The 564,799-nt window shown below is 42.8% G+C and overlaps 2 protein-coding genes and 1 pseudogene across 3 annotated transcripts; 2 read left to right on the forward strand and 1 right to left on the reverse strand.

Annotated features, from left to right (window-relative positions):
* Positions 1-22,116: 22,116 nt before the first annotated feature.
* LOC308271031 (cytochrome c oxidase assembly factor 8-like) lies at positions 22,117-41,602 on the forward strand (annotated as a pseudogene). The gene is made up of 2 exons: positions 22,117-22,206; positions 41,016-41,602. The product of its transcript is annotated as a cytochrome c oxidase assembly factor 8-like (transcript).
* Positions 41,603-122,506: 80,904 nt separating this feature from the next.
* On the reverse strand, positions 122,507-123,568 carry TMEM30B (transmembrane protein 30B; the record flags this gene model as incomplete). The annotated part of the gene is made up of 1 exon (XM_080708100.1): positions 122,507-123,568. One exon carries the CDS (start codon positions 123,566-123,568, stop codon positions 122,507-122,509), a length of 1,062 nt encoding a protein of 353 aa, XP_080564226.1.
* A 41,996-nt stretch (positions 123,569-165,564) lies between these two features.
* On the forward strand, positions 165,565-419,541 carry PRKCH (protein kinase C eta; the record flags this gene model as incomplete). The annotated part of the gene is made up of 14 exons (XM_080706972.1): positions 165,565-165,927; positions 238,264-238,327; positions 292,713-292,863; positions 295,458-295,492; positions 299,578-299,666; positions 302,260-302,389; positions 305,806-305,933; positions 314,737-314,880; positions 315,018-315,191; positions 339,596-339,750; positions 397,014-397,152; positions 398,228-398,416; positions 417,816-417,959; positions 419,395-419,541. 14 exons carry the CDS (start codon positions 165,565-165,567, stop codon positions 419,539-419,541), a joined length of 2,052 nt encoding a protein of 683 aa, XP_080563098.1.
* Positions 419,542-564,799: the final 145,258 nt, after the last annotated feature.

Genomic DNA, 564,799 nt, shown 5'->3' on the forward strand with positions numbered 1-564,799 from the left:
CATCCAGACAATCTGGCTCCCAGCCCGCCCTGCTTTTCTCCCTCAAGGTTGCCGGAACCTGGGTCTGTCCTGATCATTTACCTACTTACTATAGACCTGAAAAACTTGTCAATGACCTTCCTATGACCCTGAGAACAATCTCTCAACCTGTCACTGCCTGTCGTGAGTGCAGACTTAATTCTCTTCCGTTTCGATGCCTTGTGATGTGCGTCGCCTTTGTGCACGCCTGAGCGAGCTTCTGGTTTCCCTCCTTCCGTCCTTCCCTCTCTGCCTCCCTCCCTTCCTCCCTCCCTTTCTTCTTTCTTTCTTTCCTATTTCCAAATACACACACTGGGGCCTGTGCTACAAATGCAAGAGGGAAAGAGAAAGCACAAAGAAAGCAGAGCAACCAAAATCCGGAAGGGTTTTTTCATTTTTATTTTATTTTTTAATATATTTTTATTGGTGCATTGTAGTCAAACATCACAATGAAATACAAGACCTGTGAAAATATCCAAGCACACATCATCCAATTAACCTTTATCCGATCCCCATCCCATTCCCTCCCCCTCCCTTGATCTCATACTTGATTTAGTGATTAACTTTGATATATGTGTTTACGTACATCATGTGTTTTAAAGAGAGTTCATCTTCCCCCATCCCATCCCCTCTGATTGGTCACCTTAATTGCTCCTCCATAGGGCCCTTTCTTCAACTAGATTTCCTCCTAATACCCATTTCTTCCTAGTTTTTATACTAGGGAAAGCATCTGACTTTTTATTTTCTGTGATATTTCTCTGTGTATGATGCATTGCAAGTTCCTATCCCACTCTTGAAGGCCCCAGCACTGGCCTGACCACCCAGCAGACTCTGATCCCAGCCTCACTAGCTCCAGCACCAGCCTTGCCTCATGGCAGAGTTCAATCCTGGCCTTGGAGGCCCCAGTACCGGCCTTGCCTTAAGGCAAGCTCCTATCCTGTCCTTGCTGGCTCCAGCTATGGCCTCACTGCATGGCAGGCACTGATCCCAGCCTTGCTGACCCCAGCACCGGCCTCGCCACATGGCAGGCTCCGATCCTGGCCTCAGAGGCCCCAGCACCAGCCTCGCCCCTCGGCAGGCTCGAATTCCGGCCTCACTGGCCCCTGCACTGGCCTCACCCCTTAGCATGCTTCAATTTCGGCCTCCAAGGCCCCAGCACTGGCCTTGCCTGATGGCAGACTCCGATCCCAGTCTCGCTGGCCCTGGCTCTGGCCTCACCCCTCGGCAGCTCCAATCCTGGCCTCGGAGGCCCCAGAACTGGCCTTGCCTCATGGCAGGCTACGATCCTGGCCTCGCTGGCCCCGGCTCTGGCCTCAACCCTCGGCAGGCTCATTTTTATTTTATTTTGAATTCATGAATGAGGCCTTTGAACTGAGCAGGCCATGGTGCCTTTCAAACCTGTACTGTTCATGCCCTGCTTCCAGCTGGAGTAGAAAATCTGAGGTGCTTTGGCTTAAGCCCACAGTGAAACTCAGCAGTGGCTTCTGTCTCCCTGTCCTCAGTGGGTAGTGTCAGCCACAGTGGCCCAGGAGGTGGTGCAGTGGTGCTTCCTGCTGGGTTGAGGAAGTCCATTGCCCCAGTGATTGATTACCTTTGAATATTATTTCTGGGAGGGTTTTCTTTTCTTTTTTCTTTTTTTTTTTTCCACCAGAGGCAAACTTTAGGGAAAATGGCAGAGTAATTTGGAACCAGCAAAAGAAAGAGGGTCACTTGTGTTATTAGTTGAAGACATGCAAGAACAGAAAAGAAAGTGAAAGAGAGAGAAAAAGGAAGGATAGATCAAACAAACAAAAACACAGGGTAAGAAAGAGAGAACATTAAGGAGGTAGAAATCATCTTCAAGTGGCCCCAGCAGACTGGGGTCTCTGGACCTGCAGACTCATGGCTCTGAAGTCTGTGGTGATGAAGGGATGGGGCAGTCCATCCAGGTGAACTCACCCTGTGTCTGTTGATATGGTTACAGGAATCTAGAGTGTAAGAGTTGGAGCTCTTGCTTGTGAATTTATTTCACAAATATTTGCTGAACATCTTTGATGTTCCAGATTCTCTACCAGTTACCAGGATACTAATGGGAGCAGTGAGCTGGGTGTGGTGGTACATGCCTCCCATTGTAGGACTTGGAAGACTGAGGCAGGAGGATCACTCGGCGGCGGTAGAAGGCCCTTGGGTTCCATTTCCAGTACCAAATCAAACCAAACCAAAACCAGTGGGAATCAGCATAAAGTCCTACTCTGGTTGGTTTTATATCTGTGGAAGGGAGGACAACAAAGGAATAGCCAACCAACTCTTCTAACATCACCAGAAATGAGCCGGGAACGCTCAGGTCCAGGGCTCTGTGAGCTCGTACCCTTTGCCGCTCACATGGGGGAGGGCACAGGGAGGGGCTGTCCACGGTGCTGGGGTTCAGCAGAACAGTTGGTCTTGGGCTCCTGATTTTCTCAGCAGCTCAGCTTCACACTGTGACTCCTCTCTCCTGGACAAATTAGCTAGAGTGCAGGGCTGACTGGGAAGACAGGGTCCGGGTTCCCCAGCTGCATATGTTCTAAGCTTCACTGGAAGTTAAATGTCCTCTTTCTGTAAACGTGGAGGATCTCAGTCAAATCACAGATGCCAAGAAAGTGTCTAGGGACACGAAAAGCAGCATCCTGAGTCCAGGAGGATTTCAAACCACCAAAACAAAAACAAAACCAACAAGGACCACATTTCACCAGATTCCCTTCACTCCTGCTTGGCGTGGACAAATGAACTGCGGTCCATTTCTTACAAAAGCACCATTTGCTGCCAAAAATGCAGTGATCTGGGAAGCAGAAACTGAGGTGCAGAAAGGGCCAAAGACCAGGAAGCAGAGCTCTGGGTTCCATTCCGGGCTTGCCACAGACTGGCTCTGGCGAGGAAGCCCTACAAGCTGGAGGATAGAGTTGGGAAAGGGTCTCGCTCAGGAACAAGTGGCGAGGAAGGGGTTGGGTGTCCGAGAAGACTGGAGGCGACCTGGATCAAGGGCAGGAGGTATCACCAGCAGCCAGGAACCCAGCATCTCACAGAAACATCACAAAGCCAGAGTGAGGGATGGAGATGCTCCTGCCCAATGAAGGGTCTGGGGGAGGCCTGGGCCCCTGGCTGGCCTCCTGTTGAGGGGAAAGGCAGTGTCGCCCCATTGCTGCCCGGCATTCTCTAAACCTGGGCTGGCACTTGCTGACACTCCCATACCCACACTGCCTGGTCCCTGGCTGCTCTCCTGACCCGACCTCCAGCCCAGCCTGCAGGGCCTGACCTCTCAGTTGACCTCACAGGGACTGCCGCACACCAGTGCAGGGCACACCAGTATAGGGCCCCACAGCCTTGGTGCAGTCCTAATTGAAGGCAGTGAAGCTGGCAGGTGTGATGGCCCATGCCTGTAATTCCAGTACTTGGGAGGCTGAAACAAGAGGATCATAGGTTCCAGATTAGCCTCAGCAAAATAGTGAGACCTTCAGCAACTCAGGGAGACCCCGTTTCCAAATAAAAAGGGCTGAGATTGTAGCTGGGAGGTAGAATGCCCCTGGGTTCAATCCACAGTATAAATAAAGCAAAGCAAAACAAAACAAAACACAGTAAGGAAACAAGGTGATAATGAGAGAAAGGTGAGGCAGGCTAGGAGGATGTGAAGGCTTCAGCTAAAGGCTGATGAGGCTAGAGGGGGGAGACCGGGTGTGAGAGGGAGCCAGGAGCTTCCTTGTGATGGGCCGGATGATGAGGGTGCAGCTCCACCTGCCGCCCCAGAACCCCCTCTTCTCAGGGTCGTCCCGTCTGGCTTGGTTCTTGACATTCTCTGTCACTCTCCATCCCTCAGTAGCTGGGAGGGCTCCGCTCAGATTGTCTCTCCTATCTCTACACATTCCCAAGAAGCTTCAACCAGCTGGGGAAGCCTCCACTATTAGTCTAAGTTCTTTCTGTCTACCTGACCCTCAGCACCTGCTGACCACCCACCCACAAGGCCAATTGTAAGAGTATCCAGATAAGAGCTCTGAAGGCTGCAGAGAGGAGAGTTCTGACCTAGAACACTGTGTGTGTGTGTGCAAGTGTGTATACATGTGTGTGTGCGTGTGTAAAGGGAAATGGGATGTTGTACTTGTGGCTCTGACAAAAGGAATCTGGATTACATAGATTAGGACTAAGAAGGAACCCAAAGATAAGAATTAAGGTAGGCCCAGCGGGATCTGTGATTGAGTAAATATCTATCATTTAACCCTCTATATACTGTGTGGCCTACAGTTCCTTGACCTGGACATAAAATAAATTATTATTGTTGTCATTACTATTATTTTTACTTGCGATAGGAGATGGAGCCGGGTGTAGTGGCACACATTTGTAATCACAGTATGTGGTAGGCTGAGACAGGAGTATTGCAGGTTCGCAGCCAGCCTCAGCAACTTGGGCTTTCTGCAACCTAGTGAGACTCTGTTTAAAAATAAATAAATAAATAAAATAAAATAGGGCATAGTTTGTAGCTCCCTGGTAGAATGATCCTGGGTTTCATCCCCAGTACCACAAAAAAAGGAAAAAGAAAGGAAAAGAGGGAGGGAGGGAGGAAAGAAGGAAAGAGAAAGAGAGGAAGAGAAGCAGGAGATGGAGCCTGTAGGTGCTGACAGCCCAGGTCGGTGGCCCTGGGTTGGGTTACGAGATGTTCCGAATGGGCTTCGAGCTGACTGTGTCTCTGGTTAACAAGAAGGAAAAACTTCGTGTCCTGGCTGGCAGCCCCTCATGGGTCAGGGACAGAGAAATGCTTATGATAGAAATGCCCTGGCAGTTGTGATATTGCTGAAGCCCATTATTAACACGAAATGTATTTCTCTATTATTTTCAAATAAGTTACTTTATTAGAGTCATGCTATCCTGATATTAAATTAACAGAATGCCAGAGAAGAAATTACAATCCCATCCTAAAATCAATTCAATGAAAAGTATGTACATGGAATATAAGATTCTGTCCGTTATATTATTGAGAATACCTCGCACCCATGTGGACATGGCTGGCAGATGACATTGACTAAGCAGCCTGGGTCTCCTGGGGCTCAAGCCAGCCTTCCTACCCCTCATCAAGTGTCCTGTGACTTTTCAAGATACTATGGCTTAGAAACCCAAAGCTCAGCCACCCCCACACTATTTTTATTCTCCCTCTACCCCTTGTGCCAGTCAATCCTGTTGATACATCTCCAGGGGCTCCCTGGGAGGCAGATTTGCTGCACTGTGATTTGGACCTTTGGTCTTGATGGCAACGAATGAATCCTCCATGCCTTTGCCACCAAACAAACGAACAAACGGGGTTTCATCTGGGGTTGTTTGTACACGCATACGCTTTTGCATTTCAATGGTTTCTTCCCTTTGTAAGCAACCTGCTAAATGCAAGGCTTATAACTGGCCTTGCAGGAATTACTTGGGCCTGACCGGGGGCCCATCACCTCAAATGAAGGCCGCCAGCCCTCCCTGCCAGAAGCGAGAGGCACTGGAAAGATGGAAATTGGACAATCGTCTTGTATACTCTCTGCTCTGTCATGGATGGCCTTCAGCAGGAAACCAATCAACGGAATCAAAAGAACACCGTTTCCTGTTAACGCAGAGGGATGCCAAATCCAGCCGGCATGACTGTTTCATGCCTGTGCCAGTCATTGTCAACCGCTGCATAAGTAATAACAGATGACGGGAGTTGTGGTTTCAGTGGAATATTCTTTTGCTTTGGGTAGGATACCACACACCTTCCTGTGCTTTATTGCCCTTTCCCAAGCCCAGGGAGCTTTCTTTTCTTTTCTTTTTAGATTTCTTTTCCCCCAAAGAACTATATCTGGTTGTTTTGCAGCATACCACCTTTTAAACCCAAGCCAGCCAACTCCCAGTTCTCCTCTGCCTTTTCTGAAGCAGAACTTTATATATAATTATTATTATTGTTTCACACGGGGTTAAAGTGAACCCGCTGTGCATTGGCCCTTCGACAATCCTACTTTTCCTCTAAAAAGGGCTAGTTCTCTAAGACTGGCTTTGAGAGAGAGAAACCTCTCACATCATATTTTTCTTACTTTCCAGGCTGATCTTGAAGGTGATGATAGGTCATAAGCCGCAGCCTCTACAAGGATGTTACAACCCCTGGAGCAGGCAGAAAGTACACATGTGTTTGGAATGCAACTAAAGGGAAAAGTTACTAGTGGATTTTGGACAGGACCCTGCGTTTTAACCCTTTTTTTGGACCTAGAGAGAACACAATGCTGTTATCTACCCAGAAATTTTCTCCTAAAATGACATAATCAAGATAAGGCTGTAAGTAGCCATCTGACTCTTGTTGTTTCTTCCTTCCTTCCTTCCTTCCTTCCTTCCTTCCTTCCTTCCTTCCTTCCTTCCTTCCTTTATTTCTTTTTTTGTTGTGGTACTAGGGTTCCTGGAAACCCTTCTCCCTCTGGGCTACACTCCCAGACCTATTTTATACGTTTATTTGGAAACAGGGTCTCTTAAGCCAGCGCGGCTGGCTTCGAACCTGCACGATCCTCCTGTCTCTGGGGATTACAAGCGTGTGCCACCACACCCGGCCTGTTATTTTCTTTCTTTCTCCTTCTTTTACTCAGGCAGTTTGGCTTAGTGGTTAAGAATTTAGTACTAGACAGAGCTGGTTCAAATCGAGGCCTAACTCATTTGCTAGCTACATGTTTCTGGAGAAACTTTTTCTTTTCTTTTTTCCTTTTCTTCTTCCCCTCCCTCCCTTCCTCCCTCCCTTCCTTCATCTTTTTTTTTTTTTTTTTTTTGTAGTACTGAGCAATTAACTCAAGCGCATTCTACCTCTGAGCTATACCCCCAGGCCTTTTTATTTTTTATTTTATTTTGCACTAGGTTGCTAAGACCCTCGTTACACTGTTGAGGCTGTCCTTAAACCTTCAATCCTCCTGTCTCAGCCTACCAAGTGCAGGCAGTTGATAAGCTTTCTGATCTCACATTCCTTCTCTGTAAAACAGAGTAAACACTCACCTTCCAGGGTTGTCACCAAGAATGTGAAGAAATGGGATTTTCCTCCCTGCTCTGTTACGGAGGCTTTTAGCAATACGTGTGCCAGTAAATGCTCAAAAAGTGGCATAATTACTGTCCTGAAAGTGTTCTGGAAAGCACTGAGTCCCTGCCTTAAATGGGTTTGAGAGTGTTGTTAAGGGAGTAAAGGTTCAGGGTCACAGGGGAGCTGGAGCCCTGGCAGAGTGGCTCCTCTGTGATGTTTACATGCCTTAGCTCACTCAATTGTCCTGAGAATTTTGGAGAAGAAATATGGGCTGTCATTATGACTCCCATTTCACAGAGAAAGAAATGGAGGCCCTTGCACGTTGCCAAAACTGGCAAGGCTGTAACTAGGTAGGCTCCAGGGCTCTGGAGTCGATGAGATCTGTTTCGGCATAGTATGGTTCCTCGTTACATCTGGCCTAGAAGTTTCCCCATACATGGTGAACTGCAACCTAACTCGGGTTGTAAATAGACTGCAACCTACTCTTGGAATAGGCAGCTGAGTCTCAGCCATTTTCCATATGTCCCTTGAGCATGCGCGGAGCATTCTGAACCATTTTTGGTTCAGACTACTGCGATTCTAGAATCACAAATAAAACCAGTTAAGAGCTGCGAAACTAGATTTGTTGTAACTCTGTCTTTTAACATTTCTCAGAGCTGAATTCCTTTGTTCTTGGCCTGTCTTCAGCCCCCCAAGATCCTCTCCATCCCTGCCCTTTCCTGCATACCCTACTCCTCACCCCCTGGGCCTGTGCTGCCTCCCGTGGCCACCTGAGAAAGTGGCTGCTCACACAGGGACAGGACCTAAACTACAAGACTATTCCACTGGCTGGTATCGAATTTCCTTCCCTACAAGTTCATGGCAACCCTCCCTATCTCCAGAAGCTTTCCTGAAATGTAAACGTACTGCCTGGAGGGCTCCCTAGATCAATCCATCATCTTCCTAGCTGAACTAGTTTATTCCTTGAAAAACAACAACACATCTGGGTGTGGTGGAACATGCCTGTAATCCCAGTACTTGGAAGGCTGAGACAGAAGGATCACAGGTTTGAGGACAACCTCAGCAAGTAGTGAGACCCTCATCAACCTAGTGAGACCCTGTTTACAAACAAAACATAAAACAGGGCTGGGATGTAGGCTGAAGGTAGAAGGCCTCTGGCTTCCATCCCCAGTATCACAAAATAAAAATAAAAATAAGAAAAACAGGAGCAGGTAACTATTGGTAAGAGGAAGGAGACTGGAAGGCTCTGGTTGGGCCTGGTCTTGGGTCAGGTTGCCCGTTCTGCTATGGAGGCCACAGGGAGGAAGGGTATTAGAGAAGGCCCTCGAGATCAGTACCTGAGCATGGGGGTGGAGAAAGCAGGACTCCTGAGGGAGGGTTCAACAGCAGCTGGGCTAGCAAAGCCCTTCGGAGATACCTTGCCGAAGAGAGGGGCAGGGTTTTTAAGCCTCTGCATTGGGGGCAGACTGCTGCTGGGGACTGTGACCTTAGGCTGTCTGTCCAAGGATCGTTCCAGGAAAGGAGTTCAGCTGAGGGCTTTCACCCACCAAAGATCCAGAATTGGAGGGAACAAGAGCTCGGGGTGGAGGACCATAGTATCCAGTTTAGGCAGGAAGGGAAGGATAAGAATTTGGGAGCCTGGGAGCGGGCGTGGTGGCACACGCTTGTAATCCCAGCATTCGGGAGGCTAGGACCAGGGGATTGCGGTTCGCGGACAGCCTCAGCTACTTAGTGAGGCCCTCTGCAACTCAGTGAGACTCGGTTTCAAAATAAAGAATACAAAATAAAGCAGGGGATGTAGCTCGGAAGTCAAATGCCCCTGGGTTCCATCCCCAGACCCGCAAAAAAAATAAAAATAAAAATAAAAAAAGAATCTGGGAGCCTGGGGCAGAAGGTTTGCTGGGACATGGATGCCAGGCTTTAAAGACTTGATCCAAAGACTTAGGATTACAATATTGGGGAAAGGAGGATTCTTCACTTCATCCTGCCACTGGTATAGTGGGAAATAGCTAGGAAAAGCCGGGCACAGTGGCACACACCTGTACTCTCAGTACTTGGGAGGCGGAGACAGGAGGAACACAGGTTCAAAGCCAGCTTCAGCAACTTAGTGAAGTCTTTCAACAACTTAGTGAGATGTGTTCAAAACAACAAATAAAATAAGACTGGGGGTATAGCTTGGAGGTAGAATGCCTCTGGGTTTAACTTCCATATTAAAAAAGAAAGAAAGAAATAGCTAGGAAATGGTGAGACCTTCTTGCTGTGCCCCCTCCACATCTCATCAAAGTATGCTCTGTGAACCTGACATTTCAAAATTAACCCCAGGACGGGACTTTAAAAACAAAATCTAGCTGGGCGTGGTAGCCCACACTTGTAATCCCAGTACTTGGAAGGCTGAGACAGGAAGATAACATGTTCAAGGACAGCCTCAGAAGTAAAGTAGTGAGAATCTTGTCAACCTAGTGAGATCCTGTTTCAAAATAAAAATAAAAATAAGGCTAAGGGTGTAGCTTGGAGGTAGGATTCCCCTGGTACCACAAAATAAAATAAACAATAAGAAAAAAAATAGCCTATAAAATCCTAGTGTAGGGGTGCTGGAAAGCAGGCTGGAAGAAGTGCTTTCCCCCCCTATATGAGAAGTTAACTAGAGAAGTCTTCTCCCATATTAGGATTAGAAATAAGGTATTAAAATATAGTAAAGATAGAAGTAGGGTAGGATTGGAAATAAAATCAAGATCCATCCAAGGACAAGGGTAGGGGACCCACAAGGTCAAAGCCTCTAATCTCCAGCTTGCCGGCCAAGGTCTTTGTAAATGGGACCCCATCCCCATATCTCTGAGCTAGATCAGCAAACAAGGCCAGGCTAATCTGCTCTCCCGTGCAGAGATAATCTGTTCTTCAGTGCAGAGATGAGCCTGGCCCAGCCAAGGTGGGTGGGAAAGGCAGAGCAGGCTCTGACGTGTGTGGATGCATGTTTTAAAATTATTGGTTGTACTTGTTTGTCCTTGTATCTGATTGGTTGTATTCTAAGGTTGGCGGGCTCTGACGTGTGTAACCACTCCCTCATGTGTAACCACTCCCTCCTAGGGTTATAAAATTCAGAGCGTGGAGTGGGGAGGGGTCGAACCTCGGCCATAGTGTCTTGGTCTCGACCCCTGGCTAGCCGGGACGATAAACCTCGCTTGCATTCTTACATCTCTTGTGAGTCCTTCGACATTTGGGTTGGTGGGCAATTCTTGGACCCTTCACTAGTACTGGATAGCACCAAGAATTTGCATTATAAGTGTGCCCCACACCTTCTCCCGATTTTTCTTAGAAACATCTCTGCTACAACTGTTTTTAGAACTGGCAGGATCTGCTGAGCTGAGCACAAGAATTTTGTTTATCAGTAATATTTGTGTAGGTAGGTGTAGTGGTGCATGTCTGTGATTCCAGTACTTGGGAGGCTGAGGCAAGAGGATCACAGGTTCAAAACCAGCTTCAGCAACTTAGGCTCGCAGCAACTTAGTGAGGCCCTGTTTAAAAACAAAAATAAAAAAGGGCTGGGGGTGTATCCCAGAAGTAGAAAAGCCCTTGGTTCTATCCCTAGTACCACAAAAATAATAACAATAATGATGATGATAATAATAATAACAATAATTTGTAAGCCGGAAGTAGTGGCACATGCTTGTAATCCCTGTACTTGTAAGGCTGAGATAGGAGGATCACAGTGGCCAGCCTCAGCTACTTAGTGAGGTCTTCTGCAACTTAGTGAGAACTTGTTTCAAAATAAATAAAAAAATATAGGGCTGGGGGTGTAACTCAGAGGTAGGCTGCACTGGGTTCCATCCCTAGTACCACACACAAAATAATAATAATAATAATAATAATAATAATAATAATAACTTGTGTAGCTGAGCAATATCATATAGATGATTTTATAAATCCCTTCTGTAACATTCATGTAAGCTGTGGAATTTACATGAATCTCCCTGAGCTTCTCTGGGGCTTTGGTCCCCCACATTCCCACACAAAGTTTGCAGCAGTCTTCTGACAGTAAAATTTCACCTCTCTGACCACAATAAAGAGTTGAGAGAGAAGCGTCTGAATAGAGAGGGCCGATGACTGTGACCCACTTCTGCTCCCGGAACTAATCTCCAGAGCACCCAAGATTCAAGCTAAGTGAATCAGAATTCTTCCTGGAGACTTCTCCCCCAAAACTAAAGCTGGTCCTGAGGCCATGAGTTTGGTTCTAATCCTTCTGGCAGCCATAGACAGTGACAGGGAGAAAGTGAGTTTGAGAGATTGCTGTGGCTTAGATCTTGAAAATCCCCCAGAGGCCAGGTGTTGAAAGGCTTGGTCACCAGCCTGTGGCGCTATGCTGGGAGGCAGGAGAACCTTTAGGAGGTGGGACCTCGCAGGAGATGTGCGCCCTTGCGGGGGATGAGCGGCCCCTTCTCTCTCTCTCTCTCTCTCTCTCTCTCTCTCTCTCTCTCTCTCTCTCTCTCTCTCTCCCCCCAACCCCCCTAAGGTGCACAGACCATCCCTGCACACGCCCTTCCCTCCACCATGTTCTGCCCCCACATAGGCCCAAAAGGAATGGATGAAACCTCTGAAACTGCGAGCCAGAATAAATCTTTTCTCCTTAGCAGCGGTTGTCTCGGGTATGTTGTCACAGCAATGGAGAGCAGACTGCCACAGGGATTAAAGCAGACACCAGCTCAGAGGAGCAGAGAAGAGCCTGCAAGCACCTTGTGTCTAGGCCTTGCCTCAAGTCACCCGATGCATTAGTAATCAATTTCCTGCTTCTCAGAAGATGGTAATAAGCCCACGAGGCTAGTACATTAGGGTACAATTAGGTGTAAACGAGGAATTATTAGATCCATGAGCTAACTGGGAGGAGAGGGGAGGAATGGGGATGGAAGACAAGTGGGGGGGAGGTCTCGGTCTTCTGTCCCTTCCTCCTGGGTATGTGACAACAACCAATGGGTAGTCTGGGCATGTGTGGGTGGGAGGTGGGGTTGTTTGTGTTGCTTTCATTTGTTGAGCCTAAAATAGAAAACAAAAACAAAACTTTCAATAGGGTGTCCCAGGAAGCTACCACCAACAGATGGAAATTAGCCTTCTATGTTGAGGTAGGATAAAAGAAGTAAAAGACATGGGTAGAAAAGAGGCATGAAGGGAGAACAAGGAAAATGTAACTGTAATATTTTGCCTGTGGCAAAATTCCCCAATACCCTTCCTCCTCTGTTAGACCTGTTACCCCAATGTTTCTGAGAAATTTACAAGCCTGTACTCATTAGCCTGAGCACTGTTGACTATCCTCAGAAAGGTATCCTTGATCTGAAACAGAGACATCACAAAAGAGGAATCTCCTTGGGCACTATTTAAGAGAGCCATCTCCTAGGTATTGTTGGCTGTCCTTGAATAGGTTAAACAAAATGGATGCCTATTGATTAGACAGTGAAAGTCAGGACCAAGACAGTGAAGGAAACATCCTGTATCATCTGGTAATTATGGGCTGAGGTCTTCCTTACATACCTCCTCCTGCCCACGCCTCATGAAAGTCTCCTATAAAACTTCTGCACTCCCCCCCACCTCTCTCACTTTTGGGGTTGTCTTGAGTATATATTTCCTACTTTCATAAATAAACCTCTACTTATTGACTGGCATGTATTGAAATTTTCTTCCATCATATAAGCCAAAGACCCCACCTGAGTTGTGTTCCCCTCCTGCACCGGTACCTGCTCCAGAATCAACCCTTCTCCTATAATGCTATGAAGCCTTCTTCCCATCCCATCTGGCTGGTAACACCGGCTGATGAGGTGGGAGGCTCACACTGCCTTTGTGCTTCTTTCAGAAGAATGCTCTGTGTGTTGGTTCCTATGTAAAGTTAAAAGTTTTCAGTGCTCTATCTTTTGCACCCAGCTCTGTCAACAAAACATCTTGTGTGACCTCCCTAAGTCCACCCGAGAGAAGAATTCCTTGTTGCTATATTACTTTGACTTTTACCAACTACCAACTCTGCCACCAAGGCACATTTCACAAAAGAATCCCTCCCTCTCCTTGAGACCCAGCTTCCCTTTGTGTGTGAGGACCTTCATTTGAAGATGAGGAGAATTTTCTCCAAAATAGAAGGGTTGAAGGCTATATAGCCTAATTGGTTTGGATTGAGAGAAAGAAAGCAAGCATCTATCTTGGGTCTACAAAGTTTATCCCAGGGAAATTATGCTTCCTTATTTGGGTTGGTGGTGGTAGTAGTGAGAATGGAGGTAGTGAGGGTGATGCTGGAGGTGGTGGTGCTGGTGATGGTGCTAATAATGTCAGTGGTGAAGTAATAATGGTGGTAGAGGTGATGTTAATGGTGGTGGTAGAGGTGATAATGTTAATGGTGCTGGTTGTGATGGTAGTTGGGGTAGTGGTTGTTGGTGGTGGCTGATGGTGCTGATGGTGAAGAGGTGGTGATGGCAGGGGTGATGTTAAAAGTGGTGGTGGTGGTGGTGGTGATGGTGGAGATGGTGATGATGATGGTAGTAATGGTAATATTCATGATATTCATGGCAATGGGATGTTGGTGTGCAAGCACACAGGAGAGGTGATCTTTCTCACCACTCTTCCATCTGTGAGGCATTATCAGCAATGGGTTCTATTTTAGTGCTTTTAGCAAAATATGCATTTAAAATATTAGGAATATTAGATAAAAGCCCGCACAGTGATCCATTCAATTTTTTCTTCTTCCCCTTGGCTAAGTAAAAAGCACCTGCTAGGTTGCCGATCCATTCCCCTTACTTTTAAGAAGTTTAAATGTTTAAAAGCTCTTCTTAACCTTCTGCGAGCCCACTCCCCTCCTCCTTTTTGACCTCCTCTTTCTCCTTGCTCTTCCCTGTCTCCAAATTAATCTTAGCAGGAAGTCTCGAAGCAAATGATCAGGTTACAAGGCTAAATGTGATAGCTTGTCATCTTTCATCATTTTTGACGTAAATAAAACCGTCCAAATTCTCTGAGACCTGTCTTTGGTTCAGGGTGTTCTCATTGAGGCTGGAGGGCACAGAAAGATTAGAAAAAGCAGTCTTTCTCTGGTGAAATGGAAATAACATAATGGAAAAATAGAAATGTTCTCCTATTCCAAACTTGTGTGCACATTTAGACCAATGCATCTGAGGGGGTCTATTGGTTAAGGCTGCAAAATGTTCACATAATTGCACCTTATTTTATAAAGAACAGGTGGGGGGGGGCACTTTTTTAACCAGATTCACTTCTTGGTACACCCCCACCCCGCAATTCCCTAGAATGCTTAGATTTGATATACAACTAAAAAAATAATTGCCTGACTTATTTTTAAAAGACTGATGTCTTCCAGGGACTGGGTTACTGAAGACCAGGAGAGTGTGTTTTTATGCAAAGGCTGTTTCTATCCATTATGCTGGGATCATGGACTTGGTTTAGGGGCATTTCAGAACTTTAATATTTTGGTAACCCATACTCCATAAATCATCGAATTACATCAAGTCTATTTAAAACCCCTCCGGGCAGCTGTTTAAAATGCTGTCACCGCAGTAAGCAGTGTCCTCAGAGTCACATGGCAGGTCTGGGCGAGAGGGGATGGGATTTGTTTGTGTTTCTTTAGCTCCTGTTCAGTTCACCTTCTGACTCTCCACTTCTATGAACAGTCCCTCTACTTTTAGTTCTTTTAAAAGTCAGGATATGGAGGCCACTTCAACCTCGAGGGTTAAGCCTTCCCATCAGATCAAATTCTTTCCCCTTACATTCTGCTCTCCAAGCACAAATTGTTAACTTCAGATTAATATGTTTAATAAGCAAAATCTGGACTCTTTCAAGAAGGGAGGGGGCCTGGGGGATTGGTTGCAGCTGAGGGCTCCCAGGGGCTTTCCCTAGGTCACCTCGGGGCTGAGACCACCTGTGTAGCACCTGCAGGCAGCTCCGGCCTAGTTACCCCAGGGAGCACAGGCGTGGCCAGCCCTGCTCGCTGGCCTCCAGATTTGCTCTGAGGCCTGATCACGCAGGGGTGTCGGGAGCCCAGATCCCGCGGTCCCCTTAGAATGCGGCATGCTGCCTCTGAAGAGAAGATGTGCAGCCTGTCTTGTCCTCCATCCCAGCCAGGCCTGGATAACCAAACTAGGTACATTTGTGCATTAAGAAAAAATAGAGACAAAGCTGGGCGTGGTGGCACACACCTGTAATCCCAGTACTTGGGAGGCTGAGACAGGAGGATCACAGGTTTGAGGACCCTGTTTCAAACTAAAAATAAAATAGGGGTGAGGACATAGCTCAGAGGTAGAATCCCCCTGGGTTTAATCCCCAGTACCATAAACCAAATGAATGAACATCAAATTTCATTTTAAATTTCACATTGGGTAGAAACAAAACAGGAGAGGGCCCATTATTTTTTCAGAGTCTTAGCCTTCTAATGGTCTTGTCCTTTGCAGTAGGTGTTCAATTAATTCATCACATCATGAATACAAATTAGGAGCCAGGCGTGGTGGCTTGTAATCCCTGCGCTTGGGAGGCTGAGACAGGAGGATCGCACAGGTTCAAAGCCAGCCTCAGCTACTTAGTGAGGCTCTCAGCAACTTAGTGAGACCCTGTTTCCAAATAAAGTATAAAATAGGTCTGGGAGTATAGCCCGGAGGTAGAAAGCCCCTGGGTTCTACCCCTAGTACCACAAAGAAAAAAAAGAAAAAAAAAAAGATCAAGATCAGGTAGCCGGGCATGGTGGCGCATCCTTGTAATCCCAACATTCGGGAGGCTGAGACCGGAGGATCGCGGTTTGTGGACAGCCTCAGCTACTTAGTAAGGCTCTCAGCAATTTAGTGAGACCCTTTTTCCAAATAAAGTATAAAATAGGTCTGGGAGTATAGCCTGGAGGTAGAAAGACTCTGGGTTCCACCCCCCAGTACCACCACCAAAAAAAGAAAAAAGAAAAAAAGAAAAAAGAATAGAAATTAGAAGCAGGGGCATACAGATGACACGTACAGATGACTTAACAATCCCCCACCCATGTGAGGGCATTCTACCGCAGAACTACACTCCCAGGTCTTTTTAATTTATTACTTTGAGATAGGGTCTCACTAAATTGCTGAGGTTGGTCTCAAACCTGCCATCCTCCTCTCTCAGTCTCCCAAGTACTGAGATTACAGGCGTGTGCCACCTCACGTTGTGATTTAATCCTTTTAAGTTGCAGGTTAGTTTGTTGGGAAGATTGAATAAGATAAAGTATGCTGTACATTACATATGTGGTTTCTATTAACAAGATAATGAATGGTACCGTCTTAGGTATCTCTTGTGCTTTCTACTTCCTGCCAGATTTGCCCCAGGGCGCCTGTAGCTATCCTGCCTGTAGGAGGAGAGCTGGTTTCATCTCTCCTCTCAGATAGAGGGAGGGAGAATGGGGTTCTGCAGAAGAGAGGAGGGAAGCCTGAGTAGGGGCTGGGAGGAGGATGCGCACAAAAGACCGAGGGCAGCGCCGAGGCTCGGGCTCTCAGGGGAGTGCACGGCAGACGGCCTCCTGGCCTCTGGGCCTCCGTGCCTCCCCGACAGCCAGCGCGGAGGTTGGTTTGCGTTTGCTTTGGCCTGGGACGGTCCCTCAGCCCCCAAGCCCTCCCGCGGGCTCCCTGGATTGCCTGCAGCCTCCTCCCCGGCCCCGCGACGTTTGTGGATTTTGAACAGAAAACACCAACAGTGCAGAAAACAAAAACACCAACCACTGAGGAGGGCTGCGCAGCCCAGCGCCCCGCGGACCGCGGACCGACTGGCCCAGCGAGCGAGCGCTGAGGCTGGGGGAGGCCTGAGGCAGGGGGAGGCCGGTGTTTGGGGATCCCAGCGGGGGGCCCCACCGGCCCGCTGTCCTCGTCCTGACCTCGCTGAGGTTTCACACTGGGTCACTTGTTTCTTTAAAAAACAGAGTAACAGAAACAAGGGAAAGGCCATAATGGGCTTTTTGCAAAGTTCTAGATTAAGTGTAGGGGAAGGTAGCCCAAGGGGGGATTGAATGTGGCTCCCTGAAAACACTCCCCTGCTCTGCATTATGGGAAGTGGAGGAGGGCTTTCTCTGTGTGTGCGTGTGTTTGTATGTGTGTGTGTGTGTGGGGGCACCCTGGCTGCGTGTGTGCTGGAAAAGGGCCTGCGCATAAAGGGGTTTGATTTCGTGCCTCCAGGCCACATTTCCCTGCTATCCACCTTCCTTTTTTTTTTGGTGGTGGTACTGGGAGTGGAACCCAGGGGCTTTCTACCTCCGGGCTATACTCCCAGACCTATTTTATATTTTATTTGGAAACGGTCTCACTAAGTTGCTGAGAGCCTCACTAAGTAGCTGAGGCTGGCTTCGAACCTGTGCGATCCTCCTGTCTCAGCCTCCCAAGCAAGAGGATTACAAGCGTGCGCCACCACGCCCGGCCCACCTTCCTTTTTGATTGTTACTTGATTTTCCCTCTTCTTTCTGATAATGCGTATGTTTTTTGTTTTCGTGTGTGTGTGTGTGTGTGTGTGTGTGTGTGTGTGTGTTGCTGAGAATTGAACAACCCAAGGACATTCTACCTCAGAGCTACACCCTCAGTCGTAATTTTTATTCTTTATTTGAAACAGGGTCTCACTAAGTAGCTGGGGCCTCACTAAGTAGCTGAGGCTGGCCACAAACCTGCCATCCTGCTGGCCAGGCCTCCCAAGTACTGGGATTACAAGTGTGCACCTCCACGCCCGGCTATGACTATGCTTTGTAATCTGTTGCTTTCTGAAAGTCTGAACATACCATTTCCTCTCCCATCACGTGCAGTCAGACAAAATTTGAAATGCTATTTAAAAAGAAATTTGTAGGACCTGTGTAGAGTCCATCAGGTTAGAGACATCGACAGAATCCCCTTGTCTTCCATGCAGTGGCTCTGTTGTTCCTCTACCCGTGGCCTTGTTTTGCTTTGTTTCTGTTTCTCTCTCTTTCCCTTTCCTTCCATCCTCTGCTCACATCTCCCTGACCCTTTTCCTGAGATAGAAAGCAGAGACTTGATCAAATCTCATCTTCATCAGTTCCTACCTCTGTGACCTTGGACAAGTCATTCAGCAGCCAATTCTTTGGCTGCAAAATGGAGTTAATGCCCAATTTACATCAACTTATATTGTTGGACTGATGAAACATATAAATAAAGTACTCACCATATAAAACACATTCCAGGAGATTGCTTGCAATAATAAGTTATGGTGCTGCCCTTCTGAATAAAATGAGTTTTCTAACCAACTCATCTTCTAATTTTAAGCAATTTTTAACATCAACAGGCTCCGAATCTGAGGTCAATCAAGTCTTCACAGTCCTTCCATGTCCATGTTCGCCATTCCCCAAAAAAGGAGGCCAGGCCAGGCTGCTGTTTCTTTTCCCACCGGAACATCTGCTTAGCTTAGCCTCCTAAATAGAGTCTCTCTGCCTCTGTGCTCATCCCACGCTAGTCTATACGCAAAAAAAAAAAAAAAAAAGCCTGTTTTTTTCTTTCTTTCTTTGTGGTACTGGGGACTGAATCCAGGGGCATTCTGCCTCTGAGCTATATCCCTATCCCTATTTTTGTCCTTCCTTCCTTTTCTTTTTTTGTGGAGCTGAGATTGAACCTGGGCCATTCTATCCCTGAGATACATCCTACTCCTATTTTTTTTACTCTTTATTTTTGAAACAGGGTCTCACTAAGTTGCAGAGGGCCTCGCCAAGCTTCTAAGGCTGGCCACAAACCTGCATTCTCCTGTCTCAGCCTCTCAAGTACTGGGATTACAAGCGTGTGCCACCACTCCAGGCTCAGTGTGGTCTTTTAAAAATAAAAATTAAGCCAAACATGGTGGTACATGCCTGTAATCCCAGTACTTGGGAAGCTGAGACAAGAGGATCACAGGTTCGAGACCAGCCTCGGCAACTTAGTGAAACCTTATTTCTAAATAAGAAAATCAAAGCTGGACGTGGTGGCATAATCCCAGTATTCGGGAGGCTGAGACTGGAAGATTTATATATTTATTATAAACAAATAAATCAGGCTGAGATGTAGTTCAGAGGTGGAATGCTTCTGGGTTCAATCCCCAGTACCAAAAAAAAAAAAAAAAAAAAAAGAGGTGGGGCCTAGTAGGAGAGTTTAGGTCATTAAGGGCGTGCCGTCGAAGGGGATGGTAGTATACCAGTGTCTTTCTCTTCGCTTTTCAGGTCCCATGAAGTGAGAAGCTTGCTCCATCATGCACTCCCCACCATGATGCCTTCATATGTCTAACCGTAATCCACCATGGACTGAATCCTCCAAAACTGTGAGCCAAGGAAAACCTTTCTTCTTTTTAAGTTTCTTTATCTCAAGTGTTTGTTACAATAATGGAAAACTGACTAACACACCCTCTGTTTATAATACCTTATTTATTGCCAGAGAACTGAAATCAGTGATTGATTGAATGAATGAACCTACAGTTTAGCAGGAAAACAACTTATAAACAACTAGCTCAAACTAAAAGTTTATAGAAACAAATAGTTTTTTGACATAAAGAGTTACAGGATTAACTAAGTTCTAAAATCAAAACAAAAAAATAATTATTAATAAGTGGTATGATTCTATGGGCTGTGGTCAGGGCATAGGTGGATATAATTCTGTCCCAGGAAAGCTACAGAAAGACAAAGAAATGAGAAAATCTGACTCCCCTTCAACCTGAAGAAGGTGAGAAAACTTACTCCACAATTAAAGTGGGAAGAGAGAATACATTTATTATTAACTATAATTATTTCTTTTATATTTCACACCTCTATTAAGTCTGTTAAGATAATCAGCATTTGCTCATGCATTTTTGTCTTAAGCCCTATGAATAGGTCTTGTTTTCTTGACTTTAAAGAAATTTTTGGCTTCTGTGGAGAAATTTCTGCAAACAACATATATAATACTAAACAATTAGGTCTAGATTTTTCAAGTTTCATCTCATGCTTATTGATGTGCTAGGACTATATTGTTTGCAAGCCCTTGGTTTTGGTGGCTTTGGGAATTGGTTGAACTGTTGTAGATTATATATATGTTTTCCTGACTAAGATTATATATATATATTATGTTTTCCTGACTAATTTGGTTTTGCTCAAATTCCCAAATATACTTTTTTCCTAAATTCTTTCCCTTTAGTTTACAAACGCATATATATTACAGAAGAATGCAATCCACATGGTTAGATTCATTTATGCTCAGCTCATCCTGGGTTATTGGCAGGAAGATAGATGTTCCAAGTATGTGTAGAACAAGAAACTTCTCCTACAACACTGTGTGTGTGTGTGTGTGTGTGTGTGTGTGTGTGTGTGTGTGTGTATGTGTGTGTACCTCAAATGGTGACCTATTAGCTCAGAATCTTAAATAGGTAACTCCTTGTATTGGGAGTTTTTAATCAGGAGGTGATGTAACTACGTATTATTTGAAACTTTGGGTTTTTTTTTTTTCTTTATAAGACAGGAGGATTGCAGTTTTGAGGCTAGCCTCAATTTAGCAAGGTCCTCAGCAACCTAGTGAGACCCTGTTACGGAATTAAAAAGATTAATTAATTTGAAATAAAAAGTTCTTTGTATTTTCCTATCTGTCACTTCAGATTTTCCCAAGGATTAAATCCTAAAATACAATATTAATTTGTTTCTAGGTGAAAATAAGGGCAGTAAGATAAAATAAAATATGACTTAGGGAAAATTAACTGCTCTGAGCTTAGGTTTTCTCATCTGTTAAATGCAGATAAAAATGTCCAGTGTGAGGAGCTAAGTAGTGAAAATGTGGGCAAAACACCCAGAATAGCAAAGGGCTTGTGGGAAATGGTCGGATCTGCTTAGTCTTCAGTAAAACGCCCGTGAAGTTTCATATTATACTATTACCACCAAATTGGCTATAGGGGGTGTGTATTCAGGCAGGGATGTCCAGAGTGACCAGGTGTTTAAGGTAGTGCTACTGGTAGGGTGTTTTCAGAGGGTTTCTTTAAGAGAGGCCGAGCTTGCTGACCTAGGTGTTTAGGCAACAAGGCACTACTGAGCATCCTTCCTGACCCACCTGTGCAGGTGACTGGACGGACATTTGTCCAAGGCCAGTCAGTGTTGATGAGGAACATGATGGCTTTGGGGACAGACACACACACACACACACACACACACACACACACACACACACACTTGAATCCAGGGGCATTCTCCCTCTGAGCTATACCCTCCAGCCCCCCCCCCCTTTTTTGGTGGTACTGGGGGTGGAACCCAGAGGCTTTCTACCTCCGGGCTATACTCCCAGACCTATTTTATATTTTATTTGGAAACAGGCTCTCACTAAGTTGCTGAGAGCCTCACTAAGTAGCTGAGGCTGGGTTCGAACCTGTGCGATCCTCCTGTCTCAGCCTCCCAAGTGCGGGGATTACAAGCATGAGCCACCATGCCTGCCCCCCCCCCCCACCGGCCCTTTTTATTTATTTTTATTTTTTTTTATTTTTTTATTTTTTGGTGGTACTGGGGTTCCTGGAAGCCCTTCTACCTCCGGGCTACACTCCCAGACCTACTTTTTTACATTTTTTTTTGTTTGTTTGTTTGGAAACAGGGTCTCCTAAGCCAGCGCGCGCAGCTGGCTTCGAACCTGCGTGATCCTCCTGTCTCTGCCTCCCAAGCGCGGGGATTACAAGCGTGCGCCACCACACCCGGCTGCCGGCCCTTTTTAAATTTTGAAATAGGGTCTCACTAAGTTGTTGAGGCTGGCCTCCAAACTGTGATTCTCCTGTCTCAGCCTCCCAAGTACTGGGCTCACAGGTGTGCACCACCACACCCAGTTGGAGGATATTTTAATAAGCATTCTCTCTGTGTGGCCCTCCTGACCCTTGTGTACATGGCATTTGAACTTCCCTTCCCCTCCTTCTTAGATTATTGACCATCTGCAGTACAGCTCAGTGAACAGAACACGCATTTCTAAATGCACTCTGAAGAGACAGACTCTTTGGCCCAGTGTGGACCTAAAATGGCAGTCCCTGCGAGAAGCCCCTAGGAAGAGGAGAGGTCTCCAGGCCCAGCATCTGCAGACCACAGGCTATGTTTTCCACTATGAAAACGAGTATTTGTAGGAAACAGTGAAAGGCAAGGGAAGCCATCGTAGGCCATCATGGGAAAGATGGTGTCAGATGGTGGGGTGAACCGCTGTGGTAACCTCCGAAGTAATTCTGGACATCTGGATGGAGGCGAGGCGCTCAGGGTGGCAGGCATTCTGCATTTGGGACCAGGTTTTCCCAAAGGAAGATAAATGGAAAAAACATGTTTGCTTTAACTGCTGACTCATGGTACAAAGTTTTAATTCAGAGACCTTAATTGAAAATGCAGCAAGAATGTAAAAGATTTACATAGAAAATATTTCAGTATATTGGCAAGGCATTAATTACAAAGCCAGATGGTCATGGCAGAAAAAGCAACCAAGAGGCCTTTGTTTTCCTTTTGTTTTCTTAGCAGGAAACATTTTTTTTTTCTTTAGGAATTTCCAATATTCTGTTTATTAGAAGCAATGCCACCTTTCTATTGATATTAAAGAGTAGCTATCTGCTATTTTAGAATATATATTTAAAAACCACCAAAATCATCATGAGGGAATCCTGGAATATGAAAGCATTCTTGCAACAGGGACTTCATGACCAAGACACTAGCGCTCTCTCTCTCCCCGGAGGCTCATCTAATGAGGCTGTATTTCTCAGCTTCTATTAACCGTGACCGCTGTCTCAGTCAGGGGTCATTTGTTTGCAGCAGAAGGTTGGAACAGAACAGCCCGAAATTAGCTCAGAAACGAGAGTTTATTGTAAAGACAGAGGCTTTTCCTTTCTGAGAACCCATGTTCAGGGGGTATCACCGGGCTAGAAAGTTCATCTAAAAATCCTTCCTTCCTTTCTTTCTTTCTTTCTTTCTTTCTTTCTTTCTTTCTTTCTTTCTTTCTTTCTTTCTTTTTCTTTCTTCTTTCTTTCTTTTTATTTTTTGGTTCTGGGGATTGAACCCAGAGGTATTATGCCTCTGAGCTACACCCCAGCCCAATTTTATTTTTTGTTTGGAAACAGGATCTCACTAGGTTGCGGAGAGCCTCACTAAGTTGCCAAGGCTGGCTTTGAACCTGCGATCCTCCTGTCTCGGCCTCCCAAGTACTGGGATCAAAAGTGTGTATCACCACGCCCAGCTTTCCATCTTTCTTTTAAGGCACAAAGTGTTTCCTTTCTCCAGTCCTCTGCACACCTGCTCAGTGATAAGCCACCAGTTCATCTCCAGGCTGAGGTTTTTTTTTTTTTCTGCTTTTCTAAAATTAGTGGACTGAACAGTAAGCCCACCATCACTGCCTATTTGAGTTTAAAACTGCCATCTTCCTCTTCATTTAATATCAGTCCCACCTCTTTTTCTTCCTCTTTCTTTTCTTGTCTTCTTTCTTTTTTCTTTTTTTCTTTTTTGCAGGTCTGGGAATGGAACCCAGGGGCATTCGACCTCTGAGCTACACCCTCTGCTCTATTTTTATTTTTTATTTTGAAACAGGGTCTCATTAAGTTGCAGAGGGCCTCACTAAGTAGCTGAGGCTGTCTGTGAACTGCGATCCTCTGGTCTCAGCCTCCCGAATGCTGGGATTACAAGTTTATGCCGCCATACCCGGCTTGTTTTTTCATATATTTAATCTAGTATTTAAAAATTAGTTCATGTTGGGTGCATGCCTGTAATCCTAGTACTTGAGAGGCTGAGATAGGAAGATTATATACTCTAGGACAGCCTCAGCAACTTAGATTTTCAGCAACCTAGTTAGACCCTGCTTTAAAATGAAAAATAAAATAGGACTGGGGGTGTAGCTTGGAGGTGGAATGCCCCCGAGTATAATCTCCAGTAACACTCCCCCCCCACACACATACACATACACTTCCATTTCCCACACGCGACTTGCTAATTGTGTTTTCTTTCTCTCCCTTTTCTTCTTTCTTTCTTTCTTTCTTTCTTTCTTTCTTTCTTTCTTTCTTTCTTTCTTTCTGTGGTTGCTTACAGAGATTACAAATGTGCTTTCTTCACTTTAATTATAATTTATTTTAAACTAGTGCCATTAGTAGTTCTTGGATAATGAAAGAAACTTACAACATTTACGCCCATTACTGTAGTCTGAATATTTCTGTCCTCTCCGCTGAACTGATTGTTGACCTCCTCACTGCCGCGGTGATGATTAGGTCAGGGGGTCAGAGCCCTCGTGAGTGGAATTAGTGCCCTTTCTTGAAGGGGACCCTTCCCCCCCATCCACCATAGGAAGACATGTAAGAAGAGACAGGGGTGAGCCAGAAGGTAGGCCTTCATCATCAGACATTGGGGTCTGCCTTGACCTTGAACTTCCCAGCTTTCAGAACTGTGAGAAATAAATTTCTGTTGTTTATAAACTACCCAGTTTGTGGTATTTTGTTATAGCAGCCTGAACAGACTGAGACACCCACTTAACCCACTTGGGCTATTGTTATTGTAGTCCTGTGTTTCATTTCTGCATACTTTTAATCCCGCAAAACACTATTATTGTTGCTGTAAGCAGTCAATATTCATTATGTTTTACCCACATGTTTACCTTTCCCACTTCCCCACATTCCTTCCTGTATTACCATGTTCCGTCTAGTATTATTTTCCTTCTGTTTAAAATAACTTCCTTTGGTATTTATTTTAAGAAAATAGCTGCTGCTAACACATTCCCTGTTTTTGTGTGCCTGAGAGTCTTTGTTTCAAACCTAACTCTGATATGTTTATAAATTTTTCTTCTATTTTCTGTGGCCAGATTCCTACAGATAAATCAATTTCCCACCTCCAAGGATAGATCACCATAAGCATGAGAAGTTCATATAGTGTATGATTTGAAGGTCTATTTTTGGCCTAAAAGGGAAGATTCAAAGTGTGCTTTGTAACACAAGACCTATCATGAGTCAGTCTATGCACATGGGTGTACGTGTCTGCAAGAATTTCTAAGTACTTGAACTTTAATTCTTTAAAAAAAAATAGTGAGGAGTGGTATAGCTGGGTCATATGATGTTTCCGTTCCTGGTCTTTGGTGGAAACTCCATGCCGATCATCGTGGTTGTACAAATTTACAATCCAAACAATTGTGTATGAGAGTTCCTAGTTCTCCACATCCATGCCAACATTTATTCTTGTTTGTATCCTTGATGATTGGCATTCACATTGGAATTAGGTGAAATCACAGTGTAGTTTTGATTTGCATTTTCCTGATTGCTAATGATGTTGAAAGTCTTTTTTTCAAAATTTCCTGGCTATTTGTATTTCTTGTTTTGGGAAGTGTCTTTTCAGTTAAGTTGTTAATTTTTATCAGATTATTTGATTCTTTTGGTATTTTTTGAGTTCTTTATTATTCTAGATATTAGTTGTCTGTCCAAAGAGCTTTTCTGCTGGGCATGGTGGTACATGCTTATAATCCCAGCATTTGGGAGGCTGAGACAGGAGGATCACGGTTCAAGGACAGCCTCAGCTACTTAGTGAGGACCTTTGCAACTAACTCAGTGAGACCTTGTTTCAAAACCAGAATAAAAAAATCGGGCTGGGGATGTAACTCAGAGGTAGAATGCCCCTGCGTTCCATCCCCAGTACCACAACAACAACAAAAAAACAAGAGCTCTTCTCTTATTCTGTAGCTCTCCTCAGACTCTTCTGCTGCACAGAAGCTTTTTACTCTGATGTAGGTCTTGAAGGCCTACTTTGTGTCAGTGTCACTGGGATATGAAATCAAACAAGGCCTGGTCTGTCTTTTAGTAGTTCATAGTGTAGTGGGGAGGACAGGCCAATAATCTATATTATGTTAAGTATGATTATATTAAGTGTGATAAGCGTTGTGGTGGAATTCTGCATAGAATACTTTAGGAACCAAAGGAAAAGCATTTAATAAAAATAAACAGTCAAGGGGATACTTTCCAAAAGAGTTGCTTTGAATTTTATTTTACTTATTTTTTTTTTTTTTTAGTTGCTTTGAATTTTAAAGAAAGAGAGCTCAACTGGTGCTGTAAAACATTCCTGTAATCTCAGTACTTCGGAAGCTGAGACAGGAGGATCACAGGTTCGAGCCCAGCCTCAGTAAGTTAGTGAGACCCTCAACAACTTAGTGATACTCTCTTTAAAAATAAATTATTTTTTTATATATTTTTTTGTGGTACTGGGGATGGAACCCAGGGGCATTCTACCTCCGAGCTACACTCCCAGCCCTATTTTTTTATTCTTTATTTTGAAACTGGGTCTCACTGAGTTGGAAAGGGCCTCACTAAGTAGCTGAGGCTGTCCATGCACTGCGATCCACCACACCCAGCCTCCCAAATGCTGGGATGACAAGCATGTGCCACCATACCTGGCCAAAAATAAATTATTTTATTTTTATATTTTTAGTTAATAAATATTTTTATTAAAATATTTTTCTTATATATTTATTATTATATTTGTTATATTTATAAAATATTTTAGTTAAATGAATTAATAAATTATTTAATTTTTATTAAAGGGCTGATATGTAGCTGGAAAGTAGACTACTCCTGGGTTCAATTCCCAGTGTGTGTGTGTTTATCTGTCTGTCTATCTGTCTCTGTCCCCCCCCCCTCACATACACACACACTGGTCTCCTTTGAAGTATGGCAGTGTTTAAAATATCTAAGAATCAAAACACTACAGATGAAAAGGTATCTTTTACTATGGAATGTAATATTTCACTATATATTATTCTGTGTTTTTCATTCTGGTTTCACAAGTTGTTCACCTCTCCATCCATAGAGTGAGAATGTTTTACTTTTTGTTCTTACTTCTCGGAGGGCTCAGAGCTGAGCATGAAACAGGTGTTTGCTCTGTAGGAGATACTGTCTCCATCTTCTGAGGATGTCCACTATGTATACCTGGGCTGAGGATGTAGCTCAGTGGTAGAGTGCTTGTTTGGCATGTACAAGGCCCTGAGTTCAATCCCCAACAGAGAAAGGAAAAGAAAAGAAGAGAAAGAAAAAAAAAAGCGATGCACTATATATACATCTTTGGATAGAAACTTTGAAACAGAGAAGTCAGCATCTCTGCTTGCCAGGTGTGTAGAAACTCAAGAGGCCCGTAGAAAACTGTCTCCCAACAGTAGGTAGTTCCCAAATATCCCCTAGTGCCAACATTTATATAGTTAATAAGAATGGCCAATTATATTCTTGGCATTCTTCCAATCAATAGAATAGTTATCAAAACTGAAATCCCATGAAATTTAAAATTATTGTTTTGCTCTGCAAATATGGTCCTGCCGATATTTTTACTTTTTCTGAATAGCATCGGTTTTTCCATTTTAAGTGCTTTTGTACAGCTAGCTTCTGAGGCCTCCTGCAGCTGAGGCCAGTGCTTTTGGTTCTTTGCTTTGGCCACTCTACTGGCTGTTTATTTAACACCAATGCCATTGCAGTGGTCCTCCGTGTAGCTCAGCCTCATCCAGATGCAATCATCCATTAAGCTCCCAGCCCAATTGCTGGGCGCTCCCCAAACATGACTTGATGTGTGCTGTTCCTTCTGCTGGAAAGCCTCCCCATCGTTTTTGCAAAGACAAACTCCTATGCATCCTTCAAAACCACTCATGCTTTGCCTCTTCTGTCGAACAGCCCCAGGGATCCCTAAGTGGAACCATTCCTTTGTGACTTTTGTTTATTTCTATGATAGTGCCTCCAATATAATTGCCTAATTATTTAACACTTTCCTCTACATTCAGTCTGAGGGCAGGAACCGTGTCTCCATGTTTCTACTGCCATATGTAGTAGATGTTTAAGAAAACTTTTCTTTTGAAATGAATGTGTCAATTAGACTTTCTGTTACAAATAACTGAAATAGCCCTTAATGATCTATAGGCAAAATAAAAGATTTGTTGGGCACGACTAGGGACAGATTAATGCTGGGTTTGGGAAATGTGCAGGACTCACAGGAACTCAAGAGGCCAGTCGGCAGTAAAGATAAAGTCTCATTACCACTCGCATGCAGGCATCCTCCCATGATATCCTCAGGTGGGAGAGAGAGGCCCGTTGACTGAGCCTGTGTCCCAGGCTCACGTTTTGGGTGCCCATTCCACGGACAGGCTGTGATGAGGTTGACCTGCCCGCTTGAGCTGGGGGACTCATGAGCAGGGGGCAGGTACTTCTTCCCACCACAATTACACACAGTGGGGAAAGCAATTCCCCGGAAGGAAACTGGGATATCATCAAAAAAGGAATGAAATACATCTAACTTTAAAAAAACAGACCAGTGTCTACTACAGTAAGTGAGACTTTCCAAAATACAAAATGAGAAGACTGTATGATTTGAAAATCATTTTAACATTGGATGGTTTGATTTCCAGCAAAATCACTTTTGACATTTAGCACCTTTCCTTCTTTTCCTTGATGAACTCAGAGCTCTTGCATAAATTTAATAATGTGTTATATACCCCCTGGGTATCTGATTTACTGACTTGCGCTGAATGATTGGACTCAATACAAAAAAAGAGCTTGCAAACTCTGCCTATGGTTTTCCAGCCATCAAGGAACTAAGCTCTTTGGCTCCCTGGAGAAGCTAAAAATTCTAAAATGACGTGCCCCCTGCTCTGGTTTCTGCGTTTCAGCATTTCTCCTCTGTTTTCACATACTTTTGCTGCTTTAAAATTAAATCTAAGAAACTCATTCCATATTTTTTCATCATCTGCTTTTGAAAGTGAATGTTATGGATTTATGGTTTGGGCTTCTTTGATGTTAGAGTAGCAGACTACGCTCGCTTCACTTGTTTTTGTTTCCATTTTTTTATATTTATGAGGCTTTGATAATTTGATTTATTAAAACACCACAGTCAGTGGAGGGGGACTGACACCATTTGCATTGTTGGAAAGTGTCATGGGCCGTCAGGCGCTAGCTCCCTATGGGGACCTTGTGTCTGTTACTGTATGTCCCCGCCCCCCAGTCTTCAGGGAAGTTTGGCATTAAGCAGTATCTTCAGCTATACCCTAAGGATATTCATTCCTAAGACATTTCAAGGGTTTTGGATTGAATTCCAACCCTCTAATTTTGATTTTGTATATGCCAAAGTATACAGAATGATTGACTAGTTTTTCTTATTGGGAAACAGAAATGCTCCTTTCTTGCTACCTATAGTGATTGTGGATCTGATGTATTAAAGTCTAACTTTCATATCATATCATTTCAAGTGTATTAACCAGTAGTTTGGAATTTCCCAGCGCAAGAGGATAGTCTCTGACACACTGGTGTATATTATGAGTCCCTGAGGATGAGTAGGTCAGAAGGGCAAGAATGGCCCTTGCCATGAGGTGGAGAATATTTTTCTGTTTTCAGTTTCTATAGAGAAGGGAATATAGAGAAGGGATATGGAGAGAAAACAGTGAGTTATCTAGCATGGAAAGGTTAGCAGTGGATAACACAGGTAGAGCTCAAAGCCATAGAGAACACATCAGGGTTGGAGGAGTTGCTAGACCCTTCTTTCCTTCCTTCCTTCCTTCCTTCCTGCCTGCCTGCCTGCCTGCCTGCCTTCTGTCCTTCCTTCCTTCCTTCCTTCCTTCCTTCCTTCCTTCCTTCCTTCCTTCCTTCCTTCCTTCCTTCCTTCATTTCCTGACAGTTCTGGAGATTTTGGTTTTCAATCCATGTCAGACTGGGTCTGTGGAGCTCAGGGCTTAGAGGTAGAAAGCAGAGAGAGGAGAAAGCAATGTCCTGCTCTCACATCATGGAGGCTACAAGCAGGAAAGAGAGCAAGGGGGAAGAAGGACCTTATATAATCCCCAAAACTACATTCCCAGGGACCTCTCCTTATTAACCAAGCTACACTTCCGATACTGCTGCCTTGTTTCTGTGATGGCTAAGGAGACATTCTAAATCTGTACTATTACAGAGAAGGCCCTAGACTCTTTACTATTTATTTATTTATTTATGTTATTTATGCATTTAGTACTGATGATTGAACTAGGGGTGTTCTGCTCCTGAGCTATACCCCAGCCCTCTTTTTAAATTTTGAAAAGAGGGTCTTGTTAAGGCCTCTAGCTTGTGATCCTTCTGTCTCAGGCTCCCACTACTAGGATTACAGGCTTGTGCCACACTCAATAGCTCCCTCTGCAACACTACTGAGTCTCAAGATGGAGGAACCCTTACAAGCTACTACTCACATGAGTGTGTGTGTGTGTGTGTGTGTGTGTGTGTGTGTGTGTTTGGATAATATAATAAAGAAATAACAAGGACTCTTGCAGGATCTGGGAAATAGAAAATAGCCACATCATAGGGGATCAGAACTGGAAAGTAGCCGGGCGTGGTGGCGCACGCTTGTAATCCCCGCGCTTGGGAGGCGGAGACAGGAGGATCGCGCAGGTTCGAAGCTAGCCACGCGCGCTGGCTTAGGAGACCCTGTTTCTAAATAAAAATATAAAATAGGTCTGGGAGTGTAGCCCAGAGGTAGAAGGGCTTCCAGGAACCCCAGTACCACCAAAAAAAAAAAAAAAAAAAAGAACTGGAAAGTAAGAAGCTAAGGGATCTGCCTCTTGCCGTTCCTTAGGGATCACACAATCTCTTTTCCTCCAAACTGACATTCCAGTGTGATATCACCTATTGTGTTTTTGGTCAGTAAGAAAACAGAAAGGCAATTAGAAATGTCAGGAAATACAAAAAGGGATGGCCTAAAAATGAAGTAAACTAATGAAATGATTGTGTGTGTGTGTGTGTGTGTGTGTGTGTGTGTGTGTGTGTGGTACTGGGGGATTGAACCCAGGGGCCTTCTACCTCTGAGCTACACTCCTAGCCCTATTTTATTTTGGAAACAGGGGTCACTAAGTTGCAGAGGGCCTTACTAAGTTGCTGAGGCTGGCTGTGAACCTGCAAACTTCCTGTATCAGCCTCCCAAGTACTAGGATTACAAGCATGTGTCACCACACCTGGCTATGGAATGACTTTGAGCTAATAGTGTCAAGAGAAAGAATCAGTTTCCCCTTGACATATGGAATGTTATTAACCTGACATAGGTTTATTAACAGAAAAAGGACATCTTCCTAATGAATTCACCAACTAATACTATTATTAATATATTACTATCATTATTAAGTAATGTGAATGAATTGTTAGTATAGTTATTATCTACTAATATATTTGAAATTCTCACTATGTGTTGGGCTCTGGGCTAAGTGCTTTAGATAGATTGCTTTTATTTTTTTTTAAAACAATCTCATGGGGATAGATATTGTGAACTTATTGAGGCATAGAGATGAGTTGCAGAGCTATTCTGAGCCACAGGACTTACATGTATTTCTCATGCTTCCGGCTAAGCTGTGTTATCCCATCAGCAATGAGTAATATTTACAAAATCATTATCAAAAATCCCCTTTTTATTTCTTAAAGAATCATTCTCTAGATAAAGCATGTAAGACTTGGTTGTAATTACAAAGGAGAATGTAAACACTCTTTACCTTGGTCACAGAAAAATAGTAATATAGATGTACCAGTATTGGGAAGAAGCTTCAAAATGTATTAATGTACCAGTACTGGGAAAGATTCTCAAATTTTCAAATACATCTTTGGTAGTAAAGAAGCCAGGAGCTTCAGAGAAAGGGGCTGCAGGATTCCAGGCACCAAGGGAGATTAGCAAGACAACAGGGATAGTTTCAGGGCCTTTTCCATTATAAAGATAAGATTTTCCAAGGAAGTGAAAGGATGCCATAAATGATCCCAGACTTCGATAATCATGAAAGGATGCCATAAGCAGTGATCAATTAACACATTTTGGGGCTTAGGGAAACAGGACAGACCTGCAGGAAGGAATCCCCCACATCAAAAGACTGGCCCTGGGGTTAGGATCTTTGTGGGTTAGGAGACTGGCTATAAGAATACTCTGGGTCCAGAAATCTTCGGTGAATTCGTTTGAACACTCCCCACCCCATGCCACTCCTGAATGGCATGGGGCTGTGGCTGTCTTCTGTATTTCTATCTTTTTAATAAACTCCTTTAACTCTTCAGCAAGAGTCCGGGCTATTGCATATTTATCCTTAGATCAGGACAAGAACCCGCAGTTTTTGTCAGTGGAGGAATTGTTTCCAAGACTCTTAACAAAGGTCCCCGGGGACAGTTTCCCAAACCATAACAGTCCAAACCATAACGATACACAGAATTGGGGGAGAAAGGGGAAAAAAGAGCAACTATTTCACAGTGAAAAATATTATTTAATGTTACTGTATCAAATGTGTGTATATATCTTTCTTTTGACACTACATATACATATATGTGTACATGTATGTGGAATGGAGGTAGAACCCAAGGGCATTCTACCTCCAAGCTATACCTCCAGCCCTATTTTATGTTTTATTTAGAAATAGTATCTCACTGAATTGCTGAGAGTCTTGCTACATTGCTGAGGCTATCTTCGAACCTGTAATAGAATTATCTCAGCCTCCTAAGAACTGAGATTACAGGTGTGAGCCACCACACCTGACTCAAAGCTTTATTTTGAACCTCATAAAAATGGCTAATAGACCGAGCTGGACGTAGTGGCACACACCTTTAATCCCAGGACTTAGGGGACTGAGACAGGAGGATCAAAGGTTTGAGTCCAGCCTCAGCAATTTAGTGAGGCCCTCAGCAACTTAGCAAGACCCTTTTTCAAAATAAAAAAGGCTGGGGGTTTATCTCAGAGGTAGAATGCCCCTGGATTCAATACCCAGTAAGACAAAATTAATTAATTAACTAATATAACTACAAACAAAAATGGGTTAAGCTGAATGTGGTGGCACTCTCTTGTAATACCAGTACTAGGGAGTATGAGACAGGAGGATAACAGGTTGGCAGACAGCCTCAGCAACTTAACAAGACTCTTATCAACCTAGTCAGACCCTGTTTTAAATTAAAAATAAAATAGAGCTGGGGGTGTAGGTCAAAGGTAGAATGTCCCTGGGTTCAATTCCCAGTACTACCCCCATCAAAAATGAGTTACAGTTAAAAGAAAGTTTAATGTAAGATAATTTTTTTCTATTTTTCAAAGCAAAAATTAATAAATTCTACTTAAAGTTGGTAAACCAAAAGATAGTATAAACATGCCATTTGAAGTTTGTAATGACTCCTAAGGAAAAAAAAATTATAAACAAGTGAAACTGTTCATCTATGAAAAATGGGCCCAGGTTGGGGATAACGGAGTGTAATTTTTACTTTTTATTTTATACCTTTTCATTTAAATGATCATTCCCATGTGCACATATTACCTTTTGTAATAAGAACCAGGCCCATGCTATTCACATCGGTAAGTCCGTGTGGATTTGCCACCAAGCGGGAGGAGGGGCTCTGAGCCCTGAGGTCTGTAGCCCTTTGTATTATCTGACTGACTCTATACTCCGGCATCCGAGGTTCTGCCCAGAGGAAGTAAGAACCCTCCTGTCTGAACATCAGACTCTTTTTTTCTCTTTTACAAAGGGTTCTTGGATGGGAAGGCATAGGTTCCACTTCTTCCCATTGTGTCTTATCATTCTGGTCCCTGGGTGCAAAAAGCACTGTGGTTTGACCTGTATGGCGGATGAGGTTCAGGAAGGAAAAGCAGCCTACCCAGAAGGGCTCACAATATTGAGAGATAGTTGAAAGGTATTATTTCACATATATGTGTAGAAAAGTCTGCAAGACCTTTCCAAGAGCAGCTGGTGCCTCTGAGGAGAGGGCTGGGTGAGGGGAGAGTGTATAGATGTAATGTGTCTGCTGTTTGGATGGTATGGACATTTATTAGTTTTTGTTTAATTTTTTTGTTTTGATTTTAATCGATTCTAGTGCTTTCTATGTTGTATCTGTTTGAATCATCACAATTAGCCCAGATAAATATGAACCAGTATTTATCTCTACTTTTTTATAAAAAATTAATAGACTATATATTTTTTTATACTTTTTTTAATTTGGAAACAGGGTCTCTTAAGCCAGTGCGGCTGGCTTCAAACCTGCGCGACCCTCCTGTCTCCGCCTCCCAAGCGCGGGGATTACAAGCGTGCACCACCACGCCTGGCAATAGACTATATTTTGAGCAATTTTAGTATCATAAAAAAATGGGGTGGGGAATACTGAGTATCCTCACCCCCACCTCAGTTTCTCTTTGATTAACATCTTGTGTAACTGGTCCTGGACTTATTAAAATTGATGAGCCAATATTGATATTGTATAACAAGCTAAAGTCCATAGTTGAAATGAGGACTCGCTCTTGGTACTGTGTATTCTATGGATTGTGATGAATACATAGGATGGTGCATCCACCATCACATTATACAGAACAATGTCCCTCCCTAGAACTCCTCTGCGTTTCCTGTTATAGTTGAGATGAATGTTACCATTTGGGGGTGAGGGTTACCATTTAGGGGAACAGTCCCTGGGGACCTTTGTTAGACCTCCGGAAACAATTCCCCTCAAACACAAAAACCGCGGGTTCTTGTCCTGAACTAAGGATAAGAATAAATATGCAATAGCCCAGACTCTTGCTGAAGATTTAAAGGTGTTTATTAAAAAGATAGAAATATGGAAGACAGTTACAGCTCCATGCCATTCAGGAGTTGCATGGGGGTGGGGTGGATCGATTGAATTCACCACCAAAGATTCCTGAACCACAAGTCTCTTTTTACTGCCCCAACCCAGGTCATTTGATATGTAAATATCTTGCCCCCTCTGGGGCAGGGGTGGGGGGCAGCTCTGTCTCCACAGACCCTCACACCTTTTGTTACACTCCCAAAATATGTTAAGTTGCTTATGCAGAATCTGGGATTTCCTCACATCCTTAAGGAAGTTTGCCTGTCTTTAGAAATGTAAAAAGGCCCTTTTTCCTGAAGCTCCTGGCTTTCTTTACTACCAAAAATATATTTTTAAAATTGGAAATCTTTCTCAATACTGGTACATTAATACATTTTGAAACCTCTTCCCAATACTGGTACTTTCCCCTGTTTATTTCTCCCTCAGCTGGTTTTTCTGCAATCTGTGATTCCCATTCCTGCTCTGCTGGCTGGTCCCACTTGTCTGCAGAGTGAAATGGCCCCAGCACCTGTTCCTTCTGCTCCGATTCAGTGCTCGGTGATAACAGGATCACGAGTGGTCTTCAAGCACCTCATATCCTGCCGCTACCGCCACTTGTCAGGGGGAAGCCCAGACAGGATGAGATCCACATTCCCAGCTGTCCCTGTCTTCCAAGGAAGAGAAACCCTAAACCAGTAGCTAAAGAGTGAAACCAGATACCCCAGGGAAGGGGATGTTAGGTCCCTGGTGGTCTGCTAGCGAGGCTCCAGGCCAGAAGCCCCAATGTGCAGGGGAAAACAGCACAGGTACCTATGTGGCCAGCCCTGTGGGGGTCTCGGCTGGCAGGACTGAGGTTTGTAGGGAAGCACTTTGATTGCAGAGTGATGAGGTGCCATATGGAGGCCTCCTGCTTCCTGGAGGAAGCATCAGTCCCGAGACCAGGGACATCAGTCCTAGACATCAGTCCCGAGACCAGGGCCAGCACTGGGGGAGTCTCTCGTGGAGAGAGCTCAGCATGAAGCTGTGAGATATTTCTTCAGGCAGTGTTTTTCAAAGATTTCAAACTGTGACCTGCAGTAAGATTGTATTTTATGTGGGTATCTAGTGCACACATGCTGTGCACACACTTGTGCTCGCACACACACACACACACACACACACACACACACCTATACATTGCTAAAGTATTAGCATCTTTGGGATTATTCTAGAAATGCAGAATATGGAGCTTACTTCCTATCTACTAAATCATATTCTGTATTTTAACAAGATTCTCAAGTAATTAAGATAGATATTAAATTTTAAGAAGCACTATTTCAGGATACTTTGAGCTAAAGAGAGTAAACCACAAGTATATGCCTTAGGTAATCTCATTCCATAGGTTTCCTACATTTGAGACCAGAGACCATTGCAAATTGTCTAAATATGGTGGCCTGGGATCTTGATTTCCATTCCTTTTAAGACCCTACCCCCACATAATCACAATGATAACTAACTTCTATCTAGTGCCTTACACATACTAACTCTTTCAATCCTCATGATAAACATAACAAGGTGGATGCCATTATTTTGCATTTTGTATATGAGAAAACTGGGTACAGAATTGTTAAATAACTCTTCCTGGCCACACAGCTGATCATGGAAACACAAACGCATAAAATCACAAAAGGAAAGAGCATGAAATGCACCAGGGATGAAGATGGTCAGCAGATTTCTGCACAATGGAAAATGAGCAGGAGACTATTGCACAAAGTAGCTAGAGAGAGTTGGGCTCTCACATATTCTTCCTGGAGGCCTACAAAGGTGATGGGAACCAGGGTACCTCACAAGACCATTGAGAGGCTCTGTGCTTAAAAGCAATGGGTATAGGTGAGAGTCAAGGTGATAACTAGAAGCAAACACTGAACAACTTCCTCTGTTGGCACTCCCTGCGATCTCTCAAACCCCTAGTGCAAAAGGCATAGGCAGCTGGTGCTTACTCAGGACAGGATGTATCTACCAGCTCTGCTCCAAAGAATGTGAACTGGTAATCTCGGAGAAAATCAAGACTTCTCATGTAGATATTATTTATCTTTTCATTTGGACATGTGACCCTCCCTGCCCAGCTTAAAAATTGGCCAGAATTCTATGTTGAATCAAATAATGAAGTGTAAAGGTAGAAACATTTCAGACCTGAGAGGACTTTGAAAGTCTATCTCTTATGCCCCCTTCTGTAGGAAGTCACTTAAGGATGTTCTCCAGCAAAATAAGGGAGTAAACTAGCTGGGTACAAGGGCCCATGCTTGTAATCCCAATACTTGGGAGGCTGAGGCAGAAGGATAACATGTTTGCAGCCAATTTCAGCAATTTAGCAAGATCCTCTGCAATTTAGTGGACCCTGTTTCAAAATAAAAAGATAAAATTGGGTTGTGAATATAGCTCAGAGGTAGAAAGCCCACTGGGCTCAATCCTAAGAAAAGAAAATGAAAAGATAGTATGAGACAGAGTCTGGGAGAATGTGGGGACTGAAGCCAGAGGGCATTCTACCTCCAAGCTACTTTATTTTTTGTTGTGAAACAAGGACTCACCAGGTTGCTGAGAGTCTTACTTAAAGGTCCACCACCTCAACACCATGACACTGAGGACCAAACCTCTAGTAAACAAACCTTAGAGGGAAAAACACACCCAAACCATAGCATTTGCCCCATTTTTATAAAGTAGGGAGTCAAGGAACATGGCTTGGAATTAATGGAGTCTCATGGGAATGTGGATTGAAGCAATTTGGCAAGATATCTAAGTAAACTAAAGATGCCCATACTGCCATGTCCCAGTAATTCTTGGAGGCTCTATAGCATCACTGAGAATGGCTCAAAGGAGTCACTTGAGATCATGAGGAAGTACTCCATGGGGATCGCAAGCAGGGCCTCTGGAGCCAGGCAGTCACTTACTAGCTGCTGAGATTTAAGCATGTGACCACTTCTCTGTGCCTCCATTTCACATAAATAAATAAAAATTGCTGCCAGATCAAATTAGTTAAGCAACGTAAAGTATTTAGCAATGCTTGGCAGATAGGCACGCAGTGCTATAGTTGTTATGACTATCATAAATAAACTGTGGCACATTAAAGAAGGAATATTAGGCAGCACTTAAAAGGACTGTACCTTACATGTGTTAACATAAACTTTGAAAACATCAAAGTGAATGAAAGAGCCGATTATAAAATAAAACGTTTAGCTGGGTGTGGTGGTGAATGAACCCTTGTAATCTTAGTACTTGGCAGCTGAGACAGGAGGATCACAGGTTCATGGCCAGCCTCAGCTACTTAGTGAGACCCTCTACAACTCAGTGAGATCCTGTTTCAAAATAAAGAAAAAAAATAGGGCTGGAGTGTAGCCTTGAGATAGAATGCCCCTGAGTTCAATCCCCAGTGCCACAAAAATACATACATACATACATACATACATTAAAACATTTAAAACAAGTGCAGTGTCACACACCTCTAATTCCAGTACGTGGGAGATAGAAACAGAAGTACTACAGGTTCAAGGCCAGCCTTGGCAACTTAGTGAGATTCTGTTTAAATATAAAAAATAAAAAACGCCGGGCGTGGTGGCGCACGCTTGGAATCCCAGCATTCGGGAGGCTGAAACCGGAGAATTGTGGTTCGCGGACAGCCTCAGCTACTTAGTGAGGTCCTCTGCAACTCAGTGAGACCCGGTTTCAAAATAAAAGAATAAAAATTAGGGCAGGGGGTGTCACTCGGAGGTAGAATGCCCCTGGGTTCCATCCCCAGACCCGAAGAAAAAATAAATAAATAAAAAATAAAAAATAAAAAGAGCTGTAGGTTTAGCTCAGAGGTCGAATGCCCATGGGTTCAATTCCCAGTACTAAAATAAATAAAAAATAAACAAAATAACATGTTTAAAGTAATAGTATAATTTATATATACTTTCAAAACACAAAAGGCAATAGTATATATTATATATAGATACAAAATACATATGTAAATATTTACTTATTTATTTATTTATTTATTTTTGCAGTACTGGGGATGAAACCCAGGGGCATTCAACCTCTGAGCTACACTGTCAGCCTTATTTTTTATACTTTTATTTTTAAAACAGGATCTCACTAAGTTGAGGAGGGCCTTATTAAGTAGCTGAGGCTGGCTGCAAACCTGCGATCTCTTGTCTCAGCCTCCCAATTACTGGGATTAGAAGTGTGTGCCACCACGCTCAGCTGCAAGAATATATATATATTTGTATAAAATATGTATTTGTATCAATTTTTTTGTGTGTGGTGGTACTAGGGTGGAACCTAGAGGCTTTCTACCTCCAGGCTATACTCCCAGAGACCTATTTTATACTTTATTTGGAAACAGGGTCTCACTAAATTGCTGAGAGCCTCACTAAGTAGCTGAGGCTGGCTTCAAACCTGTGTGATCCTCCTGTCTCGGCCTCCCAAGTGCAGGGATTATAAGCGTGCGCCACCACGCCCGGCCTAAAAATATTTTTATATATACACACAAAATGTGTTAGTAACCTGGATGTTATATGATTTATACTCATATTTCCTAATAAAGCATTAAAATACAAATCAAATTGATGGAATAAGAAAAGTATTTGTACATAAACACTTTGTACAGAGTTTGAAGTTTTGAAGGTAACACATAAAAAGCATATAAATATTAAATATTGGGAGACGAAGGGAGGAGAAAGAACGTGATCATTTTCATCTGTAAAACTGAAGGGTCATTAGGTAATGTTTAAAGTTGATAAATTAAGAAATAGGGCATAGGCACACTATCTGTAATTATGAGGGTTACTGCCAAAATAACTAAAAACAAAAGTTGAGATAAATTGTCCCTGGAGAATGAAGTTGGATAAGCTCACCCATCCTATCTTGTTTGTTAACATGTGGCTTGGATTATCTTGATAAAATTTTAATTCAAATTTAAGCTTAACATAAAGAAAGAGCTGCAAGTCCTCCTTGGGACCAGAAATTATTACAATTATTTTTGTGTATGTGTGGTACTGGGAATTGAACTCAGGGGCATTCTACCTTTGTGCTACACCACAGCCTTATTTTTTTATTATTATTTGTGAAACAATATCTTACTAAATTGCTGAAGGCCTCACTAAGTTGCTGAGGCTGGTAGTGAACCTGCGATCCTCCTGATTCAGCCTCCCAAGTACTGAAATTACAGGTGTGCATTACTGTGCCCAGCTGGACCAGAACTTTTGAAGATAAGTGGCACCCGGTCGGTGAGAGGTGCATGAGAGGAGCAGGGAGGCTGAGCAAGTGACCCTCGGGGAAAGCACATTGCGATAGGCCTTGAGGTCCCTCTGCCCCCGGAATAACCATCTCTGGGACTGGCGGGGATGATGAGTTGCACCGTGTTCAGGGAGCTTCAGTGCAGAGAGCTAAAGGCCCTGGCTACATTCTACTCTCAGCCACGACGTGGACAGAAAATAAGCAGCCAAGCTCCTGAAGACAATTTTCACACAGAGATGACTTACAGAGCTCTGGGCAGGGTGTGGGCCAGCAAAGTGGGGTGCTGAGCAGCCAGGGGCCAGAAACCTGAGGGAGCCCCATTCCCAATCCTGGGCCTTAAGCAGAGGGAGGGAGGCCTGGTGGGCACTGGTGCCCTATGTAGCAAACACCGTGGTTGCTTGCCCTGAATCCTCGTGGCCCACATTGGAGTTTACCTGCACACAGAGAGCACATCCCTTCAGCTGACGCTCCTCTGCTCTCTCCTCTGGCTCCTTACCTGGTCCTTCCCCCAGTACCTGAGCTGGCTCAGCCCTCCCTTCCCATGAACTGAGCTGAAGAAATGGCCCCAAAGACAACTGGTAATTACCCCCAGGGATGTCGGTCAGTGGTCAACTGCTCTAGCTTCTCCACCTCTGGGATGGAGAATTCTGAGCTGAAGAATTGTTCCTCAATCCACTAGGCTTGAGCCTCCAGGTTCATTGTGGTAACTGTTATTCTTTCAGGCTCATTGTGGTAACTGTTCCCTGGCTGGTTTTCTCCCTTCTCTGTCTTATTTCTATCTTTCCTTTAGTAAGCCAATCACCTTCACACAAGAGATAAGATACCAAACTAAGACACCTGGAAAGGAGGCTGGCCAATAGAGGCTGTCAGTGGGGCTGAGGGTGCAGCATAAGATAGAAAGGCTGAGGCAGGCTGGACTAGTGGTGCATGCCTGTAATCCCAGTACTTGGGAGGCAGAATTGCCTTAGCAACTTAGCCTGATTTGTTTCATAATTAAAAAATAAAAAGGACTGGGAGTACAGTTTAGAGGCAGAATGCACCTGAATTCAACCAACCCCCAATACAAAAAGAAATATATAAAGCTGGGTGTGGTGGCGTGAGTTTGTAATCCCAGCATTTGGGAGGATGAGACAGGAGGATCCAGGTTCATTTACTTAGTGAGGCCCTCTGCAACTCAGTGAGACCCTGTATCAAAATAAAGAATAAAAAAATAGGGATGGCAGCCCGCTGACTGGGCCGGAGGGCTCTGCGCCCACCTCTCTGCTGCCCGCCTATCCCGGAGTGCGGGGCGGAGCGCGGGGACGCGGCTCCAAGCAGGGTCTTAAGATTCTGCCCTCCACAGAAGTCTTGCCATGATTGGATCGGACCCCCAGATAAATATTCAAACCTTCGACCTGTTCACTTTTACATCCCTGAAAATGAGTCACCATTGGGAAAAAAAAAAGCTTAGAAAATTAAGACAGGAAACCCAAGAATGGAATCAGCAATTCTGGGCAAACCAGAATGGGACTTTTCGAAAGGAAAAAGAAGAATTCATTCACTCACAACAGAGCTAAAGGCCTGGGCCCGGGAACTGTGTGTGGTCAAAAAGCAACACTGAATGCAGAAGAAATGGCTGACTTTTACAAGGAACTTTTAAGTAAAAATTTTCAGAAGCATGTATATTATAACAGAGACTGGTACCGGTGGAATTTCACCATCACGTTCCTCATGGGGAAGGTGGTCCTGGAGAGGATTTGGAACAAGCTGAGATGGAGGCAAAGGACGACAAGCAGTCAGGAGCCTGACTGCCTCGGTGTCCAGGCCACTTACACGGGCCTAGGGACTGGAAGTGCCCTGGGTCTCCAGGCAGGCCCTGCTCCCTCCTGACCGGTCACAGCGGCTTCCTATTGCTGACGATGGCCATGGAACCCAAGCACTGCTTGCCCGCTCTGTGTCTCAAGTCATACCAGTTCAGAACAGCAGTATAAGCCGGGAGTGGTTGGGCACACTTGTAATCCTAGCATTCCGGACCAGAGACCAGAGGATCGCTATTCACGGGCAGCCTCAGCTACTAGTGAGGCCCTGTTTCAAAAATGAAAAGACTAAAAACTATGGCTGGGTTGATGTAGCTTGAAGGTAGAATGTCCCTGGGTTCCATCCCCAGTACCACCAAAAAAAAAAGAACAGCAGCAATGCAAAGATGTAAATAAAGTTCCACTTGCAAAAGAAAAAAAAAAAAAAGGGCTGTAGGTATAGCTCAGAGATAGAATGCCCATGGGTTCAATTTCCAGTACTGCAAAAAAGAAAAGAAAAGAAAAAGAAGTATAGATAGAGAAAAGAAGGTAGATCAAGGCTGATGTATTAGTTTTATGTAGCTGCTGTAACATATTACAACTGACTTGGTAGCAAAAGCAGCAGAATTTATGAATTTATTCTTTCATTTTAGTTCTGGAGTCGAAAAGTCTGACCTTGAGCATTAGTGGGGCTACAGTTAGTGGAGAAGAATCCCATCTTGCCTCTCGTTGGCCTCTCGTGGTTCTCAGAAATCGTGGCTGTGGCTAAGCCGCTCCACTCTGTCTCCACGCCATCTTCTTTGTCTCCCTGAGTCCTCTCTTCTCCTGAAGTCACCAGCCATTGGATTTGGGGTCCACCCTGGTCCAGCATGACCCCAACTTAACTAATCACATCTATAATGAAGCTATGTCCCAGTGAGGTCATAATTCAAGGCTCTTGATGGATAAGAACTTGGGGGTGGAGTGGATATTATTAAATCTACCATGGGAGGGAAAATGGAGTGGTAAATAAGGAAATGCCCAGAATTGAATTTTTTCTCATTCAGCAGTCTCCTTTGAAGGACAAAACCAACCAAAAGCAAGAGAGAAATGAGATTGGGAGGTGCACTAGGCAGGTCAGCATCCTGGGGCCCAGAGAAGGATGAGGATGCTCTGAGAACAGAGAGGGGAGAGCTAGAGAATGGCCTGTCTCCTACTAGAAAGGCCCCATTCCTCCTATGATAGCAAACAATGTACTGACTGCCCTGCAGGGCCCTTGAGGCTCTGCATCATCCTGGGCTAGTGCTACCTGTCCACAACAGAAAGGATGCTTGTATTCTCCCCCGCCCGAGGTCTGAGGTTGGACTGTCTGTGTGTTATGAGGATACATGGTCACAGGTGACTGTGTACAAGAGGGGATATGCTGTCTCTAACCCTTGTCCCTGCTCCAGTTTCTTTTTATTTCTTGTGCATTATGGATTCTCTATTACACCTAAACATGAGCTCCTAGACCTTTCCTTTCTTCCTTACTTTTCATTGCGCGCACGTGTGTGTGTGTGTGTGTGTGTGTGTGTGTGTGTGTGTGTGTTACCTAGGGGCATCCTACCTCTGAGCTACACTCCCAGTCCTTTTTTTTAATTTTTTTTAAAAATAGGGTTTTGCTAGGTTTATGAGAGTCTTGCTACATTGTTGAGGTTGTCCTTGAACCTGAGATCCTCCTGTTTTGGCCTCTGGAGTACTGGGATTACAAGCATGCCCCACCACCCATGGCCTACAGCTATCTTTTAAGATAATAATTACAAATCCAAGAAGTACTACCATGGATTGGGTACCTGGTGTTTCTAGGGGCTGAGCTGGATATTCTTCCTAATTATTTTATTTATGCATCTACATTGTCTAACTCAATTCTCACTACACAGGGAAAAGCAGGCAGGATCCATCCTGTTTTAGAGATAACTAGGTGGGAGGAAGCTCTTGACCCAAGGTCAGGTCAGAACTTACACTCAGTGCTGATGACTAAAGACCCTGCCCTCCCCTCAGCTCCCGCCTCCTGTCTGCTCCGCCTGGTCCTGTCTTGGGACAGCTGTAGCCTCTCATTTGCTGCGCTGCCCCAATCTGGCGTGGACATTGGTCCCCTGAAGAACAAGCAAATACCAAACTGTAGAACCATTTGAAAGTAAAGTGAGATTTACACTTAGAAACAGAGACCATCCAGCCCCAATCAAACTGCAGTTATGAAGTGGCAACTGATTTTTTTTAAATGTCCCTTAAAGTACACAGGTTGGGATATTAGATGTTTATTTAATTTAAACATTTTAATGTGTTTAATCATGTAGTACTATGGTCTAAATGTGTGTGTGTGTGTGTGTGTGTGTGTGTGTGTGTGTGTGTGTGTTTGTGTGCAGTACTGAGGATTGAACTCTGGGGCATTCTACCTCCAACCTAAATCTCTAGCCCATTCTATTTTTATTTTGAAACAGGGTCTTCCTAGGTTGCTGGTGATAAGTAAAATAAAAAATTATGCGATTAAATAAAAAATAATGTGAGTACGGCGGAGTGTGAAAAACACGAGAGGTCCGGTACACGTGGCATGTAAAGTTTTAATTGCACGGTTCTCCCGGGGATCAGGGCGAGGCACCGTGGGGCCCGCGCGCCTTTCTGAAGCTAGAGGACGCGGGCTCTCCTTTTCAAGGTATGCATCTCCTGAGATGGGGATTTACTCGCGAGAACGCCTAATTCTCTCGGGGGTTTCGGCCCCTCCCTTGCCCTGCAGAGGTCATGTGACACAAAGTTACAGGAGTGCAGGACCCAACTTGTCAGCTGGAAGTCTCATTATGTTGCTGAGGCTGTTTGTGAACCTGCCATCCTCCAGCCTCAGCCTCCCAAGTACTGAAGTACTGAGATTATAGGCGTGTACCACCATGCCTAACTTGAAATCCTTTTTTTTTTTTTTTTGGTGGTACTGGGGGTGGAACCCAGGGGCTTTTCTTCCTCCAGTCTACACTCCCAGACCTATTTTATACTTTATTTGGAAACAGGGTCTCACTAAATTGCTGAGAGCCCCACTAAGTAGCTGTAGCTGAGGCTGGCTTCAAAACTGTGTGATCCTCCTGTCTCAGCCTCCCAAGCATGGGGATTACAAGCGTGTGTCACCATGCCCAGCAAAATCCTTTTTAAAAAAGACTTATCTTCAAATATTGCATTCCCTTTCAAATACTTATTTTTAAACCATTTTAGGGGTACAATTAGTGTTATGCATTCATCTGAGGGGTTCAATAAAATTTATTGAAGATTATCACATTTGTGACAGTGGGAAAGTACCATGAAAGATAATTTCTGTTTGGGGAGTTCTCAATTGCTTGATAATAGTTTAATTTTTGAGAGTTTATTTAACTTTTTTTCTGAGTATGTGTGTGTGTTTACTGGGGATTAAACTCAGGGGCATTCTGCCACTGAGCTACACCCTCAGCCCTTTTGTTTTTTATTTTGAAACAGGGTCTAGCTAAGTTTTCACCCACCGGCCTCACTGTCTCAGCCTCCACATCAGTGTTTCCATATCACTCAGGGGTGGATTACAGAAGCAGAAGCAGGAGGAGCACCGTGTAGCACAGGGACTAGACCATAGGCAACCCTGGGTGCAGGAGGGGAGATCAGGGCCGAGCATTTTTGCATCTGGGGTTGGTATACCTGGGAAAGGAAATTGAACACAGACAAGGGAAAACCAGAACTCACCAGAGCACCTGCTCAACGTTGTCTCCCTAGGACCCCAGCCCCCCCACGGCCGTGGGTGTCGCTGATGGTAGCCAGGGCTTGGAGAAGAAGAAGGAGCTGGGGGCCCTGTGGGTGCAGGTGCTGCTGAGCACAGGGGCCGGCAGAGCACAAGCAGGGAGGCTCCGCCAGGTTCATGGTGTCTCGTGTGACCATCCCTGCCCCAGAACCACAGGACATTCTGAGTCAGGCAACGGTTCAGCTGAGACAGCACTAGACGACTACGTGGATGGAAAGTGCCTTTGTGCAGAGAACACCCTATTCTTATAACTCCATGCAACATTGAATCGGTGGCCATGTCCGGGCCTCCTTAAGCGCGGTCCGTTTTGATGAACTATCCTGACTAGCGGTCTTGCTGATGTGCGGTCACACCTGTGTCAGGAAGCCAACCACAGCTGCGGGCCCTCAGCGGCCCCTGCGACCCCCAGACGCCTGCAGCCCATGCCTCGCAGGCTTAATGGCTTCTCCAGCGTAGTCTAAGTTGCCAAGTCCACCGTGTGTTGAATCTCGCTGCACATTTCACACGGTTCATGATCTGAAATCATGTCAAAAGGGTTTGGAAAAAAGTAGGGGAAGAAAATTAAGAGCACACCAAAACCCCTTGAAATGTGGGGTGAAAAAAATGACCAAAAATAACCTGTCACAGCCCTTGCCAAGAGGAGGTTATTTTAGCAGCAGGAGAGGGAGGCGTTGCTGCCCAGGTAATGAGACGGCCAGCAGCCCCTATTCACAGCACCGGAGGCTTTCTTTTCCAAGTCCCACTTCAAATCTTGTAATCCCTCCAGTCCTTAGGGCCCAGGATGACATCATCCTTTCCTTGGCTTCAGACAGGCCCCGCTTCTGTGCTGTAGCACTGCAGAGGCCCAGCAGGCGTGTGGTGTTAGGATGGCTCAGGAAATCCAGGCGCACATGGAAAAAGACAATTTTTAAAACCATGATGTCTTTTGCCCCTTTATTCACAGATGTCATTAACTTAGTATCTCAGCCATACATAACTGTCTTAGATCACCAAAGGAATTGTGTAGTGTTCTCAATACTGTCGAAGGCACCAGCTTTTCTGTAGCAAGGAAGCCACGATGGTATCTCAGAAGGCAGAGAAGCATCAATTTTCAGGGATTTGCCACCCTAAAAATCCTTAAAACAAGGAAAACATACCGGGTGCAGTGGTGAATGCCTGTAATCTTAGTACTTAGGAGACTGAGACAGGAGGATTGCAGGTTCAAAAACAGTCTCAAAGCCCGGGCGTGGTGGCACACACGCTTGTAATCCCAGCTTTTGGGAGACTGAGACAGGAGGATCAAGGTTCAAGGACAGCCACAGCTACTACTTAGTGAGGCCATTTGCAATTCAATGAGACCCTGTTTCAAAATAAAGAATACAAAATAGGGCTAGGGATGTAGCTAGGAGGTAGAATGCCCTGGGTTCCATCCCCAGTACCGCAAAAAATAAAAAATAAAAATAAAAACAGTCGGCCAGGTGTGGTGGCGCACGCTTGTAATCCCCACGCTTGGGAGGCAGAGACAGGAGGATTGCCCAGGTTCGAAGCCAGCCGCGCACGCTGGCTTAGGAGACCCTGTTTCCAAACATAAAGTATAAAATAGGTCTGGAAGTGTAGCCCGGAGGTAGAAGGGCTTCCAGGAACCCCAGTACCACCAAAAAAAAAACCAACAAAAAACAGTCTCAGTAATTTACTGAGACCCTCAGCAACTTAGCGAGACCCTCTTTCAAATAAAGATAAAAAAGAGCTGGAGATGTTTCTTGGCAAAAGAATGCCCTAGTGTTCAATCCCCAGTCTAAAAAAATGATAACTGAGGGTGTAATAAAAGAATAATGTATAGTCTCAAGTCTATGTATTACTGCTACTTGCTTGAGTTAATTTAAAATCCCTAGTTTTACTTACAGGATCTTCAAGGAATAGAAGGTTTTCCTTCTATTTCCATTGCCTTCTTCATTCTGTGTCTTTGTCAATCTATCCATCTATGACTAGTAGTGGTACAGTAAATGGAAAGCTCTGGTTAATTTAGAAATATTCATTCATGCATCAGCTAATTTCGTGAGCAACTGCTATGTGTCTGGCATTGGCTAAATGCCAGGGTACAAGAACAAGTGACATACATCTTCTGTCCTTGGTTGTTACCAGTCAGTTGGTGTGAACAGCTTTTTCATTAATTACTTAATTAATTGTTTTTATCTTTTGTGGTACTAAGGGGGGAGGCCCAGGGGTATTCTATCTCTGAGCGGTACCCCAGACCTTTATCTTTTGTTTCAAAACAGGGCCTCATTAGATTTCTGAGAATCTCACTAAATTGCTGAGACTGTCCTCAAACCTATAATCCTCCTGTCTCAGCCTCCCAAGGATTGGGATTACAGGTGTGTGTCACCACGCCCAGCTGAAAACAGCCTTTTAAACAGATAAATTGAAACCCACATAGAACCAAGACAGAGCCAGAGGAGTGACTCCTTATGCTGAGATAATGTTTGTTTTAGAAAACCTCCCTCGCACACTTTTGCTGAGCCATAAAATAGCCTGACAGATGACTTTGAGTTAGTTTTGCAGTGTCAAGTTAATTCAGCAGAATGAGGAGCTGTCTTTTGGTGCCAAAAAATATGCCCTTTATGTCTAAGAGGGTGGGGTGGATAAAGAAAAGCAGAGGGGAAAGGGAGGGAGGGGAGGGGAGAAGGGGAGGGCCTGGCTCTTTGCCCGCCCAAAGGGACTTAGCACATTGAAATTACCCAGTGTTTTTAGTTTATCATTAGGTGCTTATGATTTTTGGGTGTGCGTGTATTTGTGTGTGCATACATATGTCTGCCTGCTCTTCTAAAACTCCTTCCTTGCCCTCTCTTCTGTGTCCTGTTTCTTTTTAAAATGGGCAGAAGAAATCACAAAGACAGGGAAGAGTCTGGTCTTGTTGTCTGTCCTTTCGATGGATTAAAGCATCATGTTAGGACAGCATCTGAGTCACGGGGGAATCTGCATCCCCGGGTCTATAACATCCCGGCCTCGCCTCGGCAGGGAGAGGAGAATGTTACCAAACTCCACACTCCCCCAGGCCTTGCTGGGTCTAAATTGGGACCCAAGTACAAACCGGGGTCTTGTGCTCATTTGCAGCTGGAAAATGGCAACTGCCTGGCTTGTGAAAACGGACTTCACGGCCATCAAAAGCGGTTACGGTGTCACGTGGTGACAAGTTTAATGTAAATGAATCTGGAACATCTGGGTCAGATTTCCTCTCAAACAAACAGGGTTATGAAAATGAGCAGGCAAAAAACAAACAAAAAATCTTCTGACCAAAGGCGTTTGGGGGTATTCCTGAACCCAAACTACCCACAAATGATGGTTTAAGAAAGGGGGGAGGGTGGGAGAGGCTGGTCCTCCCTGCACCTGAGTGGGCTGCAGAAGGGGCTGGAGCAAAGAGGGCTGACCACTGCGCCATCTCTGCAGCAAGGACATGGGAGGAGCTCGCTCATTCAGCCACTACTTGCAGAGCACCTACCTACTCCTGCTAGGATGCTGTGACCTGGGGCCCAGCCACACCTGCTCTGGGGAGCTGACCCTGGAGAGGCAGCGTCAGCCCGCACAGGGTGGGGACTTAGCATAGGATCCGAGGCTGGCCTGGGTGCTGGGGGAACTCAGGCCAGCCCTTGGTGGACAGAGCTGAGTGTGGGTGGACGGACCGTGGAGCGGGCGTCTCTGGGAACGTGGCTTCAGTGCTGGAATGTGTCTCTTTGGCCTCACTCCTCGGAGCCAATCCTGAGGCCTGGTGTCTGGCAGGGTCTCAAGAAATACTTGTTCAGTGAATGGCTTTTCTAAACAAATGTGCAGAACTGGGTGGAGAGGGAGAGAAGAGGGTGTTTGGAATGAGTGAACAGCCTGAGCCCAAGGTCAGGTTGAGGAGTTGGGGAGCTGCAGGAAAGAGGGCCGGCTAGGGCGGGGCAGGGAAGAGAGCAGAGAAGATGAGGCTTGGCGCTGGAGGATCTTGCAAGTCCAGTTTAAGGTTTAGACTTTTTCTTTATTCTTTTCTCTCTTTCTTCCTTTCTTCCTTCCTCTCTCTCTCTCTCTCCCTCCCTTCCTCTCTCTTTCTCTCTCTCTTTCTTTCTTTCTTTCTTTTTTTTCTCTGGTGTGGTACTGGTGATTGAACCCAGGAGCCTTCTATCTCCCAGTCATACCCCTAGGTTGCTGAAAGCCTCACTAAACACAAGCAAAATCACGGGCTTTGGATTCATTCATTCATTCATTCATTCATTTATTGTTATTTGCAGTGCTGGGGATTGAACCCAGGACCTCTCACATGCTAGGCAATGCTTCTGCTACTGAGCTATACCCCAAACCTAGGCTTTATTTGATGGGACTGGCCTGAAGAATTGTAAGCATAGAAATGAGGGAAGCATTCTTTGGTGCATAGAACAATTTGTATATGATGGATGAAACTGGAATCCAGGATGGTGCTTCTGGTGGAAGCGAGGTGGTGTGTTCAGCTTAGGGTAGGGATAGTGAGTAAGGAAAGAACTGGACACAAGCCCGATGTGGTGCCTGCCTGTAATCCCAGTTCTTGGGAGGCTGAAACAGGAGGATCGCAGGTTTGAGACCTGCCTCAGCAACTTAACAAGACTCTCAGCAATCTAGTGAGACCCTGTTTCAGGGCACCAAGTACAGTTTAAATGTATACCATTTATTTTCAATAAAAAATATGTATAAAAAAAGAAAGAAAGGGCTGGAGGCGTAGCTTGGAGGTAAGAATGTCCCTGGGTCCTCTCCCAAGTATATATATATATAAAAAATCTGGTCCCATAGTCAGTGGGACTCAGTGGTCATGTGAAGGTAGAAGGTGAGGGAGGTTCTATGAAGAAGCTCATCCTGAGATGAAGATTCAGGAAATTCATTAAGTAAGTGACCCTCCCTGGAGCAGCTGAGCAGAGGGGAAGATGCTAAGCAGGGTGTGACTTTGGGGTAAAATCCCACTGATAGCTCAGGGCGGATCCCATGGGGAAACCCTCGCACACCTGAGTGACATTCATTTATTTATATGAAAATTGTTCGGTAGAGGAGGTAAGGCAAACTCTGAGGATGTATAAAGGAAGTGACTGCAGAAAGATCAAAGAAAGAAAGAAAGAAAATAGAGGAGGAACATAAGGAAGAAGCTGGAAATCAAACCAGTGTTGTGCGCATGTGTTTGCCTCACTTGGAATCTCATTGTGATCTATAATTGTGATGCACCAATAAAAGTATAAAATGAAGAAGATAGAAAACATAAAAAAAGAGAGATACTGGAGCCAGGCATAGTGGTGCATGCTTGTAATCCCAGCATTTGGGAGGCTGATGCAGGAGGATCGTGGTTCGAGGACAGCCTCAGCTACTCTTAGTGAGGCTCTGTGCAACTAACTCAGTGAGACCCTGTTTCAAAATAAAAAATAAAAAATTAGGGCTGGGTGTGTAGCTCAGAGGAGAATGCCCCTGGGTTCCATCCCCAGTACTGCAAAATAAATACATAAATAAATAAATGAATAAATAAATAAATAAATAAATAAGCAAGCAAGCCAGCCGGGTGTGGTGGCACACACTTGTAATCCCAGCATTTGGGAGGCTGAGACCAGAGGATCATGGTTCGCAGACAGCCTCAGCTATTTAGTGAGGCCCTCCGCATCTTAGTGAGACCCTGTTTCAAAATAAAGAATTAAAAAAAAAAATAGGGCAGGGGATATAGTTCGAGGGTCAAATGCCCCTGGGTTCCATCCCCAGACCTGAAAATAAATAAATAAATAAATAAATAAATAAATAAATAAATAAATAAGTAATAAATAAATAAATAAAACAGGGCTGGGGATGTATCTCAGAGGCAGAACATTCCTGGGCTCAACCCCTAGTGCCACACAAAAAGAAAAAGAAAAAGAAAAAAGAAGAAGAAGAGCCATGAATCCCCAAATCACTCTGTAGGTGGCCCACATTCTCCCTTGAATGTGTATATTTTCTTTTCTAAATAAATCAGCCGGGTGTGGTGGCGCACGCCTGTAATCCCAGCATTTGGTAGGCTGAGACAGGAGGATCACAGCTCGTGGCCAGCCTCAGCTATACTTAGTGAGGCCCTTTGCAACTCAGTGAGACCCTGTTTCAAAAATAAAGAATAAAAAATAGGGCTCGGGGTATAGCTCGGAGGTAGAATGCCCCTGGGTTCCATCCCCAATACCGCAAAAAATAAATAAATAAATAAATCCATCTATGTTATAAACAAACACACATACACACACACAAAAAAAAAAAGAAGAAGAAGAAAGAAAGAAAAGATAAAAGGAAAGGAGAGAAAGGAGCCGGGCTGGTACTCACTGGGTTCCCACTCTTCCCTGGTGGGCCATGTGCTTGGCTATGATGTGAAAGGGAAACGGTTAATTCTACAATTTGTTGTTCAGAAAATAAATACCTTCAGAAGTGCAATTATATTTTGACTACTAGAGTATAGGAGGAATTTCTTCCAGGGTTTTATAAGGGGCCCTTATATGATTTTATAAATAGCCACCTTACAACTTTCTTCAGAAAACAGCAACAAATTTTATGACTATTTTTAAAATAACCTTCCATGCAGGCTGATGACATCTTATCAAAACACAATCCAGCAAAATCCACCTGTTAGGAGATGGATACTGAGCCAGGTCTTTTGCTTGCCTTGGCTTGATTCAAAGGTAGATTAGAAAAGTGCTACATAGAATATTTCTTGAAAGATTATAGATATTCTCCTTCAAACAACTTTCCTTGGATATACTGTTTCTTGTCACCAAATGCAAGTTCACAATGGGCTTGGATTTGGTTTTCTTTATCTCACTTTGAGTTTCTATCTGTATACAGATCAGCATAGATTTACGTGCCTTTGTAAGCATTTATTCTGAGGTTAGGTTTATGAAGATTGTCAGAATCTAAATGGAGCCGGGCGTGGTGGCGCACGCTTGTAATCCCCGCACTTGGGAGGCAGAGACAGGAGGATCGCGCAGGTTCGAAGCCAGCCGCGCACACTGGCTTAGGAGACCCTGTTTCCAAATAAAAATGTAAAAATAGGTCTGGGAGTGTAGCCCGGAGATAGAAGGGCTTCCAGGAACCCCAGTACCACAAAAAAAAAAAAAAAAGAATCTAAATGGAGTCACTTGTATCAAGTTTAACATAACAAAGTAGCAATAATAATAATAATAATAATAATAATAATAATAATAAGTAGTAGTAGTAGTAGTAGTAGTAGTAGTAGTAGTAGTAGTAGTAGTGACAGTTGTGAAACAGGGGATCTCATGCATGCATGTCATTTTTTGAGGGGAAGGATGGTGGGGATTGAACCCAGAGGCATTACCTCTGAACTAAATCTCCAGCCCGTTCTATTTTTTTTTTTTTTTTTGAAACAGGGTCTCACTAGGTTGCTAAGAGTTTTGCTAAGTTGCTGCAGCTGGTCTTCAACCTGCGATCTTCTTGTCTCAGCCTCCCAAGTTTTGGTATTATAGGAATATACCACTACACCTGGCTAGTTTTTTATTTTGAAATAAGGAAAGAAAAAAATGCTGCCAATTAAAATATGACCTGATGGATTCTTATGTTTAAAGTTTTGAACTTATGTGCCCTTATTAAAAAGGTTCTTTCCTGGGCGTTGGATTATTGGACAACTAGTTGGTATTCAGAGAATCTCAGAGGAATGAATAGCATAAATTGTGGTAAGTAGTTGAGTACAAATCAGATAAACATTGGGAATACCTACTGAAATAATAACTTTAAAGTTAGACTAGATGACTGAAAGTGTTTCTTTTAGTTATAACCATCAGATCCAGTGGTCTCTTCAGGTGATTAATGTGATACAATAAAATGATATCATTGGTTTATACAATAATTCTTATTTTTTAAGTAGGAGGAATCCAAGCCCATAGTTCATTCAAAAGTATTCCAGGTTTTTTTTTTTTTTGACCATGAGTCAGAAATAAGTTGGATTTGGAAACATGTCTGTTTTGCTTAATATTTTTTTCCTGCTCGATGAGGAAACCATTCCTGCAGACCCAGGTTTTCTCCTAATATTTATATGCAGTTATTCCCGAGTTTCAAATTGCGGATCTTTATGGACTCATGTGGGTGGCTTAGTCCATAAATAATTCTACTGTCTAGAATACCAGTGAAATCCGCTAGTAATCCAACATGACTCCTAGCAGATTTATCTAAGAGATAGTAAAAAGTATACAGGTTGGACATTCCTAATCTGAAAATCTCTGATCCCAAATCTCCAAAATCCCAAACATGTTGAACACCAACATAAGCTCAAAGTGTAATGTCCATGCTGCGTAACTTTGTTTTATGCAAAAAATTATTAAAATAATTGTAGAAAATTACCTTCAGCCTATGTGTATAAGGGTGTTATGATTTGAATGTTCCCTAAAAAGTTCATGCCAGGTGTGGTTGGTACATGCTTGTAATTCCAGTACTTAGAAGGCTGAGAAAGGAGGGTCGCATGTTCAATATCAGCCTCAGCAACTTAGTGAGGCCCTCCATATCTTAGATTCTGTTTCAAAATTAAAAGAATAAGGCCAGGTGTGGTAGTGTATGTTTGTAATCCCAGCATTCAGGAGGCGGAGACTGGAGGATCCTGGTTCTCAGACAGCCTCAGCTATCTAGTGATGCTGTCCGCGAACTTGCAACTCAATGAGACCCTGTTTCAAAATAAAGAATTAAAAATGGGTCTGGGGTATAGCTCGGAGGTAGAATGCCCCTGGGTTCCATCCCCACTACCTCAAAAAAAAATTTTAAAATAATTAAATAGGGCTGGGGGTGTAGCTTGGAGGTAGAATGCCCCTGGATTCCCTGGATCCCAGTAACACACACACACACACACACACACACACACACACACACACACATCATGAAATAATTGAAGATTCCAATTTTCCAGTTTCATCAGTTGATAAATCCATTGATGAATTAATGGAGTGGGGGTGATAAGGCAGGCAGGTAAGATATGGCTGGAGGAAGTATATCACCTCTGGGCGTGTGGCCTTGGAACTCCCTTGTCCCCTCTCCTTGCTTTCTCTGAGCTCTGCAGACCCAACCGGGCCAAATATGGACAGAAACCTCTTAAAAATCTAGCACTAGGAGCAACTAAATCTTCCTCCAAGTCCTGGTCATCGGGTATGTTGAGTCACAGCAGTAAGAAAGGTGACCGAAACCAGGGGTGGACGCAGCATGAGTGAGTTTTGTCTTTCGACTTGGGTCCCATCCCTAAGATAGCTCATTATAAATGTGCAAGTATTCCAAAATCCAGTAAAAGAGAAGGACCTGAAACACTTCTGGTCCTAAACATCTCAGGGATACTCAATATGTATGAGGCATATTATGTATTTAGACATGAAATAGCATGTCTAAAGGTTGCTATTTCTTCATGTAAAACGTTGGCCCTAGAAACCAGGTCAAAGAGTTTGTCAAGCAGATAGCTTGTATACACATACTTGATAAAATAACTGATGTATAATTATTTTGGGGAAACAAAAGTTTGTTTGTTGAACACAGGATAGTCATGTTCTTGGTCTGCTCCTTTACGCTCTGCCTTTGGGCATGATTAAAAGAGAATTAAGTTAGGACGGTTTTTAAATGGTCTGGAGCCACATACATGGTGCTTCATTCCGTCAGTATTTTACTTTTTCTTTTTCTTTTTGTGATGCTGGAGACTGAACCCAGGGCCTCATGCATGTTAGGCAAGCACCCTACCACTGAGCTGTACCCCTAGCCTTTCAATCAACATTTTAGTGGCATTGGGGGTGGAACCCAGAGGCTTTCTACCTCCGGGATATACTCCCAGACCTATTTTTTTATATATATTTTTTATTTGGAAACAGGGTCTCACTAAGTTGCTGAGAGCCTCACTAGCTGAGGCTGGCTTCGAACCTGTGCGATCCTCCTGTCTCAGCCTCCCAAGTGCTGGGATTACAAGCGTGCGCCACCACGCCCGGCCTTTCAATCCGCATTTTAAAATAATCTCTAAGGACCATGTAGAGAATGGCTTGTGACCCCAATAAAATGGGGCCATTGGCCTTTGTTTCTGAGGCTAATGAAGATGAACCTTCCAGAAGTCAGCTGGGGTCCAGGCTTCATTTCACCTGGCCATATTTGGGGATTATATTTACCAGCAGTTACTCCCTAAGACAAAACAACTCACCAACAGCACAGGCCCAGCAGGTCCTCTTGACTTTGTGGAAATGACAACATTCAATAGAACTGAACTCTCTTAGACAAATCCCCCCTTTCCATGTCTCTTGTCCTCCAAACTGAGGATATTATGACCTTTTTCTTGATATACACCTGGTGTTGACCTCTCCTATCCAATCCACCTTGCAGACAAGAGCCAGATTTTTAGTTTTTCTCTCTTCAGAACTGCTTCCATTGTATCACTTTTCTGCTTAGAGTGTGAGTGGTTACCAACTTCCCGTCATGCTGAGTCCAGCTTCCTCTGACTCCCAGCACCCTCTGTCATCTGGTTCCACCACAGAGTCGCAGCTTTACTATCTACTGTTCTTCTTCTCCTCTGATTTAACATATATTCCATTCATTCTTCTTTTATAGCACTGTCACATAAAAACTTATATGTGTCTACATTTATGTCTTCTCAATTTTTGTGTTCTTTATCAAGAGCAAATCAGGTTAGACTTGTGATGTCTTTTAATGTATCAGACCTTTTATCATTTTGTAATAACCCTATTTGCCGCCACTAAATCTTTTTTTTTCTTTCCCTTAAAACTCCCCCTGCGGCCCCACGTGATGGTGCACACCTGTAATCCGGTACCTGGGAGTCTGAGAAGGAGGATCGCAGGTTCAAAGCCAGCCTCAGCAACTTAGCGGGACCCTGTTTCCAAACAAAAATATAAAAAGATCTGGGGGTGTAGCTCAAAGGTAGAATGCTCCTGGGCTCAATCTCCAGTACCACAAAAAATCCCTCTACTTGGTGTGAAACAGTTATATCAGCCTTGTCTTGGTTTATATGACTGGTTAGTGTCTACCCACTTATTTCAGTCTTCATGTGTCCTTATGAATCTCTCTAAAGAGCAGAGTTGAATATCCTTCTTAAATTAATTTTGATCACAGTATACATTTATTTATACTAATTTAACTTGTACCCCCCATTCATCTTGTGTTTACTCTTTACTTGCCTTAAATTTGGATTGAGTTTCATTCTATTTTCTCCTCTAAATTCTGGATTTACTACATTATACTGTCTATCTTTCCTCTTAGTGGACACTCTAGGTATCTAATGTATAATTTTAACTTAAATATATAGATTGAATAATTTTCCCTCTTCCTGAGAAATATAGGGAACTTAAAACATTTTAACTCCAGTAATTGTTTTCTAGTTTATTTATTGTTGTTCAATATTTAATTCTAACTTTGAGGGGGGGGCACTGGGAATTGAACGTAGAGTCATTATGCCTCCAAGCTACACTCCCAGCCCTTTTCTCTTTGGAAACAGGGTCTCACTAAATTGCCAAGGTTAGCTTCAAACCTGTGATTCTTTATTTTAGCTTCCCAAGTACTGAGATTAAGGTTTATGTCACCATACCTAGCTAACCTTTTTTTTTTCTGCCTTTCTTTTAATTAATTTATTTTTTGTACTTAATGTTGAATGGAGTGGTATTCTGTCTCTGAGCTACACTGCCAGTTCTTTTTATTTTTTTACTTTGAAACAGGGTCTCACTGAGTTGCTGAGGACTTCACTACATTGCTGAGGCTGTCCTTGAACCTGTGACCCTCCTGTCTTGGCCTCCCAAGTACTGGGATTACAGGCATCTGCCACTATGCCTGGATTTTTTTTCTTTTAATTTCACAAAATAGACACAATATTCAACACACTTTTAACAATCATTAATAGCAATAACAATCATTAAAGGCAATGATTATTATTCTTTTTCATATTTCTCCTTAAATGATAATCGACTTTCTCCTAAAGTTTATTGTAAAGATTTATCCTTAAATAAAAATCCTCTAGTATTAAATTCTCTACTATCATTTATCTGAAAATATCTTTATTTCATCTTGGTTACTAACAGTTTTTCTGGGTATAAAATTTCTAGGTTGACTTGTTCCCCTTCTACATATTCCAAACACACATCCAATCTTGTGCCTTTCAGTTTACTGCTAAGAAATATTTGCTTTTTTATATTTGTTTTATCTTTCTCTCCAGATATTTATATGACTTTCTTTATGTTCTTTTTGTTCTTTCATTCCATTATGATATATCTAGATATTTTTTGTTGTTATTTATCTTAATTGGATCACTGACTTCCTGGTTTGAGGTTTTTCAGTAATTTTGGAAATAATTAGGACTCCTATTAGACTTACGGTAACGTTCTCAATTTATTCTCCAGGTTTCTGAACCACCTTTTCATATTTTTATCTTTTTGTCTTTTTGGATTAAACTCTGGATAATTTCTTTAACCCCCTTTACTAGTTTACTAATTCTCTTTTCTTTTCACTTTGCTAGTTAACAACACATACATTGAAATTTTAAGTTCTAGAAATTCCATTTTTATAATCTGTTCTCTGTTCATATTTTCAAGTTTTTCTTTTCATTCTTAAAATGCAGTAAAACCATCTTTTATATCTGATGACTTTGTAGAACTAATTCTGCCAACAGTCATTTATGGTTCCTGGTTTTTAAAAATGTTTTATGAATTTTTACTGTAAAGTCATGTTCTTGGTGCTCTATCTGTGGGAATTCTTTGAAACCTGGTCTGCAGTTGACAACTCCAGAAGACATGTGTGCTTGGTTTTGTGGGAAAACGATAACTTTGTGTGTGTGTGTGTGTGTGTGTGTGTGTGTGTGTGTGTGTGTGGTCCCAGAGACTGAACTCAGGGGCGTTCTACCTCCAAGCTGTACCCTGAGCCCCATTTTATTTTTATTCTGAAACAGGGTCTCGCTAGGTTGATGAGTGTCATTACTTGCTGAGACTGTCCTCAGACCTGTGATTCTCCTTTCTTAACCTCCCAAATAGTGGAATCACAGGTATCTGCCTCCACACCCAGCAACTTGGAACCACTTTTAACTAAATTATCCACTTGAAGTATTTAGATTGCAGAGGAAGCAAGAATTTGAGAAAAAAAAAAAAACAAAAGCAAAAACAACCTATATGCAGACTAATTCCATTCATTATCAAGTTTCTTTCTGTGTGGGTACTGGGATGGGACCTAGGGGCATTCGACCTCCGAACTACACCCCTGCCCTTTTTTTTTTTTTTTTATTCTTTATTTTGAAACAGGGTCTCAGTAAGTTACAGAGGGCCTCACTAAGTAGCTGAGGTTGTCTGTGAACCGCGATCCTCTGGTCTCAGCCTCCCGAATGCTGGGATTACAAGTGCGCCACCGCCTGGCTCGTTATCAAGTTTCTTGATATTCCACTCTACACCGAGAGCAGGTTTCTAGTCTACTCTGATCACGTGTGGCTCTTTGGGCTCCTACTTGGTGTGACGCTCCTCCCTGTGCTTCCTTACCTAGGTTAGGTCCTGAGCTTCATCTCATCTCTTGACCTGAGTTTTCATCACTGTGAAAGTCTAGGTCACCAGGGTATGAGAGCCTCCTACCATTTCTGCTTTCAGTATGTTTTCTGCTTTTACATTCTAAATTCTACAGATTCATTACATTCCCTTAGTTTATCAAATTACTTAAAATTACTGTTGAAGTCATATTTTACAATCTATCAGAAAGGCTTTTCAGATTATCTGTTGATCATATTTCTAGAAAGGGAAGTTATTTATATCTTCTCTGCATTACTAAGAAGAAATTCCCTGAGGAGGGATAATCTCTTACTCATCTTGGGACTTAGTTTCCCTGCATGTCATCTATAGACCTCAGCATAGGATGTAAACAGTTAGGCTGCAGCATTTCGTTTCATTTTTTGGTACCGGGGATCGAGCCCAGGGGCATTCTACTTCCAAGCTACAATCCCAGTCTTTTAAAAAATATTTTTATATATTTTTAAAATATTTTTAAGTATTGAAACAGGATCTGACTAAGTTTCTGAGGATCCCACTAGATTCCTGAGGCTAGCTTTAAATTTGTGATCTTCCTGTCTCAGCCTCCCAAGTACTGAGATTACAGGCGTGTGCCGCCTCGCCTGGCTGCGTTGTCTGATTTTGTCTGTCAAATTCCCTAGACTACGGTCCCAATTTGTTAGGTCAAATACCAAGACTAGCTGCTGCTGTAAAACTACTTTAAAAGAATGATTAATACTTATAATAATCATTAGCCTTTAAGTAAAGCAGAATATCCTTCAAGAAGTGGATGAAACTTGTTTAATCAACTGAAGATTTTAGGAGTAAGATTGTAGTTTCCCAAGGACACAATTCTGCCTCCAGACAACAACATAGAAAGCCCGTGTGTTTCTAGCCTTCCGGCCTGCCCTGTGGGTTTCAGGCTTAGCGGCCCAACATCAAGTTTTTCCCCTAAATTTCTAGCCTGCTGAATTGTCCTTAGAGCCTCCAGACTTAACACCTCCATTATTATGAGAGTCAACTTATTAGCATAGATCTCTCTCTTAATATTTTTAAATGTCCTATTGACTTTGTTCCCTTAGAGAACCCTGAGTGAGGCCAATGTTTAATAAGTATGTGTAAGTATTTTAAACAAGCATATTTATGAACAATAAGAATTTAATGAGTACTCACCATGTATGTATGTATGTATTTATGTATTTTGGTGCTGGGGTTGAACCCAGGGTCATTCTACCTTAGAGCTGCAACCCAGCCCTATGTTATTTTTTATTTTTAAACAGGGTCTCCCTAAGTTGCTGAGAGTCTCACTAAGTAGCTGAGGCTGGCCTCAAACCTATGGTCCTCCTGTCTCAGCCTCCAGTAGTAGGATTACAGGTATGTCCCACTGTGCCTGGTTTTTTTTCTAATACTTAGAAGTGTAAAACTGCTGCATCTTATGGCATGTTGGAGTCAGGGCTATTGTTTCAGGACTCCAGACCTTGTTTTATACCCTAATTTGGGGGTGGCCTGATGGGCCACATTTGTAAAATTCAGCAAGATCAATATTTTATTTTATTTTATTTTTTATTTTTTGGTGGTACTGGGGTTCCTGGAAACCCTTCAACCTCCAGGATACACTCCCAGACACCTATTTTTTATATTTTTATTTGGAAACAGGGTCTCTTAAGCCAGCAAGGCTGGCTTCGAACCTACGTGATCCTCCTGTCTCCACCTCCCAAGCGCAGGGATTACAAGCGTGCGTCACCACGCCCAGCTTAAGATCGATATTTTAGATTCATGCCCTGAGCTGTATCTCAGTTTTTTTTTTTTTTTTTTTTTTTTTTGTGGTACTGGGGGTGGAACCCAGAGGCTTTCTACCTCCGGGCTATATACCCCAGTCCTATTTTATATTTAATTTGGAAACAGGGTCTCACTAAGTTGCTGAGAGCCTCACTAAGTAACTGAGGCTGGCTTCGAACCTGTGCGATCCTCCAAGCGCGGGGATTACAAGTGTGCGCCACCATGCCCGGCTAGTACCTCAGATTTAAAAAAATAAAAAGATTTTCAAAGAGGACTGGAAGGAGGTAGTGTAGAGGACAGCTTGGGGACTGAGCTCATCTCTTGAGCCTCCGTCAGCACCTGGAGGGCCACCTGGTGCCTCCTGTGTCCCTCCTTCAGCACACACAGCTTCCACTGTCCTCCTGACCTCTCCCCAGACCAGCTCAACTCGGCTCAGCTCAGCAACACCTTTCCCCTCCTCGCTAACTAATGGGCACTCCACCAGAATCCGGAGGAACATTTGGGGCCAGGCCATGAAGGTTATTCTGGCACTTGAAAGAATAAAAGCGTTGTCCCTGCCCAGCATTACAGATGTGCGCTCCACATCCGCAGAGCTGGCTCCGGTCTGGGCTACGATCTCCACAGGCAACCTCTGCACTTCAAACACGCCTCTTCTACCTTTTGAAAGAACCCCTGTTCTTTGAAATATCTATCAGGCTGGAACAGATACTGTAAACCTCATGCAAAGGCAAATACAGGGCTTGCCTTGGAGCCTCTGAGGATTGAGTCTTGATTTTATCTTGGGCTGCTTCCTCTGGCATAGCTAATGTCGTGTTTATGGTCAGCGGACACGGAGGTGGAGCTCTCAGAACCCGCATTGCATCCCACAGCAGGCTTACCTTGACTTCGCTTTCATTTCTGTTCCTAGAGCCTCTCTCTACTGGAAAATGAAATCAAAACGACCTGGGTTCTCTCCAAAAAAAGCAACACTTGAAATAGCTTTGAAAAAGAGGGGGAAGGCACCTACCTCAGTCCTCAATCCTCTTCCCCTGCTCTGCCCTTCCTGCCTCAACTCTCCTCCCTCTGCTTCATCCCCCTGTGTGCAGATAAGCTGAGAAGAAAAACAAGAGACAGCTAAGTGCTGCCCACACCAGCCCTTCACCACCCTGTAGATTTAGGTGAAACGTCCTCTGTGTTGTCAGAATGAGCCTGCTCGTGCCTGTAATCCTAGTAGTTGGAAAGCTGAGACAGGAGGATCTCAGGCTCAAGGACAGCATCAGCAACATAGCAAAACCCTGTTTCAAAACGAAAATAGCAAATAAATAAATAAAAGGACTCATGGTGTAGCTTGGAGGTGGGATGCCCTTGAATTCAATCCCCAGTACCGCGTAGCCGGGCGTAGTGGTACACATCTGTAATCCCAGTACTTGGGAGGCTGAGACAGGAACATCCCAGGTTTGAGGACTGCTTCATCAATTTAGAGAGACCCTCGGCAACTTAGTGAGATCCTGTTTCAAAATTTAAAAAATAAAAAATAAAAATGGCTAGGAGTGTAGTTCAGAGGTAGAATGCCCCTGAGTTCAATTCTTAGCACCAAAAAAACCAACAACAGTAAACACATTTGCCAGATTTATGAGCACCAAATGAATGTTTGTGCCCATTCCAAAATGCCCCAGTTCACCTGATAACAACCCATAAAACCTCAAAACAAATGTCCCCCTGCCCCCCAAATTTGAGGGGGGGGGGAGTGGAAGTGGAGTGGAAGCTAAGCGTATATAATGTACGGATATAGTTTGACGGCTTAATAATGTCTTAGTAGAGCCTTGGCTTTTGTCTTGTAAGCCCTCAGGGGGAAAATGTGAGCCTGTTTCCTCATTGAAAAAATCTCACAGCATTTGACAGGCTGGACTCTTTGATCCTCAAATGTTGCGGTGATTTCTCCCAGCACCCCTCTATGCTCCGTCCTTCCTCACCCCCCACCCAAGGGAGGCTTTGTAACCCGATGCGCTATCAAGAGCATTTCCACCAGGGCATCAGGAGATGTCCTTGCTTAATTTTAAAGCTGTCCCCTGATTGCCCTCCCCCCTGAGCTGTCCCCTCCCGAGGCTTCCTCTAGAGGCTTGGCTGGCAGGAAAAGCAGGCCCAGCTGTTTTGAATTAGGAGCAATGGGAGGCTTCCTTGTAATATATGACTTAATCACTGTCCCTGAAGTAAACAGTCCAAACCGTGGCTGGCAGGGACCAGAACTTGGACTTCATAAGCCTCCTTTGGCTTTGGAGCAGAGGAGGAATTTGAGTCTCATAGGTCATTGCTGTGGATGGGTAGTGGTCTTGGACCACCACAGGGATGAGAGGTGCTGTGCATTCTCCCTGTATGTTTAGGGTTGCCAGATGAAATATAAAACACCCAATTAAGTTTGAATTTCAAATAAATCACGAATAGTCTTTTAGTATAAAGGTCTCAAATTTTGTACGGCAACCTTAGCATCATTGAGGCCTCAGCAGTGAAGGAGGCCTTGTGCTAACCTCCTTCCCACTGAGCCAGGGGTGGTGAGCTTCAGTAAGACCCCATCCCCAAACCTGGAGAGATTCCATTTCTATTGGTCTGTGACTTCTCCTTAACACTACCTTCCTGCTACTCTTTCTCAGGTGAGGAGATAGAGCTAGCCTCGCGAGTCAGCAGGAAGCTGCCCGTAGGTACCGCCACCCCAGAGCCAGAAGCAGATGTTGCCCATGTCACCACTGTATGGGTCACTTTCTTTATATGTTGGTGCTTTGTTAACCTACCAGCAGCACTACTTGATATTACTCAGAAGAATCGTTACCCGTCATTAAATTTTAAAAATAGGTACATCCAAAATAACATTCTAGCTATAATTTTCTCTAACAGTAATAATTAAGAGAATTGTGAGATGCTTCCCAACTTCATAACGAATTCTTATAAATCGTATTTGCCACTGCTGATGTTTAAGGGCCTCATGGAAGATGGCTCAGGAGAAAAGAGGCAGAGATAGTAGAGGTGCTGTGGTGGAAGACTGAGAGGGGAGTCTGGAGGCCCAGGGAGGCTGTCATGTTAAATGGATTTACTGTGTAAGACTTGAGAGCCTGCCCCTGACTGTGTTCTTTGGGAGTGGGGGTTGAGTATATTCCTCTCACTAAAGGATGAGGAGTGCATTGGTCTAGGGACATCAGTGTCTTTAGCTCAGTGGTTAATGGCGGGAGATGTTGCCACACTCCTAGAGAACCCTAGAAAGGCAGACAGTCCTGGGGCCTCATCATTTCCTCTTAGTCTATGTTTTGTTGCTATAACAAAATGCCTGACAATGAGTAAATTAGAAAGAAGTCTTTTTTTTTTTTTTAGCTCATGGGATTGAATATTAGGAAGTCCAGGAATATGGTGCCGGCATCTGGGGAGGGCCTGGTAACATGGGGAGGGGGTCCCCTGACAAGACGGAGCAAATATATCAGAGGGAGCTTGCTCTCCTAACAAAGTCACTCCCAAGGTGACCCACTTATCTATTAATCCATAAATCCCTTAATCCATGAGCGCTCTGCCCTCATGACCCCATGACTTCCCTGGGGTCTCACTCCTCAGCACTGATGCACTGCCGAACAAGTTCCCAACACAGGAAACACAGTCATACCATAGCGCCCTCTCCCCAACAAATCAACCTGATCCAACAATAAGCTCCAGCTTCCTACTACACATATCCCACCCCAATAATGGTTATACCAGCTGTAAACCCTCCTGACTTTATCTAAGGCCACCTTCTCTGTCAGATAGCAGAGTCCTGCTGGGAAATATATACCCAAGAAGGGAACTTTTTAGATCACTCCAGCTAGAGATATAGCTATTGGACAAGACAGGGAAGAAAAACAGTACTAGAAGCTTAGTAGATTAGACAAAGGAAAAGAAGTCCCAGGTCATCCCTCATGCTAGTTAGGAATGACAGGATTAAAGAAATTTCTCAAGAAACACAATAGTGCATGGGAGGAAGCCTTACAAACAGGAATCTGAGGGAAATGCAGAAACAGTATAAAAAAAAAGGTAAGATTTGCAAGAGTCAATGAGAAACCAAGATGGGTCCTGGCACAGAACACAAAAGACAAAGAAGCGTGCAGCTTCTTTGCTGCACATAGAAACGGCAACAGAGGATTTGGGCAGGAATGGTATAGAAAACAGGGGTCGTACGTTCACATCATCAACACAAGAGGGAAAAGCAAAAGTGGGTCCAAATCACTGTGATGACACAGCAGAGGGAGAAAGAAAAGGATTAAAATTTAAAAGGAGAAAACTAGCCGGGCATGGTGGTGCACGTTTATAATCCCAGCATTCGGGAGGCTGAGACAGGAGGATCTTGGTTCCCAGACAGCCTCAGCCACTTAGTGAGGCCCTTTGTAACTCAGTGAGACCATTTCAAAATAAAGAATAAAAAATAGGGCTAGGGGTATAGCTCGGAGCTAGAATGCCCCAGGGTTCCATCCCCAGTACCAAAAAAAAAAAAAAAAAAAAGAAAGAAAGAAAAAGAAAAAGGAAAAAATTAAAAAAGAAAAAACTAAGCAGGCAAAGATACATAATTTAAATTTTTATTTATTCCTGTTCCCACATTTTATTGTGTTTTCCTGGCAGCAGATATTCCACTCTCTGGTAAGACTGGGGGTGGGAGGGGTTGGCAGAATCATGTTGCTTTGGGGATTTGAATCTCATTACTTGGTGCTGGTCGCATTGGGCAGGCATTTATAACAATTACATGCTGTAGTGGCAGGTCATTTTTTATTTTTTTAAATGATTCTTAACTTCAAATTTAGGACAAAGGCGAGGGACTCTGATTATTTTTAAGGAAATGAAGGAAAATGGGACAGAGACATGGAGAAGGCGGTGCTGTGGGCAGGAGTCAGCTGAGAACTGGAGAGCCGGGCGGCGGTTACCAGGAAAGAACAGCCCAGCCGCCAGGTTGCTGACCGACCACAGACATTTACACAGTGAAGCTGTCTTTCTTTCTATGCAGGCTTCTCTAGGGGTTTCCAATTCGGCTAGCATTGGGTCACGGCTTAGACAAAATCATTGGAATTGTGTCTGGATGTTAGATACTGTCGTAGGCTCTGCCTCCTCCTCCTCCTCCTCCTCCTCCTCCTCCTCCTCCTCCTCCTCCTCCTCCTCCTTTCCCTCTCCTTACTTGCTTATACTAGGGGTTGACCCCAGTGACTTTCTACCTCTGTGCTACACCCCCTAGCTCTATTTTATTTTGAAACAGGGTCTTACTAAGTTGCTGAGGACCTTATTAAAGCATTGAGGCTGTCCTCTGTCCTCCTACCTGTGATCTGCTGTCTTAGCCTCCCAAGTACAACCTCTACCTGTCTGTCTGTCTGTTTGTCTGTCTGCCTCTCTTTCTCTCTCATTTTCTCTCCTTTGCTTTTCATCTTCGCTGTGGGAGGAATGGGGTCACATGAAGGCAACGCCTATCTGAGATCTGAGTTGCAGCTGTCTACAGGTCTCCTGCACTGATTCTGTAGCTAACACGCTGCTCCCCAGTGATAGAGCTCTCCCCATTCGGAGAACCTCCCTGCAGCCTTTCAGCTTCTGGTCCTGTAGGTGACAGCCCCCCCACCCCACCCCCAGAGCTCCTTCCTTCCCTCCTCTCCATCTTCTTTCTCGCTGTAGCTCAGCTGGTTCATTTTCTTAAATGTTCACCCAACAAAAAAAGGAAGGGCTTTAGGTCCATAACTCCCCCAGTGACTGTTTGCTAAAAAGCAGCCTGGGAGAAGATTCATATTCCAAATGGTCTGCAGAGATGGCCTTCCGGAGAAATCTCATCCTCTGAAAGGCCCCCCGTCTGAGGTGGGGAGGGGTGGAGGCACCCACAGTGCTGATCCCTGCCTTCTGAAAAATAGATTCTGTAAAGTGATATTTTCCCCTTTTCTAATCTCAGAAAAGTTGTCAGACTGGTCCTGAGCTTTCCAATTCAATGTGTGTCGTCATGTTTTAATTATAAAATGAGGGCATCAGGGACCACTGCAAATGGTTTCACAGGGAAACATCTCTGAAGTGATTCTTGGTAGCTCGGCACCTTGCCTTTGCCTTGTTATCTTGACGGTGTACGTTTTAGTTATTTATTCGGCATGGTACAGATCAGAGGAACGTTTTCTCTGATAGCATCCTTGCGTGCATGTCTTTTTAACTATGTTTTTAAGACAATAAGTGGCATTTTACTTCAAAACTCCCTCATAGACATGGACTTAAAAAGATACAGCCTCTACTCAGATTTCCTGAATTAAAATTCTTGCACAAAGACGCTGTTCTTTTTGGTTTATCAAATGAGCTAATGCGTCTCCTGAGAACTTCGAGTTCAGACATGAAGAACTCCATGAACTTTTTGTGTGTGAATCATTTGAGCTTTGGACGGGTTTCCTTCTGGGGAAATAAGACTGAATAAAATTCCCTGCTTCTACCTGAAATGTATCAGGAGATAGCCATTCAGCAGAGACCGTTAACTCTACAACGGATACGCAGTGTTAGAGAAAATAAACTCTGCATGGACAAAAAGCTTTCAACTTCTTGCAAATGGTCGGTCTTCTCAGAAGACTGAGGGGGCTCTTGTGAGCTCATGAAATTTGAACCTCAAAGATCCATTGAGCTGATCTATTCCTGTTTCCACATTTTTATTCCCAGTGGCCAGTTTCACACCCTTAACATTTAAGAGACCCGAAGCTGGGCAGGGTGACATATACCAATAATCAATCCTAGTACTTGGGAGGCTGAGACAAAAGGATGACAAGTCCGAGGCCAGCCTCAGCAATTTAGCAAGACCCTAGCAACTTAGTGACACTCTGTTTCAAAATAAAAAATAAAATAGGGTGAGGATATAGCTTGGAGGTAAAATGCTCCAAAAAAAAAAAAGAAAGAAAGAAAGAAAAGAAAAGAAAGAGAGACAGAGAGATAGAGACAGAGAGACAGAGAGAGATATTATTTAGAAAACCTTTGAGATATGTTCAGCCTCTCAAGGTGCCCCCCTCCTTTTCTTTAACATTTAACGAAAAGCCATGGAATCCCATTTTTAAAATTTGTACCAGCCCGTCAAATCTCATCACCTCATTCCAGAGAATTTAAACTATGAAATCCAATACCTATAAGTAAAGACATTTCATCAGCTTTTAGAAATGGAAGAGACCTCGGAGGTCAATTCATCTAAACAATTTCAACTTGAGAAAAAGGATCCAGGTAGGAGGTTAAGAATCCCACGATATGGGGGAGACTCACACAGCAAGCAAAGATCATTTTGACCTTTAGATTCCAAACACTTCCACTGGGAAGCCCCATAAAACGGCAGACATCAGTGGGACAAGAAGCGGGGTGTGGGTGAAAGGCGTGGCTTTCGGTTTGGGTTTAAAATGAAGTGACAGGTTTTCCCCAGAGCCCATTTCTTCGGCTCCTAGACAGAGCGTCTTGCCTTTGAGACCCCAGCTGCGATGGGCTTAGCACAGTTTCCACTGCCTACGCTCTGCAGCTTCATCTTGGGCTCCTACCATTTGGCCCGAGTTCAGCTTCTCTGGACTCGCGCCTCCTCCAGCCTCCCGGGAAGACGCTGCTGCCTGGTCTTTATTCTCATTTCCCACGCACCATCATACAGCATGAGACCAGCCTCTGAATTTATTTATTAGGACTCAGATCTGTAATATCCAGCCCTCCCTTCCTGTCTGACACAGTATCTGCGCAGCAGAGCAAAGGAGAGGTGCTGCTTGTCATTAAACTCATGGAAAATACGCACCAGAAAGAAAGGGTTGGAGGCTTGTAAAAGACCTCGCCCTCGGGAGGCCCTTCGCAGACGCACTGCCGTTTCAGAGCTTCACACTCACAACCCAACAGCCAGACAGGCTCCTCGTGGGGGAGAGAGCGCAACTGGCAACCTTATACCCACATGTCTGGCCCTCATTTGGCACGCTAGCTATATTTTTTTAAAAATTAACATTTTGCCTAATAAGCCTCTCTTTGTCATTGCTCTCATTCAATATGTTGAAGCAGGCTACAGACCTAGGAGATTTAGGTGTGTGTGTGTGTGTGTGTGTGTGTGTGTGTGCGCGCGCGCGTGCGCGCGCGTCTGAAGATTGAACCCAGGGGCACTCTACCTTTTGAACTATACCCCTAACCTCTTTTTTTTTTTTTGGTACTGGGTATTTAACCCAGAGGCATTCTACCTCTGAGTCACACCCTCAGCCTTATTTTTTTTACTTTTATTTTGAAACAGGGTCTCACTAGGTTGATGAGAGTTTTACTACTTGCTGATCCTTCAACCAGTGATCCTCCTGTCCCAGCCTCCCAAGTACTGGGATTACAGGCATGCGCCACCATGCCTGACTCTTTCTCTGTACACACACACACACACACACACACACACACACACACTTTTTTTTTTTTTGGTGGTACTGGGGATGATGGAACCCTTCTGCCTCCGGGCTACACTCCCAGACCTATATTATATTTTATTTGGAAACAGGGTCTTTTAAGCCAGCGAGGATGGCTTCGAACCTGTGCAATCCTCCTGTCTCAGCCTCCCAAGCATGGGGTTACAAGCATGTGCCACCCTGCCCGGCTCGTATTGCTTTTAAAAACGTGTGTGAGCCGGACAGGATCAAAGCCAGCCTCAGCTGGTTTAAGAGATTCTGTTTCCAAATAAAATATAAAATAGGTCTGGGAGTGTAGCCTGGAGGTCGAAGGCCCCTGGGTTCCATCCCCAGTACCACCAAAAAAAAAAAAAAAAAAAAAGCAAGTAATACATTCATGTGACATAACTCAAAATAATATAGAAAACTATACATTCAGAAATCTGCTGCCCCTTCCTATGCTCTTATCTATGACATTCTTATTATTTTATTATGTGTGAACCCAGGGCCTCACACTACCACCAAGCTATATCACCAGCTCCTTAATAAGCGTATTTGTGTAGAATAGCGTTAGCTGTACAGAAACACTGCAAAGGCCGTTTGGATGTTTTTGTGCACTTCTCATTTGGTTTCCTCTATTGTTATTATCTCGCGTTGCTGTGGTACCCTGTCACCACCGTGAGACAGACATCAGTGTTACTCAACACCACTCTTTACCTGTATGTCACGGGTTTTTCCTTGTCTGTCCTTTTCTGGCCCCGGATTCTGTCTTCGTCATCACGTCTCCTTTGGCTCCTCTCGGCTGAGCCAGCTTCCGAGACTTCGCTTGTTTCTGATGATCCTGACATTCCTGGGAGGTGCTGCGTTGGGTATTTTGGAGAATGACCCTCACTTGGGGCTTGTCTGATATTTCCCCATGATTAGGCTGGGGTTATGGAGCTGGGGTTGGGGGAGACCACAAGGTGTGTGGCTGTTCTCATCAAATCATCAGGAAGACCCTGTTGTCTGTGTGACTTCTTACCCTTGATTAGGTTAGCTCTGGTCCAGGTAGTGCCTGCCAGGCTCCTCCACTGTGAAGTCATTCTCCCAACTCTCTTTTCAGGCTGCACTCTGTGAAGCAAGTTCCTGGTCACACTCAAGAAGTCTATATTCTTTATTTCTTTATTGGGGATGGAACCCAGGGGCATTCTACCTCCAAGCTATACCCCAATGCCCCCTTTTTAAATTTTTGAAACAATATCTAAGTAAGTAGCGGAGTCTGGCCTGGAACCTGTGATCCTCCTGTCTCAGCCTCGCAAGTAATGGGATACACCACTGTGTCTGGCTTCCAGTGCTCCTCATTCGGTACATGGTAAGCTGAGGGCTTCAAGAGTACCAAACCTTGGGCCAGGCTGTTCCTCAGAGTGGACTGTTCCAGTGGGACCTCACCTCCAGTCAGGGGTCACAGCTTCTCAGGCCCTTCATGTACTTTCCAGGTGACCGGGCTGTCATGCCTTTGGTTGAACCAGGCTTTCCCAAGCCTGGGCCATAGTAAATGCCAGCCCTCCAGGTGGCACCAGGGAATGCTCTCCACTGCGCACCAGTAGCTCTGCACTGGAATTTGCTTTGAGCTGAGTCGTGGAAAAGAGCACGTGGCTCCCAGGATGGTCAGTGTTCCAGGGCAGAGGGATGTGCACACCAGCTTGTAATTACATGTGTGTTTTGTAATTCTGGCTCTGGAACTTTCTGCTGGGAAATAAAAATCATCAAGTCTATTTCTGTTCACCGTCGATTCCTGCAGGGTAGGCTTGGGAAATTCATTTTGCCTCCTGGAGTCTTGGCACTGCCTCCTGCCAAGCAGAGATGACAGCACAAGACCCCATCGGAGCATCCTGCTAACTGCTTGTAACCTGAATTGGATGGAATCAAGATGGGTAAATCTCAATGCTGGCGTGGAGTGATAGGAAAACCCTGGAGCACAGATCCCCTCCCTGCCCCTGTGAAGGGCTCACAGGGCAAGCAGCTTGGATACAGTATAATGGTCATCCATTCTTTGAGGTCCTAGAAGAGAGGACACCAGCCCATGAGCAGGTGTCCTCTGCTCTGTTACTGCAGCAGGAACACAAAAGGTTCCTTTATGTTCAGTCAGCTCATAACAATGACTAAGACACGGTAATCCCAGTACTTGAGGGGCTGAGACAGGAGGCTCACAGGTTCGAGGCCAGACTTAGCAACTTAGTGAGCTGTTTCCCTCCCTTCCCCTTCCTTCCTTCCTTCCTTCCTTCCTTCCTTCCTTCCTTCCTTCCTTCCTTCCTCCTTCCTTTCTCTTGTGATATTGGGGATTGAAATCAGGGATATTCTACCTCCAAGCTATACCCCTAGCTCTATTTTTTGTTGTTGCTGTTGTTTTAAAACAGAGTCTCGCATGCCGGGCGTGGTGGCGCACGCTTGTAATCCCAGCATTCGGGAGGCTGAGACCAGAGGATCACGGTTCGCAGACAGCCTCAGCTACTAAGTGAGGCCCTCTGCAACTCAGTGAGACCCGATTTCAAAATAAAGAATAAAAAACAGGGCAGGAGGTGTAGCTCAGAGGTCGAATGCCCCTGGGTTCCACCCCCAGACCCGCAAAATAATTAATTAATTAATTAATTAATTAAAATAAAACAGAGTCCCGCTAGATTGGTGAGGCTGGGTGTGAACCTATGATCCTCCTATCTTAGCCTTCCAAGTACTGGGATTTCAGGCATGAACCACCATTCCTGGCTGACTCTTCTTAAAATAAAAACATAAAACAGGGCTCAAGGTATAGCTCTGAGGTAGATTGCCCCTGAGTTCAGTTCCCAGACCCCCACATGATAATACATAAACAAATAAATAAGACAAAGCAACTTGTTGTAATGAAAGTATTTCATTGTTCTTCGAAGAAGTAACTATAATCTCAAGAGTGAGAATGTTTTTAATGAGAAGCAAAATAGGCGGGGCAACTAATCTGGCTTATAGAACTGCCTGGCCAAATGAAAATTCATTTTAGCCAGGCATGGTATTACATGCTTGTATCCCAGTAGATAGGAAGATCGCAGATTCGCATCCAGCCTCAGCGAATTAGTGAGGTCTTTCACAACTTAGTGAGACCCTGTTTCAAAATAAAGAATTAAAAAAAGGGCTGGGGGTGTAGCCTAGAGGTAGAATGTCCTTGGGTCCAATCCCCTGTACTGCCAAAAAAAAAAAAAAAAGGAAGGAAGGAAGGAAGTCAGTCAGTCCATTTTCTCCAAGTCTGGCCACCCCCTCAAGACACTGCTAAAGGTTCCGCCCCGCGATGTCGCAGTCCCTACTCTGGGTGAATGATACCACACTCGGTTCTCAGGACTGGCCCCCACACTGAGCCGGGCACTGTGTAGTTATTCATTCTAAAGAGCATGACAAATATTGTTCTAAGCGTCAGCCCTACCTTCCTGACTCATTAAAACCTTCTAAATACATTTTTCCAGTACTAAAGTATACATCTTCGAGCCAAAGATTATATTATTCCTCGGCCACACCTTCCAGCACAAACTGCCCTGGCCCCAAGCAGAACCCGGCGAGGAAGGTCTTTGTGGGATGTTGTGGGTCAATCACATGAAAAGGATGTGACAACTTGATGTGGGTTTGTGATATTTCAATTGGTTTATGCCAGGCTGGGGTGACACATATGTTTGTGTGGGGCAACTGTGCTATCCTCCTTTTGCTTTCCCTAATCACAAAAGCATGGAAGAAAAGTAGCTGTTGTGAACGGACTGTGGAATTATGTGGTTCCCACTAAGCACAGTGCTTGGCAGTCGCCGGCAGACAATGATGGTTCTCTGAGTTCTCTTAATCATGAAGGCAAACATCTGAACAATCAGTCATTCCTGATAAAGACTTAGACATTTTCCCCAGGGTATTCTTGTCCTGGGTGCTGAGTGAGCCCCAGCCGATGAGAGGAGAGGCTCCCCATATCCGAGAATAGTCCACCTGCCTCATTTCAACAACCCCCATCACTACTGCCCTCTTCTACCAACAGATGTTCTCAGGGGTCATCGGCTGCCACTGCTACTAGTCTTTTCACAGTAAAAATTTGGGTCAACTACAAATTGTGTGTATGTGTAGCACTAGGGATTGAACCCAGAGGTATTCTACCTCTGAGTTACACCACCAGCCTTTTTTGAACTTTTTTCTTGTTTTACTTGTGTCTAAAGTCCCTGGGTCCGCATTACTTTACTTTCACTGATTTGCTGACCTCCAGCCTGGTCTCCTCCTGTCTCAGCCTCCTAAGTCCTAGGATTGTAGACATGCATACCATGCCCAGCCCAAGTATAAATCTAAGAGACGGGTAATGCCTCAGTTCATTGCAGCCATTATCTGCCTAAATTTCTCTGAGGATTGAACCTAGAAATGCCCCACTACTGACCTACAACCCCAGGCTTTTTTATTTTTTATTTTAAGATAGGCTTTTTCTAAGTTTCCTGAGCTGGCCTCAAACCTGTAATTGTCCTACCTCAGCCTCCCAAGCACCTGGAATTATAGACATGTGGCCACCAAACCTGGCTTGAGTCTAAATTTAATTATCTGATTAATCTGATGACCCCATATAGCCCAGACAGAAGAAGAGAACAAGTGTCACTTTTTAATTCAGTTTAGAAGAAAATCCTAAAACAAAAGACTCTACATTGAATATGGAGAATACTGGTTTATTGTGGGTTCCTAGGAGTTAAGACTTGCTACCCTTACAATCGACCTCCATTGTCTTCAACAAATTTCTTAATTGCTTAATCCTCCAATTTCTTCATGTATGCAACAGGAATGATAATAAGAGTTCCTCTGCCCTAAGATTGCAACTGTAAAGATTAAATGAGAATGTTTTTATGTCAGTGCACAAATCCTTTACATATAGAAAATGCTTAACAATATATTACACATGAGAGAAGCCTTGAGTGGCCAGACAGTGATTAGCACAGGGTACTGGGGACCTTGGCAGTATAGAGGGGGTGAAGAATCATTCCTGGGTAAAAGAGATTTTTACAAAAGCAAACCTTAACATCATTTTGCTAAAAATCTGTTTCTACCCAAAGTGTGACATCCACAAGCTCTTGTTCCTACCCCCTCTCAAGTGCTTTTCAAGCATACCAGGTCTCTATATATCTAATATCAGGGTACCTCATTATTATATACAATTTCACATTTTATGTATCAGTTAAAATAATTAAAACAAACAACAACCAGAAAAAAAAAAAAAAAACCCTTCCAGGAGCTGGGAGTGGTGGCGGCACACTTGTAATCCCCGGGCTTGGGAGGCTGAGACAGGAAGATCGCAGTTCACAGACAGCCTCAGCTACTTAGTGAGGCCCTTTGCAACTCAGTGAGACCCTGTTTCAAAATAAAGAATAATAATAAAAAAAAATGGGCTAGGTCTCTTGGAGGTAGAATGCCCCTGGGTTCCACCCCCAGTACCACAAAAACCAAAAAACAAAACAAACTTCCAGGACTCCACCCACAACCAACAGCACCTGCAGGGAATGTCCACCACCCTGCCCTGGAGGGAGGGGTCTCCCGCCTTGTCTGCCTCACAGGCCAGGCGCTGTCCAGGCCGCCATTCACTGCAGAGTAGAGAGGAGTCTCGGGTCACTCACGTCCACACCAGGTCACCTGGGGCAGCTTGGGTGACAAGCAGTCGGGCTGCTGAGCCCCCAGGAGAGAAGGAACATCCCATCATTTGTACAGATACAGGGGCAGAAGCAAGGTCAAAAGTTGAAGCTTAGAAGACAGAGAGAAAAGCAATCTTTTTAAAGTCTAGACAGCATATTAACAGGCAGGGCTTAATGTGTTGCGCTCTGTTTATTGGAGCTTTTTGCTGACAGCGTGGAACCTGAGCCCCTTTTCTCCTCACCTAGCAAGTTCCATTCTGCTAGGTTGTTAGAGGTGCTTCCTTCTCACGGTGCCCTTGAGGGATTTGCAGTCAGAAGCTGTAGTTGGAATCTGGGGGGCAGGCGGGCGGGGGGGGGGGGGCTGGCCTGAGGATTTACTGTCCTGGGTGGAAGGGGAATCCCGCACATCAGCCCAGTAAGAGCTCACAGCTGCATTTTTGCTCTCCCAAGGTTTTTTTTTTTTTTTTTTTTTTTTTTTTTTTTATCTAGTAGCAAATGAGAAAAATGGATGCATCATCAAACTTTTTCTATCTGTGTTTGGGTTTACTGAGGAAATCAGTTTCTGATTATTGTCTTTCTTATTTAATCATTTTTTTTAAAAAAATGATAAAATGATTTTTGTTTGTTTAGATTCTGGAGATAGAACCCAGGGGCATTCTGCCTCTGAGCTACACCCCTAAGCCCCCCTTTTATGACTAAATCAGGATTATTTTATTTATTTTTATATTTTTCTTGGTACCCCTGCCCTTTTTAATTTTTTTTAAATTTTGAAACAGAGTCTCACTAAGTTGCTAAGGCTGGCCTCAAACCTGTTTTCCTCCTGTCTCAGCTATTCAAGTACTGGGATTATAGGCATGCACCTCTATAACTAGCAGATAGAATAACTTTGATTAGAGTATTGAGCAGTGTTAGTGGGAAATGTAAACTCATTCCACCTTTCTGGAAAGCAAATTGGCCGTATGTAACAAAAGCTATCAAAAGGGGCATATTTTTGACTCAGGAATTCCATTGCTAGGAATCCCTGAGAACAATAGCATAAATATTTTATATTAGAGAACATTCCTCTCAGGATAATTATACTAACCCCTTAATGGAAAGAATCTAAACATTGAAATGGGAGATGGATTCAGCATAGCACAACAGCAATGCCAGTGGACCACTGAGCACCTTAGAGAAGGATTTGACAGCGTGGGAATAGTAGGTGGCACTGAAGACTCAGTGGGAAGGGAAGATCGGCAAGGACTGTTCCATGAGGCCCTGGAACCTGGAGATCGACTGCAGGAAGGACTGACCTCTGGGGTAAAAGCCATGAAGGAGCCTTTTAGCTCCCTGTACTAATTCATTGAGACCGAAGTGACGCTCTTCACCTGAGCCCTTGAATGAGTGAGCGGATTTCTCATCACTTGTGGCTGGGGCTCTGGTTACATAAGCCACTAGCTGCTTGTGTAAATGACTATTCTGAAGAGCCCTGTTCTGAGCTGGAAGGAGACTGTTTGATTAGAACAGTTTATATAACGGAAATCTGAGACTGGAGGAAGGATTTGGCCAGACTGTTGATTGCATCGGATTGAGGGTTGGAAAGGAATCTTGTCCCCAGTGGGAGGCTCTTATTTGGAGGCATGAGGACAAATTGTCCCAGCATCCCACCCAACCACACCGACACACAGAGGGATCTGGCCCCTCCACAGAAATGGGTTCTACTCCGTTTGGGGGAGAAAACAGGGTTTTTCCAAAGTCAGAGCACAGTCCGTGTACACATGCGCATGCGCAGGCCCGCCCGCCACGTGGTACAGTCACTCCGTGGTCCATCAGCATCCTGACCCCCTTCTGTTTTTCAAAGCTCCAAAACATTTTCATAAAGGCGTTTTGGGGTGGGATTTTATTTTTGCAAGAGTGGGTGTGTTTGTTGTCTTTTTTTTCTCTTTAAAACAGATTTCATTTATTTTTTTTTCCTTTCCTGAATTTTAATGGGCCTGAAAGTAAGAGTCTGCCAAGATTTTAACATTCAAAGAAAAAGGTACAAGCTCTTCTTCCCTGCAAAGCCAGCCCCGGGTGCATGTCCAGCCCTTCCTCCCGCACTGGCTCCGCGGCTCAGAGAGGTCTGTGGGCAGCCGCCAAGGCCTCCGCTTCCAGCACATTCGTTTCCTGTTTTGTCTTTTGCCCTGGGTGGATTCAACTCTCATCTTTGAGATTCTGTTATTTCAATTTTTGGTCTCAGCATCACTTAATCAGGAAAATGCTAATGCCTCAGGAGGGAGAATAAAGTCATAACACTCTTTTCTTAACTTTGTATCAAATCCCCTAGGACCTGCCAAACAAGAGCTCAGCTCCCTCCGCTCTATTTCTCCATCTGTAGAGGGAAGAACTGTAAAGTGTGTTTGGTCCTCAAGTGCAGTGATACCAGAAAGCCATTTGGGACAACTTAGGTCCTGTCTCATTTTCTCAGAAGGTATAGAAAAAGTATCGGGCAATTTAAATTGCATTCATCTTAATTGGTATATACAAACCAAATGCATCTTGATCTGTACGTGTAATAGAAGTGTGTATTCACAAAGGCATGCCTTACAGAGGCGTGTGCAAACTCTGATGCCATTTTTACACTAACAGTGGTTTTGAATCCCCGCTCGTGTGGTCCCTGTCCCCACCAAAAGATCCTCCTTGTAATTCTGAATCTGGCCCCATCAATATTTTGATTATCCAAATAGTATACCAGCGGGATTACAAGCTTGATAAACTAGGTGTGAATAGATATGGATCATTATTATGGTTAGACCTGGGGAGGAGATTGCCTACTTCTTCTCTTAGGAAGTCCTCCATCATAAGATCTGCCATCTATTTAATTTTGTAATGAAGGAAGGAAAAACTACTACCACATTGATTATACGTCCCACATTAACAGAGACATAGAGCCTAAGTTCAGGTGCAGAAAAATGCTCATTAGCATGAGTATGTTTGCAAAGGGGCATTTCTTTCTTGTGGCTAAATAAGAGCACAAACCATGGAGTGGAACGCCTGGGCGAGGTCTTCACACCCTATAGCTGTGTGACCTTAGGCCAGTAATAACCTCTCTTGGTCTTGGTTTCTTTACCCATAAAACGAGGATACTAGTATCTGTTTCAGAGATTTCACAAAGATTAAAGGATTCAGTATACATGAAGTGCTTAGAATGGTACGTAGTAAACCAACCAATATTATTGTCATTGTCAGCCCAGATGAAGCTTTATTTTTCTTATTCCAAATAAATCTGATGAAACATAGAGACCTTATCCCTACACAAAACACAAATATACGTAGACTCACAAAATTTACATTCAAGTGCATGGGTTTTCAGGGCTCTGTGAAGTCCATCTGTATTTCTGGTCCACTCGCTGGAACCGTTCGGGCGGTGTGCTATGGTGGCTCTGAGCCTGGGCTTGGGATCAGGGCAGACCTAGATTGTCATCCTGACTCAGCCCCTTGCTCATTGCGTGCCCATGGACCAGCTCTGTGACGTCTCTAAGCTGTTTTTCCTAACTTATAAGATGGAATTAAGAATGGTACCCACTTTGTGGGCTTAGTCCACTGATAGAAATGGTTCTATGAGTTAAGCTTTCAAGCACTTGGCATAAAGAAATCACACCACTGTTTGGAGATGGAAATTATCTGGTTGTCCTCTGTTTCCAGATACTTCCCTCCTCACAGAAGAACAAAGCATTGGCGATCTGCAGCCCCATTCTTTTTTTTTTTTTTTTTTTTTGGTGGTACTGGGGTTCCTGGAAACCCTTCTACCTCCGGGCCACACTCCCAGATCCATTTTTATATTTTTATTTGGAAACAGGGTCTTTTAAGCCAGCGTGGCTGTCTTCAAACCTGCACGATCCTCCTGTCTCTGCCTCCCAAGCGCAGGGATTACAAGCGTGCGCCACCATGCCTAGCGCAACCTCATTCTTGTGTGTGTGTTTGTGTGTGTGTGTGTGTGTGTGTGTGTGTGTGTGTGTGTGTGTGTTACTCGGGACTGAACCCAGAGGCATTCTCCCTCTGAGCTACAGCCCTATACCTATTTTTTATTTTTATTTTGAAACAGGGTCTCACTAGGTTGATGAGAGTTTCATTACTTGCTGAGGCTGTCCTCAAACCTGTGATCCTCCCGTCCCAGTCTCCCAAGTACTGGGATGACAGGCGTGGGCTACCACGCCTAGCACTCATGCCACCATTCTGTAAATGGTGTCCTCTAGGATGAATTAGGGGAGAGAAACCGCAGCAGCGAGAACAACTAAACAGCGAGATGACCAGTGTCCACATAGGTCCAGGAGCTGGATCCTAATCACAGGTCCCATGCCTATGGGCCTCGGGTGACAGGGCGCCTGCTCAGAGTGCCTCCAGCCGGCCTCAGCTTCCAACAGTGGGAGAGTCTAAGGGGACTTTTCTAAATGGCCATCAGATCTGCCTTTCAGCAGGTCATGCTTATTTATACCATGTATGTTTGTTTTTTAAAAAGACCATGAGGAAATACACCAAAATGGTAATAGTTGTTATCTCTGAGAGACAGGTTATAGATAACTTTAATCTTCTGCTTTGTGTTTTTCTACAGTCTCTATAAGTTCTTTTGTAGTAAGCATGCATTTTTTTAAATAACGAATTCAACAATTAGACATTAGTTTGTATGTCAGGTACTTGGCTAGGCATTGAGGATACAGCATCCATTGCCGCCTGGTGTTTGCAGCCTAAGAGGGAAGGAATAAATCATTGAATGAGTAATTACACCAAGAATTAATTGCTTCCAGCTGGGTAGTGTGACGCACACCTGTAATCCCAGTACTTGGGAGGCTGAGACAGGAGGATCACACAGGTTTGAGGCCAGTCTCAGAAACTTAGGCCCTCAGCAACTTAGTGAGACCCTGTTTAAAAATAAAAAAAATAAATAATAAAATAGGGATAGGGATGTAGCTCAGAAGTAGAACAGCCCTGGGTTTAATCTCTAGTACAAAAAAAAAAAAAAAAAAAAAAGAATTGCTTGCTTCTAATGAAGAAGTAGGTATACTACTTTTGGGTAGTATACGCCACCCAAAAGCATAGGAGACCAGAAAGCCGAGAGGGATTTAACCTAAGCTGGGCTATAAGAAGGCTTTCCTAAAGAAATGGCTTTAAAGCTAAAATCGAAAAGGGGAAGGGAGGAGGAAAGAAAGAGGAAAATATTCCAGGTGGAGAGAATAGCATGTCCAAAGACCTGGGGGCATAGTGAATTCAAGAAAGTGAAAGTATGCCAGCAGAACTATAGCTTGGGGTGGGGGCATTTAGATAAGGCATGCATGGCCTTAAAGATGTTGTTAATGGTTTTCACATTTTATTTTAAGAGAAATGGAAAATAGAGTTCTAAGCAGGATATGGTAGAAAAAGCTGTGTCCCCATCAGAAAATTTCAAAGGAAGACAACAAACATATTTCAAATTGTCACCTACAGTGTATGAGTTCTTGGATTTAGATTCTTAAGGCCAATTCAACAGATTCGCCCTATATATTAAACTATGGCAATTGGGTGTAGTGGTGCATGCTTGTAATTGAAGTGCTTGGGAGGCTGAGACAGGAGGATCGCAGGTTCAAGGCCAGCCTCAACAACTTAATGAGGCCCTTAGCAACTTAATGAGACCCTGTTTCAAAAACAAAACAAAACAAAACAAAACAAAAAAAAAACAGAGCTGGGGATGTAACATAGAGGTAGAATGCCCCTGAGTGCAATCCCCAGCACAGAATAAAATAAAATATGATATTAAAAGCCTTCTTTTTTTGTTGTTGAAACTGTAGCTTCCTCTACACAGGGAGCCTGGGATAGTGAAGCAACACAACACTGCAGCCTGCCAGTGCTGTGGTTCATTTTGGGCAGTGGAAGCCAGGCGTGGTGGAGCATGCTTATAATCCCCGCCCTTGGGAGGCTGAGACAGGAGGATCGCAGGTTCGAAGCCAGCCTCAGCTACTTAGTGAGGCTCTCTGCAACTTAGTGAGACCCTGTTTCCAAATAAAGTATAAAATAGGTCTTGGAGGGTAGCCCAGGGGTAGAAAGCCATCCCCAGTACCACACACACACACACACACACACACACACACACACACACAAGTTCCTTTCATTTTGGGCAGTGGAGCATGCTGGGAAGTCGAGAGCACGCGGCACAAGACAGCCACAGGAGCCTTTCTTCTGACTGACCCCGGGAGCTGCGGCGGGAGACTGCCATGTGAGTCTTCTGCCCTGAACCCTCGTGTGCCATGAAAATCAAGACAATTCAATTCCTAGATCAGTCGAGGCCAAAACACAACTGGACAGACAACAGCATCTAGAAGCCGACACCTTGGAAGGGTGTTTTCTAGATCTGGAGGGCAAAGCAAGGTCATCGTCTTGCCAATCAACTGTGGTTCAGGCATCGGTGATGACCGCAGGAGCCCTGCGCTCGATGCTGTTGGTGAACTGTTGTCATGCCAACGGGAAGCTTACGTTTGTTGCAGTTGTTGCTGTTGAGTTTGCTTTTATCTTTTTAGGAAACTACTGTATCTGAAGTCCTTGGCCACTTGGCTGCTGAATAACACACGTGACTGCGACCTTTCCAGCAAATGTTCCTCACCGGGTTCCTAAGTCAGCCCAACAGGGCCAGTCCTGACCTCCAGGGTGTTCGAATGATCAAGGAAACTGTGAAGTACAGGGCCATTTTGGGGGGGAACTTCGAGGTTTAGTGGGCTCTGGAGCTGCAGAAACAGGCTTCTGGTCAGGTCAACCTCTGCTTGTAATGAGGAGGTCTTAAATATTAACATCAGGAGTGGGGACTGTGCCGGCCCTCCACGGGTCCTCCAACCTGCTACTGATTAGGCCTCGCACTCCATATACCCCCGAATACAGCAAGAAGAAACTTGTGAGTGTTCTATAAAACCTGCTACTGACATCAGGGTGCGTCTTGTGGTTATCCTAATAAAACCAAGGAATGTACTACAGGCCGTAGCCAGCAGACCACCAACTACTTTATTGTTTAAGCACAAAAGAAAAGCTCTGGTCAACCTCCTGTACTGGAGGCGCCTCGTGTGGCTATGCCTGGGCCCTCAAAGACTGGCTCGTGCACCCAACTTGAGATGGCGGTTGTAGGTTTCGCGTTTCCCTCCACTTGAGTCTACCAAATTACACACTTTGACAAGAAATATTTATCTATTGGTGAACTGCTTATGAATTACAGATTGGAGCTTGCAAATCAGTTCGGAAAAATAATTTTTTTTAACAAATTCAAACCAGATCTACAAGGCCAGCTTTTCCTCATAGCAAGAGCAGGGCAACCGGTAGCCAGGCAGCCCTAGGAGGCAGGAAAGAGGTCTCCTGGGAGCCCAGGATCATCTTCTTAATCTTTTCTCTCTTGACCCTCATGTTCAGGGACTCATTGTCAATATCAGCAGGGGAATGGCAGGTAACAATTGAAAGAGTTAACTAAAGGGAATTTTATAAATGAAGGTGCTGTGCAGCAAGGTGTTGGCAGGTAGTGGGAATCCATGGGAGACAGAGCCCAGGGACCATCGCCAGCGTGAGTTGGTTCCCATGAGGACCCAACAAGAGCGTCAGCAAGGGAACCCAGAGATGTAGCTTGAACGCTGAGGTCGGCTCCAGGGCCAGGGCAGCCACGGAACGGCAGAGGATGCGTGTGAGCCGCACACAGAAAACAGCCAGCACAGACTGACGTCGTTTTATTCAATCTGTTACCTTGCTCAGATTCATTCGCACCCCCAACCTAGTAAATAGGAAAGAAAACTTAAGGGTTGCCGGGCGTGGTGGCGCACGCTTGTAATCCCCGCGCTTGGGAGGCGGAGACAGGAGGATCGCGCAGGTTCGAAGCCAGCCGCGCGTGCTGGCTTAGGAGACCCTGTTTCCAAAAATGAAAATGTAAAAATAGGTCTGGGAGTGTAGCCCGGAGGTAGAAGGGCTTCCAGGAACCCCAGTACCACCAAAAAAAAAAAAAAAAAAAAAAAAAACTTAAGGGTCATGAGAGCATTTTATTTTTAGTCCTGGTACTGAAGGGGTTTTAAGCATCAGCCAGAAGATCTGGGGGAGGGGGATTCCTCTCTTTTCCCAAATCACACCCAGATGTTGGTGGGATCTGGTCTTAGAGGTGCTAAGTGGTGTAGGGGGAGTGTCCAGGTGAGACCTGGTGTATGTGAGGCACTAGATCTTCCTCCCATGGGCTTTGACCCTCCCGAAGAATACTGAGTGCACTTGCAGCAGGCAGGCATGTAAAAGAGAAGTTTCTCATTCAGCTTGGTTACTAGTCATAGTTCATGAACTGCAGACAAAACCTTCTCAGTAATTTTCCTGCCTCTGATTATTGTCCACTGAAGTGGTGACCTGAAGTGACGGTCTTCCACATGCCCATTAGAGTCTTTTATAATGTGTAAAGTCTCGGTTTGAAGCTCTGCCATGCTCCCCATTACCTAGAGCATAGGATGCAACCCCCATAAACTCGCTCCCAGCTAACTCTGCAGCCATATCTCCTTTCCTCCTTCATGGCTGGGGTACCAGCCATGCCCATACTTTCTCGAGGCACTGGAGACCCTGTTCTGGACTTCTGGCCCCGCTTTTGACCTGCGAGTCCTCCTAGTTATTTTGAGAACAGCTCAGGATCAATGCCTGCAGGCTGCCATGCTGAATTGCATGGACTTCTCCAGCACAGAGCTCTGTGTCAGGTGGAAGCGCTGCGGGGGCAGAAGCGATGTCCTTATCCTTAACTAATTCTCTCCAATACAGTATCTGGTATGAGTTTACATCTGAATATAGTTGATGAACTAAACTGAATAACTTACTAAAAAATTGTTTCTCCCAAACCCAAGTCTCCCAGGGCGTTAGACCTTTTTTTTTTTTTTTTAACTCTATAGGAATATAGCCTCTATAGGTATCTAATGACTGTTATCAGGTCTCTCTGTGTGACACCTCAGCCCCTTAAGAGTTTGTTTAAATGAAAAACTAAAATATTTGAAAGCTGAGTGATCAAAGGATGTTTGGTGCAATGGGTTTGAAAAATAAACCCCAGAGCATCTGACTTGAGGTGGCTCTAAGACACCCCCAGTACAGGAGGTAAAGTTAGACAGTTGACTGCAGATGAGAGTAGAAACCTTTTGGAGTGCTGGCACTAATGGGCTGACTGCCCTGGCCAGGGACCTGGCTTTTCTGAACTATCAAACTGGCTTCCAAATGCAGGCGTCAGTGTCATTTCAAAAGTGTGCGGCTAAGCTGGGCATGGCAGTACGCAGCTGTGACCCCAGCTCTTGGGAGGCTGAGACAGGAAGATCGCAGGTTCCAGGCCAGCCTCAGCAACTTAGAGAGGCCCTGCTTAAAATATAAATAAATAAATAAATAAATAAATAAATAAATAAATAGGGCTGGGAATGTAGTTCAGAGGCAGAATGCCTCTGGGCTTAATCTTCATAATCCCCTCCCCCCCAAAAGCAATAAATAAATAAATAAAAATCCAACCCCCTAAAAAACAAACCAAATAAACCTGTGTAGCTCTGGGACTGCCTGGCATAGTCTGCGGTAGGGTGGGGTTCTGTTTCTTTGAAATGAGAGTGCTAATGATGAGTCACACATACCTCACTGTCCCTCTGAAGACATTGCTCTTCCCTTCTCCACCTTCTCTACCTTGACCTTCTGGGGGGCGGGGTGCTGCCCTCCTGCAGTGGAGGTTGGGCCATCGCTGGAACACAAGCTTATCCATTAGCTGGAGCTCACCCACCCCTGGTTCCTGGAAAACTTGCGTTTTTTCATTCAACATGCTATCTAAACCATCAAAATAAACTAGAGTTGGTTTATCCTTTGGAAATACCCTTTTGCTCCAACTCAGAAGATAACCATTCAGAAAGAGATGTTAATGGCAGAGAGACCAGAGTAGCATAAACAAAGCTAAGGTGTCGGATGGCACCACTCAGTTTGCACAGGGGCCAATGAAAAGCTGGTGTTTGCTGGCCAGTAGCCCTCAGACTTCATCCCGGCCTGCCATTGCCTCTGGAGCAATCAAAATAAGCAGAGCCCATCTGGGCAAAAGGGGCAGAGACACACCTAGGAAATTCCAACTCTTTTGAAAAGTGTTCTATGCTGAAAATGAAAAATAACCGCCAAATTATCCAATGAAGCACTACTACCATCACTACTAACACAGTATTTTCCCCCCCTGGGAAATGAAGTTGACACTTAACTAATTCAGTGGCTCAATGCCCATGGGCAGTAAGCAATGGGGAATCCCAGCATTCTAAGCAGCAGATTTTATTGTACATGGTGTGGTCTAATTTTGGATGGACCACCTGTAAACCATCTATCCTCCTATGTCTCCAGCTGAAGCAGCTCCAACAGAGACCGCAGCCTCCTCTACACAGCTGCTTCTTCCCTGACAGTTACCAAGTGACAGGGCGCCTTAGCAATGAATCCTAACCCAGGGGAGTGGTCAGTCCACCCAGACACACACCCAAACCGAAGAAACCATCTGTTCTGTAATTTTAAAGGTAAAGTACTGTCAAAATTGTGAAAATCATGATAGGAAGGTACAGAGATCACCATTTGAGCCAACAATTGCAATTCTTGGTATTCATGCAGATAAGCTGGAAACTTATCTTCACGACATTCTGCACAAAGATGTTTAATGCAGTTTTATTCACAGTTGCCAGAACGTGGAAGCCACCACGAGTAGATAAAGGACCGTATTACAGACAATGCAAGATCATTCAGCCACAAAAAGAAATGAGCTATCAACCCATGAAAAGACATGGAAGAAGTGTGTGTGTGGGGGGGTGTTACTTGAAGAGTTGAACTCAGGGGCATTCTATCTCTCAGCTATACCACAGCACTATTTAGTTAATTAATCAACTAATTTTTGGTACTGGAGATTGAATCCAGGGGAATTCTATCTCCAACCTACATCCCCAGCTTTTTTTTTTTTTTTTTTTTTTTAATTTTGAAACAGAGTCTTTCTAAGTTGCTAAGGCTGATCTCAAACCTGTAGTCCTCCTGTTTCAGCCTCCCAAGTACTGGGATTACAGGTGTGTGCCACCACACCTGGCTTACTTTATTTTTTATTTTGTTTGTTTATTTATTTATTTATTTTTGGTGGTATTGGGGTGGAATCCAGAGGCTTTCTACCTCCAGGCTATACTCCCAGACCTTTTTTATATTTTATTTGGAAACAGGGTCTCACTAAGTTGCTGAGAGCCTCACTTAGTAGCTGAAGCTGGCTTTGAACCCATGCCATCCCCCTGCCTCAGCCTCCCAAGCGCGGGGATTACAAGTGTGCGCCACCACGCCCAGCTTTTATTTTTTATTTTGAAACAGGGTCTTGCTGAGTTGCAGAGGGCCTCACTGTAAGTTGCTGAGCCTGGCCATGAACCTGCAATCCTGCCTCAGCCTCCCAAGTACTGGGATTACATGTGTACACCACCGTGCCTGGCTACCTGGAGGAATCTTAATGCGTATTGCTAAGTGAAAGAAGCCAGTCTGAAAAGACTACCTGCTATATGATTCCAATTATATGACATTCTAGAAGAGCCAAGTCTTATGGACAGTAAAAGACTCAGTGGTTTCCAGGGGTTTAAGTATGAGGGAGACATGAATTGACAGGACACAGAGGATCTGGGGGACGGGCAGCAAAACTATTCTGTATACTGTAATTGTGAAACACGTATGTTATTATACATTTGTCCAAACACATCAACTATACAACACCACAAGGGTGAACCCTAATGCAAACTATGGATTTGGGGTGATAATAATGTAGATTATTACACTCAGGGGGAAGATACTATGGGTGGAGGCTGTGGGAGTGAAGGGCGGGGGGTATATGAAAACTCTGTGCTTTTGCTCAATTTTGCTATAGACCTAAAGTTGCTCTAAAAAGAGCCCGCTTTTAAAAAAAAATAGTCTAGCATATTAAAAAAGAAAAGAAAGGATAGAGAGGAGGCTGAGTGAACGTGAGTCATTTAAATATTTGAATTCGCTGTCCGTGCTCAGCCTCTGACAGGCTTAGAGCAGCCCAAAAGGAGCACTTTGGTTTTAGTGTGTGTTTGTTGATGTAGCCCCATCCTCAAAGGCTCACTCCCCTTGCCTGCTTCCCTCAGTATCACATCAGAACCTGGCCTGAGGGCAGTGCCTATTCAGTCTGCCCCTTGGCCTCAAAAAGAGGCCACACTGTATGGGAGACAGGAGACCACATCTTTCTCCAGCATTCTGTCACATGTATGCAGATTCAGGAGCTGGTCCCAAAGGCCCACATGAACTCACTCTGAGTCCCTGAAGGAGGAGGATACTGGTGAAGACTGACTTTTACTCAAAACTGGATAATCACTGCAGACACCCTAGGGTTGGACCTCTGTCCCTCTAGCAAAGTACAAAGATAGCATCAACACTGTGATAAAATACCTGGCTAAGAAAAGCAAGGGTAAACAGAAACACATGTAGCTTGACTTCTCCTTTCCCTATTCTCTAATTTGATGATGATGCACAGAAAACAGACTCTGAAACCAGGTAAGAAATCCTGTTACTTGGGTGGCTGAAACAGGAGGACCATAGGTTCAAGGCCAGCCTCAGCAACTCAGTGAGACTTTGTTTCAAAGTAGAAAATAAAAACTGGGAGCCAGGCGTGGTGGCGCACATTTGTAATCCCAGTAGTTGGGAAGCTGAGATAGGAAGATTGCAAGTTCTAGTATAGCTTTAGCTACTTAGTGAGGTCCTCTGCAACTTAGTAAGACCCTGTTGAAAAATGAAGAATAAAAAATAGGACTGTGGGTGTAGGTCAGAGGTAGAATGCCCCTGAGTTCAATCCCCAGCACTGCAAAAACAAACAAAAACCACAAACAAACCAAAAATGTCGGTGCATCGGGACACATTTGTAATCCCAGTACTTGGGAAACTGAGACAGGAATATCATAGGTTCATGGTCAGCCTCAAAAACTCAGCCAAGCCAGGCGTGGTGGCGTACGCTTGTGATCCCAGCATTTGGGAGGCTGAGACCTGAGGATCGCGATTCAGGGACAGCCTCAGCTTCTTAGTGAGGCCCTCTGCAACTCAGTGAGACCCTGTTTCAAAATAAAGAATAAAAAATTGGGCAGGGGGTGTAGCTCGAAGGTCAAATGCCTCTGGGTTCCATCCCCAGACCCATAAAAAAAAAGAAAAAAAAAAAAAACACTCAGCAAAACCCTATGCAACTCAGTGATACCCTGTTTCAAAATTTAAAAATAAAAATAAAATAGGGCAATGGGTGTAGTTCAGAGGTAGAATGGTGCTAAATTCAATCCCCAGTGCCTCATACAGACACACACACACACACAACAGGAATTGGAGATAGAATTCCCTTGGGTCCAATCCCTAGTACCAAAGAAGGAGGAGGAGGAGGAGGAGGAGGACGAGAACGAGGAGGAGGAGGAGGAGGAACCAAAGATAGATTTAACAGAGAGAGTGGAGCTATGATTATCATTTTGTAATGGGAACTGATTACTTTATCTAACGAACTGAGAAGTTTAAAGTCTAAGTGGGTGGTGGTGGCAAATGCCTGTAATCCCAGGACTTTGAGAGGCTGAGAGGGGAGGAGCTCAGGTTTGGAACCAGTCTCAGCATCTTAGTGAGACTCTCAGCAACTTAGAAAGTCCCTCTTTCCAAATAAAATTGGGCCAGGGGTGTAGTTTGGAGGTAAAATGCCTCTGGGTTCAATTCCAGTACCACCCAAAAAAGCCCCCACAAAAGTATAGATATGGAGTCCAGTGCTCTCACACCAGGATCATTAGTAAAGTATCTCTTTCCCAAACATTTTGATCCCACCTCTAAAACAACAGATTCTTTTCTCCTCACTCTCTCAGGCCTAAATGTCCTTGCTCACACTCCTTCACTCTGCAGCTTTATAGGCTAAAGCTCTCCCAACAGTTTGTAGACAAGAGAAGGAGCCTTTAAAGAGTATGTTGGGCAAGCGTGACCTCTGCTGGATAAACAGGAACTAACACCGCCCTGCACTAGGTCAATTTTCATGTGATACTTTAGTAGGAGAACAACTGTCTCTGTTTTTCAATCTCCTTTTTAACTTTGTGGGACTAAAAACAAGCACATAGAATTATCTACTTTTCACTGGGCGTGGTGGCGCGCACTTGTAATTCCAGCTTTGGGGAGGCTGAGACAGGAAGGTCACGGTGGCCAGCCTCAGCTACTTAGTGAGGCCCTCTGCAACTCAGCGAGACCCTGTTTCAAAATAAAGAATAAAACATAAGGCTGGGGGTGTAGCTCAGAAGTAGAATGCACCTGGGTTTCACCCCTAGTACTGAAAAAAAAAAAAAAAGAATTACCTATTTTAGGCCTTTAGAAACAAAGCTCGCTTGCTAAGTGTTTGCAACTTCTATAGTCTGTTGATACGTGAGTGATTTTGTAAGAACCCCGCCGATTCTGCACATAGATTCTGAGAGTAGCTTGGGATGCCTGATCTGTTTCTTTGCGATCTAATTGCCTACCACTGCCACTGGGCCACATTCATTGTGCCCAGGCAGGAATGCACAAGGTATAATTCTGAAAATCCTGATGTTGTATGAGCTTCAAGACTGGGTTTCCACCACTCCCGCGGAAAGGAGTTGTGGAACAGGAAAGCTGTTTTAGAGATGGGGGGGTCAAACCCTTCAAAGAAAACTTGTCAGGCCTTGCCAAACTTTCCCTATTCGCTGTCATGGAACTTAATGTTTTCTGAATTCTTAGTCCTTAATTTGGGTGGGGCTAGAATGAGTGATTTTGAAAGAAGTTCCCTCCGCATGAGTCAGCCCGTTGCCCACTCCCCACTCTGGGGCACCATGGAGGTAGATTTGGGGTTTGATCTCTGCCTTTCATAGGCTGCCTAACCACCTTAGCTTCTCATCTGCCTCTGCCTCTTGATCATTGGATAACTGTGGGCACATTTTTTTAAGCTTTCTAGGCCTCAGTTTCTTCCTCTGTAACATGGGATTGGTGAACATGTTTCCTCCAAATGATTATTGGGAGAATTCAATGAAATAATGTATGATCAGTGCTTAGCATGGGAGCTGGCCTTCAGAAAACACTCAATGAATGTGAGGCATAATTATTGGAAGTAAGAGAAACGTGCACAAACTCCTTCCTTCCTTCCTTCCTTCCTTCCTCTCTCTTCCCTCCCTTCTTCAACATATATTCATGGAGTTTCTGCTGTGTGAAAACTCTATGCTAGACACTGGGAGTAAAGGAAGCTGCAAAAAAGATACGGGTCTACCCTCAGGGATCTTTCAGCCTTTCTAAGGCTTCACCATTTGGATGTATGTAGGTCAGTAATTCAAGAACCATATACTAATACCCCAGAATAATCCCAATTAGCTTTGTGTAAAAATGCCCCCTATTCTCAGGAAAATAAGTAAATAGCATTTTACTGAAAAAATAAATAAATAAAAAGTATACGCCCTTCAAGTCTTAGAGGTAAGTCACAGAAAAAAAATATGATTAAAAATATACTGAGCTGGGTGTGGTGGCGCACGCTTGTAACCCCAGCATTTGGGAGGCTGAGACTGGAGGATCGTGGTTTACGAACAGCCTCGGCTACTTAGTGAGGCCCTCTGCAACTCAGTGAGACCCTGTTCCAACAAAAAGAATAAAAAATAGGGCTGGGGGTGTGGCTCAGAGGTAAAATGCCCCTGGGTTCTATCCCCAGTACTGCAAAAAATAAGTAAATAAATTTTAAAAAGACTAAAAAATAGGACTGGGGGTGTAGCTCAGAGGTACAATGTCCCTGGGCTTCATCCCCAGTACCAAAATAAATAAATAAATAAATAAATAAATAAATAAATAAATAAATATGCTGAACGCTGGGCATGGTGGTACACACTTGTAACTTTAGTACAAAGGAGGCTGAGATAGGAGGATCCCAGTTTGGAGGACAGCGTCATCGATATACTGAGGCTCTCAGCAAGGTAGCAAGACCCTGTTTTAAAACGAAAAGGGCTAGGGGTGTAGTTTGGAGGTGGAATGCCTCTGGTTTCAATCCTTATTCACACACACACGGCTGAGGGTGTAGCTCTGAAGTAGAATTCCCCTGAGCTTAATCCTCAGTACCCCACAAAAAAGTATTTCCAATCATATCTGATTTCTTTAAAAGGAAAATCATTAACAGTGGACACTTGTCAGGCCAGCCTTTAATTTGGAGCAAGAATAAAAACAAGTTAACTTTAAGGTGGCTATATAAACATCCCTATCACAGGACAAGCCCAGAAACCTCCAGGGGATTTCAAAGCTCACTTCTGGAGGGGATCGGTCCTCTTGCTGTAGACACCACACACACACACACACACACACACACACACACACACACACACACACACACTGCAAGTCAGCGCAGCATCGTTTCCTCCTTAATTTCTCCTTCAGCTCTGTACCACTACTGGCCAGGAGAGATGCTGTTTTGATTTGGGTATGGTTTGGGTGTCCCTAGGGGTCCATTGTGGTTAAAGTGTTGGCCTCCAGGGTGACACCACTGTGAGGCGGTGGAACCTCTAAGTGTTGGGGCCCAGCAGAGAGTCCTTAGGATTTGGTGTACATGCGTTTTCGCATGTTCAATGTTGGTACTGAGGATTAAACCCAAGGGCATCTACCTCCAAGCTATACCCTCAGCCCTTTTTATTTTTTATTTGGAAACTTGCTAGGTTGCTGAAGCTGATCTCCAGCCTGTGATCCTCCTGTCTCAGTTTCCCAAGAGAGGAGATTACAGGCGTGTGCCCCATTCCCAGCTGGGAAAGGGTTGTTATAGCACAGCGTGGTGGTGCACGCTTGTAATCCCCGCGCTTGGGAGGCTGAGACAGGAGGATCCCGCAGGTTTGAAGCCAGCCTCGGCTACTTAGTGAGGCTCTCAGCAACTTAGTGAGACCCTGTTTCCAAATAAAGTATAAAATAGGTCTGGGAGTATAGCCCGGAGGTAGAAAAGCCCCTGGGTTCCACCCTAGTACCACACACACAAAAAAGTTGTTTTGTTTATTTATTTATTTATTTTTATTGGTGGTACTGGGGTTCCTGGAAACCCTTCTACCTCTGGGCTACAGTCCCAGACACCTATTTTTTATATTTTTATTTGGAAACAGGGTCTCTTACGCCAGCGCGGCTGGCTTCGAACCTGCGTGATCCTCCTGTCTCCGTCTCCCAAGTGTGGGGGTTACAAGCATGCGCCACCACACCTGGCTTTATATTTATTTACTTATTGATTGATTGATTGATTGGTGGTACTGGGGATGGAACTCAGGGGGCTTCTACCTCTGGGCTACACTCCCAGACCTATTTCTTTTTATATTTTTTATTTGGAAACAGGGTCTCTTAAGCCAACAGAGGCTGGCTTCAAACCTGTGGGATCCTCCTGTCTCAGCCTCCCTAGCACAGGGATTACAAGCGTGTACCACCACGCCCGGCTAAAAGGTTGTTTTAAAAGAAGTAAGGCTAGCCTCTGCTTTCAGCTCTTGGTTCCAGATAGAATTGCCTGCTCCTTCCCACCATTGCCACAAAGGCAGCTCTTGCTATGGAGCCTGTGTTCTGCCATTTAGACCTGGAGCCTCCAAACTCTGAGTGAAATCCACCTCTCCTTCATAAGTAGCCTGTGTCAAGTGTTTTGTTGCAGTGATGCAAACTGCCTGGCCCAGATGGGCGTGCAGATCCACGGATCACTAAGACCACAGACCCTGCCTGGGAGAAGTGTGGAGGGGAGAAGGCTCGGACCCTCCAGGCTCTTGGGATGTGGGCTGCTTGTCCCTCTTCAGTCCCTCACTCTCAGATGAGCCCATCCATTCCGTGGCAGCCTGTCTCACCGCACTCACTGGGACTAAAGTAGGATGGGGGCCACTAGGTTCTGCTCATAGCAATTTAGCCAAACCTGTTTCTCAACATTGTCCTTTAACCTCAGGATAGGATTAAGGGAGTATCTTTTTCTTCTATAAGCAGATTGCAGACCTCACTTAAACCTAGGAGCAAAGAGGTTAATTGACAGGGTTTGGGTTGTTACTCATATGCCATGTAAATACCAACCGGCCCTGGCCTTTACATGGGGCCATATCTCAGCGGGGATTACAGATTGAACTCGACACCCGTGTGGCTCCCAGAAGGCTCCCCAGGAGGGTAGGGAACACATTCTTTTGAAGTGTGGCTCCATCTCAATCTCTTCTATGGGCCAAATCCGAGTAATCACACCTGTCCTCCTTAGGAGGCTGCCCTTTTGGATGAGGCCATTTTTGTCTTTTCTCCCCAAAGAAAAGATTATTATCTTTTTTTTTTTTTTTAAAAAGAGGTTGTCTGATTAAGAGGCAAGTTCAAATATAAACGAAAATAATAATACTACTAAGTATTTCCATCCCACCTTTCATCTATAGAGCTCAAAATACCTGGCAAGCATTAATTAATTTTCAAAACAGCCTTGTGAGGTGAGTAAGGGTATTATCTTTATAATAATATATAAATACAGGCTGGTTCATGAAAGTCGCCACTTAAAAGGGGCAATTCTACAGGATCAGTTTCAAAAACAGTCTTCTCACGTGGTCTAGACTTAAAACTTTGGGGCTAACACATTTGAAAGCGCCAGATTTTATAATAATATGATACCCTAGAGTGAATTTACGTTCCCTTTCATAATGATTTCTTCAGTTGTTCTAGGCAGTCTTATCTATTTGGAGGAACTTTTTAATGTTAAAAAGCACTAATTGTGGCTTATTCGCTCTAAAGGATTTTAGTCTCCACACATGAAAGAATTCCAAACTTCCCTAGTGCATAAAGTTTAATGGTGAAATTGGATCTGGGGTCCTGCTTCAAATGCGTGTGGATTTGAAAGTGTTGTGATAATTTCGGGGTTTTGTAATGTTTTCTGGCATCTTAAATTGTGAGCATATTGCAAATCGCAGTCCTATGACTGATCCAAGTGGATCTCAGCCAGAATTTCTATGAGGGACACCGAGGCCTGGTAAAAGCTGAGCAGGACCGGATTAAATTGGCTTTGAAATGAATCGTGCCAAAAGGTGGCCTATTTTTTATTTTGCATTCTTTCCTTTCTTTGTCTCCTGCCATGACCTCCCTTAGCAAACAGACCAGCATCCCACTTCCCAGTTGCCAAGCTGAACCCTCAGAGTTGAGTGCAGAGCCTGTCTCCCCCATTGAGCATCCCCAGGTGTGGGCCGTGCTCTGCCAGGGCTTCCAGGCCATCTGAGCTCCTGTTCCCCAACAGCAATGCTCATCTATGTGAAGTTTCACTGGATTTCTGATCCCCAAAAGTTAATTCTTTGGGTTAGTAGAAACTATACTTTAGGTTAATAGAAACTATACTTTCCCCATGCTTTTAAACTCTCTCCACATCTAGAGCTCTCTTGCTTCCAGAAAAGCACACGGCAAGCATTGATTCAGGATTTACTTTGTTCTCTTACCATGTTAAATTCTTTTCTTTTCCTTTTTTTTTTTTTTTTTTTTTTTTTTTTTTTTTGCCAGACTGAAACCATCGCTTATAGTTTTGGTGGCATAACTCCTTTATGCTAAAATTTTATATCTGTTTCTCTGAATTTTCTACTTATTGATCCTAGCAAGTGGATTGTTATACTCAACCGTGTAAGAAACCGTATATGCCACTTAACAGTGCAGCATTGATCCCTTCGCAGCCTCCAGAGAGAAAACCAGTTTTGGCCTCATAACTTTGGTTGAGCTGATGGTCTCCAGCCTCCAAAGTGGGATAAACCAGATTCCTCTGCCGTGTTTATGTCGGCCCACGACGTCTCTTTATGCAGAAAATGGTCCAAATAACAGTGCTTCCTCTGTGTATTTTGACAGGAAACACTACTAATATGCTTCCCTTTTGTTGTGTGCCCTGTGTGTCTCCCAGTGTTGTTTAAATATTCTCAGCACAGTGACATATTTATTAATCCACGGCTCTCGGCATGGAGCATGAAATGACTGGCTCTTCTGGAAAGCCCTCTCAGAAAAGGTGGTTTCTCCAGTGAGAGTTAATAATATTGCCACGATTCATGTAAAAAGCGCTGAGACAATCTCTTAAAAATGGGACACATTTATCTAAAACAGCTGGTAAAGAAAGTGCACAGGCCCAGCCAGAGGCAGCGAGGTCAGAGGTCAGGGTTAACACCCGATCTCGGTGGAACTTTGAAGCTGACGTTTTACAGATTATATGTGACTCAGTGCACAGTGGGCATGGCATATAAATTGGACTTAGAGGCCCCTATTTGTTCTCTGCATTTTTTATGAGCCCACAGAGCTCTTCTTTGAAGCAGCATACATAGAAAATAAAAACTCATTTTAATGTTGTGGAACTATTCATAATAAATCACATTTACATCCTGACTTTCTGTAAGTGTAAGTGCTTTCTCTTATTCTCTTACACACACACACACACACACACACACACACACACACACATACACACACACTTTCATGGAGTCTCTATTCCAACCTGGGTAGTTTTTTTTTTATAATAATAATTTTTAAAATTTTCATAGTATTGTAAAGCCAGTCTCTTCTTTCTCCTTGCCTTGACTTTGGAATCAGACCCTCGATGCAGTTTTATTTGAGACCACAAGGACACCTTTTGTAAGTCATGTGTGGTGATTCAGCTAGAATGAGCTATTCTTTTCCCCCTTAGGAAAGTCCCTTGATACCATAAAACGCTTGCTATAGCATGGTCCTTTAGCCCTAGGAGAAAGCATCTGATTTCAAAGAGATTAAGTTCCACTCTGGAACTAATTATATCATTCATTTTATGGATTCTTTAAGTTGCTAGGTGTTTTAACTGGAGAAGGCTGGTGACCCAGAGAGAACCGTGTCCTGGCAGAGACTCTGCCAGGGGCACTTCAGCCACCTAATTAATTTTCAATAAAAACGCGCAATAGTTAATTTGCTCTCAGCCCAATGTAAATCAAACGGAGACAAATAGGTTAAAATTAGAAATGTGTGATGGAAACCATGTTTATGGTCAAAATTACCTTTCACCCTGGAAATAACACAGATTGACAGGGAGAGAAAATGAGACCACACAGGTTTCTGTTCAAATAGATTCTTAAGTGAATTAAAGATTTTATTAAAGGGGAAAAGTGGACCTCCAAAGGTTATCGGGGAATTTGTGAAATAGATGAATATAAATGTATAGTCTTGAAATAGTGTAGTATGAAATAGATTAATATAAAAATATGGCTTAGAAAAATGTTACCTAAAAAATAAATCAGAGAATCAAAACATTGCTCCCATTATACAAAAATGACTGTGCTCTCTCATTCTTTCCTCAGGCTTAACATAGTACAGAGTATAATAATAAAAATACTAGAAAGTTATTAAATCCCCAGGTCTAAATTGGCAGGCATACCTACCCAGTGCCACATTTTTTCAGCTCCTACATTTCAAAACATTACTTTCCAACATCAAATGACCATTTTTACTTTTATGAGAACACAGACGTAGATTTCTTGTGATTTTGTAATGACACTTCAATCCTCCAATTAAAATACCCAGACAATATAGATATCTTTGGCTCAGTCCATTGGACAAATATTATTATTAAGCTTCCCTCCAGGACTTTATATTTGCTAAATATTTTCTGGGCTTTAATCATTTTAAATTGCCTAACTTTGCCCATTTTCTCCATGCCTTTATGTTATTGCTCAGGCAATAACAGTTCAATTTAACCCTCAAACTACTGGTGTGATACAAGGTGGAACAAGCCACTTTTGGCATATTGGAATGTGATGCTGCAGGAGGGTTAGCCTTTTTTCTTGCTGGTCCATTGCCGAACGCGGCAATTTCAACGACCCCTGGATTCTATTTTTGTTTCACGTTTGCCAAGTTCATGAGGTAAATTTCTCCTTCTCTCTCAATCTGGTTTTTCTTCTTGCCCCAAAGGATTGCTGTTGTCACTGTGATGTCTTCTAATGCACTATAAATGCGTGATGAATTGGAGGCAGGCTGGCTTCTTCTGAGTGCGAGTCCATTATCCTGTCACAGTGTTCCTTTCCTGTAACTTAATTTTTATTGTAACAAATGACTAAGTACCAAAAAAAAAAGAAAGAAAGAAAGAAAGAAAAAATGTGAAGGGCTCATGTAACTCTGCCTTCCTCTGATGGTAAGTGGAGCGGAGTGACAAGTGTTTGCAGCTGCCTTCTACCGGGCTCTCTGCTGACATTCACTACCCAAATTGGAGTTATCAAAAGCATTTTCTGGGCATTTATGGACAATCTTCATTCACATTGACTGACTAATGATACCTATATAAATAAAGTGCTTTGCAAAAGAGGTATCGTTAGGAATAAGAGTGGAAGAAATGGAGTCACAAACTCAACTGTGTGTTAGAATTACTTGGAGATCTTGATAACTGATGTATAATCCCCATCAAAGAACATCCTTACTGAGCTGAAGTGGGACCTAGGAATAAGAATTTTGGTACTGGGATTGAACCCAGGGCATTTACCTCTAAGCTATAGCCCCAGCCCTTTTTTTTTTTTTTTACTTTCTATTTTAAAGCAGGGTCTCCCTAAATGAACCTACAATCCTCCAGTCTCAGCCTCCCAAGTACTGGGATTGTAGGTGTGTGTCACCATGTTCAGCTGGAATACACATTTTAAACCAGCATCTCTACTTTTTCCATGGAAGAAGTCATTTAAGTTCTACTGTGGGACATGCTTATCTACAGCTTCTGGTCAGTCAATATTTTCAAAACATGTCCACTATGACAAACCTTTTTTTTTTGGGGGGGGCGCTTGGATTTCTAAGAAACTAAGATCTTGCAAACCAAAGTTTCTATTTGAATATGATCTGTTTATGATTGGTTTATTTTCCCTTCATTTGTTTTATAGGTTGATAATAATCATTTTTGGAAGGTTAAAATCATTCTTGTTACAGATGATAAGAGAATACACATCTAGAATGCATGAGCCCCCCAGAAATTCAATTTCTGAATCAGAAGAGTCATAGATTTCATCACATTCCCAAATGGGTCTGTGACTCCAAAAAAGGATAAGAACCACTGTTCTGAAAGTAGAAAATCCCAATCATCCTGGCCTCATTAATTTGAAGATTCTAGAAGGGAATGGAGGTGCATGCCTGTAATCTCAGTATTTGGGAATCTGAGACAGGAGGATCATAAGTTCAAGACCAGACTCAGCAACTTTTCAAAATAAAAGATAAAAAAGGGCCGGGGGTGTAGCTTAGAGGTAGAATGTCCCTGGATTCAATCCCCACTAACAACAACAACAAAAGAAAATTCCATGTTGAATAAATGGTTGGATTATTTAAATAGTGCCACTGATTTCATATCTAGGTGGTACAACAGATGTTACATGGTAACTTCATAGTTGATTGACATTTTATAACATGAATAAAGCAAAGTATCTCTTCTGCACCATCAAGATGTTGTCTGATCTGTAAAATTTAATATGTAGAGTCACTGTGTTTATCTCAGAAACACCAACTCTTCTTTCCCAAGTAACATTTAGGAACCAAGGATAGAACCTCTGGGTTTTACCTCTTAGTAGTTTAAATGGAGCCTACTTTGGAGGCAGGGAAAGAAAGACTGAAAAAGTCTAGATGATCATGGAAGCTCAGCATGAACTCATTCATGTATTAAACATTTAGTGAGGGTCTCATCAAGAAAGATGAAAATGCCTATGTGCTTACTGGAGTCTGACGCTAGCCGATTGTGAGATATCCTAGGTTTATCCAAACACAGGCCTGTGAATTCAACAGCTGGTTGGCTTCTCCAGCTGTTCAACATTAAGTTGGAGTAATTTCAATAAAAATCACAGTGAACTTTATCAATCCATCTTATCTATAAGAATAAAAAAGATGACTTTTAAAAGTTTGAATATCATAGTTAAAACGTCTGGATGAGTGAACAGACTGTTGGGGGAAGATGTACAAGAAGAGAATTCTGAGTTAAAGCACAAACTGTTTGATCCACTGATTCTCACAGAGCAAGGATAACCTTGTGGGACCGTCACTGTTGATGGTTATGAGATGATGAAATAATGGAAGACACGTCAAAGAAATAGCAAATATTCTGGCTATACAGCAGCAGCTCGGGCAGTAAGACAAGATGCCTGTGAGGGGAGTTCCAAGTGCTTCATTCTAATCCCTAGCCAGGAGGTGTTAAGGGGGTTAACGAGGTCTCAGCTCATTGTCAACTCATTATCTTTAAACAGTTGTCGTTGCATTCTGATTGCTGTGCTTCTGCCAGCTCCACCACTGGGGGTGCACAACCCCGGGGTAATGGGTTCCAAGAAACAAAACCCAACAAGGATCCAGATCAGGATGGTTCACCTGGCTGCTTCTCAGTCATTCCCGAAACCATTGCGGTCACCCCCCCCCCCCCCCACACACACACACTTACATGCAAAAATCTTTTAGGAACTTTCATCTTTTTTTAAGGGTAGGAAGAAGAAAATCAATAAAGTGGTAGCCTGGCCAACGGTAGGGACCGCTGAAGCAGCATGGGTGGCTGAGCTGTATGAGAAACAGATGGAACCTCTTTGGGACGAGGGCCACCAGTTCTCTTTACAAGCAAATCAACCAGCCAATGGAAGGCAATTAATGTCCCTACCATCGGTCACCCATCCGTTCCTCACAAAGATTATTCAGTCTGGCTACCGAGCCCAAGAGCAGAAAGGGGCATCCGCCCGTCCGGAGAGCATTTGATTTAGGCTCACACTTCACCCACATCATATTCTTAAAAATGATTCATGTCCTGGTCTGCGTCAGCAGGGGAGTGCTTTCTTGCTGCTCTGGTTTTGTACATTCTACCATCTGACAAGCTTAAATTCATCTGCTGCCATTTACATCCATATTTTTTTTTAATTTTATTTTTGCCTGGCTTAGGAATCCTTTTAGCGTTGGTATAAACAGGGACCTGACATAAATGGCCCCTTGTTGGTGTGGTTTCCTTCCATCCTTTTTTCTTTCCATTTTCTCTCTTTTCTTTCTTTTTTTTTCTCCCCTTAGCTTTGGAGATCAAACCCATTCTCTTCTACATCTGAGCTACACCCCCATCCATTTTTACTTTTTATTTTGAAACAGGCTCGTGCCAAGTTGCTGAGTCTAGCCTCGAACCTGTGGTCCTCCCATCTCAGTCTCAGCCACCTAAGTACTGGGATCGCAGGTGTGCGCCATGGCAGCCAACTCTGTGGGTTTTCATAAGGAGTTGGATATGACAGAACTAAGGACCTGGGATGACTCAACCACTCTGGATAACTGGCAGTTCCTCATACACACGAGCAGGCATCTGCTCTACAACCCAGCAATTCCATCCTTAGGATCGCCCAAGAGAAACCCAAAGTGGTGGCCCCCTAAATAACCATACAAGAATATTTGTAGCAGCATTACTCACAATAGTTCCAAACTGTAAACAACCCAAATGCCCATCCATAGGAAAGAGGAAGGATAATCAAAGTGTCTGGATACACCATACTACTGAGCAATAAAAAGGAATGAACCACAGATACACACCAGTACGGCGAATCTCAGAAATATTATGCCGATCAAAAAAAGCTCCATATAAGCCGGGCGTGGTGGCGCACACTTGTAATCCCAGCATTCGGGAGGCTGAGACCTGGAGGATTGCGGTTCCAGCCTCAGCACTTAGTGAGGTCCTCTGCAACTCAGTGAGACCTGGTTTAAAAATAAAGAATAAAAAATAGGGCAGGGGGTGTAGCTCGGAGGTAGAATGCTCCTGGGTTCCATCTCCAGACCCCCCCCCAACACACACACAAAAGCTCCATATAAAAGAACACACGCACTTTGTTCACAAAGCCCACAGAAATGAGCAAAACTTATTTATAGTAGAAGAAGTCATAGAGGAGTTTCCTTTGGCGGGGAAGGAATTGACTGGGAGGGGCACAAAGGGACTTTTTGAGGTGATGCGAATATTCTATATTTTATTCTGAATGATGGTTATATTTTTAAATACAATTGACAGAATGCATCAAGCTGAGCCACTGGGATGTGGACCTGTTATTATATGTAAATTGTATCTCAAGGTTCTTAAAAATCAGAGTTAAAAATTTGGGCCGGGTGCGGTGGTACATGCCTGTAATAACAGTATCTGTTTGGGAGGCTGCGACAGGAGGCTCTCAGGGAGAGGCCGGTGTGTAGTAACTTAGCTAGACCCTGTTTCAAAATAAAAAATAAAAAGGGCTGGGTGTGGAGGTCAGAAGTATACCCCACCCCTCTCCTGAACCTCCCCTGTCCAATCCCCAATATTACACACACAAAAAAGAAAAGTTAAGGATTTGAGAAATACGGATATCACAACAGGAAATCAATTTTGAGGAAATTAGGATATAGGAGCAATGGGAGAAACCGATGATGCCAGGGGAATTAAATGTTGTGGAGGAGAATACATTGGACACCTAGCCATGTATGTAAAATTTTCTGAAGTGCTGACAGGAGCCAAGCACTGTGCTGGGCACTTTAAACATTATTTAATTGAACCTTCTCTTTTCTCTTTGACTCTCCAGCGCACAGAATTAGATTAATCATATTCCTTGGTTCATGACACATTCTCATCAGTAGCCCATACATGGCAAGTTTTATTAAGTTAATCAGCTGTTTCAATTTATATTTTATATTTTATTTTATTTTATTTTTTGTGTGGTACTGGAGTTCCTGGAAACCCTTCTACCTCTGGGCTACACTCCCAGACCTATTTTTTTATACTTTTTTGTTTAGAAACAGGATCTTCTTAAGCCAGCGCGGCTGGCTTTGAACCTGTGCGATCCTCCTGTCTCCGTCCCCCAAGCGCGGAGATTACAAGCGTGCGCCACCACGCCCAGCCCAACACTTTGCCTTTAACCTGCTATCTCACTATTTGGTCCTCTCTCCTTCCTAGTCTCCCACTTTCCACCCCCAGCCATCATCCTGAGCCCTGACTTTATCACTCCTTTTCTTTTTACATCATTTAATTGTTGCTCCATGAACTCATAAACTGTATATAGAGTCCAATGCTCTTTAGCTTTAAGTCTATGAAAAAAAACAACATGCTCTAAGTTGTCTGTGGAGCTTTTTTTCTCCCTTTAAAACTGCATCACTAAGATTCATCTAAGTTACTGTGTGTCTCTGTGTTGTTTAATGTTTACTACAGCTCTATGAAATAGGTATTATTAGCCCCATTTATAGAAGCTAGAATTGGGGCTCAGAGAATTTAATTAACATGCCCAGGAACACACAAGTAGGAAGGGGCAGAGGCAAGATTCAGAGTTGAAGCTCTTGGCCAAGATGCTGTACCCTACACGCTACTGCTAAACGTATTCACGTGCAATCGTGAATGTCAGCAGGGATCCCAGATTATAGGAAATAATTGCCATAGTCCATTTAAGAATTTACAGGTTGTTGTACTCTGAGGGAGAAACATAAATGTGTGCATACAAATTACAAAGGTTTAGTCCTCCAAAATTCAGAATGTACAAGCAGGCAACAGTTTAGGAAAAGTATCAGAAGTCAGAGGAGGTGCATGCGTGCAAGTGGGCACGCACACATGTGCACTTTCTGGAGACTGTCAGCTGTTTTAATTTATAATGTGTATCAGAACAGCATCCGTATTTTATTTAATCTTATAAGCTAAAAGGGCAAATGCACAGGCATTGTTTAACCAAGCTTTTGCTCCGCACCTTATAACTGTATACCAGAGGCCATGGAAACTGGATCACCCTCTCAGAATGCCATTATAGCCAAGCAGAATCTCATTAAAAATCAATTCCTCAGGTCCATAAAGCCAGTTTATTTTATCTTCCTGGAGTGCCTGCTGCTAGCAGTCACACGGTTCCATTGTGTGGCAGTCTTGTCTGTTAAGAACGTTGCACAAAACGGCTATTTAAAGATTTCTCGTTTTTATGTTAAACTTTATAATTTTACAGTAGTTTAAGTTTACAGGGTTTGCTTCACAAGCTTTGGGTATCTTGTTTCATATGTTAGAGTAGCATTGCCAGTCCGCTAATTAAATATTGGCCTTTATAAACTTGATGTGGCCTAATGCAAATGTGCAGATTTAATTGAGCAGCAGGGGTTCCAGAGTGGTCCGTTTCAGCAATTTCTCATCCTTTGTGGCTTTCTGATGGCTGAGTTGTGTCCAAGGGTCTTCACTGTTAACACAAAAATCAGGTAGCAAATTTGTTCTTTGTAGTGATTTTGATTCAAGTATCTTTAACTATCCTAGAAATCAATCTGTAGTGACCAAATTTTATAAATGAGGAGTTGAAAGCACATAGAGATTTGGTGACCTGTGTGGGTCATACCTCGAATGAACAACATTCAATGAGAGAGGCGACTCTGGCCCCATCTGGAATCTTTTAACTCCCTTGACCCCCTTCAGCGGGCTTAGGGGCCGGCTGATTTTAAAGATCGGTGTCCTTCTGGAAGAGTGCCTGGCAATGAAACACAGAGGCTTGAATTCCTTAGATTTGGGCTAGTGTGGTCTCTGATGCAGGCTCAGCTTGCATTTTGTTGGTGCATTGCTGTTATATGTCATGGCGAGATTCATGCATGCACACATCACATGGTGCATTTTAGACAAGGCCGAGTCTGTTGTTTATGAGGAAAATGAGCAAGAATGGAGGTGGATGCCTTGAACTGGGATTGAAGTAGGAAGAGGTTTAAGATCGCTACAGAGCCCATAACTTTGTGCATGCACCCCTCCTGGCCTCCTACTGCCATCTTTTCACGCCACTGTAATGGTGAAATGAATGTTCTTTTTAGGCTATTGTACAAAGTTGTCATCCGGTTTTTAACTATGATGATGAGGTGTTGTTACATTGGTGAATTTGACATCACTGATGATCACAGAGCTGGGAAAATTGTTGTGAACCTTACAGGCAGGTTAAACAAATGTGGGGTGATCAGCCCCAGATTTGGTGTGCAGCTCAAAGATCGAGGGAAATGGCAGAAGAGTCTGGTCCCACCCCATCAGTTTGGTTTCACTGTATTGACAACTTCACCTGTCATCATGGACCCTGAAGAAGCAAGAGGAAATCACAGGAGGGAAAAGGGGGGAGTCTTTTTCTAGGGATGCAAAAAAAAAAAAACCACATACAAATGATAAACAAATAAACAAAACACCCACCATGAATACCCAGAGCCCACATGTAGGCTAGCATAAGCATGCCAGGCATGGTGGTGCATGCCTGTAATCGAAGTACTTGGGAGGCTGAGACAAGAGGGTTGCAGGTTCAAAGACAGTCTCAACAACTTAGGGAGACTCTCATTAATTTAGTGAGACCATTTCAAAAACAAAAACAAAAGCCGGGCGTGGTGGCGCACGCTTGTAATCCCTGCGCTTGGGAGGCAGAGACAGGAGGATCGCGCAGGTTCGAAGCCAGCCGCGCGCGCTGGCTTAGGAGACCCTGTTTCCTAATATAAAATGTAAAAAGAGGTCTGGGAGTGTAGCCCGGAGGTAGAAGGGCTTCCAGGAACCCCAGTACCACCAAAAAAACAAAAAAAAAAACAAAAAAAAAACCAAACAAACAACAATTCCATAAGGGCTGGGAGTGTAGCTCAGAGGTTGGATGCCCATGGGTACACACACACACACACACACACACACACACACACGGTTAGAAGTTGACATTGACATTGGAAGGAATCAAGTTTAAAACAAACCTCAATATAAACTTTTTAAAATTCTCAGTGGAAAAATATCTTCTGTTGTGAACTCTTGCAAATTTTTTTTTTTTTTTTTTCTGGTAATGGGGATAGAACCCAGGGGCCTTCTACCTCCAAGTTACACCCCTAGCCCTATTTTTTTTATTCTTTATTTTGAAACAGTGTCTCACTAAGTTGCAGGGGGCCTCACTAAGTAGCTGAGGCTGTCCGGATCCTCCTGTCTCAGCCTCCCAAATGCTGGGATTATAAGCGTGCTCCACCACACCTGGCTGAACTCTTGCAATTTTGACAATAGAATTTCTCTTTTAAAATAAAAACTATCCCTGGAGCACCATTCTCCAAGATGCCCTATGTAAATGGCTATGTTTACAGTAGCAATTGGTGTTTGAACAACAGGAAAAAAAAAGAATTTGTTCAAGTTTGCATAGTTCTACAAACTTGCTCTCCTTCATGGAGACTAATAGGCATGTTATAGGTAAGAACACAGAAAAGTCCTACAGGGAATACGTTTTATTTTAATTTGACTATGAATTTTCCCACACTGTAGCAGAACAACTACATCCAGCCTCTAATGAAAAGAGAAATAATCAGCAGAAGACATTTTAGGGAAATGAGTCATCCTTCAACATAAAAAAAAAAATGTCCATGCTTATTCCACTGTAAAAATGTCCATCTAAATCCCAATTCACAGAATTCTACTACCAGAAAGGAATCCCATGGTTTAGTCCAAGCCTTTGGTTTTACAGAACCACAGAACATTGAATAACATACCTAGGTCACATAGTCAAGTAGCGGCAGGGAATGGGCCAGCTCCCAGAATTGCCACCTCTCAAGCCACCTCAGAGGACCTTTAATATACCCCTACCCAAAACCATCTGTAGATTTAGCTCATTTTAAAACTTCAACACAAAACTGCAATGTTGCCCCATGAGCATTCAGCTCTAAAATTTGCCTGCCTGAGACTAGTCTGGGACACTAGGATCAAGATAGATCTCCAGATCAGAGCTCCAGGAAGCCGGGTGTGGTTACCATGCCTGTGATCCCTGTTCTTGGAAGGCTGAGACAGGAGGATTGCAGTCAGCCTCAGCAACTTAATGAGACTCTCGGCAAACTTAGTGAGATCCCATTTCCAAATAAAAATTAAAAAGGGCTGGGGATATTGCTTGTAGGTAGAATGCCCCTGGGTTCAATACTCAGTACCAGAAATTAAAAAAAAAAAAAAAGAGACCCATAAACTTGAAAAAGAGATAGAACCTTACAGACTACTAAGACTCAGAAAAGTTACATGTTCTAGGGGTAGGATGGGCAGGGGATAGGCATGAAGAAGGAAACACTTCAATTGATGCTACACACACACACACACACACACACACACACACAATCATCAATACCAATCTCATTATCATGTAAAGAATGGGGTGGGACCTAAGGGGAAGCTCACCAAGTGCTGTGTGAATGTATGTCCCTATTACTCTGAACTTCATTATGATGTCAGATTATAATGCACCAATAAAAGTATATTTGTTAAATGATGGGGAGAAAGAGAGAGAAAAGTTATAGGTCCAGGAAGTATGCAGAGATGACAAGATCAGGAAGCTGCAAAATGCAAACGGGTGGGAAGTTGCTCAGAAGCAAGGAACTGGAGGGCGCCGCTACAGCAGCTTGCCCGGCGCAGGGAGATGTACAGAGAAGTCCTTTACCATTTGTTTCCTTGCAGCACTGGAGACTGAACCCAGTAGCTCCATTGCTAAGCTATATCTCCATCCCTTTTCATTTCTTATTTTGAGACAGGGTTTTCCTAACTTACCCAGGCTGGCTTGGAGGAGGAGTGTGAGTTCAAAGCCAGCCTCGGCAACTTAGTGAGACCTTGGGCAACTTAGTGAGATCCTGTTTTAAGATAATAATAAAATATAATATAATAGCAGAGGATGTCACCAGAGGCCGAATGCCCCTGGGTTCAATCCTTAATATAAGAAAAAAATTGGGACTAGAGATAAATGGCTTTATATGTCTGAGCCATCTATAAACTTGCTATTCACCTAATTTGAGTACATTTTACACTAATAGAGTCCTAAAACTGGCCTAAGAATCCTTGTACATTTTCTTTTTAAATCTTGACTCCCTGAGATTTGGTAAAAATGGAGCCTAGGAGAGGAGATTAGGAGGAAGGAATTAGGTTGCAATCAAGAAACATTTTTTATGTTAAAACAGAAGGCTGATTTCCTGGGCAGGGTGGCAGAGGGTGGGGCTGACCTTGGTCTTGATGCAAGCTGAGTCCAAGCAGAGAGAGAGAGGCTTTCACCTGGCCACGGTCTATCACAGTGTGGTTTCCATTCTTGGCTGAGAAAGAAATCTAAGAGGGAACGGAACTGGCTGGGTCTTAGCGCTAACACATGTACAATAATGGAAGACATCTTTTCCCTATAACTTTGAAAAACATGAAAGCAGATATTGGCTCTGAGTATGTCTGATAGGCTAACTTTATTTCCTGTCAACAGAAATAACTCTGATTTACAGTTGGTCATCAACTTCACATACTCCCCAACATCTCCTATGGAGAGCGCACAGAGATTTGTAACACTCAGAGCCGTGATGGATGCCTATCCAGCTAGGCTGCCTGGTCCAAAGGATGCCTCAGGGACCCAGAAAGGCGCTCGGCTATTCTCACTCTCCCGACACTGGAAGGAGGCTGCAGCCTTCCAGGGAGGCGTCTGACCTGGGCTGCAGGCGAGCTACGTGTTGCCTTTGATCTCCAAGCCCCTCACCTACGCTCCTCATGATTCAGGAGCCTGGTTGGCCGGCATCCAGCAATTACAGGGAGATGCTCACTGCTCAGGGGCTGATCCGTGCCGGCATCCGGCACATTATTTTGTTCTTCTAATATCCGGGTACATCAGAGGAGTGGAAGAATTTTTTAAATTCCATTTTCTTCTCAAAATTGATCGATGGTGCAGGCAGTGCAAGTTGAATGAATATGTCTTTTCAGTTAATGCCATTTATGTAATCTGGCTCTGAACTCAGAAACATTATTTTCATTGCCCTGTTATGATTGATGCTATACAATGAGTTGAATTTAAAATGCCATCCAATCATAAGCTATACTTTCCCGCTAAGAAAGAAAAAAATGCTGCCAATTAAAATATGACCTGAAGCCAGGTGTGGTGGCGCACGCTTGTAATCCCCGCACTTGGGAGGCTGAGAGAGGAGGATCGCACGGGTTCAAAGCCAGCCTCAGCTACTTAGTGAGGCTCTCAGCAATTTAGTGAGACCCTGTTTCCAAATAAAAATATAAAATAGGTCTGGGAATATAGCCTGGAGGTAGAAAGCCCCTGGGTTCTGCGCCCAACACTACCAAAATAAATAAATAAATATGACCTGATCTTTTCTTACATTTAAAGTTTTGTACTTAAATGTTCTTATTATAAGCATTCTTTGCCCAGCATAGTGGTGGTGGTACATGAATGTAATCTCAGGCTGAGATTATAGACTGTATTTGGGAGGCTGAGACAGGAGGATTGCAGGTTCAAAGTCAGCCTCAGCACTTAGTGAGGTTCTCAGCAACTTAGTGAGACCCTATTTCCAAATAAAAAATAAGAAGAAATGGCTGGGGGAGTATAGCACAGAGGTAGAAGGCCCCTGGGTTCCATTTCCAGTACCACATCAAAAAAAAAAAAAAAAAAAGCCCTCTTTGCTGCACATGATGGCACATGTCTATAATCCCAGTATTTTGGGAGGCTGAGAAAGGGGGATTGGAGAATCAAGGCCGGCCTCAAAAATTTGGGGAGAACATCAGCAATTTAGCAAGACCTTGTTTTAAAATAAAATTTAAAAAAACTATAAGCCAGACTTGGTGGCACATGCTTGTAATCCCAGTACTTGGGAGGCTGAGATAGGAGGATTGCAGGTTTATGGGCAGCCTCAACAATTTAGAGAGCCTCTGTTTCAAAATTTAAAAAGAATAGAGATGGAGATATTGAACTTGAGTTCAATCCCCAGTGCTGAAATAAATATATATATATATATATATATATATATATATATATATATATATATTAAGGACTGGTGGTTTAACTCAGAGATAGAATACTCTTTAGGTTCAATCTCCAGTCCCAGATAAAAAGGTTCTTTAAAATTGCTGGGCGTGGTGGCGCACGCTTGTAATCCTCGCACTTGGGAGGCTGAGACAGGAGGATCGCACAGGTTCGAAACAGCCTCAGCTACTTAGTGAGGCTCTCAGCAACTCAGTGAGACCCTGTTTCCAAATAAAATATAAAATAGGTCTGGGAGTATAGCCCAAAGGTAGAAAAGCCCCTGGGTTCCACCCCCAGTACCACACACACACACAAAAATTCTCTAGATAAATTTTTGTGTATCTTGCTTGTGCAGGCATGGAAAAGAAATATATAAAATAAATTGACTAAAGTTTTCCTGAAACTTCTTCACATGGAGTCTATCTCTTTCAAATCTATTTAAAGACAGAATCTTCAATGTCCATTTTATCAAACACAGTGCACTTTCCCCCCCCCAAATATGATAGAATAACACAATCACAAGTATATCGTGATCATACCCCTGGCAGTGAGTCTAAAGGTGAGCAGTTGATTATGAGCAGCATGGGCCATGAGAAGCCAAGAACTTGAGACACAGCCTGGGCTTAGAGATGCTAAAATGTGAGGGGAAAAATCACACCTTAGGAGGAAATAAATAGGGTTTGTTTTGGTATCGAAGCATGGTACCAGATTCACTTATACAAAATTTCAAAAGTGTTTTACAAAAATCCCCATTTGTTCAGTTAAATATCCACCTCAGGGAATTTTACGAAGTGCAAAATCACCCACACCTGGAGCATTTGCTCGGCTGGAAGGACTGTCTCAGTGAAAACAAGTCACGGGCTCCCGAGCGAGCCAACGTGTTCTGCTTCTGGAGAGAGCAGAGAGACTTGCTTCCTGAAGGGAATGTCTACTAGCAGGGTTTATCAGCCAGTCCATCGAGCTCTCGCAAGGCAGTTTTATGTGGTTCCTCGGAAGGCACCTGCCAATATTTATCACTCTTCCATTTTATTTTATTTTACTGTGGTACTAGAGATTGAACCCAAGAGCATTCTACCTCTGAGCTACGCCCTCAGCCCTTTTTTAAAAATTTGAAACAGAATCTCGCAAGGTTAATGAGAATCTCACTACTTGCTGTAGCTGGCCCTGAACCTGTGATCCTCCTGTCTCCGCCTCCCAAAGACTGGGATTACAGGCATGTGCCACCACACCCTGTCTTTCATTAAAAAATAAATGCAGTATTCATTTTCAAAATGCAATTTCTAATCTATAAAGACATATTTGTGCCTATGTTGCAAAGCTATTTGGTGGAAGAAGAGTAGCAGTGCAGTCTTTTCCATTTTTTGTGCCTTTGCTTAAAACAATTTAAATGACCTGTGCCTTTCAAACATTAAAGCCAAGAATATTTTCCTTATGACATGATTTCTAAAACTAACATATTTTTTGAAATAGCTCTTTAGAGGGGAAAAACTCAAAATTGGAGGTAACCACTAGAGTATATTGAAGAAAAGTTATATTATTTGAATAAAAATTCAAATGGTCGATTAAAATGTATCAAAACTCACAAAGTCATTGTACCACTCATAGGCATTCATATTTTGCTTATTCCCAGGAACTTTAACTTTTAGAGTTAATCTTTCACATGCCCATACACGATCTCATAAAAACATTTTCTCACTGGCATTAGATCCCAGGGTTAAATGCTGATGCTCCCGTCTCTGTCCAGCAGAGGGCAGTAGCGCACATCTTCAGAACCCGGAGTCCCATTACGCTTGGGACCCGCAGGCATCTGAGAAACCCTACACCACCCCGACCCATCAGGCTCAGATCACAGTCTTCGGCAGGGTCAGGGAGGCCACGAAGAGGTGGCTTCAGAGGACCAAGTGGCAGAATTGGGACCTTCTTTCCCAATTTTAAGAGATGTCCTCCCTCAGCCCCTAGGGTGTGCCTGGTAGCAAAGATGCAAGGCCCTACGGTCTGCAAAATAATTATATTCCCTTTGTTGTTTTAAGAAACAAGTTGACTCAAAAACAATGCCATTTTACAATGCTGTTTTTACACCAACAATTTAGAAGCCCACTTAATAGACTCAAGTGTTACTTTAGACCTCATGAAGTCAAGAGCATTTTAAAGCATTACTCACATTTTACTTTTACCCAACTTAATAATTGAATTATTAAGACATCAGGTAAGCATCACTAGTGTCTTAAAACATTTTTTTCTGCCAAAGAAAAAAAAAACCTTTAAAAGCAATGCACATTGCATTTGATCATGTCTCACAGAGGCATAAGTTCTACAGTGACCTGGACAGCTTTTTTAGGGGTTTACATTTTAGCTGGGACTGGCTGAGATAAACAAACAAAAAAAACACCTTGGGCAGCACCTTATAGTACAGCCAGCAAAAGAGAGAGAGAAAAGCAGCTTAGGTTTTTCTTTTGGGGGCTTTTCTGGAGGGATGAGACAAAAAGAGGTATAATTTTTCTTTTTTCTTTTTTTTTTTCTTGCAGGTCTGGGGATGGAACCCAGGGGCATTCGACCTCTGAGCTACACCCCCTGCCCTAATTTTTATTCTTTATTTTGAAACTGGGTCTCATTGAGTTGCAGAGGGCCTCACTAAGTAGCTGAGGCTGTCTGCAAACCGTGATCCTCCAGTCTCAGCCTCACGAATGCTGGGATTACAAGCATGCACCACCATGCCCGGCTAGGAGGTATAATTTTATTTATTTTATTTATTTATTTATTTATTGTACGGGTCTGGGGACGGAACCCATGGACATTTGACCTCCGAGCTACATCCCCTGCCCTATTTTTTATTCTTTATTTTGAAACTGGGTCTCACTGAGTTGCAGATGGCCTCACTAAGTAGCTGAGGCTGTCCACGAACTGTGATCCTCCAGGTCTCAGCCTCCCAAATGCTGGGATTACAAGCGTGCGCCACCACGCCCGGCTTAGGAGGTATAATTTTAAACAGGAGTAAGGATCGCATATCTGTGGCCAGCCTCAGCAATTTAGTGACGCTCTCAGATTAGACCCTGTTTCAAAATAAACAATAAAATAGAGCTGATGATGTAGCTGGGAGGCAAAACACTTCCTAAATTCAGTCTCCAGCGCCAAAAAAAAAAGTGTGGAGTATGTTGGGCAGTAGTCCACCTAATGCCATTTTTATCATTCAATTTAAAGAACATGTTAAATTTAAAGCCAGGTATGATGGCACATATCTGTAATCCCAGTACTTAGGAGGCTGAGACAGGAGGATCGCAGGTTCTTGGCCAGCCTCAGCTACTTAGTGAGGCCCTCTGCAATTTAGTGACACCCTGTTCCCAAATACAGAATTAAAAAAAAAGAGAGAGAGCTGAGGGTGTAGCTCAGAGGTAGAAGGATGCTCCTGGGTTCAATTTCCAGTAACACACACACACACACACACACACACACACACACACACACACACTTTCCTTAACAAGGTAAAGAATTCTTAAGATTAATCCTTCTAACTCTGCCCACGATTTGAGTCTATAATAGTATTGGAAACAATGCAGAAAGAGCTTAACTGTGTCATGAAAGTAGAGTCTTAGAGCCCTTGCCCCAGCTTGTTTTTAGTACAAATTGCCCTGGCTGTTATGATGTTTTCAGTACCAAGGAGTACATGTAATATGTAGACAGCTTAAGAAATAATAGCAAAATGGTCATCAGTGCATCCACCTCTCAGCTTACGAAATAAAATATTAGGCCGGGCGTGGTGGCGCACGCTTGTAATCTCCGCGCTTGGGAGGCGGAGACAGGAGGATTGCACAGGTTCGAAGCCAGCCGCGCGCGCTGGCTTAGGAGACCCTGTTTCCAAATAAAAAAAGTATAAAATAGGTCTAGGAGTGTAGCCCGGAGGTAGAAGGGTTTCCAGGAACCCCAGTACCACCAAAAATATATCACCAGTGCTTGGACACCCCTATTTACTCGTACTCCCTGCTCTCCTTCACCTCCAACACCAATTCAGGAGTAACACCACTCTTGAACTACAGTCTTTGGGAGAACTTTATGGTATGAATCTGTTCTGTTCCATGGATCACGCTGTGTGTTCCTGCACTAAAATCACCCTGTCCAAATTACTGAAACTGTATATTAAGTCTTTCTTTGGGGTAAGGTCCAGGGGGATCCATGCCAACTCCACACCTTCCCAGCCCCTATTCTTTTTCATGGCTATCGTAACTATCTTAGTTCCTTTAAATAATGAGTCTTGACATTCATGATTAAATAGTATTAGAACAAAAATTAAAAGAAAAAATAGACACTGAGATGCTATGTCCCTCAGCTTGCCCCTCAGCCTGTGGACCCTGTTTGAATCCTGGCTCCAGATGATAAGAGTACTTAGATCCTAGGCTGTTATGAGAATTATGGTGTGATCATGTAGGCTTAAAAGGTTGCCTGCAAAGTACATGACAATTGTCGGCTATTTGCATCCTCGGTGCTGACTTGGAATAGCCAGGAAGCTTCTGAAGTCTTATTGTCCTCAGCTGAAATCCTGACCCACTAGCTGTTGCCCAACCTTGGGCCAGTTCCTTTCTGTCCCCAAGCCTCTCTGTATTTGTAAAATTGAGATATTATTAAGGTTGTTGTAAAAAGGAAGTGGGAAGCTGAGACAGGAGGATGGCAGGTTTGAGATAAGTGCCTCTGCAACTTGATGAGACCTTCAGCCATTTAGCAAGACCCTGTTTCAAAATACTGTAATCCCAGTATTTGGGAGGCTATGACAGGAGGATTGCAGGCTTGAGGCCAGTCTCAGCAACTTGGCCAGACCCTGTTTCAAAATGAAAAGGAAAAGGGTTGGAGTATAACTTGAAGTAGAATTCTCCTGGGTTAAGCCCCTAGTGCAGAAAAAAAAAAAGAATTAATGTTAAAAATTAAAAGTAAACCAAGGAGTGGTAGTACACACCTGTGATCCCAGTATTTGGAAAGCTGAGACAGGAGGATTGTACATTCCAGGCCAGCTTCATTAAGCGTGAGATCCTGTTTTCCAAATAAAATAAGGCTGAGGGTCTAGCTCAAAGTAGCATGCCCCTGGATTTAACCTTAGTATCAAAATTAAATAATTAACAATAAATAATAAAAAGGGCTGGGGGTATAGTTCTGAGGTACTGTGCTGGCTGAGTTTAAAACTCCTAGTACAGAGAGAGAGAGAGAGAGAGAGAGAGAGAGAGAGAGAGAGAGAAAAGAGAGAGAGAGAGAGAGAGAGAGAGAGAGAGAGAGAGAGAGAAAAGAGAGAGAAAAGAGAGAGGGAGAGAGAGAGAGAAAGAGAGAAAGAGGCAGGCCGGCCCAAGGAAATCGCTTAGTGTATTGTCTGGCACCTTCTAAGTACTCAAGAATTTCGTATAAGCATTTCAACTAAACTTAATTTTAAAAGTCAATGGAATCTTAATGCTAACACTTTCTCTATGCCCATTTCCTAGTGTCCACTAAAACTTTAGCTGCCCACTTCAAGGGGGTAGCTAAAGGCCCCAGTGACCTTGAATCTTTTCCTTTGTCTTCATCCTTTGGAGGTGCAGGGAACTCAGGGGAGCTCTTGCTTATCCAGGGCCAAACTCTCCTTCTCAGTTCCTGTCTCTGCTTCTCCGTGTCCACAGCCTGTTTGGTTGGCTTAGGGTAGACTCTGCAAAACCATTTCTTAACTTGTTTTCCAGAATCAGAGGAAAGTTTAACATAACACAATTTTATAGCTCCTGCCCGGCAACATATATTACTTTTAAAAAAATAAAAAGACCTTTCCCTTATCATGCATTATTCTTTTACATGTACAATTTTTCCTGACGTATTGAAGTAATATTCCACGGTTTGCTATGAGCTGGAGGTTTATGGCCCTTCTGAGGCAGATCAGACTAAACATAATTCATTCATAGTTACTTAGAGCTCAGGGAAATAAACCCCTGAACTTAAATAACTATGGTGTGACCTCTGTTAAATATTATTTATGGTTTTAAAACTACTATTATGTAGATATCAAGATGTGCCACATGTTATAAAACAAACGCCAGCCAGCAAATGGAACAACTACGATTCCATTTATTTTTGCCTTCCTCTGCGGCTATTTCTCTACAATGCTATTTTTGCTTAAATGAATTCTGAGGTAATTACCCAGCAGTAAAAAGCAATGCTCATTTACATTTTATTATAGAATACTAAAGTAAAAAATTACTTCTATAAAAAACTGCAGAAATGTAAACATTCCATTAACAGTGTGATGCAGTTAATAGGAAAGGCATTGATTACCTTTGAGTGTCAAGAACTATCCCTTCAATCAGTGAACTAATGTAATCCATCTGCTATTCATTTCTGCAAATTAGTTTATGGAGGAAACCCTGACTGCACATTTAAGTTATCCAGATGGGAATGCTAAGCTTAGAGTTCCCGTGCTGTTAAGAATATATGTGCATTCCCCGTGCTCTGTACTCAGAGATTTTCAAACGTTTACTGTGCTGCCTTCGCATCTAGTATGTTTCCTGAATTATTCCTATGAACCCAGCCATCTTGCAGGAAACACAATGTCCAGTGGTCGTAAAGGAACAGAATCATCGGTTTCCCGATTGTTCTTCAACAAATGCTTGAGGATCTACCATGATGCATGGTGCTTAAAGATAAGGGGGGGCGGAGATTCTTATCTACCAAAGAACGAAGAGTTTGGACATGGGAATGGAGAAGCAAATAATCAACTTCTGGGTAGCACATGCACTCAGAGAAGATTGAATAAGTACCGCAGAAGGACCTGGCTGAAGAGAGGATGTGGAAAAGCCACGGAGGGCCTGTAGAAGGCTTCCTGGAGGATGGAGGCAGTGAGCAGTCTCAGGAAATAAGGAATGAGCTCCCCCACCCCCCAGTGATGCACGCCTGTAATCCCAGTACTTGGGAGGCAGAGACAGGAGGATTTCAAGTTCAAGGCCAGTCTTGGCAATTCAGGGAGACACTGCTTCAAAAAAAGAGGTAGTGTGGTGGTGCATGCCTATAATTCTAGTACTTGGGAGGCTGAGACAGGAGAATTGCAGGTTCAGAGACAGCCTCAGCAACTTAGTGAGGCCCTCCCTAACTGAAGGAGACCCTGTTTCCAAATAAAATAAAAATAGGGCTGAAGGTGTAGCTTGAAGGTAGAATGCCCTTGCGTTCAATACATAGTAGCACAAGGGGGAAAGAAAGAAGGAGGAGAAATAGGAACGAGTATATTTGGGTGTCAGGAGGATGAGCAGGGCCAGCACAGCAAGGACGTGAGGGGACACATAGGTCATGGGCGTCTTTCAGTTATTTGATGTGGCTAGAATTTGGTGGGAGGATGGGGGAAAAGTGTGTGAAAACTCAGAACAAGGCCAACCATAAAGGTCTTACAGGTCCTGCTAAGGAATTTGGACTTCCTCTAGTAGTCTGTACGTACAGGCACGTGTGACTTTGGGTTGAGGGGTATCATGGTGAGGTGATGTGTGTTTGAGCTTTGAGGTTGTTTTGTGACTGTGATGTGGAGAGTCAACGGGAGCCCCATCGGGATGCTCTTCCAACTTTTAGATGAGAAATAACAAAGCCCTGAGCCAGGGTGGTGATAAAGAGAAATCTGACTGAAAAGGTACATTTGGAATGTAGAAGCAACAGCATCTAATAATAGATGCAGGAGGAAACAGGGGGAGGAGCCACACAGACAGCACAGGAGAGTTTTGGCTTCAGCGGTTGAGGCGATAGAGGTGTTGTTTTAAGTATCTGGGACTGTGCTAAGAAGGATGGGTTTGGAGGAGTGCCCATGGAGTTTAGTGCTGACCACTCAGAGTGTCTAGCACCTCGAGGATATTTTGGTGTGCCCAATGGAGAGATGATAGGGTTGGAGACAAGCACGGTTGCCACTTATATATGTAATGTTAAATAATGTTTTTAAAGATTCATGAAAGTAGCCAGACATCATTCCAGTACCTGGGAGGCTGAGACAGGAAGATTGCAGGTTTGAGGACAGCCTCAGCAAGTAGCAAGACTCTCAGCAACCTAGAGAGACCCTATTTTAAAATAAAAAATAAAAAGTGCTGGGAGTGTAGCTCGAAGGTAGAATGTATGCCTCTTGGTTCAAAATCAATCTCTCTCTCTCTCTCTCTCTCTCTCTCTCTCTCTCTCTCTCTCTCTCTCTCACACACACACACACACACACACACACACACACACAGATTCATGAAAGTGAACACATGAGACTACAATGCACCAGCAAAAAAGTTAAAAAACATTAAAAAAGAAAGTGAACACATGAGCAATTTGTTCCCTTAAGAAAAACTTGAGAAATATTATAATTAAGTTGTTTGCAAATTATGTTGAAATGATAGATAAGTTCTAATCCTTAAAGACTTGTAGGCAAAAAGAAAAAGGAAAATATTTTCATTATCATTCAGTGTGAATAGGAAGTATTGCATCTTTGATCTTGAATGCCTTCACAAAAATGGGGAATATCTCTCCCTTATTAAAATCATAACAAAGCCGGGCGTGGTGGCGCACGCTTGTAATCCCCGTGCTTGGGAGGCAGAGACAGAAGGATCGTGCAGGTTCGAAGCCAGCGCACTGGTTTAAGAGACCCTGTTTCCAAATAAAATATAAAATAGGTCTGGGAGTATATCCTGGATGTAGAAGGGTTCCATCCCCAGTACCACCAAATAAATAAATAAATAAATAAATAAATAAATAAATAAAGTCATAACAAGAACTAAATCAAGTCTTTTTTAAAAAAATACTCAAGTGGTCTATTTCAGTGACAATCATTGCCTCATCCAAAACTTAAGCTTTTTGATTTTTTGAACACTATATACTTTTATAGCATTCAGACAAAGCTGAGCAAAATAGAGATACATTTCTCCTTCCTTGGTTCTGAAGACCTTCTGAAAGCTTATGCATTTTGATGGATAAGATTAATGAGACCCCATAGTGTTGAGCACCTTGGACTTTCAGAACAAAGGCCTTTTAGAAGAACACAGTATCGTTATTAATGACACATCATTTACAGTTTTCATCGGTAATGTAAGGTTTCATCCACCTTAATGGGGACTTAGTTAAGAGCTCCATGTGGAGGGCAAGGCTATTAGCCAAGGTTCTTGACAGTAATACCTTTTGCTTCTAAGGAAAAAGATAAATCACACTCAAACTGATCAAAAAGACAAGCTCAGGGGTTCAGAAGGAGGTGAGCCACTGCCCACTTACTGAATTTCTAAAGCCTTGTCACTGTGAGCCAGCTGCTTAGCCCTGCCCTCTGCCATGAGCTTTCCTGGCTGTGATCAGACTCCTCCCCTTCTGGCTCAGAAAAAACTGCCTTCTGGGCACCCTCCTGTCCTACGGGAGCTCGGACAGCCAGGAGAGACCTAATTGCCACCAGGACCACTAGTTCTGTCCATCTTAAGTGGGGACATATTTTTATAAACACATTTTGTTATTAAAGAAATTATGGAGGATGCCTGTATACATACTACCACCAATTCAAAAATTACTAAAAATCCGTAAATTCTTTACAAAGCTCTCTTCTCCTGTAAGATTTCTTTGGGCCCTTAATGTGTTTCAGTCAGATTCACTAAGGCTTTTTTATGTTTTAAAAATGAGTCAATTTTTTATTGAAAGAGAATTAAGAGAAATTCTCCTGGAGAAAAAAATATTATTATTTTTTAAAAATAGTCACTCGTGGACAGCCTCAGCTACTTAGCCCTTTGCAACTCAGTGAGACTTTGTTTCAAAAATAAAAAGACCAAAAATGGGGGTGGGGTGTAGCTCAGAGCTACAATGCCCCAAGATTCCATCCCTGGTACTGCAATATATATATATATATATATATATATATATATATATATATATATATATATATATATATATCCATTTAAAATCAGCCAGCTCTTTACAGAAAGAAAAAATAAATCTGGGATGCAAAGAAATGTCCAATAAAAATAAAGGAAGAGAGAGGGTTTACTTTTATTACAGTAACTGATGACTGGCATCTAAGGATATACAAGAAAGTAGCTGATGACACTATAGCTCTACCAACCACTTTTTTTTTTTGGTACTGGGGATGGAACCCAGGGCTGAGCTACACCCCCATTTGTATTTTTTATTTATTTTGAAACAGGGTCTCATTGTGTTGTAAAGGGACTCACTAAATAGTAGCTGACGCTGTCTGTGAACCGCGATCCTCCTGTTTCAGCCTCCCAAATGCTGGGATTACAAGCGTGCGCCACCATGCCTGGCTTACCAATCACCTTTTTGAGAAGTTACTCAAGGTGGTTGAGGGCTCCAGTGACAGGAAGTGGGTACCAGGCAATGTTTGTGCTGAAGGAAGTTCCAGACTCTTATCTCTCTCCGATTTTTTTCACCTTGTACTGGGATTGACCTGAGGGCTCTGTAATTGCTGGGCAAATGCTTGGGCAAATGCTTTACCACGGCTATGTCCCCGGCCACCCCCCTCCCTTTTCTGAGACAGGATCTCTCTAAATAGTCAAGGCTGGCCTTGAATTTACAACTGTCCTACCTTGGCCTCCCAAATAGCTAGGAATGCAGGCATGTGTTATCTTACCTGGTCTCTATCTCTGGTTTTAAACAATTGCATAGTCAGCAAATTGTCTACTTGATCCAACTGGAGAGGCACCTGGAACACTGTTCTAGTACTGTTGTTCTGCTCTGGGCACACTCACCCGCTCACCACCTCACTTTCTCTTTTGCTTGTGTTTTCATTTTACAAGGTAGGCCAAAGCTCATTTCCAGTGTAACTGTTGAGGTTCTTTGTTTTCTCAGTCCTAGAAGACACGCCTCTAGCTAGACTCCCTGTCTACTGGACCGCATGGAAATTTAACTCCAACTAGAACCCAAGATGCTACACAGCACAGGGATCACTGAATAAAAAGAAGTATTTACTTATTTTGCAGAATTCAGGGCCTCACACATGCTAGGCAAGTACTCTACCACTGAGTGATAGTTCTAGCCTCTTGGATCACTGCATTTAAGATTCTACTGCTTCATAGTCTCAAATACACAACAAACAGTCACAATTTATAATTGGAATCAAATGCAGAGAGGTAAGACTGCTATGATCACAATCTTTAGTAACTCTTAGTACTATAAATTTTAAAAAGTCAACCACATTCATCAAGTTCAAATGAAAGTCGAGAATTATCTAATTCATAACACAACACTGATAAGTTAAAATTCTGTTTTAGGAACTTAATAATTAAAGTTTGAGTTCATTTTGAGGCTTATTCTAAAAGATGATCTTCTTGCTGCAATATAAATCTACTACTAACAAATGAGAAAAATGGTTGGTAGTGTTTGTGCCTTTAAGGTCATAGTTCAAAAGAATGAGGCAAAGTTGATAACAAAGAAAAGGCAAACATAACCTTTATTCTCTTTCAAACACCCAGAAGGTAGGGACTGAAATTCTACTCATTAGTTTAGTCAGAATACTTTAAGTTCTGTGGTGATAATTAAAATTTTATAGCAATAGACCGACTATTCTAAAAATGATAGCAAAACGCATGGTCGCTCTTACCCACACAGTAGAAAATGTAGTAAACTCTTATCCAGCACAGAGGACTGGGCTGGTCAGCATCTCAATCAAACAATCATGAGTGAAAATTACATTAAGTACATGTACTGATGTGGTCTTAGCCTAAAATCACAATATTTAACAATAAAATTTTATCCCATTCAGAAGGTAGGAAGCCAACACATTGGAATTATAAAAATATTCCTTGGTATACATTAAGGTCCTTATATCATTATCCTAGGAGATCCAAGACAGACATTAGTAACAGACACACTGCCGGTCCATCAGTAATTTTCAAAGAACTAGAATATAATTGAATCAATGTAAACTATTCAGCATAACTCGATATTTGACTACTAAAAACATAAAATATACTTCAAGATCTTGACCTGCCTTAAAGTAATGAGAATGGACAGTAATAACTAAAAAATAGCTGTAATAGATAGGAGACACTGGAGACTCCTGACAAGTATAATTATTTGCTTTCAGCAGCTAAATCAGTAAAATATCACTGTTTTATTTTTAACTTCTTTTGCCATATAATAAATATTTTTAAAATAAAAATATCCTAATGCTTCTTGTAACCACCACATATATATATACACACACACACATATAGATAGATTCTAGTTAATTAATAAAAATCAATGAAATGATTTAACCTTATCTCTAAGGTTCAAATAATCCTGAGATTCTAATATATATGAGATTCTAACATTATATATATATATATATATATATATATATATATATATTCCTCAGCATTCAAACCTGATTACTAGAAACAATCCTGTTTCATTTAAGAACATAAATTTAAACCTTTTCAGATCTAAGAGAAATGGTATGAATAAAAGAAAATCCCTTTGTTGTTGTTGTTTGGGGTACTGGGGATTGAACCCAGAGGAATTTTACCTTAGCTATACCCTCAGCCCTTTTTGAAACAGGGTCTTGCTAAATTGCTGAGGCTGGCTCAGAACCTGTGATCCTCAGCCTCCCAAGTACCCACATTACAGGTATGCACCATCACAACCTGCTACCCTTTCCCTTAAGCTTTTAAAAAAAGTCAGTCAACTAAGAAGATTGAACAAAGAGTCAACAGACAGATGTGACTTTAGGGAGCTTGCTTTTCCTCTAATATCCTTCCCACCTCTCTGAGTCTAAGGTCAAAATGTTCCCTCTGAGTTTACAAAATGGCCTGACATTTTCAAGTTTCTAATAGTATCTATAAAAGTTTGTTTTAACATTCAAGCATTAAACGAGTTGACATAATTCCTGCCCTGCAAATCTGTATGATAACTTGTTTTCTAGAGTTTTTTCTTTTCTTTTGTTCCACAAATTGATTCTTCTGTTTAAGAAAGAGTGCGAGGCCAAACCTAAATGATTGTCACTACCCCTAAAGACAAATTACTACCTGAAAAAATGAACCCAATGGCTGACTGCTTCAGGCCCAACCCGTTTCAGAGCTCCAATTCCAGGAAATACAGGGTCCCCAGAGAAGCCTGTTGAAACACAGCTTGGGAGGCTGAGATAGGAGGATTGCACAGGTTTGAAGCCAGCCTCAGAGAGAGGCTCTCATTAACTTAGACCCTGTTTCCAAATAAAATAGGTCTGGGAGAATTGCCCCGGAGGTAGAAAAACCCCTGGGTTCCACCCTCAGTACTACACACACACACCTAGCCCGGGCTCAGGGTATTCCTACTGTGTCAGAATCTTTTTTTTTTTCGGGTCTAGGGATGGAACCCAGGGGCATTTGACCTCCGAGCTATACCCCCTGCCTATTTTTTTATTCTTTATTTTGAAACCTGGTCTCACTGAAGTTGCAGAGGGCCTAAATAGCTGAGGCTGTCCCCAAACTGTGATCCTCTGGTCTTAATATACCATTTATTTATTTTGTGGTACTGGGGATGGAACCCAGGGACATTTTACCTCCGAGCTACACCCCCAACCCTATTTTTTAGTCCTTTTATTTTTGAAACAGGGTCTCACTAAGTTGCAAAGTACCTTGCTAAGCAGCTGAGGTTGTCCGCGAACCGGGATCCTACAGTCTCTGCCTCCTGAATGCTGGGATTACAAGTGTGTGTAACCACGCCCAGCCTTTATACTGTTTATAACAAGTATGCTCTCCCCAGCCCTCTCTGCCTCTGTGTTTATCTGTGGGCCTCACCGCCCCCCCCCCCAAAAAAAGACAAAAAAACTCCTGTACTGTGCTGGCAAAAGCTCTAGATTAGGTCGGAAGGCAAGTGCTGGCTGCCTGATCTTAATGAGTTATTTAACATCGCCAGGTCTCCTACATCTGCTGTATTACAAGCTTTAAGAACCTGGCATGTCAGCTTGGTGAATCTGAAGGAACCAGAAGTGTGTGTGTATGTGTGTGTGTGTGTGCGTGCGCGCGGTACTGGGTGGAACCCAGGGGCTTTTCTACCTCCTGGCTAAACTCCCAGACCTATTTTACATTTTATTTGGAAACAGAATCTCACTAAGTTACTGAGAGCCCCACGAAGTAGCTGAGGCTGGCTTCGAACCTTTGCGATCCTCCAATTTCAGCCTCCCAAGCGCTGGGATCACAAGCGTGCACCACCACGCCCAGCTAAGGAACCAGAAATATTTGCAAGGGTGTTTCCCTCTGTCGTCCAAACGCCCCAGCCGAAGAAGAGCCTGGCAGCCCCCAAGGGCAGGGGCTAATTTCTCCTCTGGGCCCCTCACTCACAAGAGGCGGCGAGGGCGGTGAAGCGGCGCCTGGGCGAGGGGCGAGGCCGAGGCGCAGCTGGCGGGGGCTTTTGGCAAGAAGAGGGCGGGGGGGGGGTGTCCCCTGACAGCAGACGTCCTCGGTCACTCGTCGCCGTCGTCGTCGTCGTTCTGGTCCTGATAGAGAATGTAGACCACCAGCATGACAAAGCCCGCGAGGATGCAGAGGGAGCCGACCACCAGGTAGGCGATGCCCAGGAAGGGGTTCTTGCCGCCCATCCACGAGATGTTGCTGAGGACGACGAGCTTGTGGCCGCCGAAGGCGCGCACCGGGTAGTTGTAGGTGATGTTGAGGCGGTAGGCGCCCCGGGGCAGGCCGGCCGTGTAGTTGCCCTGGCGGATGCGCGCGTACAGCTTGCGGAAGGTGGGCAGCGCGGCGGTGCGCATCCACACCACGAAGTCCTGGTTGATGAAGCCGGTGTTGTTGGGGTCGGGGCTGAGCTCGTACACCGGCCGGGGCCAGTTGGGCGGCGGCGCCGTGCCGCGGAAGGCGAGCGCCAGGCTGCCGTTCACCAGCGGCGGGTTGCGGAACTTGACGTGGTAGTCGGTCCACCAGGCGATGGCGGCGCGGTCCAGCGGCACCTCGACGTACGGCGCGCCGGGCTGGCGCCGGTGCCACAGCGAGTAGGTGTCGTTGAAGAGGCTGTTGGCGATGGCGCCGCAGGGCGCGACGGGCAGCCCGGCCGCGCTGAGCTGGTAGGGGGCGCACTCGTTGGCGGGGTGGCGCAGCGCGCCCGGCAGCCCGCTCAGCTGCGCGTCGTCGCGGGACACGCCGTAGCGCCGGTTGTTCTGGTAGAAGGCGGTGAGCTCGTAGTAGAGGTACACGGGCCCCGGGAAGAGCTCGGCCAGCTCGAAGGCCCAGGCGCACGAGCAGCGCGGCGGCGGCGCGCGGCCCTGGCCCTCGGCGGCGCACAGCGCGCAGCTGCCCGCGGCCGCGTCGCCGGTGTAGTCGTGCCGCAGCTCGCGGATGGCGTTGGACGAGTAGTAGAGGCCCAGGCCCAGGCCGATGAAGGCCAGCCCGGCGCAGAAGAAGAGCGGCAGCGCGATGCCGGCCGACAGCAGCGGCTGCCAGGCGGGCAGGCGCTGCTGCGTGAACGCCGTGTGGTCGGGCTGGTGGGCGCCCCGCGCCGCGGCGCTCCAGGTCATGGCGAGCGCGCGCAGGTGCGCCTCCGCCGCCGCGCAGGTGAGCCCGAGCCCGCCGAGCCCGCCCCGCCCCGCGGACCCGCCGGCCCGCCCCTTCCGAGGTGCGCGGGGCGGGCTCGGCGCGCACCTGGACGGCCAGGTTCGCCTTTCCGGGGCGTCCCGCCGGCTCCCCGCGCCCGAGGCTCCTCCCGCGAGGCGAGCGGCGGCCTCCGGCTGCTGCCCCGAGTGGCTCCGGCCGCGCTCAGGTGCCTCCCCTGCTTCCGCCTTCCCAGCTGGCCGCCCGGCCGGGGCTCTGGAAATCCCAGGCGCTTCTGCCTCCAACAGAAAGTTCCACTTAGAACTTGCCAGGCGGTGCGGGAGGCGGACGATCTCGGGGGCGGGGTGTGGGGGGGGCAATTCCTCTTTATTTAGGGGGAATGGAGGCTCTAGATCCTTTTGTCGTTGTAGGTTAGTTTATGGGGGAGCCCTTTGCACTCAGCTGTCAGCCAGACTCCAGTCTGGCTGTATAATTAAGAATAGTGGAAAGTTTTTTAAAAATGAAATGACCTTTGAAAAAGAGAATTAAAAACAACAGGAGAGGTTCACATCCTTTATTTAAATCTCTCTCTACCTGGTGGTAAAACCACCAAGGAGAAAAACGTGCTGGGCCCTATGAGGTTTCTCTTTTCAGATTATTGGCCTGAATGGAGAAAGGCCAGATCAGGGTCCTAGGGGACCTAACGCTATCCACAGTGAAGGACATTTAGAAAGTTTGGACTAAGATTTGAACTACAAGTAAGTATTGATGAGTTTATATGGAAAATGAGCTCCGAAGATTGCCTGGGATTCTGGCTTTTGCGTTGGGTTGGTACTACAAACCCAAGGGAGTGTAGGGCTATGGCACTTCTTGTAAAATCCTTCGAGATATCTAAGTGTCCTCATCTAGCTTGTAAAGTGCAAATAACTTAAATGGTTTATGTATTACACTCCCACATCTAGCATAATACCTTGCATTCAGGAGTCATTCAGAATCCGTTGAAACTTGGAAAGTTAAAATACTTGTCAAATAAACAACAGGGTTTTTGTTTTGTTTTGGTCTTTAGCATCTTTCACGTGTTCAGCCCTGTGCTGGGTTTTACAGCAGACAGAAGAGAATTAAACTGAAAAGCATCCTTGACCTCAAAGCATTTGCCGTCTGATGGGGACATTACTTAGGAGTAAGAAACAGTGAAATAGCCAAAAGTCAAGTGTATAATCATGTACTAAATTGTGCTTTACATGAGTGACACTAAAACAAAAATTAAACTTATTTCAGCTGGTTTTGGTGGTTCACACCTGTAATCTCTGTATTTGGGAAGCGGAGGCCAGAGGATTGCCAGAGGATTGCTAGTAACTTAGCAAGATCCTGTTTCAACATAGGCTCAGAAGTAGAACGCCCCCTGGGCTCAATCCTTAGTATCCTCTTTACACATAGCCAGTTTAATAAATGGATTCTGTTTTATTGAGTGAAGGCAAGTTGAAAACTTGAGCTATGGCAGAGACCAAAATGACTTGAATTCCACTTTTACTTCTTTTACTCCAAAGAAGGAAACTCCAAGATTGTCAACAAGTTTCCATAGTGTGATCCATTATCCACTACACCTCTTTTTCAATAAGATTTAAAAAAAAAAATAAAGTTTTCTTTATCCTTACAAGTGAGTTCCACCCACCTCTATCATTTGAGTCACCAGTCGACTTGGTACAGTCTCCAGAAAGGAATTCAGTTCTCTTTATCTGTAGATCTCAAGTGCACCACAGCCCTAAGAGTGCAGCTCTGAGCCCTTCCTCCTTTTCTCCATTCTTTGCATGGCCTAAAGGGATTAGTTTATTGATCCTATTAATTAACCACCAAGTTCCAAAGTAAAAAGAGGAGAACATTTTAAGACAGAAAATGGTCAACAGCTGAAGGTTCAAGTTAGGTAAGAACTGAAAAGGAGCCTGTGGCTTTGACTCCTGTGGGGAAATTTAGGGTGGTAGGGTGGGAGGAGTCCCGTACGTCAGGGGAAGTAGAGGAGCTGAGGCAGGGCAACTCTTCTTAGAAATGTGTGAGAAGGGGAGCACAGCAAGTGGTGATGACCTAGAAGACCTTGTATCCTAAAGCAAAGGCCTCTTGAGAGGTGGCGGCGATGTGTGTGTTCTGAGACCAAGCGAGGTGTGGCAAGGTCACTTCTGGCACAAGTGCAGGAGTGGGCTGGAGGTGGCGGGTCCACAGAGCAGGCGCACATTCACCTCTGAATGTGCAGGGCAGGAATGAATGGATGCAGAGTGCGACTGGGCTTTGTCTAGGCTCAGGGAATTTTTCCCTAAGACTTTCTATTTGGCTAGGCACAGTGGTACGCACCTCCCAGCTACTTGGGAGGCTGAGGCAAGAGGCTTAAGCTCAGGAGTTTGAAGTCAGCCTGGGCAAGATAGCAAAAATTTCTCTGTCTCAAAATTTTTTTTTTCTTTCTTTACAGCAAAAGCCAAGATCATCTGCATGAGAAAGGGGAAAGGTGGTAAGTAAACCTGGGCTGCAGGAAAGCTGGAGAGGATTGGGATGGGGGGAAGGAAACCCCAGGGACACCTGAGGATAGTGGGCAACTAGGGGAGTACTGCAACTCAGGCTGGGAGGAGGCAAATGTCAGTGCGTCCAGCTTGGGGGCATTTTCAGGAGAGGTGAATTGGAAAGATAAAGGTTCCAGATATTGTGGTCCTGGTAGAGAGTGGGCCTTGTAAAGTGATGGGCCTTAGTATTTAAGCCCAAGGACCAAGGAAAGGAAACCAAGCTGGTTTGAGATGCGATGTTTAGTTTTGGAGGCAAAGCAGTTCATGGATCTCTGGACTTCACATCCATGAATTCATCCAACTTCAGACTGAAAATATTTGAAGAAAAAACTTGTGCCTGTATTGAATATGTACAACGAGTTTATTTTCCTTGTCATTGTTCCCTAAAAATATGTAGTATCACAACTCTTTGTATGTCATTTACATTGCATTGGGGATTATAAAAAAAAATCTAGCGATGATTTAAACTATGCAGGAGAATGGGCATAGGTTGTATGCAAACACTGCACCACTTTATATAAGATGCTTGAGCCTCTGTAGATTTTGGTATCCTCCAGGGTTCCTGGGACCAGTCCCTTAAGGAGTTCAGGGGATGACTGTACAGGTTATATTTCCTCTACCAGCTGGTTGTGTGTGTGTGTGTGTGTGTGTGTGTGTGATTGAACCCAGTGATGCTACAACTGTACTACTGAGCTACACCCCCTAGCCCTTCTCTCTTTTTTTTTTTTTTTTTTTTTTGTGGTACTGGGGATGGAACCTAGGGGCATTCTACCTCCTAGGGATACTCCCACCCCTATTTTTTTTTTTTTTTTAACAGTAGTGGGGATGTAACTCAGGGGCATTCTACCTCTGAGCGACACCCTCAGCCCTATTTTTTATTCTTTATTATTTTGAAACAGGGTCTCACTGAGTTGCAAAGGGACTCACTAAGTAGCTGAGGCTGCCTGGGAACCACAATCCTCCTGTCTCAGCCTCCCCAATGCTGGGATTATAAGCGTGAACCACCATGCCCAGCACTAAATTTTTTTTTTTATTTTCAAGGCCAAAGGTGGCCTTGAACTTGCAATCCTTCTACCTCAGCCTCCTGAGAAGCTGGGAATACAACAATTCTGTATTGCATCAGCATTATTAAAATAACTCAAAGGGGCCGGGCGTGGTGGCCCAGGCTTGTAATCCCCACACTTGGGAGGCGGAGACAGGAGGATCACGCAGGTTGGAAGCCACCCGTGCTGGCATTAAGAGACCCTGTTTCAAAAATATAAAATAGGTCTGGGAGGGTAGCCTGGAGGTAGAAGGGCTTCCAGTACCACCAAAAAAAAAAAAAACAAAAAACAAACAAACAAACAAAAAAACTGAAAGGGAAAGAAAAAGGCCTTTCTGCTCTAAATACTCTGAACATCACTTCATTTTTTTCATTTTATCTTCTGGATTTTAACATGGATATTTAATTTTTAATTGGTTGTGATTAGGATAAAGTACAATTATTCTGTTTACTTCAAATTCAAATGACCCCCTTCTTTAATGAGATAAAGAATGAAATAATTTTTAAATTCTTGTTTGTTTGTTTGTTTGTTTGTTTTTGGTACTGGGGATTGAACCCAGGGCATTCTATCACTGAGCTACACCACCGGCCCTTTTTATTTTTTACTTTGAAACAGGGTCTTAAGTTTCTGAGCGCTGGCCTTGAACCTGTGATCTTCCTGTCTCAGCCTCCCAACTAGGCTTATAAGAGTGTGCCACCGTGTCCAGTTGAAATTAATATTTTTCATATTTCATTTATTTGTTATCTTTTCTTTTTTCTCCTCTTTCTCGTTTTCTATTTTATTTATTTATTTACTTTTGCTCTGCTAAGTATTGACCCTAGGGCCTTGTATAAGGTAGGCACGTGTTCTCCCTCTGCGCTACATCCCCAGTCCTCTTTGTAATTTTGTAAATAGTTCAATAATTCAGGGGTCTGTCATACTTAACTGCTCTCCTTTTTTTTGGACATGTCAGGTTTTTTGAGTTTTCCAAGGAATATATTACTGAGCACTTTTCTACATATAATTTTTCTTTTAGGCTTTTTCCTTAGGATGAATTTATAAAAGTAGGAAGGAAAGGGGCTTAAAAGTAGAATGCTTTAAAATTTATACTAACAGTCTTTTAAATTGCCACAACAGAGCTGGGCGTGGTGGCACAAACTTGTAATCCTAGTACTTGGGAGGCTGAGATGGGAGGCTTGCAGATTTGAGGACACCCTCAGCAACTAGTGAGACTTTAATCAACTTCGCCAGATGCTGTTTCAAAATAAAAATAAAATAGGGTTAGCTCAGAATTAGAATGTCCCTGGGCTCGTCTCCAGTATCACAAAAATAAATAAATTTCCAAAACAGTCAGGCATAGTTGCATACATCTTTAATTTCAGTAGTTGGGAGGCTGAGACAGGAGGATTTCAGGTTCAAGATCAGTCTCAGCAATTTAGTGAGGCCCTGTTTCAAATTTATGGGAGTGTAATTTGAGTTACAGTTTCCCTGAATTCAATCTCTATTGCCCCTCCCTCCCCCCAAAAAAGCCACAACAATGTATAAACTTTGCTACTTTCACTAAACACCACCATCAGATACTCGGAGAGAACTTTAGGTTTGGGGAAAGAATGCTGGCCGGACATTAAGAAATTCCAATTTTTACTCTAAAGTTAGGAAATAACTATGACCCTGGCCAAATTGCTTAATTTCTCTGGCCGTTTATATTCTTTTAAATACGCTTTTCTCGCCGGGCGTGGTGGCGCACGCTTGTAATCCCCGCGCTTGGGAGGCGGAGACAGGAGGATCACGCAGGTTCGAAGCCAGCCGCGCTGGCGTAAGAGACCCTGTTTCAAGAATATAAAATAGGTCTGGGAGTGTAGCCCGGAGGAAGAAGGGCTTCCAGGAACCCCAGTACCACCAAAAAAAAAAAAAAAAAAAAAAAAAAATACGCTTTTCTCTGGTCTTAGAATTGCCTGTCTGTATGAGTATCTTTGCCGAAATGCTAATATGTCTTTCATTGCAAAGAGTTCTGTTCCTAGTCATTTCAAAAGGACTTCTTTACAATTAAATCACACATTAAATAAGTATCTAATATTTATTTATCTATTTATTTTTTGCGGATCTGGGGATGGAACCCAGGGGCATTTGACCTCCGAGCTACACCCCCTGCCCTATTTTTTATTCTGAAACCGGGTCTCACTGAGTTGCAGAGGGCCTCACCAAGTAGCTGAGGCTGTCGGCGAACCCCAATCCTCCAGGTCTCAGCCTCCCGAATGCTGAGATTACAAGCGTGCGCCCCCACGCCCGGCTCTAATATTTATTGAATGCCAGCTGTCAGCCATTCATGCACGGAACATACATTGTCTCATCTAATTTACACCACAAACCCAGGTAGTCGGTACAAGTACTGTGCCCAGTGAACTGATGTAGAACTAAGCTTTAGGCTAATGAGATGGGAGCGACCTGGGTCCTCCCAGAGGAGATGGGGTCAAAGGTCAGCTTAATTCTGTTGGCCTGCATTTTCAGCCATCTACACGCCAATGCCTTGGCATATTTCCTCCTAAAACTCAAGCGACTTCAACCTGAAGCCAGTTTTTAGTCTTGCAGGTAAGAGATTTCTGCTCTATGTAACCATCAAGTCCCAGAACATCTGAGTTGCCTTTATTTTTGTTTTTACAAAAGCTTTTGTTGTAAAGCCAGCTGTTGTTTGGCATGCCCATTTCTCTTGCTAAAGTAAAATAATTCACTTGTCTGGCTGTGCTCAGTGTTTGCACTTATTTTATTTAATTCACGACTATTTATCTTACTGTAACAGAGCCTGGATTTTTAATTGGCCTTCCCTCATGCAGGTTTATACTGCTAAAGATTGTTGCTTATTACTCTGCCCATGGGGCAGGTTTTATTTTAAAAGAATCAAATTAAATTGCTTCATAAAATTACAGCATGTGCTTAGAAAAGTTTTTAAAAATTCAGTGTGCCTGGACTTCAATTTTCATTAAGCACTGTACTCAGCAGACTTCCTGCTTCAAAAGTTATGGGGTGGTACCCCCTAGTGGAAGATGTACAGAAACTCCAGTTAACTAGCATTGTAAGACCAGAGGTACAAAAGACAGACAAATTCTCCTAGCTCCTGGCTGCTGTGTGTTGGTTCATTTTTACTCATTTATCCCTGCAAAAGCAGAGAAGGAAGTGAAATGTGAGTGCAGGTGGGTGGATTGAACAGCAGGGGGCAGTATAAAATGGAAAATGGGACCAAGATGGTCTTGTAGTAGTAGTAGTTGTGGGTAGTTTTGGGGATTGAACCCAGGGGCACTTTACCTCTGAGCCACACATCCAGGCCTTTTTAAATTTTATTTTGAAACAGGGTCTTGCTAAGTTGTTGAGGGTCTTGCTTAATTGCTAAGGCTGGCCTCAATTTTGCCATCCTCCTGTCTCAACCTCCCAAGTCCTGGGATTAGTTTTGAGCCATCCTTCCCTGCAGGTCTTTTTTTTTTTTTTTTAGTGCATATTAGTTATACAGGAACTGGTGTTCATATTGTGGTGTTTTTGTATATGCATGTAACATACTCGATCATTTCTGCCCTCCCTGTGGTTCCCTTTGTCCTTCCTTACCCTTTTTCCTCTAATAGTCCCTCTTCTACTTTCATGTCTTAGCCCCTCTAGATTTTACATATGAGAGAAAGCATGGGGTACTTGCCTTTCTGTTTCTGGTTTATTTGGCTTAATGTAATGATTTCCAGTTCTATCCTTTTTTCTACAAATGGTAAGATTTGCTTCTTTTTTATGGCTGAGTAATAATCCCTCATAGTGTATATTTATGTGTGTATGTATGTATCACTGTGTGTGTGTGTGTGTGTGTGTGTGTGTGTGTGTGTGTGTGTGTGTGTGGTGCTGGGGATGGAACCTAGGGGTGATCTACCTCTGAGCCATACCACCCAGCCCTATTTTATTTTTTTATTTTTAAATGACTTGACTCACTTGCTGAATGCCTTGCTGAGTTGCCGAGACTGACCTTGAATTTATAATCCTCCTGTCTCAGCCTGCCAAATACTGGGATCACAGACTTGTGCCACCAAGCTCAGCCCATACTTTCCTTATTCACCTGTTGATGGGCATTTCGACTGATTCCATAACTTGCCTGTTGTGAACTGTACCACAATAAACGGGTATGCAGGTATTTCTATAGCACGTGGACTTGAAGTCTTCCAGGTAGGTACTGAAGACTAACACAGCTGATCATAGGCTAGTTCTATTTGTAGTTTTTTTTTTTTTAAAACCACCATACTGATTTTCAGAGTGTCAGTTCTAATTTACATTCCCATCAACAGTGTATAGGAGTTCATTTCCCCCTGAATCCTTACCAGCGTTTAGACAGTAAGTCTTCAATGGCAAAGGCACTGGGTATGGACGGTGATGTCAGAAGACAGGTACGGGCTCGGGGATGTACCGAGGGGTCAAGCCTGGGCTTGACCACTGTCATTGCAACAAACAGACAGTGGACCAACCAGCAGAGATGGGATGGACTTGAACTGTGTAGATTGAGTTTGGCAGTGGGATTGTGCTTGATGAGATTGCCCAATGAGAGGGCAGGCTGGGTGACAGCACTGGGATGGAGGGAGGAAGAGTCTGTAAGTGAAAAGAAGAAAGGGATTTGCCTCAGAACTGAGCTGGGCTGTCCAGGGTGGCAGGTCAGAGGGCTCTGCGCTCAAGGGCCGCAGGAGGAAGTAAGGGGACCCCTTGTGAGAGGAAGCAGTGCTTGTAGAGGCTGAAGGCAGCCCCCTGACTGTGAAGCCTGCTGTTTTGGGGAAGGCCGCACCTCTGTGACCACAGACTGGGTTTCCCTTTCATACAGTGACCGTATCTATTTGAACCTTTAGGAATTCCTTACCTACGTGTCATGTGTAAATAATTAAGCATTTACAAATTTTCACAAAGTGATCAGATTTTGAAATAGAATAAAGTAAATGTCAGGGCAAAGCCATAGTTCCAGCAACCATAACCAGGGGAGGGAAGGCTGACACCCTTTCAGGAAAACTCAGGCACCAAATGAAGACGTGCTGCAGCCCTTCCCTGTCTGATATCATCAGTGGACTGCACACGCGTACTTTCAATTCCATCACTTAGGTCCCTGATTCAGATGTTACAGTACTTCAGCCCTGCACCCTGGGAACCTGTGCTTGTCACGTGTGCTGACCAGTATTGACTTGTTAATCTTTAATCTGGTGCTGGGTGTGGTGGCGCCTGCTTATAATCCCAGCATTCGGGAGGCTGAGACCAGAGGATCGCAGTTCGCGGGCAGCCTCAGCTACTTAGTGAGGCCCTCTACAACTTAGTGAGACCCTGTTTCAAAATAAAGAATTAAAACTAGGGCAGGGTGTGTAGCTCAGAGGTCAAATGCCCCTGGGTTCCATCCCCAAATCCACAAAAGAAAAAAAAAATCTTTAATCTGGGGATTGTACACCTCTGGAGGGTGGCGTGGGCCTGACTCTTTTGTGAAGAGAGACTCTGAATTTGTAAAGGTTGCATTGGACTTTTTAGTTTTATTTCTTTCAGAAGAATATGGTGAGGATGGCTGTACTGTGTCAACTTCAAAACCAAAGTTTGGGAATTTTAGTGGAACCAAGACTCTGGATGATACCTCATGCAGTGGTTCTCAGAGAGCAAAATGGCAAGGAGTGGAGGCTGGCTTTTGAAGACACACGTTTTAGCCAGGCGGCATAGTGGTGCACACCTGTAATCCCAGTACTTGGGAGGCCGAGACAGGATCACAGGTTCCAGGACAGCCTCAGCAAAAAAACAGGGTCTCTAAGTGAGACCCTGTTTCGAAGTATAATAAAGATGGGGGTGTAAATAGGAGATAGGATGCCTCTGGGTTCAATCCCCAGGACCACAAAAACAAAACAAAAATATTCCCCGGACCCTTGTCTTGCCCTAATGCACCGTCCCCAGGGCTGGCACCCAGGAAGCCTCCTCATAGCAGGCTGATGATTGCTGGCTTTAGGAGCCACAGGTCTGCTCCACACTCATATGCTATTTGGGGATCTCTGTGATCTTAGGGATTTCTGGGATGCAAAAAACAGAAAACACTCAAGCCAGCTTCAATAAAGAGGGTAGTTGTACCAGAGGGCAGGGATTGAAGGAAGCGTGCCTGGCTGTCCCAGGAGCGCAGTCGCAGGCTGCCCTTCTCTCTTCTCTTCCTGCCTGGAAAAGCCCATCCTCAGCGAAGCTTAGCTGTCCACCCTAGGAATCCTGGGTTGCCTGCCCTGACTCTGGTGCCAGTGCTGCAGCACCTGCCAGCTGCCCTTGCTTCTAAGCTTCTAAGAGTCATGTTCCTTAGCTTAAGAGAATATCCAGCATGGGTCAGGGGTATAGCCATGGTTCACTCAGCTTTGGCAAAAGTGGGAGAATGATCCACAACACACACACACACACACACACACACACACACACACACACACACACACATCTTCAGTGATAGTTGAAGGACTCTTCCAAAGGAGGGGCTGAGGCCTGGCTCAGCACCCACAGGGTGGCCACCATACCCTAGTGACCTGCAGTGTGGAGCTCACCTGGACTTCCCTTGAACACTTCTCTGACAAGCTCAGCACTCTGTGAGGTCCATTCCTTGTTTGACAGTTTCCTTGTTAATGACCATCATGTAATCTAGGTTCACTCTCTGGAGAAATATAGAATAAACTCACTCCTGGCATCCTTTCAAAACCCTGAAGATAGCTGGGCATGGTGGCACATGCTTGTAATCCCCGCGCTTGGGAGGCAGACACAGGAGGAAATCATAGGTTCGAAGCCAGCTATGCTGGCGAAAGAGACCCTGTTTCCAAAATAAAAAAATATAAAAATAGGTTTGGGAGTGTAGCCCAGAGGTAGAAGGGTTTCCAGGAACCCCAGTACCACCTAAAACAAACAAACAAACAAAAACCCCTGAAGATGGCGGTCAGGTGCACTGTAGGATTCTGATGTCCGGCTCAGACACACTTGGACACACCCCTTGGTCCTCTTTGACTCCAGACAGTCTTCATTCCCCTTCCCTTTTTTCACACTTGGCTTGAACTGGTAGATGCCTTTATTAAGGAATTTTCTTATTTATAACCAGACTTTTTTTTTTTTTTTTTTTTGGTGGTAGTGGGGGTGGAACCCAGAGGCTTTCTACCTCTGGGCTATACTCCCAGACCCTTTTTTAATATTTTATTTGGAAACAGGGTCTCACTAAGTTGCTGAGAGCCTCACTAAGTAGCTGAGGCTGGCTTTGAACCTGTGCGATCCTCCTGTCTCAGCCTCCCAAGCACGGGGATTACAAGTGTGCGCCACCACGCCCAGCTAACCAGATGTATTTTAAAAGGATTGAGAATGGCTTTAAACTGTATGGTAGAATAACACACAAAGGCTCTTTACAAGAATGAAGATAAAGAGAATATGTTTTGTAAAACGAGGTGGAGCTGGGTGAGAAGTGGCCTTGCTGGTGTGGTCTTCAGGGCTGTTTCTTTAGCTTTCTAATGCCAGAAAAAGGGAAGAAGAATGAATCGCTGCATCAACAAGAGAAAACAAATCATTAACTCTAAAGATTTTGGGGAGGTGTAATAGGGGGATTCTACCTCTGAGCTATGCCCTCAGTCCTATTCTATATATGTGTTTTAAATTTTGAAACAGTCTCGTTCAGTTGCTAGTTTCTGATCTTGCAATCCTCCTGTCTCAACCTCACATGCACCACCATACCTGGGCCCAACTCTAAAGAATTTCAATTTTAATTTTAATTTTTTTTAGATAGCAGGACATAGTGGCACACACCTATAATCCCCATACTTGGGAGGATGAGTCAGGAGAAGGGTCACAGGTTCAAGGCCAGTCAGTGCACAGTAACTTAGCAAGACCCTGTTTCAAAATTAAAATAAGGGCTGAGCCGGGCATGGAGGCGCACGCTTGTAATCCCAACATTCAGGAGGCTGAGACGGGAGGATCGCGGTTCACAGACAGCCTCAGCTACTTGGTGTTGCCCTCTGCAACTCAGTGAGACCTGGTTTCAAAATAAAGAATTAAAAAAAATAGGGCAGGGGGTGCAGCTCAGAGGTTGAATGCACCTGGGTTCCATCCCCAGACCCGCAAATAATAAATACATACATACATACATACATACATACATACATACATACATAAAATAAGGGCTGGAAGCCAGGTATGGTGGCACATGCTTGTAATACCAGCATTCGGAAGGCTGAGACCAGAGGATTGTTGTTTGTGGACAGCCTCAGCTACTTAGTGAGGCCCTCCGCAACTTAGTGAGACCCTTTTTCAAAATAAAGAACAAAAAATAGGGCAGGGGGTATAGCTCGGAGGTCAAATGCCCCTGGCCCCCTGAGTTCCATCTCCAGATCCACCAAAAAAAAAAAAAAAAAAAAAAAAAAAAAAAATAGGGGCTGAAATGAAGCTCAGAGGTAGAATGCCCTGGGCTTAATCCCCAGGACACTCCCCAAAAAATAAAAATAAAAGGAAAATGGTCTTCTTAGAGTTCTCTCTCAGAATATTTTGAAATCAGTTTTTTTTTTTTTTAAATCCTTGCGAGGCATGGTGGCACATGCTTATAATCCCAGTACTTGAGAGGCTGAGGCAGGAGGATCACAGGTTCAGGGACAGTATTGGCTACTTAGGCCCTCTGCAACTTAGACCCTGTTTCAAAATAAAGAATAAAAAATTAGAGCTTGGGGTATAGCTCACAGTTGGAATGCCCTGGGTTCAATCCCCAGTACTACAAGAGAAAAAAAAAAAAAAGCCTTAGCAACCTGCTTGCAGCAAACACTAAACACTGTAAATATTTCCATTACAGTTAGTGCTGATGTAAGGATGCCTGGTCCAGGCACAGTGACATGCGTGTGTGTGTGTGTGTGTGTGTGTGTGTGTGTGCGCGCGTGCAGGGGTGTTAGAGGACCCAGGAATGCTCTTGGGGGCCCATTCCTTCCCAGAATCCTATTCTCCTGACCTTGAGATTCTAAGAGAGACGGGGTTTGAACAAGGATTCTGTAATTTAAAAAAAAATTTAAAAACTGCTGAATGGGCATACTGCCATCCTTCAAGTAATCCTCCACAAATAGTGCTCATTTTCCAATCATTAAGGAGCAGCAGAGTTCCAAGATTAGGAATGCTGAAAAGTTTCTAGAGCAGAACGTTTTTCTTGCCCGTTAAATGCAGAAGTATAGAGCTGGGTGCGATGGTGCGTGCTGGTAACCCCAGTACTTGGGAAGCTGAGACAGGAGAATCGCAGGTTCAAGGTTAGCCTTAGTAACTAAGCAAGACTCTATTTCTAACAGGGTATGTAGCTGAGAGCCAAAAAAAAAAAAAAGTCCCTGAGTTCAATCCCTCGTACCAAAAAAAGAAAAAGAAAAAAAAAAAAAAAAAAAACCAAAGCAGAGCCATATGTTTTAATAAGCAAGCAAGCTAGGGAGGGATTGACAAGTTCTTATTAAATCTGAGGTACCTGACAAGGACATATGGTGGACAGAAGGCCAGCGCACCTCTGCCTGGAGGTGAGCTAAGAAAGGACCGTCTGGCACGTTCAGATTCTTCTTAAGAAATAATCCGATGTCTGTTCAAACAGGATGATGTACAAAGGACAGCCATGATGACCTTGGCCTGAAAAAAGTTTTAAATTGTCTAGAACCAAATGTCTCCTTTATTCATAAACAAATTCCAGCAAGCCACTCATAGAACATTTACCTTTGTATACTGAGAAGATTATACAAAAATTTAAAAATAGAGACAATTTGGGTAGTTGATGGTATTGGATTTAGAACTACTGTCCTTTGTGATAATAATAGCTCGGATCAGCTGTCTATTAGTGCCTTTCTGGTTCTTGATAATAAAACCATGGCACTGGTGCAACAGAAAAAGCCTGTCTCTCTATTCCTTGTAATTGGAGTAACCGCTGTGTCTGATCCATCAATGAGCTGTTATTTCTGACCTTGAAACACAGTGGTATTAAGTGCAGGTTTCTTATAAGCCTTGGGGGCCGAGGCCGGGAGTGAGGGCGAGAAATCAATATGGAGCTTGTGTATCTTGGCCTATAAACTGATTTCAGTCCTCAAGAGTCAAAGATTATGGAAAGGTCGATAGAAACAGCAAGTGCTCATGTTTTTCTCAGCAGAGTGCTCTGCAAGGATGACAAAGGGTATACTAATGGGCAGTGGTGGATTAGCTGCGCCTGCACTTAGCCTTGTGTAGAACGTTGTCCCAGGAGTCCCGAAACTTATAATTAATCAAGCAGGAAAGTGGCATGCATTTCAGTGGGCCTTCTAGTGAGTTAGCAGGAGAGTAAAGGATTGCATTTAGGAGCCAGACACGGTGATACGCGCCTATAATCCCAGTAGTTGGGAGGCTGAGACAGGAGGATCCTAGGTTCAAGGCCAGTGTGCTATAACTTTGTAAGACCCTGTTTCAAAAATAAAAAATAAAATAGGGCCGGTAGAATTCATCCTGTGTTTTATCTCCAATACCATAAAAAAAGAAAGAGATTGTACTTAGGAAACATGAGGTAAGGTGTCTGGCCCAGTCAGTAAGGAGGAATCTGTCATTAAAAACACAACCAGCAGCCAGCACTGAGAAGGGGTGGTACATGCCTGTAATCCCAGTGCTTGGGAGGCTAAGATAGGAGGATCTCAAGTTCAAGAGCAGCCTCAGCAATGTTAACATGACCCTGTTTCAAGATAAAAACAATAAAAAGGGCTGGAGTCAGCTCGGAGGTAGAATGTCCCTGGGTTCGATGCCCAGTACCAAAATAAAACAGCAGCGACAATACCACAGTTAACAAGGGGACTTCCCCATCTACTCACAAAACCAGCAACGACGCAGGCTTGGTTTCCAGAACTCCGTGGGAATCATGCATATGTCTGAGGAGGCAAATGTATCACGGTGGCAAGTGGCTAAAGCATGAGAGTGGGAAGCTGTAAAGGTAATAAAATAGGAGGTCATCTTTGTTACCCTCCCAAGATGGCAACAGGAAAAGTAGAGGTGGTAGCAGCTGTCTGTAAGGGCAGAGCCCTCATGCCTAACTGGCCACGACCGCATGCTCTGACCTGCCACCTTCCTAAAGGGCCTATTGGCTTCTGTCAAAAGCAGAAGCCTCTGGCTGTCATGGGCTCCTCCTTCCCCATCTTAAATGGACTGCACATCAGAGCCTCAAAGGTTGGTAGCCAGGGCAGCAAGCATGGCAGTAACAAAGAACAAGCTTCTGCAGGACCGGTCCCAGGTTTTCCTTTCAGAAGCAGAGGAAGCCCCTACCACGACCCCTCTCCTGTTGGTCTATCTAGCCACCTCTAGCTGTTCTTATGTCAAAGTTAGGGCATAATGTATCTACCCAAAATAATTGAAACCAGACTACCATTGTAATGTATTCATCTCTATGGTTTTTTTTTTTTTTTTTTTTTTTTTTCTTTTTGCGGTACTGGGGTTCCTGGAAGCCCTTCTATCTCCGGGCTACACTCCCAGACCTATTTTATATATATTTTTTATTTGGAAACAGGGTCTCTTAAGCCAGTGAGGCTGGCTCCGAACCAGCGTGATCCTCCTGTCTCCGCCTCCCAAGCGCAGGGATTACAAGCGTGCGCCACCACGCCCGGCCCATCTCTATGTTGATACCAGCACAATTCATAATTGCCAAACTATGGAAGCAGCCTAGGTGTCCATCAATAGATGAATGGATTACAGACTTAGGGGATATACACACAATGGAATTCTACTCAGCCATAGAAGAACAAAAGTATCTCACTGCAGGGAAATGAAGGAAACTGGAGAATATTATGCTTATGTGAAATTAGTCACAAAAAGTGAAAGGTTGGATGTTTCCCCTCATACGTGGAAGTTAGGGAGATACTGTTTGAGCCCTCTGCTTTTTGTTGTTGTTGTGGCTGTCCCTTTGCAGAAGCTCCCCTTACAAGCTTGGTAAGCCTGGAAGTTAATTCAGTAAACACTTGGAATTGTGCATAGAGCAATCTGCTAGGCAAGGTATGATCTTCATTCTCCAAAACAACTTAAAGGCCACTGGAAGAGATGAACTAGTAAGATATCAGTTTTTCACATCATAACATTTTAGTGAAGTTTTTGTTACTTAAAACATCCAACTTACCTGGGCGTGGTGGCACACAGCTGTGACCCCAGTACTTGGAAGACTGAGACAAGAGGATCACAGGTTCAAGGCCAGCCTCAGCAATTTTACCCTCAGCAACTTAGTGAGAACCTGTTTCAAAATTAAAAACAAAAAGGGCTAGGGATAGAGCTTGGATTAGAATGCCTCTGGGTTCAATCCCTAGTACCAAACAAGAACAAAAAACAAAACATACCAAAAAACTCCACTGGATGGGGAGAGGGAAATTTTGTTTTTTAAAATAGTTTTTTTTTTTTTTTTTTTTTCCGGGCGTGGTGGCGCACGCTTGTAATCCCAGCATTCGGGAGGCTGAGACCCGAGGATCGCGGTTCACGGACAGCCTCAGCTCCTTAGTGAGGCCCTCTGCAACTCAGTGAGATCTGGTTTCAAAATAAAAGAATAAAAAATAGGGCAGGGGGTGTAGCTCAGAGGTTAAATGCCCCTGGGTTCCATCCCCAAACCTGCAAAAAAAAAAAAGGTTTTTTCAAGCCAGGCCTGATGGCACAGGCTTGTAATCTCAGTACTTTGGAGGCTGAGACAGAAGGATCACAGTTAGCCTCACACTCAGCTACTTAGTCCCTCTGCAACTTGGTGAGACCCTGTTTCAAAATTAAGAATAAAAATTAGGGCTGGGAGTGTAGCTTGGAGGTAGAATGTCCCTGGGTTCCTTTCCCAGAACTGCAAAAAAAAAAAAAAAAAAAAAAAAAAATCTTTTTAAATTATGGCAAAATGTTTTTTTATGGGATGTTGTTGATTTGTATAGAATGTGGTTCAAACCACCTCAGAAGGGTAGAGGTCAGAGAGACTCACCTTGAAGTCTTAAGTCTGGAGGTTTGTTCTTGGGGCAGTCAGCCTGACTGCTCCATGGGGCAGATCCAAGAAGATGGGACGCAGTCATGTTCCTCCGAGCCCATCTCTCCTGGAGCTGTGCCACTTCCCCACTTTTGTCCTTAGGGTTTAGTCGCATGTGTGAGCAATGGGAAATTCATACTTAAAACATCCAACCTCCTTGGGTGTGGTGGCACACAGCTGTGACCCCAGTACTTGGGAGACTGAGACAGGACCTCCCAAAGCTGAACCATGGAAGTATCATGTCACAGGCTGCCACTTTCCAACATACAACCAACAGATACTAGTTGCATTTTCTTTCTCTGGAATCCAAGATTTGTTCAACAGCCGCACAGTACCTACGCCCAGGTTTCGGGGTCCACAGGGAGAACAATTTCAACAGTTACTTTCCATGTAGAAGACTGACCACATACTAGTCTTGCAGAAATCAAGACAATGCCCTTCTATTGATCACCTTGATTTCTCCCCCTTTGCTATTCTAGTTGAACATATCATTTCATCTGAGATATTCTTTAATGATTTTTTTTTCTGGGGATGGAACCCAGGGGCATTCTACCTCCGAGCTACACTCCCAGCCCTATTTTTTTAATCTTTATTTTGAAACAGAGTCTCACTGAATTGCAGAGGGCCTCACTAAGTAGTAGCTGAGGCTATCTGCAAACCGTGATCCTCCTGTCTCAGCCTCCCAAATGCTGGGATTACAAGTGTGCACCACCATGCCCAGCTTCTTTATTGATTTTGTTTTGTTTTGTTTTTTGGTTTTTGTGGTACTGGGGATGGAACCTAGGGCATTCTGCCTCCAAGGTACACTCCCAGCCCTGTTTTTATTCTTTCTCTCTTTCTTCCTTTCTTTCTTTTTCTCTTTCTTTCTTTCTTGTACTGAGAGTGGAACCCAGCGGCATTCTACCTCCAAGCCATACCTCCAGCCCTATTTTTTATTCTTTATTTTGAAACAGGGTCTCAGTGAGTTACAGAGGGCCTCACCAAGTAGCTGAGGCTGTCTGCGAACCGCAGTCCTCCTGTCTCAGCCTCCCAAATGCTGGGATTACAAGCGTGCACCACCATGCCCGGCTCTTTAATTTTTTAATGTTTAAAAATGTATATAAGTTATGATCTCAGATTTGTTATGGATTAAATTTAAATCATGATTCATAGTTAATCTGTGCTATATCATCACTTTTAACCCATGGGACAATGATTAGGGCAAAGGCAAAATTGTTGTCTGCATAGCCAGTAAACTAAACAATCTTGAAATTTAAAACTTACTAGATTTTATTTATTTTTTACCATCATTATTATTATTTTGGTTCTTTCTTCCTGTTTTGAGTATTTCTAGTTTGTAGCCATTAGATGGCGCTATGTGTTTCAAATATGAAAAACACTTGCAATCCACCCTCATGCGAGGCTCTTCACAAAGAGTCACATGTATTAGTTAACATTTTCATGTTATTGTTTCAATGAGGGTAGGAAATTTTTACTTGTCATATAAAACTTTCCAGTATTATGTAGTTTAATAAACATATATCCAGAACATAATACCACAGTCCCAAATGAAATTTAGCTTGCGCAAAGAAGCCATTTTCTGTATGACATAGAATGATGCCTCTCACATTTAGGTCTAGGTATGGAGCTCCTGAGTCAAATCAGAGTGTAACTTCTCCCCGCCCCACACCCCGCCCATCCCCGTCATTGCCTGGTGCTGCTGATTTTTTACAAATGTGGATGAGCTCCTTTCGCTATCCTCTTATTTTGAGGACCTTGTCACCAGAGGCATTTATTTACAAAGAGGATTGCCAGTTCATTTACAGATTATCTGAGGAGATAGCCTCAACTCTGGGAAATAATAAAATTACTTGGCTTTTTAAAGAATCCTCCCCCATCTCCAGCTAACTTCATATTTCTCCCCTAACCAGCTGGTGGAAGATGATGGTACAAAAGTTCCAATCCCAGACTTCTCCCAGGTGTCACAGATTTGCTGTGCCATCAGTCCCTTCCCCCCCGCCCACCCCCAGACCACCTGGCCTCTCCTTCCACCTCTCTCTCCGAGCAGCCTCACCTATACCCAGGACTCCAGCTGCCTTCTTAGTATTAATGTTTCCCAGTCTGTAGCTTCAGCCCAAGTATCCACTTTTTCTACCTTTAAGTCTCCAAGTACTTTTAAAATATTCTTGTCTGGAATGAGACTCACCACGCCCAAGCAGAAACTAGCATTTCCCTCTCTGGCACATGTTGCCATCATCCGTGTAGCTGCCCCTTGAATAGATGGGTGAGGCCGGACCCTGTATGGCCCACACCCCCAGCATCTGCTCTGTTCCCAGATCGGCTGGTCCTACATTCCACGTGACTCTCTGACCTCACCCTTGTTGACATGGGTTGAATCACTTAGATGACGACTGGTTACCCTTTTTTTTTTTTTCTGTCCTGGGGATGAATTCTACCTCTGAGTTACAACCCCAGCCCTGAGTTGCAAAGGGGCTCACTAAGTAGCTGAGGCTGTCTGCAAACCCCAGTCTTCCAGTCTCAGCCTCCCAAATGCTGGGATTACAAGTGTGTGCCACCATGCCTTGCTTCTTCCTCTAGATCTTGGTCCCTCAAAACTCACTATGTATGAGGGGAGGTTACTGGAGGCTGAGCCCGGGGTTTTCTACCTCTGCCCCCAGCCCCTGTTTTTTTTTTTTGTTTTGTTTTGTTGTTTTGTTGTTGTTTTGGGGTGTTGTTTCTTGTTGTTGTTGTTTTGAAACAGGAGTTTGCTAGGTTGTTGAGAGTCTGGCTAAATTACCAAAGCTAGTTTCAAACATTGCAGTCCTCCTGTCTCAGCCTCCTAAAAACTAGAATTACAAGTGTATGCCTTCATGCCTGGCTTGGAACCTACTTATTTATACTCCAGCCAGTGTGATTTTTGTATAGCGTGGATATCATTGTATCCTGTTATGGTAGAAAACTGTTAGGGTGGTATAGTACCACTATATCAGTGTAAGATGTAACAGTGGGTTCTTGTTTTGAGCTATTTTAGAAAAAGAATACCTCAAACTCTTTTTTTGCTGTAAACTTAAGTAATTTTATTATTGCAAAGACAGAAGGGACAGATTAAAGCCCTACACCAGAGGGGGTGTAGGGGAGTAACTTGAAAATAAATACCTGAAGTTTTTGGATACAGAACAGTTGTTATAAAGAATTTTATCCCATATCTTTGCTTAACCAATCATCTTCCAGACCCAACTAGATTCCTTCCTATAGGCCTGCCCTGTCTCCAGTATAGACCCCAAGCATTTTGTTATGCTCCAAAATGTGTTAATTGATTATCAGAGTCAGAGATCTCTTGAAGGCATCCTCCCACATCCTTGGGGAATTTTTGCTTGTCTGCTAGATGTTACTTGCCTCTAAAATGCAAAGGCCCTGGGCTCCCTCTATTTTCTTGCTAATCATCCTTGGTGCTAGGGACTCTTCAGGGTCCCTTCCTTGTCAGAGTGCTGCCCAGACCAAAGCTCTGGATTTCTAATACCAAAGCTATTTTCAAACACATTTTGAAGCCATTCCCCAATACCGGCACATATCCTACCTGAAAGCCTCAGTGGCCTCTCATCTTTCTAAAGACAGATCTAAACTCTCACTGGAAGATACTGGGCCCTCCCTCCATCTCTGGCTTCATCTCTCCTGCCCTAAACTCTTGTCCATTGTCCTAAGACCAGCATTCCAGTGCTTCAAAGCAGTTGCGATTTCTAGAGCCTCCAACATCTTCACATAACGATTGCATTTCCTTTCTGTTTACCCTCACAACCTGGACACACTACTGCAGCCAGCCTGGAGGTTAATTGCTGTGGGAAGGGATTCCCCCCACACCCTCTCCAGCAAGGATGGGCTCCCAGAGGCCCATGCCTGGAACCCTCTCACACTCCATTGTAATTGTTAGTAGGCCTTCTCTGGAGATTAAAAAAATCTTACTTGTCATATCTCCACCATCCAGTAGGTGCTTAGTAAGTGTTTGCTCCATGACTGAAGAGCTGGCCCACCTGGTTCACTTCTATTCATTCTTTATAACCCCTCTTTTTGTTTTTCCTTTTTAAATTTGGTGTATTGTAATACATACCATATTGGGAGTACAGAGTGTTAGAAAAATACATGCACACACTCTTACTGCTCTCCTCAGTGTCTCCCCCGCCCCCTGCAAGTCTTTGAGATTGGAATTGGCAATTTTGTGCAGGTTCATAGCATTGATTCTATTATTTCATTCTTTATGACTTCATTCCCTCCTCCTTCATTAATCACCCTTAGTCACACCTCATGGAGTCTCTGCTTGTCTATCTGGTGTTAAAACTCAGGTCTTTGCATTTCATCTGGGCAGGATGGCGTCTTTCCCCTCATGACTACTCTGGTACTTGGCAGGGACACACTGAAGCATGAATGTTCCATTGAAACTGCACATACCCCTCTACTAGGTTCTGCCTTCCCTCATCAGGTGGCCTGACCATGTTCCTAGAAGGCATAGATTTTCCTGCTTTCAAAGATCATGTAAGTTGGGCATGGTGGTGCGTACTTGTAATCCCAACATTCGAGAGGATAAGACAGGAGGATGGTGGTTTGTAGACAGCCTCAGCTACTTAGGCCCTTGGTAACACAGTGAGACCCTGTTTCAAACGAAAGAATAAAAAATAGGGCTGGAGGTATATCCAAGAGGTAGAATGTCCCTGGGTTTCGTCCCTAGTACTCCTCCGAAAAAGATCATGTAACAGATCGGAGTTAAGGCAGAATAAGTTATTTCATATTGAGGATACGGAGTGTTAGAAAATTACATGCACACACTGTAGAATCAATAAAGAATTCACTTGACTTGGGAGGGTAGGTCTTGTTTTGTTTTTATGATAATATCTTCCATTTTAGTGCATTAAAAGATTATTTTACTTAGATTTTTCAGGTTTGAAGACCTCAAACATCTACTTGGTAAGTACTCATGCTCTCACTTGAATGTCAAGGGCTCCTTAGTATATGAAAAAGATTGTCAGTGTTTGGGATATAGGCAATGAATGTATGTCCTGAGTGCTGTCTGCCTTCTCTGACCACTCTTACTACTAGCTTCCTTCAGAAAAAGAGAATTCTTTACTGATTCTACAGTAATAAAACATTTCTTGAGCTGAGCATGGTGGCGCATTCCTGTAATTCCAGTATTTTGGAGCCTGAAACAGGAGGATCACAGATTCTCAACCTAGTGAGACCCTGTTTCCAAATAAGAAGTAAAGTTGGGCTGAGGGTGTAGCTTGGAGGCAGAATGGCTCTGGGCTCCATTCCCAGTATCAAAGCCAAAACAAACAAAAAGCAAAAAAAAAGCCACCAAATTCATTGAGCACATACTATGTCAGACACTGATTTTGCATGAACATACTCATTTAATGCTCAATATAACTCTTTGAGGCAGGTGCCATCCATTGTTATAACTCTCAGGGCCCATGTTGGGGTCTGCACAACCGCCTGACCGAACTTCCGATGAATGGGCAACATGTAGCGCCGAGCGGATATGGAGGGCGTAACTACTCCTCTTGCCCCCGCTAGTCCGATTTGGTAATGTTGCGCCTTATTGGCTAAAATAATGCTTCTGTGCTCGTGAATCCCTCGTGCATTGGATAATGATTGGCTGCAAGTTATGTGCTTTGCATATGCAAGAGTGACCTTTAGCATGATAGGTTAGAATAGTTTCCTGTTGGAAATCCCCCTTGCGGTTTTTTGCTTTAAATTGGGTTGCCTGAGAGAAATAAACGAGAACCTGCTTTGACACATCTCCCAGTTTGTGTGGTTCTGTTTGGGCCGTCGGCACTCTCCTTCCTGTTCAGCCCCACCGCTGATGGGCTGGATCCGTCAGGCCCACAGAGGTTTAGTAACCTGGCCAGTGATGAGGGCAGGAGCCAGGATGTGGGCCCAGACTCCAGATCATGACCCCTCATCTACACCATAAAACTTCACAGTGAAACACATTTAAACATTTTTCTCATCGAGGATACTGGCATCCACATAATAAAACCTTGTTGTGTAGACCTGTTTCATTCTGTAAATGTCTGTGGATGAAAAGGAAGTTTACTTCCACCACCTCTCTGCTTCCTGACTCAGCACAGCATCCCTCTCCTCAAACCCAGCAGTAAGCTTATGTAACTCTTTGCTTTTGTTCTCTCCTCTCCCAAGACGTACTTCACTCCCCCTCTGAAGAAACTGAAAGCCTTCTTTGTTGCTTTTCCGGATCATGTATCTCTACCTGCGAAGTTGCTTTCTTTCCATCATCCTACAGAGTCTAATTTAGAGACCCCCCCCCCTTTGTGTGCAGTGCTAGGGATGGACCCAAGGGCCTCACACATGCTAGCAAGTACTGTACCACTGAGCTATATCCCAGTTATTTTTTAAATTAATTTTATTTTAATAAATCAGAAACAAGATCTTACTAAGTAGGCCAGGCTAACCTGGAATTTATGATCCTCCTGCCTCATCCTCCTGAGTAGCTGGGATTATAGGCATGTGCCACCATGGCCAACTTGAGACTTCTTAAATTGTACCAGATCTCTTGCTAAACATTACTTATTATGTCTCACTAATAGTAAACCACATCTCTTGTACTTAGGGGCTAATATATATTTGAGAATGCTCTACCTAATCTATAATCAGACTGGAGCCCTGCAATTACAACAGAGCCTCACAAGTAAACAAACTGCATTGTTATTTGATAAAAGAAAATTTGATCATGTATTTTTGTGCAGTACTAGAAAGCCTATTTAGAAAGATGTTTGGAGGATAAAAAAATGTTTTTCATACTGTTTGTATACTATTTCACCTTTGACATTTCAAAGAGTCCCTTCCCATATGTAAGTTCTCTCTCTCTCTTTCAAAACATGGTCTTGCTAGTTGTTGAGGGTCTCATGAGGTTGATGAGCCTGTCCTTGTACCTGTGATCCTCCCATGTCAGTCCTGGCTGGTTTTTCTTTTGGTTATAATCCAAAGCCTGTGTGTGTGTGCATACCTGAGGTCTCAGTTCCCCACTTCATCTCACAATAGTTTTCCTTTATTTTTTCCTTCTTTCATTTAATATTGAATGGGAGCATTTTTGAGCATTTTGTTCAATATCTGCTATCTAACATTTTTGTTAAAATATGTTTTATTTTTTCTTAAGTGTGTTCCAGCAGTACAGTGTTCAATACTACTATAGAATATGTTTCCTTAGATAACATGTAAGAGGAAAGGAATCCTAAGTGTGCTTAAACACTCTTCTCAAGACCATTGTATATTATGGCTCAGAAGACCTCCAAATGAATATTACCCACCCATTTAATCAACCATCATTTATTGGGCATGTTGCCAGGCTCTGGGAAGTGAGGGAAAATATTTTTTTCAAAGATTCCATAAAGTAGCAGGGCTTGGTGTTGTACCCCTGTAATCCTAGTACTTGAGAGGCTGAGATAGGAGGATCCCAGGTTCAAGGCCAGCTTCAGCAGTTTAGCAAGACCCTGTTTCAAAGTAAAAAGAGCTGGGGGTATAGCTCAAAGATAAGTGGCACTGGGTTCAATCCCTAGTAACTAGCACACAACACACACACACACACACACACACACACTCTTAAATAACACAGAATAGGGAATAGGAGAAAATAACTGTATGTATGCTTATGTTACTGTAGTTCTCTGATTTTAGCCCCTTTGGAAAGATACCCAGGAGTGGTATCGCTGAATCATGTGGTAGATCCATTCCCAGTTTTTAAAGGAATCTCCAAACTGATCTCCATAGCAGCTGAACTAGTTTGCACTCCCACCAACAGTGTAAAAGAGTTCCTCTTTCAACACCCCAACATATAGGCACAGGTAGTAACTTTCTCAACAAGACCTCCAAAGTGCAGGAAATTGAATTAACAAGTGGGATGGCACCAACTAAAAAGTTTCTGCTCATCAAAGGAAACCATCAAGAACCTAAAGGGAAAGCCTACAGAATGGGAGATCTTGACCAGCCACCACTCTGACTGAGGGCTAATATCCAGAATATACAAAGAACTCAAAAGACTCTACACTAGCAAAACAAAGAAATGGGCAACTGAATTGAATAGACACTTCACTAAAGAAGAGATACATATGGCCAATAGATACATGAAAAAATGTTCAACATCATTAGCCATCAGGGGGATGCAAATCAAAACTACACTGAGATTCCATCTAATCTCAATCAGAGTGGCAAGCATAAAAAAGCTATTCTTTATTTTGAAACAGGGTCTCACTGAGTTAAAAATGACCTCACTAAGTAGCTGAGGCTGTCCACAAATAGCTGGGATTACAAGTGTGTGCCACCAAGCTTCAGCTTTTTTGTTTTTTCAGTACTGGGGATGGAACCCAGGGGCATTCTACCTCTCAGCTACACCCCCAGCCTTATTTTTTATTCTTTATTTTGAAACAGGGTTTCATTGACTTGCAAAAGGCCTCACTAAGTAGGCTGTCTGTGAACCATGATTCTCTGCTCTCAGCCTCTCAAATACTGGGATTACAAGTGTGCGCAACCATGCCTGGCTTTTCCTCAGCTTTTTAAAACCTTTTTTTTCTTCACTGTAAGCATAACTTTAAAATTTCCTAAAAATACTGCATTATTTGTATCCCACAAATATTGATGTTTTGTTATTACTATTATTCAATAAGCTAAAATATCTTTTATATTTATTGTGATTATTTTTTATCCCTCATCAGTTATTAATTAATTAATTAATTAATTTGGTGGTACTGGGGTTCCTGGAAACCCTTCTACCTCTGGGCTATACTCCCAGACCTATTTTTATATTTTTATTTGGAAACAGGGTCTCTTAAGCCAGCAAGGCTGGCTTTGAGCCTGTGTGATCCTCCTGTCTCTGCTTCCCAAGCACAGGGATTACAAGTGTGTGCCACCACACCCGGCCTCATCAGTTATTTAGAATCATGTTGTATAACTTCCAAATATTTGGAAAGTTTTAAGACATTGCATCGATTTATAATTTTATTCTGTTATAATTTATTGAGTTGTATTTTATGTTTTACCATATGATCTTTCTTGCTATTTCATATATATTTGAAAATAATATGCATCCTGCAGATGCTAGATTAGGTATTTTATAAATATCAACTGGATCAAGTTGGTTGATAATATTCAAATCATATCTATTTTCATTTTTTGTCTAGTTCTATTGAATACGTATTCAACTGTGATTATGAACCTGTGTGTTTGTCCTTTTTATTTTTACATTTTGCTTCTTATACTTGAAGCCTTTAGTTACATGGACACTTAGAATTTTTATGTCTTCATGATGAAATGACCTTTTTTCTCTAAGGAATGTCATTCTTCAACTCTCTCTCATAGCACTGTTTATGTAATCGATTGTTTTCTTCTATTTTTAACTTTTACCCTGTAGCTTTGGCTTTTGGTCTTTTGACTATGATTTAGCCAGGTGTGGGGAGTTTGTGTGTGTATTTATTCTGCTTCAGTATTTGAAGCTTTTTCAATCTATAGGCTGTTTTCTACAGACTTAGAGGAATTTTTGGCTATTATGTCTTCAAATTTTAATCTTTTCTATTTTCTCTTGCTTTTTCCTAGAGACTCCAATTATGTATACTCCAATTATACTGGCTGTTTAGTATTATTCAAAAGTTCACTGGAGCTGTGTGTGTGTGTGTGTGTGTGTGTGTGTGTGTGTGTGTGTGTAATACATATGTATGTCTATATAAACTACATGTCCTACATGTTTGTATATAAAATATATATATATATATCCATATATATATTTACATGTCAATGTTTATTTATTTATTTACTTATTTATTTATTTTTGAGGTACTGGGGATGGAACTCAGGGGCTTTCTACCTCCAGGATACACTCCCAGACTTATTTTTACATTTTATTTGGAAACAGGGTCTCACTAAGTTGCTGAAAGCCTAAGTAGCTGAGGCTGGTTTCAAACCTGCACGATCATCCTGTCTCAGCCTCCCAAGTGCTGGGATTATAAGCGTGCACCACCATGCCTGGCTTTAGGTTTATTCTTTCCAAGTTATCAAGTTACTGACATAGCCTCTTGTCTTGCCAGGCCTCATTTTGTTACTGGTTAGGGCAATTCTGCTTCCTTTTGCCCTCAGTCCTGAGGCTTGGTCCTTTCTCTAGGACTCGGTGCTTACTCCTAAGGTGTGGCCATTTGGGAGTTTTCATTGAATGAATGCACAAGGTGCTTAAGAAGGTCCCTCCACCTGGGCAAGGACTATATCCGCTGTTTCCAGCACTGCACAGCCTGCAGTCTCTGGGCCCCTACTCACCCGCAGTCTCAGTTCCCTACTCACCCGCCTTTCTCTGCTGGACCTCGTGGTGTCTCATCCCACCCATGGGCTGCAGGGGAATCCCTGTGAAGTCTTTGCAGTCCTCAATCTGCACAGCTCCTTCCTTTCTGGTGTGCTGCCTTATACATTCCAGGGAAGACAGTCACAGTAGCCTTGTATTTGGATCTTTGTATCTGTGCAAGACTTCCAGATTCCCTCCGATTTTACTTCTTTTTAGACCAGTTTTGTGTTCCCAGAAAGAAAGCTGAAGAAGATGTGAAGACCACTTTGTATTTCATTTCTGTCAAGGATCATAGTCCTGGGATGTTGTTGTCAAGTGCCTGAGGTCAGTCACCACATTTCTAGTTGTTTTTAGTGGGAAGGCAAGTCCAGCATCAGTAATTCTAAATGGGCATAAGTCGAGGTCCTCTTATTTGTGTTTCAGTGAGTAACATACACCTTAGTAAAGTATCCAAACACAAAGCCACATTTTCCCCTCCCTCCCTCCTTCCCTCCCTTCCTTCTTTCCTCCTTCCCTCCCTCCCTCTTTCCCTCCTTTTCTTTTTTTCTTTCTTTCTTGTACTAGGGATCAAATCCAGGGGTGTTCTACTTCCAAGCTATACCCCCAGATCTTTTTATTTTTTATTTCTTTTGAAATAGGGTCTCACTAGGTTTCTGAGAGTCTTGTTATATTGCTGAGGCTGTCCTCAAACCTGGGTCCTTCTGTCTCAGCCTCCCAAGTGCTGGGATTACAGGCGTGTGCCACCATGCTCACATGGCACATTTTTCTCTTTTCATTTAAAGATCCTCCCTTCGTCCCTCCCTCCCTTCCTTTGTTGCTGGGGATCAAACCCAGGGCCTAATGTAGGCTAAGCACATGCTGTACCCCTGAGCTATAGCTCTGGTTTTGTTGGGGTGAGTTCTTGGCTCAGGAACTCAGGGTCTGCAGGGTCCTTGGCTAATGTGATGGAAAAGAATTTTAGCACGTGCCGGTTAGAGACATAAACAGAGGTTTATTTGGGAAAAAGGGAAGGAAATACACATTCAAGAGAGAATGCGGGCCACCTCATGATGAGGAAGGCATTTTGGGGAGTTCAGGGTTCTCTTCTTATAGGGGACTTTCACGAGGGGTGGACTGGAGATGGTATACAAGGATGAGCTCAGTCCTGTAGTCCCAAGGCAGTTTATGGTGGGTAGGTAGTTCGGTCAGCCTTAGGGTGGATGAGCTCAGTCCAGTAGTCCCGAGGCACTTCCTGATGGTCTGTGGTCTGGTCAGCCTTAGGGTGGATGATCTTGGGTCGATTGGGGTCTTCATTAGTTGATTGACGGATAAGCTGGGATATCCTAAATTATAAGTTTTCTCAGAAATATTGTTAACTCTAGGATCTACAGTTTTCCCAAAAAATTATGGTAGAGTCAGGCCTGGGAAAAGAACTGGTTTGTGGACTAGAGGCAGAAGCACTTCAGCTCCAGGTTCTTATATCAAAGTTATATTTTTTACTTTTCCTTCCTGTCTGTCTTCTTTCTACCTACTTATTTCTTCTATCCTACATCATTTCCTGCCCCCCAGACTTCGATCCCTTAATCTTAAGGGGTGCAGAAGGTCGAAGGTCTGACTTCTATAACTGCTTCGAGCTTATGAGGGTCGTTGTCCCTGCCTAGCCAGGGATCGAAAGTCTCTTCCTAACTGATCTAAAGGAGACATAGGAAGGCCGGGGTCTGCTGGTTGTAGAACCATTGCTCTTTGATATCCTGGAAGAGAAGGCAAGCCCACAATAACAGTAAATCAAACAACAGAGAAGTATTCCTACGCAAAGTATACTGGCCAAGGAAATGAGGACTTTTTTCCACCAAGATATTCCAGAAAACCAGGAGATTAGCAGGTCATTGAAACTTGGGTCAGAATCAGACATATTGTTGATTTGAGAATGAAGGTCTTGTAATGCAGAAGATATATTTTTAGAATTATCAGGAATATAAGCACAATGTTCTGTTTTAATAATTGCACCCTGTGCCGCAGTTAATATATCCAGAGCCATCCGATTTGTAAGATGGTCTTCCTCATCTTGAGGGGCCCACATTCTCTCTTGAATGTCTATTTCCTCCCCTTGGTGCATGCTGAAATTCTTTTCCGTCACATTAGCCAAGGACCCTGCAGACCCTGAGTTCCTGAGCTGAGAGCTCACCCCAACAGTTTGAAAGATCTTTTTTTCACTTTTATATCAAGTCACTGTTCTTGATGATTATTATACATTCTTTCTCTCTCTCTCTCTTTCTTTTTTTTTTTTTTTTTAGTATTGGGGATTGAACCCAGGGGCATTCTATCTCCTAGTTACACTCACGGCGGCCCTTCATATTTTGAAATAGGGCCTTGCAAAGTTGCTGAGAGTTTTGCTAAGTTGCTAAGATTGGCCTCAAAGTCTTCCTGTCTCAAGCCTCCTGAGTACTGGGATTATAGGTGATTGTTATTCTTTATATATTCTTAATATAACCTTAACAATCACTAGTTCATTGAGGGTCACTGAAATTATTATAATTAACATTTATAAATATAATAATAAATAATTAACATGAATATACATCTGTAAGTCTCATTACAGTGTTTTTGTCATGTGTTTAATACAAAAGTCTGGTAGAACAAAGTCTATTCTACACTTCTATTTTTAAAACAGATACAGTAAATTTACAAAGGATCTATACAAACTTTGTTCAGTGGTGCAGCTTAACATATTATTTTCTTAAAAACATCAAAAGTAACATTTTTCATTGTTGATAGTTTAACTGATACATCAAAGGAAAATGTCAGTAACAAACTTGGCCGACACTGTATTTCTAAGAAAGCTGATATGGATCATTGACCGCATTATGACTTAGGTGTTTTACTTTATTGTTTAGCAAAGCATATCAAAGCAATATAAATGATAATGCTGTTTATACAAATCAAGCCCTGATAAGGCCTGTTAGTTCAGTAGTTTACTTGAGAATGGAACTTGTTCTTGGGAGCTCTGAGCCCACATTTTGAAGACCTAGAAAATATGTGATCAACAGCCTGGCAAATGTACAACTTCTTTTTCTACCTCTGAGCTACACCTCGAGTTCAATTTATTTATTTATCTATCTATTTATCTATTTATTTTTGAGACAGGGTCTCACTAAATTGCTGAGGGCCTCAATAAATTTCTGAGGCTGGCTGTAAACCTGAGATCCTCTGGTCTCGGCCTCTCAAATACTGAGATTACGCACACGCACTATTTTACCTGGCTTCAATTTCTGATTTTAGCTCCTGGTTTGTAAAATAAAGGTTTGATCTGGGGTTCTCTGGCATGTTTTCTAATATATCCAATTTTTTGATGTTCTTAGTTTTACTTCCTAGCCTGTCCTCTTACAAATGCTCTGTTTTTGTCTTTTATCTTAAAATGATCATCCTATACATTTATTTCATCTCAGATTAATGACAATCCTCGGATAATCATAAATGGGACCAAAAACATGCATGGCTAAATGCCACATACATTTAAAACTTAAAATACAGAACAATTACTCCCTATATATACGGTATTGAGTCTTCGGTTGCTATTACAAAAAATGGCCCTGAACGAAGAGAAACAGCCCGTGCATTTACGTGGAAACATAGATGCTAGAATGATATCACTGCCTACCATCAGTTATTTCAAACTGAGTCCAAGTTTTTAAAGTCATTTCCTAACTAATGTTAACAAGCCCAGGTGTTTCCTGATTTCAGTTGTTCAGATTCTTAAAAAAAAAAAAAAAAAAAAGGAAAGAAACATGTAACTCAGGGCAACGTGTAACATTCCTTTGTTGGCTTCCTTTCTCCTGAATCAGGCCCAACTTTCATCTCAGTACTCATGGGCTTTTGTATTTCCATGCCCATTTCACCCAGGAGCTTATCTTCCTTCTTTCTCTTTGTTCTACTCAACAAGGCTCTTTTTTCTTTCGGCTTGTGTGTTGTTTGTTTTTTTTCTTCTTCAAGTGTTTCTCCATATTTCAACTCTCAATTTAAGTGACTGTATTTGGACTCAGAGAATGTATCAAAAATTCTCCCTCTAACTTGAAAGGTCTCTGCGGGTGGCAGGTCTGCGCCCCCTGCTGGGCTGTGGGTCTCTGAGGGTCCTGATGACCACTTCCTCACTGGAGAGGCACAGGGCATTGAGCAGATGGGGGCAGGGGAGGAAAGTCAACGGCACCAGGAGGCAGGACCCATGACATTCATATAAAGCTGTGGGGCTTTGCAATGTGCTCTAAGTTCAATTTCTCACTTAATTCCGTGTGACAGTATTGATGTAGGATAGAAGGAATAAGTAGGTAGAAAGGAGACAGACAGGAAGGAAAAGTAAAAATATAACTTTAATATAAGAACCTGGAGCTGAAGTGCCTCTGCCTCTAGTCCACAAACCAGTTCTCTTTCCCAGGCCTGACTCTACCATAAATTCTTGGGAAACCTGTAGATCCTAGAGTAACAATATTTCCTAGGACACCTATAATTTAGGATATCCTAGCTTATCTGTCAATCAACTAATGAGGACCCCAATCAACCCAAGATCACCCACCCTAAGGCTGACCAGACCACAGACCATCAGGAAGCGCCTCGGGACTACTGGACTGAGCTCATCCACCCTAAGGCCGACCAGACCACCTGCCCACCATAAACCGCCTTGGGACTACCGGACCGAGCTCATCCTCACATCCCTTCTCTAGCCCACCCCTCACGAAAGTCCCCTATAAGAAGAGAACCCTGAACTCCCCAAAATGCCTTCCTCATCTTGAGGGGCCGCATTCTCTCTTGAATGTGTATTTCCTCCCCTTTCCCCAATAAATCTCTGTCTATGTCTCTAACTGGCGCGTGCTGAAATTCTTTTCCATCACGTTAGCCAAGGACCCTGCAGACCCCGAGTTCCTGAGCCGAGAACTCACCCCAACAGTATGACTCATTCAGGATTATCTTTTGGAGGATGCACACCAAAGTCTTTGAAATGCTGCTGTCTCCTATGCTTGGGGTTCTTAAACTTGGCTGCAGAAGACTCACCTGGGCTTCTCACACATTGCCAAAAGTGCTAATTCTGGAGCCATCTAGCTCCCCATGGGACCCCAAGGGCTGTCTTGGTCTGAAGGTCTGAATTGTCCCGCTATCACTTTGTGGCTTCTAGAGCTGAAATTGTATTGACTGCATAGTAGGGTTTTATTAAGTTAGTATTGAGAGTACATGGTATCTTGATTTACTCACTTCCTTCTTCCATTATCTAAAACATTTGCTAACATTTTGTGTTCAAAACAGACTCCTCATTGCAGAGTTCTAAAAGAGGGGAGGGGAAACTAATATGAAGGACTTAAATGTAGGACTATGTTTTGACCACTTTTGTAGAAACGTAAAATGTTATCATTATATGAGAAATATGATTGGGGTTGATATGACAACTTTACATTTTACCAAAATTTCAAGGATAAAATGTCTTCTTTTATGCCTTCTTATTACAAACTATATGTTCTTAATAATAGGGGCAAACTGCTTTTCAATCACAAAAACAAGAAAATATTCAATTCAGCAGAAAGATGACAGGAAATGATTAAAACCAGAAAGGCTTCAAGTCAACCTTATTGTGATTTGGTGTGCAGCTTAAACATTTTTAATATAAGTTCAATAACCTTAAGCCAGGCATGATATTGCATACTTGTAATGCCAGTACGTAGCAGGCTGAGACAGGAGGACTGCAGGTTCAAGGACAGCTTCAGTAAGTAGTGAAATTCTCACCAACCTAGAGAGATTGTTTCTAAATAAATAAATAAATAAATAAATAGAACTGGGGTTATAGCTTGGAGGTAGAATGCCCTGGGTTCAATTTCTAGTACTAAACCTAATAATAATAATAATAATAATAATAATAATAATAATAATATTTTAATAACCTTGAATATACTGTGAAAACTTTCATTATAGAAAAATCACCAAATACAAATAAAGAAGAAAAAGCCACCAGCGATAATAATAAATACTCATAAAGTTTCTTACTACATGCGAAGCACTATTGCAAATACTTTACATAAAATAGCTTCTATAATAGATGAGAAAACAAGACATGACAAAGACTGGAGAGCCTAAATTCATAGCCAGGAAGGACCGGGGGTAGGACTTGGGTGGAGGCAGTGTGCTCTAATGTCCCTGTTTTCAACACTTGGTGGACTCTGTATTATAATCTAAGACCTATGACAACCACTGCTAACACTTGGGGTGCTCTCTTCCAAATTTACACACACATACAACATGCACATGCCCATTTCACACCAAATAGGATCCTGCTGCATTGTACCATTTGATACTATGCTTTTTTTTTTTTTTTTTGTGGTACTGGAGATCGAACCAAGGGGAGTTCTGCCTCCAAGCTCTATCTCTAGCTAGCCCTTTTAAATTTTATTTTTGAAACAGGGTCTCTCTAAGTTATTGTGTGCTGGACTCAAACCTGTGATCCTTCTGTCTCCAAGTACTGGGATTACAGGTCTCCAACTTTTCCAAATACTGGGATTACAGATATGAGCCACCATGCCTGGCTAATAGCCTACTTTTTTTTTTCCACTAGCAGTATACTGTAAAAATCTATAACAGCTACATAGGTATAGATTACATCCTGGTAATAGTTATGGCTACATTCTGGAAAAATATTTAAAGTGAAGCTCTCCACACATGCATGGCTAAGAAATTAACATATCCAAGAGACCCAAGTGACCTTGACATTAAGATAAATTGAAATGATGAAAGCCATGTTGTGTATTAAATCTTTTCACTATAAAACTGTTCAAAAGCTGAAAGAATGTGTAGAGATTCTTATAAATGACCTAAAGACAGTTCCACAAGCCTTTGCAAAGCTCAAGTGTGATGTCCAACAACCAGGATGGAATTAATGATTGTGCAGTCTCTGAGTGAACAGAGAATGCCATTAATAAGACACAGAGAAGCCCGGTAGAGGGTAGAGAGACAGATGCCATCAGAACAGATGGTCATTTTCCTTTCTCAGGTTCCTTACATAAGCCATACAGTCTTAATAACTTGGTTGCTACTGGTAGTTAATAACCACTTGGCTTGTTAATGGACCTGAAGCAAATGAGAAAAGTTAATGGAATAATCTGACCATGAGCTATATTAATCATGTGTTTGGAGAAAATTATTACTAGTTTAAACCATATTCTTTTGCTTTCTTTCACACCTGCTTTAAAATTCCAAAAAAATATTAAAATGAGTTCTATCAAGTTATACATTCAGAATGAAGGATTTTTAAACTATGTTAGTTTATAAAGATACTTTGCCCCATTTGGTGACGTGCTTTGAAGTGTTATGGAGAAGAGGATGCAGGGAGATATTCAAGGTAACTAAGTGCAATTAATTTAGGCTCCCCTATTTATCTTTTTTATTGTGCATCAAGTATTATCTTTTTGTGTGTGTGTAGTACTGAGGATTGAACTCAGGGGTATTCTTCCTCTGAGCCATACCGGAACCCTATTTTTTTATTCTTTATTTTTGAAACAGAGTCTCACTAAGTTATGGAGGGCCTCACTAAGTAGTTGAGGTTGGCCGCAAACCAGGATCCTCCTGTCTCAACCTCCCATGTACTGAGATTACAAGCGTGCACCACCACGCCTGGCTTAAGTATGATATTTTTAAATTTTTTGAATTTTTAAATTTTTCGGTCCTGGGGATTGAACCCAAGGGCATTCTACACCAAACTACACCCCTAGCCCTATTTTTTATTCTTTATTTTGAAACAGGGTCTCACCAAGTGGCAGAGGGCCTCACTAAGTAGCTGAGACTGCCTGCAAACCGCAATCCTCCTGTCTCAGCCTCCCAAATGCTGAGATTACAAGTGTGCAGCATTACCATGCTCAGCTTAAGTATAATCTTTTTAACTGGCAAAGTATAATCAGGCTTTATGAATCTGGCTTTTTTTTTTTTTTTTCAATACTAGAGATGGAGGCAAATGGCCTCACTAAGTAGTAGCTGAGGCTGTCTGTGAACCCAGGTCCTCCTGTCTCAGCCTCCCAAATGCTGGGATTACAAACATGTGCCACCACGCCTGGCTTGAATCTGTTTCTTAATAGCATGGCTGTATGGTTTTCCAGGGTTCTACATGACTACTAGAAAGGCATTTAAGTAAAGTAAAAGATTCCAAATGACAGTATTCAAATATGGACAGATTCAGCTGGGTGAGTATAAAAAAATAAATTAGTCATGGGAAAGATTTGTTTGTTCTCTTTACACACATAAAATATTTCACCTCACTTGATTTTCCTGTTAGAAAACAGTGGCAGAAATATTTTATGGAGTCCTTGCCCTTGATTACCAGGCTATGCCCAGGCGATTGTGAGGACAAAGCGTTACTAACTTGACTGCTCCTTATAGGAGTATTGCTTTTAGACATGCTCCTCTGTTCTGATTTCAACCCCCAGAATCTGTCTTACTTAAGTAGGTGTTTAGGGCCAATAGTAAGTGAAGGTTCTTCCTCTGAGGAAGCCTGAGGAAGGGTAGAAGCCCTGCTCATCCGCTTGAGCTGCCTGGCCTTTCAGGACTTTTCCCTTTCAGACTTCCTTTCCTTCCTTTCCTCTCTGGTGTGTCCTGGTGTGTCCTGACCCCGGGACTAACTGAAGCCCCTGCGCTCTGATCTCATTCTCCTACCCCACCCTCACCCTCCTTTGTTCTTCCTCTGGGTCTCTGAAGCACTTCCCTTTGTCCTCTGTGAAGCTCAGAAACTTCACACTGATGTGTCTAGGTGTAGGTTTTTTTTAACATTTTTTTTACAATCTTGTCAAATATACTGTATCCTTTTCAGTATGAGACTAAAGTCTTTCTTCCTGAGAAATATTACTACATCTGTATACTATCTAACATTGACTGTTCCTTTCGGAACACCCATAAGTAGGATATGGTGGCTACTCTTCTTCAGATGTACCTTCATATGGAGATGGAATGGCACTGTGTGACCTTAGTGTACCCGCACACCACTCTCCCGCTTGCTGAGAATCTCCATTTTCTTTGGCCTTAAGCACAGCACAAATCGTAGGTTTTAATCCTACTACAGATTAGAATTACTCTGGGATGGGGTTTACTCCAGTTTTCAAAAAAAAAAAAAAGGGTCAAATTTTGCTTCACCATATGTTAACCATGTGATCTGATTTGCATAAACTTTCTGACCCTTGGTTCCCTTGTTAGTAAGACAAAGATACTAAGAACGCTCTTATGGTTGTCATGAGGATCAGATGAATAATGTTTGCCAAGTGCCTTGTCACGATGCTGGCTGCTGGCGGCCACTTAAGAAATTATAATATGGCAGCCAACATAACAGCCAAAGCACACCACACGCCTGGCAATGTAGCAAATGCTTTATGTGAATTATTTTTATCTTTGGAGCCTTCTAAGGCTAAAGACACTTATTATTAGTTTATAAGCACAACACTCTAAGAACTGTTTTCATTTATCTGTGTTGTATTCTAATCTTCATCCTTTGGGATACTTAACTTTATGTACTTCAAAGCACAGTTACACTTCTTACTTTGGTTTTCAGGTATTATTTACTTTTGTTTTTCAACTGTTTATTATATATAATCTTAATAACTATCTAATACTCCCTTGAGTTGCTATTCTCTAATTTACTTACTCATCTCACTAGTGCTAGAAGTCTGTAGGCACAGAACCCATTTCTTACTTTGACTCTTTTGATGTTTATTGTCAAATTGCTCTCTAAAGATTGTGAAATTATATAGTGATATGGGATAAATTCTGACCTAGCTGTGTTAGTCTCTAGATTCTCTAATTCTATGTTTAGAGTGAAATAGGGGTTGTGTGAAATGTTCCTTAAGAAATCAGAAAAATGGCAGTAATTTAGTCAATCAAGAAACCCATCTGTCAAAAAAGCATTTAGATGATCTATTAAGAATTGTATGTAGAGAAATCCAAAGTTATAGTGTTGCCAAGACAAGAAACAGTAATGGTTGTAGGAGGGAAATAAAGCTCTCAAGTCTATAAAAGGATGTATAATACAGACTTTAAAGCAGCCAATACAGACACATCTGTATTGTAATAGTTGCTTTATTGCATTATATAAACGCCTCTAGTGAGTTGGATGTGCACAGAGAGGGGACTTCTTGCTCCCCTGCCTTCTCTCAATGTTCCAGCCAACTCTGGATAAAAATTGTCACATAGATGAGGTTTGTATTAGCAGACAGTCCCTTTCTACAGGGACCTTGTACCTGTCTAGTGACAACCCCCCCCCACCACCAAGAGCCACCTCATGATTCATTACATAAGCAGGAGACGGTGGAGTCCAGGGGATTGATTTAAAGATGCTGGTCGAGAAAATCCTCGCTCCGCTAGAGCTGCTGAGGCTTGGAATTTGGGAAGCTGGGGCTGTTGGTGACTATTTTCCTGGCTGTATGGGCAGCGCCAGTTGCAGCAAGAGAAAATGCGAAATCAGGAGAAAAGCAAAACAAAACAAAACAACTAAAACCAAACCAACAAAGAAAAAACCCAACAGGTAGTGGGAAAGGGAAGGAAGGAGAGAAAGGAGAAAGAGGCTGCAGGAGAGAGAGGTCTAAGGAGTAGCTTGACTGATGACACTAGAGGTAGCCAGCATTTTGTCTCTGACTTTTTTTTGGAGGGGGGTTCAAATATCTCATTCTACATGTTTGACTTCAGTCAGGCAATTTTGGACAACAGGCTGCGAGTCACAAACATAGATGTTTTTTTGTTTTGTTTCATTTGAGCTAGGCCCTGGTTATGTTGCAGAGGCTGGTTTGGACCTTGTGAGCTCAAGAGATCCACCTGCCTCAGTGACCCAAGTAGTTAGGACTACAGGCACATACCACCATGCTGGGCTAGATGATCCTTCTTTCTTTCCTACCTACCTAGTTTCCTTCCTTCCTTTCTTCCTTTCTTTTTTCTTCTCTTTTTTTTTGGTGTGGGTGTGTGGTACTGGGGTTTGAATCCAGGGGGCTTCTACCTCTGGGACACTTTCCTAGTCCTGCTTTGCTGCTTTACTATTTATTTATTTATTTATTTATTTATTTATTGCGGTACTGGGGATGGAACCCAGAAGCATTCTACCTCCGAGCTACACCTCCAGCCCTATTTTTTATTCTTTATTTTGAAACAGTGTCTCACTGAGTTCCAAAGGGCCTTACTAAGTAGTAGCTGAGGCTGTCCTTGAACCATGATCCTCTTGTCTCAGCCTCCCAAATGCTGGGATTACAAGCATGCGCCACCATGCCTGGATTTACTTTTTATTTTAAAACAGGGTCTTAGTAAGTTGCGGCTGGCCTCAAGCTTGTCATCCTCCTGACTCAACCTCCCGAGTACTGGGATTACAGTTGTGTACCGCCATGTCCAGCTAGAGGCTTCTTTTTAAACTGAGGACAATTCCTTCACCTGTGCCCTGAGTGGGATTGCCTGCTATTCTTAGAACCATGATCTTGCCTGGTGTGGTGTAATCCCCACGCTTGGGAGGCAGAGACAGGAGGATCGCGCAGGTTCGAAGCCAACCTCACTGGATTAAGAGACCCTGTTTCCAAATAAAAAGTATAAAATAGGTCTGGGAGTGTAGCCTGGAGGTAGAAGGGCTTCCAGGAACCCCACTACCACCAAAAAGAACCATGATCTCTCTCCTCTCTTGTTTTGCAAAAGAGTCCTCTTCCTAGGATTCCATCGTTTCTCTCAGTGTTTTCTCCTTCCCATTCCACACTAACTTCCTGAAAGAGTGTTTCTGGCTGGACATGATGACGCTTGTAATCCCTGTACTTGGGAGGTGGAGACAGGAGGATCCAGGTTTTCCGCCAGCCTCAGCTACTTAGTGAGGCCTCTGCAACTTAGTGAGACCCTGTTTCAAAATAAAGGATTAAAAATAGGGCTGGGGGTGTCACTCAGAGGTAGAATGCCCCTGGGTTCCATTCTTAGTACCGCCCCTGCCTCCTCCAAAAAAGTGTCTCTGTTACTCTCTACCTCTCTGTCACCTGGACCTACTCCAACTGGTCTTCGGTCCCCACCCCTCTATTGAACCTGTTCAGAGATTACCCAGGGCCTGTCCATTGCCAACGCCACATTCTTTCATCCGTGCTTACTTAATCTCTCTGCATCATTTAACCCACCTGCTTGAACACCTTTCCTTGGGTTTTCACAGTGCCTGGACACCATCCTCCCAGCGTCCCTCCTGTTCCTCCTACACCCCCTGGAGGCTGCTTCTCCAGCCCCTGTTCCTCGGCCTACAAAGGCTGAGGCTTCTGGAAGGCTCTGTCTTGCTTTTCTTTTCTTCACGCTTCATTCTCTTCCTGTCTTTCTGCAAAACAGAATCTCATTCACTATTCTAGTTTCCCTTACTGTCAATATACACGACTCCCAAATCCATGTCTTCAGCTCAGATTGCGCCTCTGAGTGCCACAGTCACCTCGCCAACTGCCCAGTTCAGGTTTCCACTGAAATAGATCACAGATACATCACACTCGACAAATCTCAAACGGAGCTCTTCATCTCCTCCCACAGATCTCCTCCTGCAGTGTTTCTGAACTCCTGAGCGGCTCCCCAGTGCACAGTTGCGTGCACCGTATCCTGCAAGTCATTCCCTGGGATTTTCCTCTCCTTCATTCTTTCCATTCAGTCCATCCCTGAGACCTGTCAATTCTACTTCCTAAACACTTTGCAAATTAACCCATTTATCTTCCTCTCCATCACCATCTTCTCTCAGTTTTGGCAAAAGCCTGCTTTCCAACTGGCATTCCCGCCCCCAAGCTTGTTCCACAGCCTCAGAGATAGATGCTAAGACACAAATCTCACAAATCTCACTGTGGCCTGGCTTCACCTAACAGCCTCCTGGGGCTTCCGGTAGCCCATAGATAATGTCCAGAGACTTTCCCTTGACCTCTCCGTCTGGTCCAGGCTGATTTTACCCACTTACCTCTCACTTTTCCTGTCTCCAGCCAGCGAGAGCCCTCCCTGCTCCCACACAGCTCAAACTGCCCCTTTTCTCAGCTGAATGAGCCTCTCCCTCTGCTGTCCAGTTCTTCAGGGGACCCTTTCGTGATCACCAACCCAGCGCCTACTCTCCCAGCACCTGGGGCTTTTCCTTCACCACAACCCCCACATGGGTCTTCTGTTTGTTCCTCCTCCCTGTGGGGCCGTAAGTCCCCAGGAGGGCTGGCACCCTGGCGGTCCCGCTGACTCCGGCACTGGCTCCTAGGATGGGCGTCAGGTGTCCCTCATATCCCATCCCTGGTCCGGCTATGTAGGTGTGCATCATTTGGGGACTGTCTTCTTTGTCGGAGACCAACTGCAGCAAATCTATTCACTGGTTCTTAAAGGGAGAGTCCAGCTCGATGAAGAAGGTCAGACTTGACCCAAATCGCAGACTTGACTGCCAGAAGGGAGCCCCCTAGATGTTTTGTAGCACACTTTCCGAGCTTTGTCTAAAGCTAAAAGTCTTTAGGGTGATGTTTGATCTGTTGTATTCCTGCTTGTTTGCTTTCTTTCTTCCTTTCTTTCTTTTTGTGGCTCTGGGGATTGGATTCAGGGGCATTCTACCTCTGAGCTATACCTCCAGACCTATTTTATTCTCTATTTTGAAACAAGGTCTAAGGTGCGGAGGGCCTAAGTTGCTCAGGCTGGCCTTGAACCTGTGATCCTTCTGTCTCAGCCTTTCAAGTACTGGGATCACAGGCCAAGGACACTATGCCCAGCTCCCACCCTGCTCTTTAAGGATGCTTTGGTGTTTTTAAAGATAGGCTCTCCCCCACAGGCCTATTTTTCTTGTTTTGACTAGTGTGAATTGTGAGAACTCACAGAGAGGGGCCATCAGGGCACTGGAAGGAGGGGGCTACAAAGAGGAACTGGAATAGCAAGACAGGGTGTAATTAAGTATCTTAAGAATGGCCTAGAGACTTTGTGGGAGACAGACTGGTTGTGGCTGGCTGGCCCTCAGGCAGCAAGCCTTGCAGGAGAGTCCAACAGACCAAAGGTCCTACCAGGGAACAAAACAAAACAAAACAACAGCAGGAGCCCCAGAGTGGGAAGGCTCAGAAGGCTGCACACTCTGACTGCAGCATCCCAGAGTGTTCCTCGAAGAGGCGATTTCTTGGGCGCAGCCGTGCAGGGACGGCAAGCCTGGGAACATTTCTGCTCTCGTATGCTGAGCTGGGTGGACCAGGAACCACCTCCTAAAGGAAGAGACTTATTACTTGGCTACCTCTGTCTCCAGAAGAACCAACCTTTCCTGCTTTTTTGTGCAAGGAGACACACCTCTCCGAGGAAGGAGGAGGACGGGCTTTCTATCATTACTACAGACCTATTCAAAAACAAAAACAAAAACAACTGAGTAATTAATTACCCTCTGCAGGGAAGAAGCACAAACAGGATGGGCCCGGAGCAGAACTTGGGATGAACCATCCCAGGACAGCTTAGGCAAAGGAACCTCCCGGCAGCGCTGTGCCTTGCGCCCGCCTGGGGCCAGGGCTTGGGGGTGGCCGGGCCGGGTCCGCAGCCCCTCGCGGAGGGTGGGGGGGTTGGTTCCCGGGCGTCCTTCGCCCGCAGCCTCCCAGCCTCTCTCCCGAGCCTCAGGTGTGTGCGCGCGCGGAGCCACGCGTCCTTTCCTTTGGGGCCGCGCACGGGCAGGCGCGGGCCGGGGCTCGGGCTGCGGCGCCCCCAGCCGGGCGCGGGCCGGGGCTCGGGCTGCGGCGCGCGGCTCCCGCCCGGGACGCGGCGGTTGCAGCTTCCTGGTTTGCAGCTGGCCGAGGGGGGGAGAGCGCGAGCCGGCGGCGGGGGCGGGCGCGGAGGCCGGGCGGCGGGCGGGGACGCTCGGCGGCGGGGGCCGGCCGGACAGGTCGCTCTCCCGGGAAGGGGCGAGTCCCGCGCCGGCCTCGGAAGCGCCGCGCGCCGGGGAGGACGCTCGCTGCCCGGGCGGCCGAGGGCGCGGCGCGGCTCCCCTCCGCTCCACCTCGGCGGCGCGGGCGGGCGGGCGGGAGGGCAGGACCCGCCGCGGGCCGGCATGGCCGGTCGAGGGGCGCCTGGGCGCCGCTTTGCCCCGGAGCTGCCTCCGCGCCGGCGGCAGCCGCGAGCGCTGGCCTGAGCCGGGCTCCCGCCCCCGTGCGAGCCCGCGCGTCCCCCGGGCGGCGCCGGCATGTCGTCCGGCACCATGAAGTTCAATGGCTATCTGCGGGTGCGCATCGGCGAGGCCGTGGGGCTGCAGCCCACCCGCTGGTCCCTGCGCCACTCGCTCTTCAAGAAGGGCTACCAGCTGCTGGACCCCTACCTGACGGTGAGCGTGGACCAGGTCCGCGTGGGCCAGACCAGCACCAAGCAGAAGACCAACAAGCCCACGTACAACGAGGAGTTCTGCGCCAACGTCACCGACGGCGGCCACCTGGAGCTGGCCGTCTTCCACGAGACGCCCCTGGGCTACGACCACTTCGTGGCCAACTGCACGCTGCAGTTCCAGGAGCTGCTGCGCACGGCCGGCGCCTCCGACACCTTCGAGGGCTGGGTGAGTGGCAGCGACCCCTCCGCCCGTGTCCATCCCACCTCGTGGGGGTCCCTTGCAGTTTTCAAAACTCTCCCGGGCCCCGCTTCCCCATCCCTCGCTCCCCATCATCGGTCCTCGCCCGGGTGCGGCTCAGGGGACGCGGCGGTGGGTGTGTGCGGGCGCAGGTGTGTCTCCGGAACCGGCCTGGACGTGGTCCTCCCCAGGACGGCGGCTTTGGGCTAACGGAGGGGGGCGCTGGCCAGGGCCTGGGGGGCCCCCTCTCTCCACCCAGACTTGGGGTTCAGCATCCCAACTTTCAGCTCTCAGGGATCTACTCCGCGAAGGCGGGGGTGGGGGGGGGAAGGCGATGTGAAAGTGAGATGATTTGAGTAAAGTGCTCCAAGCGCCTCTTCGGGAAAGCCATACATTCTCGGGAGTATTATTCATACTGTTTATGGATACATGTTGGTTCAGCCGCGCAGACGTGCACACGTGTTTCAGCATGCACATCCATTACATCCCACAGGTACAGAAGCTACGCTGGCAGGGATCAAGAGTGCCTGGGTCTGCACGCTGGCAAAGTTTTATTGTTTAGCAGTTTTCTAGGGAGACAAGCTTCGCATGTGTTTGCCACCGCTTGGTCCAATTGATCGGGGATGTGCGGGTCCTGCAGTATGCCTTCTGCAGCTACAGGTCTGAGAGGAGGTTGCAGATCCCCCTCCCCCCCTCCCACGCGCCATCAGCCGCTGCATTGACATGTAGCTACCAGTAACTTTTCTCTTGCCTCTGCTTTCCCCATACTTCCCATGAGGCACAGTTTCTGCTGGAAATAAATTAAAAATTTTCGAGCCCTTCACACGGTGTCAAAACGCTTTGGCTTCTTAATCCTAACACAGTCTTTGTGATGGAGGTGTTATCGTTCTCACTCTGAGATGATGAAATAGTAATTATCATGAAGTGATCTGGTTTAGCAAAATGGAGTGCAGTGTTGGAAGACTCTTAGAGTCAAATGGCTTAAGTTTCAGAAGGAGTTCATTTTGAACCTAGAATACGAGTCAGTATTGATATCTGTTTGAAATTAAGGAGTGATGGGATCAGAGGGATATCGATGAAGATCCACTTAAGTATTTTATACTTTGGGGGGATTGATGATGTTATCATATATTCTCTAAAATTACAGGTGGCTTGTGAAGCTACCCATTTTTAAAAAATGGAAATAATACAAAATCTCTTATGACTGTTTAACCTTAATCATCACATTATACTGAGTTAACTTACAGTCTAACTTACTTTGTGGGATTTAGAAGTGGAGTAGAAAGGAGTGGCTAAAATACAGTTAGAGACTCATGTTTTATCCTGTGAATTTCTGGATCAGAAATAAAAGTGAGAAGCCGGATGTGGTGGCGCTTGCTTGTACTTCCAGCATTTGGGAGGCTGAGACCAGAGGATTGTGGTTCGCAAACAGCCTCAGCTACTTAGTGAGGCCCTCTGAAACTTAGCGAGACCCTGTTTAAAAAACAACAACAACAACAAAAAAAAAACAAAATATAGAGCAGGGGGTTTAGCTCAGGGACCGAATGGCCCTGGGTTCCATCCCCAGACCTGGAAGAAAAGAAATAAAGAAAGAAAGAAAGATGACAATAGCAATCTGAATGGATTTACTGAATTAGTGTCTGATTAGGAGTTAAGTTGGGTAAACTTCTAGGAAAATTAGGTTCTGAAGTTTGGCGGTACAGACTGGCCAGTAGCCAGGAGAAGCCTGTCTTTTTTTTGGTGGTACTGGGGTTCCTGGAAGCCCTTCTACCTCCGGGCTACACTCCCAGACCAATTTTTACATTTTTATTTGGAAACAGGGTTTCCTAAGCCAGCGCGCGGCTGGCTTCGAACCTGCGCGATCCTCCTGTCTCTGCCTCCCAAGCGCGGGGATTACAAGTGCGCCCCACCACGCCTGGCAAAGCCTGTCTTTTTTGAGAGAGCTTAGATTGGTTCTACTCAGTCAGAACAGTTGAATCATCTGGGAGCTTTATAAGAATCCCTTCCCCTTTGTTTTTGCAATACTGCGGAATGAACCCAGGGCATCTCATATGTTAGGCCAGCACTCTACCATGAAGCCACATCCCCAACCCTTCTTATTTTATTTTGAGATAGGGTCTCACTAAGTTTCCCATGTGATCTGAAACTGGTAATCTTCCTGCCTCAGCCTGCGGAGTAACTGGAATTACAGGAGTACGCCACTTCGCAGCAAACATTCCCACGGTGATTAAAATGTGCAGTCAAGGTCAAAATCCCATGGCCTAAATGAAGACCATAAGACGGGACCTAGAAGAAGCAGACATGTAAGAGGCAGGTTGCCTGACTAGGTGGAGTGCACAGAGCTGGTTATTGTTCCATCATATGATGAGTAAAGATTAAATGTAAATTAAATTTCTATAATTGTCTAAAGTTACTATACTTAGATGTTTTATATAACCCATTGGTGGTATTTTGGAAAAAATGAGTCTTTGGTAGGATAGGTTTGGTATTTGAATGACACTGAAACCAATGACTTGTCATATATTTATGTTCAGTTAGAGGGCAGGGCTTTTAAAAATTTTTTTCTTTTAATGGAGAATAGGGTAGATAAAATGAGAGTGTTGTTTCTTTTCTTTCTTTTTTGGGGGGGAAAACTGAGGATTGAACTCAGGGATATTCTACACCCCCCCAGCTATATCACCAGCCCTTTTTTTTTTTTTGCCCTTTAAATTTTGAAACAGTATCTCACTAGGTTGCCAAGGATTTTGCTAAATTGACTGGTCTCAAACCTACAATCTTCCTGTGTCAGTTTCCCAAGTCCAGGATATGGGCGTTTGCCCATTTCCCAGCTATGTTGTTTCTGTTTTAAACGTTAGGATAATATTTGGGAATATCTGGAATGTTAATTTTAAAAATTATTCTTTATAGATAAAAAGGTTCTTTGAAGTTCAGGATTATAGAAATTCTTTTCTTTGTGATATTGAAATGAGAGCCTGGCGTGGTGACACACGCTTGTAATTCCTGTGCTTGGGAGGCGGAGACAGGAGGATCGCACAGGTTCAAAGCCAGCCTCAACTACTTAGTGAGGCTCTCAGCAACTTAGTGAGACCCTGTTTCCAAATAAAGTACAAAATAGGTCTGGAAGTATAGCCCGGAGGTAGAAAGCCTCTGGTTAGCAACTTAGTGTTTGCTAGATCATGAGAAGAGGAAGAGGATCAAATTGTAGATTTATGGGAAAACAGAACATACTTTTATCATTAGAATATTGTTATGCTTTCTTGTTTAAGGTACTTGTGTGTGTGGTACTAGTACTGAGACTTGAACCCAGGGGCATTCTACCTCTGAGCTACTTCCCCTGTCCTATAGTTTAGTCTTTATTTTGAAACAAGGTCTCCCTAAGTTGAAGAGGGCCTCACTAAGTAGCTGAGGCTGTCCTCAAACCTGAGAATCTGTGATCCTCCTGTCTCAGACTCCCAAGTACTGAGATTGCAAGTGTGGGCCACCATGTCTGGCACTTGATACTTTTAAGTATCAAGAAAATAATCATTAACATTAGTTTTAATACAAGTTTATTGTTACTTTCTGTTAAGTGTGATGGGAGAAAGGGTTATAGATCTAATTCATGCAATATGTACCTAGTACCAGGTTTAGTGCCTGAAATGGAATACGCACTCAAATTTTTGTTTTCAAATTGTACATGTATTAAATCATTAAGTCTATATAAAACCCAAGGAGGTGGTGGAGTACAGAAAGGCATTCTGAAATTCATAGCATTAAACTTAATTAGAAACAAAGATTTCAAACAAAAACCTAAGTTTCTACCTTAAAGAGTAAATTGATCTAAAGTAAGTAGAAAGAAGGACATTATAAAGATCAGAAATCAGTGAAATAGGAAACAGAAAAATAATAGAGAAAAACCAAGGAAATAAAAAAGCTGGATTTTTTGAAAATAAAATTGGTAAACCTCAAGCCAGAATATTCAAGAGAGGATACAAATTGCCAATATTAGTAATGAGAAAGGGAACATCACTATAGATCCTTCTGACTTTAAAAAGGGTAATGAAGGTTCGGCGTGGTGGTGCACGCTTGTAATCCCAGTACTTGGGAGGCTGAGACAGGAGCATCACAGGTTTGCAGCCAGCCTCAGCTGGTTAGTGAGGCTTTCTGCAACTTCAACACTGTTTCAAAATAAAGAATAAAAAAATAGTGCTCAGAGGTAGAATGCCCCTGGGTTAAATCCCTGGTACTGAAAAAAAAAAAAAATAAAAGTATGCCAGTAAATTCCACAATTTAGATAAACTAATTCCTTGAAAGATGCAAACTATCAAAATTACCTCAAAAAACTTGAATGGTTTATGTCTATTAAAATAATTGAATTCATAGCTAAAAATCTTTCACCCCCAGTTTTACTAGGGACTTCTATGATACATTTAAGAAATATTACCAACTTCATACACTTTTTCAGAAAGTAGAAGAGAATAAATTCCCAACTCATTTCATATTTTGATAGTTATCTTACTTTTATACCAAACTGATGAAAATGTATTTAAAAAGCCAGAGATCCAATATCCTCATAAAATATGATGCAAAAATCTTTAAACTTTAGCAAATCAAATCTAACAATATAACAAATGGATAGTGCATCTTGACCAAAGTGGGATTTATAACTAGGACTTCAAGGTTGATTCAACATGTACAGATCAATCAGTGCCTATTAGCAGGGTAAAAATGAAGGTCTGTATGATCATCTCAGTAGATATAGAAAGGGCAATCCCAATTCTTGGGTGGCTGAGTCAGAATAATTGCATGTTTGAGACCAGCCTCAGCATCTTAGTGAGACCCTGTTTCAAAATAAAAAGAAATGGGGATGTAGATCACTAGTATGGTGTTCTTGGCTTCAGTCCCAAGTACTTCTCCCCCTATACACACAGAGATTTGACAGAACTTAATATTCACTCATGATAAAAACTCACAGCAAATTAGAAAAACGCAACCTTTTCAATCTGATAAAGAAAGGACATCTATGAAAAACCTACAGGCATCATCATAGTGGTGAAATAATGAATAATATTCCTCTATCATAAGTAACAAGGCAAGAGTGTCTGTTCTTTCCACTTTTATTTAACATTGTACTAGAGTTTCTGGTCAGTGCAGTAAAACAATTTCAAGAAGTAAAATGCATATAGATTACAGAGGAAGACGTAAACTATCTTTATTTGCAAATGAATGATTGTAGACAATTCTAAGCCTTCTATAAAAGAGCTTCTAGAACCAACAAGTGATATCAACTGAGTCACAGAATATAAACCAATTTGCAAGACTTAATTGTACTCTATATACTGGCAGTGAACAATTGAAAACTGAAATAAAAGTATCATTTTATAAATGCATCAAAGATATAAAATGGGTAAATTGGATAACATACTTTTTCACTGGAGTAAAATATTGCTGAAATAAAGATCTAAGAACATGCAGATAATATACTATATTCATGGATAGGAGGATTGAATATTATTAAGAACTCAATTCTTCCCAAAGTTTTCAATAGATTTTATTGTGGGGGGTACTAGGGACAAAATCCTGGGGAATTCTACCTCTGAGTTATACCCCCAGTCTTTTGTATTTTTTTATTTTTTGCATTCTAACTCAACTACACCCCTCTCCCTCTTTATGTTTTGTTTTTTAAAGAGTCTCATTAAATTGCTGAGGTGTTTGCTAAATTGCTGAGGCTGGCCTTGAACCTATAATTCTCCTCTTTTATCCTCCCAAATACTAGGATTACAGGTATGCACTACCATGTTCAGTTGTATTCAATAGATTTAATAAAATTCCAATCAAAATCTCAATAAGCTTTGCCATAGACCTTGACAGACTGATTCTAAAATTTATATAGAAATGTAAAGAATCTATTCTGGTCTAAGAATAATTTTGAAAAAGAATAAGTTTGGGGACTTACAGTATCTGATTTCAGGCTTAATGTTACTATAATCAAAATAATGTGATATTGGGGTAAAGAGAGTCATATAGTAGAATAGAAGAAAGTCTGGAAATAGATCCAGACATGTAAGATTAATTGATTTTTTGGCCAAAGACAATTCAGTGGAGGAAATGTTAATGTTTTTAACAAGTGTTGCTTGAACAGTTGTATAGCCATATGCAGAAATGTAAACCTTGTCTCTTACTTCATCATATACAAAAACTAATTGAAAATTGATTATAGACCAAAATGTAAGAGTTTGCATATTTTTATAAAAAAGAGAAGAAAATCTTAGTGACCTGTGTTCAGCAATATATACATATTATATGTATATATTTAGGTAACTACAAAAGCTCAACTATTAAGAAAATTAAAAATTGGGTTTTATAAAAATAACTATTGCTTCTTAAAAATTGCTTAAGAAAATGAAAACATAACCCAAAGATTGGGAGAAAATATTTGTAACATATAAATCAGATGAAGGCCTTGTAACAAAATTATATAAAAAAAAACTTTTAAAACTTAATAAGAAAAATACCTAACTTAAAAATGGGTCAGATATTTGAATAGGTAGCTTCATGGCAAATAACATATTACAACATACTCAAAATCATTAGTCATTACGGAAATGCAAATGAAAACCAGAAAAATATATGTTTCTACTAGAAAGGCTAAATAATATGGATCATAACAAGTGTTGGTGAGGAAATGTAGCAATTAATACTCTTGTACACAACTGTTAGGAATGTCAAATGATATAGTCAAGTTGGAAAATAGTTGGGCAGTTTCTTAAAATATTAAAGATATTATATGCCATCCACTCTCATGTATTTACCAGGAGAGATGAAACGATTCATAAGAAAGCTCGTCTGTGAATGCCGTAACAGCTTTGAGATAGCCCCCAAACTTAAAATTCAAATGACAAAACCTGAATGTTTAAACATATTGTGGTATATCCACACCATGGAATACTACTTGCACTTTTGACATGTCCAAAAACATGGATGAATCTCAAAGTAATTATGCTGCATGAAAAAGCTCAGACCCTTTTCTTGCTTCCTCTCATGAAGAAAGTTCCTGATGTATGATTCCAGCTATTCAAAATGCTAGAAAATGAAAACAAGTCTGTAGTGACAGGAAGCACATCAGTGTAGTCCAGGAGAGAGGAGTGGGGCGAAGGAAGGGTGGATCTCAAAGGAGGCGTAGGAAAAATTTTGGAGGGGGAAATATTTATTATATTATTATTATTATTATTATTGTACTAAAAGTTGAACTCAATGGCATTCTACCTTCAAGTTATACCTACAGCCCTATTTTATTATGAAACAAGGTCTCACTAAGTTGCTGAGGCTGGTTTAGAAACTATGATCCTCTTGTCCCAGCATCCCAAGTACTGGGATTACAGGTATGCACCACCATGCCCAGCTAAATTTATTGTTTTGAAGCTGGGCGTTGTGGCGCACGCTTGTAATCCCAGCATTTGGGAGGCTGAGACTGGAGGATTGCGATTTGCAGACAGCCTCAGCTACTTAGTGAGCCCCTCTGCAACTCAGTGAGACCCTGTTTCAAAATAAAGAAATAAGAATTGGGGTGGGGGTGTAGCTTGGAGGTCAAATGCCTCTGGGTTCCATCCCCAGACCCGCAAAAAAAAAAAAAAAATATTGTTTTGATTGCAAAGATGGTTTTACATGTTTTAGAGTTTATTGAATAGGTCACTTTAAGTATGTACATATTACTATGTGACCATTATATCTTGAGATGGCTGTAAGAAAAAGGAATAGGGATTTATCATCCTTATTTTACTGAAGATGTTAAATAACATGCTAGTAGGTGACAGAATTAGATTTGAGCCAAATATTACTTTTGAAAACTACATTGCCTCCTTAGTGCAGTAAATATTTTTCAGAGTAGTACCATTAAAAAAACAAAACAAAACAGTAGAGCCAGGAGTGGTGGTGCATGCTTAGAATCCTAGCATTTGGGAGGCTGAGACCAGATGATGACAGTTCGCAGACAGCCTCAGCTACTTAGCGAGGCCCTTCACAACTCAGCGAGACCCTGTTTCAAAAATAAAAAGACTAAAAAAGTAGGGTTGGGGGTATAGTTCAGAGGTACAATGCTCCCTGGATTCCATCCCCATACGGCAAAAAAAAAAAAAAAAAAAAAAAATCAGTAAAACAGAATTACCAAATTAGTTTTTGATTTTTGGACACAGTTTCATCTTCTAAATTATTCCTGTCAGTTTTTTCCCACTGCTGCTTTTAGAACTTGTTTATTTTGCATAATTTCTTGGACTTCTGAAGACTGAAGATTTGCGGAGTTGAAACACTGCTTCCTTCTTCCGTGTATTTGCTCCTGTTTCGCTGACATTCCAAATGAGGACTGGCATCTAATACCTAGTGTTGGGGACATAGGGGGAGGCAGGAGGAGCTGGAGGCTGCGTCATGGAAAGACCTTGGCGCCCCTCAGGAAGGAAGGACCTGCTTGGCGGATCCCAGGCTGTTTTCCTGTCCACCCCGCCCCCCTCAAAGACATTCTGTACTCTGCAGGCCTGCAGGGCTCCTTTCTATCAAGTTCTCAGAGAGGTACCTGTTCTGGAGTCCTGTCCGGTGAATCAACCAGGTTGCTCCCAGGTCTTCATGGATTATCGTTTCTTCTGATTCCTCGATTGAGGAGCATGCATTTATAGCACCAGATTTATCCCAGCTTCTCTAGTAGCTCCTTCTCTTTTGCATTTTATAGTGCAGTTATTCATTCTCACAATTGATTCTCCCCTCCCCCAAACCAACTGGTAAGGAGTGTCTAACACTGACTTACTAACCCATAGCGCTTTAGGGCAAAAACATTTTAGGATCTCTAGGGAGGTCCATTCCAGGGTAGGTCAATTCTTCAGGTTCATTGTAAGTCAAATTTTGCTGCAGTAGGCTGGTTGCTTCTCATAACCCTGGCTGTGGCTTTCATGTCCCCCTCAAGAGCATTTTCTGGGCACGTTACTGTCTTGTTATCCTTTATTGCACTCATGACTCTGAGGTCGTTCTGTTAATCAATTTGTTTATTGTCTCGTCCCCCTTTAATGTAGAAACACCTGGGTAGCAGAGACTTTAGTTGTAACTCCAGAACTACGACGAGCAGCTCAAACACAGTAGGAGCTGAATATTTGTCCAAAGAATGAAATTTTATATGGCTTTGGGGCAAGTAAAAGATATGTACTTTGGGAACATCTTTCCTTAAGTATCTTGTTCATCTTTCAAAAATAAATAAGTAAAAATAATTTGGGAGCAATTGTAATTACAACATTCTCCTTTCTCTCTTACTCTTTTTTTTTTTTTTTGTGTGTGTGTGGTGCTAGGGATTGAACTCGGAGGCGTTCTACTCTTGAGCTACACCCCCCTTCCTTTTTATTTTGAGAATTTATTTTGAAATGGGGTCTCACTATTGCTGAGGTTGGCCTTCGACCTGCCATCTTCCTGTCTTAGCCTCCAGAGTACCAGAATTATAGGCGTGTGTCACCATACCCAGTAGCACCCCTCTTTTAAATCACTCAAGACATACTAATATGTGCTTAAGAAGATAAGGCCAGCTTTTTATGCTCCTTGAATATGGTAATGGATTAAAACCCATGTGGATGGAAAATTCCCTGCTTTTTCCATTTTAAAAGTCTCTGATTTATAAACCTGAAATACACAATTAATTCTTACAATTGCACCTTTTGAACCCAATGTTAAATTTAGGGCCACAGCAAGAAATAAGTATTTGAAGGTTGTACATCAGCCAGGGAAAGCTAGAGAGGTTGGTGGGTGGTGGAGTGTGAATCATTTTATCTTATGCAACTCTTCGTACAGCTTTGTTATCTAGCAAGTGTCTGGATTGGTGATTAGTGGTCATGGTAAAACTCATGCACTTTTATGAGGTGCTAGCATTTACTTAGAGTAAGAGTGAGAACTTGGGCTTTCTATAGTCTTTTCCCCCTGTTTTTAAAAAATAATCATCCAGATCACGTCCCCTTTGTGGGTTAGGGGCAGAACTCCATTTTATTAGAATGTGATAAAAATGAGGCCGCAGCTGGGGATGGTGGTGCATGCTTGTAATCCCAGCGTCTGGGAGGCTGAGATAGGAGGATGGATCACAGTTCGAGGACAGCCTCAGCTTCTTAGTGAGGTCCTTTGCAATTCAGTGAGACCCTGTTTCAAAAAATAAGGAATAAAAATAGGGCAGGGGCTGTAGCTCAGAGGTCAAACGACCCTGAGTACCATCCCCAGTACTGCAAAAACTTAAAAAAAAAAAAAAAAAAGAAAAAGAAAAATGATGCCCTAGTGAAACCACTACTACTCCCTATTCTCTGCTTTCCACTCTTATCGGGGCTGTTTCCAAGATAGTCTCTATTATCAAACTGGTAGTTACTCCTTAATTTAAAACTCTTCTGTGCTTTCCTGCTGCTCTTAGGTGAAGCCCAGCGTCTTTAGCATGGATCAGATTGTTCTCCATGATCTTGACCCCAATTTCCTCTTGGTTTCTTGGGAGCCATGGTTCCACCTCTCCTCATTCTATACCCTGCTCCCGTCACAGTGAGTATCTTTTAGCTCCTCAAAGATCGCACTTTACTTTGCTAATTCACACCTGTGCTTTGCATCGTCTCCTCCACATCACTTCCCCAGGAAACTTCCCTTGACATGCCCAGTCTGGGTCCCCTCAATATCCTGAGGACTCCATTGCTACCTCCCTTGTTACTGAAAGAGTGGGTGTAGAAATGGATCGACCTCACGTAGACATGTGTGACGCATAAGGTTGTTCAGGGCATAAGTGGATAGTGGATGGTTGATGACGAAGACCCATCCCTTTGCTCCTGCAGTATCCGCTTTAACTGTTACGAGTTCCCCCACTCCCGTCCCCAAGATGCCCTGGGTAAGCACTCCTCCACTGAGCATGTCATGTGGACCAGGTGTTGTGCTGCATCCTGACTCCACTGGACAAAGCAGACCTGGTGCATGAAGTTACAAGGGGGGGGGGGGGATGGTAGATGGCGGAGAAAATAGAAAACAAGGAAAGCAACCAGGAAATTACAGAAGTACTCAGATGCTGGTCAGCAATTGGTTTGGGGAGGTCAGGAACCTCTTCCTGTGGGGAAGATAGCTGATTTTTAAGGTTCTAGCATAGATAACCACAGCCAGCTTCGCTTAAATGATGGTGAAAAAAATCATTTTCTCAAAAGAAGAAAAGGAACTTTGACCCAACAATGTTATTCAGAGAGATATCACAGGTGCCCTTTTGAAAGGCAGATGTCTCTGACCCACAGAGGTATTTCCATCTTTGGAAAGTTTGGAAGGGAATTAAGTTTTAATGCCTGTGAACACATAACTGTTAGTGCTTTTTGACTTCCAAAGGCAGAAAGCAGCAATACCATATTTGAAGCATCAAATACTGTTAGTTTTGTATGGATCATGAAAGAATCATAGGTGTTGAACAGAAAGAAGGACCATCTAGTTCAGAACACCGTAACACAAAGCCTGTCAGCTCTATGGCCCACGGCCAGCCAGCAGGGGTATTCATTTGGCAGGACTGTTTTTAGCATTGAAACAGAAGATACATCATGCTGTGGAGATCAGCTGCAGACCCCACCACTCCCTATGGTCAAACCTACTCTCTGGATTCATTACAGACTTGGTCCTGGGAGGTTTGGAGTTTGCGACACCATAGCTCAAGCCTTTGTTTTCAGAATGTGGGAAACAAAGCTCCTCCCCAAGCATTACTATTGTCCTGGTGCACAGGAAGTCACACACACACACACACACACACACACACGCACACACACACACAGACATACACACACACACACACACTTAATATCTGCACATATATCTGCATAATGGAGGTATACTTTTTGGATTTAATTAGACGTATTAATTTATTAATTTGTAAATATATTAATTTAGATGTATATTTATTTAGACATTTATTTACCTATATATTTGTATCCTACAATTACATAGAAAGCTGATGGTAACTGGTAAATATATGGGGAGTTAACTTTTACAGCAAGTTAGTATTGTATTAACTATTTCATTATATATATATTCTTTGTATTCTTTTGCTGTGCTGGAGATTGAACTCAGGGCCTTCCTCTTTGATTTTAGTACACAGCTTTCAGCAGTCTGTGAGTGCCATGCTCCATGAGAGCCAGGAGAGTTGAGCTTAAGGTGTGACTTTGTCCCATGAATTGGATTGGCCCAAGTCTAAATTGCTCAGGCTTGGAGAGGATTTAGCTCATGTCCAAGTAATTTGTGCATCGCGGATAGTGATGTTGATATTGCTTATTACCTTAGAATCAGTCTTAAGGAAATATAGCAGGTTCCTCACTTCAAGCCATGCAGTTATATCTCTTAATTTACTCTAATGTGCTCTTTGCACTATGGGATGGTTGTAAGTTATTTCCCTATTACCTCATGTCAGAGAGAGACTGAGGATCTCACTGTTTAAGATTTTGCTAGAAGCCATTCTCACTAGGACAGTAATTAAAGATTTGTAGTCCCAAAGTGTCTGTAGCCACCAGTCTATATATCCACCCTAGGTGATGACAAAGACTATAAATCACTTGTAGGACAGACATTTTAATTAGCTGGAGGAATGAGCCCAAGGGTATTGGCTATCATAGAGTTTAAATGCTATGCTGAAGAATTTTATGAGACAGGAAATTTTTGTTGAGAATCATGGTACTAGCCAGAGAGTTTGAGCAAGATTACTATGTTAATGTGTTTCTGTAGTGCCAATAAATTAGAGCATTGGTTATCAGTGCACATGGGATTTTTATAGTAGAAAGACCACTTAAGAGGGGACTCATTAGCGGTACTTTTCTTTTGTACTGCCTTCTTGAAAGTTTCTTTGATTTTATGTTCAATCCTTGCACATCTTTGACCTCATAGGGAGAGAAATATTTAATAGGGTACCAAAGGTATTTGGTTTACACTTGTGGTAAGAAATGAAGAAAGTTGCCAGGAGACAGGACCATGACCAATATGAGCCCCTCATAATTGCATTAATAAAATAAGTCCTTTCAGACCAGTGTGAGCATGTTCTGTATCCAGTGCTGTATACCTGATTTCAGACCAAGGCCCTGTTCTCTAACCTACACCACAAAGCCTTATTTTTTAGTCATATTTAACCTTTGTACCTGCATGAGCCGTCTCTGCACCTCAATAGGGCACTGGGCCTCTCAGGTCACACTGGGCCTTGGTTTTCTCACCTGTGATGTCGGAGAGCTAGGCAGCCTGAACGCTGAGGTCCCTCACAGTCTTTATGGTTCCAGTTATGGTTCTCTTAGACACTGAACATTTTGCTCCATTCTGTTTTTTGGAGATGGTTCTGCTGATACTCAGATTTGTTTTGGGCTATGAAATTATTTTTGGAAGAGCACCCCAAAGTCATGCATGCATTAGCATAATTTCCTAAGCAATACACTTATTTATTCAAGAGTTTCTTGGATGCTTTAATATATATATTTAGTGTGTGTGTGTATGTGTGTGTGTGTATGTTGTGTATGTGTATGTGTGTATGTGTGTATGTTGCTGGGGAATAGAACCCAGGGACATTCTACCTCCAAGCTACAACCTTCGCCCCATTTAAAAAAAAAAAATTGAAACAGGGTTTTGCTCAGTTGTTGACAGCCTCACTAAGTTGCTGAGGCTGGCTCTGAACTGCAATTCTCCTGTCTCAGTCTCCCAAGTACTGGGATTACAGGTGTATACCTGGCAATATATATAAATATATTTCTTAAAAAGTATAGCTTAGAGGTAGAATGCCTTAGATTTAATCCCCAGTACCACCACCACCACCACACACACATACTTTTTTGTTTCATTATTGTATAAAAGAGTTGAGAGCAGATTCCAAGTCATGCAATGATTCTGAATTTATTTCTGAGCCCTGGGTCTTTTTAGATGGTGAAAGCTATGGACCCTGTTTCTAGAAATATACACTCATGTGCACATTGACCATATTCTGGGAACAGTGTCACCAGATTACTAACCACAGACACAGGACCTCAGATAAATAAATCCCAGTTGAAAGGTATAAAAAATACAACTTTTTAAGAATTTCTAATTCCCAGGGCATGGTTCTAATATTTCTTTCTGTATTTAAAGACATTTTCACTTCAATTAATTATTATAAGACTATTAAGTAGTTAAAAAAAAAGGAAGCTATGAATTTTTTTAAATGGCGTGCTTTAAAATATATGTTCTCACTTAGTTCTGGCTCCTGGTAAAATATACTAGGTGGTGACCCACTTTAGGACCTATTTGGTTGTGTTATTCAGGTATTTTCAAAAGCCTCTATTTTTGAAGGGGTTCTTTGAGGTTTGTAATAGATGAAAAGTTAATAAAAAAAAAAAAAACCCAAACTAGGACACTTTGAGTGACCTTGGCTTGGTATCTTCTGTTAACATAAACTTTTCCCATGTAAAATGAAATAGGGTTTGTTTTGTAAACTTTTTCTTAAGACATTATTCCCTTTTTGAGCTGCAGTGGGCATCATGGTTTCCCACTGTGTCAGTCTGAGACAACACAGTGAGAGATTGATGATGATCCTCTGCTCCTCTTACCACCTAGTTTAGGTCTCCCATGGCCTGGGTCCCTCTGACACTACAGCTTTCCTTGTCTTCTCTTGAATCCCAGTTCACCTCCCTGACATGTTGAAAACAGCCTGGGGATGGTAAAAAGTGAGCGGAACAGAACCACCATGAATGAGAGGTAAGGCGGGAGTCCAACCTTTAGGCCAAGATTCTTTCCTGACGTCAGTGTGTGGTAGAGGCAGCAGGGAAGCTGTCCACTGGTTTGCAGAAGTTTACTGAGCACCCGCTGTAGGCCCGGTCATTCTAGGTATCCCCACAGGGCAGAGAACACATGACCAGAGTCAACCACAGAGCTGCTGCCTGTGTGTGGAAAGGTTCGTCATAAGCCAGTGAACGGATGAGAAAGAAAATACCAAATGGTGCATAGGTGCTAGGTAGGGTGATGTGGTCCAGTGTGGTAAGGCAGCTGCTTTCCCCTGCGTGGTCAGAGAAGGCACAGAGAGGGTGACATTTCAGCTGAGACCGGAGTGACAGGAAGAAAACAGCCAGGCGGAGACAAGAGAAGGCAAGGCATTGCAGGCAGAGGGGGCAGCTCAGGCCAAGGCCGGCAGGCGGGAGCAGTCTTGGCATTGAAGAACAAATAGAGGGTGACGGAGAGGGGAGTCGGCTAGCTCCAGGCCTTTCCGGCTCGGCTCTGCTGCTTTGCTGGGGTGTGAGCAGCGAGCCAGTGTCTGGCTCCAACTGTGTTTTCTACTCTGGAAAATGGCGCTGACGTTAAGCTACCCCACATGCTTGACACTACGATTACATTTCATACATGAAACATGCCCAGCACAAATAGGCCCTCAGGAAGTGGTGGCTTTGGTTGCTTTTAATCTCCCAGGGAAACTAATATGTTGACAGTGGCCTTCTGGAAAGAATCACCTGGGCCAAGGAAAGGTGCTCGATGGGTTGCATTTTTAAGACATCACTGTTTCAGGTGGGGACTTGAAGTTTCCTGGGATGGGGGAGCCCCTCAAATGATATCACAGAGGCATCTGCTCATTAGTACCCACCTTCAGCACCATGACTTCTAAAGAGAATGGGGAAAGGAAACAAAGGTTTTTGAATTTCTGAAAGATTTCATTTGCTCTCTATGAACTCATAAGAATTAGTGGAAAGTTTTAATAATTTAGAGGGAATATGGTAATTTTACTGCAGTGGTACAATTTATAGAGCCCTAAAGTATTTTTATTTTTCAAAACTATAAATTTATGGGTGAGAATTAATGAACATAGTGCTGGTAATCATAAAGGAAATAGAACCTCAACCATTGATAATATAACTAGATGCAGTTGATTTTTGCTTAGTTCTGAAAGTTCATTTACCTTGTTGATTACAGTTTTGTGCATTAACTCTTGCTAATTTTGGATAATGCCTTTTTGGCATCTCTCCGAGTATTTCATACTTTTTCTTCAACATCTGTTTGGTCCATGTTTAACATAAATGGTATATTTAGCATTTGCCCAAGTCACATGAATTAGGATGCAGAATCTGCCATTATGAACTACATAATACACAAACATAAGCTTGGAGGAATTTTTATTGGACAACTACTATAATTATCAGTGCATTGTGGTGTGATGGTTGGATGTTGCCCAGAGTGGGGTTCAACATTAGTTCTGCCCTTTATTAACAGGGATCATTGGTCCTCTGTAACCTCAGTTCTTTCATCCCTAACAGTGCCTACCTCACAGGTTATGTGAGAATACAGTAAGGATTTCTGTAAATTACCTGGCACTGTGCATGACACATACTACCACAGAAAAAATATTGTCATCATCACCACTACCACTCTATGTGTAGCACTTAAATATGAAATCATGGGCCCAGCCCTTTTTTTTGTGAATTAACTTTGAAAACAGTGAGATATTTATTTACATAGGATTTTAATCTCTGAAGCTGTTTTTGAGTGTGACTTTTGTTGGGGTATGCGAGGATAAAGAAAGCATGGCCCAACATCAACGCATAGGCTTTTTTCAAGAATAAAACCTAGAAGGAGGTATCTGGGGTGGGGGTAGAGCCCATGAGAATCAGAAGCCTGTCTCCTTACAGACTTGGGGCTTTTTATGGGACAAGGAAGGGGAGGTACAGGAGTAGTCATGTAAGCCACTGGTTGGTGAGCTAGAGACCAGGTCATCTTGGGTCAGGGCACTGGTCAGGGGCATTTCTCTTTCTTTGTTTTTTGGTTCTAGTTCCTCCTCAGGCAAGGCCTCATAGTGCCCACAACTTTCTTACTTTTTTTTAATTTTTAATTAAGATTCACATCAATAGAACCTTTCTAGTTACTGGAGGAAGAGAAGATGGCTTCCTTATTCGAAATCAGAGGGGTTTAGGGCTAATTTCTTCACAAATTGTCCATTATGAGAGTTCCTGCAAAGGCTATGGGAAACCAAAGCTGGAATTACTATACAGTGACAATGTTGGTCAGTTAGTTGATGGAAACCTTGAAATAGAATAATTTGGTTTGCTCTTCAATATTGGACAGATAGAGAGTTCTGAGAGAGTACAAACCCAACAAAACTGTAATATTTAGTTGCAAAGGAGTCCTTTGAAAAGCTGGAATGGGCACTTTTATTGCTACAGTTAAGGTAAATGATGGTAAACGGGCTCTTTCAATTGACATTAAAAGATGTTTCTCTTAATTTAAGTTTGAACATCGGGTAGTCATTGGGCATGAATTGTTCAACGGCCATGCTTTCAAGGAGGAAAGCTCCAACTTAAAAAGTGCATCATTTGAATATGGATTTTAGAAGGAAAGCAAGGGTACAAATTATCTGTTTCACAGAAAATGAAAAGTAGTTTTTTTTTTGGTGTGTGTGTGTGTGTGTGTGTGTGTGTGTGTGTGTGTATTTGGACTCATTTTGAAGTTGATGATTCTTCTGTTTGTGACTGGACACTTTTTTGGGGGTTCTTGATGGTTCACAGTTGATTTTAAGTTAGAGGTTTTTGGGATGTAGGTATTTACATTTTCAGAACAAAAGTTTCATTGACTCCATAGTAGGACACGATGGGTTTGCATTTGATGTCTAGCACAGCCGTGGTTTTGGTTGTTCAGAAGTCTTTGTTAGCTCTTTGGCAGTGTGGGGAATATATTGTTTTTGAGCCTGCTGGGCCTCCTCGCCTTCTTATCATGCACATCCTGTATCTGGGTTGTGGTTGTATTGATTTGCTGGGGTGCTGCTATTGCAGCTGTCTGGGGTGAATGAGAATGTGTTTGTGGGTATCTCCCTGGCTTTGCATGCTGACCTGCTTGCTTCTTCAGCCACAAAGTACAGGTGTCCATGTGAACATTGGGACCCTCAATCTCTCCCTAGCACCTGGCCAAGTACCCTGCACATAATAGGGATGCAGGAAACATTTGTAGATGGGAAACATTTCTCATGCCTTAAGTCTGAATCAGAATTCCAACACTGTCATCTGTACTCCTTTTGAGAAACAGTTTCCCTTTAAAAATTCACATTTCAGATACAGGCACTAATACATTGCGGGGGTTGGGGTGGAGGTACTTTGTGAATTTTAGAGCAGGCTCAGGAATAGTTCACAGAGGATGAATATGCCAAAATGGATTTTTATTTCCTTGATTATTGAAGTGATTATAAATGGTGGGGGAAAAGGACTAGCCAAATCTCAGGGTCCCCAAATAAAACATGAAGGACTGAGTTTGGGTGATAAGAGATGAATTTCAAAACAGGAAAAACTGAGTGATTAAGCCATCCTCTAGCGTACCAGATGCCAGGAATATATTAATGCCAGCCTGCCCTTTGTAAGAACAGGGCACCAGTGAGGGGCACAAATGGTATCAGCTGTGACTTTGAAGTGACAGTTGCTACTTAAACTCATTTTCCTTAGCATAGGCTTGTCCTAGCAACACGAGGGACCCTGACATCGCCTCCTAAGTGTGTGCTTCCTCTCTGGACCAAGTTTCTGGATGGGTCATTGTTGACTCTGCTGTGATTTGGTGCTATAAAACTTGTATATGTAGAATTTCGTTTTGAAACAAGAAAAATAATGATTCTGAAAGATCATTCCTGTCAAGATATTAAATGAGTCTTCCCATCAATCTTATTTTCATTATTATTTTGAAGGCCGATTATATAGTGACAACTCTGCTTCAAAGAAACTTGTGTCAAAATGAAAAAAAAATTTTTTTTGAGAAAAATGGAAAAGAAGACAATGAGCTCCCCACCCAACCTAACCCCGCATCCACCCGCCACTTCTCCCCAGTCTTAAGCAGCACCCTCTGTTTTTCATGGTTTTTTCTTCTACTCGGGCCATTGTTTTGGAACAGCTCAGGCTAGAGTCAGAATGATAATCAGAAAGGACTTGCTTCCTTGCCAGCACCCGTTTATTCTTTGTAGGGACGTTTTCTGGTGTTCCAAGAAGGCTGAAGCTGCAGGTGGAAACTGCCCTCTCTCACCTGCAGGTATCCCTTCTGCAGCCCTGCTCTGGGTTGCCAGCAGTCTTGGGATGAGTCCACTTCCTGTCCAGCCCCAGAGTCCTCACCTGGTTTGTGGGGTCTCTCTCTGTGTTCTCTCTGGGCCAGGCCTTCCCTCTCTGTGCCTTCATCCTCTTCTGTCCTCCTGACAGCTTTATTTTAGGACCATCTCCAAATCTCCCTAAGCACTTGGCCTGCATCCCCATGAAGAACAAGCCTCCAGCCCTCTCTTGCTCTCGCTTGCTTCCCTTCTAAGGGGAGGTGCATCTTCCCCGCTTCCTCAGCCACTGGCCTGAAGACCCGTTCACACACACCAGGCCCCACTCCTCCTCCTTCCCGACGCCCGCTCCTAGGGTCAGCCGGGATCGTGTCTCTTCTCACCCGTCTCCCTGGCAGTGTCCCTCTCTCGGAGGCTCTTTGTGCTCTTGGGTCTGCGCTTCTCCAGAGCTCACTGGAACCCTGAACTCTTCCATTTCCTTTCTGGCTCTTTATCATCAACCCTCAGCCTCTTACCTAGTGATGTTCCCTGGAGTTTTGTCATTGTATTACCATCTTTCTCACTCCAGATGAACTCATCTACTTTCATGGTTTTAGCCATATTGCTCACATGCCACGATTTACAAAGCTCTGTCATCTGTCTTCCCCTGAGCTGGATTACTGCTTCTCGAATGGGACAGGCTTGGGGCAAAGGGCTTTCTACTCTCATCTTCTTTGACCTTCACAACAGACTCAGAGGAGGAGGCACCATGGCTCCTGTATTTCCCACCTGAGGACACTGGTTTAGGCAGGTCCAAGGACAGGCCCAAGGCCCTGCCTGTGGTTAAACAATTCTGCATGGACCTTCTTGAATATCTTTCAGGCATCTCCAAGTCAACATGTCCACAATGAAATACTCCTCCTCCCAACCTGCTCCTCTGTCCATGTTCCCAGTCAAAAATGGTGCCACATAGTTCAATCACCTGGGTGTCATGTGGGTCTCTCTCTCTCTCTCTCCCCTCTCTTTCTTTCTCTTCTCTCTTTCTCTTCTCTCCCTCTCTCTCTCTCCCTCTCTCACTTCTTTCCCCAATTTAGTGACTCACCAAGATCTGCTGAATTGACTTGCTAAGTACTTCCTGGAACAACTCTTTTTCCCATCAGCACCATACTTGTCTAGGCCTTTATCATATGTGTACATAATTGTAATGGCCTTGGAACCAAACTCCATGAAAGTAACCTTTCTCTGTCCTATCCTTTTGAAACAGCATCTTGCTAAGTTATTGTGTATTGGTCTCAAACCTGTGATCCTCCTGCCTCAGCCTCCCAAGTATCAGATCAGAGGTGTGTGTCACCATACCCAGCCCTGCTGGGAACCTCTGAAAGGCTTCCATCCTCTAAGTTTAGTCTCCTTGGACAGATGTCTGTAGGCTGGCCCTTGCCTGCCTTGGCCATTCCATCTCCCACTTGCCTTACCGCTGGTTCCTGGGCCAGGAACTAAAGAGCATATGAGGTTTTGTTGTTTTTTGCCTCACTTCATTTTCCATAAATGACTAAAAAGGATGCCAGCTATTCCTCTGTATGTTGGGCAGAGGGACTTGTATAATGTCAGAAAAGGTAGGAGTGTTAAGGAGGTCCTGTAGAGAAAAATCTGTCACTCTGCACGTAAGGACAAACACGTCCACTAGTCCCCTGAGCGTGCAAGCACTCACACACACGCGCGCGTGAGCAGCACTTGTGTGCTTCAGCTCACAGGGCTTTCTGAGTACCTGTGAGACCAGAGAGCGGGCCAGACGCCGGCGGGAGCTGGAGGAGCTTGCCCCGTGCCGGTGTGGGGACGACACATGTCCACAGTTTCATCCTGAGAGGACTGAGTCCAGGGAGAGCAGCATGGGGCAGCTGGAGGGGCTGTGAGCTGAGCACGGTCGGGAGGATTCTTAAAGGAGGGGCGCTCTGGGTCAGCCTTCAGGGAAATCTCCTTAACCAAGTTGATGGTGGTACAGACTCCTTTTCCCCCATTTGTTCTTGGGGATATATGTTCATCCTTGGATTTGACCATACTGGTCATTTGTACAGAACTAACAACAGTTAAGTGCTTTTTAAATTTTTTATTTTTATTTTTTGTGGCATTGGGGATTAAACCCAGGGGTATTCTGCCTCCAAGCTAAACCCTCAGCTTTAGTTTATTTATTTATTTTTTCTTATTTGAAAATAGGATCTCGCTAAGTTGCTGAGGTTGGTCTTGAACCTGCAATCTTCCTGGCTCAGCCTCCCAACTACTGGGATTAGAGGCATGTGCCACCACATCCCGCTCACTTAGGTGCCTTTTAAAAGCAGACCCTACCTGGTTCATACCATTGCTAGGGTCTTGAGTCTTGAGAGCCAAGTTTGTCTAAGTTCCTGTGGCTCCCAGAGGTGCTGGATGAGTGTTGGTTGATTTGGACACCTGTAGGTGAGGCGTTGTTCTCCTCTTTCTCCCTGAGGTGGCAAAAATCCAAGTGACAGTTGAGACTTGTCCTCCCCCTCAGAGGGGTGGCCCTGTGAGGCCTTGAGCGGTGACCTGTCTCTGGTGCAACTGGGCTATCACACAGGTGGGGCAGTGCCTTGACTTGGTGTCCAACTCTGTGTTCAGAACTGGAGTGCCTGACTGGATTGCAGGGGAAGGGAGGGCCCTTTTAAAGTCTAGGCTAGTAATTATATTCAAGCAGAAGGAGGGCAGGGTGAAGCTAACTCATTTATTAGCATATAATATAACCAGTCTTACTCAGATAAATGTAGATTATTGTGGTTTGTCTTTCCCTACCTGCAGAAAAGGCCTGGAGAGCTACCCTTAAGAGTTAGTCAGTAAGCACCCGTCTAAAGATCTGAAAGTGGGAGAACATATCAGCAGGCTTTATCCTTTAATTAATCACAGATTCATATCTCCACCTGTGTGAAGTTAATGCTTGGCTTAGTTTAGACTCTGAATTATTGGCCCCAGACCTGCTATTCCATTGGGCTTCATGGCTTCATACCATTGGGGCGAAGCCTTTGTTGTTGCAGAGACCCGTTTCTACCAGCAGAATCGCACCGTAAATGTTTCCACAGGAACTCTGCCCTTTGTCAGTGTCAGTGTTGTGGCTGTGCAGTAGAACCACAGGGCGGAGGTGTCTCAGCAGCAGATCTTTCCATCCCTGCTGCAAACTTTCCAGTGTGGTCTGGCCCACTGCGGTATCTTAAACTAGGTTTGCCAATGACTATGTGGGAACTGATAATGAGATATCTTAAAGGATCCTCTGGGGACCAGTGCCCGAAAAGGTGGTTTAGTGTCTCTGGCATTGAATATTAGGTGATACCCTGATGCCACAGAGAAGCTGCTTTAAGGTCTGAGGATGCTGGGTGTGGTGGTTCATGCCTGTAATCCCAGAGCTTGGAAGGCTGAGATAGAAGGATCGCAGGTTCAAAGCCAGCTTCAGCAGCTTACGGAGGGCTAACATTATTTTCAAATAAAAATAAAGTAGGGCTAGGGGTGTAACTCAAAGGTAAAATGTCTCTGGGCTCAATCTCTGGTAACACACACACACACACACACACACACACACACACAGGAGGAGAGAGAGAGAGAGAGAGAGAGAGAGAGAGAGAGAGAAGGAGGGAGGGAAGGAGGGGGAGGGGGGAGGGAAGGAGGGGGAGGGGAGAGGGAGGGAGGGAGGGAGGGAGGGAGGGAGGGAGGGATATCAGGGAATTGTGCAGTATCATTTGGGAGACAGCCAGGGAAGCTTTAACCCCAGATGGAGATCCTGTCCATCTCATTTTTCCCATGGATTAACAGACAGTGGTCCAGATAAGGCTGTTTTGCTGACTGCTGTCATGCAGACTGCTTGCCTTTCCTCTGTCCTCCTTCTTTGGAGGTGGCCTGGAGTCCAGTTAGTGATCAGAGTGGGACAGCTGCCAAAATGACATGGTGTTTGGATTGATAAATCAAGGGACCGGCTTGGAGGCTGGTGTACTGTCAGGAGAAAGGGCTTCATGCAACTCCAATTAAGAAATGAATGAATCTCAAATAATTACAACTCAAGTGAGAGATCTCACAGAGGAACAACCTTTGGGCAACTGTGGCCAGCTCACTGAAGAATTACTACAATAGACTAGAGAGAGAAGACTTTGTATTGAGAACAGTTGATTCTCTTATACAACTGTAAAAGGGCTAGACTATACGGAAAAGAAGTTCTTAAAATTTTTGGGTAAGATTTTCATTAATTCAGGAGCTATAATTAGAATAAGGACTAAAAGCCTGGAGGATGTGGTGATGCACACCTGTAATCCCAGGAGTTTGAGCCAGGAGGATCACATTTTTGAGGACAGCCTCAGCAAGTAATGAGACTGCGCAAACTAGGGAGATCCTGTTTCAAAACAAAAAGTAAAAAATGGGCTGAGTGTGTAGCTCTGAGGTAGAATGCCCCTCGGTTTATTCCCTAGTAAACACATACATACACACACGCACACAGCTAGAGAATGCAGGGTGAATGATAGATTTCTTTATACTTTACACATAAAAGATATGTCTAATTAGTGCAAAAGTGAAATGTAGCCTTTTTGTAGTCAAGCAATATTCTGAGTCATATTTATTACATAATATATTTATTACATGGCCTTGACACTGAGAAAGTAAAAATTGATTTAAACATAGATTTGAGGGTGTGGGGCAGAGCTCAGTAGTAGAGTGCTTGCTTGTCTAGAATGCAGGAAGCCCTGGGTTCAGTTCTCAGCACAGCAAAAAAACAAAATAGCAACAAACTGCATATACACATGAAAAACTCAGGCTTTCACATATATATGAGTATAGAGATGTTTCAAAAGAGTTTATACATACTTTGTTAAACTGAAATGGTGGAATTACGTTTGACACCTGGAAACTGATCTGGATTATCCAGAACAGAGGTGTTTTTTTGTTTGTTTGTTTGTTTGTTTGTTTGTTTTTTTGGTGGTACTGGGGTTCCTGGAAGCCCTTCTACCTCCGGCCTACACTTCCAGACCTATTTTTACATTTTTTATTTGGAAACAGGGTCTCCTAAGCCAGCGCACGTGGCTGGCTTCGAACCTGCGCGATCCTCCTGTCTCTGCCTCCCAAGTGCGGGGATTACAAGTGTGCATCACCATGCCTGGCGAACAGAGGTTTTTTTAGGTTTGCGTGTGTAACTACAGCCTGACCTGTTGGCCAGAATCCTGCTATTTCTTTTTTCTTTTCTTTTCTTTTCTCTTTTTTGTGGTACTGGGGATTGAACCCAGGAGCATTCTACCTCCAAGATACACCCCCAGCACTATTTTATTTTTTATTTGGAAACAGGGTCTTGCTAAGTTGCTGAGAGCCTTGCTAAATTTGTAAGGCTGTCCTTGAACCTGTGATCCTCTTGTCTCAGCCTCTACGCCCAGCCTGCTAATTCTGAAGTATGAGTCCTCTATGCCCAGAATCTTGCCATCTCTATGCTACATAGAACCTGTATTTTGTAATGGTGGCTTCCCCAACGGCGAAACTCCCAGTAGCACCATTCCTCATCCAGAAATGTCATCAGCATACTGTCAGGATGACACACTTGCTCATGTGCTTGGCCTAGAAGAGTTATGGCTTGGCTTTGCTCCGGCAATGGGCTTAGTGGGCTCTGGAGGTTCCCTGAGCTCTCAGATTCTACCATCGTTCACATCCAGTGCCGGGATTGTGTTTCATGATAATAGATGTGTAAGAAGAGAGGGAAATACATAGAGACTGGTGCCACCCAGTCCTCGTGAAGCAGGCTCAGGAGTTGAGTTAGATGGTGCCTGACATTTCTCAGCCACATCAGTACAGATGTGTCCTGTGATGAACCAGGTATTCCCGTGAAGATAAACTGACAGGTATAAAATGCTGGAAATAGGGATTTGAGTGACAAATTTATTCTTTTTGCAATTCCTTGCTTATTTTCTTTCTTCTCACCCGCCCTCGCCCTCCCTGTTATTCATCAGGGTGCTCAATATTTATAAATAACTTATCTTAGCTAGGTATGGTGGTGCACATCTATAATTCTAGTACTTGGGAGACAAAGGCAGGAAGATCTCTGGTCCAAGGCCAGCTTCAGCAACTTAGGGAAACCTTGTATCAAAGTAAAATAGGGCTGGGGGTGTAGCTTGGAGACAGAATGCTCCTACCCTCTGAGTTCAATTCCTAAACCCAAAACAAAAACAACCAAAAAACTGTATTTAGGGAAAGAGTCATAAGTAAGGCCAGCGAGAGCACCGGGTGGTTCCTTGTGACCAGACCTGTTCTTCTCCAGCCTGTGGAGCCAGCTATGGGATGAGCCAACAGGGCTTGGGTCCATCCAGCAGCTGCACTTGTGAATGAAATAGGTGGGTGCCCCAGGCACTCAAGAACCCTGGCCCCGCTGAGCTTTTCTTGGGAGATTTTTGTTTGTGTGCTACTCGTGGAAGTTCACCCCCAGGCCTGCCTGGGGACCTTCTGTTTTCATCAGACCCAGAATGCTAACTCTTTAAGCTGAAGGCACCTTAGAGGTCTTCTAGGACAAAGATGTCTTAGTCTTTTATTTTCAATCCTGTGAGGGTCCTGAGCTGCCAGTTGGGTGAACAAAGTGAGGCTCCCGTGTGTCCGGCTTCACACACCAGTTTCTCAATTTCCAATTTGGGAGAGTGATTGTATCATGAGGCTGGCTATGAGGGCTTCTTTCTATTTCTGTCACAATGGTAGGCTGTGTGCTCATTCCCCTCGGTTCCCTTTTTCTAGCATATTTCCTAACAAATCATTTCCCTCTTTCCACTATTTCTGGTCCTAAGACATCACATAGTGATGACCTCCCTTCTCAACCCCCTCCTAGTAAGTGGGTTTGGGAAGGGCAGTCTCTCTCATAGTCTCTGTCACTGAGGTCCCTTGGAGGTTAGGAGGAGCAGGTGTTTCCAAGTCTTTTGTAAGCATCTCCAGTCTCATAAGCATATTTTTCTAGATGGTGCATTTTCAGTCTCATAGGCATATTTTTCTAGATGGTTTTTCTAAAAACGTTGTAGGTTTTAGACTTTAAGTGAAAATAAAAAGCATAATGTGCATCCTTTTCCCATTCAGAGACTGCAACTTTCAATATTTGTCTATGGAGATAAGACCAGTGGGGCCACAAAGAATAACTTGGTGAAGGTGGACATCACCGTGAACTGAGTGTGGTGAAGAGGACAAATGACCCTGCAGCATGGGTCTCAGCTTGTCCTTCTACCTTAGAATTCCGCAGTGTCAGGAGAGGGCAGAGATGCAATAAATAGGGCCAGGTGGGGGCGGGGTCAAGCATAGTAGTGGTCAGTACTCAGGAAAGATTAATTAGGTGCCTGGCTAAGTGCTTCCCATGCTTTAACTCATGTAATCCTCAGAATATCTGGGGAATATGTAGATTATGTTATTATTCCCCTCTGTTTGAGGTAGCTGAGGTCCAGATTAAGATACATGTCCTAGGGAAGTGATGGAGCTAGAGTTTAAACATCTGCAGTGGAGCTACTAGGCTGCATCACACCTGCCTCAGGTAGGGGATGTGATATACAGCGAACACTCTTGAGATGGATGCCTAGGGATTTGCCTCTTACAGTTATATGCCTCTTACTTCTGAAAAATCAATAGAGACATTATTCAAGGCAAGAGTCTGTAGGGCCCTGGATAGGAAGGACACCTTTATATGCACTACATGTTTCTCCTCTGCAGCAGATGCTAGGTCTCCAGGTTGACACGCCTGCCCTGTTGAAGAAAGACTTGGCAGATTGGCACCCAGTTATTATTTTTTTTTAAGCAATTTCAATGAGCAAAGTATCAAATGGTTACATGGCACAAATTTAATTGGCTATCTCTGGGACTTACTTGTGTTCTGCACTGTGCCAGCTACACTATACATTTTTACCTTTGATTTGAGCCTCTCTAATGCAACAGTGAAGTACTAGGTAAAGTCATGATTGAATTTATCAGCACAAGCAGCTGCTAGAGTGTGGTAAACTCCACAAACAGTAACTTGAGGTGGCGTGGAATTTCCCAGCTGCAGGCTGTAGCCTACACCACTGGCTTTCTTTGCCTCTTTGAAGATATTTCAAAATTAACTGTTACTTTGCCAATATGATCAACACTGTTGTCTTTGGTGCTGGGAATGGAACCCAGGACCTTGCACATGCTAAACCTGCTCTTTTCCACTGAGCTACACCTCCAGCCATAGGCTTGGCCTTTGCTGGAGCAATATCATGTATTTGGGGCTGTGCTAGACATGAGACATACAGAAATCAAAAGACAGGTTCTTGACCCTCAAGGAACTTGTCTTACAGGGGAATCTGATACAGAAATACTTTGCTAGCACAGATACTTAATTTGCATCTATGATAACTCTGGGAAGGAATAGAGCTTTCATGATCAAAGCAAATATGAGCAAATATATTTCTTCACAGTATTTGTTGGCCCATTCTGTAAATGTGGGCTTGATTTAAAGTCTACCTCACAGTCTTGGACTTAAACCAAACAGCCATTATAGGAATGAACATTTAAATGAGTTATTTTCCCTAAGTGTTAGAGTTTTCCTCATTCATCTTTTCATTCCAACATTAGCTAATGATGTGGGCATTCCCATAAGCCACCTGTAAGCATCCTTTGGGAGTGGCTTAGAGATTCGCCATCTGCCTACTCTAGCTTTTGCTCTTTCCCTTAGCATCTGTTTCCTGGTGATTTTGTGTGGCCTTGGGGACCCTTTGAAGTTGGGTGGTGAGAGGAGTGGGGAAACAAACCGACGATGGGTATTCTGAAATGATGAAGGCACTTTGATGGACATTCAGAAAAGAATGTCATAGTGCGTCTTCTCTAAGGTGGCTTGGTTTGTGTCAAGCTCGAGAAAGGAATACTGATTGATTTCTTATATATGCAATGACTTTTTATATTTGTTTATTTTTGTGGTACTGGGGATTGAACCCAGGGGTATTCATTCTCTGAGGTATACCCCAACCCTTTATTATTATTGTTATTAATAATTATTATATTGTTATTTTGTGGCACTGGAGATCAAATCCAGAGGCATTCTACCTCCGAGCAACTCACCTCCCCTTGTGCAGTTCTTTTTATTTATTTATTTTGATACAGAGTCTTGCTAGGTTACTGAGGCTGACCTTGAACGTTGCTCCTCTCGTTTCTACCTCCTGAGTTCTGAGATTACAGGTGTGCACCACTGTGTCAGGCATGACTTTTTATTTCATAGTTTCCTTGGGGTAATGGGGATGAGGTGTTGTGGTTGGAAGCAGTTTCGCTATGCTGATTTTTTTTTTTTTCTTTCTGATTCTCTTCAAAGCTCAGTGGAAAGGCACTGTGGGTGGGTTCCTGCTTTTACATGTCTTTTTAGTCACCTTTTTCTGGGGCTTTGGTGCCCATAAGCAGGTGGACCAGTCGCTGACACACTTGTCTTGCAAGGCTTAGCTGTGCTGCTTTTGGGCTCACACAGTTGGAGCATCTGTAGCTGATTCCCAACCCAATTTTGTGGATTTTTGTATTCTGGCTTAGATTCAATTACTCCTAACTGATGGCCGATGTCAAAGAGAGGCCCAGGAGGTGAGACTCCTGGTGCAGGTCCCTTCTATCAGGAATTAGCTGGTCATGCCTCTCTCTGGCTTACACACCAGAAGCCTAATATAACTGAGTAATGAACCTCTTTAGTACTTTATATTGTCAGATCAGAGGTGTTAGATATTAAAACTGTTTTACACCATGAGTATTAACTTTGTTCACTCAGCAAGGGAGGATGTAACAACCTTTGCCAAAACAGAAAGGAAGAGAGGACCCAGGCTTTCAGGGATTGGGGTGAAATCACCCTTTAATGGGCTTGGGTGAGGAGAAGATGTTAATAGGCCCAGGGAGGACAGTGTCCACTGGCTTCTCAAAGGTGATTCATCCAGGTGCTGAGGGAGCCTGAGACGCCACAGGAGAACAGCTGGTTCCTGCCATTCCTCTTTCTGATAAGGTCTTGGTGCAGTTTACTTGATGGCTAGCCTTCGGGTTTTGTCAGCATGTCTTCCTAAATGACAAACCGCATGGCTGGTATTTTCAGGGGAGGCGATGTCTCCCTGTGGCTTGTCACAGCCAGAGCAGGGTGGCAAGAGGGGGCTGATGTTCTTGTGGTCCAAGTGAATCATCAATGGCTCATCCCGTTTTAAAATGATCCAGGGGTGCCAGATGTGGTGGCACATGCCTGCAATCCCAGCTACTCAGGAGACTGAGGCAGGGGGAGCGCAGGTTCAACGCCAGCCTGGACAGCTTAGTGAGGCCCCCAACAACTTAATGAGAATCTGTTTCAAAATAAAAAAAATAGCCTGGGGGTGTAACTCAGAGGTAAAATGCCCCTGGGTTCAGCTTCCAGTACTAAAATGAAAAAAAAAAGAAAGGGCATGAATGAGATCCTGCCTTACCCCTTAGGCATGAGTGAGACCCTGCTTTACCCCTTAGGACTGAAGATAACCAGAAGGCAGGTATCAGTGGGCGGGAGCTGAGCCTGTGAACCCCGTGTGGTTGGAGTAGCAAGACCATGCCAGGTATGCTTGGCCAATGGAGGGCAACAAGAGCTTCATTTCCACCTTTGACACATGGGCTTGGATGGAGCCATTTTTCACATAGACTGTATTAAGGTGGAGAGAAGCTTCTTTAGCTCTTTATTGGGTCCCATAAAAGGGCGGAAGTTTTATTACCGTGCTCTTAATTTTAGTTAGCCGTGCCAAGCTGGGCTGTACACCGTCCTGGTGTGTAATGTCTGTGGCTGACCTTTTTCTCTACTTGCTTACCTGTCAGTCACCGAAAGCCATTCTCAGTAGCCATTTGTTACTGTTGCCTTTCTTTTGAGTCCTCCAGGCCCACAAGAGTCACCTCCTTTACCTTTCTGCCCCTCTCTTTTCTGTTTCCACGGTAACCAGCACTCCTGCCTTACAGGGCTTGCACATCATTATTTGTAACCAGTTACTCGTCCCCCTAGACTGGAAACTTCTAGAAAGCAAGAGCCACAGTTTCCCAGCAGCCTCTGCTCCCAGCACAGCACTTGGCCAGGACCAGTTCCTCTGTTGGTTAGTGTTTGTTAACTGACAGGACAGATAGACAGACACAGCAGCGTTCCCTGCTGAAGCTGGGATTCAGGTTAAATAGAATCCCCCTGAGAATTTGATCGAGTGATGAGGGGATCGGTGTATGCTCTTGAAAGCCCGTGTTTGACTGCTCAGGGGACGTTTGTTTGCTTAGCCCTTTTTAGAGTTCAAGTGTTTATCCTGTTTCCCTTCATAGGCATTTCTTACTTTGATTCTCAAAGAAATTCTCCACAGCAGGTAGGTCATTGTTTCTACTTAGGTTGAGGGAATATAGCTGGGACTTGAAGTTGGTCTTCTGACTTCAGATCTGGTGGGGCTCCCCACATTTAGTGAGCACCTACTATATACACTAGTACTTCACACGTGTCATCTTCTTATACCTCTAATTAGTCCTGTAGCAATGGATTTATTATTATTCCTATTTCACAGGTAAGGAAATGGAAGCTCAGAGAAATTAGGTAACTTTTCAGGAATATACAGCCAATAAAAGGGAAAGGAAGAGTCTGGATTCAAGCCCGGTTCTATAGTGCTGGGTGTACAGCTTTTGCCTGTAGAAAGCGCCAGCTAAAACCTTTTGGACCCTTTTGGGAAGGGATGGGGAGGAATGCTTATGACCTTAGAAACTGGTTCATATCTAGGTATATGTTTATTCCTATGTTCATGGTTGTTTCACAAGTACCATGCTCACCAAGTGTCAGTGATATGCCAGGACTATACTTGGAATATGTTTCAGCTAGCATTCTCACTGCTGTGACCCCCAAAACTTAATGACAACAACCTAGGGAAAGGAGATTTATTTGCTCACAGTTCTGGGGATTTCAGGGGTTTGGTTCATGTGAGCAGGGTGAAGTCTGTGGAGCTCAGGTCATGGCACAGGAAAGAGAGAGAGGGAGGGCCATGGAGGGGGCTTTGCTCTCACACCAAGGAGGCTGGAAGCAAGAGAGCAAGCTAGGGGATTCAAGGACACAAGCACAGTCCCCAAGGCCACACAATGGTGATCCGCCTCCTCTAGCCACACCCTGCCTTCCTAGGTTACTACCCAAGAAATTCATTACAATGGATTTACCCAATGATGAGATTAAAACCCTCATGATGCAGTCATTTCACCTCTGAACATCCATGCAGCAATAAATGAGTGCTTCCAGGGGACACCCCACATCTCAACCACAGTAGGATACAAAGATGAATAAGGTAATCTTATAAGAATTATGAGAAAATAGTGTTTTAGATGCCCCCAAAGAGTTTATGTAAGGTGCCACAGGAATATAGGGTTGGGAAAGTAGGCAACATCTGTACAGTACTTTGTAGGTGGTTGCTTGCTTGCTTAGTGACTCCTATTTGTGTTATCTCTCTCCCTCCCTCAGTCCCTGGAGGGCTGAGTTGAAATATTAGTCTGCCCGAGGGCCACCTGTTGGCCACCACTGGGCCCAGAACACTAGCACATGCATTTTTCTAGCTTGTATTTTTAAATTTTTGGTACACAATTAGCACACAAAAAAAATAGAGAACAGAGCTGACTGATATGTGGATCTATGGGCTTTTATAGAAATAAGATTTTTTTTTCTTATATAAGTTCAGTATTTATACACGTCTGCTTGCCCCTGACTGCTCTAGATACTAAAAACATCTCATTGCCTCTCAGAAGCATTTCTGAAACAGAGACTAGAAACTATGACAAGGTCTCTCTCTCTTCCCTCTCCTCTCCTCTCCTCTCCTCTCCTCTCCTCTCCTCTCCTCTCCTCTCCTCACCTCACCTCTCCTCTCCTCTCCTCTCTTCACCTCTCCTCTCTTCACCTCACCTCTTCTCTCCTTTTCTCCCCTTTCCTCCTCTTCCTCCTCCTCCTCCTCCTCTTCCTCCTCCTCCTCCTCCCTCTCTCTTTCTCCTTCTCCTTCTCCTTCTCCTTCTCTTCTCTTCCCTCCCTCCCTCCCTCCCTCCCTCCCTCCCTCCCTCCCTCCCTCCCTCCTTCCCTCTCCATTTCTGTTCCATCCTTCATGAAGGCACTAAACCAATGTCTCCTCTCCCCTTGGAGGGGCAATGTAGCTTTATATCTGCCTACACCAGGGATCTTGGAGTGCTTTATGACACTTTACCCAGTCTTGGGGATGGAGCAGGAAGGGAAGTTTGTCAGTTCTCCTTCATGGGACCAGATGGGAGCAGGTAGGTGTTTACATGGATGTGTCAACCCCTGAGAGGTTTCAGCCTCATCTAACCCATCATTAGTAAAGCTTCCCAATAACTTGCTGACTTAGGTCATACAGTTTTCTAGGACTGGCCCCTCAGTATTCATGGATGGAAAACTTTATGTTGAGGGATTGTGGGTTATTTCTGACCTTCTCTGTAGCAGCCAGCCTGCCTCACAGGGCATCAGCTGTGGCCCCTGCCCTGTCCCACTGATGAAGCATCACTTTGCTTTGCATGGTGGGGTCTGGGCATGTGTTTTTGTTTCATCAGTACATTGGCTGACTCTAAGCAGTGCTCATTTAGGGAGCTGCAGAGGTGTCATGAAATGATATTCTCTCAAAAAGCATAATGCTAACTATCCATTCCCCCAAATAGCTTATGGGGCTGCAGTACCAGGTGTGTTGGGTGAGAACAGCACCACTTTGATTTATTTGCTCTGTCTTTGCAGGGAGATGAGGGACGTAGCTTCTGGAAAGCTGTGTTTATAAATCTTCATCTTCCCAGATGGTGTTTCTGGCCAAGGTCCTGCAGGGTCCAACTCTGCCTCCTCCCCTCTTCTGAGCAGGAGCCCAGGGGGAGGAAGCAGGAAGGTGGTGGGGGTGGGAGTGTCCGGGAGGAGTGCAGGAACCGGCAGCCTGGTTCTGGGGAATCTTAGTTTTTCTTCTCTCCTTTGACTCTCCATGGTCTGAATTTTGGGCTTTGAATGCACATGTCTTCGAGATTTATTGTGCATAAACAGAAGCATGCTTACTTGTTGGAGGGGCACACTCAAGTGAACCAAGTGGTGTTTAGAGGAGTAGTGAAGTATGGGAAGACCATCGTGGGGAAGACCCATGAGCGTTGTTGAGTCTCTAGTTGGTAGAAGAATGTCATCATTTTCTTTTCTGATCCAGGTTTAGCTCTTTGGACCCAAAGAGTCCAGACAAGATGAATAAGGACAGTGATAGGCTCTTGGCACACTGTAAAGTGTACTGAGGAAAAAGTAAGCCAGATTTGCACATCTGACTTGAATTCTTTGTACCTGGCAGTGGCTTCTCATATCTCATATCCTTTTGTTTTGCTGTCAAACTAGAAAATGCTTGCTGTGGAGTTTGGAAGGCAGCTGCATACGATGCCAGGTGAACAGATTTGTATCAACAGCTTGGCTGAGCCTGGGGCACGTGCTCCCTCACAGAGAAAGTGACTTGTGCAGTTTTTATGGCTGCTCTTGGTGGCCCTCACTGTCAGGAGTGTGGTGTCTTCTAGCAGTCGTGCAGAGCGTGGTAGAAAGAGCTGAGAGCAGGACTCCTGGGTGCAGACTCTGTCAGGGCCATGTGGCTGTGGGAACTCAAGGAAATCACAGCTCTTACCATGAGATAGATGATTTGGGGGGAAGGTACTAGGATTGAACCCACAGGCATTCTCTACCTTCAAGCTACACCCCTAGCTTTTTAAATTTTTTTTTTAATTTTAAAACAAGATCTCGCTTAGCATAATGTCCTCAAGATCCATCCATTTCCCTGAAAATACCGCAATTGTATTTTTTTTAATGGCTGAGTAAAATTCCATTGTGTACATATCCCACAGTTTTGTAATTCATTCATCTGTTGATGGATATCTTGGCTGGTTCCATAGTTTGGCTATGGTGAATTGTGCAGCTATGAACATAGATACACATGCATTAGTTTGGTAGTTTGGTTTACTTTCTTTTGGGTAGATACCCAGAAGTGGTATTGCTGGATCAAATGGTAAATTTGTTCCCATTCTTCTGAGAATCCTCCATACTGTTTTCCAAAGTGGTTGCATTAATTTGCAATCCCACCAACAATATTTTAGAGTTCCCACTTCTTCACATCCTTGCCAGCATTTGTTGTTGTTTGTGTTTTGAATAATTGCCATTCTAGTTGGAGTTAAGTGAAATCTCAGGGTAGTTTTGATTTGCGTCTCTCTGATTGCCAATGATGTTGAGCATTTTTTCATGTATTTATTGGCCATTTGAATTTCTTCTTTCATGAAGTGTCTATTTAGTTCTCTTGCCCATTTTTTGATTGGATGGTTTGTCTTTTTAGTGTTGAGTTTCTTGAGTTCTCTGTATATTCTAGATATTATTAGTCCTATATCGGAGGGGTAGGTGGCAAAAATCTTTTCCCATTCTGTTGGCTCTTGATTGAGGTTCTTGACAGTTTCCTTTGCTGAACAGAAGCTCTTCAGTTTGGATGCTTTCCCTAATATGTGAAAGCTAGGGTGAAAGGGGTCATAGGAGAAGCTCCAGGTGAAAAAGGAGATCCTATAGAGGAGCAAATATAGCAACCTAAATGTGGGGATGGGAGGGGGGAAGAAGGAAACTCTTTAAAGTGCATGATGTACTTATTCATATCGAACTCAACCACCAAACCAAGCATGGGTGGGAGGGAAGGGGAGGGAGTGAGGTGGGAACTGGGTGGGGGCTGGCTGGGTGATGTGTGCATTTAAGTCTACACAAGTCTTTTTACCCCATTATGATGTGTAAATACAATGCACCAATAATATATATCCCCACAAGATCTCATTAAGTTGATGAGACTAGCTTCAAATTTGTGATTCTCCTGTCTCAGCCTCCCAACCACTGGGATTACAGGTGTGTGCCACCATGCCAGGCGTGAGAGGAGATGATCTGTTGACAAGAGAATTAGACCATTGATCCTGAAGGCCTTTTTCTACCTCTGAATTCCAGGATAGCTGCTCTTCATGAGTAGGCTTCCTCCCTAATTATTTTCGTGAGTCTGATTTCTGAATTATTTATCCTGTTCACCCTTTTTCTTAAGATCAGTTCCTTTCATTCTTCTGGTCTTTTAACTGCATTATCCATGTCAACAGGGCTGCTAAAAACACAGTGAATTGAGGTAGAAAGACATCCTTGATTTATTACCGAGACAAAAAAGTTACTTACAGAGTGATATGCATGGTGTGATCTGTTTCTGAAATAATAACAATAGCAGGAGTGGTATTTGTAGAAAGGCACCTCTTTTATATGGGACTCTTGGGGCCTGATGTGTTTCTGAGTTCAGGGTTTTTTGTTTTATGTAAGGCCATGTATTAATTACATTTACTATTAAATAGCATCTCCTGTGTGGGACAGGGTAGCGCCTGTAATAAAAACATCCATGCTTCTGTAGTAAAGCATGAATGTTCATACCAAGTGGGATGAATAAAGATTACAAACTGCCTATGTCAGTTCAGGTCAGATTGTGACAACTGTTACAAAATTTGTTTTGTTTTTGGGGCTTTTTGAATATCAAGATTGTGGAAAAGAAATTCTGGACCTGTATAGCCCCAAGGGAAAGAAAATCTGGAAGATTTTGCATCAGATCCATAGTGTGTGTGTGTGTGTGTGTGTGTGTGTGTGTGTGTGTGTGTGTAGAGTGTAATTTTATAACCACAGGAAGAACGATTAAAGATATATGTATAAAGTAGTGGAAACACATTTGTTGTAACAATCTTTAGCAATGTTTATACTAGGACATTAAGATTTTATTTCTCAAAAATTTAAACTTTTACAATGTAATTATATGTCATATATACTTATTCTTACATTTTTTTTCCTAGATGATAGTATTAGGGAAAAAAGAAATAATGTGACAGTAACTAAAACCAAGGAAAATAAGTCCCTTGTAGTGCCACGCCGGAAATCAGGAGCCATTTCCTCCTTGATGCTATATCGATAAGGTGTTACAGCGACCCATTATAGTAGGTTCACATGAAAGAAGCACATGATGACAGGTAAAATAAAATGCATAGGAGATCACTTTGTGAAAATGTAAGTCTGCATAGCAATGTAAGGTGTTATTGAAGTAACATTGCATTTATTTATTTATTTATTTATTTATTGGTACTGGGGATTGAACCCAGCCAAACTACATCCCCATCCTTTTTTAAAAATTATTATTTTGTTACAAGTCTTGATAGCTTGATGAGAATCTCACTACTTGCTGAGGCTATCCTTGAACCTGTAATCCTCCTGTCTCCGCTTCCCAAGTACTGGGATTACAAGTGTGCATGAGTCTAGCTGTAACATTGCACTTCTTAAGGAGCCCTGGAAAAAATGGAATTGGTCTGATTGGGTGTTATCTACAAATTGGTTGGAATAATTCCTGAAAAATGGGAAAAACTTGAAATTTCATGCATGGGATGTAAGTGGTGGTTGATAGCTGTTTAATTTTATCAGTCAATATATGTATAGACCTATATTATTCTTAGTTTTAACAGTTACATATTTTTAATCATAATATACTAATTTTGTATTTTTCCGACATTGTATGAATACTGCTTTGTATATTGCTATATCATAGCTGCATAATATTTCAATCACTGGTTTGTGTAATTTGCTATTTTTCTATTGCTGTTCCTAATTTATTTTTGTTATGAATAACACCTCTCTGTACCTATAGCTCTTTCTTTCTCTTTCTGTTTTCTTCCTACATTTAAGAGTTTGCTTACTCAGGAGGGATTTTCCAAGCACATTAAAAAATTAAAATTTATTCCAGAAGCAATTATTGGGCACCTACCACGTATAGGGCTCTGGAGACACACAGATGAGTTTTAGGACCTAGGCACACAAGTTGTGTGCATTTCCTGGAACTTTTTTCGAAACTTCCACTCCATTCACTTGGCTTATTTTCCACTTGAATTCCAGTGGGGCCCCATGTGTCTCTCAGAGTATTTTAGGTTTCCCTATACTTTACCTTGGAGTTTAATCACGGTTGAAAACACAGTTGTTGTCGGGCGTGGTGGCGCACGCTTGTAATCCCTGCGCTTGGGAGGCAGAGACAGGAGGATCACGCAGGTTCAAAGCCAGCCACGTGCGCTGGCTTAGGAGACCCTGTTTCCAAATAAAAATGTAAAAATAGGTCTGGGAGTGTAGCCTGGAGGTAGAAGGGCTTCCAGGAACCCCAGTACCACCAAAAAAAAAAAAAAAAAAGAAAACACAGTTGTTCTGTGATTACTGATTTTATTTCTGCTTTTCTCCCAAGACTGTCAAGAAGTCTGAGGGCAGGCCTCCTTTCTGATTTGCATCCCTGGTTTCTCAGTACTAGGCAATCACATAGCTCCCTAATAAATGAATACTCATAAGTGAATTAAATTAGCAAATGTCTGGATATGATTTCTGCTTTGGGAGACTTAGCAGACTAGAATTAAACAATGGGTTGGATCAGTCACTTCAGGGATATATAAATGCTAAAAAGAAAATCAACTTTATGTAGGTATTCCTTCTCCCCCTTTCCAGTGGATCCGTGAAGGAGAACACGTTTCCAATGTACTACTAAACACATTATGAAGCCGGGCGTGGTGGTGCACACTTGTAATCCCCGCGCTTGGGAGGCGGAGACAGGAGGATCGCGCAGGTTCGAAGCCAGCCGTGCTGGCATAAGAGACCCTGTTTCAAAAATATAAAATAGGTCTGGGAGTGTAGCCCGGAGGAAGAAGGGCTTCCAGGAACCCCAGTACCACCAAAAAAAAAAAAAAAAAAAAAAAAACATTATGAGCTGCCTCTTGCTCCTACAGTAGAAACTTTTCCGCTAAAGTGGCTGATTTTCTGTGCAATTTTTACTCCACTTGTCCTGTATTGAATGCCATGAACAGGCACTTTTATTACTTTTTTATTTTTTATTTTTATTTATTCAGTTTTTGTGGTATTGGGGATAGAACCTAGGGCGTTCTACCTCTGACTACACCCCCAGCCCTGTTTTTTATTCTTTAATAGAAACAGGGTCTCATTGGGTTGCAAAGGGCCTCACTAAGTAGCTGAGGCTGTCTGCAAACTGATTCTCCTGTCTCAGCCTCCCAAATGTGTGGATTACGAGCATGCGCCACTACGCCTGGCTTTATTACTTTTTTTTCACATCTAGGTTTTCTTGTTCTTTTTTTCTCTCTTATTATTAGAGAGACCTGCTTCTTTAATACCTTTGTGCTGGTAACTGGACCCATTCTGGACTCTATATTCTATTCTTTTCTTTTCTTTTTTTACGGTACTGGGGATGGAACCCAGGAGCACTGTACCTCTGAGCTACACCCCCAGCCCTACTTTTTAGTCTTTTTGGTTTTTGAAACAGGGTCTCACTAAGTTGCAGAGGGCCTCACTAAATAGCTGAGGCTGTCCGTGAACTGCCATCCTCTGGTCTCTATTCTTTTAAACACTTAGCTCCTTCGAGAAGGGGATGGCATGCTCTCTAGTAGGGTCTAATACAGCGTCATGTGGAAGAAGGTTGGTAATAAGACTTTGGTAGGAGACTTTAGGTGTTCATTATTTTGTGTGTCTTTTAATGTATCCCTTGGATCAAATGGAGAACTTATTTTTTAAAAAGGATGATTATCAAATAAATATTTAAGCATCTTGACCAAAACCGATCTTCTTTTCTTTTTACTAGAAACACACACTAAATAGTCTTAGGGAAGATTTTGTAGTCTTGTATTCAAGATTGAAAGCTCTTGACTACTGTTGACTATTGACTTATGGACTGCTTCCTGGGTGGCTTCCGAATTCATTTCTTGGAAGGGCACCACTCAGGGCCAACACTGTTAGTATTGCTTTATACTGTTTCTATTTTTTTGCCTCCACGTGCTAGCCAACCTGGACTCTGGGAGATTCCATCAAAACACCTGCTTAATCCAGTCTGAATTTAGAAGGGTTATTGGTCAGAGAGAGGCCCCTCAGGCCCGTGAGACTCAAGTCAAGTCTCCTTTAATCATAGACCTTCTTATACATGATAGAAACCGGTGAGTGACTCACCAAGGGTGGAAGCCATGCACACAGCCCGTGAGGAGGGTAGTCTTTCCGGTACAGCATCACCACCCTTTTGAAGCATCCAGGGAACCTGAAGAGCAGGAACTGCCAGTCAGACTGACCTAGCACTTGGCATTCTTTTATGGAAAGATGACAGCTCATCCAGGGTGAAAGAGGAAGTGGGAGGGCAGCGCAGGCATGGAACAGGAGGGACCTTGCTTTTCCATTGTTTTGGAGGCTGCCTGGCCTTGTGCAGCCTTGTGTTTGGGGGCCGGAGGAACCCCAATTCTGGACTTCCCTTGTTGCTGTCTCGAGTGGATGTTCTATTTTATCCGCTGGGGGAACTGGTACCCATTTTACCCTTTGTGTTGCTTCACATTCCTGATTGTTTATAACCCCTGTCATCCTCCTCACACTTAGCCCCACACTCTACTAATTTATAATCCTGGTTCCTTTTAAGAACTAGTTTTCTCCTCTGCCAAATTCCTGTGGAATGTGAAAGCAACAGACCCAAGGCTTTTTACAGGCGATTTCTGGCGTTGCTCCTGACCTGCCGTGAGTGCCCATTGACTTTTGTCTCATTTTATAGGCTTATGGTATAAAAGTCAAAGAATGTAACTGCAGCAGTAATGCTGTTTTGATAACTTATCCAGGGCTGTCTTGGGAGGTCTTTGGGGGATAAGAGAGTTAGCTTCCTTAGTTCTTTGTTGCTGTGGTTAGAACCTTCCCAAGAGTAGAAGGAAGATTTGGGTGAAAACCCGCAGCAAGTCGTCCAGTTTCTAGAGAATGGTGGGTCACCTGGGCACGGGTCAGATCTCTCGGTTCTGTGGCACATCTTCACAGCTGCCGTCCCTGGCCAGCACCCTCCAGGCCCAAGCTGAAGTCGGGGCTGCCTCCTCCTTACCTGGGCTGCCAAGCAGTGCGAGGCAGGTTGGCATTGCCCTGGTCTGTTTGTTCAAACGAGCGGACAGTCCATCCAGTAACTGTTCCCCTTCAGATCTCTCCATCGCCCCTCACTCTTACCTTGCATCCAATGTTATTGAGAAACTCAGGAATGATCAAGTATAACAATGTCCACAAACTTCGTCCGATGCCTGTAAACGTCTGTGTAGTCACAATTATCCTCACCTGGTTTCTTCTGGGTCCATCCATCTTTTTTTTGTCTCTACTTGGGCCTTGCTTTACTAGTTATTGTTCCTCCCTTCCTTGCTTTCTTTCTAGTTTTCAATCTTTGTATCTTCATTGTCCCCTCCCTCCCTTGCTGTACTAGGGATTAAACTCAGGAGCTCATACTTCTGAGCTATACCCCTAAGCCTTTTTATTCATTTTAAAATGTTTTTATGGGTACATTGTAGCCACACACCTTAATGGCATACACGATGGTAGAGGCGTACACGCACACATCACTCAGGGTCCCACTAAATGGCTGAGGGTCTTTGCTGAGTTGCTGAAACTGTCCTCAAACCTGCAATCCTCCTGTCTCAGCCTCCCAAGTACGGGGGTTACAGGCGAGCAACACCACCCCATCTTCTTCATTGTGTTGACTTAGAAATGTTCTCAGCGTTCCCCAGTTTTCCATTTCACCCCTGCTAATGTCCTGCTCATCAAATCCGGCAGAAGGGCTGTAGTCCTTGTCCATCCGGAGCTCCCCGTGGCATCACCACAGCTTACGCACACCTCTCCCCTTGGGTCCTCGGGCTTCTGGAGCAGTCCATGCTTCTGTTTCCTTACTGCCTCTCTACGTTACAGCCCTCAGCCGGCTTCTCTCCCTTTGCCCACCCACTGCTTTTTGACTTCAGCTGTGGGACTGTTGCTCTTCTCAGACTCTGGCTTTGGAACCACATCTGCTCATTTGGTCTTTGTCACCACCCATGTGCTGATGACGCCCATGCCTCTGCTTTCCTGGTGTCCAGCCGTCTACTTCCACTGGTTGTCACATGTGTATCTACAAGGCGCCTTATGCTCTCCAGGGGCTGCGTGCTCCGCCATTCCTCCTGAATCTCCCCTTTGTACAGGTACTTAGAGACCGTATTGCATGGTGTTACAATTTGAACTTTCAGAATCAGACAGAACTGGATTTGAACTGGTGCTCTGACACTTCCCAAATGTTCGATACTGAGCAAGTCACTTAGTTCTGACACCTTGCTATCTTCCTTTTAAAAATAAATATAAAGTCAGGTGTGGCAGTGCTCGCCTATAATCCCAATATTTGAGAGGCTGAGACAGAAGGATTGCAAATTCGAGGACAGCCTCAGCAACATAGTGGGACATAGCAACCCAATAAGATCCTCTTTCAAAACAAAAAATTTAGGAAAGGACTGTAGCTGTAGCTCAAAGGTAGAGTACCCTGTCCACTGAGTCACCCAGGCTAGGAACCTGGGAGTCATCTTAATGCTGCTTTTCTTTAAGTCTTATATCTGTCTACTCACCCATGGTGGCAGATTTCTAATTATGGCTTATTTCCTAGTTCTGGAAATTTCTGAGTCTTCCCTCTTTACTGCCTGTGTAAAGGCCCTTATTATTGCTAAAATGAAGCCACAGTCTCCTGCCTTCTTTTATTTCTGCAAATCTACCCCTGTCCCCAGTATGCTACCGGCAGCCTCTTTATGTCTAGTGGGGTTTCCGCTTGACCCAAGCCCTTTGCTGACTCCCCATTATATGCAAATAGTGACCAAGCTTCTTAATGTGGTCTCGCTGGCTCCTCCTGGTGCTTAGCCTCGCTTCTTACTACTCCTTGACTCGGACTTCACCCTTCAGCAATACCCCTTGCCACACGATCCCCTGGCACGGCAGGCTCCTCAGGCTGTTCCCACCATTAGCTGTGCTGTTTGGACTGTTCCCTTCCATGCTTGTGCTTTACTAACTCATTCTGAGGACTCGGCTCACGTCTCACCTCCTCTTTGCCTGAGCCTCCCAGGATAGGTTAGGTAACTCTCGGTAGAGCTCTGCTTTCTCTGGGTTCACCATGCACTTACCACGTTGGATCATTATTTAAGTATTTTTCTCCTAACATAAGTCCCAAAGGAGAGAAGCTGTGTCCCTCCACTTCATCTTTTTTACGTGTTGCTTTACATTTGACATGTGGTAGGTGCTCATGGAATGTTTGTTAAGTGAATGACTGAATTCAAGGGTGGCTGAACCTCTGGATGACCTTGGTTTCCTGTTTGTGTGGACCGCAGTGTTCTGGGCAGGGCTAGGGCACAACTAAAGTAGACATCTTTGTGTCCTTCCCACTGAGTCCCCTGTCTTAGGGCCTGGAGTGAAACTGTCAACCCTGAAGTGTCAGAGAGAGCCTGAAAATCATTTCTGTGTAGAACAAATACATCATATTGTAGGCTTAATTTTTGTTAATTATTTTTTATTGCAGAAACTTTGCTATTTTAGAACCTGTGCCCATGTTAGTATATCATATTTGGTGGTTGATACTGTAGGTGTGAATTTTTCTGGACAGTGGTATACCATGGTGGAGTTGCTTTCCATGGATAAGGATTTGGCGAACATGTGCGCTCTGAGACAGAACTTTTTTGAAATATGAAGTCTGATCTTCTTGATAGGCTGCTTGAATCCTAATTCTCTGTTTTAAAAAGTGATGACTGAACATTGAAAAATTTAGAACATTTTAGTACCATCCTGCCTATTTCAATGGGCACTGGCCATACGTAGCTACTTAAGTTTGAGTTAATGAAATGAAAAATTCAGTTTCTCTGTCACATCAACCTCATTGCACATCCTTGATATAGCCACATGTGGCCAGTAGCTACCATATTTGATATCTGGGATTGCAGAATATTCTCTGGGCAGCACTGTTTTAGAATGTAGGAGACTCAATGGATAATATCAAAGCCACCCAACCACAGAGGGAGTTTTATAGAGCTAGGAAATACAAATTCTTTCTGGGAACCCCATATAATTACCATATCATTTTATAGTGTATGTAGCATTATATCACCTTATCATTTGAGCATGTCTGTGTCTTTAGGGACAACAACACGCAGACACCAAATATGTTGTCTGTCTGGAAATGTTTTCTTATACAACTCGAATGTGAATGTGGTTAAATGGAAACGTTTTTCTCAAACATTTCACATTGTCATAAAAATTCAAAGAGGCTAAAATGTATTCTAGAACTAAATATTTATATTTCTTAAAGGAAGCCATGAGTGTTTTCTTTAGACAAAAGGGAAATGAATGATTTGTACTGTTGAATAATATGAAAATGCTTTAAAATAAAATAAAAAATACAGACTTTCTGTTCTTTTTTCTTTCTGCTGAGTTGCTTCATCCACTTGGCCCTGGGGAATTGTTTTTGTTTTTGGTAGTATCTGGGATTGAACCCAGAGGAGTTTTACCTCTGAGCTACATCCCCACCCCTATTTTATTTATTTATATGTTATGGTACTTAGGATTTAACCCAGGGGCATTCTACTTTTGAGCTACATCCCCAGCCCTTTTCTTTTTTATTTTTGCCTTGAAACAGGGTCTCAGTAGTTTGCTGAGAGCCGTGCTATGTTGCTGAGGCTGGCCTTGAACCTGCAATCCTCCCATCTCAGCCTTCCAAGTACTGGGAGGTGTTCACACCACCACACTTGGCTGAGGAGTAGCTCCTTTGGATAGCAGTACCTCAGAGAGCTAGGAGGGATTGGGACAGTTAGAGCAGCGATGGACCCCTGCAGCCCATCTTGGGTGCACAGGTGGATTCGGCTGTGAGTCCCTCGGAGTCCCTCGGTAACTCCCACCTGGATGGCTTCTGAAGCTCATTTCAGGGGCCGTACATAGCTAGCGGGATCTTTTTTGGATTACAAAGAGCTGTGATTTCCTATTAGGGGACTCATCTTCTACCAGCTCAGAACAGTGCTTGAGTAAGTTCTTAAGCTTTAACCTAACTGAGGGAAGAGATGTGAGCTTGAGAATAGATGGGGTGGAATTCCCATGTTCACTGACCTCTCTCTCTGCAGGATGCCCCTTTATTGAGGAGTACAATAGAGGACTTGTAGGTGGAATACAGTGTGGGGAGTCTGTGATAGCAAGTGAAGAACAAAGGGTGTTTATCATCGATAATAGTCACCATGGTTCTCATAGTGTACACAAAGAGGGATTCTGGCCACCATTTTACATTTATTTTACCAATGAAATCTTTTGTTTACCAGTGAAACATTTAGATTTCAGAGTTATTTATTTGTAGGCTTTCTTCATGATCTTTCTAAAACTTTCGTTTCTGTCTTTAAGATTCACTTATATCTTTCATGTCTTCTTCTGAGAAGAGACAGGATATCCTAAATGTTTTGAAACTTGAGCTTAGAGAAAATAGACCATGCTCTCTGCTTGGATATATCATTTAAATTTCTGAACCTTGATTTTTATAGCCTGTAAAATGGGAATAATAATGTTTACTTCACAGGCAAAAGAAGGGCAGTTTCCGTATATGGAATAAGAAATTAAAGCAGGTTGACCCATTTTCAGAAAGACCTTTAAAAACTAATAAACATGCCATGTTCCTTGATCATGTTTGTGATTACATTTGGTCATATTTCTAAGTTTGACCATGCATATTTCCTTATTGCTGTGAAACTATAAGAAAGAAGGGCTCTTGGTGAAATCAATGAGACAGCCTCAAAATTTGCATTATTAGTGAATTAATCAGAAAATAAAATGGAATGTGATGAAAAGGATGTTTCAATAGCAAATTCCTTTTTAAGGCAAATGGTTATATTATCTAAAAGAAAACGAAGGGGTCGAGAGAAATGAGGAAACTGGGACATTCAAAGGACTATTCATTAACAAACAACAAAACCCTGGATTATTTGAGCATTTTGCTATTTTGAGTAATATCATTTACTGATTTCAATCCAGCCTAAGAGAAACAATAAATCCATCTCCCAAAGAATTTTTGAGAATGAACTGTTCAGTTTTGATTGTTCACATATATTATTACAGATTAGTAAAAGTCAAGTTTCATGTGACTCTGACACAGAGGAGGTGGAATAATCAAGTGTTCCCCTGTAGAACACTCTGCAGTGATCATAACAAAGAGGAAACGCGGTTCCTCTTTCCTGAATGTCTGTGTTGCTCACCAGTGTGACTGAAGACGTGCATTCTGTTAAAGCTACACAATCCACTCATGACCCTCTTTACTTCTGGTACTAGATTAATCCCAGAGGTTAAAGGATGAGTAAGGAAGAGTATGAGCTTTGGAGAAACAGATCATCCATAAAGGGAGGAATCAGACAGGTGATGTCAGGATCACCGCCCTGTGATGAGTGTCTTGGAAGATCACAGAACACAACCTCTTGTCCATGTGACCACAGGGTGGTCATGACAAGGCTTTCTGGAGAAGCCATCTGCCCTGAGTCTTGATTGATGAGTAGAATTTATTCCAAGGATGAGTGGGTGAGCAAGGAGAGAAGGGCATTGGGAGCCAAGGGCATGGCACGAGTGGTGGTAATGCATTAAAAGAGTGTGTTTGCCAGTGCGAGCCTTTCAGTGGTAATAGAAGGTAAAGCATGTGGGGGAGTGCTGTAGCTAGGGGCAGGGCCCTGAAGAGCCAGGTGTATTCTGTGAGGGCTTACCGTATATGCTGTAGGGACACCCACTGAAGAATTTCAACCAGGGGTGTGAATGGTCAGACTTGCCTTTTGGATGAGTTGCCCTGGTAGCTCAGTGGATCATAGATTTGAGGCTGGGCGGCAGGAAGCTATCATGGTGTGAGAGATTGTATATGTGCAAGAAAGTAGTGAAAGTGAGGGCTGGAGAGGAGATAGGTTTGAGAAATGCCCAGGATATGAAGTTGATAATGGATGTAGGGAATGTAGAGAGAGAAAGAATGGATGTGGGGGGTAAGGTGATGAGCTGATTTAAAGCATCTATTGGGCAGTTGAATGTGAGTCTGATGCTCTGGAAGATGAGCAGCTAGAGACAGAAATCAGGGAGTCAACTTCATTGAGGTGGTACTTAGAACTGTGTGATATTTGATGCCCAAGGACTACACTGACAATGGAGAATGCAGTGGGCAGGATGGAGTCCTAGGAGGGAGCACTAGGCGGAATTGAAGGGATGGATGAGAGAAGACACTTCCAGAAAAGTCTCAGAAGAATGGGCCTGAAGGTGGACTCTGTGATGTTAGGAAACTGGAGGGGAGATTGCCAAGCCTGAGTCGCCCTTCGTACTTGGTGAAGCAGCAGCCATGGCGGTGTGGGACAGGGACCTTGAAGTGAATGGGACTCTTTGGAGTATTTCATTCACTGAAAAAAAAAAAAAAAGGATAAAGTAACTGAGAAAAAGTAAGAGAAATGTGAAGAGATGCTGAGGCCTAACTGAGATCAAAACTGTGAATTTTGTATGTGACTAGCAGCTTGTATGTGAGCAGAGGTGGCACAGGAGGAGATAGGTCCAGCCTGGGGTCTTATCAGTCAGATGGTGCAGAAAAACAAGGTGCGGGGCTGCGTGCCTGTGTGTGTGCCTGCGTGTGTGTTGGGTGCTGGTAAGAGTAGAGAAGGAAATGTGGTGGGTGGGGCTGAAGAGGCTGGCAGGAAGCGGCCCAGGGCTTGGAGGACTCTGTATGGTATGGAGCGCTGAAACAGGGAGAGGGCAGGAGGCTGTGGGTGGTGTAGATTTCAGACAAAGGAGGCTCCCAGGGAAAGCTGGAGAAATGAGACTTTTGTTCTACTTGTATTGACAACAAGTTACAAAACTGGTGGTATAGAATAAAAGCTTTATTTGGGCATTTAAGGACATGGTAGATAGGTGTGTTCTGATAGATCCTAAGCATTCTGAGGGTCCTCCGAGCTGGGGGCGGATGGTGCAGGATGGCACCTCCGAGGGGCCCGTGGTGCTCCTGCCACCATTGATTGAAGGTGCGAGGAAAGTGTGACAGTGAATATAATTTATGATAATACTTTACTAAGTCTTTCAAAGTCATTTCATTGTGTTGGCTATTTGGTTTTGTTTGGTGGCTCTGGGTAGTCTAAAGTCAATTTTTAGTTTGTTAGTTTCTGTTAAAGGGTAAAGTGGCAATATGTATTTCACATAGTTTACTGGGAAAGTGAATGGACTGTCAATGAAAAGAACTGAAAGCTGTAAAGTCAATTTAAGCATTTTCTGGTGCTGAGGGAAGCAGTAGATTACGCTGAATTATATGAATTTTCATGCATTTCCATCTAAAACTTCACTTTCACCTTTATATATTTCTGTATTCTTTTTGTTGTTGTTGTTGTTTTGTTTTTGCAGTACTGGGGATAGAACCCAGAGATATTCTATCTCTGAGCTACACCCCCAGTACTATTTTTTATTCTTTATTTTGAAATAAGGTCTCACTGAATTGCAAAGGGCCTCACTAAGTAGCTGAGGCTGGCGGTAAACCGTAATCCTTCTGTCTCAGCCTCCCAAATGCTAGGATTACAAGCATGCGCCTCCAAGCCCGGCTATATTTCTGTATTCTATTTTTAAAACCGCATACATCTTTTCCTGGCTGAACCCAGAAGATTCTACCTTCAAGCTACACCCCCAGCCCAGTTTTATTTTTTATTTTGAAACAGGGTCTCACTAAGTTGCCAAGGCTTACCTTGAACTGAGATCCTCCTGTCCAAACCTCCACTGCACCTGGCTATGCATCTGTATTTCCTAAGATGAGAGAGAGAGAATCATAGTAGCATTACTTTTCTGATCTATTATGTGCCTGGTGTAGTGAAGACACAAAGATCACAAAGATGAGTAAGTCTTCATTCTTGCTCCCAGAGAGCTTCAAACTGAGTTGAAGAAACAAGACATAAGAAAAGCTAGCTAATCATGCAGGGTTGAAATAGCAGGGCACAGCAGGACTGATGGGCAGGTGCATCGTTTAGGACTGATGGGCAGGTGCACCGTTTAGGCAGCAATTCCTTCAGGAGCTCAGAAGAGGGGTCATTTTAGGCTGTGGCAGTAAAGGAAGAAGGTAAGGACTTAAAGTAAAAAAGGGAGCTAGAGCAGGCTTTGACAGAGGGACAGACACTGGGGCATTGCTAAGCCTGTTCTATCCCTCCTGCGTCACCCTTTGCCTCAATTTCTCAATCCATAGAGGGCAGCAATGATGTGTCACGTCCCAGACTGTTGAAGGTGAGAGAGCAAGTCCACAACGCTGAACAAAGAAGGCTTGGTCCTTCCACCAGGTATAGGAGATGAACGCTGCACACCTTTGGAAGGTATATGAAGTTTTAGGGTACTTGGGTATTATTTCTGTTATCCAGGTTTTCCAAGATAAAAATAATTAACCATTGACAAAAGTTCACCTCCTTTCCCTGTAGTGATCCATAAAAATTGAAGAAATATTAAGTAAACTATTAGACAGATTATTCCTTTGGGAGAATTATTTATGTGGCCATGAATGCTTTTATTTAAAAAAATTCTTTATTTCCTTGAGAGAAGCTCATCATTAATAAGAAAGCAAATCAAGAGAGGGGCCAGATCCAAACTTAGGAGGAAATGTTTTGCAAGTTCACCTCAGCCTGGCCTCCTCAAGGAAGTGCGGGGCAATGGCGGCTTAGCTGCCGGCTTCAGGCTTCAGGTACACGGGTTTCCTGGGTCTCAGAAAATGGGTGTCGGCCAGTTCAGCCTTCTTGTTAATTGCTTTGGGAACACAAATGGTATTCATTAGATGAGGAAGCTTGTATCCAGACTCTGTAATTAATGTGACTCCTTTTTAAATAATCCGTGGCCCCTTTGCATCTCTGAATTCCACGTTTATGTGCATATTCATACTTGCCTCAGTTGCCAAGGGCTTGGCGGCCTCCAGGGCTCCTGCAGCTCTTACTGAAAGGCGATGAAGATGGGGCCAGAGGTTCTTAGATCTCTCCAGCCTTGAGCCCATTGAGAGCCCACCTCTCTATCTGGGCTCTTTCTCCTTCTGCTGGTCTCTTCCCTACTCCAAGGGAGCAGTAAGTTTTCTAAACACAAGATTTTCAAAGCAAATATTTCAGCAGTTAGGGATGTCTGTTTTCCTGCAATGCATCTACTTTCTTGTGGATCCCATTGTTCTTAGAGCCTGCAAGGCTCTTTCCTGCTTTGGTAGACTGGGGATCTAGAGCTTAGAGAAAGCAGAAGGGATGACAAGAACAGTAAGAAAAGAGGAGAAGGACAAAGAGAGGAAGAGAACATGTACTATAACCACAGCGGAAGGGTCGAGTCAGCTAGTGACCCTTGAAAAGACACATATCGAGCAGGGCATGGTGGTGCACACTTGTTATCTCAGCGCTTGGGAGGCAGAGACAGGAAGATTGTGTCTCGCTGGCTTGAGACCCTGTTTCCAAATAAAAATATAAAAACAGGTCTGGGAGTGTAGCCTGGAGGTAGAAGGGTTTCCAGGAACCCCAGTACCACCAAAAAAGAAAAAGAAAAAGAAAAAAAGAAAAAAAGAAAAGACCCACATCTACTCCTGCCCCAATTTCATTGTGGGCTGGAAACCAGCTGGGAGTGATGCAGGTCAGGCATCACAAGTGTGTGTGTGTGTGTGTGTGTGTGTGTGTGTGTGTGTGTGTGTGTGAGAGAGAGAGAGAGAGAGAGAGAGAGAGAGAGAGAGAGAGAGAGAGAGGTCAGCTGAGATGTAACTGCCACCGAGGTCACTGTGGGTGAGGTCACAATGGGTGAGGTCACTGTGGGTGAGGTCATCGTGGGTGAGGTCGTGGTCCAAAAAGCAGGATTTCCCTATTCTCAGCACCCAGTGTGGTGCCTGGTACACAGTAGGTGTTTCATAAGTGTTTGCTGGATGGATAACTGGATGAATGTGTGCCGGGGCCGACTCCCGAGTGGTGGCCTCAGTGGGATGCTCTGTGACCTGGATCATCCTGTAAGAACTAGACTGCCCAGAGTGGATTTATGTCGTGCTCGTGACTTTCCTGTATCAACTATAAGTTATGTACACCCAGGGAGACAGCAGGTTCTTTCATAATCTGAGGTCCTGAGAGGAGCTTCCTGCTGTCTGAGAGTCTTATGAAATGGGTACAAAAGTAGGTGTTTTCTAGGGGAAAGAGCAGAGCAGCCTGCGGCCACAAACAAGCTGAAAAGTGCTAATTTACCTAGGACAATCTTCCCTGGTTGTCGTGGGCTGCCGAGCATCACAGTGGCCTTGAATTCCAACCTCTGCTGTTGGTTCCGGACACGCACAGCCCAGGCTGAGCCTCTTGTCTGGCTAGCGCCAGCTCTTCCCCAGTTATTTCTAGTTCATAAAAGAAGAGAAACAGGCTTTCAAGAAGATCTTGCCTTTGAGCCTCATTTGCCTCGGCCTCATGCCTGAGCTGGGAGGCTCCTCCAGGCTCAGTTGTAAGGAGCCTTTCAAGGCAGAACCAGCTCTGAAGAGCTGCTGCACAGCCGACACAGATGTTTATGAAAGGTCAGAGGAGGAGCTACTGGGCCAGGGGTCAGAGGAGTTAAGGGTGATGTGCCCTTTGGCAATGCATGTGACACTCATGTAGGTATTTCTCATCTGTAAAAACAGGGCTGGTATTAATTACTTCCTTTTGCCCGACTGTGGAGCTAAAATGGGCTGATAGCTGGAGAGAGCTATGGAAGTTTGACTATTTTGGTGAAAATTTTATTTTTTCTAATTGAAAATCAAAAGATAATTGATCATAAATGGTGATTTTCCCCCTCCTAAAATAAACTCATTAAAAATTTTTTTATAGCTTTTGAACATGACATAATATATTTTTGTATGTGTGTAGTGCTGGGGATTGAACCCGGGGGAATTTTACTCTGAGCTATACCCCAACCCAATTTTTTATTGTTTATTTTAAAAACAGGATCTCACTAAGTTGAAGAGGGCCTCATTAAGTATCTGAGGCTGGTTGGGAACTCAGATCTTCCTGTCTCAAGAAGGAATCCCAAGTATTGGGAATACAAGTGTGCACCACCACGCCTAGCTTGACATAATGTATTTGATTATAGGTACCTAAAACACAGTTGGCAATAACTAATATTTATGGGAAGGTTGGAATGATACTCATTCATGCCTGTATTTACTAATTATTCATGTATTTAAAAAATGTCTAAGAAGCCTAATGTGTGTCAGGCACCAGGAAATACTGATCCTGTGCCCTGTATTTTTCTTTTCCAAATCCCAGCTGTTTATTCAGTCCCATGGTTCTGGCTTTGTAAGTCAGCTATACCCTGAAGGATGTACTAAGACTGGATGAGTGAAACATCATGCATTAATTGCTGGGAAGTTTCTGAGCAGGTTTGTAACCACTTCCAGTATACCCTGGGTGAAGGTGCAGGAAAGCAATGTGTCAATGTGTAACCTGCTGAGAATCACTCGTCAATGATTCTGGATTTGCAATGGCTGGGCCCCCGGAGCTTACTCAGCACCTGCCTGGGTGCATTTCTAACAGGCTCCCAGCCAGGGGCCACTGATGCTGCTGGCCTCAGAGGGCACTTTGGGAGCCCAATGCATTAGCGATGCCTTTCTAGACCGAAGACCACTGGAAACTGTTCTCCTGAGAAATCTCTGTGCTCTCATTCCTGTCAACATGAAATATGTTGGTCATCTTGGTTCCCTTTGTGCTTTTCTTCAGAAATTCAAATTTGTAGCTCAGCCTTAAGAAAATTTAAACTGTTTCCATTTTAACTTCAGTCTCCTCTTTCATTCTCCCCATTTGGAGTTTCACATTATCCATTCCAGTTTTTTCATATAAGTTCTGCGTACTGACTCTGTTTTGTGAACTGTGGTATATATCGATGAGTGTGATTTTAGTCAGTGTTCTTTTCTTGGATCCTGGGCTTTCAAATCAACTGTTCTGTGTTTTAAACTGCTCATTGTAGCTCTGGGAGTAGTTTCCCCAGAAGTACTGGATTATTAATAGCAACTAACTAAAGGCTTGAAAAGAGAAAATTGGGGAAAAGATGAGAGATAAATCTATCAGTAGAAAACAGATAACCTTTTAAAAGACAACCAGTGATAAATAATATGATCTGCAACCAGAAATATATGTATATGTGAGTATATCTGTATATGTGTGGGTATACATACAGGTCAAGCATCCCTAATCCAGATTGTGAAATTTCCCAAAATCTTCCTGAGTGCCAACATGACCCTACAGTGGACAGTTTTTCACCTGACTTCCTATGATAGGCTGTAGTCAAGATGCAAGTCCACTAGAAAACATTACATAAAATTACCTTCAGGCTCTGTGTACACTGTATGCATGAAATAGAAGTGAATTTTCTTAAGACTTAGATCTCAGTATATGTATGCAAACATTCCAAAACCCTCCAAAATTCTGAAATCTGATAACACTTCTTGTCTCAGGCATTCCAGATAAGAATGGTTTAACCTGTATATGTTTTTTTTTTTTTTTTTTTAAGGTACTGGGGATGGAACCCAGGGGCGTTCTACCTCTGAGCTACACCCCCAGCCCTATTTTTTATTCTTAATTTTGAAATAGGGTCTCACTGAGTTGCAAAGGGTTTCACTAAGTAGCTGAGGCTGTCCACAAACTGTGATCCATCTCAGCCTCCCAAATGCTGAGATTTCAAGTGTGCACCACCACACTGGACTTGGATATGTTTTCTTAAAGTGAGTAATTTAATATATAAAAGGACACTATACACCATCTTTGGTTGTTGAAGAGGGATGGCGTGGTGGTGAGAACAGTCGAGGAAGAAACCACAGTGGCTGCTGGACTCAGTGCATGGGGGCCACCTGCTCGAGGAGTCTGTTAGCCTGGACACTAGGGGTGACCTGAACTTGCAATAAGAATATCAGGAGCTTCTGGCCCAGGGGAGCTGAGAGAAGTCCTGGTAGTTCTTCCTTAGCACTGAGGAGAGAAATCAAAGTCTAGGGCTGTCTTAAAAACCTGTTTTAAATCCTTATCCATTTTTGGTCAAGAAATTCGTATTCAGATTTTCTGTAACTTTTCCTGAAATCAGATAGTGTAATGGGTATGAAATCATTTGTATTACTCAGCCTTCACTACAGAAAGTATTCATGTTAGATGTTTTTTGGAAGCAGTGTGTTCTCTCTCTGTCTCTCTCTGCCTCTCTCTCTTTCTCTCTCCCACTGCTCACCCTGCCTCCTTCTCTCTGTGTCTCTTTCTTTTACTTTTAGCTTAAGGGAAGACACTTCACCAGCAGCTGGCCTAAAAACAGTACTGAAAAAGGAATACCTCTTTAAAAAATATCTCGGGCTCTCCTAGTAGACCTTCTCCAGAAGTATGGAGTAACCCTCAACACTGCATTGTGGAAAGTGGCTCAGCCTGGGATGTGCTGATCCAGTGCCAGGGGAGAACATGGTCCTGGGGACACCTTCGCATTAACAGTGATGTGACACGCTCCATCTGAAAAGGTCAAGTTTTCTCATGCACCGCTGTTTCAGCTTTCTTCTCACCTATTTAGTGAGAGAATCAGTTTTATCATCTATAGTAGTCAGTTACTATCTCAGTTTAATTTCTCTAAGAGTTACCTAGACTTAGTGCTCTGTGGAGGCAGTTTTTATATAAAGGTATAGTTCTCATTCTGCTCCCCTTCTCTCCTCCTCCTCTCTCTCTTTCCCCCTCCCTCCCTTCCTCATACTGGGGATGAACTCAGGAAAAGTCTACCTCTGAGCTACACCCCCAGTTCTTTTTATTTTTTGTTTTGAAACAGGCTCTTACTGTTGAGGCTGGACTTGGACCTGCAGTTCTCTTGTCTCAGTCTCTCAAGTACTGGGATTGCAGGCATGCACCACCATGCCTGGCTGGCGTATTCCTTAAATACATACATTTTTTTTTTTTTTTTTGGTGCTACTGAGGGTGGAACCCAGGGGCTTTTCTACCTCTGGGCTATACTTCCAGACCTATTTTATATTTTATTTGGAAGCAGGGTCTCACTAAGCTGCTGAGAGCCTCCCTCAGTAGCTGAGGCCGGCTTTGAACCTGTGCGATCCTCCTGTCTCAGCCTCTCAAGCGCGGGGATTACAAGCGTGCGCCACCATGCCTGGCTATACATAAATATTTTTAGAATAGTTTTAGAATTCTGAAAAATTGTGAAGATGGTTCAGAGAGTTTTTATATCCCCCATCCTAGTTTCCTCAGTATGGTACATTTGTCAGTTTATGAGCCAGTGATGATACTTTTAAACTCCATTGTTACTGTTTAAACTCCATACTTGATCAAATTTCCTTAGTTTTTACTTAGTGCCCCTTCTCTTTATCTGGATCCCACCTAGGCTATCTCCTTGTATTTATAGTATGAGTCTCCGTAGGCTCTTCCAGTCTGTGATAGTCTCAGATTTTCCTCAGGTCGGGTGAGCTTGATAGCTTGAGAAATACTAATCAGGTATCTTGTAGAATGCCCTTCAGTTTGGGTTTGACCGACGTTTCTCTTCTGGTAGGTTTGGGGAGGGAGACCACAGAGGTGAAGTGTGGTATGTCATTGCATTGTACCGTATTGACAGCATCATTTCCTTTTCCATCATACGTACCATCACCACAGCCTGTCAGTGTGACCTCCTGGCTGAGGCAGTGGAGGCCAGATGTCTCTCCCAGTTACTTTCCCCATCCGTACTGTGTTCTTTGGAAGGAAGTCGCTATGCACAGCTCACACTTCAGCTGTGGAAAATTATGCTTCACTTCCTTGAAGGGGAAGTTTGTTTATAAACTATTTGGAATTCCTATGCTTGGGATATTTGTCTTGTGCTTCATTTATTTATTCAATAATTTATATCAGCATGGACATATAGTTATTTTATATTTTAGGTTGTAAATCTAGTACCATATTATTTTGGTGCTCCAACTGTTCTAACTAACTTTTTGGAGCATTTCAATTGGCTCCTATGTCCCTTTGTGACATACCCTGCCATCATTGTTAGTTATGTTTCTGTTTTGTTGTATGTGGTGTGTGTGTGTGTGTGTGTGTGTGTGTGTGTGTGTGTGTTGCATGCGCATGTGTGCATGCACGTGCGAGTGTGTGTGTATTTAAAACATACTTTATTGTTTCTCACACTACAAGGTGCTTCAGTCGCATTTTATATATTTTTGCCATATCCCTGGATTCAGCCATTTTTCCAAGGAATCTTGATTTCTCTTATTGGAGAATGGTATTGGAAGCCAGGTTTTAGATTCCAGTTGTTCCTATAGCTATTGTTAGTTTAATCTACCTTTCTTCCTTCTTTTTTTGGGGGGGTGTCATTACTTGTAGGTTCTCTCAGCTGACAAAACAAGGAAATAGACATATACTAACCCTTATATATACACATATCTATAAATATTTCTATATGTATCCCTTTGCATCTGTATTATGTTAAATGCAAGTTCATACTGACCTTTCCAATTCTAAAACAGTACCACATGGGTCATTATAGCCTGTGCTTGTATGCAACTCCCACTCCACAGTAAAGCACTGGTTCCCACCATCCACTGTCCATTTGCTTATATGTATAGTGGCTTTATAATTGTTCATCAGCACACCCCATGATAAGCAACCTTTTCACCTATAGTTTAGTGCCCATGTGAAGTCTTAGACTTAGTCTTAGACTCTGCACTCATTTCCAGTTGTCTAGGCCCGCACTGTTTCCCTCACCCCTCCCTGAGTTATTTTTTATATCAACTGCAGTTGATTCTCATGTTGTGGTTGACCTACCATGTTCCATCTCAAGATCTCTCGATGCCTTGAGTTTTATTTCACTTGCACGCATTCAGATTTATTGTGCCATGAGGTTCTATAGATTTAAGCAAATTAAAGAGTTCTATATCTATAATCATAGTATCATTCAGAATAGGTTCACTGCTCTACAAACATTCCTAATGTCTTTATTGTGTGTGTGTGTTCTTTGTTTTAAAACAGGGTCTCACCAAGTTGTGGAGGCTGGCCACTAACCTGTGATCCTCTTGTTTCAACCTCCCAAGTACTGGGATTACAGGTGTGCCTGGCTTATCATGTGGTTTAACAGTCATGTTGAGTCTTGCCGCCCATTTGCATCTGCAGTAAGTTCTGGTTCCAGTTCCAGCTGATGTTCAGAAACTAGCCTACTATCAGACTGTCACCTGGATGAGACACTAGTTGGGTTGCAGCTATGGTTGTGAAACTAGTTCCCAAGAACAGGCAATTTGGTAAGAAGTGAAAGAATGAGACAGGTGAACTTTATGAAACCTTCTTGTATGGCAAATGTTAATTAACAAGGTTTATTAAAAGGTCAGAAATGCATTAAGATTCGATTCATAGTGTGGTAGGAATGGTACTTGAAGTCCTACAACCCAAACCTAGTTCAGCTACAGCCAGATTAATAAGTCACAACTCCAGATGACTGCCATCCAGTAGGGATAACACGCTACACTTTTCTCTACTCCGAAGAGGTTGTGAAGATAAGAATGTGTGACGCTTCTCAGGGCACGCAAGGTAGATGTAGGGCCCTTCTCGCCACCTTTCTTTCTCTTTTTCTGGTTCTATTTTCCGCATTTTCTTAACTTGGTTTTGGTCCTTGACCTTTTGCTCTTTAATTCGCCACCCTTCCTTGGGCCTAATTACCCCATTCCTGTTTCACTGTATGCCTTTATTTCCAGGTCTTGTGGTTCAGTTGGCCTTCTGATGATGACTTCTACAACTCTGCCTTCATTCTGACTTCAGTATCAGGCTTCAGCTTTCCTTTTGTCTAACGTTTCTACCTGAAGGTCTCCCTAGAAAATCAATATTAAAAAAAAAAAAAAAAAACCAGAGTCATTTCAAAGTAGCTGACCTTCTGGACTCCTTTACCTCTTCCAGGATCAATCTTAGAGTCCTCTGGATACTGGAGCCCTTTGGGATTTCCATCATCTCTACCCTTAATGACTAAGTCCTTCTGAGCTTCCTTAGTGATATTCCCTCCTTTCCTCTCCACCTTGTACTTCCACCATTGAAATGGTCTGTTAACTGCACCCACCACCCACAGCCCAGTCTATCTTCCCCTAGTTTGGCCACCAGCCTCTTATTTTAGGACTATTGCTAGTTCAACTTTCTGAAATCATATTTTCAACTCTTGGTATCCAACAATTTTTTCCAACACTTCTAAATATATCTTCCAACTCAAACTACATATAACTGAATGCACTGTGTGATTCTTGCTGCTTCTGCACTGTTCTTTCTCTCTCTTTACCATCTTTCTGAGATATACACTGGAGATAGAATTAAACTGGCAAGGAGGATGTGTGTGGGTATTAACTTAGTATAAGGAAACCCTTCCAACAGACCTTCTGAAGATGGGATGGGCATCAAGGAAGAAGTCTACCTTTAATCTCCCATTCCTCATGCCAAGGGACCCCTTTAAAGTCCTCATCTTCCTCCTTCTCTTCTGCACTATTTGGCTTCCCGCCATTTTTGTGGCACTGGGGATTGAACCAGGAGTATTCTACCTCCAACCTATACCTCCAATCCTATTTATTTTATTTTGAGACAGGGTCTTACTAAGTTGCTGAGGGCCTCACTAACTTGCCGAGGCTGGCCCCCAACCTGTGATCCTCCGTCTCAGCCTCCCAAGTCCTGAGATTATAGGCCTGTGCCACCACATTTAGCTCCTCCCCCTTTTTGAAGCTGCTTCCTCCCATGCCCCGTGACACTTAACTTGGGCACGTCCTCCTGCCTCTCAGAGCACATCTTCTCTGGTTCTTCTTTCTCCCACCTCCTCAAAGAATATATACCTTTCTAATTCTTCCTTTCATGGATTTTTTTCTTGAAAAGCTTTAAAGCTCTTGGTGATCATTTCTTGAGAAGGATCTCCAAATAATTAGCCATTCCTGTCTTCACTATTTGCCTCTATTTCCAGCCCCTTGCCAAAAGTTTCTATTTGGGTACTTTTGTGTCCAAATTTAAACTCATTTCCTTCCTTCTGAAACATGTTCTTTCCTTCTGCGTTCCCTGGCTGATTAATAACAAAAGAGGTTGGCAGATTTTTTTCCGTAAAGAGCAGACAGTAAATATTTTTGGCTTTGTGGGCCATAAGGTCCCTGTCGCAACTGCACTCATGTGTTGCTCCATGATGGAGATGCATTCTGAGAAATGTGTCCTGAGACTGTTTCATCATAGGGCATCATAGGGTGCACTTACACAGACCTGGATGGCCTCCTGATACAATTAAGAGATGTGGTAAACAGGAGAGGTGTGAAGCTGCCCCTGGTGCTTTACACATGCTGCTTTACAGTAAACTTTTTATTTTTTATAAATGGGAGTATACTCTAAAATAACAAGTATACTATAATAAATGCATGAACCAGTAACTTATTATCAAGTATTATGCTCAGTAAATAATATGTGTCCTATACTTTTGCATGACTGGCAGCACAATGGGTTTGTTTACCCCACTGTCACCAGGAACAGTGCATTGTGCTACAATTATACTATGGCTAAGATGTCACTAACTGATAGAAAATATTTAGTTTCATTATAATCTATGGGATCATCATCACACCCTTGGTCTGTCATTGAATAAATGTTATTATGTGGTACACAACTATAATCCTTTCTGCCTTTTGAACAAGAGCAGCTATAGATGATATGTAAATGAAAAGGGTGTCACCATGTTTTGATCAAACTTTACTTATAAAAATAGGCAACATGCTGGGAATAGCCTTTGGGTCACAGTTTACTGACCCCTTTCTGGTTCACCCAGGCCTAAAATCATTATTCCTTTGGCCTGCCTACTACTTTTGTTTGCTTTACTTTCTTCAAATGGTTTTAACTTTTCCTAACTTCATACTTCTGGAGATTTTCATATGTCTAGACCATAGTTGTTTCCCTATTCATTGATTCAGTAGACAAAATGCCCCCTTTACATGTTAATCTCTATCATTTGAGATGTTACATGTCATCAAAACCTCTAGTGAAGGAGAGGGCATAGGTCCAACACTCCAACATACAGCTAGTAACTTCCCCAACAAGACTTCCATAGCTCAGGAAATTAAAACAAGAATTAATAAATGGGATGGTATTAAACTAAAGAGTTTCTGCACATCAAAGGCAACCATTAAGAATCTAAAGAGAGCCGGGCATAGTGGCGCATGCTTGTAATCCCTGCGCTTGGGAGGCAGAGATAGGAGGATCGCGCAGGTTCAAAGCCAGCCACGCGTGCTGGCTTAGGAGACCCTGTTTCCAAATTTAAAAACAAATGTAAAAATAGGTCTGGGAGTGTAGCCCAGAGGTAGAAGGACTTCCAGGAACCCCAGTACCACCAAAAAAAAAAAAAAAAAAAAAAATCTAAAGAGAAAGCCTACAGAATGGGAGATCTTTGCTAGTTAGACTTTACACTAAAAAAAAAAAAAGAAAAACCCAATTAAAAAAATGGGCAATTTAACTAAATATAGACACTTCACAAAAGAAGAGATAGAAATGGCCAGTAAATACATAACAATGTCCAAAACAGTGATTTCATTTAACCCCAATCAGAATGGCTATGTTAAGAAGTAAAAACAATGCTGGCAAGGATGTGGGGAAATTGGAACTCTTCTACACTGTTGATGGGATTGCAAATTAGTTCAGTCCCTATGGAGATCAGTGTGGAGATTCCTCAGAAAACTGCGAATGGATCTATCATGTGATCTAATTATACTACTCTTGAGTATCTTTCCAAAGGGACTGAAATCAGAGAATTACAGTAATATATGCATATCCATGTTCATAGCAGCACAATTCACCATAGCCACATTATGGAACCAACCTAAATGTCCATCAACAGATGAATGGATTACAAAATTATGGAATATTCATACAACGGAATTATACTCAGAAATACAGAAGAACAAAAATTATATCATTTGCGGGAAAATGGAAGGACCTGGAGAACATTATGTTAAGTGAGATTAGCCAGTCACAGAAAGTGAAGGGTCATATATATATATTTTATTATGAAGAAGCTAGGGAGTAATTAGGATACCAGAGGGATTTCAGATAATGGAGGGGAAATCTCAGTGGAGCCAGAGAGGTGGTCTAGGGAAAGTGGAAGGGGAAGAGTGAGGATCAATGAAGGAATTACTACCATCAGCTTTATGTACATATATAAAAATACCGATGTCAATCTCTGTACCCTGTATGGGGAAGGGGGGTGGGGAGAAAGCTGAGAGAAAGTCCACCAAGTGCTGTATTGCATGTATGTTTATATCAACATGATTTACATTGTGATGTGAGACTCTAATGCACCAATAAAAGTACACACACACACACACACACACACACACACAATTAAAAAAAACCCTCTAGAGCCAGGCATGATGTCACACACTTGCAATCCCAGTACTTGGGAGACTGAGACAGGAGGATTGCAGGTTCAAGGACAGCCTCAGCAAGGAGTAAGACTCCCATCAACCTAGTGAGACTCTTTCAAAATAAAAATAAAATAGGGCTGGTGGTGTAGCTCGAAGGTAGCATGCCTCTGGGTTCAATCCCCAGTACTAAAGGAAAAAAAGCCTCTAGTGACTCCTCTTGGCCTCTCTCATAAGGCTAACATTCTGTGGTGCCGCCCATTTGCTCTCCTACGTCTCCATGTGTCACTGCTCAAACCCACCGCTCAGGTGTGTCTTTGATGGTGGCTCTGTCCTCCCACTCAGAATGGCTTTGCCTGCCACTCACGGAACCTGCTTTCAGGTCTCCATGCAGGCACCACTTCCCAGGTGGAGCTATGCCCTGGCCCAGCGCTTGCTCCTTCTCTTGATCTGAGGAGTGCTCTTGTCACACTTACCTAGTACCACTTACCTATGCAGGAGGGAGAGCCCTGGGTTGTAATATGTAACTTGGTGCTGTACCTCCCTCTCCATCTGGATTTCAGGGAACTGCTAAGGGCAGCCCTACTGGATGCTCAGCTCACCTGGGGAGCAGTCACACAGAGCTCTTTTTCCCCCAGGTCTTCTCGTTCTCTTGGAGCCCCTGTCTCAGTTTATGGTACAGGAATCGTCCTCAGCCCTGGAGACACCTTCTCTTTCACTCTGCACCTCACCTTTGACAGTGAGAATCCAGCCACGGCTCCCTCCTATTTCCCCTATCCCCCTCCCTCTTTTGCTGGCTTGTTCAGGTCACCAACATCCTTCATTAATACGATTGGAATAGTCCTTGAATGTGTATCCCACCACCAGCCTCTCTCCCTTATAACCCCAACATCCCATATGTAGGGATCTGACATGTGGATATGATGCTCTAACTTTGCTGATGAAAGACCCTTAGTGGCTCCCCATTACCCCAGGATAAGGTCTGGCCTCCCGGGTGTCATGAGACCAGTATTATCTGATAGTTCCTTTTCAATCTCACGTCTGACATGTCATTTATACAGCCTACATTTAACTGTATGTCATCCCTGCTAGGTCCTATGTGCCTTTGCATGTGTGCCCATCCCCCATCCCCAGTCCATCTGGAAACTACTGCCTGAATCTCTAGGCATGGCACAAATGTCCCTTCTTTTGTGGTATTTTCATCACTTCTTTCCTATATAGAATACCAAAAAGGAGTGAAGGTATTATAAAATAATTCTTGGGATAAATAATTGCCCCTGCAGATTCAAAGTCTTTAATTGATAATAGGGGATAGAGGGAGGGAGGGAGAGAGAGAGATGAGTAATTAAGCAGACCTTAACATTCTTATGTATGGCCGGGCGTGGTGGCGCACGCTTGTAATCCTCGTGCTTGGGAGGCGGAGACAGGAGGATCTAGCAAGTTCGAAGCCAGCCTTGCTGGCTTAAGAGACCCTGTTTCCAAATAAAAATATAATATAGGTCTGAGAGTGTAGCCCCAAATTAGAAGGGTTTCCAGGAACCCCAGTATCACCAAAACAAAACAAAAAAATTCTTATGTATGCTAAATACATAGTTTGGGCTTATTCTTTGCTTTGGGATGGCTAGGGCTTTTGTCCTCTTACTCCATTGCCAAATGTATGATGAGAATCAATGTAGAATAATTCTGAGCTTATTTATATTCCTTAAAAAAACCCTGACATCTTGTAGGGCAGGGAGGTGTAATTATTGCATTGCAAATATTTGAGATACCTCTGTTTATTCTACAAATGCGACTTAGCATCAGTTGGAAACTTACTAGACTCTTTATCGCCCAATATTTTTCTTTTCTTTGTGGTTCTCTTCAGGAGATGCAACGGTGGGGATGTCAGTGCTCCCCAGGCAAGCAAAGGCTGAGAGGCTGTGGAGCAAGAAGAGCGAGCCTGGGAACATTCCTCCTCTCCAGCCAGTGCCATAAGGACCCCTGCCTCTTTAATTTAATACCTGTTCCTGGAAAAGACAGAGTGAGCCTTCTTGCTGGAAGGGTCTATGTAGCGGAAAAAGATGGGCTCATGTGGAAAGTGCCTTTTGGAAGTGGTCTTTGATGTGGGAGACACCAGGTGTGGAGAGTACACACGGTTAGTGGGGCTCCCCTCTCACCTGCTTTGGCATGAGTTCCTTTAAGGCTCTGTACTGGAGGAGAAGGAACCTGCTTTCTTAACTCTGGAGGGCAGAGCCTGGCTTGTAGCTGGTGCTATTCTGAGTTCCTCTGCTGGTTTCCAGGATGGGCATTTGACTTCTCCAAAACATGGCCACTCTTATTGGTCCTTCAGGGCCACAAAAAGCTGTGGGTCCACTGGGCTCTGGCCACCTCTTTCAGAGCCTCTGTGCTCCTTCACAAAGGTGCAGAATGAAATTCTTAAGATATTAGAGGAAAGAACTGTAGCAGAGTGTTTTTTGAAAAGCCTAAGGTATCCATTTAATTTACATTTTTTAGACCCTCAGATATTGGAGGCAAAGATTGAGGTGACACCACACTATGACATACACTAGGTCATTTGTACCTTTAGTCCTCTTTTTGACAGAGAAAAAAAAATTTTAATCTTCAGAGATATCCAACCTTGACTGCTTGCTTGGCCTCCACTGCGTGGCCTTCACACCTTAGCCATTCTGTCACCTCTCCGAGCCTCCAGTTTCCCGTCCATGTGCAGTGGATGGAGACACTTCGCCTGCAGGTGGTGAAGGCCAGAGGTAATGTAGGTCAAGCACTGTGGGGCTCCAGCACATTGTCGGAGCTTCAGAGGAAGCTGTTATTTTTATTTTTTAAAGAAGTGGCTGCAAATTTTCTTATAGGTTATTGGCACAGTTCTGTTAGATTTTTTTTCCCTATAGGTATTTGAACTCTTATTTTAAGCCAGTTTCAGCTGGAAGGGAATCATAAAATGCTTTCTCATGTTGTTAGGTTCCTTTGTTATATATCCCTAGTGCAAGACTTAGAAGAGCAATAGAAAAGGGCCACCGAGACAAGAGTTTGAATTTTGTCGCCTTCTTTATCCCTCGGGTCTGCTCAAGGCCCAAGGAGTCTAGGTGAGCCTCTGCCTTTATTCAAATAAAGGATTTTTTTTTCCCCTTTTCAGATGCTAGGACCCTCCTGCGTGTTCCAGGCTGAGATGAATATTGAGTGGCTAGAAGTTTCCTGACTGTGATAAATTCTATTGCCTTTTGTGAAGGAAAACGATTGTAAATTATTACCGGTTAATTAAATGAATGTTTCTTTAGAACCCTGTGGGCAGGCTTTCATCTAAGCTTGTTTAAAATCATGGAACATCAGAGCTAGAAAGGTTTTTCAAAAAACACCTTAATTTCATGGATAAGTTGATGAGCCAGGGATGTGACTTGCCAACTTGTGTGAAGTGTGTGTGGGGGGATGGAGTGGGGGGAGGGTTGTGCTGAAGATCCAGTAGCTACAGCAAGCTGACTGAGTGAAATTCCTAAACATATATACCCTTGTATTTCTCACGCCACTGGTGTTCCTTGGAGGCAGCTGGGAGCGCTTTTATTATTACTACTATTATTATTATTATTATTATTATTATTATTTTTACAAAGTGCTTTCACATAGTATTTTATCCTGTAGCAAAGAGAATGAAATCCTATTTTACTGGTGAGAAAATAGGGGTGGTCAGATGATCCTCCCATGCAGCACATTAGATTAAATCAGCAGATTCATTGGGTGGTGATTTGGTTCAAGGAGTTTTACTAGGTTCCTTGGGACCATAGTGTCAGATCCTGCTGGAATGGAGCTTACAGACTTACTGCAAGTGATGAGATAAAAATACATGCAATGATAGCCTGCTGTTCCTGGGCATGGATAAGTACTGAGACAGTGGTTGATGTAGGAATTCTGAGACTGGAGGGGTCGGTGTAGGTGTCGAGATGTCTTCGGCTGCCGTCCTCCTTTTCTGTTCTTGGGGTACATCTTCTTCCTCAGGTCCCATATTTCAACTTAGGGGGCTACTCTAGGAAATCCTGAGCACCTGGCAAGGATCACCGCACTGGGAGTCACTTAGTGGAGGTATGAATGAATAAACAAGTAGGTAAAGAGACAAGACAGAGGCTTTCCAAGCAGAGCACAATCCCAGCAAAGGTGCGGCCTTGCAGTGGAGAGTGGAGAAGAAAGAAGAGTGAGTTCACGGAGTGGAGTTTGGAAGAGGAGGTTTGGGTAGATGAGTGGGGAGTCAGGCCCAGGGGATCCCGGGTGGCCCTGAGAGCCTGTGGAGCAGGGAGAGTTTATTCTAAGGCCGCACAGAGGTTTAATGGGACAGAGTTGGCAAGAATGGCATTGTGTGTGTGTGTGTGTGTGTGTGTGTGTGTGTGTGTGTGTGTGTGTGTTACTGGGGATTGAACTCAGGGGCATTCTTTCTACCTACAAGCTATATCCCCAGCCTTATTTTTTATTCTTTATTTTGAAACAGAGTTTTACTAAGTTTCAGAGGGCCTCAATAAGTAGCTGAGGCTGTCCTTGAACCTGTGATCCTCCTGTCTCTGCTTTCCAAGTACTGGGATTACATGCATGCACCACCACGTCCAGCAAAAATGGCACTTTTGAAAGGATACTTGAGAGTCGGGAATAGATACTTCTTGGTTGTATATTTAGGGGTTATATCATGTTTGGAGAGCAAAAGAAGAGCAAGGGAGCCCTGCAGGGACAGACGTCCTCTAGTGATTAGAGAGTGGAGAAACAGACCCTTGGGAGCATCCAGCCAGGGTGGCTGCAGGAATTTTAGCCTGAAAACCTAAGAGAAAGGTGGTCCCAGTGATTCAATGGTAATAACTAGAAGATTTAGGAGAAAAACATGACATTTGAACTTTACAAGTTGGGATCAGCTGCTCAGAGAGTATCTAGGATTCCTAGTTGATGGTCCATGATCTACCTACGTTAGAGTCACCCATGGAAAACCTTTAAAAGCAGCAAATGCCTCTCCTCCACTTTTTCTAGAGGATTTGAAATTAGCAGATTGTTGGTGGGGCTCCGTGTCTGTTTTTAATATCCCTCCTCCATGATCCCATGGTACGTGGCTTGCCCAGTGTCACAGGCCAGATAGGACAGAGCTAGCACTAGAACCCAGGTCTCCCTTGGTATGACTGTCACACAGCCATGCACAGAGGTGAGTTCACAGAGGGCGGTGTACTAGCTGAGGCAGCATCGACTCAGGTGGGCACAACATAATTGGTTCTTCCTCAAGGAAGAGGTTGCTGGGACTAGAGCTCCAGGGACAGATGGCTGTGAAGATGCACACGGGGGTCATCCAGACACAAAATGCTTTCCCCAGGGGCTGCTGCAAACCAGGCAGTGGGACAGTCTTTAGGGATTCACAGTACAGAATACTGGAAACAGAATTTAGGGAGCTGAAGCCAGGTGAACAGAGAGAACATTTTCTAATGGGTAGACAGTAAAAGAAAGAGAATGAGGTCAAGGACTATTTGGAGAGAATTATTTTGGTTAGGGGAAGGATGGACACAAATTATTTCCATCAAACAGATCACAGGTTTTTTTAATTGAAGTATTATCAATATATAATAAATGATACACATTTAAAAGTGAAAGTTTAAAATCCACATATGTATGGCCAACTTATTTTTGACAACGTCAACAAGTATAGACTTTGGAGAAAGGAAAGTTTCTTCAATAAATGGCTCTGGGAATACTGGGTATCCATATGTAGAAGAAAAAAAAAGCCACTAGACCCCTCCCATCATAAACAATCTACTCAAATGGACCAAAGACTTAAATGTAAGACCTGAGACTTTGGAACTATTAGAAGGAAATATAGGGAAACGCTTCAGGATATTGGTCTGGGCAAGGATTTTTGTTTGTTTGTTTGTTTGTTTGTTTTGACTCCCAAAACTCAGGCAATAAAAGCAAAAATTGACAAATGGGATTGCATCAAATGAAAAAGTTTTGTACAACAGAGGAAACAAGACAACAACAGAATTGAAGGTCTTTTCAATTGACAAGAAGTTAATTTCTAGAATATATAAGGAACTCAAACAATAGCAAAAAAGAAATGGTCTTATGAAAAAAAAATTTGGACCAATGACCTGAACAGACACTTCTCAAAAGAGGATCTATCTTTATCCCAAAAGATAGGGAACTATCATCTGACCCTAGTTAGAATGGCTGTTATAAAAAAAAATTAAACAGTAGTGGAATAGTGGAGAAAGGGGAACTGCCTTGCACTGTAGGAGGGAATGTAAATTAGTATAGCCATTGTGTAAAACAGTATGGAGGTTCCTCAAAAAATTAGAAACAGAACTACCGGATGATTCAGCAATCCCACTTGGGGATATATATCCAGAGGAAATTTTATTAGAATGTCAAAGACTGCACGTGCACGTATATTTGTAATTCTGTCACAGTAGCCAGGATATGGAATTAACCTCTGTCGATCAGTGGATAAATGGAAAATGTATTTGTACACAACAGAATGTTGAATATTATCCAGACATAAATAATGAAATTTTATTATTTGTAGCAACATTTATGGAACTGGGAGATACTGTGTTAAGTAAAATACTTCAGGCACAGAAAGACAAATATTTCATGTTCTCTCTTATTTGTAGAAGCTAAGTTGGTGTCAAAGAAGCAGAGAATGGAGAGTAGTTACCAGAGCCTGGGATGGATATTGAGGAGGGAGGTAGCACAGTAGGGACAGTTGTGCACAGGTGCAGGGTGCAGTTGGACAAGGAAATAATTTATAATGTTGACAACAATGAACTGAATGTTTCAAAGTAGCTAGTGGAGTAGATTTCGAATATTCTCCTCACAGAGAAATGATGTCTGTCTGAAGTAGTAGATATGCCAGTTACCTTAATCTGATCATTACACATTTTACACATGTATCAAAATGTCATACTGTACCCCACACATTATTCTTTCAATTAAATATTTTAATAAAAATATAGCCCATAAAGTTAAACATAGAATTGCCATGTGATAAAAATAGGAAAATTTTAAAATTTTAATCTCCTCTAAAAGGAATGCCATTAGCAGTTAATCCCCGTTCCCCGATCTCCCTCCAGTCCAAAGCTACTGCTAATCTCCTTTCTTTGGATATAGATTTGCTTAATCCGAACATTTCATGTAAATGGAATCACACAGTACATGGCTTCTTTCACTTAGGGAAATGTTTTAAAGATTCACCCATTATTGGTGAATAATATTTCATTGTATGGATAGATCACAATTTAATCCTTTAATCGACTGATGGACATTTAGGTTTTCATTTTTGGTATTATGAATAATGATGCTATGAATATTTTTGTTAGCATGTTTTCCTATAAGAGTGTTTTTGGCTCTTACATCTAGATCTTGATCCATTTTGAGTTAATGTTTGCATATGTTATGAGGTAAGGGTCCAACTTCATTATACCATTTGTTAAAAAAACAGTACAAGAATTAAAAGAGGTTGGAGATGTAGCTCAGTGGTAGAGCGCTTGCCTAGCTATGGGAAAGGCCCTGAGTTCAAGTCCCGGTGCTGCCAAACAAATGAATGAATAAACAGCCTTTAATAAAAGCTGCATGTCTTTGGGTTGGTGGAGGAGGAGCTGAGGCTGGAAGGCAGGAAGGGGCGGTGTCTAGGGCTAGTACCCTGCTGATGAGTTTAGACTGTATCACAGAAGGAGATGGAAACACTGAAGCATTCTAAGTTAGGAAATCACTGTGGTCAAGTTTTAATTTTTGAAACATGTTGCTGGCAGCAGTAGGTGGACACAGCCTGACAGCCCTTGTTAAAGGAGAGATGTAGCCTGGCCGTAGGAGAAGAACAGGAGGGCTGTATTTAGGAAGGACTCAGAGTGGACTTGATGGTGAGGAGGTCGGGCTGTTGGTGCAGGCTACTGGGTAAACAATGGGGCTGGGAACGGGAGAGGGTGTGTTGATTAGGTGGTGCATGGAATGCTGAGATGGAGGTGTTCAGAGAAGATGCATGGACAAGTCTGGAGGCGAGGTCTGTGCTCCACACTTATGAGAAGGCATCAGTGGCACCCCTTGTCTTCAGACTTACACGCTCTTGCAAGTTCCGCTGTTTTTTCGCACTCCTACCCCAAAGATGAAAATCTCAGGTGGATGTTGAAAGCATGGGTCTGAATCTTCCAATAGAAAGAAAAGAGGGCTGAAGGGCAGCCAGACTTAGAGACGGTGAGAGAGGAGGAGAAGCAGCCAGCAGCGAGAGAGAGAGAGAGAGAGAGAGAGAGAGAGAGAGAGACAGAGAGAGAGAGAGAGAGAGAGAGAGAGAGAGAGGACAGAGAGAGACAGAGAGAGGCACAGACAGACAGAAAGACAGAAAGACCAACCGACCGACCAGGGCCAGCAGGGGCAGTGTTCTGGAATCTAGAAGCAGGGACCTGGGAGAGGCCTGATGGACTGGGGATTTAATCCAGGGACGTTTTACCTCTGAGCTACACTGCCAGCCCTTTTTATTTTGAAACAAGGTCTTGCTAAGTTGCTGAAGCAGGCCTTAAAACCACGATCCTCCTGTGCAGCCTCCCAAGTACTGGGATTATAGGTGTGCACCATCATGGCTGGCTTGTTAAATATTTGATTTAAACTGGGTACAGTGGCACACACTTGTAATCCCAGTACTTGGGAGGCTGAGACAGGAGGATCACAGTGGGAGGCCAGCACACAGTGATATAGTGAGACCCCATTTCAAAATAATAAATGAAAAGGGCTGGAGGTATAACAGTGGTGAGACACCCGCCCCCTGCTGCCAGGTTCAGTTCCTACTATCACCCCCCCCCTCCAATTTATTTTCTTTTTCTGGCAATACGGATAAGTTTGGGGTGCAAGTGATTTAAAAAAAAAAACTCTATTCAATCTGGCTAAAATAAAAGAGGAAGTTGGGCATGGTGGTACATGCTTGTAATCCCAGTACTTGAGAGGCTGACATGGGAAGATTGCAGGTTTGCAGACAGCCTCAGCTACTTAGTGAGACCCTGTTTCAAGATAAAGAATAAAAAATAGGGCTGGGGGTGTGGCTTGGAGGTCGAATGCCCCTGGGTTCCATCCCTAGCACCACAAAATAAATACATAATACATACATAATACATACATACATACATAAAATAAGTAAGAATAAATAAAAATACAAAATAAAAGAGGAATTTGTGTGTTCACATGACTGAAAAGTCCTGAAGAGTCCAGCAGGCCTGTGCTGAGGGCTGAAGTGGTGTCACTGAGACCTGCCTCCTTCCTTCTGCCAGCACAGCTCTGCTCCTCACTGGCTTCATTCTCTAGCTGACAATAAGCGGCCACGCCCTGCAGAGTTTGTGTTCTTCCAGGCTGAAGTTCAGCAGTAGTGAGATCTTGTTTCTTTTTTGTAGATCCAGGATTCCTAATTGGAATCCCAAGCGAGAAATTGCTGAGGGGAGGAGCTGCAGTTATTCCGAGAGTCAGATACAGGGAAGGTGCCAGCTCCTGGCCAGTCCTCTGGGTTGGAGGGACTCTGTTCTCTGATGGACAAGACCTGCATCGTATGTCTACTCTGCAGCAAGGGGTCGAATCCCTACTGAGCCATTTGAACTACATGTGAGGAGGGAGAGGTGGTTCTCAAAGAGCTCAAGTGCTCTCCCAGAAGTGGAATGGATGTTCTGGCCAAGGAGGTGGTGTCCACTAGAACTGGAGAAGACAGCAAGCATACGGCCAGTGAGGGAGAATTATTGGCCGTGCTGCATTCGTACTCATAGAGAAAGAGTTTTTGATGCACTACCGGAATGAAATAGTTCAGCTGTTGATGTGGTCAGTTGACCTGCCCCTAGAGTATCCAGACAACCATCACGAGTAAATGACAACAACCCATCTGCACTGTGTAGACAGGGCTCATTAGCTTCAAGGCCACATGTTTCTGTGTGAAACAGTAGGGAATACAATTTTACATTAAACCCCATTCCATTCTTATACATGTATACCAAACTGCACACAAAAATTCCTGAATTAGTGATTTTCCTTAATGCTCATGGTATGTTTATAACTTTTGTTCTTTTTCTCTGTAAAAATTCTGTTGTGTGAGACCCACTCATTTTTTAATATCCCTCTAATGAGCTTTAGCCTATGGTTTATAAAACTCAAATGTAAGGTTCTGTGTCTTATTACATCTGCCCCAGATAGACAAGGCTTGAAGATGGTGACTGGATCTGGCCCTTCTATTGCAATGGCGAGGAAGCAAACCTCTCCCATGTGTGAGCACTCCCAACACTGCATGGTGGACTCTCTTGTCTGTTAGAGCAGCTCCTGGCCGTCAAGGTGGAATGGCCATTTTTGTAGCCCCTTGGGGCAGTGTTGGAGGGAGTTTACAGGCAGGCTGTGAGCACAGGATGGCAGAGGCAGCCCTGGAAGTCTGTCTGTCCGCGGGCTGGTAGCGGCTGCTCCCGTGCCAATAGAAGTTTATGTTGTGAGGTTGAGTGTATGTGTGTTCTCTGCCAGGACTTTATATTGAAGATGAAGGAGTGGTTTTTAAAAATAACATAGTTTTGACTTGAAACAAGTCAAGGCAGAGAGTGGAGACAATTAGAGACTGACATCCTGTTTAGTCATCTCTCCAGAGAGCTCTATTTTCAGAGCTCTCCTATAAAGGTTCACAAGTGGTGTCAAGATAGTTAAGAGGATATTGTAAGTTAGCATTAGTCATGGTGCGAGCAGTCGATGTGAACACACAGGTAATTTACAGTACGGTAACCTCACTGGAAACAGATTTTCTGTCGGGTTGTAAGAGTAGGCTCATAGAGTAGAGAGGGGAAGCATCTGAGCCCATGTGAAGCAGTCATCTTTTATTTTGAAAAGCAGATAATCGGATATAGTGTTAGAATGAAAAATTACATGATGTGACCTAAGGTGAGGGCGATACATGGGGGGAGCCTTTGCTCACCTGTAAGTACATTAAAAACAGTAAATAGCACTATTAAGGGTCTTCAAGAGGATGCAATGGAGAACCCCAGGCCAAAAATGCTGAACGATGGCGCCAAAGACCATGAGAGAAGAACAGGGGCAGGACCTTGGCTGGGGCAGTGCCCGCTGAGGCAGAGTTAGATTGAGTGTGCAGCCCGATCCACTGAGGGTGCTTTCTACTCTACCGTGTGATTTGCAGTTTGTTTACATTTGCTGCTCAGCCCTCAATGACCACCCACATCTACACTCAGCTTCTCTTGACCATCTTCTTTTAGATGAAAAGTCAAAGGGAGAAATGGAGCTTTGGTCCAAACCTAAGATTGTTTTCGGGTAAATGCATGCTTTTGAGTCCACAAGCACTTCACACTATAAAGCTCTGAGGTTTTTGTGACTAGCTGGGTTAGCATCCAGTGGGAAGAGGGCAGAGCCTGCGAGGCCCTGCATGGGGATCAGAGCAGACCTGCAGGCACTGTTCCATCCTGGGCGCCAGGCTGTGTGAGGTTTTGGGGGAGCAGGAGTGTGTACAGAGTATGGGACCCTGTTAGAAGTCTTCATGCCTCCCGGTTTGCAGAATGCATGTCTTGATGTGTCAGCTGATAGCTTCAAGGGATGTGGATACTCCTGTGAACAGTCATTAGCAGGGATGTGAAGTTCCTAAGCTTCCTTCCCCATGTTTCCTTAAAATGGACTAGACTTCACTGGAAGCATAGACAGGGTCTCTTAATACTTTTTACCCCATAAAACTAAAGATTTGAAGTTGACTGTGACACACGTGTTCTTTGCCTCATATGTTGCTATTATTGCTCTATTTCATATACTCGCCACATGGTAAAATGCTGTTCTTACTAGAGGTTTGTATAAGATATGGACGTCTCTAAAGCAACTGCCAAGTATTTAAATGCTTCTCTATATTATGAGGAACCAAAAATGGAAGGGAATAAATTTTAAGAGGGAGGAAGCTCTGAAAAAAATAGACTTTCTTTTAGATTCAGTTTTTAATGTTTATAATTTTTGTAAAGATTTTTAATCTTCTTGTAAAGATTTTTAATCTTTACAATTCTTGTAAAGATTATTGTAAATTGTTTTTACTGGTTTCCTTGTTTCTCTACTGTTTACAAAAGATTTAGATTTGATTTATGGCTGTGATTTATACATTTGGGTCTTTCCATAAAGAATATTTAAGGCCTACAAGATCACTTTTATGTTAAAATATAACACATGATTTTCCCATCTTCTTTTTAGGTGGATCTAGAGCCTGAGGGGAAAGTATTTGTGGTCATAACCCTAACAGGAAGCTTCACTGAAGGTAAGAATGAGTTTGGGATAGTTTCTGGTATATGGGTTATTTAAGCTCATATTTAATAGAAATTTCTATCAAGAAAATTATGAAGGGAGTATTTTGTAAAAGATGTTAAAAATTATGGTCTTAACTTGGGCTGGCTGGATTTTATTGTCTGATCTTCTATTGCCAGGTTCAGTGTATTTGGTAAATCTGGTAATTTTGTGTGCGCATGCGTGCGTGCAAATCTGTGTGTGTGTGTGTTTTAACACGCTCACTTTGTTTTTATATTTCATCATCTTAGTCAAATTGTTTTTGGCCTCATTTGCCTCATGCCTATTAAACTCCTCACTGGGTTTTTTGGTTTTGTACTAACCTTTTATTTTGCCTCCCGAGTGTATATGAAAGAAATGTAGGGATCAAGTTTTCCTCGTTGTTGTCTATTTTATTTCTATCCTTGAAGGGATTCTACACCTCATTTCCTGCTACTAAATGCTCCCCTACCACCAGAAGTATTTTTTATAATTGAAATAAATTTATATGTGGGTAAAATAAGGATCAAAAGTGAGTAATCTGAGTCTCGGCCAATGCAACTGGGTATCCAGCTCCCCCAAGATTCATGTTTCTGCGCTTAGACTTTGCCGTGTCTTTCGCGCTCGCCTCTGCTCCCCAAGGCTGTTGTTTAATGCTTCCTTGAACCACAAGTTAGTTTTGTCTATTCTACAAGTTGGTATGCATAAAATTAGATGGCATGTTCTTTCCTCTGTCTAGTTTCTTTCATTCAGTATCCATTCTGTGAGATTCAGTCATACCACTGTGTATATCAGTATTTTATTTTATTTCTGAACAGTATTCCATTTTGCAAATTAGCATCCATGGACTAATTTTCTCTTAGGCACTTTTTGGGTTTTCTCTGTTATTGTCTGTTTTGCATAGTACTTCTCTAAACACCATACATTTTTGTGAACATACACTTTAATTTCTCTTAGGAGTGGAATTTCTAATGTATTAGAGTAGGAATATATTTAACCTTATATGAAACTCACAAATGAGCTGGGCGTGGTGGTGCATGCCTATAATCCTAGTACTTGTGAGGCTGAGACAGGAGGACTGGAGATTTGAGGCCTGCCTCAGCAAATTAGTGGGACTCTGTTTCAAAATAAAAATAGAGAAAGGGCTGAGAGTGTAGCTTAGAAGTAGAATGTCCCTGGGTTCAAGGAAAAAAAAAAAAAAAGACACAAGTGGTTTTTTGATGTGGTCGTAATATAAACCAGCAACATATAAGAGTTCCAGATACTCCATATCTTCACCAACACTTGATGTGATGATCACTCTTTAGGTTTAGGCATTCTAGTGAGTATGAAATGGTGTGTTGTGGTTTTAATTCACATTTCATTGATGTATGATAAAGATTTTTGTGTGTGGGGGGGTAATACTGGGAATTGAACAAAGTAGTAGTCTAACTCCATACCACATCCTGTAGCCCAATTTTTCCTTTTATTTTGACACAGGGGTCTTGCTAAGTTGATGAGGCTGTCCTTGAACTTGGGAGTCTCATGTGCATAATAGTGACTTTTCTTTCTTTCTTTCTTTCTTTCTTTCTTTCTTTCTTTCTTTCTTTCTTTCTTTCTTTCTTTTTTTTTTTTGGTGGTATTGGGGTTCCTGGAAATCCTTCTACCTCCGGGTTACACTCCCAGACCTATTTTTAGGTTTTGTATTTGGAAACAGGGTCTCCTAAGCCAGCGCGGCTGGCTGCCAACCTGCGCAATTCTCCCATCTCCGCCTCCTAAGTGCGGGGATTACAAGCGTGCGCCACCACGCCTGCTGTAGTGATTTTTTCTTTTTTATAAGTACTAGTACAGGTCTTTTGTCCTGTTTTCTAAAAATTGGGTGTGTCTTTTGTATTTTTTTTCCCCCAGCACTGGGGATGGAACCCAAAGGCATTCTACCTCGGAGCTACACCTCCAGCCCTGTTTTTTATTCTTTATTTTTGAAATAGGGTCACACTAAGTTGCAAAGGGCCTCACAAGTAGCAGAGGCTGGTCGTGAACTTGGATCCTCCTGTCTCAGCCTCCCAAGAACTGGGTTTACAAGCATGCACCACCACACTCATCTGGGTGTGTCTTTACTATTGGTTTTTGGGAGTTCTTTTTGCTTTTTGGATATGGGTCTTTTAGGAGAGACACATGGGATGAGTCTGTGGCTTGCCTTTGCATTCTCTTCATGGTACGTTTGAACAGAAGTTTCTAATTTCTATGAAGTTCAGTTCATCAATCTCTTCTTTCGTAGCTGCTGCATTTTGTGTTTTTTCTATAAAAGCTATCATAGGGTCACAGAGATATTAACTTGTTTTCTTTTAGAAACTTATAGTTTCAGCTTTTATGTTTTGATGTATGTGACCTCTGAAATTAATATTTGTATGTGATATAACAGGGATTGAGAATTTTTTTTCCATGCACTAATCTGGTTGTTGTGGCACCATTTGTTGAATAGACTTTCTTTTCCCCCCCCTTGATTCACCTTGGAACCTTTGAAAATCAATTAAAATTACCTATTAAAAATCAATTGGCCATATATGTGGGTTCATTTGAATTTCAATTTTAGAGTCAGCATATATAGTCCCTTACAAAATTGAAATTGTATTGGATCTATAGATTTATTTAAGGAGAATTGCTATATTAATAGTTGTAAGCTTCTTCAAATCCATAAACATGTTATATCCCTCCATTTATCTTTAATGTTGCTCAGCAATATTTTTAGTATTATCAATTTATATAATTTTCAATATAGAGTTCTTGAACATTTTAGAAAATTTATATTTTAAGTTTTGATGCTGTTATAAATGATATTTAGGAATTTCATTTGGAAATAGAAATTATATTTTATATATTGACTTTATATATTGACTTTGTATTGACCTTATTAATTTACTTACTAGTTAAAGTAGTTTTTTTTAGTTACCTTAAGATTTTTTTGTGTATGTAAATAACCATGTTGTCTATGATAAAGACTATTTTTTTTTGTGTGTGAGGGGGTTACTGGGAATTTAACGCAGGGTTGTTCTACCTCCATGTCACACCCTGCAGTCCAATTTTACTTTTTATTTTGATATAGGGGTTTTGCTAAGTTGCTGAGTTTGTCCTTGAAATTGAGATCCTCCTGTCTCAGCCTCCCAAATACTGGTATTATAGGTATGTGCCACCACATGTGGCTGGCAATTTTCTTTTTATTTCCTTATACTTAAGGCTTTTGTCATTTTTTTCATGCTTTATCCTGAGGCCTGGAGGACAGGCATCCTTGTCTCCTGTTTGATTTTAATAGGAAATGATTTTGTCTCTCACTATTTGATAGCTCTATGTATTTCATAGATTCACTTTATTACAATTAAGGATGTTCTTTTCTGATCCTAGTTATCTGATAGCTGTTTCCTTAAAAAGAAAAAGGAAAAAAGAAGAATGTAATGAGTGATCATTACATTTCAGCAAATGCTTTTTTTAAAAAAATGAGATAATTGTCTGGGTTTCCGCCTTTAATCTCTAGCAGTTAGTTAAATTACTGGCTGAGCACCTTAAAATTGTAGTGGCTTTTAAGGGTGGGACTAATTCACTTTTTTCTCTTAGTCCCAGGACAAATTCCATAGTCCTGGGACATAGTGCTTTCTTATAAGGCACAGCCAATCTGGAGTTCCAATGAAAAATCTCAAAGGGTTTTAAGTCCTTTACCTTTCGGGGCTCAGGCTTTAAGCTCTCTCACCTATGGTGGGAAACATGAAATCTCAGCTCATGTCTTTCTGTTTTAGCTCTTACCCTTCCCTGGACCTCTTGCAGTCTTCCTTGCAATGCATGGTTTAGGAAGACACCTAGATTTGAGGAGTTTATGTATTTGGCAGCTCTCGGCTGGCCCCATCCTTTCTAGGATCTCTCTTAACGCCCCGTCATTTGTTTATTGAACTTTGTTGTCTTACTCCTCAGGCCAATACAACTGTGACTTCCTTTCTGGGTTCTAGTTACCAACCCTACTCAGCTCGAAGGATAGTCTGGGGGGCAGGGGGGAAGCCCTATAAATACAGATCCAATGCAGTGCCCTTCTCATAAGGATCAAATTTCTTTTCATTCATAACTGGTTCTTTGTTTTTTTTTTAAATTGTTCCCTGGTATTTCCAACTCTCTATTTAAAAATGTATTTTCCAGATATTTATTTGGTGGGAGGATTAGTTCCTTGTGAGCTATTCCACTGTTACTAAAATCCCAGGAAGACTTTTTAAGCATGTGGCTTACTTGATGGCATGTTTTGGTGTTGGCTTTTTTTTTTTTTTTTTTTTGTGGTACTGGGGATGGAACCCTTCTACCTCTGGGCTACACTCCCAGACCTATTTTTATATTTTATTTGGAAACAGGGTCTCTTAAGCCAGGGAGGCTGGCTTCCAACCTGTGAGATCCTCCTGTCTCCACCTCCCAAGCGCGGGGATTACAAGCATACACCCGGCCTGGTGTTGGCATTTTGCAAATTGGTTACATTTTCTTTGAGAAATAGTATTCAGCTTTTCCTCTCAGCCAACTGTTCTCATTCATGTGGGGAATCGTTTTAATGTTAAAGTTTTTCAGTATGTGTCTCCCATCAGTTGAATGTTGCCTTTTTGGGTAATATTGTAATTTGCAGAAACCTGGGATACTTGGAGGGAAAAAAAAAAACAAAAAACTGTCCAGGTTGCAGTCTGGAGAGTAGCTGCCTGATCTCAGCTCTGGTTTTGCTTGGTGTCTTGCACATGGAGAATCTGTGAACAAATGAGTCGGCTCCTAGCTCAGTCAAGGGAAATTCACGTCTTATTATAGAGCATTCTTGGTAAAACGTTCTCGCAGTACACATGGAACATGGGTCAGCCATGGTAGAAGGAAACACAGCAGTGAGGAGAGGCCAGAGTGAGGAGTAGATGAGGAGCGGAGATGCTCAGTGTGCTGAACCATCATTCGGCATCACCTTACAGGGGCCGCTGAAATAGGTCTGCATGTCACGCACGGCTGATTGTGCTGCAAACATGGTATTGTTTTGTGTGTGTTTGTTTGTTTGCTTAGATCTATACTAGCTCCCTAGGATTAAATGCTATTCAGGGTGCCTCATCCTTAATTGTGCCGACACTGGAATATACCTGGATATTCTTGTTTTGTTTATTTCTTAGTTTTGGTGATAAGGGAAAAATGATGAATGACTTTGGGGCGAGTTCCTACTGGGTTATTGTTATTGTGTTCCTTTCAGAGATGGCATATGCAACAGGCTGAAGTCATCTTTTGTAATCTACCTCCCCTTTAAGTTGGTTCTTCTTTCTTGTCTGGCAAGAAGCTCAGTGATCTCTGCTCTCCAGGAATAGTTGCTGATAAGGAAGAACAATGAATTTATGGATTAATGCAGACTATAGTGACAGTGATTGATGTCTTAGTACTCTATCACTTTTAGGTGTGTTTATATATTTTAAAAGATGCTAGAACTGTTTTATCCCCAAGAAATAGACTTTAGTGTTGAATTTTCAGGAGCTGTGATATCTAATTAGTATTTATTTATTTATTTATTTATTTTTGGTGGTACTGGGGTCCTTGGGAGCCCTTCTACCTCTGGGCTACACTCCCAGACCTATTTTTTATACTTTTTTTATTTGGAAACAGGGTCTCTTAAGCTAGTGCGGCTGGCTTTGAACCTGCGCCATCCTCCTGTCTCCGCCTCCCAAGTGTGGGGATTACAAGCGTGCGCCACCACGCCCGGCATTAGTATGTATTTTAGCAACCCCAAATCTTTTCTGTCTCTGGAAACATTGTCCTTTTAGTACGGATCCTAGACTGGAGCTTAGCTTAAACTCATAGGTTGCTTCTGCCTCAGACGTATGTAGAGGATGCAATGGCTGGTTCGGAGGACATATATGCTACAGATGGGAAACGGAGCCCTTTCCCTCCCAGTGCTTCTGCCACACCTGTGGCAGGAGCTTGAACTTGGTGCTGTGAGCATGTCCCTGGCTTGATCTTGCTCCTGGCAGCTACCTTAGATTATTCCCAGCCATAAAATGACCCCAATCATGTGGAGGTTCCAAAGGCGGGAGGGAGTGCGACGGGAGACGCCACAAGGCACCTGGGAAGGCCTTCCGTATGGGTTTTTTCTGGGAAGGTTTTATTTATCGGCTCTTCCAGCATAACTATTAGCAGCATCACCTTTTACTCTCAAAGGTCTCAGGCTAGATAATAAATTGCATGGTCCCACTACTTCTAGGCTGGTAGAGTGATAGGATCCCAGGAAAGGGTTTTAAGTGGACAGAAATAAGTTCTGATTTGTTGTTCATAGGTTCAAAGACAGAGGAGGAAGTGTTAGGTCATAAGAGATGATCGGGGGTATAGAGCCATTAAGAGACTATGAAGTTGTCTAAGATGACGTTAACTGAGCTAAGTTGGGATGTGGGGCTTTGGAGAAGGGGGCTAACTTTGAGAAATCCATAATAGCAGGATTAGTAGAAAGTGGAAGTCAGGGTTGAAGAAGGACTCTCAGGCAATGGTTAGTGTTACGGAGGCACCAGCAGGGTAGCAACTCAGGAGAGGAGGAGGATGAATTTGGCTTTGGACAAGTGGAGTCTGAGAGGCTTGTTGGAAATCCAAGTGGAGATGTCTAGCGGGAATTGGAGATAAGAGTCTGGAGTTTGGCCAGATGTCTGGACCTGACACACAGTTCTAGGTATCACCAGGTACAGGTGGAACTCAGGCACACGGATGAAGGGGCCCAGAGAGCAGAGCTGAGAGATGACCAGGCATTACCAACAATGAAACTCTGTGCGACACCAATATTTAAGAGCTTTGGATCATGGATTATAATTTATCAATCCAACTGCAACTTTGTTGAAGACTTACTTAATGTCCTTTTGCTAAATATGTTCATTACTCAAGCAATAATATTTGAGTGCCAAGGAGCATTTTACCAGATCCTACAACTTCTTCCATATTGGCATCAAAGTGTTTGATAATGAAGACTGAAGAAAGAACAAAACGTAAAAAGCTCTGAAAAGCACCATTTGCATTGGCGGCTACAGTAGCTTCTTCAAAGTTGGATGATACCATTCACTGTATATAAGTTTATGCTTACTGCTGGGGCAAGAGGAACAGATGAACCTGCTTAAAAACCTACAGTGAGGGCTCCTTATTAAACTAATAAAGGTCCCCCAAATCAACAATCACCACTTGGTGGATGTTTCTCAAGCATGGATCAGAAACACTCTGTGGTGGTTCATCTTGAGAAAGATATCACCCTTAATCAGAGGCAGAATTCCAATAAGTGCTGAGGCAAAAGGAGATGTAGCTGAATGATTTATTATTTTGAAAACTCTGTCTAATATCAATTTTTATTCCTTTCTGAGTAAGCTTTTCTGGCACTAACAGCAGGATCTGCAATCTAATCAAACTGAGATTTATGATAGTGATGAAACAGACCTGGGTTTTTAATGCAGCCTTTAGATGCAGGCATTGTGGCATTGGGGAGGGAATGGTATGCGAACTGGAAAAGGGGTAAATGTGTGTGCATGTGTGCCTCTACCATCTTGAACTCCATGATGTATGAGTACAGTGCACCACCAGTTAAAAAAACAACAACAAACCAAACAAACAACAACAAAAACACTACAGGAAATGACAGTAGCCAGGCATGGTAGTGCACATCTGTAATCCCAGTACTTGGCAGGCTCAGATAGGTGGATTGCAGGTTTGAGGCCAGCTTTAGGATCTTAGCAAGATCTTCAGCAACTTAGTGACACCCAGTTTTAAAATGAAAAATAAAATAAAAAGGGCAGGGGATATAGCTTGGAGGGAGAATGATCCTGGGCTCAACTCCCAATATGAAAAAGGAACAAAAGAGGGAGGGAGAGAGTTGATGATTTTAAGTTTTGGAGAGAATGTAGTTTGCATAAGTGAGGTGGTTTGGACTCAGGTGGATCCACAGATAAAAACCCAGATGTGATGTGCCTCCTGGTGGAAGCACACTGCACCATCCTGAGGTCCTGCTCAAAACTCGGGCCTGAGGGTGATCAGTTTAAAGGAAATAAAGGGGACAGACAAACATTCTAAATGACGCCATTGGGCGTAATCGGCAAAATCCAGACTGCAGAGAATTTGGCAGGAAGATAGACTTGGTTTCTTCAGACACCACTGTAAGAAAACAGAAAAGAAAATGAACAAGAAGATAACACAGAGAAACATACTAACTAGTTATGTGTGGACTATGCTTACCCCAATTCAAACACAAATTGTAAAAGAAACAATAACTCCCATGTGAAGGAATGGGAAACGGTGATTGGGGAAAATGTGATGATTATAAGGAACCGTTAATGTTATTTAGGTGTGGTTGCGGTGATTTACAAAAAGAATCTGTTAGAGATATGTTCTGAAGTATTAACTGATGGAATGATATGACATTTGGGCGTACTTCAGAACAATCTAGACGTGGGCAGAGGGATGGGATAGAGACAAACCAGATTAGCCAGGACTTGGTTGTTGAAGTTGCATTATAATCACATGTTGCACGTGGGTTTATTATATCATCCTGTCTAATTTTGCATATATTTTAATTTTTCAGTAGTAAGGAAGTAAAGTAAAACGACACAATTTAAAAAATATCTATTTCTTAAACAAAATCCAGAATCTGAGTGGCCTATATGACGTAAAAATGCTCTAACTTTGAAGACTTGTTACCTCTCCTCCTTTATAAATTAAAGTGGAGGATTTTTTTCTTGACTATTTTATCTTTAATTCTCAATTTTCGCATATTATGAAAAGGTAAGTTAAAAATTTAAAGGCTAAAGTACTTCAGGAAGATGTTTTAAAGTGCTAAATAAATACTAAACTGTGAGTCAAAACTGCAAGTGGGCAGGGGTGAGTAAGATAATTCCTTTTGTTCTACCTGAAAGTCCTCACTCACGATGAAAGGCAAGTAGATCATCTCCTACCAACGCTTACATAACACTCTGCAGTTGCCGAGCTTAATGTGACGATCATCTCCAAAGCTAATCAAGTGCATCAAAAGAATTAATGGTAGGAGCATCTTTATAAAGACAGCAAGACAAAGATCCTGAAGTGCACATTTCTTTTCGGGCATTACCATGGCAAATAGAAAGATTTTCTGTTCTTTTTCACCAGTTCTGGGAAAAAAAGAACTTCTTATAGAACAAACGAAAGCTTTTCTTTTCCCCCTCAGAAAAAAATTTATTTGTGGATATGAAGCTTGTTTGGGGGGGGGGGAAGACCTTTTGCTTTTGCCAACTGCTTAATTCACCTGTTCTTGGACTTTTATTCTATGTGTAGAACTGGGGGTCAATATGGAAAGGCACTTGAATTTTTGGTGACTGTTCGATTTTTGGTGACTGCTCGTTATTTCTAGAAGGCAGTACCTTACGGTGCAGGATACGATTCTCATCTTTTTCTTTCTTTACCATTTCCTTAGTTTTTAGCTCATGTTTCCTGTGTTAAGCCACTGGCCTACACATAATTATGTTCTGGGCTAAATCATTGTGGCCACCTGGCCAGAGAAGGCCTAGGCAGCCTGTGTTACTGCTTCAGAGCTACGAGCACCATACCTGACAGTTCTAGTGCATGTCATTTTAAAAGGGAAAATGGCTCAGTAGTTGATATACAATATTCCTCTTTCATGCTTCAAGTCCAGTGACAGCTTGTCCACTTAATTTTTAAAAATTTCATCTGTAAAAAAATTATTCCTTTGGTATATTAGCCTGAGGCATACGTGACCACTTCATGCTGGCCCAAGGAATTTTTGTGCCTATAGTGGAAATGACTACCAGGTTCAGACACAATAGACAGAGAAGGAGAAAAGAAAGCAGGGAATGGTAAAGAAGAACCAGGAAAAGACAACTGCTGTTTTTTAAAGAACTGAGACTAATTGTGCTTTGCTACAGTTTTCTTGCCCTTCTTCATAATATCTGGCTCATTTATTGAAGACCTTCTGGGGGGTACATGCTGTGCTGCCCTTGTAATTTAGCAAGCAGCAGCAGCAGGCTGTATCTTGTTTTGTTTTCTTTCTGGTCGGGGACGGCCTCTTACCCCAGTAACCCAGGACCTCCCTGCCTCCCTGGTTTCTCAAGCCTTATTTCATTTGCTTCCCACAACTTCAGAGGCTGATGAAATTCTCATTATGCAAATGGTGAGTCAGGCCTGGAGAACTGATATGCTATCATTTCCTGGAGAGTAAGTGCAGAGTTAAGTCCAATACCCTTCCAGGCCACCCAGCTATCCAGAGGGACGTCTTAGTCCATTTTATGGTGCCATGCAGAATAACATAGACTAGGTAACTTATAAGAACAGAAATGTATTCTGCTCACAGTTGCTGAGGCTGGGAGTCTAAGATGGAGGGGTTGCATGTCTGGAGGCCTTTTTGTATCATTACATGGCAGAAGGCATTTTGAGCCATAGAGGGCAAGAGGAGGCTGAACTCACTTTGATAACAAACCCTCTTCTATGATAGTGACAGCCCTTTCACCCCTTTCACGAGGACAGAGCTCTCAGGGCCTAACACCTCCTATTGAACTCCATCTTCCAACCTCTTGCATTGGGGCTAATCATCCAGCACATGAACTTTGGGGTACACATTGACACCCCAGCAGAAGACATTTGTAGTGTCTTTATTTCATCTTGGAAGAAAACTGTCCTTGTTGGTGTTATAATTCAACCCTGCCAGAGTCTCATTTCCTTTGGGGATGCTGTTTTTTTTTTTTTTTTTTTTTGCAAAGCTTCCTTGTGATTTTTCTCCTTAAACCTGAAGATCAACATTCACTGGAGAAAGGTGCAGTCTTTTTAGACACAAGGCATGTGTTAAGACCTCTGGGCAGATTGAATTTAAGATTTGCCCAAGTCTTACTGCTATCAATCAGTAAGTTCTCTTAATATAGACCTTAAGTTTGAGGTCAGAGAAAATAAAGTAAATGAATTCAGAATCCTAAATTGGCCTAGTTTTACCCTAATCATTGGTTTTACCCTACCTACTTCTTTTACTTTCACTTTTGATTAAAAACTAAGTAGTGGCTTTGTTGAGAATTTAAAAAAATTGGATCTCAGAGTTCTGGAGATGTTTTGCAGGAGGTCTGCAGTTCAAAACTGTTTTCTCTTTACTACTTAGTTGTTATTTGCCTTTCGAACTGTATTTTTATTTGCCTCAATGGTGCAAAAGAATGGCAGGTAATATGTCTTAGCGTGAATTTGACCTCAAACTATAGTTGCCAGTGTCCTTCATTACCACACAATTATAGGGAGAGAAAGTTTCATTTTGATGTTTTTGATGAAGCAGTAAATAGTATTATTAAAAATGTGTTATTAAAGCTCAGCCTTTGACTACATATCCCTATATGCAGTATATGTAATAATTCAGTGGGATAAAATGGGAGGTATGCACTTTGAGTACATACTGAAATACTGTCCTGTGTCAAGGAAAGCACTTGTTTCATTATGTGGCTATCTGAGCTTTCATTTTGCACATGAACACCATTTTTACTTTGGAGAGAGAGAGAGAGAGAGAGAGAGAGAGAGAGAGAGAGAGAGAGTGTGTGTGTGTGTGTGTGTGTGTGTGTGTGTGTGTGTGTTACTGGGGATGGAACTCAGGGACCTTCTACCTATGAGCTACACACCCAGACCTATTTTATATTCTGTTTGGAAACAGGGTGTTGCTAGGTGATGAGTCTCACTGTTTGCTGAGGCTGTCCTCGAACCTGCCATCCTTCTGCCTCCACCTCCCAAGTACTGGGATTACAAGTGTGTGCCACCACACCTGGCTCTCATTTTACTTTAGGAGAGTGATAGGCAAACTGCAGTTATGGAACTTGGGGATTTGTGAAATACTTTCCAAAGAATGAATGAAGTGAGCCTGTTACTTTAAGAAAAACAATTGCAAACTGTTTGATTCAATAATCAAATAAAAGCCTTCAAAACATAATTCATATTTTGGGAAATTTATATCCATTGTGAGCTTGACAGCTTCCTAATACTTAGTTTTTTCTCGAGTTTGTTATTATTAACAGTTGTGATTTTTTAAATTGTGTGATGAAATGTGTCAACTTTTGGAAGGTCTGCACGACTCGGTGAGCATGTATGTATGTATATATATATATTTAGCAGTACTAGGAATTGAACCCTGGGGCCCTCTAACTCTGAGCTACATCCTCAGCCATTTTCTTTTATTCTTTTATTTCATTTTAAAACAGGGTCTTTCTAAATTTTCAAGGTAGCTTCAAACTTGCCACCCTCCTGCCTCAGCCCCTACCCTCCCAGTAGCTGGGATTACAGGCATACAGCACTGTTCCTGGCTGAACACACATTTTCAAAATTCAAGATAAGATGCTACAAATCTATGTTTATGTCAAGGATCCATTGAACTTGTTAGGATAGGCTGGTGGATTTTAATATAAAATATGCAAAATTTCATATCTCACTTTGCAAGTATCTTTATGAAACTACAAATTGTTGAGTTTTGATGTAGTATCAAAGAAGAATATTCACAATTAGCTAAAAGAGCTATTAAATACTCTCTCTTTAAGTACTCTCTGCGTGAGGCTGGACTTTATATATATTCTGAACAGCATTGCAGTGGATTAAGTACTAAGCAGATATAAGAATCTAAGTCAGACATTGATTGGATGTGGAAATTGCAAAACAGTGCCACTCATTAATTTTTGTTTTGTTTTGGAAAATATAATTACTTTTCACAAAATGTTTATGTTAATATGAAATGGATTTGTTGCTCCTGTTTTAAACATACAAGTATTTGTAAATTTTCATGTTTCAATTTCTAATTTGGCAAATATTAATAACGCCCACTAAACCAAAACTCTCTTTAGTCCTCAAGTATTTTTAAGACTCTAAAGGGCTCTAGGACCAAAAAATTTTAGAATTTTTAGGTTAATTTCCCTGTCTTTCTTTTCCATTTCTTTTTTTTTTTTTTAACAGTACTGAGGATTGAATCCAGGAGCATTCTTCCTGAGCTATACCCCCAGCCCTATTTATTATTTTTTATTTGGAAGCAGGGTCTCAGTTGTGGAGGGCCTCATTAAGTTGCTGAAGTTCTCCGAGAACCATGATCCTTCTGTCTCAGGTTCCTAACTAGTGGGATTACAAGCATGTACCACCACACCCAGCTTTGTTATTTTTTTTCTAAACCCACACTTTAAGTTTTAGTGACCATGGGGAGAAGGAACTGAAAAATATTTATGCATGTTAAATCAGGACTGATATTAGGTGACAGTTAATAAAGAAATTACTTCAATCATTTCTTAATCTGTAAATTCTTATTGTGCAGTATACTTTTCAGCTTTTTATTATTCATTTTCACAAAAATAAGATCAGGGCCAGGCGTGGTGGCATATACTTGTAATCCCAATACTTGGGAGACCAAGAAAGGATTGTACAGGTTTGAAGCCAGCCTCAGCTACTTAGTGAGACCCTGTTTCCAAATAAAATACAAAATAAGTCTGTGATTGTAGCCCAGAGGTAGAGGGCCTTTGGGTTCCAACCCCAGACCATGAAAAAAAAAAGAAAGAAAGAAAAGAAAAGAAAGAGAAAAAGAAAAAGTAAGGTCAGGAAGTGGCACCCAAAGAAGCCAGAGACCTCTGGTGGTTTCCAGTTTTAGAGCTGCCTCTCACAGGCAGCTTTGTGCTAAACCTTTGTTCAATGCAGGCAGAAAAAGGCCTGAGAGAATGTCTCAGCACTAAAGGCTGAACCTCAAAAACAGCTCAAAGGTCAGGAGACACAGTTCATGTGGCACCCACTTATTAACCAGCATGTACCTCTGAAATTTAGGTTTTTGCAAAACAGTATATTTTATTAAATTTATTTTTCAAACATCATTCTTTTTTATTGATATTATACTGATACATTCTCTCAGCAAAGCTGAGATTTGAGTAAAACAAATTATTTAATTTTTTGATAGAAAAATTAATTGCTGTAACATTTGTTTCCATTATACTTCAATTTTATTTCCAGCAATTCCTTATGTCTTTGCTTTTTGTTCATATGAACAAGACAGCAGAGTTTCTGTTTTCCATGCCAATTAGATTGACGTCACCTTCTCTATATTTTCCATGGTAATACCCCATGGCCAGGTGGAAGGAAGAAAGACCTGTTTCTTCCCTTCATCTCCTCTGAAACTTATCTTCAAGCATCATGATTTCATCCCGGGTTTTATTTTTCTGCTCTACACCTCAAGTCAGTGCCGGATGGCCTCTTGGATGAAGTTGTGAGGGTGCAGTGCTGTAGGTTATGTGGCCTAGGGTTTCAGAACCATTTTTGGTGTATGTCAAAGATTACCTTAGTTGACAACTTAATTCACATTACTTTGGAGGGAATTGGTTGCCCCCTTCCCGGAATTTACATTTGGCTATAAAAATATACTAGATTAAGCAATACTTATAAAGTACTACCCCTTCAGTCCATCCATCCACATACGGTATTTATGTATGAAGTTATGTAGTGGATGTATATGTTCAATCATATGTGTAGACATACACTTCCTTATCACAGAATTCAAAGCCTGGCTTATGTGGAGATACAAACAATCGGACAAATTAACATAATATACCAAGTGATAAGTGCTGTGGAAAAAAGGAAAGCAGAATGAGGACAGAGAATGGGCTGCTCTGGTCAAATCAGGTGGTCAGGAGGGCCTCTCTGAAGGAAGGAAGAGAGGGAGTGGGCTTCGTGATGGCTGTCTGTGGGGTCAGGGACAGGAAGTACAAAGACCATAATGGGGATTGTGGTTGGTGAGTTAAAACTGCATTAGGGAGAGGAATGTGGCTGAGCTGTGAGGCCCAGGGAGATGCAGTTCTGGTCCCTGGCACAACATTGGCACCCTGTCAACGTCGTTTCCTTTGTTTTTCAAGAACATACCTGTGTCACATAAGCAAAGTTCACTTTGGTTTGATCCTATTTAACATCTGGCTGATTGAATGTATCTTCTTGAAACTTATTAGCTAGTAGCCTGAAGACTACAATATCACATCCAGTCATAATGACTTACTGTATGTTATTAAAGCTAAAATGGGTTCTAAGTTCACCGTGAAGATTTCTCAAGTTCTGTGAACTCCATCATGGTTTTTCATTTGGTCTGAACTAAATTAGAAACCATTATATAGCTTACTAGGCTTTCAGAGTTCAAATAAACTGTCTAAAGATCTGTACACTGATAAATAGATGATCCATAATTCATTTCTAGTTATGACTTATTAAGAAACAAGTCACCGGGCATGGTGGTGCACGCTTGTAATCCCAGTGCTTGGGAGGCGGAGACAGGAGGATCACGCAGGTTCGAAGCCAGTCGCATTGGCTTAAGAGACTCTGTTTCCAAATAAAAATACATATTAAAAAAATAGGTCTGGGAGTGTATCCCGGAAGGGCTTCCAGGAACACCAGTACCACCAAGGGGGGGGGGGGGGAGGAAAAAGAAAAGAAAAAAAACAAGTCTTACTTGTGTACCTCACTCTTCTAAAACACAAAGTTTAGGCTGGAGTCTTCATCCTTGAATGTGGTGTGAACCATTATTTGTTTTATGGTTTTAATAAGTGTCAGGGACACATCTCGCTGTTCTGCATCTGGAGTGGTCAATAGGTTGGAGCTCAGTGTGGGTGCACAGAAGGGACTTAGCATATACCTTTTGGAGGATTAATTCTTACTGATTTTTGGTGATAGTTTCTGTTGCATGTAAATGTAGACGATTCCATTATTGGAGTCCTTAGATTTGGTATTTATTAAGTACTGAGAACAGGAGCTTTAAAAAATCTGAATTGGTAGGCAAGGATCTGTTGTAGAACAGTGGGCTGAGTTGAGAAATTTTTGAAAATATAGACTCTCAGGCCCCAGACTGACTCTGAATCTCTAGGGATGAGGTCAAGAAAATATACCTCAGAGGCACTTTGGCTGACTCTCATGGCTGGCCAAGTTTGGTTACCCCTCTGTTCTATCCTAAATCATCTCCAACTTATATTCTATATCATCTCTTTTCATTGAAGTTACATTTTGGCAACTGGGATGTTTGCTAGTTGAAAAAATATACTTAGATAAATATAGTATTTCTTTGATGTAGTTTTTAAGAGTTGTCAAAAACCCAAATGTGTTCTTTTAAGAACCTTAAAAATGCCGTGACAAAAGTCAGGTCACAATCTTTGCATTCTTAGAGGGGAGAAAATGAAATTCAGAGGCTAAAGTCCTTGCTAATGTCTGCAGACACTCATTGCTAATGCGAGGACTCGGACCAGGCTCAAAAGTGATAAAATCAGAACAGGAATGCTGGTGCTGCTGCCCATCAGCTGATAGAACCGAGACATGTTACAGGTCCTGGCCTTTTCTTAAGGTGACTGGAACGGGAGAAGGCAATCAATTTGAAGTGATTTTAGTTAAAGTAGGAGACAAACATTCTTAATTTCTTCGATTGGTAGGTTTGATTGGTACTCTTTCAACACAACAAAAATTGTTAAGTCAGCTTCTTTCATCCAGTATTTATCAGTGTTTGGGGTGCTGTGACACCTGTATGCTAATTCTCAGCACCAAGAATGAGTCAAATTACTCAGTGTGTACTTCTTTGGTTCATTTGAAAGCATGATAACTTCTTCCACTTCATGTTGACTTTCTTAACACTGTCCCGAGGAGGGTTATTTGTGCAACATTATTTGAAGACATTATCAGATTTTCCAGTACTGTGTGTGACTCCACCCACTGTGTGGAGCTCCTCCTCCTTAGTGATGGCCTGGGGCTTCAGGTGTCTTTTGTTAGAGCTTGGTTGTGATTGGGGCACCTTTTAGTCAATTTCATGGCCTCCTGCGTCCACTACAAGATCACATTTTTTTTTTCTTTTAAATCTGGAGCTGTTTTTTATGATGTTATGGGATGCAGCTGATCCTAAGAAAAGAAGAACAACATCCATTTACGGAGTGGATAGGGATAGGGTAGCTTGAGGCGGGAGGGATGTCAGAGAAGGAACTGAATTGAGTCTGTTCACCAATAACTGCTTTTATGCTCTGACCATTTAGTTTGCCTATAGAAATCTCACTATTAAAAGGACTTGCGTCATGAATACTTTGAGGATCAATTTCAGGTTTCTCTAAGATGAATAATTTCTTTCTTATGAAGAGTGTACCAACTCTGGTATATGTCTATAGAATCCAGTACCACCCAGTGGGAGGGACTGCATCTCTAGACACCTCCCTCTCATCTAATGACCACTTGATCCACTCAGGCAAAGGAACACATAACTATACCCATGGGCACCTCCTGGCACTGGACTTGAGGAGGGATACATTGTCAGAGATGGAAGACTAACTCTGGGAGGAACCATAAACACATTCAGCACCCTGCTATCTCCCCGTAGCCACTCCTCAGTGAGGACCTCAGTGAGGGGCGTGGCAGGGCCCTGCTCATGTTGTCTGTGACCTGTCACATCTTTTTCACACGTCGTCCTCAGGTGTACTCTGAGACCTCGGAGTCTTACATTCTTGGTCTCCATACCTGTGGATGCTTGAAGGTCTCTCTGAGTGTTTATGAGTCTGAGCCTTTATGGGCCCTTCCCTTCACCTTCCCTTACTTTCCCTTCCCTTCCCTTCCTTTCCCTTCTCTTCCCTTCCCTTCCCTTCCCTCCCCTTCCCTTCCCTTCCCTTCCCTTCCCATATGAAGAATACTGACTGTGTGTGCTATTTGTGCCTGTTTGGTACTATGTCTCTTCTAACCAGAGATTGCAAACGACCCCTGGACTGAAGTCACCCTGCAGATCTGTTGTGTTTTGTGTATGGTGTCATACAGTGCTTTTGAAGTTTTCCGACTTGAACTCTTCCAACAGGACAGGCTTCTCCAGTGCACCACATCCTGGCATTCCTGCCATCCAGATTCCCTCTGACTTCACCTTGTCACTCCAAATCTGAGCATTTGTTTCATGTAATTGGAAATGGGCAATGAGCCATGGATGGCTTCTAAGTATCTTTAATGAGAAGGATCACTTCTTTGCTAGAGTCAGTTTTTCCCCTCAGCACTGGGGATTGAACTCAGGGGCACTCAACCATTGACCTATATGCCCAGCCCTTTTTATTTTATTTTTGAGGCAGGGTCTCCCTAAGTTGCTCAGGCTGGCCTCAAATTTGCGATCCTCCTGACTTGGTGTCCTAAGTAGGCTAGAGTCAAAACCCAAAACACTTTGCCTCCACTGAATCTCATGAAGCCTCCTCTCTTGCATCATGCAGTGTCCCATCCTGCTCACAGTGCCCCACTTCTAGGGTGGTAATAGAGTCTCACTGTTCTGGGGAGTTTGGGGGGGAAGAGTGCAGGGAGAAATCTTTCTTAATTTCTTTGTTAGATTCCAAAAACTAATCAGACGTTCAGATAACAAGTGTACTTTTAGTGATCCCTACAGCTCCTGAACACTCCAAGGAGTTGATTTCTGGTGTCAGCATTAACTTTTTCCTTAATAGACAAAGTCCTCTGGGAGTTGCTTTTGAAAATCTCTTACTAGGCTGGGCCGTGGGGTGGGGGTGGTGGAGGCTCTCAGGCTTAGCGGAGACGGACCTGATTCTGCCTCCTGTACTTACTAGCTGAGTGACCCTGGGCGGTGGTCACTGTGTGTGTAAAACATGGGGCTGATGGTATCTACTCCCAGGAGTGCTGTGAAGGCCCCTGGAGATTATGTGCACAACACACACCCACAAACAACGTGTCATGTTAGGCCCGATGCAGTTTATTTACGATCCCACATTTAAGGAAATCCGTACTCCGTTTACTTCTAGATACTTGGTGAATCATCTAAAAGGCACTGGGAAAAAAACAGGATTACATAAGTCCCATTTCTCAGCCATTGTTTCTAATTCCAGACAGCGATTGGGTGTCACAGGATATATGTCATAGTGGGGCGGGGAAGGTGCGGGAAGGATTCACTCCTGTGAGACTGGTGCTTTCTATGAGACATGTGCTCTCTGGCCAGTTTCCTGCTTGTTGGGCTTCAGGGAACATATGTGGCCCCTTTTCCTGAGGCACTGCCTGTGGGTGGGCTGATGCTTTGACGGATGTGTTGGTGCTGCCTCCAGGGAGCCAGCCAATGATGCTGGGTGGTGGCGCTGGTGATAGCGGTGCATGTGTAGACCAGCCTGTTCATAGGCAACCCCCAGCGGGTGTGCCACAGGAATGTTAGTAGGACAGGAGTACCGCATTTAGGGCTTTGGGGAGCTGTGGGTCCAGGGAATTGCTCTTTGGGGTCTCATTGAAAACCAGTTCCCACACTGGCTGGCTCCTGTAGCACAGATACAGAAATATAGCAAGTGCCTTCTCCCCGTGCCTCTGTTAAGATGAGTAAGTTATTGTCATGTGTTTCTAGGACCCAGACACAAGGTGTGTTTTAAGAGCAGTTTGTATGTGCTCTTTGCTATTAACCTCTCTCTAGAGGACTGAGTGTTCAGTACCAGGGCCAACATCATACCTTGCCAGGCAGCAGTGGCCCCTAGTTCCTATCTTTTCTGTCTATATCAGGATCTTTTTAGTTTTGGTCACCGGCTTGGTGATCTGACCACATGTTGTCCACCAACTTGGAGTGGCTATTTACCTTGTTATTTATTCAGAAATAAATGGAGATGGTTCACTCCACATGGATATTCTTGTAGCCTTCATTTATTAAATTAGTCCCGGGAGTTAGTCCTTTATAAGCTAAAGTATGTCCTGACTTTCGTGATTTTTAACTTTTATAGTCTTGGCTGTCTTTGAATTATCTGATAGCATCACTCTCTCTTGAGTCCACAAGCTGGCTTTTTTTTTTTTCTTGAGCCTAACTACCACTCAGATCCTCCTTAAAGATGGTGCTATGTTTAAGTAAAAATCCATTTACAAATATAGTACTTTTTTTTACTACAATTCTTAACACATCTTAATTGTACAAATTAATGGGATTCATTGTGATATTTTTGTACATGTATACATCTTACATCGATCATGTTCCTCTACTTAATTATTGGCTAAAACATATCTTGCACAATTTGGGAGCAAAAATTTTAATCTTGTTTCATGTGAAGGGGAAAATGCACACTGAAAGCAGTTGGTTAACTCTTGAGTGGATTTAGGTTAATCTCTGTAATCTGCTTTGTGCTGCCTGGGTGTGGGGTCCTTTGGGTCTGACAGGCTGATGGAGGTCCAGCTGCTCCCAAGCTGCCTGGCAGGTCTCCCTGAGGTATGCTGCAGGGTCTTTTCATCTAGGGGTCATGGGACAGCCTGCTGCCTGTGCAGGTGTGCGGAGCCCAGCTCAGCTCTGGGTTTGCTTCTGGCGTCCAGTACCACTTTTTTTTTTTTTTTTTTTTTTGCAGTACTGGAATTGGAACCCAGGGGCATTCTACCTCTGAGCTACACCTCCAGCCCTATTTTTTTTTTTATTCTTTAGTTTGAAACAGGGTCTCACTAAGTTGCAGAGGGCCTCACTAAGTAGTTGAGGCTGTCTCTGAACTACGATCCCCCGGTTTCAGCCTCCCGAATTCTGGGATTACAAGCGTGAGCCCCCACGCCTGGCTTCAGCACCACTTTTCACCCATGGAGTATGACAGAGGGGACGGTTATGACCGAGTCACTTCTTCTGCAGCCCTCACTACATTACTGGATATTCTTCTTTCTTTTTTTTCTAGAACTTCCCTGGGCCCTTTCAAAGACAAGAGTCACCTGTACTCGGTGTGTCTGAACATTTTTCTGGATACAGTTGGTACAGAAAAGCATAGGCACCAGGGCCAGCTTTCTAAGCGGTCACATTTTTTACTGCTTTGATCACCTTGCACTTGTGACACTGCCCACCTGGCTAATCTCAACCCGCGTGACCTGCTCTATCCCTCACACCCATGAAGCCTGCCAGGCAGAGCTGTGCCCAGGTGCCTCTTGGAAATGAGGGATGATTGCAGAAGTACAGAGAGTATATTGTCCTTAGCTCCCTCCTCCTTAGCTCTCCTGTCATTTGAATGTCACGCCTTACAAATCTCATTAAGAAAGTGCTCCGTACTCAGCAAGGACCAATCCCCAGTGACCCCCAAGAGGCAGGTGCCGTGCAGCAGAGGCTCCCTGCGCTGTGCAGAGCCGAGCCACCTCGGAGGCCACTTCCTTCACGCTCAGTCTTCATGCTCTGTGTTCAGGTCCATCCTGAGTCATCCTTAGTGACCAAGATAGCAGTGGCATCCGTGGAGATATGGCAGCAGTAAAGGAACCACACACACGTTCTGTCTGTCTGTCTGTCTGTCTCGTCACTTGCTTTAGAAAGAACAGTGGATCATGGTGGGGAATTAACATTTCAGGATTCTTCTTCCAATCAGTCACATTTGAATTTACCAGGCCTTTGAGCTGATAGAATAATTCTTAGGTTTCTCAGCTTAAGACCAATAGGGGAACTTCACTTTTGGCCAATATGTCATACCAAGAACTGGATTTATCCTCTCACCAAACAGACAGAAAGACAGACAAATAAACAAACAGAATATGGACCCAATGAATGACACACTGATTTGCAAGAGACCAGACATGAGACAACGAAGGCCAGGCATTTTATTTCTGAGAGATAGGAAACAAATTAGGTGAGAACCTGTGAGTCTTTTAAAATTGCCTTGAGAGGGTTTGCAAAGCATAGAACAGGAAAGGGGAATTAGGTGGAGCCCAGTGGACTCGGGTTGAGATATGGACCTGAGTGTCCAGGGAAACCAGGGCAATATACCAATTTCAGGTGGAATACCAGAGAGGAGACAGCTGCACAGAGAGACAACAGTGGAGATTTGCAAAGCATTCGGCTGAGTTACAGTCTAATCAATGTAAAGAAAATACCGGAGGCTAGAGAAAAGACCACCAAAAGGACCAGAGAAAATTGTCTGGTGACCACACAGGGACAGAAATATTGCCTGTTCTAACCAACCAGACTCAAGAATCTTTAGTTGTCAAGTTAGGTAGAGTATACAGAAGAGACTTGGCTCACTGGTTGGGAGTAACTAGCCCAGAATGAGTGCTGCTCTGGCCCACCTAATAAAAATTTTTTAAGGCATTGGGGATTGAACCTAGGGATATTCTACCTGTGAGCTATATGCTGCCTCTCTCAACTCTCATTTTATTTTTTTGCGACACTGAGGATTGAACCCAGGGCTGTCCAACCACTAAGCTACACCCCTGGCCTATTTTATTTTTTATTTTGAAACAAGACCTTTCTAAATTGCTGAGGCTGGCCTCAAACCTACAATCCTCCTGTCTCATTCTCCCAAGTATTGGGATTATAGGCATGCACCATTATACCTGGTCATACCTAAAACATTTAAAAGCAAGCTCTAATCATAGCAAACTAATACCAAGTAACATAATTGTGTTCTGAATCAAAGCTGAAGGCTTATATAGGAAGACAAAACAATCTAGCATTCAAAACTTACAAATACCTGGCAGTCATTAAAAATTTGCTAAGCATGCAAAGAAGGAAGAAAATATTACCCATAATGGAGGCAAATCAGTCAATTGAAACTGGCCTGGGACTAACACAAATGTTAAAATTAGCAGACAAATCCATTAAAACATTTATGATGGCCGGGCATGGTGGTGCACACTTGTAATCCCAGCGCTTGGGAGGCTAAGACAGGAGGATGAGACAGGTTCGAAGCCAGCCTCAGCTACTTAGTGAGACCCTGTTTCCAACTAAAGTATAAAATAGGTCTGGGAGGGTAGCCCAGAGGTAGAAAATCCCCTGGGTTCTACCCCCAGCATACCAAAAACAAAACAAAACAACAACAAAAAAGAAACCAACAACAATAAGAAACATTTATGATAACTTTTTTCCATGTGCTCAAAAAGTTAAGTGCAGCCAGGCGTGGTGGCGCACACTTGTAATCCCCGCACTTGGGCGGTAGAGACAGAAGGATTGCGCAGGTTCAAAGCCAGCCTCACTGGCTTAAGAGACCCTGTTTCCAAAATAAAATATAAAATAGGTCTGGGAGTGTAGCCTGGAGCCCGGAGGTAGAAGGGTTCCATCCCCAGTACCACCAAATTAAAAAAAAAAAAAGTTAAGTGTATATAAGGAAGATTTTAAACACTGTCACAAAATGGATCTCAAACTGCATGGCCCCAACCTGGCCTCTACTGCCTGACCTGATCAGTAAAGTAAGTTCCTCCTGGTCCTCTCAGTGCATTTTCTAGCTCAGAGCTGCCAGTGTCTGGCCAGAGCATTCATCCTCCAGTGCTGCTGTTGGGATGAAGAGTGCGGCTGATCTCACTGGTTCCTCACCTTGGCAGTGCATCACCTTGGCGTTCCTTCAGGTGCCCACTGGAAATCCAAGTATGCTGCTTGTGCTGGTTTCAGAGCCACTCCAGAACCTTCACAACCTCAAGCCCTGCTCCCTTTCAATTCAAATTCTGGTTCTGTTATTCTCCTGAGAAACTCTGGCAGAGACTTCCATCTTCATGTGTACTCACTGTCCCTTAATGCGGCCATCTCTCCTCTTCTGCTGCTTGTCAAGGAACTTCTCTTCTCACAGAGGCTGCACCTTTTCCAGGAAAGATATGTCTTCCCAACACATTTTTTAATTATTCAGTCTGATCACAATTTGTTTGGTTTCTCACTGTTGGTTGTTTCTTTGTTGGTGATGTAGATAGCCTGATTCTCTCCTACCAGCCTATTTTGTTCCCCTCTTTATAGCCAACCATCCTGACAGTTATTCTGTGTCTTCTCCTCCCCACCCCCTTTGTCCTCCACCTCAACTTTTCTCTGGCCCAGACACAAAAGACACCTCTTCTTTTCCAGCTTTCACTGTGACCTGGCTGCTCCTTTGCTCAGAATTCTTCCTTTGAGAGTCTCAACAGGCCACTCCTCACCTATGGCCTCCCTCAACACCTCCAGGTTGTCCCTCTCCCATTTCCATCAATGATGGCGCAACCTTCATCCTCCTCCACAAGACCCCATGTGTCCCCTACCTTTGCTCCAAGCTGGTGGCCGTTTTCTACTTGATGAAGAATGCTACGACAGGCATGACCCCTCCTGGCTGTGTCCTGTTCCTCTCTCTGTTCCTGCCTATCCGCATTCCTCAGCCTCCAGTTGGCAGGGACTTGCTTTGCTGAAGACCTGCACTCCTCAAGACCTTTGCTTCTACACCTCTATCCTCCCCAGTTCTCTCTTGGTCTCTTCCTCCAGCCTGTAAACATGGCTAAGAATCCCCATCTAAATATCTGTCCAGCATCCCCTTGAGTATTTTCTAGCTTGTCTTCCCTTTATCATCCCAGGTGTCTGGAGAGCATAGTTTGTGGATAGACTCTTCCCACTCTTTGGAGAGGAGAGAACACCACCTTTCTCTTTGGAGAGAATACTGCCTTCTGTTTTCTCCTTCAGCCACCACATGAGCTCTTTGGCTTCGCTGTCTTCCATTCTGTTCAAGGCATTCTTGGTAAGGTCACTGAGGACATCTGTGTTGCCCAACCCTGAAACCAACTCTAAGCCTACATCTTATTGGACATCTCTGTTGCATGTGACACTCATTGCTCTCCCACCTGAGGGCCCTGTGCTTCTTGACTCCACGCTCTCAAGTCCGTGGTCACACTTGCACCTGCCTCACTTTTCCTTCTTTGCATATTTGGGCGTCTATACCTCCCCCTTCACTTCCTATTATCCAAGGGTCAGTTTTTAGGCCAAGTCTGTTCTTACAACCCTGGTGGTCCATTGGGTCTGGGATTTCACTCAGCCTCTTGAACTCCTCCATCTGTATCTGAAGCTCCCATCCCCTTGGTTCCATCTTCCCGTGTCCAGTCACATGCTGGGCATGCCCACTGGAGCATACATTCAATTGTTCAATTAGCAAGCATGCCTCTTCCAACACCACGGTCAATTGAGTATGAAGTGTAGAATCTGATGAATCAAAGTACCCTCCTCCCTCTCTAGGCATGATGCTGCTCTGATCCTGTGGTCTCTGTCCTTCCCCATTCCCTTCATGAGCTTCCACTCCTCCTTCTGTATCTTGCAAGTGGGTCCCATCCTCATAATGCCTTTCATGCTCAGGGTGACAGTCATGACCTTCACCCTCACTTCTTTCTGTGGTTCCTGGTTCTGTGATATCATTCCAACTCAGACTCAGAGCCCAGTCATCAATTTCCTTTTGTATCCACACCTTCTCCTCCATTCATTTCATTGCTTCCTCTGGGACATCTGAGCTTGAACTCAAGTATTTCCCCACCTTCGTGTTTTGTCTTTCCAACCAAGCTAATTGCAATTTGTCATTAGTGCTGTATTGTGCACCTCTGTGCCCCTCCCCTCCCTAATGTGGAGTGATATTTGAGGTTATCAAAGGGGCAGAGAAGAGGGAGAAAGAGAAGTATTCCTGTCATTTACTCTGTGTGTGTGTGTGTGTGTGTGTGTGTGTGTGTGTGTGTGTTGTGTGTTTGTGTTAGTGTTACTGGGGATTGAACCCAGGGGCATTCTATCTTCAATCTACGCCCTACTCCAGCCCTTTTTAGTTTTTTGTCTCAAAATGGGATCTCAGTAAGTTGATGAGTCTCGCTAAGTTGCTGAGGCTGGTCTTGAACCTGAGATCCTCCTTTTTCAGTCCCCCAAATACTGAAATTACGGGCATGAGCCACCACCCTGTTCATTTCCTCTTTTAAGAAGCAACTGAAGCTGGGTGTGGTGGCGCACGCTTGTAATCCCAGCATTTGGGAGGCTGAGACAGGAGGATCACGGTTCGCGGACAGCCTCAGCTACTTAGCGAGGCCCTCCGCAACTTAGTGAGACCCTGTTTCAAAATAAGGAATAAATTAGGGCAGGGAGTATAGCTCGGAGGTTGAAAGCCTCTGGGTTCCATTACCACACCCGCAAAAAAGAAATAAGAAAAAAAAAGAAGCAACCGAAGCTGTTGTTCCTGCTCCAACTTTGATAAGTAATCTTAATAGAGGTGGTAATTTTGGAAAATATTTCATCTAGACCTCCAGGTTCAGCTAGAAGGAAAGTGGGGCAAGAACCCTTGAAGGATGGGGATGCGTAATCAGGTTAATGACGACCCTCATTGGGGATGATTATAGGAATCTTTTATCAATGTTGCCTCTGCAGTATAGAATCTTCCTTTATCTTCGGGTAGTGGATCTCTTAACAGCCTTTTGCACCAATTCCCTAATTTTCCTGTCACTTCCAGTTTTTTTTTTAAAACTATTTTTAGTTGTGGTAGAATGCACATAACCAAAACTTAGCATCTGAACTATTTTAGATGTGTACAGTTCAGTGGTATTAAATCCATTCTCTCTCTATCCATTAAACACCAATTTCACATTCCCTCTCCCTCTTGCCCCAGGCAACCACCATTCTGTTTTCTCTCTCTATGAATTTGACTACTCTACCTCATATAAGAGTAAACAATTTTATGGTATTTGTCCTTTCGTGTCTAGCTTATTTTGCTTAGCATAATATCTTCAAGGTTCATTCAGGATGTAGTAGGTGTCAGAGTTTCACTTTTTTAAGGCCAAATAATATTCTGTTTTCTCTATATACTACATTTTATCTGTTATTTGTCAATGGAAACTTGGGTTACTTTCTGCTTTAAAATATTCTCATGCTGATATTTAATATTGAATCTTGTTAGTCTTAGACTCAGTTGAGACTCCTAAGCTCATTTTCCCTACCTTGGCCTAGCTGCTTAGAGTGAAGGAGAGTGTGAGACCCTCTCCTGAGGTCCAATGTCCCCTTCTCTTCATCTCATTTTTCCCTGTTCTCTATTTACTTCTCTCTCTTTTCATTTCCCCCCAAGACTCCCACAAAGAGGATTCTCCTGGAGTTTCCCTCCCTTGGCTTTAGGATGGGGTGGGAAGAGCCTCTCGCACTGAAACGTCTAAGGCTGACCCTTCCCTTCTCAGACTCATTCTGACTTTGAGGAAGCCATGGTGCAGGTTAATGAGTTGTCTCCAGGAAGGCCCAATAGAAGGGAGTTCCGAGAACTTAGATTGTGGGGTGCTTAGCGCCTTTTGTCCTCAGTTAAAATTCTGGGACAACAGGAAAATTCCCACCCAACATCCTGTTACACTTCACACTTGAGGGGATCTCTTTCTATATGGCATTTACAAGGGTTGCACATAGCAGCCCTGAAATTGTTTTCTTCTTCTTTTCAGTATCCTTCACACTTGAAAAGGAGAAGTTGGGTTCCAGTGTATGATGGTGTTTCAATGCCCCTTTATTCATCTTGGAATGTGACTTTATTCTCTCCAGAGGCCAGACTTCTTCTCAAAGATAGAATTCTTTGAAAGGGCTTCCCTCTGATTGTTTAGACCCCAGGTTGCTTTACCAAATAGAACCCTTGTTATTACCTTCCTCCCTGGAAGTTTTTTTTTCTGTCTCTCATCAGTTTAACTGAAAGTGCCTAATTTCTAGGGCTGTTGGTGCAGAATAGCAGAATAAAGGGTTTCAGTGGGCTGGCTTGGTGGTCTCAACCCTTTCTGTTACAAAGCCATTACTGAATATCCTTGAGCCTCACCTACATGTTGACTTCATGTCTCTTTTGACTAATACTTAAGTTATAATGACAGAATTTGGGAAATTCAGTAAAGCAATCAGTTGCATTTAAAAAAAATTTGTATAAAAGTATGCAAATACTAGAAGTGTGGATGTTAGACTTAGTTTTCAGTCTGGGACATCTGTGGGGTAGGCTCCACAGATTGTGAATGACAGACAGACAGATAGTAAGAAAAGTCTGTAGAATGATTGAATCTGCAGTCTAAAATAAAACTCCCAGAATGAAAGTATTTTGTGTTTGTAGTTGATCTATGCACAAGGGCTTTCTATACAGTCTCCCAAGGACTGATGAGGAAGCCACCCCAACACAGCTTCTCTGCTGGAAGGGTCACAACAAGGACGTCTGAGCCACTGATTAGGCATGAAAAGGGAGAGGTGTGGTTTTTTGCCACCTCAAAGGCCAGCTGTTTATTGAATTTCCCACCTGTGATTGTTTCACATGTGGAATAGCTTCTAGGGGTTGATCTAATATCTGCACAGATCTACTCTGTTCTTTGGCCATGTTTACTGAAGTTTGTTTTGGGTTTGTGTTCACACACTGCAAATTGCATTTGTGTGAGGAATTGGGCTGCCATGTACAGTGTGGGTAGATCATACTTTGAAGTGTGTTTTATGTTTGACAATCAAGCTCATTCGTTTAATACTGTGCTCCCCCTGCGGCTGGGTGATAGAAAGGCGAATGTCACAGCATTTTTACTTTCAAAAAGCTTGTCATTGGAGAGGAAGATGGTCACCTAAGTATGGTTATGATGAAGGATGGGGATGTAAGACGAAGCAGGGCTCACCAAGATGTGATGTGTGTCCTTCTTTCTAGCTGCAAAGATCAGCTTAAGCATGGGTGTGTATCAGTTGCTTTTGCTGAGATACCTCAGAGTCTATCAGGGTAGCAGGAAGCCTTTGTAATAGGTTGGCCAGCTATATTTATTCTCTTGACCCCAGAATCAAAATTATTCCTTTTTCTCAGCATCAAAATGTAGTAGTTAGTCTGTGGAGTTTGCACTGAAATTAGTAAAAAGAGAGTTTACTAGCAATGATTAAAAAATCTCTTGGAGTCTGTCTTAGTAGAGCAAGGATGTTAGCCCTGGAACCCAGGCCATTTTCCATCCTGGGAATTCTGTTCTGTCCCTTCCTAAATTCCCATTGTAGTTTCAAATGAAGAGGCCATTGTTCACTTTCCTTCCTAAACCAAGCAATATATTTAACTTCTGGCTGCTTGCCTGACTGATGGAGAGCTGATCTCTATGTAGCCAACACCCGTGGCTTCCCATCAGGACAAACACTCTGCCCCTGTCTGCTCTCTCCCTCTGGTTGCAGTTACTTAGATTCTACACCAGCTCAGTAGGAGGTTTGCCACTAGATCTGGCTATAGGGCTCTTGATTCCTAACCTGTGTTGGATAGGAGAAGAAAAAGAAAAAAGGAAAGAAAAAAAAAAGACAGGGTCTTAGCTCTTTATAGCAGGTAGCAGTTCTTCAAAAGACCTTTGATTCAAATTTAAAAGCAAATGTCTGATGTGAAAATCTGTGCTATTTTAGGACTTTGAAGCACAACACAAAAGAGTGTTCACTTTGTTGAATAGTTTGAGTCCAGGCAGGTGTCTTAGACCAGAGTTTTCATGTATTTTTAAATCACAAAATACTTTTTTTAAAAAAAATTAAATCTACAGAATCCAAATACCACAGGCTTTCTTCTCCACCTTGCCGTGCTTGGTGTATTGGACCAAATAATAGACTGTTGATGGAAGTGTTGTATACACTGTAGGATGTTCAGCAGCACCCCTGGTCTTACCCACTAGGTGCTGGTAGTACATCCTCCGCCAGCTGTGACAACCAAACATCTCTCCCGCATGTTTTCCCTGGTGGGTAAAAGCACCCTTGTTTGAGAATCAGTGCAATACAATCTATAAAAACGAATTTTAAGCTGGATGTGGTAGCATACACTTATAATCCCAGTACTTGGGAAGCTGAGATTGGAAGATTGCAGGTTCAAGGACAGCCTTAGCAACTTAGTGGGACCCTGTTTCCAAATAAATAAAATAGGACTGGGGTATAGCCTGGAGGTAGAAGGCTCTTTGGTTCTACCCCCAGTACCAAAATAAAATAAAATAAAATAAGAAGCCATACATTGACAGTGGGATTAAACTCCTCTTTGAGAACTCTGCCCATTGTCCCTGACTGGCCGTGTGTATGGCTATGGACTACACAGATGCACTGTCCACAGAGGGGTAGCTTTGAGACAGAGAGCCTCCTGTAAACAAAGCCAAAAAGCTAAAGTTAGATCTATACATATTGTGAACTCATATGTATACCACACATTTTTGTGTATGTATAGACATATGCTTTGTATACTGAGATGTATACAGTAGAAGGAAAGAGATGGTTGGGTAATATCTGCCTAACTCCCTAGACATTGGGGTTTGGCTGCTGAGTGTGCCCTGTTTTTCCAGAGATGCCCACTGCAGGCCTGTGGCTCTCAGCACAGCAGTACAGTTGGAAAGCCCAGCTGACATGGGACTCGGCATAACTGGCCCTACGCATGCGGGCTGCAGGAGTGGACTAGCACCTGTGGTTTCCTTTAGCTAGACTCACAGTGGATCCAGGTTTGGACCAAGGTTGTTCCCAAATCATCACTTGTACCGAGGAAGGTGTGCTTCTGTACATATCTGTGTTTGAGTGACTGCTTCTTCTGGAAGCCCTATGCTGCTTCTTCTGGAAGCCCTATGCTGCCTCCTCTTCCCCCGCTGTTCCACCCTTACATTTCTAACTGGGGATGATGAGACTGTTGTTGGGTTCCACAGACAGAATCTATACCTCACAGAAACCCAAACAAGACCACTGAGCGAGCCATTCTCACCTGTGGGGTGATGCAGACTCAGGGAAGGAGAGAGAAAGGGACTTGGCTCCTCGAGGGTCTTGCTTCAGTCTGTCTCCCTAGAAAATTTATTCTAACCCTGCCTGACTGTATAGATGCAGTGTTGAATCAATGGATGGCCTGTGCCTGGCTTAAGATGCTCGTCCTAATGATTTATTGGCTGCTGGTGAAGGCCTTTTGGCCCATACAGCAGTGTTTACTTTTCCCCAAAGATCACATGACTACTACAGTTAGCTTTGGAAACAAAGGAGTGAGCAAAGTCATGTTGTCTGTATGACCATCTGTAGGGCTCCAACCGTGATGGAAAAAACACTCCCAGGAAGGCTTTAGGAGCCTTGCAGAGGCTTCCTTCGAATTCCTGCAAGAGGCTGATAAGGGTCCGTTGTGATTCCTCTTGGTTACCTGCCTCACTCGTTTCTGCCACTATGGGTTGTAGGAGAGGCTTACAGGTAGATGACTTGAATTGGCACTTGGGTAAAGGATGTGCAACTCCCCTGCCTTCTCTGGCCCGTGATAGGGATAACTGCTGTCAGAATAGAACAAAACCTTGCTTAAGATTCAAAATCTGACTTACTTAAATCTCTGGTGTGGATTATTGCTATCAGATAAATACACAGACCATTAAACTGAAAACCAGGCTCAACAAAGGTTATCACTGGTAATGTTGGTTTATAGTAGACGTTATCTGGAGGATGGTTTTATGAGTGACCCAGTTGTATAATTGCTTTGTTTAGAAGAGGACTGGTGTACCCAGGGGCTTCTGTCTCCCAGGGTTCCCTAATGAGTGACTGTGTTTCCTAAACTCCGCATATTGGTCACCTCTAATCATCAAAATATGCCACTAGTTTTGGGTAATATTATTAGAGGTACAAAAATGGAAACACTTTTTAAAATTAAATAGGTTTAGTAGCTAGAAGTTGCAGAAAATAGTCCTATATTTATACTTCATAATGTGTAGGGTCTTTTACATGTGCTCTCTCATTTTGTCATCACAAATCAGCCTTGTGACCTAGGCTGTCTTTTGGCTTTGTCTTGAAAGATCTTGAGACTGCTTTGACTGCTGCTCTCTAGACACCCCTCAGTGCCTCCCTAGTGAGCTGTGAAGGTCCACACTCCTTCCTGTCCTGGCTACCGGTAGTGGCTTCTTTAAAATTCCTATTCCTACCCGTCTTTCACAGCCCTGTAGTCTAACAGTATGACTTGGGGTACCTGAGTGTGGCAAGCTCATTTGCACTTCTGCTTGGCAGTTCATGCAAGTGTGAATTTGTCCATCCATTCCTTCACTTCTGCATGTATGCTAGGCACTGGGGATGCATGCCCCCAGCTTCCTAGTCCACCTTCTAAGTAGACAATGCGATGCTTTGTGGTAGGAGCTTTGGTCTTGGTATGGGGGGAGTTCTAAAGAGGGCAATCAAGCCCTGACTTCAAGGCATTAAGAGGCTTAGTTAAAATAAGTCATGTTAGTGGTGGGTCAGGTGGGAGAGTTAGGAGAGAAGGCAGTGATTAGGGCAGGTATGGACTCCAGGGCAGAGAAGAATGAATGAGCGACGTTTTATTGGTGGGCATGACTAGCTACAGGTGGTCAGTTTTAAAAACATTGCCCAAGACCAGAAGGGCACCCATTCAATGGCTTTTATGTAGGCACACAGCAGAGTGCAGCTTGCTAGAAAAGGCCCTTTAGGGTACTTCCTGTCCCCCAGTGATTTGCTCTCTGGCTTTAGATTCAGTTCACATGTCCGTCCCCACCTCTGCATGTGAGTTTCAGATTCACCCGAAGGGCTCCTTCCTCTGACTCCTAGCAACCTGGACCCTGGACGTGTGCACTAGCGATAAGGCAACAATTGCTTTTGTGTTTTATCTGTTTATTTACTTGTGTGTCTTTCCTTCTGGAGCACTTGTTCTCAGCGTTTCAAATACAGATCTTGGTTCCCACCCTCGTTGTTCTGATGCAGTCTGGGATCCAGTCTGGGAACCTCTCCTTTGTAACAAGCCAAAGCATTGCAGTCAACTGTGAGCTTATCAGATGCCCTGGTTTTACATATGCATGTGCAAGCACAAACACTCATGTGTGCACATCCACAGGCACCCACACACTTTCTCTTATTCATCCTTATATCTGCATTTCTTAACAGAGTGCCTGGCACAAATTTGCCATGCTACAAATGTTTGTGTGGAGTCGCCCAAATTTATATGCGAAAGTGTGTCAGACACTCCTTATAACATCTTAGGAGGATACAAAGCTGTCAGATCTAGCTCTGACCTCCAAGAAATGCTTGATGCACTTGAGAGCAAAAGGCAAAAGCACAGGGCATTGAATGATGGTGCAGGGTTCTGGGGGTTAATGTGGATACTGTGCACTGATTGAAGGACAAACGAGGCGAGCCCTGTTGGCTCAGAGGCCGGCAGATGCCTTTGCATGAGGAGGCACTCTGTGTGGTTTGGTCTGGGAAGGTGAGAAGCCATTCCAGGTGAGGGAGTGACGTGAGCTGAGCCCTGTGGGGAGATGCTGTGAACATGGAGAAACACAAGTTTGTGTAGGGAGTGATAATTGTTATCTAGCAGAGGACGCTGGCCAGGTTTGGGCCGGGGGCTTACTGTGAAAGGCTGGGATACAGTCAGAGATATGCAACACATCCTGCAATTTAAAAGTCTGTTATCCTCAACACAAGATTCATTCACTTAATTAACCAAGGTCACACATATTTACTTATTTATTGGTTTGTTTTTTAGTACTGGAGGTTGAACTCAGGGACATTCTACCTCTGAGCTACATCCCCATCCCTGTTCTTTAGCTTTGAAACACAATGTTGCTGTGTTGCTGAGAGACCTCACTAAGTTACTGCAGCTAGCCTCGAACCTGTGATCCTCCTCCAATCTCAGCTCCCCAAGTATTGAGATTACAGGCATGTGCCACCACACTTGGCTACGAGTTTTTAACCTGAGAAAATAACCATGCCTTCCTCTTCCTGGAGAGCCCTGGCCACAGCTGACTTCTAATCAATAAAAAGTAACCCACAAAGCAATCTGGAACTGTTGGACTTGTTTTCTTCACTTGGAGTAATGTTCCCATGTGCTCGCCTGTGCGAAGCCCCTGTCATGCAGCGTGTTTGCAGCAACGGCAATAAAAACTCGAAAGAAGTTCGAGCCATCATTTAATAATCCAAAACATGGTCCCCAAGCTACCAGGCACAGTATTCTAGAGCTGAATGTTTACCCCCTACAGTCCCTGTCATCACTGGAGTCTGGGCAGTGTCAGGAAGAATGTTTGCAAGTCTGGTGTCCCATCCTGATGATCCTTTGATTCAGGGGAACTTCTTTTTCATGGTGCATGGCAGTTTTGCCTCAAGGAAGTCCAAGGGGTCTCATGAAAAGTCTCCTGTTTTGTTTAATTTGTCACAAATACAGGAAGACAGCCATTTGTTACTTATGTTGCTTTAAGTATAAAACTTTATTTTAAAATAGTTTCTGTTAAGAATCTCTTACCTGTAGTTACCATGGAAAGCCAAGTACACCATCTTTGTGTTCACCTTGGAATTTACTCATTCAACTCCAAGAAAAGTTGGAAGGTTTTGTCTGAGGAAATTTGACTCTTTGATCTCTCATGAGTTAGAGCTTCAGGAATGAAGTTTACTCAAGTGGATTAGAAATAGTTTGTGATAGAGAAATCACTGTACCTATCAATCATGGAAAAATATCCTCTACTGGTTTGATCCTGAGATTCAGTCATTGCCTACAAAACTTTTTCAAGACTTTTTTTTTTCCTAGCTAGCCTTTTTTTTTCTGTGTCTTTAAAATACTATTTTTTGGCCAGGCGTGGTGGCGCACGCTTGTAATCCCCACGATTGGGAGGTTGAGACAGGAGGATCGCACAGGTTCAAAGCCAGCCTCAGCTGGCTTAAGAGACCCTGTTTCTAAATAAAATATAAAATAGGTCTGGGAGTATAGCCCGGAGGTAGAAGGCCCATGGGTTCCATTCCCAGTACCACCAAAGAAACAAACAAACAAACAAACAAAAAAAAAACCACACTATTTTTTGGAGGAAGAGGTAAAGCAAGCTTTTAGTAGCTATAGAATTTTTTTTATCTTTTGCTTTGATGGTTTGATGGTTTAAGAGATTCTGAATGCCACAGTTTACATTGCTGTGTTTTATGTTCAAGACTGAAGGTTGAAAATCGGTTCTTAAAGGAAGCAAAATTAAAGCGAGAGGGAATTTTCTAATTGTTTTATAGACTCCTAGAGTTTTGCATGAGTATACAGTTGATCTGGGAAATAGGAGGAACCAGCATCTTTTACAAATCAAGTGAAGCAGAGAAAGTAGACTAGAAGACCAAAAAGAAGAGAGAGGTTTTCAGGCCTTTTTGATCAGACTATGTTCATGTTAAGGAATAAATTTGCAAGCTTTGGGCAGCAGCTAAGATAGAAACTTGTAGAACTGAATCAACTCTGTTTTCAGGGGCAAATGGAGAATGTTTATAGATGGCTTGTACTTACAGGGCGTGCACTGATCCACTGTGATCCTTGTGATCAAAAGTGGATGTGAGGAATTTTTAAAAACTCAGTCTGTATAATTGCTAAATACCTACTTTCAAACAAAGAAGGAGAATAGCCATACCCATGGCTAATGATTGCAGAGCCCCAGGGAATCCCAGAATGTGTCTGCCTGTGAACTGTGCCAGAGTTGACTAGTTAGTGGTAGTTGCTAAAATAAAATCTGTTTCGGTTAATTAAGAATTTGACAATGAGATTAGCATGATTTGTTCTAAAGAGGCTGGAGGAAAATCTATATGTGTATGGCAGAAATTGCAAATAGAAAAGGAGTAAAATTTGGCGGGAGTGTGATTTTTCTGTAGCTGCTGGCCAGTATAATCCTATATATGTGTAATTTTAAAACACAAAAATAGGTTTTATCCCACCTCTAAAATGTATATACAAAAGCAACCATGAGCCGTGTGTGTGTGTGTGTGTGTGTGTGTGTGTGTGTGTGTGTGTGTGTGTGTGTGTTTTGCTGGGGATTGAGCCCAAAGCCTTGTGCACTGTATGCTAGGCAAGTTCTCTAGATATATCCCTACCCGAGCCCTAACCTTTCTGCAACCTTCTTTTACCTTCAATCTGGACACAATCTTGGGTAAAGAGTTCTCAGGTGAATTCCATGTGATTAAGAGTAGAAGCATATGATCCTTTTCTCCAGAGGAAAAAAAATCACTAAATTCTAAAAAAATTATACAAGATGTTCATGGTCCAAATGAAAGACAAACAACTCACTTTTTAAAATAAAAGAGCACAAAATTTGAACAGGCATTTTCTCAAAAGTAGAAATATGAATGAGCAATAAACACGTGAAGACATGACTCAAGGTTTACAGAAATTAAGGAAATGCAAATTAAGGTCATAGTAAAATATTACCATTGCAGCTAAAATGAGAAAGACCAGTAACACTAAATGTTGGGGAGGGTGAGGAACACTAGAATTTTTCACTTTACTGGTGAGAATGTAAAATGGTATCACTGTGAAAATGGTCTGTGAAAATGGTTTCTTACAGAACTAAACTTACATCTAGCCTCTAACCTGGCAATTCGTTTCTTATGCATTAACCCAAGAAAAATGAAAACAGATCTCTGAATGGAACAATTCCAAGCATGGCTGATTTTTTTTTTCCAGGTCTGGGGATGGAACCCAGGGGCATTTGAACTCCCAGCTATACCCCTGCCCTATTTTTTGTTCTTTATTTTGAAACAGAGTCTTACTAAGTTGTGGAGGGCCGCACTAAGTAGCTGAGGCTGTCCACCAGCGACAGTCTCAGCCTCCCAAATGCTGGGATTACAGCGTGCACACCATGCCTGGCTATCGCATGATTTTGAACAACTGATGTTATAAAAGAATAGAGTATATATTTGAGCCTGACATCTGAAATATTTTTCTTTGAGTGGTCCACAGAGGATGCATAGAGAACAGAATAGAATCCTCTCATGCCATTAAGTTCTGCATCTCACGATATTTATATGATGAGTCAGTGTTACTTATTAGTTTATTTTAAAGCTATGCTACTAAATATATACAAATACCCGGGTATAGTGGCTCATAGGTGTAATCCCAGTACTTGGGAGACTGAAACAAGGAGGGTCCCAGGTTCGAGGCCACCCTCAGCAACTTAGATTTTGTTTCAAAAATTAAAAAGGGGTTTGGAGTATACCTCAGGGGTTGAATGCTTCTAGGTTCAATCCCTATTACCAACATACACACACACACACACATGAACACACTTATATTCTGCTGGTGAAACAAACCTTTCATCATGATGTGGTTATATCTGTTTGTTTCTGATGATACAGTTGCTTTCCCAGCATATTTTACCTGACATTAACAAGGCTACTCAGCATTTCTTTTGGCTAGGATTTGCCTCGCATCCTCTTCCATTCTTTTACTTTCTGCTTTTTTCTACTTGTGTTTGAGGTTTACGTCTTATAAATAGCAATCACTTAAATTTCCTTTTTTAAAAAATTGATTGAGACTCTTCTCACCACTGTCTTTCAATTTCATTTTCCCACCTCTGCTGGTTGGGAATATAGAACCTTTTTCAAGTGGTTATAGTTGGAATTTTAACATGTCTGTGTAATGAAACCTAAAGTTAGCTGCCCCTGTACCCTCCTACTGAGCAGTATAAGCATCTTACAACCCTTTTATCTCTAGTCAGCTTCCTCCTGGCATATGTGCAATTGTGTGGTACTGTAGGATTTTTTAAAGATATCTTCTTCTGACACTATATGAGCCATTATTACCACCTTATTCTGTTATTGTTTGTTTATGTACTACATGTTGACAGATTTTTGACTCAACATTTTCTTGGTGCTGTAGCTCAAACCTCCTTTTGAGATTATTTCCTTCTTTTTGAAGAATGCCCTTTAGGTTTATTTACTAAAGGTATTTAATGGTGAATTATCTCAGTTTTCTGAAACATCTTCATTTGGCCCTCATTCTTGAAAGCTAATTTATTGTAACATTGAGTAAGAGGGGACTTGACTGACCATTTAGCTCAGCCTTTTCATTTCGAGGGAAAGCCTGCCATAAGGCAGAGAGAAGGCTAGACTTTTCCAGGGGCCCTCTTTCCCTCAGGATAAAGCATGATTTCCTAACCTTGTCCTGAAGATGCCTCTGTCCATTCATCTCCATGCCAGGATCCTCAACGTGTACCCTATTAACCTCTGAGAACATTTGCACTAGAGAAGTTGGTTTTCTAGGTGTTTCCCAACACGGACATACCTGGGCTTAGGTTATTCTTTCTCCTCAAAGCTCTCTGCTCATCTTGGCCCAAGTCCTACTTTTTCATCATGACACTTTTCCTGACCACTGTGGGCGCTGTGAGGTCTGGCTGTGAGGCCTGGCCAGAGGAGGTTGAGAACAAAGGACTTCTGGAAAGGCAGGAAAATATCCCTAACCACTCCCCTGCCCCTAGCTCCATAAGTTTACCTGTCTTGGTCTGCTGTTAAAGCACCACTTTTTCAAGTGGTTATAGTTGGAAGTGATTATAGAGGACGACTGCCTTGCCCTCTCTTCTAACATCCCATTAAAAGTCTCTAGTCTGTAAGGAAGAGGGCTCCTGACTCTTGTGGACTCTCTTTCTGGTCAGTTGCCTTCTCCCAGGTTTTATTTCTGAATAAAATCTGTCCCTGCTGTCAGGCTGTGCTCCTGTGGACCCCATATTTTCTGTCAGTCACCTCAGCTTTTGGGGATCTGTTCCTGCCCCTTCCTCCTCTGACACCTGTAGATGGTACTTAACTTTGGGTGCTTGGTGCTTCTCATCTCTTCATAGGGCATCCAGGTCAGTGGTCTGCAAATCATTTTGATCATGGAGCCATCAGTGAGCATTTGCTGAGCATGTTCTTCATATATATGTATCTTTTTAAAAATAAATTGTGTATATAAACTTAAAATACCCACAAAGTGGAATGAAGATGATGAGAAAGAAATCAATGGAAGGCCCACTAGTCTCTTCTCACACTCAGCAATTTGAGATTGAGAACCTTCTCAGAGTGCCCCCCATCCTTCCTACGATTTGAGAACCTTCTCAGAGTGCTCCCCCATCCTTCCTACGATTTGAGAACCTTCTCAGAGTGCTCCCCCATCCTTACTATGATTTGAGAACCTTCTCAGAGTGCCCCCCTTCCTTCTATGATTTGAGAGCCTTCTCAGAGTGCTCCCCCATCCTTTCTATGATTTGAGAGCCTTCTCAGAGTTTTCCTCTATCCTCCCTATGATTTGAGAATGTTCTGAGTCCTCCCCCATCCTTCCTATGATTTGAGAGCCTTCTCAGAGTGCTCCCCCATCCTTCCTATGATTTGAGAACCTTCTCAGAGTGCCCCCCATCCTTCCTACGATTTGAGAACCTTCTCAGAGTGCTCCCCCATCCTTACTATGATTTGAGAACCTTCTCAGAGTGCCCCCCTTCCTTCTATGATTTGAGAGCCTTCTCAGAGTGCTCCCCCATCCTTTCTATGATTTGAGAGCCTTCTCAGAGTTTTCCTCTATCCTCCCTATGATTTGAGAATGTTCTGAGTCCTCCCCCATCCTTCCTATGATTTGAGAGCCTTCTCAGAGTGCTCCCCCATCCATCCTATGCTTCGAGAGTCTTCTCAGTGTGCTTCCCCCCATCCTTCCTACAATTTGAGAGCCTTCTCAGAGTGCTCCCCCATCCTTCCTATGATTTGATAGCCTTCTCAGAGTGCTTCCCCCATCCTTTATACTATTTGAGAACCTTCTCAGAGTGCCCCCACATCCTTCCTATGATTTGAGAGCCTTCTCACAGTGCTCCACCATCCTCCCTATGATTTGAGCACCTTCTCAGAGTGCTCCCTCATCCTTCCTACAATTTGAGAGCCTTCTCAGAGTGCTCCCCCATCCATCCTATGCTTTGAGAGTCTTCTCAGTGTGCTTCCCCCCATCCTTCCTACAATTTGAGAACCTTCTCAGAGTGCCCCCACATCCTTCCTATGATTTGAGAGCCTCCTCACAGTGCTCCACCATCCTCCCTATGATTTGAGCACCTTCTCAGAGTGCTTCCCCATACTTCCTATGATTTGAGAGCCTTCTCAGAGTGCCCCCCATCCTTCCTACGATTTGAGAGCCTCCTCAGAGTGCTCCCCCGTCCTTCCTATTATTTGAGAACCTTCTCAGAGTGCTCCCCCATCCTTTCTACAATTTGCTGTTTGGGGCCCTAAATAATGGATTTACGGCATGTATTTGACCATGATGGTGTAACTACCACGTGTTAAGGTGACTAGGTCAACCTGACCCATATATTATCTTAATTTGGGGCAATACTATATATCTTCTTATTGCGTTCTTCCCATTCTTTATGCCCTGTCTCCCTTTCACTTGGTTCAAAGCCTTCACTAGTTCACAGCTGCATTGTCCTCCTTCAGAGAAGCCGCCCTTGATGTCCCCATGTCTGGTTAGGGCTCCTGCCCTTGCACATTCCATGGGAATGTTTTATGAGCATAGTAATAGCTATGTGGAGTCAGTCTCCCACATTAGCCTTTGAGTTGCTGGAGGTGTTACTGCATCTTGTTTATCATTGTACCCCTACTTTCTATCACAGTGTCCAGAACTTAGTCTCGGTTAGAGTAGCATAGGATGGAGAGGGAAAAAAAGAGGTGAGGTGTCCTTAGAACCTGTATTAGGCTCATTGCAGGAGATGGTCTGCTACTCACTGCCCCAAATAGGGCACAATACCTCCTCGCTAAGAAGTGATTTGTGTACTGAATGACAACAGGGTTGAGAGGTTTGTTGCTGTTCATTTTCCAGCAGAATCCCTTGCAATGTTTTGGCCCATTGTATGTTTATACTATGTTGTTTACTAGATTAAAATAAAAGTCTTAATTAAAGTTAAAATATCCAGACTTTTGTTAATATGATGTATTAGGTTGGTACCAAAAATACTACAGAAGATGAAGGCATTTTTCACTCTTTTTCCACTATCTGGAATATTTGTGTACGATATCTATACATCTAAATAGATATAGACATATAAATATATTCACCTACTTTTTCTAGAAATGTATAAACTCTTACCCTAGAGTGTAAGCTGGGTTGGTCTGTAACAGAGAAAGAACCCTTTGACATGACTTTAAGAAAAGAGGGTTCGTTTTTCCTCGACCACTGGAACGTCTTCTTTCTGGTAGCAGAGGGGCAGTAGCACTGGATTGCAGAGGAGGTACTTGATCACAAATCAAAAAATCTACCCATTAGAGGTTCAATGACTGTCACTCACAAACTTTTTTTTTAATACACTGTTTCTTTTTCAAAGAAAATCAAACAAGTTTAATTTCTCCATCTCTTTTTAATTTTATTTTGTTCCTCTTTAAGGCATAGTAAAAGTGTCAAAGAATGAGCAAAATGCCACCTGGCAGCCAAGATACATGCTTTTAAGTCGTTAGCTTCTAACAGGGAGTAGCCATATAATACAAATAACATTTGATTAAAGTAGGTATCTTCTCGCCTTTTCTTTAATGATCAAAAAGGCAGTACTCACAGGAGTGCTGCCGGAAATTTAGTGTGTGATAAAGGTATTTCACTGTCAGTGTTCGGGTTTAATTAGTCTGTTTACATTGGGTGTCAGTGCAGCAGTTTAAAACTCATAGTGAGCCAGGAGGCAACATTGCTTTCGTTCCAGCCACGCAGATGGAGAGGAAATGACCAGTCATCCTGCTCCTCCGATATCCTGCAAGGCTTTTCTAAACTCATAAACCCAGAGCTTGAGAGCTCAGAAAGGACCTTAGAAAGCTACTACTGGAAAAGGGGGGGAAAATTGAAAGGGAAATGGAATAAGCCAAACTAAAGGGTAGGATCCTTTTAGTTCTCAGCAGGAAGCACATGTTTATCTGGAAAAGATTTTGGTTGGACAGGTTGTTTGTATAAGAATCTTTTTTGTGTGTGAGGAAGGAAGACCAACCTGGGCTTGGAGGCCAGGGTGGGGGTAGAGTGAGCCCTCCCTAAGCTTCAAGTGAATGAGAACAACAGAGATTTCCAACAGAAGAGAACTGCCTTCATAGGGAGGATCTGCTCACACTATTGGATTATTTTGAGTGGTGATGTGCTCCTTGGGTACGATGTGGCAATTAGATGGTGATGTTAGTATTAAGAATGCTAGCTATAAGAAAAGAAATAACAACTTACAGAAACACATAGAAAGATGTTTTGGGTAGTAAAAACTAATTGGCAAAGAAGCACATATAGTGTGACACCATGAACTTAAGACTGTGTATCTACGTAGTACACATAGTTGACATGTTCACCAAAGTATTAAGGGATATATGTAAGTTTAAGATGATTTTTTAAATTAAATTTTTCTTTGTAGTTGGCTGTGTCATTTGCAGTTTTCATGGTGATCACATATTATCTTTATAAACAAGAACAACAAAAGAGCAAAAACAGATCTTTAGTGGGTACTAGAGATTGAACCCAGGGGCGTTCTATAACTCTGAGCTACACACCCAGCCTTTTTTATTTTGAAACAGGGCTTCATTAAATTTCTGACAGGGCCTCATTAAATTTCTGACAGTCTTGCTATATTGCTCAGGGGAAATAGCTCGGGGACAGTGATAACAGGTCATGAACCTGCTATTCTCTGCCTCAGCCTTCCAAGTACTGGGATTGTAGGCACACGTCACTGAGCCCAGTTAAAGACCAGGTCCGTCGGGCGTGGTGGCACACGCTTGTAATCCCTGCGCTTGGGAGGCTGAGACAGGAGGATCGCGCAGGTTTGAAGCCAGCCTCAGATGGCTTAAGAGACCCTGTTTCCAAATAATATATATATATATAAAAAATAGGTCTGGGAGTGTAGCCCAGAGGTAGAAGGCCCCTGGATTCCATTCCCAGTACCACACACACAAAAAAGAAAGAAATAAAATAAAATAAAATAAAAAACCAGGTCCTACATGTTGCTTCTGCTTTAACAAACTAAAACTACTTTATGGCTGCATCAGTCTCTTACATTACATTTAAATTGTTGTCAGGAAGATAGGAGCCCATGAGTAAGGCACATTCTCAGTTAAATTTAGTAGAGAAGGATATAAAAAAGTAGTTCCAAATAATTGGAACAAACTTCCATTTTTAAGCATATGAAACCAAGACGTGTAATATAACTTACACTTAGAACTGACAGTACTGCTGTTTTGAGATAGTTTTCAGATAGAATGGCAGCAGGAGTCATCATGGGGTTGTATCCCCAGATGATCCATCCCAAACTGGATAGAACAGGAACTCTTTTCCCAATCATCCTGAAGCCTAGTGTTGATGATCCACCGAGGAATATTTAATTTTCCTTTTTTAATAAGTGAAAGATGAAGAAGCATCAACTGGGAGTCTATTTTTGGATTAAATCAATGGAAGAAAATGAAATACTTATCGAATCACATCAACAGGGTAGGGGCTCTTAACATCTTTACAGAGAGGAATTATAGGGTTCTTGTAACTGATAATAGAAGACAGGGGATTTCTGTCATTAAGGAATATGTGCAGAAAGGAGTAGGTACAATAATATTTGAAGATTATCATTATAAAATAATCTGCTTAAATTTCATTCCACAAAGAGATTGAAGAAGCTCAAATATAATATATGGCAGTAAAGTATAAATAAGTAGTGAGGAAAAGGATAAATATTAGTGTGCTACTATAGCAGATACCACGAATTCCCTACCCATATTTCCTCTTACCCCATAAAAGAACACTGGAAATCCTGGGGACTTAATGGCCTCCTTCATGCCGTCACCAGCCAGTGGTGAATGGGAGCTGAAAGATAAATAACTAGTTTCTTTCTTCCCTGACTGTATTTACCAACTCCTTGAGATCCTTTAAAGGGGTTGACCCTGGACTGCCCACACTGGAAGCCTATTGAGTGATATATTAGTACGGGTTTTGTTTCCCTCTCTCTTCTAACTATAAACATTTGTTATTTCTGGGAATCACTTCTCAAATAAACTAGAACTATCTCAATATCTATGGGAAATTTGTTTTAGTATTCTATGTGGATATAAAAATTCATGGATGCTCAAGTCATTACTTCCTCCTGTGTAATTTAAATTATCCTTAGATTAGTTATAATGCCTAATACCATGCATAGTTGTTATACTGTATTGTTTAGGGAATAATGACAAAGAAAAAAGTTTGTACATATTCCAGATTCATAGTATTTTTGGTCCAAGGTTTTTGGAACCCAGAGATACAGAGAGCTGATTATGCTTGCAGCCTGCATTAGTTTTATGTTGCTGTGAGCAGAATGCCTGACAAGAACAACTTGGATGAGGAAAGGTTCATTTGGGCTCGTGGCTTCAGTTGATAGTCAGCTGGTTCCAAGGCAGAGCATGGTGGCAGGGCCAGAGAGTAGAAAAGAGAGAACAGGGATAGATACAGTCCATGGCCTTGCCACCACATGAGGGTTTGGGTGACATTTTTAATTCAAACCATGACTTCAAGGACAGTAGTACTATTATGAAGGAGAAAGAGTGGGTTAAGTAGATGGGAAGGAGGGTTCAACCCAACAAATGTCACGTTTTAGGTACCTTGGGCATATGTTGGAGAGATGCTGGGAAGCTACTTAGAAGCTAGAGAGGTGTATTTGTGAACCGTCAGTATTTAGGTCATTGTTAAAGTCAATGTATGAGTCTCTGAAGAGATGATTGAATACCAGAAATACCAGAAGGATGCAGTGTAAGGAACCTGAGACAAACACATATTTAGAGATTTGCTGGAAGAGAAGAGCCCATTAAAGAGACTAATAGGGAGAACTATATGACAAAGAAAAATGTTTGTACATGTTCAGTACAGATTCATATTTTTCAAAATATGAAAAAACATTTCATATTTCAAAATATGCAAAATATGCACCTGGGGATTGAGGTACTGTGGCTGGAGGCATGAACCCTCTCCTTCAGGCCTGGGAAGGGAGTTTGTACTCTGGAGTTAGGACAGCTCCCAGAGGTGATGCAGATGAGATGAGAGTGCATGGGAGCCCAGGACACTCATCGCAGTGTAGGGAGAGGCTCTTGTGGCTCTCAAGGGGACCCTGGTGCCATTCTCGAAGGTCATGTCCAGGAGTTTTATTCCAGTCTCCTTTCTGCTGGAGGAGGAGGCTGCCATGACTAGTGAAAAAGGGGTTCAGCTTCCATGGGTGCTGTGAACCCTAGTCCTACTCAAGAGAGTCGGCCTAGTGACCAATCATTTTCCCTTTTCCTTTTGCCAATGTCAGTGGTCCCTTCAGTTCACAGGACTACAGGTGTTTGTGTGGGCTGAGCTTCCTGGGGGGAGCCAGGTCCTTGAGTAACACCCACGTACCGCTCCTGTAGCATTCGATCTCATGACGCAGAGTCTAATCGCTCTCTCTGAATTTGGAAATTACCGTGAGTCATATCGTGTGTTCTTTTCAAAGAACACAGAAGATTCTGTGCTACACCTTACCCCCTGGGGGCTTTTGTTGCCACCTGTAAATGCCAAAATCTTTGGTGCCGCCTTGGTCTCTGGTGCTGGAACCCGGTGTCTATCTTGGTTCACCATGTTCTTCTTCCTTTTCTCCAATAATGGCTGCTCTTAGCCCGTCTTCTGTAATTAATCAAAGCATTAGGTATGTAACTCCCTTGATTCCCTCTTCACTCAACACCCATTAAATGCCCCACCCACAGATGTGTGTAGTTGTGATAAAGACTCATTTAACTTATGTGCTCGCATGATACATATCCTAGTCTTTCTCCCCAACCGGAATCCTCTGTGTTTTAGATTTTTATGCATCTTTTCTGCTTCAGACAGCTCTGTGACCGGATGGTGGCTTATTCAGGGTGTTTGACAAACAGGATTGTCTTGTCGAGTGATTTCATGACCTCTGAGAGATGAATTTTAGAGGCATAAATAAGCATAATACTTTCTGGTTCTTTCTTGACTGGTAACTTTTGGTTCACTCCAAAATTTTCTGTTTGTTTTTCTCACATTTGCTCCTTCTCATGTGCATAGATGATAAAACCCACTATCTCAGGAAATAGGAAAAGAGGCAAATGAGAGCGCAGTTCAGTGGTGCAACGATAGTAAACAGAACCTGGAGTCCTGACTCAGATCGTAGACTGCGTGACCTCATCTAACCTTCCTGTTAGGCCCTGTTTCCAGAAAATGTATTACTTTCCAGGGATACCAGGAAAGCCAGTGTTAATAAAGAATGCAATGCCACAGGGTCTTACCTAAGGAGCCTGGGAGTAAAAGCAAGGGAGCAGGAGACTAGTGTTGGTCCTAGCACTAACCAGCCAGATGAAGCTGCATTGTTTAACTTCTCTAGCATTGATTTTCTGTGTATATATGCTTTTTCTAGACTATTAAACAATTGAATTAGAAATCTTTTCTATTCCTAGAACTCGCAGTGTGAAAGAAGAGTTTTTAAATAGTTACAATAGATTACAGTCACTATCTGCCAGGTGCTTTTCCAGTAGTGATAAACTTATTAACTCTTGAGTTCTCAAAATGCTCTATGAGGAACATGTTCTTACTCTCCAAGCTCTACAGATAAAGAAACTGAGACATAGAATGCTAAATAGCTTGCCTGAGGTCACCCTGTTTATAAGGGGAAGAAGCAGGACTGACACCCAGGCGTCGGATCCCAGTGGCTCAGTCAGGGTGTGCTGCTGCCTGTGGTCAGAAACGCTGATCAGTCGTCTCAGCTCAACGCCTTAAAGACAAGCTACAGAACAGGCACAGTCACAGAGCCTTTACTGTTCAGCAAACCCAGCTCCATGGAGCTCAGTTGTATTTTATGTAGAATAAAAAAGTGATTGTCTTTATGCATTTTATATCAGTAATTCTTTAAATTACAAAGTATGATGTCATAAATTTTCTCCCTATGAATTAATTTGCTTACATGATTTGGAAATCAAAAACTCCAATCCAGGCTTTCCTTTGTCTCACATTGAAGTGTTTCAAAAGTACTTTCTCATACTCCTGCTGTTGGAATGTAAAACCTTAAGTTTGGGCAGGTAGAACAAAAGTCTAGCAAGTATGGAGTGTTTGCTATTTTTGAGATGAGATAAAATCATTTCATAGGGATTTCAAAGATATAGTCCTCCTTTGCAGAGCTTCACATGGTCAACAGAAATTTTAGTCCAGCACTTTTTGCAAAGTAAAAACTTACCCTTGGGTGGTATGGTGGCTCCTAGTCATTTGAGCTCTCCAGAGTTTTCAAAACCAGGGTGTGGGATAACAATCAGCCTTTTGTTTTGTTTGTTTGTTTGTTTGTTTGTGGTACTAGGGATTGAACACAAGGGTGTTCTATCTCTGGGCTATGTCCCAGGCCTATTTTTTGTTTTTATTTTGAAATAGGATCTTACTAAGTTGATGAGGACCTTGCTAAATGGCTAAGGCTGACCTAGAACCTGTGACCCTCCTGATCAGCCTCCCAAGCACTGGGACTACAGGTGTGCATCACATCATACTTGTTTAAAAATCAGGTTTTGTGAAATAGAATTTTAGTTAAAAACAGTCTTCAGTCGGGCATGGTGGTTCATGCCTATAATCTCAGTACTTCAGAGGCTGAAACAGGAGAATCACAGGTTCGAGGAGAGCTTCAACAATGTAGAGAGACTCTCATCAACCTAGAGAGACCCTGTTTCAAAAAGACCAACAATTAGCCGGGCGTGGTGGCACACGCATGTAATCCCCGCACTTGGGAGGCGGAGACAGGAGGACTATGTAGGTTCGAAGCCAGCTGCTTTGGCTTAAGAGACCCTGTTTCCAAATAAAAAAGTATAAAATAGGTCTGGGAGTGTAACCTGGAGGTAGAAGGGTTTCCAGGAACCCCAGTACCACCAAAAAAAAAAAAAAAAAAAAGACCAACAATTAAAAAGGGTCGGGGTATAGCTTGGAGGTAGTGCCAAAAAAATATATATAGTTAATCTCCATCTTCATTATATCTGACACAATTGCTCTATTCCTCCTCAAGGGAATGGCTCAGCACCACCAATCCTGGAGAGAAGAATCCAGGGTGTAGGGCTTCTGACCTCTGGAGGCTGGAATGTACATTTCCCCAGGGCACAGCCAGCTTCCTATTTACTTAGAGGCACTGGGCACCTCAGGAGCCAAACAGAAGTTCTGACGCAAGATTTGGCTGCAGAGCACGTTAGGGTTGCCTGACGTGTCCCGCCACATTGTGATCTGAAAGATTTCTTAAAGCCCCGGTTGGTTGAAAGCATAACAAGACTAAATGGTCTTTCATGGTCCTTTTAACTCAGTCCTAAGTAAACAGAAGGCCAGTGCTAGTGAGAGAAGGAAGCGCTCTCTGTACTCTGACTGGGAGGCAGGCTTCCAGGCTACAGTGGGTGAAGGGAACCAAGTGGGAGAGCTCTTTCTTCCTGTGGATGGCATCAGTCAGGAGAGTGGTGACAATGGAAGACCTTGGAAGCCATGGGGACCCTGATATTTCATGCAGCCAGCCTTGGAATTTCAAATTCTCAGGTGTACTGTGTGAGTGTGTGTGTGTGTGTGTGTGTGTGTGTGTGTGTGTGTGTGTTTTATTTATGCTGGGGATTGAACCCAGAGGCATTCTACCCCTGAGCCATAATCCTAGCCCTTTGTTGTTGTTGTTTTTGTTGTTGTTAAGTTGTCAAGGGTCTTGCTAATTTTCTGAGGTTGTCTTCAAACCTGTGATTGTCCTATGTCAGCCTTCCAAGTTCTGGGATTAGAGGCGTGCACCACCACATCAGGCTATGTGTTTGCTTTTTAAACAAATGAGAAAGGCGCATGTGCCAAAGAATGCAGACAGGGAAAGAGTGAAGTTTAGAGTCCACTAGCACGTTTGAGGTGTGTGGGTGGCACCTGGGACAGAGATTGAGGAGACATAGCCTACAGGGTCACCCCAGACTGCTCTGGAACAAGTGAGGAGCACTTCTCCTGGCTCAGAGGCTGCTTTAGGCTCTGAGGCAGATGGGCAAAATCTAAGTTCACTAACTGAAAAACAAAGGGAAGAGGATTCCAGGAGGGTCAAAGGCGATGTGAGCAGTGTGGTGGACAGCTATAAGGAGATTCTTGCTAAGGCCTTCTGGTTAGAGGGAATCAACTGGAAAATTCACAAGACATGCTATGGCTATGGCAATCATTATTTTAAAAAAAGGACTCATTTCATGAAATATTAAAAATGCAAGTGAGCTGACCTTTTAGCCAATCTTTATAGTATTAAAGGATTTAATAAGTAAGTTCTTGATAATTAGACCCCTAGGGTGAATTTAATTTGCATCTAGGTATGATAAGTGTTCAGTAATTCAATACAGGTCTTGCTTTGGCCAGTGTTGAACTGGACCTCAGGCTGGTGGTAAAGTAGGCAGGGTATAGGGTGATGCCCTTAGCCTAATGCCATCACCTGCCAACCAAGGAAGATTAAAACCTGCTCACTCTGAGGTTGCACAGTGACTTCCGCACGTATTGTGAAGGAGGCCAGCACAGTATGGTAACTTATGGTTGTATGTTACCCTTGTCCAAAATTGCATGTACCTGTCAGCAATATTGATTATGATGCTATCCTCACAGGGCTGAGGCCAAGAATATATTTTATCTTCAGACAGACAAGAAACCTGAGACCAAAAGTAATTGGTGGCTTTCCCAAGATTGCTCGCACACCAAACACAAAGCGATACACATGCAATTTTGACTGTGCTAGAGCCTCTGAAGTCATTAGTTTCCTAGCCACATTCATTTGGACTATTTCTGCATTTTGTGCTTTAGGACTTCTCGTGTAGTGTAGACCCTACTTTTGTGTATGCACGAGGAGAGGAGATGCTCTGTTGCAAGTGGTCCTTCAACCTCAGCCTCCTGAGTTCCTCTAGGACTACAGGTTTGCTATTGCACCTGGCTGATTCTACTTTTTACTGGTGAAAGTGTAGCAGTTGATGTCTCAATGGCATATACATTCTTGCATACTGGTGTTTTTGTAGAAATGAAAATTCTTCAAATTGATTGTTAAATGTCAAAGTGGTCTCTTAAGAACATTATTCCCTAAATAGCTACTGTTGTTTTTTTTTTTTTAAAGCTACAGTGTGCCTGGTTCTGTGCTAAGTACTTTGAATATGTTATCTCATACATTCCCTGGAAAACCCTAGAAGGAAAGCAACTCCTAGTGTGTAGGCAAGAACCCAAAGGCTTAGCAAGGAAAAAGGGTCACTGTGGCCACAGCATCTGCCACCCAGCGTATACCCCAACTGACCTTTCTCAGAACGGTGCTTTAGCAATTCTTTTACAATTAGTTAATTTATGAGGCAGAACATGGTTTAGTTCGAGGTTCTTTTTGTTAGTAGGGATGGAACCCAGGGGTATTCTTCCTCTGAGCTATACTCCCAGACCTGTTTTATTTTTTATTCTGAAATAGGTTCTTCTTAAGTTGCTGAGGCTGGTCTCCTATCTCAGCCTCCAAGTACTAGGATTACAGGTATGTGCTACCACGCCCAGCTTAGCTCTTGGTTCTTAAGTATCCATCTTGGATAGAATTGGATGTGTTGGCACGTTTATTGGATATTTGTCCGTACCATTTTTTTTTTCTTTTGCAGTACTAGGGATTGAACCCAGGTAGATTCTACCTCCAAGCTACATCCCCAGCCCTATTTTTTTGTTTGTTTGAAACAAGGTCTTACTATGTTGCAGAGGGCCTCACTAAGTAGCTGAGGCTGGCTGTGAACCTGTGATCCTCTTGTCTCAGCCTCCTAAGTACTGGGACTACAAGCGTGCACCACCATGCCTGGCTATTTGCATGTATAATTTTATGAACTACCCTTCATACTCTCTGCCCTATTGTTACTGGCTTGGTCACCCTTTGTTCTTAGGGTGTCTACATATTATAAATAGTAGCCCTTTCTCATGTATCACAAATCTTTTATTCCCTCAGTTTTTTTCTTTTAATTTTCTGCTTTGTGTCTTTGTCAAATAGAACTTTGAATTTCTTAAATTGCAAATCTGCAAATCTGTGGGGATTTTTTTTTAATAGTTTCAGGGTTTTGTTATCCCATCCTAGGAATATGATATTTCTTCTGTGTTTTCTTATTTTTCTATAATTTCCTCCTTAATGTGTGTTTGAGATTATTTTAGAAATTGAGTACAAAGTCGTAGCCAGAGAGGGAGAATAAGTTCTGGGTTATACTGCACAGAGGTTGATTATAATGAACAATAATGTGTCATATAATTAAAAATAGAGGAGAGGATTTTGAGTGTTGTCATCACAAAGAAATGTTAAGTGTTTGAGATGATGGATACCCTAAGTATCTAAGTTGATAAATTTACAGTATGTAAATGTCCTGAAACACTGTACTATACCTCATAATGTTGTACAATTATTATATCAATTTAAAAACCAGAAAAGAGAAAAAAGAAAAAAGAGAAATCTTTTATTTCTTCTAGGCTTTAAAATTTATTAGCAAATTATACTTGCATGAGTCTTTAAATTTCCTTTGCATCCATGATTTATTTAAAATCATTATTGAGGAAGTAAGTTTTATTTTATTAATCACCAGTCTCTGTATACATTCAAAAATTCTAACATAATGAAATGGAAGACATCATTTACTATCTTTAGATGGCACACAGTTTCCAGTGTTTTCAGATTAGGATCCTCATTTAGGAATATTTCTTTTTCTTTTTTTTTTTTAATTATATTTTATTGGTGCACTGTATTCATACATCATAGTGGGATACAAACTTTTGTAGACATACATGCACACATCGCCCAGTCAGCCCCCACCCGCTCCCCACCCCATTCTCTCCCCATCCCTCCCTCCCATGCTTGGCTTAGTGGTTGACATCTAGTATTATAACAATTTATCCAAAATTAAAAATGATAATCTCACATAACAGTTTCATTTGTCTGATGCCAAGCTTTTGATGATTTAAAGATAACATTTCAATATTTCTTTTTGCTTTCTTTCTTACCAGAGAATTTTTTTTTCTGTTTTTTTGGTGAAACTATCATATATTTATATATTTATTTTTCAGAAAAAAATCTATCCTAATATGGAATATGAATTCTAGATACCCAAAACGATCTTGAAGAAGAACAAAGCTAGCAGATATATATTTTCTGATTTCAAACCATATAAAGCTACAATAATTGAAACAGTGTAGTACTGTTCTAAAGGCAGATATATAAACCATTGGAGTTAAATAAAAGCCTAGAGCTAAATTCTTCCCTATATTGTCAAGTTATTTTTGACAAGGTTTCCACGAACATTTGGTGGTGGAAATAATATTCTTTTAACTAAATATTGTTGAAAAATAATAATTACATGGAAAAGAATAAAATTGGACCCTTACCTAATCCCACATACAAGTATTAACTCAAAATAGATAAAAGACCTAAATATAAATCTAAGACTATAAACTTTTAGAAGAAAATCTGGGTCATAAAACCTCACAACATTGAAATTGGCAGTGATTTCTTGGATATGATTTCAATGGCACAGGCAACAGAAGAATATACAAACTCCCTAAAAAATAAAAAAATATTGTATATCCAAAGACAATGTAAACAGAGTTAAAAGTTACTAATAGAATTGGATAAAATATTTCCAAATGCTATATCTGAAGGTATATTAATATCCCAACTAGAAATCCTAAAAATGAACAACAATAAAGGCAAACAATACAATTTAGAGATAGGTAAAAGACTAACATAAATAATGAATCTCCACAGATAACCAATCTTAGTTGTCTGTTGGATGGAAAATCTTGTTTCTCTGGTTCTGGTGAGTGTTACCTATTTCTTCTTTGTAGTTAATCTCTTTGAGTATTTTCTCTAGCGCTGGTTTTGAAGACATAAATTCCTTCAGTTTCTGTTTGTCATGGAAGCTTCTTATTTCTCCATCTAATTTGATAGAAAGTTTTGCTGGATAGGAAATTTTTGGCTGGAAGTTGTTTTCTTTCAGAGTTTGGAATATGTTACTCCAAGCCCTTCTGGCTCTCATGACTTGGTTTGGGAAGTCTGGAGTGATTCTAATTGGTTTGCCTCTGAATGTCACTTGGCCCTTTGCTTTTGTTGCCTTTAAGATTCTCTGCTTGGCTTCCACATTGGTCATTTTGACAATTATGTGGCGTGGGGATCCTCTTCTCCGATCCTGTCTAAAGGGAGTTCTATAAGTTTCCTGGACCTGTGTATCAACCTCTTGCTCTATGTTTGGAAAATTTTCTGCTATTACTTCCTTGAAGAGATTGTTGATCCCTTTGGTTTCACTTTCTTTTCCCTCCTCTATTCCAATTATTCTTAGGTTAGCTCTCTTAAGATGGGCCCATATTTCTTCAATGTCAGATTCCTGCTGTTGGATATTTTTTTCTAGATTAGAAACTATGCGTTCATTTTTGGATTGCTCATCTTCTAAGAGCGAGATTCTGTTCTCCATGTGGTCTAATCGGTTGTTTGTGCTTTGAATTGAGGCCTTTTCTTCATTAATTGCATCCTTTATCTCTTTTTGGCTCTCTCTGAGTTCTTTTCGAAGCACCTCTATTATTTCTACAGTTATTTTCCTGATTTGATCTTCTAGAAATCTCTGATTTTCTGTTTTATCAGGTTCTGATGTTGTGGGGTTGTGGGCGGCATTCATTGCTCCAATATTATTCCTCTTTCCCATGATTTCGGATGTTTGTGCCTTCTCTGGGTTCTTCCCTTGGGTCACTATGACTTCACTTAAGGTGTTCTGGATCTCGAGTCAGTAGTATCTCAGACCCCACTACTCCTTTACTGGGTTTTATCACAGAGTCTCTGACCCAGGGAGTCAATAGAGGCTGCTTTAAACTATGGGGGGTGCCAGGTTGCACGTTCTCCTATGGTGTGATATCTCTGCCACCACCACTCCCTCACTAGGTACAGTGAGGTACCTCACTGTACCTCAGTGAGGTACAGTACTGGGATTTCTCCTCTGTGGCCCGCAATTTGACTCACTGTTCTTGAGTACGCAGATGTAGCTGTACTGGATTCGGCGAATTCACTGCTGCTGCCGCCGCCGGTGACAATATGGCGCCGCGGCCACGCCTTCGGCCATGAGGCTGGCGTATTTTTTCTTCTCTGGTTTTGATTTCCACTCTGAATCCCTGCAGCGTGTGCTGAGCTCAGCCACTGGGAGCTTTAAGTCCTCTCTGCGCCGAAAGATCCCGCCTGGCTGTTCCGCAGCGGCTCACCTCGGCTTGCTGTAGCCGTCTGATGAGTTCGCCGCTGCCGCCAGCAGTATGGCGCTGCTGCCGCGTCCTCGGGCGCGTGTGTCTCCTCTGTGGCCCTGAGCTCTGTTCTCAGTCCGCTTTCTCTCTGGAGCCTGGTGTTTTTTTTGTTTTTCTGGTGATGGTGTTTTCTGGCTATGAAAGGCGCTGTATTTGTGGTAATGGAGATTGGTTGTTAGCAGAGCTCTTAAGCCCCGCTTTTCTCGGTCGCCATCTTCCCGGAAGTCATTTAGGAATATTTCTAACCTCATTTTAGAAAGTGCCTATCCTACGTGACTTTCTACCTAGTCCTGGCTAACAGAAGTGGTTATCAGTACAGAATGATAGCTTTTGGGCATGACTCTCATGGCCTGTCCTGTGGACAGTTCTCTCATTCAGTTTATAGGAACACCAGAAGTAAGAAGGGAAAATAATGAGAAACTGCCTCACTGGTCATCATATAGCCCATAGCTAGGCTTGAGCTTCCAAACAGCATCCAGACGGGATCACATGCTAGAGCCTAGGACCCCTGGGAAACTCATGGTCTTGCTGGGGCACCAACCAATATAGCTGGTTATAACCAGAAAGTGGGATCCCAGAGTTGAGATAGACCCAACCTTAAATGTTAGCATCCTAAGGTCATTGGGAAAGCACGATGGTTTTCTAAGATGTGTAGAAGAAAGAATTTGGGGAATATTTGAACTGTCAAACTTTCTCATTTATTAAGTGCAGCTGGATGAATTACACATTTCTCTCTCTCTCCCTCCCTCCCTCCCTCCCTCCCTCTCTCTCTCTCTCCCTCTCTCTCTCTCTCTCTCTCTCTCTCTCTCCCCCTTCTCTTTCAATATCTAGCCACTCTCCAGAGAGACCGAATCTTCAAACATTTTACCAGGAAGCGCCAAAGGGCTATGCGAAGGCGGGTCCACCAGGTCAATGGACACAAGTTTATGGCCACGTACCTGAGGCAGCCCACCTACTGCTCGCACTGCAGGGAGTTTATCTGGTAAGAGGGCCACTGGCTCCCCCTCCTTCAAGCCTTACCGTGCTAGAGGCTTCCTTTGTTTATGTATGATTTCTAGAAAAAGGAGTACTACTAAAAATTATGTTTAGGGTTTGATTTTTGCCTCCTTTTCTAATTTGTTGACCCAATAATTTTAATCTCATTACAAAAAAATCTGATTTATAGATACTAGTTTTAGAATCATTTCTTTTTCCAATAATTTTGGTAAAGGTGATAATGAACTGGTCAAAAAGCAGAAATTAAAGAAAGAAGCCAGTGAGTCAATAAGAGATAATTAATATATTAGATAATCAGCCCAGAAGAAAGAGAAATCAATAGTATTGTTTTCAAGAAAGCATGAATTATGTGATGAGTTATGGGAATTAGTTGTTGCAAGAAAATCCAACATTCAGTAGTTTTCAGCCTTATGGTACATAGCAGAGATCCTTTATCATAATCTAATCTCTGCCAATTAGGAAATAACGTAATTAAAAGTTGAAAAGATCTAGAGATTTGGGACAATATTTTACAAACACAAAACTAAAATAGTCTAAGCAGCAAGAAATAAATCTAAGCAACAGTTATCTTTAGTTAAAGAAAACATTAAGCTTATTTACTATATTTGGAGGCAAATAAAAAAATGCCCCTTACGTATACACATGTGTACATCCACATATACACCATTGCAGAAGGAGAAAGTTTAGCAGTATGAAAGAGATCCATGTTTTGTAGTGCAAACTTTAAGAGTGTGTGTGTGTGTGTGTGGGTGTGTGTGTGTGTGTGTGTGTTTTACTGGGGGATTGAACCCAAGGACAGTCTAGCTCTGCGCTACACCTGAGCCCCCCCCCCCTTTTTAATTGGTGCATTGTAGTCATACATCTTAATGGAGTATAGGGTCTTACTATGTGGCTAAGGCTGTCCTGTAACCTGAGATCCTCCTGTCTCGGCCTCCCAAGTCTTGGGATTACAGGTGTGTGCCACTATGCCCTGGCTAGACTTTAATAATTTTATTTAATAAGGGTTGAAGCACTTGGTTCAGAGTAATTTTTTAGTATTAAATCAATTACTTTGTACTTTGTTATAATTACTTTGGATTTCTATCTTTTAACAGTAAGAAACCAGGGTTTCTTAGTGTTTCTGGCATTTTAATTAAGAATAGCGTCTCGAAGTCCTAAATGGGCTATTGATATAAAGCCTAAAAATACATTATAATGTTTATAAAGTCTTTAAAAAAGGATTCCCATAGCATTTCCTATTAGAGAAAGGAGCACCATGGTGCCCTTTAGCCTCATTCCTTCCCTAGTCACTCACAGTCCCACCCCCCACCTCTGGGTTGCTTGACCTGAGGGCAGCCGCCCTGAAGCTTTTTATTTCATGTCACATCATTCTATTCCCTCCTTTAAGTGATCTGCCTGGCCCATAGACATTTGTGTTGGGGACCTCTGACCTCAACTAATGTTTGTAATAAACACCTAATGATTTTGCTTAATTTTTTCCACCAAGGAAATATTAACTTTCTAACCAGCTTTAAACCCCATGCCCCCCCCCACACTCTTATTTAAAATATTGGTATGTGTACTGTGTGTGTGTGTGTGTGTGTGTGTGTGTGTGTGTAATACTATGGTCTCTGATGTTGGATTTCGTCATCAATTCGGTATGTGAACCTCAGTTATATAACCCACCAGTGGCTACTCCTTTGCAAAATGGACAATAATTTTAATTATATAATAAACTTTACATGGTACCTAAAATGCTTCTAAGCATTTGATCAACTCATGCATCTTTGTGATAACCCCGTGAAGTAAGTACTGTTATCATTATTCTCTCATATAGATGAGAAAACTAGGGCTCAAAGAAGTGAACAGCTCACTCCAGATCATGTCATCTAGCTCAGAGTCTGTTCTCTTCACCATCCTATTGTGTGTGCTGCCTCCCATGGTTTTGTGAGGATTAAATGAGATAGTAACCACTCTGTCCAGGGCCTGGCGCATCCTACATGCTGAGCAAAATGTGGGCTTTGTTAAGGAGAATGAGAATATCCTCACTGTCACCCATGCAGTATATTATGGAGAGACTAATTGGAGTTACAGGCAGGAAGGAGGCATTCTGGCTGTACTCCTGCCCGCTGTGGGCTCCAGGGGTGACCTGGGCACTAGGAAGAGGGAGAGTGCTGGGGCCAGACAGATGTGGGACTCCTGATTGCATTTCTCTGTGTATGTGTGTACTTCTGTGTGTGCGCCTTTATGTATGTGTGAGTGAGTGAGGGGTGGAGGACCTGTTAAGACTGAGGCTTATGGATGGGGATTATTTTCACAAGGACTCAGGAGACTCCCACAGAGGTAGAAGGAGTGGGACTCGTGTGGTTCCCATCCTTTACATCCTTGGAGCATTCATGTTCATCAGTTGAGTTTCTTTGTATCTCCTGGTAACAAACAAGGGCTGGCAAAAGCACAGCAGCTTTGCTTCTCCCTTGAGATTGTCTTTTTTCATAACGAACCACATGATTTAATTAATTATTTTCTAAGGACTGTAATTGTTGGAGGTTATTGCTGAAATATTTGACTGATGGTAATTTTTTTCTCCATTGTCTTAAACAGGGGAGTATTCGGGAAACAAGGTTATCAATGCCAAGGTAAGAAAACATTTTTAAAAGCATGTTCAGTCTTTTTACTGAGCTAAAGAATGATCATACCAAGAAAAAACAGGATATGTTCCATTAATTATGTGATTAATAACTCTGTAGGTTGAAGGAGTCTCCCATACAGTTATGGCTCCTTAGTTCTATTTGGATATTGACTCTGTTTTAGACAGTGTAGGGGCTTGCTTTTACTTCTAAAGCCAGCATACGCAGTGAGGCTTCAGTATTTACAGTTTTTCCTCTGCAGTACCATGAAAGTTCTACAAGGTACTGCCATTCTACAGGCGTGCTGCTGAATTTGAAGGATGAATTTTTGTTTTTCAGGTTCTTGTCACTAGGGGTGAGAAATAACAAGCAGTTGCCTTCCCTTTACCTGCATAGGGAACAGAAGCTGTTAGCCACATTGTTGTTGTTTTTTTAATGTTTTCTGACTTTAACAGAAATGTGAGAAATGTTCAACAGTAAACTGTTAATGATCTTATAAAGTATTACATGGTGAATTTATTTTGGTTTTCACAAAATCTATTTACTAGTGTTCTGGGAGAATCAGAATGAAATAAAATGAAGGAGTGGAGGAGGACCCCTTATCAGGTGGTGCAGCCAGTGGGTCAGGCCTGTCCTCTCTTTGGGCCTCCCTCACCTTTGGCTGGAGCCTCATCTCACAGTTGCTACCTATGGTTCTCTCCTCACTTTCCCTGTGCAGATGATTGATAAAATAGTTCTGCATATCCTAGACTGGTAGTCTCCATGTAAATAAAGAATCTCGCCTCCTTTTCTGGAGGTGAATTAAGACACTATTTCTCTTAGCAGAACTGAATACGACACACTCTTCGATCTAATTTTGCCTTTACTGTGTATGAAAAATTCCATCTAATCTTCAGTTAGAAAAAATGAATCCACAATTAGCACAGCAGTTTTATTTGACCTATATGCTATAAACTCAGTTCTAAATGAGAGAGTTCACATGCCAGGATGAGTAGCGACCTATCCATCTTACACATACCAAGAAAAGTTGAGACCCTCTGGATAGACAGGATTATAGTTCTGAGTGTTAGAATATATGATTTAGAATGTATCTCTTTTGTTACTTCTCTGGCTTGTCATGCAAGGATATTCGATGGCTGCCTTTCAGTGGGTTACCTGCTGTTTAAAGAGCAGCAAAGAACATTGCTCAGGAGTCATGAGGGTAACTCTTTGTTCACACCTTGCTAAGAATGATAAAACCAACTGTCTGGTTGGAGAGAGGTATACCATGCTAACACTGATCAAAAGGGATAGGGATTCAGAGAAAGCAGACTTCAGAGCAAGGAAAATTATCAGGGATAAAAAGGGCAGTATGTAATAATAACAGGGTCAGTGCTCCAGAAAGACACAACAATGCTTAGCATGTATATACCTAACGATAGGCATAAAAATACATGAGACACAACCACGGTTATACTTGGAGACTTCAATTTCAGTAATTGATAGACTCAGCAGGCAGAAAACAAGTAGAGATGTAGTTGACCTAAATAACACTATCACTGTTTGATCAAATTGACATTTGTGGAATACGCTGTTCAACAACAGTAGATGACAGATTTTTCTCAAGGTTAGAAGGAACATTCAGCAACAGATACTACATGCTGGGCCATAAAACCACCTTAAAAAATGTAAAAGAAATGGCTCATGCCTGTAATCCCAGTACTTGGGAGACTGAAAGAGGAGAATTGCACATTTGAAACCAGCCTCATCAATTAAGCAAGGCCCTCAGCAATTTAGGGAGACCCTGTTTCAAAATTAAAAAAATTAAAAGGGATGGAGGTATAGCTCAGAGGTAGTATGCCCCTGGGTTTAGTACTCAGTACCAAAAAGTAAAAAGCCGGGCATGGTGGTGCACACTAGTAATCCCAGTATTTGGGAAGCTGAGACAGGATTACAGGTTCACAGCCAGCCTCAGCAACATGGTGAGGCTTTTCACAATTTAGTGAGACCCTGTTTCAAAACAGAGAATAAAATGGGACTTGGCATGCACCTCAGAGGTAGAATGCCCTTGGGTTCTATCCTCAGTAACACACACACACACACACACACACACACACACACACACACACACTAAAAGAAGCCAGGTGTGTGTTGTGATATATACTTATAATCCTAGTACTTGGGAGGCCAAGACAAGAGAATCTCAGGTTCAAGGCCAGCCTCAGCAACTTAGTGAGGCCCTCTGCAACATAGTGAGAAATCTTGCTTCAAAATAAAAAAAAAAAAAGAGGGCTGAGGTATATATCTTAGAGGTAGAATGCCCCTGGATTCAATTCCTAATATCTAAAAAGAAAAAGAAAACGAAAGAGAATAAAAATCATAGAAAACATCTGCTCAGAACATAATGGAAATAAAGTAGAAATCAATAACAGAAAAATTCTGGAAAACCCCCAAATATTTGGAGAGTAAATAACACCTTCTAAGTAATACACATGAGTCAAAGAAAGAGGACTTAAAATATTTCTAACCAAGTGAAAGTGAAATGTAACTTACCAATACGTGGGATGCAGTGAAAGCAGTGCTCCTTATGAAAATTTATAGCATCAAATACATATATTAGAAAAGAAGATATTAAATTAATGAACTAAATTTCTACCTTAGAAAACTAAAGAAAGAGAAGAAATTTAAGCCTCAAGTGAGCAGAAGAAAAGAAATAATAAAGTTAGAGCAGAAACTTAATGAAGTTGAAAACCGGAAAACAAAAACAAAAATTCATGAAACCAAAAGCTGGTTCCTGGAAAAGATCAATAATGTTGATAAACGCCTAGCCAAGATAACCCAGAAGAAACCAAAGGCCTCAGAAACGAGGTCTTTTTGTGTGAAGGGTGGGTTTGAGGGCCCGTTGTATAAAAGAGCACTTTGGGTATGGTTGTCCTGAGAACTCGGTGCGATGAAAGCCAGCTTCTGGGCTCATAGCTGCAATCCTAAAACCTCCCACCTGTCTTGAAAGATCTCAGAGCGATGTGTGTTTTTGTACTGTTGCACGCATGTGTTCACCCTTTCATGGCAAGTTTGATTCTGCGTGCACTATGTCAGTTATCTGGATGAAAATGAGAAAAAAAATGTTACTCAGAAAATTCTAAATAGTGAACTGATTGGGCCAGTCCGCAAACACTTTCTGAAGGCCTGCTGTGCACAAGGCATCATGCTGGGGACTCGACATGACGGGGCCACATGTGGAGGGTTTGAAGTGAGGGGCAGGCCAAGGGCTCTGTGAGATCAGAGGAGGGAGAGATGACTTTAGTCTAGAAAGGGAGCCAAGTATGGGAGATTTTCACAGAAAAGATTTTTATTTTTCATTGTATCTTATCAAAAATTTAGGACTGGCCGGGTATGGTGTTGCACACCTATAATTCCAGTACTTGGGAGGCTGAGACATGAGGATTGCAGGTTCAGGGACAGCCTCAGCAGTGCAGAGAAACTCAAGCAACCTAATGAAACCTTGTTTCGAGCACAAAAAACAAGACCATGGATATAATACCCCAGTACCAAAAAATAAAATAAAATAAAATAGAAAGAAATTTAGGATTTAGTTAGTTACAAGTAGGAGACTCCAGAGATAGGGAAGGACCTCAGCAGTGTGTAGGAAACGGTGGAGATTTGTTCTAGAAAATTTAAACTACTTTAGTTTTGTTGGAACATATATATCCCAAAGAAGAAAGATAACAGGTAGCTTGGGTAACTTCTGGAGGACGTGAAACCTGGCCCAGACATTGAAATACTATTGACTGGCAATGAAATGCCACTGGACATTTTTAATCACAGGGCAAAAGTGATCAGAATTTTGGTGGAAAGAGTCCTCTGGAGGTGGACATGGGATAGAATAAAGTCATGGAGGAGAAAATAAGCTCAGGGCTTGATGACAGGTAGTTTGAGCATGGGCATCATTAGGGTGCTGGCAAGGACATAGGAAGGATGGCGATGCTAGCTGCCACCACGTGGGCCAGGCATCCAAGTGAAGTCGCCCTGCTTGGTGCAGGCTTCCACAACTCTGCTGCACCTGGCCAGACTGTGAGCCTCTGTATAATGTATAATTGCTGGCTTTAATTTCCTAGTGTGCACCTGTGTCGTCCATAAACGCTGCCATCATCTAATTGTTACAGCCTGTACCTGCCAAAACAATATTAACAAAGTGGATTCAAAGGTAAGAGGATATCAGTGTGCTGATTAAGCACCCGCTCTCAGTATGAGCGCACTGGCTCGTTCTTTCTCCCCCTCCCTCCCCCCTTTTCTGTTTCCTACTTCCCTTCTTTCTCCTCTCTCCTCTCCCACTATCTTCCCATAGTCCTCATAACTTATAGTCCTGTTGGAATTGAAATTTCCTCCTTTTTTTTTTGTATTAATGGCATTTTGTGTTTCTGTAGCATGACCTTGTGTTGTGAGGGTCCCTTTATGGACAGCTGGTGTGAGCTCTATGGAGCAGCTCTGCTAATACCAAGAGAGCTCTGGTGGAGCAAAGGAGCCCTGCGCTTGGCCGCCAGCCACCTGCCCTGGGATGCTGAATCTAGCTAGCCCCTGTCGGTGCACCTCTCTGCGAGCTCAGGCCAGGCCCACCGCCTGTCTGTGCTGCAGTGTGAAAACAGTATCAGTGCTCCCTTATGCATATTTGTGGGAGTTAAATGAAATAGAATTGACAAGTTTCTTAGCTGTAAATTCTGTTTCCTAAGAAAAGAGACTGTGGCCTCCTCTGGCCTCTTAAGCAATTTCAGGGAGGATGGTCTAGCTGTGAGTAAAAGCTGGAACTTCATTCATGCCACTTACATTTGGCTGGGATAGGCACACATTTTATTTATTTATTTATTTATTATTTATTTATTTTCAGTATTGGGGTTGAACCCAGGGGAAGTCTACCTTCAAACTACCCCCCTAAACTCTATTTTTTATTCTTTATTCTTTTTTTTTTTTTTTTTTTTTTTGGTGGTACTGGGGTTTCTGGAAACCCTTCTACCTCTGGGCTACACACCCAGACCTATTTTTATACTTTTTAATTTAGAAACAGGGTCTCTTAAGCCAGCACGGCTGGCTTCAGATGTGCTGCACGATCCTCCTGTCTCCGACTCCCAAGCACGGGGATTACAAGCATGTGCCACCATACCTGGCTATTCTTTATTTTTGAAACAGGATCTCACTAAATTGCTGAGAGCCTCACTAAGTAGCTGAGTCTGGCTACAAACCTGCGATCTTCCTGTCTCAGCCTCCCAAGTAGTGGGGTTACAAGTGTGCACCACCACGCCGGGCTACACATTTTAAATTCTGGAAGGAAAAAGAAGATGGAGTATTGCTGACACTTAGCCGCAGATTTGCAGAAGTTTTGGAGAGCCTGACTTTGGAACTCAGTGGTTGTTTATAGTACACATGCAGGATTGCTAAGGAACAAATATAAAAAGAAGTATGAACCATAGCTTTTTTTTTTTTTTTTCCTTGTGGTACTGGGGGTGGAACCCAGGGACTTTTCTACCTCCAGGCTATACTCCCAGACCTATTTTATACTTTATTTGGAAACAGGGTCTCACTAAGTTGCTGAGAGCCTCACTAAGTAACTGAGGCTGGCTTCGAACCTGTGTGATCCTCCTGTCTCAGCCTCCCAAGTGCTGGGATTACAAGCGTGCACCACCACGCTTGGCTGAACCATAGCTTTTATGAGAATGAAAAGTCTCAATAGAAGTGATAATTGCCCTACTCTTATCACGTATGGTTCTGTTATTGCTTCAAATTGTGATGTCTAGACCATAGAGCATATGGGTAGTGCAATTATTTGCTAAAAACACTATGTGAGATTAAGCCAAGAGCTTTAGGCTCAGATTATTAAAATGCAAATGTCAAACAAAGACTGAAAGGGTTGAATAACATGGCCACTTTAATGTCACTTTGGAATGACTTCTACCTGCGATCCCATGTCTTCTAAGTGTATTTTTTTTTGTCCCCCTACCTCGTGACACAGTTTCTAGAAACACTCAGTGAATATAGTATATAAAATACCTATTTAATTCTGAAGTCCAAAGGAAATACACATGCATGTGAGTTTGGCAGAGGGACAACTATGGCCTGAATATTAATGGTGAATGATCTAATATGGTCCTCACATTTCTGCTATGTTTTTTTGGGGGGGGAATGGTACTGGGGATGGAACCCCAGGGGCATTCTACCTCCATGCTATACTCCCAGTCCTATTTTTTATTCTTTATTTTGAAACAGGATCTCACTGAGTTGCAAAGGGTCTCACAAAGTAGCTGAGGCTGTTTGTGAACTGTGATCCCCCTGTCTCAGCCTCCTGAATGCTGGGATTGCAAGGGTGTACCACCATACCTGGCTCTCTGCTATGTTTTGTTCATAAGAAATTGTACTTGCTAGGCATGATGGCACACATCTGCAATCCCAGTACTTGAGAGGCTGAAACAGAAGAATCACAGGTTTGAAGCTAGCCTCAGCAATTTTGTGAGGCCCTCAGCAACTTCGTGAGGCCTTGTTTCAAAAATAAAGTAGGACTGGGAGTGCAGCTTAGAAGTAGAACACCCCTGGGTTTGATTCTCAGTACCAGAAAGAAAAGAAAACTAAATGTGTTAAAGTCTGATTAATAAACCTGAGCCATTAACTGGCTCTGAGTGTATAGTAAAATAGTATACCCCGCTCAGGTGTCATAGTAACATTCTGCGTTTGGTGGGCTCCTATTATGACTTTTAAAAAAGATGTTGACATGAAATTTTAGCCCTTATCCTCTCACTTGTTTATTTTTCCAGATTGCTGAACAGAGGTTTGGAATCAACATCCCACACAAGTTCAACATCCACAACTACAAAGTGCCGACATTCTGTGATCACTGTGGCTCCCTGCTCTGGGGGATAATGAGACAAGGGCTTCAGTGTAAAAGTGAGTGCTGAGGTGCTGGGTACCTACCCACTGCTTTGAGGAAACACCATGAGCTTTTGGAATTATATAGGCTAGGAATTTGATCTAGGACCAACAGTTTTTGATAAATCGTGTCTTAATATCTTAATAGTTTTATATTTCTGTGTCTCTTGTCAAGCATGTAACTCTGAACCCTAAATTAACCATAGAACATTAAGTTAAAAAAAGTTGTTGTTTTTTTTTTTTGCAGTACCAGGGATGGAACCTAGGGGCACTGTACCTTCAAGCTACACCCCTAGCCCTAGTTCTTAGTCTTTTTATTTTTTGAAAGGTCTCACTGACAGAGACAGGAGGATCGCGCAGGTTCGAAGCCAGCCGCATGCGTTGGCTTAGGAGACCCTGTTTCCAAATAAAAAAAATGTAAAAATAGGTCTGGGAGTGTAGCCCGGAGGTAGAAGGGCTTCCAGGAACCCCAGTACTACCAAAAAAAAAAAAAAAAAAAAAAAAAGAAAGAAAGAAAGAAAGAAAGAAAGAAAGAAAGAAAGGTCTCACTGAGTTGCAAAGGGCCTCGCTAAGTAGATGAGGCTGTCTATGAACCATGATCCTTCGGTATCCACTTCCCAAATGCTGGGATTACAAGTGTGTGCCACCATGCCTGGCTAAGTCAGATGTTAAATTCTATAATCTAGCTAGGTAGCTATCATCTATTTTCAGCTGAGTGCAGGCTAGTTAAGCATTGTGTTTTCTAATACGTATTTGAAGGAGGAAAAATGAGATCTTGGTCAGAAATGGAAGGTGGTAGGAGGTGTGATGGCCAAAGGGAAGGTTGGGTTATTAGTAAGAACTAGTAGGAGAATAAATCTGATATCCTCACCAGATAATAAGTAGGAGTTGAGTGTTCAGAGCCTAGCAGGACCTGCCCTGGGTCTTCTGCATGCTCTAAGGCAGGCGGCAGGGTGTGTGTGGGGGATGGGGGATAAAAATTGCTGTAGCTTTGGTGTGGGATTGTGTCTCACCAACTGCACACAGCACAGCTTGGAGCGTTTGCTTTTGCAGAGTCTCTGAGCGGTGAAGGAAACCCCGTCCTGTTAAGGGTTGTAGGGCTGTTGGCCTTGAGTCTCCCATTGGGGTGTAATGATCTGGCTGTTGTGGGTGAGCCTCAGCCTTACCTGACACACCCGGGAGAGTGATGGCAGAGGTAGGGCTGGCAGGTATGCAACCAGCCACCTTCCCTGGACTGCCTGGACTCAGTGAGCCTGCGTCTGTCAACAAAAGGGGGCCAATCACCTGTATTTTAGAAGAGTGAATTCTTCTACCTCTTAGCACACTCCTTAAGAATCATTTCCTTGTACACCCACAAAGCAGCCAGCTCACGTGAGGACGTTAGGGCTTGGGTTTGGGTGTTGCTTGCTCTCTGCCTAATGTTCTCACCTGGACGTGTATTTCCAGCCTGACCTTCACTGTCTGCCTTCACGGGGCTGTTACCCTGTGCTGTCCCACCTGGGGCTCATTTGTTCTGCACATAGCGTTTGGCGTGTTTCCCTCCAGATCCCATCTGGTTCCCTCTCTGTCCCCATATATATTATTGAGATTGGTATTGATAGATTCATATATGTACATAGCATTACTTGAACTGTTTCCTTCTTCAAGTCTCCTTTTTCCCCTCTCTCTCGCCTTATCCCCTTACACTCTTCTAATGGTATCTCTCCTCGTTTATCTAAAGTCCCTTTTGTTTTCCAATTTCTCTTTATCTCCCACATATGAGAGAAAACAGAACACTTGACTTTGAGACTAGCTGATCTCATTTGGCATAATATTCTCTAGCTCCATTCATATTTTATGCAAATGGTGTAATTTTGTTCTATTGGTTCTGGAGGTTGAGCCCAGGGGCATTCTACCTCTGGTCTCTTGTCTCAGCCTCCCAAGTACTGGGATTACGGGCATGCAACAGCATGCCCAGCAGTTTTGTTCTTATGAAAGACCACTATAGGGCTTTGTGTCTGTTCCTGTCATCCTGATAGGTGGATTTTCCATGAAGCAAATGAAGCTTATGCTTCAGGGCCCCTCTCTACTTGATTTGCTATTCCTTTTCTTAAAGAGGCTTCCTAAGTTACATAAACTCAGGCACCATAAAACCTGCATTTGTGCATGTTTCCGAAGATGGACTGACCCCATAAAACAGGAATTCATCCTGTGCTACTTCAGTTCTACCTCCAACAGCAGGATCCATGTCAAGAAACTATAAGAGAATTTATTGCTGCTGATTAAACTCTGGAGCCTTACCCAGCGTGGTGGCACTTGCCCTTAGTCCCAGTACTTGGGAGGCTGAGACAGGAGGACCCCAGGTTCAAGGCCAACGTGTAGTAACATAGTGAGACCCTGTTTCAAAATAAGAAATTAAGAGACCGGCGTGTTGGCGCACGCTTGTAATCCCGGCATTTGGGAGGCTGAGACAGGAGGATCATGGTTTGCCGACAGCCTCAGCTACATAGTGAGGCCCTTTGCAACTCAAGGAGACCTTGTTTCAAAATAAAGAATAAAAAATAGGGCTGGAGATGTAGCTCAAAGGTAGAATGCCCTGGGTTCCATCTCCAGTACCACCCCCCCCACACACACACACAAAAGGTTTGGAAGCATAGCTTCTTTATGTAGAATGCCTCTGGGTTCAATCTGAGTACTACAATAAATAGATGGATGGATGGATGGATGGATGGATGGATGGATGGATGGATGTTTTTGCAGCCTTCTGTGTCCCAACTCAGCTTCCCAGCACAAGGATCTTTGCTTGCTTCTTCCACCTACCATTTATCTGACCTGCAGACATTTGCAGAACTGCCTTTTTCTTCCCCCGCAAAGCCCTAGGAACTACAGGCTGCAGTCACGAGACCCACAGCCCTGCAGAATGTGCGTCTACACTGAGGCCGCCTGGCCACCGCAGTACTCAGAAGGAAAGGCTTGTGAAGCTGCTCTTCTCTCAGAAATCCCGTTTCCATCCTGTGTGAACACTGATCTAGCCGTGGCACTGCCTTTCATTTCATTCTTTAAAGAAGGACAGGAATTATCAGCTGACAGCATTTCTCTGTTATTTAATTGACTGAGAATCATCATGCTGATGAACGTCTTAATCTTTATATTGGACCATACTGTTAAGTCAGCAGTGACTGTTGGCTGTGATTTAGATGAATGTGTTTCATCAATTGATGGGAAAAAAATGTAGTTGAAACCTCCTCTTATTCCTTACTGTGCCAGGATTTCTGCTCCTGCACAGAGCAGGCATAGATAAAATGTCAGGAATTGTAAACGTGAGGATTAGTTTTACCAGATGACACTGTTCAGCCTGTATAATTCCTCTCTCGTAATCTTTCAGGCTATTTGTTGCAGCACAATGTTGACTGAGTTCTTTTCTGATCATGGATTCTATTTTCCTCTTCCTCCAGTATGCAAAATGAATGTACATATTCGATGTCAAGCAAACGTGGCCCCTAACTGTGGGGTCAATGCAGTGGAGCTCGCCAAGACCCTGGCTGGGATGGGCCTACAGCCTGGAAATATTTCTCCAACCTCGGTGAGACTTTGCTTCTTCTCACGTGTTGTCATTTAAAAGTGTTCAGACATGATGAGCCTGAAACAGCACCAGGCGTCCTTCATGTTTCTAATCTCAGGAAATGGGTCACACAGACATACTGCATCTTAGAAGGCATTTGCTTGCACAAATAAGAATATATGTTCCACAAAAAATAAGCACACAGATATACCAGGAAGCAGGAGAAAGATGTTCTTTTCTTTAAAAATTTTTTTAAAAAATCATTTTCCTCTTAGTCTGGTCTGGTGATAGCTTATAACCCAGAGGCTTGGGCCTTGCCCTTGTCTGGTGACTGGGCTGGATAGTTGACAAGTAGCCACGTTCCTCAGCTTCCTTGTCCCTGAAGGGGTGATTGAAGGTCTCTATGGTTCTCCACTCCTCTGGAATCCAGCAGTTTGCAGTTTTTGTTTATGGATTGTGAGTATTATCTTTCGCATTCAGCAACTGACAAGAGTTCCTTCCTCTGGGGCTCCCTGGGGTGGGTGACGTTGGGTCAGTGGCCCTGGCTGTGTTCTGTCATGCCACCTCCCTGGGTACCCTCCACCTGGTGTCCGTTAGAGCCTCAGCAGCTTCCAAGGCCAATTCTTTTTTTTTTAATATATACTATTATTGGTAGAATGTAATTATACATCAAAATAAGATTCAAAGTGATACAAACATACATGCACACATTGCTTGGTATATTTCCCTCCATACTGCTACTTTGCTGGCCATTGCCTGCAGAGCACTGGGAAACAATTATGGCTGTATGGCTGAGACTGTAAGGCTTAGCTTGATATCTGGGTTGGTAAAGTCTACACTTAACTGTTAAATAATCTCTGGGTACTTAGTAAAGGAAGTGCAGTCACCATGAGGTTATCAGTAACTTGGTAAAATGTCAGCCCTAACCACCTCATTTCCTCCTTACCAAAAGGCCTAGTCAGTCAAGCACTTGTGTAGACACTGTTTATCTTGATTTCACGAAGTTACTGAAAAAGTTCAAATTTGTCTTCCTTGTGGGTAGACAGGTAGGATGCTAAAATGGTAGGGGGATTGCTAATGCATAGGATAGCAGCTGTTCCTGAAGAGAGGAGATTAGGATTTCAGCCTGAGCCAGGGCCTTTAAGATACAGTGGGGGATGGCGACCGAGAAAAGCGGGGCTTAAGAGCCCCGCTAACAACCAATCTCCATTACCACAAAATCAGCGCCTTTCATAGCCAGAAAACACCATCACCAGAGAAAGAAAAAAATCACCAGGCTCCAGAGAGAAAGCGGTCTGAGAACAGAGCTCAGAGCCACAGAGGAGATACACCGGCCTCACGCCCGAGGACGCGGCAGCAGCGCCATGCTGTCGGCGGCAGCGGCGAATTCACCGGACGGCTACAGCAAGCCGAGGTGAGCCGCTGCGGAACAGCCAGGCGGGATCTTTCGGCGCAGGGAGCATCTAAAGCTCCCAGTGGCTGAGCTCAGCACACGCTGCAGGGACTCAGAGTGGAACTCAAAACCAGAGAAGAAAAAATACGCCAGCCTCACGGCCGAGGGCGTAGCAGCAGCGCCATACTGCCACCAGCGGCAGCAGCAGTGAATTCACTGAGTCCAGTACAGCTACATCTGCGTACTCAAGAACAGTGAGTCAAATTGCGGGCCACAGAGGAGAAATCCCAGTACTGTACTCCCTGGGACTTGACCCAGTGGGGGACTGTCGGTGGCAGAGATATCACACCATAGGAGAACGTGCAACCTGGCACCCCCCATAGTTTAAAGCAGCCTTTATCGACTCCCTGGGTCAGAGACTCTGTGATACAACCCAGTAAAGGAGTAGTGGGGTCTGAGATACTACAGACTCAAGATCCAGAGCACCTTAAGCGAAGTCATAGTGACCCAAGGGAAGAACCCAGAGAAGGCACAAACATCCGAAATCATGGGAAAGAGGAATAACACTGGAGCAATGAATGCCCACAACCCCACAACATCAGAACCCGATAAAACAGAAAATCAGAGATTTCTAGAAGATCAAATCAGGAAAATAACTGTAGAAATAATAGAGGTGCTTCGAAAAGAATTCAGAGAGAGCCAAAAAGAGATAAAGGATGCAATTAATGAAGAAAAGGCCTCAATTCAAAGCATGAACAACCGATTAGACCACATGGAGAACAGAATCTTGCTCCTAGAAGATGATCATTCCAAAAATGAACGCATAGTTTCTAATCTAGAAAAAAATATCCGACAGCAGGAATCTAACATTGAAGAAATATGGGCCCATTTTAAGAGAGCTAACCTAAGAATAATTAGAATAGAGGAGGGAAAAGAAAGTGAAATCAAAGGGATCAATAATCTCTTCAAGGAAGTAATAGCAGAAAATTTTCCAAACATAGAGCAAGAGGTTGATACACAGGTCCAGGAAACTTATAGAACTCCCATTAGACAGGATCGGAGAAGAGGATCCCCACGACACATAATTGTCAAAATGACCAATGTGGAAGCCAAGCAGAGAATCTTAAAGGCAACAAAAACAATGGACCAAGTGATATTCAGAGGCAAACCAATTAGAATCACTCCAGGCTTCCCAAACCAAGTCATGAGAGCCAGAAGGGCTTGGAGTAACATATTCCAAACTCTGAAAGAAAACTTCCAGCCAAAAATTTCCTATCCAGCAAAACTTTCTATCAAATTAGATGGAGAAATAAGAAGCTTCCATGACAAACAGAAACTGAAGGAATTTATGTCTTCAAAACCAGCGCTAGAGAAAATACTCAAAGAGATTAACTACAAAGAAGAAATAGGTAACACACACCAGAACCAGAGAAACAAGATTTTCCATCCAACAGACAACTAAGATTGGTTATCTGTGGAGATTCATTATTTATGTTAGTCTTTTACCTATCTCTAAAGGGTATTGTTTGCCTTTATTGTTGTTAATTTTTAGGATGTCTAGTTGGAATATTAATATACCTTCAGATATAGCATTTGGAAATATTTTATTCAATTCTATTAGTAACTTTTAACTCTGTTTACATTGTCTTTGGATATACAATATTTTTTTTATTTTTTAGGGAGTTTGTATACTCTTCTGTTGCCTGTGCCATTGAAATCATATCCAAGAAATCACTGCCAATTTCAATGTTGTGAGGTTTTATGACCCGGATTTTCTCCTAAAAGTTTATAGTCTTAAGATTTATATTTAGGTCTTTTATCTATTTTGAGTTAATATTTGTATATGGGATTAGGTAAGGGTCCAATTTTATTCTTTTCCATGTAATTATTATGTTTCAACAATATTTAGTTAAAAGATTATTATTTCCACCACCAAATGTTCGTGGAAACCTTGTCAAAAATAACTTGACAATATAGGGAAGAATTTAGCTCTAGGCTTTTATTTAACTCCAATGGTTTATATATCTGCCTTTAGAATAGTACTACACTGTTTCAATTATTGTAGCTTTATATGGTTTGAAATCAGAAAATATATATATCTGCTAGCTTTGTTCTTTTTCAAGATCGTTTTGGGTATCTAGAGTCCATATTCCATTTTAGGATAGATTTTTTTTTCTACAAAATAAATATATAAATATATGATAGTTTCACCTAAAAAAATAGAAAAAATAGATTCTCTGGTAAGAAAGAAAGTAAAAAGAAATATTGAAATGTTATCTTTAAGTCATCAAAAGCTTGATATCAGACAAATGAAACTGTTATGTGAGATTATCATTTTTAATTTTGGATAAATTGCTATAATACTAGATGTCAACCACTAAGCCAAGCATGGGAGGGAGGGATGGGGAGAGAATGGGGTGGGGATCGGGTGGGGGCTGACTGGGCGATGTGTGCATGTATGTCTACAAAAGTTTGTATCCCACTATGATGTATGAATACAGTGCACCCAAAAAAAAAAAAAAAAAAAAGATACAGTGGGAATGAGGTAGACCATGCAGCCCAATCTCCAGGAATGGGCATTGTCTATTGGCTTTCTCACTGTTAAATATCATAACACTGAAGATACTTGGTTGTAATATTTAATGAACCAAGTATTATGATATTTAATAGTGGGGAAACCAGAATTAATCTGTTCGTCTTTAGTGTTATATTTAATAGTGGGAAAACCAGAATTACCGATTAAAAGTACAACGTTAAAATGAGATTGTTAAGTCTAACAAAGGAGAAGAATGGTTTATTTTACTTTACTTATTTTGTGTGTGGTAGTGGGAATTGAACCCAGAGGCATTCTATTACCAAGCTACACCCCCAGCTTGATTTTATTTCTTATTTGGAAACAGGGTCTCGCTAGGTTGATGAGAGTCTTACTAGTTGCTGAGACTGTCCATAAACCTGGACTCCTCCTATCTCAGTCTCCCAAGTAATAGGATTACAGGCATGAAAAGAATGGTTTAAAACAATATTTGAGAAACACTGGCTTAGAGTTTACTAGCCAGTACCTCCCCAACTGGGAAGAGAAAGTGAAAGAAGTAAAATTAAAACTGGTACTACTTTTCTGCCGGGCGTGTTGGCACACGCTTGTAATCACCGCGCTTGGGAGGAGGAGACAGGAGGATCGCGCAGGTTCGAAGCCAGCCGCTTGCTCTGGCTTAAGAGACCCTGTTTCCAAATAAAAACATAAAAATAGGTCTGGGAGTGTAGCCCAGAGGTAGAAGGGCTTCCAGAAACCCCAGTACCACCAAAAAAAAAGTACTACTTTTCTTTTTTTTTTTAAATTTTTTTTATTGGTGTACTGTATTCATACATCATAATGGGATAAAAACTTGTGTAGACATATATGCACATATCGCCCACTTAGCCTCTACCCAATCACTACCCCATTCCCTCCCCTTCCCTCCTTCCCATGCTTGGCTTAGTGGTTGACATCTAATATTATAGCAATTTATTCAAAATTAGCAATGATAATCTCACATAACAGATTCATTTGTCTGATATCAAACTTTTGATCACTTAGAGATAACATGTCAGTATTTCTTTTTGCTTTTTTTCTTACCAGAGGACATTTTTTTCTTTTTCTTTTTTAAGGTAAAACTATCATACATTTTTTTTTCAGAAAAAATATATCCTAACATGAAATATGAACTCTAAATACCCAAAACAATCTCGAAAAAGAACAAAACTAAAAGATGTACATTTTCTGATTTCAAACCTTATAGAGCTACAATAATTGAAACAGTGTAGTACTGCTATAAAGGCAGATAGATAAACCAATGGAGTAAAATAAAAAGCCTAGAAATAAATTTTTTCATATATGGTCAAGTTATTTTTGACAAAGTTTCCAAGAACATTTGGTGAAGGAAATAATAATCTTTTCACTAAATATTGTTGAAAATAATAATTACATGAAAAAGAATAATATTGGCCCCTTACCTAACACCATATACAAATATTAACTCAAAATAGATAAAAGACCTAAATGTAAATCATAAGACTATAAGCTTTTAGAAGAAAACCTGGGTCATAACACTTCACAGCATTGAAATTGGCAGTGATTTCTTGGATATGATTTCAAAGGCACAGGCAACAAAAGAATAAACAAATTTCCTAAAAAATAAAAAATATTGTATATCCAAAGACAATGTAAACAGAGTTAAAAGTTATTGATAGAATGGGATAAAATATTTCCAGATGCTATATCTGAAGGTATATTAATATTCCAAATAGAAAGCCTAAAAATTAGCAACAATAAAAGCAAACAATACAATTTAGAAATACAATTTAGAAATAGGTAAAAGACTGAAATAAATAATGAATCTCTAAAGATTTTAACCTATAAACACATGAATATATTCTTTGCTTAGTTGTCTGCTGGATGGAAAATCTTGTTTCTCTGGTTCTGGTGTGTATTACCTATTTCTTCTTTGTAGTTAATCTCTTTGAGTATTTTCTCTAACACTGGTTTTGAAGACATAAATTTCTTAAGTTTCTGTTTGTCATGGAAGCTTCTTATTTCCCCATCTAATTTGAAAGATAGTTTTGCTGGGTAGGAAATTTTTGGCTGGAAGTTGTTTTCTTTCAGAGTTTGGAATATGTTACTCCAAGCCCTTCTGGCTCTCATGACTGGGTTTGGGAAGTCTGGAGTGATTCTAATTGGTTTGCCTCTGAATATCACTTGACCTGTTGTTTTTGTTGCCTTTAAGATTCTCTGCTTGGCTTCCACATTGGTCATTTTGACAATTATGTGTCGTGGGGATCCTCTTCTCCGATCCTGTCTAAAGGGAGTTCTATAAGTTTCCCGGACCTGTGTATCATCGACCTCTTGCTCTATGTTTGGAAATTTTTCTGCTATTATTTCTTTGAAGAGATTATTGATCCCTTTGATTTCACCTTCTTTTCCCTCCTTTATTCCAATTATTCTTAGGTTAGCTCTCTTAAAATGGGCCCATATTTCTTCAATGTCAAATTCCTGCTGTTGAATTTTTTTTTCTAAGTTAGAAATTATGCGTTTGTTTTTTGAGTGATCATCTTCTAGGAGCAAGATTCTGTTCTCCATGTGGTCTAATTGATTGTTTATAATTGAGGCCTTTACCTCAATGATTGCTTCCTTTATTTCTTTTAGACTCTCTCTAAATTCTTTTTGAAAGCCCTGTATTATTTCTACAGTTATATTCCTGATTTGATCTTCTGGAGATCTCTGAATTTCTGTGTTATCAGGTTCTGATGTTGTGGAGTTGTGGGCATTCATTGCTCTATTGTTGTTCCTCTTTCCCATATCAAACCTCACTATGATGTATAATTGCAATGCATTCATAAAATATTTTTTTAAAAATCAAGAATCAAGCTCTGGTTTTGTGGCAACAGAGATCGAGTTTTAGCAGGACTCGTAAACGCTACTTTTCTTGGTTGGCGTCTTTCCGGAAGTCATCCTTGCTTTTTACTTTTGAAACAGGGTCTCATTGAGTTGCAAAGGGCCTCACTAAGTAGCTGAGGCTGGCCAGGAACCAGATCCTCTAGTCTCTGCCTCCCAAAATCCTACTTTTCTGTCTTTGAAAAAATGTATAAAGAGAGATTTGAGGAGGAACTATTAAAACCAGGGGATTTTAAAGATTATTTATTTTATATCCTGCTATCACTGTGTTATGAGTTAAGTAAAATCCTTGAAATTCTAGGCTGTTGCAAAGTGGGTTTATGGCCAATATTGTTTAAAAGTTGCCCCAGATAAGCTTATTGTAGCTACATACATCAAAATCTCCAGGATGTTAGACATTTGATCTGTCGTCTCTTGGTGGCTTGCCTATAAATGTCCCAAGGTGGACATCTACAGAAGCTACCTGGTCTTTGGATAGCATCCATACCATGAAGGGGCGTGTGGGACCCAAGAGCCAGCTAAATTGGCCATACTTACTTCTGGTGCAGGATGGTGAAATTGAAACTCTCATTGTGCAGTGGGCATGTAAATTGGGTCATCTTTGTAGAACACAAGTTGAATATGTATCAAAAGTCTTCAAAGGTAACACTTTGGCCCAAGGAATTCCATGTCCAAAAAGTTATGTTTTTTCCATAGCAATTCATGATAAGCTTTATTTGATTCTTGATTTTTAAAAAAATATTTTATGAATGCATTGCAATTATACATCATAGTGAGGTTTGATATGATAACCAAGAAGTTATCTTAGGAAAATAGGTGATAATAACGACCATTTAGCATAAGTTTATTGACAGTGCCAAGCACCAATGCAAGTGCTGTATTTGTTCATTTATTTCTTATAATAACACTTGTGGCAAATGTTGTAATCTCTCCTATGTCACAAGAGGAAAACAAGGCAGGGTAAGGTAACTTGTTCAAGGTCACAGGATAGGTTGCAGAGCAGTTATTTTAACCTACAGAGTTTTCTTTAGGAACTTAACTCTTATTAATCACCCTCTTTTGAAGATTTGCATGCAAATATGTTCACTGTGGCAGTGTTATTACAATTAAAAGTGGGAGAAAATTTGAATTTCCAATTGCAAGAGAATTAGTAAATATGACTATATATAGTCATAAAATTACCATTAAAATTCATATTCTTGAGCTAGGAGTACAGTTCAGTGGGAGAATGCTTGCCTAGTGTCCTGTGTTCTATTCCTAGAATATAACTAAATAAACAAACTAATAAACAAACAAACATCAAAAGAGAACACAGGACCCATTTTAAAGAAAATATGTATCATAAAACAATCATATTTTAATAATGTAACCAAATATAAAAACATGTGCATCTATATGTGTTTTAGATATGTATATTTTGAGAAGGGGTTGGTAAGATTTTAGAAATTTAAAGTTTTATCTTTTATTCTTTTGATCAGTGTTCCAATTTTACATTATATACAAATTATATACATTATATACATTGTACGCATTATATATATTATATACATTTGTATATAAAAACAAACAAAAAATTGCTTCATTCATTTTGTGGCCTGATGCTAAATAGGTCCTTAAATTTTCTGAGCAAATGGGAAAACTGCTCCTTGCATAGTGCGGGCACTAGGTGGCACTCGTAGAATTCCACAGCAACACAGAAGGACCAGCCTGGGGCATCTGTATTTTTGTACTCTCCAATTTGAGCTCAAACTACAACACCCTTGCTTAAATGGATCTTACAGTGGCCTTTTCCATGTTGCAGTAGGCATAGACGAGATGTTGAAACTGATGTACAGTGTTTTTGAGTTTCAGAACCTGGCCACCTGCAGAGCTGAGTTGGTCTTTCCCTGCCTTCTCTATGGGAGGATGAGCCTGCCCCCAGCTAGGAAGGTCTTCTCCATCCATACATGCTCTGTGTTCACACTGTGATATCTGACTCAGTATAGTCTTTTTCTTCTTTGCAGAAACTGGTTTCCAGGTCGACCCTAAGACGACAGGCAAAGGAGGGCTCCAAGGAAGGCAACGGGGTCGGGGTTAATTCTTCCAACCGACTTGGTATTGACAACTTTGAATTCATCCGAGTGTTGGGGAAGGGGAGTTTTGGGAAGGTGAGTGTTGGCTCTAACTGGGTTCAAGTAAGCATGCTACGTGCGTGTGTGTATGTACACACTCACACTTCTCATGTGTGTGCCCCACATGAGAACCCCAAGAGGCCTCCCTCATGTTCTTTCCTGCTTGGCCTTAGGTGATGCTTGCAAGGATAAAGGAGACAGGGGAGCTCTACGCTGTGAAGGTGCTGAAAAAGGACGTGATCCTGCAGGACGACGATGTGGAGTGCACGATGACGGAGAAGAGGATCCTGTCTTTGGCCCGCAACCACCCCTTCCTCACCCAGCTGTTCTGCTGCTTCCAGACCCCAGTAAGTGTGCCGTGTTCACTGCCTCCGCAGCCTCCATTTTCAAAGGGCTCAGATAATAAGATGTGGAAGAGTTCATAAAGTTGGGTACCAGAAAATTCTTTGGGATGGTTCCCAACATCTGATGCTGGGATTACAAGCATGCTTCACCACACCTGGCTTAGCTGTCTCCTTTTTTACGTGGCATATTATTCTATTTTAAGAACATGCTGCATTTATTTAACCTGTTCTCTATTGCTATATGTTTAGTGTCCCTGGCCTCTTATTCCAGTAAATGTGGCAGTGGGTCCCCCTGTACTTGTATCTCTGCATACTGTGTCAGTATTTCCATGTGGCATATTATTAGAACTAACATGGTGTAGTCAGGGGTATGTGCATTTAAAATTTTGATAGAGCCTGATGGTCGTCCTCCTGCATCATGGGTAAAGTTGCCTAGCATGTCTACCAGGCTTGTTCTCAGTGCTTTATCTCCTTTAATCTTTGCAGTGACCCTATGGAGTAAGTACTGTCATCGTAACCCCCTCTTACAGTTGAGACAACTGAGGCACAAAAGAGGGTTCTGAAGGCTGGCAGCCTGCCTGCAGAGCACTGGTGGGCTCTCTCCCACTCTCTTGCCACATCTCCCACCCCACACTCCCAAAGCATGGGCGGCAAAGCCTCTTTCCCCCACCCTTCCGTCATGATCATCTCAGGCTAGCTGTCATTTGCATGCTTTGAGAGATTTAAAAATGCTGTCTTTGAAGTTCTGACTCACCTTTCTCTGAGTGAAGCTGAGCATTCTTGACTGTGTAAGGGTAATTTGTGTTCAGATCTGCGTTGGGAAGGACACATGTGTAGCCTGGTGGGCTGTGGAAGACAAGGCTGGGGACAAGATGCAGTAAAGGACACACAGTACGGACTCCGTGCCATCCTGTCTCAGAAGGGGAGGCAGCTAAAGGCTTCTCCAGGCTCCCTTGTAGCTCCTTCGTTCAGGGTCTGGGCTCCTTGCCAGTGGCCCTCAGTGGCTCCTGGAGCCTGGGCTGCTCTGCCACCTTTCCCCCGATTCTCTGCTTTCTATCTCCAGGGTCCTCAGGCCCTGCTGAGAGCCCATTCTCCTGTCCTCCCCTGCTATCTGGAGTGTCCTCCATATGTATCTCTTGTGCTCTGTATCTCTTGTGCTCTTGTATCTCTTTGCCAACTAGAGCCTTCCCCCAGCCTCACTCCCTTATCCAGCTGTTTTCTTGGAGAAGAGTGGGGTTACAGCTCAGGGCTTGAGAGGGACAGTCAGGTGATACCAGTCACCTGCCTGGATCTCAGGCTCCGTCCTCCTGAATACTGTGCATGCCATGAATCAGAGTGGGGCTACTCCTCAGCTTGCCTCCCTCATGCCTGACCCAGAGATTGGATGGTTTCCTGTAATCTTAACAGGAAATATCTTAGAGCATCGGAACTGGCTAATAACCTTTGAGTCAGCAGTTGAGTGGCATCCAGTGATCTTAGTCTGGTTGTGCAGAGGCATTTTTCCAAGAACCAACAGATGGGCTGGGGGTGCTGCTCAGTGGGAGAGCATTTGTCCAGCACATGCAGGCCCAGGGTTTGGTTCCTAGCACCAATAAATAAATAGATACCTTAAATTACCACTGATGAGGCAAGTAATAAAGCTTCCCAGACTCAACTCCAAGGGCATTTTACTTGCAAAAGAAAATCCCTCAACAATTAGATCATGTTACGGTAAAGAACAAAAAAATAACCTAGACTAAATTGGGAGAGCAGCGACTATAGAATCAAGAATACTTAGTTTTCTGGGAAAATACATAAATTTTACAACATTACAAAATTTTAATGTCTACGTGGATTCCTAGTACTTAGCAGCTAGAGCTTTAATTATTGGTGAAATCTTTATTAGCATTGGTATTTTTTTTAGTAAGAGTGTGATGTATGGCCACAAGGTGGCAGTCGTCACTGCAAAGTGATTTTTATTTTCAACACCATTGCCAGTGAGGTTTAAAATGTGTGTATTGCAGAGCATGTGTCCAAAACAAAGGATTAATGGAATTTTCCCTTGCTGTGAGTTTAGATGAGAAATGAAATGATGTGGGGCCAAATTAAACAGACCCAGTGAGTTTTTCTCGTGGTAAGAGAGATTCACGGTTTTCATTCTGCCTTTTCTCTGGCTTGCACAGTATATACAGTGTTTGTTCACCATGTGTCTGTCTGCAAGAAAGCCTCGATGACTAGCCCCATTCACTGCTGCAAAGCAAACTATGAAGAACATGGAAGGTCAGTTGCAATGAGAAATGGCAGCAGATGACTTTTTAGCCATCCAGTTCTATAGGCGTGGCCTCCGAAACGAGATGCTGATCAGTGTACGATGCTGGCCTGGCAAGCCTCTCCTGAAGGTGTAGAAGTGAGTTCGGGATAGCCGGGCATAGTAGCACACGCTTGTAATCCCAGTACTTGGAAGGCTAAGATAGGAGGATTGCACAAGTTCGAAGCCAGCCTCAGCTACTTAGTGAGGCTCTCAGCAACTTAGTGAGACCCTGTTTCCAAATAAAATACAAAATAGGTCTGGGAGAGTAGCCCAAAGGTAGAAGGTCTCTGGGTTCCACTCCCAGCACCACAAAAAAAAAAAAAAAGAAGAAGTGAGTCGGGGTGAGGTGTGCATTCCTCGCCAGCAATGTGCCAAGTGCCTCACTGGGAAGGCCCTTACGTGGGACTCCCTCACAGCCAGCCCTGTGGAATCCCCATTGCTGGAGCCCAGAGAACAGGAGCAACCTGCTGAGGGTCACTTGGCCTGTAAGTGGTGAGGACAAGGTACCTGTGGTCTCACACCACATTCCAGGGTTGATCCAGCAGCTGCTTAAGCACCTCCTGTCTGCCCTGTCTCCCTCCAAACATCTGAGATAGAAACAGCTGTGCCCTCCTGATGGGGAGACCCGAGTACCTGCCTGGCTTTTTTCTCCTCCATCGAAATGGCTTGAGCCTGTCTTGAGATTACTTTGAGGCGTACAGTTCTCATTATAAAATGGAAGCAGGCTCGCTGGGAGGGCAACATGAGCAGAAGCACTTTCTTCACCGTGAAGTGCTGGTCCAAAGCGAGTTGCTTCTTTGCAGTGATGAACGCCTCTTTCCCCACACTGAAGACAAATGTTCCCAGGTTTCCCAGTGGCCAGCACAGACCCCGACATGGGGACACAGTGAACACCCCAACACAGGGATTTTGAAACTTCCTTTGTCCTTGGCACAAAGGAAATAAGCAGATTGCAAATATTAGGTAATATTAGGTAATTTGTCAAGCTTTCTACCTAGGTTTATGGACCCATAAATTTTAAAATTTCTCATAATATGTATTATATACTATATGTATTATATATACATACATATATATTATATAAGTATATGTTATATATAGTATAGTATAGTATATAATACTATATTTGTATAGTGTATATACTACATAGTATATATGGTATATATATATTACATATACTTGCAAGTATATAGTTGGCATTCTCCTGCATTTCTGGTAGCATTGTAAATTTTACTGTTTTGTGAATAATTTGATAATCTAGATCTACCAAGACTCATAAAATGTTTGTACTTTTGTGTTGGTTGATTCAATTTCTGATAGTCCAGCCTACAAAATTAACATAAAGAATAAAATAAGTGTTATGCATAAATATGCTTGTGTTTAATTTCCATTAGTTAGTTTACTGGCATCTCCCCAACCTTTCCACCCCCAGGCCCTGGTAACCATCTTTCTACTCTCTCCTTCTATGACTTTGACTTTTTAAAATTCCACATATAAGCCGGGCGTGTTGGCGCATGCTTGTAATCCCCGCACTTGGGAGGCTGAGACAGGAGGCTTGCACAGGTTCAAAGCCAGCCTCAGCTACTTAGTGAGGCTCTCAGCAACTTAGTGAGACCCTGTTTCCAAATAAAGTATAAAATTGGTCTGAGAGTGTAGCCCGGAGGTAGAAAGCTGCTGGGTTCCACCCCTAGTACTACTACTACTACTACTAATAATAATAATAATAATAATAATAATAATAATAATAATCCACATATATGAGCAACCATATTTCTGCAACCAGAGTTATTATAGAAATCCTCTGAAGTAATTGACCCAACGCCAAGTAGGGTGGAAAAGAGAAAGTTTATTTCACCGGCAGACACAGAGTTAGAGTAGCTCCTGAAAAGCTCTGGCCCGAGCTCCACATGAGCACTCATTTTATAGAACAAAGGGTGGAAGTAGGCAGGTGGGCTTATAGAAGTTGAAACGTAGCAGTAGTCATTGGAGGCTTTGTGGATTTTTGTGCCTGGCTTTCTGTGCCAGGCTTATTTCATTTAACGTGAAGTCCTCTAAGTTCATCTTTGTTCCTCTAAGTTCATTGTTGCAAATGACAGGATTGCCTTCTTTGTTAAGGCTGAATAATATTCCATTGTGTATACATACCCTGTTTTCTTTATCTATTTGTCTATATCTTGTCCATTCATTCATATTGTGAATAATGATACAGTAAAGACGGGACTACAGATGTCTTCTTACATACTAATTCCATTTTCTTTAGATACGTGCCCAGTAATAGAATTGCTGGATCAGATGGTAGTTTCATTTTTAACGTTTTGAGCGCCCTCTCTGCTGTCTTCCGTGATGGCTGTGTTAATTGACATTCCCATCCAGACGCGCAGGGTTCGCTGTACTCCACATCCATGCCAGCACTCGTTGTCTCTCATCTTTCCGAGTAGCTATGCTGACAGGTAACATGTGAGGTGATAGCTCATTGTAGCTTTAATTTGCATTTCTCTGATAACCGGTCATGTAAAACATTGTTTCTTGTCCCTCTTGACCAATCTTATGTCGTTTAAGAAATATCTATTTGGATCTTTTGCCTATTTTTAAATTTTTATTACTATTGAGTTGTTTGAATTCCCTATATATTTGGAATAGTAAACCCTTCTTAAGTAGATACATGGTTTACACATATTTCTCCCACTCCATATGTTGTCTCTTCACTTTTTCATGTTCCCTTGGCCGTGCAGAAGATGTTCGTTAGATGCAATCACATTTTTCTATTTTGCTTTTTTTGCCCGTGATTTTGAGGTTGTATTTCAAAAGTCACTACCCAGACCAATGTCATGGAGCTTTCATCCAGAATTTTCTTCTAGTAATTTTGCAGTTTGGGGTATTACATTTGAGTTTTTAATCCACATGGAGTTAATTTTTGTATCCAGTGTGAGATAAATATCTACTTTCACTCTTCTGCACGTAGATATCCAGTTTTCCAAACACTGTTTATTGAAGAGACTGTTGTTCTTTTCTCTGTGTGTAAAAATCCATTGATGATAAACATCTGGTTTATTTCTGGGCTCTGTACTCGGTTCCACTGGTTTATGTGTGCTTTTATGCCATGGACATTCTGTTTTGACCACTCTGTGTAGTAGATTTTGGAGTGAGGTGGTGTGGTGTCTTTGGCTTTGTTCTTTTTTTCCAAGATTGCTTGGGCTTGAGTGCCTTATTTATTTAGAAAAACATTAGAAACAACTTGAACATTCAGAAATAGGGGTATAGTTCAATAATATACTGAACTGGGGGTTTTGTCACAGTGGTAGAGCATGTGCTTGGCATGTGCAAAGCTCTGGGTTTGATACCTAGTACTACATACACGAGTATATTATACACATAGACACACATGCACACACATTATTTGATAAAGATTTTTAGCCAATAAAGAGATAATTTTATATTAAGCAATTAAATTATTAATGTGCCAGACATTGTCATGAGTACCTTACATGTATGATTTTTTGCATTCTTCTTATAGCAGCCCAATTAGATATGCAGTTATTAGCTGAATGTGGTGGTGCACGCTTGTAATTCCAGCATTTGGGAGGTTGAGACAGGAGGATTGCGGTTCGCAGACAGTCTCAGTAACTCAGTGAGTTTCAAAATAAAGAATAAAAAATAGAGCTGGGGTTATAGCTCGGAGGTAGGATGCTGCTGGATTACATCCTCAGTACTGAAAAAAAAAGATATAGCTATTGTCTTCATTTTATCAAATGAAACACAGGAATTCAGTCACTTGCTCTACATTCAAGGCTTGTTAGAAAACAATGCAACTAGGGGATTAAAGAAATAATACAGCACTTTTGCAGATGAATACTGTATAACTGTATCAAGTTCTGTCTAAGACAATAAATTGACACACCTGCCACTCCCCAAGGAAAAGAAATTCACAGAAAATTATTTCAGTGAACTGTTATAGACTGTATTAAGGCAGTGGTATTATGGATGATTCTTTTCTTTTTTATTTATTGGATTTGGTAATATGAATATTTTTCTTTAACAACAGGGATGGGAGAATAAACCGTTATTAAGCCAGGGAGGATGCTTGGCCTCTTGTCTTGGGAGGGATGCAGGTCTTTTAAATGCAGCCTCCCCCACTCTTTTCAAGCTAAATTCCCTTCACACATCTTTTATCTTAATCAGTGGCTGTCATGTCAGCAGCTGAGCCTCCTGGCATTTATGGCCTGGAATCTGGGTCTCTGTCCCCTCCTCCCAGGGTCTTTCCACTTTGGTCCTCCTGCTGGAGTCTCAGCTGATGCCAAGGAAGGAGGGAGAGAGGAAGTGGGGGGGGGTGAGAGGGGGGCAGAGGGAGGGGGCTGGAGAGGAACAAAAGCACAAAGACAGGGCCCTGGCAGGAAGGGGGAGTGGCAAAGTAAATATTGGTCAGATGCTTTAGTCTTTGTTCAGAGACCCAGTTTATGGGAGCAAAGGTTCCATTTGGAAAACTGGAGGCACACTCTAACCAGCACCCGAGAATTGCTTCTCAGCAACAGGCTGGGCCCAAGTCAGGATGCCCACCTTGGGAGGCCTCTTTATGGAGTGACTGGAGTTGAGTTTGGAGTTTGCTTTCACATCCCCTGCACCGAGGTGGCCACAGAGTACAGCCAGCCCTTTGCAGGGCCAGGGTAGCACTCCCCCTCTGTCTATCGCACCGCCTGCCAGCTTCTGCTTGGGCTGCCAACAGACATCTGCCTGGTGTCAGCCTGCAAGGTGGAGCTCCTGGCAGGGCCAGTGCTTTCCACTCCTTGCATGTGGGTCAACAAAACTGCACTAGATATTTAAAGGTCAGGGTGTGTGGGAATCCTGTGGACTGTTTGCCATTGTTTTGCACACTGGCCCCAAATGATTTCAGTAGACTTTAGTATCTTAGGAAAATTACCTGCTAACACAAGTACAAGGAGACATTCTTTTTCCTCTATTATTTTTGCCATTGTTTGTTAAATATTAGTGCAGGCATGTGGGGGGAGGGGGAAGAGACACTCGGTGTGGTATCACATGGTGCTAGTATACCAGTGTTATATACAGTGTGGTATCATTCATTCTAGTACACGAGCTCTGGGTTCAAATTCTGGCTTGGCTAATAGCCCACTTATCTGTAAGAAGAGCCCCCACCTTTTATTTATTTTTTTTTTTCAGATAAACCTACCAAAACTTGATATCCTACTAAAATTTGTGTCCTTTCCTTGAGGTTAGTAGTAATACCCCTGGAAGGGCTTGTAGGCTGGCCATGAGCAGGTGGAGATGGGCTGCGCAGCCCTGCCTCACCCCAGCAGCCTTTTCCTCTCTCCGTCATAGATGAGTATCTCTGGCCAGGTCCATAAGTCCCAAGCTGCTGCCAGCTACTGAACTGGGGAGGAGGAAGCATGCTGGCGCCAAGGGAGAAGGCCCCTGATGGTGGGTTAGGAGAGGGTAGTGTAGCTGAAATCTGGAAGCATTACCTCTGCAGAGTACAGGGTTCTAAGTCTTTGTTACCCTCTGCATACCTGGTGGATTCTTGGACCCTGAATAGTCTCAGCATTGCAAAAGGGATGGGTAAATAATGAAAGAACAGTCTCTTGAGGTGTTCTTGAAATATCTGTCAAGTTAAATTTCTGATTTAATCCCTAAAAGGATGCAGAAAGATGAAGATACTTTTATGCTCATTGTGAAGGTCTAGATAGGGAAGACCAGAAAGATTAAAAGACCCAGCCCAGCTCACACAGCAAGTAAGAGCCAGAATGTGGATTTTTATTTTATTTTTTATTATTATTATTGCTATTATTTTTGGTGGTGCTGGAGATGGAACCCTTCTACCTCTGGGCTACACTCCCAAACCTATTTTATATTTTTATTTGGAAACAGGGTCTCTCAGTGGCTTCGAACCTGCTCCATCCACCTGTCTCCTCCTCCCAAGCATGCACCACCACACCCGGCCAAGAATGTGGATTTTTTGACCAGCTTAATTTTATATATTATATTTTCTGTTAACCACAGCAAGAAATTTCTTCTCTTTGCAATAGTGACATTAGTGAGGAAGAAAAGCAGGTTTTCACAATATGTAGTTTGGGCCTTTTATGAAATACCTGAGAATATTTCTTATCTGTTTGGAACTAGGTTTCTTCCTTTCCCTGAGCAATGACAGCCACAAATACGATTTGCTCTGCTTATGGGTCATTTGTTGTAGTTTGCCTTTGGCTCCGATCAAAATAGAAAACAAGCTGGAACATGGTGTTTCCTATCTCTGCATGTTCTCAACTTTTTAGTAATGTTCCATCTTTTTTTATTTTTTATTTTTTGTACTAGGAATTGAACCTAGGGGCATTCTATCTCCTAAGTATACCCCAGCCTTTCTTATTTTATTTTTGAAACAGGGTCTTAACAAATTGCTGGGGGTGGGTCTCACTAAGTAGCTGAGGCTAGCCTAGAACCTGCATCCTCCTGTCTCAACTTTCCAAGTAGTGGATTATAGGTCCCCAGCTTCCATCTTTGTCTTAGGCTTTTAATTGTGGTTGAGTCTACATTCAGACAGGTCTGGCTCTTGAGGGCAAGCAAATGTGTGACTTACCTCCTTCTCAGCTGAAGGCCCCTGGGGACAAAATCTACACAGACTGCCTCCAGGCTCCAGTTTTGGGGGGATTATTTGGGGATTTTGCCTCCATCCACTCAGGCTCCTTAGACTTCCTGTTGCTAAATAGGGCTGCAATAATGAATGGGAAGAAAAAAAAAGCAGAAGCTCAAGCTGTTCCTTTGGCTTAGTCGCTTTGGCTAGGACTGCCAAGGTATTTGGTGTGCCAAAGACGTCTGACAGTGGCCTTGAGGTTGTTCCATGGCTGGCCTTGTTGCTAGCTGGCCTCATTGACAGCCTAGAGGTCAAGAAGACCCACCACATCCGCATTTGCTAAGTCGGTTTGTGGAGTCGTGTGCAATTTCCTTTGACGAAACTGAGACTCTCTTAGGGTCAGACTTTGCCCCAGTGTGTTCAAGATGACTGGAAGCTTCTGGGGGTGGCGATTGCTTGGTGATGGTTTTCCCTGACCACAATTGGGAACTCTCAGAATTGGCCAGCTCTGGACAATCTGCCCTCAACAGCGCCTTTCATGGAAATCCCAAGTGCCAAGTCTGGCTCCAGGGGTCTCAACACATAGCTCAGCGAGAAGCCCGCCCATCCACACGTAGTCTGGCTGAGTGCCAGGCAAAGGAAGCAGTTGTTTCATTCTCCAGTACGAAAGAGAAAATCAACAAGTATGAAGGTGCGGAGTGCAGTGGACCACATGTAGTAAGCGCCTCCTTGTGCCACCAGAGGAGTACAGATTCCAGGGAAGCGCTTACCCGTGCGCCAGTCTTTCTGCAGAAAGGCAACTGGTGTGGCTGTGAGACCAAAACCCACCAACACATTAATTTTATGCAACACCTGGGGTGCACCCTGCAACTGTTTCCCCAGGAACCTGGGGTGATTGCTGGAATGTATAGGCTGGACCTAAAATACACCTGTGAGAGGTTGGCATGGATCCCCCTCCATCCCATCCCCAAAACAGAATCATGCAGTGTGAAACCTGACCGCCTTGGATCAAAGCCACAGGCTGTAATAGGCTCTTGTTTTGAAATACTTGAGTTTTCCATAATTACTTCATCACTAGTGATAACCCACTCACATGCCTCTCTGTGGGCCTCTTGTGAGTAGAAACAGCTGTGTCAGCATCACATTAGGCGATCTGGAGGTGCAGGGATTTGCCCACTGCAGGTTCGGTTACAGCAGAAGGCAGAGGCATGCTGGCTTATTCCGCAAGTGTGCACAGAGTGCCCGTGAGGTACAACTGGGCTCCAGGCCTGGAGGACCCAGCAGAGGGGAAACCCTGTCCTCATGCTGATGGGGAGAGTTCATGGGCCTGAAGCTCATGAACAGACTGTCTTACAGGAGAGAGTCACCCTCCATGGGGGCTGGTCCTGGGTAGCAGATCCTGGATTTCTATTGTTGACTGGCTCAGAGCAGACATCTGCTTGGAAGGAAGTATCCGGGGCTTGTCTTGAGGTTGTTTTTGTGTATCAAGTATACCCTTACTTTTATTGAGGGTGCAGTGAATTTGAGGCCTGGTGGACATTATCAGGGAGTGGAGGGACTCAAGCCCTGGGCACTGTGTTTGGTTAATGATGGGCTTTGATTGCCTCAGGGATTGGAGGGCCCACAGCAGAAAGAATAATGGGAAGAGTAGCCAACCCAGCTTGCTTCCCTCACTCACCACCATGGCTAGTTGCATGATCTGTCCCATCCTGCAGGGTAGACTGGTCTGTTCAGTATCAGCCCCTGCACCCAGCCCTGCACAGACATTGTATTTCCCTCCCCTGCCTACCTCTCTATTAACCTATGTGCCATAGAGACAGACACCTTCTTCCTAAGGTCTCCATTCCTGCCTTCTGTTGTAAACTAATCCCTTGCTCAGACCCACCTGTAGACCCTCCCCTTTCAGCAGGAGGGCTGCAGAATGCCCTTCCCTCCCTTTGGGGCCACCCAGGGAGTTTGTGTTTTCTTTCTATGGGAGGCCTTCAACTTTCAGTCTATTTGTCCAGCAGTAGAGCCTGCTGTATTTTGAGCTCACTCCTGTCCATTCTGTTCTGTAATGATTTATCGCTTGGGTGTTACAAAGGGAGCGTTGGAAACCTTCCCAGAGTCTCTTAATGCCATTATAGTAGCATAGGACATTTTAAACAGAAAAATGACAGAGTATATAATTCCCAATCAAAACAAAAAAGGGAGAGCCCTTATTGTTAAACTGGTCCCGTGATCATGTGTTTTTCCATTTCTGCCTAGAGGGCCATGGGAAGCCTCTCTGCCTACTTTCTCTTTCCTACTTTCCTACTGTCCTCTTGCCCCCTCGCGCCTCAGGGCGGAATACAGCCACAGCCTCCTCTGTGCCCTTGGAGGGGACAGTGTAGTGGGAACCGGCCCATAGCCACCACAAACCCAGACCTCTGCACTAATGTGGTGAAAGACACAACCAGGGAAACTGGGAGCCAGTCAAGAGGAGCTGACTAGCGATGGCTGGAAGTTTCTCTTCTGGAAGCCTGTAGAATTTCCCTCCTGACTTGGGCTTTGGGATAGAGCTGTGGCAGAAAGTTCCATTCCATATTGCTCAGAACTTCAACCCCACAGCCTTGATACCCACCAGTAGGTCAAATCGTTTGAATAATCCAGGGAAGAGAGAAATTTTATCCTTTGCAGTAAAAAAAAAAAAATGATAATAATAATCACCAATTGCATAGTGCACTGTCTTATGTCTGGCTACTAACATGTGCTGGATAATCCTTTTTTGAGGGGTGGAGTATTTTGTGCATTGCAGGATATGTGTGTGTGGCGGAGAATGGTTGCGAGAGATTGATCAAAGCCTCATACGTGCTAGGTGAGCCCTCTACCCTTGAGCTACTCCCCGTTTATATGGTAGGATTTTTTTTTGGGGGGGGGGAGGTGTACTCAGAATTGAAACCAGGCCACTCTACTTCCAAGCTATACTTCTAGCCATTTTTAAATTTTTTATTATGAAGCAGGGTCTCACTAACTTGCTGAGGGGCTCTGTAAATTGCCAAGGTTGACCTCAAACCTCCTGTCTCAGCCTCCCAAATATTGGGCTTACAGGTGTGCACCACCACCCTGGGTTCCCATTGTAGGATGTGGAGCTGCATCCCTGGCCTCAACTCAGTAGACATCAGTTGTGCTTCCCTACCTACGAGAGCCAATATCCTCAAGCATTGCCACAGGTACCTTGGTGGGAAGAATCTCCCTCAGCTTCTATGGCCTCACATGAATTCCAGGTGCTCTGTCCTCGATATGGGAGGCCAAGTGATCTAGAAGATCATTTTTCATTTTACAGCAGCCAAACAAAGTGTATTAAATCCTTATAATAATGTAAGCATTATCATTTTGTTCTGAGTTTGTAGAAAGGCTGTGACACTTGCAGGGTCATACTTGCAGGCTCACACTTGCTGTGACACTTGCAGGGTCAGAGGAGTCAGCAGAAACATGTGGGGTGTGTTTACTGTGGTGAGGTTAGCCTGGCTAGCAGGCTGCTGAACTTTTCAACAGTATAGTCTCCCCATGATAAGGCAGAGTTGTCGGACCTTGGAGCACAGGGAGCCAAAGATTAGCTCTCTGAGCATGTGTTTAAAATAGGTTATGTTAAAAAGCAAGCAATCCAGATAGGCAGCTCCTCTTGTCTGGGCATTTAATCAATACACTTTCACTGAAACATTGAATCAGTGGCATTTTATGAAAGCCACCAACCTCTCCACCCTGAGCTCTCAGGGAGGGAGGCCTCTCTGTGAATCCGATTCTCTTCCTGTGTGTGGTGTGCATGGCTGGGCTTTACCATCAAAGATAATCAAAGCTTTAAGAAACATTTCCCAAGCAGCATAGAAGTATGTGCTAGTGGCTATGTGAGCGTGCTTTGTGGGAGAGCAAACTCACTGTTTTCTTTCATTTGTTTGTCCATATATGGAAATGTCGTTTCAACTTAAAATAGATATTTCTTAGTTGCTATTTTCAAAACTCAGTGGTCTCTAAATATTGAAGGTAGATCTTGGCTGTCACAGATATTGGCTGTTTCTGTACTGAATGGTAATACTGAACCCATGTTGCATTTGTAATTCAATTCAGTCAATGTTTAGGGGCACAAAGGATGTGCCAGGGACTGAAAATATAAAGGAGGAAAAAGAACGGACCTGCCCTTTAATTGCCTGGTGTCAAAGGTCATTGTAACACCATGCAATAGATAAAAGAAAGCTGTAATTGATCACTGGGGAGTTTTGACAGGCTTCCCAGAGCAGGGGCTGTCTAAGCTGTGTTTTGAGAATGTATAGGGGCCCTGCAATTGCAGAAGAGGGGATGGCTTCCCAGACAGAGGTAACAGCAGTGCAAAGTCACAGAGGCTCAAAATAGCACAATATGCCCAGAAAATCCCAAAAATCAGATGCAGCAGCAGCAGCAACTGTGTGTGTGTGTGTGTGTGTGTGTGTGTGTGTGTGTGTGTGTGAGAGAGAGAGAGAGAGAGAGAGAGAGAGAGAGAGAGAGACAGACAGACAGACAGACAGACAGACTGACTGACTGACTGACTGACTGACTTACTTGCTGGGGATTGAACCCATGCTACCACTAAGTTACACCCCCAGCCATTTTTATTTTTCAATTTTGGAACCGGTTTTTGCTAAGTTACTGTATGTTGGCCTCAAACCTGGGATCCTCTTGTCTCAGCCTCCCAAGTACTAAGATTACAGGTGTGCACAACCATGCCCAGCTATAAATGCGGTAGAATTTTAAGAGAGGAAATGTGGGGAGTGATGAAGAGGCCGAGTCATAATGGTCTGGTGTCTTTTGCTAAAGAGCTTAGACTCAATTGTAGAGGTGACCTCCTAGCCTAAAGCGGTGAATAGTGGAGTACATTCAGGGAAACCCTAAAGGAGGTGGGCTTATCAGACTTTTTAGGAGGAATGGCCAGGGTCCTGCCTAGTTGGGAGCCTGGAATGTAGTGAGCTCAGTTTGGGGGAAAATCCAGCAGGAAGATGCTTGTTTGCCAGAAGCACAGTTCAGCTGGGGACTAGGTTTCCTTGTCATCAGTAATCTCTTGGTATAGCAGAAGCTGTAATATGTAATCTTTTGGTAAGTGTTTTGTAGAGAAAGAAAAGAGGAGAACTGAATGAGGAATTCTAAGAAAGAATACAGAAAGGTTGAAAAAGGTTAGAAAGAAGAGCTAGAAGGAAGTGGTTTCTTAGGTGGAGAATTCAAGTGCCGAGAGGAAATCAGCTTCACCAAAGGGCTCAGAGCCGACCCTGGGTCTGGCACGAGGTGGCTGGTGTTGCCTCTTAGTCTCTGCGCTCGTCTTTGGGCTTTGCAGGGCCTGCCTGGTCTCCATTTAACCAACTGCAGCGTCCTCAGAGTCTCTGCACCTTTATAGTAAAGTCTGAATCTTTCTTCCTTAATGGACAGTGGAGATCAGTCTGGAGCCCAGCTTGCAACAGTGGTTGGGGAGGAGACTGTGAGTGAGTCACTTCCTTCTACAGATCTTGTTCCCCAGACAGAGGAGCGAGGGTTGTGGCTGCAATGGGTGAACTCAACTCCAAACAGCATAGAAAACGCACATTCCAAACGGAAACTTCAGCAAGTACCTCGACAGCAGGAGGCAAGGTGGACAGGCCAATTCTCAGCAGATTGCCAGATGCCATCAGAGGCAGATAGGGAAAATTGTTAACCAGATTCTTTTCTAACTGGGTAAAATGTCTAATTAGACAACTCTAACCCAGAATCTACTCCCATGAGTCAGAAATAACAGAGGAAATCCTGGCTTTTAATAAAGTTTGCAAAGCTTAGGCATCTTTATCTGTAAAATGAGATAAATAAAGGAAATGGTATTCTTATTCTTTAGCCCTGTCAAAGTCTGTAAATATCTTTGATGGACCTGATCCTATTTGGTACTAAACAAAAATCTTTATAAAAAAATTTTTTGTACTACAGAACATAATAACACAAAAGAATTGCACTACATAACATGGTAACTCCAAAGAATCTTGTTGTGCATGATTTTAAGTGACTAAACCATTTTCAAAAAATGAATAATCAGCTGGGCGTGGTAGCTCACTCTTGTAATCTCAGTACTTGGGAGGCTGAGACAGGAAGATCACAGGTTTGTGACTAGCCTCAGCAACTTGGTGAGGCCCTCTGCAAATTAGTGAGACCCTGTTTCAAAATAAGCAATAAAATAAAATAAGGCTTACAGTATAGCTCAGAGGTAGAATGCCCCTAGGTTGTATCCCTGACCCCCCCCCCCGCAAAAGTGAATAGTTACCTAGGATATGTTCTTGGCAAATCTATGTTTTAGTGCAGTTTATATGACATTTTTGATCAGGAGAAGTTGCTAAAGTGCCCTTCTGAACCAGCAGGAGATGTGCCAAAGGTTAATAGTGTCTTAATGATTAATCAGCCAATCAAAATTAAAACACCATGTCTAGTTAGCAATCATCTGCCCTTAGAGATGGCTACGTTACCAGACTAGGAAAAATGATCTTTATCATGGTGTGGAGACTGTGTTTTAATATCATGCCCTCTAATTTCCCTTAACTTAATTAGAAGTTCAGCTAATTGTAGGACTTGATAGTAATGGCATGAGAATAGTATGCACTGTTAAAAATCATGGTCTCGCAAGGCATGGTGGCACATACTTGTAATCCCAGCATTTGGGAGGCCGAGACAGGAGGATTACGATTTGCGGACAGCCTCAGCTACTTAGTGAGGTCCTTTGTACCTTAGTGAGACCTTGTTCCAAAATAATAAAAATTAGGGCTCAGGGTGTAGGTCAGAGGTAAAATGTCCCTGGGTTCCATCCCCAGTACTACAAAAACAAACAAACAAAAAATGGTCTTTATAATTGATTATATCAGGAAAATGTTATATAATATATAGGAAAAGAAAAGAATATGTTGTCCATTTACTCCTTTTTCTTTAAACATGCTATAATGTTAAGTATAATTAGGACCTAAAGGGAAAATTACATTTGTTAAAATTACCTTTTAAATTTCTTATCTATCCTCAGTTCTCCAGTTTTTTGGAAGCTAAAAGCCATATATTGTTTATTTCTCTTTGCATTCATGCTTTTATTTCTGGTTGTCAGGATTATGGGTGACTTATTTTTATTTTCTTTATTATTTCCCTTTAGTTTTACTTTGCAGTTACACTGAACCATGAACATGTTATCACTTTAATAAGCAGAAAACCCAAAACTTTGTAAAGGGAAATGAAGTAACATCAGCAGACCTGGTTCAGTTAATTAATTTGTCCACAAAATGTTTAAACTATGGACAAGAGACTTCACATCTTTGTACTTTAGTTATATAAAATGATTGGGTAAAACTCATCTTGGGAATGTGTTTCAGCTATTCTAAAATTGTAGCTCAAATTTGATTCAGGAACAAAAATGGTCTTCTGGTTTATTAGTTCTTCCCGAAGCGTTTATTAATGCCTGCCACAACCCAAGAACTGTGCTTGGTGCTGTTAAAGATGCATCCACATGGCATCAGAGCTCTGCCTTCAGAGATGTCTGGTCCTCCATTGCAAACAAGACCAAGTGTGTAAACCACCCTGCCCCCTCCCAGTCTAGCACGTGGCTATACACGAGATGTGTATGGACCAGAGATGCTAAAGGAGGCTCCCACAGGAACGGAGGACTGTGCTCAGGCTTTGCTGTGTCCCTGGTCATATGTTAACTGCTTATTTTAGCTTTAAAGAACATCATGGCCTGGGTGTTCATAGGGTATTAAACTGCTGGTTTGTTCCCCTAGTCTAGTATATGGCCAGCAAGTCTTGTCAGGTCTTGTTGATGAGAGATGGCTTTAATGCATTCAGATTACCAGGATTTATTGAGCAGAGCAATGTGTTCCTTCAGGTTTGAAATGCATGTTCCTAAGGGTTTATTATATTGGAGACATACCTCACCTTCCCAAAGGTGTCTGTGATCAGACAGGATGTATCTTGCCTATGGGCTTGAAAGAGAGTTTGCTAGGTGATTGAGATAACTTCTAACATCTTCTGGGCTGTGCAAAATGATAAGCTTAAAAAAAAGGGAAGCCATTTGCCTCCCGCTCATTGTTTCTTCCTTGAAGCCTTTGAATTGTTCTTAATGTGGTTGAATTCAAGTGGTTTCCAGTTCAGACATGGTGCAATCAGATTTCCCCACAAGGGTGCTTTTCTGCTGTGACCTCTTTGACGTCAGGAACTGCTTCCTGTTGATTTGAACTCCCCATTCACCCTGTAGATGACTTCATCGGAGAAAAATAATAAAGCAGTGGCACTTAGGAGAAATTTGACATGATGCTATCTTTTACTGGAAATGTCCCTCTCCTTGCCCGCTGCTGTTAATAGCACCCTGCAGCTTTTAAAGCAGATATAAAGAAAGGGATATTACTTCATGTAGAAATATTCCACTAGCAAATCTCATTATTTGGGTAAGTATAGATGTGGCTTCCAGCTTAACATTGCCTTAAAGCAATAACTAAATTATTCATTACTCTGTTATTTCTATTCTCTGAATTATTTCTAAAGATAATCTTCATCTCCACTATAATCCTGAGCATTATGACTATTTCTTACCACCTTGGTTTCCAAAAGATCACATCATAAAAGCAAATGTACATCTGTAAGTCGTAAGGACCGAATTCTTGTTTTGAGCAGAAAAATCTTTCTCAATCTGGTTATTAGAATGAGTCAACTTTATAGAAGGAGAAAATAGCTACTATAAAAAGTCTCACAATAATATGTTGCAGTCCACAGGCCAGCACATTTGCTTTGCAACAACAACAAGAAAATAAAACCCTTAAAATAGAGAGTATGAATTGTCATTCCATAGTAGAAAATTAGGAAACCTGTCAGATGCGAGACATCCATTAGTGTGTTTTGTAACCTCTTAGTAAGCACTTCCCAGAAGGAAAAGTCTTTCCTGGGCTAAGGCCATTGCCATTTGGCATCCTAGGTTTCCTTCCATCTCCTCCCACTCTCTGAATTCCTGTCCTACATTGAGAATTAGGGAGCTACTGCAGCTGCTAATGTGGCTGCTGTGTATACATGGTATGTGGGTACACGTGTATGCACCTCTGCCTGTCTGCGCAGTCCATGAGGGAGGCATCATCTCCACATCTGCTTCATGTGAAAATCGCTTCTGAGGGACTACAGCTCCAGCCAGAGGGCCTTCCATGGTGGCTGAAGCTGTAGTGGGGGTGGTAATGATGAGAAGGATAATAATAATAATACCAGCTGCTAACATGTTTTGAGCACCTCTTGTAAGCCAGGCACTATTCAAAACTCTTAACTTCTCAGAACCCCTTTGACTTCAATCATCTTATTATCCCTCTTCTGCAGATGTGAGTTTTAAGAGAAAGGGAAAAATGAAGTGTAGCAGGAGCTGCATGCATACCCTGAGCATCCTAGCTCCAGAGCCCAGGTATCACCAGTGCTCATGCTCCTCCCAGTGATGGCAGGGACTTTGGCACTGGGTACTAGGTCTTTTCCTAGATTTGGCTTTAGCTTCTTTGTGTGACATAGAACTCCCCAAAGCTTCTGTCTGTCAAGATTCTTTTCAGGCCTGGCACTATGCAAGGCTCTGCTTTTGATTAGTTCTCATCTGATCACTGTTGTTGAAGACAACAACCTAAGAAACCTTCTCACTCCTTAAAAATTAGTATGTGTTGCCGGGCGTGGTTACACACAGCTTTTTTTTTTTTTTTTTTTTTTTTTTGAGAGTCCTGGTTTGGTCCAGCTAGTTATTTACGGGAGACTCCTCAGTTCTCTGAGGAGGGGATCACCATGCACAGAACAGATACCTCCAAAGCTCTACACATTACCCCACAGGCCTCGTCCCTGGTTGGTGCTCACTCTCCAACCATCTTCTTGAGAGTGTCATCTTGTGTCTGGTACCATCATAGCATAGCACTCCCATGGACCGAGGGGTTTGGTCTCTAACTATTCTTCGTTCAGTTGCCTGTCCATGTCAGCTCCTAAGAAAAATCCATAGTGGGGAGCTCTAAGAAATGCCTGCTACTGACAGCTACTACAGGGATGTTTTTATCACCTTTGGCCTGGGGAAGTGAGAACCTGGGCGGAGAGCCCAGGCAGAGTTAGCCCAGACTGCCATGACTTAATGGAACCAGGGCAGGTGATGACAGAATTCCTATTATTACCAGACACCAGCTTGTTGACCTCTGTGCCTGTAACTCACACCTGGGCGGGCATGGGGACAAAGGGATTTCTGAGTTACTTTTATCCCCTCAGGTGTTCATCATCCCATGATAAAGACCTGCATTTGTGGTTGGTTGAATCAGACATGAAAGAGGGGAGCAAAGGAGAGACGAAGGGCGTGGCCATTTGGCTTTAAGACGGGGGTTAAGCCAGCCTGCCAGACCCTAGGTTTCCTCCTATACAGGTCTGGACAGACTTACCTTAGAGGAACTAAAAGCCTCAAGTGAAACTGATGTTCAGACTCCGTTTCCAGGAAATTGGACTTTAGAAAACAGAAAGGGCTATGTGCATAGGTTTAAATAAAGAAAGAGCCTCTTTTGCCATCTCTGCTGAGAGTGGGATTTGGGAAGACCTCCCTGCCCTAGTAGTGACTCACAGCAGCCTTAATCCATCATGCAGTACCTCTCTAACGCAGGATTCTCCCAAAAATGCTTTGTGTAGTTGCTTCACAATCCAACTTGTGAAGTGCAACTTAGTGTCTGGCAAGAGATCAGTGGAGTCAGTTCTTAAACAGCATAGAAGGCGAGTGGATTGCAGGCAAGAGGTTATCCACTGCTTCCTTCCAGAACTTCAAATGTAGGTCCCTGCTTCGTACCAGGCATTCATGAAATGTGAGGGGCTTCCTGGAAGCGGGCTCATGGAGTTAATTCCAAAGGAGTAAAATTTTACTGGAACGATTCATTTTTGTGGCTGATGTTCTTTTATTATATGCGGCATGTCCCGACGTTTACTGGCGTCTTTTACAAGCCACATCCCATAGCTGCCACCTGTTTTCCCCAGGCACTGGCCTTAAAGTTAAAAGGGACCAGAAGGTGAGTGGTCATGTTTATTAACAGAGCCAAGGCCCTGTAGTTTTCAGTTGCGGGGAGCCTGGGATGAGGTTAAACAAAACACCCTCCACTTACCTTTTGCTTTTTCTGCAAGTGCTTGATTATGAAAACAGTTGGGTACAGATAGTGAGGCCTCCCACTGGGCAGCCCCCGCAGCCACAGCCTGCCTGCTTTTGTGTTCCCTGCCCTCTGCCCCGCGCCTTGCTTCTGCCGCTCCTGCATCCTGCCCCTCCTCCTTCAGTTTCCTCCCTAGCCTGACTTGAGCATCTTCACCTTCAAGGCAGGGAGTAAGCCCTTCTCAGAAACTTCCTCCAAATCCTGCCGTGGCCTCTGGGCTGCTCAGGAGCCTTGTTCGGGGTCCTCATGACTCCCCCAGCCCCTCACTGCACTTACACACTGGGCAACGTGTTCTGTCTGCATGCCTGTGAGCAGGTGTGGGGCCTCATCTGTTTTAGGGTGCTTTGGTCTACCCAGGGCCTGACAGGAAGGTGTACCAAATTAACAGTTTTTCTTCCCAAGAAGCTTAAAGGAAGAATAAAAGTGTCTAAAGGGTAAAATAGGTACTGTAAAGCCTGTGTACTAGAATTTAGTTTGGGGGAGCTCCTGAGACCCCAAACAGAGCCATTTTGGATGCCATTATGGCAAGCCTAATGGCCTGGTTACTTCAGCCCATAGAAAGGCCCTTTAGGGCAAGAGGTGGTCACTAGTGACCCTTCAGAATAGACCGCAGGATGTGAAGGTCCCTATTTCTGATTTCTACTGTAAAAATACCTAAGACATTAAACCATACTTTCCTGAAATCTTTCATCTTTCAGATCAAAATAAGAAAAACATAGAGAAAGCACATGTAAATTTAGTTTGCTTCTGATGAAAAGAGTAATAAATACTCATCAGAGAAACCTTGAGAGGTACTGAAAAGTATAAAAAATGTCACCCCAGATGTTACAATCTAAAACTGGCTTCTGTTACTACATAGGTGGTGGTGGTTGTTGTTGTTGTTGTTGTTTTGTTTTTTGTCCCTTCTACGCCTGTCTGTGTCTTTGGCTGTGAATGGAGGCATTCTGCGCGTGCACATTCACATTTATGATCTTTTTTTAACTGAAAAATGCCTTCATCAGAGCCACCAGCAGCACAATAAGCCACTACTTATTGCAGACTTGCAGACTTTCTAGAAGGGAGCCAATGATATGCTTAATAAAATTTTATTCCTGATGGTGGCCCATCACTCACCCCCACATCCCCTAACAATAAGTGGATTTTTTTTTTTAGGCACTAGAGATTTTTGTCATTTATTCCCTATTATAGAACAGTAATCTTTGAAAAATTGCTGCCAAATCTCCCCCTCTACAAGCAGACATTTTAAAGTAGGGTGAACAGAAGTGCAGGTCAATAGGAGGCTTCCTTACAGCCAATATACATTTTGCTGGTTGATAAACAAATTTTTTTTATCTTGTGAAATTACTTGAGGTCTTTGATAGAATGGACCATTACTTTTCATTAAATCCTCATCCCATCTCAGCTGGCTCATTTCCCCTCCCCGCCTGCTTCAAGAGCTGATTGCACCCCTAGGGCTGTGAATTGTACCTCCTGTCCTAGGTGGTGCCAGACAGAAGGTTAGAAACGGAGACCAAACAAAAAGAATTAAGAGAATGACAGAACCATGTTTTTCTACTTCTGAAGCTTATGATCCCTACTTGCCTTGCTGTGACACAGGAGAAATGCCAGGTCCTGTATTATGTGAGAGTCTGCCTCCAGGGCTGTGAGTGGGTCTGGGATGGAGATGGAGAATGAGCAAGGCCAAGGGCAGCATTTTCTCCCCCAGATCAGGAGGTTAGCCCAGGGTCTGGCGTTGGTGTTATATATGAAAAAGGTGTGTGTGTGTGTGTGTGTGTGTGTGTGTGTGTGTGTGTGTGAGAGAGAGAGAGAGAGAGAGAGAGAGAGAGAGAGAGAGAGAGAGAGAGAGAGAGAGAGAGAGAGAGAGAGAGAGAGAGAGAGAGAGAGAGAGAGAGAAAGGATGAACTTTCCTTTGGAATGCCCTTATCTTTTTGATGCCTCTTGCCTGAGAAACTCTTGCCAAACACATGAACTTTGGCAACCTGAGTCTGGCCACTCACCTACTGACCCAGTTCCAGCAGTAAGATGTTCAGAGCAATTGAACTTGGTATGGCTTCCAGTCACATTCACGACAAAGGTGAACAGGCTAGGTAACAAACGCTAAGGCTGATCTCCTCGCTGAGGGATGCTGTTCTGTCTATTCATCAGGCCCCCTGCGTATCCCTACCAAATTAACATCACATTAGCATAAAAACTTTCTATGTAATTAGACTTCAGAAGGCACGTGCCTCCTGAAGCTTACCCTCTGCCCCACCCATCGCTAACCTCTCTACAGAGAAAAGACAGGACAGCCATTGCTCATTGAAGCCTGTCCCACCTAATGGTGCCTCTCCCCGTGTCAGTCACACTTGAATGAGGGCCATGCGCTTAGTCACACAGCTTGCTCTATTTATATCACTTTCTACTTGGCTTCTATGCGCCAACCTGAGGAGTCGTGCTGGTGTCGATGGTGGCGGTTTTTCTTTTTGTGAAACTTGCTATTTCCACTTCACTCTTAACTTCTTGCTTTGATGTATTTATTAAACACAGGAGACTCCCCGCTCTTCTAATTAAGGTATTACTTAAAATAGGGACTAGGTGACTACAAGTCATGCTGCTTCTGATAGGGATCTGCCCAATCACGTGGTGATGCAATGGAAGGGGAGTGAGCCCAAGCACGCACGACTCCTGCCCATTGTTCAGCTGAAAATGTGTGGAAACACGCACAGGGAGCTTAAAACCCAAAACAAAGGCAGCTTCTGTGTCTGTGCATCTGTTGGTAGAATACCAGCTTCCCTCCACACTGACATCCTACATGCCCACCGCCAGAAGGGTCTCATTGGCCCTGAATAGATGGCACTCATCCTGTGGGCCTTGGCTCACAAGCCACTTGCTCAGAAACCTCCCCTGACACCCAGTCAGGTGACTTCATGTCACTCTTTCCTCCATTTTCTTTCATAGGATTTACCAGAATATGTAGACGTACTTGTTTATGTAACTTTTTTTTTCTTTTTCTTTTTCTTTTCTTTTTTTTTTTTTTTTTTTTTTTTTTTTTACTGTAAGTACTATGTGTTTCTCACACCAGGCTTTTTGTAAGTAGAGCGGTGTCTGCTTTATGTCTATGTTTTTCTCTGTTGGGTTCCCATCACCTCACTCTGCACTCGCTAACCAGGGATTCATAGTTGGTCCTGGGAGAGAGCAAAGAAACTCACTAACCTTATAGGTCCTTGAATCAAAGCCTTCTGTACTACATATCTCAGAGCCATCACTTTTAATTGATACTTATGTATTTCTTTCATTAGGCAGTCTTACTTTTCATGGCATTTTATTCTACTACCAACCTAGTACCTAGGAATAGCACGGATAACTTTTAGGAGTTCATTCCAAAGTCAGGTGCAGTGGCACATGTCTATAACTCCAGTACATAGAAGTATGAAGCAGGAAGATTGCAGGTTTGAAATTCTCAGTTGGAGGACAGCATGCAAAACTTAGGGAGGAGACTCTGTTTTGAAATAATCAATAAAATAGAGCCAGGTGTGGTGTCGCACGCTTGTAATCCCCGTGCTTGGGAGGTGGAAACAGGAGGATCGCGCAGGTTCGAAGCCAGCTGTGCTGGCTTAAGAGGCCCTGTTTCCAAATAAAATATAAAATAGGTCTGGGAGTGTAGCCCAGAGGTAGAAGGGTCCCATACCCAGTACCACCAAAATAAATAATTAAATAAATAAATAGGGCTGGGAGTATAAGCTCAAAGGTAGAACTTCCTTGGGTTCAATCCCCAGGACAAGGAAGGAAGGAAAGAAGGAAGGGATAGAGAGAGTGAGGGCAGGGGAGGGGAGTGAAAGGAACAGTCTGGTTCATCTGCTAGGGTGAGAGTCCCTTCAGGTGAGATGGCCTCCTGCTCATTTTACATTTCCACTTCTGACTCACAACCTTCTAATGGGCCAAGGGACTTTTTAATGTGGGGGCTACTCAGAGGCTGTCATTAGACCTGTGTTTCATTGACATATCTAAAGTGTTTTCCCTTTCCTTTGCTCTCCACCCACTTGTGAGGACCAAAGTACAAGTGTGACATCATTTACTCACTCTGATTAACCTTGTGCTAAAATGAAGGCATTTACCTTTGTCTTGTTCTTTTTCCTTACATTTGGACTAGGAGCTCAGAGCCAGAGCCCGAGGCTCTGGATGCCTTATCTACTTATTATTGATGGGAATTCTGTACATGGAATCACCTAATAGGGAGCCAGAAGTCACTACTCCCCTGAGGGATCTGACCCACCAGACTCCTCTCTGCTTCCTGAACCGCTATCAGGATGGTTCGTGGAAGACCTCCATTGACACCTCCCCTCCCCCACCCCAAGGCCAGAGGCATCTATGAAACTCCAGGCTAATTGCTGTGCTGCATGTTTGTACCCAGGATCGTCTGTTTTTTGTGATGGAGTTCGTGAATGGAGGTGACTTGATGTTCCACATCCAGAAATCCCGTCGTTTTGATGAAGCACGAGCTCGTTTCTATGCAGCAGAGATCATTTCGGCGCTCATGTTCCTACATGAAAAGGGGATCATCTATCGGTAAGTTGGGGTTGCCATTTCCCCTCTACTAATTCATTTCCCACTCCCTCTCCTGGCTCTATCCATCTTTCTATTTCTCATGATAATCAAGTAAAATTGTATTAGAATTAAATTCACAAAATGTGTAAATATTCATTAGAATGAATGAATAATCCAGTGATGAACCCTGCCTCAGAAGAGCTTATTCATGAGCTGGTTCATTAGGATTTGCTAAGGAGCTGAACACAATGTTGTTTTCTTTCTTTCTTTCTTTCTTTCTTTCTTTCTTTCTTTCTTTCTTTTTTTCTTTTCTTTCTTTTACATTTTAGCATTTGAAATAAATTGTTTAACATGATCTTTTCCATTTAAAAAAATTTTTATATGCTTTCACTGGTGCATCGTAGACACACATCGTAATGTAAATCATGTTGATAGTGACATACATGCAATTGGTACCCCCCCCCGATTCCCTATTTCCCCCCTTTCTGATACAGAGTAATGAGATTGATGTTGGTATATTCACTTTTGTACATAATCAATGGTGGCATTTCCATTAATGAACTTAAGTCTTCCTTCTTCCCTTCCCTTAGACCACCTCTCTAGCTCCACTGAGGTTTCTCCTCCATTGTCTGGAGTCCCTCTGGCACCCCAATTACTCCTTGTATGTATTACAGAAAACATATGACCCTTCGCTTTCTGTGATTGGCTACTTTCACTTAACACAATGATCTCCAGGCTTTTCCATGTTCTTAAAAATGACATAATCTTGTTCTTTATTGCTGAGTAGGCTGTTCCTGTTTTTCTAGGTACTAGAGGAGTTTCATTAGGTTGTTTATTTGATGACTTTCTGTTTTTCTTATGTGGATACTCTGTTATAAATTTTTCACTTAACACTGCCTTCAAAGTGTCCCATAGATTTTGGTATGTCATGTCTCTATTTTTGTTTAATTCCAATAATTTTTAAATTTCTCTCCTTATTTCTTCTCTGATCCAGTTCTCATTCAAGAGTGTATCACTCAATCTCCATGTATTTATGTAATTTCTTTTTGGTCTTCCTGTTGTTGATTTTTAAATTCATTCTGTTGTAATCTGAAAAGATGCAGGAGATTATATGACATCTTTGAATTTTCTGATATTTGTTTTGTGGCCCAGGATGTGGTCTATTTCAGAAAAGTTTCCATGAGCAGCTGAGAAGAATGTATATTCAGATGTTGTTGGTTGGAATATTCTGTATATGTTTTTTAGGTCCATTTGGTTATAATATTTTTTAGATCTGAAGAGCCTTTATACCTCTTTTGCCTGAAAGATTCGTCTAGTGGTATGAGTTGTATCTCCCAATATTATTGTATTTGAGTTTATTTAAGACCTGAAGAGTTTGTCTTACAAAAGTGGGTGACACGCCAGCTGGGGCCCGGATCGCGGGACTCTGGGTCCCAGCCGAACTGCGAGTAGCACGCCAGACCCCTGGAGAAACCGGGCCCAGAACAAAAAAAGATAAAGAAAAATATCGGAGAGGTGGTAAGAAAGCCATTATGGATGCCAGGACACTGGAGATGCAGACAAAACTTATCTAAATGCACTGGAACTTATGGAAAAATTCTCCGTGAAAGAGGACTGCTATTTCTCTATATTGTTAAGAATCTCAGACATCACATATAAGGAGAGAGTTTAGCGGAGACCAAGGAGAAATGCGGTGTTGAAAGAGTTCTTCGCGATGGTGGTAGAGACTTGTATTCAGGAGAAGCAGAAACCGGATCTTACCAACTTTATTTTTTTGGAGAAATTACACCAAATGTCGAATGCTACCATCACGCATGCTTAGGAACACTGGACAACATTCAGAGTGGAAAAAGAGCCTGGGAAGGATTTGAAACGGTGGAGGCAGTGGCAATGCCAGTGGCCAATATTCGGGGGAGGCAGAGATCTGATACATTACAACTGGAACCTTTGAAATACTAACCATAGAGACAGTGCTCGGAACCTGCTGAGGGGTTAGGCGGGCGCCGAAGCCAGTGGCCGACATCGGAGCTTGCTGTGAGGCAAGGCCACTACTGAGGCCTCCGTGGCCGGGATTGGAACCTGCAGAGGGGTTAGACCGATGCTGGGGCCAGCGAGGCCGGCATTGGAGCCTGCCATGATGCAAGGCTTGTGCTAGGGCCTCCAAGGTCGGGTCCGGAACTTGCTGAGGGGTTAGGCCGGTGCTGGGGTCAGCAAGGCCGGCTTCGGAGCCTGCCGTGAGGCAAGGCCGGTACTGGGGCCTCCGAGGCCAGGATAAGAGCTTGCCGAGGGGTTAGGCCGGTGCTGGGGCCAGTGAGGCCGGCAGCGGAGCCTGCCGTGAGGCATGACAAGTGCTGGGGCCTCCGAGGCCGGGATCGGAGCATGCCGAGGGGTTAGGCCGGTGCTGGGGCCAGCGAGGCCGGCATCGGAGCCTGCCTTGAGGCAAGGACGGTACTTGGGCCTCCGAGGCCAGGATAAGAGCCTGCCGAGGGGTTAGGCCGGTGCTGGGGCCTCCGAGGCCAGGATAAGAGCCTGCTGAGGGGTTAGGCCGGTGCTGGGGCCAGCAAGGCCGGCATTGGAGCCTGCCTTGAGGCATGACCAGTGCTGGGGCCTCCGAGGCCGGGATCGGAGCCTGCCGAGGGGTTAGGCCACTGCTGGGGCCAGTGAGGCCGGCATCGGAGCCTGCCTTGAGGCAAGGCCGGTACTGGGGCCTCTGAGGCCAGGATCGGAGCCTGCCGAGGGGTTAGGCCGCTGCTGGGGCCAGTGAGGCCGGCATCGGAGCCTGCCATGAGGCAAGGCCGGTACTGGGGCCTCCGAGGCCAGGATAAGAGCCTGCTGAGGGGTTAGGCCGGTGCTGGGGCCAGCGAGGCCGGCATCGGAGCCTGCCTTGAGGCAAGGCCGGTACTGGGGCCTCGAGGCCAGGATAAAAGCCTGCCGAGGGGTTAGGCCGGTGCTGGGGCCAGCGAGGCCGGCATCGGAGCCTGCCGTGAGGCAAGGCCGGTACTGGGGCCTCCGAGGCCAGGATAAGAGCTTGCCGAGGGGTTAGGCCGGTGCTGGGGCCAACGAGGCCGGCAGTGGAGCCAAACGTGAGGCATGACCAGTGCTGGGGCCTCCGAGGCCGGGATCGGAGCATGCCGAGGGGTTAGGCCGGTGCTGGGGCCAGCGAGGCCGGCATCTGAGCCTGCCGTGAGGCAAGGCCGGTACTGGGGCCTCCGAGGCCAGGATAAGAGCCTGCCAAGGGGCTAGGCCGGTGCTGGGGCCAGCGAGGCCGGCATCGGAGCCTGCCTTGAGGCATGACCAGTGCTGGGGCCTCCGAGGCCGGGATCGGAGCCTGCCGAGGGGTTAGGCCGGTGCTGGGGCCAGCGAGGCCGGCATCGGAGCCTGCCGTGAGGCAAGGCCGGTACTGCGGCCTCCGAGGCCAGGATAAGAGCCTGCCAAGGGGTTAGGCCAGTGCTGGGGCCAGTGAGGCCGGCATCGGAGCCTGCCTTGAGGCAAGGCCGGTACTGGGGCCTCTAGGCCAGGATAAGAGCCTGCCGAGGGGTTAGGCCGGTGCTGGGGCCAGCGAGGCCGGCATCGGAGCCTGCCGTGAGGCAAGGCCAGTACTGGGGCCTCCGAGGCCAGGATAAGAGCCTGCCAAGGGGTTAGGCCGGGCTGGGGCCAGCGAGGCCGGCATCGGAGCCTGCCTTGAGGCATGACCAGTGCTGGGGCCTCCGAGGCCGGGATCGGAGCCTGCCGAGGGGTTAGGCCGCTGCTGGGGCCAGCGAGGCCGGCATCGGAGCCTGCCGTGAGGCAAGGCCGGTACTGGGGCCTCCGAGGCCAGGATAAGAGCTTGCCGAGGGGTTAGGCCGGTGCTGGGGCCAACGAGGCTGGCAGCGGAGCCTGCCGTGAGGCATGACCAGTGCTGGGGCCTCCGAGGCCGGGATCGGAGCCTGCCGAGGGGTTAGGCCGGTGCTGGGGCCAGCGAGGCCGGCATCGGAGCCTGCCGTGAGGCAAGGCCGGTACTGGGGCCTCCGAGGCCAGGATAAGAGCCTGCCGAGGGGTTAGGCCGGTGCTGGGGCCAGCGAGGCCGGCATCGGAGCCTGCCGTGAGGCAAGGCCGGTACTGGGGCCTCTGAGGCCAGGATAAGAGCCTGTCAAGGGGTTAGGCCGGTGCTGGGGCCAGTGAGGCCGGCATCGGAGCCTGCCGTGAGGCATTACTAGTGTTGGGGCCTCCGAGGCCGGGATTGGAATCCTGCCAAGGGGTTAGACCGGTGCAGGGGCCAATGGCCAGCATCGGAGCCTGGCGTGAGGCAAGTTCACTCCTGCGACCTCCAAGGTCGGGACCAAAGCCAGCTTAGGGGTTTGACTGGTTCAGGGGCCAGCGAGACCAGAACTGGGTCCTCCCATGAGGCAAGGCCGCTGCGTGAGCCAGCGAGGTCTGGATCAGTCCACTGAGTAGCCAGGCCACTACTGGGACCATCAAGAGTGGGATTGGTACTTGCAACGCAGCATGCACAGAGAAATATCGCAGAAAATATAAATCAGACGCTTCTCTTAATCAGCAATAACTAGGAGGAAAAGGGCAACAGGAAGAGGTTGAGCTATAGAAAGGGCCCTATAGTGAAGCAACTAATGTGACCAATCAGAGGGTATGTAATACTGGAGGACGGAGCCTCTTTAAAATGCAGGAGGTACATAAACAAATGTATCAAAGTAAATCACCAAAGAAGTGTGGGATGGAGGGAGGGGGAGGGAATGGGACGGGGGCTGGAGGAGGGCTAATTGGATGATGTGTGCTTGTATATCCTCTCAAGTCTTAAAATAAAAAAAAATAAAAAAAAAAAAGTGGGTGACACCTACATTTGAGGAATACATGTTTACTATCATTTTATCTTCTTGTAGGATTGTTCCTTTTATTAATAAGAAGTGATCCACTTTATCTCTTCTAATGTGTCTTATATAAAGTCTGCTTTGTCAGATATGAGTGTTGTTACCCCTACTTATTTTCAATCTCCATTTACATGGTATATCTTTTTCCATACTTTCACCTTTAGCACATGGATATTTTTGGCTGTAGGGTTGGTTTCTTATAAGCAACATATACTGTATTTTGTTTTTAATCCACAATGCCAGTTTATACCTTTTAATTGGGGTGTTGAGACCTTTGACATTCTGAGATATGATTTTTGCTTCCTGTCATCTTGAATTCTATTTTCTGTCTTATGTAGTGTTATTTCTCTGTTGCTTAGTTGCCCACCTGGTGGAGTTTGTCTCTTCTCTGGTTCTGATATTTGCTTCTTTTTTCTTCTTTGTGTTTTATTTTAGTATTCTCTAGTGCAGGCTTGGTAGTCATGAATTCTATTAGTTTCTGCTTGTCTTGAAAAGTTTTCATTTCTCCATCAATTTGCAATGATATCTTTGCTGAATATAACAGTCTTGGTTAGAAGTTGTTTTCTTCCAGGGTCTAGAGTACATCATACCAGCTCCTTCTGGCATTCATGATGTGAATTGAAAAGTCTGGAGTGATTTTTATTGTTCTGTTTCTGAATGCTACCCATTCTTTTGTTTTTGCTGCTTTTAATATTCTTTCCTTGGTCTCTATGTTAGTCCTCTTGGTCATTACGTGGCATGGGAAAGTCCCCTTTTGAGCTTGTCTTAATGTTCTGAATGTCTCCTATGTGTGGATATCCAAGTCTTTTTCTATTTTGGGGAAATTCTCTGAAATTATTTCTCTAAAAAGACTGGGAAGATGGGACTTCTGGGAAGATGGCGACTGAGAAAAGCAGCGTTTACAAATCGCTAACAATTGATCTCTATTGCCACAAAATCAGCGCTTTTCATAGCCAGAAAATACCATCAGCAGAGAAATAAAAACTGTAAATACAGGGACAGAGAAAAAGAAGGCTAAAAGAACAACCAGAGACCAGAAAAGAAACCAGCCTGCATTGCGGTAGCGGAGTTGTGCCAGCACCATCTTGCCTCGCAGCACCAGACTCCAGAGAAGAAAGGGACTCAGAATGGAGCTCAAAATAGAAAAGAAATATGCCAGCCTCACAACTGAGGGCGCAGCAGCGGCAGCGGTGAGTTCACCATGCCCGCAACAGCTACGGATCATCGCACTCAATAGCCGTAAGTGAAATCGCGGCCCTTAAAGGAGAAATCCCAGTACTGCACCCCCAGGGACTTGGCAGCTTTGATAATCTCCCTGGGTCTGAGATTTTGCAACCCAGTGAAGGAATAGTGGTGGCAGAGATACCACACCCTAGCCGCAGCTCCCCATGGGAGAACACCCAGCCTGGTAGCCCCATTGTCTTGCACAGCCTCAATTAACTCCCTGGGTCTGAGACTTTGCAATACAACCCAGTAAAGGAGTCGTGGTGACTGAGATTACCACAGACTGAAATCCAGAGCACCCTAAGTGAAGGCGTAGTGACCCAATGAAGAACCCAGAGAAGGCACAAACTTCTGAAATCATGGGAAAGAAGGATAACAATGGAGCAATGAATGCCCACAACCCCATAATATCAGAACTTGATAACACAGAAATTCAGAGATCTCCAGAAGATCAAATCAGGAATATAACTGTAGAAATAATACAGGACCTTCGAAAAGAACTTAGAGTTTAAAAGAAATAAAGGATGCAATAATTGAAGTAAAGGCCTCAATTCAAAGTATAAACCATCAATTAGACCACATGGAGAAGAGAATCTCGCTCCTAGAAGATGATCACTCCAAAAACAAACACATAGTTTATAATTTAGAAAAAAAATCTGACAGCAGGAATTTGACATTGAAGAAATATGGGCCCATTTTAAGAGAGCTAACCTAAGAATAATTGGAATAAAGGAGGGAAAAGAAGGTGAAACCAAAGGAATCAACAATCTCTTCAAGGAAGTAATAGCAGAAAATTTTCCAAACATAGAGCAAGAGGTCGATACACAGGTTCAGGAAACATAGAGAACTCCCTTTAGACAGGATCAGAGAAGAGGTTCCCAACGCCACATAAATGACCAATGTGGAAGCCAAGCAGAGAATCTTAAAGGCAACAAAAACAAAAGGCCAAGTGACATTCAGAGGCAAACCAATTAGAATCAATCCAGAGTTCCCAAACCAAGTCATGAAAGCCAGAAGGGCTTGGAGTAACATATTTTAAACTCTGAAAGAAAACAATTTCCAGCCAAAAATTTCCTACCCAGCAAAACTATCTATCAAATCAGATGGGGAAATAAGAAGCTTCCATGACAAACAGAAACTGAAGGAATTTATGTCTTCAAAACCAGTGTTAGAGAAAATACTCAAGGAGATTAACTACAAAGAAGAAATAGATAATACATGCCAGAACCAAAGAAACAAGACTTTTCCATCCAGCAGACAACTAAGCAAAGAAGACTAAACAGTATCTCAAACAGAAATAAAATCTTAACATGTTAGGAATTAAAAATTATCTCTCAATAATCACACTGCATGTAAATGGCCTCAACTCCCCAATAAAAAGACATAAAGTGGAAAAATGGATTAAAAATCAGAATCCATCCATCTGCTGCTTACAAGAAACACACCTTACAAGTAAGGATAGGAACAAACTCAAGGTAAAGGGCTGGAGCAAGGTAATCCATGCTAATGGAACCCGAAGACAAGCAGGAGTAGCAACTATGATATCAGACAAGTTAGACTTCAAACCCAAACTTATTAGAAGAGACAAAGAAGGTCATATTTTACTGGTAAAAGGAATAATCCAGCAAGAGGAAATAACAATAGTCAACATCTATGCCCCAAACATAAGTGCAGCTACTTTCGTAAATCAAACTCTTTGTGACATGAAGTCACATATAAATCCTAATACAATAATACTGGAAGATGTCAACATACCTTTCACAACATTAGACCGATCTTCCAGACAAACAGTCAGTAAAGATGCCTTAGAACTAAAGAATACCATTAATCAAATGGACCTGTTCGACATATATAGAATATTTCACCCAACTACAGCAGAGTTTATATTTTTCTCAGCTGCTCATGGAACCTTCTCCAGAATAGATCATATCCTGGGACACAAAATGAGCACTAGCAAATTCAAAAAATGTTACATACTTCTCTATGTCATTTCAGACCATAATGGAATGAAACTAGAAATTAACTATAAGAAGACCCAGAGAAACAACATACACATGTGGAGACTGAACACCACACTCCTGAATGAAGAATGGGTCATAGAAGATGTAAGAGGTGAAATCAAGAAATTTCTAGAAACAAATGAAAATAAAGATACAACATATCAAAACCTCTGGGACACTTTGAAGGCAGTATTAAGAGGAAAATTTATAGCACTGAGTGCTCACATAAGAAAAACAGAAAATCTTCAAATAAATAACCTAACAACATAGCTCAAAGTCCTTGAAAAGCAGGAACAATTGAACCCCAAAGCCAGCTGAAGACAGGAAATTATTAAAACTAAAGCAGAAATTAATGAAATAGAGAATAAAAAAGCAATACAGAAAATCAACAAAACCAAAAGCTGGTTTCTTCAAAAAATTAACAAGATAGATAAACTACTAGCCAACCTAACTAATAAAAAGAGAGAATCAACCCAAATTATAAAGATAAGAGCTAAAAAATGAGACAGTACTACTGACAGTGTAGAAATCCAGAGGATTATCAGAAACTACTTTGAAAAACTATACTCCAACAAAATAGAAAATCTGGAGGAAATCGACAACTTCTTAGATAAAGACAACCTTCCTAAACTTAGTCAAGAAGATATAGAACACTTAAACCAGCCAATAACAATCAAAGAGATTGAAACAGCAATAAAGAGCTTACGATCAAAGAAAGATGGTTTTCCAAGTGAATTCTATAAAACCTTTACAGAAGAGCTAGCCTCAATACTCCTCAAACTATTTCATGAAATAGAAAAAAGTTGAACTCTCCCAAATACATTCTATGAAGCCAACATCACACTAATACCCAAACCGAATGAAGAAAGTTCAAAGAAGGAAAACTACAAACCTATATCTTTGATGAATTTGGATGCAAAACTATTAAACAAAATACTAGCAACATGCATTCAGAACCACATCAAGAAAATTATACACCATGACCAGGTAGTGTTTATCCCAGGGATGCAAGGCTGGTTCAACATACGAAAATCAATCCATGTAATTTATCATATAAACAATCAAAGAGAAAAATCACATGATCATTTCAATAGATGCGGAAAAAGCATTTGATAAAATTCAACATCCATTCATGATAAAAACACTGCAGAGAATTGGAATAGAAGGAACATATCTCAATATCATAAAGGCAATGCCAACATAATATTAAGTGGGGAAAAACTTCAAGAATTCCCCCTAAAAACAGGAACAAGACAAGGATGCCCATTATCACCACTTCTCTTCAATATAGTACTAGAGACTCTAGCCAGAGCAGTAAGGCAAGAAAAAAAAATTCAAAGGAGTACAAATAGGAAAGAAGAACTCAAACTTTCACTATTTGCAGATGACATGATACTATATTTATAAAACCCAACAAACTCAACCAAAAGGCTTATAGAACTGATCAACAAATTCAGCAAAGTGTCTGGATACAAATTCAATCTTAAAAAATCAGAAGCTTTAGCTGGGTGTGGTGGTGCACCCTTGTAATCCTCACTCTTGGGAGGCTGAGACAGAAGGATCACACAGGTTCAAAGCCAGCCTCAGCTGACTTAAGAGACCCTGTTTCCAAATAAAATATAAAATAGGTCTGAGAGTGTAGCCCGGAGGTAAAAGGCCCCTAGGTTCCATCCCCAGTACCACCAAAAAAAAAAAAAAAAAAAAAAAATTAGAAGTTTTTCTGTACACCAACCATAAATTCACTGAAAAAGAAATTCAGAAAACACTTCCACTCAGAATCTCCTACAAAAAAAATAAAATACTTAGGAATAAACTTAACCAAGGAGGTAAAAGATCTCTACAAAGAAAATTATAAAACATTGAAAAAAGATATTGAAGAAAATCTTAGAAGATGGAAAGATCTTCCATGTTCATGGATTGGCAGAATAAATATCATTAAAATGGCCATCCTTCCAAAAGTGATCTACAGATTTAATGCAAAGCCCATTAAACTACCAAGATCATTACTCACAGACATAGAAAAATCAGTCCTTAAATTTATTTGGTATAACAAAAAGCCCAGAATAGCCAAAGTAGTTCTCAGCAACAAAAACCATGCAGGAAGAATCACAATACCTGACTTGAAACTATACTCCAAAGCCATTGTAATAAAAACAGCACGGTACTGGCGCAAAAACAGATACATAGACCAATGGAGCAGAATAGAAGACCCAGAAACAAGTCCACACACTTTCAGCCAGTTGATTTTTGACAAAGGGGCCAAAACATACACTGGAAAAAAGATAGCCTCCTCACCAAATGGTGTTAGCAAAACTGGTTAACCATATGCAGAAAATTGGAAATTAATCCTACTTTTCACCCTGCACAAGAGTCAATTCAAGATGTATCAAAGACTTGGAAATCAAACCAGAGACCTTGAAGTTCTTGAAGAGGGCATAGGTCCAACACTGCAACACATAGGCATAGATAAACACTTTCTCAATAAGACTCCAAAGGCACAACATATTAAAAGGTTAATCAATACGTGGGATTGCATAAAACTGAAGAGCTTCTGTTCAGCAAAGGAAACAGTCAAGAACCTCAATCGAGAGCCAACAGAATGTGAGATTTTTGCCACCTACCCCTCCAATAGAGGACTAATATCTAGAATATACAGAGAACTCAAGAAACTCAACACTCAGAAAACAAAGTATCCAATAACAAAATGGGCAAGCGAGCTAAATAGACACTTCACAAAAGAAGAAATTCAAATGGCCAATAAATGCATGAAGAAATGCTCAACATTATTGGCAATCAGAGAGATACAAGTAAAAAATACCCTGAGATTTCACCTAACTCCAACTAGAATGGCAATCATTCAAAACACAAACAACAAATGCTGGTGAGGATGTGGAGAAGTGGGAATTCTAAAACATTGTTAGTGGGATTACAAATTAGTACAACTACTTTGGTAAACAGTATGGAGAATCCTCAGAACAATGGGAACAAATCTACTATTTGATCCAGCAATACCACTTCTGGGTATCTACCCAAAAGAAAGGAAATCAAACTACCAAACTAATGCATGTGTATCTATGTTCATAGCTGTACAATTCACCATAGCCAAATTATGGGACCAGCCAAGATATCTATCAACAGATGAATGGATTACAAACCTGTGGGATATATACACAATGGAATTTTACTCAGCCATTAAAAACAACTCAATTACATCATTTTCAGGGAAATCGATGGAACTGGACATTATGCTAAGTGAGATTAGTCAGTCACAAAAAGTAAGAAATCAGATGCTTTCCCTAATATGTGAAAACTAAGGAGAAATGCATCATAGGAGGAACTCTAGATGAAAAAGGAAATCATATAGAGGAGCAAACAAGACAACCTAAATGAGGGGATGGGAGAGAGGAAGAAGGAAATTCTCTAAAACACACATGTACTTAAACATTGGAAGTCAACCACTAGGCCAAGCAAGGGAAGGAGGGATGAGGAGGGAATGGGGTGGGAATTGGGTAGGGTTTAAATCGGTGATGTGTACATGTATGTACACACGTTTTGTTTTTTTTTTAACCACAGTATGATGTATGAATATAATGTACAACTAAACAATTAAAAAAAAGTTTTATGATATTCTTGGTTCATGCTTTTAAACCTTCTTCAATGGCTATTATCCATAATTTAGGATGTTTCATATTGTCCCATGTTTGCTGAATGTTCAGTTCATGTTGTTTTATTATCTTCTCTATATATTCTATATATTCTATATATATTCTCTATATTCAATATATTGTTGAATGTGCATTCAGTTTTGAATGATCTGTCTTCCAAGAGTGATACTCTGTTTTCCATGTGGTCCAGCTTGCCAGAGGTTGTTTCTGTTGCAGTCTTTAATTCATTGGTTGACTCCTTAATTTCACTCAAAGCCTCGTTTTGGTTCTTTCTTAGGGACTCAGTATCTCTATTGGTATGCTCTTTTATTTTCTTATAATTTTTGAGGCCTTTTATCATATTGAAGATCAAAAATTGGAATTCTCTTTGTGGCATTTCCTAAAGATCAGTATTAGTGATCTTCCTTGTGGTAGAGTTGTAGGAGTTTTTTGTTTCCTTGCTGTTCTTCATTCTCATATTTTCAGGGTTTTCAAGTTTGTATTTCTGCTGCCTTGGCATCATTTTCCTCTTCGTGTATCAGTTCTGTATCTATTTTTTTTTTCTGTATCTATTTTTTATCCCTTTATAAAAGAGTTTATTCTGGGGATACATATTTGCCTCTACCCATATGTCTCATATAATCAAACTTTTGAGTTTGTCCCCCAGAACCTCTTAAACTAGATATAGTTATTAATGTGGCAAAAGAAGCCTCTGATTGGCTGAAGGCCAGCATGCTGATTGGCACTTAATGCCCTACACATATGACTGCTGTTTTGTTGATTGTAAGCCTGTGAAACTGCAGAGTGCTGACCGCTGACCTCTCTGGCCAGCGGGCTTAAGCTCTACAGGGCCAGCAATTGCTATGTTCCTAGCTGTGGCCCACCTTGCTGAGCTTTGATGGCCCCAAGGACACCACTCCTGATCTCGTTATAATCATGTGGAACACTGTTAGTCACCAGTATGAACAAATTCTGCTAGAGGAGAGAATGTTGAGTTCACTGCCTATAGCTGTGTTCATGTGATCATGAACTGGGCTGGCTCCTGACCTCCCTTTTTTCAATGACCAAGCTCTGGCAGGGAAAGATTGTACAGTTCTAAACCTGGGGCTTGTGTGACTTAGTTATTTAGCCCGAGGGACACCACTGCTGTTCTGGGTGGCTATGATCACATGATTCCTTGTTGGCCTCTAGTGTTGGTGCTTATATTGTCCAAATATGGCCATACAGAGTTTATAGTTTTTCAAGCCTGCAGCTCAGTAGGCTAAATTTTTCATCCTGAAGACACCACAACTAGTTGTCTTGTGGTAATCACTGGAGACCCTGCAAGGGTGCAGCAAACTGTGACTCTGGATCCCTCCTATCTGAATGTCCGTAGAGCCTGTCCCACTAATTCATGTTCTGCTGTGTCTGACTGTAGCCCCCACCCCCACCTCTGCAGGGCTGATTTGCAAACTCACTGATCTAGTAAGCATGGTGTTCATTGCCACACAAGTCCCTGTGACCATGCAGTGCAGTCTCCTGCTGGGACAGTTTTTTTTTTTTTTTTTTTTTTAACTCACAGTCTTGATGAAATTGGTCATGTCTCTGCAGGCAGAAATGAGTTCAGCTACAACCACAGGATCTAGCTGGCTGTCTGGGTAGTTGGGTCTTTATTGAGTGTTGAAAAAAAGGTCAGCTGCTTCTGATGATGATCTCTAGTCACTGGATTCACAGAGTCTGCGGTTTCTTTGCTGGAAGTCTCTAAAAGCCAAGGTACCAGTGCATCCTGGCAACGGTGGCACTGTCACTGCTCTCTGCTCACCAGGTAAATGTGGGGAGCTTTTTACAGTCCTTATGCCTCCAGTTCCACCACATTTCAACTATCATTTTGGCTGTTTTTCTTTCCTTGTTAAGAGATAGTCGTTCTACTGGTTTAGTTCTGAGTCCTGGAGCACTTGAAACACAGTCTCCCTCTATTCTTCAGTCTCCTCCTTTCTATATTAAAAATGCACAAACTGAATGGTGTAGCAAGGGTTGCTCTGTATTGCTGTAATAACAGTCAAGACCATCTGAAGTGGGTTTGCCAGTCATCAACTGAGAGGTGACCTGCTCCTGAACAGTGACCTGCTTGGTCACTTGCAACTTCCTTCCAAATAGTCTTTGATTCTATCTCATGGCAGGTAATCTTTAGATCATAACATACCATAATGTGAAGGTCTCAAAACCTAGTTGATGTTGTTCAACCTCTCTATATAGCAAATAAAACTTTGGTCAGAAAGAAGGTCAGGGAGGGTAGAAAGTGTAATACTGAATGCATGATAGTCTTTATTTAGTTTTTTTTAACTATTGCTAATATCTTCTTACTCTTTAAAACACATAACTAAGTTGCCACATCAACTCTATTATTTTCCCTACTGAGATACAATTGTTGCTTTCCTGTAATAAATATTATCTTCTACTTCATATATGCTGAAGAACTTCTTGATTGAAATATGATATTTATTAGCCTTGCTAAATGCTGTTTCTTTTCTGAGCTTACAATAATATTGATATCATTATGAAAGTGTAAGAGAGCTTTAAAAATTGTGAATATTCTTAAATATTCTGGGAGTCAAAATAGTAAGCAGTGAGTCTAGTAAAGATACCAGAAAAAAAAAAAAAAAAAAGAATAAGAAAAAAAGCAAGGGAGCTGCCAGCAATGCAGGGCCCCACACTGCAGCTAGCCAAGCCCTGTCATCAGCCCTAGGAGGCTGAGTGCTGCGGAGCAGGGAGCCAGACCTGCAAGCAGCAGCAGAAATATCTGCTCTTATGTTGCCAGGAGTCTTGCTCATTCTGAAGTCCCCAGGCTGCAACAGGTGGCCACAGACAGCCTATGTTTTAAGCTTTCTTCACCAGGCCATGGTGTTTCCTGGTGGCTCTATCATGGTGTTTCCTGTCTCTGCTTTCTGCCTGGCATGTGATTTGTGAAGGATACTGGTGCAGAGTTGGAGTCCTTCCTCTCCGTGGGATCGTGCTCAGCACAATGAGTCCTGCCTTCATTCTCCTTTGCCTGGTGTATCTATCCATCTCTGCTCTGCCAACCCCCAAGAGAGCCTCATCACATTCAATTTTGAAGAGTAATGACTTCCTTCCTTAATAGGGACTTCTGTTGTAAATAAAAATGATATTATTAACAAAAGCTAACCTGGATACTTATCATAGTACCAACACTTTGCCCTGTTTCTCCCATTTATTGTTATATATAATAGCAACATGAGTTAATTTGTTTAGATAAATGAGTCTTTCACTGCCTACCTGGCAGTGAAACCAGATTTCAAACCATGTTTTTAACCATTGGGCTTACCCAATCTCCTCAGAAGAGGTATGGAAATTAAGAGTACTGCTAGAGAGATGGCTTTTTATTCCCCTTTTAGTGATAGAGCAACTTTAATTTATGAAAATAAGGAAGAGAGTGGGGAAGAAGAAGAAGGCTTAATTTTTCTCAAAAACTTAAGGGTTCACTCAGGCACCAAGCTGCACTGAGGTGAGGCAGTGAGCTTGCTTTTCCAGGTTGCACATCCCTACCTCTGGGTTCCCTCATTTCATTTGTCTTGAAATACAAAGCATGGACATTGTAGACTCATGTCATTTCTGGTGGAGCAGTATCAGCCCACGCCTTAAAATTTTATTTCAATTTGTGGTACCTGTGGTTCAATTCTGAGAATCGATTTTAATTAAGTCCTGGGCTTGAATCCTATATTTGGGCTCTGATTGATATGACTGACTTTGAAAGTAGTACATTTAATTAGGATAGATTCAAATGCTATTTTTGTCCTAGGGATTTATTTCACAGGATAATTTAACTCCATTCCGGCTACCGGCTGGGAGCAGAGTTTTAAGGGTAAGGCTTTGAAAGCCAAGTCCTTGGAATTCACACATAGTCAAGGGCACATCTGGGTCACCAAGGTTGTGAATTTGATACAGGGACCCAGTGAGACACTTAGGGGGATTAGACATCCTTCTTTATCATCTATCATTCATATCCCAAGACAGTTTTTATCAGAGCTGAAGTGATCTCTCCAGAAGATGCCACTGACCTATTCAAATGGAGTTGTCATTTGTTTTGAAGTATTTTTCGTGTGTGTGTGTGTCCATAATTTTTTTTAAATACCATCTGCAAGTCCTTGTTAAAACAGGATCTGAGAGAATAGTACCCGAGGCTCCTTCCACTGTGAATCTCGCTCTCCTATAGTTGCCTGGGCCTCATGGGAGAAGACAGACCAGCCACACTGTGTGCTTTGAGGCTCTGGTCTCCCCCTGTCTCTGAAATACATTCACTTGCATTTTGTCAAGGAGCAGAAGCCCAAGTCCCAGGAGATATAAGAGGAGGAAGCTTTGCCCCTTTGCCTTTGGTTGGAAAGTCTGGAGCCTTCTGCCCAGAAAACAGGGAGAGTGGCTGGAGAGCAGGTGGCAGGAGCGGAGTGTTACTCCAGTTTCCTGGCTTGTGGAGGACTGGGAGCCCAGACAGTGCACATGAATCATTTCCACATGGCACAGATTTGTTTTTCCTGAGTCAAGTTCTACAGAAAATTTGAGGAACCAAAGGGCATGCATCCCACTTACCAACACTCCAAGCACCCTTTGCTATCACATTGCACAAACTGTCTTAAAGAAGACTTCAGCCACTGCTGACATTTTAGCTCTAGACTCCCAAGCCAGCCAATACATGTTTGATCTGCTGTTTCCGACAAAGCGTGGGCAATGACTAAAATATGTTGGGCAAGGAAGAGTTTATAGAAGGCACAGTTTAATCGTGGGTTCCTGCTTCCCGTGGTACACTGGAACATACAGTGCCTCTCAGCACACACTTAGCAGCACGCGAATGACCACGCAGCGGCTGTGTGAGTTGGTGAAGCTCCCAAGCGCCTGCTGTGTGGTGTTTCTCTGTGCCATTTTCCAGATGTGGAACCAGCCACAAAGAGGAAGCTTTTGCCCCACAGAGGTGGCTGCCAGACCTGATACATCCTCTTCTACTTTTTTTTTTAATGTGGCATATTAGCTTTTAGAGAAAGTCATCTTTGATTTATTCTCATATTGAGATAAAAATCTACTTTATATGAACCTTTTTGTTCTTTGTGTGTTGGAGATTGAACCCAGGAGCATTCTATCTCTGAGCTATACCCTCAGCCCTTTTTTTAATTTTTTTTTTTTTTTTTTTTTTTTTTTTTTTTGGTACTGGGGTTCCTGGAAGCCCTTCTACCTCCGGGATACACTCCCACGGGCTATACTCCCAGACCTATTTTTTTACTTTTTTATGTGGAAACAGGGTCTCTTAAGCCAGCGAGGCTGGCTCCGAACCAGCACGATCCTCCTGTCTCAGTCTCCCAAGCACGGGGATTACAAGCGTGCGCCACCACGCCCGGCCCTCTTTTTAAATTTTAAAACAGGGTCTCACTAAAGTGCTGAGGCTGCTCTCAAACCTACGATCCTCCTGTACAGCCTCCCCAGTTCTAGGTTTACAGTCCAGCTTTGATTTATTTCTTTTCTAACTTAGAATTTGGTTATATTAATAGCACCACTTGAAGGTAAGTTCTGCTAAGCTCGACCCTAAACCCAGTGGTTTGATCAGTGTGAATACACCAGTGTCGGCATCATCTACCTCTTGGTTCTGAATGGGTAGTACACGAGGCCACCGGCACCTCACTATTTCAGCTGCCCATGCAGTCTAAACCTAGTGGGGCAGAGCTCTACTCTATGAAACCATAGGAGGGCTGCCTCTGTGAGCAGTGCTTCTTTGGTTGAGAATTCAACAGTGATTTCTTTCCAAATAGATTTGTGTGTGGATATGACAGCCTGAGTCATTACTCTCTGAGGTTCTCCCCTTTCTGGAAACTTGGGGCTACCTCCCTGTGATTGCCATCTCCTGGCACCACTCTTGTTTCCGGCAGACTCTCAGACTCACCAAATGCCGTTCATTCAAGCCTAGAATTGTGGAATGTTACTGTTACCTCATCTGCATTACAGTTCAATACCATATTCATGTTTTTCCTACTCGTGCGCATGACAAAAATCTTAGATAAAAATAACCATCCAATTAAGTAGCTCTGTGGTCCCTTCATCTTCTAATAACATTATTCCTTCTATTCCACAAGGTAGGTCTACTTTTTTTTTAATCTCCTTACTACAAATGTGTTGTTACTAGTCTCGCTTTTCAGGACATGTTGGCCATGCTCAGAACATGTGTAACTTCGTTGGCACATTTCAGCTGTGAACTCTTCCCCAGATTGATGCCGGAACTCTGAACTTCTTAGTCACGTTCCTGTCACTGTTCTTCCTAGCCTCTCATGCCTTGCTCTTCCTGGGGTAGCCTCCTCGGTGATTGCTCTTCACAAGCCTCTTCAGTGAGACCTTTCACCAGAAAGCTATCACCATCCCTGGCTCCTTTTTCAAGGATGTGCTGGTGAGCACAGAGCTTTCCAGCTTATTAGAGTCACTCGACATTTCCCTCAAAAGTAGTCTCCCCTTTCCCACAGGGAAACCTTCAGTCCTTTCTGTTTCTTCTCTCAGTCCTCAGAAACCATTTAATAAGGGTTCATTGACCATCAGTGCCCTGCCAAGGATATGGAGAAGAGGAGCCAAACCAAAAGTACTTCCTAGTGGGGAGCATGGTCTAGTAAGGCAGAAAGAGCAGTCAAGTAATGGTGCTATTTGAAGACTACATGCTTGGCATGTGGTGCACACCTACAATCCCAGTACTTAGGAGGCTGAGATAAGAGGATCACTGGTTTGAAGCTAGCCTCAGCAAATTAGTGAGACTGTCAGCAACTTAGCGAGACCCTGTTTTAAAATAGGGCCAACTGGTTAGGAAAAATAGAGGTGGAGGTGTAGCTCAGAGGTAGAACACGTCTGGGTTCAATCATTAGTACCATGAAAGGAAAAGAAAGAAAAAGGAAACCGGAGCTGTGGCCAGTGGACCAATGATCACGAGAACTGCAATATGTGACCGAGAACCCCCTACAGGGCTATTGAGCCTGTCAGGGAAAGATGAAAGATTTTCTAAGGAAGGGACTTTTGAGCTGAGGTCAGTAGTGAGGAGAGCCTTCAAGACAGAAGGCAGCCAAGCATGGTGCAGTATACATGTCTGCAGTCGCAGTACTTGGGAGGCTGAGACAGAAGGAGCACAGTTTTGAGGATAGCCTGAGCAACATAGAGAGACTCTTAGCAGGTTAGGGGGAAAAAAAAAAGGACAGAGGAGCAGCAGATGCTGAGTAACAGGAAGAAGCATGGCACATTCAAGGGCTTCAAAGGGAAGCCGATGTAGCTGGAGTCTAGGAGGCATTTCTTGCCACAGTTGGCATTTCATTATCCTAGAGTGTCCATAGTCATCAGATGACCTCAAGATTTTTATTAGACACTCCTTGTAAATAATTTATGGAAAACTCAGGTGAGGCAGGTCATGTTGCCAGTCCCTGGAGGAGCCACCGATTCATAGGGAGTTCCTTACATCCAAGTCTGTGTGTTTAAACTCAATGAAAAAAAAAATCATAAAACATTACAGCCAGATGTGACCTTAAAGATGACCTAGGGCCAAGTTCTCTTTTACAGATGAGGGAATTCAGGTCTAAAACACCTGGCTAGTGAACTGCCCCTCCTAGTAGATGTTCTTATAGGATAGCTTGTCTGCAATTTGTTTCCCATCACCAGAAAAATAAAAATAGAATTAGAAAATTTTGTTCAATCTTCAACTTTCTGCTAACATGAAGGATTAATTGGGCATTTGGAGGCATTCAACGCTTTTTATTCCATTTCAGTGAGGGAAACACAGTTGGATGGGAACATCCTGACTGAGCTGCCACTTTGTCTCCAAGTATTATATGAGGAGATGTAGATAACAAATGAGTAGATGTGGTGTCTGCCCTTTAGAGGTTTTTTTTTTTTTTTTTTTTTCTTACTGGGTGGCCTATGAATGAAGTAATGGCAGATAGATTCCAAAACTCGAGTATGCCTCAGGTATTTGGGGCACACAGAGAATGGCTACTTAGCTTAAGATATCTATTCAGGCAAACTTCCTGGAGGAGGTGAGCCCTAAGCTGAGCATGAAATTTCAAAGCTGAACAAAAATAAGGAGAATATTTAGATAGGGGAGGGGAGCTTGAACCAAGCACAGAAATATGAGAGTTCATGGTGAATGCGTGGTCAGGGTGGAAAACTACTAGAATCATGGTGGGACTAGAACGTGAAGTCTGAGGTGTGGAGGAAGCTATGATGAGAAGGGGCAGTGACATGGGACTATGAAGGGGCTGCCATTCTTGAAATGTTTGAATTCTGTATTGCATGGGATTTGGCATCATTGCCTGTAACACGAAGCATAAAGATGATGGATAGAAACACATTTCTCTCATATAAAAAGTCTGCAGGTGGGCAGTCCAGCTCTGCCACAGAAGCTCCATGCAGTCCTCTGGGCCCTGGATTTCTATGGGTTTTTCTCTTCTGTCACCTTCTAGGCAACATCCTGATCTTGTATGGTTGCTGAAGCTCCAGGAATCATCTTGAATCCCAGTTTCAGGGAATATGAAGGGCCAAAGGACTCTCTTTACAACTGAGTCAGCTTCTTATAAGGGGGCCTTTCTGAAATTCTACAAGATTCTTAACATGAACTTTTCCAGAACTTGGTTACATAGCTATATCTAGCTTCAGTGAAGCCTAGGGAATATGGTCTTATATATGACAATGTTCCAACTAAAATCCAGGAGTCTAGTATTAAGAAAGAGGAGAATAGCCGGGTGTGGTGGTGATGCTTGTAATCCCATACCTTGAGGAGGGGGTGCGGGCAGGTAGCTCAATGCTCTGAGCCTGTTTACCCATCTGTACAATGCAGGTACCACTACTAAAAGGAAATTCCTGTAGAGTGACAGTAAAACTCAAATCAGATAGACATGAAAACATACAAGGTCTTTGAAACACACCACAAATAATAAGAGATTATTCTTTGCATCCATGTGGTCAGCTAAGTTGGATTTTCTTAGTAGCATAGGCTTGGGCTAAAACCATCTTTTAAGATGCTGCCTCTGGGATCAGGAATTCTTCAGAGAAACTGGAGTTTTAGCTTTTAATGGTCAATCCTTTGAAAAACATTCTCTTTGTAGTAAACTAAATCTGTGCTCCCACTCCCACATCAAATTCTTTTTAAATCATTTTTTATTGGTACATTGTAGTCATACATCTTAATGGGGTAAAAGATAGCAGAGGTATACTTGCACACATCACTCATTTAGCCCTTCCCCAATTCCCTCCGCTTCCCTCCTTCTCATGTTTGGCTTAGTGATTGACTTTGATATGTTTGTGAATGTGCATCATATACATTAGGGAATTTATCAGCCATATTTTGGGATAATATATGGTTAATATACTTATCCCATATTCATTATAAACCCTTGAGGTACTTCTCTTAGGAAATACAGGAACACAAGACAGGTTGTATAAACTGAAGACACTTCTATTGCATTGTGTTTAAATTTCAGCTGAGTCTAACTTTGAACACAAAGCAATGTTCAAAGCAATTGAACTTATTTTGAGCTTATCTCCCCTAGTATTGGAACAGAATTTGGTGGTGAATTTGAAGAGAGATTCAAGAACCTTTTTGAATCATTAGTGGAATGAATATCCTGGAGGCTTAATCCCAGTAATGCAGTTTCTCTAAGGACTCAGCTTAATAACAAGACAACACTGAATCCTTGGAACACTTTAATTGTTTTTCAGACATGCCTCATCAATGTTTGGCCTTTCCCATTAATAAAGGCCGTGGTTATTTGGAACTAATTGATAAATATGTTCATGGATTTCTCTGGCTAATGAAATCAGATCACTAGTTTTACTCTTTATCCTACCAAACTGACCAAGCAACCTATTGCTTCACTTTAATTACAGGCAATCTTGGATTTATTTGCTAAGCAATAAAAAACAGTCAATTGAGTTTTATCTATTAGATGAACCACCACCATTTTTCAAAAGTGATTGAATTGTACAGTTCAACAAATGTTTGTGAAATGCCAACCCAACACTCTGCTTTATACCAGACTCCTGGGGAGTAAATGGAGATTAAAGACAGGACCTGCTCTTGACTTTGGGGTATTTGTTCATGCTTTTAATAAATATTTGTTGAGCACCTACTGTGTAGCAGGCACTGCTCTAAGCTCTGGAAAAATGCAGGAAACAAAACCTCCTATATTCCAGGAGCTTAAATTTTAGCATAAGTAGTCAGATAAACAAACAAACACAAAAAGTAAACAAATCAAATTCCAGTGTGATAAGCTCTATGGAGATAAAAGCTTGGTCAGGAAAAGATAAAATTTGAAGGAAAAGGTTTACTATTTTGTAAGAAGGCTTAAGAAAAGCTTCTCTGATAATGGATATTTGAGCCGATGAGCAGAGATCCTAGAATGGGAGGAAGGACAGAGATCCTAGAATGGGAGGAAGGATGGGAGGATGGGGAAGAGCATTCCAGGGAAGCCTTTGGGAGAGGAGGGAGCCCACATGGCCTGGAGGAGCAAAGGGGGCCCTGGGCTTGAGCATGGCTGTGAGAAACCACCCAAGCTCTCTCACTTGGATTCTACGATATTGAATACTAGCCACATGTACTGAGTATGCATCTCATATGGGTAAACTCCTCTGTAAGGGTTTTTTACCTACTTAATTTTAATTTATTACTATATAGGGTAAGTGATGCTCTCCTTGCTTTATAGATCAGGGTACTGGAGGTTCTGGGAAGTTAGCAGGTTTTTTTGAGGTCATAAGAATCTGGTGGGCCTCTGCAGACCCACCTCAGTGACATCCTTTGGAATCCACAGGGGAGCAGAGTTCCCGTAACCCATGAGGCCAGGGCACCTGTCCTTTGGCCTGTGGTGCCTGCCCCCTCTTTTCTGACCTCCCCATTCCTAATCCTTGCAATCTCAGCTGTCACCTCCCCTGAGAAGCATTTTCTGGACTCCTAAACTCTCTGCAGGTTCAGGGCCCCTGCTGTGCTCCCTTGGTGGGGGAGAGGGAGAGAATGCCAGGCATGCATAAGTGTTCATGCAACAAACCAAGGCTTTGAATGCTGTGTTTTGACCTATTGTAAGATGACAGACGGGTCAGGACTGAAAATATATTATGATTGCCACCACTTTTTGAGCAGGTCCTATGAGCCAAGCTCTATTCTGAGCTCCTTGTTTGTATTAAGCCATCTGTCCCTCACACCACCAGCATGAGATGGTACCCAGTCAGGAAGAGCTGTCCTTCATTAGCTGGTACTCATCCAAATCCATGACTCTCTCAGGATTCAGATAGTGGGTTTTGAGGGTTGTTTGGTTTGGATTTGCTTGGTACTGAAGGCTGAACTCGGGCATTCTACCTCTGAGCTACACCCTCGGCCCTATTTATGTTTTGTTTTGAGACAGTATCTCACTGATTTGCTAAGACTGACGTCCTATCTTAGCTTCCCAAGTACTGGTATTATAGGTCTGTACCACGCTGCTTGGCTTAGTCTTTGGTGTTTTGTTTTGTTTTGTTTTAATAAATAAAATGTTGTGAGAATTTTATCTAACCTACTGAAAGAGTTATTTGTACATAATAGTAGTGTTTTCCAAATTATAGTTCTAACTCTTCAATAATTTTAAATTTTGGATTTTAATTTTGATAGTAATATAAATAATTCTTTACCTACCCCCTCCCACTTGAAGTATTGGGGATAGAACTGAGGGGCATTCTGCAACTGAGCTACGCCCCCAGCCCTTTTTTTTTTTATTTTGAGACATGGTCTCCCTAAGTTACTGTGCTGTGGCTTTAAACCTGCAATCCTTCTGTCTCAGGCTCCCAAGTACTGGGATTACAGGTGTGTGCCACTGCACCCAGCTTCTTTTACCCCTTATAAAGACAAAATGTTTTTCTTGCAATTATAGTTCTCAATTAGAAAAAAAAATTGTAAAAGAAAAAGATTTGTCTGTCAGTGTATCTTCAAACATTTCTTAAAATAGAGCCAAATACTACCTGAATTTGAGAAGCAGTGATGGTCTCTGCCATGATTCACATGTCTACAACTGATGACTTACACGTTTCTTATATTTTTTATTAAACTTGTGTGCTTTTTTTAAGGGAATGCTAACCTCTTCCAGGTCATCCCTGTCTGCTGTAGTGAGAGGGCTTCAATAATCTATCTCAGTTTTTACATCATGCTGCTAAAAATAGGGGAAAATTTCTTCAAGATGGTTTTACAATCTGAGCCTTGCTTTATAAGTTCCTTAAGCCTTCCATGTGTGTTTGGCATATATGGCTGAGATAGAAAACTGGGGATTTACTTTTTCTTTATATATGTGTAAGTTTTTGAGTACCAGTAACACTACAAAGTTATTAAGGAACTGTATCTTCAAAGTAGGCTATACAAAAGTATTCTGCTCATAAAAATCTACATATTAGTTTTTACATGGGAATATATTCATTAGTAAGAGCAACAGTATTTCTATTGTGTGTGTGGTTTTTTTTTTGTTTTTGTTTTTGTTTTTTGTGGGGGTTTTTTTTGGTGGTTATACTGGGGTTCCTGGAAGCCCTTCTACCTCTGGGCTACACTCCCAGACCTATTTTATATTTTTGAAACAGGGTCTCTTACGCCAGCGTGGCTGGCTTCGAACCTGCGCAATCCTCCTGTCTCCACCTCCCAAGCACGGGGATTACAAGCGTGCACCACCACGCCCGGGCGTGTTTATTTGTAAAATACAGTTTGTTCTTGTTTCTTTAATTATAAAAGTGACACATAGCAATTGTTGAAATTTAAAGTATAAAAAGTAAAATGAATATCCAGTGGGCTGAGGAAGGAGGAATATAAGTACAAGGCCTGCCTCAGCAACTTAGCAAGACCCTGTCTCAAAATAAAAAGGCTGGCAATGTAGATTAGTGATAGAGTACCCTAGATTCAACTCCAGTTTCAAGAAAAACAAAACAAAAAAGTAAAAGTGAAGTAATATACAATATTGTTGCTAGAAAATATCCATTTTTCTTTAGAAATATTTCCTCCAATATTTACTTTTTAAAAAAATTAAAGCCCTAGACACACATGGTGGTGTATGCCTGTAATCCAAATACATGGGAGGCTGAGACAGGAGGATTCCAGGTTCAAGACTAGCCCCAGCAACCTAGTGAGACTTTCAGCAACCTAGAGAGACCCAGTTTCAAAATAACAAAAAGGGTTGGGGTTATAGCTCAGAGGTAGAATGCCCCTGGATTCAATCCCCAGTGTCACACACACAAAAATAAGGCCTTATTGTATAGAGTCAGACACTTTATATCAACTTTTTGGTCAATGATGGATTGGATGTATGATGGCAGTCCCATAAAATTATATTGCCTAGTAACTGTATAGCCATCTTAGTTTGTGTCAGTACACTCTGATGTCCACACAATGATGAAATTGCTTAACATTGCATTTCTTAGAAAACATCCCCATTATTAAGTCACACATGACTATATACACTTTTAAAAATACTTTTATTGGCACATTATAATTACACATAATAGTGGGATTCATTGTTACATATCTGTGCGTGCACATTTAGGTCAACTTCACTCCCCGGTACCTCCCCTATGCACTTTTCAACCTGATTTTTTTTTTACTTAATATATCCTGACGATTTTGAAATATGAAAGTTATGAAACATGATTTAACCTGAAAGTTATTTACATTGTCTTTTTTCTTTTTACATTGTCTTTTTTTTTTTTTTTTTTGTAGTACTGAGAATGGAACCCAGGGACATTCTATCTCCAGACTATACACCCAGATCCCTTTTATATTTTATTTGGAAATAGGGTCTCACTAAGTTTCTAAGAGCCTCACTAAGTAGCTGAGGCAGGCTTCCAACCACGCAATCTTCCTGTCTCAGACCCCCAAGTACTGGGATTCCAAGCATGCACCACTACGCCCAGCTTTTACATTGTCTTTTAAACCTAATATTAAATAATGAAGAGTGGTTTATATGCTGAGTTATGGTACATTTAAATTGAGTCACTATTCTTAATAATGAAGCATTTATATCCCTGTATTTACCTGTTGGGATCAATCTTTGATTCTTTCCCCAAAACATGTTCCTGGAGATATAAACTGCGGAGTCAAAGGCACACACATTGATATAACATCTAGGGCTGGCATCATGGATGACAGCCAGAGCTCCAGAGTAGAGTAGACCTGGGTTCTAGCCTTGCCTCTGCCTCTCGAACAAGTTACTTAACTTCACTAGGACTTCATGTCTTTACTGATAAAATGGAGATCCTAGAAGTGCACACCCAAGGACAGTTGCTACAACGAAATGAGAGGTGCGCGTCAAAGTCTTAAGCCCAGGGCGTGGTATGTAGTACATGCTCGGTTATGTTCTCTTTGAGCATTCTGTCTGCTGCCAATATTGGAAAAAGCATCAAAGTACATGTCCTAATGATGGGTACTGGTGTAATCGTTCCTGTGCACTTCCTCCCAGAAATCTTAAGAACACAATTTGATAAATTTGACATATGTGCACAACTTTTTAATCAATACTCCATATAATACATAGAACATTTCCATCATCTCAGAAAGGTTCCTGGTGCCCCTTTCAGCTAATCCCACTCACCCCCATGAGCAACCAGTGATTCTATACTGATAGGATATGGATGCTCACAATAAAATTACAGAGGATCCTAGGCCGGGCGTGGTGGCGCACGCTTGTAATCCCCGCACTTGGGAGGCAGAGACAGGAGGATGGTGCAGGTTCAAAATCACCCTTGCTGGCTTAGAGACCCTGTTTCCAAATAAATATATATATACATATACATATACATATACATATACATATACATATACATATACATATACATATACATATACATATTAGACCTGGGAGTGTAGCCCAGAGGTAGAAGGGTTTTCAGGAACCCCAGTACCACACACACACACACACACACACACAAAATTATAGAGGGTCCTGAAAGTAAAATCTCTCCTCAGTAGTGTCCTTGTGAGTATAAAAGGATGGGATTCTTTAAATGGACTAGTGTGAATAACAGCGGTCATTGCCAAAAGAAATGACCCCAAAGAAGACCCCTTTACTTAGGTTATTGTCTGGCCCCACCTTCATGACCTCATCTAATACCAGTGATCTCCCAAAAGTGCTGCCTCCAAATACCAACACGTTAGGAATGGGCACTTCCACTTGGGAATTCTGGTGAGCCACGAGCCTTCAGTCCATAGCATTCATTCACACAGGTACTGTGGGCCGTGTTTTCTGTTACATTAAGCAAGGGACTTTGCAGCTGCTTTGTTTGCTAGCATACAGTCTGCTTGGCACGGATTCCAGCCCAGCAAATAGTACTGGCTGGAGTTGAGCACTCGGTGGATGGACACCAGGGAACAGCTGAGCCTAGAACCACGGCCTTGTCATTCTTTTGCTCACTGACCCATATGCATTAGGCTTGGAGCTACGTTTTTCAGTTGTGTTGAGACCAAATCCTTCTCCTGGATGCCAGTGCTTATGCCTAAATAGAGAAATATCTAAGCAGAATGCAATATTATAGTTTACCTTTTGGTGCTTTTTTTTTCCTTCACAAATGTCAAATTTTACTCTTCAGCAAAATTTATTAGGTGGAAATATAAAACAGTGCACGTGTCCTGTTACCATTTGGCAAAAATGTTTATACATAATGAATTTCAAGATTTAGTTGCAGAGAAAAGTGAGTGAAACTTGACAGGTGAGCCCCTCGCCCCCCCCCCCCATCCCCGCTCTCTGGAGGATATTGCCTGTGGGAGTTTCCATCCAGAGGAGTGTGGGTAGTGCAGAAGGGGATATGGGCACTTGGACTGCCTGGCCTTTCGTATCTCTGTCTTGCCTGGGCAGTGTCCCTCCAGTCTCCCGAGTGTCCATCCAGACCTGCTATTCTGCTGCAAAGTCACCTTCTCTACCATTTTGGCACCTGCAATGAAATTTTCTTTGTCTCAAGATAAAATTCTAATTCAAGGTTGGAAGGGAGGTAAAAGTTACAGGTTCCTGGTCTTTCAAAGTATGGATATCTAACATTCTACTGAGTGGGTTGAGGGTTTTTTTTTCCCCCCTTAAACACCTCCAAGCAAAAAGAACCTCATTTCCTTCACTTTTAGACATTTATAAATTGTTGGAAATTTCTCCTTTGTGTCAACTCTAACAGTATCTACCACTATCTGCCATTCACCAGTCATGGACCACTTTTAAGAGGGTAGGCTGAAAAATGTGCAAATCTTACTCTACGAGAAAGCCTTTCAGATATTTGAAGGCAATCTGAGTTTCTCAATCTATCTTACCTGCCAAAGGAGGAAGTGCTATCAGCCTGATGCTGCTCAGTCTGGCTGTCATTTTACAGTCACTTAGGAATAATCATAAGGCATCCATGTACCTATTCTCTGCACTTGGAGTGATACCCAGTTGTCTTGTCACATTTGTCCTTTCTTTGAAGATCAGTCGTATCTTAACTAGCAGCTGGTTAACTAAACTGAGTTGTGGGGCTAGTAGCTCACATGACCCCTCCCAGGTAACACTTGGTCTTGAATTGCATATTGTTGATGTTGAATCTAGGGTGACAAGCATGGTGGGATGTTAATTGTTGGTGTGGTGGTCTCTAAATAGATGAAATTTTCCTTTTTTGTGGAACTCTGAGAAATTTAATCCCTGCTTGCATTTGTACGTAGAGCTTTAGTCCCTGGGTGAACATGAAAACAGAGAAAGAAGTCAGAAATCCCACAACTAGGGCTCTCTATGTCCGGCCCACTCTGGAAGGGTCAACATGAATTGCCAGGGATGAAGCATAGGATGAGCCTGGGGATGGGGATGGGGGAGACAAGGAAATCACTTTCAACACATTAAGTTAGAGGTACCTATGGAACCTCCTACTAAATGATCCATCTCAAAGTTGGAAATACCGGCTAGTGTTTGAAACTATGGCTATAGACCTGATGTTGATTTCACTGAACAATGTGAAACTGAAGCAGGATTGATTTACAGTGCAAAGCAGGTTTTGTATCCAGTTTGGATCCAAAACTTACAGTTACAGTATACAAATTTTCTGAAACTGGAGGAACTGTAATTTCTCTAAGTCTCTGTTTTAAAACTGCAGCATGCCTGGCGTGGTGGCACACGCTTGTAATCCCCACGCTTGGGAGGCAGAGACAGGAGGATCACGCAGGTTCTGAGCAGGTTCGGAGCCAGCCGTGCTGGCTTAAGATACCCTGTTTCCCATATCAAAGTCAACCACTAAGCCGAGCAAGGGGTGGAGGGGAGGGGAGGGAATGGGGTGGGAATTGGGTAGGGGTTAAATCAGTGATGTATGTCTCTACACACAAGTTTTTTACCCCAATATGATGTATGAATATATTGCACCAATAAAAATAAAAATAAAATAAATTTTAAAAAAGATACCCTGTTTCCAAATTAAAAATATATATATATAAAATAGGTCTGGGAGTGTAGCCCGGAGGTAGAAGGGCTTCCAGGAACCCCAGTACCACCCCAAAAAACACCAAAAAACAAAACAAAACAAAACCCTGCAGCATGAGGATAACATATCCTATATGGTTACTGTGAGAATTAATTCATGTGGCTTCTTTATGCTGGCAGTTAGCACAAGTTTGTGTTCCATATGTTGGGGGTGACAGGTCCTCTCCTCAACTCAAGAGAGAGAGAGAGAGAGAGAGAGAGAGAGAGAGAGAGAGAGAGAGAGGAGGGGAGGGGAGGGGAGGGGAGGGGAGGGGAGGGGAGGGGAGGGGAGGAGGGGAGGGGAGAGGAGAGGAGAGGAGAAAGAACACTCTTGGGGAGTATGGGGCTCTACTCTTGTAAGGGATTGTGGAGCTTTATTCTTATTTCGTGAGGTGTGGGCTAGAGGAGGTAGGGGAAGATGACCTCCCTCTGGTAGTCCTGAGGCAATTTCTGGTGGTCTGGTCAGTTTTAGAGTCCTCAGGCTGATTAGAGGTATTCATTATCTGATTAACAGGTAACCTAGAGAGTGTCCTTAATTACAGGTTTCTCAAGATAGCGTATCTGTCTTGTTAACAGTGCACAGGACAATTATAGTTTCTTTCAGTTAACTGTAGGATCTACAGATTTCCCAGGAATTTGGAAGAGACCAGCCTGGGAAAGAGAACTGGTTTGGGAAGTAAAGGTTGAGGTACTTTAGTACCAGGTTCTTATAATAAAGTTATATTTTAGCTGGGCGTGGTGGCGCACGCTTGTAATCCCTTATTAGGGAGGCTGAGACCAGAGGATCACGGTTCGCGGACAGCCTCAGCTACTTAGTGAGGCCCTCTGCAACTCAGTGAGACCCGGTTTCAAAAATAAAGAATAAAAAATAGGGCAGGGGCTGTAGCTTGGAGGTCGAATGCCCCTGGGTTCCATCCCCAGACCTGCAGAAAAAAAATAAAAGTTATATTTTACTTTTCCTTCCTGTCAGTTTCCTTTATACCTGTTTATTTCTTCTATCCTACATCATATACACATAATCAGTTATTAAAGGAAAAAGTGAACCAGGAAGAAACTTGAACAAAGAATTCATTGAAGAAGTGAGCAGATCCAGTAAGAAATGATCTCAGTATCTAACAACTATTAAAAGAGTGATCTACCTTTGTTCTTAGTGATCTACATTTTACTTTAAAAAAAAAGAATAAATCTAAATTTACTGATTTTAGTGGTTTGTCCCTGGTTAATAAAGTGTGCGTGTGTGTGTGTGTGTGTGTGTGTGTGTGTGTGTGTGTGTGTGTGTAGGAAAGATATGTATGTATCTAGATATATAGACATATAAAGATGTGTGTTGCTGTTGTTGTTGTATGTGTTTTAAAGGATAGTGTGTATGTTTTTTAAAATCCCTTTTGAAAGAACACAGCAGCAAAAACCTGTGCATAGATATGTACATGGATAGAGTTGTAGAGAACAAAAGCCAATTTGGAATGAGGCAGATAGTTACTAGTTTTCCATTATGTAACTTTATATGTTGTCATGTTGATTATGGTGAGGATGTGTCACTTTTGTGATTTTTGAGGGCAATTTTTAAAGAATTAAGCCGAATGAGTGGGGGATGGGCAGTGGACAAGATCAGTGAGGTGTTAGTGGAGCCGGCAGGCAGGGGTAAATGAGTCCAGGCAAGAGCAGAATTTAAAGCCAAGGAAGGCGTGTGTTTTTTTTCTCCCATTTGTCATGGCTACATTAAGGCTGCATCCTGAGCTTTTCTTTCTCATTTTCACTTGGTATCCTGCAGTTTCTGGCACAGGGCATAGCAATATTTCATATTTTTTCTCTTCATTTCTGTCATTTTGGTAGCAGCTGAGCCAACACTTGTCCAGGGGAATTCACTGGGGCAAGATAAGTGACAGGAAGAAGATGGGTAGAAGCACGGAAGCTTTATGGACTAGAGCATTGTTACGTAAATGTTAAGATATAAATTAATGCATACATGTGATAAAAAGGGGCAAGTTTTAGCTGTTCTAAAATGATCACAGTGACAGCTACATCCTCTTGATACCCTCATTCCCAGCCTCCAATTCCTCTTGCTCAAGGCATGACCTTCTATGTCCCTCCAGAAATGATCTACGCATGTACATACTAGACTCTTGTTTGAGTGCATTTCTTGTTGAAAAACAAATCATGTTGTATTGTGTGCTTAAAGAATTGTGATTTTTTTTTTCCTAAGTCTTTCGGGAGATGAGATCCAAAAGATGAGCCACCTTTTCTCTGAATGATCTGGTGGTAAAGGTTCAAGCACTGTAAGGATTTTGTCATTTCTGGTTGGAGAAACTGTGCAAGTTTTTTCAGATCATGCAACAGGCTTATAAAAGTTTATTGTGGTGCCGGGCATGGTGGCACATGCCTGTAATATCAGTACTGGGGTGGCTGAGACAGGAAAATCACAGATTCAAGGCAACTTATCAAAAGCCTATTTCTTTCCTTCTTTTTTTTTTTCTTTTTCTTTTTCTTTTTTTTTTTTTTTTTTTTTTGGTACTGGGGGTGGAACCCAGAGGCTTTCTACCTCCGGGCTATACTCCTAGACCTATCTTATATTTTACTTGGAAACAGGGTCTCACTAAGTTGCTGAGAGGCTCACTACATAGCAGAGGCTGGCCTCTAACCTGTGCAATCCTCCTGTCTCAGCCTTCCAAGTGTGGGGATTACAAGTGTGTGCCACCACGCCCGGCTTATCAAAAGCCATTTTCAAAATAAAAACTAAAATAGGGCTGAGGTATAGCTCTGAGGTATAGCATTCCTGGGTTCAATCCTCAGTGCCACAAAAAAAATATATTATGGCACCTAGTTCCAAAGTTTTTCCAGCTCTACATTAACATAGCTGTATCAGTCATCATTCCAATTGGATTCAAGAGTACCAGCACACACTGAACTGTGATTGTGTAGTACTTAGTGCCATGCTAAAATGGCTTGTTCATCTATGAGGGAATTCTTAAACACCTCTGTATATGAGGCACTGGACCAAATACTGTCAGGGAGAGTCAAAAGCTAACTCCTTGAGACAAGAGGATTACGAGAACACCAGTATGCAGCCCAGCCTCTGGTACTTAGGCCCTCTGCAACTTAGTGAGACCCTGTTTCAAAATAAAGAGTTAAAAATAGAGTTCAAAGTAGTTCCTGTTCTCCACAAACAGGTGGGAGCAGCAGCCTTTGCAAATGAAGAGAGAGTATGAAATCCTAGTTGAATTCAACAGTGAGACACTCGCCCCTCCTGTGCTCATCCAGTGAGGATTTTAACATTCCTTTTGACAAAGAAATGGGTCTGAGCCATCAAGGGAGGCAGGTGACACTGAGTCATGAAATTTGCCCTGTCTAGAAGCAAATGCCACTAACATGAGCCCTTGTTGAGGTACCCAGGGCTCTTGCATTGATTCTTAAAAGATGAAAGGGAAGGAAGGTCAAGGAGTATAAAATAAACAGAGATAGGACCTTTCCCCCTTTTTAAACTCCTACATAGAGGATAGAACTGAGAAAAACACACTGTGGCAGTAAAATTCATGCACAAACCTAGCAAAATGTTGACAAAAGAGAACCAGAAATGTGAACGCAGTGGGGCTGCACACTTGACTGCCACAACGAGGGGACAGTGTTGGCCACACAAGACTGAAGTTTTGTATTCTCCTCTGAACAGACAGGTCCAAACCTGTCGGATGCTGTATCTGAGCTTCCTTGTGCCTTATTTATATGTATGCTAGTGATTTTCTTCCCCACAAGAATCTGGTTGAGTAATTCAGAAGGCTAAAAAGTAATAAAACAAATAAGTGAATAAAGTTAGCTGAGGTCTACCACCTATGCCAGGAAGAAGGTGCCCGCAGGCTGGACGGGTCTGGGAGGTCTTTGTTTTCTCCCTGGGCAAGTGTTCAGGGTGTCCACGTAGCCTGAGTGCTGTAGCTGTTCCACTGCCATTTAAGAAATAAGACTCTGTTCTCTGCAGCTTATTCCTGTAAAATACGAAGTGTATATAATCACAGGCCAAGTTCCCAGCATTTCTTGGCATTTCAGCTTTGGCAGCTAGATTGGGAAAAACTGAAGTGTTTTATGGCTGGGAAGGCTGGGTGTAATGGCAGTGCTGGGCATTACCCAAGGAAGTGAATCTGTTTTAAAGTGAGACGTCTTTACAGGAGTCCATCTAAGGGGTCCAGGTGTTTTATTTAATTTGCTGAAGGTATTGATATATTTTTATTCTATTTTCATAAGAAGAAGGATTTACAGTCAAGGTGTACCATACAGAGAATTTTCATGATATCTCACTTAAAACATTGTCCGGAAATAGTGTTGGCTTGTGCTGTACTCTTTGCTTTTGTTTTTGTTGTGGGTGCTAGGGATTGAACCCGGAGCTCACTCAGGCCAAGTACACACTCTCTCCCAATTGAGCTACACCCTGGTCCCTGAACTTTGTGTCTTGAATTAACTAACTCTAGAATCGAAAACTCGGCAGAAGCCCAAGTTACTTTACTTTGTAGGAATTCGTTCTTGGGGTGAAAACTTATGATTTCAAGATAAGAAGTCAGTAAAGAGCAAACATATTCAACAAAAAAATTTAAGAAATGGCTTTAGCATTGAGTAAGCTTAGATTGCCTCATCCGGTGCAGAGGTAGGTCAGACTCTGTGTCATAGTTTGCCCGAAGAAGCTAAAGACAGTGAAGACAGATAGAAACTTCTCTCTCTGCTTCTCTCATTGTTGAATGTCTCATTTGGGCTACTATGACAATACCATCGATTAGCTTATAAACAAGAGAAATGTATTTCTTATAGGGTTCTAGAGGGTGGGAAGTCCAAAAGCATGGCACTAGCAGATTTGGCATCTGGTGAGGACCTACTTCCTGGCGCAGAGAAACCGGGGAAAGGGAGCTTCCTGGGTCTCTTTCATGAGGGCACTAATCCTATTTGCAAGAGCTCTTTCCTATAACCTAACCATCTCCCAAAGGCCATACCTGCAGATACAGTCATGTTGGGGATTAGGTTTCAACATACAAATTTGGGGGGTATGTAAGTATTCAATCTATAGCAATATATTACCTGGAGACACAAACACATACCTTCTGAGTGGAGACCAGTGGAACACTCCAGTGGCATAACCTAACTGTCTAAGCCTACATGGCTATAGAACTAAAATTTAGTTTAAAAGAAGAAAGAAAGAAAAAGAGAGGGAGGAAGAAAGGAAGAAAGGAAGAAAGAAAGAAAGAAAGAGAGAAAGAAAGAAAGACAGACAGACAAACCCAGATCATGAAGAATTATTCCAGAGGTTGCATAATTCATTTCCTCTAAATTAATTTATTTAGACCCCCAGTGTTCTGTGGCTCTAAATTAATGCTTACCAGGCCTGGTTCAATTGTACATTTCAGTAGGTCCCCTTGTGAGCTTCTTAGAGGAAATGAGGACAGTACTACAGTTTTCTAACCACCATGAGTTTTTCCATCTCACTTTGGAAACACTGAGCTATCCCTCCATAGTTTGGATGACAGAGAGACTATGCTCAAGAAAATCAACTGGAAACTCTGAGTGCTCAAAGAAACATCAGGAATATTGTCTTTCCTCATGGAATTTCTCCATGCAGCTGTGATACTCTACTGTAAGTAACTTTACTGCACCCTGACCCAGGCCTCAAATCAGTAGGCCCGTGGCAGTGATTCAGCCAGATTAGGAGAGTGGGGCGGTAGCAAATGGCATCACTGCTATGCACATTATAGGGTGCAGGCTCCGTCTAGCCTGCCGTGACAACCCCCTGAGCCACACTTTAATGCCTGGGCTCTTGGATTAACTCTCTCTGGAAAGCTCATCTTCCTTTCTTCTTCAGCCAACCCCACCCATTCTTAATAGTTTTTCTCCACTGCCGGCAGGCTCCTAGAGATTCAGGTGCACCCTTCTCCAAGACTTCCATGAAGTGAAGCCTCTCCACCGACTCCCTTAGAGCTCCTTCTCAGATGAAGCAAAGAAAGAGAGAAACTATAGAAGGGGGAAGCTGAGTGCCTCTTCCTGTCTTTGGTCACACTATGGCTCTTCCTGAGCAGACATTTAATAAAATGGTTTGGTCTTAATACAGTAAGAAAGTTCTTACAAGCAGTGACCTTTCAAAACCCTCTTATAAAGAAAGCATACTATCTTCAAATGGAATATTGCGGACTTTTCCTTAGAAGGTACACAGACATATATATTCCTTGTTCAAATCTTACTTTAAAGGAGACAAAAGCAAAAATTAAATACATGGTAGGGGTTACATTAAACCAGAAGGTTTCTGCACAGCCAAGGAAATTATCTCAGAATGGAAAGGCAACCTATGGAGTGGGAAGAGTTATTTTTAGAACTTTTATCTGATAAACAGTTACTATCCAAAATGTATAAGCAACTTCTATAACTCAGTAGCAATAGAATTAAAATAAAATGGGCAAAGGACCTGAACAGACATTTCTTTAAAGGAGACTTACAGATGGTCAACAAGTTCTCATCACAGAGATGCAAATCAGAACCACACTGAGCTGTCACTTTGCACCTGTTAGGATGAATTCATCAAAAATCAAAGGGTAACAGGTGTTGGTTAGGATATAGAGAAAAGAGAACTCTATATGCTGTTAGTAGAAATGTAAATTAACACAGCCACTAAGCAAATCAGTATGAAAGTTCCTCAAAAAAAAAGTGAAAACTAGAACTACCATATGGCCTAGCAATCCCACGTCTGGTTATGTATACCCAAAGGAATTGAAATCTAGATCTTGAAGAGATACCTGCTGCTATGGTTTGGATATGGTTTGTCCCCTCCCAAATTCACGTTGAAATGTGGCACCCAATGTGACAATGTTGAAAGGTGGCAAGACCTTTAAGAGATGGCTGGGCCAGGAAGAAAGATTAATGCAGTTCCTGAGGGACTGGATTAGTTACTGCAAGAGTAGGTCTTTATAACGCGAGGCTACCCCTTGAGTTTGTCTCTTCTGCACTTGCCCTTCCACTTTTCTGCCACGTTATGATGCAACACAAGGCCCTTGCCAGATGTGTCCATTCAATATTGGACATTCAATCTTGGACTTTCAGTCTCTAAAGCCATGAGTTAAGTAAATGCCTTTACTTTATAAACCACTTAATCTCAGGTATTTTGTTACAGCAACAACAAGTAGATTAAAACATTGGCACCCTCATGTTTATTACAGCATTAATCATAATAGCCAAGATATGGAAACAACCTAGTGGTTGCAGAAAATTTGCTATGAAATATTACTCAGGCTTATAACAAAGGAAATCCTGCCATCTGTGGCAGTAGAGATGGACCTAGGGGACAATTTACTAAATAAAGTAAGCCAGACATAGAAAGAAATGCTGTGTAATCTCATGTATAGGTGGAATCTAAGAAAGTCAGACTCATAGAAATGGAGACTAGAGTGGTGGTTGCCAGCAGATAGAGGGAAAATTATTGATCAAAGGCAACACAGTTTCAGTTATTTAAGATAAGTAAGTTCTTGAAACCTGTGGTACAATCCAGGGCCTGTGATTAACAATACTGGATGGTATATTCAAAATTTGACTAAAAGATTATGACTCATGTTAAGTATTATTATCACAAAAGAGATTTTTAAAAAGCCAGGAGGAAATTTTTGGAGATGATGGATATATTTATTGTATTAAATATAGTGATGATTCAGCTGGGTGTGGTGACGCTCACCTCTAATCCTAGTACTTGGGAGGCTGAGACAGGGGGATCACCGAGTCAAGGACAGCTTCAGCAAAGCAGCAAGACTCTCAATGACTTAGAGAGACCCTGTTTTAAAACAAAGAAAATTTAAAAAAATTAAAAGCTGGGGGTGTACCACAAAAGTAAATAGATAAATATAAATTTAAAAATATGATGAAGACTCCATGGATGCATACTTATCTCCTGGCACATCAGGTTGTATACATGAAATATCTATAGCTTTTATTTTTGTCATTCATACTTCAGTAAAACAGTTTAAAACCATTTCAGTCCCTTTGGTCCCCCAACCCTTAAAACTGTAATTCACAAGAGAAATGTATATGGTTTCTACAATGCACATGGTTTTTACCATTGTATGTCCTTGATTCTAAGAAACTAGAGATTATGAAATTCTGATAATGTTTGATTTGTTGAAAATAACAGCTCTGGAAACTGACAAGGTTTTTTTGTTTGTTTGTTTGTTTTTTGCCCTTAGTTTTAGGGAACTTCCTTATTTCCGAGGTTTTAAAGGGGACAGGGCAAACATAGATCATAGAATCTTGTTCTTCTCTAGGTGTTGATGAAGCAGTATTTTCTTCTCTAGGCAGAGCTCTGGAAGGTGGCCACCAGTATTATTAAGGCCATCTAAGCCCGATGGAGTGGCCCATACCTGTCATCCTGGTACTTGGGAGGCTGAGACCAGAAGACCACAGCCTCAAAGTCAACTTGTGGTAACTTAGCAAGACCCTCTCTCAAAATAAAAAATAAAAGGAGTTGAGGGTGTAGCCCAGAGGTAAAATGTCCGTGGGTCCAAGCCTCATTACCACACACACACACACACACACACACACACACACACACACACACCTTATCCAAGTGGCACCAAAGAAGATGGAGCCTAAAGGGTTGGTCAGATGTGGGCTCAGTGGGGCTTGAAAGCACTTCCCATTTTGTGCTAAGTCAAACTTCTGCAGGAGGACCTAGGAAAACCTGCTAAGTGCAGATACCTGCATCTAGCCATCCTCCTTGTATGGGCGCAGTCAGCCCACCCCCCCTCACTTCCACTGGGCTCACTTTGTGCTGGATCAGGGTCATCTCTCTTGCAGAAAAGGGTCTCTTTTCAGATAGTGTGGATTTGATGTTTCAGCCTTACATGGGGTTAGAGAAATGCTGTTAAAGTGCTGAACTTATTTGGAGCAAAGGAGGCTCCAGTCTAAATGGTGTGTGTGTGTGTGTGTGTGTGTGTGTGTGTGTGTGTGTGTGTGGTGTGAGAAGTTTCTTATCTAACACCCTCTGAAGAGCAAAGCTTGAGGACACTATTTCACTCAAGATTTGAAGGGCAAATAAGACAACCTAACTGAGGGGATGGGAGGGGGGAAGAAGGAAACTCTCTAAAGCACATGATGTACTTAAACATCAAAGTCAACCACTAAGCCAAGCATGGGAAGGAGGGATGGGGAGGGAATGGGGTGGGGATTGGGTAGGGGCTAACTGGGTGATGTGTGCACATATCTCTACACAATTTTTTTTATCCCATTACGATGTATGAATACAATGCACCAATACAAAATTTAAAAAGAAGAGTCAGGGGTGCCGGGTGTGGTGGCGCATTCTTGTAATTCCAGCATTTGGGAGGCTGAGACAGGAGGATCACCGTTCGCAGACAGCCTCAGCTACTACTTAGTGAGGTCCTTTGCAACTCAGTGAGACCCTGTTTCAAAATAAAGACTAAAAAAATAGGGCAGGGGTGTAGCTCAGAGGTAGAATGCCTCTGGGTTCCATTCCCAGTACCAAAAAAAAAAAATGAGTCGAGGTTTTTTTTTTTTTTTTTTTTTTTAATGATACATCACTTTGGAATACAAGACTTGAGAGGATATATAAGTACACATCATCCAATAAACCCTCATCCAATCCCCATCCCATTCCCTCCCCCTCCCTCAATCCCATGCTTAATTGGTGATTATCTTTGATATAATTGTTTACGCACCTCATGAGTTTTAAAGATATTCCATCCTCCCCATCCCCTCCCCTCTGATTGGTCACCTTAATTGCTTTTCAATAGGGCCCTTTCTACTACTCGACTTCTTCCTGTACCCCCTTTTCTCCTAGTTCTTACTAATTAGGGGAAGCATCTGGATTTTATTTTCTGTGCTATTTCTCTGTGCATGCCACATTACAAGTTCTGATCCCACTCTTGACGGCCCCAGTAGTGGCCTGGGCACCCAGAGGACTCTGATCTCAACCTCGCTGGCTCCAGCACCGGCCTTGCCTCATGGGAGGCCCTGATCCTGGCCTCGCTAGCCCCCGCACCGAACTAACCCCTCAGCTGGCTCCTCTCCTGGCCTCAAAGGCCCCAGCACCAGCAAAGCCTCACGACAGGCTCCAATCCCTGCCTCGCTGACCCTGGCACTGGCCTAACCCCTCTGCAGGCTCCTATCCTGGTCTCGCAAGTCCCAGCTCCATCCTTGCTTCACAGCAGTTTCCAATTCAGGCCTCACTGGCCCCGGCACTGGCCTTACCCCTCGGAAGAGTCCAATCCCGGCATCGTAGGTCCCAACACCGGTCTTACCTCACCGCAGGCTCTGATCCTGACCTTGCTGGCCCTGGCACCGACCTAATCCCTTGGCTGGCGCTGATCCCTGCCTCAGAGGCCTCAGTAGTGGCCTTGCCTCATAGTAGGCTCCGGTCCCGGCCTTGTTGGCCCTGGCACTGACCTCACCCCTCAGCAGGCTCCGATCCTGGCCTCAGAGGCCCCAGCGCCGGCCATTCCTCAAGGCAGGCTCCGATCCCGGCCTCGCTGGCCCTGGCACCGGCCTAACCCCTTGGCAGGCTCCTGTCCAGGCCTCAGAGGCCCCAGCACTGGTCTTGCCTCACAGCAGGATCTGATCCCAGCCTCAATGGCCCCGGCACTGGCCTAACCCCTCGGCAGAATCCAATCCCGGCCTCGGAGGCCTCAGCACCGTCCTTACCTCATGGCAGGCTCCGATCCCAGCCTCTCTGGCTCCGGCACTGGCCTAACACATCAGCTGGCTCTGATCCCGACCTCGGAGGCCCCAGCACCGGCCTTGCCTCACAGCAGGCTCCGATCCCGGTCTCACTGACCCCGGCACCAGACTAACCCCTGAGTCGAGGGCTTTTTTATTGTTGTTAATTTCTTAAGAGGGTGCCACTAATTAGATTCATAAGCATTCTGTTTGTCATGACTTGATTGTAATCCGTGTTCTCACCTTCCTGAAAGTATTACTCTGATTAGTGTATGGATTCCTGGCATAGGCAGGGTGTTTTGTTTTGGGGGGCTTTTATTTTGTTTTGCATTGCTGGGGACTGAACCACTGAGCTACACACCCACCTTCTGTAATGCATTCTTAGCACAGGACCAGCTTGAGAGATTTTAACCAAGTGAACACAGCTGTTGGGTAATGTTTAGTTTTCATTTTTTTGTGTGTGTTTGAAAGGTGGAAACAAACCTACTAGCTCTGCCCAGAAAGCAGTTAGAAGTGCAGGTCCAGATCTCCAGAGAGGTGAGACTTAGATTTGGGAGCTCCTGACTAGGCTCGTACTTGAACTCTTGGGATTCAGGGTCACAGGTAGAGAACTCAGCAAGGCAGCCGGGCTCAGAGGGGCAGGTGGAGCGCTGTGCCCCTTGATGGCTTGTCACATGTTTGAATAATGACTGAGTTTTCTGGCAGCTGGCCCTGACAAGTCTCAAGAAAGGGGTGCCTTTTCTAATTTCCTCAAGGCTGCCATCTGGACGTAGGAGTGCTGGGAGTAAACCCAAGCAAGGGCCAAGGACAGAGCCCTGGGGAGCCGCCCACCCTTCAGGGGAGGGTGGTGGAGGAGAAGCCCACAGAGAAGCCACTCAGAAGTGGTTAGAGAGGTCAAGAAGATTGTGTTTAGCTGTCTCCAATTGCCTGAAAACTTGCTCCCCCACGCCAGGAGCTCTCTTCTCACTCCAGTTTTATCACTCAGATGGAGCCTCTGCTTATAGTTGACATCCCTTCTCCCTTTTCAAAAACCAGGTGTGTTTCCTTTGTTACCTGCAGAGGAGCTAGTTAACTGGTAAAATGGAGAAATAATCAGATGTGATGGTGCATGCCTATAATCCCTGTACTTGGGAGGCTGAGAAAAGAGAAATGGTATGAAAGGGGGCCCCATCAGGCCACTTGCACCTGTCATGCCTGGCTCTGGCCAGCCAAGAGTTGGGCTGGGCCAACTCCCATCCCACCACAGGAAGAGCTGTTCAGAGGGCCTGAATCCTATGTAATGACTGCCCGGCGGGGTGGAGGATGCATGTCACCTCCTCAAAAGTGCAAGAAAGACAAAGCATTTCCAGAACAGTGGTTTGGCAGCTGTCTTGGCTCCTTCTTGGCACAAACTACAAATGCTCCTGGCCTCTCCCATATCTGCCCACAAACAAGATGGCAGAAATGCCTCTTGAAGAAAGGAAAGCATGTTCCCATCTTAGCACAGATCCTCTGCCCACACAGAGCACCACTGCTGCCTCCCACCACTTAGGACCTGGTGAGCATCACTGAAATGTTATAGGAGGAAAGGCAGCACCACCTTCCTGGCCAGGAATGTGCTACCCAAGCCATATCAAAACTTCCAAGTCCACATCTGTATCGAGGGATCCAGCCCATTGCAGGGAAAATTATTTGGAATGATTATAAATTTTAGAGTGAAACAGGTTTATCTGAGTGGGTAGAACTTGACTGCTTATATACTTTCTGAGTCAGTCAGCTGGAATGTTTTGCTTCCAAAATAATGCATTTTTTTTTTCAGATCTTAAAATGTCAGTAAGTTTGTTTTTTTAATCAGCGAAGTCTGGAATCCATTCTCTAATCTTTGGTCCTGATGCTGAGACTTGTGTGGGTGTGTGTTTCTGAGCCTTAAGTGAGCCTGTCTCCCTGACTCTCTGCCCCTCGGGGAGCTTTTAAGCCAGGATTTCATCCACTGCATCCTATGCATTGGCTAGTGACCACATGGCCTCTTTCTCAAGAAGAGAAGGGAGAGAATTTTTCTGTGGTCTCAGAAGGAAAATCTAGATGTAGAACCCAAGAGGCCAGGGTTCTGGAACTCCCAAACTGTCTACACTACAAAATTCAGGGAATCAGCTGATTCCTGGAGAAGTTTTTTATTTATCTACCAACTTTCTTTTCTCTCTCTCTCTCTCTCTCTCTCTCTCTCTCTCTCTCTCTCTTCTTTCTCTCTTTCTCTCTCTTTTTTTTCTCTCTCTCTGTCCTAGAGATTAAACCTAGAGGCATTTACCTTTGAGCTACACCTCCAGCTTTATTTTTAATTTTTTTTTTCAAAACAGAGTCTCACTAAGTTGCTGAGGCTGGCCACCAACTTGCAATCATCCCCTCTCAGCCTCCCAAGTACTGGGATTACAGCCATCCGCCACTGCACCTATTTTTACCAACTTTCAAATATATATTAATTTTATATTATGTTCTTTGGTTTGGACATAAATAATTTTCTGAGCTTTTAAATGGTTTCATATAAAATATTTCATCCCTTCTACCTTTGGAGTTTTTCGTGAAATGCCTTAAAAATACATCAAATGAGCTTTTCAAGTTGATGAAGGACTTCAGGAACTTTTCTTTTTGAACTGACCTTTTAGTTTCAAGCAAAGCATACAGGGGTGTGATTTGTCTTGTCTGGTTTATAATACCACATTGTTGTAAGGATAGTTAATCACCAGCCACATACATTAGTCATCTTAGGTTGTACCTACAAGCCTGATTTTCTTACATTAACTATAGGACCAGATTGAGAGCTGGAGAAAGAACAGTACAGATTGGATGTGTGGCAGAAAAGATTTCCCACCAGATCTAGCAGGTACTTTCATCATTTCTTCTTCAGTCCCTCCAAAGCCACTATGCAGAGGAAACTGATGAGGTATCAGAGAGGGAGATGCAGGCCAAAAGGATTCCATACACGAGGGTGCCTGGGTACAGGGAATGCAGCCAGAGTCTAGGGTAAGAAGCTTAGCACTTGTTTGGTTTAGTTAATGCTTAACTGGCCACCCAGCATTTGTGCTGGGCACCTTGCTCTAGGTTAGAGAGCTGAAATAAGCATAGGAAAGATGGTGCCATTCATGCTATCATTAGAAATAGGTACTAAAGGGCACTGAAGCTCAGAGACACCAGGATTCCCTAGCAAGTGATGTGGAGGCTTCAGAGACAGAAGCTTCCGTGGAGGCAGAAGTAGTCAGCCCAAAATAGAAGTAGAGGAAAGGTGCAAGCCTGAGCTCCTCCAGCACTCTGCAGTGGTAACCCAGTGCTATATGGTGTGTTTTTCTCTTGCAATCCACTCAAGACTCATACTTTTACAAGATACAGTAAGAGTAAATTACTAGAAAAATGAAATTCGAAAAAAGTATATAAGATGGGAACCCAAATTTTCATTATTAGATTCAACAGACACAAAATTACCATCAGATAGTTATAAAAGTTTCCAAACACTCAGTTTTTTCACCATGGGCCAGAGATAGTTTGGAGATAAGCAGCAGATGGAGGACCTCACTTTGAGTAGTACTGCTCTTGGCCGAGGAGGACACAAGTAAGAGTCAGGAGGCATGTGGGGGCTGCAGTCCTCCATGGGTCTGGAAGCAGGCCACAGAGCTGGGGGAAGGAGTCGAGGCTGGAAGGGCATCCCAGGCTGACGAGTGTGCTACTACCCCTAAAGCCACATGGGGGCCACTTATAGCCTGATATTCCCGGGACAAGATCAGAATTGTCTTTCAGAAAAAGAGCTGGTACAGCACAGAGAGGGGATGGAGCAGAGATGGAAAATGGTGAGGCTGAATGAAGATCATGGAGAGATGGCGTCAGTTCTAAATCTAATGAGGAGGAATTGTCAGTGGTTACTCCTGGTTACGCTTAGTGATTGGGGATGTGAGACATGGGGAAGGCACATCATCGGGCCCCATCCTAGCATCTTATAGATGAGGAAACTGAGGCCCAAAGAGGTTTTGCAGCTGGGGTCAGACTCTGCTTCCTGGTTCAAGATCACTGTCCTTGTTTCTTGACCCACTTGCTGGATGGTGGACCAGATAACCACAGCACTCTAGTTTGTCCACCCTCTGCCCCACCTCATGCTGCCTCTGAGGAAAGGGAGAAATCAGGGTCTCTCAGCAGATTTGGGATGCACTGGGGTGCCAGCCTGGCCAGCTCCTCTGTGCCCTCTGCTCACAGTCAGTCACTGTCTTAATGACAGAAGCCACTCCGAGAGTTCAGTGTCCTCTAGCAGCCAGTAAAATCCATGCCGATCCTGTTTAGGCAGTCAGTGGGAATGTATTGCTGGGTTTTAAAGGAACAAAGGTTGTTCTCATCTACAAGCCAAACTTGAACAGGCGGTCGCTGAGCACGGCAAAGTTTCCATTCTGGTATTTCTTGATATTGACTTGGTTCTTGACTGGTCTTGAGGGATTGGCACCTGGAATAGGGTAGACTTAAGAGTGTGTCAGGGCCACAAAAGTTTCTACAGAGGTTCCTCTCCTGGTCTTAGGCCATCCCCAAAGCAGAGAACCCTAGTGGGTAACAGCAGCTTCATGACAGGCCCAGCACAAACTGGAACCCACCCAGCTTCCCAGTAGTACCCCTATATCCTCCCTAATCCAGCCTCACTGAGGAGGAGGGCTCCAACCAAACCAATTCCAAATGGTCAGAAAGAGAGTTGCTGTTCAGATTAACAGCCATTTTTTATGGGCCTGCTATGTGCAAAATATTGTCAGGCATTGAAGGGAACACAAAATATAAAGATAGAGAAAATAAGACCACAAGTCAGGGAGAACACATTTTAGTTGGGAAAATAAACATCATGTTCTCTGCCTGTCTCCGCCTTGGATCACTGTGAGCTCTGCCAGCTTCCTCTGGTGAAGAAAGGTAAACACCAGTGCGGTGGCATTGGTAGAAATTCTTAAATGTCAACACACGGGACTTGGAGTTAATTGCTCATTGCTCATGATAACAAATATTAACAGATTTGGACTTGTCCAAGAGATACCTTCACTTATCACAGCACTGTTTGTAACAGCAAAGAATTGAAAACAGCATTTCCCAAAGGTAGCCTCGCAGGATCTGGGGCTCATCACACCACTGCGGGTATCAATCCAGTATCTGCTGTTGGGTTTATGTCCTAAATAATTAGGCAAAGCAGAAAACAAGGACTGGCTATATCGTGGAATTTGATTTGATTTCCTTGCAAAGTATATCCACTGTTTCACTTCCTGGAAATTCTGTGTTTTATTTTTGGAGAATTGCAATTCTCCAGAAATGGAAATCAAGGTCTCCATCAACAGTGGTGTTGGGGACAACAATGATGTCAGTATCCTCTTTCATCTTCCTTCAATTTATTCTGCCTGCATGAAAAAGGTCCCTGGTGGTGGAGTAGTTGGTACTTGACAGTTCAGGGTAAACCGAATGAACCTTAACTGTACTGATCTTCTACTATACTGACCTGGGCTGCTGATAGCAAACAGCTTCAGAGTTTGATCTCAGCAAAGGTAGGTGAAGGAGACAAAGGTGTGGCTGATGGGGTTTAACCCATTTCTGAAGAAAGTTTTCTCATTGCTCTGGGTACTGGTGCTAGACCCAGGCACTGTATGAACAACCTGTTTGGCCACCCAGAGAGAAGTTTATAAGCAAGTATATCACTTAATAATGAATAGGCCTACCTTCCCCAAACTCAAGCTCATAGTAGTTCTCTAGAATTTACAAAATTTGCTTATGCTCTGTGTCGATTTTGATTCTTGTAAAAGTTGTGGCAATAAACTATGCAGGTGTTATCTGGCTTTTTGTGGATGAGGAAGTAATAGCTAAGGCACCAGTAGCACTTAATACATTCCAGACAACATTGGAAATGACTTACATTAACTCATAATTGCCACAAAGCAACAGGAACTGCTGTTATCTATATTTACTATAAGGACATAAGCATGAGTGGTTTAAGTGACTTGACCAGGATCACACAGCTCTCAGACCGCAGGGCCAAGACTCTGGTTCTGGCAGGCTGCCAGTACTCAACCTCACACAGTCTTGCCTCTCAAAATCAGATAGACAGACAGGTGGTTGAGTGAACTCCCCAAGGTCACTTAAGGGGGGAAAGGAGGCAGAGTGAGTCAGGCAAATGAGTGCTTTCAGGGTTGATAAGCTGCCCTTGGCCCGTCTATCTGGGTGGTGCAGGGCTCCATTCTTGGCCAGGCAAATGGATTTTTCTCTGTCCCCAGAATTGATTGCTCTGGCTTTGTTACTGGTTAAGATCATCACCATGGGGCCTGGTTCCCTAGGACACATAAAATATGCCCCCTTAATATCAAACTTCATATTTGTGAATGGTCTTTAATTGCATCTGCATTGTGCATTTGGTCATATAATGGACAAGTTACTTATGGAGTAAAATCCAGGTTTTGCGATTATTTAAATTAAGGCCTATCACATTGCAACCCTTATAGAGAAACTTGAGATGCTGGAGAAATTGACCAAACTGGAATAGCCATTATTTATTGGGTTAAGATAAATTCAACGTTTAGGTAAGAAGAATCTTACTTTATGTTCTCTCCAAAGGTTTTACTTATTTGTACTTTTGCCTACAGAAAGAATGATGTTTTCTAAACTAAAAATAAGACATGTAAGCTAAAAAATAAAAATTTTTCTTATTTGTGAATTCTGTTTACTTTTAAGATCTTAGGAAGTTATGATGACTCACACTTATACATTGGCTAGATTAATTTTATTAAGAAGAATGCTATAAAAATGAAAATAGTCTTGGATGATGTCCCCTCATACAAATACTTAAATATTTGAAGAATGAACAATTTAATAGCTGTTTTTGGAAAACTGGGCTTTTCAGTTGCAAAACCAAATGCTGGGTTAGAGTAACTGCTCAGGAAGTATTAGTAAGTTCTCCCAAAGAGACTTTTTAGGGGAAAATTCAACGTCTTTTGCATTTTGCTCTAATGCAATCCCAGCATTAGTAGGAAATCAGTACATTTCCCTGAAAAGGGATTCGGATATGTTCCTTTTACACTTGATTAGTGCTCTGGAGATAACTTGAGAAATATTCCAGGCCTGACCCTGGAGTCTGCAACCCGATTAGGGTAAGCCAGACCTTTTTATGTGAAGCACAGAGAACAAAGGAATACCAACTATAATCCAGAATTAAAATGTGAAGTACACATTTAATTCCAGGACCTGGGAGTGGTTCTGAACTTTGTGTCCTCCTGGCTTATTCAGAGACTTCTGTTTAGATGGCTACGGCTTAATCTCTTGTGGGGATAACAGGTAACCAGATGAGGCCTGCGGGAGTGGCCTTAGTCCTGGAAGGCTATCCCTCTTCCTTCCCACTGTTGCATAAGGCATTACTAATGCTGGCAAAGGTTCACGCCCATTGCTGAAAACAGCCTGCACACCCCCCCAGGGACTGGCCCTGTAAACACTCCTCCTTCCTGTCATGAAACATTCCTCACCACCCCCTCCCAACTGTACTCACATCCCTTTCATACTATATAAGGCCACACGCTTGGATAGCAAATGGCCACAACTTTCCCTGTTGGTTTCTTCTAAGTCAAAGGGAAACTCTAATCCTGGCAAATTAAGGACATTACTATTTTCTGTCGACTAAATGCCTTCAGAGAACCAGATGTAATGCTGGTGGGGTCTGTGGCCCTCTGATAAGAACGTCCACATGGGTGGACAGGCCACCATGTCTCAGTACCTTTCACTTTAGATATTTGTTAAGTTTATTGTGCATATTCAAGACTTCCCACATGATCTTATGGAATACATCTAAGTAGTAAAATGATCACTGTAGTAAAGCAAATTATCTCACACAGTTACTTTTTTTTGACAAAAGTAGCTAAAATGTACTTAATGAAACTCTCTAGTCCAATACAATTTTATTAACCATAGTCTTCCGGTTGCTCACTAGATCTCCAGACTTGTTCGTCAGCCTGTTTGTACTGCCAGCCCAGTCGTGCGGCTTATCTTGCTGAGGAAGGGAGCCACAACACTTGCCCACTTACCAGCAACAGTGATAACGCTGATGAATGGCTAGCATTTGCCTAGAGTTGTGTGCCCTCCACCGTTTTAATAGAGCTTCACTCCATGAATCTGTTTGTTGGCATTGGTGCTGTGTGTCCAACGTACATCTGGTAGGCTCCGTTTTCCCATCTGGCCCTGCCCATCCCCACTCCACAGTCACCTCTGGTTCTGATTAAGATCTCACCACAAGTTGAGTGTGGTGGTGCACACCTGTAATACCAGCCACTCAGGAGGCTGAGGCATGAGGATTGTAACTTTGAGATCACCCGGAGCAACTTAGTGAGATACCTTGTCTCAAAAGATAAAAAGGGCTTTCCTTGCATGCTTGAAATCCTCAGTACCACCAAAAAAGGGGGGGAAAAAAGTGTTGCAATATAGGGAGCCAAGTTTCAATTCCTGATTCCACCTCAATGGAAATCATGCTCTCCTCTCCATCATCTTTGTGAACCTGCCTGCAAGCAGCCATCCAATAGAAGGTCCTCCATAACTCATCCATCCCTAATTTGCTTGCTCTCCCCAAAGCTCTTTGATCCTATTTGTGTTCTTGCCCCTCGAGGAACTTCCTAAGAGAACTTCCCTTGAACTGATGGAGGAAGCAACGCCACCCACGGGGGCAGTTTTCTCTACAGGTCAGCTGCACTCTGCTCTCTGCACTGGGGCAGCCTGCGAGGTTAAGCCTGTTAACCATTTTCTCCCCCTGGATTGGCCAGGCAAAGTGTCCTCCTAGCCCAGCATCCTCTCTGTGTTGTCCTGTGATCGGCCTGTCTTCTCCTGGGGTCTCTGTCTGGAGCCCTCTGTCCTGCCACCCTGTGCTCTCTGCTGAGTGCATCTGGAAGCTGAACACTGCCAAGCGTCATGGAAGAAGCATTTCAGCAAGAAGAGTTGGTGAGAGAGGTTTTCTTGGCAAATACAAAATACAAGTACTGTAAGAAGCTACTAAATAAGTTTGTTCTGCTTCAACCAGAGAATTTTAGCCCCCTGATTGGGTGCAAGTGATAGGGGATGTGAAAAGATTTTTTTAATTATAAGTTTTAATTGTCAGTCTGATGGTTCATCATGAAACTCATATCCTCCTATGATTGTATGGAGAATCAGTGAAAAATTTTTTTTCTGGTCCATTTTCTTCTGTCATGAGACAAAGTGAGGGGAAATCTCTTTGCTCAAGTGTAAATTGATTCCTGTATACAGTGATGAAGGAAGGAACTTGCTGCTTAAATATGCAGCCACCTAACACCCAGAAGTGGATGGAGACCAGCTCTTGATGTGTAGGGATTAGTTCATGAATCTGTGGTCCTGTTTTTAAGGAGGTGTAATAACCAGACATAACACAGAAGCCATATTTATAAATTCCTATCCCATTTTACTGTTGGAAGGAGGGGGAGGAAAGAGACTCGGAGCTGGGTTGGAAGTTCTTTTATGACTTAATTCATTACCAGATGAGTAATTTTCATTCAGCCTCATACTGTGGATATCTGTGTCTCATGTGCTTGTTCTTAAGCAGATGTTCCAAGAGATCGGGTAATACACCAAATAATGTGGCACTCTGTAAGGAGAAATGGCATGGAGACCTCACTTAACAACTAGGAGCATTTCAAAATCTCTTTTAGCAGAGATCTAATTTTCGTACTTAAGTTGGTATCAACTACAGGGGTAGCTAGTGAAAATATAACTGCTATCCATGACACTTATATATATAGTAAGAGTAGGTAGTTTCAGTCTTGAAAGATGAGCTTACAGTAACAGGTTGAGAATTGTGAGTCCACAAATGTGCAGGTTTTCCAGGCATGTCAGAGAATTTTTTTTCAACCTTCCCTGCAGCTTTGGTTCTAAAAAAATGTCCTTATCATTTTTGCCAATGAGTCATTTCCTCCACACATCTTTCTTGGAAATTAGGGCCTTACATGTTGCAGAGGCAGACCAAATAAAAAGATTAAAGCCAGGATATGTAAATATATATTTTAATGACTTGATTATCAAAATAATACTTGATTTCTATGAGAAATTTAGATATTACAAGAAAATAAAAATTATTCATAAAAATTTTATTTAGAAATAGACTTAACCTTTCTTTTTTATTTCTTCTCCCCTTTTTTCCTCCTGTCTTTCTTACAGCCCTTTATTTTCCTCTCCTAAAATTGTAAGAAGATTAAAATAATATTGAAAATACAAGGATTGTATCTTGGTTTTTCACTTACAATTGTATCAGCCTATAAATGTACTATTCACAGAACCCAAAGTCTATATATGAAATATTTATAAACCTGACAACATAAAAATATGAAAGAGAAATAAAACTTTAAAATCACTGGGATGATATTTACTGTCAACATAACCAAATTACTACCATCTCTATTATACAACGAGCTTCTTAAAAATAACCAAATGTTGCATAAATTACAGGCCTGGTGACACACACCTGTAATCTCAGTATTTAGGAGGCAGAGACAGGAGGACTACAGGTTTGAGATCACCCTCAGCAACTTAACCAGACTCTCAGCAACCTAACAAGACCCTGTTTCAAAACAAAAAGTAAAAAAGGGCAGGGTATAGCTTAAAGGTAGAATTCCCATGGGTTCAATCTCCAGTACCAAAAACAAAACAAAGAAATCAAGTGTTAAAATGGGTAAAATGTGAATATTCAAGAGAAGAATACAAATGACCATTAAAAATACATTCTTAAAAATGTGTGTCTTTAACCCAGACTTCTAAAAGTTTTATTCTAAATAAATACTCCTACAAGTGAGCAAGTAGTATTTATTGCTCCATTGTTTGAAGTCACCAAAATTTTAAAATAACCTAAATGTTCTTGAGGAGAAGACTAGTGAGGTTATGGTGTGTCTTTATAATGGAATTGTATGTAACAATTACAGATAATGAGCAGACCGAGAGGATGTATGAAGAGATCCACGACATTCCCTAAGTAAGAAGAACAAGTTACTTCAAAACATCGTGTTAGGAGAGGATGGAAAAGAAGAGACTAGAATAATATGAACCATCATAATGTTTGCTATAATTTTTTCAAGAATTTCTTTTATCGCCGGGCGTGGTGGCGCACGCTTGTAATCCCTGCGCTTGGGAGGCGGAGACAGGAGGATCACACTGGTTCGGAGCCAGCCTCACTGGCTTAAGAGACCCTATTTCCAAATAAAAAATATTTAAAAAAAAAAGAATAGGTCTGGGAGTGTAGCCCACATGTAGAAGGGCTTCCAGGAACCCCAGTACCACCAAAAAAAAAAAAAAAAAAAGAATTTCTTTTATCAGAAAAGAAATTATTTTCAAAAGACATAAAAATTCTGTTAAACATTTGCCATCTTTTATAAACTTTTGGCAACTTCCATAAAATTCTGTCATAGAAATACAATAATTTTTAACTACCTCACTATTAATACTTAATGTACTTTGTTTCCAAATTTGTTAGTATGTATGATACAGCAACAAATATCTTCATAAAATTAAACATGCAGATTTATACTCACAAGGATATCACATTATATAGCAAAATTGAGAGCCTGACCTGGAAGCCACGGGCTGGCTGTGCACACACAAAGCCAGCATCTTCTAATCCTTTTAAACTGTTATGTGACAGCCCACAGGGAGGCAGAGTTGGGTCCTCATCTCTCCAGAGCCCTCAGCTCTACTCCCCACACTAGGTGTCATGTGTCACTAGTGTTTGTGGTCTGAGTGTAAAAGGACCAGGGATCTTCTGCTCAGGAGACTCCTCCCAAGGCCCAGGCCCTGGCCCTCTCCTCAAATCATTCCCTGACCCCAGGTGGACTCCTGCCCCTGCACACCCTCCTGCCCATAACAACTTGTAAATTTGTATCTTTAGCTGCCCATTCAGCATCTTCAGCTGCGTGTCTGAAGTATGGCACAGTATGTTCAAATTAAATTGTTAGCTACGACCTTCTGATGATATCTCATTTCCTTTATCCCCTGAATCTTTCCATTACTAAATCCCATTATCTGTTCCTCGCCCTGTTCTCAATCCATCCAGTTCTCTCTACCTTACTGCCCCACCTAGTCTAGTTTGTGATTTTTTTTTTAACTCTAGTAGCTTTACAACTAATCTCAGGTTCATGCTCAACCCCTTCAATCCATCCTCCCTGTTAAAGCTGGAGACCTATAAAATCCCAAATCCAGTGCCATCCTTTCTCTGTGTAAGACTGGAGACTGAGCCCCTCATAGACCCTGCTTTGCCTGGCCCCTGTGACTGCCCACCTGCTTCCTACCCCACCTCCCAGGACTCCAGCCTCTCTACTTTCCATTTCTTGACTGTATGAAACACCCCTTGCCTCCGTTCCCTCTGCCTGGACGTCTCGTCCTCACTCTTTCTTTCCTTCCTCTCTCTTCTTTTGGTTAATGATCTTCACAGCTTAGTTTAAGTGTCACTTTCCTGGGAAATCTTCCCTCGGTGTGAGGTCAGGTCTTCCTTTTATATAGTGCCCAATAGTCTCGAGTGCGCTCATCACATGCAGACTTGGAAACTTAGCTGTGTGGTTGTCTGGTTGTCGGCTTCTCCCACCCTCTGCTTGCTGTTGCATCTCAACTGAGCCCCCTGCACGTTGCCCGGCTCATGGACAGTACTCAGAGACTTGTTAGGTGGATAAAGAGATGAATATCTTGTGTTAGGCGACACATGAATGGCACTGTTACCTACCATGTGATGAAACCAAGTCTTAGGCTTTGCTATTTCGGTGGTTTTTAAGAATTCTTTTACCAATTTAATGCAGTCATCTTGTTTTAAATGTTTTCAAATATAAACCCAGACACTCAAAACACAAGTCAGCCTTAACCAGTTTTAAAAAAAAAAGATCATAAACCAAATTCATAAATGCCACCTCATAGACCCTGCCACTCACATGCCAGCCCCCCCACCCTTACTTAGAAGAGGGCAGCAAGTCATCTTCTGAAAATTTAACAGTGAAGGAAATTTGCTATGTGCTTCCCTCTTCTATACCTTCAAGGTTTGCGTGAAATCATTCTCCTTCACCATGCACAACCCAAAGGGGGAAAATTTGTAATTGTGCTTTTTTACCCCTCATTGTTCTGCTTATGCTTTTCACAGTGATGTGTATAAAACATTCAGGATATTAATTGACTCTCTTAGATGGATCTTGTTACAATGAGCGAAGTTCTCTTAGAAATCAGGACTGGCCAGACATACCAGTGCATTGAAGAGGGTGCAGGTGGTGTGGTGGGTCACAGGCCTGGCCTTGGAGGAGAGCAGAATGAGTTCAAACCCTGACACTACCCTGACTGACTATACAAACTTGGAGTAAAACCTACTTGAAATTATAAAAGAAAAGTAGTATGGATAAAGCATTTAGCTTTTGATGAACATTTAATATATGTTAGTTACTGATGATACTATTTTCTTTCATTACTATCCACAAAAGCTTTTTACAAGGTTCTCTGGACACTGACAAATGTACACCAATTGTATATTTTATGACAACTGGTATCAAAGTTGTAGTGTATGTGTGTGTGTTTCTATGGATTGAATCTAGGGGCATTCTGCCTCTGAGCTACACCCCCAGCCCTCTTTTACTTATTAATTTTTTTATTTTGTAACATGGTCTTGCTTAAGTTGCTGAGTCTAGCCATGAATGTGTGATTTTCCTTTCTCAGCAACCCAAGTACTGGGATTACAGGCGTGCCCCATCAGGCACAGCTTCAAAGTCATGTTTTATTAAAGAATTGTTTTTTGTATTCAGATACTAATATATATATATGAGATTACTTTGCTTTAAAATAATCTGAGAAAAGATGGATCAAGAAAGGAGTAAGAAGATGTAAAGATAAAACAAGATTAGGCCTGCCCTGACAGCGGCCGATATTGGCTGATCGGGTCAGGAGTTGTATTATTCTCTATACTTTTTCTGTGCTTGAAGTTTTCCATGATAAAAAAAAAAAAATTGAAAAGTGCCTTAAAAATATGGTTGCTGTCTCCTAGATCCATTCTTATTCAAGGATCCATCTCTCAACTGTGTTTCCTTTATTTCATTCGGAAGGGCAACTGATTCTAATGATCTAAGCTGAAAGACTCATGCCATTCTGTTTTATTACTTTCAGGATAGCTCAGGATGGAAACAAAATAAATCCAATTTCTGAATCTTCTTTTGTCTTCTATCACTTGGGAATTCTCTCTGAAACTACTGTGGGCATTTTAAGTAACCCTGATTACCCAGTAAGAACAATGTACCTCTCAGACAAGCAGAGAGGATAAAATAACTCTTCTTTGCTTGCATGACAAAAGCTTTAGCTATTAAATACCAGTGCTCAGTGAGCTAATGACTGGTGAGCCCGTAACTGTGTTTTGGGCATTTTAGGATCTGAGCCTCTGCCCTGTATGAACTTGTAATCTTCATTGTGTAGCCTTGTTAAGTTGGGTTGCTGAGTTATATGTTGGCATATAAGGATGGGGAACTCCAAAGCTAAAACCTGACCTCTGCACATTTCAAATTTAAGTCAGAAGTTATAGGGTAACTTTTCTCGCTTTTGCTTCCTCTTCTCTCCATAAAAGTATGGCTTACCCTTAGCATAGAAGCTGGCCATGGCTGTACCTGGCTCGGTAACTTTGGCCTTGCTTGATTAGTGCTCCTCAACGTTTGACTCTTCCATTTGGCTGCGAGCCGGCAGAGGGAAAGGATCCTGCTTGGTCTTTATGCCCTGTGATTGCTGCTCTGAAATCAGCTTCCTTTCTCCACTTTCATTAAAGAGAAGAATTTGAACTTCCATTTTAGGTTTTTTATTTATCCCCTGGAATCTATCTCGAAGAGGTTAACATGCAATTTTATTACTCTGGAGTAGGAACCCAGTGAACATTATGGAATTTCATTCCTCCTTTTACCCCCCAAATAAAAAAATGCTCAGAATTGCCCCATGCAGCTCACTGGTATCCATCTAAAATCCCTATGTTTATCGCTTTAGTCAGCACCTTCTGCCAGGACCAAGCTAGGTCTTAGGAAGGAGTAAAGTCCAGCTCTGCTATGGGGGAGATGGAATCTGCTGGAAGCCATTGCAAGGGTGCTGTCATTGAAGCATGAACTCTGCTCTAGGGACAGAGTTGACCTTGGAACATTAGGATAAACTTCACAGTGCAGGTACGAGACATTTGGGCTGAGGACAGGACTGATAGCCTAAGATTACATTACTTTTTATTTTTTTACAGTACTGGAGATTAAACCCAGGGGTGTTCTACCACTGAGCTACATCCCCGGGCCTTTTGATATTTTATTTTGAAGCAGGGCCTCACTAAGCTGTCCAGTCTGGGCTCAAACTCCACCTCCTGAGTAGCTGTCATTACAGGTGTGCACCATTGTGCCAGGCTATATTACATTCTTAATCAAATCCTCTTGGGATCCCAATGTAAGATTTTTTTCCCGTATCAGAAATTGGTATGAAACCCGTTCTGGCATTTCCCCCAGGACTTGTACAATTCTGAGAATGCCTAAAATTAGACTGAAAAGTCAGGTTTAAGGTGTCTAACCTGCCTTCACAGCCGTGGCTCCGGGCGCCTTATGCACAGGGTGAGTCACATCCCCTGTGCCACACAGGTGTGTCTCCTGAGAGCTGCACTCCTCCACTTCTTTGTGCAGAGGGGATGGTGGCAGGGACTGAACACTGATGACACAGCACTTTTCTCTCCCTTTGACAGCCGCTGAGTAATGAGCAGTCAACTCCTAGCCCGGGACGTTAGTCACAGGCTCCCTTGGGCAATCGCGGGTCACTCTGCAGCTCGTTGTGGGCTCTGTTTGAACTTGTACAGGTTGCCCAAGAGGATCCTTTCCAAGACCACAGTAAGCATAACGGCTTTGGGAAGATTCAGCAACTTGGTAACCTTGTTTGGAAATATGAGTGAGGGTGCGCTGGGCTCAGGCCCGCACAGGCCTGGACCACGGGCCAGGACATGGTGTCAGAGAGCCAGCCCCCCAGTCCAGGCCCGTGGCCTGTCTCCTGGGCCGTGTACCGTCACGCCACCACACAGTCGCTCTGCAGCCAGCCACTGCTTCACTAATATTCAGCGTCAATGCCCCCAGGAGCCAGGCAACCAGGCACTGATGGGGCCTTCCATGTCAGAAGCCACCGGTGGAATCACAAATGAGAGCCGTCACCTGGTGGTGGCCTCCCGCATGTGACAGGACCATGAGGTCATGTGGTGTAGGTCTGCCGTACTCTCCCTTGCTCTGTGGCCTCAACTTGGGAAGCAGCTGGGCCAGTTCTGTCCTCTTCCACCAGGACGTAATCCATGATCCAGGCTGGACAGACACCAGCCTTCTCTCTGGGGCCTCACAGGCCAACAGACTTTGCATTCTTAGGTCAAGGATAGGGAAATAGAAGGACAGGTGGCCACACTCACCATTGCCCCCATCACATGGCCCCAGGTGGCCCAAGGCCAGGGCCCTCCACTTTCCTCTCCAGCCCTGAGATTTTTGTGGCCCCATGCTGCCACACCAGCCTCATTCTCAACCCCACTTTAGAAGCTGGCTCTCTGAGTCCATCTCCACATCCCCTCCTCTGTGCCGGCCTCTGGGCACCTGCTCTACCCATCTGCCGTGGAGACCCTCTCACACCCTCTTCTGTGCCTTGGAGACCGTGACTCATGCCTTCAGACCCTGCTCAATTTCTCCTTCTGTGAAGCTGTCCCTCTCTCCTCCCACTGGAGAGAATTCATTGTTTCTTCTCATATTCTCTCACAGCACATTATTTATGCGTCTATGATGCCCTCTGTATTGTGCAGCAGTTGTCTCTGCCTCTCAGTAGATGCATGTGTATATAAATATATATATAAAATAGAGTTATTGGATCTACTGTGCTGGGGATAGTGGTGAACCACGACCACAGATCCCACGAAGCTTACAGTTGGGCAAATATTTGCATCCCCATTGCTTTGTGAGTTCCTTTTAGACAAAAGGCATCTGTGCTCTTGATGCCTGCCACAGTCCCCAGCACACACCAGCTGCTTGCTCCAGGAATGCTCCCTGAGTGGACTCGGATGAGAAGAAATGGATTGCCAGAGCAGAAGATGGGGGTGGGGTGGGTGGATTCTTATGGGCAGAAGGTACCCGAAAGCCTGGAAGAGTTACATTGTGCCCCCCTTTCTAAAGGGCAGTCTCCCTCTTTCTATGTGGTTATCCCATTTGTGGGGACCCATTGTCTAGGGAACTTGAGGTGAGTTCTGAGGTTTGATGTAAATTTTTGATCCAGATAACCCAGAGAAGCTTATTCCTTCTGAAGTGTGCAGAAAACCCCTGTGACTGCTCTGCAGTCTGATCGCCCACGTCACACGAGCCACTTCTTCCAGGTGGGTGACCTCAGGCCTGACTCCCCCATCACGTGCTGCTCTTGGGTTTCTTTCAGGGACCTAAAACTGGACAACGTGCTGTTGGACCATGAGGGTCACTGTAAACTGGCTGACTTCGGAATGTGCAAGGAGGGGATCTGTAATGGAGCCACCACAGCCACGTTCTGCGGCACACCTGACTACATCGCTCCAGAGGTGAGTGGCCTGTGGCCTGCGGCTTTTGAAATCTGAGCTCTGCAAGCCGGGCGTGGTGGCGCACGCTTGTAATCCTCGCACTTGCGGAGACAGGAGGATCGCGCAGGTTCAAAGCAAGCTGTGCTGGCGTAAGAGACCCTGTTTCAAAAATATAAAATAGGTCTGGGAGTGTAGCCCAGAGGTAGAAGGGCTTCCAGGAACCCCAGTACCACCAAAATAAATAAGTAAATAACTAAATAAAATCTGAGCTCTGCAAAAACAGAATCCCCTGCTATCTGCGTGTCACAGCTTTATGGGCAGCACTGAAAGCCAACTCCTTCAGTGTCATGTATGGCTCATTGGGTGAGCAGGGCTGCAATGGCTAAAGTGCCTCTATGTAAGAATTTTAGTTTTTAAAATTGTATATGCTGAGCATAGTGACACATGCCTGTAATCCCAATACTTGGGTGGATGAAACAGGAAAATCGCAGGTTTGAGGCCAGCCTCAGCAATTAAGTGAGACCCTCAGCAACTTAACACCCCATTTCAGAATTAAAAATAAAAAGGGCTGGAGATGGAGCTCAGAGGCAGAAGGCCACTGGTTCAATCCCCAGTAGTCCACCTTCTCTCACACACACGTTTTTTTCAACTTTGCAGTTACTTTAAGCTTTAGCCCTAAATGAGGACAAAATGTCTTCCGCTTATGGCTATTTATTTTTCTCTTCATTTCTGCTCGGTGACTTAATTTCAGCTTCATTTAGCACATTCAAAGAAAAGCTTTTGAATCTGTCTCATATGAGCGAGTGAAATCAGTCTCCTCATCCCTCTGCATATCTCTGTTTGGGCTCTGCACATACCATCCCCTCTGCCTAAGCAGACCCTCCGTGTTTGACCACCTAGAAAAGAAGGTGCCTCAGAGTCAACTGTGGGGAAAACGGACCGCTCTGTAGATACAAATGAAGCATGCATGCCAACCAGTGTGGGAGATCCCATTGTTTTCCTTTGATACTTCCTAATCCATCATTGTCCCTAGTCATGAAGAACAACTTTGTTAATCGATGCAGGAGTCACCTCTCACACTACTCTCTTTGTGCAGATCCTCCAGGAAATGCTGTATGGGCCTGCTGTGGACTGGTGGGCCATGGGCGTGTTGCTCTATGAGATGCTGTGTGGTCACGCACCTTTTGAGGCTGAGAACGAAGACGACCTCTTTGAAGCCATCCTGAATGATGAGGTGGTCTACCCTACCTGGCTCCATGAAGACGCCACAGGGATCCTAAAATCTGTAAGTTTGGCTTATCTAGCCAGCTTCCAACCTACGGCAGACCAGCTTGCATATGTGCTTCTTGTGTCTTTCTTGAATATCTTCCAGCTCCAACTAAAATTTGTGTTTCGATCCAAAGGATCAGAAACCCAAAGTTCTCCCAGGCGCTTTTTCCTCTTGTGCAATAGTGATTTCTGGGCCAACTGCAATAGCAGGTGATAGCTTTGTTTGCCAGATATCAAGTATTTCTGGCACAGACAGTATGATTTTAGGTGAAATGATGTTTCTCCTCATATAGAGTCAGGCCACACCTCTGTGGATCCCTTTGGTCATCATGCTGTTCTTTGCAATCCAAGTGCCAAGCCCAGGCTTCAGGTGAAATGTGGTCATGTATCATGGTGGGAAAGACTTTTTTTTTTTTTTAATGCATTCAGTGCACTATGCTGTATGCCTTACTGTTAAGTGAAGAAAAAAATGTATTTAATGCCATTAGGTTGAAAATAAGAAATATATGTAATATATTGTAAATATATGTAATTTGGGTCAGTTCTGTGCCCACATTAGTTAAATTCCAGAATCATGTATTTCACCTACTACATGCAGAGTGGAAATAGAAAAGAATTAGAAATCCATTCTTTGAGAAGGGAAAAAATCAAAACCATCTATTTTTGGTGATAGTCCCATATATAGAATACTTTTAAAGTTTTCTCAAGTTAGAGCTTTTTTAGTGGTTTGGAACAAAATGCTAAATTTGGTAAATATTAGCTATCTTTTTTTGTGTGTGTGGTACTGAGGATTGAACCCAGGGACATTCTACTTCTGAACTATACTCCCAGCCCTATTTTTTATTTTGAAACAGGGTCTCACTAAGTTGTAGAAGGCCTCACTAAATAGCTAAGGCTGGATGTGAACCTGCAATCTTCCTGTCTCAGCCTCCCAAGTACTGGTATTACATGTGGTTGCTACCACACCTGGCTAGCTATCTTGTTAGAAGACATGTCTCTTTAGAAATCACCAATTTTATGATCACTGCTATTCTGAGAGCATTTTTGTTTTAGGTCACTGTGTGCTGGGACTGAAGGCATGTTTGTCTCTGAGAATTCTCTGCATCACTAAAAGAGAAATGATTACAGAAATCCTCCTGCCAAAGTGAATCATTATTCATAACTCGATTCTCAGGAGCCAGTGCTCTCCTGAAAGGGAGAAAGCACTAATCCATATAGGAATAAAAACAAAGTACTTTGGTGTTCTCCCAAATGTCTCCTATCTAGCGTATTTTCAGAAGAATGGTTTGTTTATAGAGTTAGTAGAATTTGTAGACTGAGGAAACCAAGAATGTGGCTTTGACAGTTAATTTTTTTAAAAATCACAGAAAAGGGTTTATCTTTGTGGACTTGTGTGTCAAGGAATTTCTTAACTTCCTAAAGGGAAATGTACTCGCCTGGATTGACCACAGGTAACCCTGATAATGTAAGCTGCATAAGGCCTACTTTGCAGTATTATTTTCCCAGTGGTATGACCCAGAATCTGATTTTTTTTGTGTGATTGTAGAAGCATTGTAGCCTCACCAGCCTGTGGCAACCACCATCATATACTAATGGTATACATTTTGTCTAATTACTATTTTGGCTTGGCATCTTAAAAGGAAAGACTCTAGAGTTTTTAATTCAAATAAAAATGCCAGATCAAATTGTATACTTGTGGGTCATTGGCCTTGGTGTATCAAGATCATGGTACTTGATACCATGGAGAATAAGAACTATAAGTCAATCTATGCCTTGAGAAACTTTGATGTTCTCTTTTTGGAGATTAACAATCTAGATTATAATGCTTCTTTGATCAATATTTCATACCTTTTGAATCTAGGACTAGTAAAAATATGAAGAGGTCACATCATGCTTTGGATATCTGTTTCTCTTAATTTTTTTTCTTCCCATTGTTAAAAGTCCTTGCCACATTCTGGTACCTCAGAGTCCCCTTGAGAATTCTTTTCAACTAAATCTAAGAGTAGAGATCATCCCCGTAGCCAAGTTTTATAGACCCTAGAGTAAGTACTAAGCAAGGCTAAGATCCATGTGGATTTATTGTTTCTTCTGAATCAGATGAAATCAGTTACTTGAAGCTGTATCTTGATGCAAAATTATTTTCAGTAACTAGCACACTATACTGTTTTGTAACATCCTCTGCCATCTTTGTTCTGAGAGGAAACAGTGTCTGGTGCTTCTTCTAAAAAGGATCTCCGTGGAAACTCAGTGGTTCCTTGTTCTTGCAGGCCCATTTCTGGGAAGCTGTAAGTCTCCTCATGTCCCTCTATTTCAGTTCTAATGCCAGCTGCTCCATTGGCTAGAGATAGCATCTGATATTGCTACCTGTCATTTGTCTAGCACTGATTTTTCTAAATGCACTGAATATTCTCTCTGGAGTTTCCTTTCCCACAGTACAGAGCAGAGTTTTGGGCTCACAGAGCCAGGCCTCCTGGCCAACCCTGTTACCCTCTCATAGAGGCCTTGGTGATCTCCTAGCCCCCTGTGAGCCTCAGAATCCTTGCTTGTAAAAGTGAGGTAATAAAATTTACACCATAGTTATCATCAAGATTAAATAAAATAATGTATGTAAGTCTCCCAGGCACACAAAAAGCATTCTGTTTCTTCTTCCAAGAACGTGCCTTGAAAGTAAATTTCTGAGAAACACTTGAAAGTTGTCAGTTAAAATTACTAGAAAATCACTGAGAGGATTTCTGGGATCATTTTGTGCATTTTAGCCTTCATTTCTAAAACAAGGAAGACACTTGGATGCTGTGAGTTAGGGCACTGAGCTAGTCTTTGCAGAGGGCTGGAGCCTTTAAATGCAAATATGATAAAATTGAAATAACTTAAGACTTAAAGAGAGGACCTGGGGGTGTAGCTCAGTGATAGAATGTTTGCCTAGCATGTGCAAGCCCCTGGATTTGATCCCTAGCAACACACACACACACACACACACACACACACACACACACACATTGAGATAGGAAAGGCATTAGAGGTGGATGAGTAGAAACCTGCCTCCAGAGCAGAACTATCCTGGGATACAGGTCATGGCTCTTCCACTTTCTGGCTGTATGACCTAGGGCACATGGCATAATTATGTCATACCTCAGTTTCCCTACCTGTGCAGCTGAGATATCTTCCCAGAGACATATTGCATGGGTGAACGGAGATCATGTGTGGGGGATGCTTGAAGCGCTGCTCAGTGCAGAGAGCATGCTCAGGAAGTGGCTGCCACTGTTAGGAGAGCGATGTGCATAGAATGATTCTTCAACTCTGCTCTTCTCTCAGAAAGTTTACTTTGCTGTATTAGGCAGAGGGTCAAGTATCAAGGCATACTTCATAACAATTCAGACTGTTTTCTGCCTCTAATTTCAACCTGGGTTAATTAGGCCCAGATAGTTCTTTTACTGCTGGAATATACCTTAGAAATTGTCCAGCCTAGCCAGGTGTGGTGGCGCACACTTGTAATCCCAGCATTTGGGAGGCTGAGACAGGAGGATTGTGCAGGTTCGAAGCCAGCCTCAGCTTAGTGAGGCCCTTTGCAACTCAGACCTTGTTTCAAAATAAAGAATAAAAAATAGGGCTGGAGGTGTCTCTCGAAGGTAGAATGCCCCTGGGTTCCATCCCCAGTACCGCAAAAAAAAAAAAAAAGAAATAAATAAAATAAAAATAAAAATAAATTGTCCATCTTGACCTCCTGCTTTTGTAGATGAGTAAACTATGAGGCAGAGGGAAATTATGTCTCATCACAGTCCACACAACACATTATATAAACAAACAAAGTAGAACCTTTGTGCATTGCTGATGAGGTGTAAAATGGTGCAGACACTATGAAAAATATGGTGGGCAGTTTCTTTAAAAAGTAAGCATAGAATTTCCATAAGATGCATCCTCAGAATATATATACCCTAAGAACGGAGAGAGGCTCTAACTAGTACACCTATGTTCATAGCACAATTATTCATAGTATCAAAAGATGGAAATAATCCAAATGTCTGTTGATGGATAAGGAGATAAAATGTAGTGTCTCCATTACAGTGGAGTGTTTTCAGCCTATAAAAGGGGGGGAGATTTGGACCATTGTTGCAACATGGATGAATCTTAAAGACACTATGGTAAGTGAAGTAAGCTGAAAACAAAGGGACAGATCTCATATGGTTCCACTTATATGAGGTACCTATAGTCAAATTTATAGAGAGAGAAGACTTCCGGGAAGATGGCGACCGAGAAAAGCGGGGCTTAAGAGCCCCACTAACAACAAATCTCCATTACCACAAAATCAGCGCCTTTCATAGCCAGAAAACACCATCACCAGTGAAACAAAAAATCACCAGGCTCCAGAGAGAAAGCGGACTGAGAACAGAGCCACAGAGGAGATACACCGACCTCACGCCCGAGGACTCGGCAGACGCGGCAGCAGCGCCATACTGCCGGCAGCAGCGGCAAATTCACCGGACGGCTACAGCAAGCCGAGGTGAGCCACTGCGGAACAGCCAGGCGGGATTTCTCCGCGCAGAGAGCATCTAAAGCTCCCAGTGGCCGAGCTCAGCATACGCTGCAGGGATTCAGAGTGGAAATCAAAACCAAGAAGAAAAACGCCAGCCCCACAGCCGAGGGCATAGCAGCGGCGCCATATTGCCACCGGCGGCAGCAGCAGTGAATTCAGCGAGGCCAGTACAGCTACATCTGCATACTCAAGAACAGTGAGTCAAATTGCGGGCCACAGAGGAGAAATCCCAGTACTGTATTCCCTGGGACTTGACCCAGTGGGGGAGGGGCGGTGGCAGTGATATCACACCATAAGAGAACGTGCAACCTGGCACCCCCCACAGTCTAAAGCAGCCTCTATCGACTCTCTGAGTCGGAGACTCTGTGATAAAACCCAGTAAAGGAGTAGTGGGGTCTGAGATACTACTGACTCGAGATCCAGAACACCTTAAGCGAAGTCATAGTGACCCAAGGGAAGAACCCAGAGAAGGCACAAACATCCGAAATCATGGGAAAGAGGAATAATACTGGAGCAATGAATGCCCACAACCCCACAACATCAGAACCCGATAAAACTGAAAATCAGAGATTTCTAGAAGATCAAATCAGGAAAATAACTGTAGAAATAATAGAGGTGCTTCGAAAAGAACTCAGAGAGAGCCAAAAAGAGATAAAGGATGCAATTAATGAAGAAAAGGCCTCAATTCAAAGCATGAGCAACCGATTAGACCACATGGAGAACAGAATCATGCTCTTAGAAGATGAGCAACCCAAAAATGAACGCATAGTTTCTAATCTAGAAAAAAATATCTGACAGCAGGAATCTGACATTGAAGAAATATGGGCCCATTTTAAGAGAGCTAACCTAAGAATAATTGGAATAGAGGAGGGAAAAGAAAGTGAAACCAAAGGGATCAACAATCTCTTCAAGGAAGTAATAGCAGAAAATTTTCCAAACATAGAGCAAGAGGTTGATACACAGGTCCAGGAAACTTATAGAACTCCCTTTAGACAGGATCGGAGAAGAGAATCCCCACGCCACATAATTGTCAAAATGACCAATGTGGAAGCCAAGCAGAGAATCTTAAAGGCAACAAAAGCAAAGGGCCAAGTGACATTCAAAGGCAAACCAATTAGAATCACTCCAGACTTCCCAAACCAAGTTATGAGAGCCAGAAGGGCTTGGAGTAACATATTCCCAATTCTGAAAGAAAACAACTTCCAGCCAAAAATTTCCTACCCAGCAAAACTTTCTATCAAATTAGATGGAAAAATAAGAAGCTTCCATGACAAACAGAAACTGAAGGAATTTATGTCTTCAAAACCAGCACTAGAGAAAATACTCAAAAAGATTAACTACAAAGAAGAAATAGGTAACATACTCCAGAACTAGAGAAACAAGATTTTCCATTCAACAGACAACTAAGATTGGTTATCTGTGGAGATTCATTATTTATGTTAGTCTTTTACCTATCTCTAAAGGGTATTGTTTGCCTTTATTGTTGTTAATCTTTAGGATTTCTAGTTGGAATATTAATATACCTTCAGATATAGCAATTGGAAATATTTTATCCCATTTTATTACTAACTGTTAACTCTGTTTACATTGTCTTTGGATATACAATATTTTTTTTTATTTTTTAGGGAGTTTGTATACTCTTCTGTTGCCTGTGCCATTGAAATCATAACCAAGAAATCACTGCCAATTTCAATGTTGTGAGGTTTAATGACCCAGATTTTCTCCTAAAAGTTTATAGTCTTAAGATTTATATTTAGGTCTATTATCTATTTTGAGTTAATATTTGTATATGGGATTAGGTAAGGGTCCAATTTTATTCTTTTCCATGTAATTATTATTTTCTAACAATATTTAGTTAAAAGATTAATATTTCCACCACCAAATGTTCATGGAAACCTTGTCAAAAATAACTTGACAATATAGCAAAGAATTTAGCTCTAGGCTTTTATTTAACTCCAATGGTTTATATATCTGCCTTTAGAATAGTACTACACTGTTTCAATTATTGTAGCTTTATATGGTTTGAAATCAGAAAATATATATCTTCTAGCTTTGTTCTTTTTCAAGATCGTTGTGGGTACCTAGAGTCCATATTCCATATTAGGATAGATTTTTTTCTGAAAAATAAATATATAAATATATGATAGTTTCACCTAAAAAATAGAAAAAAAATATTCTCTGGTAAGAAAGAAAGCAAAAAGAAATATTGAAATGTTATCTTTAAGTCATCAAAAGCTTGGTATCAGACAAATGAAACTGTTATGTGAGATTATCATTTTTAATTTTAGATAAATTGCCATAATACTAGATGTCAACTACTAAGCCAAGCATGGGATGGAGGGATAGGGAGAGAATGGGGTAGGGATTGGGTGGGGGCTGACTGGGCAATGTGTGCATGTATGTCTACAAAAGTATGTATCCTACTATGATGTATGAATACAGTGCACCAATAAAAAAAAAAAAATTTATAGAGAGAGGAAAATGCCAGAAGTTGGAGGAAGGTGGATGAGGAGGTCCTTTCTAGTGGGTATGGAGTTGTAGTTTTGGAAGATGAGAAGTTCTGGAGATGGATAGAGATGTTGGCATAACAATGTGAACGTGAATTTCTCAATGCCACTAACCTATGAACTGAAAAGGAGTTAAAATGGTAAATTTTATGTTATGCCTATTCTGCCACAATAAAATGCTGGGGGGGTGGAAATATCAAATTCTGGGATCAGAATCAGATTTTTCTGGCTCCTAATCTAAGATTCGAAGCTGAACACTCCTGCCTAGTCCCCAATTTTCTTTTACTTTCCATTAAGAGGTATTTTTCCCTTTGGGCCCCACATTTCTAGCACCCAGATTTCTCCCTAATGCTCTTTTCCAGGAGCATTAGCCACCAGAGAAAGCTTCCAGGGTGTTGTGTAGTTAATCCTCACGTGGCACGAATCCCTTACCTATGTAACCCATTAAAGTAACACATAATGTTTATGATGATAATCAGTTATTGTGTTATTGGAAGGTTGTGCATTTGAATACTACCAGAAACCATTATTGCCCTATTGACCTTAGAAGAGTGTTTGAGCCCATTGAAGGAGAAGCCAGCATATCAGGCAATCAGTTCAATCCAGTAACACTTTTTCAGATGCCTTCCTAGGCTTGGTCTGTGCAGAGTGCTAAGAGTGTAAAGGTGAGAAGACCTGGCCTTCATCAGTTGCTCACAGCTGAGTGAGAATGAGAACTAATAAATAGCTACTTAGCACATCACAAAGGAAGAATGGTCTCCTGAGAACTTTTTATAGAGGAAGAATGGGGAAGGTGACATAGGGCAAGACAAAGCAAGTGACTTGGGATTGGGTGTCAAGGGACGGGTGAGGTTCAGTACAGTGGACAAGAGTATTCTGAGAAGAGATAATTTGCACAAAGCCTGAGAGACAGGAAGTAGCATGTGTGTTCCAAGAACCACGGGTACAGGTTATACACTGTGGGAGCCTTAGGTGCAGGGTGGGGAACAGTAAAAGCAGAGTTAGGGCCTGTGAACATTGATGGATCTAGAAGACATTTATTTACTTACTTACTTATTTATTTATTTATTTATTTATTTATGGTGCTGGGGATGGAACCCAGGGGCTTTCTACCTCTGGGATACACTCCCAGACCTATTATTTTATGTATTTTGTTTGGAAACAAGGTCTCACTAGATTGCTGACAGCCTCACTAAGTAGCTGAGGCTGGCTTCGAACCTGCATGATCCTCCTGTCTCAGCCTCCCAAGTACTGGAATTTCAAGCATGCGCCACCATGCCCGGCTTGGATCCAGAAGACATTTAGAAATTTAGAAATATTATCCAAACATAGAGGCACATACCTGTAATCCCAGTACTTGGGCTGAGACAGGAGAATCACAGGTTTGAGACAGTCTCAGCCTTTAAGTAAGACTCCTGGCAACTTAACAAGACCCTGTTTCAAAATTAAAAGAGCTGGGGGGGGGGGTGTAGCTTGGACATAGGATACACCTGGGTTAAATCCCCAGTACAAAAGAAGGGGAAGAGGTGGAGGGGAGGAGAAGGAAGAAAGGAAGGGCAGGAGGAGGAGGAGGATGGTGGTATACACATTGCAGTTGATCTGATCTGGAACTCAGGATGGAGGGCGGGAGACGATGGCTAAAGCGTGGGCACACAGACAGGGGAGAGGTGAAGAGTAAAAAGAGGAAGAGGAATGGGAAGGACCTGGGGCAGCAATGAGGCTTCATTGCAGAAGCCAGGAAGGAATGACTTCAGATTGTACAAACATGAAAGGCTGCAACACGTCCGCTGGTTTCCAGTGAAGTCAGCCGGTGCTTGTACAGTGGGATTCGCCGAAGCCGGTGCCACAGGAGCTCTCGAGCTGCACTGGCAGGATGGGAACAACCGGTCCTCAGCCAGACAGCCTGAGGCTTGAGGAATGAACTTGTGTTAGGAGTTAGGTAAGATGAGACATTTTTAACAATTCCAAACAAGCCTTTATTTTGTCATACAATTCCAGATCAAGGTATGCTATTTTTTTATTACCAACATAGACCATATATCTTTTCCCAGAATCTTCTGACCACCTATGATTAGGCCTTTTGGGAGCTTGGTGACTTCATGAGTTCCCCATTTTGAATGGTTTAACTCAATGGATAGTGTCTGAAGTAGTCCCCAAAAATAGTAGGGGAGTCATAAGTACAAACGTTCAGATTGTAATCACTTGTCTTCACTCTTGATTTCATAGAACTTTGTGACTATTAGAAACAGAAACACAGAACTGCAGAGCTAGAAATTCTTAAAAACATTTTGTCCAAATCCCTGATTTACAGATGAGGAAACCAAAGCCCAGCGGAGTGAAGGGACATTAGACTGAAAAGAGCATTTTAGCCTTAGGGTCATGAGACCTCATCCCACTCCAGCTTCTGGTTTTCAGTCTTTGCCTCTGGATAGCAGGTGTGATAACCAGCTCTAGGACCCACTTTAGGCGAGGTGAGATGCAAGGAAGCATTTTCAAAGTGGAGTGCACAGTGTACTTATTAGCATTGTTAAATTATGAGTAGTAATTTCACAACATATGTAGAGGTGTCATTGCCTGCATCCTCTTCTTGAACAATCCAGTAATATCATCAGGCTTAATTATTAAGCACTTAATTGTACAGGAGGTTGTGCTAGAATTTTCTTCCTAAGACAATCATATTTCTGGTTTCCCAGGAGCTTTCAATCTGAACAAAACACACATAGGTGAGGTTCAAATAGCCACTAAGACACTGGTCCAGTTAAGGCTAGGTCAGTGTATATATACATAGCAGGTATAGGCTGCCATGTTCAAGTTCTATGCCAGGTGCTGGGGATCCAGTGAAGAGCAAGAAAGACATGATCCCTGCCTTATGGAAGAAGAAAGAGATTTAAAATAACCAATTTTACAATAATGATATGCTTACAACTTTGATAAGGAAAAAAACTCAAGGATGATGCATACCTGTGATACTTTAAAGTCGACTGGGAGGCTGAGACAGGAGGATCACAGGTTCCAGGCCAGTGTGCCTCTACCTTAGTGAGACCCTGTTTCAAAAAAAATGTAGCTCAGTTGTTGAGCTCCTCTGGGTCCAATCCCCAGGGAATGGAATGGAATGAAATTAAATAGATTGGATTGGAATGAAATGGAATGGAATGGAATGGAATGGAATGGAATGGAATGGAATGGAATGGAAAAGAAATGGAAAGGAAATGGAAAAAGTGCTCCGAGGGGGAGGGCTGTGAGGGATGAGGTGACGAGGCTGAGGAAACAGCGACAGCCTGAGATGAGGGGGCCCAGGCAGAAGCCCAGGTTTGTCTGGGGTGCCAGGGCAAGTCTGTGAAGGCATTCAAAAACAAGTGTGAGTGATCAAGCCATTGTTTTATGATTAAAATATTCCACTGGCTATGGTAGAAAGCAAGGACCAACAGTGAAGTATTTGCAGATGAAATGACTTCTGGAAAGTCTCTTAAAATTATCCGGGGCTTGGGAGAAAAGGGGTGAAAGGAGATTGGGCACATCAGTCTCAGGGAGGCCCAGTGCACTTACTGTCCTCTCTACTTGCATAAGTTTGAAAATTTCCATGATAAAATAATGTGAAGACCAACCTGCAAATGATGTCTTATGCGAGCTCAGCCTGTACACATGAGGAAAGACCTCTAGGCTTCATAGAAAGTGTGAGCCAGCCTTCACAAGTGAAGAGAAATGGAACTCTAAGTCTACGGCCATACCACCCTGAACGCGCCCGATCCCGTCTGATCTCGGAAGCTAAGCAGGGTCGGGCCTGGTTAGTACTTGGATGGGAGAAATGGAACTTTAATAACACAACATGCAGAAAGAGCAAATGATATGAGCCCCACACAGAACAACTACGTCTATTGATTCCAAGCAAGAGTCTCAGGTTCTAGACTGAGAGACTGCATTGACCAGACCCCTTTTATGCTGCAGATAAAGTGAACCACTGGTTCTTGGCACACTTATTTCTTCAGCTCCCTGAGGATGTGTGGTGTGGTATGGTGTGTGTGTGTTACTGGGGATTGAACCCAGGGGTATTTTATCTCTGAGCTACATATCCAGCCCTGTTTTATTTTTTATATTGAAACAGAGTCACACTATGTTGTTGAGGGCCTCACTGTTGCTGAGACTAGCTTTGAACCTCCTCCTCCTCTTCCTCCTCTTCCTCCTCCTCTTCCTCCTCTTCTTCCTCCTCCTCGTCCTCGTCCTCCTCCTCCTTTTCCTCCTTTTCTTCAGTATATAAACCCTTTTTAAATTCCTTCTTACTCTTTAAAGTGGAAGGCACCATTAGCATTCTGTATCTGTGGAAACTGTCCACAACTCCATTTATCTAACATACTATAGAATTATAGATGTTAAAAACCTCAGTGCTTCTTGTGCTAACAGTGCCAGTGAGTCCCCTGTCTTTGGGGCAAAGCGGGGTGTCCTTGTTGGCCTCCCTCTGAGAGTAAGTGCATGGCAGGACAGGCTCCAGCTCTTCCAGCACCTAGTCCAGCATCACCTCCTCCACCTGCCCCTTCCATCATCTCCTTTGCCATTCCCCTCTCCACCTGTGCCACCTCCACATGGTGGACATTGAGTTCCTTGTGTACCGCTCTCCAAAAATTCCACATAGACATGGGCAGAAGACAAAGGGCTTACTTATTAGAACACTCAATGGGACACAGAACCAGTGTGTGGAGAGGTAGTTAGATGATACAGTGTTTATCCTAAGACTTACACTTTAAAAAGAATTCTCAAATTATTAGCCAATGATTCTTACCAAAAAAGAAAAAACCTACAGAAGAACTATTTTCTTGCCCTTTCTTATCTTCACTTAAATGTATCTCGCATGCACACATTGGTAGCCCACCCGCTCTACTCCCAGAGAACAGACTATTAAATTTGGCAATATCCTTAGAAGTTAACACATAAGAAGTATACAAAGATACACACATTTACCAGGGATAATGGTGCATGCCTGCAATCACAGGACTTAGGAAGCTGAGCCAGGAAGGTCTCAAGTTCGAGGCCAAACTCAACAACTTAGGAAGACCCTGTTTCAAAAAAATAGACCCTGGGTTCAATCCCAGTACAAAAACAAAGAAACTCCCCCCCCCCCCCACACACACACACACATTTGTGTAAAGAATAGATATACCCTTCCTGGCTTTTGACCTTAAAGTTTTGGGGCAGTTTTTAAAATGCCTTTTTGGGCCAGGCATGGTGGCACACGCTTGTAATCAATCCCCGCACTTGGGAGGCAGAGACAGGAGGATCGCTCAGGTTTGAAGCCAGCCTCACTGGTTTAAGAGACACTTTCCAAATAAAAATATAAGAAATAGGTCTGGGAGTGTAGCCTGGAGGTAGAAGGGTTTCCAGGAACCCCAGTACCACCACCAAAAAAAAAAAAAAGCCTTTTTGCTTCTTTTGAAATAAATACTAGTTGTCAACATTTGATCAAGTTTCCTAGGCTGGCAACAAATGATGACAAAATGCTGATAATTGTAACACAAAAGAAAATACATAGTTTTCCATAGACTTCATGGATACCCAAAGTCAGTGATGCTACCCTGTCTTGGGGGTGCAGAGAAAAATGCTGGACCTGGGTGTGGGAGGTAGTAGCCTTGGGTAAAATTGGGGAATAAAAATAAGGAGGCACTGGTGGAAGCACCCAGAGGGGTGATAAGTAATTCTTTTCCCAAAAATAAGCATCAGTAAGCCAACAGGTTTGGGAATCTGTGGCTGCAGTCCCTCTGAGTTTGGCCCTTTTAGCTTCAGCAAGGAAAGCCCGGCTCAGAGCTGGGCCCCGTGCTGACTCAGCACGCCACCGGCTGACTCAGGTGAGGTCAGCACCTGGAGCTGAGCTCACACAGGGGTACGGTTAGGTAAGTGCTGAAAGGCGTTTGGTTCCTTTTCCTGAGTCACCTTTGTCAGGTCTGCAGCAGCATTGTAAACTGACATCAGCAGCTTTTGTTAGGACGCTTCACAGAAGTCAAAATGTGTGCCCGCGTGGGGGGTGGTATCTGCCATCAAACCAACCAACACGTTTCAGCATCCTGTGCATTGTCTGCAGGAAGCCTGCTGCCTCAGTGCACACAGGCAGGGGCACCAGGCAATTCCGGGAACCTCCTGTAAGCCCGTGAGCCCCACTTCGCTAGCACTGGCTGGTGCCCTCTCCCTTTCCCGCGCTCCTCCAGGTCGGGGTTGGAACGCTCAAGGAAGTGGCCAAAACGTGGTCAACCATGAGGAGGCTTAGGAGGAAGAAGAGAAAATGGGATCAAAGCAATGCAGAGGATCCAACTCCAGATCATGAGAGCTGGTTTTTCAAATACTGGTGTGGGGAAAATCCAAAAGAATTATCAAAAACAGCCTGGAAGCTCTTCTCCAAGACTGGCGTTCCCACACAAGGGAAAGAGCCATCCGTAGCCTCTTCCTGGAGCTCCTGGTGGAGCCGACACCTTCCAAAGTGAACTGTTCACTCCCACACCAAGACTAGTGTTGGCAGATAACACAGAAACTCTCGCCTTCCCAGAGCCTTTGTATTTGGTGTTTTTTATCATAGGGTTTTATTACAGTGATTGCTCCCAATTTCTTTTTCCCTCATTAGACTGGACGTTTCCTAACAGAGATCCTATGTTTTACTTGTAGGTTACAGTGTGAAGTATTCCTCTTTTTTATTTTTTAATTAATTAATTGATTAATTTGCAGTACTGGGGATGGAACCCAGGGTCATTCTACCTCTGAGCTACACCCTCAGCTCTATTTTTTATTCTTTATTTTGAAACAGGGTCTCACTGAGTTGTAAAGGGCCTCACTAAGTAGCTGAGGCTGTGTACAAACCCAGATCCTCCTGACTCAGCCTCCCAAGTACTGGGATTGCAAGCGTGCGCCACCACTCCCAGCTTCCTTTTTTAATAGAGTACTCAAACCACTCTTTAATCTCCATCTCAGCTAGCAGGATAAAGATGTCAAAGATTTTCCTAAAATGAGCATAGAAATTTTTCTGTGTGGAAATTTCTTAACCAGTATCTGTGGATCAGAAGAGCTTTTCATTTTAAGTGAGAAAAACTTTTGTGAAGGGAAGTATTTTTTTTTCCCCAGTTTCCTTACCAAGATCCATGATTTTTAGCAGTTGATCAATAGGTTCAGTGTGAACACCCAATATAATGTGTAGACAGGATAAAGAAGGGTATTGGCCTGGGTCTCATCAAGAAGATAAAGAACATTGTAAGAGGCGCCTCTGAAGAGCCAGCCTTCTCCACGCTCGCTTCTTTCCAATAGCAATGTTTGGGGATAACACCTGTGGGTGTTTTTTGTGCAGTGTGAGCATGTGGGGGGTGGCCACTTTTCCTTTACCACTTGTGAGTTATTGGGAGCAGTGGAACTGGCCCCGGCAGTCAGAGCTGCTTGAGATTAGTTCACCAGGAAGAAAACTATTTTGCCTAGCAGAGGCAGCGGTATAGGCACAAGAGCTTGACCTTGGGCTTCCATCCCTGAGCCGCTCCTTGACCTGCTGTTAACTAACACTGTCACATGACATGGGGGTAGGTATTGAGCTGGGAGACTGGGGAAGCCATAATATTTACAAAACACAAGAAAAGCAGTGTGTTGGCAGCATTGAAAAGGGATCGCAGATGTGTCCACAAAAAGACTGCTGGGTCCCAATCCTAGACAGGAGGGGAAATCCATCCAGCAGGCCACTCTGAATTGAGCACTATCCCGACCACAGTGCAGGAATGGAGAGATACAGGGCACTTATTGTACTGGGTTTTAGTAAAAATAAAGTGCACTGTGAAGTGTCTCTGGAGATAGCTCAGAGAAGATTCTGATGATAGGTCCATTATAACCTGCCAGTTAAGACATTGACTTAACTGTCATGTTCCTCCCAGGAAAGCCTCTCCCATCACTCCATACATTGAGTATTTTAAAGCAACGTATTCTTGTCTTTATTTTCTTTATATCTGTCTCCTTTAACTTCTACCACTTATTTCTCCCATTTAAAGAACACCTAATCTCTCTTCAGGCCAACAGCTCTTTAGGCACATGAAAAAATCTTAACAGTGTCCTCTCTTCTTTGGCAGAGACCTTCAGCTGTTTAAAGTAAAATCAGGTGGTCAGACTGAAAGTTTTCTTTCTCCACCCTCTGTTCTGAGCATGCTCTCGGCCACCTCTCCCCACCCCACAGAAGTGCCCTGAACCCTCATCCAGTTGTCCTGTTTCCTCCCAACCTAAGTCCTGTCCACACTGTTCTTTAATCCAGAATCCAAATGAGAAGACTGGGAGCCCCAGGAAGAGGTGAAAAACACTTACAGCCAAAGCTCCCAGTGTCAGACAGGCCCGGCTCCAAGCCCGGCACCACTGTTCCCAAACCCTGTGGCCCTGGGCAGGTGCTTCAGCTTCCTAATCTATAAAATACAAATGACAGTCAGCCCAAAGGACTATATACGATGAATTGGAAACACTAAATCATTGTCAGGTACAGTACATAGTATATAACATATACAGTAGAAATCACCACCACCTCTTAAGGTAGACATTCCTATGAACTTTCCTTTTCTCCACCCTCCCCTCTCCTGCAGCTGCCCCCTTCCTTAACCAGTCTAGACAACTGGTAGGGTGGTCCATTGCCAGAGATGTGCTGGTCTCGCCAGGAAGTTCCATCCAGATCTGATCTCAGCAAGCCAAAGCAACTCCTCTCTTGCCCGGCAGCACCGGTCTGTAAGAACCTGTCCTGGGAAAGGTTGCATTAGGCTTCCCCCAGAGCTAGGCAGGAAATGATGCTGTGTCTTTTCCACCCTGCCTAGCCCCAGCCCACCTCAGGGGCTGTCAGGCTCATCTCAGGTGCAAGTCTGCCTCTGCCTTCAGTGAAAAGTGACTTATCAACAGGAGTCTAGGCCTACTGTCTCTGCCCTCCCCTGCTTCCTCCTCCCTCACTGCTTAAGCACTGGAGGATGCCCTGGTGTGGGTCGCCCCCAGGTCTGTGTCTCCCACCCCCTTTAGCCAGTGGAAGAGGCGTGAGAAGCCAAGGTTGGTGTCTGTGCTTCACAATCAGGACAGACTCTACCTGCAGCGTGCATACCTGGGGGCGGTTTGGTTAGCCCCTGGGTGGCCGCCGGCTGTCCGCCCACAGCGAGATTGGCAGCCACTGCAGGAACCACACTGTTTTGTGTCCTGGGCTCTTTCTCTGCCCTCCCTCCCCAGGACTCTCTTTAAATGCCTTCTTCCCCTCTAGGAGAGTCTTCTTGGAATATGGCCGGGAATGTCCTGTGGCTTGGTTTCCTTCCCTTCTGGCCTGGCAGCACCAGCAGTTAACTGTCTGCCTTTTGTTCAAGGTCTGAAATAGAGTGGAAGGAGAAAGGCATTCTTTTTGCCCCAAAGCCAGATCCAACTCTTAGAAAAGGCAGCGTTCTCCAACTCCTGGAAGAAAATGTTACTAATTACTCTATTTATATAACTAGCCCTCTTCCTATAAAATCAGACATATTTTGAAAGAGGGGCAAAAAATCCTTTTAGCCATGGCTTGCATGTTAATGAGTTTCAAAGTACATTTGGATCCTGTTATCTCAAGAGTCATGATTACATGGGGTTATTGAAACCCTATCATCTGGAACTTTCGACAGCACAAAACCAAAGCCTGTTCATATAACATGGTTAGCCCCTTGCCTGACCTCAGGTTGACAAGGCACGGGTTCCATTGTATCCCTCTTCCTGCATTTATCTCCCTTCTGTTGTCAAACACAGATACAGTTGCACGTTTAACTGTAGTATTATTTGTCTTGTTGTTTTGAGAGAAAATATTTGCTGTCAGAAAAATTGTTTTCCAAAGACCATTCCCACCACCCCACTGTTAGGGCCCGGGACCATGAGGACAGAAGCCGAGCTCGTTCTAGCATTCTAGGCTGCAGAGCGGAGTGTAGTGAGGGACGGGCAAGGCTCAGGATCAAGGCTGACCTCAGGTTTTAGTCTCTTCTCTCAGGGCCTCCAGGTAGAACAGAGAGGACTTACAGGCAATTTTAATGACGCTCACACTGTCTCTTCGTAAGAGTTTGCTTGATGTGAGGCACTTAACATTGATTTTCTCATGTTCTCATCATAATCTCTTACAGGAAAATCTGTAGCTTATAACTGGAGAATCTACGACCCAGAGGGGTTAAGGAATTTGTCGTAGGCCACACAGTTCCTCAGTGTGGGAGCTGGTGTACAAACACAAAGAGTGGAATGGGAGGGCAGCAGAGACTATGTCTATGCTCTCCACATCAGAAGAGCCCTCCTCTCCTTTACGAATCTGCCCCTGCTTTGTTGGTCTTTCCTCACCCGCAGACATCTTTCCACGTGTTCCTCCAGCTGCAGGGCTAGTGCTATCCCTGCAGTCCACCTCCTCTGCAGCCGGGGAAGAACTGCTTCATCCTCTGATCCCTGCAGAAGAAAGGGGTATCCTGAGCTCTTTCTTCCTCTCCTGCTTTCCCGGTGAGCCTTACCTTTCGGGATTGAGTCAAACTTTCCAACCCCGCACCCCTCCAGCTTAGAAAGTGCTTTTGTTGGCCCTAGAAAGCACTCTGCCTCCTTTACTAAGTGTGTTCAGAATCGTTCGTGAAGTTACATTATTTTCGTTTCAGGCTGACTTTCTCCTCTGGATCACAGTCAAGGAGAGGGTCATCTGAGGCAAGGCGGGTTCTAAATGCGACCTAAGACATGGACCAAAGCGATTGTCTAAACAACACTGCTGCCAACTCGTTTGGCATTTGGGCCCCACTAGGGGCATAAGCAAATAGGGGAGGTTTTCTGCAAAAATGCATGCTGTCACAGTTCACGGCAGCAGGAATGGGGTGCTGGGTAAAGCCCTGTACTGGGCCCTCCTCCAACCCTACACACACACTCGTGTGCGCCATGACCGACTGCAGGCCTGGGACTAGCATGAAGTGTTTCCTCAAAGCCCATCTCCTCATCGAGCAATTTTTATTTATAGCAGGAAATAGAGTTCGTTTTAGTGTCTTTGAAATTAAAAAAAAAAAAATTCTGAGCCAGAGTGTATGTGGTGTATGTACAAGTGTATGTGGTGTATGTACAAGTGTATGTGGTGGCATACACTTGTAATCCCAGCATTTGGGAAGCTGAGACAGGAGGATCGCGATTTGCAGACAGCCACAGCTACTTAGTAAGGCCCTTTGCAACTCAGTGAGACCCTGTTTCAAAATAAAGGATAAAAAATAGGGCTGGGAGAATAGTGCAAAGGTAGAATGCCCCTGACTTCTGTTCCCAATACCCCCAAAAAATATAAATAAATAACATATTCTGGCCATGAAAAGTTATTATTATCCTATATCAGTCCTCAGTCAAGGAGTGATCAGAACACTAAGCCTGTTTTGTGAAAGCACAGTTAGCCCGTAGTTCCTGGAGAGCAGCTGAGCATGGAGGAAGCTTTCCCGTCAACATCAAGACAGGGAGCTTGTATGCAAACATTATTTTAATGTACGGCATCACTTATTTTAGTTTTTAGTCTATGTGGCAACACATTCTCGGTCACTAAACCCACTTCAAAATAGAAGAGGAATGGTAAAAGCCTATGATCCCAGTTCTTGGAAGGTTGAGACAGGAGAATCACTGGGTCAAGGACAGTAATGTAGAGAGACTCTCAACATGTTAATGAGAACCTTTCTCAAAGTAAAAAATAAAACAGGGCTGGGGATGTAGTTTGGGTTCAACCCCTAACACCATCTGGGTTCAATCCCTAGTACCACCAAAAAAAAAAAAAGAAAGAAAGATGGAACATCTTAAAGAAAAAACAATTCCTTCTAGAACTAGGGTATCTATGCTGCATAAAGAAAAGTAGCCAGTTTTATTTTTCTAATAGCCAGGATTTTAAGCTTTGCACCCTTGCTGCTGCTTCCCACAGACTTCAGAAGTAAAGACTCTCACTCCTCTCTCTGTGGTCTTGTCAGAGAGCGGGAATCCTGGCCAGCTGGGCAGGTCTCTCCAAAAGAAAAAAAAGGCACAGCTGTTCCTAAAAGTAGCCCCATTCATACGATGTCTGCTGTCCACAACTGCAGTGTTGGAGAAAGGCACACTGTTTCATAAAGAGCTTCTTTTCTTTCAAGAGGAAAGAAAAATACATGGTGTTTACAGAAAAGAAAACTGGGCCCTTCAGTCTTCGTTTCTGGCCATGTCTGGAATGGAAGTGGCGAAGGCCATAAATCCACGCAGACAGTTGCACCTTTAAGGCATGATTCATACTGGCCGTGCCGCCCATGATGGAAAATCCAGCTTGTCAAGTCAGAGCAGCTGGAGAGCCTCCCACAGCCCTGTCTGCTGGGGCCGATGCCCACTGTCTTGTGACATAGTCGTTGTATATGAAGGAATGATTGATTTTTCTTTCTCTCTCTCAGTTCATGACCAAGAACCCCACGATGCGCCTGGGCAGCCTGACTCAGGGAGGTGAGCATGCCATCCTGAGACATCCTTTCTTCAAGGAAATTGACTGGGCTCAACTGAACCATCGTCAACTGGAACCACCTTTCCGACCCAGAATCGTAAGTGCCAAGAGCTAATGCTCTCAATAAGAGAGACATTCCTCTTTCTTAGATGACCAGAGTCCATTGGACAGCAGGTGTTCTCTGTGAATGACAGACTGCAAGTTTGTCTGACACTTCACAGAGCTGCTTCACAGAGGGGGTAGTCTGGGCTTCCTGCTCCCAACACACCTCTACGTGTACCCAGGTTACTCCACATAGCCCCCCACCCTTGCTCGCCTTGGCTCCATCTCCCTTAGCCTAAATTAAAATGTCTTAGGGGCTAAGATGCCTGAAATGGGCCAGGTTTCCCCCAAAGAGTTTGTCTAGTTGACAAGTCATTGCTCCTAGCCATTCTCCTCATGTCTCTTAGGGTGTCAACGTGCCTTTGTAAGACCTTAGGAAAGCAGAGACGGTGAGGTGTCCTTTCCCTGACCTGGCTCCTTGTCTTGGAGAGCCGGCATCTGTACTAAAGAGCTGTGGACATGCGCAGCCCAGGCCAGAACAGGCCAGCACCCTTTGGTGAGACACCCAGAGCACCAGGGGCACCTCCCCATGCTACTTACTGAGCCGGGTGGTGCTCTTGAGGTTGGTCCAGCTCATGGTTCGAGCGCTAAGCTCTTGTTTATCTGGGGGTCAAGAGATCCACAGAAGGAAGGTAGAGAATCCAGGTTAGCAATAGGTCAGGAGTTCCAGAGGAGTGGTCCAAAGGCAAAGAGCGAGCTGGATCAGGTAGGAGAAGCAAGATAGCTAACATAGGTGGAAATAATCTTAGGATTCATGTATAAAGATGTAAAATACACATTTCAAAACAGAGAGCAAGCTTGGTGTGTAACAGTCTGCTAGGCCTTGGACACCAAGCAGCCGGAGGGAAAGCCGTCTCCTCCAATGGGCACCCCAGCCCCCGCCTTGCTTTCAGCCCTGACCATGTAGCCAGCCCAGTGGGGTGCACGAAATTGACCTAGCGAGTAAAGCGACAGGTGGTTCCCCCCTCCCCCGAGCTCAGCATTTCTAAGAAGTATTTGTGATCAAGTGTGTGGAACTGTGTAGACAAGAGGTAAGGTGAGTGTGAACTCACTCAACCTCTGTTGACAAATCTGAGCTCACATGCCTGTCTGGGAGGCCTGCTGAGAAGCGGCGCCTCAGTGAAGTGGAAGAGAAAGGGTGAGTGAGCCTGCTGGCTTGGGTGACCAAATTAATCCCTTCTCCTCCCGGTCTAAGGCTGGCCTGCTCAGCAGGATTTTCCTGGGATTAGCGAATTGCTGGTTACTAAATGCTGTAATAATACACAAGGCAGTGGAGTTGCTATAAAGCACTGTTTAATCACAATGATGGTGACTGTAAATAATGCTACTGGACGGGCTGCAAAGCAGTTCTCTGAACTTGTTGGATTGGGCCATGCAGGATGAGTAAGCCTCCGTGCATAAAATCTGACCCTTGTTTCCTTTTTTGACAGAAATCTCGAGAAGATGTCAGTAATTTTGATCCCGACTTCATAAAAGAAGAACCAGTTTTGACTCCCATCGACGAGGGGCATCTGCCTATGATTAACCAGGATGAGTTTAGAAACTTTTCCTATGTGTCTCCAGAATTGCAACCCTAGCCTTCTGGGGAATGGGAGATGGCATGAGAGTCAAAAGGAACCAGAGACTTTCCTGGAGTTCCACCGTGGGGCTCCCCAGCATCCGCCTTACAACACCAGCCTCTCCTGCAGGGAGCAAATGATCACAACACCGTGGAGGCTGGGCCTGCAAGAGCTCACGAGCTCAGGTCCCGCGGAGCCGGAGCACTGGAGGTAGTTGATCCTGGCATGAGCTCTTATGAAGACATATACCACTCAACCTATGAGTTTCCAAGGCAGTTTCAGGCATGGATATTAACAGGAGCCGAAAGGAGAGAAGGTGTGAAGACTAATCTAGGTCCTAGAAATTCTGAGCCAAACAGGCTTCTTAACTTTGTCAAAAGATGAACCAAGACTTTCTTTGGACCACTGTGTGCTCCTCTTTAAGCCAGTGAACACCTATGACTACAGTCTGCAAGACTCTAAATGCAAATGAAGAATCGAAAGGGCTTTTTAAGGAAATGAATGGTTTTCCAAATAAAATGAGTTATTCTGGAGAAACAAAGTCGCATCCCGCAAACTCCCAATGTAAAGCCCAACACTGAAAACAGATGCTGGGCACCAAGCCCATGGCCACAACATATTCTTTCCTCCTTACTTTCATTTAATACTATTTATTGCGTGTCCAGTGAAAAGGTGCCATAGCCCGCGGTATAGTAAATAGTAGAATCACCTTCCTGAAGTTTCCATTCATTCTGGGCTCCACAGATTCACCTACATGGTGTTTGCATTCTGTGAAATGCCTCTCCACGCTGCCTCTGCCATACTTCTCTGTCTGCATGTCACGCTCTTTTCCACGGAAGGCCAGGCCGCAGCACCACAGTCACAGGCCAGCTTCGGGCCCTTGCTGCCTGCTGACCTGGAGGATCAGATCTTGTTGATATCGCTCCGGACTCATCAGTGAAGAATTGCAAGCCACTCGTGTCAGGGACCCGACGTATGCTTATACATTAGCAGTTTATTTAAGTTATGTTTTAAGTGATAAAGAAGTCTGTTTGATATACAGTTTAATAATTAGAAATGGATCTCGTAAACAGGTCCTGAGGCAGAGACAAACCTTTGAATGTGTAACCATTTATGCGGTTGGAGAATTTTATTTGGCTGGAAATAAATGCATTTTGTAGCAAAAGCATTTTTTTTTTAAGAAGGATTTGTCCTCTCCCTACTCAGAAAATCAATTTCCAATCAAAATAAAAGCTAGCCGGTGTGGTGAAACATGCCTGTGACCACAGTACTTGGGAGGTTGAGACAGAAGGATCATAGCTTCGAGGACAGCCTCAACAACTTAGCAAAACCCTGTTTCAAAGTTAAAATTTTTAAAAAGGGCTGGGAGTGTGGCTTGTAGGTAGAAATTTCCATGGGTTCAATCCCAAATATCAAAAAATAAAATAAGGGCTTTGAGAGTAATGGATAGGGTTCTTGACTTGAGGAAAATTCCTGATAAGAAATGCTGACATGGGCCGGGCGTGGTGGCGCACGCTTGTAATCCCCGCACTTGGGAGGCGGAGACAGGAGGATCGTGCAGGTTCGAAGCCAGCCGTGAGCGCTGGCTTAAGAGACCCTGTTTCCAAAAATAAAAAGTATAAAAATATGTCTGGGAGTGTAGCCCAGAGTAGAAGGGCTTCTAGGAATCCCAGTACCACCAAAAAAAAAAAAAAAAGAAATGCTGACTTGGGCTTCTGAGTGTCCCTGAAATGGATGTGGCCTGTTCTTATGACGGACTCTTCTGCTCTGAATCAGAGCAATGACTGAATTTTGCTACAGCAGACCTACCCTTGAAACCTCAGTGCCTAGGCATAATGTTTATTTCTCATCCACATAAGCATACATTCCATAGCCCTGCTCCATCTTCTAGCCATGCAGTGTGGCAGGCAGGACTCCCAAGATCTGTGGCTCACGGGAAGAGAGAGACAGAGGAGTGCCTGCTGCTGCTCAGGCACCTCTCCTCAGAGGGACAAACAGCACCTCTTCTCACGTGTGATGGCTAGAACATGACCTCCCCCTCTAACTACTTGAGTGTGAGATCAATACCCTGTACGTCCTTCCTCCTCAAATGTAACAGCTGAGGAGGATTGACTCATACTGAAGGTGCCTGTTGTAGGCTCTTTTTTGCATTCCAAGGTGAAAAACTACATTTTTTTCCATTAAGTCATACTTTAATTTTTACGTGTTTTATTGGTGCGTTGTAGTTACACATTGCAGTGATATCCAAAGTAATAAACTCATGTATGCTATGACATCTCTTGGGGTGTTTCCCTGCACCCCCAACCCCTAGCCTGCTTCTCCTTCCTCGTGCATGCTAGTGGGATTGGCAGTGATCCCTCCGTTAGGAGTGTAGCGTTTTGGGTCCATTCCTTTCTCAAGTCTCCTTTTTCCCCCTTTCTTCTTCCCTACCCTGCTCTCCTTCCACTACTAACAGGCCTCTCTCCTCGTTTTTGTTGTTGTTGTTGTTTGTTTGTTTGTTTGTTTTGTGGTCTCCGGGCTACACTCCCAGACCTATTTTATATTTTTTATTTGGAAACAGGGTCTCTTAAGCCAGCACAGCTGGCTTCGAACCTGCGCGATCCACCTGTCTCTGCCTCCCAAGCGTGGGGATTACAAGCGTGTGCTACCACGCCCGGCTCTCCTGGTTTTCATGAAGCCCTTTCCTGTTTTCTCTTTGGCCTCCACATATGAGAGAAAACACGAGACCCATGACTTTCTGAGTCTGACCCTCACTTGGCACGATGTTCTCTAGTTCCATCCATTTTCCTGCAAATGACATAATTGTGTTCTTCATGACTGAGTAGAACTCCATTGTGTATAGACCACATTTTCTTTATCTGTTCAAACTTACCACAAAAAAACAGACAAAAAAAAATACTGAATTGACACTTCTCAAAAGAAGAAATACACATCTCCAGTACATGTATGAAAAAAATGTTCCACATCATTAGCTATCAGAGAAATGCGAATCAAAACTACAATGAGATTTCATTTAACTCCAGTTACAATGGCAATCATCAAGAATACAAACAATAAGCTGGGTGTGGTGGCGCACGCTTGTAATCCCTGCGCTTGGGAGGCTGAGACAGGAGGATCACACAGGTTCGAAGCCAGCCTCAGCTACTTAGTGAGGCTCTCAGCAATTTAGTGAGACCCTGTTTCCAAATAAAATATAAAATAGGTCTGGAAGTATAGCCTAGAGGTATAAAAGCCCCTGGGTTCCACCCCAGTACCACCACCAAAAAAAAAAAAAAAAACAAACAATAAGCCAGGTATAGTGGCACTTGCCTGTAATCTCAGTATGTGGATACTGAGACAGGAGGTTCACAGGTTCAAGACCAACCTCAGCAACTTAATGAGATTCTCAGCAACCTAGTGAGACCCTGTTTCAAAAAAAAAAAAAATAGAAAATAGGAATGGAGAAGTAGCTTAGAGGTAGAACACCTCTAGATTCAATCTTCAGTACCCCCTCACAACACACACAAACACAATATAACCAATGATATCAATAATATGTGCTTGTGAGGATGTGGAGAAAAGGAACACTTATACATTGTTGGTAGGCTTGTATATTATCATAACTGCTATGAGATCAATATAGGGGTTCCTCAAAAGACTAGAAATGGAACCACCATATATCTCAGCCATACCACTTGCTATCTTTCCAAAAGAATTAAAGTCGGACTACTACAGTGATACATGCATACCATTGATAGTATGCATGTAGTATACCATACATGTAGTGTGCCACTTACAGCAGCACAATTCATAATAGCCAACCTATGGAACCAGCTCAGGTGTCCTTCAACAGATGAAGAATTGCTTGTGAATGGACAGAGCAATGAGAGGCCTTTCTGTAAACTTGGATAGCACTTAGAGTTCAGAGGCAATCTGTGAACAGAGGCAGAGCTGTGAACTACATAATTTCACTGGATCTTCCTGACTTAAGTAGGCAGGTCATTTTCCCACTATACCACTGCATCCACTGTTTCTTCTTTGTTGTTTTTTCTTTTTTTGGCAATACTGGAGATGGAGCCCAGGGACATTCTACCTCTGAGCTACACCCCCAGCCCTATTTTTTATTCTTTGAGACAAGGTCTCACTGAGTTGCAAAGGGCCTCACTAAGTAGCTGAGGCTGTCTGCAAATCGCGATCCTCCTGTCTTGGCCTCCCAAATGCTGGGATTATAAGCGTGTGTCACAAGCATGTGTCACCGTGCCCGGCTCTACATCTACTGTTAATGGTGTGAAGAGTGCGGTGCATCTTACCAATGAGAAGAGAAGAGCGGCTCAGAGAAGTGCAGCTAGCTGGCTTCCTACACATTTCAGACTTGGTAAAGGGGTGGATCCAGATGTAGAGTCTAAGTCCTTAAGTTCTAATCCCACCCACTTCTGGGAAAGAAAGGAATCACTCTGACTTTGGGTCTTCTCTGTTCTTCAGGACTGGTCTCCTCCGCTGCCCCATGGCGCTGATCACCTTCTTGGGCTGGTTTGCTTCACTTTAGTAAAGATCCAGTAGAAATAAAGCTTGTCTCCTGCTCTATTTACAAAACCCATTATCATGGCCCTGCATGAGTCTGTGGAGCTGGTCGCACTGAATCCTCCAGCTTGCTACCCAGGTGCCCGCATTGGGATAGGCTGGTTCTTTTGAGATCATCCCAGACCCATCAGATTGTCCAGCAGTGAATGATTTTGCTATGGTGGGGTTTATGGTATGTCTTCCTCCTCCCTCTTTCACTGGTGAGAGAAAGAATATCTGGGCAGTTTACCTAAAACTCAAAGACATCTCTAAATTCCAGGTAGAGTTCTAGTTCTGTTTTATATCTTCCTTCATTGTTCCTAAACCTTGCGTCCCTTCTTTAGGATCACAAGGCTGCTATGCTGCACTTCCCGGAGCAGGCCAATGCTAGTTGCAGCTGGTCATGGCCATGCAGTCAGCGGTCAGCGGGTGGTGTGGAGGCCAGCACACAGTCACAGTGTGGTGCTTCAGGATTATCATGCCTCTTAGAAAAGGAATCTGAGACATCCTCAGTCCTTATCAACCTCCTCTCCTCCTCAACCAGTCCTCAAACCTATACCCATTTTTTTTTTTTTAATGGGTACTGGGTTTTGAACCCAGGGGCATTCTACCTTGTAGCTAAACTCCCATCCTCAGGCTATTTCATTTTTTATTTTGAAACAAGGTCTTGCTAAATTGCTGAGGCAGGCCTTAGACGCCTACACCACCGCACCCAGCCCTATATCCATTTGTCGGCACTCTCAAAAGCTATCCCACACTAACTAAATTAAATACATGGTCTTGAGTGACAAAAAGAACTCAGGCTGTTTGCTTTGAGCTGTGGATCAGTCTTTGACTACAAAAGATGTGCGCACTTAATAATAATGGCTGACATGTATTATGTTTTTGAGACATAAGTCCCTGTTTCTAAATAGTCTAAGTGTATTTACTTATTCGGTATCTCAAATGAGGTACTCTCATCTTCACTGTGTAGCAAAAGAGGTTTTGTTTTGTTTAAAAGGATCTATTTCTTCCCCACTAGAGAGAGTATATTTCCAATAAAAAAAATAAAAGCTCTGAGCATAATAGATAGAACTCTTAAGATGAATTCCTGCAAGGAGAGACTGGCTTAATATTCTGTATATAGAGATGGGGAAATTGAGGTACAAGGAGACTTAATGTGTCCAAAGTGACACAAAGTAATGGGACCCAAGCAGTCTATTCCCGAGTCCCTCCTTTAGCCCAAATCAGTGACATTCTTCAGTTAAAGCCAATTCTCTCTCCCCCCACCCCTCTTGGGGGTTTCAAAAGCAATTGAGCCGGTCATCTGCCACTAGCAGGAAGCCAGAGCCAGAGATAAACTGCCAGCTGGGCAGGACAGGGTTAGTCATCAGACCCACAATCAGCAGTGAAGTTGCGTGCTCTGCATATCAAAGGGGGCAGGCCAGGATGATGCAACTGGGACTCTGATCTCCCCCAGGAAGAGGAAATAGTCTGGGTCACCCTGGACCTCATCAACACCATCTGAACTCCTGAGGTAACCTCTGAGCCTGGGAGGAGTTTCTAGTTCTCAAACTCCAGGGACTCCTCCCACTCACTCCCCTAAGCTCCTGCCAGAGCTGGAAGAACACAGGCTGCAGGGCCACAGCTAAGGATATCTTGGGACTGGGTTGCAAAGAACAAAAACCAGCCCTTTGTCATGTATTGATCTCAATTGGCTGCACAATGCCTGGGAAATATTCCAGCCACAAATTAGGCCTTCATCATTCCATTGGGCAACACATCAAGCTTTCTGTTTGCTTTATTCCCAGCTCAGTCATCCTGCTTACTTCATCTGGCAGTGTTGACTTAAAATGACTGGACAGCCCGCTGAGATTGCCCTGGCTCAGAGGCACGCGGGGTCCTAGAACTTCCTATTTTACGTCATCTGAAGATGAGGCTCAGATACGACCTTAGACGTTTGCAATGGAAATGAGCCCTGTGGTCATCTGTTTCTCTGAACTGCGTTACAGGTTGGACAGGGCCAGCTCAAGCTATAAATGAGCTCTGTGGTCTCTTTCTCCCTGTGCCGAATGAGGACCAAGGGTCAGGGTATCACCCTGGGCTTCCTCCTGTCCCCGCCCAGCACCACCCCCACTCTCTGTCAAATGCCCTCCCCGACCCCTGTAACACATTGGCCCTGTGCTCCTCCTGTTCACCACTTGATTTTTCAGGGCCAAACCTGATATATAGTCAGTTTTCCAACCACCAAGATATCATAAAGTCTTAATTAGAATACTTTTTGTATAGGCATTTAAGAGCCCAGGAATGGCAGCCACCTCTCCCATGTATGACTGCATCTTTGGCAATACCCGGCATCAGCCCTTCTCCCGGCATAGAAAGCCCTAGGAGCGCAGCCCCTCCCTGCCCTGGGAGGCGGGCACCACACAGGCTGAGCACTATGAGGTGAGTCCATGCTTACTGACAGTTCTTGAGCATAGGGGTCATCTCCCCGCTCTGGGTGCACTCATCTGGGGATGGAAGTTAAGACTAGCAGCTGCCTGCTACGCATGAATGCTGCAGGGACTGGCTATGATCATCTATGTCAAGTGTTTACTTTGGGTCCTGGACATGGAAAACGCTATTAGCAATGTTAGCTATTGCTACTATCAGCTTTTCCACAGAGAACTAAAGAAATGTTGCTTGTGCTGGCCACCAGAAAATGGACAGTGGGACACCTGTGTTCCTTTTGTCTGGCTTTTTCCTTCTTTCTTTTTTCCCTTTCTTTTCTGGTGCTAGGGATTGATTCCAGGGACATTCTACCTCCAAGCTATACTGCCAGGCCTTTATATTTTGAAACAGGGTTGAAAGAAATTGCTGAGGGTCTCACTAAATTGCCAAGGCTGGCCTCAAACCTGCATTCCTCCTGTCTCAGCCTCCTAAGTACTAAGATTGCAGCCATGTGTCACAGCAGCTAGCTGAGAATTATCTTTTCTAATTGGCTGCAGAGCCTTTTCAGGAGGCATTTTTAAAAACTTCTCCTAGGATGTTTTGAGCTCATCATACCCTGATTGGCAAACTAGATCAGTCTAAAGTTTGAAACTACTGCCTACTCTAAAAAAGAGAGGCTAAGAGCCAGGTTCAGTCACACATTCCTATAATTCCGGAACTGGAGGGGCTGAGACAGGGGTATCTCAGGTTCAAGGTCAGCCTTGGCAATTTAATGAGACCCTGTTTCAAAATAATTTCTTTTTGGTGGTACTGGGGTTCCTGGAAGCCCTTCTACCTCCGGGCTACACTCCCAGACCTATTTTATACTTTTTTTTATTTTTGGAAACAGGGTCTCTTAAGCCAGCGTGGCTGACTTCAAACCTGTGCGATCCACCAGTCTCCGCCTCCCAATGAAACGGGGGTTTTCTTGCGAGAAAACCCCTGCGAGTTCTTGTCTGCGGAGAGCGAAGAATGACACCCGCAGAACTCAGGAAGGGGAGTAAAAGGTTTATTGGAAGCAGCAGGGAATGGGGCAAGGGTGGCTGAACACCCCCAAAGGGGCTGGAACTCTGGGTCCAGCAGCTTCCTTCAGGACAATACTTGAGAGTAGCCCAAGCCAATTGCCTTCAGGTGCAGGCTGCTTTCTTCCAGAGTCTGCGTGGTCTGCCAGAAGGGAATAGAGAAAAGTGGCCTTCAGGTCACTACTCGAGTGTCGCCCGAGTCAAGTGCCGTCAATTACAAACTACCTTCTCCCAGAGTCCACGCGATCTGCCAGAAAAGAGGTACAGGTCACCCCTAAGGGCCTGGTCAGCCATGATGTCCAGCAGAGGCCTTCAGGTCACTACTCGAGAGTCGCCCGAGCCACGTGCCCTCAGATGCACTCTGCCTTCTCTCAGTGCCAACACGACCTGCGAGAGAGAGAACAGCTCCCCAAAAGGGGAGGGGGTCCCGAGTGGGAAAGTGACCCACTTTTGCCATCTGACTGGCCAATGCCTGACCGCTAGCAAGTCCGTTTGTGGTTGTGGTGACTCCAAGGAGAATTTGCATAGGACATTTGCAAGTTCTTTGAAGGGTCTCCTTTCAGGAATGCCAGGCTTGCTCGGTGGGTTTGTTGATTAGGAAACTCAGGATGGCTTTGTGAAGCTCTGGCCTTCTTATCTCCTGAGCCTTTGGAATTTCAGGCATTTGTCGCCCCTCAGGAAACTCAGGAAATTAGCTTTTTCTCTACCAAGGCCTTTTCCCTATCTGCCTATTTCCTTTCTATCTCCTCACCAAGCGCGGGGATTACAAGCCTGTGCCACCACGCCCGGCATCCAAAATAAAAAATTTTAAAAAGGGCTAGGGCTATGGCTTAGAGGTAGAATTCCCTTAATTCATTATCCCCATTACCAAAAAAAAAAAAAAAAAAAAAAAGGCCAAGTTTTCCTAAATGGCTTTTCTCTCTAGCCTGTTAGGAATTCACTTATCCTGCTGGGTTTAACTGGAAGGTGCACTTAATTCACTTCTGATTGACTAGCACAAGGACGGCATCCCCACACGGGAGCCTGCTGGACATGCCAGCAGGCCAGTGCAGAAAAGAAAGGGCAGGGGCTCCAGGTACTCCATGAGTCCTGGCTGCCCAAGTGTGAAATCAACAGTAGAACCAAGGGCCTCTCTCCTTCCTCCATGAAGCTATCTGCAAAGACAGTTTCAAGTACAAGAGTCCTTACAGTCCTGTGCATTCCTACTGGGAGAACTACAACACCCCTGTTCCCATGCAAGCGTCCTTCCAGATCACCCAGGCCTGCCTTTCTCGTGCCACCAAGGCAGTTCTTAACCCACAGAAGCATCATTCTTCCAAGGATTTGGACTGCAGCTAGAAGAATTTAGGCTAGACAAAGTGAAGACTGTGTAGGCACCAACCGTGGTCAGACATTCAAGTGGATTGCAGAGGGTGAGACAGGAACCGTCTTTGGAGGTATTTCAAATTAGAAACCAAGGACAGTCTGGTAGTCACTTAACCAGACAGTGCCAGAAATAACTTGGATGACTTCCCAAGTTCTCCTGCCTTCCACTCTGATGACTTAAAGCAAGCAAGGGGATATGGTCAACCATCCTCCACCATACTCCTCCTCCCACACACCAAACCCCCATCACTCAGACTTCCTCTCTGCCCATCTCTGGGCTACTTTTATACCCTTTCCCACCTGTGTGCCCACTCTGAGTGGTCTCTCAGTCCCGAGATTCCCCTTAGACTCATGCAGAGCACTCGCCCCTGTAGCCTCAAATCACCAATATCTCCTGCCTGGCTGCCTTTCTTATTTCTCATGCTTCTCCATGCATGGGAATGAGAAAGGCTTTCTAAAGTTAACATTAGAAATATGAACCTCCGTGTAGTAACCCACAATAGAGCAATTGAGGGTGGAGTTCTGAGAAGTCAGGATTCGACTCTGCTCTCTTTTTCTCAAAGAGAAAAAAATGATTGTCCAGAAGAAAAGAGGACAATACTCACTAACAAATGGATTATAGCCCAAGGTAGATAAAGATAAGATAGAAAGCAGTCAGGCTAGTAGAGGTAAAACTGCAGAATAGAATTACTTAAGCAGTACTTGATAAACAGTGGAAATTATGCTAGTCGGCACGACTCTTCATAAGAACGAGTCTTGAAGTCTCATGTCACTTTTTTCTTTGATGGTTACTAGACTGGTTGATGGAGGAGAAGTGATAGGCTTTGTAGAGCTGAGCTTCAGCAACGTACATGGCAAGATCTCACCTCATTTCTGTCACCAAGCTGGATTCAAGAACCAATGATATGAAAGTGTGATGATTAACAGTTTAGTAACATCTGGAGTTCTGCAACCTTGGGAAACCCGCTCCCCTTGGATGGACAGACAGATCTCAAGGTTCTCTTTAATCTTACTTGAGATTTCAAACCTTCAATATCATCACTATATAAAAAGAAATCCAACAATGTAACAAAATGCTACTTTGTTTTCCAACTACATATGCCCTCCCAGGAGATTCTGGTACAAACGATAAAATGAGTTTAGACTTTAATTTACTCATTAAAACCAACATTTATTGAGCACCTACTATGTTCCAGGCATATTTTGGTTGTTGGAAAAACTAGAGTGAAAAAATATCCAAAGATTGTTGCATTCTTGGAATTTATATTCTAATCTAAAAAAAGTTTTATTGTTTATTCAAATTGTCCTGATATAATTAGCTTTATCAGAGCCAAGACTATGTTCTATGCTGTAATTTTTAAAATATATATTGGGGATTGAATTCAGGCAGTCTCCCTCCAAGCCACAACCCCAGGCCTTTTTTTTTTTTTTTTTTTTTTTTTTTTTTGCGGTACTGGGGATGGAACCCAGGGGCATTCTACCTCCGAGCAACACTACCAGCCCTATTTTTTATTCTTTATTTTTGAAACAGGATCTCACTGAGTTGCAAAGGGCCTCACTAAGTAGCTGAGGCTGGCTTCGAACCTGTGCAATCCTCCTGTCTTAGCCTCCCAAATGCTGGGATTACAAGCATGTGTCACCACGCCCGGCAACCCCAGCCCTTTGTGAAACATGGTTTTGCTAAGTTACTGAGGGCCTAAGTTGCTGAGGCAACTGAACAAAACCATGACTGTTCTGTTCACTGTTATGTCCCCATCACTTTGAAATAGATCTGACAAATCCCAATAGATATTTGTTATTCTCTTTGCTTCAGCCTAGTTTTTCACTCACACTGTCAAGTCCTACTACCTTCATCTTGTCCTGATACAATTAGCTTTTTCAGACCCAAGTACAATTTACATTTATTTCTTAAAATTTTTCCAGCATAAGCTGGATATAGTATGCCTGTAATCTAAGCACCTGGGAGACTGAAGTAGGAGGACTGCAGGTCTGGTGACAGCTTCAGCAACTTAGCAAGAACCTGTTTTAAAATTTTAAAAAGTTTGGGTATGTAGCTCAGAGGTAGAATGCCCCTGGGTTTAATCCTCAGTTCCAAAAAGAAAAAGGACAAAAAAATTTAAGTCCAAAATGCATTTGACCCGCCTAGCCTACCAAACTTCCTAGCTCAACAACCAGCTGCCTCTCCTGTGACAACGCAGCAACTGACGGGAAGCTGCAGCCCACAGCCACTTCCCGGCACAGCAAGAGGATGTAACACTGCATATCACCAGCCTGAAAAAAGATAAAAATTCTAACACAGCTCCTACTGAATGAACATCACTTTCCTACTATCTTAAAGTCAAAAAATAGTAACTAAAACCATTGTGGGGCCGGGAGGGTCTGTGTGTGGGAGGCTGTCGAGGTGGTCATTGATGCTGCTCTCAGGAATCCCCAGCTCTAGCCAACAAGTCGAGAGCACTGTGGTGTACGTAGTTGTGAGCCAGGACAGTTCAGTGCTGGTAAAGGGCCCTTTTTCCTCTGGTGTTGGCAATGGTAAGAGATGGTGATTGGGCTCTGATAGCTGCGCCCCTGGGTGATTAACATGAGCCCACAGCTGGTCCTTGGTGGACATTTTGAATGAGCAAGAAATCATTGTGAACATTCTAGCGACTGTTGAATGTTGCTGTTGTTTATCCCTGCAGCATAACCTGTTCCCGGTTAGTTTAAACCTTGAATATCCCCCAATGGCCCATGTAGAAGACTTGGTCCTCAGGATGACAGTCTTGGGAGGTGACAGAACCTTTCAGAGGTGGGGCCTACCGGAAGGAAGTTAGGCACCGGGAGTGTGCCAGTGAGGGGATCTGGGGACCCCAGACCCTTCCTGTCTCTTCTGCTTCCTGACCACCACCTGGTGAGCAGCCTTTCCTTGCCACAGGCCCTCACCACGATTTACTGTGCTCAAGCAACCCAAACTGACCATCGACTGAATCCTCTGATACATGAGCCAAAACAAAGCTTTTCGCCTTATGATAGATTTACCTCAGGTATTTGTCACAGCAACAGAAAGCAGACACACATGCTGGTGGTCTTTCCTGCCTGTAAAAGTGGGCGAATCTAGAATTACATTAGGCTGCAACAGGGGTTATGGAATTTTGTTTGTGCATAAAAATGAACCTTTTCAAAGAGGTACCCAAATATGTACTGAACCTTCTTCAGAGGGAAGAAGTCTACCATCACTGGTCATTTTCAGTCTACAACCCTGGGAGGGGATGATGGACGGGGCCTCTTGGGAAAGAGGCTTGCCTGGCGTGGTCTGGAGCGGGCTTAGCCAGCACACCACAATTGTGCTGCCTTCCCCTGGGCTATGGGGGCGGGCTACGGGTTGGCTCACTAGACTTTCCACTGGCCACACGCCCGGCCTCTGCTGCTTTCACTGTACCACACAGTCGGGAATCTAGGTTCATCGTTGCCAAGGGGTTCAGCAAGTGTGAATGAAATGTACAGCAACCCACGTGGCAAAGAGATCAAGCAAATGGTCAAGGCTCTCCCGACCCACTAGAATGATACAGAGTGCTCTGGGACTTCTGTTCACAGAATTCGTATCCAGAGGTGTTAGGGAACCCCTGCAGTTCTCCCTATTAGTTTGTTCCTTGTCATGCTTATTCTGCCTTCTAGGAAGAAGGGCTAAGCACCCTTCTTACCAATGCAGAATTCTAGTGTACAAATTTGTCTGGGGAGATATATTTTAAGAGAAAGCTCTGATGAGGGCTTGGGGGGGATTTTTTTTAACATCAAAGACTGGGTGTGAGCCCTTGCACCATTTTCTGGTGGTTAGCTGACTCACACTGGCTCATGAGAACCTATTATTCACATCTCCTCCCAAGTTAGTGTTCAGTCAGCTCACAATGGTAGATTAAAATTGGTTGTGCCCAGGTGTGGTAGTGCATGCTTGTAATCTCTTGGGAGGCTGAGACAGAAGGATCATGGTTCTTGCCTTCTGCAACTTAGTGAGACCCTGTTTCAAAATAAAGAATATAAAATAGGGCAGGGGTGTAGCTTGGAGGTAGAAGCTCCTGTATTCCATTCCCAGTACCACACACACACACACACACACACACACACACACACACAATGGTTGTGATATGAATATTTACACTATAGAAAATGGGCAAGTACTAAAACCCAGAACGTTCATTATTACTGTTGTTATAATCATTATTATTACTCTTAGAAAGTTTACCGGCACATACCTGGGAATAGTGAAATAGTAAGAAAATCATGGTCTTGGAGTCAGGCAGAACTGGATTCAGCCTGTCTCTGCTCTACCAGGAGGTTGGAGGAGGATGGATATCAAAACTTCTGTGACAGCTAGTCATGGTGGCACACACCTATAATCCCAGTACTTGGGAGGCTGAGACAGAAGGATCACAGGTTTGAAGACAGCCTCAGGAACTTAGTGAGGCTCTCATCAATGTAGGGAAATCCTGTTTCTAAATAAAAAATAAAATAAAATAGTGCTGGGGATGTAGTTTGGAGGTAGAATGTCCATGGGTTTAATCTTCAGCACTAATTAGCAAACAAACAAACTTTTGTGACCCTTCGTTTCCCTGTTTGTAAAATAAAGACAATAATACAAGTCAAACTATTTAATTGCTTTGAGGATAGAGTGGGGATCAAATGAGATAATGTCCACAGATCTTTCCCTTGGTGTCATGCAGACAACCTTCAGAGACAGAACCAGAGAACACCCCTGAATAATGGATTTTTGTTTTAAATGTGAAAAGTCTTTCTAAAGCCTCCCTGCCTCATCTCCCAGTGCCCCTCATCTCCCCAGCACCCCTGACCATACTTAATACCAATCACCTGACAAGGACCTGGGAACCACAGCTGCTGAGGGGCCCTGGAACCCCTGTAGGGATTGGTGCAGTTTGTAGTGTCTGGATGGCTCCAATATTCAGCCAGAATACAAAATCGGTGGCTTTGTGTCTAACTCTTACACAAATTATGACTTGGCCCCCAAGACTAGAGAAGGCTTCATTCTCCCCTGAAAGACAAGGATGCAGAACAAAGTCAAGGCTCGAGGACTGCGGGGGAGGTGGAGGAAGGAGAAAGCCTGTTTGTCAGGTGACCTCATTGGCCACCGTCTCCATTCACAGCTGCTGGGCAATCTTGATGCAAAGAGCTGATTGGGTGAAAAGCCAGAGCATTGCAAAAAGGATTGTTCTTGATGGCACACAACTGTTTGAAAGCGGCGATGAAGTCTTAGATTAAGCTTTGCAAAAATAAAGAGCAGGAGAGAGAGAGTTAAGAAAGCCTTTACCACTTATCCGAGAGGGTAAGACATGTCAGTCGTAGTTACTGAAGAGGACTGCTCTGTTGGTTGTATTGGACTAAGCCCTGCAAGGCTTTGTGCTGACCCTACACAGAGCCACAGAATCAGCAAACTCCTCTGCTGGGCCTGTGCCTTATCTGAATGTTAGGGTCCCATCCGGAAGTGTAAAGACTTACTTCCTGAGGCTCAGAGCTGTCTCCTGAATTCCAAGGACCTGCTAACAGCAACCACCAACTCTGGACTTCAAAGAACAAAGTCGGGGGAGTCAGGAGACACGGATTTGAAAGTTGATGTGCATTTACCCTGGGCTGGTTGTTAAACCCTCCCAATCCTGCTCTTTTTATCTATTAAGTGGCAATTCAAGTCTAGTAACCTTTGTCTAAAATGATTAGGACCCAGAAGTATTTCTGATTTTTTTTTCTGATTTCATATTCTGATTTTTTTCTGATTTCATATTTGCAACACAAGCTTAAACTTGAAATTTATTTAGTTTTCATATATATCTTAAGCACATAGCCTGAACTGTAGGCAATTATGAGCCTGAATTTTGATCATGACCGTTCGTATGAGATCAGGTGGGAATTATCTATTGTAGCATCTTGTCAGCCAATAGTTATGGATTGTGGAGCATTTCAGATTTGGCATTTTGGAGTTAGGGATGTTTGTCCAGTAAGAAGAATAGCAATGTCATAAGTTGTGGTGAGGATAAAAAGAGTTTGTAAACTCCCGACTCTCAGTTCAAATTATAATATATTTGGCACAACTGAGGAACTGTTTTAAAAGTAGGGTCCCATAGTTTTGCATCTCTCCATCTAAAAATACCACAAGCCATCAGTCAAAGAAAGAGGGAAAGAAGTCATTTTCCACTTTTTTCCTAGAGGAGGGTGGTTAAGTTACTACTTCTCAGAGCAGGCCCCTATTCCTTGTCTCTGTCTTATTCCCTAGACACTCCCACCTTCATTGGCTTTCCGTTTGCCAGGAAAGGGTAAGGAAAGGAGAACCCTGGAGGCAGGTGTGTTAGGTGGCACGTGCCTGTCATCCCACTACTTGAGAGGCAGAAACAGGAAAATCACAGGTCCAAGGACTACCTTAGCAACTTAGCAAGGCTCTTAGCAACTTAGTGAGACCTCGATTTAAATTAAAACAATAAAATAGGGTTGAGGGTGTAGCTCAGTGGTAGAAGGCCCCTGAGTTCAATCCCCACTACACACACACACACACACACACCCTTGGATTTTTTGGGGGGTCCCAACACAATCAATCTCAGAGGCATAACATGATAACCCCAGAATTTCTCCTGAGCCTCCTCTGCACATTTCCCCCTGCCACGCGTTGAGATTTTCACTCTGAATGAAAACCACTGCACTTCAAAGGTAGCAGAGAGATTGGGCCTCCTGTATACAAAGGACAGAAGCAGATATCAGGGTCAAGCAGGGGCACTTCGGAAAAAAGCCAAAAAGCTAAGACTGATTCAGTATGGGACACGGTAGCTTTCTGTCTCAGCCAAACCAGAGACAAGACCAGAGAAAGCATCTTTGTGAAATGGGAGCTCCAGGCTCTGCTCCTTCCTCAGCTGACCATCCCATCAGGGCAATCTTCCCAGACCTGCACTTCCCAGATGGCTAAGAGCCACACACGGGCTTCCGCATGACTCTCTGTCCTGCCAGACAATTGTGTGGCCCTGAATGAGGATTTTACAGAGGCCGCAGGGGGCTAATGGACCCTGGGTCCCAAGAGGGATACTGAGGTATGTTGGAAATATTTTGTTTGCAATCTGTGCTTGACTGCTCAGAAATGCATGGCTTGGGTAACTTTCTGGTTAGACTTACAGGAAGGTTCTGGTGGGGGTACAGCAGGAATGTTGTAACAGCTCAGGATCACCTTGGAAAAATACTGTTCATTGCCAGCCTGGCACAGCAACTGCAGGAAGCAGCTGGTGGTGAATCAGCTGCCTGCTTCTTCCTTGTGGCTTCAGGAAGTATTTCCAGGACCTCACCCAGCCAGGGAGCAAGATTCCCGCCAGCCACGTACATGCTCTGCTGGAAGGGACTGCAGAAGGGACTCCATGCAGATTCTCTACCCACCCAGATGAAGGAAAAGATAGAAGATGAGACTTTCAGGCACCAGGCTCTCCCTGGGTCTTTTGGAAATAATTTTTAGACTATTTTCTTTAGACTTTTTGTGTGTGTGTGTGGTACTGGGGATGGAACCCAGGGGCATTCTACCTCCAAGCTACACCCCCAGCCCTGTTCTTTTTATCCTTTATTTCGAAACAGGGTCTTGATGAGTTGCAAAGGGCCTCACTAAGTAGCTGAGGCTGTCCTCAAACTACAATCCTCCTGTCTCAGCCTCCCAAATTCTGCGAATACAAGTGTGTGCCACCACACCTGGCTTAGACTCTTGATATAAAGAGTCACACACCACCTCTTATTCTCTCGTCTGGAGTTCCCGACAATAAAACTACATAGAAATCTCTGCACCCAACTGGGCATGGTGGCACATGCTTGTAATCCTGGTACTTGGAAGGTCGAGACAGGAGGATCGCAGGTTCGTAGCCACCCTCAGCAAATTAGCAAGACTCTCAGCAACTTAGTGATACCCTGATTCAAAATAAGAAAATAAAAAAGGGCTTAGGGTGTACTCAGAGGCAGAATGCCACTGGGTTTGATTCCTAGTAACACACACACACACACACACACACACACACACACACACTCTGCTCCCTGGATGACACAGCTTGCATTTGCCTCCACAGGACACCAACCTCAGGGAAGGTTGGTGGTTGGTGCTACAGGAAGCTCTTTGTGCTGCTGTACTGAGTGAGGGTCAAGGGGCTGCCGGGGTAGGGTAGGAGGGTTGCTAGGCAGACTGTCTTGGCATAAGGCAGGGTTGTAGTTTCTTGCCTTGGGCCCTCTGGTGGCCTCAATCCATCTGAATGGATCTTTCTTTCTTTCTTTCTTTCTTTCTTTCTTTCTTTCTTTCTTTCTATGTGTGTGATTAAGAATTGAACCTCTGTAATCCCAGCTTTCAGGAAGCTGAGACCTAGGATTGCGGTTCACAGACAGCCTCAGATACTTAGTGAGGCCCTTTGCAACTCAGTGAGACCCTGTTTCAATATAAAAAATAAAAAAAGAGGGCTGGAGGTGTAGGTCAGAGGTAGAATACCCCTGGGTTCCAACCCAAACCCACACACACACAAAAAAAAAATTGACCCTCTATCTCTGAGCCAGCTCTTTTTACTTTTTATTTTGAAACAGGATCTCCCTAAGTTACTGCATGCTGGCCTCAAAATTGTGATATTCCCATCTCAGCATCCCAAATACTTAGGGATTACAGTAGTGCGCCAAGGTCCTGGCTAGGACTATCCTTTTTTTTTTTTTTTTTTTTTTTTTTGTGCTGGAGATGAACCCAGGGACATTCTACCTCTGAGCTACATCCCAGCTCTTTTTTTGTTGTTGCTTTTTATTATTTTGAAACAGGGTCTTACTAAATTGCTGAGGCCGGCCTCAAACCTGCAATTCTTCTGTCCTAGCCTTCCAAGTACTGGAATTACAGGCATGCACCAGCATGCCCAGCTACTTTCTGCTCTTTCATTGGTCAATTTCTGGGCCCCTCCCAAGGTTGCTGCTGCCTCTGGAACAGCTTTGGGTCACTGGACATAGCATGCATGTCTCAATTTTCCCACAGCCATGTGAAACTGATTAAGCTGTGGACAGATTTAGAGAAATGGGTCATTTCAGATTAGTTCCTGTATTTTTACCTCCAGTGGAGAGAACGAGCTAAATTTCTTTTTCCTTCTCTCCCCATCCTCCTCCTTCTGCCTGGCTCAGCTCTGTGTTGTTGGCTTTAAGCCTGAGTGTAGAGACCTGAGTAACCCAGATTGGGCCCTGATTACTGTTACCACAGTCCACGTTCACTGATGACTCAGGAGAACCAGGGCTTTGAGAGAGTCCATGAGTATGAGCAGCCTGATATGTTATCCACGTCATACCCACCCTGTCCTTTTGTTTTGCGCCCACACCCTTAAGTTTCTCTGGGGCCCAGGGCCCTTGGCTTCCAGGGTCTGTGTGAGATCTCCACAACCACCCTCCAAGACTCCTTATCCTCAAGACCTCTAGGGCGGAAGTCCCCGGCCCGGTGGGGGTCAGGCAGCTGAACAGGGAAGGTAGATCTGAATGGAGAAGCAGAGCTGAGGAGCTGAGAGAAGGGATCCAGCCACCGGCTCTTCTAGCGCCAGCTGCAAGGAACCTCCAGCAAGGGATGGTTTTGGCCTGACTCGTGTGTCAGGGAGCACCCCAGCCTCCAACAGAGGGGAGAATTTAAATGCTACTGAGGAAACTTCTAGATAAGCCCAAGATGAGAGTGGATGAAGGTTGAGGGATGAGGAGGACATCTCAAGGACCAGGCCTCAGAGTTTATTTGCCAATAAACAATGTCACCCCTGACCCTAGTCTTCTTCCTCCCTGCTTTTATTCTGTTTCCATTCTTTCTCTCTGCCTTTTTTTTTTTTTTTTTTTAAAGGGGGTTGTTTATCATCTAGTGTAACAGGAACATGTTAGAAATGCAAATTGGCAGGCCCTACCCAGGCCTACTGGTGATTCCAGGAGGCCTTCCAGGTGATTCTGATAGCCAGGCCTTCTAGGTCATTCTGAGGCGAAAACCCCGGGATGCCTCTTCCTCAGCCAGTCTGCAGGGTCCAGCCAGGAGAGCTCGGTGCAGTCGTGGTAGGAGCTGTGCCAGGGAAGCAGAGAAGGTTCTGGGCAGGAACCTGGAGATGATCAGCGCCCAGGCCCAAGGGCCAGGGCCTGGTTCTCACACAGTGACCCAGGCCAAGTGACCACTCAGATTCTTTGCCCTGTAAAGGAACTGGGAAGAGCTGGGTCTTTGAGTTTTGGGCGGCACTCACAGGCTGGGAGCCTCGGTCTGTCCCCCGCTGGCCTCTATTGCTCCTTCCTGCTGACTCTCTGACTAGCCCCCAGGGAAGCACTACTTTCACCTGGGACTGTGGAGAGAGAGAGAGAGAGAGAGAGAGAGAGAGAGAGAGAGAGAGAGAGGCATCTAGAAATGAAATAATAACACAGGTATGAGAAGCCATGTCTCCAATGGAAACTGGGCTGCCTTTGAGTGCCTGCTCCGAGAGGCCTGAACACTCACCGTCAAGTATTTGTGGAGAGCTATAGGCCAGGTACTGTGGAGCCTCAAACATGCATGTGCTCACTATCTCCTTGGAAGCTAAAACACAGTTGTGTGTAAAAGTGAATACTTAGATATTTCAGACAACCGCTGAAGAGATGGGTGTGGTTACCCAAGGCACTGTCCTGGATTCGGCACAGGCCCCCTGTCAGGAGCTCAGCTGAGCGGGGAAGAGCAGGGCTGAGCTCCCAGGTGTCGGGAATAGCCATTTAGAACAAGCAGAAAGAAACAAGCTCGGCCTCTAGCTCCTCGTTGCCGTGATATAGGCACGAGTGTAAGAGCAGAAAGCATGGGCCCGTCTCTTCCATTTTCCCATGAAGCAGCAGCAGCAGCAGCACGGGGCTGGGGGCAGGTGAGTGCGCACAGGTGTGGGGGGAGCCCTGGCCAAGGCTGCAGTTCTATGGGTGCTGGGGTGGAGGGCGGGAGGGAGGACTGGGAGTGGAAGAGTACCTGCGACTGAGCGAGGGGTGCGTCCTCAACACCCACCTCCCCACAGAGACCTGGGTGGAGGAGCCTTGAGACCAGTGGAGGTCTCAGACAGGGACCCAGGAACATAAGATGTGAACGGTATGGCCACCGGCGGAGGGGCCAAGGCCCAGGCTGTGGCTCCGAGATTGCAGGGTGCTGCCTGTATCTGTGTGGGGAGGGTGAGTTTCCTGTGAAGTGAGCTGGGCAAAGCCTTTGTGATGGTCTGTGGTCAGGTGAAGCCTGAAAAATCACTCAGGCTTTAAACCAGGAATTGGCCTCCTCACCTCCCCAGGGAGGCTCTGTGGCCTCTACCCCCCCCCCCCCGCACTCCTTCAGTGCTAGGTCTGGGTCTGGGCATCTGCCTCTGTACAGATGTGAGTGACTTTCTCCGGGTAGAAGCTTCTTTTCACCCACATGTCCAGGCTCGTGACTCCCTTGGTTCCTGCTGTTTTAAGCCAGGGCTTAAATAATTGAAAGGATGAAACACCAGCTCCTTTCGAGTGCTCTGGTTACTGGCACAGAAATCTTCCTATTAAGTCAAGTGGCGCTTTCCCACCCTTTGCTGAAGATGATCACCAATTAATTGCTACAGTTCAGAGCTGTCTTCCCAATAGTCATCCAGATCTGTATGGAAAACATCGGCTATTGCAGTGCCAGCTGTCCTATGCCTGTCTTTGCTGTGGCATTGTACGCTTCTGGAAGACTGCCTTACCTCTCTCTGTCATCCAGAGTACTCTTCTCTTTAACTCCTGTTGTTTGGACAAGTGTTCAGGATTCAGTCCCTTGGCTGACCACAGAGCCATCTCTTTGGCTGTTGTCTGAAGTGTCTAAGTGTTGTAGTTACTTTTACACACAGCTGTGTTCTATCTTGCCCAGAAGATAGTAAATATATTCATGTTAGAAGCTTCACAGTACCTGGCCCATAGTTACTCTCAACAAATAAATACTTAAGCCAGGCATGGTGGAGCACGCTTGTGCATGGAGGCTGAGACAGGAGGATCACAGGTTCGCAGCCAGCCTCAGATACTTAGTGAAGCCCTCCCCAGTGTAGTAAGACCCTGTTTCAAAATAAAGAATAAAAAATTAGGCCTGGATGTGTAACTCAGAGGTAGGATTGCCCTGGGTTCAATGCCTGGTACTGAAAAATAAATAAATAAATAAATAAATATTTAAAAATTCAATTTCTGAGCTGGGTGTGATAGTGCACACTTGTAATCCTAGTACTGGGCAGGCTGAGGCAGGAGGATTGCAGGTTCAAAGCCAGGCTAACCAACTTAGTGAGGCTCTCAGCAACTTAGTAATACCCTCTTTCAAAATAAAAAATAAAATAGGTCTAGGGTGTAGCACAGGTTCCTGGGTTCCATTCTCAGTAACACACACACACACACACACACACACACACACACACACATACACGTGCATGCACACGCGCATGCAATTGATTTCTAGAAACAGTCTTCACCAAGACACAGAGGTTTGGGATGGAAAGTTTAATCTTCTCAAACTTGGAGAAGACCTGTCTCCCAAGAGATGAGATGGAGGCCATGATGGAGCAGAACTGGACTGCCACTCTACCTCTCAGAGGGCGGCTATAGGCTTATGGGGGTGCTATTTCTGGAGACAGTGAGCCAGCAGACCCCTGTGTTCTATCTTGTCTCAATACTCAGATGGATTTGGGGAAGAATTATGGATTTGTGTGTGACATGCTTGATGATTATTTTACTCATCAAAGCCACCATCACTATTTAACCAGTGTGATCAAAGTGCTGCTGAAACAGACTGTTTCAACAAATCAGAGAGCTGGTCTGCTGCTTTCTAACTGGACGACTTATAGGACTTAGGTAGAGGAAGAGGTATCTTTTACTCTGGAAAGGCACAGATCCTCGAGACATACACACACCCCACTATCCAAACATGTTCTACTCTTCCCCTTGGGCTTCACTGGAGGTAAGTAAGTGGACCCCAGGCTCAGGGTCCCACTGGATGAAGCCCATTGATCTCTTCCTCTCTGATGATTTCTCTGACCACCTGTGGCCAAAAGGCAAACTCGGGGTTTGTTCTTCCCATCAACTATGCAGAGGAAAAGTCACCCGAGAAAGAAATTCTGGCTCAGCATTCCTCCAAGGATCAGTGGTTCTGACTACTCAGCAAAATTACCTGGGGAGAGTTTTAATAATGTGGCTTCCTGGAACTTATCCTCAAACATTCTGATTCAGTCACCCTGGGGCAAAGCCCAATGGGTTGCATTTTTTTTTAACTTTACAGAAGATTCTGATGTGTGGGCAAGTTGGGGAAGTGCTGGACACATTCTGAGCTATGTGGAACAAAGAAACAGGTGAATCTTCCCCTTTGTGTCCTCCAGTGTTGGCCAGCACAGTGCTTGGCACCTAGCAACCACTTAACAAGCATTTATTAAACCAGTGAGTGAGGAAATGACTGGATATAGGGTGGGGGTGGGGGAGTTGGGAATCAACCCCACACTGGTCCTAGGCAAGCACCACCGGATGCAGAAGGGGAAACCAATTGCAGTGAGGCTGGGGATGGAAAAAGGCAGCAGGGCAGGGGAGGGTGTGAGCAGAGAACAAGGTAATTCAAAACCCTTGTTGGAGCAGGACATGGTGGTGCATGTTTATAATACCAGTACTTGAGAGGCTGAAACAGAAGGATCACAGGTTCACAGTCAGCCGCAGCTACTTAGTGAGGCCCTCTGCAACTTACTGAGACCCTGTTTCAAATTAAAGAATAGAAATAGGGCTGGGAGTGTAGCTCAGAGGTAGAATGCCTCTGGGTTCAATCCCTAGTACCACAAACAAACAAACAAACAAACAAACAAAAAACCTTGTTGGAGCTGGTGTGAGGGGCACATGCCTATAATCCCAGTACTTTGGAGGCTGAAACAGGAAGAGGGGCACAGGTTTGAGACTGGTCTCAGCCACTTAGCTCAGCAACCTAGAAAGATCCTGTTTCCAAAGAAAAAATAAAAAGGGCTAGAGGTGTAGCTCAGAGGTAGAATGCTCCTGGGTTCAATCCCCAGTACTACAAAAAGAAATAAATAAATAAAGGTAGGAAGGAAGAGAAAGAAAGAAAGAAAAAAAGAAAGAAAGAGAGAAAGAAAGAAAGAGCTCATCCCTAGTTGGAGTACATGGCCCTTGCCTTTGGAAATGGTGCTCTGTTAAATGAGTTGTTGCCCCTGGGTTGACACCTGCAGGAGGTCTACATCCAGTTCAGCCCGCCTGTGGAAGTCACTTCCTTGTGTAGCCCATCCAAGCCCTGTCATGCTTCAGGAAATGTCTACACTGCTTTCTCTGGTCCACAAGTTCCCTTTTGCCCTCCCCGATTCATCACCACATGCTCCTTGCCCCATCTCTTTCCCCACACCAGCCACTGTGCCTTCCTTCAGGTCTTACAAGGTGATGTGCTTTCCCAGCCTGTAACACTCATCCCCCGACCCCGCCGCACCAGGCTCCCCATTTCACCAGCAAACTCCTACAGGACCATCAGATTACACCATGAAAACATCTGTCTACATCCTGAGGGGCAAAGTCAATCCACAGCAAGTGGATTCCAATAGGATCTATGGGTCATAATGGGTCATGGGTTTCAATAGGATCTGTGGGTCATGGTGCCCAAAAATGGCACCGGGCACTGGGGTTTGCTTTTGTTTCTGTAAAACTGGATTGATCCAACAGAGAGGCAAGCCCTACCATGGGGATCTAGGGAGGAATCAGAGTGGGGATGAGAACTGAGCTAAGAGAGAGCAAAGAAAGCAACGGTGAGAGGTTAAAACAAAACCCAGAGAGAAGGCAGAGCATCGTACCCAAACTGTCGCTGGGGTCTCAGGCCAGCTCCCTTGGTCACGCTCAGCCAGGGCGGGCTGCTCCAGCACCGGGAAAACCTGAGCCTGGCACAGGTAAGCAATGGCTGCAGCCTGAGCTCGGGCGTGAGGCAGGACTGCAGGCAGGAGCCACGCCAGTGTGTGGGCAGAGCGCTGAGGCCCGCCATGGGTCAGATTGGGGAAGGTACCATGGGGTCCCTGTCCGGTGCATCATGTGGGGCAGACAGGAGCCTCAAGGCTGGTGCTGCAGGCAACTGATTCGCCTGCTTGATGATCTGATGCCTTGATCTGTTCTGACAAGCAGGGGCTGCTGTGAGAAGCAGCCTGGATTTCTGACATTCAGCAGGCTGGAAACAACCAGCCAGGCTCCTGGCACTGTGACTGCAAATGTCTTGCCCTTTTGAGGCAATTGCCAGTTCAAAAGAGCCTTCCCCTGTGCAGACCTGCCCTCGGGTGGTCTGGAGGCCTGGGCTCCAGGATAATCTCAGCTTCTAACTCTGTAGATTAGGGGGAGTCACTTGAATTGACTGCAGCTCTCCCTCCCCTTGGTAAAACGGGGTTGTTGATAGCCCAGCCTTTTCTGCTCCTGCTAGAAAATGATTCTAAGTGACTGTGCCTCCTAGTTCTGTGTTCTACACTTGGTGTTCACGGCTTCTAGAAGCCTAGAACTCCAGATATCTATCCACTCTGGGAAAGACTTAAAGGAGATTCCGATAGAAAATGGTGCTGATTAAGCAGAGGGTGGCGGTGCATGCCTGTTACCCTGGTATTTAGAAGGCTGAGACAGGAGGATCACAGGTTTGAGGCCAGCTTCAGCAACTTAGTGAGACTCTCAGCAATTTAGCAAGACCCTGGTTCAAAATAAAAGAGCAAAAAAAGACGTGAGGGGGGTGTCGCTTGGAGGGAGACTGTCCCTTGGTTCAATCGCCAGTATGGGGGGGGGGAATGGTACTGATTAACCTTTTATGACCCATAGATCCTATAAGAATCCACTGAAATCTATGGACTCCCATCCTAGAAAAATCAACATTCTTAGACATTGCTTCCAACTGCAGGAAGTAGCTGGTTTAATCCACACATCCCTGTTAACACCTGCAACCTGTCCAACTCCTCTTGTAGGTGGAGAGACCGCCTGAAAGAAGCTTTCTGGGTTTCCCTACCTTCCAGTCCCCGCACCATGAGTACAGTGAGTCCAAACATTCGGCTCTTTTCTTCCTTCAATTGGCCTCCTTGGCATCCTCCCACTTGGGCGCACTCAAGAAGGAAATTGGTATGTAAATGATTGCAAAATGGTGTACAGTAGAGACGGTGAAAAATAATATCCCCGATCTCTCTGTAGCTTCATCCTTATCCTTTCATAATCCAAGGCAGAGGACCAAGTGGGGAACAAACTGCTGCCACATATTAACCTCCCTACTCCAGCAGCCACCTGGCTGGGCAGAAGGACCAAAGCCCCTTTTGCACCGTGGTTTGCTTGCCCTGGTATCCTGTTGCAAATGGGCTCTTTGCACAATGGGGAACCATGGGGAGGGGCCTTTTGAATGCACTTGCAAGAAAAAGCTCTAACAATGGATGATTCAAGAGGCTGTAATGGGCCCTCATTCCTACTGTGTTGTTTTGATAAGGTGACATAGCCCAGCTGGAGAGAGGAAGGCAGTAAATAGAAACCTAACCTCTTGCTATTCAGAAGGAGGATAGGACCAGAGGCATTAGCATTACTAGGGGCTTGATAGAAATGCAAGCTCTGCCTGGGGCCTATTGAAAGGAGATCTGCATTTTGGCAGGATGGAGAGAATATTCAGGCATGTTAGGGTCTGAGAGGCCTAACCCAAAGTCTGCCGCTAATGGCCAAGGCTAGAGTCCAAGTCATTCCTTTTTAACTCCATGAGAAAAACACAGGTGGTAGACCAAATTCCTCCAAGCTGTGTGTGCAAGAGATGATTACTGCTCACAGGAGGGTCCACTGTGCGCCTCACCCACCTGTTTAGAGTCACCCACCATGAGCTACTTCTTTCCTACTTTTTTATCTCCCACCTTCTAGGCAGAATGCAGTTTGTCTTTAGCTTTAGCAGTACCTCTGACCCCAAGTGCTGCTGAAATCAGTGCCAAGGTCTAACTATCTACATGGAAATGGGAGAGGTGACTCTGGGAATGGCCTCTGCAGAGCCTCACACTGTTTCCACTTGCCTTTGGAAATCAAGGTGCAGAAGCTACAGGAGGCCAGGAGAGCACAGACTGGTGGCTTCCAGAATGGAATAGAGAGAGAAAGGGGGAAGAGACACTCAGAAAACTGCCCAGAGGAAGACAGGCTGGAGTGGCACCTGCCGAAACAGCGACCTGATCCTCTAGGATGTCCCTCCCTGCCTGTTCTCTACAAATATTGGGGTTTCTGTGGTGAAGAAGAGAGATGCTTCACCAGCTTATAGAAGATGTAATACAGGCACTTTGTTGTTGTACTGGCTTTTAAAGAAGGTCAAACACAGACCAGCTTCAAGGTGTTAGCTGCTCTGTTTGCAGCCTTAGAAAGCCATCCTTGATCTTTTATTGTCCTGTCTTTGCTTAGAGCAGCAGACTCTCCCTGGGGAAATGGCTTGCCTTAAAAGAAATGCTATTATAGCTGAAAATATATCTCTGACTCCTTGTGGGAAGCTGTTGTAATATATATACCCTGTACCTCCTATTCTTGCTTTTTTGTTTTTGTTGTTGTTTTGTTTTGGTACTGAGGATTGAACACAGGGGCATTCTACCTCTAAGCTACACCCCCTAACCTTTATTTATTTATTTATTTATTTATTTATTTTATTTCAAAATAGAGTCTTGCAAAGTTGCTGAGGCTGGGTTCAAACCTGTGATCCTCCTGTCTCAGCCTCTCAAGTGGGATTACAGGCATGCACCATTGTGCCCTGCCTATTTATGGATCATTTCCCAGGTGAACAGCAGCAAGATAAACATGGGTGCTTAAAATTCAGTAAGACTCATGGAGATTGATTCAAACAACAGGGAAAATCAGTGTAAGCAAAATTGCACAGTACAAGTTATAAGATTTTGGGGAGAGGGCCCTACATTCAGTTGGTGCACTCAAGGGATGATTGTGTGGAATCCTAACTGATAAGAGAATCAGAGAGGTGCTGACTCTGCATAGTATGCTCACATCCTGTTGAAAAGAATAAAACTTCACCCCATCTTCTAGATATTGGGCAGTGTATTAAATACAGATGCTACAAAAGGATTCATATTTCCCCCAACTTATTAATCAGAAGCTTTCCAAATCACAACTCCTAACACAAGTTATGACTCAGCTCCAGGAACCTGCTCACTGTGGGCCAGACTGCTCACAGCTCAAGCTCTCTTTAGCCAATCCAAGATTTTGTTTTGGTATAAACTCAAAATTATCTCCTCCAGGAAGACTTCCTGAATGATCCCAGCTCAAAGGGATCACATCCTTAGTACAAAGGAAATTTACAGCTCAGGAATAGGCTACCATATCATCACACTCTTTATGTGACCCTGGAATTATTCTCTAATGGTGTTATTCTTGTCTGTCTGCACAGATGGATCAGTAACTTTGTTGTGCTTCTCCAGGTATCTCACAAATTCCTATCATATGCAGTGGGCGCTTGGTGAAGGTCAGCCCGATCAGCCTTGACAGTAATCTCTACGTGGCAGGTCCTTGGCTCGGCCATCTCACACCCAGCACCTCTCAGGCAGACCAAGAGAGGATTAGGACTACTGACTTGGGGACATTCTTGGCTCTGAATGAATGCTTTGTTTTTAAAAGCAGGGTTTTCCGTTTCTGGTGTGTGTGTGTGTGTGTGTGTGTGTGTGTGTGTGTGTGTGTGTGTGTGTGTGTGTCTCCGCTGCATGGAGGAGAAAAGCCTCACCGTCAGCAGGTAATACTTAAGAATAAGTATTTGCTGGCACTGGATGCCACTGTGAAGCCAGAGTCCCCACATGGATCCTCTTTTTTTCCCTGTGAGATCCCTTCTTTTCCCTCATACCCTTCCCAGAGATGAGGCAGGCACTGGGGAGCATTCAGACCCTGGTCTATTTCTAAAAGAAAATGGGACCGTTTGGGGGTTCATCTCCTGTCACATTCCCCAATGTTCTGAACCAAACGAATGAAAAGAGTGTCTGTGTTCCATTTGCAGATATTCATATTTCTCCCAAAGCAGTTTGGCTAGCTGGAAGGTCCGTGGCCATTGACCAGTCAGCCTTGCGACGTGAATGAGAATGATGTTCTGGATTTCTAAACCTACTTTTTTTTTTTTTGAGGTACTGGGGTTCCTGGAAAACCTTCTACCTCCGGGCTACACTCCCAGACCTATTTTTCATATTTTTTATTTGGAAACAAGCACAGCTGGCTTCGAACCTGCGCCATCCTCTTGTCTCCGCCTCCCAAGTGCGGGGATTACAAGCGTGTGCCACCACGCCCGGCTAAACCTACTTTTTACTTTGCATCACCTTCATCCTTCTGAGACCAGCCATGGGTTCCTAAGTGACTTGTGTCTGCTGAGTGCCAGGCACTAAGGTGTGCATTAGAATGACAAAGGAAATAGCCAGCCGCTGCCGCTCATCACCTAGTAAGAAAAGTGGGATTAATCGAATAAGGAATGGTAACTATATATTTATCAATGGTGGTAAAGGCCCTGAAGGAAAATAGAATGCTCTGCAAGAATATTACTAGAGGCTCTATCTGATCCTATGGGGGTGGGGAAGAGAATTCAAGAAGGGCTTCTCAGAAGAAGTGACATTTGAGCTAAGCACTTTAAACTAAAAAGTTAAGAGAAAACCGGGCCTGGTGGCGCACGCTTGTAATCTCAGCATTTGGGAGGCTGAGACAGGATGATCATGGTTCACTCAGCTACTTAGTGAGGCCCTTTGAAACTCAGTGAGACCCTGTTTCAAAATAAAGAATAAAAATAGGGCTGGGGTATAGCATGGAAGTAGAATGCCCCTGGGTTCTATCCCCAGTACCACAAACAAACAAACAAAAACAAAAAACAAAAAAGAAAAGAAAAAAGGAAGTGAAGAGAGTTAAGGAAGTGCTCATGATTAGAAAATCTCAGTCATTAGAACTGAAATCAAGTCCTTGAGGCCAGATTAAAGCAAATGAGGAAAGGAAAGCAAGGGTCTGGAGAGGCGGGGCAGGGGTTGGGTAACGTTCAAATTCATTGACAAAGGACTTTGCCTTTTATTTGGAAACAATGGAAAGCCATTTTAAGGAAGGGATGAGGACATTAAATTTGTTTCTCGAAGGTTGCCCTGGTGAGACAATGGTGAACAAAGACATCATGACTAAGTCTTCTCTGACTCTCCCTTTGCGTGGTCAAAGAAACCATTCAAATCCTGCTCCTATACTTCTAGGCCAAAGTAGGTCATACTTCCCTGAGAGCTTGTTTCAAAGTGTGGGGGGTTCCTGGTGAAAATCACTGCCCAGGCATTCAAATCCAGGCCCCTTTATTTCTAGCAGCATTTTGCCTCCTCTCCTAAGAAAAAAATCCTTTAAATTATAACCCGTGGGTCCCCAAGCCCAGACAGGCTCACTGCTGTTGGATCACAGTAATCATGGCTTTGACTAGGACTTGCCAATCCCAAATTAAATGATTAGCCCAAGGTCGATGGGCCACTTGGCTGCTGCTTCAAGGTCAGCTCTCCAGCTCTCTGCGCGGGAGGCAGCTGGGATGCTGTCGGGGGCTTCTGATCTATGGCATTGGGAAAGATTTTCCTGCTCTCCAAACACTTGAGGTTTTTTTTGGGTATTCAGGTGTATATGAAGATTCACATGTTCCCAGGATCCTCTAGGGTGGTTAGAAACTGAGTGGAAAGGAATTCTTTATTTGAAAAGCATTTTAAACCAAGTTCAGTTCTTCCTGAGCTCTGAATTTCCTTTGTGGGCGACACCAGCTTTCTTGTGGGCTTTCCCCACCTTGCTATTTCCTGAAACCACTGGGACAGTTGAAACAGGGCTAAGCAACCCGTGGGTTGCCAGAAAGACTCTTTAATCCCCAACAGGTTCTGTTGTGCAAAGTAATGGCTTGTTCATTTGATTTACTTTACAAATTTTGCACTGTTAGCGGGTTGTGTCTGGGCCTCTCCTGGCCTTCTGCAGAAATGAGAGCCAGAGTTACTTACCCTTGTGCATTTTAAAGGAATTCCAAGAGTGCTCAGACAAGCTGCTGAAAACACTGTGTTATTTAAGGACTTCTGAGCATGAATGCTTCAGGCCCCAGTAATGCAATTGAAATTGGAAATGAGCCTCTAGAGCCAGGGGTAGCATTCTACTTTCATCAGACGAGGTAGCAGGGCCTGTGAGGTTGTATGGGTGGCTTCCTGGAGGAAGAGCAACTTGACAAATGGAGCCCATGTGCCTGGTTTTGTCCTTGCGGACAGAGCTCTTTCCCTTCAACCTACTTCCCGCTCTGTGAACTGATCTGTCCTGACAGCTGCCAAATTTGTCCTCTCGTTTCTGGGGCTCAGCTTGGCACTCCCACGAATCTTTCCTTTCAAATTCTGCTCTCTTGGTTGAAAAGGTTGTTCTGCCTCACTTCGGGGGCAGAATAAACTGCCTTTAAAAAAATCTTCATTGGAGAGGGGAATTTCAACCAGAAAATAGGTTATGTACTTCTATGGTGCCAGAACTTATCTGCCAAATATGAATTTATATTTGGGTATGAAAGATCTATGGCCAGGCACAGTGGCACATACCTATAATCTCAGTATCCTCTGATACAAGAGGATTAGGCCTAGCAAGAGTTCTAGCCTGTCGGCCATATTGGGGGGTTTGAGGCCAGCTTCAGCAACTTAGTGAGACCTTCAGCATCTTAGTAAGTCACTGTTGCAAAGTAAAAAAATAAAAGAGCTGGGTATAGCTCAGTGATAGAACATCCCTAGATTTGATCCCAGTACTAAACACACACATACACACACACACACACACACACACACACACAAATCTATAAACAAATATGAAAAAACATACAGGTCACAAGCAATTGCATGATGTACTTTTAAAATTTTTAATTGACAAAAATTTGGACAAATAATTTCATTACATGTATATGCTGTTGCATGGTCATAGGAAGCCGATAGCATACCCATCACCTCACTCGCTTACCATTTCCTTGTGGTGAGAACATTTAAAATCTTTTCTTTGAGCCATTATGAAGTATAAGTTACAATTGTCTGGAGTCACCTTGCTGTGCCGTTTTTTCTGGTCCACGCACCACAGGAATGTCTTCTCTGTTCTGTTCCTTCATATCCACAGTGTCCATGTTCAGGTCTAAGAATATGTTCACTGAAAGGCAGAGCCCAAATCCAGTCTAGAGTCTGATGGAAAATAACATGGTGTGCTCCGCCCTGGATCGCTGACTGACCATCCCATCGGTCACCAGCTGGTGGAGTGGCCTTCAACCAACCACCCCGCCTCTCTGCCTTCACTTTCCTTGTTTGTAGAACAAGGAAAATACTACCATTATGCTCTCCTGGGATTATTGTGAAACTTAGTTAATGTACAGTACATGGGTGAAGTGTGCCAAGTTTTAAAATAGCATAAAAATATAATTAGGTTATTATGCAAAAGAGTGCTCTCCTACCCTTCTCTCTATTCTCTCTGGAAACAAACAAGCAAAATTCCTGCCAAACTAAACACTTGCGATGGCAGGCCTAATTCAGGCCTGATTCAAGCCAGAGTGGAGAAGGCTGGCAGCATCATGGCACGTTGTGGGTTCCGAGGAACACACACGCTCTGCTCCTCCGCTCTTGCTCCTTCCCACTGTCTCTACAGCCTGCACCTGCCCTTGGAGCCCGGGAGAAGTCAGCACACTTCCCAGAGGCATCGTCTGCTGTGTGTCAGCATCCATTCCACTAAGAGTTCTGGTCTGTCTGCCATTTTTGGAGGGCCTGAAAATATGTTTTCAGGATTCCCTGACTCTTGACGGTATCTCCCCTACACTGAAAATTCCTGGGTGCAGCAACCAGTCTCTGAAATTCTTTGTCCAAGATACAGTGACTTACTGACCATGAGTACATGTTTCAGTGGGAGAAAGGGTTGTGTTCCCAGCACTGTCTGGGATATGGTTCTTGATTTCTCTAGACATTGTTCTTCTAAGTTGGAGGTTTTCAAAAGGTATCAATGAAACCCTTTTGGGGGATTGTTTGGGGAAAGGGAGAAGTAGAGATGAAATTTGCTATTTGATTATCATTGTTTAGCATTTTGGGCATCCTTATAAAGTTTGAGATAATTGAAAAATTTGGACATTGCTTTCTTCTAGCACAAATGGTCTATTTGGAAGCTCCCTCAGAGCCCTCAGTGATGGCTCTCATGAGACACTTATTATCATCCAGTCCAGATGAGTCAAATTCTCATTCATATTCCCATTCATATTCTCTCTCTCTCTCTCTCTCTCTCTCTCTCTCTCTCTCCCCTAATATCTGTGGGGAAGCCATGATTAGGAAGGAGGTAACCAAGCTGGGTGTGATGGCACACACCTGTAATCCCAGTACTTGGGAGGCTGAGACAGGAAGATCACAGGTTCACAATTTATTGAGGCCCTCCATAACTTAATGAGACCCTGTTTTAAAATAAAAAATAAAACAGGGCCGGGCGTGGTGTCGCATGCTTGTAATCCCCTCACTTGGGAGGCGGAGACAGGAAGATCGCGCAGGTTCGAGGCCAGCCTCACTGGCTTAAGAGACCCTGTTTCCAAATAAAAATATAAAAATAGGTCTGGGAGTGTAGCCCGGAGGTAGAAGGGTTTCCAGGAACCCCAGTACCACCAAAATAAAATTAAAAATTAAAAAAAACAGGGCTGGGTGTAGCTCAGAGGTAGAATGCCCCTGGGTTCAATCCCAAGTACTATGAAAAGATAAAAATAAAACAGGAAGGAGGGAGAGAAGGAAGGAAGAAAGGAAAGAAAGAAAGAAGAAAAAAAGGTAACCACACTGACATCTGATCTGGTAGATGAGGAATTCTCAACTTGATTCATCTAGTCTAGAAAAGAATTTCTGTAGGAAGTGGTGCTGCTAAGGGCTGGGTCAGGTGAGAAAGGGTCACCTTTCTGGGTCAGGCTGGAACCCTCCTAGCAGAACCTCCCTGGAGAGGAGAGGCACAGGTCAGGAATTTGCAGATAGCTTCTGAGCTTCTCTGGGTACCAGTGCACTTCCAGGGTTAGTCTTGTATTTTTTCTTCTAATTTTAATTAAAATATACTTCGGCAAAAAATGAGGAGATGCACGACTCAACTATACTGTCTTCCAGAAGTGGCATAATTATCTCTTCTGGCTGTCAACATGCTGTGAGTGCCATTGACCCAAGGCTGCTATGACTGCCAAGTAACTCGGGGGCAAGAGTGTCTATCTGATGGGCCGGGAGCTGTGGGGTGCGGGGTGTCCTGGAGGAAGCTTCCAAAGGGAATTTGTTCCAAAATGGATAAGTGAAATGGGGGGTTTCTTCTGAGCCCCCAAGATGAAGCAGGGGGGTTTCCTGAGAAGAAACCTGGTGTTTCATCAAAGATGAAATGGAGTTTCTTGAGAAGAAACTCAGCGTTTTGTTACCGGGTTCTTGTCTACATTGTGCGAAGAATGACACCCGCAGACTGCAGAAAGGGGAGTAAATGGTTTATTGGAAGCAGCAGGGAATAAGGAAAGATGGCTGAACATCCCAAAGGGGCTGTTGGAACTCTGGGGTCTAGTAGCTGTCTTCAGGTCACTACCCCAAGTGTAGCCTGAGCCAAGTGCCATCAGTTACAAACTACTTTCTCCCAGGGTCCATGCGATCTGCCAGAAAAGAGGTTCAGGTCACCCCTAGGGTCCCTGGTCAGCCTTGATGTCCAACAGAGGCCTTCAGGTCACTACCCGAGAGCAGCCCAGGCCAAATGCCTTCATTACACTCCGCCTTCTCTCAAGGCTAACACGACCTGTGGGAGAGAGAAAAGCTCCCCCAAAGGGGAGGGGGTCCCTGAAAGGGAAAAAACCCAATTTGGTGGCTGCGCTAGGGGTTTTGCCAGATGGCTGCGTGTCCTCTGTTTAGTTGTGGTGAGTTTGGGATCCTGGGAATCCTGGGAAGCAGCTCTCAGAATTTGCATAGGGTATTTGCAAGTCCTTTGAAGAATCTCCTTTCAGAAGTGTCAGACTTGCTCCAGTGATGGCTCCTGGGTTTGTTGACTAGTAACCAAATGGTTTTGTGAAGCTTTGGTCCTTATCTCTGAACCTTGGCCCCTCGACCCTCAGGAAATTGACTTTTTTCTACCTGAGGCCTCTTCCCTATCTGCCTATTTCCTTTCTATCTCCTTATAAGGTCCCCAAATAATCCACCAGACCCACCCTCCCCATTCACTGTGGTATTCAAAACAAGAAAACAGGGGCATCATGTACCTTGAACCTGTTTTCTTTTTTACCTCTAGCAGTTAGTCCCTGCCAGGCAACCCTCCCCAAACCCCTAATCTAGTACTCTCTCCTTATACCGCACAAGGCTTATCTGGCCATGGAGAGGTCCTAGGCGCATGTTGGGGCTAGTAGATTTTTCAGAAATGAGCCTTAAGCTCTTCCCCAAACCACTTGTAGATCCTCTGTCTCTTTTCTCCCCTCCCTACTCCTTCCACTACTCTGCCTCCTACGCCATGGGCTCCTCTTATTCCTGCTCTCATCCTCTGGCATAGGACCTTGCTGCATAATTCTATGCGTCTGGAAATAATCTCTTAGTTATGTGTTGACACTTCAACCCTCTTCTGAAGTCAGGAGGCAGATTTCTCAGGAAACATTTAAAAAGAGATTAAGTTTCTGTTTTGAATCATGGCGCATGGAGAGAGAAGCTCAAACAATGTATTATAAAAGGCTTAGAGAAACCCCAAGACCAAAGCTTCTTAAATATGGTTTCATGACCTAGTTGGAATGGGGCACAGGTTGCTTTTTTTGGTTGGGTTATTTAAAACAATTGTGTGACATCATTGTTTAGTCACTGGCTTGTGTTTATCCCCAAGGCAGTTCCTAACAAATGGTGCTGGCAACACAGGAGGCTGTTTCAAATACCACACAGCAGGTATCGTGGGCAAGTCCACTAATTTGCAGACATGCAGTTTTCTCACTCAACAGATTTTTTTTGTGTGTGTGTGGGTCTGGGGATGGAACCCAGGGGCATTTGACGCATTTGACTTCCGAGCTACACCTCCAGCCCTATTTTGTATTTTTTTTTTTTCTTGAAACAGGGTCTCACTAAGTTACAGAGGGCCTCACTAAGTAGCTGAGGCTGTCTGTGAACCATGATCCTCTGGTCTCAGCATCCCAAATGCTGGGATTACAACCGTGTGCCACCACACCTGGCTCAACAGATTTTTTTTGTTTATCCAATCAGCACAGGAGAGAACCTTCAGGAAGTCTTGCAGGCAAAGTATGGCAAGTCACCATCCTTTAAAAAAAGTAGAACTATTGGGACTTTAAACTCTTCTTTAGCATTAGGTTCATCTTACAGGCTGCTTTGTCATTGTTATTTGCTTATTTTCACATTTTTTGGTGTGTGTGATACTGAAGATTGAACCCAGAGAATTCTACCTCCAAACTACACCCCCAGCCATATTTTATATTATATTTTTTGAAACACAGTCTCACTAGGTTGCTGAGGCTGGTCACAAACCTGCGATCTTCCTGTATTGACCTCCCAAATCCTGGGATTACAGATGTACACCGCTATGCCCCCCCCCCGCCCCGCTTTAAAAAACAAAACAAAAACAAAACCTTTCTATTCTGAAATCTTTGAGTTTACAAAAAAATTGTTATAATAGTGTAAAAAAAAAAAAAAACTCCTATATATCCTTCACCCAGATTCAGTATTTCTAGAACAGTATTGTGTCACATTTGCTTTATTTCTCTTCAGATATTTCTATTTTTTCTCCACCTCCTCTTTTTTCTTCGTCTTTCTCTTCCTTTCCCCCCTGAATTTAAGAATAAATTTCAAGTATTATATTTCTTTATCCCTAAATATTTCAGTGCAATGGAACCAGCCAAGATGTCCATCAACAGATGAATGGATTACAAAACTGTGGGATATGTACACAATGGAATTTTACTCAGCCATTAAAAAAAAAAAACTCAATTACATCATTTTCAGGGAAATGGATGGAACTGGAGGACATTATGCTAAGTGAGATTAGTCAGTCCAAAAAATAAGAAATCAAATGCTTTCCCTAATATGTGAGAGCTAAGGAGAAATGGGTCATAGGAGGAACTCTAGATGAAAAAGGAAATCCTATAGAGGAGCAAACAAGGCAACCTAAAGGAGGAGAAAGGAGGGGGGAAGAGGAAAATCTCTAAAACACACAATGTACTTAAACGTATCGAAGTCAACCACTAAGCCAAGCAAGGGAAGGAGGGACGGGGAGGGAATGGGGTGGGAATTGGGTAGGGGTTAAATCAGTGATGTGTACATGTATGTACACATAAGTTTTTTACCCCAATATGATATATGAATAAATGCACCAATATGATAGTTTCACCTAAAAAAAATAGAAAAAAATATTCTCTGGTAAGAAAGAAAGTAAAAAGAAATATTGAAATGTTATCTTTAAGTCATCAAAAGCTTGGTATCAGACAAATGAAACTGTTATGTGAGATTATCATTTTTAATTTTGGATAAATTGCTATAATACTAGATGTCAACCACTAAGCCAAGCATGGGAGGGAGGGATGGGGAGAGAATGGGGGTGGGGATCGGGTGGGGGCTGACTGGGCGATGTGTGCATGTATGTCTACAAAAGTTTGTATCCCACTATGATGTATGAATACAGTGCACCAATAAAAAATAAAATTTAATTAAAAAAATTTTTAAATAAAAAATAAAGATTCAGATTTAAAATAAAAAATATTATGGTGCATATCTCTTAAGTGCAAAGATATTCATTCACCTTGCAGTATAAGATTAAAAACCAGGAAGTTCAATATAATATTATTATCTAATCTTCAGACTTTTTTCAAGTTTTGTTAGTTATCTCCAAAATATCCTTAACTGTATTTTTTTTTCTGGACCAGCTCTCACAGAAAATGACATAAGATATTTTCATCATCACTTCTCAAGATTTTATCATTCTCATTGTAAATTTCTCTTTAACCCATTATTTAAAAGGCCGTTTTACTAGTTCTTCCCAAATAGTATAATTATTAACAGCATCATTATTATTATTGCTTTTAATTTCTTTTCATTATTAGTTCAAATTTCATTGCACCATAATCTGAGAACCTGGCCTCTGAAAAGTCCTTTTACACTTACTGAGATGTCCTTTTTGGTTTTAGCAGAAGATAAGATTATATAAATATGTATTTGAGTCTACTATTGGGCTTGAGCACTTTATTCTACATATCTAGCAGATTTGTTGTTCCAGCCTTTTCCATTCTTGATAAACTTTCATTATACTTGGTCCCACAATCTACTGTATAGTTATAGATTTGCAGATTTCTCCTTAGAATTCTCTAAGCTTTGACTTTGTAGTTTTCAGAGTCACACTGTTAGATGTGCACAGGCTCTAGAATGGTACAGTTTGGTGTATTATTCCTCTTATTATTATGCAATGGTTTGTTTTTTTGTGTGTGGTACTGGGGTTCCTGGAAACCCTTCTACCTCTGGGTTACACTCCCAGACCTTTTTTTTTTAATATAATTTTTATTTGGAAACAGGGTCTCTTAGCCAATGTGACTGGCTTCGATCCTGCGCAATCCTCCTGTCTCCGCCTCCCAAGCGCGGGGATTACAAGGGTGTGCCACCATGCCCGGCTATGCAATTTTTTTTTTTTTACCTTAAATTCTACTTAGTATGGTTTCTATTGCTATCCCAAGTTCCTCTCTTTTTTTTTCTTTTTTTTAAATTTTTTATTGGTGCACTGTATTCATACATCATAGTGGGATACAAAAAAATTTGTAGACATACATGCACACATCGCCCAGTCAGCCCCCACCCGATCCCCACCCAATTACCTCCCCATCCCTCCTTCCCATGCTTGGCTTAGTGGTTGACATCTAGTATTATAGCAATTTATCCAAAATTAAAAATGATAATCTCACATAACAGTTTCATTTGTCTGATACCAAGCTTTTGATAACTTAAAGATAACATTTTAATATTTCTTTTTGCCTTTTTTCTTAGCAGAGAATATTTTTTTCTTTTTTTTTTTAGGTGTAACTATCATATATTTATATATTTATTTTTCAGAAAAAAATCTATCCTAATATGTAATATGGACTCTAGATACCCAAAACGATCTCGAAAAAGAACAAAGCTAGAAGATGTATATTTTCTGATTTCAAACCATATAAAGCTACAATAATTGAAACAGTGTAGTACTGTTTTAAAGGCAGATATATAAACCATTGGAGTTAAATAAAAGCCTACAGATACATTCTTCCATATATTGTCAAGTTATTTTTGACAAGGTTTCTACGAACATTTGGTGGAGGAAATAATAATCTTTTAACTAAATATTGTTGAAAAATAATAATTACATGAAAAAGAATAAAATTGGACCCTTACCTAATTCCATATACAAATATTAGCTCAAAATAGATAAAAGACCTACATATAAATCTTAATACTATAAACTTTTAGAAGAAAATCTGGGTCATAAAACCTCACAACATTGAAATTGGCAGTGATTTCTTGGATATGATTTCAATGGCACAGGCAACAAAAGGGTATACAAACTCCATAAAAAATAAAATATTGTATATCCAAAGACAATGTAAAGAAAGTTAAAAGTTACTGATAGAATGGGATAAAATATTTCCAAATGTGATATCTGAAGGTATATTAATATTCCAACTAGAAATCCTAAAATTAACAATATAAGCAAACAATACAATTTAGAGATAGGTATAAGACTAACATAAATAATGACTCTCCACAGATAACTAATCTTATTTGTCTGTTGGATAAAAAATCTTGTTTCTCTGGTTCTGGTGTGTGTTACCTATTTCTTCTTTGTAGTTAATCTCTTTGAGTATTTTCTCTAGCGCTGGTTTTGAAGACATAAATTCCTTCAGTTTCTGTTTGTCATGGAAGCTTCTTATTTCTCCATCTAATTTGATAGAAAGTTTTGCTGGGTAGAAAATTTTTGGCTGTAAGTTGTTTTCTTTCAGAGTTTGGAATATGTTACTCCAAGCCCTTCTGGCTTTCATGACTTGGTTTGGGAAGTCTGGAGTGATTCTAATTGGTTTGCCTCTGAATGTCACTTGGCCCTTTGTTTTTGTTGCCTTTAAGATTCTCTGCTTGGCTTCCACATTGGTCATTTTGACAATTATGTGGCGTGGGGATACTCTTCTCTGATCCTGTCTAAAGGGAGTTCTATAAGTTTCCTGGACCTGTGTATCGACCTCTTGCTCTATGTTTGGAAAATTTTCTGCTATTACTTCCTTGAAGAGATTGTTGATCCCTTTGGTTTCACCTTCTTTTCTCTCCTCTATTCCAATTATTCTTAGGTTAGCTCTCTTAAAATGGGCCCATATTTCTTCAATGTCAGATTCCTGCTGTTGGATATTTTTTTCTAGATTAGAAACTATGTGTTCATTTTTGGATTGCTCATCTTCTAAGAGCGAGATTCTATTCTCCATGTGGTCTAGTCGGTTGTTTGTACTTTGAATTGAGGCCTTTACTTCATTTATTGCATCCTTTATCTCTTTTTGGCTCTCTCTGAATTCTTTTCGAAACACCTCTATTATTTCTACAGTTATTTTCCTGATTTGATCTTCTAGAAATCTCTGAGTTTCTGTTTTATCGGGTTCTGATGTTGTGGGATTGTGGGCATTCATTGCTCCAGTGTTATTCCTCTTTCCCATGGTTCTGGGAGTTTGTGCCTTCTCTGGGTTCTTCCCTTGGGTCGCTACGACTTCACTTAAGGTGCTCTGGATCTCGAGTCTGTGGTATCTCAGTCACCACTACTCCTTTACTGGATTGTATCGCAAAGTCTCAGACCCAGGGAGTCAATAGAGGTTGCTTTAGACTATGGGGGGTGGGGGTGCCAGGTTGGGCGTTCTCCTATGGTGTGATATCTCTGCCACCGCCACTCCCCCACTGGGTCAAGTCCCTGGGAGTCAGTACTGGGATTTCTCCTCTGGGGCCTGCAATTTGACTCACTGTTGTTGAATACGCAGATGGAGTTGAATTCCTCGGTGAATTCGCTGCTGCTGCCGCTGGTGGCAATATGGCGCCACTGCCACGCCCTCGGCTGTGAGGCTGGCGTATTTCTTCTCTGTTTGAACTCCGCTCTGAGTCCCTGCAGCGTGTGCTGAGCCCAGCCACTGGGAGCTTTAGATGTTCCCTGTGCCGAAAAATCTGCGGAATCCCGCTGGGCTCTTCTGCAGCGGCTCACCTCGGCTCGCTGCCCGCTGTTCCTCTCTGGAGTCTGGTGGGCTGTTGAGTGCGTTGGTCTGTAGCCGTAGCCTTCCGGTGAGCTCACCGCTGCCGCCGGCAGTAAGGCGCTGCTGCTGCGTCCTCAGCCGTGAGGCTGGCATGTCTCCTCTGTGGCTCTGAGGTCTGTTATGAGACTCCCTCCTCTCTGGGGCTGGTGAATATTTTGTTTCTCTGGTGATGGTGTTTTCTGGCTATGAAAGGCGCTGATTTTGTGGTAATAGAGATTGGTTGTTAGCGGGGCTCTTAAGCCCCACTTTTCTCGGTCGCCATCTTCCCGGAAGTCCCCAAGTTCCTCTCTTAATGTTATTTACATGGTACCTCTTTTTTATTCCATTACATTCAAGCTTTCTCTTTGGTTGGCTTTGTGTCTTCTATCAGAAGCATATAAATAGATTTTTTTAAAAAAAATCTACCTTCATAACAATTTCAATCAATAAATATAATCCTCTTAAATTTATTGTAAAATATTTTAACTTAATGCCTTACTTGGGGTTTTCACCTTTCTGTAATTTTTGTTCTACTTTGAAACATCTTTCGTGCCTTTCACTGCATTTAACAAAGTTTTCATTTATTTATATATAGCATCTTAATATACATTTATTTGTTGATTTCAGTGGTTTCTCTTAATTTTAACACAGATACTTAATAAACTTTTTCTAACAAACGTTACAGTTATTCAGAATTTCCGTCCTTCCCTTTAATATTGAGTGTGCCTCATAGAATTCAAACATGGCACTGCTCTCCCCGACTTCTGCCTGTTGTATAGAATGTATTATGTTAATTTTTTTACTGTGAGTGAGTACTGGGGACCAAATCCAGGAGCATTCTGACTCTGAGATATATCCCGGGCCTTTTTAATTTTTTCCTTGCTAAGATGAGTATGCCACTGCATCCAGCTTATAGCTTTAATTTTATCCTTTTCTTCTTACAGTGTTGGGGATCAAACCCGGGGCCTCACACACATTAAGCATTCATTCTACTGCTGAGCTATGCCACCTAGCCCTTTATCCATTTTTTATTATTATTTTTAATCATTTATTTAATTATTTATTTATTTTTTTATTGGTGCATTATATTCATACAACTTATTGGGGTAAAAAACTTGTGTGTACAAACATGTACTCATCGCTGATTTAACCCCTACCCAAATACCACCCCATTCCCTCCCCGTCCCTCCCTTCCTTGCTTGGCTTAGTGATTGACTTCGATATGTTTAAGTACATTGTGTGCTTTAGAGATTTTTCTCTTCCCCCTCCTTTCTCTTCCTTTAGGTTATCTTGTTTGCTCCTCTTTTCTCCCTAACTCTCACATATTAGGGAAAGCATCTGATTTCTTATTTTTTGTGACTGACTAATCTCACTTAGCATAATGTCCTCCAGTTCCATCCATTTCCCTGGAAATGACGTAATTGAGTTTTTTTTGATGGCTGAGTAAAATTCCATTGTGTACATATCCCACAGTTTTGTAATCCATTCATCTGTTGATGGACATCTTGGCTGGTTCCATAGTTTGGCTATGGTGAATTGTGCAGCTATGAACATAGATACACATGCATTAGTTTGGTAGTTTGGTTTCTTTTCTTTTGGGTAGATACCCAACAGTGGTATTGCTGGATCAAATGGTAGGTGTGTTCCCATTCTTCTGAGGATTCTCCATACTGTTTTCCAAAGTGGTTGCACTAATTTGCAATCCCACCAACAATGTCTTAGAGTTCCCACTTCTCCACATCCTCGCCAGCATCTGTTGTTGTTTGTGTTTTGAATGATGGCCATTCTAGTTGGAGTTAGGTGAAATCTCAGGGTAGTTTTGATTTGCATCTCTCTGATTGCCAGTGATGTTGAGCATTTTTTCATGCATTTATTGGCCATTTGAATTTCTTCTTTTGTGAAGTGTCTATTTAGTTCATTTGCCCATTTTGTTATTGGATGCTTTGTTTTCTTAGTGTTGAGTTTCTTGAGTTCTCTGTATATTCTAGATATTAGTCCTCTATCGGAGGGGTAGGTGGCAAAAATCTTCTCCCATTCTGTTGGCTCTCGATTGAGGTTCTTGATAGTTTCCTTTGCTGAACAGAAGCTCTTCAGTTTCATGCAATCCCATGTATTGATTCTCCTTTTAATTTGTTGTGCCTTTGGGGTCTTATTGAGGAAATGTTTGTCTGTGCCTATGTGTTGTAGTGTTGGACCTATGCCCTCTTCAAGGAGCTTCAAAGTCTCTGGTTTAATTTCCAAGTCTTTGATCCATCGTGAGTTGACTTTTGTACAGGGTGAAAAAGTAGGATTAACATCCAATTTTCTGCATATGGTTAACCAGTTTTGCCAACACCATTTGTTGAAGAGGCTATCTTTTTTCCAGTGTATGTTTTTGGCCCCTTTGTCAAAAATCAATTGGCTGAAAGTGTGTGGGCTTGTTTCTGGGTCTTCTATTCTGCTCCATTGGTCTATATATCTGTTCTTTTGCCAGTACCATGCTGTTTTTATTACAATGGCTTTGTAGTATAGTTTAAAGTCAGGTATTGTGATTCCTCCTGCGTGGTTTTTGTTACTGAGAACTACCTTGGCTATTCTGGGCTTTTTGTTATTCCAGATAAATTTAAGGACTGATTTTTCTATGTCTGTGAGGAATGATCTTGGTAGTTTAATGGGCATTTTATTAAATCTGTAGATCACTTTTGGGAGGATGGCCATTTTAATGATATTTATTCTGCCAATCCATGAACATGGAAGATCTTTCCATCTTCTAAGATCTTCTTCGATTTCTTTTTTCAGTGTTTTATAATTTTCTTTGTAGAGATCTTTTACCTCCTTGGTCAAATTTATTCCTAGGTATTTTATTTTTTTGTGGGAGATCCTGAGTGGAAGTGTTTTCTGAATTTCTTTTTCAGTGGATTTATGGTTGGTGCACAGGAAAGCTTCTGATTTTTTAAGATTGATTTTGTATCCAGATACTTTGCTGAATTTGTTGATCAGTTCTATAAGCCTTTTGGTTGAGTTTGTTGGGTTTTCTAAATATAGTATCATGTCATCAGCAAATAGTGAAAGCTTAAGTTCTTCTTTTCCTATTTGTACTCCTTTGATTTCCTTTTCTTGCCTTATTGCTCTGGCTAGAGTCTCTAGTACTATATTGAAGAGAAGTGGTGATAGTGGACATCCTTGTCTCGTTCCAGTTTTTAGGGGGAATTCTTGAAGTTTTTCCCCATTTAATATGATGCTGGCAGTGGGCTTGTTGTAGATGGCCTTAATAATGTTGAGATATGTTCCTTCTATTCCAATTCTCTGCAGTGTTTTTATCATAAATGGATGTTGAATTTTATCAAATGCTTTTTTAGCATCTATTGAGATGATCATGTGGTTTTTTCCTTTGATTCTGTTTATATGATGAATTACATGGATTGATTTTCGTATATTGAACCAGCCTTGCATCCCTGGGATGAACCCTACCTGGTCGTGATGAATGATTTTCTTGATGTGGTTTTGAATACGTGTTGCTAGTATTTTGTTTAATAGTTTTGCATCCAAGTTCATCAGAGATATAGGCCTGTAGTTTTCCTTCCTTGAACTGTCTTTATTCGGTTTGGGTATTAGTGTGATGTTGGCTTCATAGAATGTATTTGGGAGAGTCCCGGTTTTTTCTATTTCCCGAAATAGTTTGAGTAGTATTGGGATTAGCTCTTCTGTAAAGGTTTTATAGAATTCACTTGAAAAACCATCTGGTCCTGGGCTTTTCTTTGATGGTAAGCTCTTTATTGCTGTTTCAATCTCTTTGATTGTTATTGGCTGGTTTAAGTGTTTTATATCTTCTTGACTCAGTTTAGGAAGGTTGTATTTATCTAGGAAGTTGTCGATTTCCTCCAGATTTTCCATTTTGTTGGAGTATAGTTTTTCAAAGTAGTTTCTGATAATCCTCTGGATTTCTACACTGTCAGTAGTAATGTCTCCTTTTTCATCCCTTATCCTCATAATTTGGGTTGATTCTCTCTTTTTTTTAGTTAGGTTGGCCAGTGGTTTATCGATCTTGTTAATCTTTTCAAGAAACCAGCTTTTGGTTTTGTTGATTTTCTGTATTGTTTTTTTATCCTCTATTTCATTATTTTCTGCTCTAATTTTAATAATTTCCCATCTTCTGCTGGCTTTGGGGTTCAATTGTTCCTGCTTTTCAAGGGCTTTGAGGTGTGTCGTAAGGCTATTTATTTGAAGATTTTCTGTTTTTCTTATGTGAGCACTCAGTGCTATAAATTTTCCTCTTAATACTGCCTTCAAAGTGTCCCAGAGGTTTTGATATGTTGTATCTTTATTTTCATTTGTTTCTAGAAATTTCTTGATTTCACCTCTTACATCTTCTATGACCCATTCTTCATTCAGAAGTGTGGTGTTCAGCCTCCACATGTTTATGTTGTTTCTTTGGGTCTTCTTATAGTTGATTTCTAGTTTCATTCCATTATGGTCTGAAATGACACAGGGAAGTATGTAACATTTTTTAAATTTGCTAGTGCTCATTTTGTGTCCCAGGATGTGATCTATTTTGGAGAAGGTTCCGTGAGCAGCTGAGAAAAATGTGAACTCTGCTGTAGTTGGGTGAAATATTCTATATGTGTCCAACAGGTCCATTTGGTTAATGGTGTTCTTTAGTTCTGAGACATCTTTACTGACCCTTTGTCTGGAAGATCGGTCTAGTATTGTGAGAGGTGTGTTGAAGTCTCCCAGTATTATTGTGTTGGGATTTATGTGTGACTTCATGTCACAAAGAGTTTGATTTATGAAAGTAGCTGCCCCTATGTTTGGGGCATAGATGTTGATTATTGTTATTTCCTCTTGCTGGACTATTCCTTTTACCAGTAAAATGTGACCTTCTTTGTCTCTTCTAATAAGTTTGGGTTTGAAGTCTAACTTGTCTGATATCATAGTTGCTACTCCTGCTTGTCTTTGAGTACCATTAGCATGGATAACCTTGCTCCAGCCCTTTACCTTGAGTTTGTTCCTATCTTTACTTGTAAGGTGTGTTTCTTGTAAGCAGCAGATGGATGGATTCTGGCTTTTAATCCATTTTGCCACTTTATGTCTTTTTATTGGGGAGTTGAGGCCGTTTACATTCAGTGTGATTATAGAGAGATAATTTTTAATTCCCAACATGTTAAGATCTTATTTCTGTTTGAGATACTGTTTATTCTTCTTTGCTTAGTTGTCTGCTGGATGGGAATTCTTGTTTCTTTGGTTCTGGCGTGTATTACCCATTTCCTCTTTGCAGTTAATCTCCTTGAGTACTTTCTCTAGAACTGGTTTTGAAGACATAAATTCCTTCAGTTGCTGTTTGTCATGGAAGCTTCTTATTTCCCCATATAGTTTGATGGATAGTTTTGCTGGGTAGGAAATTTTTGGCTGGAAGTTGTTTTCTTTCAGAGTTTGGAATATGTTACTCCATGCCCTTCTGGCTTTCATAACTTGGTTTGGGAAGTCTGGAGTGATTCTAATTGGTTTGCCTCTGTATGTCACGTGGCCTTTTGTTTTTGTTGCCTTTAAGATTCTCTCCTTGGCTTCCACATTAGTCATTTTGACATTTATGTGGCGTGGGGATCCTCTTCTTTGATCCTGTCTAAAGGGAGTTCTATACGTTTCCTGGACCTGTGTATCGACCTCTTGCTCTATGTTTGGAAAATTTTCTGCTATTACTTCCTTGAAGAGATTGTTGATCCCTTTGGTTTCACCTTCTTTTCCCTCCTCTATTCCAATTATTCTTAGGTTAGCTCTCTTGAAATGGCCCCATATTTCTTCAATGTCAGATTCCTGCTGTCGGGTTTTTTTTTTCTAAATTAGAAACTATGAGTTCATTTTTGGAATGGTCATCTTCTAAGAGCGAGATTCTATTCTCCATGTGGTCTAATCTGTTGTTTATACTTTGAATTGAAGCCTTCACTTCATTAATTGCATCCTTTATCTCTTTTTTACTCTCTCTAAATTCTTTTCGAAAGTCCTCTATTATTTCTAGAGTTATTTTCCTAATTTGATCTTCTAGAGATCTTTGGATTTCTGTGTTATCAGATTCTGATGTTGTGGGGTTGTGGGCATTCACTGCTCCATTGTTATTTTTCTTTCCCATGATTTTGGAAGTTTGTGCCTTCTCTGGGTTCTTCCCTGAGTCACTACGAGTTCACTTAAGATGTTCTGGATCTCGAGTCTGTGGTATCTCAGTCACCACTACTCCTTTACTGAGTTATATCACAAAGTCTCAGACCCAGGGAGTCAATTGAGGCTGCTTAGACCGTGGGGGGTGCCAAGTTGGGTGTTCTCTAGCGGGGAGTTGTGACTATGGTATGATATCTCTGCCACTGCCACTCCCCCACTGGGCTGCACTGCTAAAATCTCCGACCCAGGGAGACTATCTGCGCAAGTCCCTGGGAGTGCAGTACTGGGATTTCTCCCCTTGGGGCCGCAATTTGACTCACGTTTGTTGAGTGCGCTGATGGAGCTGTAGTGAACTCGGTGGATTCGCTGCTGCCGCCACTGGCAATATGGCACCACTGCCACGCCCTCGGCCGTGATGTGGCCTATTTGTTCTCTGGTTTTGAGCTCTGCTGAGTCCCTGCCAGGTGTGCTGTGCCCGGCCCTTGGGAGCTTTAGACGCTCCTTGCACCGGGGAAACTGCTGACTGCCGCCCGGCTGTTCAGCAGCGGCTTACCTTGGCTCGCTGTCCACCTCTCCTCTCAGGCGTCTGGTGGCTGGTTGTGTGGGTTGGTCTAGGGCCGTCTGGTGAATTCGCCGCTGCCGCCAGCAGTAAGACGCTGCTTCTGCATCCTAGGCCGCGAGGCCAGAGTACCTCCTCTCTGGATTTGAGCTCTGTTTTGAGTCTCCCTCCTCTCTGGAGCTTGGTGCTGCTAGGGGAGATGTAAGCCGCGCTGCTCCGGCCGCTCTGCGCTGTGGCTCAGGCTGCTCCGCACCACGGGTCTGGCCACTCTGGCCTCTCTGGCTGCTCTGCACCGCGGATCCGGCTGCTCCGCACCGCGGATCTGGCTGCTCCACACCGCGGGTCTGGCCACTCCGGCCGCTCCGGCGGTTCCGCGAAGCGGCTCTGGCTGCTCCGGCTGTTCTGGCCGCTCCTCTCCGGATGCTCTGGCCGCTCCTCTCTGGCTGGTCTGGCCGCTCCGCTCGGCTGCTCCGGCCGCCACGCTTCGTGCCGTGGCTCTGACTTCTTTGCGCTGCGGCTCTGGCCGCTCCGGCTCCTCCGGCCGCTCCGCGCCGCGGCGGACACATCCCCTCGGGCTGGTTTTTTTCTGGTGTCTTGTTTTTCCAGCCCTTTTTCTCTGTCCCTTGTATTTACCGTTTTTATTTCTTTGCTGGTGGTGTTTTCTGGCTCTGAAAGGCGCTGGTTTTGTGGTAATAGAGTTCGATTGTTAGCGGGACTTGTAAGTGCCGCTTTCCTCGGTCGCCATCTTACCCTCGAAAAAACCCCTTTATCCATTTTTAAAATTTAAATGGCATTATTAAACATGGCCAATATTTATATCACTGTGTTGAATAATTAAATTTACCACTGAGTGCCATCAATTTATATTTTCATCATTATTTCCTATGCTGCATGCCTCAGACTCAGTTCTTCCTAAATATCATCCTGTAATATTCTTAGTGGGGTTTTGACTCCATTATTGGTGGTAAGGAATGCTCTCAGTACAGTTGTCACTCTTTTGTGAATAATATAATTATATATTTCCATCCTAGAAATGTCCCAGATGTTCTGTTTAATGCTGATGTGTTTGGTAGGCATGGGTTGTTTTATTTATTCAGCCTGAGCACCCAGGTGCTTCTTGGGTCTAAGGACCCTCTACTTATCTACTTATGGGAGCCTTTGTTCTTTATCTTTTTCAAACATTGCTTCTTTATTTCCCTCTTCAGAAATCCTACTTGACATGTATTACAACCATTCAAATTATGTTCTCTTTTTTCATATTTTTATCTCTCTGTATGTTTGTCTATGGGAGGGGAAATTTCCCGGGGCTATTCCCCACATTGTTAATTCTCTGTTTAATGTTGGTCAGTCTAGAGTTTATCCTACCTACTAGAACTTTTCATTTAAGTTGCTATACTTTTCTCTTCTCCTTTTTTGATTTTTGTTTTGTGGTACTGTGGATTGAACCTAGGGGTATTCCACCTTTGTGGTATAGCCCCTGTCCTATTTTATTTTTTATTTTGAAACAGCGTCTCACTAAGTTGTGGAGGGTCAAGTTGTGGAGGGTCTTGCTAAGTTGCTGAGGCTGGCTCCAAACCTGTGATCCTCCTGTCTCAGCCTCCCAAGTACTGGGATTACAAGTGTGTACCACCGTACCTGGCTAAATTGCTATGCTTTTCATTCATTCAACAATTTCAAATTGTTTCTTTACATATTAATATAATCTTAGTTAATGTCTTCTTTATGTTTAATATTTTGCTTTTCTTTTGTGCATTTGTGTGGTACTGGTGATTGAATACACCAGTGTTCTACCTCCAAGCTACATTCCTGGCCTTTTTTTTTTTTTTTTTTTTTGGTACAGGGATGGAACCCAGGGACATTGTACCTCTGAGCTACACCCCAGCCTTAATTTTTTTAGTATTTTTTTATTTTTTTGAAACAGGGTCTCACTGAGTTGTGAAGGGCCTCACTAAGTAGCTGAGGCTGTCTGCAAACTGTGACTCTTTGTTCTCCACCTCCCGAATGCTGGGATTACCAGTGTGTGCCACCATGCCCAGCTATCCTTGCCTTTTTTATTTTTTATTTTGAAACAGAAGCTCACCAAGTTGCTGAAGCTGGCCTTGAACCCACAATTCTCTTGATTTAGCCTCCCAAGTACTGAGATTACAGGTGTGTGCTACTGCACCTGGCCATAGTTTGCTCTTGGAAAAAAAAAGGAAATCCTGGAGTTAAGAGAGGGGTCTGAGCTAGAGATTTAGAGATTGAAATTGGAAATAGTCTATATAGACACTTAAATCCGGGAGCATGAATAAGATATCAAAGGAGTGAAAGGGGTAGAGACCAGACCCAAGAATTGGATCTGGGTGTTTTCCAACACGATGGATTTGAGAAAAAAAGAAAGAAACCATTCAAAAAGAAACACTGCAAAGAGGCCTCTGAGGTTAAACGGAAACCAAGAAAGAGTTATAGCCTTACATAGAAAAGAAGAAAGAGTAGAAGAGACAACTTTATCAAATTCTGACTGAAAGAATGAGGAGTGAAAAACGGTGGTCAGTTTAAACAAAGTTAGTAGAGTTGTTGAAGAGGATTCCTAACTGGAGTGGTAATACCTGAAGATTACTTTTTGTTTGTTTGTGAATGAGTCCAGAGGCTTCTACCTCGGAGCTATATCCCCAGTCCCTTCCATTATATTTTATTTTATTTTATTTTTGTTTGCTGAGAATCTCACTAGATTGCTGAGTCTGGTCTTGAACCTGCAATCCTCCTGTTTCAGCCTCCCAAGTACTGGTATCACAGGCTGGTATCACTATACCTGGCCTTAATTTTTTTTAAGCCTCTTTTAACAAACTGGAAAAAATAGGAATGCTAGACGTTCCACCAACCCTGATTTCCAGCACTGCACTGGCTTTTGAATTCTGCCTGAGATGGAACTCTTTAACTCTCTTTACTTTGCATAGATCAAACTCCCCATGTCCCCTCCCTGATTTTAGTCCTGAAGCAAAATACACTTCTGTTTTTAGGGGATGTTTATCCATGAGGCACCTATGTCATTTTATTTCCTATTCTATATCTTATTGCTATGCATTTAGAGCACAAAATTGCATCAAAACATAAGTCTGAGAAGCCATGTTAATGACTAGAAATTTCTTCCATTTTTCAAACATCTGAACATTTTGGATGGTGTGTTAGTTAACTACAGCTATGAAACAAATAATCCCAAAACTTAGTGGCTTACAACAGCAACCATTTATTTAGCTCATGATTCTGCAGATAAGCAATTTTGGATGGATCAGCTGCACATTCTTCTTGTCTTGTGGATTCTTTTTTGTGTCCGTGGTCAGCTACAGGTCAGTGAAGGAGCTGAGCTTCTGGGGATTAACTGGCTGTTATCCAGGGCAACCGGAGTGGCCGGGTTGACCTGGCTCTGTGGTCCTTCATCATCTAACTTTTTGGCTCATTCTTGCTCACATAGTAGCTGAGTGGAGTTCTAAGAAAAAGAACAGAAACTCACAGGATCTGTTAAGGCCGAGACTTGGGAGTGGCAGTGTTACTTCTGCGTCGTTTACCAATCAAAGCAGGTCACATGGTTCACCTACCTCCAAGGAGCCAGGAAACTATCTCTGATGGGAAGATCTAGAAAGCTATGTTACAAAGGGGCATGGACACAAGTAAGAAATTATTTTGGACATTTTTATAACAACTGTACTATAAGTGAAGTATGAAAGGAACTTCAGTCTTTGTGAGATGAATTTTAATTAGATATAAGGAGAAAAAATGTCAACTCTAGAGCACTCATTTTTGAGCATTGCATGTACAGAAGAGAGATGCTTTGTTTTGCTTATTTGGTACTGAGGATTGGACCTTGGGTCATTCTACCTCCAAGCTATACTGTCTAGACCTTTCTATTTTGAAACAGGGTCTTGCTAAGTTGTTGAGAGTCTTATTAAGTTGCTGAGGCTGACCTTGAACCTGCAGTCCCCCTGTCTCAGCCTCCTTAGTCCTGGGATTACAGGTATGAGCCAACACACCAGGCTGGGAGTTGGTTTTTTTTTTAAGACCAGGTCTAGTTGGAGCAGAGGCTCTGCCTCAGATTCAGGACCAGCGCAAGGCTGTCTTCATGGTCTGAGCATAGCTGAGAGCCACAGGAGAGTCACAGAGGAATTTCTTTCTGCCTTTCAAGGAGCTATTCTTTGAATAGAGTTTGGGGCAAGCATAAACTCTACAGTGAGGCAGAGTATTAAGTACTATAAGGTGACCAGTCAAGGGAGATCTTTGAAAAGAGATAGACTGCTAGTAAAGACTACAAGGAAGAAGCCACAGAAAATTAAAGATCCCAAAAGAGAAAAGATTACAGGCAGGGGTTGTGCTTTGGCCAGCATCCTTGTTTAATTGGCAGAGAAGCCAAAGGGTTGGGAAGTGCATCAGTCCTCAGGAGACAAAGGAAAAAGAATCCAAATCCTCCCAACTGGGCTTTTAAAGTTAATCCAGAAGGAATTTATTGCTTTTAACTAAAGAACACTTGTGTCAACAAGAATTCTGCACACTTCAGCAACGATGGGTCCTAGCTTGTGGTAGTTTTGGCAGATTTTCAGGGAGTTAGCACCTGAAAGACACCCCCTTCATACCATGGCCATCCAGTTGATGTTCTAGGTCTCCTAGCCAAACAAGGTCTAAAAGAGAGACCAGAGACTAGTGTGGTGCTGGTGGTAATGGTGTGTGTGTGTGTGTGTGTGAGTGTGTGTGTGTGTGTGTGTGTGTGTATAAACCTGTGAGTCTTTAGGCCCAGCTCTGGAAGTGATGAGAATTTCTTTTTGTGGAGTTAGTTTGCTGTATAGATTCTGTAGCATAGAAGGCCACTACCCAGATGTCCTTTGGCTACTTCTACATATCTGTTTAAACCACTCAGTGCTTGTTTCCATACTCCCAAATTTTGGCTAGTGTTTCCATTCCCAAACATTATTGGCTATTTTGGCTGACCCATGGGTTAAAACCAAGAAATGAAGATGGTCTTCAATGCGTCTGTAAAGGAGCCTGAAGAGCACAGCCCCCTGACAGCCAAGTCTGTCCAAGCCTCTGTTCTCCTCAGCAGCCACCAGAAGTCCACACACAGAGCAGAATGAACCTGGCCTGGTGAGCCAAGCCCTCCCATAACTCAGAATCCCTTTCCAAGAGTGGAGAGAGAGAGAGAGAGTGTGGAGATTAGCCAAGCACACAAAACAAACAAACAAACAAACAAACAAACAAACAACAAAAAACCAATGGACATTTTGGGAAATACATAAGAAATAACTCTGTCATTCATACTTATGTCCTTGAAATGAGTTCAGTCCAAAACTTAATTATGAGTATGGATATTTGTTACATGAAAGATTCCATTTAAGAATCGGGAGACAGTAAGGACAGGGAAACTGAAATGTGTGAGTGCTGCCTGGCTGGAAACCACACTTCACTTTTGCTCATTCACCATGTCTAATCAGTAATTCCCCTATCCTTCCAGTTCTGGCTCTTTAATATTTCTAGGATTCTTTTCATCCCACTTTCACTGCTGCCACCCAGTTTATAACCCCTTCATCTTTCAGTAGGATTATTGTTAGCTGTCTCTGTTATGAGCTATGATTGTATATCTCTAACATTCATATATTGAAATCCTAACCCCGATGCCTCTGAAAATGACTCCAAATGTGGAGATAAGGCCTTTAAAGAATCAAAGCATGGCATGGTGGCACACACCTGTAATCCCAGTCCTTGGGAAGCTGAGACAGGAGGATCGCAGGCTTAACAACTTAGCAAGACCCTCAACAACTTAGACCCTGTTTGAAAATAAAAAGGGCAAGAGGTGTAGTTCAGAGGTAGGATACCCTGAGGTTCCCCAATACCACACACATGCACATACACACAAAATGACCATAAAAATGAAATTATTTACTTCGATCATCAGTCTGACTTTGTCATTTGCTTAAAACCCTTCAGTAGCACCCCTCCTCTCCCAATAGAGCTTTCCACAGTCGGATTTCTGGAACATCAGCTCTGTATGAATTCTGTCTCCTAGTTATGACAGAGAACTCCACAAGTCTCAGTCTTGAGGGGGTCTCCCACATATTTGTGTATGAAAGGCTCCAAGAAGTTTTCAGTCAAAAAAAAAATCTGGTTAACTCAGCTTCATCCAGTGTTTGCCTAACTTCTTTGACTGTAGACTATTCTTGCTTAATGTAATACACTTCAAGCTTGCTGCAACTTGTGCTCTATAGCATAAACTAGGAGACGCTGCCCTGTACAACCAAGCCCACGTGCTTTGACATGTCGTTCAGGACGTGGGTGACCAGATTTAGCAAACAGAAAAATACGATGCCTAGTTAAATCTGAATTTCAGATAGTCTCAAAATGAATTTGTTGTTTATCTGAAATTCAGATTCAACTGGCTGTTCTGAATTTTATTTGGCAACATACAGGGCCCTTTGTGACTTATAGTGAAGAGACTGGATCAAAATGAATTTGGTACATTTTTCCCCCGGTTAACACATTAGGAAAAGATATAGTTGATTTTTAGCTTCCAGTTGAATCCCTTCAATTTGTCACCAACCCTCTTAACACAAAGCTGTGGTTTTCCATCCTGGTGACAGGTCAGAATTACCTGAGGTGTTTTTAAAAAAAAATGCCTATGCCTTCAGCAACTTAGCAAGACCCTGTCTTAAAATTAAAAAAAAAAATAAGGCTGGAGATGTAGCTCAGAGGTAGAATGCCCCAGGTTCAATCCCCTATACCAACACACACACACACACACACACACACACACACACACACACACACACCATCCCTAGCCATCCCTAGCTGGGGTTACTGAATGGGGAGTTGGGGAAGGGAGGACAGGGAGGAAAATGGGGTAAGGCAAGTGTAGAGAACACAAGACACCCGTCCTGTGCTTGTGCAACCCTGAGCCTGGGTGCCCCATGAAATCACGTGCCCTGTCCACCTGCCTGGCCTCAATCTGGGCAAAAGAAGCATTGTGTAGAAGAGCTTCCAGAGGATTTCTGAGGAATCCTGGGTCCCATCTCAGTGTTTTATTGCTTTAGAAGGAAATGTCAACCTTTTCCCCAGTGACCATGAGATCCCGGCCATGAGCATGAGTCAGGACCAGCTTCTCCTGGCCAAATTTTTCTAAAATGTAAACTCACAGCAGACTCCGGTTTGCTCTAGAAGGCCACTCATAAACATTTTCAAATGCGAGGGTTTCTCTTTCTTTTTCAGTTCAGGCAACTTTAGTCTCTGGCATTCTAATAGTTACCATTTCATATTGAGGCATGGTTTTAAATTTCTGCAAAATGTAATGAAAGTATATATTTCACGTTTCTCTCCAAAATTTTATAGCCCCCCTCCTTCCTTCTCAACTTTCTGCCCCTTTGCCAATGATTTTACCCCCCCATCACTGGCAGCCTGGTTAGAGGACACGTTGTTAATCCTCACCCTTGGGATGGCTTGCACAGGAACAGCTGAGGCTGCCTGGAGAGGCCAAGACCTTAAACAGTCTCTTCCTTTGCGGGCCTCCAAGTTCCGTGATGTTATTAACATTCTGCCCCTGGCAGGTGGCCAAGTCCCTTCAATGCTGATCCCCACATCTCTTTGAGTTTACCGGGAAAAGAAACTGTACTTTTCCAGAGCTGAGAAGGGGTGGTGGTGATTGGCGGGAACTTCCATCACTGTCAGAATTAATGTTTTTCTATTATAATAATTGACTGATTTTCAGTGATGTCCTTCCTACAAGAGGATTCAGAAAGTGTCTCCTCAGAGGCAAATTTGAAAAAGAAGAATCCAAAGGAAAGGGTCAGTTCAGGCAGGATCTGTGGCAATTTCCTTGCAACATAAAAATCGTGGGCGTATCTCATTTTGGCTTAATAGATGATTCCCCGTGAAGTTTCATACAAGTGGAATTTTTTAGTAATTAAGTTACTGTAAGTGCACAGGACCGTTAAATGAAGGCAGCCTGGGGTGACTCATTTGGTAAAGTGAATTATCTTGATGTAGCACACATCACCCCCCCCCAGCACATGCTGAGCTGTTTCTTACTTTGAATTTCTCACAGGTTGGAGTCTCATGAGGTGGGGTGCCTCTTCTACTGACAGCTGGTCAGAGGTCACAGATGTTCTCAAGCCCCAAAACTGAACTTTTAGTGATGTTCTCTGGGGCATGTGAATAGTTGTCTGGGTTCCATGGGGATTTAGGTTCAGACAATCATGCATGCCTGTGGGTAGGCTGACCCAGAATCTTCTTGGCCTGTCCCTGAGGGATGCGGAGAAAATGCCAAAGATAACATCAGTGAGAGTCAGAAGCATGAGCTCTGACCAGACCTCTATGATTCTGCCTCTGTCCGGTAGTGGATTCCTTGTGCCTCAGTATCCTCATCTGTAGAACAAGAGTGAAGACAGTAGACAGTAGCACCTACTTTGGGGCACTGTGATGGCAAAGAGAAGTACCTAACACATAGCAAGTGCTCTTAAAGTGTGTGTGTGTGTGTGTGTGTGTGTGTGTGTGTGTGTCTGTCTGTCTGTCTGTCTGTCTGTCTGTCCAGGGATTTAACCTGGGGGTATTTAATATTGAAGTTATACCCCCCACACACCCTATTTTATTGTGTTTGAAACAGAGTCTTGCTAGGTTGCTGACAGTTAGATTGCTGACAGTCTCGCTAAATTGCTGAGTCTGGTCTCAAGCCTGTGATCCTCCTGTCTTAGCCTCCAAGTACTAGAATGACAGGCTAGTGCCACCATACCCGGCTAACCTTAGCTATTTTTTAACTTGCTTGTGCCAGCTCTCTTAGGGTAGGAGGGAAAATAGCACTGTGCAGTAAGCGAAAAGATGTCAGCATCCACTGAGTCCTGATTCACACCCAGAATACACAGAACACATTCAGATCATCTTTACACCACGCTCACAGTCACTAACATCATCCCCACTTTCAGAGGAGGAAACCAAGACTCGGAGGTAAAGCAGTTTTCCCGATGTCGCACAGCAGTTATGGGACACAGCGATGTCTAAGGCGTCACTTTTCACTGTGACTCAGGGCCTGCGAAGACCAGAGTCTGACAGTGACTTTTCCAAGATGGAACTTGGGGGTTGAAGGGCATGTGGATTTGAAAGTAAAGTTTGTTTAGGAAGTAATATAAAGAAAGGTGCAGAGGGAAATTCATTTATTCAACAAAGATTTACTGAGTATCTACAGTGTATAGGTATTCCATGTACAAAGGGAAATAGAGTGTCACTAGCAGAGTCCAGGTGTGGCAACAGTCCTGTAAAATTCCAATACACACCAGCCAGCTGTTGAATGGAAAATGTGTTGCTGGATCATTAAGTAAAAAAACAAAAACACAAAAACAAAAACAAAAAAACCACCTCATTTTACCTAAGAAAGGCTTCAAAAGGAAGATGACATTCGAGGGCTTTACAAGCATTACTTTATTTAATCTCCTAGTACGTGGTGAGGTGGGTAGTATTATTACCCTGGGGAAGAACAGCTAGTTGCCCACCCAATATCTAAACACCCCCTTCTTATTTTTGTTATGCTTGTACTGGTTTCATTGTGACTATTTATCACAGTGAGAGACAAAGTGATAAATTCATACATGCCCTTCTTACTTGTCCAGAGAGCCCTGACTTGACATGGTGAGGCAATACAGTCAGATATAGGGTGTGTGTGTGTGTGTGTGTGTGTGTGTTTCACACACTGGGGATTGAACCTTGAAACCAGGGGCATTCTACCTCTGAGCTATACCATCAGCCCTATTTTTATTTTTGAAACAAGGTCTCACTAAGTTGCAGAGGGCCTTGCTAAGTTGCTCAGGCTGCTCAGAAGCCTGTGATCCTCCTGTCTCAGCCTCCCAAGTACTAGGATTACAAGTGTGCACCTCTTGGCCCAGCTTGAGGTCTGCATTTTTCAGTCTCTCTTGCAGGCAGCTGTGGCCCAGAAGATGGAAACAGGGGTCATTGGGTTAAGCTTCCAAAAACAACAACATAAAAAAAAAAAAAAAAAAAAAACACCAAAAAAAAACAAAGCTTCTTGCAAAGGAGTCAGGCTGCTTATGCTTACCTGGGTTTTTTCCTTGTTCTTTCCCCTTATTCTTGCTTCCTGCTTCCTGCTTGGAGTGCAGAGAGGATGGCTAAGCCTCTGGCACCAGCCCATAACCTTGAAAAAGAAAGGTACCAGCTAAGGATGTCAGGGCAGAGGACAGAGAGGGCCTGCGGCCCTGAGGACTGTGACTTGTGGTACCAGCCTTGCACCGCCTGTTTCCACACTTGTTTATTTAAGTGAAAGAAAAATAATCTATTTTACTTAAGCTGGTGTTATTTCTAGCCATTATTATTAGTAACCCACCTAAACTCTAACTGGCATAAGCCCCTTAGGCTACTAAGTGGTGGTGCTGGGAGCTACACTCAAGCCCAAAGCCAAGTCTGAGCCCCTGACCCTGTGCATACCTTACCTAGCCGGTCAGGGCAAGCCCGGGGCTATAGGGCAACTGCATATCCTACAGTGATGGCTGGAATTCATGATCCCCTCTTTGTCTACTGCCTGGCCGTGGCATCTGCACCAGCCTGGTAGCCAGGAACACTTTACTCACTAATGCATATTGAATGAGTACAGTGAATAACTGCCCTCAGCCCTTTCTCCCAGGAACAGTGTTTCAGGGGGATTTAGCTTGATCCCTTGCCTGAGATGTTCCCAGGCTGCCATCAGTATGAAGCTTGGGAGAAATCTGAAGTGCTTTGAGATATTAAAATAATAAATTGGAAATGACAGATAAGAATTTAAGAGAAGCCAGGCATGGTGGTGCACGCCTGTAATCCCAGTATTTGGGAGGCTGAGACAGGAGGATTACAGGTTCAAAGATAGTCGTAGCAAGTAGTGAGACCCTAATCAACCTAGTGAGATCCTATTTCAAAAATAAAAATAAAAATATAAGCTGGGCGTGGTGGCGCATGCTTGTAATCCCAGCATTCAGGAGGCTGAGACCTGAGGATCAGGGTTCAAGGACAGCCTCAGCTACTTAGTGAAGCCTTTTGCAACTTAGTGAGACTCTGTTTCAAAAATAAAGAAAAAAACATTAGGCAGGGGGTATAGCTCGGAGGTCAAATGCCTCTGGAGGTATAGATTAGAAGTGGAATGCCCCTGGGTTCAATCCCTAGTCACACACACACACACACACACACACACACACACACACACACAGAATTTAAGAGAAATTATACATAAAGCCTCATTTTATTAAATGCTGTTTTAAATGATGAAGCAAAGTTGATATTTTTTTGTAGGAAGAATTAAAAAGAAAATTAAATGAGAGGAAAGTAAGAGTTGCTATCTCAGGTGCCCCTTCCCTTATTGTGATACTGGGAATTGGCCTCAGGGGCTTCTCCCTCTAGATAATATCCCTTGACTTATTTTTTTTATTTTGAAAGTCTCCTTAAATTGCTGGGGCTGACTGTGAGCTTCTAATTCTCCTGCCTCAGCCTCCCAAGCACTGGGATTACATGTGTGTGGCATGGTGCCCATCTTCAAAGTTCCTTTTTAGTTTTTTTTGCTAATTACAAAAGTAGCAAATATAATTTTGTAAATAACTTGAGTGAATGTGTGGTTCTGGAGACTGAACCCAGGAGCATTCTACCTCTGAGCTACACCTCCAGCCCTTTATTTCGTTTTATTTATCTATTATTTTGAAATAGGGTTTCAGTAGGTTGCTGAGAGTCTCACTAAATCTCTGAGACTGTTCTCAAACCTGCGATGCTCCTGTCTCAGCCTCCCAAGTCCTAAGATTACAGGCACGGGCCATCACACCCAGTTACTTTATAAATACCTAAATAATTCAGGAAAGCTACATATTAGAAGACCCCTCATAGCTCCTACTAGGTAAAGATTTTATAAATGTCCTTTTAACTCTTCCCATACATAAAAAACCATATTAAATATATAGAACTAAAAAATGAGTTCATAGTGTATATATTATTTACTGCCTTTGCTTTTTTTCACTTCCAACCTTGAACATCTCCCTAAATCTGTGCATGTAGGTTAGTCTGGTCCTGTTTGAGGTAGCAGAGCATCCCTTTTCCCAGTACTCTCTCAGAGTGTATCAGCTGTGACATTGACCTTGCTTCATGAGGAGTCATTGGGTATTTGCCTGGGGGTGGGGGGTGAGGAGGAGGACACGGGAGATTAGCTTTTACCTCTAACTGGAGAGAGCTGGGCCCTGAACTGGCCAGGTGGGCTGGAAGACATCAGTTGTGAAAAGAACATTCTAGGATCAGTGTTTTGTGGGTTGAAACCCATGAAGCTCAGAGTTAGAAACAACTTGAACTGTTTAGGAGAGTGGACGTGCTTCTAGGAGCTCTGAAAATGGCTCTTTATGACACCTACCCAACAGCTGCAGGTATGGAATCTGCCCTGGGGTGGGGTGGGAGATCTCCTGAGAATCAGGTAGCCTTCCACAACCCTCAGAGAAAGTTCCCTGGGTTGACTTCCTCACATGGCATGATCTAGCCGGTGCGGTGCTGGACACTCTCCCTTCTGGACTCAGAGTCCACATTCTGGGAAGGAGGCAATAAAAACAAACCTGGCAGCCTAGGCCTCTGCCCTGGAGAAGCTTTGGCTCTTATGGGGACTGAACAATAGGAGCCAGGCTCTCACCACACTCAAACATACACCCAAACCCATGAAGCAGCGCAGCCAGCTACTGAAACCTGAGCTCCTGGTGGTAATGGTAAATGTAGAGCGCAGCTGGTAGCCAACTGGGCTGAATGGAGAAGGCTGGGGGGCTGTGAGCTAACCATCAAGCAGAGCTTTAAAAGAGGAAAGAGGGCCAGAGCCCAGCTGTCCAGCTGTGCAGGGGATTCGTTCAGGCAGGAAGGAAAGGAATACGTGAAGCCTGGAAGTGAAGGAGCTTCGCACCTGTGTGGAGGAGACTGACTCCCACAGATAGCCTTGGGAAGCAGCTGTGTCTGGGGAAGAATTCCAAGGTAGGCCAGGCCAGACCCTTTCATACCCTGAGCTTTCAGGGAAGTAGCTTCGCCAGGAACCTTGGCAGTCCCTGTCCTGGGCGAGTTGGTTTCATGCATCCAGTAGGCATCCAGCATTAGTGTTTCATTTTCAGAGTAGTTCAATATTTTCTAGCTGAACAGTTGACCCAAGTAGAATTTCTCCTCCTCAAAATGTTGAGTTGCCTTCCTGTCCATACTGCAGATGCCTTCTAGCCAAAGCCATCAGGGTCTCCTGGAGCTGAATGATGTTGAGTGTACTAACTAGGCCAGTATTAGAAAATTGCTACAGTATTAATTTCCAAAAGGTAAAAAGCAGTCAGAGTCTGGTTGCTACATAGGCACTCAGGCAGAAAGAGGTGGCAGGTGTTATACTGCAGAGCTCTCTCTCTCTCTCTCTCTCTCTCTCTCTCTCTCTCTCTCTCTCTCTCTCTCTCTGCCCTTTGTATTAATGATTAACCTGTAGTAAGAATGTAAAGAAAATTAAGGCCTTTAGCCTAAGAAGCCCTAGAGACAATTGAAACCTTTGGCCTTAGAAATACATAGCAGCAATTAGCGCCTCTATTTACCTCCTCTTCTTTGTGACCCAGCCTGGGTATAGGAAAGGTAAACTATGTTACTTCAAAGCCGCCACAGTTGATGAGGAACCAGTACAGACCAATACAACAGAGATAAAAACAAGGTATATTACTGACCCCTGCACTTAGTAAGTGCACTATCCAAAGACAAAGAGGCACCACCTGGCTAAGAAATAAGTTACTAGCCTGTTGCCTTGGTGACCTGGATAAGAACATACCAATACAAAATAAGTACTTAAAGGCCGGCGACAGAGGGCAGGGGCAGAGCTCCATTTCTGGGCTCTTCAGGATGGATGTCATTCATGCTACTTTTCTTCTCTTCCCTTTCTATTGTTCTACTGATTTTGTAATAAAGACTTGTTAAGGCTGCTGCCTATTTTTTTAATCTCCCTATTCAACAAATTCTAGTTGAATAGAGGAAAAGATCCCACAGTGCCATTACAAGCATGACACTGACCAGTTGCAATGGGGAGCCATGGGCTTCTCAATAAAAGAAGATAGTGAAGAACTTATTATAGGATTTGCACTTGGGTGATATTGGAGAGGGTCCAAGGAAATGGGCATTGCTCTGGATTGGATATTCTCAGAAAACGAGTGCAGTGATATAATTGGGTATTGTAATTATTCTTTCCTGAAAGGTCAGCGGAACAAGGTGAGACTAATGCAATAATTACTAAAGACACAGAGGTCACACTTATTAGCCAGGAAAGAGGCATTGTTTATTATTTTTGTGGCTTGAACAATGTCCTTATTTTTGTCTGGGTCTACACATGATCATGGGGTAATCCTGTCTAGTTTGGGTTTTGTTCTACCAAGGTCACCAAGTGGCTGTGTCTGATGTTGGTGCTGTTTGGAAATACTTTTGTCCACCAGGAGCGCACTGTGGCCCCAGAAGTGACTGCTGGGCAAGATGCCGGCTCTCAGGGCTGCTTTTCTGCTTTTCTCGTTCTCAGTAAGCTTGTGTCTGAAGGCAGCCAGGAGCCCTACAGAGAAAAGCATATGAGGGTCCACAGCGTTTGCATCTAGGCAGAAACTCCTCTTGAAGGACTGAGACGAGGCTGCAAAAAGCCCAACGCTCCTGGTCTGAGGCTGTGTCCAGGTTACTTACCCATTTAATAAATAGTTACAGAATGGCTAAAACACTCAGGCACTAGACAGAAACAGAACTATGAGCCAGGTAGCTCTCAAGCATTGTGCGTTGAATGAAGGGCAAAGACACACGAGTGCACAGTCAGGAGGACAGGCTCAGGTGCAATAGGTGGTGTTTAGGAAGTGTAAGTGTAAGTGGCTGAGTGAGTAGAGGCTGACTGGCACGCACTTTGGGGAGGGGATCAGGTAAACACCCTCTGAAGAGGTGATGCAGAGGTGCCATTGAGTTTCCAGGGTGAGAGTATTTCTTTTCTTTTTTTTTTTTTTTGGTGGTACTGGGGTTCCTGGAAGCCCGTCTATCTCCGGGCTACACTCCCAGACCTATTTTATTTTTGGAAACAGGGTCTCCTAAACCAGCGCGGCTGACTTCGAACCTGCGCGATCCTCCTGTCTCTGCCTCCCAAGTGCGGGGATTACAAGCGTGCGCCACCACGCCCGGCATTTTTTTTCTTTCTTTCTTTCTTTCTTTCTTTCTTTCTTTCTTTCTTTCTTTCTTTTTTTTTTGGTGGTACTGGGGTTCCTGGAAGCCCTACCTCCGGGCTACACTCCCAGACCTATTTTTTATATTTTTATTTGGAAACAGGGTCTCCTAAGCCAGCGCATGCGGCTGGCTTCGAACCTGCGCGATCCTCCTGTCTCCGCCTCCCAAGCGCGGGGATTACAAGCGTGCGCCACCACGCCTGGCTGGGTGAGAGTATTTCAAGCAGAGAAGCTGGAAGTACCCAGGCTTCTAGCAAAAGGAAGAGGATGCATCTCTCCACAGTGAGATGAGTGTGAGAGAAAAGAGCAAAGACCAGGTCAGGGAGTTTGGGGTCTAGTCTAGAGCCCCTGGAAGGCGTTAGAGAGAAGAACAACAGGACCCACAGCACCCTCTCAGCAGGCTTACAGCATACTGACCTCTCTTAGTAACCTCAGGCTTGCTTCAACTTGTCCTGGCCCTCCTTCACCCGGGGATTTGGGTACACCTGTGGTAGTCTGGTTTTCTCCTCACTCACTAAAGTCTATCGTTGCTTAGAGTACTGTATTAGTTTGTGTTGCTGCTGTAACAAATGGCCACAATGTAGTAGCTCCAAACATCCCAAGTGTGTTATCTTATTGATCTGGGAGTCAGAAGTCCTAACATCAAGGAAATAGCAGGGCTTCATTCCCTCTGGAGGCTGCAGGGAAGTGTCTCTCTCCTTGCCTTGGCCTGTGGGCCCTCCACCATCATCAAGGCCAGGTGCATAGCTTCCCCCCTCCCCCTCTCTCTCCTCTTTAAAAATCTTAGAAACTGCCAGGCGTGGTGGCGCATACTTGTAATCCCAACATTTGGGAGGCTGAGACAGGAGGATCTCCATTGGAGAATAGCCTTGGCTACTTAGTGAGACCTCTTGCAACTCAGTGAGAACCTGTTACAAAATAAGAAAAAAAAAAAAAAAGAGCCGTGGGAGTGTAGCTCAAAGGTAAAATGCCTCGGGATTCCATCCCTAGTACTGCAAAAAAAAAAAAAAAAAAAAAAAAAAAAATCATAGAACTCTAGCTTATTCAAAGTGGAAGGGAATTGAAACACCAGTAATATGTTCAGTTTTTCTCACTTGGAAATTGCAGGAATTTTGAATTATTTGATAAACAATGATTTTTTTGTGTGTGTGTGATACTGGGGTTCCTGGAAGCCCTTCTACCTCCGGGCTACACTCTACACTCCCAGACCTATTTTTTTTTTTTTGAAACAGGGTCTCTTAAGCCAGCGAGGCTGGCTTCGAACCTGTGCGATCCTCCTGTCTCTGCCTCCCAAGCGTGGGGATTATAAGCGTGCGCCCAGCACACAATGATATTTTAAAATAAGATTAAAAACACTATTTTCCATTAAAAGAAGAGAGAAGTTATTATTCTGGTCTTTTCTAATGACTCACTACTGGCTCTTAGCTAGCTCATGGGCTGTAACGGAAAGATTCAGTTTCTGCCACTAATTTGCTGTGACCTTAGAAGGCAGATCACTTTACCTCAAGTGCCCTCTGTCTCACTATGAAATAAAAACCTGAAGTGACCACGACTGATATTGACAAATTCTACTTACATCACAACCCGCGGTACATACACATATGTAACTGTGTGCACATGTATGCATGTGCATGTGTGCGCACACACACACACACACACACACACACAGATGTGAAACAAAAGTCTCAAGAACCCGCACTTATCTTTGCTTGTACACACTCTTTTCTATTTTTATTCTACCCTATTCAAAAGCTCTTCATAATACAGCAAATTGATCTTACTACCCACTAACATGTGAAGTCCGCCAGCTGACTGGTGCTGGGCTGGGGACTCTCTGAGCCCCTTGCAGCCCTGGTTCTCTGGTTTCCTTGGTGTGTCCAGAGCTCCTGGAGGCCTCTTTCTAGACAGACTAGCGGGGAGCCTTCTTCTGCTGCTGCAGGAGGCACTTGGAGGCCGACACCTCTACCATCCTCTGGTCTCACAAGCCAGTATTGGTCTCACGGCAGTTTGTCCCTGTGGGTGTCAACAAAGTACTTTAAAGGTGACATCTGGCCACAGTTACCTAAGATTATCTGGAGAAAATTCATATCCAGATTCAAACTGTGAATTAGCGTATTTGGCATGTTTCTGCCAGCTCCCTGCCCGAGACACCCAAGAACACACATAGACCACACAGATACACACGCCACATGCTTCACCTGTGCACAGAGGGCAGACAAATTATCACACTTGCCACACATGCCAAAACCACATACACAGATTTCTCAATCTATACCTCGTGGGTACATATACCACCCAGTTATCCATAATATACACGCACACTCTCACTTGACACCTACACTACACACACACACGCACAGGCCCCAAATGTACTTTACACACATACATACCACATGTATATATGCAGATTCACCACACACTATATACACACCACAACACATATGCATGCAACTCCCAGGAGTCCCCAGCACAAGAAATGCAATTCAAAGACGAAGAATCAGAGGTGAATAATTTAATCTGTAATATCCCCTCCATACCACCCACTAGGGTGGAATTGGAAAGAACATCTTCAACAATTAAAAAATTTGTATAAAAATATGCTGGCGACAATGACACCATAAAGCACTTCATTTTTAAAAACTGTACTCTTTAAAGTCAAGTAACATTGCTACAACATGTCACAGGTTGTCTTCACAAACTTAATTAAAATTTATTTTAGAAGAGTTTATTTTTAATGTTATGTGGTTAATTTGTTAACTTGCAGCAGCAGTGTAATGCTGTATGTTTGATATTTATGTCTTTATAAATGTGCACATTTGCTTTATGTTTTGTAACAGGTTTGTAAAGTGTGCTATGAATGGGTGCTTATGAAAAGTACTACACATGTTTTTTTCCTCATGCTTTGAATCTTATGAGTTCTAATAATTTTTTTTGTTTGTGTTTTGGTGGCACTGGGGTTCCTGGAAGCCCTTCTAACTCCAGGCTACACTCCCAGACCTATTTTATCTTTTTATTTGGAAACAGGGTCTCTTAAGCCAGCATGGCTGACTGCGAACCTGCGCTATCTTCCTGTCTCCGCCTCCCAAGTACAGGGATTACAAGCATGCGCCACCACGCCCGGCAAGTTCTAATAATTTTAAAGTATAATAACAAAGCCAGGTATGGTGGCACACTTGTAATCCCAGTACTTGGGAGGCTGAGACAGGAGGATTTCAGGTTCAAGGGCAGCCTTGGCTATTTAGCGAGGCCCTCCACAACTTAGTGAGATCCTGTCTCAAAATAAATAATAAAATAGGGCTGGGGGTGTAGCTCAGAGATAGAATGTCCCCTGGGTTCAATCTTTAGTATCACAAAAATGAAAATATAAATATAATAACAAAAATCAATTCCAGTATCTCAGTATTAAGTAGAGCAAATCCCAAATCCCGGTGTTACAATTCTGCTATAGAATTGCCTCTGCCTGCAGAGCTGGGGAAAGTAACGGCCCCTGTTTCTGTGACAATCGCAAAGTGGCTTTCATTCCAAAGTGCCTGGCATCCCAAAAGCTCTCAGGAAACGTCTGAGAATCAAATAACACCAACAGAAGAAAAGGAGAAAGAGGAGAGGGGAGAGAGAAGAAAAAGAAAAAGGAGAGAGAGGGAATGAGATGGGATAGAGTGGGTAAAAAGAATAAGACAGATAGAAATGGATGTTGCTTCCACAGTAGACATCTTTTCTCTATGAAAAAAAGGGAACTCAAAGGCCAGTTCCATGGGCAGATTATATTCAAAATATTATCCCATGAGACGGCCCCTTTGTGGAAGTTCACTGGAAAATTCAGCTTTCCATCTGTAGTAGAGGAAGCAAATCTTGCTGAGACATTTGACAGGCACAGTGGTTTCTTCTTGGATGTCGCTTCTACATCCACTTTGCTATGGTAACAAAAACCATGTCACAGAAATATTTGCATCAGTCATCTACAGTTGTTTCTTTCTATCTCTAAGGATAATGTATGAATTTTAGAAGGAGGGTTATGGTTTTTTTCCCTAATGATAAAAATAAATGTTTGTTATTTTTAAACAATCAAAAAATATAAGTAAGCATAAAGAAGAAAGGAAAGATTGCCTCTTCATCAAAACATCCAGAGATGATACTTACAAATATTTGCTATTTAGACTTTAGAGTACAAACATATAGAGAAAAATGACCATATTTGTATTTCATTGTATATATTCCATTGCATGATATTTTATTTCACTTAATATATTGAGGGCATTTCTGTCCATCTTTTAAAATTATTAGATAGCTTTCCATTCTCCTCTGCCAAATATTTAGGTTTGTTTATGTTTTTTGATAAATTACATACTGCACAATATTCTTGTATGGATATTTTTTGGATTTATCCCTTTTCTTAGGATAAATTCTTAGATTTGAACATTTAAGTGTGAGTATACACATTTAAAATGCTGTATCAATTTGCCAAATTGCCCTGCAGAAAGTTTGAATCAATTTACATTTCTTTTAAAGTGTATGAAAGTATCTATTATCTCACACCCTTGTCAACACTAGTTATTATCATTCTTTTTAAACTTTTCCAATTTCATAGGGTAAAGATATTTTCATTTTATGTGAATTGGCATTTCATTTATTACCAGTGAGGAGAAATATTTTTTTCATATATATTGGCCATTTACATTTCTCCTTTTTGTATACATTGATAATGTTTCAACTCTATCTTTCCCTTTTTATTGATTTCTAAGAGTTCTTTAAAATTAAAAAATATTTATTCTTTGCTGGAAGAGAGGATGCAAACCTTTTCTTCATTTCTTCATAACTGTGATTATATGGTTTAGATACATATAAAACTTTATACATTTATGTATTTTTAGGGTGCTAGGTATTGAACCCAGGAGAATTCTACTTCTGATCTACACTCCCAGCCATTTTTATTTTGAAAAATCTCACTAAGTTGCTGAGGCTGGCCTCAAACCTGTGATCCTCCTGTCCCAGCCTACCAAGTACTCGATTATAGGCATGGACCACCACACCCAACTTTGTTTTGTTTTAAATAACCAATATATTAATAATTTTCTTATTGTTTCTTACTATTGAATCATACTTAGAAAAGTATTCCTCACTCCAAAATTATGTAATTTGTTGCTTTGGTTTTTTTCCATCTTTTATTTACATTTATGTACTTATCCCCCATCCTAGTACTGGGGATTAAATCCAGGGGCATTCTGCCTCTAAACTACATCCTGAGCCCTTTTTAGTTTTTGTTTTTAGATAGGGTCTCACTAAATTGACCAGGCTGGCCTTGAACTTGTGATACTCCTGCCTTAGCCTCTAAAATTGCTGGGCCACTGCACCTAGCTACATCTATACTTTTAAGGCATCGGGAATTTATTTAATATGGGAGTAAAGCAGGTAATCTAACTTTTTTTCTCTAACTTCTTAATGCATTGTCTAATTTACATTTGGACTGAACAGTCTGTAGTGTGTGTGTGTGTGTGTGTGTGTGTGTGTGTGTGTGTGCATGTGTGTTTACTGGAGATTGAACCCAGGGGCATTCTACCTCTGAGTTATACTCCCAGCCCTAATTTATCTTTTATTTTGAAACCAGGTCTCTCTAAAGTTGCAGAGGGCCTCAGTAAGTTGCTGAGGCTGGTCATGAACCTGTGATCCTCCTGCCTCAGCCTCCCAAGTACTGGGATGACAAGTGTGTTTCACTACTCCTGATTAGTTCATAAAAATATAGGACAGAACTTTATGGAATTTTTTATAAAGCTATCTAGGCTCTCTCTTTTCTTCCTACCTCCTGGAAATCTATTCTCTCACACACAGCCTGCCATCCATGGGCACTTAAGTTTCAGAAACAAGTTTAGTTTCCTAAGGATGTTTTGTAGTTTAATCTTAAAAATAGAAAATATGGTCCTATGGTTTAAAATTCAGCGTGTACTAAAGAACATATGGTGAGAAAGCTTCCTCCTACCAATTGCCCTCAGCATCTGAATTTCCTGTCCTTAGGGAAAACTAAGTCTGTTTTCTCATATACTTCCAGGGTTATTTTAAACATATTCAAATATATAAGCACACAATATGTCCTTTTGTAAAAACTTTTACACACAGGATAGCATACTACACATACTATACTACATCTTGATATTTTTACTTACCAGTGCACCTGGAGGATGTCCTGGATTCTCTCATAAAGAGCCAGTGGATTCTTCATCAGAGCAGCTTTGTACTGTACTGCATGAATAAAGCAGGCTTTTTTTAACCAATTCCCCTGTAGATGGGTATTTATATTGTTTTAAATTTCACTTTCACAACAGTGTTACAATTAAGATTCTTTGCATATCAGTAAATTTACAGCCAGAATAAATTCCTAGAGTAAGCAATACTGGATATAAGGACATGAGCACTTGGGATTTGGGTAGAAATGCCAAATGTCTCCTCTTGGAGAGCGTTCCAATTTTAAATCCTCCTGGTAATGTAGAAAGTGCCTCTTACATCTTAGAGTGTGTTATCGATCCCTTTTTGTTTTCTTTAGTGCTAGAAATTGAGCCCAGGGGCATTCTACCTTGGAGCTATACTCCTAGCCCTTTTTATTTTTATTTTTAAATAGTATCTCACTAGGTTTTTGAGGGTCTCACTAAATTTCTGAGGCTGGTCTTGAACCTGCAATCCTCCTGTCTCAGCCTCTGGAGTACTGGGATTACAGGTGTGTGTCACCACATGCAGCTCAACCTTTTCAAAGTCCTTGCTAATGTGGGTGTTAATTTGCATTTCTCACATTATGAGTGATGTTGATAATTTTTTCATTTACTTAAAGGCAATTTATATTTCTGTCCTGTAAATGATTTAGGCCCTTAGTTCTTTTGACTAGAAAGTAATTGGTGTATTTTGGATTGATTTGTAAGAGCTTTTTAATACAGTAGGGGAATAGGCTATTTATCTGATTTTAGTTGTACATATCTTTCTCAGTTTTTTTGTCTTTTAAATTTACCATTGGTGTTTTAGGTATTCTTTTATTTTAATGGCTTTTCTGTTTTCAATCAGGATTTTTTTTCCAGTCCAAAATTGTTCAGAATATTTTATTTGTATATTCCTTTTCTTACTTCATTTTTGCACATTTATAGTTTATTATCTACTTTTAAATCTTTTACCAACCTGAAATTTATCCTGGCTTAAAGGTTTTAGGTTTGACTTTAATTTTTTCCAGATGGCTAACCAGTTGTTCCCAACACTATTCATTAAGTAGTCCTTCGTTTCCCTAGTAATTTGAAATACTATCTTCATAATAACTATATTTTAACATGGTTATATAATTTATAATCAAACTTTACCCTCTCTAACAACTGTCCTAAAAAAAACCCAAAACTTTTATACAACCAAATTAGCTGATTTTTAAGTCTCTTATAATCACTGAAAACAATCCCATTTTTATAATTTTATCTTCCATACTCTTTTTTTCTTTTAAAAGATGAGATTCTTCAGGCAGTTCCCCCTGGAGACTTCTCTCGCATTCTTGTCCACAGCATCTCTGCTTTCCTGTGGAGATAGTTCCTGAATGTGAAAGATTATTTGTGTCTCTTCTTTCTTTGAAGAGACGGCAATTTGGTCCCACCCAGGCAAATGGCTATCTGTGAGCATGCAGTTCTTGCCTCTTAGCCTGGGCTCTAGGATTCTCCACACAGAGGCGACTTGCTAAAGCCCAGAGAGTGGAGATTTACAAGGAAGAAAAAGAAGAGTGATGGAGGCTGAATCTTATATGACATAATAAAAACAAGGGTAAAGAAGAAGCTGGAGAGCCGGGCGTGTTCAAAGACAGCCTCAGCAAGTCGTGAGACTCTCATCAACCTAGTGAGACCTTGTTTCCAAATAAGAAATAAATTCAGGCTGGGAGTGTAATGCTAAGATGAAAATTTTTATTACAAAAAAGAAGCAGAGGAAACGATAGGAGAAGTACTGGAAGAATAAAAGGGTAAAGGGTGGAGAGTCTCTGAGGAGAGTCCAGATAGTACTGAGGAGGCTGAGGACAAGGGGGATCAAAGGCAGGTCTCCGGGGGCCAGATTCACGTGTACCTCCCCTTCTCGTCCTAATTGCTTCCTCTTCTTGGTGGATTGAATTGTTATCAGCAGACCAGTACCCTCACCTATAATAACTAGAAAGGCCAGATAAAAGGCAATAAATATCTGTGTGAAGCAGGCATAGTGGCATCATACATCTGTAATCCCAGTACTTGGGAGGCTGAGATAGGAGGGTCACGGGTTCAAGGCCAGCCTCAGCAACTTAACAAAACCTTGTTGCAAAATAAAAAATGAAATAAAAAGGGCTGGGGGTAGAATGCCCCTGGGTTCAATCCTTAATACCAAAATTAATAAAGAAAGAGTGAAAAAAAAAGAAAAAGAAATTATTTATGTGAAGGAAGCTGAGAGCTACCAAGGCAAGAAAAAAACACACAAAAAAGGTTAAAGCTGTGCAGAGTGAGGAACCTAAGAGGAATGTGTTCGTTTCTGTAGCCACTTTTCACCCCAAGGGCAGTTGTAGGAGGCTGGAACTCCTAGCGCCAGAGGCTGTGCAAAGTCTGGCAGAAGTTCCCTAAGGAGGAAGAGAAAACTAGAGTTTTGGTGGAAGACTTGGAAGGGCTTCAAGCACTTAGTCTGTTTTTGCCTCAGGACTTTTGCCAAATACCGGGGCTTTTCAGAGCAGGAGTTTTGAGATGAAATTGTGAACCTGCCTCTGAAAAGCAGAGTGCCTTCATTGGGCAGTCCCTTAGGTCTAAGATAGTTGCATTACCAGCTGGAGGAGAGGCCTTGCAGAATACAAATGGATTTTTGTTGGAAACCCAGGAGGTCAGAGATGAACAAGTGGAAGACAGAGACTTAGCAGAGCTAAGATACTTTGACCCAGCAAATCGCTAATTGGATTAACACCATCAGCTGCTATTCCCTCTATACCAACAGAGGGAGAGCGTACCCACTTAAAAAAAAAGAAGATATCCAAAATCTTTACAACTTTCTATCATGCCTGACACACAATGAAAATTTACTATATACGTCAAAAAATAGGCTAACATAACTGAGAAAACAAGTGGAAAAAAAAGTCAAAATAGTCAGGTGTTGGTGACACATGCCTATAATCCTAGTACTTGGGAGGCTGAGACAGGAGGATCACAGGTTTGAGCAGATTCAAGAACAGCTGCAGCAACTTAGTGAGGTCCTCAACAACTTAGTGAGACCCTGTTTCAAAATGAAAAATAAAATAGGTCTGGGGATGTAGCTCAGACATAGACCACCGCTGGGTTCAGTCCTTAGCACCACACACACACACACAAAGAGTAGAAGCAAACAAGACCCAGATGCTGAGATGGTTGACAAAGACTGACAGTACCTGCCATTGTGTTCAAGTGAAGGGCATCGATGAAGGGATGGAGTCACTGCTACCTCCTCCGGGAAGTTTCTTTCACCCTCTCTTTCTGGAGATCAGCCTTTCCTCCTCTGTATAGCCCTGAGTTTATCTATACTTCCAATGTACTAACGACCATTATAAAATAGAATCTTTCTAGTAGTTAAAATCAGAGAGGTTGAATATGGGTTCAAATTTCAGACTCGTTACCTATTAACTCTGTGATCTTGGAAGAGTCACTCGTCCTATTTGAGACTCAAGTTCCTTTCCTATAAAATGGAGTTGTTAAAATAGTTGATGGGGAAGTCATTAGTCTGAACCAGCCACAATGTGCCCTGAGTTCTTACATAAGCAAACTGAAACTGAACTTGGTGGAAATGATAAAATCAAAACCTGATTCCGTTTAACCAGAAACTCCAACTATCCTCTGACTAGGGACTTTTTACTGAAATGAAATGAATAAACCTATTGCTCTATTTAAACAACCAAAATTTAATTAATAATTAATTAATTTTAGCTTTTCTTGCCTTGCTTCTGGGTTCACCCTATTAAAAAAGCCTTCTCAACTATGGAACCAGCCAAGATGTCCATCAACAGATGAATGTATTACAAAACTGTGGGATATGTACACAATGGAATTTTACTCAGCCATCAAAAAAAACTCAATTACACAATTTTCAGGGAAATGGATGGAACTGGAGGACATTATGCTAAGTGAGATTAGTCAGTCGCAAAAATTAAGAAATCAGATGCTTTCCCTAATACGTGAGAGTTCGGGAGCAATGGGTCATAGCAGGAACTCTAGATGAAAAAGGAAATCCTATAGAGGAGCAAACAAGACAATCTAAAGGAGGAGAAAGGAGGGGGGAAGAGGAAAATCTCTAAAACACACAATGTACTTAAACATATCGAAGTCAATCACTATAAGCCAAGCAAGGGAGGAAGGGGCGGGGAGGGAATGGGGTGGGAATTGGGTAGGGGTTAAATCAGTGATGTGTACATGTATGTACACACAAGTTTTTTACCCCAATATGTTGTATGAATATAATGCACCAATAAAAAAATTTAAAAGAAAAAAAAAAAAAGCCTTCTCCTTGTGCCCCAGTGGTGGGTCCCCAAACTGCCCGAATTGAGTCTGGAATTGCTTAATTCACCACAATTCACTGTTTGCCCACATATACTTTTTATTTTATTTATTTAGATACTGGATATTAAACCCCAGAGCACTCTGCCACTGAGCTATATCCCCAGCCCTTTTGAATTTGAGAAGAAGTCATGGTAAGCTGCCCAGGCTGGCCTTAAGTTTGTGATTCTCCTGCCTTAACCTTCCAAATAGCTGGGATTATAGGCATGCACCACTGTACCTGACCTCTTTAAATTTTGTACCTAAGATTGTCTTAACAGAGTCATTGGTAATATCCCCAGAAGGTTGTTTTGAGGAATTCAAATTTAAATAAAAATTCCTAGCATCTTCTTGAGATGTGCAAGAATTACCACTGATAAGCCCCTAGTTCCTTATTCCTGTCCTTCATAATGCTTTGTTAAATTGGTGATATATAAATTATTATTTTAATTAAAATTTAAATTACTACTTCTATGGGTGCATTCATTTAATGTCTTTCCCATGTAGCACTGTAATCTTTGTGGTAGTGGTAGGGGAAACTTTGTTCAGTTTTACTCAGCCTTGTATTCATAGTGCCAAACTTAATCAATACTGCTAAATAAATAAATGAGAAATACCAACTTCAAGGCCCTAATATTTAAGAACACAGTTGATCATGCCTTAAATCTTGTCACATCTATACCAATAATCTTTGCTAGTTTTATACTCAATACATTCTTCATGTAGTCTTTGATGTCATAATCTTAATTTTGTTTGGTTGGGAAAATGCCCAAATTAAAATATGAATCGGTCTAAACTAACCATGGCAGTCCAATTCCCTTTGCCTGAAATGGGTAAGAGTAATATGACACACTGTTTTTGCCAATTAATTAGAAAAGTCCTCCAGGAGCTTCTGGGAAAGGTTTTTGTTAATGATGGAAGAGAAGAAGACTCTAAAGACTCCCTTTAGCCTTCTCTGCCACCAACCCCTCAATTTTTAAATGTAGTGAGGTAAAACTGTCATGTTTGGAACCATGGTAAGCCATCTTGCAACCATGATGCCAACATCTAAAGAAGAAATGTCAAAATGAGCTCAGTAAACTGCTCTACCAACCCAGGATTGACCTCCAGACTTCTTGTCAGACTTGTTATATAAAGCCATAAATGTTTCTGTTATTTAGACTACTGTCGTTTGAGTTTTCTATTTCAAGGACCCAACCTCCTCCCCTCATGCTTTGGAATAAATCCAATTTCACTGGCATCCCATGACCTATCAAGCTGGGCCAGCAAATCAGTGGTTCTGCTCTCATATAAGTTACAGTCCACTCTGAGGCTTAAACCTCATTAATATCCTGAGGTATATGCCAGGTAAACATCAGGTGATATCTCGGAAGCACTCAGAGCGAAGGGTATCTAAGTGGTCACACTTGGTGACCAGGTAACTGCAGGTGTGGGAAATGCGGTGGGGGAGGCAGAACTGAAGGGGCGGGCAGTGAGGACTAAGCTAGGGAAGCACAGAGAAACCAAGAGACTGGAAAAGCTTGCAGAAAAACAAGACCAGGGTGGAGGAAGAGTTCAAGGAATCCTTAAAAGGGGGACCCAGAGGAACCAGGAAAGGAAAATTTTAATTTCTTAATTGTCTAGAAAATGATCTAACAAGCATGCATAGGATTTTTTTAAAAGAAAATTGTAATTTCAACAATGGACACAGATACCTAATACATCAATTATGTGGGACAAGTTAACATTTTTAAAATATTGGTTCTTCCCAAATGAAAGCAATCCAGATTTCCAGGAAAATGCCTTCCTTCAATTTCTGGGACATTGAAAAACTAATTTCAGAATTTAATAATGTGGAAGAATAAATATTTACAGATAGATAATTTTAAAAGGGTGAGAGAAAATGAGATTTTCCTTAATAAATATCAAGAACCATCACAAAGCCATCATTTTATAAAAGGAAAAATAAATGAGGTAAATTAACTACAGGAAAAAAAGTATAACCCAGAAATAGACCCAGCTGTACATGGGACCTTGGCATGTGATGGAGTGGGCATGGTAAATCTCTGGGGAAGCAATTTATCAATAGTATTCTGAAAGTCAACTCCATTCAGCCCTACCTCATACAATCTAAACAGAAAAAGAAACTTCAAATAGATTAAAGCCTAAGTATTAAATGTAAAATTTTACAGTGATAAATGAATGTGTGAATATCTCTGTGACCTTCAAGTAGGAGTGTTTCTTTAAAAGAAAGCCAGGCATGGTGATGCATGCTTGTAATCCCAGCATTCTGGAGGCTGAGACTGGAGGATCGGGTTCACGGACAGCCTCAGCTCCTTAGCGAGGCCCTTGGCGACTCAGACCCTGTTTCAAAAAATAAAAGAACTAAAAAATAGGGCTAGGGGTGTAGCTCGGAGGTACAGTGCCCCTGGGTTCCATTCCCAGTACTGAAAAAACAAAAGCAAAAACAAAACAAAACAAAACCCTAGCTGGGCATGGTGGCACACACCTATAATCCTAGTACTTGGGAGTCTCAGACAGGAGGATCTCTGATTTGAGGATAGCCTTGGCAATGTAGGAAGACTTTCAGCAACCTTGCAAGACCCTGTTTCAAAAATTAGAAAAAGGACTGGGTATAGTTTGGAGGTAGAATATCTCTGGGTTCAATCTCCAGTAACCCCCACCCCTACAAATTCCCCAAGTAAAAACCATAGGAAAATAAAATATGGTTTAATATACCCATAAAATGAGATTAAAGAGTTATTCTAACAAAAAATTCATAGTCAAAGTCAACAAATGCACAATTAAGAGGAAATGTTATTAACATCCCAGGCCAAAGGAGCTAGATCCAAGGAATCTTAGGTCCCCTCTTCTAAGGAGGAGAGGGGGAGCAACAGAGAACAGGCAAAGTAAGTCAGGAGAGCTTCTGAGTGGCAGTACATACACAAAGAGATGCTCGGCATCGCCAGAAACCAGAGGGATGCAAATTAAAGCATCAATGGGCGATCACTTTATAGAAAGTCAGGTACAAGTTCAATCAAGTACAGCAAAGATGCATGGCTAGTGGACCACGAACTGCTGCAACAGTCCTGAGACAATCCAGGAATGCAATCTTGGCCCGAGTCTGTGCCCAAAGAAACAGTAACATGTAGATCATTAAGAATGTATGGCCAGTGTGTATGTTGTGGGGAGGGAAGGGCGTGCGTGCACACATGCATGCATGAGCAATAACTTAAAAACAGCCTGGTGTTTGCTAATAAAGCAAGGATTTAGTTAAGCAAAACCAAGGTGGGTCACTGGTCAAACCACAAGGTGTAGAAGAGATTTACCTAAACAACACAGTGGCTCTTGAAGCACAAGATGATGGCAGTGGTGAGCCAACTGAATGATTAACGCTATCCCATTCTCCCGAGGTCCAAATAAAGTCAAGGGCTGGCGGCCAAAAGACTCCTGTGGTTCTCAGATTTTTACACACACGGAGATCAATCTGAGATACCTAGTAAAAGAAAAAAAACATAGCCGGGCGTGGTGGCGCATGCTTGTAATCCCAGCATTCGGGAGGCTGAGACAGGATGATCATGGTTCGCGGACAGCCTCAGCTACTTAGTGAGGCCCTCCGCAACTTAGTGAGACCCTTTTATTATTAAATAATAACAATAACAATAATAATAATAATAATAAGGCAGGAGGGGTGTAGCTCGGAGGTCGAATTCCCCTGGGTTCCATCCCCACACCCGCAAAAAAAAAAAAAAAAAAAAAAAGAAAGAAAAAGAAAAAAAATGTGAACCCTCCTCTAGAGATTCTAAACCTAAATTTTCAGCATGCAACCTAGATGATTTCTGCCATAAGTGGACCATGAGCAGCACTTGGAGACACCTTGCACTAAGTAAAAGCACGCTCCCAGGAGAGTTATAGGAGATGAGTAGCAGGGGCGACGACAGGGGAACATCTGCCTGGCACCAGCAGCAAGGAATTGACGTTGAAGCAGCTGGCCCTGTCAGCAAAACTGCCTCCCTCCTCCGGGCTGATGAGCCCATCTCAGTGGGTGTGGCCTGGAGGGCTTCAGGTGATGAAAATTGACAAGCGCCATCTGGGGAGAGCGAGAGCGTCTGTGCACAGGAAACCACCCCAGGCATCTTCTTCCCGAGGACTAGGACGCTGCTAGGCGCTTTTCCTTGGGGGTCCTGGGCTTGACAGATCGCCCTGACTCAGAGTCAGTTCCTTGGTTTGGCTGTGGGTTGGGGGGAAGTGGGTTATGAAAAGGATGAGAGCGACACAATGAGACATTGTCAGATGCTAGTGCTTGAGTGTGACCTGATTTGAGAAGAAGGGCTGAGAAGAAGGGCCATCTCCCAGTGGATCCGGTGGGCTCTTTCAGGGTGCAGATGGCTCAGGGTTGGAGCCACAGAATTCTCTCATCCCTTCTGCCTCTGCTTCGCCCTTGTCTCCTTTGGTCCCTGTTTGGTCTATGCTTCAACAGCTGGACCATTTTGTGGCATATTGTGCACCATGTGGAGTAGATTTTTAATTGTGACTACTATGAGTAGGCAGATGGGATATGGTCTAAGGCTTGCCTTTAGAGATTCAGCCCTGCATCCCTGGCCACACAAGTCTACCTCCTTGTGAATGGAATACAACCGTCCCAGTCAAAGGCTCCCTTCTGCCTTTATTTACCCAGGCACTGTTCCCCTAACATCCCAGAGCTCCAAGAGGAGCCTGCATTCACTGTCCCCTTTCTAATATGCAGAATGGCCTGGTTTCCTAAGGACAAGGAGGGTTTTTCAGATTTATACAAACAGACCGAGCATATTTGTGGGTATCCAGGTAACAAACTCAGTTTGAAACTCCTTCTAACAGTAATTCCTAGCCCAGACAGAAATGCTAATGTGAACATAGACACTCCAAGGAGCCAGCTATGGTGGAAAAGATTAAGAAATATTCTCAAATATAGCTCTCTCTTGACATCATCTGATTCTCCAACAGGACTCTTTTGGCAAATGTGAATATTTTCATGTTTAAAAAAAAAAGTAAAGAAGGAGGAGAAGGAAAAGGAATAAGAGGAGGAGGAGAATCCAGATATTTCAACCTTATTAATAAACAGTGATGCCCCTCCCCTTAGAAACTCAAAGTCAGCCATTTGATGCTAATTGTGTGTGATGTATCAGCAAGGGTCTGCAAATCTGAGGATCCCCATGTGCTTTCTCCAGGACTGTGTCTCCCTGCGCCTCCTTTAATGAGACCCAGAGCAGCTGCAGCTCCCATTGTGCGGAGCAGCCTGGGCAGGCTGAGAGCGCCATTCTTCTCTCTCAGTAATGTGTTTGCTTAAGCATGAACATTAGTGTCAGAAGCGCTTAGCGCAAAGCGCCCTTTCGAGGGTGAAGCGGTCATTGCCAAGTCTGTGTGTCTGGGAATCCTATTCATCTTGGGGTTAGGGTTAGGTAAATCTTGTATTTTCTAGTGTAGCTAAAAAGATAGGAAAAAGAAGCAGTATTTATAAAATCATTTATTTTATTTATTTATTTTTTGCTGGGTGAGCCCAGCTGTGAAAACCTTGGTGCTTAGCATGGGGAATGTCTTCTGAAGAACCACACAGTGTTTCTGCTTATGTGGGACATAAGCTCTTGCCCTCATCAGCCCTGTCTTCTGAAATGAGCGAAGTGAAAGTTATTTTACACTCAACTTGCACAAAGCTAATGTGTCTAATTAGCGGAAGATTTGCTTATAGGATGGGAATAGGCTTTTAATCAGCACTGTCCCATCTTTCAGAGATGAGGATACATCCATGGGCAGACTGTGGGCAGACTGTGGGGTTTTTTCTTGTTTTTCTCACAGTAGCAAGGAATGTAAACGGAACTGATAACGCTCCTGCCCCTGCGCCATTATGGCCAAAGGCACTTATTTCTGAGTTAGCTGGTTAATGCTGAGTTGAGAAAAACTTATGGCCTCATGGGCCTGGACTCACAACCTTTCTGCTTGTTCCTGGATAGCGGCATAAGAAAGAGCGAAAGATAAGATACCTATAGGAAGCCATCTTGCTTTATATTACACATACACATACACACACTCACACACACACTTACATACACATCTTAATTGGTACATGATAATTATACATCATAGTGAGATTCAAAATGACACAAACATGCATGCACATATCACTTGGTATACTTTCATCTTAATCTATCTCTATTAATCTTCTGGAGAGGTAATATATAGATCTGGTACACATTAGTGCCCTTCCCTCTGCTGTTCCCCCCTTTCTCAGTATAATATCCCTAGAGTCAGTGTCTGTTCCCAGGGCAAAAAAAAGGATCAGACTTTTTTCTGTTTTTGGTGGTACTGGGGATGGAACCCAGGGGCTTTCCACCCTCGGGCTACACTCCCAGACCTATTTTTAAATTTTATTTGGAAACAGAGGTCTCACTAAGTTGTTGAGAGCCTCACTAAGTAGCTGAGGCTGGCTTCGAACCTGCAAGATCCTCCTGTCTCAGTCTTCCAAGCTCTGGGATTATAAGCGTGCGCCACCATGCCTGGCCAGAATTTAAGAAATAATAATAAAACTGACTCCAGGCTGCTGTTTATGATTATCAAGCACTGGAAAATTAAACAAGGTCAATGAGAGAATACTCCTCCCTGTAAGTGCTAAACAATTAGAGCGATTGAAGTTGCCTGACACAGGCGGACTCTGACACGGGTGTTCTTTAGCAAAGTTAAGTTTGTGACAGATCGCAGTCATCCGAGCACCCTCCTCAGTATATATTGTGTCCCAGCCCTCAGGAAGCTACTACACCTCTGTGCATTTAAACAGATTCAAAATCGGCAACGATAGCACAGTGATCTAGATGAAGAAACAGAGCGTGAGTTATCTCATTTCTATTTGACCATGGGATTTTTTTTTTTTTTTGATGTGGTTAAAATTGAAAACAATGAAGCAGATTGCAAACTGCGTGGCGTGCTATTTCTGTTTGCTGTGTGCAAATGTGGGTTCATACATGAAATATTTCGCTGAAACTGAATAGCTTTAAAATTAAATTTGATTCCTCATGAAAGTTGTTTAAATTTTAAAAACTAAAGGAGAGTTCGTTTTATCTTGTGCCTCGCCATAGTCCTGGCTACTACTACTATTATAATAAATAAATAAATAAATTAATTAATTAATAAATAAGCATGTAAGTTTGCTTTCTCTGAGCTGAGGCAGTGAGCTGGCATGTTGACCTATAGACCTACGCTTGGCCCACCAGGAACAGAATTCCACCTGGAATTGTGAACCTGGAACACATGCCTCAGAGATCGGAGGATATTTTGGAATGCATTTTTGTTGGAGTGTTCTGGTGCCTGGAGTGGATTCTGATGCCCAGCAGCAGAGATGTTTAAGCAGATTCTCCCAGTATCAAAATCTATTTTGGCTTCTATGAGTTTATCAAGCCTGATTCTCTGGGCTTGCGTTTGATATTTTGAGCTCCTATGATTCCTTCCACATAATCTTTTTCTCTGTTTAAGTTGACCAGAATTCGTGTCTGTTATTTGCAGCCAAGAACTCTTGCTGGTATTCCTGATTCAGAGCAATACTTTGAGGATGAATTCTGAAAGCCATGGTAATTCCATGTCATAGACAAATAGGAGCCCTACAGATGTGGCTCAGCGGCCTTACAGAAATGTCAAAGCATACCCTTACAACTTGTCAAAGCGTGCCTCGCACATTAATCTGTCCCTGACCACCCTGGCCAGATCTTGCAGACCAAGTAAGACAAAAACCAGATGGTCTCTTTGATTAAAGATATTTTCATAAAGCTGACTCAATTTAAAACAAATTAATAGGCAAAAGCCAATTTAAAAACCTCTAGTAAGAGTTGTAATTAAGGCCAAAAAATCAGAAATAATAGAGAAACAGAAGGTGGCTCCTCAATAAAAGTGAAAGCCAAGTTAAAACAGTCTCATCCAAACATTAATTTTTGTTAATTGCTTGCTCTGAAAGCTCTTGGATCAAAGGAACGAGAAGCTCATTGGCAAGCTGCAGATAAACATTAATTCCATCACATGCCACGGGAATGAGTAACATCCAGTGTAAGAATTCAGTGCAAACTCCACTCACTTCCTTCTTTTCTTTCTTTTTTTTTTTGGCCATGGCCCCTTTTTTTTTTTTTTTTTTTTTTTGGTGGTACTGGGGTTCCTGGAAACCCTTCTACCTCCGGGCTACACTCCCAGACCTATTTTTTTTTTAATATTTTTATTTGGAAACAGGGTCTCCTAAGCCAGCGAGGCTGGCTTCGAACCTGTGTGATCCTCCTGTCTCTGCCTCCCAAGTGCGGGGATGACAAGCGTGCGCCACCACGCCCGGCCTCCACTCGCTTCCAAATGGTCCTTTCTCGTCCCAATCTGAGGAAGATTAAGAATGTTTATATAACACCCCTTAATACAGTGCCTGGCACTTAGTACAGCACTGAGTAATTTCCCTTTACTTAGTCTTTAGTAAGAACCTGCTAAGGATCAAGGACTATTTCAGGCACTGGAATGCCACTCAGATTTCCACTGTTTTTGTTGTCCTTCTGTTGCTGGGCTAAGCAAGAGGTAATGAGATGGTCTTTCCAAATACCAAGATGAACAGCTACCAGTATCAACTTCCTCAACGTGTCTCCAACCTGTTCCTTCCTCCCACCCTAACGCACACAGACACAATCGGCTGACACCGTGAGGTCTGTACTCCCTAGGTCCTCTCAGCAGACCGCGTGCTCACTTTACTTGTGTACCACTGAGTAGTTAAGTACGTAATCACAATGCAATTACTGCCTGTCTTTCCCCAGACTCCATCAGGACGAGGGTCCATTTTGTCCCTCTCATATCTGTAGCCTAGCACTTAGTAATGCTAGTACCGTAATGCCTGGTACTCAAAGTGCATTTCTCGAATAAGAGGAAAACAGCTTTGGAAACCCCACATCTTTTATAGGGCCTTGTGGGGTTCAGTCTCTTATACCCTTCCACCAGGCAAACTCTCCTGCAAACCCTAAAAAATGTCAGAAGGTCTGCAGTAAGCATCGTTGCATGTGCTTAAGAAATGTAATTCAGGTATCTACTCAAGCAAGGTCCATTAGAGAGGCCTAGATAAAAACTCAACCCAAGCGAATTAATATTTTGGTACTTTAACAGATACTTTTAAAATATTTGAATTTTCTTAAAGGAGAAACAAAAGTGGTAAATTGACTACTAGGGAGAGTTTTATTTCTCCCTGTTTATCCTTACAGTTCAGCTTGGGTCCCAAACTGGCATATCCAACCACAAAAAATTCTAGAGCTCACTGAATCCACCACCTTTAGTTGTTGTTGTGGTGGTGGTTGTGGTTGGTAGTGGTGGTGGTGGTATATGTGTGTGTATGTGTGTGTGATGGTGAGGAGTGAACCCAGGGATGTTCTACCTCTGAACTATATTCAGGGCCCCCTTTTTAAAAAAATAAATTTGAAACAGGGTCTCACTAAGTTGCTAACAGCCTTGCAAAATTCTGAGGCTGGCCTTAAACCTGCAATCCTCCTGTCTCAGCCTTCCAAGTACTAGGGTACAGGCTACACACCCAACTACCATCAGATTTTTTTTGAGCATTCTTTTTGGGGTTTCAATTGCCCCAGCCCAAGCAATTTATTAAGTTATCCCTTCTAAACACACACACACACACACACACACACATACACACACACACACACACACACCCCTTCCTGAGCAGGTTCCTAGTGAACACAGATTTTTTTTGTCTTTTTATATTTTAAGAAATTTCTCAAGACCCATTTTAGAATAACGCCTCATTACATGTCCATCTGGCTCACCCTTTAATTTGGCTCACGGTTCACAATACTGAGTGTTGGGGTTCATACTAATGAATATGAACCGGGCGTGGTGGTGCACGCTTGTAATCCCAGCATTTGGGAGGCTGAGATAGGAGGATTGCGCAGGCTCGAAGCCAGCCTCAGCTACTTAGTGAGGCCCTTTGCAACTCAGTAAGACCCTGTTTCAAAATGTAGAATAAAAAATAGGGCTGGGGGTGTCGCTCAGAGGTAGAATGCCCCTGGGTTCCAATGCCAGTACTTCAAAAACAAACAAAAAAATAATAAAGAATGTGGATATTAGCTAAATACGTTCTTGACCCATCTAAAAGTCTCAATCTTGGTAAGAAAAAGAATGCAAAATAAGAAAAAAAATTGTATCCTTTACAATGTTCATGGCAGTGTCTTTGGGGAGAGTACTGAGAGAACATTGAATCATTAAAGATTCCATCCGAGATCATGTGTATGAAGAGGGCTTGTTGTTGCTGCAAGGAATTGGCATATGTGGTTGTAAAAGACAGGACCAAAATTTGTTGGATTGGAAGTCAGTAAGGACTCTGAGTTCCAGCCTGAGGCTATATCCAAGACAAAATTTCTTCTTCAGAAAATTTTTAGCTTAAGGCCTTTCAACTGATTAAATCAAGTCAACCCAGATGATCTATGATTGCCTTTCCATAAAGCTAGTTGATTGTAGATGTTTATCACATCTTTTATATACCTTCCCAACAATTCCTAGATTAATGTTTGGTTACACAACTGAGTACCATTTAGCTATCCAAATTAACACATAAAGCTGTTTTTTTTTTTGTTATCATAAAAGCAATGACAAAAATAGAACAAAAAAAATGCCTAGAATTCTATCACTTAAAACACTTAAAAACAACTGTTGTTAAAACTTTGCTATGTTTTAACTCATGCCTTCTAGGGTTTTGGTTTTATTAGTAATTTATAATAGCAGAAAAAAGAAATGAACTAAATGTTTAGCAATGAAGGAATGGTTATGGGAATTATGTTATATACATATGAGGTGAAATTAAGTAGCTTTAAAGGTTATAATTAGCCGGGCGTGGTGGCACATGCTTGTAATCCCCGTGCTTAGGCGGAGACAGGAGGATCACGCAGGTTCGAAGTCAGGCTTGCTGGCTTAAGAAGACCCTGTTTCCAAATAAAAATATAAAATAGGTCTGGGAGTGTAGCGCGGAGGTAGAAGGGTTCCATCCCCAGTACCACCAAAAAAAAAAAAAAAAAAAAAAAGTTAAATTTGGAGGGCATGGTAGTACATGCCTGTAATCCCAGTACTTGGGAGGCTAAGACAGAGGATCACAGGTTCATGGCCAGCCTCAGTGGGCCCTCCACAATTTAGTGAGATCTTGTTTCAAAAGAAAAAATAAAATAGGGCTGGGGGCAGAGCTCAGAGGTAGAATACCTCTGGGTTCAATTCCCTAGTACCCCCGCACACAAAGGTTGTAATTATGAAAACCGTATTAACCTGAAAAGATGCTTCCAATGCAAAAAGCACAGCATAAAATCATATCTCTGCTGAGATTACAACTGCATAAAAATAGCATATTGTGGGAACATGGCATAGAAGGAAAAAATATCACAAATGTCAGTGCCCCCTTAACACCCTTAGCACTTATCATTTCCTGTGTCCTTGACCAGCACCTGAGGCTGCTGCCAACACCCACGGCACAGCCTGAGGGCCTTCTCTGTCTTCTGTGGGTCATTCTGCCCCAATGAGGACAAAATAAAATTACTAGAGAATGAATATCCCAGGAGCAACCTTCCACTGATGGCTGGGGAAGGTGGCTGGGTGTATCCTGGCCCCTCAGGTGAGACCTCCTGAAGTACGCGTTCTACCCTAGCTCCAGGGCACACAGCTAGACTGAACTCCTGCTGCCTACATGGGCCACTTGCTCCCCTTCGCCCTAACTGGCGTCTCCTCCTCCCTGGCTCTATTTCCCAATCTCCTACACCAGCATTTCCTTCTTTACCTAAATGAACTGCTGGCCCTGACTTGGTTCTGGGACATACATCCTCAACAGGAATCATTTAGTCCCTAAGAGGTAGAAATTTGGTAGCATAGGGGCCAAAAAATGTTCTTTATAATAAATATAATATATCTATTATATAAACATTATATATAAACATACATATGTTTATATAAAAGAACATTATATATAATAAGAACAATATATATTATATATGATACACAAATTTACAGCTGAGGGATTAAAAATTCATGAGGGGCTGGGCGTGGTGGTGAATACCGCAGTGATGTGATATGAACAATACTAATGAAATACTATTTTAAAAAACAGAAAACAAAAACCAAGTGTGGTAACCCACACCATTAATCCCAGTACTTGGAAGGCTGAGACAAGAGGATCACAGGTTCCTCAACCAGCTTCAGCAACTTAGGGAGACTTAGCACTCTAGCAAGATCCTGTTTCAAAACAAAAAATAAAAAGAGCTGGAGATGTAGCTTGGAGGTAGAATGCCTCTGTGTTCAATCCTCAGTACCACAAAACAAAACAAAACAAAACAAAAAAAAGAAAAACAGACATGGTCTAGCCTACCAGTTGTGTCTAAGGCAGAGACAGACTGCTTCTGTTGTCAGCAAGTTGGCTGTGGGGTCCTGCCAGCCTGGTTGCTGCTATGCATAACCAGACTCTTCTAAGAATCTGTGAGCCTCCTACCATGCCCCTTTTCTGATAATCTGGGTAGAAACTTTTTGAATTAAGATCTCAAATCAGATTTTTTTCTTCTTTATTTACAAGGAGAAAAAAGAAAGACAAAAAGCACTAGGCATATGCAGAAAGCTAGCCATGAAAAACTCAGGAGAGGTACACAGAAGCTGTAAAGACAGGGAGAGGCCAGAGCTCTGGGGGATAGAAGAAGTAGTCAGGAAACTCAGGCTGGTGGGGATGGAAGGACCCCTGTGAGGCACAGGTTTGTGGAAAGACATCCAGGATCCACCTGGGTCTGTACTCTCAGGACAAGGGCAGGGGACAAGAAGAGGCGCCGTGAAGCTTTGAGGTCAGGCTATATTTAGTCTGGACTGAGAGTGTAATGACTGCCATGGAAGTGCTCAGAGGTCACTGGTAGAAATGACTCTCACTGTGGGAGGCTGAATGCCGTGAAGGGCACTGGGGGGGGTGCGGGTGTGTGTGTGTGTGTCGAGGAATGGACAGCAAGGTTATAGCCAGCCCTGGGTGCTGGGCAGCCAAAACAATGGGCAAGTCCATTCCACATCACTGCTTACCAGCACAATGCCCCAAATTCTTGAAACTGGCCCAGGAAAGACTTTCTTCTATGGTATGTGCGAGTCAAAGTGCTCTGTTGTTATATCTCATTTTAAGATAAGGCAAAAGGTTGATAAAAGCCATGTTCCAGCTTTGCTCCCAGGCCAAAAGCCCAGAGCTCTAACTCAGGCCAGACTGACTTCGGGAGCCCAGCTGGGTACAGGGAGGGCTGGACTGGCAGGGAGAGGAGGAGGCTGGAGAGGAAGCGGGGAGCCCCACGAGTCGTCCACACAGATTCTGTCCTGTGAGGTGGGTTTAGGTAGCAGCAAACTAGACAGAGCTCAAAGTCCTCGCATTACCTCTGATTCAGTGAGCTTTACTGTCTTATGTAAGTGCCCAAGAAACTTTCTCCTTGTAAACTAGCCCTTGGAAAAGCTTGTAAAGCTTTCGCACACAAGGTAAAATACCACTCCGGTGCGAATTCCACTCCGGCCCAAAGCACGCTATCATACTCACAACAGCTTCCAGCATGTCTAGAAAATGCTTTCAGACATTAATGACCCAAACTGCTTCCCACTCAAGGATGAAAACCAAGAGCTCATTTGAAGATAGACAGTTTTAGTAATAGAGACGCCTAATCTTCATTGGCAGTTTACTACGCACTACTCTTCATGAATTATTAAATTTTATTTTGACAACCCAGCCTCACTAAGTAGCTGAGGCTGGCTTCGAACCTGTCCAATCCTCCCGTCTCAGCCTCCCAAGAGCTGGGCGGTGACAACAACCCATTTTACCAATGGGGAAGCTGATGTTCAGATCAAGTCATTTGCCCCAAGGCCACTTAGCTGGTAGATGATCCCATCTACCAGCACTGAGTAGTTAGTTAGCTCCAGGGACTGTCGACTAAACTTTCACAGCAAGAAACAAAATAATGGTTTTATTATAGGCATGCCAGCTGATCACTCATAAAGGGAAGCAGGTAAAGATAGCCAGGGAGATCTTTGACCACAGAGATTTTCTCAGCATGTACTAGAGATGGGAGCGTTCAGGAGACCAACCTGCAGCAGCAGGACGTTTACCATGTTTATCTGTGCACCTCTGAGTACTGGAACTTCCTCTCAGAGAGTGCCAGGAACCCTAGTAGAGTACATAGAACACTGCGACTTTACCGACTTTACCGCATTCTGAGAATTGTCCTCAGGTCACCTTCCAGTTTATGGAAGCATCATAAAAGGAACTCCCTCCTCCTGCCAAGAGTCCTCAGCCTCCATCCACATCTCTGGTTTTAAATTTCAAGAGTTTCATGCAAACCGGGAGTGGTGGTGTATGCCTATAATTCCAGTATTTGGGAGGCTTAGACAGGAGGATAGCAGGTTTGTGGCCAGCCTCAGCAACTTAGTGATGCCCTATTTCAAAATAAAAATTAAACTGGGCTGGGCATGGTGGCACATACTTGTAATCCCACCATTTGGGAGGCTGAGGCAGGAGGATCGTGGTTCGCCGACAACCTCTGCTACTTAGGCCCTCTGCAACTCGGTGGGACCCTGTTTCAAAGTAAAGAGTAAAAAATAGGGCTGGGGGTGTAACTTGGAGGTAGAATGCCCCTGGGTTCCATTCCCAGTACTGCAAAAAATAAAATAAAATAAAAGTAAAACTGGGCAGTTTGTGTAGCTTAGAGGTCAAACGCCCCTGGGTCCCAATCCTAGCACCGTACACATAGAAAGTTTCATACACGGCTGCCCCCTGGGCTACTGAAGAACTTCAATCCCTCTTTCTCTCTGTCTCCAGGATGGCTGCCCTCGAGCCCCCCTCCTCAGGGGCCTCATGCCATCCTTCACCAAGAGGTCGCATCTACTCTTCATTTCTCTCAAATCTGCCCAGGCCTTTATGGCTTGTGTGATTAACAGAACGCAGCAGAGGTGACGTTCCCTGGCTTTCAAATCTAGGTCACAAAAGCCCTGGCTGCTTCTGTCCGGCCTCTTGGAAGTGAGCTGTGACGTGCTGGGTGCGATTCTTCAGTGATCATGTGGTCACCGAGGTACCGCAGGAGCGGCTGAAGCTGCTGTCTTGGAAGTGGGCCCTGTAGTCTCAGCCACCATGCTGTCACCAGGGCATCTAAACCAAGCTGCTAGTGTAGTCCTTCTCAAATTTCTGACCCACAAAATCATCAGGCAAAGAAAATGGCCTATTATTTTATTTTACTTTTGTAGTACTAGGGATTGAATCCAGAGGCATTCTACTTTTGAGCTACCCCACCTCTGCCAGCCTGATTTTATTTCTTATTTACAAACAGGGTCAAGCTAGGTTGACGAGAGTCTCACTACTTGCTGAGGCTGTCTTCGAAACTGCAATACTCCTGTCTCAGCCTCCTAAGTACAGGGATTACAGGTGTGCGCCACCATGCCCGGCTATAAAATGGCTTTTTTAAGCCATTCAGTTTTGAAACCATCTTTTAATGTTTGCTATTGGTTAAAGCAAATCAAGCATTTAAACTTTCTCACATCTATCTTAGCTTCAGACATGACAATAAGAAACAAATACAACTACTAAATGCTCCTCTAGCTACCACCCAATCTCTTTCCTTTGTTTGCAACTAAACTTCTTGGGTGGTCTACAAGACAGATTCCTCTGCCTTCTAGCTTCCCACTCAACATCCCATCCACTTTTCTTCCTTCTTTCCTTCCTTCCTTCTTTCCTTCCTTCCTTCCTTCCTTCCTTCCTCTCTTTCTTACTTTCTTCTTTTTTGTGTGTGGTACCGGAGATCAAACGCAGCAGTGTTCTGTTCTGTCTTTGACCCATACCCCAGCCCTATTTTTTATCATTTTGAAAGACAATCTTGCTAAATCGCAGAGACTAGCCTAAACCTGTGATCTTCCTGTCTCAGCTTCTGAGATCCTCCTGTTCTAAGTTCTGGGATTACAGGTGTGTGCCACCACACCTGCTTCCCTTCCCTTTAATCAATCAGACCTCTTCTAAAATTGCAAGCAACTCATCAGCCTTCTTATTGCTAAAACCCTTTTGTCCTTATCATCTCTGGCCACCTTATAGTTTCCAACATTTGCTACTTCCCCTTCTTTTTTCTGATCCTCCTTCTTCTTCATCTGATGGAATCTGAAAAGAGATGGGGTTCCCTAGGATTCTGCTGTTAAGTCTCTTCTCTTGCTATACACTCTACGGTCTAGTAACGATAATGGACCAATTAAATCTACCAGAGGGAATCAGAAGGTAAAGTTTAAATATTTAAAAAATGGATCCAGGCGTGGTGGTACATGCTTGTAATCCCAGTACTTGGGAGGCTGAAACAGGAGGATCCAGGTTTCAGGCCAGCCTCAGCTACTTAGTGAGGCCTTCTGTAACTTAGTGAGACCCTGTTTCAAAATAAAGAATAAAAAATTGGGCTAGGGGTGTAGCTGGGAGGTAGAATGCCCCTGGGTTCCATCCCAAGCACCACACACACACACACACACACACACACACACACACACCCTGAGACATCATAGTAGGCAAGAGGAAGTAGCAATCCACATGTCCATTGATGGATGAATGGATAAACAAAATGTGCATACAAACTATGAAGTATTACCCAGCCTTAAGACAGAAGGGAATTCTATCATATGCTTTGAGCACAGCTTAACCTTGAAGCCATTACATGCAGAGGAACAAGCCAGTCACAAAAAAGACAAACAGATTCCACTTATCTAATAGTAGTCAAATTCACAGGAAAGCAAGATGAATGGTGGTTATCAGAGACTGGAGGAGGAAAAGGCCATTGTTTAATGGGTGTAGAGTTTCAGTTCAGTAAGATGAAAAGGTTCTAGAGATCTGTTTCACAATGTAAATATACTTAACAACGTTATAAAACGGTACAGTTAAAATGATTATCATTTTAATATTTTATGATTTTACCCTAATAAAAATACAAGAGATACTGGGCATGGCGGTTCATGCTTGTAATTGGGAGGCTGAGACAGAAGGATTGCAGTTTGTAGACAGCCTCAGCTACTTAGGCCCTCCACAAGTTAGTGAGACCCTGTTTCAAAATAAAGAATACAGAATAGGGGGAGGGGTGTGACTTGGAGGTAGAATGCCTCCAGGTTCAATCCATGGTGTGTCTGTCTGTCTGTCTGTCTCTCTCTCTCTCTCTCTCTCTCACACACACACACACACACATACACACACACACAAAATACAAAAGATAACTCTTTAAAATATTAACTAGCTGTATATTAATATTTTAAAATACACTTTTTTGCAGTACTAGGGATAAAACCCAAGGACATTCTAGCTTCAAGCTACACCTTGAGCCCTATTTTTTATTTTACTTTATTGTATTTATTTATTTATTTATTTAGTGGCACTGGAGACAGAACCCAGGGGCATGTAGCTCCGAGCTACACCTCCAGCCCTATTTTTTTTAATTCTTTATTTTGAAACTGGGTCTCACTGAGTTGCAAAGGACCTCACTGAGTAGCTGAGGCTGGCCATGAACTGTGATCCTTCGGTCTCAGCCTCCTGAATGCTGGTATTACAAGCATGTGCCACCATGCCTGGCTTGCAGCCCTATTTTTTATTCTTTTTTTTTTTTTTGTGTGTGTGTGTGTGTGTGTGTGTGTGTGTGGTACTGGGGTTCCTGGAAACCCTTCTACCTCCGGGCTACACTCCCAGACCTATTTTTATACTTTTTTATTTGGAAACAGGGTCTGATCAGCCAGCACGGCTGGCTTTGAACCTGTGCGATCCTGTCTCAGCCTCCCAAGTGTGGGGATTACTAGGGTGCGCCACCACGCCTGGCTTATTCTTTATTTTGAAACAAGGTCTTACTAAGTTGCTGAGCCTGACCATGAACCTGTGATCTTCCTGTCTCAGCTTCCCAAGTACTAGGATTACAAGTATGTACCACCACTATTTTATTTAAAAAATGTCAACAAATGCCCAGTTTTTCAAGTCAGGGATAAAACAATGTCCCATGGAAGGATACTCTAAACCATGGATAACACAGCCTTCATTTTTTAATATAAAAATATAATCATAGCATGTTTTCACTTGAAGAATATAACATCCTTGTTTACACACCCCATAGAATTATAGGGCTGGAGAGATATAAAAACCATCCAGTTTTCCTCTAGTTTGTCTCACACAATCCATCAGAGTCCAAACATTAGACCATGTTGATGATAGCCGGGTCTTACTCATCTCCGTGCCTTGTTGAGTTGCCCTTGAGGTTTTCTGTTTTCCTGTATCACATTATCTTTGCTAAAAGAGTGGTTTGGTGGAGGAAGGAAGGAGCAGATGAAAACCCTTGAACGTGATAAGAACAAACTTAAAGTGCCAATGCTTCTAGAAGGAAGTTTCTCTAAAAAATAGCATCAATTATGGGCTGGGGGTGTAGCTCAGTGTTATGGTACTTGTCCATCATTCAGAAGGCCCTGGGTTTGATCCCCAGTACTGGGGGAATAATGTGTGTGTGTGTGTGTGTGTGTGTGTGTGTGTGTGTGTGTGTATTATAGGATGATATAACAACTTAGTGAGACTCCTAGCAACCTAGTAAGACTCTGTTTCAAAACAAAATATAAAACAAAATATAAAAGGGTTAAGGGTGTAGCCTGGAGAATGCCCCTGGGTTCAATCCCCAGGACCAAAAAATAAAAAAATAAACTATTATACGTTAGTGATCTTTTCCTCGATTTTTTACTTTTTCTGAGAAATATTTCAAATAGAAAGCACAAATAGGGGAGCATAAGAGGCTTATTTATGGAGGTAGGGATACAGCTTAAGAGGACACTGTGAAAAGGGGGTTATATTCCAGAGAAAGAGTTGGGTTACATTCTGGAGAAAGGGTTCAGAAAAGGTTGCTTCTCAGAGTGGAAAATGGCATAAAATAAAGAGAGATGTTCCAGAGAAAGGGTCTGGAACAGGCCGTTCTCTGGAGTGGGAAAGCAGCTGTAAGCCTCCCACACAGCAGGCTGTATTCTATCGGGAACCTTTTCCCTCTCATTCGTATGTTTTAGGGAAGATCACTATCTCTTTGCAAGCCACAGCTCAAAGTTTGTGGCTCAAGCCACAGCTCAAGTTTGCATCTGTGCTGTGCGCCATGTCACATTGGAAACTTTCCCACTGATGCCTAAGAGAAGCCTGCAGTGGTTACCCTAAGTTTAGTCTCCCATATCCCAGCCGTTCTGTAAGGTTCTCTAAGCACAACCAGGCAGGGAGTCCCATGTTTCCACTCATGGGGGCTGCTTAGCCCTCCCTCAGGTCTGTCCCAAGCTTGCCCTGACCTGCTCATGCTCATTTCTAGCTAGCTACCTAGTGTGTTATATGTATATAACATATATGTGTGTTGACACATGCCTGTAATCCCAGTACAGTCTCTCCCATATATATGATTGTGTATATATAACTCTTACAATAAGATATAGATATATAGATATAGAAAGACACTACACATAGATATATACATATATACATATATACATACATACATATATATATATATATATATATATATATATATATGGAGAGAGAGAGAGACTATATACACACACACACACACATATATATATAGAGAGAGAAAGAACGAGAGAGATAGAAAGAATGAGAGAGCCGGGCGTGATGGCGAACGTTTGTAATCCCCACGCTTGGGAGGCGGAGACAGGAGGATCATGCAGGTTCAAAGCCAGCTGCACTACCTTAAGAGACCCTGTTTCCAAATAAAAATATAAAATAGGTCTGGGAGTGTAACCCGGAGGTAGAAGGGCTTCCAGGAAGTCCAGTACCACCAAAAAAAAAAAAAAAAAAAAAGAAAGAAAGAAAGAAAGAAAGAAAGAGTTAAGAACTTTAAACAGAGGGGAAACTTTCATGGCTGTAGCAAAACACTGTCAAAGCTATGAAATTTTACCCCTAACATCTCAAGACTATTTTGGATCCACTATCTTTTAAGCAGTATGAAATTAAATCTATTTAACAAAGATGTGGTTTTTGACCACCAAGGATTGATGATCTTAGAATACTTGAGCTCCACATCAGAAATGTTGCAGATATCCAGGCATGGTGGCACACACCTGTAATCTTAGTACTTTGGAAACCGAGACAGGAGGATCACAGGTTCAAAACCAGCCTCAGCAATTTAGACTCTCAGCAACATAGAAAAACCCTATTTCAAAACAAAAAATAAAAAAGGGCTGGGGTTGTAGCTCAAAGGTAGAATATCCTCTGGTTCCAATCTCTAGTACCACATTCACAAAAAAATAAATGTTGCAGATAACTAAATGGTAAGGCAGTGGTCAAGAACAAATGCCAGAGGAGCACAAAGTGTCCGCTCTCCTGACCTCTATCTATAGAAGATATAAGATGGCTGATGATATCCCTGCCCTCTTCTTTTGCTCAACACAGTACATCTCGGGTTCAGCAACATTCAACGCATCCATTGTCTCTGCTCTACAACAAGAAGCCTAGGTTTGTACAATTCACCACAGTTTTGACTGATGAAAGGTAGAAGGCAACGTGCACAGATGTTACCTGCCAACACGGGCACTCATACTCCTTTCCTACTCTTCTCGTTAAGGTTAGGAATGAGTCGAGTCATTGCACTCGGTTAAAGGAGAGACATGTTCTTTGCCAATCCATCCATACAGCTATTCTAAATCAGAAACTGTTCCCAGACAATGGGGTTTGTGATTGCTTGTGCATCTGAGCTGCTCTCCCTCTCCCCACGCCAAACCCCTCACTCCACCTGGCTGCCAGGAACTCTCCCCTCAATCAGACATGTCAGATGGAAGTCTAGAAGTGATATTATTTCTCAAAATTCTTTTTTTTTGTGTGTGGTACTGGGGAAGGAACCCAGGGGTCTTCTACTTCCAGGGTATACCCCCAGTCCTATTTTATTTTTTAGTTGAAAACAGGATCTTGCTAAGTTGCCGAGAGCCTCACTGACTTGCTGAGGTTGGCTTCAAACCTGTGGTCCTTCTGTCTTAGTCTCCCAAGTACCGAGATTATAAGCATGTGCTACCACTCTCAACCTCAAATTTTTTGAAGAAAAATATATTAAAATATTTTTCAATGGTTTATCTCCTTTTTTATGCTGATGAACTGAAATGAAATTTTTGAAGATACATATTTAATGCACATATTGGGCATCAACTATGTTTTATGTACTATACTGAGTGCTTTACTAACATTTTCCAATTTAATTACTATATTAAATAAAATGTTATATATATGATAAAACTAAGGACAATGAGCTTAAAAATCTTGTCCAAATCCACATAGCAAACATGGGACAGAGCTAAGGTTAAAAAACAAGGCCAGAGCCGGGTGTGGTGGCGCACACTTGTAATCCCCGTGCTTGGGAGGCGGAGACAGGAGGATCGTGCAGGTTCGAAGCCAGCCGTGCTGGCTAAGAGACCCTGTTTCCAAATGAAAATATAAAATAGGTTTGGGAGTGTAGCCCGGAGTGTAGAAGGGTTTCCAGGAACCCCAGTACCACCAAAATAAATAAATAAATAAATAACAACAACAACAAACAAACAAACAAAAACGAGGCTTGAGGACAGAGTGCTTATTTGTAACTATATAGCATTGTTCTGTATGGATTTTAATGGGAATAATATATAATGATGAATCTAGGAATTTGATTTATACTTTAGACAGTGTTTGATTTGACTGACACCAACAGATATAAATACTTGTATATATTTTATTTTTTTTAGTACTAGGAATTGAACCTAGGAGTATTTTACCCTCAAGCTATACCCCAGTCTTGTAAAAAGTTTTATCTATTTATGTACTTTTCATACTGGGGATTAAACCCAGAGGCATTCTACCTCTGAGATACACCTTGAAATATACTCTATTTTATTTATTTATTTTTGATGGTACTGGGGTTCCTGGAAATACTTCTACCTCTGGGATACACTCCCAGACCTATTTTTTTATACTTTTATTTGGAAACAGGGTTTCTTAAGCCAGCGAGGCTGGCTTTGAACCTGCGCGATCCTCCTGTCTCTGCCTCCCAAGTGCGGGGTGATCCTCCTATTCCAGCCTTCCAAGTTCTGGGATTACAGGAATGTGCCACCACATTTGGCTTGTATCTGATTTTTTTTTTTTTTTTTTTTTTTTTTTTTTTTGGTGGTACTAAGGGTGGAACCCAGGGACTTTCTACCTCCGAGCTATACCTCCAGACTTATTTTATATGTTATTTGGAAACAGGGTCTCACTAAGTTGCTGAGAGCCTCATTATTTTATTTATTTATTTATTTATTTATTTATTTATTATTTTTTGTTGTACTGGGGTTCCTGGAAGCCCTTCTACCACTGGGCTACACTCCTAGACCTATTTTATATTTTTATTTGGAAACAGGGTCTCTTAAGCCAGTGCGGCTGGCTTTGAACCTGCATGATCCTCCTGTCTCTGCCTCCCAAGCGCAGGGATTACAAGCGTGCGCCCTACGCCCGGCTGAAAGCCTCATTTAGTAGCTGAGGCTGGCTTCGAACCTGTGTGATCCTCCTGTCTCAGCCTCCCAAGTGCAGGGATTACAAGCATGTGCTACCACACCCAGCTGTATCTGATTTTTTTTTTTTTTTTGGTGGTGTTACTGGGGTTCCTGGAAACCCTTCTAACCCCGGGCTACACTCCCAGACCCATTTTTTATATTTTTATTTGGAAACAGGGTCTCTTAAGCCAGCGAGGCTGGCTTTGAATCTGTGCGATCCTCCTGTCTCCGCCTCCCAAGTGTGGGGATTACAAGCGTGCGCCACCACGCCCGGCTGTATCTGATTTTTTAACAGCATCCCTGCCAATGGAAGAAGGCTCCAATTCCTTTCAGTACTTTGTACTTACTCTTACCCATATACCGTACAGCCTCCTAAGATAGTTGATTTTATAAGTCAACTTGGCTGGGCTATGGTGCCCAGATATCTGATCAATCATTATTCTGGGTATTTATGTGAGGGTGTTTTTAGATTAAATTAACATTTTAATCAATGGCCTTAAGTAAAATATGTACGTTTATATTAAGCCTCATAATGATTATGACACCAATTTCTGGTTAAAATACAACTGTATTATAAAAACCCAGGAACACCACATATTAGTCAGAATAGGTGTTCACACAGCAGGAACAGTGCTGGTTGGGGGAAGGTCTTTGCTCAGGATAATTGTCTTTGCTTTATATGTTAGTCAGGGTCCTCTTAGGAAACAGATGACATGCTTAAATAAATAATTAAGGTGAGCTTAAAAAGAGACAACTTACAAGGGTGTGCTGATTAAGGGAAATCAGCACGTCGTGGTGATTTGGGAGATTGAGACAGGAGGACTACACCAGCCTCAGCAAGACTCTTAATAAATCTAGCAAGACCCTGTTTCCAAACAAAAACCATAAAGGGCTTAGGGTATGGCTCAGAGGTAGAATGCCTCTGGGTTCAATCCCCAGGACCAAAAAGAAAAAAGATTGAGGGAAATTAGTGGCCATGGCCAGAACCTAAAGAGAGTAGGTGCCACCAGCAGAAAGTGGGGTAGAGTGCAGCAGCCAGTCCATGGAGGCTTGGAAGGGAGGGATCCTGAGGATAAGTATCCCAACATTATTCTCCTTTCCTTCTGATATCTGGGCAGTGCTGTTCAGTAGTGAGACCCAACCTAAAGCCAGAGGACAAAAGAACCCACTGATGCAATCCATAGAAGGCAGTCTCCAAGGCACAAGCCATCACGGAAAAAGTAGACCCTGTAGGAGCAAAGGAGAATCTTCTCTACATCCGGAACCCAGGCTGGCACCATTGGAAACACTGCTGGTCAACACGGAAGAAGGAGAGAGAGGGAAACGAAACACAAATTGACTTCTAAAGCTTTATCTCAGAAGTAATGTGGCCGCTTATGTTCATATTTATTGATTTATGTTAAACACATAGCCTAGCCTGACTGACTACAAAAGGTGTGGAAATACAATCCTCCTCCTGAGAGGGAAAGTGAATATTGGTAATGGTAGAATCTACAGTTCAATGGAGGGTAGGTGGATGGCTTAGAGTCAAGGGAGAGGAAGACAATTATTCTATGTATCTTTTCTTCTCTTTTAAATTTTGTAACAAATGATTATATCACCTCCTCAGCAATAAATAATAGTATAAATCACAAAATAAAACTCCTGTGATGTGACACTATAGCCAACATCTGTCCTTTCTGGTTTTCCAGCATCTGAACCACTTACCTTCCATCACAGAAAATGACTTGCTTTTCCTGCCTCCCTTGCTACTAGAATGTTGATGACTAGTCATGAGCAGGGTCCTGCCAATCAGCTGCCCTTGCCCTAGAAACTAGAGAGACAAAAAAGAACCAGACCTATTTCCTCTGATGACAGATGGTGGCAGGAATGGCAGCTACATCCAATTCTCGGAGTCGGCAGGGAGTGCAGCGACACCCGGGATCCAGCCCTGGTGATGCTGGGAATGTTATCTGCAGTGTCTACCATCCAGCAGCAGCGGCAGTGTGTGCTTGTGGAACTAGTTCCACCATGTGATTTTCAGCACTTGGCTCTGTATCCTCCAAACCTGATTCGTGCCCCCTCCGGAGAGTGTACTCTGGAGAGTGTAGGGACTATCTGATATCCTCATTAAATTTCACTTCCTGCTTAACTCAGCCAGAGTTTGGTGTCTCCTCTCTCCAGCAGAGGATCCTGACTAACGTGGTGCCTAGCTTTTGGGCCTGTTATTGCAGGAGAGTGTAAGAACTAGATGAAACACTCCTTAACTTTCAAAATTTTTAAAATTTTTTTTTTTTTTAATTTTGGAGGGATTGGATAAATAAGCAAATCACAGTTTAACCTTCCTTTAGCAATTCTACACACAGCAAGCTTTTCGGAGCTGGCAGCTTGTCGTTGCCCAGAATGAGCTGTAAGGGTAGCATAGGTTTTTAAGCTATTTTAAGTACCCCAAAATTAAAGAAAGCTTGACACTAATTTGGTTATTAAGATTTTCTTAGGGTTTTCTCTTAATTAACTCAATGTTGTGAAAGTGAGTTTACCAGATCTAGTAAAGGCTACAGACTCTTTGGGGGCTGTGTGTATCTGACAGAGATTACTACATCTCTATTTTTTCCTATTAATCAGAGGTTCCTTACATCCCTCATCTCTGATACTCTGCTTCTAAATTGGTGAAGCCCAGAGGGAATGCTGTTCCAAACTGGGTAAAGCAGCTCCAAAAGGCGCCAGCCAGATGGACTCAGATGAATTACCCCATATCTTACTTCTCTGTACTTAAGGCTCTTTCCCTAAAATGCATGTCTAGAGATAGCGCTTGCCATACAACCAGGAAGAGGGGACTGGTTGTATTTTGGTGATTCTGATCAGTACATTTATCTACAAATCTCAACCTTTCTCCTACCGCTTCACATTTTCTTGAGCTCAACAACTAAGAGGAGTGACCAAGAGGCGTAAGAGACAACTCATCAACCAAGAAGATTAGCCAATTCCATCTGTCCTCAAGCTGACTGAGAGACAGCAGATGCTACCTGCTAGTGCACCCCGTGATGGGCAGTTGGGGGAAAAGATGCATTCTGAGGCACACACAGATCGAGAAGTGCCAGTGAAAAACTGCAGCGCATGACCTCAGTAGAAAACCCATGTTCTTATTCAATTAGATATATTGCTCACCCTCTGCCTTGTCCTTACTTTTTAAACAAAATCTATAATCTCTCTATTAAAAATCCTGGAAGGAGTTCAAAATTGAATCCCTTCCAGCTACTGTAATGTAAGTGCTTTGTAGAAACCCTTTAATCACATTTCTCCCCAACTCTACACATCTGTGGAATAGTGAGCCTTTATTTGCTGTTCAAAACAACCCCTCTTTCTTGATGCTGATTCAGACTTCTAACAATTACAGTCTGTGGCCAAGCCTAGCAATGAGAAGAAATTCAAATCTGAAGAAAGTTGGAGGAAATCATTCTCTTTGCCAAAGAGAGGACCTTTTTCAAATGATAAATTGGACAAAATTTATCTTTCATGTTCCAAATTCTTCTTGGTTTATCTCTCCCTGAACCCTGAGATAACCTACACCATCTCTCCATTCATCACAGCCTGCTTTCAAACAGGTATTTTATTCACACTTGGCTGAAGAGTAGCATATGGCCTCCTCCTACACATTATTCAACTCATTCTAAGCTGGTCTCAGTATCTCATTCTGACTGCCCCACTGAAACGTCTTCCAATGAGGCTACCAATAAGCTCCCTTAATGCCAAATCCAATGGACACTCTTCTGTCTTATACTCACTAGACACCTACAGCAAAGGAACATTGAAAATTGCTATTTACACATTATTTTTGCTGACATGACTATTTTAATTGTCCAGCACTCATGGGTGAGTGAATGAACCATGATTGATCTAAACCAGTCTTGGCAACCATGAACCCCCCCCATTTTTTTATTTTTTTATTTTTGGTACTGAGGACTGAACCCAGGGGCATCCTACCTCCATACAATACCCTTTATTCCTTTTTAAAATGGAGTCTTGCTCAGTTGCTGAAGCTGGCCTTGAACCTGCAATTCTCCTGTCTCAGCCTCTCAAGTACTAGGATTACAGGGGTGCACTAACATGCCCAGCAACCATGATTGCTTTCACTTTGGGCCACTGAGCTAGGAGTGTTTGGAGATTGAACCCAGGGGCACTCTACCTTTGAGCTACAAACCCCAGCCCAATTTTATTTTTTATTTGGAAACAGGGTCTCACTAAGTTGTGGTGGATCTTGCTGAATTGTTGAGGCTGGTAAACTTGTGATTCTCCTGACTCAGCTTCCCAAGTACTGAGATTATAGGCATGTGCCACTAAGCCTGGCTTATAGTGTTTAATATTGTAGAGTGCCGTTTCGTTAAGAGCGTTGGTTTTTATCTGGACTGTTCTGCCTTCAGGTGACCCTCACATAAAAATTCTTTCTAAGAGAGGAGCCTTCAGATCTCTTCTCTGCATACCTCACACAGTGTTGAAGGACAGCTTTGCCTGGTTCACTGCTTCAATTACCACCCGTGCTCCAGCAAGTCCCTCAGATCCCTCTGGCAGACTTTTTCTCAAGATATTTGTAAAACATTCAATCATAGGCTGAGACAGGAGGATTGCAGATTTGCAATATTACTTAGCAAGGCCCTCCACCACTGTTTCAAAATAAAGAATGAAAATTAGGGCTAGGGGATTAGCTTGGAGGTAGAATGCTCCTGGGCTCAGTTCCCAGTTCTGCAAAAATAATTTTTAAAAAATTCAATCATTTTCCAGGTGTGATGGCACATACCTGTAACCTAGTACTTGGGAGGCTGAGACTGGAGGACCTCAGGTTTGAGACTAGTCTCAGCAACTTATCGAGACACTCAGGAGCCTAGTGAGACTGTGTTTCAAATTAAAAAATAAAAAGGACTCAGTGTGTAGCTTGGAGGCAAAATGTACCTGAGTTCAATCCCCACTACCACAAATAAAACAAAACAATCATTTTCCTATGCAAACATGTCCCTCTGCCTGTGGTCCTTATCTCAGTTGATGCTACAGGCTATACCCAGTCACTCTAGCAAAAACATGGGCATCATTCTACTTTTTCCTTTTCAGTTTATTCATATCCTTTCCTAGTCTTCACCACAATGAACTGATTTAAATATCTTACTCAGTAACCTTCAAAATATTTTTTCAGAATCCCTCTATCATCTCGACTCCCCCGGACACCTCATCAGTTTACACTTTCTCATCTCTTGTTAAAACCATTGCAAAGCCCTTCTAGCCAACTCGTCTTCTAGTCTCACCTCCTTCATGCAATCCCAAGGTGGGCCTCTCTTCTACTTAGTCCTTCACTGACTTCTTAGGTTGATGTTCAAGGCTCTTCATCATCTGAGCTCAGCATACTCGCTGGCTTCATATCCTATGGGTTAAATGCAGAAGGAATTATTTTGCCTACAAAGTCTACTTCCTACACTCACCTCTGCTCTGTCCACCTGATGCACTTCCATTTGTCTTCAGTTTAGGTGTGATTTCAGCTATGAATAGCAGCCACTTTCCCTTCCTCCAACCTCCAAAAAAAGAGCTAGTTATTCCCCTGGAACATCCTTGCATTACCATAGGGTGGACTAACCATTTCAGGAGTTCTTGAGGACTTTGTCCAGTCTCTGTTAGACTCTGAGCATCTAAGGACAGTCACTGTCCTGTTCATGTTTTTTTACTCAAATGTCTAATAAGATGTGAACAGATAATCACAGTAAGTGTTTCATAAAAGAAGAAGTAGGTAAAGGAACAAATGAATGATGTCCTAATTCTCATAGTGTTTAAATTTCACAAAAATAAAATGACAAAACTGCTAAGCCATAAAGAGGAATTTCTAATTATTTTGCTATACCATCTCTCGGGGCAGTGAAGAAGTACTTTCCGCATGTTGATGAATCACATGACATGGATGCCTATTAATTCACAAAACACCCTTGTCTTGCCTGTTGGGTAAATTTCTTCCCAGAAAAACGACAGAAATTTTAGCCTTTCAACAAGATATTTCAAAGTCTGTATGTTGTCCAAAATTAATTATAGCTTTTAAAAGCGAGTGTACTGTAGCATTTTTTTCATGAGATAATGGTTCCCTGAAGGAACTTGTATAAAAGTATAGTTCTTCAAAGATAAACTCAGAAATTTTATGGAATGCATCTAACATGCTATAGACAAGAGGGATAACTTTAATTACGGCACATACCTGAGATCCGGAGTTGCTACCCATAATTGTTAGGCCCGGTGTACACATTGTGTTTAATATAGTGTGAGTGGATTCAGTCATTTTTAAAACATAATCATCCATTGCAGTACTGTTGTACTGGTTCTTCTTCATCTGCTTGATTCAGATCTGTTCTCTACCCTGCTCCTTGTGCTCCAAGAGGCTGACCTCTATGGATGGCATCAGACTCCTTGGCTCTCTGGTTTCTGGTCAAATTTGGCCAACGAGTGTCACCAGCAAAGATGAGAAGGAGGGAGAAGGAAGAGGGTGCTTCCTCCCTGCCAGGTCATGGCCTGTCAGTGGCTGCATTCCTTGGCCAAATGCCACAGGTCTCATTTAGCAAACTCGTCCGGGTTTCCGTTACCTATTATGTTCCCTCCTCTAGTCTCTTAGGCCTAGAAGTCATGTGGCAGTAATATCTCCCTACTGTTGCTAGCACCGGGGAGCTTAATATCCCTTCTTGACTTCTCTCAACCCTACCCTCAGGCTTTGTATCTTCCCTTCATTAAACTCATCCCAAATATCTAGGTAAAGTTCCACCTGTTTCCTGCTGAGAATCTGGCAAATACACATGTTCAGGATGGTATTTAAGGAGATGACAAAAGCATTCATTTGGTAACACCATCACTCTCCGTGTTCACATCCACCTGCGGGCACAAAATGGCTCCAGTTATAGCACCAGAAGTTTATTTATTTATTTATTTTTGTTTGTTTTTGTTTTTATTTTTATTTTTTTGTGTGTGTGGTATTGGGGATAGAATCTAGGTACATTCTGCCCTTATGTTACTCTACTACCTATATTTTACTATTTTATTTTATTTTTAATTTTTTATTGAACATAAATGGTATACATTTAAACTATACTTGATGCCCTCTCCCCACTCCCACCCCTGTTTTCCCTTCCCCCCTCCCAGCAATGAAACAATGATTGTCCCAGGTAACCATGCCATATTCATAATTTTACATATATTCGGATGTGGACCCTCATTAATCAAGTTCAGCCTTCCTCCTCCTCTATCTTTCCATTCAAGCTTTGATGGTATTTCCCCTCCATTATCTGGAGTACCACTGGTATCCTCTGGATTCCCTAGTTTAGCACCAGAAATTTAGAATGATCATCTCTACACACACACACACACACACACACCAACATAAGAGTCTCAGTCACCTAGGAGAGGGCTCTCATGGGCTTACAAACTAAGAATCCCTGACCTCTAATTACAGCCCTCCCCCATGAGGGCAGCTGTCAATGTATAAAATATATTAAAACATCACTAGGATAGTAAAACATGGCAGAAAATATATACAAAGAAAGTATTACTCAGAAGTCATCTCCCCTTCGACACTTGCTGTGTCATTTTAACTACTTTGTTTTCTCATATGCAAAATAAGGATGACACTGATATCTGTCTCATAGGACTGTTGCAAATTGCTTATTAATTGCCCTCTTAATTTTGGCTTGGAGTTATATCTGACAGAGATTACTAGATCTCTGCTTTCTCATATTAATTAAAGGATTACTTAAGCCTTATATTAATATTCATGGGAAAATTTATAAGTGGTTCATTTTTATTTTATCAATTTTTGACATATGAACTCATGAATTTTTATATTGTGTACATAGAATGCAATCTTGTAAATAAAGTAGATGGTTTCCTAGGGGCATCGTAACTTTTAGAGGCTTTACTTCTTAAATATATTTGAGCTCTACAATGTAGAAAGTATAGGAACTTTCAAGTTACAAAACACATGTCCAAGTCAGGCGTGGAGGTATACACCTGCAATCCCAGTGCTTGGAAGGCTGAGACAGGAGGTTTAGAGGTTCGAAGAAAGCCTCTGCAATGTATCCAGACTTTTAGAAACCTAGTGAGACCCTGTTTCCCAACAAAAAAAGGATGAGGGGTGTAGTTCAGAGGTAGAATGCCCCTGGATTCAATCTGTAGTATTACCAAAACAAGTAAAAAAAAAAGATTTTTTTTGTTCTATTTCCTACCAGCTTTCTGTCAAGTCATATAATAGTCTTTTAGTCTCATTTTTTTGGAAGTACTGGTATTGAGTATAGAGGTATTCTATATCTGATACATACCTCCAGCCCTTTATAATTTTTTTTTAGTTTGAAACAGGTTCTTGCTAAGTTGCTGAGACTGGCTTCAAGCCTGTGATTTTTCTGTCTTAGTTCCCAAGTACTGAGATTACAGAAATGCACCACTACACCTGGCTTCAAGCTAAAATTTTTAATCTGTAAGATGAGACTATTAATTTTTGTATAACTTCTAGGATTTTGCAGTGCTCAAATGAAATATTACAGGTTATGGAACAACATGATGTAAAATATTATGGTTATCATCATTGTTATTCTCTGCAATAAAAACTAACTTTTCAAGGTTTTTCTTCTTTAAGGCTTTATGATGTACCTGTGTTCACCAACATCCAATTCTGTGTAGATACAGGAAGACCATACTGCTCAGTCTCCTTGAGCAAAGGCACCTGACTTGTTCCAGCCAATGAAGAAAGAGCGAGGCAGCGCCAAACCACACACAATTCTCCAGTCCCTCACCCCCTACCACGGGTCCCAAGAAATGCACCTGTTCTAGGTAACACAGTTACAGGAGAGTAACTAGGCCATTCTATTCTAACTAGGCGTTAGTAAGCCAGGAGGAACCCTTCTGAATTACTTTATTTGCATTTTAATGAAATTTCAATCAGCAAACAAAATGTCATAAATACAAATAAATTATTCCAATGGTAGAAATGTCAACTCCTGTGTTGCAAACCCATCAGGAAGTTTGTTTTTAGTGGGTTTTGATGTTGTTTTGTTGTTGTTTCTACATATAACTGCTATCCTCTTAGTCACATTTACTGTATACCTGCTCAGTTTTGTGCAGAGCCAATCCTACACCCTTCACTAGAATCCTAAATGACCATGGGAGTTGAGGGAGGGAAAATGAAGAAGACCCAGTTTAATTTGAGTTTCAGATAAATAATGGATACCTTCTAAAATATGCATATGTCCTGTGCATTATTTGGGACATATTTATGTTAAGAATTATTCATTATTTTCCTGAAAGTCAAATTTAACATGATGCCCATGAAATTTTTGAGACATTATTTATACATGGAATTCAAATTTAACTAGCCAACCTCTATTTTATCTGGCAACCTCAGTGACATTATGCTTTAGTCAACAGTGCTTTTACTGCTGTTTATACTTCATTACTATTAAAGCTGAAAGAGCAAACATAAATTAGATAATTACTCTAAGTAATAATCTGTTTGACCTAGATGTAAGCTAAGAGCTATAAAAGATTAAGGGAGCATCGCTTACCATATCTGTGGTGTGTGTGTGTGTGTGTGTGTGTGTGTGTGTGTGTGTGTTACTAGGGATTGAACCCAGACTCAATTTTTCTTGCCCTCCACCCTCCTTTTAAAAATAGGATCTCACATTGCTAAGGGGCTTGTTAAGTTGTTAAGGCTGGCCTTGAACCTGCGATCCTCCTGTCTCAGCCTTCCAAATACTGTAATTGCAGGCCTACACCACCATGCCTGGCCCACTTACCATATTTGTTGAATACTTCGTTTCCATTCCCATATCATCTTAGTCTTAACTCTCTTTAGGGTCATGGACACTGTGTTTGCATCAACCATTTCTGTGGTACCAACTCAACTTTGGGTGGGGTCAACTCTGTTTTTCAAAGGAGAAACCTGAGTTTTCAGGCTCCCTACCTTTTATCGACAGCACACACATCTCACCTTCTATCCTAGGGCTCCTATTGCTTCTAACATGTGATGCTGTGAGGCCCACTTGCTGCCCACACTTGGAACCAGATTTTCACCAGTGGCAAACAGGAGCCAGTGAATATAGTTTTTTTCCCTTCCTCCCCAGTACTAGCTGTGAGATGTAGCAGTTGATATGACTTTTCATAAGACATATGAAAATCTTGGGGAACCGTTGTATGTGCTACCAACTGGTGACTATATTTTGCCTTGGAATCTGCTTTCTAGAATGCCCAAGCTAAGATATTACATGATGAGCACCTAGTAATGAAGCAGTCTGCATGGTAGAAAGAGGAGGGGCACAGAAGCAAGAGATCTGGGCTCTGATCTAGTCTTTTTCATTTGCTGACTAAATCCTCTAGAAAAAAAAAAATTTAACCTAATGCTTTCAGATTCTCCACCCATAAAATGGGGGTACAAATTTCATAGAGTTGTTCTGAACACAAAGTAAAACAATTACCTAAAATACATTAATAGCTATACTGATGATTTTCTATATCTTGGGCTCTGTATTATGTGATTTATATATTTGTAATCAGTGACAGTAGGGGTTAGCATCTGTGTCTTCATACACTTCATACAATGAAAAAAATGATACCTGAGACAATATCTATTCTTCCCCTTCCCTGCCCAGTAACAGAACCCTGAATTTATTTGGGACAGCAATGTGCCCGGCTAAATGACTAGTTCTCAGAAGTTCCTGTCATTAGATATAACTAACTTCTGACTAATATATATAAGTGGAATTGTTAGGTGGTATTGCTGAGGAGTTTCCTTTAAATGGAGGGAGGCAGGCTCTTGGCTTGCTCCTCTTTTCTTCTTGCTGGAATGTGTGCATGACCGCCTGAGCGCAGATAGATAGTGTGGACCATAAAGTGGCATCGTATGGATGCTGGAGCAGCAAGACGTGTGGAGTTGCTACATGAACAATAGATGGCCTGTCTCCAGTCTTCTTGGAGTTTAAGAGAGGATTGCCCTTCTACTTGATTCAGCCACTTTGTTTTATATTTGTATTTGTGTTTTCTTTTATTTTTGTCTATGTAGCCAAATTTGGTCCTGACACAGAATTTAACAGAATTTTTTCTTGCTGCCTATTCATTTAGATTATAAATCATGAAATAGCATATTACATTTTAGTTGTAATTATTACCTGTAATATTAATAAAGTGAGTACCCTTAGGAGCTAGAATCCCTGCCTAGGCAAAACTTTGGTTGGAAGTCAGGTGAAAATATAAGCATACTTATTCCAAGAATCAAAAATGGGTTGATACTGCTGCACATATTGTAGAACAGCTGCTGTCCCATAAATTTCATTCCATCTTTTCCGCTAAGGTTCATCTCTCCCTAGGCAATATGCTACTTACTTGATGTAAATATATTCCTGTTTTCCATCAAGGCCCAGTAAAGGAAAGAATGGATTCGTTTACCAAGGTGAACTCTGAAGTGTTGAACAAAATCTATAACCCAAATTATTTTTGAGAACAATGGTCAAGTAGACCACCCTGGTAAAGACTTGAAATTAAAAACATTTACAAAGTACTCATCCTTTATTTCTGACTATTGACTTGTTTGCCAAAGAATTAGAAGTCAGTTTCATAATCACTTCTAATAACTGTGTCAAGTATATGTATTTTTTAACCTAACCATTGATAATCGCTTTCTTACAATATCAGTGCAGTTATTTCAGCCATATAAGTAATGTCCATGTTGTTTAAATAAAACAAAAACAGATGACTCTTGTATAATGAGAATTTTTTTTTTTTTTTGGTGGTACTGGGGTTCCTGGAAGCCCTTCTACCTCCGGGCTACACTCCCAGACCTATTTTTTATACTTTTTTATTTGGAAACAGGGTCTCATAAGCCAGCGCGCGTGGTGGCTGGCTTCAAACCTGCGTGATCCTCCAGTCTCTGCCTCCCAAGCGCGGGGATTACAAGCGTGCGCCACCACACCCGGCGTATAATGAGAATTTTTTAAAAAGCAGTCCTGCAGAATTAATGCATGCGAATGTCTAGTTTATTTTATATTTGTATATTTTCATTTCAATATGATTAATATAAACCATCACAATTTAAAAACAAATGCCCAATTTTCTAAAATAAGAAAGACAGAAGTCACTATATACTTGAGCTAAATTAATTTCTGCAGTTAGGCAATGATTCCATTGTGGAGAGTTATTTTTAGAGCTTTCACAAAAATAGAAGTTAAACAAGGTGTGTGTGTGTGTGTGTGTGTGTGTGTGTGTGTGTGTGTGTGTGTGTTACTGGGAACTGAACTCAAAATCATTCTACTTTTGAGCCCCACCCCAGCCTTTTTTTACTTTTTACTTAAAACAGGGTCTCACTAAGTTGCAGAGGGCCTTGATAAGTTACTGAAGTTAGTCTCAAATCTGTGATCCTTCTGTCTCAGTCTCCTAAGTACTGAAATTACAAGTGTGTATCATTAAGCTAGGCTCAAACAAGATTTTTCTAAAACAAAAATATTAAAATTGAATTCAAGAATGAATTACTGTGCTGTCCTTAGAAAATGGAACACAATGTCTTCAACTAGAATTTTATAAAATTATTAAATTGTTCCAGTGAATTTTTTCTGTATTGACCCTTTAAAAAGCCTAAAGTTAGCTGGGCGTGGTGGTGCACACTTGTAATCCCCGCCCTTGGGAGGCTGAGACAGGAGGATTGCACAGGTTTGAAGCCAACCTCAGCTACTTAGTGAGATTCTCAGCAACTTAGTGAGACCCTGTTTCCAAATAAAATATAAAATAGGTCTGGGAGTATAGGCCAGAGGTAGAAAAGCTCCTGGGTTCCACTCCCAGTACCACAAAAAATAAAAAAATTTAAAAAAGCCTAAATTTATAAAATTAAACTGTAACACAGTAAAGGCATTTTATTGGGAAGATTATGTGAAATTGTATAAAAAATTATTTTTTATGATCTAATTCTGTGATTTCATCAAAACATGTATATATATGTTTGCAAAGTGTAACAAATTGCCACAAAACTTCCACAGTTATGGATAATTAATTCCTTCTGCGTCCTTTTTTCTTCTTTCTCTCCCACTCAGGAAAGGACATGTGAAAGCAAATTAAGGTGACATATTTATAATGGATATAATCTGCTTCAATTTAGAGGAAAAAGTATATCATTGGCAAAATTCACCCATCTAGTCTTAATATCAAATTACTTGCAACATGAGCACTTTTCCAAAATGGTCTTTCTCCTTTTTCCCATTTCTATAATCATTCTGAACTTTAATATTGAATTATTTAAACAATATGTTCAATTCTTAACTGACAAAAACATACTAAAGTGATTGACTATGAATGAGGCTGAAAAACATTAACAATTTAATTTCTTAATACAAACCTTATGTTTTCTTATAAAAGGAAATAGAAAAGTATTACCTCCAAGAAACTTTATACCTTGACTATGTTCTTGTCTTAAACTTGACCTGATTCTTTACAGTAGAAGATTTCCTCTTTCTTGATATTTTTCCAGTGGTGTAAAATATGAATGAGCATACCCTCAAGTTAGACTCAGGAAGATTAGAAGGGAGTATAGCCCTTTTCTTAAGTAGAAAAGCAAATGACAGAAATATGATTCCTTATTACATAAAGGATAAAAATTGTCCATAAATATAATTTTGTATTTGAACTTTATATTTCATCTGTGTACAGCATGTTTTATTAAATATGGCAATTGAAAAATACAGTTATGGAATACACTCCAACTTATATAATTCTGAGTTTCCAAAAGTGCATGTAGGCATGTGTAGACACTGTGGCTAAGAAGTTACCCTTCTCTCAACACAAGAAGAAAACTTAGGGAACCTAGAAAATTAAGCAGATGCAGCCCTTTGGATTGTCCCTTTGAAATATAAGATGTCTCAAAGGCATTTTCTGACACTGGAAAGTATGGAAAGTATGGACACCATATCTGACTGACAGGATCTAGCCAGGCTTTTGAAAAAGCAAGAGTAAGGAGAGAATTGTAAGTCAGAGCTGACCACAGAGAGTCATTTTTCTTCAATGTTGGCCTAAACTAGGAGGATACCTGAGAAACATTAGGCTATTTTTCCTCAAGAAAAAAGCCTTTCAATCTACGTATACATTTAAATCAATAATTAAGTAATAATGAAGGGGTTTTTTTTACTAATATGGGAACCATGATGATTTTGACATAAAAATATTAAGAATAGGTATTAATAATTGATCACAAAGGAGTTCCATTAAGTCTTCTGAAAGATTTCTAATTTTTCATATTATTATACTGTGATAGATTAGGATGAGTTAGAAGGAAAATGTACCAAGCTGACATTATCAATTAACCTAGCACCTAATGTCAAGCTCAGAGAAGACCCAAGGAAGTTAAAAGTTACTGATGGAAGGAAAGAAGAAATGAAAGAATAAGTAAAACTATGTGGTAGATTTGCTTCATGTTTCAGTTCATTGAAAAGAGTGTCTATTGATTAAAGAATATGATTTTTAATATTCTTTGGCCACGGTGTTCTTTCTGCAAATTTTTAGTCAGTAGGTTCATTTGTTTCTATTTGGAAAGAACAAGTCCTACAGAGAACTTGTCTTCTCTTTTGCTCTACTTGGAAGGCCTGGATCCTATTCTGTTTTGTTTTGTTTTCACGATGGGAACAAACTATTTAAATCTATATTAGAAAGAGGAAATAGGAAACGTAAATACATCCTTACTTTCTACAATTTAGGATTAGAAGTTCAATTAACACAAGACTTTGATGGTGGTACTATGCCATAGACATAGAAGAGGAGGCATTAATAGCAAACGACTTGGAAATAGATTGCATAGTTCTGTCCCTTGTTTATGGAGTGAGATAGATGAGGGAATTGATGTGTACTGTACGAGGACTTCCATTACTCTTACCCTGTTTTTAATGAAATAAAGAGAACAGACCAAAGTCAATAGTGGAACTGACACCATAGCTTCATTGTTCCTAATACAAGTACGAAATTGAAAAGTTTTACCCCATAATTTCAGAAGACAAGTGTGCATCTGAGATCTGTCCAACAAACTAGTGGTCTATAATTTGAGAGATAAATGGTTCTCCTTTCCCATCAAAGGGAACAGTAAACCCCCAATTATATGAAGAACTTTGGCCTACGGCTCAATGTTTCAGATGAGTCTATCTTCTGTCTAGTTTAGTGACCAGAGGCTCAGAACCTTGGCAAACATCACTGACAAGACTCAATCACATAGACACCTGTTTTCTAGGCCTGTCTGGTTCCTGGACTAGCATAGAGGTCCCTCTTTACCACTTTTGTATGATGATCTCTTATTTTGGAAGATACTTCCAAATTATGCCTGATGTTCTGGCCCAGTTATTAATAGTATTCATTTTTACTCTCACAATGGGCTCAGTTTAGACCATAAATTATATGGTTACTCCCAATTCTTAGTAACTTACTATAGAAGTGATTTTCTCAAGGGTTTTCCATGAACACTGAAATCAGCCTCCATGCTGGTCATCTGGATTTGAAAACATTTTCAATTCTAAAAGTAATCAACTGAAAAGCAGTTGAGACAATATTCATCAGCTGTTTGTATGACTGTGAGTGGGTTACTAAAGTTTTCTGGTCCTCAGCTTTCTCCTTTAATTTATATAAGGGCATTAAAGTAAATGATCTTTTTTACAATAAGAGTCATTTTGGCTGAAATCAACCCAGTTTTAGCCCTCTACTCTGTTCTCTAATTCATCCCACGGATAAGACTTCTATGAGAAAAGGAAGTCCTGGTCAGTGGGTTCTCTTCTGGCCTCGAGTTACCAGAAGGGTCAGACAACCTGTCATAGTTTACTCAAAGTATCTCTTGAAGTTTAATGAACTTGTTTCCCAGCTACTGTGGATTCTTTATCACTATTTTAATGTTCAAACAAGTGTGTCCTGAGCTTCCAGTGACATTCAAACCAGCTTGAAGAAGACAGAGGGACCAGATCACTGTGTTCCAAAAAACTCCAGTCTGCCATCCCAGGTTGTCCCCACTGTGCCTAATAACAATAGAGAGAGACATAGATATATGATATGACACCATTGATGATTTTATAGAAAGATGTATATATCTTAACCAACTCAACCTTCTGTTCTTGAAAACACCCATATGTACTCTGCCTTTTTCAAAAGGGACATGAGTTTGCTTGTATACTTTTTAATAACTACAATGTTGTTACTTTACTTAGTATTTTGTATTATGCTCCAAAAATTTCTACTTAATTTCTAAGGTCAACTGGCAGGTCAAAGGTGAAAAATTCCATATCTTGATAAGTCAAAATCATGCACAAAGTGAAGTTATAAGGAGGTGGCATAAAGAAGAATAAAAAAATCAGAGGAGTATGCTCTGTAGAGAAAATGGAACATATTCTAGATACAAGAAACTACAAACCCTAAAATCAAGAAATAAAGTCCAGTGCTCAAAGGGAAGGACTACTTTTATTGTACTTCATTTTAATTAAATCCCTCTGCATATGTTCAGTCAATCCTCTTTTCATTGAAATTCTGAGTAAGTTTCCATTTCTTGAAACCAAATAATCCTTTGAAACCTATAGTAATCTCTGTTAAACTATTAATGTACCTCCAGTCTAGCTGAACATGTAGGAAAGAGCCCCAATAGAAAATAGGTGGTACATTTGACTTTGGATAACTTGAAGATTGATAAGGGTACAGTTTACAAAGGTGTAGGTGGGTGTCTTGGTCAACATTCTCACTGTTATAATCTAAAACAACCTACCACACAACTTAGAGGAGGGAAGATTTATTTACTCACTGTTTTTGGAGATTTCGGGTTCAGTCCATGTGAGACCAAGATCTGTGGATGTCAGGGTATGGTGGCAGGAATCAGAGGGCTCTGCTCTCAAACCACAGAGAACAGAAGCAGCAAGGGTCAGCAAGCAAAGGGATTCAAAAACAAAAGCATAGTCCCTAAGGCCACACCCAGAGACCCACCTTCTCCAGCCCTATCCCACCTGCCTAGATGACCACTCAATAAATCTATTACAATGGATTTATCCACTGATAAGATTATAACCCTCAAGATTTAATGCCATCAACTCTGAACACTAGTACACGAGCTCTTCAGGAGACGTTCTAATCTAACCATAACAGTGAGGTATGGGAGAACACTGGGAAAAGTGCAATAACCCAAGGTTTGTATCTGCAGAGGAGTTACCACACTTGGGCCTGAAAAGATAAAGGGAAGGAGTACTCGTAGACTAGACTATTACTAGAACTCAGACAAGCAGTTCTGTGCAGAGAAATACCTTGAGAGAGACAGCAACTTAGGTTAAGGAAAGAAGCCAGCTGGAGGCAACCTCACGGGAGGAGTCAGGAGACTCCTCCAGAAGCTAGAGTGCAAGGAATCTTATCCATGCACCATTACAGAGCACCATTTCCAGAGACAAAGAGCCCGGTAGAAAAGTGTGCTACCTTTACAGTCATCTGAACAAATTTCAGACTGCAACTTCCTAGGAGAGTGTAAAAATCTTAGGCCTGTGCTCATGGCCTAAGGAGAGAGATGACTATCTTTCTGAAAGGTGAGCCACTGGCCCTGCCTAGCCAAATGCAAACACACCAACTGCCCACAGCACCCTCCAAGCCTGAGCAAGGCAGGAGTAAGGGGCTGACACCTGCCTCTTGATTGTGAGCCTGTCCCTGTCAGCCTGGAAGCAGACACCTTCCCCCAAAAGGGAGCAGTGGGCAGTAATGAGAAGTGGCAGCTGAGTGTGAAACTCTGCCACTGGCCAGCGGCATCTGGAAACAAAGTCCCAAAATAGCTCCGGCTGAATCCCAGCTTCACGACGAGGATGGAAACATTGCTTTTACCAAGAGGCTTCCTTTGGTGCCATTTAGAGGGCTCATGAACATGACAGTGTTGTGTTATTTTTATTCCAAATATCCATCCCCTAAAGAACCCTGAGCCACTGTGCCCTTCTCTGTCACTGAGGAAAACAGGATATTTCTGGTAGGGCTGGGAAAGCTACATGAAAGGGCATAGACAGATGTCCAGAGTTCAGGATAAGTCTGCTTGTGGGACACCAAGAGAAAAGGCTGACTCACTCTCAAAACTACTTTTGTTTCTCGCCATGGAAAATAAAAGTGCCCCCTTTCAGTTTTATCATCTGGACCAGTAAATTACACAGTTCTGCATTTGAAAGTTGATTCTATGAAAACCAGCACTGCTGTCTCCTAACTCGAGGGAGTGAATACATTTTTTTTCCTACCAACTTCCTACAACCTCTCCTAAAGTCATGAAACCATTTACTAAATTTTTATGTGTATGTTGATTTTTATCACAGAAGGAGTATATCACTACACTCAAACGCAATTAGCAATTCTAGCATGTAAATTCTGAATTGATAAAATTCAAAAGACCAGTACTGAGTTTCTTCTCTGCCCAGCAAGGCACTAAAAATACTAAAATGAGTTTTAAAATAAACTAAGAAAGAATTACAATACAGAGTAACAAGTAAAATAAGACTTTGTATTTTGTAAAAAGTAAGGCCATTCCATAATAGAAAATGCAATGAAAACGTAGGCAGGCAAAAAGGCCCTTCTGGAGGAGGTGGATTCTGCACCAGACTTTACAAAATGAAGAGGACTTTATGAGCTGGCTAAGTACAGGAGGGCATTTCAAGCAAAGGGACCAGGACGTGCAAAGGCAAAGAGGCCCAGACCAGCACACCATGTTAGGAACTAGAAGTGAGCTGGCACTGCCAAAGCAGAATGTGCTCAGAGGAGAAGCTAAAAACAAGGTAGTGCCAGATGACACAGAAGTCAGCAAAGGCTGGTCCACAGGGCTGTGTTTCAAGTCACCCATTCACACACAGCAGGTTCAAAATGAGTTCTTTTCTGTTTTGTTTTGTTTTTGATTGCTAATTAGCATTCATCCCTATGAAGCTTCATCTCACTCAGTTCCATTTTGATATAAATTCTTGAGGGAGGGCAATGGCATTAACTCCATCAAGCCGAATGAAGCATCACCCTTGTCCTCCGGGTGGGGGTGTCCCTCAAGTGAATGCTTTCTTTTATGCCTACCATAAAAACAAAACAAACAAACAAAAAAGTGCTGTAAAAGGCTACAAAGACTCAATAAGGGTTTATGGCAGGGCTGTGAGGTGGTCAGATTGCATTTAACAAGACCTGTCTGATAGCACTGTGAAGAATTGCTGTACTGGCTAGTGGCAGGCATACCATATTCATTTCCCAAGACTGCTATAACAAATTACACAAACTACCACAAGCTTAGAATAACAGAAATTTATTTTTTCAGATTTCTGAAGCCCAGAGGTCCAAAATCAAGTTTTTAGCAGGACCACACTTCCTCTGGAGGCCTGGGGGAGGACCTGCCCTTGCATCTTCCAACGGTTTTGTTTTTTTGGGTTTTTTTTTTTTTTTTTTTTTTGATACTGGGATGGAACCCAGGGGCATTCTACCTCCGAGCTGAATCCCCAGCCCTATTTTTTTAATCTTTATTTTGAAATTGGGTCTCACTGAGTTGCAAAGGCCCTCACTAAGTGGCTGAGGCTGTCCTTGAACCATGATCCTCCTGTCTCAGCCTCCCAAATGCTGGGATTACAAGTGTGCGCCACCATGCCTGGCTCTCTTCCAACTTCTGACTGTAGGCAACCCAGGGCTTCCTTGGCTTGAGGCCACATCATATTACTCTCCGGCTCCACCTCTATCTTACCTTATCTTCTTCAGGTTAGTCTTCACCTCTTCTGTCTCTTAAAAGGACACTTGTTTTGCAGTAGCTTGGAGAATCCAGGATGATTTTTACCCCAAGATTGTTAACTTAATTACATTTGCAAAGCCTTTTTCTAAATAAGGTTAACATTCACAGCTCCCAGAGATTTGGATGTAGACATATCTTTGGGGAGGGAGGTATTCAACACATTCCACAGAGAATCTTACTCCTCAACCTGTAATCAGCAGTCCAGAGGCATTAAGATCTCAAGCCATACTGGACTCTATCATGGGAACCAGGTTAGGAGGGATCAGTGGCCATGAGGACACCCTGGTGTGGGAACTAGCATTAGAACAGTCAAGATGCAGTGGTGACCTTAGAGTTGAGGATCAGGAATGTGAACCTAATCATTCCCAGGTGTCCCTAAACTATGTTTTCAGGGAAACATAGCAGTAAGGGAAATGGGAATACAGGAGAAAGGGTAACATCCTAGGAAAATAAAATGTTGGAAAGAATAGTGCAAACATTTGGTTCACCCCTTTCCTATAATTCCGGACTGCTCTTTTTGCTATCCTTTAACCATGCAGATTTGGTTTAAGCAATTCACTTTGTAGTGTCTGATTTTCTTGTTGTCTGTTTCCTTTACCAGCTGATAATCTGAATGAGAAAAGAGAACATGTTTCTTGGGTTCCCCAGAACCTAAATAGAGTACCTAATATATATTGAATATGCTCCACATAGATTTTTGTGAGGTTTATCTGGTGACGGTGGTGGTGGTAGTTGCTGGATTTTGAACTACTTTGTTGAAAGATGATTGGTACACAAAAATCGAATTTATTTAATATACTCGATGAGTTTAGAGATGTGTACACCCATGTAAATACGTGTTCTTGAATAAGCAACTCCTATGATTGGAAGATGTGGGAACTAGTTAAGAATTAGAAAGTCCAAGACTTAACAAAGTTACGACAGCGGTTAGGCTCCCATCTAGGGCAGCTCTAATCGTAAGTTCTTCATACAGTTGCTTATTTTGTTCCCTGGAGTCACTTAGATTGAGTCTAAATCTTTCTCTAAATAAAAATTCTTTCAAACCCTTTGAAAAGAACTATTGTGTCATCTGACTCTCCCCATCTTTGGCTAAACCTCTTCATTTCCTTTCATTTCAAGGCCTGTTTTAGTTTTCATTTTGGAACTCCAGCACAGTTCTAGCTGTTCTCATTTATTCACTCAACAAATATTTATGAGAGTTCATCGAGGGCCCTGCATCAGGACTGTGTGTTCAGAAGGAATAAAACAGACATGTACTCCACTTCCAGCCTGTCAGCGTCTCTCTGAAGTTAATAAATTTAGAAATCTCCAGAACTGAGAAGAATGGTTGCCCCTTCCTTCATACTGGATATATGCTGTGTTTGGGGGAGGGGGTACTAGGGATTGAACCTAGGGGCATGCTACCTACTACTTCTGAACTATACTCCCAGCCCTGTCTTATTTATTTAGTATTTATTTATTTATTTATTTTGGTACTAGGACTGAAGGGGGGGGGGTTCTACCTTTAAGCTACATCCCCAGCCCTAGCACTATTTTATTTTTAAATAGAGCCTGACTAAGTTGCAGAGGACCTTGCTTGGTTACTGAGGCTGGCCTGGAAACTCTGATCCTCTTGTCTCAGCCTCCCAAGATTACAGGTGTGAGCTGCTGTGGCTGCCTGATGTGTGTGTGTGTGTGTGTGTGTGTGTGTGTGTGTGTGTGTGTGTTACTACTACCGTATATATAAATAAAATATGTTTTCTTCCCCTTGGTTTTTGCAGTACTAGACAGTGTTCCTGTTGAGTGTACAACCATAGGCCTTGATTTAAGTGTGATTTCTCTTTTGGGCACAAGGACTTACATAGAATTTAAAGTATGCTCAACACAACCACCTAGAGCCTTCTATTTCTTACAAAGATAGTTCACAGTTGTATGCTGTGCTAACTGTAGCACAATGACCAGAAATGGGCTCAGCAATCCAAAGGGGATGCAGACATCTGTGAGAAACAGGCTGTAAGTCAAGCCAGAAATAGGAATTGACTTCCTGGGGGCTCAGGTTAAACAGTGTGTTCAAGGAGACACCTCAGTATCATTTGCCTAGGGAAACCAGAATCGATTGTGGGGCTTTTTCCTATTCTTCTATAATTTCATGTATTTTGTTATTTTTGATAATAAAAATAAAATCCAGAGTAAAATGAAAAGAATTCAATCAAATTAATGGGAATTTCTTTCATTACAAATATGTGCTTAATTTCTTCACTACTGGATGCTCCCGAGCTTCTAAAAGGAAATTGTCCTTTAAGGGAACACAGATGTTTGACTTAAAATTCCATATTTGTGACATTTCAATATTGCTATTCTCATTTTTTACTAAAGAAATTATAAGAAAACAAAATCTGCTTGTCCTACAGCATTTTGGCTGCAACCCAAAAACCTTTCCATTAAAATGAAATAATATGTTCTGCATAAATCTAATTGCAGAGGAATTAAATAGACTTACCAAATAGTTATCTATGATACAAAATGAAGAAATAATCTTTAGGGTAGTGGCATCAGGAAACAGACATTAGAAAAAGGTTCTAAGGAATGTACATCTGTCTGCCGTGGTCACTTCTGAGTCTAGCTTTGATGTTTTTAAATGAAAAATCAAAATCTCATTTTTCATTTATTTTGATGGTGGGAATTGAAACCAGGGCATTTTGTCTCTGTGCTATACTCTCAGTCCTTTTTTTATTTTATTTTGAAACAGAGTCTTTCAGCTGGGCATGGTGGTGCATGCTTGTAATCCCAGTACTTGAGAGGCTGAGACAGGAGGATCGCAGTTCGCAGCTAGCCTCATCTACCTAGTGAGGCCCTCTGCAACTTAGTGAGACTCTGTTTCAAAATAAAGAATAAAAAATAGGGCTGGGGATGTAGCTCAGAGAAAGAGAGGGGTGGGGAGGGAAAGAATGAAGGAAGGAAGAAAGGAAGAGAAAGAAAGGAAAAGAAAGAAAGGAAAAGAAACAGGGTCTTGCCAAGTTGCTGAGACTAGCCTCAAACCTGTGATTCTCTTATCTTAGCCTTCTGAGTACTAGGTTCATAGGTGTGTACCACCATACTTCATACCTCATACTTTTTTTTTTTTTTTTTTTGCAGTACTGGGGATGGAACCCAGGGGCATTCTATCTCTGAGCGACACCCCCCAGCCCCAATTTTTTATTCTTTATTTTTGAAACAGGGTCTCACTGAGTTGCAAGAGGCCTCACTAAGTAGCTGAGGCTGTCCGTGAACCACAATCCTCCGGTCTCCACCTCTAGAATGCTGGAATTACAAGTGTGCGCCATCACACCTGGCCCACACCTCATTTTTTAAGTGGCATATTTATTTGAATTACCTATACTTGAAGTGACTGGGTCAAGACTGATTGCATTTGTGTACCATGAACTTGGCCAATTATAGCTAATATGTTGGAGTAATAGCCAATAGGCAATGGTTAGGAAGCAGGCAATGCTCTAAGGAAGACTCAGTAGAAGGCAGGTGCGGACATATAGAATGTATGCAGGCAGCCAGGCATGGTGGTGCACACTTGTAATCCCAGGATTCAGGAGGCAGAGACCAGAGGATCCCAGTTCGGGTACAGCCTCAGCTACTTAGTGAGGCCCTTTGCAACTCAGTGAGACCCTGTTTCAAAAAACAAAGAGTAGCCGGGTGTAGTAGTGCATGCTTGTAATCCCAGCTCTTGGGAGGCTGAGACAGGAGGATCGCACAGGTTCAAAGCCAGCCTCAGCTACTTAGGCTCTCAGCAACTTATTGAGACCCTGTTTCCAAATTAAATATAAAATAGGTCTGGGAGTATAGCCCGGAGATAGAAAGCCCCTGGGTTCCACCCCCAGTACCACCAAAAAAGAAAAAAAAAAAGAGTAAAAAAAAATAGGGAGTATAGCTTGGAGGTACAATGTCCCTGGATTTCATCCCTAGTATTAAACAAACAAACATATGTATGCAAAACTTGTCAAATTTTTTTTATTCCTTTAATCTTCTTTGAGTCTTCCATTTAAAATAAATGCATTGGTCAATCCACTTGCTTGTTCTATAATGTTTAAACTCTCGGATGAATTTGTTCGAACCACCCCTCATGCTATAGCATGGGGCTGGAACTGTCTTCTGTGTTTCTATCTTTTTAATAAACTCCTTTAAATCTTCAAAAAGAATAAATTCCCCAAGTGCCCTTGAGGTGTTTTTTGTTCCCCATTGCCAAGTGCAATTATAGATACATAGTAGATGCTTGGCATTTGTAGAATGAATGAAGTGAACTAATGAGCATATAAAGGATGCACCTTTTGCTATTTTCCAGTAGGAATATATGTCCCCAAATACTTCTGTATTCTGACACTCATATTCAACACTTGACCTACCCAATAGAGAATTATCCTTCACGTCATAATGGTAAGCACAGTGCTGGATGAATATCATAATTAGTCTTCTCTGCCTCATGGTATTTGATCATAACAGCCATGAGTAGAAATATTGATAATATTGATAAAGATATTTTTCCTTAAATTTTTTGTTGTGGCTAGAACATTGTATCCCTAAGTGGCTTGCAAACTATACTATGGCCCTGACCAATTAGATCATTCGTTTGTATGACTAATATCAATCATTGCAAGTATTAGAAAATGTATCCACCGTGGCAGTTCTTGTCTCATCACACACATACATCCAGTCTAAGCCATACAGGTTGCAGCAAAGATATGTTTGTGTGCACACATATGTTTGTGTGAAAGTATAGTGGATTTTTTGTGTTGGCTTATTTTTCTAGCGCAATACTAATTTTGCCTGTCAGTCAGAATTTTTGCATGTTTATGGTTTAGATATGTAACTGAATGCTCGTAGGAAGTCCATTGACTATACAGAAGCAACTCCAGCCCATGCTAAAATAACATCTTTCTCAACATTTCCTCGGTACCTGCCAGTGTGCTCGGGGATGGCCAGGGTATGATTAGCCTTCTTAGAGCAGTTGCCACTTTGTGAAATGCATTTAAAAATGCAGGAGCTAATGCATGATGTCACAGAAAGAAAACTTCTGCAGGTAAAAACTAGCATAGAACAGATAAGCATTTTCTGGCTTGGATACAGAGTGCTAAAGCCTCTGAAAATAATTAAGCCTCACTCTAAAATCACTGTATACCAGGTGGGAATCGCCCAAACTTGTTTTTGAACAGATCCATTTTATGTTCATAGATTTTAAGACACTAACTCATGTTCAAACAGTTCAATCCGTGGATTATTAAACTATTTCAGTGCTTATCCAATTCATTGATCTAAGAGCCTCATGTTAAAGTCAAGTTTGTTTTTCTTATTATTCCATTAAATGCCGAAGACCAGCTCTGGCCAATTCAGGGGTTCTTGAAGGTGGTGAGGAGTCGGTGACCTGAGGGAATGAGAGACAGCCATTTTCAGAGGCATGACTCTGCCAGTCAGAGTTGGTGCTTTATTTTTATATGCTTTTACATGGAAGTATTTGGTATTAACAACTTTCAGCAAAACATATCCTCAATACACCTGGATACAAACAACTTTTAGCAAAACATGTTTTCAGTACACCTAGGTACATTTTGCACTTTATCTGGAACAATTCAACCTGCCCCCATGGCCTCATACCATGATTGAAAAAACACCTAAATTATCCAAATTAATATCACACAATTCATTCTGATTACATAGCCACAAAATCAATTCTATTCTAAATATTAACCTAACTAACAATGGAGCTCTGCAAAGCACATTCAAACCTAAGGCTAAACCAAAAGTATAGAAAACAAGGGGCTTTTCCATTAGAAGGAACACAAGATTATAAAAATCTTTAAAGGGCACAAAGCATTTTACTTTTATATTTTATTTCATATTTTATTTATTTTTGTGTGTGTGTGCTACTGAAGGTGGAACCCAGGGGCTTTTCTACCTCTGGGCTATACTCCCAGACCTATTTTATACTTTATTTGGAAACAGGGTCTCACTAACTTGCTGAGAGCCTCACTAAGTAGCTGAGGCTGGCTTCGAACCTGTGTGATCCTCCTGTCTCAGCCTTCCAAGTGCTGGGATTACAAGCGTGCGCCACCACACCCGGCTTATTGTTTGTATTCTTGATGATTGCCACTGTAACTGGACTTAAATGAAATCTCAGTGTAGTTTTGATTTGCATTTCTCTGATAGCTAATGATGTGAAACATTTTTTTCATACTTTAAAATTTCTGAGCAATTCCCAGATTTCTTAATACCTGGGAATTTTTCCTGTAACATCTTCATATGTAAAGAACAGCATGTCTCATTGAGACATGATCATTTGGCTTGATTAATAATCCAATTAGAACACAGAATACAAAACAGGGTCAATGTGAGCATAGTCATCATCCTCCTGCCTTGCAGGAGTCCTCCTATCCCCGGGACCTCGTCAAACAGCTCAAGGGACCCAGGCCTCACCAATGAAAGATAGACTGTTTCTGCCAATGGTTACTGGATCATTCTATCAGATTAAAAACAGATCTCTAACCTGCCATACATATGCACAGAAACTACTAGGGTCTTTCCTAAATGGACTGGTTAGACCTATAGCTTTGATGTCAATCGTGCTCACATATTAGCTTAGGTAGCAGAATAATCTCCTTTCTAGTGGATGAAACATAGAAATGGAAATTGAAAGGTTCCCATTCTAATCTTGGTTGAGCCTTCAACAGAAGGGTAGCTTTGTCAAAGAAGGAACCATGCTGGACACTTGTTAGATCCCTTCAACAAGCACAGGTAGCTTATATAGGTCCTATTAGTATTCCCCTTTACAGGTGAAAGGGTTTTGACACTTTTCCAGGGTTGGGCCTAATTTAAGGTCAGAGCCAAGATTCTCCCTTCAACAGGTTGTCTATTTTAGAGCTACTACGATATTGTAGGTGAAAGGGCTTTGAAAAGTATAAATAATGACGAATCTTACATGGAAGAGACACTCGGTAGACATATTTATGTGCTGAAAACTGGAAAGAGGGTGGAAGAAACAGCAAAGGAACCAATGGCAATGGTGTCAGTGATCTCAGAGGCCCACCTTATTATGAGGAGCTCATCTGTGAGCCGAACAGGGCAGTTAAGCTGGACATAATCTTGCCATATGATCCAGCAATTGAACTCCCATTTCTCCAACTGATTTGAGAATTTCTGTCCACATAAAACTCCGCACATGAATGCTTATAGCAGCCATGTCACAATTGCCCCAAACTGGAAGCAACTAAGATTTAATAAGTAAACGGGTAAACACATTTGGCCCATCCAAAGGATGAATTGTTGTTCCATGATAAAAAGACATGAACTTTCAAATCACAAAAGATATAATCTTATGTTAGTAATAGTGCTGGTGAAAAAATTAATTTGAAAGGCTGTGTACTATATGATTCAATTATGTGACATTATGGAAAGAGCAAAATATAAAGGTAGTAAAAATATCAATGATTTCTGGGGTGGTAGAGAGAGAGAAGAAAAAGAAAAAAGAGGAAGAGGAGAAAATGGAGGAGGAGAAGGGGAATTAAATAGATTAAGAACAGGGGAATTCCTTAGGATGATGAATCTATTCTCATTATACTGTAACTGCAGATACCTAATACTGTGCATGTGTCAAAACCCACAGGATTTTATAGCATGAGTGAATTTTAATGTGTGCAAATTTGAAATATCGTTCTGAAGGTTGGAAGATCCTAGAATGGAATGCAGGGAGTGACAGAAGTGATCTAACTGTATTAAGAGTATATGGAGGAAGCTAGCATGGTGGCACACACCTGTAATTCCAGTACTTGGAAAGCTAAGACAGGAAGATCACAGGTTTCAAGCTGGCCTCAGAAACTTAGTGAGAGTCTCAACAACTCAGAAAGACCCTGTTTCAAAATAAGAAGGGTCGAGGTTGTAGCTTGGAAATAGAATACCCCTGGGTTCAATCTCCACTACCAAAACAAACAAACAAAAAAACAAAAAACTAGGATAATTTGTGCAACAAAACAATATAGGATGTCAGGCGTGGTGGTGCATGTCTGTAATCCCAGTAGTTGGGAGGCTGAAACAGGAGAATCACTGGTTTGAGGACAGCCTCAGCAACATAGTGGGACTCTGAGCAATCTAGTAAGACCCTATTTCAAAACAAAATAAAAAATTTAAAAAAGGGCTTGTGGCATAGCTAGGAGGTAGAATGCTCCTGGACTCAATCTCCAGTAACACACACACACACACACACACACACACACACACACACATGTAGTAGTAGGAATTTTATGCCTGAGAAACAACTCCAGACCTTTCTAGTTTTTGTTTTTAAACTGGGTCTTGCTAGGTTGCTGGAAGCCTCACTAAGTTGCTCAGGCTGACCTTGAACCTGTGATCCTCCTGTCTCAGCCTCCCAAGTACTGGGATTACAGGCATGTACCATTATACCCAGCTGTCATACTAATGTATTACTATAAGAGAAGCTGGATATGTAATATATAGGAGTTTTTTGTGATATCTTTATAATTTTCATGTAAATCCAAAACTTCTCTAAAAACAAAGTATGTTTTTTAAAAAATGGCAGATTTTGGGTTAATTTAGAAATTAACATCACTGCACTGTGATACTGCTTTGCACCAGCTTTGCAAATTATGTTTTAATGGAGATAAGGAGTGTCATGAGACACATCCCAGTAAAAATGAATTCATCTCCTTAGATGTAATGATTATTTTAGCTGAATATAGATATTGGGGAAAATTTTAAATTTCAGGAATATATTTGATTTATTGAGTAAATAAACCATCCAGATAGTTGCAAAGGACAAGGAAGTACATTGAGCTACAACTTACTTAGCTTAAGAATTGCTGCAATGAGGAGTTCAATGCCAGCCCAGCACATCCTTTCTCTAGAGATGGTGTGTTAGATGAATTACAACACATCCAACCCAGAGAGGGCATTACTAGTCCTTAGCCTCTCCAGCAACCTAGTCAAACCCCTGATCGGATGGATGGATGGATGGATGGATGGATGGATGGATGGATGCACTGGAAATTGTGGAGAGGGACATTTAAACTTCTGCGTCATTCTTGTCTCTATCATGTGATCAAGTGAAGATCGGAGGGGAGAGCTTGAGTTGGAAGAGAAGGCACAGGGAGCTTCACCCTGACCTGTGTCCTGAGGCAGGCCTTAGAGGATAAAGAAAAATTAAGAGCAATAACTAACATACAGTAGATACAAATCCTGCAGCAGGATGATGCCACATACTTTACATTTGGTCAGTCCTCACAAGAACCCCAGGAACAGTAGAATCCTATTCTTAAGATTTTGAGGGGGCCTAGTATGCACTACCCCCTTTTTACTACGTTAATTCTCAATGACTTAAGATATAAGACAAAGGAATAACCGATGAAGGTATTATCACCCCCTGGTAGCCTCTCTTAGGGGGCTGGTGGGCACATAAATTGGTATAAGCTTTTTAGAAAACAGAAGCAGAACATACACATACTCTATGCCCTAGCATTTGCATAGATATCTACTCAGTAGCCACTGGCACACACTTGTAATCCCAGTACTTGGGAGGCCGAGACAAGAGCAGGTTCGAGGCCAGTCTCGGCAACTTTGTGAAACCCTTCAGCAACTGAATGAGACCTTAATTTAAAATAAAAAATAAAATAGGAGTGAGGTTTAACTTGAGAGTAGAATTCCTCTAGGTTCAATCTCCAATTGAGGGAGGGAGGGAGGGAGGGAGGGAGGGAGGGAGGGAGGGAGGGAGAAAGAGAGAGAGAGAGAGAGAGAGAGAGAGAGAGAGAGAGAGAGAGAGAGAGAGAGAGAGAGAGAGAGAGAGAGAGAGAGAGAGAGAGAGAGAGAGAGAGAGATCTACTCAGTAAAATGTGTCCATGTGTTCACCAAAAGACATATACTAGAATGTTTCTAGTAATACTCTTTGTAAATCTGTAAAATAGTCTCAGTTGCCTGGTAGTAGTAGAGCAGATACATAAATCTGTATACATTATTGCCTTGTGTCCAACTCACACAATGAATTAAAACAGCAACAAGAAGGACCAAACCAAGACTACAGGCAACAGAAGGAATGAATCTTACAAATACTACTTGAGGCAAAGAAGCCAGATGCAAAAAAAAAAAAAAAAAAAAAAAGCATGCCTGTGTGATTTTATTTATGCAAAGTACAAATGCAAAATGAAGCTATGGTTTTTAAAAGGCAACTCAGGACAGTTGTTGCTTTGGGCGGAGACAGTGCCTGGGAGGAAACAGGCAGGAGACTTCTTGGGTGTGAGCAATATTTTCATTCCTGAAATGAGTACTAGTTACTTGGGTGTGTTTGGTTGTGAAAATTATGGAGCTATACACTTAAGAAATGTGTACTTTTGCCAAATATAGCATACTTCAATAAAAAGTTATTTTTTCTTTAAAAAAAATCCTCTCTTGATCCCATCTCTCCATGAAGATAGCATCCCATTTTTTTTTTAATTTAAAGGAAACACTTTTTCAAAGAATTATCTTTGTTCAGTGTCTGCATTCTCTCCTGAACCCACCCAGGCTCTACATAGCTGCCCTTGGGAAGACCAATGATGACTTGCCTACAGCTCAGTGCAATGGTCAGCTTGTCTGTTTAACTTGTCAGTAGTGTTCCATGCAGGTTACCCCTCTCCCCGCATGCACCTGGCTTCTGCAGTCACCCTCACTTCTTGGGAACTCATCAAGTCTTATGGCTTTAAATCCCAGGTCTGTGTTGTTGCCTCCCACATGTTTCTCTTTAGTCCCAATCTCTCCTTGGTGCATGAGACTTGTACATCCAATTGCCCACTCGACATTTCCAATTGGAGACCTAACACACATCGCACACCTAACACATCTCAATCTGACCTCCTGATGTGCTGCAAACCTGCTCCTTTCTCACAATCTTTTGCTCACAAATCTCCCCAGCTTTACCCCATCTTTCTAGTTGTGTGGTCCCCAAACCTTAGAGTGATCCTCGACTCCTCTTTTATCTCAGATGTTACACCAAGCCTGTTAGCCAGAACTGTTGCTTCTAACTTCAAAATATATTCAGAATTTGCCTACATTTTACCACTTCCACTGACACCATCCTGGTCTGAGCCGCCAGGACTCAATGGCTGGATTAGCTCAACAGATTCCTAATTGCTTCCCCCTGCTGTCTCCCACTTGGCTGTCCCATGCTCCATTTCCTACAAAGAGTGATCCTAGTCCACAGTAATTCCAATCATATCATTTGTCTGTCCTCATGACTTCTATTCCACTCAGGAAAAAAAGGAAGATTTCTAGACTATACGCTTTGAAGCCCTGTATGATCTGACTTCACATTAGTTTACAAACCTCCTCTTCCACAACTCTCCCCCAGGGAGCTCCACTTCAGACATGCTGGGCTCTCCGGTTCTTTGGATGGTCCAGGTCCCTCACACCCCGCCAGGGTTCAAGGTGTTTGTACTTGCTGTGTCCTCTCTCTAGAAGGCTTGTCCCTGGCGTACACATGGTTTGCTCTCATGTTTCTTTTGGGTCTTTGTGCAAATGTCATTCTGTTAAAAGAAGGCTTCTATCAAAAAATTTTGTGTGTGTGGTTCTGGGGACTAGGTATTCAGTATTCTACTTCTGAGCTACAACCCCAGCCCTATTTTATTTTTTATTTTCAAACAGGGTCTCATTGATACACCGAGAACATCACCAATTTGCTGAGGCTGGCCTCGAAACTGCGATCATCCTGTCTCAGCCAGGTATGCACCACCATGCCCGGCTTTAAAAATTTTATATACACATTTGCTTATCTTTTGTGATTTTTTTTTTCTTTTTTGAGCTTTGCACCTGTGTGTGTGTGTGTGTGTGTGTGTGTGTGTGTGTGTGTGTTCATGTGTCTACTGGGTGAGTGAGTGACTGTCTCTCTCCCACTCAATTGCAAGCTCTGTGAAGACAAAGATTGCTTTTCTATCTGTCCCTTTATGCTCCTAGCCCTTGATGCATTCAGAGCTCAGCCTGTTTCATGCCCATCTGCTTGTGGCATTTTCACGACGGCCATAAACAAAACCACTCTTTTTATATAACAAACCCCATGAGTCTTTCTTTGCTCCTAAAGAGGAGACTTGTTTATTTTTTGTGATTCAGTCCAATTTACCGCGTTCTCCAGGATGACTTGTACCTCTTTCACAGTCTTGAGGAATGTGCTCCTGGGTGGTGAGCAGGGAAATCGCAGAGCGCAACTCCTCATTGGACTGGTAATCGCAGCCTCTGGAGGTCTAGGAGACCTCTCTGCATCCACTGTACGGCTCCGGAGCTGCTTCCTCAGCCTGCCCAGGACTGACTGCAGCCTGACATGTCAAAGCCATGCGAATGCCATCTGTTCCATTATATAACTTGAGATCTGGAACAATTTTCAGTGTAGGATTTGCTGCCCAAATAGAATCGTTTTCAGAAAGGAGATTAAGCTTTTTATTTTTTTTTTTCTTTGCTGGCAAAAAGGAGAAATTACCAGAAAAGCTATCATGTCACTGAGTATAAATAAACCATTCTCCAAAATATATAAACGAAGATGAAAAATTTGCTTCGCTGATATTTTCCTGCATTAAAAATATGCACGGGGCTGTGGTTCAATTTTGTAAGTGCAAAATAAATTCATAGCTGGGAAAATGGAGTTATTAATTTAACGGGTCCCTCTTTGGCTTGGATCATTAGCCTGCAATACGGTGCTCCAGGGAGAATTGAGGGTGGGGGCAGGGAGGAAGCGCTGGTTGCTGTAGACTTGACAAGCTAAGTAGCATTATAAAATGGCCTGTTTTTCATGGGAAGGAAGCTATCTAACCCACAACCAGCCAGGAGAAGTCCTGATTTGTTTTTCTAACATCATCCTTTGTGATCCATGGTCACCTTGTCTGACCAAAGAAAGCCATTTATGAAATAGCTGCCCTGAGTTAAGGCTTTGAATTATAACTTTGTAGGCCAGATTTTCTCTGGCCAAGTTCACTCAGTTGAACAATGCTTGATTCTGTGCCCTCATTCTTCACTGGCTCCCTGGTAAAGGTGCTGAAAATGTATGCTGAACAACACTAATTTTTCTACATGGAATTGGCACAAATATTTCCCTAATTACACAAACAGAGATCTAATATTTTATTTTACTGGAGATAAAATCAATCAATACAGAAAGGTATAACAAGGGACATTTAAAAAAAGGATCACAATGACTGCCACTAACATGATGAAATGGTTAAGGTTTTTTTTTTATTCTCCTATATTTTTTGCATATACACATTTTTTACAAAAATTTATCTTACTATATGTACCAAACAATATTGTTTTTTTTAACAAGAGGAGACCAGATTACACTTCACAGTTGTTGTTGTTTTTTTTTTTTTAATCAGAGAGAACCCAAACATTCAGAGATGAACATGAGCAAGATAAGGCAGGAAGCAGCCAGGGGTAATGGTGCACGCCTGTAATTCCAGCCCTTGGGAGGCTGAGACAGAAGGATGGCAAGTTCAAGGCCAGCCTCAGCAGTTTAGTGAGAATCTCAACAACCTAGCGAGACTGTGTTCAAAACAAAAAGGGCTGAGGGTGTAGCTTGGAGGTAAAACATCTCTGGGCTCAATCACCCAAAACAAACAAAAAGCAAAATAAAAAGAAAGCAAGTTAGGGAAACAGCAGTGGAAGTTAACCCAGACTGATTTAACTGAATGAAGGAATAAATGAATGAATGGGCAGCTGTTTCACTGACTATAGTCTGTCCCAACTTATCTGAAGAACCGGCATTTGGGTAGAAGCCAGTAGGAGCTGGAGCTCTGCCACGGCCTGGAGGAACACTGTCCATTCCAAGGGAAGAGCAAGTGCAGGGGTACCGAGGAAACAGTGAGCCTGGTGGATCGACAGAACAGCACCCAGGTCCCAGCAGCTAGATGGGAGAATACAGAGAAGAAAGGAAAGAGATGATACTGCAGAGGTAAATTCTCCCTTTTCCAGTTTCTTTTCTTTTCTTTTTTTTTTTTAATCCTTCTGATTATCTCAAGGAAAAAGTTCCAGATTGATGTTAACACATATTTAATATTCTTCTGATGTTTACTACTCTACCTTCTACAAAATGATAGTCAATTTTGGGATCACAGTCTTCTGGTGCTGGTGATATTTAACTAAAATAGAATAATACCGTTTGGTTTTTGACTGTCCTTTTTTTCACAGTTACCATCTCTTGGTGGCAAGTGATGCTGGTTTCCCAGTTATGGAGAGTCAATGTGTCTTTCTAAATGAATGTATTTAAGTTTTAAATTAAATCAACTTAAAAAAAATGTGACACAAGGCCATGGTATATGGCTCTGTGGTAAAGTGCATGATTACTTGGCACACGAGGACCTGGGTTCAATCCCTAGCACCACACATACACAAAGAAAAAGACAGGGGATGCAGAAGTGACAAAACCCACAGAGCTGATTGGCAAATGACTAAAACAGATTGTTCCCTAGTTGCTTCTTGATTTTACTTTGTTTAGGGAAGGGTGTATTCTACCTATTTGGCTGGTGAAGTTTGAATTCCTCTATATGGTTTATTTTAATGTTTTCCTGAAATTCTTTCTAATGAGATTTAATCAAGGAGGTGAGTAGAGGTTGCCATGCATGATGTTTTCTGGAATGAGAAAAATAAAACCTGAACACGGCTATTTTTAGAACAGGCCTAGACTAATGACTAGCAAGCTAAATTATCTAAGACTATATCCACCTAAGTGTAAATATTCTGCTTCATTTTTAGTGCCACCTAGAAGACTACATCTGGAAAAAGCTTTTGATACTAAATTTGAAATCATTAAAGAACTGTTGATTACTGGTATGAGTTTTTGAAATCCCTATGACAATACACAAAAGATGATTTTTTTTTTAAATCATCCAAAATCCCTGGACTGGATATAAGAAGGACCCATGTTCTAGTCTCCACCCTATATACTGCCCTGTATCCCAGTATCTATTCACCTCGAAAAGCTCACTTAATTTCTCTAGCCTCAGTTTTTACACCTCACAAATGAGAGAAATAGAAGAGACAGATTCCTTTTAGGATGAAAAATGTGCTGCTTTTTATAACCATAGTAATAATAGATATTACCAAAGCGAACACAATTGGCTCTAAAAAGATAGTATATCTCTGTTAAAAGTATAAAAGACTTTCGGAATGACCAAACATTCCTTACAGAAAACCACAAGCACCAAAGATATGCTTTTTAAAAGGGCCTAATTGTAGGGAAGTGCTAAATTACATTTGGACGTTGAAAGGCCATGAAAGGACTCAAGCAGGCAAGAAGAAACCACACAAGGCAGGGAGCACACGTAGCTGCGATGTAGCCATAGCATGCCCAACTTGTTGGACCAGAGAAGGAAAAGAAATTGCTATATATTAAATGACTTGTCGTCTCCATTCCTAAAATATGCACATTGTCTGGGTCATTGCGACATGAATCGAATGTTGGGTTGGTTAGTCCTCAACTGTGATCAATGCATGGCTGTGTGACAGGTGTTTCAAAAGCTCCATTTCTGAGTGGTTTGTTTGTTTGTTTGTTTGTTTGTTTGTTTGAAAGATGAAGAACAGGCAGGCTATGAAACCATAGAGAAGGATTTGTAGGGTCACACTTATATTGTTTTATAGTAATTTGCATGTCACTGTGTGCACGTATACTGTGTGATCTGTGGACAGTTTCCAAGTTAAAATGATTGCTCCCATTGAGTTTCTCAGGCACATCTTTCTCTTTTCTACTTCTTTAAGTGGGACCTGTCATCAATCCAGTACTCTGAGCCAGGTACACTTACTAGGGGTAGAAAGACACAAATAAAGTACAACTATAGCAAGAAAACTTGGCCACAGTTGTTAAGACTAGCATAATGCTACCTAGTCTGTCCAGAAACTTGAGGATGAATTCAATAGCTTTCTGGGGCTCCTTTTAGAATCAAGGTGCTATAGAAAGCTTTAGTAATTGACACGGTTAAAGGGAGAAAAGGCTGAGTTTATTTCTTTATGTTTACAGACTATCTTTGCACTTAACATGAATACTTACAAAGGTACTTTAAATTGGATTTCTTTCAACGATTCTTGCAGACATCATTTACTTAACAGACATCTGGGTACTAGAATAGCCGTGGGTAGAGGTGAAATGTTGTAATTTTACAGGAAGCAATTTATCTTTCTGGTGGCATATCAGGATATGGTGATGACTAGACTCATTGCTGAAATTATTTCCTAGTAACAACCTCAAAAAACCCATGCTGACCCTGAAACCATTTTGCATTTGAAAGCCTGCATGAACTACTGAAGGCCCACATTTTCAAAGGGATCAAAAATCAATGTATATGTAAAATTTCAAATACTATCTTCCACACTCTGAGGCCCAATCATCTCACAGTTAAAAGCTATTCAACTGTCTATTCAAGAAAAAGCAATTGGGAGAAAGTAAGAAGAAGAAAAATCTTTCTGCTACATAGGGGAGTGAATTGGTGTGGAGGGCACTCAAAAACACTCATGAAGTTTACTACAAAAGAAATATAAATGCAAATGTAAAGTCCAAGGGCTAGCCAGGTATGGTGGTGAATGCCTATAATCTCAGTATTTGGGAGGATATGACAGGAGGATCACAGGTTGGAGTCTAGCCTCAGCAACTTAGAGAGAACCTGCTTCAAAATAAAAAATAAAATAGGGCTGGGGTATAGCCCAGAGGTAGAATGTCCCAGAGTTCAACCCCTAGTACCATACACATGCTTGCACATGCATGCACACACACACACACACACACACACACACACACACACACACACATTCAAGGGATATCTAAAGCTTGAGCAAACACATATTAGTGATTTTTTTTAGCTGAATACAAAAACTCTGAGAAGGCAAATAAAAATATTTTGGTCAAGTGTCATACTTTCCACATCTAAAACTAAACTTACAAATAAACATGAATAATATCATGCAGGTGACAAAGCGCCTACAAAAAAAATCAACAAAAATGTTAAATGCCAGACTTGCTGGGGCATTTACAGATATTGTTTTTTTTTCTTAATCTGTCTCTGTAACATCTCTGAAACACATAGCTGAACCAAGAAAGTACAAGTGACCATATATATACATATTTTGAATACTCTTTTTTTATTTTTTTTTTGTGTTACTGGGAATGGAACCAGGGGCCTTCTACCTCCAGGCTTTAATCCCAGACCTATTTTATATTTTATTTGGAGACAGGGTCTCTTAAATCAGTGGAGGCTGGCTTCGAACCTGCACGATCCTCCTGTCTCAGCCTCCCAAGCCCGGCCATATTTTGAATACTCTTACTAGCAGAATTGGCCATTTTAAATCTTTCAAAGTGAGTAAAGAGACTATATATCAATCAGATTCAGATACTAAAATATAACCTTCTCCCCTGTACTTTAGCTGTATCTATAATATTGCTATATTGACTGCGGTAACATATATAGTATTGCTATATTGACATTGTTTACATTCCATAAAACATTATATTGTTTTATAATAATTTGCATGTCATCATCTGCTTGTACATTATGTGATCTGAGAACAGTTTCCAAATTAAAATATGATAGTTCCCATTAAGCTTATCCTGTCAAATGTCTCTCTTTTCTACTCCTTTAGATGGGACCTATAATTGACCCAATACTCTGAGCCAGGTATACTTATGGGAGGGGGACACACATTAGTGATGTGTGTATGTATACATGCATACATATAGATGTACATATATATATATATAATCAAAACAGCAAGTCAGATTGGTTAAAATAGGTTAGCAACATCCTCTGTATACGATACCAAACTACTTTAAATTTGTCTTTTGTATTTAGTTTTCTTTTTTCCAGAAGAATAAATAAGTATATTTATGACAGTAAATAAATATAAATAAACTGACACTTCTCATTCTAAGGAAACAGGATGTCTGGACCACATGCAGAAGAGATTTCAGAATGACAGAGCTGGTGAGTTACCCATCGAATGCTTACACTTTCAGAAACAACAGGATGCTCAGAAAGTTCTTCTGCCTATTGGGCCTTGAAGAGGTAGGGTGTAGTGTATGAGGATGAGCGTTGGAGAATTTTTTCCACCTAAGATACCCTGGGCTCATTTAGACATAGAATGCTTCCATCCCTAATTCAACAAAGAAAAAAGTCAAGCATATGAACAGAAAAAAAACAGTCCTCTCCAAGTGGAATCTACAGCTCCAAATCTTTGAGGTTTGCCACTGTATTCTCTGCTGAGGCAGCTGGCACACACTCAACTAGACATGAGGTGACTAGGCACAACATTGTCACAAGGAGGACCCCAGTGGTCTAGACCGCACTCGCTCTCTAGTGATGGGACTGACTCGAGCGTGTGCTTTGGGTACAGCAGTCCACTTTGCTATCCCTCTTCTAGGCTATTTGGTGACTGGACGTGCTCCTGTACTCCTGGGGCGGATGGTGTTAAGGGACACACCTTGCTGAGTCATGCCAAACTTGTTGGGCATGTAACATTAGTGCTTTAATTAAAGTGCCCTTAGGAGTTTTTTTAGAAACAAGGACCTGCCCTCTCCCTTCTTTGCTTTGTGTGTAAGTGTCAGTAACACGGGATAAATCTCCACACCGGATATGATTAATATAAGCCAATCTTGAATAGGATTTGTTTATTTATATTTGTTTGTATACTCATTTGGTTGTTTTTCCAGTTAAAAGGTGAAGCAGGGCACAGTGGCACATGCCTGTAATTCCAATTTGGGAGACTGAGACAAAAGGATTCCAAGTTGAAGGACGGTGTCAACAACTTAACGAGGCCCTCAGCAACTTTGTGAGACCCTGATTCAAAATGAAAAAGGAAATAGGACTAAGTAGCTCAGAGGCAGAATGCTCCTGGGTTTAATCCCCAGTAACACACACACACACACACACACACACACACACACACACACACACACACACAAAGCCAGGTGCACTGGTGCACCTATGTAATCCCAATACTTGAGAGGCTGAGTCAAAAGCATCACAGGTTCAAGGACAGACTCAGCAACGTAGTGAGACCCTTAACAACTTACTGAGACTCTGTTTCAAAAGAAAAAAATAAAGTAAAAAGGTCTGGTGGTATATAACTCAATGGTAGGAACCCTGTTGGGTTCAGTCCCCAGAACCCAAAGAAACCTGACCACTTCTTGTACATTTGACAGAGGAAAAGGCATTTTCCTATTTTTTTCTGTCTGTGAAAAGAACACACTGGAAAAGAACAAAGGGCAAGACAATAGTCATAATCTCCCACCCCGGCCCCAGGCGTGGGGAAGTCGTGGGCATTTCTGTCTTTAAATGGCCTCTACAGACGCAGAGCATAAGAAAGTTCCAGTGATTGAGACCTTGAACTTGTGCAGAACTTTAGAGTTGACCAAACTCTTTCACACCAACACTTTCATTTTTGCCTCACAGTTTCCCTGTGAGATGAATCAGGATTATTCTTCTCTTTATATGTGTTGATTTGCTAAAAGCTTGAGCGATGCACATTATACTAGTCATTTTCATTGTTCTCCACTAGTGTATATAGGATATCTACATAGGAAACTTTGTAACAGAGCACATCCGCCAGCCCCACAAATACACACCCCACCCTACCCTAGAATATAGAGAAGAACGATGTTTAAAGTAAAGTGGGTGTTCACACCGTGTTTTAATTCTTCTGAAACAGGAAGGAGGCAGAAGAGCAGGGGAAAGGGAAGCTGGCTCTTCCCCTTTCATGCTCTCTGAGGCTCTGATGCAAAGAAAGGATACAAAACCCTAACCCCAGTCAGTCACTGTAAGAGAGCACATCAGCAAGTAGTAGAGACCAGAGATAAAGAACAAAAGTTAGCCTGGCATGATGGTGCATGCTAATAATCCCAGTACTTGGGAGGCTGAGAAAGGAGGATCTCAGGTTCACGGCTGGCCTTGGCTGCTTAGTGAGGCCCTCTGCAACAGTGAGCCCCTTTTTCAAAATAAGAAATAAAAAAATAGGGCTGGGGGTGTAGCTCAGAGGTAGAATTTCCCTGGGTTCAATCTCTAGTGCCCCAAATAAGTAAGTAAAGAAAAAAGAGAGAAAGAAAATAAAGAAAAGGATTTCCTAAGTTTTTTAAAGGCATGATATGCGTGTGTGTGTGTGTGTGTGTGTGTGTGTGTGTGTGTGTGTATGCTAAGGGACATTGAATTGTTTTTGGGTTTTTTTTTGTTTTTTTCATTGTTTCCAAGATAAAAGTTACTCTTTTTCTAAAGTTACTCTTAACTACTCTGACCACCAAACAAACCCTGTCTCAGGTTTTTGTTTGTTCTTTGTTTTGTGTGTGTGTGTGTGTGTGTGTGTGTGTGTGTGTGTTACTGAGGGTGGAACCCAGGGGCTTTTCTACCTCCAGGCTATACTCCCAGACCTATTTTATACTTCATTTGGAAACAGGGTCTCACTAAGTTGGTGAGAGCCTCACTCAGTAGCTGAGGCTGGCTTTGAACTTGTACGATCTGATCCTCCTGTCTCAGCCTCCCAAGTGCAGGGATTCCAGGAGTGCACCACCACGCCCAGCTATCAGATTTTGGACAATTCTGTCATAGAAGAATCCTGTTTTCATTCATTCCATGATATATCCTCACTTGCATGACATAAATGCTACTGTCCATTTCAGCAAGTATTACAGAACTATTTTTGTTTTCTTATGCAGCCTTGATGATAGTTTTTTTGTTTTTGTTTTTGTTTTTGTGTTTGTTTTGAGGGTTTGGGGATGAAACCTAGGGGCATTTGACCTCTGAGCTACACCCCCTTCCCTATGTTTTATTCTTTATTTTGAAACCGGGTCTTACAGAGTTGCAGAGGGCCTCACTAAGTAGCTGAGGCTGTCCGCGAACCGCGATCCTCCAGGTCTCAGCCTCCCGAATGCTGGGATTACAATTGATGATAGTTTTTAATTCTATTTGCTCTAGTCTCCTTCTGGCTCCCTTTGTCCCTCAAATCTGCTGTCCCTCTGTGCGTCTCTTTCTCTCTCCATCCTTTCATTTTAGCCTCTCCTACTTTCTCCTACTCAACAGTCCTTCCTTTGCCCCATTCCTTTTATCTGATGTCTTTTATGTATCAAGAACAATATGAAGTCATAAAATATTTTCCTCCATTGGGATCCTTCACGTCCTATTCCACTGTTCTCACAGCCTACCTTAGAGTATCTTATTACAAGTGCTTGAAGATTTGCCTTAAAAGTCAATTTGCCACCGAGCATGGTTGGCACATGTTTATAATCCTGGTACTTGGGAGGCCAAGACAGGAGGATCACAGGTTCACAACGAGCCTCAGCAACTTAGTGAGGCCCTCTGCAATTTAGTGAGACCCTGTTTCAAAATTTAAAAAAAAAGTAGGGCTGAGGGTGTAGCTTGGAGGTAGAGTGCCCTGGGTGCTCTATGAAAAAGTACATCTGTTTATTGACATGGGAATTTGTTGGTCACATATATTTGCTTGGTAAAATGGAAACAGTAGCTAGAAAGTGGAACCATTAGCCAGGGTGTGGTGGTACATGACACACGCTTGTAATCCTAGTACTTATGAGGCTGAGACAGGAGGATCAGGTTCTCAGCCAGCCTCAGTTATTTAGTGAGACCCTGTTCCAAAAAAAAAGAATAAAAAATAGGACTGGGGGCGTAGTTTGGAAGTATTGGGGATGTACCCCAGGGGTCCAGCTCAGGGGTCTTTGCCTAGCATGTGTGGAAGCCCCAGGTTCCATCCCCAACAACACACCAACACACACACACCAACACACACACACACACACACACACACACACACACACACACATATATATAAAATGAACCATAAACAATTGTATTTTCTGTGTGTGTATGTGTGTGTGTGTGTTTGTGTGAAAAATTGGAACTGATCCAAATATCTCTCAGTGGGAGATTAGTTAAATAAATTATGATAAATTTATAAAAACAGCATATTACTAAGAAAGAATACACCTGTTTATCAACATGGAAGTATATATTTGCCATTTTTTTTCACTTGGAAAAAGTGAATTTCAGAGGGGTGGGTTTACTGGAAACACATTTGTAAGAATATATATTTGCATGGCAACAGTTTTAGAAGAATCTGTTCCAAATTGCCACAGGTGGCCTCTACATAGTGGAATTAGAAATTATTTAGTTTCATTGCTTCTCTTTTTTCTAATCTGTATTATTTAGTTTTGTGACATCTCTCTGTGTGTATATTTTTGCCTGTATCTGTGTGTTCTGTGAAGTTAAAATATTTCTAAAATACCAGATTTGTTACTGCTATTCAGAGTTAGGTGACAAGGGCTCAGTGTTTCATTTATTTATTTATTTATTTATTATTTATGTGGTACTGGAGATTGAAACCAAGAGCAGTCTACTTCCAAACTATGCCCCCAGTCCTATTTTTTATTCTTTTTTTTGGAACAGGGTCTCACTAAATAGCTGAGGCTGGCTGCGAACCTGATCCTCCTGTCTCAGCCTCGTAAGTACTAGGATTACAAGCGTGTGTCATGTACCACCACACCCTGGCTAATGGTTCCACTTTCTAGCTACTGTTTCCATTTTATCAAGCAAATATATGTGACCAACAAATTCCCATGTCAATAAACAGATGTACTTTTTCATAGTTGTATTCCATTTTATAAATTCCTTTTTCTTATTACTGCTTTTTTTTTTCTTTTTCTTTTTCTTTTTTGTGGTACTGGAGGTAGAACCCAGGGACTTTTCTACCTCCGGGCTATACTCCCAGACCTTTTTTATACTTTATTTGGAAACAGGGTCTCACTAAGTTGCTGAGAGCCTCACTCAGTACCTGAAGCTGGCTTCAAACCTGTGTGATCTTCCTGTCTCGGCCCCCTAAGCGCTGGGATTATAAGCGTGCGCCACCATGCCTGGATTTCTTTCTTTTCTTAATATAGAAAGCAGAAGGAAATGTTTCTGATGGGTTTTCAACCATGAAAAGACAGGACAAATGGAAACTGCACTGACCTTATTGTTTCTCTCCCCAAACAGATTCTGTAGCATCCAACATATACAGGGCCCCTAGAGGCCAGCATGGCACCTCTCCCTGGCAACAGAAGCAAAGTGTATCACCCATAACTCTTAGGGTCACACCTGACTCTCCTTTGGGCCAAGGGCAACACCTATACTTCACCATGCCCTGTTTATAGCATCTTATTTATCCAGCCATGGCTCAGAGACGATAGTGCAGACCCTGGCTAAGGCTACCCTGCAGATCATTGCCAGAGAAATCCATTGTTTATTCAAGATTAGGAGAGCTAGGGGAATGTTTAACCCACTTAAACAAACCTCTATCTTCAATTCATTAACGATGCTATGCATATACACAGTTATATACACAATTGCAATGATTTCTAATTATTCTTATCTACTCAGTAAATGATTTAACAATGAGGACAACTTATTGCTGACCCTTTCTTTTCCTCATGACAATCTTGAAGGTAATAAAACCATATATGTTGATGACTATCCAGTGATTCAGATCAGGCACTCCCCGGGTTGACTGAGCTCAATTTTATTGTAAAAAGTGTATCCAACAATTATTGGCACCTAAAGATAATACCTGGGGTTTATGCACTGATTTCTTCCGTGAGTAAACAGGATAGAGCATCGACTGTGTGCCAGGTGCTGAGTGGACTCTGGGAAAATGGTCAGAGATAGGACACTCTTTCTGCACTCAGGGATCTCTGAGGCTGCACTTGATCTCAGGACCAAGAGAGAGAGAGTTGATTTTCCTCTGGAGAAGCACGTGCTCTGACAGGTCCTCTGGCTATCTGTCTCTTGATAACTCTCAGCCTAGGACTTTCTTCCATGCACTCCGATGCTCTGGAAGGGGTAGAGGGCCTTTCCACTTGGGTGTTGATATGAAAAACAGAAACTACCCTGATTTACTTATTTATTTATTCATTCTTCATTAATTTATTTATTGTGATACTGGGGACTGAATCCAGAAATGTTCTACTTCTGAGCTGCACCCCCAGCCCTATTTTATTTATTATTTTGACACAGGGCCTCACTAAGTTGTGGAGGGCCTAGCTATGTTGCTGAGGCTGGCCACAGACCTCTTATCTCAGCCTCCCAAGGACTGGGATTACAGGCATGCGCCACCATACCCAGCTTACTCTGAGTATTTAAAATAGGGGGGGGGGATGTTGAGAGGCCATACAGGAGACTCTGAGGGAGCCCTGAAGGCTACTATCTCCTTCATGTAGAATAACAAGGGAAGCCAGCTGTGTCAGTAGGGCACGAGGCAAGGGGTTATGGGGGAGGCCGGAGCCAGCCTGACCTGAGGATGCTGGGACTACAGGAAAGAGACACCCGCTGCTGTAGATGCTGCCCAAGGTTGAAAGGGAAAGAGCAACATCAGGTTTTTCCTGTCCTCTTATACCTTGCCAGTGCCTACAATTGCCCAAACTATGCTAAAGGCCAGCTGACCTGGGCACCTGGGCATTGGGCCCAGCAAGGGCTGCTCTGGGTGATGCCTATGAAGCAAGAAACACACAAGGGCAATAAACCAGTGGGCCAGCAGGCCAGGACCACGTAGCCTCAAACTCACCCCCGCCTTCAAATCAGAACAGCTCGTCTTCCTCACAGCCCAACCCCATATCCGGAAGCCTCTTCATCAGCCTGTCCCCTGATCATTGCCAACAATTGCCCAAGTTAGAAATTAGGATTTCATTCTTGATTCCTCTCTGTCCTCATTCTGACAATCGGTCACTAGGTTCTTTGGCCTCTTACTCCTTGACCTCTCAAAACGGCCCACAGTTCCCCATCCCAACCCCACATCCTTGATGTCTGATAGCGAGAGCCACCCCAGATTCCTAACTCTTCTCCTGCTATTGGACTTGCTACTTACTCTCCCTCCAGCTCATTTTACCCAGAGTCGTCTTTACAAAGTAAAAATCTGACTATGTCATCCTCTTGTGTAAAGCCTTTTTTCTATGGAGCACCAACACAGAGTCCTGTAAAATGGGAATTCTGTTTTATATGAGGCTCTTCTGATCTGGCCCCTTCTTCTTCAGCCTTGTTCGTTTTCTCCTCATTCATCCATCCCTTCATCAGTTAAGTGTTTATTGAGTGCCTACTTCGTGTCAGGCACTGGGACCAGCACTGGGCACATTCCCCACGCTGAATGAGCTGAGTTCTCACTACCCAGCAGCCTCTACCACCTTCCCTCACCCTCCTCCTCCCCAGACACTCCCTCCCTCACCACTCCCTGCTCCCAGCTCAGTCCTATTCTTTCTATGTATCTTAGATGAATCTCCCTCAAAGCAACCAACCTTTACCCTTCGAGTCTGAACCTGTGCCTCTTGTGTCCCCAGAGCACCTTCTGCATACTTCTTTCATGAGCTAACCGCACTTTATTATTATGGTCCCTTTTACCGCCCAACTCCCCAAGCGGTGTGTAAATTTCTTAAGAGTAGGTCTCTTTTGTACATTTTTTACATTCCCATCACCTAACATTGTGTTGAGCATATAATAGGCCCTTGAATCTTTACTGAATAAATAAATTAATAATCACAAGGTGCTGTGGAAAGGTTCCCCCATAAAGAACATCTCACCTAGACCCAGGAATAGTACGACAGTAGGGATGGAAGGGTGGGAAGTCTTCTCTGGGGTTTTAGTATCTAATCTGCATTTTGAAGGACAACCTGGAAACATTATTGGAATTCAGGAGGACCACGAGGTGAAAAGGTGAAGGAGAACATACTGCGAGAAGATTTAGCCCGGTGTGACCTCAGAGGGATTTTCCAGGAACTTTAAGTAGCTTTATATGGCCTGGCTCATAAAGTTTAAGAGGAAGGATGGTGAAAGAGGAGACTAACAAGGGATCATGAAGCACTGTACTAACAAGTTCTGAGCTCAACCCAAAATTCCGGAAAGATGTTGAACAAGGATTTGCAATGATCACGTTTGAGTTTACAAATGGCGCTCTGGCAGCGGCCTGGTAGGAGCAGTAGAGTTGAGCAAGTCAGGCTGGATGGGGAGCAGCTGAGACAGGAAATGTCCAGGGCCTGAACTTGGTTTGAGTCAAGAGACATTAGAGAAATAGAATTGACAGAACTTGGAAAAGATGATAAGGTAAAGAGGAGAAGAAAGGGTGAATCGCGAGTGATGCCTTCAATTTCGCCATGTTGGGTTGGAGATTTCTCTAGGCTGTTGAGACATAAATGTACATTTAGATAAGATAGAACTGAATTCAGCAATGCCCTAGACTGAGCAGGTGGGACAGGAGTGCCTGTTAGAGTGAGAAGGTAAAGTTAGAAAGGGGAAAACATAGCCAGGTGTGATGGCGCACACCTGTAATCCTACTACCTGGGAGGCTGAGACAGGAGGATTGCAGGTTCAAGCCTCAGTGACTTTGTGAGACCCTTAATAACTGACTAAGACCCTCAGCAACTTAGTGAGACCCTGTCTCAAAAATAAACACATAAAAATAGGGCTAGTGATATAGCTCAGAAGTAAAATGGCCCTGGGTTCAATCCTCAGCACCACAAAAATAAAAAGAATAATAAATAAAATAAATAAGTAGCTGGAAGAAGTTTGGGAGGAAGAGAAGAGCTGGTTGTAGAAGCAACAACTCGTCCTCTGTTGTCTCCTCCTCCTCCACGAGACTCACGAGACTGTCCTCACACTTCAGTCATAAGTAGCAGGCCCCCAAGTTGCCACAGCGTCTGTCTTTCTGACTTGGCCACAAGGTGGAGGTTCCCCTGACTCCCTCTTCAAGTTCAGTGATTCGTTAGAGTGGCTCACAGGACCTGGGAAAACAACTTACTATTTCCTGTTTATTACAAGGGATATTTTAAAGAATCCAGATGAACTGCCATGAAGTTGGGGTGTGCCCTCTCTCAGCATGAAGATGTGTTCGCCAATCTGGAGGTTCCATGAATTCCATAATTTAGGGAATTTTCTGGAAACCTTATCACACATGCATGACCGATTACTAACCCAATCTGTAGATTCTCTCCCATTCTCAGAAGCAGGGTCAGTGGCGAGGCTACAAGTTCTAAGTTACTAATTGTGACCTGGTGTTTCTGGCGACCAGACCCCATTCAGGACCCCACCAAGAATCAATCACTTTATTAGAACAAAAGATGCTCTTACCATCCAGGAAATGTCAAGAGATTAGTAGTCCCATGCCGGAAACTGGGGTCAAAGGCCAAATATTAGAATAAAAGATGTACCTAGTACCCTAATCTCTCAGGAAATTACAAGGGAGGTTTGTGCCAGAAACCAGGTTAGAAAGGAAATATATATGTATTTTTTTATTGTCTCAGCTCCCTATGCCTCTAGACACTCATTTGTAAACCCAAAACACTTGGACCACAATCCGATGGGTCTCAGTTCTTATGATTAATATATAAAAAGGACCTTTGGTGCACCTGTGCAGTATGCTAGAAATTTTGGCGCCAGAGCAGTGTTACTGAAGATGCTTTCTTAAAAGGTATCCAAAGAATTTCTTGAATTGACATGTATTTCACTGAGCATGCCACAAAACTCCCTTGGTCTAAGAATCCACTGCACTGCATGTGACCCTTAGCAATCTTCTTCCCAAATAGCACAGAATATAATTAAAGTCAGACTGAGTTTAGGATAGTCTTTCCTATAAATTAATTTATTATGGATAATTATAAAGTAGAAAGTTGAAAAGCTCATTTTATAAAAATGAGTAATCTGTAAGCCTTGATGAAATTCACTGTGATATTTCCATACCTGCATATATCATGCATTAATCATGTCCAACAACCCTTCTTTTACTTGCAGTCCTATCCCTGCCTATTCCTCCCCAGCACCCTTCCCAGGCCATAAAAGTCCCTCTTAATTTCTTTCCTACTTCTTTCTATGAATATTCAGTTTTGTCAGCACCATTTATTGGAGACCATCCTTTGTCCATTGTATGTTCTTGGCACCTTTGTCAAAAATCAACTGACTGTATGAGAATGGATTAATTTTGGGTTCTCTATTCTGTTCAATTAGTTTGTGCTTCTGTTTTTATATCAGTACCATACTGTTTTAGTAACTATAGCTTTGTAGTATGTATATATTGTGATGACTCCAGACTTGTTTTTTGTTTTTTTGTTTGGTTTTTGTTTGTTTTGCTAAGGATCATTTTGGTTATTCTGTTTGTGTGTGTGTGTGTGTGTGTGTGTGTGTGTGTGTGTGTGTGTGTTACTGAAGATGGAATTCAGGGGTGTTCTACCTCCAAGCTGTACTCCTGGCCCTATCCTATTTTATTTATGATTTTGAAACAGGGTCTAATTTGCAGAAGGCCTCGGTAAATTGTGGAGGCTGGCTTTGAATCTGCAACCCTCTTTTCTCAGCATCCCAAGTACTGGGATTATAGGCACGTGCCACCATTCCTGGTTCTCACATAAATTTTAGGGTTGTTTTTTCTACTGTTGTCAAGAAAGTCATTGAAATTTTAATGGAAATTATATTTAATGCATAGATTGATTTAGTAGTATAGTCATTTAAAAAATATTGGTTATTCTGATCCATAAACACAGACTATCTTTCCATTTTTGGTGCATATACTCTATAATTTCTTCCATTAGTGTTTTTAGTTTTCATTGTAGAGATCTTTCACTTCTTTGATTAAGTGTACCTAAATATTTTTTGTATTGTTGTGAATGTGATTACTTTTTTAGTTTCATTTAAAGTAAGTTCATTGCTTGTATATAAAAATGCTTTAGGTTTCTGTATGTTGGCTTTTACATCTTGCTACTTTGCTGAATTTGTTTATAATATCTAATAATTTTAATGAAGTATTTAGGTTTTTCTTTGTATGGAATAATGTCATCTGCAAACATGATAAATTCAACTTCATCCTTTCAATTGTAGTACCATTTCTTCGTCTTGCCTGGTTGCACTTTAAGTAAGAGTGGTAAAAATATATATCCTTTTCTTGTTTCTGATCTTAAAGGAAATGCTTCCAATTTTCCCCCCATTCAATTTATTGGCCATGAGTTTTTCATATGTAGCCTTTATTAATTTGAAGTATGTTTCTTCTATACCTAATTTGTTGAGAGTATTTTTGTCATGAATGAATCTTGAATCTTATAAAATGCTTTTTCTGCATTAAAATCATCATAAGGTTTTTGTCTTTCATTATTCTGATATATTATAAACATCTATGGATTTATTTGTGTTGAATCATCCTTGCATACCTGGGATGAATCCCAGCTGATCATGGTATATGATCTTTTTGATACACTGTTAAAGTTGCCTTTATTTTAAAAATAACTAAATGACATAAATACATGAGAACATATCATTTCTGCCCTTTCACCTCTGCCTTTGAACTCTGTTCCCCATAAAAAATTCAGCCAACTCTCTATTTAGTAATAAACAGTTGTACTTTTCTGCACATGTCTGTTACTATTCCATAAATATATGTTGTGATTGATCAGGTAAAATATTCTTTTAAAAAAACAAAAGGTATTTTTTTTTAGTACTGGGGATTGAGCCCAGGGGCATTCTACCACCAAGATTTACTGTCAGGCCTTTTTATTTTGAAAAGCCACAGGTTATCAATTGATATTTTCAGCAGGTGGAGATAGATATACCAACCCTTTAAAAGGCTGGGCAGAACATCATGGAGGCCACTAAAGTCACAAGTCCACTTATTTCTTACATGTTTGATCCATCTGCAATTAGCTTTGCAGGGAGTTTGGCTGAGAAGCCTCATGGTTTGTGGTAAACTTAGAAAAGTGAGTGGGACTCCTGGATATCTTTCCAAAGGGGTTGAAACCAGAGAACTACAGTAATATATACATACCCATTTTCATAGCAGCACAATTCACAATAGCCAAATTATGGAACCAACCTAAGATGTCCATCAACAGATGAATGGATTACAAAATTAGGGGACATACACACAATGGAATTCTATTCAGCAATAAAGAAGAACAAAATCATGTCATTTGAAAGAAAATGGAAGGACCTGGAGAATATTGTTAAGTGAGAATAGCCAGTCACAGAAAGTGAAGGGTCATGTATTTTCTCCAATATATGCAAGCTAGAGAGTAACTGGGATACCAGAAGAGAGACTTCAGATAATG

Source organism: Muscardinus avellanarius (assembly GCF_963383645.1).
Source record: "Muscardinus avellanarius genome assembly, chromosome: 12".
Lineage (NCBI taxonomy): Eukaryota > Metazoa > Chordata > Mammalia > Rodentia > Gliridae > Muscardinus > Muscardinus avellanarius.